The sequence below is a fragment of the Sciurus carolinensis genome, chromosome 17, assembly GCF_902686445.1.
Source record: "Sciurus carolinensis chromosome 17, mSciCar1.2, whole genome shotgun sequence".
In the NCBI taxonomy this organism is placed as follows: domain Eukaryota; kingdom Metazoa; phylum Chordata; class Mammalia; order Rodentia; family Sciuridae; genus Sciurus; species Sciurus carolinensis.
Window position 1 is genome coordinate 31,497,260 of NC_062229.1, and position 406,361 is coordinate 31,903,620.

The 406,361-nt window shown below is 45.2% G+C and overlaps 1 protein-coding gene, 1 long non-coding RNA gene, 3 other non-coding genes and 2 pseudogenes across 6 annotated transcripts; 4 read left to right on the top strand and 3 right to left on the bottom strand.

Moving 5' to 3' along the window:
• Positions 1-32,707: 32,707 nt before the first annotated feature.
• LOC124969534 (40S ribosomal protein S15-like) lies at positions 32,708-33,141 on the top strand (annotated as a pseudogene).
• A 7,787-nt stretch (positions 33,142-40,928) lies between these two features.
• On the bottom strand, positions 40,929-47,743 carry LOC124968257 (CCR4-NOT transcription complex subunit 7-like; annotated as a pseudogene).
• On the bottom strand, positions 46,924-369,559 carry Itga9 (integrin subunit alpha 9). Its single transcript, XM_047531489.1, has 28 exons — positions 369,068-369,559; positions 352,803-352,930; positions 351,290-351,396; positions 342,114-342,237; positions 329,016-329,083; positions 317,579-317,708; positions 315,081-315,166; positions 312,752-312,820; positions 308,393-308,530; positions 304,755-304,860; positions 303,458-303,552; positions 299,724-299,814; positions 297,283-297,328; positions 290,889-291,043; positions 284,238-284,398; positions 214,447-214,596; positions 195,763-195,839; positions 170,657-170,807; positions 127,299-127,385; positions 123,804-123,883; positions 118,891-118,980; positions 116,497-116,605; positions 107,229-107,336; positions 86,075-86,200; positions 83,713-83,832; positions 79,386-79,487; positions 66,830-66,949; positions 46,924-51,682 (listed from the first exon to the last, which is right to left on the bottom strand). Exons 1-28 carry the CDS (start codon positions 369,250-369,252, stop codon positions 51,584-51,586), a joined length of 3,108 nt encoding a protein of 1,035 aa, XP_047387445.1. The 5' UTR covers positions 369,253-369,559; the 3' UTR covers positions 46,924-51,583.
• On the top strand, positions 92,351-93,785 carry LOC124968748 (uncharacterized). Of its 2 annotated transcripts, XR_007105833.1 has the most exons (3): positions 92,354-92,951; positions 93,031-93,191; positions 93,363-93,785. It is a non-coding gene; the product is annotated as an uncharacterized LOC124968748 (long non-coding RNA). The 2 variants fall into 2 exon arrangements; XR_007105832.1 differs by having other exon boundaries at positions 92,351-93,191.
• Positions 282,179-282,251, top strand: Trnat-ugu (transfer RNA threonine (anticodon UGU)). Its single transcript has one exon. It is a non-coding gene; the product is annotated as a tRNA-Thr (tRNA).
• Trnag-ccc (transfer RNA glycine (anticodon CCC)) lies at positions 351,591-351,667 on the bottom strand. The gene has a single exon. It is a non-coding gene; the product is annotated as a tRNA-Gly (tRNA).
• Positions 369,560-378,500: 8,941 nt separating the features above from the next.
• Positions 378,501-378,604, top strand: LOC124969637 (U6 spliceosomal RNA). Its single transcript, XR_007106010.1, has one exon. It is a non-coding gene; the product is annotated as a U6 spliceosomal RNA (small nuclear RNA).
• Positions 378,605-406,361: the final 27,757 nt, after the last annotated feature.

A 406,361-nucleotide genomic window follows, 5' to 3' on the forward strand; every position in this document is an offset into this window, starting at 1 on the left:
CCTTTCAAGAGCTGGGCCTGAGGGCAGCAGGTCTCTTGCTGGGAAAGGAAGGAAGTAGGATCTGGACAGAGACTCCAGGTGGCTAGTCAAGTGGATATATGACCAAGCCTGCCCACAGGTCTCGATCTTGGGGTCACCTTGGGACCTGAATGAGGTTTCTCCAGGCAGCAGCCCTACTCTCCTATTGGGCACTAGGTCCAGAGTCTGCAGCCAGTCCCAGAGAGGCATGCTCTAGCCTACACAGGCCAAGCCACACCCACACCAGGTATGCATGTGGTGCCTTCAAAGTGTCGGGCTTGGGCCAAATACAGTGGACAAAGCACTGTAAGGGGCCCACAGCATAGTGGAGGAGGCGGAGGAATAATCAGTGGACAGTAGCGTAGAGCTCATTTATTCTCCTGGTAGTCCAGGGAGTCACCATCTAGGAGATGATGCCAATAGTCTTTTTCAGAGGTTTCAGTTTTCGCAGTGAGAGGACTTTTCCATCCAGGGTCCACAGAGAAGGCTGCATCAAGGAGCAGTAGGACATGATAGAGGAAGGTATTGGGGTCCCAAAGGCCTAGCTGACTTTGGATTTCACCTGCATAACAGGGAGCCACTGGTGATTTCCTGAACAAGGAATAGGTAGGTACCACTTAAGAAACTAGAGCAGATTTGTGGGTTAAAGTGAAAACTCAAACCAGGTAAGCAACAGTGGGGATGCTATAAGCTCATGTGACCAAAGAATGGTTACATGCCAGGCTGGAGTGGTCTGGAAGCAGTATACCTGAAACAGGGAAGTGGAAGTCCTTGGGCGGGTGGGTGAGAGGTAAGCAATGAGCCCCAGCTGGACCAGGAATATTGAAGTGTTGCTAGGAAACCAGAGGGCATCTTATGCCCCAAGATACCTAGTCTTCCCACTCAGGATACCCTAGGACATCCTCCGTAAGGTGTCTCCAACAGCTGATCCTCTTGCCCTGACACCCTTGTTTCTTCAGTATCCCAATCCTTCCTTAATCCCAGCCCTCACCATCACATATGGATTCTTTCAATCGAATGCCTATGTCCACTGATACCTGGGGCTTCCTCTTTATCTTCTCCTTCTATCCTTGTCCCCAGGGATGTCATCCACTTGTTCCTGGGTCTTACTTGTGTATAGCATTCTTCCTTCCAAAAACAGGCCCTCAAATGGGTCAGTGGTCCAGCAGGTTCAGCCTGCCCCCTGGTGGCTACCATGTTATAAGGTCTTTTTTTTGTGTCTAGCTGGATATGGAAAAAGACTTGTCTACCTGCCAGCTCATTGGGGTATATCATAGCCAGAGTGGGTCCAGTCATATCTCCCGCTCTACCCAGCTGTCATGATCTGCCCATCTTGTCAGTTTTCCCCGAGATTTTAACAGGAAAGCCCTCAGGAATGTGAGGGCCTGTGTGCTTGTCTGGAAGATTAGAGAGCAGGGGACCTGGAGCGATGTGCCCCACTTGGCAGCCAGTCTTGGAAGAGGGAGTTGAAAAGGAAGAGTGGATGCTGGCTGCTGGCAAAGGAGAAAAGGGCAGCCAGCCAGGACTCCTGAGCACTGAGGAAAAAGGACATTTGGTCTAAAGTTGGTAGTTACAAAGTAGGGTATTTGAGAGCAAGACACAGTCTGGTCTGAGATAGACTGAGACCTTGGGGCTGAGATGGAATATTTTCAGAGTACCCAGAAACCCAAGAAGACTTGCCAGAAAATACGCCTTTCTCTTCCCACTACCTCCAAAATTCCAGACTTTCCCTACCCAGAGAACTTGTATACAAAAAGGAGCACAGCCCAGAACTCAGCCCCAGTGGCCCTGGGTTTGGGGAAGACATGCCTCAACCTGAAGCCTTATTACAAGAGAATAACCCCCTGGGGCAGTGTAGGAAGGCCCTGTGTGTCCTCAGCCCAGGAGTGGCTTTGTCTCTTAAAAGAGCAGAGTCTTCAGTTGACTAGACCTACTGAGCCCCTTGAAGTGGGACCTCATACTTTTAAGTCCCACATGGATTGCCCCTTTAATTTCTCTTACATGTCTCAGGTACAGGCTATCACCTGGCCAGGCTGATGGGGGCTACTCTTGCTTGGCTAACATCTATGGCCTCTCTTACGCAGACTTCCCAGGTCCTGGGCTCTGGCTTAATCATAGGTACCCCACTTTGTTCCTGGTCTATGCCTAAACAGGCTCTACTGGAGTGGAGGTAGAGAAGATATGGGCAAAGTTTGCAGCATGAGTTCTATGCTGCCCATCATCCCCAGGCTGCTGATAAAGAGTAAACATAGTACTGTGTGTGTGTGTGTTCACTCTCGTGTACAGCCCCACCTGGAAAGGCTGCTGCCTTCTCAAGTCATTTAAGTACCAGCTTTGACAGGAGGCTGCCCATGGCAGCACTTCCGGCTGGCACCATTACCATGGGTGGAGCCCTGGCCCAGCAGATCTGGCCTGAGATGCAGATCTTGGCACATGCAGCTACATGCTCATTTGTACACAGACTCATTATACATGTCAGGACAAAAGGCACACGTGACAAGATCGAGTCTGCCCAGGCTGGTTTCTCTATGTTGGTTCTGCCTATTTCCCTCCCCATCTTCCCATGCGGCACACCTGACACGCACTACCCTACCCCTTGAGCTGTCCTCAAACTCAGCCTCCTGCCCTCTTGGTTTTGGACAGGCTCTCAGAGCCTCCCTCATGTGCATGATCACAAGTGAGCAAGGGCACCGCTAGAGGCAATGTCTGCTTTTCACCAGGACTTCCCGAGAGGCCTGGGAGAAAGAGGGCTAGGCCTCTGGGGATGTCCCCTTCCTGCCTGCCCACTTTCTCTCACATGCAACAATCCTGTGGTTTCCCCAACACACACACACTCAGGTACCCCTGTGTACACTGTCCGTCTGCCCCACACACTCTGCTATACTTGATTTTTAGATGGGGCTCTTAATCCCAGTGAATACCAGTGTGGCTCGGATCTTACCGTGGCCACGGGAGGTGTTCCCTGTGATCCACATCTGAGTATTGGCTGAAAGGGGTAAAGAAGGAGGTATATAGGGATGCAGAATTGAGGAGGCTCTATCTTTGTTGAAACAGGCAACAGGCAAGCAGTTTCCTCTCCTGGACCTTGCTTCTCTAGGCAGGATCATGCAGATGATGGTCTATTGCCCAGAGGCCTATGGGAATAGTGTAAAACAGAAGAGGGAACCTGTCCTGCTTTGAACCTGGAGATGGGACCAAGGAAGTAAAATTTATGGACATTCTAGAACCATTCGAAATTATTTTTAGGCTGGATATGGTGGCACATGCCTTAATCCCAGCAACTCAGGAGTTTGAGGCAGGAGGATTGCTAGTTCAAAACCAGCTTCAGCAATATAGTGAGGCCCTAAGCAACTTAGTGAGACCCTGTCCCAGAAAATAAAAAGGGCTGTAGATGTAGCTCAATGATTAAACACCCCTGGGTTCAATTCCTGGTACCAAAAATATAGATGTGTATATATTTTTGAAAAATTTAAAAACAATATTTTTGAGAAATGAAGATACTAGCCACCTGGATTTGGCTAAACCTTGAGAGTTCCCAAAGCTCTTCAATGTTCATTGTAAGTCCCTGGTGGCTTTTGGTAAGAGAAATGAAGTGGGGTGTGGCATCCATCTGCCAGCTTATTGTACACCAAGCTCTGGCTGGATACCATGGTGTTCCAAAAGGTGAGAGGCTTCCTTGGCTGCAAGGAATAGAGACTCTCAGGGAAGGACCCATATGAGGGTCCTGCAACTGAGGTCTCTGCCCATCCAAGCCCCCACCCCCAGCAACCCAGCTCAGACCATGTAGAAACTCACTACCTGTCAAGCTTCAGGATGACCACATAGCCGAGCTCTAGAAACTGGGTCATTCAGGGCCAGGGCCAATCCAGACCAGAACTCCTGGTACTCCAGACAAGTCATTTGTCATGAATGTTACACAGCTGCATCTCCCATCACTGCTTCTCTTTTGGTCTGACCATTTATCTTCCTGTTAGCAGCTCAGTAATTTTCCTACTTTAAATTCTGGAGAGAAAGAGAAAAAAAGTAGTTTGGCTAAGTTCATTACCATTTTTCAAGTTATCATAGATGTGCAAAAAAATTATCCCAAAACTTAGTGCCTTAAAAAAAGCAAGACTATTTATATGCCTATGAGCTTGCAATTTGGGCTGGGCTTGGTGGGGATAGCTCATCCTGTTCACCTGTGGTCCTGGGGGGCTGAGTGCTGGAATCATCTGAAGCCTTATTTTCTCACAAGCTACAGTTGATGCTGGCTCTTGGCTGAGACCTTTGGATTTTGGCTGGGGCACCAACAAATGATTCTTTTTAGCCAAGTCTTATTTTCCATATGCTGGTGTTTTAACATCTTGCAAGTCTTGCTGACCTTGGACATACTATCCCTTCCAGAGATGATTCCTGGCAAACATCTCACCTGTGAGGGAGTCTTTCACATGAAAAACAACCAATCCAGCGTTCACACTGAAACCACCTCCTTTATCAAGCACTTCTGTTCCAGGGACCCCTATTTTCTTGTCCTAGACACCCAGGACTGGATACCAGACAATTTGGGACAACCCCTATACCCCAGAGCTGCTGAAATGATTGAAACTTGCAGATCCTGAATCTGTGTACCCTCTCTCACCTGTTCCCTTCAGTAGAAACGGCAACAAAGTCTCTTTCCCTGGTTTCCTTCTCTCCTCTGGCTTCTGGACCAATCCTGACACTTCCTTCCGAGGAGGTCCCCATGGTACGGTGTACCCTCTTCTTTCAGGATCCATGTGTGTAACATTCTGCCTCTTCAGTGTCTCCTGCTCCCCTGTCGTCTTCACCAGATCTGAAGAATAACACACACTGTATTTTTAAATAGTGGTTTCTCCAGTGACCTGAGCCTCCTCATGACATGATGGTGGGTGTCCTCTGAGCAAGAGTCCCGAGTGGAAGCTATATCACATTGTATAATCAAGGCTCAGAAATTACTCAGTGTCATTTCTGTTGCATTCTGTTCATCAAAGCAATCACAAAGTCCTACCTAGGTTCAGGGGGAGGAGAAAGAGCCTGCACCTCCTGAAGGGGCGTGGTGCATGTTGGAAGAGCATGTTCATTGAAATACTGTGGTCAGTTCTGGAAAACACAGTTCAGTTGTCCACTGTCATCCTCTCTGAGCAGAGCTCTTCAGGCCAGCCCATCTCAGAGATCACTGGCCAGTTGATGATTGGGCTGTTTACAAATTAGGTGTCTAATCTGATCCCCAGTGTTGCTCTAAGACATGACCAAGAGGGGCTCATTCAAGCCCTTGTCCTGCTGTCCTCTTCTTCATGAGATGAGGAATTTACAGGATACAATGTGAAGTTTGTGCAACCACCAGTTCTGTTACAGAACGTACTTTGGGTACCCAGTCCTAGAAGCTCCTATCCAAACAGCTCTGAACCCACTTTTAAGAATGAGAGGAATCTCTTCACCAGATCTGTTTCTTGAGGGGAAACCATACTATGGTAAGGAGAGGTGAAAGGGTAGTTAGTCTCAGGGTGGAGTGGGGTGAGGATGCAGCTTCAACATACCTACTATGGAAGAGCCTGCCTGTGTGAGCATAGACCACATGTCAGGGAGAGAGGAGGCAGGTGGCAAACCAGGAGCTGGACCTGCTGTCTCTATGCTGTCTCCGTGCAGCACTCCAAGAAATCTCATCATTTTCAATTTGAACCTGGTCTCTCAGCCACATTAGACTAGATGTGGGGGGAGCGGGGAAACAAAACACTTTGTTCTCTTGTGCCACAAATGACAGAGGTGGTCCAATCAGCATGGTCCAGTCAGCTGTGGGGAAATAGGTGTAGAGAGGATACCCGCCACCCTGTTTTGGATAGATCCTAAGGCAGCTGGAGATGTGTAAAACCCTGTCATGGGACTCAGTCTTCAGGACCCCTCCGTGAGACAGAGATGAATAATGACATTTTACAGATGAAGACATAGGCTTAGCGAGGTTAAGTGGCTTGCTCAGTCTAGCAACGAGCGTGGAGATGAGACGGCAATGACTGCCCTCCTATCTGGGCCTCCTTTCTGTCCAGGAAGCACCTGCTCAAGATTACAGGCAGGTCTCTGGCTGGGAGACCTTCCAGATCTTGCCTCCCAGCTCCTGCCACTATTGTACATTGTGTTTAAAGTAGGATGGCTTGGAAAAGAATCCTATTAGATTTATTTGAAGAAGGGATGAAATTGACAAAAGTCTAGAAAATTACTCTGGGATAAACATAAAACATAACTGAGTGGAGATATATTTATTTGGGGTGAATTGCACATGGTTGGGCTAAGATGGGTACTTTTTCTGCATTCTGAAAAAAGTAGGCCTGAGACTCAGAATCTAGTATATATGTGCTCACTGGGCCTCCATTTCCTCAGGAAGCAAAACTCACAACTCTTACCACCTATCTGTTGAACTTTTTCCAGATAAATATGAAGAGAGATCTGACAAGAGATTAAGACAGACTCAAAATTATATCCATTGTGCTTTTCAGTTCTTTGCATCTGCCTTTCTCTCTATCAGAAATGCCCTTTCCTGCCTCCCAAGGCCTGGATCATCAGCCTCCTACACTGAGTTTAATAATCCTGGTCTGTCCTCCCCTTGGACTTTAAGCTTGTTAATAAGCAGGAAAGAGTGATTGAAGGCTGGGAAGCGGGAGTAGCATGAATGTCCCCTAGATCAGTCTGCAAACTGATTTAACACCTCCTGGCTCTGGCAAATTGGACTGCATGGGCAGAAGTAACCATCTCAAGCAGCACAAGGGCCCTGAAGGAGGCCCTGCTATTCACCTGGGTTTTCCTTCCTATTCTGAAAGGCTTAATATGCCAAGAACAACATTTCCCTTTTCAATAATAAAAACCACTTTCCTTCATAACTTCATTCATTCACTTTATAAGTTAAAGTTTCTTTTTCCCCTTTATTTACATAAACATTTTTTTTCTTCAACAACGGGGCTCTGAAAGATTAGGAGATACCCCTCTAGCACTGTGTGTGTCTGAGACCAGAAACCAGGAGGACAGATTGCTTGCACCTTTCCAAGACAGCTAATGAAATGCAGGCCTTCCGCGGGGGAAGACTGTCTGGACCGCAGCCGCTTGTTTTCATCCCTGAGGACTGGAGCGGCCTTCAGATTTCAACTGCTTTATTGTCAAATTGATTATTTATATAAGAGCTGTCTCTGCTTCCTCATTGATGCTAGTCTAGTTTAAAAGTTCCAGATGCAGCAAAGCATGCCCTAGCAACAGTTGTTATCAGCAAGACTGCTTCAGATCAAATCAAGAAAACAGCTTGAAACCAGAGACTGCAACTGAAGCGAAATCCAGCCCAGCAGCTGTGCTAGTGGCAGACACAATTTGTTGTTGTTCTTGTCGTTTTTGCCTGTAAGGTGCAGACTCTCACAATGTTTTGTTGTCATGGTTCTTTGTTGTCTGTTTGCAGTGCTGGGATAGAACCCAGAGCCTCAGACACACTAGGCATGCACACTACCCCTGAGCCACGCCCCTTGCCCCTTTTAAAAAAAAAATAATAATTACAGACCTATGGAAACATTATGAAAATAAAGAATTCCTATAAACTTCAACTGGATTCCCCAAATATCAATTTTTATTCCCTCAGATTATTAGACTTGAGGATAAGCTGTGGACTTATCCTAAATACTTCACATTTTCCTAAAAAACAAAAATAGCCTTTTCTATAACCACAATACAATGATCAAATCAGGAAGATGCAGTTTGATTATCTAATCTATAGATCATATTCCCATTTCACCAATTGACCTACTCTGTCCCTTAAAGCAATAGAGAAAATTTATTTTTTCTGGTTTAGGATCCAATGAGAGATTATGCCACCAATTTTCTTTGGTGTCTTTCAGTCTGTATTTATTATTATTATTTTGTCTTCATGATTTTGACAGTCTTGAAAACTAGAAGCTAGTTATTTTGTAGAATATCCTTTGGTATGGGTTTGTCCATTGTTTCCTCACAATGAGACTGAGGTTGTGCATTTGGGCACAGACACTCGATAAGTGGTATGTCATCCTCACCAGTATGTGATCTGAGAGGCACATGTGTAGCTGTGTGGCACTATTGGTAATAATAAACTTTGATCACTTGGTTAAGGCAATGTCTAACGTTTCTACACTGCAAATTCTGTCCCTTTGTATTCTTTCCTTTGTAGCTAAAAGGCATTTTATAGGCATGGGGGAGGTACTTGAGATCACATAAACATTTATTTATTTATTTTTTTTGCGGTACTGGGGGGATCGAACCCAGGGCCTTGAGCTTACAAGGCAAACACTCTACCAACTGAGCTATCTCCCCAGCCCCCACATAAATATCTTTATTCTCATCATTTTTGCTTGAATCAGGTATTGTTACCAGATTGACCCAGTTTGGTCAGGGAAGTTGGATCAACTTGGCTTTTGAAGGCTTTTGGAGTATCTCCTTTCTTCTTTGAGTTCTTCCTTACTCTCTGCTATGAGATGCTCCAAGCTCATATTGTCCTTTCCTTGTACTAACCCTGAAATCAGTCATCTCTCCAAGGAACCCTGGTTCTGTTTGGTGGAGAATGGTATTTAGAAACTAAGATCTGGGTACTGGATGTGCTCATTGCTACTGCAGTATCATTGATTTTAGGCTCACTTGATAGACACAGCTATGTAAATTTATATATCGTCATCTGTATCAGTGCATCTATCTGTCTACATCTCTATTAACCAATCATCTATCTATACTCAGCCTACTAAAACCATGAATTTATAAAGACACCTCAAATTCCTATCCAAAAAACCATGTGATTCCTTACAGCTACTCCTTTTACCATATTTGTAACTCCCTTCTGACAGCGATCCCATTATCTATGGTATATTATGTATACATGTACATATACTCAGTCATACAAAGTCCAGAAAGTAGCTTCAGAATTGCTAACCCATTCCACTACATAACAAAAACAAATTCCAAGAAACTCAACTTGCCTTTTGTCAGAACAATTTATTCAATGTTATTTGGTTTCAATCTTCCACCCCTAAATTTGGGTAAGTTTTTTCTGTTTATATTCTACTTTAGTCCTCCCCCTATCCTGTTGATGATTAATTTTTAGGTAATACCAACATGGCTCTGTGAAGAGAGCTACACAGAAAGGTATTCCCAGAGAAGCGTTGCCTCAGCCTCCACCCGACATGCTTCTGCCCGACCACTTCAGGGAACCAGTCTCAGTTTCTGATTTATCTTTCCTATTTTCTGTTTTGTTGTTGCTGTTCTTTATTTGTTGTTTCTCACAGTAAAGGTAGCATACAATAGAGATGCACTTGTGCATCTTTCACTTAACAATATAGCCTGCAAATCACTCCATTTTAGTTCAGAGGGCTTTTCTCTCTCTCTCTCTCTCTCTCTCTCTCTCTCTCTCTCTCTCTCCCATTGCATAGCACATACTCCACTGTGTGGATTTACCATAGTTTATTCAGCCACCCTTCCATGTATGACATTTAGTTTGTTTATCAAATTTTGCATAAAAAAACAACACTGCAGTGACTACTTTCTGTGTTGTTGGAAGAAGATCTTAAGGGTAAACTTCTGGATAAATGGGTCAAAAGGCCAACACCTGTGTCTTTGCTAGGAACTGCATTTCCTCCAGACAGGTTCTATGGAGTGGCATTTCCACCAGTCTCATAGCAGAGTGCCACTTTCCCCCAGCCTGGTTACCAATAGAATTGTTGTTATATTAAAATTTTGGCCAATTTCCTAGGAAAAAGTGACATCTCAGCATAGTTTAAATTTGCATTTCTCTTGTAGTGTGAGTTGAACCTTTTTAAAAAATAGGTTTAAGCCCACTTTAATCTTTTTTAGTGAACTACTTATTCATGTTCTTTGCCCATTATTCTATTCTTTTTAAAAATCTCACCTCTCCCATTTTTGAAAGTTTTTTTTCTATAGTAAAGATTCTGGCCCTTTATCTCTGACACAGACAGAAAATATTTCCTCCAATTTGTCATTTCACTTTTGATTTTGTGTATGGTGTATTTTGCCAAGAAAAATGTGATTTACTTTTTGTAGTTAATCTAATCTGGTCCTTTATTGCTACTAGATTTTGATTCATAGTTAGAAAGCCTTTCTCTATACCCAGATTTTGCAGAAATCCATCCATGTTTTCTTCTAGTACTTGTATGTTTTTTTCTTTTACAGTTACGTCTCTGTTCCATTTGGAGTTTATTCTCTTATAAGGTATGGGGGTATGAATCTGGTTTTGTCTGTTCCACGGCTACACTGTCCCAGCACCACTTATTAGAATCAGTCTTAGACATTGCTACCTTTATTGTATGGTAATGTTCCATATGTACTTGGGTTGATCTCCAGACTTCTTATTTTGTTCTGCTGTTCTGTATATTGATGAACCAATATCATACCATTTTAATTATAAAGGGGTTATAATATGTGGTATGAAACTTCACATCATGTACAACCACAAGAATGGGTTAGAGTAAGTTATACTCCATGTTTACATAATATGTCAAAATACACTTTACTGTCATGTATATCTAAAAAGAACAAATAAAAATAACTGTAGTCTCCACTTGTCTATGTTATTTTAAAAAGTAACTTGTCTTTGAAGGATTTTTAAATTAATTTCCAACATTTAAAATGGGAGAGACATTACATGAAAATCTGGTTTTATTTGAAAATTGAGAAGATCAATCAACACAGGCCTTTTCTCTCCACAGGACCTAATAGTGTAGAGCCAGTAACTGCTACAGCCCTCACATGGGTCTTGTGTCTCCTGTCCCTCTGACCTCTCACCCTGACTCTCACATACTTAAGGTCCCTCATGGCATCTGAGTTGGTGACTCTGCCTTCAGATGATCAGGAGAGAATATCCCATGCCCTTCTTCAGTCCTCCATCTTTTTGTCTCACAATATGAAAGCTAGAAGGGGATTTGTATATGTTTTGTTCACAGTTCCATCTCCAGGGCCTAAGAAGAGGGCATCCCCATGACCATAGTTGGCACTAGGTCAGTATGTGTTCAATGAATCAAAGTTTATAGATAGGAAACAAGGAATGGTCAAAATGTACTCTACACCTATAAAGTCATTGAAAATGTATCAATAGAACCAGAACACTATAGGTGGGAGTGAGTTGGTATAGCCCTTAGAGAGGGCAACTTGGCATCATCTGTCAAAATTACAAATGTATCAACCAATTGTCTTCCCAGTTCCATTTCTAGCAATTTGTCCTGAACTATGTTTGCACTCAGGCAAAATGACAATGTACAGGATTAGTTATTGAAGTGGTAAGAAAAGATTGGAAAGAACATAAATTTCCCTCAAAAGGAGGCTGATTGCATAAATTATGGTTTATCTACATATTAGGAAAATAGAATATTATAGTTGTGAAAAAGAATAAGTATGCTTCCTATGAACTAAGAGGGGAAAAACACAAAGTACAGAAGAGTAGGCACCATAGGCTATTTTTGTGTATAAAGTGAAAACAAACAAAAAGATCCATGTCATATTTGTTTGTAAGTACATAAAGAAAATCTGGATGCACTCATAGGAAACAATAGAGAGAGCTGTGGGTATGGTTCAGTAGTTGAGTGCCTACTTAGCACACATGAGACCCTGGGCTCAAGAACCAGCACCCCCATGAAAAGGAAACAATAGGGAGAAAGGATGATGATGGATATGGGCAGGGGGCGGAATTCTAGCTCTCACTCTTTCTGTGGTTCTGAGGAGTAGGCTTTAAACCAAAAAAAAAAAAAAATATATATATATATATATATATATATTTGCTTTCTATCATTATATATATATATATATATATTTATTTATATATATTTGCTTTCTATCATTCCAGAACTATATAGTTCCTTGATAAATTATTTCCTTGCTGAATTCCCAGTGCAGTTTTCACTAGCTGGGATATTTCATTTTACTATCATGAAGCATCTAGAGGGCCATCCACAAATTGCTAGAAATGGAACTGGGAAGACAATTGGTTGATACATTTGTAATTTTGACAGATGATGCCAAGTTGCCCTCTCTAAGGGCTATACCAACTCACTCCCACCTATAGTGTTCTGGTTCTATTGATACATTTTCAATATATATATATTGAAAATACGTATATATATATATACATACACACACACACACACATATATATATATGTATAAATACAAATACACACAACTATAATAACAACCGTTAAACTAAAGTGACACCTGAAGAAGCCATCAAACCCTGGGGAGCACAACTATCCAATCCATCCGGGACACTACAGACAACTGGATGATGGAGACTCCAGATTCCTCACTGGAATGCTCATCCACTCGTGCTAGAAGATGATATACTGTGCTTGCTAATTCTTTCTGGACAGAAAAGATAATGAAATATGTTTCCACTCCAATTATCTTGCATCGGATGATCCCAGAGAGCACTTTACAAATTGACAGTTAATAAACCACTTCACCCAGTGGAGAGAGAGAGCAGATTCCAAGATGGAATGGTGATACCCAGGCCACAGGGGATGGCCCTCTAGATGCTTCATGATAATAAAATGAAATATCCCAGCTAGTGAAAACTGCACTGGGAATTCAGCAAGGAAGTAATTTATCAAGGAACTATATAGTTCTGGAATGATAGAAAGCAAGATTTCCTAAACTATTGAGATAAAAATTCAAGAAACCTAAGGAGCATATGTTGTATGCAGTCTAGCACGTGGCGTACGATGAATGTAAAACAAATAAAAAAAGAAAATTCATTGAACAGAGTGCTGTTGCTCAAATAAATTAAATAGATGAATCTGTCTTAGTTGTAGCATATATAAAAATATTTTAAATTGAAAGGCCCAGAGAATAATTCGAATAAATACTGTGACAGATAATGTGGATCGGTCTGTGTCACAATAACTTCTGTCCTTTAGAAATTGATAATTTAATATTTTTCTGGGATTGCAATAGTTTGGTGTTACTAGCTTTTGAAAAAAAATTCTTAAATGTCATGCCAAACCTTTGAAGATGTCTGGTAAAAACAAATGTTAATATTTTTGGTAGGCAAAATCTTGGCATTTTAATTCATTATGTCACATCTTAAGGTCATATTGTCAAAGTAAAATATTTACATACAATCAGAAGTATTTTAAATGGATAGGCTCAGAGCACATGGTTAAGCATCCATACACACACGAACATAGATGTGTGAAGGAATCTGCATTAGTTACAAGAAGAACATAAATAGCTTAGAATCAAAGTACTTCTCTGCTGCTTCATAAGGTGTGTTTAAAATTAACATTTTTAAAGTAGTTGCAACAAAATTGTAGAGAAAAATGCTACTAAAAGGTACCCATTAATTTAAGGCATTTTGCCCATTGTTACAAGCTGATTAAGAGTGAATCTCCTTGACAGTGATAAAATGTGGGGGGGGGGAGTGGGGAAAATAGGTTTCACAATGGTATGTAGAGAATGGTCCCTTTTCAGAATGGATCGTGCCCTATGCTTCATCATAATCCTGCATTTCTCAAGAGATTTGCAACTTGAAATGAATGCCCCATTTTAAAGTTGCTTTTGTAAGTTCACGGTTGAAGTGTTTTGTTCTTTTAAAAGCTACTTCCTGATAGTAGAGTGAAACAGACTTATTACCTCATGTACGTGTATGACTGCATGACCGATGTGATCCTGCAACATCTACAATCAGAAAAATGAGAGATCACACTCCATTTATGTATGATCTATCAAAATGTATAAATGCATCCTACCATCATGTACAACTAATTAGAATAAAAATTTTAAAATTATATAAAAAGATACTTGCTTTCTTTTCTTTTCCCATTGCTACCACTAATTTCGTAAATTTCATTTTCTTGATTATTGTCCCTTAGCATTACTTCACTGAAGTTTTAGAAAGTTAACCCATTATGTTCCCCATCCTATATGTAGCACACCTATAAAAACATATAAAAATTTATAGGAGACCTATAAAATTGTTCAATTTGAGTTTTTACTGGTGGCCTATATATAGGATGATAATGGAACATAAGGGAAAAGTTCTGTTCCCGAACACACCCAACATATCCTCACACTCAGCAAGCAGGTGGAAAAACTGCACTGATACGTCCTGGCCACCAGGGGACAGCTGGTAGCCAGATTATTTTATTGATGAGGCGTTGCATTTGAACTGCTTTTGAACAGGTAGGGAGGTACTATTCTTGCAGCCACCTGCTAGCAATTTGATGAAGTGAAGGACTGGGACATTACCCTGGGAAGTCCTGAGCCCTCCCTGATGGACACATTCCCATAGCCAAGCTTAGAATAAACATATGAACTGGCAGGGGATGTTTTCCAGGGAGAGCCATGACCATCAGTAGCTACTTTGGTGCCCATGAAATTTGGATGCAGAGGCTTAAGGCCAGATGCATCTGTTGCCAATGTAGAGGGCCACACCTCTGGGGCTCCGGTGCTATAGTTAATGTGCCAGGCTCTGTATCAGACACCTCTGTGTGGTCCTCCAAGACACTTCTTTGTGTCCTTTGCTCATCAGTGTACCAGCACCTGTCATTGGGTTCTGATGAATAATACTGCAGTGTCTTTGTGAGGACTCTATCTTGCTGCTGCTGCTGCCTCTCAATACTTTAGGACCTAGGCAAGCCTGGTGACATAGGACATGAGATCTGACTCTCCAGCAGCTGGTGAAGGAGCTTATGCCATCATTTACTCCAGGAGTGTGGGACAGTTAACTTCCAGTGAAGCAGACTGTGACCACTGGGGTCCAGGAGATGGAGGAGTGCGGGGAGCATCTATGTTAGCAAAATCAGGCTTGGTTGAGCTGTCAGACATGGAAATCTGGCTCACAGGAACTGGCAATCATTAAGAGATTGTTCCAGATCGTGTAGAGTATGTGGTATCTGCCAGAATTTTCAGTTCCTGCTGGGATAATCCGCTAGAGCAAATGGCTTCCTTATCTCCACCCAATCCTGTTTCTCACAGAAGAAGCTCTTTCTGGTCCCCCCCTTTTACCTGTCTGACTATAAATAAAGGACAGGTGGACTCTTCCATTTTTGTTGGAGCATGGCTCAATCCATCACACCCCCCACTTCAAAAGATAATTGTCTCCTGTGGTTTTTCTATTAAGTATGTTTCTTAGCAATTAATTTACAGCTGGCCCATCCCTCCAACAGAAACCCTTTCCCTCACCCATGCTGGATGTGGACAAAACATGAGAGAGGAGAATCAGCAGATAAACGACCCTCTGGCCATTGAGTTCCACTGTTAATGAGTTGAGCAGAGGCCACTTCTGTGTATTGCTCTCCCTTCTTTGTGCCACACTCCTTCCCCCTCACTTTTGCTTCCCTGGGATCACTCTCCCAGTAAAATGTTCACATATAAATCTTTGCCTCAAGTTCTCTTTCCTGGGGAATCTGGGCTAGGGCAGCCCCGCCTCCACACACGCAGGGCAAATGCCCCTCACACAGGTCCCCTATGACTTGCCCAGGCTCCCAGCGCTGCGTCACATCCCCACCTGCCAGGCACACTTTCTTTAGACAGTACAATTGATTAGACTGACCCTTTCTTTTTTTTTTTCATATTTTTTTTTATTGTGAACAAATGGGATACATGTTCTTTCTCTGTTTGTACATAGAGTCAAGGCATACCATTTGTGTAATCATACGTTTACATAGGGTGATGTTGGTTGATTCATTCTGTTATTTTTTCCCCTTCCCCCCACCCCTCCCATCCCTCTTTTCCCTCTATACAGTCCTTCCTTCCTCCATTCTTGCCCCCCTCCCTAACCCTCACTCTAACCCTAAAACTAACCCCTCCCACGCCCCATTATGTATCATCATCCACTTATCAGCGAGATCATTCGTCCTTTGGTTTTTTGAGATTGGCTTATCTCACTTAGCATGATATTCTCCAATTTCGTCCATTTGCTTGCAAATGCCATAAATTTATCATTCTTTATGGCTGAGTAATATTCCATTGTATATATATGCCACAGTTTCTTTATCCATTCATCAACTGAAGGGCATCTAGGTTGGTTCCACAATCTAGCTATGGTGAATTGAGCAGCAATGAACATTGATGTGGCTGTATCTCTGTAGTATGCTGATTTTAAGTCCTTTGGGTATAGGCCAAGGAGTGGGATAGCTGGGTCAAATGGTAGTTCCATTCCAAGTTTTCTAAGGAATCTCCATACTGCCTTCCAGAGTGGTTGCACTAATTTGCAACCCCACCAGCAATGTATGAGTGTACCTTTTTCCCCACATCCTCGCCAACACCTGTTGTTGCTTGTGTTCTTGATAATCGCCATTCTGATTGGGGTGAGATGGAATCTTAGGGTGGTTTTGATTTGCATTTCTTTTATTACTAGAGATGTTGAACATTTTTCCATATGTTTGTTGATTGTTTGTAGGTCTTCTGTGAAGTGTCTGTTCATTTCCTTAGACCATTTGTCGATTGGGTTATTTGTAGTCTTGGTGTTGAGTTTTTTGAGTTCTTTATAGATTCTGGAGATTAGTGCTCTATCTGAAGTGACCCTTTCTTCATTATAACCACAAATCTGTCCTGATTCTATGGGGCCTGCATTATCCTGCTCTAGATAATTGCATAAGTTTTATCATTTCTTTAGGTAGCTAATATTGTCCTTCACAAATGATTTTAAAATTTAGTTTTTACTCTTATCAAAATTACAAACCACATATTTTAAAGAATCAAGGAATTCTATAAAGTCTGGCACAGATGACTACCTGCCGTCACTTACTTCCATCCCCCCATTCCACAGGGGCAGTCATTTAAAAATGCACATCTGGATGTTAAGCTTAATGCCAAAATACTCATTTCTTTAAAAATATCATTATCTATATTTTACCATTTTATCATTATTTAGGTATTCGTGTCCATCTTTCTAAATAACAATAGGCCTTACCTATTGATTCCCCCCAAAGGAAGATTTAGTTCCAATTTACCAACCACATGTCTGCCTTAGTGCACGCATGCAGACTTCCTGTCCCCTTTCCTCCTAATGTTACAGTGTAATTTAGATCAATATTCAGTGCTTTATTATGACTATATACAGCTGTTGGGAGATGATATAAGTGGTACACTGTCATTATTTTTCCTATTCTGTTCAACTTTGGTTATCCTTCAAATTAATAATTGTCTACTTGGGGCTCCAGTCTGAGTATCTGTGTCCTGCCAGAGTTCATATGTTGAAATCCTCACCCACAAGGTGATGGTATTTGGGAGTGGGGTCTTTGGCAGTTGATTAGGCCATGAAGGGAGAGCTCTCATGATTTGGATCATAAAAGAAAATCTAGAGAGATGCTTGTCTCTTCCACCATGTGAGGACAGAGTAAGAAGCCACCATCTACAAACCAGAAAGTGGGCCCTTACCAGACACCAAATCTATATTTTTAAATTTATTTTTATTTTAAACAAATGGGATACATCTTGTTTCTCTGTTTGTACATGAAGTAGAGGCATACCATTTGTGTAATCATACATTTACCTAGGGTAATAGTGTTTGATTCATTCTGTTATTTTTTCCTTCCCCCCACCCCTCCCACCCCTCTTTTCTCTCTATACAGTCCCTCCTTGCCCCCTCCCCATTATGTGTCATCATCCGCTTATCAGCAAGATCATTCTTCCTTTGGTTTTTTTGAGATTGGCTTATCTCACTTAGCATGATATTCTCCAATTTCATCCATTTGCCTGCAAATGCCATAATTTTATCATTCTTTATGGATTAGTAATATTCCATTGTATATATATACCACAGTTTCTTTATCCATTCCTCAACTGAAGGGCATCTAGGTTGGTTCCACAATCTGGCTATTGAGCAGCTATGAACATTGATGTGACTGCACCTTTGTAATATGCTGACTTTAAGTCCTTTGGGTATAGGCCAAGGAGTGGGATAGTTGGGTCAAATGGTGGGTCCATTCCAAGTTTTCTGAGGAATTGCCACACTGCTTTCCAGAGTGGCTGCACTAATTTGCAACCCACCAGCATTGTATGAGTGTACCTTTTTCCCCACATCCTCGCCAACACCTATTGTTGCTTGTATTCTTAATAATCGCCATTCTAATTGGGGTGAGATGGAATCTTAGGATGGTTTTGATTTGCATTTCTCTTATTACTAGAGATGTTGAACATTTTTTCATGTATCTGTTGATTGTTTATAGATCTTCTTCTGTGAAGTGTCTATTCATTTCCTTAGCCCATTTGTTGATTGAATTATTTGTATTCTTGGTGTAGAGTTTTTTGAGTTCTTTATATATTCTGGAAATTAGTGCTCTATCTGAAGTATGAGTGGCAAAGATTTTCTCCCACCCTGTAAGGTTCTCTCTTCACATTGCTGATAGTTTCCTTTGCTGAGAGAAAGCTTTTTAGTTTGAATCTATCCCAATTATTGATTCTTGCTTTTATTTCTTGTGCTATGGGAGTCTTGTTAAGGAAGTCTGATCCTAAGCCAACAAGTTGAAGATTTGGACCTACTTTTTCTTCTATAAGATGAAGCATCTCTGGTCTGATTCCAAGGTCCTTAATCCAGTTTGAGTTGATTTTTGTGCAGGGTGAGAGATAGGGGTTTAGTTTCATTCTGTTGCATATGGATTTCCAGTTTTCCCAGCACCATTTGAAGAGGCTATCTTTTCCCCATTGCATAGTTTTGGCACCTTTGTCTAGTATGAGAAAATTGTATTTATTGGGATTTGTGTCTGTGTCCTCTATTCTGTACCATTGATCTACCTTTCTATTTTGGTACTAATACCATGCTGTTTTTGTTACTATTGCTTTGTAGTATAGTTTAAGTTCTGGTATTGCGATACCCCTGCTTCACTCTTTCTACTGAGGATTGCTTTAGCTATTCTGGGTTTCTTATTCTTCTAGATGAATTACATGATTGCTTGCTATATTTCTGTAAGGTACATCATTGGGATTTTAATTGGGATTGCACTGAATCTGTATAGAACTTTTGGTAGTATGGCCATTTTGACAATATTAATTCTGCCTATCCAAGAACATGGGAGATCTTTCCATCTTCTAAGGTTTTCTTTAATTTCTTTCTTTAGTGTTCTGTAGTTCTCATTATAGAGGTCTTTCACCTCTCTTGTTAGATTGATTCCCAAGTATTTTTTTTTCAAGGCTATTGTGAATGGGGTAGTTTCCTAACTTCTCTTTCTGAAGATTCATCACTTATGTATAAAAATGCATTAGATTTATGAGCATTGATCTTATATCCTGCTACTTTACTGAATTCACTTATGAGTTCTAAAAGTTTTCTGGTGGAATTTCCCGGTTCCTATAAATATATAATCATGTCATCAGCAAATAGGGATAGTTTGAGTACTTCTTTTTCTATTCATATCCCTCTAATTTCTTTGATCTGTCTAATTGCTCTGGCTAGAGTTTCAAGGACAATGTTGAATAGAAGTGGTGAAAGAAGGCATCCCTGCCTTGTTCCAGTTTTTAGGAGAAATGCTTTCAGTTTTTCACCATTTAGAATGATATTGGCCATGGGCTTAGCATAGATGGCCTTTACAATGTTAAGGAATGTTCCCACTATCCCTATTTTTTCTAGTGTTTTGAGCATGAAGGGGTGCTGTATTTTATCAAATGCTTTTTCTGCATCTATCGAAATAATCATGTGATTCTTGACTTTAAGTCTATTGATATGGTGAATTACATTTATTGATTTCCTGATGTTGAACCAACCTTGCATCCCTGGGATGAAACCCACTTGATCATGGTGCACTATCTTTTTAATATGTTTTTGTATGCGATTTGCTAAAATTTTGTTGAGAATTTTTGCGACGATGTTCATTAAGGATATTGGTCTGAAATTTTCTTTCGTCGATGTGTCTCTGTCTGGTTTAGGTATCAGGGTGATAATGACTTCATAGAATGAGTTTGGGAGGGTTCCCTCCTCTTCTATTTTATGGAATACTTTGAGAAGTATTGGAATGAGCTCATCTTTAAAGGTTTTGTAGAACTCGGCTGAGAACCCATCTGGTCCTGGACTTTTCTTTGTTGGTAGACTTTTGATGACTTCATCTATTTCATTACTTGAAATTGGTCTATTTAAATTGTGTATGTCCTCCTGGTTCAGTTTAGGCAATTCATATGTCTCTAGAAACCTGTTGATGTCTTTGAAATTTTCTATTTTGTTGGAGTATAGATTTTCAAAATAGCTTCTAATTATGTTTTGTATTTCAGTCGTGTCTGTTGTGATATTTCCTTGTTCATTCCGAATTTTAGTGATTTGGGTTTTCTCTCATCTTCTCTTTGTTAGTGTGGCTAATGGTTTATCAATTTTGTTTATTTTTTCGAAGAACCAACTATTTATTTTGTCAATTTTTTGTATTGTTTCTTTTGTTTCAATTTCGTTGATTTCAGCTCTGAGTTTAACTATTTCCTGTCTTCTACTACTTTTGGTGTTGGTCTGTTCTTTTTCTAGGACTTTGAGCTGTAGTGTTAGGTCATTTATTTGTTGAGTTTTACTTCTTCTATTAAATGCGCTCCATGAAATAAATCTTCCTCTAAGTACTGCTTTCATAGTGTCCCAGAGATTTTGATATGATGTTTCTTTGTTCTCATTTACCTCTAAGAATTTTTAAATTTTCTTCCTAATATCTTCTGTTATCCATCATCATATAATAGCATATTGTTTAATCTCCAGGTGTTGGAGTAGTTTCTGTTTTTTACTCTTTCATTTATTTCTAACTTCAATCCATTACGATCTGATAGAATACAAGGTAGTGTCTCTATCTTCTTGTATTTGCTAACATTAGCTTTGTGGCATAATATATGGTCTATTTTAGAGAAGGATCCATGTGCTGCTGAGAAGAAAGTGTATTTGCTCTTGGTTGGATGGTATATTCTATAAATGTCTGTTAAGTCTAAATTATTGATTGTGTTATTGAGATCTATGGTTTCTTTGTTCAATTTTTGTTTGGAAGATCTGTCCAGTGGTGAGAGAGGCGTGTTAAAATCACCTAGTATTATTGTGTTATGGTCTATTTGGTTTCTAAAATTGAGAAGGATTTGTTTGACATACATGGATGAGCCACTGTTTGGGGCATAGATGTTTATGATTGTTATATCTTGCTGATTATGCTTCCCTTAAGCAGTATGAAATGTCCTTCCTTATCCCTTCTGACTAACTTTGGCTTGAAGTCCACATTATCTGAAATGAGGATGGATACTCCAGCTTTTTTGCTGAGTCCATGTGCATGGTATGTTTTTCCCCATCCTTTCACCTTTAGTCTATGGGTATCTCTTTCTATGAGATGAGTCTCTTGCAGGCAACATATTGTTGGATCTTTCTTTTTATTCCAATCTGCCAGTCTATGTCTTTTGATTGATGAATTCAGGTCATTAACATTCAGGGTTATTACTGAGATATGATTTGTATTCCCAGTCATTTGGTTCATTTTTAAATTTTATTTTTTTATTTATTTTTTTGACAGAACTTGGTTCCTCCTTTATTTGACAGTTCCTTTAGGATAATTCCTCCCTTTGCTGATTTGCTTCTTTGTGTTTTATCTCTTCCTCATGGAATATTTTGCTGAGAATGTTCTGTAATGCTGGCTTTCTTTTTGTAAATTCTTTTAGCTTTTGTTTATCATGGAAAGATTTTATTTCATCATCAAATTTGAAGGTAAGTTTTGCTGGGTATAAGATTCTTGGTTGGCATCCATTTTCTTTCAGAGCTTGAAAAATGTTGTTCCAGGCCCTTCTAGCTTTTAGGGTCTGGATTGAAAAATCTGCTGATATCTGTATTGGTTTCCCCCTGAATGTAATTTGGTGCTTTTCTCTCACAGCCTTTAAAATTCTGTCTTTATTTTGTATGTTAGGTATTTTCATTATAATGTGCCTTGGTGTGGGTCTGTTGTAATTTTGTGTATTTGGAGTCCTATAAGCCTCTTGTACTTGATTTTCCATTTCATTCTTCAGATTTGGGAAATTTTCTGATATTATTTCATTGAATAGATTGTTCATTCCTTTGGTTTGTTTCTCTAAGCCTTCCTCAATCCCAATAATTCTCAAATTTGGCCTTTTCATGAGATCCCGTAGTTCTTGGATATTCTGTTCATGATTTCTTACCATCTTCTCTGTTTGTTCAACTTTGTTTTCAAGGTTAAATATTTTGTCTTCAATATCTGAGGTTCTGTCTTCCAGGTGTTCTATCCTATTGGTTGTGCTTTCTATGGAGTTCTTAATTTGGTTTATTGTTTCCTTCATTTCAAGGATTTCTGTTTGGTTTTTTTTCAATATCTCTAACTCTTTATTGAAATGATCTTTGCTTCCTGTATTTGCTCTTTTAACTGTTGATTGGTGCTATCATTCAATGCCTGCATTTGCTCTTTCATCTCATCATTCAATGCCTGCATTTGCTCTTTCATCTCATCGTTTGCTTCCCTGATTATTTTAATTATGTACATTCTGAACTCCCTTTCTGTCATTTCTTCTGCCATGCTGTCGTTGGATTTTATTGATGTAACATCTAGATTTGTTTGGGGCATTTTCTTCCCTTGTTTTCTCATATTGTTCAGGAATCAGTGGGTCATTAAGATATTGCAGATTTCCTCTATTGACTTATAATGTCCCTGAAGATTGCTAGTATATCCCCTCTTATCCTTCAGTAGCCTGCAGTCTTGGAGGAAGTTGATAATGCGGTGCTCCACAAGGAAGCTGCCTCTCTAGGGATGGTGACCCTCAGGTGGGGTATATTCCCTGATACTGGGCAGAGGTGCCCCCACTTGTTGACCAATGGTCATCCAAAGGGGAACTAGGCTGAGGGCTGAGGCATGGCCTGTTTGTTCCTGTGTCTCTGGTTTTACTGACCTTGTGGAAAACCTCACCTGGCGGGGAAGACTCACCCGGTGGGGAGGTCTCGCTGGTCAGTTCCCCTCCTAGAGATTCCCCTCAATCTACAATTACTGCCTGGGCTGGGCTGTCTTCCTCTGCAACATTCCCAGGGGCCCGGACCTACCTCCTGGGCCTGGGAGCCTCACCCTTCGCAGACCAGTCTCCTTAGGCTGCCTCTCCTCAGAGAATCTGCCCGCAGTCCTGGAAACTTCGCTCCGCCCCTAGGCGTGTCTCTGTGCGGCTCTTCCAGCAAGAAGCCGCCTAGGTCCTGTGACCCTGCTCTGCACCTAATCGCCTGGCGATGCGGCCCCTCCTCTGAGCCGCCACCTGGAGCCCCATACAATAGCTCCGAGACCCAGAGACCCGCCACACACCTCCTCCTCCAGACAGCCGCTCGGTTTCCAACACAGTCACTAGGAGTCCAAGCAACTCACTTCACGTCTCCTCCTCCCGCCAACCGCCCGTAGCCCTAGGCAGTCACTCCGAGTCCAAGTGATCCACCCTGTTCCTCCTCCTCCTCAGGGTAGCCCCCCGGGTGTTCAGGAGTGGTCGCTTGGAGACCAAGGGACCCACTGCGCTCCTCCTCCAGGCAGGCCACTGGTATTCAGGAGCGGTCGCTTTGAGTTCAAACAACTCACCACTTGCCTCCTCCTCTGGCAACCGCCTGTGGCTCTGATGCAGTCACTCCTAGACCAAGCGACCCGCCGCGCTTCTCCTCTTCCTCCGGGCAACCCCCCGGTGTTCAGAAGTGGTTGTTCTAAGTCCAAACAGCTCGCCATGCTGCTCCTCCTCAGGCAGGCGCCCGGAGCCCCAGTGGTTGCTCGAGTCCAAGCGCTGTGCTGAGCCGCCTCCTCTACGATGATCCCAGTTGTCCATGTTTACCGCTCCAGTGGGGGGAGGGGCGTCTCGCCGGGCAACTCTTCTTCACAAATTCCCTGCGTTCTGGGGCTACCGCCCCATCCGGGACGCCTCCCCAACGGGAGAGACTCACCCGGCGGCTTTGAGTTGGTCCCAAGTCTCTCACTATCTCCTCTTTTGAATCCTGCGTCCTGGAGCAACGTGAAATGCAGCCGCCCTCTAGTCCACCATCTTGAAACTCTGTTGGTAGGCTTTTGATGACTTCTTCTATTTCATTACTTGAAATTGATCTATTTAAATTGTGTATGTCCTCCTCGTTCAGTTTAGGCAATTCATATGTCTCTAGAAACCTGTTGATGTCTTCGAGGTTTTCTATTTGTTGGAGTATAGATTTTCAAAATAGCTTCTAATTATGTTTTGTATTCCAATCGTGTCTGTTGTGATATTTCCTTGTTCATTCCGAATTTTATTAATTTGAGTCTTCTCTCTCCTTCTCTTTGTTAGTGTGGCTAAGGGTTTATTAATTTTGTTTATTTTTTCAAAGAACCAATTATTTACTTTGTCAATTTTTTCGATTGTTTCTTTTGTTTCAATTTCACTGATTTCAGCTCTGATTTTAACTATTTCCTGTCTTCCACTACTTTTGGTGTTGCTCTGTCCTTCTTTATCTAGGGCTTTGAGCTGTAGTGTTAGGTCATTTATTTGTCGATTTCTTCTTTTATTGAATGCAATCCATGAAATAAATTTTCCTCTAATTACTGCTTTCATAGTCTCCCAGAGATTTTGATATGATGTATCTTTGTTCTCGTTTACCTCTAAGAATTTTTTTATTTCCCTTCTGATGTCTTCTGTTATTCATTCATCATGCAATAGCGTATTATTTAATCTCCAAGGTGTTGGAGTCATTTCTGTTTTTTATTCTGTCATTTATTTCTAACTTCAATCCATTATGATATGATAGAATACAAAGTAGTATCTCTGTCTTCTTGTATTTGCTAACATTGGCTTTGTGGCATAGAATATGGTCTATTTTAGACAAGGATCCATGTGCTGCTGAGAAGAAGGTGTATTCACTCTTCGTTGGATGGTATATTCTATTTATGTCTGTTAAGTCTAAGTTATTGATTGTGTTATTGAGATCTATGGTTTCTTTGTTCAATTTTTCTTTGGAAGATCTGTCCAGTGGTGAGAGAGGTGTGTTAAAATCACCTAGTATTATTGTGTTGTGGTCTATTTGATTTTGGAATCGAGAAGGATTTGTTTGACATACACAGATGAGCCACTGTTTGGGGCATAGATGTTTATGATTGTTATATCTTGCTGATTTATGCTTCCCTTAAGCAGTATGCAATGTTCTTCTTTATTCCTTCTGACTAACTTTGGCTTGAAGTCCACATTATCTGATATGAGGATGGATACTCCGGCTTTTTTGCTGAGTCCATGTGCATGGGGTATGTTTTTTCCCATCCTTTCACCTTTAGTCTGAGTATCTCTTTCTATGAGATGAGTCTCTTGCAGGCAGCATATTGTTGGATCTTTCTTTTTAATTCAATCTGTCAGTCTATGTCTTTTGATTGATAAGTTCAGGTCATTAACATTCAGGGTTATTATTGAGATATGATTTGTATTCCCGGTCATTTGACTCATTTTTGTTTTTTGACATGACCTGTTTTCTCCTTTATTTGACTGTTCCTTTAGGGTAGTTCCTCCCTTTGCTGATTTACTTTGTTGTATTTCATTTCTTCCTCAAGGAATATTTCGCTGAGAATGCTCTGTAGTGCCAGCTCTCTTTTTGTAAATTCTTTTAGCTTTTGTTTATCATGGAAGGATTTTATTTCATCATCAAATCTGAAGGTAAGTTTTGCTGGGTGTAAGATTCTTCTTTGGCATCCGTTTTCTTTCAGAGCTTGAATAATGTTGTTCCAGGCCCTTCTAGCTTTTAGGTTCTGGGTTGAAAAATCTGCTGATATCTGTATTGGTTTCCCCCTAAATGTAATTTGATTCTTTTCTCTCGCAGTCTTTAAAATTCTGTCTTTATTTTGTATGTTAGGTACTTGCATTATAATGTGCCTTGGTGTGGGTCTGTTGTAATTTTGTATATTTGGAGTCCTATAAGCCTCTTGTACTTGATTTTCCATTTCATTCTTCAGATGTGGGAAATTTTCTGATATTATTTCATTGAATAGATTGTTCATTCCTTTGGTTTTTTGTTTCTCTGTGCCTTCCTCAATCCTAATAATTCTTAAATTTGACCTTTTCATGATATCCCATAATTCTTATAGATTCTGTTCTTGATTTCTTACCATCTTCTCTGATCAACTTTGTTTTCAAGATTAAATATTTTGTCTTTGATGTCTGAGGTTCTGTCTTCCAGGTGTTCTATCCTATTGGTTATGCTTTCTATGGAGTTTTTAATTTGGTTTATTGTTTCCTTCATTTCAAGGATTTATGTCTGGTTTTTTTCAGTATCTCTAACTCTTTATTGAAGTGATCTTTTGCTTCCCGTATTTGCTCTTTTCACTGTTGAGTGGTGTGATCATTCAAAGCCTGCATTTGCTCTTTCATCTCGTTTGTTTCTCTGATCATTTTAATTATGTACATTCTGAACCCCCTTTCTGACATTTCTTCTGCCATGCTGTCATTGGATTTTATTGCCGTAGCATCTATGTTCGTTTGGGACATTTTCTTCCCTTGTTTTCTCATATTGGTCAGGTATCTAGCCCTCTAGTAGTGAAACTCTATTGACCTATAGTGTCCCTGTAGATTTCCAACAACTCGCCTCCTAGCCTTCAGAAGCCTGAAGTCTTGGAGGAACTTGATAATGCAGTGATACACAAGGAAGCTGCCCCTCTAGGGGTGGTGGCATTTAGGTGGGGTGTATTTCCTGCTGGTGGGAAGAGGCACCTCAACTTGTTGACTGATGGTCATACAAAAAGGGGACTAGACTACAGGCTGGGGCATGGCTGGTCTGGGCCTGTGTCTCTGGTTCTACCACCCTGGTGGGAAAGCCTCGTCCGGTGAGGAAGACTCACCCAGTGGTGACATCTCACTGGGCAGCTCTCCTCCAAGAAGTTCCTTTCAGTCTAGAACTACCACCTGGGCTGGGCAGCCCTCCTCTGTGATGTTCCCAGGGATCTGGACCTACTTCCTGGGCCAGGGAGCCTCGCCCTGCAATTGAGACTCGCTGGGCAGCCCTCCTCTGTGACGTTCCCTGGGGACTGGAACTACCACCTGGTTTTGGGGGCCAGGCCCTGCGAGGGACTCTCTCTCTGAGCCGCCCTCCTCTATGACGTTCCCTGGGGACTGGACCTACTGCCCAGGTCTGGGACCCTCACTCTGCACCGAAGCCTCTTGCTGGGCGATCCTCCTCTACAACGCTCCCGGTTATCTGTGTTCACAGCTGCAGCTGGGGAGTCTCACTGGGCAACTCTACACCACCAAGTTCCCTGCATTCCCAGACTATGGACCTGTCCCGAGAGCCTCACCCAGTGGGAGAGACTCACCCGCTGCTCTGAGTTGGTCCTGAGTCTCTGAATACCTCCTCTTCTTGAATCCTGAGTCCTGTCAAAGGGCCTCCAGTCTCCCGTAGGTGCCTCAGGAAGGGAGCCGCCCTTCTGATGATGATGGCCACGACCTCAGGAGTAATTCAAAATGCTTGCACCAGCCTCCAAAAAAACTGGGGAGCCCTAAGGAGGGTGCGCTGAGTCAGCACAGAGGCAAGTGCAGTGTCCCTCAGCAGTAGGCGGGCAGGCAGGCAGGCTCCGCGATGGCAATCGACCTCGGCGTGGGGGTCAGTGGACCCGACACCAAATCTATTGATACCTTGAACTTTGATGTCCTATGCTTCAGAACAGTGAGAAATAAATTTCTGTTGTTTATAAACTGCCTGATTTATGGTGATTTACAGTATCACAAATGGACTAAGATACTTTTCTGTTTTTTCAGTAATTCATCCTTTAATTTAGCTTGGGCAGTATGGATCTCTCTCCTGCCCTTCTATCCAAACATGTTAGACATTCTTCATCTTTGATTTCTTTTTTTTTTTTTTTAATTATTTATAGGACACTCAGGTCATTTTTATTTCTTCAGCAAGATGTCATTTGATTATCAATCTACCTCAGCACAAAAAAATTATTGGATGCCAATTTGAAGGACTAAAAATTCCAAAGTACTAGATTTAACAGCTGAATAAGGTCATTACAAACAAGTTTACATTCTGCTGAAAACGCCTGTATGGTTTCAGCACCTAACAAAATCTACCAGGCTCCCAAGACCATTTCAGGTTAAATGATGGCACAACTTTTTAAAAGGAGCCAATTACTTTAGCTAAGTCATTCAGAGCCCAAAATCTGAAGAATGACCAAAATCAAATCTTTATTTTTATAACTGTATAAATGTGATCCAAATGTGTCCACCACTAGTTTTTCCAAAAGAAACATGCTATAAATAAGCAAACTACATCTGCTCACTGATGTGTGTATGGACTTCCTAGATGTCTCATTTGGCTTAATTACAGACCACTCACAGTAATAGATTTTTAGTATAAAGTGTAGCATGATGTTAAGCCATTTTAGCTTTTACACATACATGTTGCACTTCTGGCTGATAATGGAGAAAAATTTGCAGCATTACACTGTTAAGCTAGGTTGCATCCACTCTTAAATGGCGTCAATATCAATGTCATCATCCTTGTTGTCAGCATCTTTGATTTCTTGATGAAGCAGCACCTCCAGAGCCTTCCCACCTGCTCAGTATGATTGCTCAACTCTGCATAGCTGAGTTGGGTACCTGTACCCCCTCAGCACACTAACTTTCCGAAACAATTTCTGAGACTAATGATGTGATTGGCCCCCAGGTGGGTCTGACTTCTCCCAGAGATCTGAATGCATTGAAGGAGTGAGATCAGGGGGGCACACTGAGAATAGGTGACTGCGTTGTTATTTCAGGGTCTTCAGGTAAAATGGGAGTGGCCTTATCATACAAGGGCAGAGGAGGTTCATGGAATCCTCCCACAAGTCCCCATTCCAATTCCTTGGTCCCACTTTTTTTTTTTTTTTTTTAAATCAGTGGCCTACATTTTACATGAAAAATCGGAGGACCTGTGGATTTAAAGGATTTTACAATTTGACCACCCACAGGATTCAGAGTCTAACTTTTGTCAACCTCAATCCTGTGGCTGCCTGAGAAATTCTTTTAGCCCCTTCATACAAGCATCTTGTTCCCTGAACTCACCCTGAACCAAGAATTTTGAATTTGAGCTGCTTGTTCTTTTTCATTAAGTTGTCCAGGGCAATTAGAAATAACCAGGCTGCCCTATGGTCTTTCAGTTCCTGGCACCCTCCCTGGAGTTCAGAACAGTGGCCTCTCCAAGCTTTGAGCCCTCTCCAAGCCTGGCCTTCATTCCAGCGGGCCCTCATTTTGACAACCTGCTTTAGCCTGCTGGAATGTCACCCTTTAACATCTAATCGATCCTTATTCCTTTCAGGCTTAAGATGAATAACAAGCCCCTCCTTGAGGGGCTGTCATTTGCAATCACTCCTGGTCCTAGCATCCAGATCAGACAGGATTCTTAGCTGCAAACAACAGAACACACTTTGGTTAGGTTAAGCACAAAATGAATGTTGACCTAGAGAAAGAGTCTTGATGGCTTCACAGACAGTTCCAAAATGCTGGTTATGCTGCTGAGGAACCTAAGGTATTTTTCCTGCCACTGCCAACTCTGAAGGTTTAGTGCTTCTCCACCTTGACCCCTCCTTCTCTATCACTCACTTCCATATCAAAGTCTTGTCCAGCTGCATTTCACTGACAGTGCTTGGGTCCTTCTGCTGCAAGGGAGGTTGGGAAAAGTGTTTCTGGCTTATAATTTGTAGAGGCAACATGTAAGATGGAAAATCCCCAAGACGTTTCACAAATAGTTGAAAATCTTAACACATTTTCTACTATGGTTTAGATCTAGAACATCCCCCAAAGGCTCATGTGTGAAAGACTTGGTCCCCAGCCCATGGCTCTGTTAGAGGTGATAGAACCTTTAGGAGGTGGTGCCTAGGTCACTGGCAATACGCCCTGGGAGATAGTGGGACCCTGGCCCCTCGGCTCTCTCCTTTTTGCTTCCTGACCACAATGAAGTGAACAGGCTTGCTCCTCCATATGCTCCCCACATGATGTGCTGTGATATCACAGACTCAAAGCAACAGGGTCATGGATCCTGGACTGAAACCTCTGAAACTCTGAGCTAAAATAAACCTTTCCTCCCTTTAAGCTGACAATCTCAAGTACTTTGTCACAGTAACAGAAAGCTGATTAACACATACTTCAAGGACTACATCCTTCAGTGAACTCATACTTGGATAGAGTGATAGTGATCTAAATTATTTGCTAAAATCACTTAAGAGTGGATAAAAATCTTTGTGGCCATCGCTGGGAGACTACTGAGCTAAATTAGGGTTCATTCACTCAGTGGAATACTATGTAGTTGTAAAAACCATGAGCATGATCTCTAAGATACAGTGTTAAAGAGAGTCTAGAGCAGGTAACTCTGTGAAGGAAAAACAGAAATGAAGAAAAGAAAAACCATGGGCAGTCACTTATTTAGGCCTAGAATATCTCTGGAAAGACCTCAGAAAACTGGTCAGGTGTGACCTCTGGGGGCTAAGGAAAGGTAGCATCTCACTGATGAAGGAAGCCACTGTTTATATCATGATAAAGAAGCCAAGGCAGTGGTCCTCACACTCTCCTGGGGTCCCATCCATGAGGTTCTGGGACACAGTAGGGGTTGGAGGTAGTGAGGATTGTGTTTCCACTGATCAGGGCTCCTTCTTTCTCCCTCAGGGCCCCGGTGAGTGTGGCCCTCTGCTGTCCCTGGGTGCTTCTCTCCTGCTGGTCATTCATGTCTCAGAGGAGCTTGGTAAACAGCCCATACATAATTCTGCTATAGAAGGGCTTATTGTGCCTTTCAGTAAGGAGTAAGTGTCTTAGAGCTAATGCCTGTCCTGGGCATATGTGATCCCTTTAGGAAGCTACATCACTCCTTACATTTGGGTTACGTAATATACTTTGTGATTCCCACAACTCAGAGGAGCTAACCTAGCAGGCACCAAAAGAGGGCAGAGACAAAGTCTAAGAATGCAAACATAACCTGCGAATCACCTCCACTGGACCTTTAACTCCTCTCAGAGACCTGACCACCGTTCACTAGTTGAAGAACAACTCGACACAGAAGCAAAAATCACATCATCAGACGACTGGATTCCAAGATACATACTCATTTTCAGAGGCCTAGAGCAACCCAATCCTTGTGGTTCTGTATAAATATTGTTATATTGCCTCAAGAACCTTCAAGGAGCACTCAAGAAATTTTTTGGATTCTACAAAGGTATCCTTTCTTAGCCTGGTATAGAGAAAGGCCATACATTTGTCTGAAGTTATGTATCTTTTCTCAGATCCCACCCTTCTTAGACATTTCCAGTAAGTCTGGGTTTACAATATTTGCTATGACTACATGAGCACCATAAAAATCTATCCTAATAATTATTGCTGCTGATATTATACATTGACAAGTGGGATTCTAATTTATACCCTATTTCCATCGGTTCATATGTTCATACAAGTTTCAGCACACAATTAATCACAAGTGTAGCATAAAATAAGTTTTACTACGTAGAGCTACTGCCAATAGCTACATCAACAGCAGTGTCATTAATAAAACCTTCAACTAAAAGGCAGATCTATTAAATGAAAAACCCAGAGGAAGCAAATAATTTTTAGAAATGTTATACAGTATTTCTCATCTTCTTGCTTTCGGATCTGATAAAAATCAGATTTTAACATATGTAAGTCAGAGTTTAACTGAGTAAATTCTTAATAGGGTACATGAGAATTACTTGATATGAGAAGGCATAGGTTTTGTTTTCATTTTGATTAGTTAAAAATTATGACATTCCAATATATAGAAAAATACAGACTTCCAGCTCTGACTTTCTTGCTGAAATCATCTAAACGTGAAGGATGAAATCTTATATTTCTCTTCCTTAAATAACTGGTGAAATGGCAAGGAAATAAGGCATACCAAGCTAAGCACTCAGTTAAAGAAGGTCCCAGCTGGGGGTTGGAGGGGGTGGTAAGCAGAATGCGGAGGCCAACTTCTGCTCTGGAGATGTTGCAGAACTGGGCAAACTTGAACATCAGTTTTCACATCATGGGGCTCAGGGACCTGAGATGCTGTCCTGGAATCATTCAAGGAGGGCAATCTGAAAGAAGTCTCTTCTTTCCATGAATTGGAGACACCAGAGGGCTGCATCTTCAGTGTGAGGGGGAATCAGAAATAAGCTTCCTGCCATTCCACTCCCAAGTATACCAAGGACACTGCCAAACTGGAACCCTGGTGTTGAACAGAGAGGGAATATCTCCCGAGAAAAATCGCAACCTCAAGCCTGCTCCGACCTCAGTCTGCAGGCTGACTAAACATGTCCTGGGTGGTCTGAAAACCTCAAGACCAGAATTTAGTTGAAAATGGTTTCAGCTTATTAATTCTCCCTGGCACTTTGTAAAAGTAAATGAAAATCTATGGAGAAAACTCTCTCAAATTCCCACAGATATGTTCTAAGGAAAAAGAGCAGTTTACAGTAAAAAATTATAAAGCATGAAAGGGACAAGGCACACACTGAGAGCCACAGAATTCAGCAGACAATGACCCAAAAGACATCAGTTCTTGGAAATAACATTCATGACATAAAATAATTAAGCTTAATATGCTTAAAGCAATTAAAGAAGGTCTTGGGGTCTATAGTTCAGTGGCAGAGTCCCTGCACAGCACTACAAAAATAAAAAGAAAAAATAAATAAAAGTCGAACATATGTGCAGGGATAAAAACAAAACAAAACAAAATAAAAGCCCAAGAAGGGTAAAAAAGAATCGTAAGTTATAAAAATGAAAGATAAGATCGCATTAAGAACTCATATAGAGCTTTTTGCAGAGCCGGCAAGATGCCCGAAGTGGAGCAGAAGAAGTGGACCTTCCGCAGGTTCTTCTACTGAGGTGTGGATCTCCACCAGCAGCTGGACATGTCCTACCAGCAGCTGCGGCAGCTGTACAGCGTGAGCTGGGGCGGCTGAACTGGGCCTGCGTGGGAAATAGCACTCCCTGCTAAAGCGCCTGCGCAAAGCCAAAAAAGAGGCACTCCCCATGGAAATAAATACCAGAGATGGTGAAGATACCCTGCGGGACGTGATTATTTTGCCTGAGATGGTGGGCAGCGTGGTTGGCGTGTACAATGGCAAGACCTTGAACCAGGTGGACATCAAGCCTGAGATGATCAGACACTATCTGGGCGAGTTCTCTATCACCTTCAAGCCTGTGAAGCATGGCTGACTTTGACATTGGAGCCACTCTCTCGTCCGTCTTTAACCCCCTCAAGTAGCCTGCCTGGACAATAAAGGCCCACACAACTCCAAAAACAACAACAACAACAACAACAAACAAACAACAACAACAACAACAAAAACAACAACTCAAATAAATATAAAAACACTGACATTCCGAGGAAAATGCATTCTACCTGAAACTTCATTCAAAATGCATAAAGACAAGACATGTGAATGGGTGGGGAGAGGGATGGCAAATCAAATATAGTAAAATGTTGGTAGACTCCAGATGGTAAGTACAGGTGTTCACTGTAAAACTCGTACAGCTTTTCTGTGTACTTGAAAATTTTTTATAATGAAAATGATACACACTAAGGAGGAAACTAGCTATTTGGAAAGTAGATATTAAGACTTCTGAGTCAGGAATACAGGTAGACCAATCCTCCCAATAACATCAATCACACACTAAAAATAGAGAATAAGATATTTTAAACCACACATTCTATTTATTTATTTACTTGCTTACTTATTTGGTACTGGGGTTTGAACCCAGAAGCACTCTACCACTTAGCCACATCCCCAGCCCTTTTTATTTTTTATTTTGAGACAGGGTCTTGCTAAGTTGCCAAGGCTGACCTTGAACTTGCAATCCTCCTGCCTCAGCCTCCCCAGTTACTGGGAGCAACAAATTCTTAAAAGCATTGAAGACATAACGAAACTGAACTTCTCAAGCCAAAACCTGATGGATGTGGTCATGTTGAGACCACAGTGAAGAGCGTCAGTCTCTTTAGTCCTGAGCATACATTAAACCTACCCAAATTGAGGTTTGATTTGCACAGCCTTGCAGGACTGAGGGGCCATAAAGTGCCAGTGTAAGAGTCAACCCCAAATAGACATGCCATTCCCCAGCCAGTACTCCTGGAGGACCAAGGGACTTTGAGGAATGTTGCCTTTGTGCTGAGTGGAGGACAGGGGTAGGTAGGTGGCCGTGGTAAAGGGAAATTCAATATCTGGGAAGCACCCACCATGGCGGGTCTTGACATGGATTTGTGGCTCACATTATATGGGGTCTCTACAAGCTCAAGGTGTGATGCCAGATGGGGACCTGGCAGGGGTGGAGGCAAATGATCTCTAAAGAAACATATTTCATTCTGGGCCTCAAAGAATTGCCATGAATAATTTTCCAAGGAAAACAAACACTGACAGTAAACAAACAAACAACAACCTACTAGGTACAAAAGGTAAGAAAGCCCCATGAGAGAGAATCATCAGGGAAAAAAGCTCAGAAAGCAGAAAATAGACTCGCACAACCTTAATTGTGTTTATCAGACACACAATAGAAACTATGATTCTCATGTTTAAATAAAATTAACTGGAAATTACAAAAAGTGAGGAATAAAATGGAGAGCATTGATGTTGCTGTATCTCTGTAGTATGCTGATTTTAAGTCCTTTGGGTATAGGCCGAGGAATGGGATAGCCACATCAATGTTCATAGCTGCTCAATTCACAATAGCCAGATTGTGGAACCAACCTAGATGTCCTTCAACTGATGAATGGATTAAGAAACTGTGGTATATATATACAAAAGAATATTACTCAGCCATAAGAATGGTAAAATTATGGCATTTGCAGGCAAATGGATGAAATTGGAGAATATCATGCTAAGTGAGATAAGCCAATCTCAAAAAACCAAAGGACGAATGATCTCACTGATAAGCAGATGATGACACATAATGGGGGGTGGGAGGGGGGCAAGAATGGAGGAAGGAGGGACTGTATAGAGGGAAAAGAGGGGTGGGAGGGGTGGGGGGAAAAAAATAACAGAATGAATCAAACAACATTACCCTATGTAAATTTAAGATTACACAAATGGTATGCCTTTACTCCATGTACAAACAGAGAAACAACCTGTATCCTGTTTGTTTACAATAAAAAAAAAATGCAGAGCATTCCTACTTGTATTTGAAGGAGAACTAATTAGATCATGTAGATGTAAGAATATAATAATTGACATTCGAATATCAATAAACAGATTTGACATAGCTGAAAAGACAGTGGATGCAAAAATAGGTTAGATATTCCAGAACACTGCAAAGGTTAGATATTCAGAGACAACATGAAGAAATAGGAATTGCAGGTAAAGAAGCAAGGAGAGCGATAACAGAACATTTCATCGGAGTGAGGAAAGGAGAGAGAAAGGAGCAGAGTCAGTATTTAAAGATATGAAGCAAACTGATGAAAGACATCAAACTACAGTGGCCCAGTGAATCTCAAGAAGAATAAGTAAAAATAAATTTCACCTGTTTATCCCTCCTCCTTGTCCCCCCCCCCCTTATTTTGGTCTAGCTTCCACATATGAGAGAAAATATTTGATCCTTGACTTTCTGAGTCTGGTTTATTTCACTCATCACGATGTTCTCCATTTCCAGCTATTTACCAGCAAATGCCATTATTTCATTCTTCTTTACAGCTAGGTAAAACTCCATTGTGTATGTAAACCACATTTTCTTATCCATTAATTTGCTGATGGGTACTTGGGCTGGTTCCATAACTTGGCTAGCATAAATCATACTGCTAGAAACATTGATGTGACTGTATCACTATAGTTTGCTGATTTGAGTTCTTTTGGATAAATATTGAGGAGTGGGATATCTGGGTCATATGGTAGTTCTATTCCTAGTCTTTTGAGAAATCTCCATGAAAATAGAAGAGAGATCAACGTGGTAGAGAAAGGGGGTTAAGGGAAGGGAAGAGGATGGAAAAGGGGAGGAAGGATGGAATAGAATCAACCAAACTGTCCTATGTACACATATGGATATGCTAGAGTAAATTTCACCTTTATAGATCAAAAATTAATTTTAAAAACTATAAATAAATGGGAGGAAGACCAGTAGAGTTGAGGAAAGGAGATAGGGGGAGGGAAAAATGGGAGGGGAAGGAGAAGTACTGGTGACCAAATCAGATAAAAATATATTCCATGCTTGTATAATTATATCAAAGTGAACCTCAATATTATGTATAACTCACTAATAAAAAATAAAAGAAGTGACAAACAGGCTGTTTACTGACTTCTTAACAGTAAAACTAGGTGCCACAAGAAAATTAAACAATATATCTCATCCATTGAGAGAAAACTGGTGGCCTGGGATTCCATACCAGTAAAGACTCAAGAATACAGGCAAATTAAAGACAGTTTCATATAAAAGTGAAACATTGCCCTCAGTAGATTCTCACTGAAGGGAACTCTAAAGGATGTAATAGGCATGAATAAAATGATCCCGGGAAGAATGATCTGAGATGGAAGAAGCCATATACATGGGCAAATTTAGACAAACTACAGAAAACTATTAAAACAACAACCTTTGTGGTTAAATATAAAATTTAAATAAATCAAAGATAGCAATTGACTTTAGATTGTGGTCTGTTAAACAAGAGAAGTGAACCTTTGAATTCTATAGTGTCTGGTGTCTGCTTAAATAAAAGGAGAGGGAATAATGAAGGTGAGAAATAGAATGTGAAAAAAAAGAGAGGAAAAGAAACATAAAAAGATGGGTGAAAGAAAACACAAAATAGAATGATAGAAATAAATCCAATATTTCATTAATAACAATAAATATAAATAAGCTAAATAATTTGGCAAAGAGACAAAGATTGCTAGAGTGCGTTTTTTAAAAAAATTCCAACTATATGCCGTTTACAAGTGACATATTCAAAACTTGAAGTTGTAGAAATGTTATAATTAAAAGTATAGAAAAAGATATGTTGGGTAAATACTACTCAAAATAGATTTTAAGACAAGAAAGTGTTACCAGATATAAGGAAGAAAAACTGCAGAGGTATAGAATGTTCAGTTTCATCTGTTAAAAATAATTATAAACTTTTAGTTACACAATAAAATACCCTCCACCCTAAGTAAAAGGTAAAAATGGGCAGGATTAAGAGAAGATAAAGAAAAATCCACAGCAATAATGGATATGAAGAAAGAAACAGGATTGTTTCTGAATGACTCCAAAATCTCCTCAGGCCCTGCTCATGAGATGAAAGGCTCAGATGCTCTGTTTCCCCAGGAGGAGGGTATCATGGCCTGACCTCCCCAAGACTCCAGTAATGGATGTTCTATTGTGCAATTCTTTTGAACATTTGTCACTCAAGTTTGCTTTTACCTCCACTCCCTACTAATACATAGACTCTTGATGGTGCTGTAAAAGGCAGATGGGTTTGTTCTCCAGGAGCATGATTCATGATTCTTCCAGCCACACCCAATACAACATGCCTCTTCCTGGTAAGTGGAGAGCCTGGGAGTCTGTATATCCTCTGTCCTCACTGTCCTATGTCCCAGGCCCTCCTCTCTTGGAGGTGGGAGATTTCCACATGTCTCTCTAAGTAACTGATAGATCAAGCAGACAAGTAGGATTTAGAAGATTTGTCATAATAAGCATCTACAAAGCAATGCATTCCATAGTGGCAGGGTATGTTTTTTCCTAAGTACTCATGGAACAAAGATGAAAATTGACTATATCTTGGCCCATAAAATCTTATCAAATTCAAATGATTGCTATAATACAAATCACCATCTTCAACCACTCTGCAATTAAATAAAAATTAGTGGCAAACTAGATAAAACCACGTTTTATCTTAGAATTTTCTTAGAAATTAAGAAGCTTATTTCTAAATAACTCAGGGAACAAAGAGAAGTCCAAAGGAAAAATAGAAAACATTTGGAATGGTAATGACTAGAAGCATATCCAAATTTGTGGGACACAGCAACAGAGAAAAATGTAGCATTAAATACCCACTGTAGACAAAAAGATGGAAAGGGGATGAGTTAAGCATTCATTTTAAGTTAGAAAAAGAACAAATCCGCTAATTCAACTGATATGCACTGGGTACTTGGAGGTGCCGTATGCTTCACTGCGTCCTGTGAACAAAGCAAGGTAGTGGGGTGCACCGAGATGGGAGCCATCGGCCAGCTTGAGCGAAGGACAACATGGTCTGACTTGCATCACCAGGTCCTGGACCTGCTGGCTGCTGTTGAGAACCCATGAAACCGGAGCACAGAGACCACTGAGGAGACGTGCAATCATCTAGCCCAGCGATGATGGTGGCATGGACCCCAGCAGTCACAGCGGATGTGCTTGGGTTCTGTCTCTACGATTACAGTAAACTTGGCGAGAGTTTTCAATAGATTGGATGTAGGGTAGAGAGGGATGAGTCAAGGGTGACTCTAAGGTTTTTGTTGAGAGCCACCAGGAGAAAACAGCTGCTGAGTCCTGAGATGGGGACAGAAGTGGCTCAGTTTGAAAGTTCTGTGTTCTGAGTAGACATCAAGTGGGCAGTTGGTGAGTGAGTTTAGAGTTTATTGGGACGGACCAGGCTGGAGACACATATTTGGGGGCATGAAGGTGACAGTTCAGGCCAGGAACATGGGTGGAATCTGTAAGGAGCCTCCATAGAGAAGTCTTTAGGCCTGAGCTGGGGGCTCACCCAACTTAAGAGACTGGGAAGAAGAGCAGGAACCAGCTGAGAAGTGGCCAGGAAATGGGGAGGGTGTGTTATTCTGGAAATCAAATGGAGGGAGTGTTCAAGGAGGAGAGAGCGCTTCCAGAAGACGGAACCCAGAAGATGAAGAGATGTCTGTGTGTGGCAACCAAATACGCTCCGACCGAACTTCACACACTTTGTACACGGGATTGGCACAAAAGTCAGATAATTCGTGTTGGGCAAGGATGTGGGAACAGGCACTGCTGCTGAGAGTGTCTACTGTGTGGTCATTTGAGAGGGAACATAGCAGCTAAAGGACACCTGAAGATGTGATACATGTCACACGTTCCAAGAGAGATTCTGGCTGCATGCGTCTGAGATTCTCGTCCCCTATCTGAACCCCAAATAAAGGTTTTCCTCTTGCTTAAATCCTGCCAGACTTAAAGATTTAAAGGTACATGTTCAGAGCTTAAGGCAGCTATCGATTTTGAATATCTTACACCCGGCGGGTGTGGTAACTGTTAGTTGTCTCCAATGTGTACTCTCCTTTTAGTACTTAATAATACTTTGCCCATCATGTACAACCAAATGAAAAGTTATATTTCACTTGTATATAATGAATCAAAATGCATTCTGCTGTTATGTATAACTAAATAGAACAAACAACAAAAATAAATAAAAAGTGAGAATGTAAAAAAAAAAAATACTTTGCCCAGCCTCCTTTGTGGATGGTACATCCATATGATTAATTTATGACCTATTTATGTGAGACTCCTGAGGAGGCTAGTTAAAAGGAGGGGAGCATGTGCTATTTTATCCTCCTTGATTGTTGGCTTGAAATGTGGATATGATGGCTGGTGCCCTAGTACCCATAGGGTACCAAGAGGCAACCCTAAGAATGGAATCCACATGCTGATGTCCTGATTATCCCAGAGATTGCTATACCAGAACCTGATGACTTACATCTGGTCTTTTATGTGAATGAGAGCTACATCTATGTTTAAACCATTATTTTGAAGTTTTCTATTATCTGGAGCCAAATATTCTCCTAACTGATCAGATAGTTCTGAATAGATGTGGAATTGGAGAAAAGTTCATTTTTTCCTCATCTGCCATTTTTTAAAAAAATTTTTTGGATGTTGATAGACCTTTGTTTTATTCATTTCTTTATACGTGGTGCTGATGATCGAACCCAGTGCCTCACACACAGGGGGCAAGCACTCTACCACTGAGCCACAACCCCAGCCCTCATCTGCCATTTCTTAGAAGAAAGGTTTCCTAGAGTTCCTTTGTGAAATGCCTCTAACTTCTTCACCAGATTGGTGTCTTCCAGAGGCAGTAGTTAAACCTCTACTGAGATTTATTTTAATGCTGGATTTTTTTCAATTACTGAAGAAGCAAAGTATGAAATAATTTGGACTAGACTCAGGTGAAGCAGAGGCTGGCAGGAGGCCCAGATTCCAGAGCAGAGCTGGCAATATCACATTTTATGCACTTTCTAGTTGGATGTGTCCACAGACTGACCCAACGTGATCTCAGGGACAGGTGGCCTTGCTGATGGAGGGTCACCAAGTGGTTTGCTAGTGTAGACTCTGCTCTAAGGAAGCAGTTGTGTGAATTCTATTAGCAAACACAGCTACCTGATGAACAGATGGACTTTAAGGGTGAGCAGTAACCCAGTGGGCTGTAAAGTTCTGAACCAACAGGAAGCAGACTCAGAGTGCATGATTTCTCTTCCTCTTAATTTTGTATCTTGTGAATCCTTTGAGTTTGTCAGGGCCTTTTCTTGGCTTAGGAAAAATGAACTGGGCCAATGTAGAGGAGCATGTTTAATTAGCACTAGAGAGAGAGGCAGGTTTATTAAGCCTGGAAGGACCCAGAATTAAAATGTCTGAAACTATTCACTGGGTCACTGTCCTGTAGCATTGGGATCACTGTGCTCTTTGCTAAAGGATGTTTCTTTTCTTCCCAGACCTGCAATTTAGGATCTCTTTTAGCTTAGCAATTCATAGTCTCCTGGATATAATTTTCTTTTCTTCTTTTGTTTTCCACTGATGTGAATTGAACCCAGGGCCTCATGCCTATGAGACAAGCTCTCTACCACTGAGCCACATCCCCTGCCCTCCTGGATGTAATTTTATTTTATTTTATTTTTAGCCTGAATATACTTCTGTTTAATAAGATCTGAGAGAGGAATGTCATACTTGGTACTCAAAGGCAAAAAAAAAAAAAAAAAAAAAAAAGTCTACAAAGAGAGGGAAAGTTATTGTCTATGGTTCAGAGGATTCAACCAGAGATAAAACCTAAACACAAGCAAGTGTGTCAATCAAATAATATAAAAATGAAAGGACTATTCCACGTCATGACTGCTTGTTGGCTTCCTTTTCGTATGCATTCCCTGTGCCGTTCTGCACATAGGATGAACCAGAAGCAAGGCCATACAAATGACCACAAGATTTGGCATCATCAATATGCTTTTCAAAGAACATTTCTCTCATTTTGAAAAAGGCCATTCCTGTAAGCAATGAATCAGATCCTGCCTGATGTTGCAGTCCTATCCAGCTCTAACTGTTGAGCACTTCCTGTAATCTACCTTTGAGATGTTTGAAAGCCAGGTGCAGTGGCACATACCCATAATCCCAGCAGTGCAGGAGGCTGAGGCAGGAGGATTGCAAGTTCAAAGGCAGCCTCAACAACATATCGAAGCCCTAAGCAACTCAGCAAAACTCTGCCTCAAAATAAAAAGGGCTGGGGGAGTGGCTCAGTGGTTAATTGCCCCTGGGTTCAATCCCTGGTACCCCCCCAAAAAAAATTAAAAGATTTTTGCAGCTCTTCATGAGGTATTTCACATCACAAGTGACATGGAAAAAACAAAGAACCTCAAAGAAGTCAAGTTCTTCTTTGGGCAAATTAAAATTGGTCAGAATTTCTATTAAATAGCCCAAGTCATTAAAGGTGAAAGAAGGGGAAAACACTTACCACGCACATGGACTCAGTAAAAAAGAGGGGGTTTCCATCCTTATATCAGATAGAGTGGACTTCACACCAAAGTTAGTCAGAAGGGATAAAGAAGGACATTTCATACTGCTGAAGGGAACCAGAAATCAGGAAGACATAACGATCGTAAATATTTATGCCCCAAACGACGATGCATCCATGTACATCAAACAAATCCTTCTCAATTCCAGGAATCAAATAGACCACAACACAATAATTCTGGGTGACTTTAACACACTGCTGTCACCACTAGATAGATCTTCCAAACAAAACTAAACAAAGAAACCGCAGAACTCAATAACACAATCAATAACTTAGACTTAACAAACATATATAGAAGATTCCATCCATCAACAAGTGAATACACTTTCTTCTCAGCAGCACATGGAACCTTCTCTAAAATAGACCATATGTTATGCCACAAAGCAGCCCTTAGTAAATGCAAAACAATAGAGATACTACCTTGTGTTCTATCAGATCATAATGGAATGAAATTAGAAATCAATGACCAAAAAAACCCCAGAAACTACTCCAACTCCTGGAGACTAAATAATAGGCTATTGAATGAAGCATGGATAATAGAAAACATCAGAGAGGAGATAAAAATATTCTCAGAGGTAAATGAGAATGATGATATAACATATCAAAATCTCTGGGACATTATGAAAGCAGTACTAAGAGGAAAATTCATTGCATGGAGCACATTCAAGAAAAGAATAAAAAGTCAACAACTAAGTGACCTAACATTACATCTCAAAGCCCTAGAAAAAGAAGAACAGAACAACACCAGAAGTAGTAGAAGACAGGAAATAATTAAAATCAGAGCTGAAATCAATGAAATTGAAAAAAATCAATTCAAAAAATTGACAAAACAAATAGTTGGTTCTTTGAAAAAGTAAACAAAATAGATAAACCCTTAGCTACACTAATAAAAAGAAGGAGAGAGAAAACTCAAATTACTAAAATTTGTGATGAAAAAGAAAATATCATTACAGATACCACTGAAATACATAACATAATGAGAAGCTACTTTGAAAATCTATGTTCCAACAAAATAGAAAATCTTGAAGACATGGACCAATTTCTAGAGACATATGATCCTCCCAAACGGAACCAGGAGAACATACACAATTTAAACAGATCAATTTCAAGCAATGAAATAGAAGAAGCTATCAAAATCCTACCAACAAAGAAAATCCCAGGACCAGACAGATTCTCAGCTGAGTTCTACAAGACCTTCAAAGAAGAACTCATTCCAATACTCCTCAAAGTATTCCATGAAATAGAAAAGGAGGGAACCCTTCCAAACTCATTCTATGACGCTAGTATCACTCTGATACCAAAACAAGACAAAGCCACATCAAGAAAAGAAAAATTTAAACCAATATCTCTAATGAATATAGACACAAAAATCCTTAACAAAATCTTGGCAAATCACATAAAAACATATTTTAAGAAGATAGTGCAACACGATCAAGTGGGGTTCATCTAGGGGATGCAAGTTGGTTCAACATCCGGAAATCAATAAATGTAATTCATCACATCAATAGACTTGGTTAAGAATCATATGATTATTTCAATAGATGCAGAGAAAGTGTTTGACAAAATACAACACCCCTTCATGCTCAAAACACTAGAAAAAATAGGAAGAGTAGGAACATACCTCAACATTGAAAAGGCTATTTATGCTAAGCCCATGGCTAACATTATTCTTAATGGAGAAAAACTGAAAGCATTCCCTTTAAAAATGGGAACAAGACAGGTATGCCCTCTTTCACCACTTCTATTCAACATCATCCTTGAAATACAAGCCAGAGCAATTAGACAGACCAAGGAAATTAAAGGGATATGAATAGGAAAAGAAGAACTCAAGTTGTCACTATTTGCTGATGACATGATTCTATATTTAGAGGAGCCAAAAAACTCCACCAGAAAACTTCTAGACCTAATAAATGAATTCAGCAAAATAGAATATAAAATCAATACACATAAATCTAATGCATTTCTATTCATAAGTGATGAAACATCTGAAAGGGAAATGAGGAAAACAACTCCGTTCACAAGAGCCTCCAAAAAAAAAAAAAATACTTGGGAATTAATTTACCCAAAGAGGTGAAAGATCTCTACAATGAAAACTACAGAATATTAAGGAAAGAAATTGAAGAAGATGGAAAGATCTCCTGTGTTCTTGGATAGGCAGAATTAATATTATCAAAATGGCCATACTTCCCAAGGCGCTATACATATTTCATGCAATTCTAACTAAAATCCCAATGATATTTCTCATAGAAATAGAGAACGTAATCATGAAATTCATCTGGAAGAACAAAAGACCCAGAATAGCCAAAGCAATCCTGGGCAGGAAGAGTGATACAGGAGGTATCACTATACCAGACCTGAAACTCTTCTATAGAGCAATAGTAACAAAAATGACATGGTATTGGCACCAAAATAGACAGGTAGATCAATGGTACAGGATAGAAGACACGGAGACATACTCACATAAGTACAGTTTTCTCATACTAGACAAAGGTGCCAAAAACATACAATGGAGAAAAGATAGCCTCTTCAACAAATGGTGTTGGCAAAACTGGAAATCCATATGCAGTAAAATGAGATTAAATCCCTCTCTCTCACCCTGTACAAAGCTCAACTCAAAATGGATCAAGAATCTAGGAATTAGACCTGAGACCCTTCACCAAATAGAAGAAAAAGTAGGCCTGAACCTCCATCATGTTGGCTTAGGACCAGACTTCCTTAACAAGATCCCCATAGCATAAGAAATAAAAGCAAGAATCAATGAATGGGATGGAGTCAAACTAAAAAGTTTTTTCTCAGCAAAGGAAACAATAAATAATGTGAAAAGAGAACCTGTAGAATAGGAGAAAATCTTTTCCACACACACTTCAGACAGAGCACTCATCTCCAAAGTTTACAAAGAACTTAGAAAACTTTAAACCAAAAATACAAAGAACCCAATCAATGAATGGGCTAAGGAGCTGGGCAGACACTTCACAGAAGAAGATAAACAGGTGATCAACAAATATATGAAAAAGTGCTCATCATCTCTATTAAGTAGAGAAATACAAATTAAAACCACCCTAAGATTTCATCTAATTCCAATTAGAATGGCTGTTATCAAGAACGCAAGCAATAATAAGTATTGGTGTGGGTGTGGGGAAAAAGGCCACTCATACATTGCTGATGGAGTTACAAATTGGTGCAGCCACTCTGTAAAGCAGTGTGGAGATTCCTCAGAAAACTTGGAAAGGACCCACCATTTGACCCAGCTAGCCCACTCCTCAGTTTATACCCACAGGATTTAAAATCAACATACTACAGTGATGCAGCCACGTCAATGTCATAGGAGCTCAATTCACAATAGTTAGATTGTGGGACCAACTGAGATGCCCCTTCAATTGATGAATGGATAAGGAAACTGTGGTATATATACACAATGGAATATTACTCAGCCATAAAGAAGAATAAAATTATGGCCTTTGCTGGTAAATGAATGAAGTTGGAAAATATCATACTAAGTGAAATAGGCCAAGCCCATAAAACCAAAGGCCAAATGTTTTCTCTGATAAGTGGGTGATGATATATAATGAGTGGGGGTGGCAGGGGAAGAATAAAGGAACTTTGGATGGTGTAGAGGAAAATGGGGTGGGTGGGGGAAGGAAAGAGAATGAGACAGACATCATTACCCTATGGACATGTATGATTACACGAATGGTATGAAGCTACATCGTGCACAACCACAGAAATGAAATGATGTACCCCATTTGTGTACAATGAATCAAAATGCAGTCTGTAAAAATAAAAAAATAATAAAAAATTAAAATAACTCCCCCCACAAAAAATGAATAAATAAATAAATAGCCCAAGTCATAACTTGTGAAATGATAACCACTGGACCCCCTCACAGAGGACCAATCCTGAAATCATAACGAGTTCTGCAAAGTACTGGGTCTCAATTCCTTCCTCCTCATGTTACTTAAACTGGATACCAGATGCCGTTAGAGTTCAGGGCATATACAGCCTCCATCAAATTAAATTTAAAATTAAACTGCCAGGTTGAAGTTCCTGGAGGGTCTTCTCCTTGTTCGTTCATATATATCATAGCTGAAATATCATTAATTATCCTTAACAAGTCTACATTACATTGCAATAGTTGGTACTGATAGCGTTACTCCTGAATTCTCCAATGGGCCTTGCAACCACACCTGGAAACTCGGTGTCCATAGCAACATAATCATAGTTTTGGGTAACTTGACAAATTTTCTTCATTTCTTCATCTAGGTTACAAGCCCACACTTCACAGATTCCTTGGCTATGATCTACAGTTGCTGCAGATATACTGAGGGCACCAGGAGTCTAGATGCAAGCCACAAAATGTTATATTTGATTGCAGATTTGTTTGATAAAATACTTTGTTCTTTGTGTACCTGTGTCTCTGAGCTTCAACTCCTGGAGGAGTTGCCTCCTCCTCACCAAAGAGGCAGCACCTGGTGGGGTAGCAGGGGAGGTATCGTTGGTAGTAGGTGCTCCATAGACCCCGCTCACCCAGCAACTGGGAAAGGGAAGCCCACACACCATGGCTTCTCACATGTCCTCCTGGATGTCATTTTATTTAAAAAAAATTTGCATGTTTCCCTGTTACAGAAGGAAAAAAATGCTTACCGTAGAAAACTAAAACTCAGTTAAGTAAAAACAAACAATAAAGCAAAGACTGACAATCCCATCTACCTAAAGACAAACATGATTAAACTTTTCGTACCTCTTTGTGGTGTATGTGTGAATTTTAACAATAAAGGCAGTAAAAGAGATTTTAATCTATGCAAAAGTCATTAAGTGATGAAATAGAAGGCAAAAATCAACAGACTTGATTGGTACAGACAAAAGTCTATTCTTGAAAAAGACCAGTGTGATAGGTGGATCTTTGTTGGTTGTATCTAGGGAAAAAAGAAAAACATATGAATGAACAACATCTGAGTTAAGAACAAGGATATAACTAGGCAGGTGGAGATTAAAAAAAAAATCTAAGAAAATACAATAGCTGTAAATGTGAAATATTACTATCAAAGAGCTCCTGGAGAATTGCTTAGGACTGGGGGTCATACACGAGAGAAGTCTATGAACAACGAGGATGGCTGCCTGTTTAATTTGGGCACATTTATCTCCAGATTGAGATCTGAGGTGTAGCCCCAGGAGGTCAAGGACTGGGAACAGTTCAGCCACATCAAAAGAACTGCTCATGTGGAATTAGATGGACACTGATGTGCTCTTTAATGTTCAGGTTTGATTATACCCGAGAAAGTTCTTCTTAGCAGAGAAATTACAGACTGAACTCCTGAATCATTTGCAGTCATTTTTGTTTATTCCAAACATGTATTTTTGTAAACCTGACATTTCCCAAACAGTGCAAGTGAATTAGAAGTGACTGCATAGACTTTAATAAATGAGACATCATACAGAGGAACACCCATCCCACCAAGATTCCTCAGCGGAAATGTACATGGATGCCTCAAGAAAGTTCTGTAAGTGGAGAGCGCGTGAGTGCCTGCCATGCAATTAACCACTCTTAAAGCTTTTAAACTTACGCTGCCAGTCACACCGTGCACATTAGAATTAAAAGCAAAACACCTTAACAAAGTCTGAAATCTAGATCACTGTGCTATAAGGCATTGCACCATGTTGGGAAATTTGTTCCTTATCCTCCCATGTGCTGAAAAGTCAGAAGACATTCTAGGAGGTTCAGTGTGGCCCTATTGGCTTTGTCTCCTCCCTTTAGCCATTCTTTCTTTTAAATATTCTTGACTGTATATATTACTACCCTATAGATCAAAACAAGACCAACTGAAACATCAGCTAAAACTGCACACATGGAGTACTTCTGAAATAATGCTCACTTCTGCCTTCTGTCTGCTAAAGGCACCGTTTCTCCCAAATGGGCAAAGAAACAAAAAAAATTTTTTTGTTATGCTGGGGATTGAATCTAGGGCCTCGCGCATGTTAGACAAGTGCCTTGCCACTAAGTTACATCCTTAGCCCATTCGCCCAATAAGAATTCTTTGTAGCACCTATAAACTCTGGGAAACTGGAACCAGGGAATTGGGCCTGGTTCACCAGGTGTACATTTCACAGGTAGTCAGGCATAACTGCATTACCTGGCCATAATGCCTTACCCAAAAAATAAAAGTCATGAATAACCTTTAAAAACCCACCATGCTGGGGTTCAACGGGCACCTGGGTCATGGGAAATCTACCATGATTGTGCATGGAAGACAGGCCCCAGGTGTTTAGTTGTGAACACTCAACTAAAAGGTGTTTCTGTTTCTTGTCAACCTCCTTACTTTTGCATCTAGAACTGCAGGTTACACATGATTTGATGGAAGAGAACTTTCTAAAAGTTTGCTGAACCTCTGAACACTGGCAGTGCTGAGAGAGGTTTCCTGAGGTGCTCGCTGCCCAAGGACACCTCAGTGGCAGTGATTCTGGATGTGCCTGTCCATCACCACAAAGCCAGTGGACATGGCTCCCTCCTACAAGCATCCCTTGCATCTGAACTTCATGGCTTCTTCTTGATGACAGTCCAGGGCTCACTTTGAGTAATAAATAAATTGAACATAAGGGAATCATTTTTGGAAAAGGGGCATTATTTTGCTCAATATCTACAAAGGTTCTTTTCCATATTTAAAAAGCATGTCAGTCCTTCAATAGATGATTAAAACCATAATGAACACACAACTAAAAGGTGAAGCAGACTGGAATAATGGTACCCAAGAGGATATGTGTGGATTCCACAATGAACTCATCGTAGCGCAAGAAGGGTGGAATGGGATACACGATGGGATTTTGAGAGAATCCTTGGAGAGGTAACACTGACACACTAGCCAGTCCTGCCTGCCTCCCCCTAACCCCAAGACTAAGGAGAGCTTTGGGCTGGACTGGAGCTGGTGAACTGCCCAGAGCACTCCAACATGTCTGACTTCTTTCTCCATCACTGTGCTAAAGGACTACCTCTCAGTCCCTGTAGCCCCACCTGCCACTCAGCAGGATCTGACAAGAGGCACCATCTTTTCCCAGATGGGTCCTTGGGTGTTGGCTTCAGGTATTTGTTCCTGGTAGTATCAAGTATAGTTCTCTTACAAACTGCCTTATGGAGTCTTAGTGACCTCCAGAGTCACTAACACTGACAGGCTGGATGGCTGTCCAGAAGGTCTACTATTCAGAACCAAGCCTGGATCTCAGCTCCAGGACGGCCCACCCTTCCCCAAACCGGAATTTGCCTTCTAGCTGGCAGGACTGAGGGCTTTGCGAGTCACCTTTCTACACTGTGACTGATGTGTCTGAACCCTTTGCAGGAAGCAGGTTAGTGATGATAAATGAGTTTGGCCAAAGCTGCTGATGGAGTTGTCCTGGGTTTACCACCTAAGAATCCTAAATGATTTGCCAAAGGAAAGCATGACAAAATCAATGAGAGTCCACCAAAGGAAATTTGCAAATGGAGTCTCATAACTGAGTCCACACTCTGCGTCCATGGCAGGAGGGCTTGCCATGCTGAGGCCCAACATACCTGAGGTGTTCTCTGGGAACCCTCTGGCACCTATCACAGTGCCCAACACACAGCAGGACCCCCATATGTGGCCACTGAAGGAGCAAGCAAAACCTACTCCAACACTTCCTTTTAAATACATTTTTTTAGTTGTTGATGAACTTCTACTTATTTATACATGTTGCTGAGAATCAAACCCAGTGCCTCACACATGCTAGGCAAGCACTCTACCACTGAGCTGCAACCCAAGCCCTTCATATTGCTTTTGATAAAATTCACAAACTGTGTGAGAACTAGCTTCTTTGCCTGATCCTGCCCTGACCCTATACCTCCGCCCCACAGTTAGAAGAAATATCCCTGACTTCTAGGTTCAGCTTAGCTCATGGCTTTTGCTGTCCATTCTCATGTTCACCAGGAAGGGAAGCATGACATTATCTTCCTGTACCACAGTCACTGCAAAATAACAAGAAACCAAAAGACACACACTCCACACCAGGGTTGTACCTGCCTAGGACGCTCATGATTTGACCAAAATTTCAGATATATTTGCAAGTACTAGCCAAGAAAGTGTATAGAAATGTGTACAGAAAACCTGTGTCCCCTGAAGTTGTCTTTTCAACAGTATTCAGAGACACCTAGCATACTAGTGTCCAGTAAACAAGGTCCTAAAAGAAAGATTCTTGATCTTGTATATAATTTCATGTCCAGACGACACCATCTGTATGTAGCTGGGGCTTTAGCAGGCTCTAATAAGTCATTGAGACCCATTCTCAGACCCTCTGCTTAGCCCCAGTTTCTGTCTTGTTAGATGGTTATCCAGCAATGGGGACAGCAGCCATAGCTGCTCATGGCTACTGAGTGTCCACCAGGGGCCAGGTGCAATGCTGAGCACACTCCATCCAGCCTGTCAGTGCCCTTTTAGAGAATCACACTGCACTTAGAACTGGGCAGCATGACACCAAATACTGTCAAAATAGCTTGCATTCTGATGGCCATAACTCAGCATTCACTCAGGTGGGAGACCAGGGGCACATCAGTACTCTGCTCAGATCTCTGCATCATTTATTTTGCACCACGTCTGTCTTTCTAGGTTGAGGCTGCACCTGCAGCTCCCCTATGGAGGAGAGAGCTATCTATCCCCAGTCCCTGGGCTATGGAAATACCAAAGGTCCACTGGCTTGTCTCCAGCTGGGACAACTCTGAGGCATAACTTGCCCTGAAATGGCCCCTTTGCCTGGCTTCCTCCCTGCCTGGTCTTACTTCCCCTCCTCCCTCACTGGTATCCACCCCCCTGCCCCTTTAACACTTCCTTAATAAGTTACTTGCAAATGAATCCTGTTTCAGCATCTGCTTCTTGGAAATTCCACCTAAAACGCTTGAAATAATCATAGCAATATTAAAGGACAGTTGAATGTCATCTCTAAGAAGGAATCTACAATTAGCATGAGTTGGCACTGCAAGAGTGCCAGGAAATGGAGACCTCTGAACTAAAGGGACCATGGACCATGGAAGGCAATGCCTTATAGCTTTCAGAATCAGGTCTTTGTGTGGGGGGGCACTGATTGAGTCCTGGTGGTGTGCGAATGCTGATGCATGGCGTCCAGGATATGCCACCTTGAGGTTTACCAGATGACCAAATGGCATCGCTCCAAGCTTTCATCTGTCAATTCAAGCAGAAGGAAGGGGAGATGTCTGCGGCATAGAGGTGACACAGAACAGACTTGCTGCTAGGAACCAGGTTTTCCATCCAAATTCCTGTCGAGGATCTTCTATCGAAAGGTACAGATGAAAAAGCACTTATAGTTCTTTAGCACATGACTCCAAAACTTGACTCCAGGCAATAAAGATGAGAAGTGTCTTGGGGGTCTTGCCACATTCACAGTTTCTGTGTGGCACTGTTTGCTCAGTGGATTTGTTTCATGAGGTTTCTTCAGCTTATTTTATCTGCAAGTTTTGTTTTTTTTTTTTTTAACAGCAAGTTCCAAAGTACAATAAGATTTTTGTCCTTTAGATTTTGTATACATGTACTTCCAAGATTTCAGGCCAGATATCAGTGCTTGAGTGAATTATATAACTATTTAATAGAAATAATAAAACATTGATACAAATATAAAGACATAATCAGTATAAAAGGCTTATATTTATAAAAATACTTTTAGGTAACAGTTTTCCCCTGAGGGTTGACCACGCATGTTGCATCCATAAATATTGCTCGGCTCTGTAGCTCGTTTCCAAAGTTCAGAGTTCGTCTTCAGAAGGAAGTGGTGGTGGCTCCGGTCATGTGACCTGGCTGAAGTGGCTGCCTGGGCCTGGCACCTGGGTTTGACACAATGAGGAAGAGAACAGCATCAGTGGGGCCTCCGAAAAATCTGGAGAAGATTTTTTTTTCTTCCAAATATGGAAGATACAAAGATCAAGGACGACAGGCCAGTGATTGGGTCATGTGACTGGTGTGGCAGGTCACTGGTTTTTCTGGACCCAGTCCCAACTGTCTTCGTTCTCTTTCCGGTTCTTCTCAGCTTCAATAATTTCTTTGTACTTCCTGCGGAAGAAGCCCATCTGAAAGGCAGAAAGAGGAAGAGCCGGATTAGTAATGATGGAGGATTGGCTATTTTGATTCCAAGGCATCCTGGCCTATGAGTAGGCGTGACTGACCCTCATAGGTCGGGGAAGGCTCTGGAACATCTCAGATGAGAAAACACACTGGCAAGAGAAGCATTATGTGGAGCCACTTTCAAAATGCATGGACATTCTGCAGGCTATCTTGTGGCAAGTTGTATGTTCTTTGAAATATGCTTCTGGTATACTGTTTCTCAAACTGGGTGCTGTGGAGCCCTAGTTACTGAGAGTTATTCACAGATGTTTGGGAGTAAGAAAAATTTGGGAAATACTGCATTCTTTCTTCTAGAGATTTGTAATCTACAGTAGAAGAGCAAAGCATCTGATAACTCTGGTGGGAAACAAACCCAGGGGTCTAACATTTTCCCAGCTTATTCAATTTTTGATAAACTTATTAATATCCTGAGAGGTATTAGTCATGTGTGGAACAATTTGACAAATAATGCTCTGATGTGGTAGGCTTTTTAAAGTATCTACAGGTCTGCATTCTACCTTGCTATCATCTAGATCTTTCTCTCATGCCTGTGGAACTTGTGAGGTCTTTGCAGCAAAGTCATCAGCGTAGACTCCAGAGCTGATTCTAGTGGCAGCTTAGTTGTAAAAAAAAAAAAAAAAACTGCCTCCTCTTCTGATGTTGATTTGTTTTTTCTTTGTGGTGCTGGGGATTGAACACAGGGCCTTGTGCTTCTGAGACAAGCACTCTATCAACTGAGCTATACATATTCCCCAGCCCTTGAATTTGGTCTTATGACATTTCACATAGGCTAAGACAAGTTTCCAGTTTTTCTCATGCAAACATCATAGGAACTACTGCCAAGCATTAAGCAACTTTCTGTAGACCAGAGCTCACCTTTTCTCCCATGCCTGGAGAGACCTGGCATCTCTTGTCCTTTGCTAACCAGCATTAGAGGCCTCTGTTCCTGAGGTCAGACATCCCTCCTGTGTCTGCCCTTATCCACGACTCACTGTAGTGGGTGCACAAATATCCCGGGGCTCCCTCTCTCCTGGGCTGGGAGAACCCTCATAGGCATGTATTACACATTTTCCCAGTGGGGCTTGCCCACGGTAGTGACCAGCTCCATACTACACCTGTACTGCTTCCTTCCTGTCCCTGTCTCACTTCTCTTTCCCTCAAGTGTTTTGGAGCTCACCTCCCAAATAAATGAGTTGCATTCAAGTCCTTGTTTCAGTTCCCTTGAATAGGGGAATTCAAACAGTGGCACACACTTGACCTGCTTCTGGCAGGCCTGCTACACCACAGGTTTTGGCACCATAAGATCATTAGCTTGTAATTCCCACTGTCATATTTGAAAACCCTTGAGACGAACCATCTCTGCAGTTTGCTGCCAACAGTGAGTGTAAACAAAAAGCCTGCCCTAAACAAATCGTGCAGCAAACCCAGTTCTCACAGGCACACTTAGTGTCTTCGTTGTGTATGTGTCCTCTAGCTTCTTCCCTACAAGTCATGCATTCAAGGAAGCATCCATAGTCACTGTATTAGTTCATTTTTCCATGCTATAATGAAATACCTGAGCCTGGAAACTGGATAAAGAAAAGAGGTTTCTTTAGCTAACAGTTTGGGAGGCTGAAAGTCCCAAAGAGGGCCGAACCACTGGTTTAGTCTCTAGTGAGGGCCTTATGGTAGATGGTATCATGCTGGTAGCCTACATAAGAGGGAGAGATTCCAAGTTCCCCCAAAGTAGAGGAAGCAGGTGGAGAACAGGAATTGCTAGGCAGCACCATCTCCCTGTTGTCCAGAAGAGGGGGTCACTGGCCAATGTGAACATGAGAACTGTCAAGAGAGCTGCCAGATTATTTCCCACATTGCCAAAGGAACCCTGAGCATTTGCTTCAAGTGGAGTTGCCAAGGAAGCATAGTTTGAATGACTGGAGGGTGGAGGGGTCAGAACCTTCCTTAAAACACCTGGCCAGAGTCCTATGTCTTGAGCTTCAATCATGAGACCACTTCTGTAAAGAGACACTGAATTCCCGGTGTCTCCAGCCCTAGAGGTTTCTTCCCAGCAAAAAAGCACGTTCATCAGAACCCAACCTTCTGACATCCCCACTCATGCACTTTTCTCTCTTTAAATCTCAACCACCTTCTTCCTTCTACAGGGGATGAGGAAAGGGGACTTGACCTGAATATTCTGGATAATTAGAAAAAGTTACTGGGTGAGGAACCAGAAAAGCAGAGCAAGACTCAGTGGGAAGATGAAAAGTCTCCCTGAGAAGCTACTGCTTGAACTATTCTTTAGAGATGAAGATGTGGGTGGCTAGAAGTCTCCTTTGTTGAGAAGAATACACTTACAAAACTGGAGGTGGATGTAACACAGAAATGAGAGTCTTCAGTTCATACCTCTGACTGCTGATAGAGTAGAGTCTCAATAATCCCAGCTGACTCAGTTTTAATTGCAGAGAAATAACATATCCCGACTGCAGCGTGAATCAAGTCAAATGGCCACAGGTTGCTCCCATGTAAGCTTCTGATTTGTCTTAGGACTCCTTGAGGGCAGGACTTGTACCTTTTATCCCAGGTCTTAGCATCATGCTGTCCTTGGTACCAGTGCTAAGTCGTAAAAATGAGCACAATCCTTCATGCCCCAGTGTCCCTGCCCTTAACCAAATGTCTGCAGCTATTTCATGGGGCTCTGGACTCGGGACCAGCCTTGACTCTTTGCCAAGGCTTGCTTCGACAGTTGGGTGCGAGGGAGGTGACACTGTATCTGAAGCACCAAGGGGCCTTGCACACTGCCAGTTACTTTCTCAGAATCTTTCCCTGCCTCCATGCAAACAGAGGGGTCCAGCCTATTGAACGATGAGACACCCCAGTGGAGGCCCTCCCAGACCAGTCAGTCTAACTGCCTGCAAGTGCACGTGAGAGTCCAGCAGAGACGGAAGAGCCACCCAGGTTGCCAGCTACTGAGATGGCTGCTACTTTCAGGCCACTGGACTTTAGGGTGGCTGGCTGTGCAGCCTAAGTTAGCTGGTATGGAACTCGGTTATTTGTTGGTTGACTTGGTGAATGAATTGGAGGATTCTAGATGTAAAGGGCATCAATGCGCCTTGTCCTGCAGAACCAGAATCTCTAGGGAGGAAAAAGTTGACTCACTTCTAGCCACGCTAGTGTAAGGATCTGCTATAGTGTGTGTAAACCACCAAATGAGGATGTAGAGCACTTAACTAGTCTAACTGGTGCTCACATGTGGCTCTCCCGTGCTCATGCTTTTCTTTCCTTCCTTTCTCCTTCTTTTTCTTTTTTTGTTTTTGCTCAGTGCTGGGGATTGGACCACGGCCTCATGCGTGCTAGGCTTGCGCTCATGTTTTCATGGACGCCATCCTTGTTTCCAACACAGTGGAGGCTCTGTTATCTCTCCCAAGCATCCAGAAGCAAGCTCTCTTCTTTTAGTAGGAGAGTGGTGTTGGCATTAGGCCTGAACATCCCAGTTGGCAGCGCCTACTGAGTTGCTCTCAGAAATCGCCTTGTATGAGGATGTGGGGGAAAACGTACACTCAGACACTGTTGGTGGGACTGCAAATTAGTACAACCACTCTGGAAAAACAGTTTGGAGACTCATCAAAAGACTGGGAATGGAACCACTATATGACCCAGCTATCCCACTCCTTGGTGTATATCCAAAAGAACTAAAATAGCATACTATGGGGATACAGTCACTTCAGTGCAAGTCATGATAGCCAAGTTATGGAAACAGCCTAGGTGCCTGTCAACAGACAGATGGATAAAGGAAATGTGGCATATACACAATGGAATTTTACTCAATCATAAAGAAGAATGAAATTAAGTCATTTGCTAGTAAATGAATGGAATTGGAGAATATCACGCTAAGTGAAATAAGCCAGATGCAGAACACTATAAGGGTTGAATTTTTTCTCTCCTATGCAGAAGCTAGAAAGACATAAGGAATTAACAAAAAAGAGAGGGATCTCATCTTATGAAAACAGAAGGCCAATGGAGTAGACGGGAAAGAGAAGGAACACTGGAATGAAATTAACCAAACTATGTCATGTGTATGAAGACCTCATAGTATAAATTTCACTTTTATGTATTTTATGCACCAATTAAAAACAACAACAACACACACCAGAAACATCCTTGCAAGCTCCATACCCCACTCGAGCACTGAAGGGTGTCAAGAATCCTGTTCCCAACACAACCTGCATGTAACCTCTTGGATGGAAGGTTGTTGCTGCCACTGATGTACAACAGTCTTCTCTGGAGCCCGAAGATCGTTTCTCAAAACAGGATGCACTCTCATGAGTAGGTGCTCAATTCAGCAATATAGTCTGAGCACTGTGTAGGCAGGGTGGGGTGCCAGGCGCATCAGGGAGGTATACATTTGTTATAACTATTTCCCAACAGATGGCAGCAGAGAGTCTTATTCTGACAAAATCAGTAGATGTCCTGATTTTTCTGACAGATGGAAATAAAGGGTCTTGAAGAAGAGGTTGCTATTGACTAGTTGGCCCCAAAGTGCCATATGGTCTGTCAAACTATATTGTTTCTCACGTGATAAAACCACTTCTAGTTCAGGACAGGAGCATGTTACTCTCATGCTTTGGTTTAGAGACTGGTTCTGGCTTTGATATGAAGCCCACTGACAGACAGCATTGGTTCCCCAAACAATGGTCATCCCAGGCCTACCTGGTGCTGTAAGGACCTACTCGGAAGAGATGTAGGACAGAGATGTGGCAAAGGAGCTCAGAGTCCCGATTATTATACAAGTTCCAACTAAACTCCCCTGCGCCATAAGGAAGGTCATTTTCTGACTCCAAGTCCCAGTGTCTTTGTTTCTGCCCCAAAGATCAAGGACATTCTTGGACCTCTTCCAGCCCTGAAACAGGATGACAACTCTTTCTGCTGGTCTTCAAAGAAAATTCAGAGTTTCTGACTGTAGGCCACATGACTATACACTTTAGATTCATACCAAGGTTGGACAAGGTACAGAATTCTTGACCAGTATGGATTTTTCTCAAAGATTTTTAGAAAATTGAAATCTCAGTTTTTGGGAAAAAAATAAGTAATATAGTTTAATAATATTTAAAATAATTATGAGGCATTTGAATTCACAAAACATGCTGTTATAGTCATTGACTTTTATAGGCTTTTGAATTATGGTGTTTTAATCTCAACTTTACTGATGAGGAAAGCAGACAAGTTTTGAAGGAGCTGAAGCTGTTGATCAGATATAAGTGTCAGAGTGAGGCTTATTGTGTAAGTCCAGAACTTTTAGATAACATAGTGACCTAGAATTTCATCAGGAATGGGGAAAATATCAATCCTATTGTAAAAAAAGTCAGAATGAACAACCCATGAGAACAAGTCACCTAGAGTAATTTCCAAGAACCAGGGAGAACTCTAAGTACCCTGTAGGTGTAATATTGTGCTCAACTGGTCTCAATAAACACAAATCAACAAATCAAGAACAGATCTTCCTAGCTAACATTTTCTAACAAAATGTCAATTAAGAATGGGGCAGTGGAAAACAACTTAGCAAGGTTTTTTGCCATCCCTTGAGATAAATGATAATGACTCTGGTCAGGTGTGGTGGCACATGCCTGTAATCCCTGAGACTTGGGAGGGAGGCTGATAAGAAAAATCACAAGTTCAAGGTCAGCCTCAGCAACTTAGAGAGACCCTGTCTCAAAATACAAAATAAAAAGGATTGGGGATAGAGCTCAGTGGTAAAATCCCCTGGGTTCAATTCCCAGTACTTAAAAAAAAAAAAAAAAAAAAAAGACTGACTTTAACCATCTAATAAGTACTTCTACCTAAGGGACACTTGTTCTATATTATAACTCTGAATCTCTGCTAGAGGAGGCCCATAAGACCCTTCAATCTGCTGTGGAGTCTCATAGCTACTGTATGTACAGCCATTCCCACCAATTCCAGTGGTCAATACACCCCAAAGTTAAGCATTTGAGAGAGAAAATCAGTTCACCCGTCAGGCATGTCTGACTAGAAATGTTGCCTCCTTCCTTTCTTTTATGCATCTTCGCATCATAAAAATTTGCAAACTGGCTTAGGGACTTATAGAGTTCCTAAGGATCATAATCAAGAGAATTCTCCGATAAGCTGTGAGAGCCAGAAAACTGAAAGAAGACACAGAAGTTAGACCCTATAAGCAGCGGGGGGCGGGGAACTATTGCTAGTAAGTAGAGAATCAGGAACATGATATGTTTTCCTTTATGGGGGGGGGGATACAGAGGGGGGAGTACCAGGGATTGAACTCAGGGGCACTTGACCACTGAGCTACCTTCCCAGCTCCCCAGACCTATTTTGTATTTTATTTAGAGACAGGATCTCACTGAGTTGCTTAGTGCCTCACTTTTGCTGAGGCTGGTTTTGAACTCCCAATCCTCCTGCCTCAGCCTCCCCAACTGCGGGGATTACAGGTGTGAGCCACGGTGCCCGGCTGTGTTTTCTTTCTAAAAATCATCCATCTGCTTTATTGAGGCATGACTGACAATATTTAAAGTGTAAAATGTGATATTTTGCTACATGCATACATTATGAAATAATTACTTCAATCAAGATAATTAATATACCTGTCACCTCACATCATAACCATTTTTTGTATGTTTGGTGAGAACACTTTATAAAGATCTGTTCATAGCCAATTTTAAGTATTCGTTTATAAATTATCATCTTTCATGTTAAAGTATGTGTATATTATAAAGCAGAAAGCATACTTAACAAGTATGTTACATCAAGACACGAAGTGCATTTCCCTCCCTCTGCACACATGCCGGCTTCAGTTAGTATTCATGGGTATTTGGGAGAAAAACTTGAGAAGTGCCAGGCAAATCTGCTCTCGCTGCCAACTGAGCCCACACCAAGGCTGCCCGGAAACGATTAATGATGAGGTTAAGTTGTACCCACAGCAGTCCATACTCGCCTCCCATCCGATGGAGCCAATGTTTTCCTGAACTTTTTCTGGAACCTTCTGGGGCTTGTTCTGCTGCTTGAGTGGCAAGAAGCTCTGTTTATAACTATTCTGTTTGTAGCAGAAGAAACAGAAATCCTAGAAGAGGAGACTTCAGCCAAGCTTTGCTCGGCTGGAGGCCCAAGGAGCAGTGTGCTTTCTGGTTTTGTGCCTGCGCTGATCCTAATGGGGGCCTTCCTGAAATGCAGCTTCCTGAAATGTCCTGACAGACTTATACAATCTTCTGATATAACCTTGTATTGAAAGTCTTACCAGGGGCTGGGGTTGTGGCCCAGTGGTAGAGTGCTTGCCTAGCATGTGTGAGACCCTGGGTTCGATCCTCAGCACCCTATATATAAAATTTAAAGGTATTATGTCCACCTACAACCAAAAACATTTTTTTTAAATAAAAAAAAAAAGCCTTCCAGAAAACTTCTGGGGAAACAGCAGATTTTCCCTGAAAAGCTCCATGGGTGGCTGCTATATGAGGCAGGGGACCTAGGAGATGTGGCCTGATGGGATTCTGGGGGTGCTAGCCTTGGAGTATGAGCCTCTTCCTTCCCAGGCCCCTCTGGGTGAGGGGGATGGGTGAACAACTACAGGACATCTGGTGTCTTGGGGGACATCCCTCCCCCACTGGCCTTCCAGTTGCTTCCTGGGCAGCCATTTCAGGGACCTTGGCTTAGTCCTTCTTTGGAATAACTCAAGGCCTCATGTTTACTAGTCTCTTCAGTTACTTGACTATTTACATGGCATGTCTCTGTCTGGAGATGTCTACAATGCGACATCAGACCAATATTTACTTCCAAACATAAACAAGCCCCCGCTGAAGGCCTTTGGCACATGGTTTGAATCGAGGCAGTGTGAGGGTATGTGTGTGCATGTGAGTGCGAGTGTGTGTGTGTGTGTGTGATTTTATGTGGGGATCACCAAGCCTTGCATTCTCTGGGCCATTCCACAGAGGCAGTTGTCTAAGGGTTTCTGACGTCAGAAGTAATGCTGTCAAATACAGACCATGAGCCCAAAGAAAGCCCTAACACAGTAGGTGCTCTGAGGGCGGATAGTGAGCTGGAGGCGGCCTCCTGTGAGCATTGACCAACACGGCCTGCAGGCTGCCTGTTCTCCACTTAAGAAGCAGGCCCGGGCCTTTGGGGAAGACAGCCACAGAACTGGCAGAGCGATGGAACTTGGCTCTGCTGCAAGCCATCTTGGTTAGCAAAAGGATCAAGCAGGGGGGAGGAAAAGAGATGGAGGGTCCTTGGCTAAAAGCAATGGAGGAGGATTTCTCCTTCACTGAGTTGGGGGCAAACTGCACACAAATAGGGACAGGAGGGAAGAGTAGATGGAGGGACAGAGAGGAGAGGAAAGGGAAAATGGGGATCTTTGTTCTAAAGGATCCCTGGAACCCCAGCATCTCTTTGCTGTCTTTCCACAGAGCTCAGGCTGGCTGGTGTAATGAGTTGAAAGTATTTCTTAATGGTGCAAGTTACAAAGTTCTGCCTGCTACCTTTGAGCAATTAAACTTTCTCCTCATAAACAGGCCTTTATAAAGGAGGCACGAGGCCCAGGCATCTTCAAACCCAGTCGGGAGCTGAAGGAAAGGAGAGGGGACTCATCTGGGTTTTTTTTTTCCCGTAGAAGAGTTTCATATTTCAAAGTTTTCTTCTTGCACGGTGGTTTGGCAAGCTAGTGTAATCTTTGCACATAAAATTTAAATTATGGCTCCCAGTGTCTGCTAACATCTCGGTTTTGGGCAGGCTGATTAGGATCCATTTCAGTATTTGAAGAAGGGTCTGGTTAGCTTGGGGCCCCAGTGTGGCTTTTGTGTGGAAGCCAGGGATAGTGGACGCCAAGCATGAGAGAGTGACTGAGGTGCAAGCAGGGGCCTTGTGGAAGGTCCTGGGGGAGCTGAGGAGGCAGAGGCAGGGAGGAGGCCGAGCTCACCTGGAGTTCAGCTCTGAAGAAGGCATTGGCTGCCCTACCAGGCATTTCTGTTGTAGAAAAAACATGTGTACACGTAGGACCAGCCAGGAGCTGGTGTCCCAGGTCAAGTCCTGCTTGGTCCTCAGGGTTCCACTCAGCCACCATCTCTAGTCACTAAACTGCCTCTCTCAGAGAATTTCAAGATTGCATGAAGGACCAGGCATGCCTGTAATCCCAGCAACTTGGGAGGTGAGACAGGAGGATCAGGAGTTCAAAGACAGCCTCAGCAATAGTGAGGCACTAAGGAACTTAGTGAGACCCTGTCTCTAAATAAAATACAAAATAGGGCTGGGGATGTGACTTTGTGGTCGAGTGCCCCTGTGTTCAATCCCTGGTATCCCACGCAAAAAAAAAAAAAAAAAAAAAAAAAAAGACTGCATGAAGGCTCTGTTGCTCATCTCTGTCCCCTTGCCCAGGGCTTGCCACCTGGCAGGGGCCCAGTATTGTCTGTTAAATGAAGGCACCGGCCATCTTGTGAGTATGGGGTATGTAGCCCCGCAGGCCCGTGGGTAGTCTGAGTGCAGACGCTCCACCGGCTGCTTTACTTAGCATTAGTACCACGTCAGGATTCATTTCTTATGAACCACTTTGGGCTGACCACGAGGTCAAGGCAGGGCAAGCAACCACAGGTAGCAATGTTAAGAGCTACTGTAAAAGGAAATCAAGAGGCGTGCCCTATGAAGGGAAGAGGACTTGAACGCTGGCCACCTGTCTTCACATTCCCTCAGTGCAGGCTTTCCAGGTGGGCGTGGCAATTGGCTTCCCTTTGAAAGGAATGGAGGGAATTTGATACACAATATGGTAATGAGCCAGAACCATTGAGACCACCCATGTAAGTCAAATACGGGGCTGGACTGGAGCCCCAAGAGTGGACAGGTTTCAGTGCACTGCTCTGGATCTCTACTTGCTGCAAACGACACTTCATTCTTAGACACAGAAATACGTGTTGATAAGAGATCTATGGCTAAAGTTTTAGGAATATGCAGGTCTCTAAAATAATACTGCATTTCATTTGCCCTTTTCAACCTCTTGTAAAGTCATTATATAGTTTAGGTCTTTTTTTTTAAAGAGTCTTTCTTTATTTTTATTTATTTATTTATTTTTTTTGTGGCACTGGGATTGAACCCAGGGCTTTGTGCATGCGAGGCAAGCACTCTACCAACTGAGCTATATCCCCAGTCTTAGAGTTAGGCCTTTAGGAAAATGTTTTCTAAACAACCTCCTCTGCCCAGTCCCTTACTACCTTATACCTGTCCCTGGACAGCTGGCCCACTCTGACGGGAATGAGGCACCAGGATTTGCTCTTCTGCCATCTTGTCCCCAAAGGAGTTCAATGTGATTTTATCTCTGACACTATGGAAGACAAGTGACATTTCATCTACTTAAAAACAGAGTAAAACTGGTAGTTAGGTGAATTTCCCTTTATAATAATATCTTCAAAGGAAAGAGGAAGAGTTTTGTCCCTACTGCTGGACGTGATGTATGTGGCAGATCAGAGATGGCCACAAAGCCTTTGTCACTCCTCCCATTGAGAAGCAGAGCTACTCTCCCCTCCCTTGACTGGGCTGGCACGTGACTAGTTTGGCCAAGAATGATGCTGAGCCTGCTCTAGGCTGGCCCACAGAGAATGGGCAGCTTTGACTGGGCTCTCTTGGAAGCTCAGCCACCATTATAAAGTCAGAGCACTCTGCTGGGAGGACCACCGGGAAGGGCCCTGAGTTGACGTGGACAGGGAGAAAGACCCTGACAGCCCTCAGCCTTCCACCAAGTTAGGCACATGAGGGAAGCTGTATTGGACTTTGAGACCATCTTGGCCACAGGGAAATGCATTAAGAGACCCCACTCAGTGCCACGTGGAGTAGAAGACTCACCGGCTAAACCCTTCCTGAGTCCCTGGCCCATGCATTTGTAAGATATGAGACATCATGGTTGTTTTAAGTCACTTGATTGTGGGGCAGCTTGTTATGCGGCACTGCTAACTGGATGGAATAAATGCAGCAGCCCCACTCTTGGCCATGGTATTCTGCTGCGGTGAGCACCTTTGGAGGATCTGCCTCAGTTTCTATCTTTCCTGAGAGCCTCCCCCCCACCACCCATTGCTATCCTGCACCTTTCTCCCCCTCCAGCCTGAGATGTCTGGGTTCATGGGAGATAGGCAACCCAAGCTGGGTGGCCCAGGCAGATTCTCTCTGTCAACTCTTGCCTCCAACCACAGTTGACAGAAGTGGACAGAGACTTGACCTGGGTCAGAGAGATCCTCTCTCCTGGACACTTGGACCCAGGAATCAGAAATGGCTGACCCTTTTGTGTGTGTGGTTAGGAGCTGCTGAGATGTAAATCGGGAGGGCTAGAGGCAACCACTTTCTAGTGTGTGTAGGGAAGTGCAGAGAGAGCCAATGCGCTCTGGGAGAAGCATGGTGCGGTCGTTGTGCAGAGGAGAGGCGAGGGGCTGGCAGAGAGGAGCAAGCGAGGGAGGGAGGGAGGCGGCTGGCTGTGGGGAGTCTGGACTTCTCCAGGTTTGGATGTACAAGTTTCCTTGGGATCTGTAGTACTGCCCCTGCCTCCTGAGAATCCTCTTTCTCTTCCTTAAACAACTGAAAGGTTCTCAGTATATTTTTGGCAACTAGAAAAAATGGCCTCTGTGACATAGGAGATAAGTAAGAAAGCTCAGCCCTGGAAACTGCGGAGAAAGCTGCCCAGGCCAGTGAGGTGACAGCACTGTCCTTCTCTTGGTTTTCCCTCTGTTGGGCAGGGATGGTGGCAACTGTGACCAAGTCAAGCCCTGGTCTCCTGCAGCCATCACACAATAGGAAAGCACAAAACTTACCCTCTTTCCAAAGGCTTTCCAGACCTACCCTGTCCTCAAGGGCAGCCGTCCACTGTCTGAGCTAGAATCAGGGAAAACTGCTACCTCTCAAGTTCAACAGGTTACCAGACCCTGCTTGGTCTCCATCATGGAGACTGCTGTCACAGATCTCTGTTGAGACAGACCTGGTCACATCACTGCTCTGCTTACAGACATCCCGTGCCTCTGCTTTGCCCTGCTCAGCGGAGCCTGCACAAGCTATTTCAGGCAAACCCTGCTTATTTTCTCACCTTCTCTCCCTTCTGCGTGGAAAATCTTTCTGACCTTGCCTGCCTGAAAAGCTCAAGCCAAACCAAGTTCAGACTCCACACCTCATCTGTGAAAAGTCCTCTGACCTCCGTTGGGGGCTTCTATGTGCTAAGTGCGGAGTGAAGCATTTTCCCTGCAAAACCTCCACACACCAAGCTAATGTGATGGTCTCCTGTTTACAGAGGGGGTCCTGCAGGTGACGGAGCCTGGCACGTGGGAGACCTAACCGCGGCACAAAGCAGCCAGCCCGTGAGGTGCCAGCTCTCATCCACTGCACGGTTCCACGCGGCCCTGGTGAGGCGGGGACCCTCAGCACCTCCTCTATTTCCAGAGCAGTCGCTACGCCGAACTTGACCCTCTCCAGTGTGTTCACTAGTCCACCTGGGGAAGGTTCAAGGGCAGGGCAGGGGCACGGTCACCGGTGCACCCCAATGCCTTGTCCAGCGTTTGAGTCACAGCCAGTGTCCAAAGAGCTTGGACTGAAAGGAAACGCTGCTCTCTGACGACTTGCAAAGCTGTCTGACCCTGTGGACTCCTGTGACAGCTTCCTTAAAGCCTTCCTTCCACCCCTTGAGCTATGGCAAGTCCCTGGCAGGGTTAACGCATGTAGGGTGACCTCTGATTTCAGTGACGATGCTCTTTCTCCAAGTCTGTCTCAGAGGGTGATGACTGACTCCTCAGAGTCTCACTTTTTGGATTTCACTCAGCTGAGTGACCCCTCAGGGTTCTGGTCACACTATGACAGAGATCTCCTGCAAATGCCCTTTCTTAAGCAAATGTGACAAGAGCAAAGCAAAGCAGATGGCCGATGGGAGCAGAAAGGACAGCACTCACAGGAGATGGGACACCCCTGAGTGACAGGGCATGCACTCCATTGAAGGGATTGGAACATGGCCATGATGTTCCCTGCTCTGTGTCCCTGTCTGGTCCCACACACTCAGCCATGGAGGAGAAAAGCACTTCCTTTCATTTCAGGAACCCCTGGAAAGACAAGGAAGTCACATACACACACACACACACACACACACTCTCTCTCTCTCTCTCTCTCTCTCTCTCTCTCTCTCTCTCACTCTCTCCAGTGGGAAGTCTGTCTCTGCAGATTCCAAATACTGAGCAGGCTTTGTTCTCCACCGCAGACCAGCGGCCCTCCCAGCAGGAAGGAGTTGGAGTTGAGAGAAGGGAGAATTAAGAAGCCATGTGGCAATGCAGATTACATAAACAACCAATTAGTGGATTAAAACAAAAAGGTAATAATATTCACTGTTGGCAAGTATGCAGGAAAATGGACACTTCAGATACATGGCTCATGGGAGGAGTGGTGGTATAACCTTTCTAGAGGGCAATTGGTAACATAAGAGAAGAGACACAGTTATTCCATTGCTAGGGTTTCATTCTAAGGATATAACAAAGTGTTTGTGCAAATATTTGGCTCCAGAGTTATTCACTCTTAAAGGAAGTGTGCAACCAGAGCAATCGAAATTCCAGCCCCAAGGGACCAGATGAATAAACAGCAGGCTCTCTGTATCCTTAAGATGTGGCTGGAAATGGGCTCCTCACAATATGGAAAAACAGTCACAGTATTGTCTTTAGAGGATAATAGGTTGCAAAATAGCACACAGGATGCCTGAAAAGCATGGGAAATGTATTTTCAAGTAAATACACTTAAAATTTCTTCCCCCTCCAGGCACTTTTTCAGGTGAAGTAACTCAAAATTTAAAGCAATGGTCTGATTGCTAATCTGAGAAAAGTACAGTACACACATTATTTTTTCCCTTATTTCTAGACTTCTTGGCTACTCTTCTAAAATATATTTATTCCACTTTTTTTTTCCAGGTTTATAATTGATCTCATTGCTTTAAATTCAGGGATATTTCACCTGAAAATATATCGAGCATGCTACTGAAAAATTTAACTAACACACTATTCAAAACTAAGTTGTTCCTATGAGAACACCTGGTCTATGTTCGTACAGGCAGAGGAAAAGATCAAAAAAGACAATGTTGTACTCATGTGGTTAATTCTCAGATGTTGATATGTAGGTATTTTACATTTTTTCCCTTAATGATATGCTATTATGTTTGATCAATACATATCATTTTGTAATCCCAAAGAAATTAATAATTTGAATTTAATGTATTCAGCTGTAATAATCTAGGAAGCTGTTTCCACCTGCAGCTGAGACCTGAACACTAGAGAAGCATGGACTTTGGTGTCAGGAAGTCCCAGCAACGGTTCCTAGTGCTGTTTTGGAGTTGGGGACATAGTGGGAATACGGACAGACAGGTCCCACTCACCTGGTCCATCCCTACCCAGTAGGGGAGACAGACCTTCATCTGATGACAACGCTGATATCATTGCTGATGAAGATGGAGACTCTGACATAAAAGGACTCCAGATCTCCGAGAGTGAAGCAAAGAAATCACCCTGGGCTTGGGGGGTGAGGACACCATTGTCAACTTGAGAGAATGATGCTTGACATGAAAGATGAGTAGGTGTGCCCTGGTGACAGGGAGGGCAATTCTACACCCTGGCTCAGCTCCAAATGAACCAACCTGGGGTTGGGAGAACTGAGTTCTAGACCGGTGGCCATCTCAGTTACTGAATCTTCTGGGCAGAAATCTTCCTCATATTCCATAGGGGAAAAGGAAAGAGAAAAACCAAACCTGCTCTGTCGTTTCCTTTTTTGTTCTTTCTTTAAGCAAATGGTAACCCACCCTTCTCCCAGCTGTTACCTCCCAAGCTTGTTCTGGAGTTAGGTACCCAATATCCCACATCAGGACTGGCCTAAATCTCTTAGGAAAGAGAAGAGGAGATGAAACTGAGATTTTTGCTGTCTCTCTAAAGTGGTTCAAATGCTCAGTTGTGCATGGACTCAAGAGCAGCAAGATTCCATTCCCTGCCTGAAGGGGACACTGACATCCCCTCTACCTGTACCACAAAGGGAGTTCCCATAGGAAACCTCTTCCAAGGTGCACCCACTCCGGAGAGGCAGGAGAGCTGGTGTCCATGGGTGGGGACTCCTTGGAGACCTGTGATCGCCAGACTCACCTTCCAGAGCAGCACAGCCAGCAGCAGGAAGATGAGGATTCCCACCAGCAAACTTATGGCAATGATCCACCCCACGACGTAGCCACGGGGCTCCAGATTGTGCAAGGCTTCAAAGACCACCTAGGAGGCAAAGCAAAAATGAACACATAAAAACCAAGTCACTCCCAGGTCTTGAAGGCATTATAATGACAACGACCTTGATTTAAATATCAGGGAGTGAACAAAAGTTAAAAAAAGTGAAAAAGTTAAAAGCACACATACGCTAAGTTCTTGATTCAGAACAGATGACAGCAGTCTACCTCACATTTTGGTTTTGAAACAAAGAATGTAGGGAGTTCTCCAGGCGAGTTAATATTTCTTTTTGGGTGTTTGGTTCAATGTGTAAACTCATGCCAGTTTACCCAACAGACTTTGCACCCCTTCAGGGCCAGGATGTAGTCTGTCTTGCATCTCATGACTGGGCCTAACACACTGAAGGAACTCAACCCAGGAAGCCGTGCTGTCTGTGGTTTCTAGAGTGAGCCATACGCCATCGGACCCCATATCTCAATGAGGCAAGAGTGGCCAACTTTTATGGAAATTCAGTGTTGCACTGGAACTGGCTTGTGTCAGCTCATGAGAGCCAAGTATGTGTCTGTTCCCTATTTCGTGTCTAGCGACATTGTGATGGTAGTTTGAAATGGGTCATGTTGGGAATATTTACACCATGGAAACTGGCAAACAAATCAGGGTTCCCCTACCCTCCTGCCAGAAAACCAATTGCTAAGCATGCATCACCCTGATGGTACACTTCAACTCTGCTTTCGCCCCGCTGGTCACAGGGGAGAGTGGTTTTGCAGAATTCAAAGCATCTATTGTGTCCTCTGCTGCTAAATAATCCTTCCCAGCTCTCCCTAACCGAGGGTCCCCTTTAAGCTCCTCCCTGCCAAGGAGACAAAAATCCTAGCCCTGGGTAGTCAACCGCAGGTCTTTGCACAAGCTGTGGCTCTCTTTGGAATTCCCATCCCCTCCTTGGGGAAGGTCAATTTCAGACTCCCTCAATCCTCAAGGTCAACTGACCTTCTGCTTCTGCTAGGAGGTTCCACTGTTTTCTGGAGCCAGGGGGTCCAGTCCCAGGCTCAAGTCCAAGCAGAGACTGGGCATGATACTGCCCTGCTGCTGCCCAGAACAGCTCATTTTACCTTCTTAGGGTCTGGCTTCCACCTCTCTCTAGCATTTGCTAAATGTTCCTCTGTGCCAGGCTCTGTGCTTCTCTTGTGATCTCTTGTCTAATTCACACAATCATCCCGTGAAGTCTTCAACACCTATTTTATAGACATGGACGTCCAGGGAGGACATGACTATAGGTTATGTAGCTTAAGTACAGAGTCAGAATTTGAACCCAGGTCTTGCCAACCTAAAACCTTCAAATCTGAAATTGTAACCAACACCACAGAGCACGTGGATGATGGTGACCTTCTTTCTGGGCTGTCAGTTAATGGGTTATTTGCTCTTTCTTCCCTGGTGGTAAGGCAAGGAAATGTGGACATTTCCCTTCCTAGAGCTGGAGTAGCAGGGAGTTTGTATGTGCTGGGGGTCGGATGGGACAGACATCCATGAGACAGAGAGGCTGCCAGTTGCACCTGTGGATCCTGAATCCAGAATATTATCTCAAGAAAAATAAGGTAGAGCATAAACCACACCTTCCTTCCTGGACATAAATGAGAGAAAGCTGCCTATAAAACGTAGCAGGCCCTTCTGAGAACAGACATGGGGCCTCTTTGCAGAACTTACTAGCTGGGTGACCTTGGGCAAGGTAATTAACCTCTCTGAGCCTCAGTTCTCTCAACTGAGAAACAGGAGCACAACAGACCTCCCCAGAGGATTAAAAGGAATGATGTGTATAGGGCCCCACACAGCACCTGGCAGAGAGCCCACCCTGACAAGTGGGGTGGCATGTTCCTGTAGCATCATTATTAATGCTTTTGAGGTCATGCATGGTTTGCTGTATTTTAGTTCTTAAAAACTACTGAAGTCTACTATACCTAGACAAAAGTGTCCCTAAGCATACAGCCCACTGAATTTTCCCGAACAATGCTAAAGGCATCTGCATAACCAGAACCTAAAGAGCTGGGATGTGACTAACTCTATAGAAGTCCCCTCATCCTCTCTTTTGGTCACCACCCCCACCAGGGGTAACCATACCTTGACTTCTAAGAGCCGGGGTGAGTGTCAACTGCTTTTGCCTTGGAATGGTCCGTGGGAACTACTATAGCAGGTTTCTTTTTCTCAACATTGTGTTTGGGAGACTCAGTAGCACGTAGACTCTTGTATAGCAGTCTACTCCATGGCTACACCTCTGTTTATTTATCCATGCTACTACTGATGAGCTCTAAGGTCATTTCCAGTTTGGGGCTATTATAGGAAGTGATTTTCAAACTATGGGCACTTCTAGGGGAAGAACACCTTAGGGTAGATGTAGGAGGTGGTGGGACAGCAATGGATTCTACTGTCCTCCTAAGCCTACAATTTACTGTGGGGTTCAGATGGGCAATTCCCTGTCTTTAAAGACAGATAGGTTTGTGGCTTTGGGTTCTTGCTGTGGATCAAATCGCCTCTTCCTGTCTTGTTCAGATGAACCTGGAGGTACTACAACCAAGAGAATAGATGTGGGAGGGGGCTGGCCTGGGCCCTGTCCTGGAGTGACCGTGGGCAACTGGGACATGACTCTACCTTCTCCCTTGTGAATGGGGGTCTGGAGGGGAAGATACCAGAGGTCCACAGGAGTGCCTGCAGCCTGGTCGTGTGATAAAAGTCTGATAAGCCTTCTCATTGGCAGAGGAGTGATGGCCCAGGCTGTGGCTTGGGTCGGGGAGGGGGTGAGTTGTATGGTCCAGCCACCGTGTTAACCCAGATGGCTCGGGGACACTGGCAAAGCCATGCTGGAGGTCTGGTTTTGTGGCTACAGAGACAGAGTCGCTGCTACAGTTTAGTCTGGCAAATTCCAGCAGCCTGCCCTGTCACCTCCCTGGAATGCGCCTCATCTTTGATTATTTTCCAGTGATGTCCTTCATCCTCTTGGACATGTGCTGTATGCTTTGGCAGGGCCCAGACTCTCACATGGTGACTCTAATGAACTCGTCTATGGGTGATGATCTGAGTGTCTTGCAGTTCTAAGAAGTCACGTCTTATGTTAAAACCAAAACAGACAAGCAAAAGACAGAAGGGTCAGCAGCACGGACCACACAGTGGGTCAGGAGACGCTGACCACCACGTCTTGACTCTACCACTTGGGAACCTGGTGATCCTGGTTCAGCCTCTGGGCCTCTCTCTGCTCTCCATCTCCTGGTTTCCACCCTCAGTTACTGCCCCAGTTCCCGACTGGTCTTTGCTCACCAGCACTGTCTCAGGAGGTTTGCAGAGACTACCTGCCATTAGAGTTGTCCTTCTAAAGCAGAGTCTCACCAGGTCACTTCTCTCAGTTCACACTATCAATGGCTTCCCTTTTTACAGAGCATCCAATTCAGGATACAGGGTCCTTATGAGTTGGTCTTCTTCCTTCCTTTATGGCTCTTCTCAGGTGTATTCATACTCTAGTCATCTACCCTGTGAGTCCAGGGGTCCCCTGCCTCTCTTCAGGCTGCTTTTGCCACCTAGAATGTCCTTCCATCCTGGTCCCTTTGACAGGCTTCATTATATCTTAAAAATGTTCCTTCCTTCCTCTTTTTTTTTTTTTTTTTTTGTACCTGGGATTGAACCCAAACATGCTTAACCACTAAGCCACATACCCAGCCCTCTTTATTTTTATTTTGAGACAGGGTCTTCCTAAGTTGCAGAGGCTGGCTTTGAACTCACGATCCTCCTGCCTCAGTCTCCCAAGCTACTGGGATTACAGGTGTGCACCACCAACCCTGGCAATGTTCATCCTTTTGATTCACAAATTCTGTACTTGAAAATGTGCTCCAAGGCAAGAAATATGAACTACAGAAGAAAAAAAAAAAACACCGAAAAATTTGATGCTCCCTGCAAAATTATCCATATTGGTGTAGAATCAGAAATATTCTCAATGTCTAATAATTGGGCAATAGATCAATCACAAAATAGAATACCATAGAGTTATTAGAAATGATGACAAAAAAACCTGACAAAGCATATTATTTAGCAAGTTAAAAACATGACAAATATACAATGAATACATGCTAATGATTTATATAATTCAGTACGGAAGAAGTAAGATGGTTAAAGTAGGTCAAAGAAGGATCTGAAAAAAATTTAGTCACAGAAGAAGAGAGTGCTGAAATCAGATTGTTAAATCAGATTAATAATCAGGTTAAATTTATACCTTACAGGATGATAAATTATAATCTTTGGGCTTATGTTTTTGGTCAAACAGAAATTACTTTTATTTTTACTGGCAAGAGTCATTTATAACTTACCAGTATTCTACAAATACATACTTAACTTCACAAAATCTGAGCCCTAGACTGCTGCGTAGACCTGTTAGACCAGTGCTTCTCAAAGTTTACTGTCTATGAGTAAAATGTAGATTCTGGGTTGGGCACCGTGGCACATGCCTGTAATCCCAGTGGCTCGGGAGGCTGAGCTAGGAGGATCTCAAGTTCAAAGCCAGCCTCAGCAACTTAGTGAGGCCCTAAGCAAATCAGCGAGACCCTGTCTCAGAATAAAATATTAAAAAGAGCTGGGAATAAGGCTCAGTGGTTAAGTGCCTTGGTACCAAATAAAGAAAAGAAAAAGTAGTTCTGAATTGGGTGAGGGAGGCCTGAGAGTCCTCATTTCAAACAAGACTCCCATGCTGTGGATACTGCTGATCCATGGTCTATACTTTGAGCAGAAAGGAGCCAGGGAATGCTCCAGTATGTCCACTATGGACATGTAATCAATGTTTTGTCTGATTTCCAAATTTTAGGTACTTCTGAAACCATGGTAATCATGTTGGGAAAATGATAAGTGCTATAACAATAAGAATCAGAATGATCAATTTAATATACAGAAGAGTTTTAAGAAAATGGAAGGAAATTTATAAACAGGAGACTTTTGAGATTGTAGGTAATTTTTTCTCTCATACTTTGTTACTATTTAACTTTTTTTGAACTAAGCATTTTAAAGTCAAGCCAAAAAGTTTTTGTTTTGAGACTCTTCTCCAATTTCTTCTCTTCCCAGAAGCTTACCCCTACTCTCCTTTCCAGCAGAAATAATCATTCTCTGAACTCTTAGAAATAGCAGTTTGCAGCTTCTTCTAGCAGAGGAAATCTCATCATGGCATTCCAATGCACAAAACAGAAAAGGTGACAATCCTCTGGTTATAAAGAAGGTAGGAAACCAAACCTGGCCTGCTCAGCCCTCCTGGACTCCACTCTTCCCGACACCCACCCCAGAAGCCCCCTCCCAACTCAGGGGCACCCAGGACTTCACATATTTAGTTTTACAACCACAGCTGAACATGCCATGGTCCAATTCTGAAGGCCTTCTCACTCTCTAAGGCAATGATGACACTCCTGTCTGTGGATTCTAGGCAACTGTGCATTCTTACAGAAAGAGGGCTTGACTGCATATGGTCTTGTCTTCTAAACCAACATGGTGATTCACAAAGGTACAAGTTAATACATGCAACGTCCTTTCTACCATAACATTACATGAAGTGTGAATGTGATCCAGTCTACAATCAAAGAGATGCCAAGATCTGAAGATAGAGTATCTGAATGTGTTTTTTTTTTTTTTCCTACTTCTAAAATATATTTGTGTTTTTTCTTTTGGGAGTGGGGTTGGCCATCCCCCATCCATCCCTCTATTAGTCCATCCAATAGTTCATCCACCCTATCTGTCCTTCTGTTTGACCATCTGTCTATCCATCTGTCCCTATCCATCCATCCATCCATCCATCCATCCAACAAATGTATGTGTGGCACCTATGTGCCAGATACTGTGGAAATTCACCAATGAATAAAACTGGCAGTCTTCAGCCTCATAGAACTTCCAGAGAATACTGACCAATCAGACAAATTAATGCAAAATTACAACTGTGGAAAGTACAAACAGGGAGAGGATGGTGGTTATGAAAGACGTGGAGATGGGCATGTAGGTCAGAAGAGTCCCTGGAGGGACTGCTTGAGAGATGGCTGAAGGAGAGCAGAAGTTAACCAGTCAAAGAGGGAAGGGAAGCTTGAGTGAGCAACATGTGCAGAACCCCTTTGGTAGGAGCCAACTTGGCAAGGGTGGGATGCTGCTCTCAGCCAGTGGGTTGCAGCAAACAGAATAGACAAGAAGGCACCAGAAGAGGTTTGGAAGAACTGGAGGCTGCATTCAGAATCCTATGCTTGAATGGGAGCTATGGTTCAGTGGCAGAATGCTTTTTAAGCATTCATGAGACTCTGGGTTCAATCCTCAGCACCCACCCCGCCAAAAAAGAATGAAATGTCTAGTTGGGCATAGTGGCACATGTCTATAGTTTGAGTTACTTAGGAAGCTGAGGTAAGAGGATCCCTTGAGCCCAGGAGCCCCAGGTCAGCCTGGAAACACTAAGACCCTGACAATAACAACAACAGAATTATATGCTTTATCTTAAGCAGAGTGGCAAGACGAATGGAGCATCTCCATTGGCCAGGCAGGGGCATGGCATGATTTCCATTTTGCAAAGAGCACTGTAGCTGCAGAAAGAATCCAGGCTAGAAGGGAGAGGTGGGTATGGGAGTACAAGCAACAAGCAGCCCAGGGAGAGGGTTGCAGGGAGCAGATTTCTGCTTCCAATAAGAAAGGAGGTAGTATGAAAGGAGATGCAGGACTAAGCATTGGGGGCAGGGACTCTGCCACCACTGGAGGAGCAGCTGTGAGGGTGGTAGGGGGCTGAGAGATGGAAAGGGCAGACTTTTGAGCAGCGAAGAGATGGGTAATGACATGGTCAAGGACTGCAGTTGAGGGCTTATGGACTGGACACTAATCAAACAAGAAAATGAGCAGCCTGAGGCTTTGTCTCAATGGAACGTTAGAGGAGCCAGGCACTGGGCTCCCTGCCAGCTTCTGTAAAGTTTAATGCACCTGAGATTGGCAAGCTGGTGTCAGGAAATGACCACAAGCCAACTTTCAGCCTGAGGCAACTGGTGAACCTCAACCACAGTATTTGATTCACTCCTGTGTTTCTGGCAACTTTTATGTTCTGACCACTGTGAATACATTTCATGCAATAGCTAGAAATACCCAGGTCTCCAGAAGGCCTGGGACCATGAGCAACATGGGGGTATGGCTGAATGGAGGGTTTCCAGTGATGGAGGAGACACCTTGGGAGCACATCAGAGGGGAGGTTCAAGCCCGGTCCCAGGTCAGTGAAAGGTCAATCACAATGGCAAGATGCTCTTAGTGGTAAACATCACATGCTTGTTTCAACAGAAGGCAGGGAATCATATAATTTTTTTTTTAAGTGGAAAGAGAAGACCATCTAGGACAAAAAAAAAGAGATTTTACATCCAATAGCTAGTGAAGGTGTCAGGGAGGGAGGAGGGAGAAAGGGCCGTGGGGGTTGGAAGAAATGTCAGCAGAACCATACGTTCAAGTGCTCTCAGAACACAGCTCAGAAAGCATGCCAGCTGAGAGGCACAGAGAGATGCATGGAGATGATATAAGTGAACTGTGCATCTGGCAAGGGGGACACTGTAAATCTCTGCCACGATAAGACATGCCCTGTGCCTGCCAGATACTGGGTTTTAGAAATCTCTTGCTTGGTTAGAATTTGCTGAGCAGTGAGCTGGGAAGGTGATAATAATTCCTTTGTTATGAACCATGGGTCACATTTGTGGAATCCTCACTATGTGCCATGCTCTTTGCTGATGTGTTTTATATCTATGACCCCTGATGATGCTCATGACGACTCTCTAAAGGAAAAGGAAAGATACAGCTCACTGACTTCAGGTGATGGAGGGTCTCCCAGGAGGGGTGATTCTTCTCTAAACTGTGGATCTGGAACAGGCCACAACAGGAAGAGTTCCACAGTCAACTGACCACAGTGTCTGAATGTGACATGCTTCTGAAGCCTCCAGAGCCAAGGGACACAGTTATGTATCTCCCTATGATTCCAGCTGCTTGCTCAGGAGGGGGCTCCCACTGCAAAGGACTGAACAACAGGAGCAGGGATTAAAGAAGACTCAGGGTTCACAAGTGGGCAGGTTGGGTGACCAGTCCTGGCTCATCCACTGACAAGCTGTGAGATTACAGGCAGGGTCCTTCATGTCCCAGAGTCTGTTTCCTCAACAGAAAAGTGAAGTATTAGGAATTGACAGGAAATAATCACATCAGAGAAACTGAGCTGAGACCAGCATATAAAAAGCAAAAATACGGACACAAAGCAGAGCACCCAAGGCCGGAGCATAGAATAGTTCCATACGTAGCATGCGTCCTGTCCAGAGCCCCTCAGGTCCTCTCTGTGGGGTCAGAATGTCCAACCCCAGGTTTTGCAGGCTTTCCTTCCAGTGGCTTCGTTGATGCTAAAGTGAGTTTCAACCTCAGGGACAGCCCCTCGTCAATGACCAGCAAGCACAGAGAGATGAAAGCCCAGGTCCAACACCTCAAGGCAGGATGGACTATCAGGGCTTCAGAATCCCCCACAGGATCCAGTAGAGGCGGGGATGTGCCCTCAAATCTTGCCCTCCTTCTCTCTTTCCTTTCCTATCCTGCCCTCCACTTCCTTTTGGATCTCGCCAGGAGTACCTTCCTGCTAAGTCACACAGCGGGTGCTTCTTACTAATCTAACACACCACCACCTGACTTCAGCTTGAGAGTCTGGCCTTCCCTTGTCCACTTAGAACATTCCTTCCACACTTGTTCAGAGGTCACCAAGAAGTTGACGTGACCTCTTCAGCACAGGTGCTGTGGGTACACTGACATATTGTGCAGCAAGGAGTGTGTGTGTGTGTGTGTGTATGCATGTGTGTGCATGTGTCTGTCGTGAGGTGTGCATGTCTATGTGTTGGATATGTATGTGGGTCTGTGCATCTGTGTGTGTGTGCATGCATCCACGTCCACACATGTGCCTGAGAGCCCCTATGTGTGCATGTCTGGATGTCTGTGGATGGTGCGTGTCTGTGCATGTGCTTGTGAACCCAATGGTTTCAGAGGACAAGCAGGACATGCTGTTGTGAACCCTGAGTGCAGGTTTCTTTAGAAGGAAAGCAGGGACGTGGAGCCGAGGCTAATGCTGGGATCTACTGCAGACTGAGAAGGGAAGGCCTGAGCTAGGACGAGGAGAGCCAGGTGCAGCCTGGAGGAGCTGGTTGGGCTCCGCACACACCTGAGCAGTTTGAACAGAGAGGCTTTAAAACAAATCTGTCTCCTTTCCACATTGCCTCTGTCTAGCTCCTTCATCCAGAATGGCTCAGTGCCTTCTCATGTGACTGAGTGGATGCCAGGAAGAGGGGAAAGGACCAACATAGAGTCCTATGCTATCCTTGTCTCAGCCACAGTGAGACCTTGGGCAAGTCATTTCTTCTCCCCACGTGTCAGAGACACTCTGAGTCACCAGAGGGAGGGGCTTAGCGGTTCTCACCAGGGAAGGCACCGTGGACCCTCCTGTCCCATCAATCGGGACAGGAAGCGTTGCTCATTCAAGCACACTGCTTCTTAAAAGAGAACAAAGCAAAGAGTTCACACCCTCCCCAACTATCTTTGGACAAAAGATTTTTGTGTTCTCTCATTAAGACTGCAACTTGCCCAGGAAGCTACCACCACAAAAATGGTCTAAATGATTGAACAAAGACTTTCACTCAGGTGGGGACTCCAAGAGGAGAACCAGCTTGACTGGCCTGCTCCTGACCTTTACAAGAACCAACAGAAGGAAAACCAAAGAAGCCCCCAGAACATCTGAGGGGACAGTTGTCACTTTTCAGTCTGAATTCAAACCCCTTCTGGTGCTGGAGGCTCCTCCCCTGTGTAAGACACAGGGAAAGGTAGGGTTCCTCCTCTCCACTACAAAGTTCAATAATGCCAGTGAGCTGGTCCCCCAGGGATAGAGACCTAATCTCAGTCAAGCAAGTGGCTCCAGCCTGACTCTGGAGCAAGAGGTCAAGAGAGGCTGGGGCAGCTGAGTCCAATGTCTAGGGTTCTGGATTCTTCCTGGGGCTGGACCTGCCAGGTTTCTTGACCCCTCTTTGTGTTTCCAGTCTGGTTCTCTGGAAGTTCTGAGGTTGGGCCTGGATACGTGATACCATGCTATCTGGGAAGTACCCTGGATGCATATATTAATAAATAAGGCAAAGGCCTGAAAAAATGACATATTTCTAGTTACTCATCCAAATGTAAAGCACTACTTGTACCATGCTACTTTTTATTTTTAAAAAAATAAAGAACACAAGAATTGCAGGAAAATTATTTGATTTTTCCCATCAGTTAAATTTACCACCATGTACACTTTCAGTGGCTAAAAATCTGATTGTTTTCCTTTTCTCACCCACACCCTGCTTGATACCGTACACAAATACATTTCCTGTTCATTCCAAGGCCATAACAATTTGGTGCCTGAAATCTTGTGAGGCTTTGCCTGATTTGAATCTGGTGGCTAGCCTCTGTGGAAATTCCCCTTCAGATGGATGGCTGACAGAGAGCCAGGCATTCAGAAGAGTCACGCAGGGAAGAACGTGCTTGTTCTAAAAATGAAAACCTTACAACTTAGAAATGATTTTTTTATTTCCTGCCAGGAAAGTTGAGAACAGATTGCAGAACTTCACCTTAGCTCATGGATTGAAAAGGCAGTCATGCAAAGGAGGGAGAAGGGGACATCACGGATTCCCACGTGTATTAAGTTTTTTTCCTCGGGAGCACAGAGGGGGAAAAAAAATCAGCTTCTTCCCCAGAACTCTTGATCATAAAAATATCACCATGGTGCTCAAAATGGAACAGAAACTGATGGAAGCAGTATTTTGGAGGAAGATAGATGACTCAGAATCCCACAGCGGGATGTTAAGCAACGCCTTCCTGGATCCCACAGCTAGTCCTCTACGAGAAGGCAACGTGCCCAGTGACTTTCATCCAGCTAGCAAGCAATTTCACCTGAAGGAAGCCTGTTAGTTATTGTTAACACGATTAAGGACATTTTAAATCTCTGATGTTGGGCACATATTTCATTCTATAAGACTGTTTTAACCAGAGCTATCACGACAAGCAGGGAACCACTGATCTCCAGGTCACAAGTGAAGGTCCCAATCATAGTTAAATGGCCAGAAGGCAGAGGGAAAAGACAAAAGCCAACTCCATGTGTCTGACCTGCCAGAAGAACTGGCTGGCATGAGTGGGGTGAAGGTTTCGAAGGCCATTCTGTTCCTTTTCTATTAGTAAAACTGGTGCCTGGACAATGTGCCCACGTGACTTGAGGAGCTCAAGTCCACAGAGGACCCTGTGTCCCTGCACGGAGCGTGGAGTGCCCGGCCCTACAAGCAGCACTAATGCACCCCACCCGATCAGGCACCCCTGCTCATTCCAGGCTCCCTGATGTTCTTGACTCTTGCTCACCAACAACAGGAACAGAATAAAGATTTTACTGAAATCCTGAAGGATTGATTTTCTGTAGGAATCCTTCCCAGCCAGGGTCTTAAAAGAACGGGCTTTCGTTTGCTCTGTATCCTGATATTTTAACATGTGGAGTCTCCAGTGTTATCAGAAAACAAGTCAATAATTTTGTGCGTGTGTAAGTACCTCATCTTTATGAATTTACCACTTCTGTAAATTTGCCATAGCAACACTGATCCTTCCAAGAGAAGGCATGCCTCTCTCTCAAGAAGGTAACTCTGGGTTGGTGCTGTGGCTCGGTGGTAGAGTGCTCACCTAGCACACGTGAGGCCCTAGGTTCGATCCTTAGCACCATATAAAAATAAAATAAAGCCCTTCATGGGCTGCTGCCTCCCCTTTCTACTCCCCCAGGGTCTGGGTGGAGGGGGTCAAGGACAGATGAGTCCACTGTCCAAGAACAAGAATGAAAGCAGAATTCCAAGGCCATAGTCTCCTTCCAGCCTCTCCCTCACCCTGACATCGAAGCCTTGAGGTCTGCTGCGCCCTCCCGCGTCCCTGAGGCCTGCACACCAGCTGCACCTTATGGAAGACCAGGGACAGGAAGAGAGTGAAAGGGAAGGTTCCAGGTCTTGGCAATGTGGATGTGACCTCTTCAAGTTAACCAAACAACTTGTTTTTAAGGCACTCAGAGTTTATCTATGGAACAATGTGATTGGGAAGGCAGATGAGGTTTTGGGGAAAGGTCTAAGGGAGACAAAAATAGTTCTGGCTTCTGGGTGGAAATCCAAGCCCGATCAAGGGCACTTCCAGACTATTTTTCCTTTGGCCAATCACAGCGGGAAACTTTCACGTAACGATGGCGTCCTAAAGAACAAGGCTAGCACAACAAGAACAAGCCGCAGCTCTCCATGGGAGCCCCGAGGCCAAGGCAGGCATGGTCCTGGGTCGACCACAAACCCCACATCTTGGCTCAGAGACTTTCTTCTCCCTCACGTTCCAGCTCTGGGTCTCCAATCACTCAGCCTCGCTGGCCCTCGGAGGAGGGCTGTCCCAGGGGAGGGGGCACACTCACCGTCATCTCTTCTGGGTTCCCATCGGCCACTTCTACCACCCTCAGGGCAGGATCCACCCTCACCGTGGCTCGAGCCATGAACTGGATGACAGATGAACTGTCCTGTGGAGGAAACAACAGCTCACCGTAAGCTTTTCCAGTGACAATGACAAATGATTTTTTTCCTTGAGAGGGACTGGGCAGAACTGAAATTCCAAGATTCCTTGTAGACCAGACAAGATGTTTCACTGAACTGAAAACTTCCCCATCCCAGGAACCCACATAAATGCATACTTCCAAAGTCTCTCTTGAGAATTTTTTCAGATGGTGGTAGACGCAGAAACACCACAGTGTTTGCCAGTCATCAACACAGGCAAACTTGTGTGCTGTGGTTTCCAAGCGGTAAGAGCCAGATATCTGGATGTTGATATTGACGGATTCACAAAGAGCTGAGGACAAATGAAGCTGTCTAATTGTGTACAACAATCCCATGTCTGGCATTCCACTGAAGCCATATGATTTCTATTTTATAGAATCTTCCTGTCCTGACCATAGCCCTCGAGCCTTTCACAAGAGCTTCTTTTAACTCTTTGTTTGTCCTTAAATGAAGCTGTTTTGGAGTCAAAGCCACTGGACATGAAAGAGGGTACCGACTGGAGAGACTAAGAAGGGGGAAACCTCTAGCCTATAAATCAGGCCTAACAGAAAGCCAACTAGGGGCAGGGGCTACATCGAAGACTCAGGAATTGCTGCCAGCAGAAGTAGTCAGAAGCCTTGCTGTGGACTCAGATTCAAAGTCGCTGGTCCAGATAATCAGAAAATGGCTCCAAAGCAGGGATGGAGAAGGAATATGGAAAGCATCAAGGATAGGCAAAATCCTGACCCAGGGAAGGTCTAGGACCTTGCGGCTAGTGGTACAAATGGTGCTGCATCGACTGTGGAGCAGAGAGGTGCCTGGTTGCCATTGTGGGAACAGAGGGCATAGAACTAGGGTGTCAGTACCCACCACTGGGGCGGCCTGAGCTCTGCCAGCAAGGTGTCTAATAATATGCCCACCCATATTTACTCAGCTTGCCTGTCACTCTGGAGGCTGCAATGGTTTGGGGATGTCCCCTCAGAATTCATGTGTTGGAAATTTAATTCCCAATGTTATATTAGTGGTAGGTGGAGGCAAGCCTTTGGAAGATAATTAGAATTAGATAAGGTCGTGGGGTGGGGGTGGGGTCTCCACGATGGCCTTAGTGGCTTGACAAAAGGAGGAGACCTGAGCTTGCACACTCGCCCTGTCTTGCATGTGATGCCCTTTGTGCCAGGTTATGATGCAGCCAGAAGGCCCTCACCAGAGGACCAGCAGATGCCAACACCTTGCTCTTGGACTTCCCAGTCTCCAGAACTATATATATAAAAAAAATTCTCTTCATCAATTATCTAATCTTAGTCAGAGGCTCTCAGATGCCAGCTTTGACTCACTTCTGGCTAAACCTACAAAGATACAGGAAAGCAGAGCACTCTCCCCTACACTCTTCCCCGGGGGGTCCTTTTCTCATCTCCACCAAAGAAACCACAAAGGATCCTAGTTTATGCACTTTACCTGTTATGTACAAATACTTGTTCTTTTAAAATGACCATGAAATATATTTCTAATTTTTTATAAACATATTAATTGTACATGTTAATGAGGTCCTGTGTTATCAACAGATCAAATCCAATCATTTTATAACCTCTCCCTGCAATTAAAAATATATATAAAATTAAAAAAAAAAATATATATATAGTACTGGAGATTGGGATCATTTGACCTCTGAGCTACATCTCCAGTTTTTTTACTTTTTCTTGAGGCAAAGTCTTGCTAAGTTTCCCAGGTGGGCCTCAAGCTTGTGATCCTTCTCCGGAGCGACCGGGATTACAGGTGTGCACCAAAATATATTTTAATGCTTCCGGGAAGCTAGTTGTTCAAAGGAATTGCTCTAGTTAACTACTTTTAGTGGCAAATAATTTTACATGCAAATAGTCTTTTAGCAACCTGGCAGTTTTATAAATATGTGGTTTTATGTATCAGGGTATACTGTATTTACAATCATGACTCATCCTCATCACTTATTAATTGTGATAATGATGATGATGACGATTGCCCAAGTCAAAGGCCAAGCGGATGAGGAGCCTGGCATAGAACAGGCCTCTGGTGGTTATAGAGTCAGTGAAGAAAGCCTCAAGGAGTGGAAAAAGATTTTCAAAGAAATCTGAATCCTCTGAAGCTTTAAAAAATCAGATCCTATATTTCAAATAAAAACTTAAGGTCAAAACAATAAAACCTCAAATTCCCTTGTCTAGGGCCAGACCATAAGGTCAAAAGGAAAATAAACACAGCTCTAGGCCCAGGCAAACCACAAGGCTGGAGCTGCTCCCTGTCCTTAGGGAGGCTGTGACAGCCCCTGAGCCATCTGGCTCAGCTCCCCGTAGGAGCTGGCGTCCGGGGGACCCACAGTTCTGTATTTCAAGCTCCAGGAGTAGCTGGGGCCCCATCTGCCTTCCAGGTCAGCTGTGTACTGGGCTTCCCTCTGCACCTGGAATTTCTGCGGAAAGGTCACTTGAATAATGAGTCTCCGTGGTCACACTGCTTTCAGCTCTCTTATCTGGGGTTCCACTGGCCTGGATGACATGGGGACAGCAGTCAGTGAGACATGTTTCTCGGCACAGGGTCCTCGGAGGTCATGGGAGAGAGATGCAGAAGACCCAGCCTGCAGAGCCACACACGTGACTGAAGGGCAAGAGGCATGATGGTGGTCCCCCCATCGGAGCCATCAACACGGCTCGGTGGAGAGTGGCAAGAGTGACACAGGAAATACAACTGTCGGCGATGTCATCCTCCAGAAGATGGGCAGGACAGGTGAGTATACAGAATCACAGGCCCTCCAACCTGAGCTGGGACTCATGCCAGGAAGGGACGCCTGTGACGTGGGGCTTCCAGATGACGTTGTGGAAGCAGAGGAGGCTAGCAGGGCTCTAGTTCACGCCTGCTCCTTTTCTAATGCTGTCCTTTATAAAGGGGGGTTTCACCATGGAAGCACTGTGTGAGCCCAACTTCCCCCAGAGCAACTTTCTTCCTGAGCAAACCAGAACTGTACCCAGCTCTCCCGGGGCTTGTGGAGCCTGCGACAGCTAAAAGTGGGGAGAACACATCTCCCCTTGCCTGGGTCTTCTCAGGTCAGCAGGTTACTGCTGTGTCTAATTTCAAAATGACCACAGAAGGACTATTCTAAGGGTATTCATTTACCCCCTGATGGGCTTATCACATATAAACACATTTGGTCTTTCCAAAGGAAAATAAATAGAATCTCTGTGGCTAACAGGCATATTTTGTTTTATCTTCATATGCAATTATTTTTAGAGCTTCTTGTTGGAAGGGATCTCTCTTACTTGGCAGTTCTCACCTTAAAATAAGTCAGAATAAATTTATATGATTCTTCAAGGACCAGTAGTAATTCACTGATATATATATATATATATATCTCCCCCCAACCCCAATTGGATTTCTCTAAAACAAGTAATCAGTAAACTGCATCTCATCGGTCAAATCTGGTCCTCTGATTTTGTAAATATAGTTTCATTAGAATACAGCCATGTCCATTCATTTGAGTATGTCTATGGCTGCTTTTGCAACACAATGACAGGGTCCAGCAGTTGCAAGAGACTATATGGCCTGTAAAGCCCAAAATAGCTCCCACCGGCCCTTTACAGAAAGGGCTTGCCAGCCCTTGATCAAAAACACGTTCCCCAGACCAGCAGTACTGGTATCACCTGGGACCCTGTAAGAATCGCAGAACCTCAGACTCTACCCACAAGGACTCTGACATTTATTTCCAGGTAATTCTGATGCAAACTAAAGAACAGGGAACGTAATACCTGGGAGGTTTGTTAAAGTCAGGATGCCGATTCAGTAAGTCTTGGGGGAGGTACTGGGGATGGAACCCAGGGTGCTCGACCACTGAGCCATATCCCCGGCCCTTTTGATTTTTTCTCTTGAGACAGGGTCTCGCCAAGTTGCCCAGGCTAGCCTTGAAATTGCAATCCTCCTGCCTCAGCCTCCCACGTTGCTAGGATTACAGGCGTGTATCAGTTATGAATCTAACAAACTCTCCCATGATTCTCTTGTCCTGTTGTGCTGTAAGCACACTTTTGAGTGGTGAACGTCTGATATTTTCCCTGGTACCACCTGGCAGAATTACTGATGGCACATGCCAAAAAAAAAAAAAAAAAAAAATTTAAAAGGAGCAGCCAGAGTGTCATGAGGAAATGAATTCTAATGCTTTTAAATGAAGCCCATGAGTGCAGGTTCCCTAGGACTCACCTTTTTTAGTATTTCTGTGTTCAGCAGCATATAAACGTCTAGAGTACGACTTTCCTCTTTGGCAAGAGCGCTAAGGTTACAGTGCATTGTTAGGCAAGAAATTCCTGGCTTTTCACAGTCCTGAGAAGAAAAAAAAAAAAAAATCAGAGAACAGTTAAATGGTAGGAAGGTAAAGTCAAAGCCACAACCATTTATAGAGCGGCAAGCTCCAGGGCTTCTGTTGCGGAGACTAAGTCAACTCCAGGCAGAGGAAATCAAACAGAAGATGCAGGCCGGGGGGTGTAGCTCAGTGGTAGAGCACTTGCCTAGCATGTGCCGGGGCCCTGGGTTCCATGCCCAGCACTGCCAACAAACAAAAAATAATAAAGATAATGATGGAGATGATTTAAAGATGACAAAAGGCAATCACTCTTTGTAACCACCAGAGGGCAGTCAAGGGATTTCTAGTCTGGCAGGCACCGGAACATGCTTCAGAGTCAAGCAACTGGGAGAAAGCATGTCTGAGGTTAATCCTACCAAAAAGTTGGATTTCATAAAGAAACCAATTGTTTTCTTAAAAGAGAAAGGACTTTTTCCTTCTACATATTCTGATAGTATTGATAGTTTTGAACATAAGTATATTTCCTACATTAATGTAATTTCTGCCTGGTAATTTTTTAGTTAGGGTAAATTAGAGGGATTAAAAATGTTACATGAGTCTTGCTCAAGAAAACACAGAAATTACATACAAAGAAATAAAAAGAAATAAAAATGCAAAGAAATGTAAACTCCAAATTGTAAAAGAGAAATTTTTCTTTTGTATTGTAGGATCCAAAGTATATACGCCTTCATGATGATACAGTGGCAGGTGAAATTTATAGTCAGATACAGAGTTGTGTCTGTCAAGCATATTTGATGCTTTATCACTCCATCTAAGGATTCTAAGGGCTTTTAAAAACAGAAGTACCATCCTCACTATGGAAGTGAAACAATCCAAATCTTTCAAGGGGCCAACAGTTGCCCTTCTCCACTGTGGAAGAGACTGAGGAAGGAAAGGATAAATGTGAGATGTGCCCAGGATGAAGAAACTTAACCAGGGCTGGGGCTGTAGCTCAGCTCAGTGCACAGCACCTGCCTAACACACGTGAGGCCCTGGATTCCATCCCCAGCACCAAAAAGACTAAAGGTCTAGGGAGAGGAGGACTTGAAAAAGCATTCTGATTCCATCTCCACCACCTTCACTTTTTTTTTCCCCCAAAATATTTTTTTAGTTGTTGATAGACCTTTATTTTATTCATCTATTTAAATGTGGCCCTGAGGATTGCATCCAGTGCCTCACACAAGCTAGGCAAGCGCTCTACCACTGAGCCACAACCCCAGCCCCACCTTCACTCTTTAAAAACCCAGTAAATAGAACAAATCTCAAGTGTACACCTTGATACATGTTTATATTTTCATACCTAGAGAATCACCACCCTGAACACGATGTAGAACATTTCTGTCAACGAAGGGGTGCCTTCGTACCCTATCCCACTGGTACGCCTCCGAAAGAGCCCGCTACCCGGACCCCATTGCCACTGATAAGCCTGCCTGCCTGCTTTCCCTCCTTCCTTTCTGGGACTGGGGATTTAAAGTGGGTGCTTTACCACTGAGCTGCATCCCCAGCCCTTTTAATTTTTTTATTTTGAGACAGGGTTCCACCAAAGTTGCCCAGGTTGGCCTGTGATCCTCCCTGCCTCAGCTTCATTTTTTTGCTATTTCTGAACTTCACGTATGTGAAATGGTCCTGTACGTGTCCTTTTGTCTTTGGCTTTTTTCATTCAATAGCATGTCTGTAAGATTTACTTATATTGTTGTGTGTTGCAGTAATTACATATTTTTCATTGCTGTGTGATATTCCAGGGCATGGATATACCATAACTGTTTACTCATTCTCCTATTGATAGTTACCTGAATTGTTCTCTGCTTTTGGCTACTATAAGATTGCAATGAACAGTCTTGCCCTAATCTTTCAGCAGATGCATGTACTTATTTCCCTTGGGGGTAGCCCAGGAATGGTATATATATATAGCTGGGTCATTGTGTGTGTGTGTGTGTGTATGGTTTTCCAAAGTGGCTGCACAAGAACAATTACTCTTGTTTAGATTCAGACTAGTTGGAGAAATATTTCAGTTTGTGCTTGGAGAAACTTTGCCAGGCAATGGAATTTGGAATTTAAATTCAATGCTAGGATTGAAACCTCAGACTTGTGATTTTATAAGTCAATTAATGAAAAGCAGACTTGGGAAATAACAAATATCAAACAGAAAACTGGCCTCTAATCTCAGACTTCTGTTTGGGTGAGGACCACCCATGTTACCCCAGCCACTGGGCAAATCCTTACCAAGACTTTTCTTCCAGACTTTGTGAAGAAAGCAAATATCGTGTGGAAGATATTTTCTTGTTCTTGAGGGATGATGCAGGGGGTTGGGTTTTTCTGGAAAGAGCAGTTTCCCTTCTCTTGGCCAACCTGGAAATGGAAAGAAGACTTGTCAGTGTGGCTAGTCCCAAGAATACTATCCTGGAGTCCCTTGTCATGGAGAGAGTACCAGTTGAGTGTTTTTCTCCTTGTTCATTCTCAGGAGTGACTAGAAGGCTTTTATTTTAAAGATGGGGGTCTTTTGCTGTGTTGCCCAGATGAGGCCTGGAACTCCTGGGGTCAAGTCATCCTCCACCTCAGCCTCCCGCGTAGCTGGGACCGTTAGTGCACGCTACTCTGCCCAGCTCTGGCTGAAAAGGCTTTAAGATAGAAGCTGTAGCATGCACAGGGCCAAATAACAGAAAATGTGGCTCTTAAGTCCCTAAATAATGGAGATGAGCTGGCACGCAACATGTAAATGAGATGTGCCTAGGAAACAGTAAGACCTGGAACACAATAAACCTTACACTTCATGATTTCCAAAGCACATTTACAAACATCCTTACAGCCATTCTGTTAGGCACTGATGTTAGGGTAGATCAGGAAAAAAGAGGCTCAAGCCAAGCCACTGGCCAACGCACGCAGAGTCAAGAGCCCAGGTCTAGAACTCGGGTCTTCGGAGATATTAAGATCCGTCGGTGGACCTTTGCCAGAAGGTAGTCCTCTGCTAGAAGTTTTCACGGAGCCCGTGGGGTGCTAGAAGGAGCCCTTCTTGAGAGGGAGAAAGTGCATTAGCCCGGCTCTGTGCTCCACCTCTGCTCCAACTAGAGTCCCGAACACATATATGCCACTTAACATCAGATTAAAAAAATATATAAAAATATGCTGGACAGACACTGCCCTGAGCCAGACAGGGACTTCGACATTCAGTGAGCTCTCAGTGAGTCATCTGATTTTGTTCCTGACAGCAATGGTGCTGAGCAACAGCGCCACGAAAATCAAAACACACCAAAACAACAGCGAGCAGATTTTCAGGTGGAGTCCTTGAAGAACAGCACTTTTGACGCCCACCTGGAGGAACTGCGGACCAAAGTCCTCTTCACCCATCACCGTATTCCACTGGTTAGAGCTGAAGACGGAACAGGATGTAAGGCCAGACCAGAATGTTAGTAATTAGTAATCCATAATTTAGGACTGTGTTTACAATCCCCTTGCTAACTAGAATCATCTGTTTAAACTTTCCTATCTTTGATGCCTGTGAATAAAATATAGTGTGTTTGAACTTACTCAAGAATGTTTCAACTTCCCATTTGTGCTAGGGTGCAAGGTTTAAAGTTTTTACATAAAGAAACTTCCAGCTTAAGAAGGATAATCTTTTAATAATGCACGATAAAACGAGATCACCAAATTTGCTTAATGAATCTCTGCTTTATCTCTGGTATGAACACATTCCAAAATTTACTATATGTGTCTGAAAATAAACAAGATGAAGTTTTTATTTCCTCAGATTAACTAGGAGAAAAGAGAATGTTGCCTTTAAAAATGTCTCACAGTTTGGAAGGCTTTTGTCCCTCAAAAGTTCTCACGACTTGGGATTCTTTCACTTACTTTATTGGAACTGCAAAATTTGGGGAATCCATATCTGCCAGGAATTTCAGGTCTCAATTTTAACACTAGTTTTGGATGATTTTAGAAGTAACTAGAGGGACTAAAGAAAAGGAGGCACTGAAATTTAATGCATCTTTGGTGATTTGGACCCATCCATGGGTCCAACTGTTGGAAGTTATGATAAATATTTTAAAGTTCCTTTTAGAAAGCAATACATATGTTGTTAATGTGGTGAAGATCATGAATATCTGCTTGTAAGACAAATGAGAAAAACCACCGCTGCTGGGTAAATTAGTATTTGTGTGTTGCAATGAAATGCCAAACATGTACTCAAAAAATTCTGCATTTCAAATAAATGAGAGAGATTGAAGATGATATATTCTGGAAAACTTGACTTAAAAAAGTGACCTGGTAACAGTATTCTCAAAAGATGCATGTTTGAATAAAACAATTTGTGAGATGTGAGAAAATGGAAAGCGTATTATAAATTAATGCTACTCTTCAGCTTTTAAGTATACAACTACATAATTAGATTTCATAAGTAGTTGACGATCTGTTTTTCTAACACTTTCAATTGGAATAAAATTTACGCTCCCTCTAATGCACAGATTGTAAGTGCAGTTTGACGAACTTTGACAAATGAGATCACCCAGTAACCACCACCCCAACGAAAGTACAGAACATGTCCATGACTCCAGAAAGTTCCCACTGGCCCCTTTCCAGTGTCTTATCCAAAAGGCAACCACAGTTCTGATTCCTATTAAGCTGAGGGGTGGGGGAGGTAGGTCTCCCTTTTCGGGGCAGCAAGGTGGTGGTGATAGCTGAGGGTTGTGCTCTGTTTAGGCACATGCCGTACCTGCTGGGTGGACAGCATTGGTCACGGGGCACTGGAAAGTTGGGATGCGAGTGCTCAGGGCTCTTCCTTCCCATCCTCTTTCACTCTGAAGCATATGGGGCCCCACTTTCCCTGTCTGACTGCCGGAAGATGGTCTTCTGCAACCCTTTGGCATGCACATCCCTGGGAAGATCACCAGGCCTGGCCGCCCAATCCGTTGGATCTGGGGCTAGACCAACAGGATGCATGTGTCCCTAATTGAAATCAGAGGTGGGGCAGAGTTCCTCCTTGCTCTGCAAACTGCTGCTGTGGGTTTCTAGGCAGACAGAGGAAGCAGAGCCCCAAGCCAGCCAGCTGCACGCATGTGCCTGGGGTGTGCAGAGCTGGCCCTGCCATCTGTCCCAGATACCAGCAGAGAAGGGCAGGGAGCTGGGAGCGACCAGGGGTGGAGGGGCAAGAAACAACTAAGCCCAGCATCGACCTGAAGAGACACAGACAGGCTCAAAGTTTACTGCTCCTCTTCCATGGGGAGTTTCAATGGGGCAGGAGTGGCTGTCAAGAGGGAAGTGATCATGAGGTGACGTGATACCACATGACAATCTGCCCCTGGTGGCATGGAGTCTGTGGTGAGGGAAAATCTTGGCTGTCTGTGCTCCTGACTGTGGTTCCGCAGGAATCATTCTAATTGGGGAAAACTTTTTTTTCTGGAAGGTTCAGGGTGGTCCTGTTTCACAGGAAGACTGAACAGGCTGTTGGGTATTGCACGGGTGCTATTCAGACTGGCTCAAATTCAGCAACTCGGTCCCTGGCCGGGGTCATGGATGGGAGGCACTCTTCTGTGTGTCGGACAGATCATGTGACGGCCAAGATGACAACATGGAACACCTATCCAGCTCTTCCTGTGTCCCGGCTCTGAATCTTTTCCCCACATCCACATTCAGTCCTCACAACCACCCCGAGGCGGGGACCCTCATCATCCTGGCTTCATGGATGCGGAAGCTGTGGGGAAGGGGAGGCCAGGAGGGCAGCAGAGGTCTTGCCACCAGCAGGCTGCAGAGCCAGGCGGGGACACACACCATCCAGCTCTGGCCCTGGCTCTACCTTCCTGCACTGCCTCTGAGGTTCAGCAGCTGAGGACAGGGCTGCGGTGGGGTCAGGAGGAGCGACGGGGGAAGGAAACCATCTCTTCCTGTTCTTACCCAGGTCAAAGAGAAGGAACCACCAGCTGAGGAAGCTGGAAACCGTAGAGTCCTCCATCCTGACCCACTTCTGCCTGTCTGCTCTATGGCCGAAAAAAAAAAGGTAAAAAGGAAAAGAAAAGAAAAAAGACTCCTACCCAGACCATGGGAGGTAAAAGCGCGGGCCGGCTGGGGGGCAGGCTGGGGGGCCGGCTGCTCTATCGCTGGAAGGCGAACAGAGCACCCTGGAATGTTGTTTCTGGAAGGCAGCTCCGAGATCATGCAGTCCCGTGGCCTCAGCTGACAGATAAGGAACCAGAGGCCCCGAGTCCAGTGACTTGTCCAAGGTCACGTGGTTGGCCGTGAGCCGTATCCGGCAACCCGGGTGGAATTGTGTCACAGACCCTCTTTGTGAACACTCAACGGTCCCAGGCTGCAGCCTAGCTATGCTGACTTGGGTCTCCACAGCGTCAGTTGCCTGGTCCATAAAATTAGGACAGTGACCCACATGGTTATGCTGAGATGCCACTGCACACTTTGAGGACGATCTGTGTGTGTCGTTTTCCTTAGACCATGGGGTCACTTAATCTCACATCACATACGTAAGCAAATGCTCACCCCACAACCTGGTTTTAACCAAATTCTTTGCTCAAAATCAAATGAAGTAATGCTTCCTTCCCATACTGCAGACAATCCAAGCACCACCCGACTACTGTCCAATAGCTTCATTTCCTTGGTGGGCCAAGGATGCGGTGGCATTGTCCCCATGGTCATCTCTGCCCACGGACTTCTCAAGTATTTTGCAGATTGAGTCCAAATGCTTCCCATGGCATGGCTGCTTATCTTGCAGGGCCCCTGGGAGCTGGAAGAGGCCCACAGCTATTGGAATTTGAATAAAAGAATCTAACTGAGCATACAAAGGAGGACAAGAGGACACAGGACACAGGGACAAGGCTGAATTCTGCCAGGGCAGTTATTAAGGGTTTTCTGTTGGTATCTGTCCTCCCCCTACCCCAACCCCAAAGAAAACATTGTGCAAGCTGAAACCAAGAGATGGTGGTAATTTGGGAAACTGTCAGGAGCCCTAGTTGTGGGAGCCCATGGAGAATATGGACATCGCATGGTGGTAGAATCTGGGTCCACCTCGCTCAGGGGAGACTGTGGCCAGAACGCGGCCAAAGTCTCAGGCCTGTCAGAGGTTGAAGTACCCCTTTCGCTCCAGGGACCTGGATTCAGGAAAGACCAGCATGAACTGGGGCTCATGCTACAGGGATGATGCTGACAATGTTACCTGCCCCCAGGTGGGAAAGGGAAGCCTGGAGCTTTTATGAGGCCTCTTCCAGCTCTGGTGGTCAGAGAAAGAGGTTGGGAAAACCGGGCATCTCCAGGTGGAAGGCTCAGGACAGCGCCCTCCCTTAGGAACCTCAATGAGTTGTTTGCTGACCTGGAGCAAGACAGGGAACACAGGTCTCACCTCGGTCCTCAGAACGGAGTGGCTCTCACCACCACTGTCCCTGGGCCTGAAGATGGGAAGGACAGAGAAGTCCTCTGGGAGAGGGCTAGCTAGCACGAGGTACTGTTCCAACAGACAGAGCATACCCTGAATATCCACAACGGGCACTGTCATCAGTACAGGGACCTCATGACCAACCAACCATCTGAACTGGGACTTAAAGAACAAGCTTTTCAACTGATACATAAAAATCATACAAACTTATGGTGGATGGAATGAGTTTTCAATATAAATGTACAATATCCAAGGATCAAAGTAATTGACATGTCCATCACCTCCGACATTTGTCATTTTTTTTTTTTTTTTGTATTGGGAGCATTTCAAATCCTCTCTACCAGCTATTTTGGGATATTCAATTAATTGTTGTCAACCAGTTATCCTGCTGCCCTACAAAACATTAGAGGTAATTCGTCCTGTGCAACTGTACCCTCATACCTGTTAACCACCTTCTCTCCACTCCCTTCCCAGGTCCTTCTAACCCCCATCTCTAATTCTGAGTTCAACATTTTTTAGCTTCCATGTAAAATAAGATCATGCAGTTTTTGTCTTTCTGTGCCTGGCTTATTTCACTTAACATAACGTTAAGGCTCATCTATCTTGCTGCAAATGACAGGATTTCTTCTTTATCATGGCTGAATAATATTCCACTGCCAAGTTGCAACAGTGTGGTGAGTGAAATTGGAGACTCAGTCCCAGAACCAGCAAGACAGAGACATTAACCAGAGATATATGCCACCAAAGAAAATGGTGAAGTCTAGTCTTTTTAACTTTCACCTCCATTTTACAGATGAGAAAACCGAGGCCCAGAGAAGTCAAGTGCCACATACCCACGAGCTCTGTGTGGGAAGCACGTCTCCAAAGACCAGGATGCTCCCTCTCCCACTGTCTTCCTCGTACCCCGGCTGCATACCTGGACCACCACTGCACTCCCAGGCTGGGTGCAGGCTCCTATTGTGATCATGAACGTTTTCTACAACTCTCTCCAGCCAGGAGATCAGCCCTGCCAGTGATCTGCCTTCCCCAGAGGAAGTGGCATTTCAGCTGGATCAAAGGATAAAGAGGACGTCGAGGGCTGAGGAGGAGGGGAATCCCAGGCAGAAGGGAAGAGCATCAGCCAAGGCGTGGTGCACCCTGCAGACCTGATCTGCAGAGCCCAGCCCACGGGGGAGGCACAGTGGACGAGTGCTGGGTAGCAGCGGCCAGAAAGGAGGCCGGAGGGCGGGCCTGACCAGCGGAGGGCGGCCAGGCTTGAAAGTGTTCCCCAAATTAGAACCCGATCCTTAGAATTTAAGGATTAGAAACACGATCCTTAAATTCACTTGCTAATGGTACGAGGAGGTGGGGCGTTTGGGAAGAGCTTGGGGCTCTGCCTTCCGTAAATGGATTAATCCACCATCATGGAAGTGGCTTTGTTATACAAGTGAGCTCTCTGGCGAGCCGCCTCTGTCTAGGTCATCTTAGGACGTAGCGAAGAGCCCTCACCAGCTGTGGGCACCACACTCTTGGGCTTCCCAGCCTCCAGAACCACGAACTAAATAGATCTCATTCTTCATGAATGAATACCAGTCTAACAACAGAAAATGTGCTTTGCAAGCAAATCTTGGAAGGTTACCCAGAAGGTGGTGGGAGCCAGGCTTGGAATCAGAGCAGGAGCACGTACGGTGTAAGCCACACAGATCAACCCGACTCAGAGTTAAGGACCCAGCGTTACCTCAGGCCTGGGAAATGGTGAGTGTATTTTTAACAGGCTGAGACCTAGATGCCCCCTTCCTATCAACATCAGCCTGGTCTCTTCACCATAATCCAGCTGGCTGGGGCTTCAGGGAGAGGAAGGATCCTCCAAATGTCCCTGGCTTGATGTCCCTTGACTGCTGTGCACAGCCAACAACAGGGGAGTGGGAGACCGAATCAGCAGAGGAACAGACTCAAATGAGCCATGTCTAGAGTCATCGCCGATGCAGTTCTCGGGTAAAGTCTGATCTAAAAACTGTTTGTCGAATTGACTTGGATTGGAGGGGGCACGGGTTCACTCCTGACTAACATGTGTTTCGTGTTAACTCACATTTCTCTGTTAACCGTTGACTCTCTGTTCTGTTACATCTCTGGGCCACTTTTCCATATCACGTTACATAATCACAGCTCATGGCAACCGGGTAAGCAGGATGGGCCCCCGGCCAACAGCCTGCTTGTCTGAGTTCACACGCCCTTTGAGGTTGGGACCCCGAGAATGTTCTGAAGGCCTACTTTGCTAATTCAATTACCTACTGCCTACTCTGGGAACCAAGGCTTCCCACAACTGCAAGTCCCCGTCCTGTTACCAGAGGCTCCACGTTTTCCTCGGTGGCTGTGGTGATATTAGTTTTAGGACTCCAAAGTTGGAAGAGAAGATCATATTGATAAAATGGCTGAGAAATGATACCAATTGCTTCGTTAGGCTGATCTAAGATGTTTACTACCAGGAAGACCCAATGAGATAGGAGCCTACATTTCCATTCAGCAAAATGTGAACGACATTCACAGTTGTTCAAAGTCTTTCATATTAAAATTCTGTTAAATCACGTTGCTTTGACTGTTGCGTGTTTCTTGGTTTTGACTGAAGAACAATAGAGGATCTTATTTTAATAATAAATCTTAAGACAAATATTTTCATGCTTGCCATTCGCTTCACGCCTTTGTGATAATGTCGATCCATAATAACCTACAGGGGTGGACACTCAGAGGCTCCATTTGTTTACTCTGATTTTTTCATTGAAATGATGCTATTTAACATAAGACCAGAGACAGCAATAGCAAGCTGGGATAGTTCCTCACATGGATAGACCTCGCATTACGCTACCAAAGTGTTCAAAGGTGGAGAACATAATTTTGGTGTGCCCTCAGGCCACTGAAAGGTAACAGAGTTCCAAGGGGTGTCTTTTGGCATATCCTTCTGAAGAGTAATGGATTCTTTTACTTTGTGAAAAGGGAACCCTTGCTTATCAGTTTGGCAAGTTCCGATTTTTCTGATATTTATCTCTATGTGTAGCTAGACGCTCCAATGTGTTCATTCAGACAGACAGAAATCCAAAGAAGAAAGCTAGTCCAATGATCACACAACGCGAGGTAAGTTAATACGCGGCTCTAGTTTTGTTTGGTCCCTTCTAGCTTCGATGCTCATATCAAGAGTCAAATCAATGAAGAGCTCATATAAAAATTCTGGTTTTGAACTGAAAAGGGAAAATGAAGCCATGGAACCGCCGTTCACAGGAACAGCCCACTCCAAGTCTGCAGATTTGGGGAAAGATCAAGGGCAGCATGAAATTAAGAAGGACCTAGTGGCATTTAATATCAGAAAGGAAGAGTCATGTTAGGAAGCCTGAAAAGTTCATAACTTTAACTCTTTTTAGATGTCTTCTCTCCTTCTAATTAAAAACTTTCTTCTAAATGAAATACTCGCTTCCCCTGATTCCTTCCCCACCCCTCAAGGCCACCGCCGTCACCACTGTGACAAGCTGCCCTACTGGGTCTGGAAAGTTCAGGCTCTTACTGTGGCCAAAACTGAAACCAAAAATAAAGGGGCAAATCTTCAAAATCAATGTTCCAGAGGAAAGGGAAAGCGTAATCCATTGTATAATTTTGACCTCTGTGTGAGTCTGCCATTCTTTCATGAACAACTTCGCCTCTGATGATGAAAGTTGGTGAATTTTGTTTCCAAGAGCTTTAGGGTTTGGCTAAATCAGTGTTCTCACCCCCTGGCCCTGGGTGACAGGCCAGCATGCCGGAGGGTCTAGAGTGCGGGCCACACCAGACTCCCTGCAAGACAGAATTCATTTATATTCAATCAGAGAGAGACAGGCCCCTGGAGGAGGCCCGATCACAGGCATGGCGATGGTCGCTGCTGCAGTTAAAGTGATACAGATGGGAAGTCGTTTCAGAGCAGCAGTGACACCAAAGAATTTCCAGATGTGGTCAGATTCTCTTTAGTGAAAAAGCGAGACAGAAATATGTTATCTGAGCACTTGACATGCATGCCAGAAATGTTTTCCTTCCACAGATAATGAAACATTTTGGAAGTCGAATGGTCTGTTGATTTGGATAATAAATGAGTCAGTAACCCCCATAAGGGACACAACACAGACCGAGGAATTACATCAGTTTCAATTCCACTTCTAGCTCTTGGACCCCTCTATGGTAAAGAACAAAGCTCAGATCCTACTTGTGTTAAAGGAGTCACTGGGTTGTCTCTGTTCTTAGTAGATATAGTGGTTGATTATTACCCCTTTATCAAAAGGTAAATGATAATTGCTTTCTGGATGCCGAGTTCAGGCACCAACATCTGCCTGACTTTTCTTGCTACTTTCCTAACGGTGTCCACGCCACAGGGATGAAAAGTGAGACCTAGGTGTCGTTCGTTAAATCTAAGATTTCAAGGACTTCACGGGAGGCCTGAAACGTGCCGCAGGTCTTAAGTTTAGGTAATTGAAGAGAGGTAGGTGAAGTTGGCTCCTGACAGCTGGGGAGATAACTAGGTCTCAGTGTCTAATGATGTCGAGGCAGTGCCTTCGGCTCGAAAGAAATGTGGTGTGCACGTCAGAAAGCCATTCTCCCACTTGGTGCTTCTGAAGTGTACACAATTAGGCCTCAGCAGGTTAAATGGAACCACGTGTGTGTCGGCAACGTCCGATGAGCTCTGTTTATCCTCAGCAACATTTCCTGTTATCGACTTCAGTAACAACCCATCACCCCTCCAAAGGCGGGGCTGTGTCATGCTGCTTTTAAGGAATGAAGGGAAGTCAACTGCATAATCACCGACTCTTAAGGCCTATTCATGTTAGAGACCAGAAAATGCCGAGGCATCGGCATTCCAACTGGCCTGCATGCTGGAAGCAAAGCATTACCACTTCCAGATGTTGCAGCAGCTGTGAGTGCAAGACACTCGGGCCCCTTGATAAGGCCAGGCGCCCGGGTCAGCAGGGAGACTGCGTTGCTGGCGAGATTTATGCTCTGTCCACCCGGTGAAAGGGCAACCTCTGACCCACACTGTGCATGGACAGCCTGGGCTGGAGCTTGTGCTCACAACCAGAGGGGGTGTGTTGAAAATGGTCTGTGCACAGAAGCAAACACTTCCTGCCTCCCCAGCTCAGGTTGACCAGAGCTCTTACTCCAGAATTCAATCAGCCACTGCCCCCTCTGTAAAAAGTGTTTGGCTTCTGTTAAAAAATAAAAAATAAATAAATAGATAGATAGATAAAACCTTATCCTGACCCATTTCAGGAAACTGACTATTCAGCTCATGTTCATACATGTGCAAAATCAAGAAGAAGAAAAGCTTTGGGGGCCATCACTAAGATCAGCGGATGTGCTTGTGGGGCAGTGGCAACGGAGGGAATGTTTTCATAATCTCTCTGACCAAAGTTTGTGGTGTGTACTTCTGCTCTTAGAAGTCTTCATTTATGATAACTTTTTGAAGTTTCACCTTCTTCCCTCTCTCACATTGAGATTAAGTCACCTTCTGCTACGGATTCATGGGATGGGTCCAAATGCCTCCACTTGAGGATTTTAATTCAAGGCAAATTTTTCAAGTTCTTGGGACATACGAGGTGCTCTGGTGGCCTGCTACATTGCAGGGTATCTAAGGACTCACCCCCTATGCTAAGGCAGGAAGAAATATGTGTGACAGTGAGTCTAACAGTGAGCGCAGCAAGTTCTTTCATTTACCCGAGCACAAAAAACAGTCCGGGCACCAAATGCTAGGAATGCACGGAAGACAAAGGTCATGCCCTTTACTCTCATGGTGTCTTTAATTTCAGGGAAGAAGTCAGAGAATCAAAATTAGTAATCTGAGATAATGGTGAGTGCTGTAAGAAGAAAATAACACACAAGGAAGTGGAACAGAGAGGGAACAGACAGCAATGGGGTTTGCAACTTTGGGGAAAGTGGCCGAGAAGACTTGCTGAGAAGGGAAACTCTGGGTGCAGACCTGCATTATGGGGAGCCCGCTCTGCAAAGACCTGAGCGAGGTGTGTTCTTAGAAGAGGCTGAGCCATCTGGGATGGCACAATGGAAGAGACAACATGTGAACTGGGTCTGGGGGCACCAGTGGGCTTTCCACAGCAAGAGGGAAGAGAGAAGCCACTAGCAAAGTCAAGGTGCCCAGGGAAGTGCATGGTGGGTGCCCAGCAAGCCTTCATTGCCCAGAGTGGCTGGAAGACAAGGTTGGGGAGGTTAGGGGCAGGGGGTTGTGTAGAAAATGGCCTGGAAAAGCAGAGTTTTGGTCTTACGGTTTTGGCCATTAAGATCTCCTTGATGGTCTTTCCACAGAGACTCTCAGTGGTGTCTCTCTGAGTGTGACATAGCGATAGATCATGACTGGAGATTGGCACAGATAAATGGTAGTAACAGCTAAAGGTGTTGAGTGGTGTTTCAGTCTTTGCATTGCTGTGACCAAAACACCTGATGAGAACAACTTAAGGGAAGGGAATGTTGATCTGGGGCTCAGTTTCAGAGGTCTTAGTCCACAGACGGCCAATTCCAATGCTCTGGGCCGAAGGTGAGGCAGACCATCACGTGGGAAGGGCCCAGCAGAGGAAAGCTGCTCAGGACATGGCAGGGTCAGGAAGCAGAGAGAGGGGTCAGGAAGTAGAGAGAGGGAAAGGTGGGAAAGGAGCCATAGGGAAGATGCATCCTTCCAGGGCATGTCCCCAGTGACCACCTCCTTCAGCCATGCCCTCTCCGCCTATGGTTACTATCCAGTCAGTCCATTCAAACTAGGATGAACAGATGAGGTTACAGCTCTCACAATCCAATCATTTTACCTCTGAACATTCCTATCTTAACACCGGAGCTTTGGGGAGACCTCATATCCAAACCATAACGAGTGATAAACCAGGCCCTTCATGCCTAAGTGGTAACAGTTTGTGATGAGGAGCGGGCAAAGAGGCATCATAGTTGATGCTCCATTTTGAAATTTTATTTGGAAAATATGGAGAAAGCAAAGAGGATGCATTTGGATGGGGAAAAGAGAATTAAAGGAATTATAATATTTTTTTGGAAGACAAGGGGGAAGAATGATTATGTAATATAGTTCAACATCTCTACAAAAGGGAACCAGACAACTGTTTTCCATTTTACTAAGAAAAGGTTTGTGGGGGGTGGGAAATTAGAGCATGAAGAATTGGACATAGTCATAACAATGGGATTTGAGGGATGCTGGAACAGCTTAAGGAAAAGAACTTTCTGGAAACATGGTTCTGTTGTACTGGGGAGATATCTTGATTGTACTCTGTACAAAGGTGGAGGATTGGATCATATAATTCCCCAGAGCTACTCTGGGGTCATACATGCATCTGCTCCTGCTAGAGAGGGGTTCCTGAGCTTTGAATCCTCATTAGAAGGAGCCTCTTATCCAGCAAGCTGGTCTGATACAAAGCAAGTCCTTGAATGTCTACAGAAAAAAAATGAGGGTGAACAGGGGGTGGGAAGGAAGAAGCATGTGTTCATGACAGAGGACAGTAGTAGAGACTAAAAAAGAAATGCAAGTTGTATGATTTTGTTTTGGGTTATTTGCTGGGTTGCTTTCAAGTCCCAGGTCTGGCTCCTGTACAAGCTGAGTCTCAGCCACAGCAAGCCCTGCTGCAGGGGAGGCTTCTAGTTGCAATTATCCTTCAAGCATGGCTAAGTCGTAAAATCCAGGACTTTTCTCACATGAAATGTGCTGGCTTAGAAAGCCAGTGTCACTGTCGACTGCTATTGCCAGAGAAATAAATGACTCATCTTGAGGCAGAAAACTCCCCTGGAGTGAATGCTAGTTAATAAGCACACTCACAGAGACTTCTGGATGTCCAGTCTGGACACCAGGTGGGCGTCGCCTGGAGGCTGGCATTTCCAAAGAGACAAATCAAATGGGGCTGAAATCAAGGGCAGAGACTTGTCAGAAAACACAAACTTGGCAAGGCCTTCAAGCACAAAGATGATCTCATTACGAGCTCCTGTAAGAGAGCCCTGACCCCCCCTACCCCAGGTGAAGCTCGGCACAAGACTTCAATCACTCTTTAAAATTACATCCTTCCCCACTTCCCGTCTCCTGCCTGACTCTATTTTTCTTCCTGGCGTTTACTAATAAATACTACATTTATTACTTATTTAGTATTTGTCTTTCCCCACCAGAAGATAAGCTACGCAAGGGCTGGTAATTATTGTTTTCTGTCCGTTTTGTTCTCTGTAGTAACCCAATGCTTGACATATGCTGGGTGTAAAGTATTTGTTGAATGAATGGACATGTGGATTAAAAAAATCCCACCACACTCTCATGTGGCAAGAACTGTCATCACCATTTTGCAGACGTGGAAGTGGAAGTGCAGAGAGATTTAAGGGTCAGGTTTTCCACCAGGGCTTCTCAAATATCAATGTGCAAATGAACCACCTGGGATCTTGTTTAAATGCCCACTGGGATTCAGCAGGTCTGGGTGAAGCCTCAGATTCTACATTTCCACACTTCTGACACCTAGGTAATGCCAGAGCCGCAGGGCAGCTGCAGGTTCAGAACATGATGGGCCCAGGCCTTGGAGGTGACTGTCCAGCCCAGTGCTAAAGAGTAGAGACTGTTAGCCACCTACTCACTGTGACCTTGGCCATGCCTTCAACTCCTCTCTGCCTCCATCTCCTCACTGAACTACTATGAAAATTAAATGAATTTGGACTGGTAAAGTACTTGCCTGTGATTTTGTTTTTTAATATTTGGGAAATTTATTTTTTATTGATTATTTTTAGTTATATGTGATATTAGGATATCAAAAATTTAAAAAATATTTTTGCCAGTTTAAGAAAGAAAAACCTCATTTTGAGTTTGCAATGCTCTGATTACTGGTGAGCCAGTATCTATCTATCTACTTATTTGTTTTTATGGTATTGAACCCAGGGCCTCATGCATGGTAGGCAAGCACACTACCATTGAGCTACATTCCAGCCCCCTAGATATCTATCTGTATGTTTATGTGTCATTAAAAGTTGTTCTTTCATGAATTTTGTGTTCATTTACCTTCACACATTTTTACAAAATTTTGGCCTTTTCCACATCAGTAAAACCAAAAGCTGAAGTTTTGTCTAATAAAATAGCAAGCTTGATCAAAAAATAAAACCCCCACTAGAAATGATAAAAGAACCACATTCATATGAAGATGTTTCAGATCTTTTTACAAGTTTATTTCCACAAATGCAAAAACCTATTAAGACATGAATGAGGTAAAAAAAAAAAAAAAAAAATCCAACCAGATCAATTACCTTAGGAAAAAAATGTAAGAGTAGACAAAGACCTATACCTTTGAAAAGCACCAGACCCAGGTAGCTATACAAGCAAGTTCTACCAAGTTTTCAAGGAAGAGATAAATCCTGTAATTTAAGCTGTTTCAGAGTATAAAAAGATCAGTAACTCATTCTAGGAGGCTAACATAATGGTACAGTAGAGGTCAGAAAAGGAAAGTGGGAACATTCACATACAAGAAGAAAACTATAAGCCAAACAATTTTGAAAACAGATAACCAAAGTTCTAAATAATGTTTGCACACTGATTCCTATTAAAAGAATGACATCTTCTGGGCAAAGCAGGATATAATCTAAGAATGATGATTTGGCTCTTCATAAGGAAATTGATTACTGTAATTTATGGTAGTAAAAAGATTAAAAGCAAAATCATCAGATGATAAGTTGTGGCTTTTAAAAAGCAAACACTTAAATCTAGTATCCATTTATGATTTTTTTTTTTACAAATCTCTAGTTTATTCTAATTCACAGAAACCCTGTCTTTTCCCATCATTGTGAAGACAATACTCTTGCTCATCTCTCACTAATATCTTCTGTTTACCTAGTTACTGCAGCTTCTGGAAGTGGTTCTTCTTTGACCACAGTTGGTGCCTCTCTGGCTTTATGCTGATGCTCTGTGTTTGGTGTCTGGTTCCTGCTGGTTTGCTTATCACTTGTCTGTTGACTGAGCATGTCTCTGGTGGACTGGGGGTGGGGTGGGGGGTATATGTGCTGTACCTCCAGGAGGGTATGGAATGCAGTAGAGTGGGAAGCACTTGAGCTTCAGAGTCAGAGGGAGCTGGTTACAAACTCAGTTCTATTACTTTACCAGCTGTGTGGGGTTGGGTAAGTCTTTTGATATTCATCTATATAGATAGCCATATCCTAATGGTATCCCATAACAAAGTCATTGACTTGGAAAATTATTCTTCATCACCACCCTATTTCAGTACCTGGAAATCAGGACATTTCTTTAGACTCACTGCTCAATATGGAACAAATGAGGGAGGGGGGTGGCCCATTTTTTCAGATGGATTTGTAGGAAGAAGAAAGAACGGACCAGGTGTGGTGGCATACACCTGTAATTCCAATGGCTTGGGAGGCTGAGACAGGAGGGTTGAGAGTTCAAAGCCAGCCTCAGCAAAAGTGAGGCACTAAGCAACTCAGTGAGACCCTGTCTCTAAATAAAATTCAAAATAGGGCTGGGGATGTGGCTCAGTGGTTGAGTGCCCCTGAGTTCAATCCCCGGTACTCCCCAGCCCCCCCAAAAGAAAGAATGGTATGGCATTTATTTCATGGTTCTTTTTAGTTTCATAATAGAGTTCTTTGAAATACCAGTACTTTCACCTGAAAGAAAGGCCTAGGCCTTCACTCTCCATTAATATCATTTATGGCTTTTTTCCTTCTTGCACTTGAACAGGAGCCAAGCCCCAAAGACATACCTTCTGGTGTTAAAAGTTGCTCACGTAGACAGATTTTTAGCTTCATCCAGTAGAGCCTGAGGTTGAGAAAAATCTCCATCTCCTCCTTGAATTTTTGTACAACATGAATGAAACTGAACTTTGGAGCAGACCACCCCCCAAATTCAAATGGTCTCCCCTTCACCAGCCGTAAAGCTGGTGACAGTTATGTTATCTTGACCCTCTCTCAGACCTGTGCTTGGGGGCTCTGCTACATGTTTCATCTCTGCAGAACGGAAGCCAAGTGAACTGGTTAAGCTTTTTAGGGCAGTTCTGATCAAACTGTGAGAGAAGATATACCCTCAGTTCCAACAGGTATCTCCTCTAAGGAGCAGGTGGCTACAGCTTGCCTCACACAGGCCATCTTGCCACAGAGCCACTGCCCTCCACAGCGGCCTGAGGATCATTTGCTAACAATGTCCATGATGTGTGTACAGTTAGACAGCTTCAGGGGACAGGGCAGTTGGTTGTCCCCATTCCTAAGTCAGCAGAAATGAAGGCACAGGGCCAGGAGGACACTCACACAGTGTACCCAGAGCAGGCCTTAATTTACCACCAGCACAGGAAATGACCAGGGGTTAGTACTTCCTGTCATCCTGCCAAGATAGCTATCTGCCGTACGCCCCATGGAAAGCACAGGGAACCTGTCTGTATAAAAGCTAGGTAGAAAGACCAGAGAACTCGATGTAGCTCCAAGTATGAAAGATACACATTCAGTTGTAGTCACTATTATATCTATCTGGAATGTTCTCCTCTGCTGCTGCTCTCCTACACATCAACTAGGCCTTGACCTCAAAGAGCCTGCTTCATGAAGCATTTCCTACCTGCTCTCCGAGGTGGGTATTCTACTCCTGATGTCCCTTGGGCCCAGACATGCCTCTATTACTGCATTGGTATGTGGCAATGCAACTGCACGCTATATATCTGTCCACTCAAGGCAGTGAATTTCTAGAGCAGTTTTGTAACTTATTCCTTTTCTTAGGGTCTTGCACATAATAAGTGCTTGCTCACTCAGTGTTTCAAGAATTATTTATCATTGGTAATGATGTGGTTTTAGACAGACTAAAAAAATCTGTCATTCTTCTCTCTCTCTCTCAATCTATTTTCCTGGTCATTCCAACTTGGCTTCCTGATGGACACTAAGTCCACAATGGCCTGTCCACCTTTTTTCTCTGTTGTGGGAAATCATTGTATCTCCATAGGGTTCCACACAACCCTGGTTGGTAGGAAGCAGTGGAAATTAATGGTCTTTCCTAGGGTCACCATCATGGCTCTGTTGCTAAATAAAACAAGCAGAGTGGTGGGGCTCAGGATCATTCTATAAAGAAAGACAATCCTGAACACAGGTTTAGAGTACGGAGTGGTCTCACTTCATTAGGATACTCAAAAATATTTCTCCTATGCAAGCAATTTTCACTCACAAACATCTGGACTTGAAGACATCCTTCAGACAAGCACAGAAGATGCTCTGGTGATAGAAAACTGCCAGTCTCAGGGCCAAAGGTTGGGGCTAGCCCAGGCCCCTGAGTCAGCAAGACCACCATTCTACATGGATGATGACCAGGCAGTGCGGATGCCAAGGGCACTGCTGCAGGGAGAGCAACACTCTGAGGGTCCCCTGGGGTATGGGGAGGGATGCCAGACAGGTGCTCCCTCCATGCTATAATCTGCTTCTGGGTTTCAGCTGGCTTAACGTGTCCAGCTGGTGCCTGGTGCTAAGTAGCCTGCCAAAGGCTGAGAATGGCGGTGGTTAGGAGTGGGGGTGGGAGGGAATGCCACCAGGCTTCAGGGTGCACCTGGAGAAGCAGCCCCGGTTTCTCCAAGAGGACTGAGTTTGACTCGCACTAAGCCACCCAAAATCCACAGAATGAATGCCCTGCTCCATTTGTAGTCCCAGGAGGCCAAAGTGGGCAGCATAAGGAGCTCTAAGTATCCCTGGACCCTGTGAACATTCTCAGGCTCTGCTAGGCAAGGGTGGGCCAGGGCTGGGGACTCTGCTGAGCGGCAGGATGCCCTTGCTCTTAGAAACGGAAGGCGAAGGGTAAGCTAGCTTTGGGCCTATGAAACAAGCATCTGGGACTCTTGCTCCATCACTGCAGCATGTCTCCTTGTCTTTCGTGTCAGGTCTCATCATTCTGGCCTCCAGTGACAATTATATAGAAGAAAGAGCTTTGTTACTTGCTTAGTGACATTTGCCAGTGGATTTGCTTTTTTGTAACACGCAAATGCCATGAGCTGGTCTGCTCATCTGGTTTGGCACCCTAGAGAATTCTATCACAGGCTGTATGTAGTTTTAAAAATCCAAGGAGCAAACACAAAGAGCAGACCACAGCCAGCTCACACCACGCAGAGCCTGAGGGTGGACTCTGCTAGACTGACTGACAGGCAGTGCTGCAAATCTTCAGGAAAACCATGTCTAAAACCTTCCATGAAAGCCAGCCATTTAGAAATGTGCTCCAGAGTCCTTTCCAGTGGCTCTTCCTTGGCCTGATGATTGGTAAAGAGGAAAAAGAGTGTGCTTGGTTCCGAGGTACCTTCAGAATCCAAGTGACTGAGATTTCCTGTTTTGGTCAACAAGTATTTTTGGCCTTTGGAAAAACTCTCTGTCTACAACATTATAGAAGTTTTATTGAAAACTCTTAGCATGCCTTAGGAGACCATTCCTAGATGTTGGAATGTTAGAATGATTAATAACATTTAAGAAGGCGAGGGAGGGTTGGGGCATAGCACAGTGGTAGAAAACTTCCTTGCCCAGCACGTGCGAGGCAGGGGTTCCCAGCACATAAAAACAAAATTCAGAGGGTAGACTAGAGTACATGGTTTGTTTGAGGGTTATAACCAATTCAACAGGCAACTCAGGCTGGCGGGGAACTTGTTCTACATTCAACATTCACATGGTTCTGGTTTCTGGCCCGTGTGACCCAAGAGAAGAGCCATGCCAGAAACCATGACAGCATCACACAATGCTTTCTGAGCCTCCGCCCTGTGGGCAGCGTCGTCTTCGACTCTGCTCAGATGTGTCACATGCTGTGGGCTTGCTGCCCCAATTTTCAAGCAATCTAAGGAAAGACTGTCCCTCTATCTGGCTGGCTGTCCCTTCCGTACTCATATAAAGAGCAATGCTTTCCTGAGTCTCTCAAAAGGAGAGACTGTCGGAGACTCTCCCAAGCTCTGTGCCCCATTCTTTCCAGGGGCTCAGCAGGAGGCACCACCCTTACATGGAGTCACTCTGGAGACTGGGACACAAGGGCTCCCAGAACACTCTGATACCAGAACGCGAATTGGACATATTAAAGCATTCTCAGCCATCAAAAATCAAATTACTTAGCAAAGGAATTCATTCCTGTTTGAGATTTTCTTAGGGTTTGGATCTGGACTGTCTCCCCAAAGATCATGTATTAAAGACTTGGTCCCCAATTCATCAATGTTCAGAGGTGGGGCTCTGAGGAAGTAATTGGACCATGAAGGCTTTGAACTCATCAATGATTTATCCCTTGATGGAGCCAAAGCTGAACGGTTTATTGGGTGGTGGTGGAAACTTTAAGAGGTGGGTATTAGTTGGAGGGAGGGAGTCCTTGTGGTTGTGCCCTTAGGCATATAGCTCACTCCCAATCCCTTCTTCTTTATTTCCTAGGCACCAGAATGCAAGAAGTTTTGCACTACCACATCTTTCTGCCAGATAAGGCCAGAGAGTGACTGGTGAGAGACTATGGGGTCAGTGGAGCTGCTGCCATGGGAAGGTTTTGAGCAGAGGTGTGCCATTACCTGACGCACATTCTGGAAGAATTGCCCTGCTAGGTCCAGGGCAGAGGCAGGTAGACCAAGAAGGAGGCTACTGCAATAACCTAGGTAACAGATGCTGCTGTCTTGGACCAGGTGTAAACAGTGGTAACCTTCTGGATTTGTTGTGAAGTGGAGACATTAGGCTTGCTGATGGATCAGATGTGAAGTATAAGAAAAAGAGAGGCATTAAGGATGATTCAAGCTTTCTGATCTAAGCAACTGAGGACGGAGTCGCCATGTGCTGAGGTAGGGAAGTTGTGGGAGGGCAGGTTTGGAAAGTGCTATGGTTTGGATATGGCTTGCCCCTTGAGAAACCCACCTTGGGGTCTAATTTCCGCTGTAAGGCATCCAGAGGGTGGAAACTTAATTTGATTATGGTGTGTAGAGCTGGGGTCCTTGGGAAGTGATTAGGGCTAAAGTCATCAGGGGTGATTACTTCCATGACTGAATACTGGTGACTTTATAATAAGAGGAAGAGAGAAAGGAGGCAGCAGGGAGAGAGAGACATTTACATGCATGCTGTTTCTACCATGTGATGACCTGTGTCACCTTAGGACTTTCCTAGCAAGAAGGTCATCAACAGATGAGGCCCCTCAACTTTGGACTTCTAGAATCATGAGCCAAAATAAAACTTTCCTTTATAGCCTGCCAAGTCTGGGTATTATGTTATCAGCAACGATTAAAAAAAAAAAAAAAAAAAAGCATGATGACAGAAGAGTACTATAAGGAGCTCCCTTTTGGATAAAATTGAGATACCTGTCAGGCATCCAGGTAGAAATGGGCTGAAGTTAGTTGGCTATCCACATCTGGAGTTCATGGGAGGGGTCTGGGCTGGAAAGAGTTGGTGCTGTCAGCACACACTGGATGTTAAGCCATGACTCTGGATGAGAGCTCAGAGACAGTGTGCAGAATCGAGGAGACCCTAGGCCCCCCAGAAGGTGGGGAGATGAGGAGCAAGGCCAGCGAGAAAGGGGAAGCTGAGAGAAAGTGATGTCCTAGACGGGGGTGGGCAGCAACGACCACGTTCCAGTTATCAAACCCTTGAGACAAAGTCACCTACTGTGGACTCAGGGTCAGACAGAAGGGCATACGCCACAGGTGAACCTGAGTTGCAACCTACACTTACATCTGATGAATTAACCTTTATCCCTGGGCGTCAGTAGCCCTTTGAGAATCTTTATGAAGGCTGTGGATCTTCTCCTCGAGAAAGGCAGACACCTGCAAGCCTCCAGGGGTTCCCAGAGCCAGTGAAGCCCATTCCAGGAGGCAGGTTGACAACCAGCCATTTCCCCACCCCACAGCATTAACCCAACTGCCTCAATAGCAAAACTCAGGCGTCCCAGGTCCCCTGGCTTCCTCCGGTATGTTCCACAGGGTAGAATGAGTTAGGTTCTCTGTCCTCAGGGTGGATGTTGGGGTGGGTGGGGTACAAAATCTGAAGAGGCTGATGCAAGGCTGAAAGCAACTGAGAAAATAGAGAACTCACCATCATCTCCTGGACCTGAAACATCTCTGCACCACCAGACGACAGTCGGTTGGGGAAGGAGATGCTGACAGATGACCCAGGAAGGGTGCTCGGGCCAGTGTTATAGACCTGTGGGTGCGAAACACACGGAGCACATTTTAGTGGAAATAAGACACCTTCATTTCACGTCCTGCAATATGTACTCCACACACAGAAGCTCTAGAGTTTGGATCTAGGCCATAACTTAGGTGAAACAAGATGCTAAATGGTGGGGAATTTTAACAGAATGGAAATCCTTCAAACAGGCACTTTAAAAAATCCCAAACTTTCAAATCGCCATTCCCTTTTAACATTTTCTCATCCTCTTCTAACTAAAAATTTATTTATTTTGACATGCCAATAAATTAGACTATTATATTTGGTGGGCATGCAGACATAATAATTTAGTTCAGTGGTTCTCAAGTTTCAGGATAACATCTGAATCACCTAAGAGACTTTTTAAAACACAGATTGGTGGTGAGCGGTGAAAGGGGGGTCATGCCCAGAGCTTCTGAGGCAATAGGTGGGGTGAAGCACCAGCATTTCTAGTAAGTTCCCAGGAAGCTGGGAGCCATGGTGCACACCCATAATCCCAGCTACTCGGGAGGGTAAGGCAGGAGGATCACAAGTTCAAGGCCAGCCTCAGTAACTTAGCAAGGCCTATCTCAAAATAAAAAACAAAAAGGGTTGGGATGTAGTGTGGAGAGCGGTGACAGAGAACAGGAGAGCAGTGACTGGGATTGGGGGTCTCTGATGACCTCATGACTGTGGCATGCCTGGTGCCTGGGAATGTTTCTGTGCAAGGGCACAGGATGCTTAGCTGCTGTGGCAATGCCCTGCATGAGGAGGCTCTGTGCAAGAGTCCTATCAGCTCTGACCTCCATCTCAGGCACACAGCTCCCGGAAAGGAAGGAATTCTTATGCTAGACAACCACAGTGTTTCACCAGCTCTGCTTCTCCTGTTCCTGCCCCTTTACAGTAACTTTTAACAATGGACTTTCTTGAGAGCTACACAAAGCTCCTAACATTGCACTTTGAGACTGTGGATTGCAACTGTGGAAAAGCTACATAAATGTCCTAGTTTCTGTAACTTTCCTGCATACAAAGAATAATGGTTGCATAGTCTTTAACCTGATAATGAGATATATATAAATAAAGATTGCTGGGGTAACTCTTTGTATCTACATCTTCATTACAGGGCAGAGCTCCACCTGATCCCAGCTTAATCTTTAGGATCTGTGTCTGTGAATCTTTATTTTCCAATCCCCCTTGGCCCCTCGCTGGACCAGAAAGCTTGATCGCACTGGCAATGTAACTCAGCAGTAGAGTGTACCTGAGTGCAGTCCCCAGTAACAGGAAACAAACAAACAAACAGAAATACACATACACACAGGAGATGCTGCTGCTGCTGCTGACCCAGAAACCACCCGAGAACCACTGATGTCTAACCTCCTCCTTTTACAGTCAGAGGTAACTGAGACCTTCAAAGACCAAGTAAGTCATCCTAAAACCAAGTGATCTAATTTACAGAAAGGACTGCTTTTACTGCACTAGGTGGCTCACTTGGCTTCTGCGCAATTTATAGTTAGTCATGTATTAATACAGTTTGATGACATCTGCATCTCTTTTCTATCCCAGCATTTGGTCCTATAAAACTTTCCCCTTCTTCTCTTGTCTATCATTCTTTTTGTTTTCTACCCCTAGAAGCCAGTCATCTCCCAAGAAATAGGGGAAAGGGAGGGAGCCAGAAAGAAACCAAAAAGAGCAAGAAGACAGAGAAAAGGCTGATCACAAGTAAAATATGGAAGAAAAAAGGAAGAAAGAAATGGTGGGTCAGAAAGAAGCCCAGGGTTGAGGATAGGGAGACTGGGGAGTGTGATTGGCAGGCAGAGTAACAAGACCTCAAAGATGACTGTGTCCTACTCTGCAGAACCTGTGAACATTATGTTACATGAAAAGATGGAATTATGGTTGCCAATCAGATGACCTTAAATAGATTATTTAGGATTATCCCTGGGGGCACATTTAATCACAAAGGCCCTTATAGAGAGAAAAGGGAGGCAGAAAAGTCAGAATCAGAGAGAGAGCCCATTGAGAAAGATTTAACCGGTCAATGCTGCCTTTGAAGATGGAAGGGGCCTTGCGCCAACTAATTCGCACAACCTCCAGAAGCTGGAAAAGGCAAGAAATGGATCCTCCCCAGACCCTCCAGTGAGAAACACAGTCTGGCCAAGACTTTGATTTTAGCCCTGTGAGACCCATTTTGGACTTCTGTCTCCCAGAGCTATATGATAATAAATGTGCGTTGTTTAAAGTCACTCATTTTGTGGTAATTTGTTACGGCAGAAATAGGAAATTAATCCAGGCTTACCTCAATTTATTATACTTTGTTTTATTGTGCTTTGAAGACACTGTGTTTTCTTACGAGAGTTTGGGGCAACCCTGCTTCAGGAGAATCTATCGGTGCCATTTTCCCAGGAGCATATGCCTGTATTTTGTTAATGTGTCACATTTTGTTAATTATCACCCTATTTTAAGTTATTTCATGATTATTTTATCTCTTGTGGTAACGGTGATCTGTGGTCAGAGATTGTTTTTACTTTTGCAGTGCTGGAGACCTGCCCAGGGCCTTGCAGATACTAGACAAGTGCTCTCTCCCTGCTACATCCCCAGCCCCAAGGTCAGTGATTTTTTTTTTTTTTTTTTCTTTTTTGCGGTGCTGGGGATTGAACCTAGGGCCCTGTGCTTGCAAGGCAAGCACGCTACCAACTGAGCTATCTCCCCAGCCCGGTCAGTGATTTTTGATGTCACTATCATAACTGTTTTTGGCTGCCATGAACAGTGCCCACATAAGACAGCAAACGTATTTGAAAAATGTGTGTGCTCTGATTTCTCCACCAACAGCTGTTCCATCTCCCTCCTCCTTCTCAGTCCTTCCTATCTCCTGAGACACAACAATATTGAAATTAGGCCTTAATAATTCTACAGTGGCCTCTAAATTCTCAAGTGAAAGGAAGAGTTGCACATCACTTAAATCACAAGTGAAATGTGATTAAGTTCGATGAGGAAGGCATGTAAGAGCCGAGACAGGCCAGAAGCTGGGCCTCTTCACCAGTTAGCCAAGTTATAAATGCAAAGGAAACTTTCTCGAGGGAAATTCAAAGTGCTCCTCCAGTGAACACGTGCATGATTCCTGACATGGAGAAAATTTCATTGGTCTGGATAGAGTGATCGCCCCCAAAATTCCCTTAGGCCAAAGCCTAATCCAGAGCAAGGCCATCACTTTCTCCAATTCTAGGAAGGCTGAGAGAGAGAAGGATGCTGCAGAAGAGAAGTCTGAACCGAGCAGAGATTGGTTCATGAAGGTTAGGGTAAGATGGCATTTCTATAACAGGAAAGTGCAAGGTGAAGTAGCAAGTGCTAATGGAGAAGCTGCCCCAAGTTATTCAGATCTATCTGCGGTAACTGATGCAGGTGGCTACACACAACAGCAGATTTTAACGTAGATGAATGAGTCTTACTTTGGAAGAACATGCTATCTAGAATTTTCATAGCTAGAGAGAAGAAGCCAATAACTGGCTTCAAAACTTTGAAGACCAGGCTGACTCTTATTAGGCACCAACGCAGCTGGAGACTGGTGACTTTAAGTTGAAGTCAAGTCTCATTTGCCATTCTGGAAATCTTAGGGCCCTTAAAAATTACACTGAATCTGCCAGGCATGGTAGTGCAAACCTGTAATTCCAGTGATTCGGGAGGCTGAGGCAGGAGGATTGCAAGTTTGATTGTAAGCTTCGGTAATTTAGCAAGACCATATCTCAAAAATTAAAAAGGGTTGGGGATGTGGCTTAATGGTTAAGTACCCTGGGTTTGATCCCCAGTACAAAACAAAATTACACTAAACCTGCTGTCTCCGTGCTGTTTAAGTAGACCAAAAAGCCTGGATGACAGCACATCTATTCCCGACAGGGTTAGCAGAATATATTAAGCTCACTGTTGAGACCTACTGCTCAGAAAAAGAGTTCTTTCAAAATATTACTGCTCATTGACAATGCACCTGGTCTCTGGAGAGCTCTGATGGAAATGTACTATAAGATCAGATATGTTGCATCCATGACTAGCAACACAACACCCACTCTGTTGTCCAGGGATCAAGGAGCAATCTCAACTTTCAATTCTTATTAGTTAAGAAATCCCTTTCTAAGGCTACAGTTGTCATGGATTGTGATTTCTGATGAATCTGAGCAAAGCAAATTGAAAAGCAGGCCTAATCATTAAGAATATTCATGGTTCACGGTGGGAGGTTAAAATTCCAACAGTAACAGGAGTTGGGAAGAAGGTGATGCCGGCTTTCATGGATGACTTTGAGGGGTCCCAGATTGCTGTCGGGGAAGTAACTGCAGGCATGGTGGAAACAGCAAGAGAACTCTCATTAGACTACAGCCTTAAAATGTGTTCAAATTGCTGCAAACTCACGTGAAAACTTTAATGGATGAGGGACCACTTCTTATGCCTAAGCAACAGAAATGGTTTTCTGAGACAGAATCTGCCTCTGGGGAAGATGCTGTGAATATCATTGAAATGACAACCAAGGATTTAGAATGTTACGTAGATTTAGTTGATTAAAGCAGTGGCAGGTTAAAGGAAACTGACCCTAATTTTGAAGGAAGTTCCACTGTGGGTAAAATGCTACCAAACAGCATTGCTCACTATAGCAAAATCTTTCATGGACAAAGAGTTCATCAACATGCACTGTGCCTCAGCCACGTCCAGCGTTAGAAACAAACACCCTGATCAGTCAGCAGCCATCAACATCGAGGTGAGACCCTCCACCAGCAAAAAGATTACAACCCACTGAAGGCTCAGCCAACCATTATCAATTTATAGTAATCAAGTAATTTTTTTTTATTGTAAACAAATGGGATACATGTTGTTTCTCTGTTTGTGCATAGAGTAAAGGCGTACCATTTGTGTAATCATAAATTTACATAGGGTGATGTTGGTTGATTCATTCTGTTATTTTTCCCCTTCCCCCACCCCTCCCATCCCTCTTTTCCCTCTATACAGTCCTTCCTTCCCCCATTCTTGCCCCCCTCCCTAACCCTCACTCTAACCCTAAAACTAACCCCTCCCACGCCCCATTATGTGTAATCAAGTATTTTTAAGTTAAGGTATATACATTGTTTTCTTGACATAAAGCTATTGTGCACTTAATGGGCTACACTATAGTGTAAGCATAACTTGTATGTGAACTGGGAAACCCCAAAATTGCTGTGACTCACTTTATTGGGATATTTGCTTTATTGCAAGGGTCTTGGACAAAACCCATAACATTTTCAAGGTATGCCTGTATACTGCTAGTGGGTATAGAGGTGATGAAAATGTTCAAATATTCAAATGTGATGATGGAAACATCATTCTGTAAACATACTAAAAGTCACTGAACCAGATGCTTCGAGCAGGTAAACTTTAAGGTGTGTAATAATCGCTCAGTAATGATGTTATTCTTTAAAAAGAAGAGTACAAATTATACAATTTTTAATATGTCAACAAAAAAAAATGTCAGATGAGTGGGAGAGAGGAAGAAAGGAAATGCTGGCTGGCAGCCTGGGGGCTAGACAGAATTCAGGGTTCAAGGTGACTGGGAGGCTGAAGTCAGAAGGGCAGAGTCAGAATAAGGGCGGAAATCTAACCAGGTCTTTGCATGTGACAGGATGTAAGAGCAGCTAGCTCCAGCCAGCGCTTCCCTAGAAGAACAGTAGCTGGTTCTGTTTCGAAGAATAGATAAACATTGATAGAGCAGATGAGTGGTAGTTGCCAACTCTTGATTCAAAAAGAACAAGATTCACCAAAAACAACAACCCTAAGACATAAGACAGGGAAGGAGTCTCCAACCACAAGTGAAATAACTAATTTGAAGTGAAACAGGAGAACACAGAACTGAAAAGAACCCTCTTGACATGTCTGGGAATCCCAATTAGTGAGCCTGAATGCGGGGTAGGCAAAAAAGAAAAGCATTTGCTCATCCCCTGTGTCGCTCATCAGAGTCAGGGGAGGCGAGAGCTGAATTATCATATTTATTTTAACAATATCTTAACATTGGATTTTCTAGAAATAGAAATGTTCATGGGTAACAACTGCCTTATCCACCCGCCCCAACTTACGGATGGGGAAATGCTTTGACATCTAATGCAGAAACAAAATCCAAAAACAAAGTCTGTCAATGGTCAACTAATTATTATGTCTCTGTTAAACAACAACAACAACAACAACAACACCCTGGTGAAATGTAGGAAGCAGACCCAAGACTAGTATCTCTTTCTCCCATCTGCATTTATGGCGGAGTCCTTAAACAACCATGTTGCTTGTTGAAGATGGACTTTAAAAGACAAGGAAACTCTGTACTTAAGAGAATTCCTGTGTTGTTCTTCAGAAAGGAGGAAATGGAATATGGAAAAAGCAAATTGAAAATTCTCCATATTTCTGACCCTTTTCTCCCCTATCTACATCTCTTGGTTGTTATTACCACCAACACTCGTCAGTGACCTACCTGCAGGACAACATAACAGCAATTATACCAAAAAAACACGTCATCAGAGACCTCTCAAGGAGATGGTGGGCTTTGCTAACACAGAGGGACCAACCCTCTGATCAATGGTACTTCTGTCAATCTCCCAGACTCCGCCGCCTCACTCAAACTTGGACTGAATGCTTTGTACCTCCTCAGACAATGGCCCAGGGGGAATTTACCCCAGGGTCATGCCAATCGCTCAGTCCTGGTACCGGAGACTCCAGCCTGGGTCCCGTTTCAGGTCAGATGAGAAGAAAGCTATGGGCCTGAACATCAAAGGTTAAACTCCCTGTAAAAGTACCTTTAGGGAAACAACTGGAAGAATAAACTGTGTGCCCTCAGATTTCTTTTTGTTCCCTCCCCCAGCAGGACATAACAGTATCTTCCCTGTAACTACTATTCCCTTCATTTTCTTCTGCAGACTCCCAACCCTTCTTCATTAAGGGTCTGCATCTTTTGAACTATTCTAAACAATTTTCTGGACGGGATCTTCTATTGCAAGACATCTCAAAAATTATGAGAAGAGAATATAAACAATTAAAGTGAAACAAATTCACTTGGTCTTTTTAGCTGCTTTCTAGCCAATTGCAAAAAGCAAAGGAAATGATACATAAACTCTGAGAAGCAATTCAGAGACACAGAGGTGTGATTCACAGCTGTCAGTCTCCAAAGAAAGCCCAAACCTCATCTTTCCCTTTCTCCCCTGTAAATCAAGGGCAGAGTGTGACAGCTGGAGCTTAGCTGGTCAGGTACATCCTCTCTGAGCCGGGGACATGTGTTATCCATCATGGTTTCAGTTCTGCCTGTGTGAGAACTCTGGAGAGAGGGAGACCATTGTTTGCAAGAGCCCACAAATGTTTTATTGCCTCATTCTCTTGTACCCTTACCCCATCATTATTTGTCAGTCCCTAAATCCACTTAGGAGAGGCCACAGGAAAAGAAAATAATAATTATTGGGCCACAAGGGTAGGAAACCATTCTCTCCATGGGGAAGGATGGAAGAGGCAGTGAAGAGTTCTGGGGGCTGGAACTGGGGGATGTAAGATGTGGGCTTCAGTGTACTCTGGGTGATGAGACAAGTCATTTCTCCTTTATTTCATCCACAGCTCTGGCCACGTGGGGCCTGGTCAATGCCTGACCAGTCCTGGCCCAGTCCTGCCTCACCCAATTCTGGAACCTCGAGCACATCCTTTCTTGCTTAGGCCTACATTTTCTCATTTGTCCTTTAAGAAGAATGGACTGGACAATGCTGACCTCCCTCAAACTTTATATTTACAGTCAAATGTTGAACGGCTGGGCTGAGAGTGCACACTTTAAAAGCAGGGATCAGCAAACTGTGACCTACAGGACAAGTCTGGTCCAATGCCTGTAGTATAGCCTGCACATCAATCAATGGTTGGAGCAAGAAAAAAAAAAAAAAAAGTCAAAAGCACAATGGCATTCATGACATGTAAAAAAGTACATGAAATGTTAATTTCAGTGTTCATAAACTGAAGTTTTGTTTATGTATTGTCCAGAGCTGCTGTTATGGTTTGGATATGAGGTGGCCCTCAAAATCTCCTATGTTAATGTGAGAATATCTAGAGGTGAAATGATGACATCGTGAAACTGTAATCTACTCAGTTCATCCTGGTTTGAAGGGGCTGACTAGGTGGTAACTGCCGGCAGGTGGGGCATGGCTGGAGGAGGTGGGTCACTAGGGGTGTACCCTGGAAGAGTGCATCTTATTGGTGGCCCCTTCCACTCTATCTCTGCTTCCTGGCTGCAATGAATACAGCAGGACTCCTCTACCCTCTTCCATGATGTTCTGCCTCAGCTTGGGCCCAGAGTAATAGACTCAGCTGACCATGGACTAAATCTCTGGAATCATGACCCAAAATAAACTTTTCCTCCTTTAAGTGGTTCTTGTCAGATATTTTGACCACAGCAAAGAAAAGATGACTGACACGGCGTCTTTTGTGCCTCAGTAGCATGGCTGAACGGTGGCCATAGAAATTGTGCAGCCCACAAAGTCTAAAACACTTCTTTCTGGCTTTCTTCAGAAAGTTTGCCAACCCCAAATTCAGAGAAGGGACAATGTACCTCATAATGTCCACACTCAGTGGACCTGCTGGAGATAAGGGACTGAGATAAGCCGGCCCTGGCTCAATGAGGAAGCAGCAGGCTTCTTCCCAGGTGGTGGTGGGTAGGGGGTTCACACGGGCTCACCCTGCTTTTGCCCTCATAAAAACCGCACTTCTGAAAGGCTGTTCCCCTGGGGAGGAGTGGGCTTCTGGCTGAGTCAGCATGAAAATCCCAGGAAGAGGAGGATGGAGCAAAACTTCTGGGACTCCCCTGAGCCCAAGCTGAATGATGGAGAAGAGAAAGGGGTCCTATGGGACCCCTTTGAGCCTAGGCCTCAGCCATCCAGAGGCCTTCTTGGGGGAAGTTGCTCTTCATCATGTGGCTCTCCTTTCAAGTCTTGAAAAGTAGAGGAGACGCCTGTGTGTGTTTACAGAGAGCACACGCACACCCATGCACACATGAATACGCGCGCACGCGCGCGCACACACACACACCAGCAAACCAAGCTGGGATTTCCCCTGAAAACAGCCTGGCCTTTTGGTTGCCTTTCAGTAGGAGACATGTCCCATGGGCCTTCTGTTGGCTCCCAGTGACAGAGGGGTTTTTTGGGGAGGGTACCTGAAGGGTGACGTTGAGGGGCTGGAAATGGCACTCCAGGTCATCCAGCTGAATGAAGTTGGAGGCGTCCACAGACTCACCGTACACAAAGGAGGTTGGAGATATGATTCTGAAAGAAGAAAGCATGAAGGCCGTCATCCCTACCCACAGTCCACGGCAAGGTCACTGCAGCCCTGGAAACCATCATCTGTCTGCTTCATTCCATGACTCCCACCAGATGCTTCCCCTCTGACTGTGATTTCTCTCTCCTGTGAATGGACACAGTCAGTCTGTGCTTCCTAACCAGACTTTGCAAGTATGTCTTTTCATTTTAGGTCACATCCATAAGATACATCTACAGTATACACTGGGATGACATTTCTAAAATGAGGAGGTATTAAAAATCAAAGTCGGCCTGGGTTGTAGCTCAGTGGTAGAGCGCTCACCTAGCATGTCTGAGGCAGTGGGTTCAATCCTCAGCATCACATAAAAATAAATAAATAAAATGAAGGTATTGTGTCCATGTATAACTAAAAATATTTTAAGAAAAAAATCAAAGCCATGGCAATATTTTCCAAAACTGGACTACAAATTTATGCATATTCTGTTTTGTCACTTGAAAAACATTTCAGGGGTCAAGGAGGCCTATAATACTTTTTAAAGAAATAAATGTAAACAAATTCTGTATTTGGCACCCTAAGTCCCACTCTGTGACAAATTTATTCAAAAAACTTAAATTTGTCAGACTACCATGATTACTAGAAATTAGGCACCTGAAAGCTAAGCCAATTCACAATGGCATTTTTCTAAGGTTTCAGACAGTGGTTACCTCAGTGGTGATTAAGAATTGCAGTTCGGTCTGTAGCAATACTTTCATCATTGCTTATGTGAACAAACCCGAGAAGCAATGAAGCTCAGACTTATACCCCCAAATAATAAATCCCAGCAGCCTGAAGCAGCTCACCTAAATACAATGTAAGGTTTGGGGGACCACATCCAAATAGACAACAACCCATCTATTTTCAAGTCAAGTCTATTATTTTAGAAACAGTGAGTTTTCAGCGTTGCCAAATGGCAAGAACTGGTTCATTTGAACTCATCCTGTTTTATGTTTCTGGAAAGATCAGAGGTTGACTCATTTGTTTAACTGATGGCTTCAGCAGGGGCTGTTAACACCTCCCAACAAGGTCTCCCCGAAGACCTGACAACACGATCAAGTGTGCGTGGGAGGCGTTTTCTCTTTATCCCCAAGGAAGGGCCTGGATTCTGGGTATATTCTCACTGTGCCTTGGACAGAACAAATAAATAAACCATAGGGTTAAAAATAGAACTGTGAACAGAGGCAAGTATATGCTAATTTGAAAACATATTCCAGCAACGCCTCGTGTCTAAAAAATGCGATGAAATGCCAAGAGCACAGGAGCAGAAAGGCAGGGCCCCTGGCTCTGCTGGATCCCCACAGAGCGGGAGCCAGGGCAGGATGGCTCCTCCCACGACAGGTCAAAGTTTCCACTTCCAGTCAAGACTGGGACCCAGAAGCACTTGAAGACTGAAAAACGAGAAACTGTGAACCTCCAGAAAGTTCAGCATGCATTTGGGTCAAGGGTTCAACAGGTCCTCATTTGATCTAAACCAACTGTGCAAATCTTTTTTCCACTATCAAAGAAGTATGGGTGTATTCTGTTTGCTGAAGCCGGAAACAGGAACTGAGTTCTCATTTTTCCAGGCCTGGGCTTTGGCTGAAAATGGACCCGGGTTGTTGTGGGTCCCTACAGACCAGAGCCTACAGTCCTGCTTTCCAACAGTGCCAGCAGCCCTGAGCCATGGACCTCATCCAGACAGGTGGTGTGGCCACTGTGCTGGTTCCCCTGTCTGTTCCAGACCAGACAGCCATCAAGCAGAACCATCTCAGCTTTGCAGAGAGAGTTCGCAGAAGCACGCAAAGCCAGCACCAACTGGGAAGTAATTAAGATAGGCAGCCCTCCAGTGAGCCAGAGCTGAGGGACACATCTGGCTGCAACCTCTGGCCCAACAAGTTTTGGCTGAGATTTGAATCCCAGGAACCGTGCTACCTGTCACCTTATGGCATTCCGTGGCAGTGGGGGTAGGGGTGGAGGTGCTGATGCTGAGGACAGAAGTACATAAAAATGTACGGAATGTTCAAAGAAGTTATGGAGTTTAAACTTGTCATCAGACTTCTGCTACCAACCAGGTGGGTGAGTAGCTGGGTCACAGGAGAAATAAGGACAGAGAGAGAGTAAGTCACTGTTTCTGTTCATTCTGTTTTTCAAGGCTCCACGAAGGTGGCAGCTGCAGGCTCCTAGCTGGCTCCATGTGCAGACACAGGAGATGCAGAGCATTCTACTGGAGGACACCCCTGTTTGTGTGCTGGCAACCCAGGGCTGGGATACTCACCCAGTGATGGATGTGTCCACTTCGTGCATCAGTGGCACTGTCAGCGTTAGGGTGTTGTCGTGCAGGGCTTCGGAGCGCTCCACGTTGCCACTGTGTGGGGAGAGAATGAATGAACGCTGGCCAGAGCCAGACAGCCAGCCAGTAGCGGGCTTGCTTGCCCCACACCAGAGCCAAGGACAGACCCCACGAACTTGTCTCCAGTTCCATTTTTGGTAGAGTCCCCTGTACACAGACACTCTGCTGTCTTACTGGTGTTCCACTCACAAAAACATGAGGGCAAGTGGCTTATTCGGAAGTTGACCCCAGGAAGTACCCCAGGTGAGCTAGGGCTTGCCTCCCAGGGGACCCTGGGAGCAGTGCGGAGCACACACACCTCAGCCATCCCCATGGGGGGGTGCGGGAGCTGGGCCTTCATTCACTAACTCCTAGGAGCTGCTGAGGAGAGGGCAGGAAGGAACCTGAATTCCCTGGCACCTCCCTGCCTCACAGGTAAGCAGAATCCAGCCAGAGAAACCTTGGCAGGGTGGCAGGAGCCGAGTCAGATGTTGTCCTGTGGGTGTGCAGGTAGATCACCTGCTGTGTGAGCTGCATCTGCATGCTTGTCCCACGAAGAGTGGACCAGGGAGCTTAGGGCTCTGCAGCCAGGCAAGGGGTTGCTGTTTGCCACCTGGAGGGCTCAGTCCTCATCCACGGACAGTCAAGCCCTGGAGAGAGGCAACCTGGCAACCCTGCCTCGATAAACATCCCAGACACTCTTGCAACAGACTCCACTGTAGCATTTGTCACCCAGGCATCCCCAGCACTCAGGGAGAAGACACAGAATGTGGATTCCTGTGAGGATTTTCTGGAATGGGGAGCACAGGAAGATGCTGCTGCCGAGTGGCCTCGGTGTGCCAGATACTGTGCTGGGCACTTCTCAGCACGATCTCACCGCAACTTCACAGTGACCACAGGTGGGGAGGGAGGACCACCTTTGACAGGCAAGGAGCAGCTCAGACAGGTTACAGTCACAATGCAAGCCAGAAAGAGCTGAGACTCCAACCAGTTCATGCTCTTTCCACCATGATTTCTTCTCCTGACACCAGGCTAGGGGAACAGAGGGGAGGAGGAAGAGAGAGAAAAGACCTAGTTTCCCTGCCCTTTAACCTGAATTGCGGTGATTCTCCCAGGGAAGCAGATGTCCTGGGAAAAGGCAGGGCTGTTGTTGCCTGTTGCTGAACCAGCACTCAGAGCTGGTTCCACCACAGGAATGAATGGGAGATCCCAGTCAAAAGCCAGGTTCACGCTCCAGGAGTATGACCTAAGAGGCCCGGACCAGCTGAGGTTCAGACATGGCAGGTCTTGATCACTCCCCACCACGCAGTCCCCTGAGCATCTGCTGAGTCCTGCCTGCCCCGCGCCCTCTCCCCACCCCTCGGCCTTCCTCTCCCATTCAGCAAGTGCTGAATGGCAACAGTACCTAAATAGCTCTCACATCCTCCCTCCTTCTCTCTATTGTTCTGAAACAATGGTGCGCTGTGACTCTGACCCTGCAGGGCCACAGTCACTGCTCCTGGATCCTCATCTGTCTTCTGTGTAGGGATGACATCAGTCCCTCCCCTCTGCAGCCACACCCTGTATCAGCAGCAGGGTCAGGTGCCCACCCAGCCTAACTTCCTTGCCTTTCCTTTCCCAGGGGGACCATAAAAACCTTGAAGTCATCGCCATGGGTGGAGCAGGGGCGACTCCCCTGTTGATGGGATGGCACCACGCTGGCCTGATCCCCTCTCCACCCCTCAGCATCCTGCCAGGTCTGAGCAATTGGCTCCTGATAGAAGAGCCACCCTTGCCCTGTCCTTTGTCCAGCCACCTGTGGTTGCTGGCAGATCTGGCCCGACAGTCTCATCTGTCATCAGGTAACAGCTCCAGCATGAGCTAAGTTGAAAAGTTGAGATAAAAAAGCCAAACATCAAAAGGCTCCCTGCCATCCACAGCCCATTTGCTGGGACACGTTCCAGTGGTCTGCAAAGCCAGGCTGCTGGCTGCAGAGCTGAGACGTCTGAGACACTGTTTAGTCTCTGCTTTATGCCCTCCTAAGCCTACAAGTAGGCAAGAGACCTTCCAAGAGTGGTGACGGAAGAGAGGAACGAGTGATATTTTAATTGTGGCTTTCAAGATAAGGAGCTTTAAGGACCTATCATTGTAGCAAGGAGTCAATGGTGAGTGTTCTCCCAGGCAGCGAGATCAGATTTTCACCAAAGCCTGTAAAGAAACAAGTGCCTGAAGTGTTCTGCTGTGTGTTTAAAAGATAGTGTGGTCTCCTTAACCTTTGTGATTCAAGGAATTAGAAATTCTCACACTTAATTATTTAAGTTATGAATACTAGGTCTCCCTGATGCTGTGTCACAATATTAATGTACATTAGGGAATGTTCTTGAATTTAGTAGGTTATAGCCATTTTCTTACATGACACACACTCAGCAGTGCAACTGGTAAATAGTAGGTGCATGAGAGAGATTTACTGAGTGATAATGTGTCCAGCACAGAATAAAGGACGACAATGGCCCTCAGCCTTGGTTGCTCATTAGAATCACATGCTGAGCCTTTTCAAAAATCCCAATGCCGATGGGGTATGATGGCACATGCCTGTATTCCCAGTGGCTCGGGAGGCTAAGGCAGGAGGATTGTGAGTTCAAAGCCAGCCTTAGCAATGTAGTGAGACCCTAAGCAACACAGTGAGACTCTGTCTCAAAATAAAATATAAAAAATGGCTGGGGATGTGGCTTAGTGGTTAAGCACCCCTGGGTTCCATCCCTGGTAAATGAATAAATAAATCCCAATACCACAGACCAGTTAGATTAGAATCTCAGGGACCAGAGGGGAACCAGGCTCCAGAAGTTCTTCAAGCTCCCCAGGTGACTCCAATGTGCATCCAAGACCAGAGTAACACTGCTCTGCGGGCATGTTATTTTAAAATATGAATTTTTCTCCATTTTACTCTGGGTTCTACATCCTCTCTGACCCCTCTGATGAGCCATGAATGAGGCTGAGCAGGAGGTAGTTCCCCCTTTTGGACAAGGGAAATCCTTTCCACATCATGTTCCTTCCCAGGAAAACTGGCCGCCCCAGGTTTTGAAGGACTGAGAGAGCACAGTGATGGGGTGAGTTTTCTGTGGATCTAAGAAATGGCAGGAGAACGAGAGTCTTCAGATTTGAATGGACACCTGCCTTCTATATTACATTCAACAACCTCATGCTCTGGGTCAAGCCATTATAACCTGTCGCTCTCCTCTGAAAAAGTTTTCAGTAGGTCTACCCTCTGTCAGAATGCAGCCCAGATTCTCTGAGAGGACCTTTGTCCCCATGGTGCCCAGCCCAGCTCCTCTTCCAGCCTCGTCTTCCCCTGAGCATGAATGGTCCCACCCATCCCCTCTCACTCCCATGTCCGGTGTGACACAGCAGGATGCACCATGAACTCTCTGACTGCATGCCTGTCCGCCACCTCCCCAGAAGCCCGTCTGGACTCCAGCCATGGAAATGGAGTCTGCTTTCCCTGTGCATTGCACGTGTTCCTATTAGGTCACAGTTGTGTTTCATGTGGACATGAATTATGCAATCTTGGAAATAAGGTGAACAGAAAATAATCAAGTCTTGTGGACTAGTGGGAAAGTGGCTAAAAAGATATTATTGGGACAACTGGCATGACTGGAATATGAACTGTAGTTTAGATAATTGTATGGCATCAAGGTTCAATTTCCTGAACTGGATACCTCTATGGTGGCTACTGAAGAGCCTCATCCTTGGAGAATGCATACTGGGTAGCAAGGGATGGAGGGACATGGTTTCTGAAACGTGCTTTCAGGTGGTTAAGACAATTTTTATATAGAAAGAGAATGATAAATGAGGCAGCATGCTGACGTTGGGTGGATATGGGTAAAAGGCATGTAGGAGTTTCTTGCATTATTCTTGGAACATTTCTGTTTAAAATCATATACATATATATATATACACATACATTTTTTTTTTTTTGTACTGGGGATTGAACTCAGGGACCCTTAACCACTGAGTCACATCCCCAACCCTATTTTGTATTTTATTTAGAGACGGGTCTCACTGAGTTGCTTAGCACCTCGCTTTTGCTGGGGCTGGCTTTGAACTCGTGATCCTCGTGCCTCAGCCTCTGAAGTCACTGAGACTACAGGCATGAGCCACTGCGACCGGCTCCAAACAAAATTTTAAATAAATAGGTTGCCTGGGGTATTCTACCACATCCCTGCCAAAGCTCATACCCTCCTATTCACCCAACTACATGGCTCCCCTTGCATCAGGGTTTCCAGTCTATCACGACCTAGCTGTTGCCCGTAGAGGGCTACCAACGGGGGCTAGTCACTGACCCGCCATCCCTTCCCCATCTGTCCACTAAACTTCCAGGACATTCCCTCTCGCAAGGAGCATCGCTTGGGGACCTCTTCAGCCCAAGGCGTGGCCAGAACCTCAGGTTGCAGGTGCCCTTCCCACTATTAAGAGGAGCAGAGGCATGTCCCCGAGAAGCAGCTGAGCCAACCAGACAACACACAGAGGACATCTGTCTGGTTTGGAAAACATACAGCCAAGCAGGAACTGACCAACCATGTGACCTTGGACTAGGACTTCGCCTCTGCAGGCCTGTCTCTCCTCAGCTGGAGAATCATTACTTCTCACCAGTTGACATGCAGCCCCTCCCAGCTCAGTGGGAGGTGGCAACAGTGCAAGCAGAACTAGCCAACCACCACCCTCCAGCTCTAATCCCACCTGGCTGAGTGGTTGGCTTTATCGTTGAGTAACTGGTACTCTCCCCTCTGCATCCTGGGGAATCATTAAAGCATGACCAGGGCATGTCCTCTCCTGGTCCTGTAAGTATTTTATTCTTAAAAAAAAGTTTAAGTCCCCCTTACCTCTGAGCAGTGACGATAAAGCTGAGAACTTCCTCTTCCCCAGACAGGTGGCTCGTATCAAAGATCACGCTGAATTCATACTAGTGGAAAAGAAAGTGACATTTGGCACCAGCGAGCATTCCATACTTACACTGTTTGCTAAAACAGTCTGCAGCCTGTGATCCCCGGAGGCTCATCTGCATGACCAGTTTTATTTTCTAGGTGTGACTTTCTGATAGTCAGGCCAGAGGTATGGCTTTCAAAGCAAAATCCAGCCTGATGCCCATTCGGTGAGAGGTACATGGTCCCTTTCAGTCACTGAGGTCCCTTTTAGGAGGTAACATTTGAACCGCCAAACCAGGACTTTCTAGATTTCTCTTGCATTATCTTTCCCATTTTTGTGACATCTGCACATCAGCAGACATTCACTTTGTATTTTCTTTGCCTTTAAAGATTATTTAAAGATTATTTTTAAAGAACAATTTACATCAAAGGTGGACCAAGTAATAAAAAAACGAATACAACGGAAACAAAATGTTGAATTCTAGAGGCTACTGAGGCCTTGGAGTCTAAGGTCCATTCTATCTTTCTTAAAATATGATGGGGAGGTGTTAAAGACAGGGTAGCAGTGTTGGGGACCTTCTCCCTCTGGGGGTTAGGAATGAGAGAGTGTTGAAACTGTTATTAGCTGAATGTTTCTGTCCCCTCACAAATTCAAATACTGAAGCCTTAATTCCCAATGTATGGTATTTGGAAATGAGGCCTTTGGGAGGTAACCAGGTCTAGATGAGGTTGTGAGGGGGCCCTCAAGATGCCTTCAGAGAAGAGAAGACAGGGAGCGCTGTCTCTCTCCACATGCACACCAAGGAAAATCTTCCCTTGCATAGACAAGGTAGCTGTCCACAAACCAGGGAGAAAGCCCTCACCAGGAACCAAGTCTGCCAGCACCCAGACTCATACTTCCCAGCCTTCAGAACTGTGAGGACAAAGTCTGTTGTCTATGCCACCCATTCTATGGTAATTTGTCATAGAAGTCTGAGTGACTAGCTTCCATAATAAAGGTAATGGCTATCTCAACATTAGAGTCAATGTTGTTTAATGCTGATCACGTATCTCTCCAAATAATCTAAAGAACTCCCTAAAATCATCTTAGTGCCCCAACTCAGTGAGCACCCAGTGATTAAGGAGAGCCCTAAACAAATGGTATTCACCATGTGCACATTAGGTATATGTGGGACTATGGGAGGAACTCATGCATGGGGCATATAGAATCAGGCTCTACCACAAACTACGTGACCTTGGCTAAGAAACTTAATGTCTCTAATAAAAAGAAGAGATTGGACAAAATGGTTAAGTTCAACTGAGCTCCGAAAGTCTAGGACTTATTTAATCTGCTTAAATTACTTTGGTTCCTATGTGATGAATTCCAGGCAATGGTCTGATTTTTGTGACACTGGATCCTACTGAACTGAAAGCTGCTTGAGAGTAATGGGCAGTGGACCATCACATGGGGTCATCATCTACAGAGGTCTTTAGACAGAAATTTCTCTTGAAGTGGGATGTGTCAGTTCACAGGAAGAGTGGGGTATGGAGACAGGCTTGGAGGACACAAAGGAAGGGAGAGTCCAGGGTCTTGTCCCAGTAGAGTCAGAACTGGCAGGCGATCTGAATTAGATTACATACACCAGAGATCAGGGGACATGAGAGGCAAACGATTTTGTGAGAAGTCAAAAATCAAAGATGGAGGTCTGAAACTGTGCAGGGTGTCACGAGTTACAGAAGCACACAGACAACCAAGAGAGACAGCAGTGTAGTCATGAGGCTTGGCAGGTGGTCTGGGACCCAAGGCCCCTCAGGGTCTGCAGGACAGGGGAGGTCAAGTGGGGCCACAGAAAGGACCATCATCTTTAGTGTACAACCTCAGTGGCGAGCACCCAGTGATTTGGGGAAGGTGCCTTAAACAAATGGTTTTCACCGTACGCATGTCAGGCACGTGTGGGAGCCCTGTCCCTGCTGTCTCATGCTGGGCTTTCTTACCCTCGAGTCCCATGCCCCGCCTCTGGGTTTAGACTCACTGCTGGTCTTAACCATCGGTATGCAGGAGGAAAGTAGTAGCTTTGCCAGTTGAAAAAAAAATATAACCTAAATTGACTATATTCTATTGGTTCCCTGACTATTTTGAGAATACATTTTAATAAAATCTCACACTCCACCGGAAACAGTCAGACACATCTTAGGGCTGATTTGTGCCACAGGTGAGATTTTACAATGAAATGGCAGGTGTCAAAGTTTCTCAAGTGAGTCTGTTCTCTGTTGCTCAAAAAGATTTCAATTAACTGAGTGTGTGGGTTGTGTGAGGGGCATGTGCTTTACTCTGGTCAAAGTTATTCAAGGATCAGGGTCTTTCTCCTTCATCCGCATCAACAACCCATCTGGAATCTAACGGGACATGGCCAGACTTGGCCAGATACGTGTCAATTCACTTTCTAAGGGCTGCCACTTCTTGAGGTTCCCCTTCTCCCAGGGTGAAAGTGGGAAGAATGAAGAATGGAGCTGGAGGAGGACTGAGGGACCATGGACACAACAGCCACTGTTGTTTAGAGCACGTACATTTGATGGGGTTGATGGGCTTGAGTGACTTGCAAAAAACGAGTGAATCTCCCTTCTTGCTAGAACATTCTTACCCCTGGTTGACAAGACAGCTACTAGGTACTGAGACCAAAACGTTTGAGAAATTAAAAGAGCTGCTTCTATAACCTAGGCAGGAAAGAAGGATAAAGCTTTCTTTCCTTTTTTTTTTTTTTAAAGGTAGAAAAACAATAGACAAATGAATAGAATTTTTTTTTCCCCCAAATCAGAGCAGGGAAAACAGCTTAACAAGCTTTCATTTCAAAAGGCAGAGCTGGTCTTTTAGGTTCCAGTTTTGACTCCCCAAATCAATCTTCTATTAATCTTTGTCTCTCTTCTGACCATGGCACATACTGGAATGATCCATGAAGATCTGGGTCTGCTCTATAGCATTACTGCTTGAGTTTAGACAATCTGTCTCCTCATTAAGAACAAAGTGACTGTAATATCTGTTACTTTTCAAAAAAAAAAAAAAATGAAGCGTAATAGATTGTTTGAGAATTTTGGGAGGTCTCCAGAAATTTTTGAGTGTCTAGGGGAGTGCCAGAGGCAGGCCTGTGGGTCACTAGCTCACCACATCTTCTCCCGGGTGGTGTTAGAATGGTATGGAATGTCCCAGAAGAAAACATTTCAGGAAGTCCAATCAAATGCAGCTTGCCAATGCAAAGTGGTGTTTTCTCTGTATTTCTTTGGAGAGAACATCATGTGGATCAAAGAGAAAGACAACGTGACCACAGCCCCTCTGGAGTACACAGCCAGTGATGGGACATGGCCAGCCTTCAGTGCCACCTTGGTCACTATGGGAGGCAAAGGTGTGGGGGATGCCACGGGGGAGACAGTTGCAGAGTCAGAGGCTGCAGCCAAGAAGTGCCCCATCTCTGCCCTCACCTTCGACTTTGACCTCATGAAAGGAAACCCCACGCTGCATTTGAGGAAGTCCGATTCCAGGAGCTCACAGGAAATGCCCATCTCCTCCTGAAAGAGGAAAATCACAGACAAATGAGCAGGCTGCACGGAAAACAGAAGTGTAGGAGTATTTCAAGAGAAATTTCCAGACAGCAGTCCCAGGGGCTGTGGTGTGCTGAGCCCTGTGACCAGGCCAAGTCCCCAGTCCTCCTCTGACTGCCCCCCTTCCCATGGGTCCCCTGAGAAGACAAATACAGAGGACAAAACCACTGTCCATTCTAATGTTCCAGGTCCAAACCACGGGGCTGGCCTGGTAAATTGGGCTGAGCTGGAAGCCTCCTAAAGTTTGGACTAAAAAGCAACCAGATCATCTTTCTGGCTCTTTCTCCTAAGTCTACTCCCAGATCCTGTCTTTCAAGATCTTGCTAGTTTAAGGAAGACAAATTCTAAGAAAATCACAGCAAAGAAAAGAAGGCTGCTTTATACAGTCGGAAGCAGAGAGGCTGAGCTGCCCACCTGCAGGTCTTCCCCAGGGTCGGGGGGGCGGCCAGGGTGAGGAGAGGTTTTTGGCTAGCTGGCCTAGGCTGGACTTTGCACACTGTGGCCTGAGAGAACCCAGGGAGACTGCAGGGAGCTGCCACATCCCCACCCAGGCACGTGGTTCCACAACCACGGAAAAGCCAGGGGCCTCTCTGAGCCACAAAGCCAAATCAAGACTTCCAAGAGGAGATAGTTATGTTTGCAGATTTTGGAGAAGGAACAGGTACAGAATTAACTCTTATGTCTACTTTATATCCAAAGCCAGGACACAAAGTCCAGTGAGGAGTTCATGTAACTTTCTCAAAGTCATTCAGCTGATGGGGGCAAACTCAGAAAAATTTGGATCAAGTCTGGTTAACTCTAAAACCTATCTCTTTGTCCCCTCCATGGCCACGATCTCTAGAGAGTGAGCAGAGCCAATGACAATAGCAGCCCCAAGGAACCAACTCATGGATTCTGGTACTGAAATGCTGCCCATGCTCCTTCCTCCAATTTCCAAGCCTACATCTCAGCTCAGACAACAATTCCAATACTTCAGATTGGCAGAGTGAGTTTTTTTTTTTAATTGTGTACCAAATTGGCAAGAAAGCAAACATATACCAGAAATATCTATTTAAATTACATACCTATTCCATTATACTAATATACTGTGAACATTATGAAATGCACAAAAAATAGAAATGACAAAAGATGAATATCTAACTTATGGGGTTAGACATCAAGACAGTATTAGGGAGGCAATAAGCAGGAGGAGGCTCTTAAGGTGCTAGGAATGTTCTTGTTCTTGATTTGAGTGCCAGCACATACCTATGTGTGATTGTTTTGTGAAAATCCACCAAGATGGGCATTTAATGATTTATGTACTTTGTCTATTAAACACCAAGACATTTTACTTAGAAAATAGCAATGAAAGAAAAAAAGTTCAAAATACAATTGAACAAATGATAGGAGACAAATAAACATAGAAGGAAACTGTAGTATCTTTTTTGGACATCTGATCTTGGAAATAACGAATCTCAATGATTTTTATTTCCCAGTGGATCTCCATGCTCTTAGCCAACATTCCCACATGAAGACCCAAGATCAACTGTTTAGTTTCACCTTGGGAATACCCCATTAATTAATTGTAAGGCATTTTCAATAAATGTTAAGTGACAAAAGAGGCACTTCTGCTTTGCAGTGGCTGAATTTGCTTGCCTTCAGTCCACATTACAGACTTCCAGAAGAACCTTCCTAAAACGTGCCTCTCCTTACTGCAAAGGGAATAAAGTTCAAAACCCTGATCCTGGCTTCCACTGTGGCCCATGCTTTTCTTTGCTGTCCCCATCCCTGTCCCCCTGCACACACGCATTTCTATTCTACGGGCCCTCTGCCTGGCCCCCTTTCTGCAGTGTTTAACTCCTCACTGTCAAGACTCCAAGGATTTCTTCCTCCACCTTGACCCCAGACACTCACAGTGGCAAGTTCACACATGGAAATGGAAATGGCCTAGGATTCAAGATGGACCCGAGCACACAAGTCATTGTGTCACCTTCCACGCTCGGCTCTGAGGATGCAGGACTTCACGGCATTAGTCCCTGTCCTTGCTGAGCCCAGAGCTGAGAAGGTCAGATCTCTGAGCACACTGACGTTCATGATGGCAGTGTGACAGCCAATGGGAGAGCAGCTCTTGGAACTAGAGGACCAGCCTTGGCAATTTCAATAAGAACCAGAGAAAAATTTCTCAAGGGCTACCCCAAGGCCTGTATGACTCAAAGATGGTCACTAAGGATTCACTGAGGTGGCCTCTTGCCACCATCTTCTTCAATTACTCCTACAAGAAGCAATGTCCACGAATGATCCTAGTTGACGATATTGCAATTCCTAAGTAATTGGCCCATGGATGTCAGCGGTAGCAAGCCCAGGTCTAGGGTGACCTTAGCTTTCTTGACATGATTGACATCTTGACATGGGGACATGATTGGTTCATGTCTGCCATCCTGGTGTAATTATTCTCAAGAATGTCCCACATTTACATGCACACACATGTATACCCAACCCAGTTCCTGTCTCCTCTTATAATGCTCAGAACTTCACTGGGAATCCCTTTCAAACCAGGAGAGATTCCCTTTTTTTCTTTTTCTTTTTAAAAAGTTGTTCTAATTAGTTATACATGGCAGCAGAATACATTTTGATACATTGTATACAAGATCTTGACGACTACCCATCACGTAGTCGTACATGTATTTAGGGTAATAATGTCCATATCATTTCACTGTCCTTCCCATATCAACTTCCCTTCTCTCCCTGTCCCTTCTACACAATCCAAAGTTCCTCCATTCTTCCCTACCCCGCCCCCCATTATGAATTGGCATCTGCTTATCAAAGAAAATATTCAGCCTTTGGTTTTTTGGGTTTGGCTTACTTCGCTTACCATGCTATTCTCCAGCTCCATCCATTTATCTGCAAATGCCATACTTTCATTTCTCTTTACGGCTGAGTAGTATTCCATTGTGTATGTATATCATATTTTCTTTATCCACTCATCTGTTAGTCACAGGTCTATCTGTTCTTGAAGTAAAGATTTAGTACCCCAAAGACCTCAGTTTTGGAATGGGTATAAAGGAATGACTACAGCTTCAAAATCTACTCTGGAACTCAAGAGAACCTCAGTTTACATAGCTTGAACTCAAAGCTAATTACCATTATTAAAGAGTTGAATTACTTTCTTATTGTTAATTCCAAAATGCTAAAAACTAATATTTATTGTGATTTTTTTTCAGCACTGGGCTTTACACGTTAGCAGGCACTCTACCACGGACCTACATCCAACGCTGAAAATAACCTTTAAACCAGCATTCATTTCACCAGTCTAGGTCCTCTTCCACTAGACTCAAAAATTTCAAAATTCTGATTGGATCTTGATGAGGACAAGCACAAAGAGTGAAAACCAAAGATGTTGCCAGGAACCAGAGAGCAGAGCAGCTGGCTCCTGCCTCCCGTGCTTCCAGGATGTGCTACAGGACCTCACATAGCCCTTCTGCACTGCCAGCACCAACCCAGCCCCCTGTGGCCACTGAAGCTGCCTTGACCTGAAGTCTTGAACTCCATAACCCTCTCTCCTACAGCAGCTATGATGTCCTAGGAGGAAGTGGCACAGCAGAACATAGACTTCAGCAAATACCAGGACTTCTGTGTAGATGGCCTTGGTTCTGTCCCAGAACCACCCCAACTGCCTGGGAGCCACTTTGCCTGGGAGGTTATAAAGCCTTCGCCAGCAAGCATTCTGCAACCTGGTTGGCTTGGGTACCAAAGGACCCCCTTTTGTCTCAAGACGGGACCAACTCTGTGGTGTGGCTCCCATTCCAGAGCTCTCCAAGGACCTGGGCTGGAGCAGTCTCCAGCTGAGACCTCATTCCTGTATGTCTCTCTCCTTTGTCTCATTCTCTTCCTTCCTCCTCTTCTGCTAGGTCTACTTCTTCAATAACCAGTCGCACAAGAATCCCCATCTCACGTGCTGTTTCCGGGGAACCTGACCTTGCAGGTGAGGCTCTCGGCATCTGCACTGAGGGCCACTGGGAAGGGCTGGGCATTGACTCCTAGATGGGAGGGGAAATGAATGAGGAACAAAGGGAATACTCTTGGGTTTAATGCTAATTAGTTCATTCCATCCTAAAAAAAAAAAACAGAGAGAGATAAAAACTGTCTTAACTGCAGTTTATAAAATTCACGTGGCTCCTGCCTATGACGCAGACACTTTGTGCCCTTGTTCTCCAGGGTTCAGGTCATATTCAAGCACAGCGTTAAAATAACAGGGTCATTACGGAGCCATGCATTTCCTTGGCAAACAGGTGGGCACCCTATCGTCACAGAAAGACCCTGAATTAAAACAATAACTAAATAAAAACATCAAATCCACTTTTTAAAAATCAATTTAAAAACTCCATTCAGTTAAAAAATTAACTCTGGGAAGATGAATAAACTTCGTTGTCCTCTGGCTTTAGGAAGCATGTCCGTGGATGGTATTTGGGTGGCGTCGCCCATTGCTTCTATCAGTCATTTGGTACAGGCAGAAGGTATACAGAAGAGATTCTGGGGACCAGGCTACTCCTTTGTTCTGGTTTCTTCCATGTTCCCATCATTGCTTACACGGACTTTAGAGAACTTAACTTTAGCATTTATGCAAGGTTTCTGACTCTAAATTCTCAGTGGACTGGGAATCCAGTGAAGCCAATATCCCAACTGCCAGGCAGTGTAGACATCTGATTATCTGGGTCGAGTAAAATGCAAATCAACTGCAGAGTGAAACTGAAACCTCTTGCCAAAAAAAAATGCAGGGTTGCACAAATCCAATGAAAGTCACGTTGGAAAACTGGTTCAACCTCTGCAAAGCCACCAACACACCTAGAGCTGGCTTGGTACATCAGTTAATTGTTAGGAAGTCAAGATTAACCCAGATGCTCTAAGATACTTTGGAAGACAGATTTAAATGAAAGAGATCAAGAGGAGTCCTTGAGAAATACGTTATTGTAAGAAATGACCCTTTTGTGACTGTACTAAAAAAAAAAAAAAAAAGAAGGGGATGAGCAAAAAATAATACAGTGGCAAAATTCACATCCATCAGCTGTCTGCCCAGCATTGAGTTCCTTCTTTTGTTTCAGAAATCAGGCACAGTGATTTTAAAGATGCTAACAAAGCAAATAAGCTTTTTTCCTTTGTTCTAAGATATCACTGACAATTCTACTTATGATGTCACAAGTGCTATTAAATGTAGAATACAATAAACCTACTTGTCCAATATTTTAGTTTCACTTTTCAAGCGAAGTCCCAATCAAAACTTTGAAGAACATTTTGACTACGAAATCTTGGATCCTATTCTAAAAGGATTCACTAGCTGGCCTTTCTCCCAGCCCCACTTTTCCTTGAGTAGCAAAGGCAGCCAATACCATAAAACTCTATCAGGAGCCCTCCTTGGAGATTATAGGTAATTCGATTTACATTTTCTACCAATACGTATTAACTCTCAGGATCAGGAAACCATCAATTTATGTTTTCCAAAACACAACGATGAAAAGCGTGTTCAGTCTGTGTACCTTTGCTTCCAGATTCTCAGTGCCCGGCATTTCGAAGCCCCTGAGTTTACACTTACTAAATGAACGGACCTTGGCTCATAGAGGATTTGGATCAAGGGTCTGCAAGAAGCAGCTCATTTGCTGGTCTGCCTGGCATGAGGGATGCTTGCCTTGGCAAAGTTCTTCTCTTTTCCAGACATACCTTGGCTGCCTGGCCTGGGAAGCTTGGTCAGTAGAGCCAGGATCCAGCCCTCTTTGGAACGTGAGATGGTTGGAAGAATCAGATAATGAAGTTAGTGAGCCTCGTTGGCCTTCGGCCCCCTTCCTCTCATTCATATGAGCATTCAATTTCAGTCTGGAGAAGGACCTTACTTGACCACCAGGGCAGCAGTTCTTTGGGAACAAAAAAAACTGAGGCTGATAACAGGTTTCCTCTTAGCATCAGGTAGAGTTTGAGTTTGGACTTCCTGTTTTCCAGTTCCCATGTTTTTGTCACACTGAAGGTGACCCTCAGGATTCTGTGTCTGGCAATCAGTTCCTCTAAGACCCTCTCCTTTCAGACACCAGGTGCAATCCCCGTGAGCTTGTGAGCAACTCGCTTGGTTGATAGAGAATTTAGCACTCTAGAAATGCTTTATCTTGAATCCTTAACCAACTAAAGAGAGTGGAGCACGGGTCCTAAGACCCTGACCCAAGGAGTTAACAGAAAGAGGATTATTTCCAGAAAAACACTTCACTAGCCCCACTGGGCAGTGAGGCAGCCTAAGTCTCACCAGATCAGTCCTAGTTCCAGAAGGGCATCCTTTGGAATAAAGTCCACAAAATTCCTATCAGGGATAAAGGCACAGGGGCTTGCTGCTTAGAAAGTACACAAACTTTGGCATTAGTGTCCAAACTTTGATTATCAGTTCAGATAATCTGTCATCAAACAATTTTTTTTCTGGTCCTGGGATTGAGCCCAGTGCCTCCAGCATGCTAGCCCAGCACTCTGCCACCGAGTCACACCTACAACCTCCATCAGGCAAGCATCCTCTCTACACACCTCCCCTTCCTCACCTATAAGACAGTCATACCACCTTCTGATAGGACCTGGAGCACCGGCGTTGATGGGTGCAAGATGAAGTACCTAGATGACTCCAACTCTAATGGCTACGTCAGGCAAGGAGACCTGCACTGGCTTCTTTTTTATGCCCGTTTTACAAGGAAACTGAAACTCAAAGAAGTTACATCACTTGCCTAGAGTTTCCCAGCTGGCAAAGGATAGAGCCAGGATTTGAGTAAGCACATCCCTTCCCACAGCCCTGCTTGTAACTGCCTCTCTACTCTCTGCATGTTTTTTTTTTTTTTTTTGGTGGTGGTGGTGAGGATTGAACCTAGGACCTCTCACATGGTTGGCAAGAGTTCTACCATCGAGCTGCATCCCCGGTTCTGCACGTTCTTTGAAGATATTAACTTCTTTCTTCTGACCACCCTCCACCCATGTCTCCCTATGGAACGGACATAGCTTTGAATCCACATGGTGTGGGGAAGAGACTTCTCATTGGATCACTACACAGACTTCAGCCCTCAAGATTCACTCTTCCGTGTGCCACACTCCCAGAATGCTTTGTGTCCTGCTGTTTGCTCAGGGCTGAACTATGCATTCTTAGCTGAGGGTCTGGCAAGACCTAGAGTCAGAATAAACACAGGTCACGGCACTCCCGAGTCAAGAGTGAGTATGTGGTCGAGATCTACGACAATGAGGACCTCGCAGGAACCAGCGCTCCTGCAGATGCCTGCTCAAGGGGCAGCCAGGTGCTCTTTGAACAAAGTGGTCCAAAGCATCCTTGAGCAGAGGTGCAGAGGATAAACCACTGTGCTGATTGCCTGGTTGAACCTCTGAAAGAGACCCTCAGGGCCCATGTCATCACTCTTCATGTCATGTGGAGCAGGAGAGGCAGACGGGACCTGAGGAGTCAGGATGGGGGAGCTTTTCTTTGAATCCCAAATGTTGGCAACCTGAGCGACAGGTCCTTCACAGAAAGCTTCCCTTGGAGGGGACCGCATATCATCCAACCATGAACTTGCTCACTCACTTGTCATTCACCTGGTGAACACCTACAGAATGCCAGACATGGAGGAGAAGAGACAAGGGACAGGTAAGAAGGGATCTCTGCTTTTGAGGAGACGGCACTGGGTGAGCCAAGGACTCTAAATCCATGCCTTTTAATACAGAGGGAAACAATCCAGTGTCCCCAGATGATGAAGAACGGGGTCTATCCAGACAACAGGATATTATTCAGTCACAGGAAGGAACCAAGGGTGGCTACATGATACCTGTGGGTGAACCTGGAAAGCATGATGCTGGATGAAAGAAGCCAGTCTCAAAGGACTGACTGCATTTCACATAAACCAGACTACTTATATGAAATGTCCAGAATGGGCAAACCTAGAGACAGAAAGGAGCTTCAGTGGTTGCCTAAGACTAGGAGGAGATAGGGGATGGCAGGTGGCAACCAAAGGGAGCGGGGATTCTTCTTCAGGTGAAGAAATGTTCTAAGATTGATTATGGCAGCTATTTCCCAATCTGTTCTATAAATGACCCCAGATGAATCTTAACGTATCAGTTTGTTTCTGCTCAAAAGTTTCCAAAGGTACTAAAAATCAATGCTCTCCACTGATTCCTAACAGGGAGTGTGCATTGGCACCACCCTGGAGCTAGAGATGCCATGTACAGCTGTGCAGGCTGTGCACACACATAAGACCTGGCTGAGGACTAGGGCTGAAGCCCATTGCATGCTACTCTCACCAAGCCTGATACCCTGGCACAGGCTGTGAGCCACCAGAAGGGGCACCTCTCCAACTTCTGTAATGTTGCCTGCAAGATGATGATGACCCAGGGTAAAGTTTTATCAAAAGGCCCAGGTGGAAGCCCCACTCTGGACCTACCAAACCAAAGCATGCAGCCCAAGTGTGCTTTCGCTGAAAGTTCCTTAGGTGGCTCTGCTGTGAACCCAAGTTCAGAACCTTCAAAAGTTAGACTGCGTTAAAATTCTCTGGTGGGCTTATTAGACGGCAGATTGCAGCTGCACCTTCCAGAGTGGGAGTCTTTTTTTTTTTTGGTGCTGGGGATCGAACCCAGGGCTTTGTGCTTGCAAGGCAAGCACTCTACCAACTGAGCTATCTCCCCAACCCCTAGAGTGGGAGTCTTTAGGGCAGAATCCTGTGAATCATTGGCCTTGAAGCTGGTGCAGGCACAGCCAGTATGGAGGTTAAGCATTGAGACCCAGAGTACGTAAGGGAAAATACAGTGCCTCCTCCGTGGCTCTAACCCCTGTGAGGACTGAGGACCGTGCCATTATGGTCTTGCCTGTTAGTCCTCAGGCTGGAGCCTCACACAACACAGCTCAGGTCGGATCGTGGCTGGCTCCAACACCCACACCCACCAGCTACTGCCCCCAGAAGGAGCCCATTCATCCATCCATCCATCCATCCATCCATCCATCATCTATCTATCCATCCATCCATCCTTCATTCATACATCATCTATCTACCCATCCATCTATCCATCCATCCATTCATCCATCCCTCCATCCATCCATCCATCATCTATCTATCCATCCATCATTCATCCAACAAATGTTTCTTATGCCTCAACAGGAAAAAGTTTTTGTAGAATAATTCTCATGTTCGAGACATGTGTATTTGCTATTATGTTACATTCCTTTGTTCATTCTCTCATTTAATAATTATCTATTGAGTAGCCACAGTGCCCTTGATTAGGCCCTAGGCCTTTGTAACATAGTCCTTGCTGTCTCCAAGGAGGAGACCGAGTCTGGCAGGAAGGAGGAGAACCAAATGGTTCAAAGAATGATGGGCAGGTCCTCTGCTAAGGTTGGAGCAAGATACAAACAGGGCTGAAATGAGGATCTTTGTGTTTCAGAGAAACATGGGCTCTCCCCAGCCCCATCCATAAGTCCCTTCTTATAATTCAATATTATCATCATTCTCTTGCCTTCCCTTTTAACTAAATAAAAACGTCTACAAGTTCTTCAAATCATGGAATCCAAGACTGGACTCAGTGATCTACCAGAGTTATACTATTGCTTGCTTTCATAGAAGAATTAGTTCATCATTTGAATGCACAGGTCAAAAGCTTTTATAAATGATAGCAACAAAAATACCATTCATAAACTGCATGAGAGTCCACTTACTCAGAACATCTAGCAGACTCAAAGACTGTAAACAGACCCCAAGGCTAGTGTAGAACTTGTGCTTTGCCATCAATTTATTCAACAAATATTAAGCTCCTCTCACATGCCAGGCATGGAGGTACATAGATACACCTGTCATCAGCAAGCTTTTCTGTTAAATATCAATGAGCTAGTCGGCTTTCCATCACTGTAACAAAATACCTGAGAAAATCAACTTAAAAGGGAAAGGTTTATTTTGGCTCATGGTTTCAGAGGTTTCAGTCCACAGTAATTGGTCCATTGCTTTGGAGTCTGTGGTGGGGTAGCACATCATGGCAGAGCATGCATGATGGAGAAAAGCTGCTTACCTCATGTGGCCAGGAAGCAAAGGAGAGAGGAAGGGGCCAATGTCCCAATATCCCACAACCCAATGACCTCACTTCCTTCTATTAGGCCTGTTTTTAAAAAGGTTCCACCACCTCCCAATAGTACCATGGGCTGAGGCCCAAGTCTTTAACACACAGGCCTTCTGGGGATATTCCAGATGAACACTGTAACAACCAGACATAAAGAAACTGTCTTGGCAGCTGATGTAACAAAGGATCAGGTACCAGCTGAGGGCTCAAGCTTTAAAAAATGCCCAAGAGGGCAGAGAAGGGAGCAGAGACCATACCCTAGGGGGTTCATGTGTGCACTCATTCAAGAAAAAGCCCACAGCCACGGACTTTGGTGATCAATACACAATTAGAACATCTCGCAAGACAGTTTTACAGGAGCACGGAAATAACAAAGACCCACAAATACAATTAAATGTTGAAGTTCCGGATCCCTGACAAACGTTTTAAGATTCAGGGACGAGGCTTTGTTTTCCAGGATTATACTTGGTTCTCTTCTATATTTGGTTTCAAGCATTTTTGGTCAATGATCCAGTTGTTTAAGATAACTTGCACATACAAAGTAAGGGTTGCTTTTGGTTGTTTTACTGGCTAGGTTTTAAATTCACTCTCGTTAGAGTTGTTTGCAGAAAATTAATGACTTTTCCTGGTCCTTTGAAGACAAGGCCAAGCCACAGGGTCATGAGATTGCCTGAGACACAGTATGCTTCCTCAGAACCTTATGCATTTGGATGTGAATACATTAAACATCTGATTATATTAGGAGCTGCCTTCTATGTCAGGGAGAGATGATTGTGCTGGTTTATTTGATGTCCCTGGCTCTGACCCTGCAGTTATAACTGACGGATCAACATTTTCTGTCTCCATACGTTGTCTCCTATGTGTGTCTCCCACGCGGGATGGTTTTGCTTGTTCCCTTTTCTCCTTTCAACCATGTTTCATGGACTATGCTTCCCACACTGGTTTTCAGTCCTGCCACAGAAGGCTCCGCTGACCATACCCCCTCTCTCTCAGGGTCAGTGTGGGAAGGCGAGGTATCCCCACAGCTCTCTCCGCCATATGCCATGCACACCGACGTCCCAAATGCTGGCACCTGTGTGTGCTTTGTTGGAGGATGACCCTTGGGCTGCTGGAACCCACCTTACCTGAGAATAGGCAATTAGCATTCCTTTGGGAGAACCTGAACCAAGATCCCCTGTCCCTGATTGGGGCACTGGAGTGTGACCTGTTGGTTGGATCGAACCAAAGTTACCCACCTTGGTTCTTCCTCCTCAAGATTTTTTTTTGGGTAGCACATTCTAGCTTGGCCTCCTTCCCTTCTAAGCCCTACTTCCCCACTCCCCTGGGAATACTTGAGTCATTCAATCCTACAGGACATTTCAGGATGTTGCTTTAGGGAACTCGGTCAATCACAGCGGGAAAGAGACCCACACAGACACATCCAGAGTCCCTTTTCTCTCTGTGCTTCAGCTTTGGGGACGCCATCCTGGCGTCAGACTTTGGAAAGATGGTCTCCCCAGCCTTGTAAATGTCTCGTCCTCTCTAATGCATGTGACAGGGCAGAGCTGCTTCATTGGGACTGCCAGTTACAAGCAAATTGGGATCTTGTAAAACAAAGAATCCACCCGTGAATGAAGGATGCCAGCTCACAGGGCTTCACAGCCTCACTTGACTACATATTGATTTTAATCTGCTGAAGTGCCTCTTAAACATGGACTCATTTAATTATCATTCCTGTGTATTTTTTCTTTGTCCAGTTTGGGAAGGAGGCCTCCACACCAGCCTCCAGGGAGTGAGGGCAGAGGCCCTGAACAGTTGGCTGAAACCATTCTCCTTTTTATAAAGTTTCCCAGGGGAAGGAATTAGGACCCTGGTAATTCCTCAATTTATGACTGTTCAATGATTTTTTCCTTTCAAGCTGACATGCGCTCAAGTCTTAGCTTCACCATTTACTAAGTAGTATTTTAAGTTCCTCCCTGTAAAACACAATGGTAGCGGGTGCGGTGGCACATCGGCTCAGGAGGCTGAGGCAGGAGGATTACAAGTTCAAAGCCAGCCTCAGCAACTTAGTGAGGCCCTAAGAAACTCAGTGAGACCCTGTCTCTAAATAAAATACAAAAATGGGCTGGGGATGTGGCTCAGTGATTGAGTGTCCTGGGCTCAATCCCCAGTGCAAAAACAACAAAAACCTCAGTGGTAATTCCTACCCTACACTATTGCTGTAAGGATTTAAGGAGTTGCTATGGAGGATGCCACCAACTATTATTGTTGCTATTTCGTCTCTATAGAGGATTTTTCTCTGCTCTTCCACCCATGGCTGCTGGTGGATGTTTAGGTTGTTCAAGGCCCCCTTCAACCTGGCCGGGCTGCCTGAAAACCAAGATGACAGAGCCAGCATGCATGAACTGCCACATGGCAGGTGCTGCCCTAAGTTTTTTGCTAGGTTGAAAGAACTCATGCATTTCAACAACCCTACATAACCAAGTGATAGGGTCGTTCCTTTTATTTGTTCTTTTTAGTATACATGATGGTAGAGTGTATTTTGATATACATACGTGGAGTATAACTTCTCGTTCTTGTGGTTGTACATGATGTGGGGTTTCACTGTATGAACACAGGAAAGTTATGTCTGATTCATTCTACTGTCCTTCTTATTCCCCTCCCACCCCTTCAATCCCCTGGGTCTAACGCAATGAACTTCTATTCTCTCCCTACCCCCCCCTCAGGGTGTGTTAGCCTCCTCATATCAGAGAGAACATTTGACCTTTGTTTTTGGAGGGTATTGGCTTATTTCACTTAGCATGATAGTCTCCAGTTCCATTCATTTACTGGAAAATGCCATAATGTCTTCTTTATGGCGGAGTAATATTCCATTGTGTATATGTACCACATTTTCTTTATCCATTCATCTGCTGAAGAGCACCTAGGTTGGTTTCATACTTTAGCTATTGTGAATTGAGCTGCTATAAACACTGATGTGACCACACTATAGTACGCTGATTTTAAGTCCTTTGGGTATGTACTGAGGAGTGGGATAGCTGGGTCACACGGTGGTCCCATTCCAAGTTTTCTGAGGAATCTTCATACTGCTTTCCAGAGTTGTTGCCCCAATCTGCAGTCCCACCAGCCATTCCCTTTTTCGAGTGAGGACTCACAGGCTCACTGAGTGGAAGGAACTGCTCAAGGAAACACCCAATGGAAGAGCGAGAGCTGGGGTCTGGTGGTTTGTCTTCAGAGCGCTCTCTGCCTTGCTGGTACCACTGTGTGGGGTCCTTCCGAGGGCCCAGGGCAGAGGTGTCCTTTCCTTGCTCTGCGATCAGCTACCTGTAGCACAGTGGTTCTCCAACTTCAGTGTGCCTCAGTTATCCGGAGGGAGGCTCATCCAAACAGCCAGCTGACACTCACCACCGAGTTTCTGATTCTAGAAGGATCCATGTGTCTGCTTTTCCAATTGGGTCTTGGCCCACGCAGATGCTGGTGGTCAGGAGACCATGCTCTGTGCAGCACTGATCTAGATTCTGAGAAACGCTGGTGGCTTCCTTCCACTGGGAGGGGAGCCGCCCACAGGAAACGGCGGGCACCAGCCTGCTGAGCCAGTGGACACCCGAGTGCCCCTTGTGGCCTGGAGCAGGGTATGCTGGGAAGTCTGCAGGGCCACGGCCTTGACAGACAGGAATCCTCCCCAGTTTGCCAGCAGTCGCTAGGCTACCAGGCGAGCCCTTTCTCGAAGCTACAGAACTGCTTTACGACTGTGCTATGGTGAGGAAGTGCTGAAGAGGGAGGAAGGAAGGAAGAGGGGACAGATGACTCTCTGTGGACTTTGGGGGAGCATTCTGGGAATCTGAAAATCTGAAATCTGAAAATATCCAAAATTCAGGGTTTTCTAAATACTGCCTGTATGCTCAAAAAGTTTCGGATGTTGGAGCCTTTGGGATTGTGGGTTTTTGTATTAGGGAAGTTTTACTAGGTAAAATCTGCAAATATTCCAAAATCTGGACAAACCCCTGAAATCTGAAACACTTCTGGTCCCAAGCATTTCAGACGAGGGATGCTCAGCTTGCCCCTTCCTCGTGTCGGATTTAATCCTGACACTGAGGTAGCTCTCACAATCCCCACTGCACCGCCGAGGAAAATGAAGCTCTGAAAAATCAGGCGACTTGCAAAAACGGCTATGAATATTTGAAACCAGAATTCTCATCCAGGTCCGAGCAGATCTGCAGTCTCTACATGTGATCCACCCCTGGCTGTTCCTCTGACGCTCCACCTGGGACATAACTGCATGGCTTTCTTCTGCCAGGGCCCTCTGGGGCCTGTAGAGGAAGACCTGTGGCTCAAAGCAATGCTTCTGCCCGAAAAGGAACCATTTTATGTGCAGCATTTCAACCACGAAGCAGACCGTGTGTGGGACTTCCGCAATCAAAAGTTCACCCACCCGGAGCGCCCATCAGCTCACCCTCAGCCCAGATGGAAGCAGCAGTGTGACCCTGGGTGGTGTGCTCTGGGTCATCACAGCCGGCCAGGGGATCCTTTGCTGGTGGCCAGCGTACCCGCCCGTGGGTCCCAACCAGCAGCAAACTCATGAAGAAGGCTCAACAGGCTTTTTGTAAAAAGCCAAGAGTTTTCTTTGGCACAAGAGTCAGATTTCCTGCCCTGCTCCATGAGCTCACACGGGAGGGCCAAAAGCGCTGCCCATCACCCCACCCAGCTCTGGGGCCGGCTTCACCGCTCAGTCTTTCTGCTGCTGAGTGAGGAGAGAGTCTGCTTCTTTTCTGGTTAACTTGAGACCTTTCCCCTCCTCCCTCAGTGGCTCCCCCCTCGGCCCTCCACTGTGCGTGGATACAAAAGGCAGCTGGAACCTTCTAGCTGAGGGCCTGTGGAGGAGGGAGGGCCAACTCTGCGTCTCCTCAGGTGTCAAAAAATGACACCTGGGTAAGAATTCTGTGTTTAAATCTTAGACTCAGGCAGCCCTAAAAGGCAAAAGGAAGAGGGAGCTTTTGCTGCCTAGGGACCCCTGTTCTAAGGGTTTCCGGGAAGACAGAAATTCTGTCTCCGGTTGGAGGGCCATGACCCCCCACCGCTGTCTCCAGCCAGTGGGGAGTAGCTTGGTTACCTCCAGAGGTGCTGGCCCTGCCCTAGAGTTTCACGTGGACACTTAAGATGACTACAGGGCACTCGGGAGTGAGGGCTGGGGTGGACAGGACATCTTCATCAATGTGAGCAGGGCAGGAGGATCAGGACCCCTTGCTTATAACTCAGCTGTGAGACTCGGGGCACCTTACTTGCCTGCTCTGCATCCCATAATCCTCCTTGGTGAATGGGATTAATAACACTCTTCCCTCAGGGGAGCCACCCATTCCCCCCACCCTCAGCCCGCCAATGGGGGGGCACTCCACTTCACTCCCACCCCCATACGAGGGGCACATGACCTGGGCTTAAATCAACTGGTAATGACGCTCAGTGAAATTTTTGCCAGAATTTCTGTGAAGTGAGAGGGCTTGTTCACGGTGGCCCCACCGTCATCTTGCTACCCTGAGGGTACAGCCTTTTCTAAAATGGAACCAAAACAAGAAAGAGAAGCCGACAGGGAGAGAGACACGGTGACAACTTTTGGGGGGGTCCAACAGGAAGCTGTGGCCCGAGCCAACCCTTGGTTTTTAATTCGTGAAACAATAAATTCTCTGTTTTCCCTGTGTCGGTGTGGGTTGGGTTTTCTATTGCCTGTCACCAAAAAGGTTGAAGTAGGAACAAATACCTCACAGTGTTCTGAGGTCCCTGAAAGGGCCTAGCCGAGTGGGCTGGAGGACGCCCCCTGGGGCAGCCCTTGCACTCGAGGGTCAGGCCCCGTTGTCCCCAGTGGGGAGGAGAAGCAGGTAGGATCCTTTAAGCACCAGAGGGGCAGGGTGCTCACCAGAGGGTCTCAGAATGACTCCTGAACCCAGGCAGGATGCTCTGTGGCCACCTGGACCTCACTGAGCAGACTAGTGACCTAATCTGCAAAAGCCTGAGATCTGGCCTTTGTCCTTGGGCCTTCAGCTGGGAAGGTGACCTGGGCTCCCCTATACCCAGCCAGAGTGCTTGGCTTACTGTCCATCAGCATTCAGGAAGACCTGCTGGGCCTCAGTTCTGCTTTCAACGGGTGCCAAGTGGGGTTGCAGGCCCTTTACACACAGTACTCGACTCCTACGTTCAGAACATCAACCCGAACTCGTAAGATAGGCCCGCAGATTATGTGACAATTCTCCTTCTGATAGGTGGAACCTAGGTCTCTTCCCTTGGCCCATAGGTTAGACCCAGTGACTTGCTTCTGAACAGAATGTGGCAGAAGCAAGGCCACGTGGCTTCTGAGAGTGGGTCCTAACAGGCCAGCTGCTGCCTGGTTCTCACTCTCTCAAACGGATCACAGTGGGGAAGATAGTTGCTGTACCATGTGTCACTCAAGCTACCTGGTGGAAGGGTCCACGTGGAGAAGAAAGGGGTCCCTGCCAAGTGGCCGGCCATGTGAGGAGCCTGGGCCAGGCGCGTGACTGTGCCTAACACGGTGCCTCCCTCCCCTTCCCAGCACAGAACTGGGCTGAATATTTGTGAAAATAAATCCAGAACAGGAAGTACAAGGCCAGGCTTTGTCTTCTCTATCATAAGAAAGAGTCAGAGTCCTTTCTTCTTCCTCGTGTTGGAAAGGGAGTTTGATCCAGTATTGAGAAAGGCTGAATTCCTGCTCACAAGGAGACTTTCCAAAACCTATCTTCTCACAACATCCTTCTGCATAAGGTTCCCAAAATAAGGATGGAGAGTGAAGGTGAAGGACCGGGGTGGTGGCTCAGAGGTGGAGCACCTGCCTGGCATGTGTGAGGCACTGGGTTCGATCCTCAGCACTGCATATAAATAAACAAATGAAATAAGGGTATTGTAGCCATCTACAATTAAAAAAAAATTAATGAAGATGATGAAGCCCCCTGCTATGATCTGTCACCTAAAACGCGTGTAGAGGCTTACTTCCTCAATGTGGCAGAGTGGGCAGATAGGGTTCAGTGGGAGGGGTCTGGGGCAAGGGGGAGGAGCCCTAGTGAATGGCTAATGCTTTTCTCTGAGAATGGGTTAGCTATCCTGAGTTCAGCCCCCTTTCCTTCCTCCACACATACCTGCTTGCCGTTCAGCTTTCTGCTACAAGTTGAAACAGAAAAGTCCTCACCAGCACCATGTTTTCAGACTTTTCAACCTCCAGACTGTAATCCAAAAGAAAGTTCTTTTCCTTTACAAGCCATCTGGTCTCAGATATTCTGTTATAGCAACAGAAAACAGACCTAGACACCCCTCATGTTGTTCATGTTCTGACGTCATCATTTCCAAAGCACCAACTTGCTCACGTGGTCCCCATTTTGTCCCTGAGTTTTATGGCCTGGTGGAGGTTTTAAAAGAACAGGTGAGGATCAAAGATGATTTGCATGACTCAGGGTCTGCCCTGGGAAGCACGGATGTGTATTATTTGCAGATCTCAGAGGCTGAGGGTTGTAAAAAAAACAAATGGCCTCCGTTCTCCCTCCCACCCTGTGTCTCCACATTTCTTTGCAGGTGACTTTATTTTTCCACCTTGAATTTGAGAAGGATTCATGATTTGCTCTCACCAATCAAATGCAGAAGTGATGCCCCGCCTGTTCGGTGCCCAGGTCTCGAGAGACCTTAGAACTTCTTATTCACTCTCTGTTCCTTCTTTTAGTCACCATCTTGGAACCCTGCTGAGGTCACATGAGCTAGGTCTAGTTTGCTGAGGGCTGACAGCCACACAGCTCGGTTGCTCCCCTCTTCCAGACAACAGCTGGACTCCAGCTGATCTGCCAGCTAACCACAGACACATGAGCAAGGTCAGCCAAACATCCAAGCCCGGCTCAGAGCCAAAACACTGCCTAGCTACCTCCCAGAGCCATGTGCAAGAATGACTGTTGTATTAAGCCAATAAATTTTAGGGTGGTTTGCTACTTCAATGGATCCAGAATTGCTGTAAAGAGTAAATGAGAGGGCTGGGGAAATAGATCAGTTGGTAGAGTGCTTGCCTCGCAAGCACAAGACCCTGGGTTCAATCCCCAGCACCAGAAAAAAAAAAAAAAGAAAGAAAGAAAAGAAAAGAAAAAGAAAAAAAGAATAAATGAGAGCACCTTTGAGTTCCCTAGTCCATAGGAAGCACTCGGGAAGGGGTAGCCATGGTAATAAAGTCACCCGCCCACAGCCCTGGTGAAGCCTGTGCATGTTCCACTTTCTAAGAGGCTAAGGTTAACCCTTCTCTTGGTTAAAGCACCCAGAAGTAGAACTGACAACCACAGGTGCAAACATGAGTAGAGAGAAAGCAGCAGCAAACTACCCAACAGTGGTGCGGATCTTACCAGGCAACGAGTGCTGAGATCACAGGACTGAGTCCATCTACCAAAGGAAAGAGAAGACAGGGCCTGGGGCGATGTGGAAAGCACACAAAAACCCCTGACATCACTTATTTCCCTTTGTCATTATGTCCCTTGGGGCTAAGGAACGAACTTCTGAACACAGAGAAACAAGCCAACTCAGAAGATGAATGCCAAAAAAATGGCCACCAATTTTATTTACTGTCCCTCCATCTTCAATGTACTTGAGGGTCCTGCAAATAAAATGAACTCTAAGAAGAACGCAAACGTGATAAAATCAAGGGAGGTGTTTCATAAACTCCTTCAAAGAAGTTTTTCTCTCTCCCCTGCGGAAGGTACAGCCACTCCCCAAGAGTCTACTTGAACAGAAAAGAACTTGTTGGCAAAATTGCTCCTTAACTAAATATTTATACATTACTGAAGCATGTTTGTTTTTTATTTGATTTGCACTAAAGTATGTTAGGAAGTTTTGTTTTTTTTTTTAATTTCATATGATTCATTTTGTAAGCAGAAGGAATTTGTGATTAAAATCAATTCCTCATTCACCTTTTTTGAAGTCAGGATTGTACTTGTTTAGCTCAATGTTTCTTAAACAGTATAGTTTAAATGTCCTAACTTTTCAGACAATTGAAACATTTAAAAGTTTTCTTGATTTATATCTAGTGTCAAGAACAATGATCAGAAGAGCCCCATCCAGATCCCTCCAGAGCACAAACTCTATCTGCTCATCTCTACTTCACATGTATAGGGGTCCCTCTTATTCACAGGATATATGTTCCCACACACCCAGCAGATCCACCAAATGCACATAAGAACACAAAAATTGCACATTTTGACAAGCCCTATAAAGATGATATTTTTTCCTATCTGTCCTACAGCATTATCACATAGTACCAGAGTTAATCTGTCCTTCCAGGTTTTCTGCCCTGGTGCCTCCTATGCATTGCTGCTCCTACACATGGGGACACTCTTAAGTAAAATAAGGATTCCTTGAACGTAAGCACTGTGATAATGCAGCAATTGATTGGCAGAAGTAACCCAGGGGGCCTCCGAGTAGCTAACGGGTGGGTAGTAGATAGAGTGTGGATACTCTGGACAAAGGGACAATTTACATCCTGGAAGGGATCACACTCAGAATGGCATGTTAAATTAAAAACCGAACAACTCTTATTTCTGGAATTTTCCATTTAATACGATCAGACTGCAGTTCATCATGGATAACTGAAATCAAAGAAAGTGAAACACAGATAAGCAGGTGAGTATTGCAGACTGCTTTCCCTTGGGGCTTGTAAAAAAATCTCAGTTAAACCGGTTGTGGCTGGGAAAAGAGCTGACTGATGCTTTTGCACAATTACAGAAATCAATTACTATTTGAACTCATGTTTCTGAGAGGCTGGGCTGCGGTGGAGTCAGAAATGGGTCTAGAATATGCATCAGATATCCCATCACTTCCTCCTGACCCAACCTTGATTTCAGCTCTGTACTGTCTTTCAGTAGTTCCAGGCACACTCATGCCTGTGAGGCAGGACTGACCTTTCCTTTGGAGGCAGCCCTCAACTAGCCAGGAACTGAGCTGGTTAGTGAACGCTCTAGTCTCTGTCCTTCAGGTGAACATTTCCAGGTGACTTTCTGTATGCTTCCCCAAAGTTCCAGCACCACCAGCAGTGACCTCAAAAACAAGCCCACATGTTGGTTTGGTTTTTCTTCCCTCCTCCCTGCTTCCTGGGACCACTGCTCAGAAAAACACCTCCTGACCTATGCCTTCACTTCAGGCTTTGCAAATGGAAGGCACCAGATGCCCCTTGGGTCAGTAAATCTTAGGAAAAGTTCTGAAAAACTTCCTTGGGGAGGAAGTTGAATCAAAGATTCCAGACTGTCCAACTGAGATGGGGAGGGAGATTACCAGGGAGTGGATGGGTATGGGGCACCCTGAGAGCTTGAAGGGCCAGCAGAGAAGATTCTCACAGACCAAGAGACCTCCTGGGGCAGCCCAGGATGTGGGCAGGGGGAAGGAGAGAGCCAGAGTGCAAGAAATAAATTAGCCTGGGTCCTCGTTCTGCAAAGTCAAACTTCCTCTAGTTTCACTTCCCCCTACATCTCCATCTTACCCCCAAAGGCATGTCCATCCCGTGGAAACTGCTGCACCATCAATTGACCTTTCTATCTTCTGCTGCCCCATCCTGAAGTCCCCCTAAGGAAGAGGATGAACGGATGACTTCATAAAAGGAAGACACCACACGGGAACTGGTCCTCCTAGAACATTCCTTCCTTCCAGATAGACAAGTGGGAGGACCGAGAGGCTCGTGAGAGCTTACTCTGGCCGGGCCAGAGGAAGTCTAGGAAACCTGAGTGAATCCTGCTTTAAAAAATCTCCAAAGCTCCATACACACACTCTTTCCTCTCACTGCCCAGTTAATTCATAAGGCAACATGATATAAAATGGCTGCTATGTACTTCTAGCCAAGTAAAAGAAACTTCATTTCCCAAAGCCAAAGCTAACATAGCACACTGGAACTGGTTAGAAAACTGATCCCGAGAGCAGGTAGAGCAATTCAGGGACCACGCGTCATAACCCTGGGCTGGGAGGGAGTCCCATGTTCTCCTGTACCAACAGTACACTCAGGGAGGTCAAAGAAAGAAGGTATTATTCTGAACCTAGATTTAGTTTTCTTTAAAAAAAAAAAAAAGAAGAAGAAGAAGAAGAAGAAGAAGAAGAAGAAGAAGAAGAAGAAGAAAAAAAAAAGACCATATTTTTTGATATACCGTTTGGCTTTGTGATTTCAATAGACCATTTCCATTGCCAGGAGCGATTCTGTCTATGAAATACATGCTTTTAGGTCCTTTATAGCTTGAGCTTCTATCTTCCTATGACAAGGTTCAGATTTAAAGCCTGGATCCAAACACTGGGTTGTGACCATCAGCAGTGACCAAATGTGTGTGTGTGTGTGTATGTGTGTGTGTGTGTGTGAGAGAGAGAGAGAGAGAGAGAGAGAGAGAGAGAGAGAGAGAGTGTGTGTGTGTGTGTGTGGGTGTGTGTTAATGACTATTCTGGTTTCAACTAAAAAGCCTCTATTTTCATTAAAAACAGTTTATGTGCTTTTGTGTGTGTGGTAGGGGAGGAGGGTTATAGTCTAAAGTAAGGAAAAATGACAAATGTCTACTCTTTCTCCCCCAGAGTTCACTGTTGGACTAGAGTTTCTTAATACACACACACACACACACATACACACACACACATATTTTGGTGGGGGTAACCTTGGATTGAACTGAGGGGCACTCAACCACTGAGTCACATTCCAGCCCTATTTTGTATTTTATTTAGAGACAGGGTCTCACTAAGTTGCTTAGGGCCTCGCTAAGTTGCTGAAGCTGGCTTTGAACTCGTGATCCCCTTGCCTCAGCCTCCTGAGCCAATGGGATTACAGGCCTACACCACCACACTAGCTTCATAAGAACTTTTATGGCATTTAATAAAGATACTGGAGGCTTAAATATACAGGCAAAATAGAAGCTGTCACACACACATGACATTCCCATTCACAAGGATACCTCATCATGGACCTTGCAAGGCCTGTGCCATCTGGCCCCTGCCTGGTCCTTCAGCCTGGTCTCAGGCCTCTCCTCTCACTTACTCCATTTCAGTCACTCTGTCCTTTCCTGCAGTGGACCTGTGTGCCTCCCAGTCTCAGCATTTTCTCATCTCACTTTCTGAAAAGCTTCCCCAGTGCACATGAATATCTTCCCTGGCGTTGAATGAGGGCTTTTATTGCATGAAAACTGCAGCAGTGTCTACCACCCAGCATCGCCCCACCACACACTATACACCAGCAAATTAGAACACATCACCGGATTCTAGTTGCTACGTGATAAAAATTAATAATTTTATGACCTGTCAATTTCCTTGATGTCTACGGGAGCTTCAGACCCCAGAGTACAAAACCATCAGCATCTAACAAGTTACTCATACATTCATGAAATCTAGGAGATTCGGAGTTTTTGCAACAATAGTTGGACCTGAGTTGGGACAATGGTGGTTGAGTCCCGGACAGAGCAAGACAATTCAAGCCAGATCGTGTGACTCCATCCCTTCCTACCCTCCCACCCATCCCAAGTACAACAGGTAGATGGGAAACCAGGATGGACTGTGCTATTTCACCTTCCCAGCCCCATTCAAGGGCAAAGCTCTCTGGTGTGAGTTTGCCTTTATTTGAGTTCACCTGGGGACAAATTAATTCCAGAGAGGAAAACCCAAAGGAGGGGCTGCTGCCAGCTTCCCAGGACCCACCCACCCAGGAGACCTGTGGGCACCACAGGAAAGCTCACTGCAGGGCAACCAGGTGGGGGTCTGGGTCTGTACACCAGTATCCTTGGGGTACTGAAGAGAGCCTTGTTCAGACAAATCACAGCTGCCCTAGAAAATTCATCAATGCTTCCTTGCCTGCCACCTCCTGCACAAAAAAATGGGCCATGACATCAGAAAGATCTGCCACTCCAGAGGGTAACATCCACGGAGTCCCGTGGGCAGCCGTCTCACCTGCGGGACATCCGCATGCGCCTCTTTATGCATAGAAGAGGCATCAGAGCCGCTGCAGTCCTGCCTGTGCCTGAACGCCAGCTCACGACTTACCCAACGTGCCTTCCCCTGCTTTACGAAGCCTTGGTTTTCTCATCAGGAAAACCGAGATCTTAATGGGACCTCCCCACTGGGTTGCTGTGAGGCTTAAACCTGCTGTTAAGTGTTAAGCGCTGAGCAGAGCCTGGCACAGAAGCAAGCACTCCCTCGGAGCTGGCACCTGCTGCTGGCTGCTGTGTGGAGGCCAGTTACGTGTTTACAGAGAAGGAAGGGGAAAGTTTTCTGCGTATTTTCACAAACACCAGCAAAAGTCTAACACCAAAACCTGACGAACACCACACAAGAAAGCAAACTATAAACAAATCTCCTTTATGACTACCCATACAAATATACAAAATATCAGTAGACTGAACTCAGGAATGTCTTTAAAGATGGTAAAGAATGATAGACAATGACCAAGAAGGGGAAACTTTTCTGTTGTTCTTTTTAGTTATCCATGACAGTAGAGTGTATTTTGACATATCATACATACATGGAGTATAACTTCCCATTCTTGTGGTTGTATATATTACAACCACATGTACTCATATATGAACATAGGAAAGTTATGTCCAGTTCATTCTACTGTCTTTCCTATTCCCATCCCTTCTCCCTTCCCTTCATTCCCCTTTGTCTGATCCGGTGAACTTCCATTCTTCCCACACCCTTTTTGTGTGTTAGCATCCACATATCAGAGAGAACATTCGGCCTTTGGTTTTTTGGAATGGCTTATTTCACTTAGCATGGTAGTCCTCCAGTTCCATCCATTTACTGGCAAATGCCATAATTTCATTAAGCAGGGGGGACTTCAAAAATATAATTCATCTTCTTAAAAGGTCAAAGAAGAAGCTATGTTAACAGTTTAACTTAGCAATATTTTAAGCATTAATAGTTCATGGAAAAGAAAGCTGTAGTGGATCAAAAATTTCAGATTTAACTGAAACAGATTTGACCTCATTGGAATAAATAATCTTGCAGAACACACATTTAGAAAGTAGATTTATGTTAGGCTGAATTACAAAGATAAGATTCTCCAAATAGAGACATTTGAGGGAAAAGAATGTGGTCACACACACACACACACACACACAAATCAAAACATACTGATGGTTCAGATCGGTTGTTTGGGCAGTTTTCACCATAATGAATCAACTCGACATGTAAAAAGGTCCCCACTTTAGCTCGGCTCCCAGAAGCAGACTGAGAGATGAGGGTTCATGAACAAAAGATGTACAAAAATGTGTTGTTCCCAAGAAGGACATCAAGGGAGTAGAGGTTGCAAGACATGGATTGGGGGAGTCTGGGCAAAGTCCCAGAGGGTCACCCCTCAGAGCCTGCCTGACCCGGGGTGCTGGCCTCTGGCACCTCTGCACCAGACCTCCAGGGTGCCCGGGTCCAGGCACTTGCAGCTGCTCATGGCCACAGGTAAATCAGCTCCAGGGGCCTCAGTCAGCCTTCCAAAGAAAAGTCACAGTACTGGGTGTTAAAAGAAAAGCCACCCAAGCTGGAGGGGTAAAAATGACAAGAAAGGACTGGAGGAAATCAGACACCAACATTCACGGTGACACTGGCCAACTGGATAATGGGCCCCAGGACCTCACCTCTAACCAGCAGTCCTGGTCCACACACCTCAGACTAGGAAGGTAACCCTAACTCTTCTGGGAAAGTCAGCAGAAGCGGAGCCCCAGGAGGCAAAGATGAGAATCAGGAAAGAGATAATAATAAAGAAATTAAAATTCCTGATATTAGCACTTACGTATTTGGCATCTAGTTTAGCTTATTGATCAGTGAATCAGGAGGTTGCCTTTAAAGGTACTTAAGCATTAAGAGAGTCTGAGACCTAGGAAAAAATTCAATTACTGGCTTGCATTCAAAGATAAAATGGGAAAATCGACTAGTATAAAGCCTATGAAATTACCCATATTTGGCTATCTTTGACATGCAGTAGTATCAATTTCATATGATTCCCCCTAAATCTCTAAAATGCACGTTTTAGTTTATAAGTGATACGAACACCATGGGAATACGTGTAAAATGGTAGTTGTTCTAAAATAAGTGACTGGGATATTAGAATACTGCTCACAGAAGGGACCATTCCTTCTCAAGCACAGACGCTCCTCTGAGAAGAAAGGATCTTACCAGCTTATGTGACCAGACATTAGCTCGGTCCATGACAGCCCCGTCTCTTGGGCACGTGACTACCCCAGGAGCAGCCCTCGACCAGCGACACCTGGGAGCTGATGGATGAAGAGCTCGGGCAGAGCTCTGGGGTGCTGGTTCTATGGAGGCAGAGCTCCGTGGGAGCCTCCAGTTGCCCGTGGGCTGGGTACCCTGACCTTTTCCAGCACCTTGCTTTCTGTCCTCTCATTTCCTAGCCTCCCACCTTCAGCTCCCAAGCAAACCCTTGCACTGGAATTCTTGACTTGGAGCTTACTTCTGAGGAAACGTAACCAAGACGTAGGTTACATTTGACATTCTTTTAAGAACAAGTGATTTTCAAGTTCAAGGGACCCGCTTCCCAGGCTTACCACAGACTGCGAAGCTGGGGCCACTGAAGCTGAGGCCATGTGGCCACTGGGTTCCTCTGGTGGGACGGGGATGCTGGCTTGACCTGAGGAGGGGTGCGGGGAATCTGCAGGCATGGTCTTGACCTACAGCCTGTCTCTCCTGACAGGCATGGACACAAGACTGTCCCCCAGGAATGAGTTTTCACACCAAAGGATTTAACGCCCTCTTTCGACCTGACTCAACACAACAAGGCACTCTTACCAGGTGAGGGAAGCATTTCTCCATTTCTCGGGTTCCTGGTGGTTTCCCTCTCTAGGGAGATAAAAACTTAGCATACTTCTCCAAACCACTCCTCTGTTTTGTTCTTAAAAACTAAAATTTCAATATAAAACTTAATGATAATTAAGATAGTAATCATGAAAGTCCAGAGAAAAAATAGAAACATCCACCATCTATCCACAGACCTACCACCACCCATTTATTTATTCATTCAATAAATATTGAGGTCCCATCACATCCCAGGCACTGCTGTGACTAGTAGGTATGAATCGGCACATAAAGAGTCCTTTCATATTGCGTGGAGCTTATATTCAATAGGAGAACTAGGACATTCAGCAACAAACCAACAGTAAGCCAGGTGACAATAAATTCAATGGAAAAAACAGAATTAAGGGGTTGAGGTAGGGATATTTGGAGTGGTAGGGTGTTTCTAATCAGGTGACATATGACCAGAGACAAGAAAAAAGGAAGAAACCGCACCATGGGACAATGTGGGGAAAGAACCAGTGTGGGCAAAGGCCCTGAGGCAGAGATAAGCTTGGTGCGCTGTAAGAAACAGCAAGGAGGCCAGCATACTACAGAAGAGAAGGCCAAGGGGAGAGCACTAGGTGACATGCTCAGAGAGGCAGCAATGGTACAAGATCTTATGGGGCCTTACACAAATTGTAAAGGAGTAAGATTTTATAGTTTTGATTCCTTGCACACATATGGGGTACAATGTCATTTCTCTGGTTGTACACAAAGCAGAATCACACCATTTCTGTGATCATACATGTACGTAGGGTAATGATGTTTGTCTCATGCTATCTTCTTTCCTTCCCCCCACCCCTCATTTCCCTCTACACAATCCATCCTTCCTCTCTTCTTCCCTTCCTCCCTTGCTCTCCCCATTATGGATCATCATCTACTTATCAGAGAAATCATTCAGCCTTTGGTTTTTTTGGAATTTGTTTATTTCACTTAGTATATTCTCTAACTCCATCCATTTACCTGCAAAAGCCATAATTTTATTCTTCTTTGTGGCTGAATAATATTCCACTGTGTATATAGACCACAGTTTCTTTATCCAATCATCTATTAAATGGCATCTAGGTTGGTTCCACAATCTGGCTATTGTGAATTGAGCAGCTATGAACATTGATGTGGCTGCATCACTGTAGTATGCTGATTTTAAGTCCTTTGGGTATAGGCCAAGGAGTGGGATAGTTGGGTCAAATGGTGCACCAATTTGCAACCCCACCAGCAAAGTACGAGTGTACCTTTTTCCTCACATCCTCGCCAACACCTATTGTTGTTTGTATTCTTGATAACAGACATTCTAATTGGGGTGAGATGCAATCTTAGTGTAGTTTTGATTTGCATTTCTCTTATTACTAGAGATGTTGAACATTTTTTCATGTATCTTGATTGCTTGTAGATCTTCTGTGAAGTGTGTGTGCTCATTTCTTTAACCCATTTGTTGATTGGGTTATTTGTATTCTTGGAGTAAAGTTTTTTGAGTTCTTTATAGATTCTGGAGATTAGTGCTCTATCTGACATGCATGTGGCAAAGATTATCTTTCACTCTGTAGGCTCTCTCTTCACATTGCTGATTGTTTCCTTTGTTGAGAAAAAGCTTTGTAGTTTGAATCTGTCCCATTTATTGATTCCTGCTTTTATTTTTTGTGCTTTGGGAGTCATGTTAAGGAAGTCTGGTCCTAAGCCAACATGATGAAGATTTGGACCTACTTTTTCTTCTATTAGATGCAGGGTCTCTGGTCTAATTCATAGTCCTTGATTCATTTTGAGCTGAGTTTTGTGCAAGGTGAGAGATAGGGGTTTAGTTTCATTTCGCTGCATAAGGATTTCCAGTTTTTCCAGCACCATTTGTTGAAGAGGCTATCTTTTCTCCATTGTATGTTTTTGGTACCTTCGTCTAGTAGAACAGTGAGTTTGTCTGTGTCTTCTATTCTGTACCATTGGTCTACCTGTCTATTTTGGTGCCAATGCCATGACATGATTCTATATTTAGAGGAGCCAAAAAATTCTACCAGAAAACTTCTAGAACTCATAAATGAATTCAGCAAAGTAGCAGGATATAAAATCAACACACATAAATCTAATGCATTTTTATTCATAAGTGATGAATCCTCTGAAAGAGAAATTAGGGAAACTATCCCCATTCAAAATATCCTCAAAAAAAAAAAAAACTTGGGAACAATCTAACAAAAGAGGTGAAAGACCTCTACAATGAGAACTACAGAACACTAAAGAAAGAAATTAAAGAAAACCTTAGAAGATGGAAAGATCTCCCATGATCTTGGACAGGCAGAATTAATATTGTCAAAATGACCATTCTACCAAATGCGTTATATAGATTCAATGCAATTCCAATTAAAATCCCAATGACATACCTCATAGAAATAGAGCAAGCAATCATGAAATTCATTTGGAAGAATAAGAGACTCAGAATAGTCAAAGCAATCCTGGGCAGGAAGAGCTAAGCAGGGGGTATCACAATACCAGACCTTCAACTATGCTACAGAGCAATAGTAACAAAAAGAATTAAGATTTACAATGAGCTGAGAAGCACTGGGAGGATTCCGAGCAAAGGATGTAAGGCAGCGAGGGTGGAAGTAGGAAGATCAACTGTGAAGGGGGCTACCACAAATCAGTAACCAAGTGGAAGATGGTGACTTGGGCCAGGCTGGAAGCAAAGGTAGGGCAGGAAAGGGCTGGGTGTGGACACAGCCTGCAGGTTCAACCAAGAGGTTGCTCGTGGAATAGATGTGGAGTTTAGGAGGAAGTGGGAAGGCCAAGGAGGATGGTGATGTTTCCCTACACATGGAGCATGTTTGGGGGTGTTAGGATCTCCTTTTGGACATCCTATTTGCAAGAAATATGTTAGACATCAAGTGGAAGATGCTGAGCAGGCATTTTGGTACCTAGGACTGAAGTTCAGGGATGAGCTCCTATTGGAGACAGAAATTTAGAACTTGCCTAGTTTATCTCAGGAATGAGTTCAGATAGAGGAGAAGAATTTCAAAGACTGAATCCTGGGGCTCTCTAATGTTAAAAGGTTGGAAAGGAGGAGGAAGGAAGCAGAGAAGGAGTGCCCAGTGAGGTAAGAACAGAGGATGGAATGGGAGCATCCAGAGTCCAGAAGAAGAAAATGTCTATAGAACAAGGGAGTACAAAAGACTTGAATAGGTATTTTACAAAAGAAGTGAAGGGTATTTATTAACCACCTAGGAAGTGAAATACAAACCACAAAGAAATGTGACTACTCATTCAACAGAATGGCTAAAATAAAAGTTGACTATAACAAGAGTAGACGAGGAGGCAGAGCAACCAGAACTCTCACACAGTGCTGGTAAGGGTGTAAGATGGTAAAATCTCTATGGAAAAATCTCTCTGCTTATTTCCTCAGGAAGCCAATTAGATTCTTACCAAAGCATTTGAGAGATTTCCCCACAGATAAGACCATGAAAGCCAGCTCAGAAGGTATGCTCAGCACCAGCTCAGTCACCTATTGTGTAAACTCAGTCCTGTTAACCTTTGTGAGTCTTGAGCCTTAACCCTTCCAAGTCTTTGTTTCCTCATCTATGCACTGGGAATCAAAGAGTCGATGTCACAGGGCTGTGGTGAGATAAAACATCTAGCACAGTGTTTGAGAAACACTCAATCCAAGCCCTCTCCTTCCCTCCCAGACCAGTCAGTGAGGACACTTCTGTCCAGAGAGAGTCATACCTGACCCCAACCTTGCTGCAAGGGCATGCAGGGTCCTTGTCACTGTCACAGTAAGGTTACTAAGTTAGATGACCCAAAGGCAGGGTCTATGGCTGCTATGACATGACAGTGCTCCTTGAATTTTACTATGTATACAGATACCCAAGGGTCTTGTTAAAATGCATGTCCTGATTCAGCAGGTCTGGAGTGGGGCCTGAGACTTTATGTTTCTAACAAGCTCCCAGGAGATGCCAGTGCTGGTTTGTGGTCCATGAGTAGCAAGGCTAAAAGTGGCATGATTAAACTTACAAATAACACAAAAGACCAATAAACTCAAACAGAAGAAATGCAACAAAAGTAAATGTAGTTGTGCTGTGGCTACCATGCAAACAAAAAAATATTGTGTTTAGATTCAAGGCAATAAAAACTATCTGCAGAACTCACTGGATCATAGTTCAGACCTGGGCTCTGCATTCTAAAAAGGAAAACTGGAGATAAATAAACAGATCCGTGAAGAAGGGACTAGAAATGGCAAAGACCAGATAGTCAGAAGGACAGTGGGACTAGACTTGGCCTTTCTTCCATGGATCAGCCTGAGTAAGGAACTACAGCAATCCCCTTGAGATCCAAAATCTAAATACAGTAATGTCATTGAAATGACTTCTTCTTGTGAAAATTAGAAATGGACATTAGTGAAGACAAGATGGACAGATGAGTATCGTGTCTAATTTATCAGGGTCTGACATCAATTGAAGAGAGTGAACTTGTGGACCAGGGCAGACCTAGGTCACATCCCCTGCTAGGTCACACCACGTGCTCTGCTATACCTGACTGTGGCCAGTTCAGATTTCCTCAACAGGTATTTAGGAGGACAACTTCAAAAGATCCTAAATGCAGTAATGCAGAGCCTGAAAGCACTTTAGTAAAGCATAATAATATAGCAACTGTGCTTGTCATTTGCCTTTGGCCTTTGACCATTCTATGTCTCACCCCCATTCTGTGCATCTCAGAGGGACTGTCTCTCCCAGGTCTCTGCTGTGACTGACTCTGCTGGTGCTTCCTAGTGGCCACTCTTCCCTTCCTACCAATAAGCAAAAAGCTGACCCTGTGTGGCAACATGCCCAGCTAAGAAAATTCATCTGTCAGCCTCCCTTGCAGCTAGGGCTTGCCATGTTCTCATTGGGGTTCTGCCCAACAAGATGCTCAAGGAAAATGCCAAGCAGAACTTCAGGATGGTTCTTTAAAAGGGGACAGACTTCCTCAGGAAACTTGGAATGGAACCACCATTTGACCCAGTTTTCCCACTCTTTGGCTTATACCCAAGGGACTTAATATCAAAATACTACAGTGACACAGTCACATCAATGTTCATAGCTGCTCAATTCACAATAGCTAAACTATGGAACCAACCTATATGCCCTTCAACAGATGAATGGATAAAGAGAATGTGGCATATATATACAATAGACTATTACTCAGCTTTAAAGAAGAATGCAATTCTGGCATTTGCTGCTAAATGGATGGAGTTAGAGAATATCATGCTAAGTGAAATAAGCCAATCCCAAAAAACCAAAGGTCAAAGTTTTCTCCAATATGTGAAAACTAATACACAATAAGGCAGGGGATTGAGTGGGGTGGGATTACGGAAGAATAGAGTTAGTTTATACTAGGTAGATGGGAGTGACGGGAGGGGAAGGGGCGTGGGGGAAGGAATGAGTGCAGTGAAACAGACATTATTACCTCACGTACATATATGACTGCATGACCCATGTGATCCTGCAATATGTATAGTCAGAAAAATGAGAGAATACACTTCATTTATGTATGATCTATCAAAATATATAAATGCATTCTACTGTCATGTACAACTAATTAGAACAAATAAAAGTTAAAAATTTTTTTTTTTTAAAAAGGGGGACAGCTCTTTTGCCCTTTGTCCTCCCTCTTTATCCTGCCTGGAATGCAGCTGCATGTCGGAAGTGGAAACTAAGACATGACACTCATAAACGTGAAAGCCCACATGAAGATAGGCTGAGGAGAGAGAGAGAAGAAACTGGGTTCCTGATGCAGTTACTTACCAGTCCTGAAATGCCCAGTTCTCCATTTATTATCAAAAAAGAAAAATCAAAATCTCATTAGAATCAGCTGCTATTGGTTTTTGTTACATGCAGCCAAACATGTTGCCAACTGATTTTCAAAACCCACTTGCTTCAAAGAGCAGAATGGTTATATTCACTAGTTATCCTCAGATGCCCGAGTGAGAACCACAGCAGCAGACATCACAGCGCACACGGTCCAGGAAACCCTAAGCTATCTGTAAGTCTGGTCTTAACAGGATGGATTGACAGCTCCGGATTACAATGGTCTGCAATTATGCATTCAGGTTCTTTGTTAAATTCCATGGGTGACTATAAATGTCAAATCCCTAAATCAGATGCTGGCATAAATACCCTGTGTCCAACTGACACTCATTCTCACACGTGCCTGTAACAGACCCTTCAGAACAGGGAGGAAATCATTCGACAGTAAACCTACTACAGCAAACATTTCCAGTGTTTTACTTATATCCTCTCGGGTCCCCTTTGGGTGACCACCCTCTGGCTTCGGGTTGCCTCTGCTTCCAAGAGCCAGCACTATGGGTCACCTTTGGAGACCTTCCCTTGGCTCCTGCAGCTACCCTGTGGGGGTTGGAAATTATCAGGTACTTTTATTCTCCCTAGGTGACTCTTAACCAATGCCTGCTACTTGTGAAAGAATAAAAGCCAAGCTCCCTGGTCCCGAGATGGGACAATGCCAGTATGGAGCTCAGTGCAGGATGAAGCTCTGAGGGACTCTGCCCGAGATTGTACCTGCCCTGTCCTGCTTCACCCCGCCCACTGCTCGTCTCCCTTGGGAACATGCCCTTCACAAACCACCAGCACTTGGATCTTCATCCCAGCATCTGCTCCAGGGAAACAGCCAAGTCCTTGATATTTGGAGTTGTCTTTTATTTGCTGGCTACTTTCATGGCTCTCTTTTTAAGAGATACTCTGTTGCTTCATGAAAAAGGTTTAAAACCCAGGACTCCCCTTCTCCCTTAAAAGAAGAAATTATTAAATTGTTGTTTTGCAGTTCACTGCAGGGGAAAACCCAGAGGTTTAACATACACTTTCTAAATACCTCTCGAAAATTTGCCCAAGTTGCGTGGCTCTGGGAAATGTTCTTAATTGAGCCTTGTCACAGCGACGGCTCTGTTGATGTTTCTCAAGCAAAATGTAACCTTCCTTTTGAACGCCGTGAATACACAAATGAAGCTTTTCATACACACAGAAACTGAGCCCTGCCATGGAACACTGAGGCCACTCTGTGACTTGAAATGGACATCTGGGCTTCTCTTCCACTTCCTCACTGCCAACTACCACCGGAAGAGCCCACGCTCTCTCTCCGGGCTAGGATCTCTCTGACTGTTGGGACAGGGAAACAACAACAACAACAAAAATCCAAACACACGCACATGCGCAAACACAAGGGCCACAGGTAAAAATCCAGCTGAGCAATTACAAACCTGGCCTTGGTACTTGCTCCCCACCACCTTCTCTAGTCCTCTTAAGGGACAAAGGCCAGGGCCTGCAGAGCAACTTGAACACTAAAGGGTCTAGAGAGAAAACGGGATTTGCTTTTGATGAGGGATGGAAAGGCCAATATTGCAAGAAAGGAGCCGGGTCTGTGCTGGAGCTCAACTGGGCTGAGAGCCAGGTGAGGGGTTTTTGCCTGGCATTATGCAGGAAGTTCAAGGTAAAGTCACTGGGGGTTTGGGGCACCAGATTAAAGATGGGAGAGGGGCGGAAAAGACTTATTATTTACTGAGTATAGATATCCACCCTCAGGGCTCTCTTACAAGGGCAAGCAGCAAATTCATTCATCATCTTAAAAGTTCATTCATCATCTTAATGGCCGGGCCAAGATGACTATTAAGATCTAAGGGTTGTGTTTTCCTGCAGGCTACTATTAACTTGACAAGAGACACCGGAGAAAGCCCAACACAATGGAAATCAGTTCCTGCCACGAAAGAGAACAGCGAGGCTATTTGTGACCCGCTGCACACTGAAGGATCCTGGTGCACCTCTGCCTTCAAACCACCCCGACTTGCTCTACTCCATTTCCTGGCGGTGCTGTTACATATGGGTTTATTCACAGGCTCAGATGCATAGGTCTCTGGGTGTCATCTTCTGTCTGGGGACAGGCCAGGTCCCTTGAATACAAAGGTATACAGGCATACAAGTCTGTACACCCTTTTTCCTCTCTCCAGATTAGAAAACAGATCCATCTTATCTCCTGGCGCCATCTTGAGTGGTGAGTCTTGAAAGCGAGAAGAGACACCCTTGAAAGGGAACACCCCTTTCTGTGGTGAAGGTAGATATAAACTAGAAGAATCCCTTTACAAGAAAAACAAACTTAACAGTCCTCCATGTCGCCTGTCACCAAAAATTAATATGATAACCTCCAAAACCCAGCTGGGAGGCCCAGTTCAGCTTGGATTTCAAACCACTCACTCCTCCTGAAAAGAGCAAAAATGAGCTTACCTTCTAACATCTGTACACCTCCCACCAGAGACCTGGTCAAGAAGGAAATAAAAGGACACAGCCTCTGTCCCCACCTCAATCTCTCAAGGAGATTAGAAGACGACACTGTTACTCCTCAGCCATATTCAGTAACTACCAGCCAACCAACACCGAGCACGAACTCCATTTCTATGAAGCTTGGAAATGATCTGAGAGTTACAAAATCCACAATAAATGGAGCTGCTGGTTCTCCCTGCGGAAACCACGATCCTCCTCCCTCCCTCGCCCCTTTCTCCCACTGGTCCCAGTGCTGATTCTCACCTTCCGATCTCTCTGGTTCTGCGTATGTCACCGCCACTGCCCGGCATCATGAGGGAGTCTCATGCTGCACATGGCTCAGTTCAAACCTGGAAGTACAATGTCTCCTGAAGGTGCCTCACCTTTGCACCAGGATAAGGTTGAAAGTTGAACCATCGTAAGTCGGAGACCACCTGTGTCCCTTCTGAATAAGTGAACAAGCTCTCCAGTGCGGACTTTGATGTGAAGGGAGTCAGGGCCTACCACGTAAGTATGCTTCATGTGCCTAGCTTGCTGTCACCTCCTTTAACTCCTCAGAAAAATCTTTCTAGAAAAAGACAGACAGATCCTTGTCCCAAGGTCACGCTGATGACAGACACAGGGCTGGAACTTCCTTTGCATCTGCTGGTGGCCAGAGTCACACATTCCCTCCACTACATTCTGGAAGTCTATTCCTTACTTCTAACTACTTCTAAAATCCAAATGTCAGCTTAGCTGCTTCTTACCATCGCTGCAAAGTACAAATATTCCAGCCTCCTGTGGTTTTCAAAACATCATTAGCTTTAAAAATTCCACGGACGTTACATTTGGGTTGAACCCCTCCAGGTTCCTCCCCCTCCCAGACACACACTCACACCTGAAGCCCCCAAATTCCAATCCTTTCGGCGAGCTTATCTACTGCCAAGGGAAGGACACAAGACACAACAAGGCTGCGGACAGACTTAAGTTCTACCAGAAATGCAGATCCACGGGACAGCCAGGCGGGAGAGAGAATGGACCAGAACATATGGGAAACAGCTAAGCTGGAGGTCACAGGCTGGTGGCCCACAGGCTGGATGTGGTCAGCGGACATGTTTTGTTTGGCTCAAACAATGTTCAGAAGATATTTTAATTAGCTGCCAGAGTCATGAGGCTTCACATAAAAATGTGGATTTCTAGTTTTTCTTTTTTTGGAAAACAGGGCCTGGCAGCGTCCTCACTCCTACCTGTGATGCTCGGGTACTGCCAGGAGTCTGAGCCCTCGTTTCCCCACAGCCTCCACCTCTTCCCTCTGTCCCACACCTGGTCCTCCTCCCCTGTTTACATACCTGTCTGGCCCCACCCCTGCAGACGGTGAGGTGTGCACCACTAGCTCCAGCACTGGAACCCCAGCGGGGTTCTACCAGGACAGCTTGCAACTTCTAGGAGCCTAGAAAGTGCGATGCTCACTAGCAGATGCTGATGAGCACTGGCCGCAGGGCTTGTGCCTTTCAGAGTGTCCCAGCCGACTCTTGATGGCGTTGTATGTAAATCCCATGGCTCCCTCACCCCCAAGGTATGCATGGTACACTCTTTCCAGAGCTTCACTACAGGATTAACCCAACTGCCCACTTGGGTAGCTGGTTTAACAGCTATTTTTGTGGGGAGCAGATACCAGGGATTGAACTCAGGGGCACTTGACCACTGAGCCACATCCCTAGTCCTATTTTGTATTTTATTTAGAGACAGGGTCTCACTGAGTTGCTTAGTGCCTCGCTTTTGCAGAGGCTGGCTTTGAACTCACGATCCTCCTGCCTCAGCCTCCTGAGCCCCTGGGATTATAGGTGTGCACCACCGTGCCTGGCGACAGCTCACTTGTGATTCACTGCCTCCACGTGTCTACATCACCTCTCCTCCCACCCCACCTTGTTTCCTGCATCTCCCAAATAAACCACCAGCCTTCAGTTCCTTGTCTGCAGGTCAGCATCTCACACTGTGTGGAAGAGCCAGGTCCCAGAGCCTGATCCTGTCATTCTCCCTTCTCTCTGGGTACAGCCTTCTCTGGAACTCTTCAGCAAATGGCTGCATCCCCTCAAGGTTCCCCAAATTGAGCTGGGAGCCCTCTTGCACCTGGATTAAAACTTGTACTTTCAGGCCTATGTGTGGCTCCATGTGGGTCATGGAACGGGTCCTAGCATGTGTGTGTGTGCATGAAACCAGTCCCTTGTTATGTGATTATGGTTTGGATCTTCAATGTCCCCCCAAAAGCTCAAGTGTTGAAGGCTTGGTCCCCAATGCAGCCATGTTCAAACATGGGGCCTTTAGGAGGTACTGGATCATGAGGGTTCTGACCTCACTAGATTAATGCATTTATGGATTCCTAGCTCAATGGGCAATAGGGAGGTGGTAGAAATTTTAGGAGACGAGGCCTCATTGGAGGAAGTAGGAGTTATGGTTTAGATATGAGGTGTCTCCCAAAAGCTTATGTGCGAGACAATGCAAGAGTTTTTCAAGGTGAGATGATTAGATTATGAGAGTTGTAATCTTATCAGTGGATTAGGCAGGTAGTAGGCAGACAGGGGCTGGAGGAAGTAGATCATGGGGATGTGCCTTTGGGGATTATATTTTATCCCTGGTGAATGGCACTCTCGTCTGCTTCCTGGTGGCCATGTCCTGAGCTGCTTTTCTCCACACAGCCTTCCGCCATGATGTTCTGCCTCACCTAGGGCCCAGAGCTATGGAGTCCACAGGCTATGGGCAGAACCTCTGAAACCACGAGCCAAAATAAACTTTTCCTCCTAATTGTTCTTAGGTCCTTTGGTCAGAGTGATGAAAATTTGACTAAAAGAGTACGTCACAGAGTTGTGTCCTAGAAAGGTCTATTTTCAAAGGTCACCTCATCTCTCTCTGCTTTCTGGCCACCATGAGGTAGGCAGGTTGGCACTGGAGCCAGTGGCTCCAGTGCACACTCCCCACCATGATGCTGACTCACCACAGGCCCAGAAACAAGGGAGCCAAGTGCTCATGGACTGAAAGCTTTGAAATTTGTAAAACTATATCCTTTTCCTTAAGTTATCTCAGGTATTTTGTCACAGTGCTGGAAAGCTGACTGACACATCCTCAGTCCCTCTCCCACCCTCAGCCCCTTACAGTCACAGGAGGGGAGGAGTCCTAACTGCCAACCCTAGAACTGCAGCCATCATTATTCCTAAAATGTTCAGATGTCACCCTGCTGTCAGGAATGTTACCGGCCCTTTGTCCACAGGGCAGCTTCTTTCTACCAGCTACATCCTGCTGGGCCATTGCGCCTCCTCTGCTCTCACTCCTTCCTGATGCGGCCCACTCCCTCATTCACCAGCTAAATGAGCAGGTGGGCCCAGTTCATGCCCGTTCCTCACCATCAGCTCCACTCATCTCAGCTCCCTCTGAGGCGCATTCATCTCCCTTAAGCATTTATCCGGGGATTTTTCCCAAGATGGGGCTATTTACAGAAATGGCTTATTTCACCTTGCCACACATCTGGGCTCCAAAGCAACCTTTCAGCACCTCTGTAGGACAGTTGGCATCTCATACCTTAATTACTTGCTGACATGCCTTTGGCCCCATGAGTCTGTGAGCTCCCTGGGAACAGGGACTAGATCTGACACATCCTTTTGACTCCTAGTGCTGGTCTAGTTCCTGGTGATTAGCAGGTACTCAGTAACTGTGGTCCAAAGATATTCCTGTTCCAGAGAGGTTAGAAGAGCCAAGGCCCTGGGTGTCAAGCAGCACCACAGCAAGGACAAAATCTAGACTTTACCTTGACTAAAGTGTTGCAAGGCACCATGCACATCCCATTTGGTAGAGTTGGGCCCTGGCTGTTGCTCACAAAGAACCCATGAGAACAGCGACCCTGTTCAATGGGATGTGCAATGTGGTGGTCATCTATTCTTCCTTGGTCTCCCTTTTAACTGTACACTCTTCATCAACCCTGGGAGCTCCCTCTCACTGTTCCCAGAGGTGACCCCAGGAATAATGCCACTCTGTGGTGAGGCCTTCCCAAGGACCTCCCTGTTTCTTGTCTGGCAGGGAACATGGTGTACTGGGGCTGCTCCTTCCTTGGCTGCTGTGAATTCCCCCCCGAGCTATGTTGGCATAGCACATATCCATTAATCAGCAGGGCAGCCACCAATAAATTAACTAAATGAGCAGTGTGTTTTCAAGTTAGCTTTATTTAGGTGAGAGAAAGTCAGCAGATGGTCATTCATGTATACCCCCACATATTTATAAACAACATCCCCGTCAACAACAACAAAAAAATAATCCAGCATAAATCTATGAAAGCAGCCCTGCATTGGGAGAGGAGAGAAAAACCCATTTCAGGGGTTGTTATAGTTTGGATCTGGAGTGACCCGCCAAGGATTACATGCTTTGTCCCCAGCCTGTGGTGCTGCTGAAAATTGGTGGAACTTTTGGGAAGTAGTGCCTACTGAAAGGAAGTTAGGCGATTGGGGGTGTGCCCTTGAGGGGGATCTTGGGAGGCTGGTCTCTTCATCTCTCTCTGCTGCTTGGCCTCTATGAGGTAAGCAGCTCTGTCCCACACACTCCCTGCCACCATGTGCTGCCTCGCCACAGGCCCCCAAACAATGGAGCCAACCAACTCCGGGCCGAAATCAAAATAAACCTTTCTTCTTCTAAGTTGATTTTTCTTAGATATTTTCTGAGATATTTGTCATAGCAATGGAAATCTGACTAATACAAGTTGGTTTTGGTGGTGTTGTTTAGTCAGTCTCAGAAGCTAATATGTCATCTATTGACTGCAGTGACAGAGAAGACTGGAGATCTTGAAGACCTGTGTTCGGAGTTCCTCTATGACTTTGGACAAGAGTAATAACCCTCTAACCACCCACCTGCCCAGTTACCTAGGCACCCACATGTTAGAAGACAGGTCTTATGCAGCCAGGTAAGGTGACATCTGAGCTGAGATTTCAGGGAAGAATAGGTCGCTAAACAAAATGGGGGTATTGGAAGTGCCTGGGTAAAAGCATCTTCAGTAATAAATGAGGACTGATTCTGCGTGTACATCCAAGGGGGCATGGTGAGCAACAAGTTTGGGCAGGAAGCAAGCTGGGAAGGTGTAGGTAATACAGGCCTCACAGAAACAGCCAAAGAGTCCAATCCCCACCCTGAAGAATGTGAAGCAGAAGAGGGGATGAAAAGTCATCCTTATCAAATCTGTATTAGATAAATGAGATCAGGGACCCATATTTTTAATTAATTTTTAAATTATATGTTTATTGTAGCAAAATTTTTTTGCATTTGTTTATTACTTTAAATATTTGTAAAAATGTTTTTGTTTCAGTCTGTCTTTACCACACTTTTTATTCAACAACTTTTAAAATTCCCGAGTGGTATACCTGTCTGTAACTATTTTTCAGGAAGTTTTTATGGTGACTGTAGATGCTACCAGTACCTAAAATCAACCAGGGCACTGGCCACCTGAAGTCAGTCCCCTCCAGGTATAAAGTTCCCCACATCTTTCTGCCTCAGTTGCTTCCTGGCCCGGGAAATGTAGGTCATAGTTGGGGAAGGATGGACATTCCCAAGAGTTAATGTCCTTGGAACCATCCTCCATGATGAGTGACAGGAGTAGGTAGATAAAACTCCAGCAGCTTGTCACCCCTGAGGGGAATGATTCTGAGGTGTATTACATGCAGATTCTCAGAGGATCTGCAGAAGACTAAGCTCAAGTTGCTCACAGGGGTCACCTGCTTACCAACACACACTTTTCTGTCTTTTCTCCCTTTGTCGTCTAAGTTCTTCACTCCTGCGCAGCAGCTCCAGAGATCACTCCCTAAATAAACCACCTGCACCTACATCACCGGATCAGCATTCGCTTTGTGGGGAATCCAACCTAGGAGAGCCAAGAGAATATGAATCCTCACGTATCTAACAATCTCTTCATTTTGATGTCACAAAGGAGGGTAAGTCGGCTGGGTTGTAGAATTGTGGATTGCTCTCAGGATTTGGAGGATCGTCATGCCTGTCTGCTTTTCTGGTTGGTCTTGACTCCCAGAGCCATTGCATGTCTCTGCACTGGACTATACTGTTCTAATGTTTGACATTAATGTGATAGAAAAGTTTCTAGAAAACCTTTTTTTCTATTGTTTATAGTGTCATTTTCATGTCGTTAAAATTTAAAATTTCACAAAGCTATGTGTAGACATGAAAGTATTTTTAATATTTGTGTCTGGTATTTGCAGCACCCATTTAAGAAATCGGAGATTCTTCTTTGCTAAGGAATGATGTCTACTCCTGTCTTCTCCTCCAGTTTTCCTGGAATTGTTTGTGCTGATCTTCCAGTTTCTGTCTTCCACATTACAATCGCCACCGTCATCTTTCTTCCTCGGTTTGTTCCTTTTCTCTATATTCTCACAGATCCTCTACAACAAATCAGTTTCCAATGCTTCTGCTCTTTCCTGATGACACACACTTGAATTCTGCCATTGCTTCCTTGGCTTCACTTGAGCAGCTGAGTCACACTTTTCTTAGTTTGTGCATTAGCATCTTTTTGTGGGGCTGTGCTGGTTCTATTAAGTCCGCATATTGTTAAACAGGTTGGGTGAGCCCTCTTGGCTCCCTTCGTTACCCACCTACGTATTATTAGAATCTTACCCTGAGGCCACTTATATACCCGGTTGATCAACCTTTCAGAACAGTCGTCATCATGGGAAGGACATCTCTGTGCCCTGCCATCACTCTCACACTAACCACATCCTAAAGGACCCTTGACGCTTTGTCAACTTTCTGCCAAACTGAAACCTAAGGTTTTCTGTGCTGAAGATTTTACAGGATGCTGGACTTCAACGGCAAAGAGATCAAAATGATATGCTCCCATATTCCCAGGACCAGCTACCAAGGCTAAGGACTTACACCTATCTGAGGTCTCAGAGACATTGTCCTTGACTGACCAGTGTCTCTTTGTCCAGAATGCTTGGGAGGCTACTCCCCACCCCCATCCCATGTCCCTGATGATACAGGGGTAGAAAATGGTGCTGTCCCCTGCAACTTCAAGGGAAGACAAATCTGCTGAGTGACTTACTCTCTTTGGTACTCCCCCGCTTCTTACCAACCCATAGGATGGATCAAGGCTACAGCCTTCCCCTTCCTATCTTGCTTCCTTTACCGCTCTTCTCCTGAGAGCGAGCCTTCAATAAATCACATCCCTGCATCTCTTGCAGGGAGGAAGGACCATGGAAATGTACGTGAAGTCCCTGGTGTGCTGCAGGTGTGCATTAATGCTCCTGCCCACCCCTGAACTAAGGAGATGATCATTTGCTGATGCTAATATCTATAAAAGATGTTCATGGCAATATTATTTTTTAAAGAATAAAAGAACTGGAAATCATTTAAATACCTAATAAGAGGAATTTGTAGATATATCCATTTAGTAAAATATTATTCAGTCTGCAAGCTAATAAAAAACTGGAAATAATCTAAATATGTAATAAGAGAAAAGTGTAGATTATGGTTAGTATATCTATGTGGTAGAATATTATGCAGTCTCCAAGCCAAAAGGGAAAACATAGTGAAGGGAAGCAAAGCAAGATTCAGGAGACTACTTCATTCACAAAATAATATTCTAAGTCCTACATATTGGCAGAAGCCATCTCTGAATTTTCCAGCAACTGGTAAGAGAGAAAAGAGCCTGGTAAGTCACAAAACGGTTTCCAGTGGTAAAGACAAGCCACAGTGCCCAGGAAAGGCACAGCTATTTCTAAGCCTGAGACTGAAGAGAAATGAGAGGAATCCATGCACTGTAATGACCCAGTCACCAACCACCTGCACCCAGTTACCATAGAGACAAGCTTCCCAAGTCTGGCCCCTGAATAACCCCTCCCCCTCAGTTGCCTCCCATCCCACACAGGGAGAAGGCATCAGGACCTGTGCAATCAGGAGTGGTCAGAGGTGCTGGAACCCACAGCTTGCTTGGTTCTCTCTTGACTGGGTTTAACTCAGGATAATGTTTAGGGTGTAGATGGTGGTGGATGGAATCGATGCCCTTCCTACAGTCCTTGATTGCTTTTTTGGCCTCCTCCAACCCAGAAGCTGCTGAGAGCTATTAAGCAGCAGGGGTTTGAGATGACTTCTTGGAAAGTTCTTGGAGTACCGCCATTCTGGGTGGCTCCCTGTGCTTCAGTTGCCCTCTAGGCTGAGGAAGTTTGGCACAGTCTTGTCAAAACAGTTGAGTCTGGCAGGATACGTCCTGAACAGAAGGCTGCTCGCCTGCTCCAGCATACACCTAGGGGCACAAATGGGCTCACTCGGGGTGGGAGGGTTTCCTCAGAAAGTGATTTGGGTCTCATTTTAACACAGAGCCCAGGGCAGCACAGTTCAACTCTGCAAACTCTTTGAAAAGTTGCAAAAATTCCCCTCTGAACAGCCGTCAACAAAGCAAGTGGGTAGAGCAGTCAGCCTGGGTCACTCCCTGCTCCTGCTGTGGTGCCCGTCCCTCTTCCTCTACAAAGCCAGTGCCTGGCAGGGTTCCCTGGGAGACAGAAAATAGCCACTCCTTTTTTTTTTTTTTTCCTTAAGTCACACTTCATACATTTCAATTCATTCAAATAAATTAATCTGCTCTCTAAATCCTCACTCAACTCATGGACACAATTTCATTCCCTCAATGCACTCAAATATGGCAGGAAAAATAAATGTATCAGAGATGACTAATAGAAAACCTCAAGAACATCAGTGGTGATAACAACGATGATAAGCAGTGATCTGTCCTTATTTCTTGTATTTCACAACAATATTGCCTGAAACTGGAATTTTCTACAACATGCATATGCTGGTAATGGTGACTGTACCATCTCAGATAAGGGGCCACATGGGGAGGGTCCACAAGAAAAAGGGATGGGAGACAACGTAAAATACAGACACTTCTCCACGGTATTTATGACTGCCTCTTTGGCTGTACCAACATATTCTCTAAGTTTAGGATGAAGAAAATTCTAATCATTCCAAATGACGTTCTTTATGAGAGAATGCTATTTGTAGAATCATTGCATAGTCCAAGCTGTAAAGAAAGTCGACAAGTGCACTAGGCTCTCTTGGAGGTGTCTCCCTTACCTTCTGCCACATGTTGATGAAGAAGAGCTCCCGGGACACATTGAAGGACACATTGGCGTCATAGGCATCGTCTCCAAGGTTGGAGATGGAGATGTTTAAGGAGATATTCTTCACAGCTCCCAAAGCTAGATATGGGGTTTTCTCATCAACACTACAATGGAAAACAAACCGAAATTAATACTCTGAAGTTTACACTAATATAACCTGAGGCATCAGGGGATAGTTGAGAGCAGGGGGCAGAAACTGTGATAAGAACTACAGGTGCCAGTAACCCCTTTAACCAGTCATGTGTCCTTGGGTAATCAGTTAGCAACCATAGGCCTCTTAGCTTCTTCACCTAAACACTGCCTAACTCAGTAGACTCTTAGGTGGTTCACAGGAAATCCTAGACATCAAACTTGGAAAGCTATGAGTCATTTAATAACCTATATGTGAAATTAATTCATGTAGTTATTTTGGAGCATTTATTATATTCTGGTCACTATGCTGCATCCTAGGGAGACAGGAATGAACCAAACAGAGTTCTTGTAGAGTTCAGGAAACACATACAGAAAGAAGCAAATAAGTACCAGATTGGAGAAGCTTAGCATGAGGAGGATAGAAAGTGCTAGGTTTGGCCAGGCGCGGTGGCACATGCCTGTAATCCCAGTGGCTCAGAAGGCTGAGGCAGGAGCATCACGAGTTCAAAGCCAGCCTCAAAAAAATGAGGTATTAAGCAACTCAGTGAGACCCTGTCTCTAAATAAAAAATGCAAAATAGGGCTGGGAATGTGGTTAAGGGATCGAGTGACCGAGTTCAATCCCCAGTAAGCTTCCCCCCAGCTGCCAAAAAAAAAAAAAAAAAAGTAAGTGCCAGGTTTGGAGGGGGAGTGGGTTGCAATTTTAAAAAATTATGGTCAGAGAAGCCTCAGTCCCGAGGTCACTTCTTAGCAGAAACCTGGAGGAAGAAAGGGAGCAAGATGGGCAGAAATTTGGGGCGTACCAAAGGAAAAGTCCTTAAGGAATATTCTGTGCCTGGAGAGGAGTGAGTAAGGAGCAGAGGGGGAAGAAATGGGCTTAGGGAGGTCAAAGCAGAGGGGCCACTGGGTCCTGCAGGGCCTTGCAGGCCACCATCAGGAGCTCATTCAACTGTGTGCAAGACGGGCAGCCCTGCAGAGTTCCAAGTCCAGGAGTGGCCTGCCTCAGCATCTGTGAGGAGAAGACATGTGCACATGTTGGGCACAGCGTGTGGAGCGGTCAGGGGAGAAGCAGGGAGCCCAGGGAGGAGGCTCCTGCCATGATCCAGGCACGAGCAGATGAGGGCTCAAACCAGGGCGAGGTCGCAGGAAGAGGTCACGTTCTGGAGATGCTTCAAAGGTCACGCCAGCAGATGTTTCTCATGGATTGGACGAGGGGTGTTAGGAAGAGAGAAACCGAAGGTGGCTCCAGGCTCGACAACCAGAAAAGAAGGGCTGTCGTTCAGGGAGAAGGGAGAGACTGGTAGAAAAGACCTGGCAGAGAAAACCCAAACACCGGTTGGATTTTAAAGGCGTCACCAAGGCAGGTGGATGCAGGAGCCAGGAGTTGAAGGAGGCGTCTGCGTTGAAGATCTACCTCAGGGGTGGACCAGATGGGACACCAGGGAACCAGTGTAGGTGAGTAAGAGGTCTCACGGTTAGGGGCTGGAAATAAGCAGCCAGCAAAGGAGACGGAGAAGCTGGGGAGGAAAACCGTGGGAAATGGTTTCTGGGGACCGCGGGAGACAGGTTCCAAGGAAGGAGCAGTCAATTTTGTCACACATGGCAACAGGCGAGAATTACCTGAAGAATCAGAACTGGCCATTGGAATTCACTATCTGGAGGTCACGGGTATAAAGTGCCCAAGTGGAGTCATGGGGCGGGGAGTGTGACCGGAGGTGGACTTCAGATGCGTAGGAGGAGGATAAATGGGAACAGTGAGTATAGACAGATGACCAGATGACTATTTAAAGGAGGGTTTTTTGTTTTTTGTTTCTTTTTCTGTAAAGCGGAACAGAGAAACAGGAGGGTAGCTGGTGGGGGAAGTCAGCTCCTGGGAAATGGTTCTTTTTCTAAAGAGGGGAATTATCATCATATATCTGCAAGCTAATGGGAAGGATCCACCAGAGAGGGAACAATTAATAAAGACAGAACAGGGGTGCTGGTGGGTGCTAGGCTGTGGACACCTAAGTACAGTCTCGTGACCTAAGGGTGGTCACTGGCCCTAAGATGCTGACAGAGGCTCCCGCATGGGAGGGCTGAGCAAAGACACAGGAACCTTGTGAGATCATTGAAGTAGCTGCTTGAAGGGTGAGTGGTTCCCTGCTTCCTGCCCGAGTTGGTTCCCCAGCCTTCCGGCCTCTAATCTGAACTAGCCCAGGTCTTTCCAATAAATTCCTTTTCTGCTTAAATTAACCAGCATGTTTTGGTTGTTTGTAACTATTCATACAGCTAATACAGCATGAAAGAGAACTAGTCGGAGGTTCAGTAGGCTATGATACTTTGAAATACAAATTTTGGGGGAAAGGAATCATCATTTCCCATCCACAGAAAGAGGACCTCACTCTCCTGCCTGGCACGTCAACAAGAATAATATGTACAATGAGAAATCTGATGGCCTGGCTGTGGAAGCAAGAGCTCGGAGGATCCAAACAAGATGTGAAAAATTAACTCAAAGAAGAGTTTCAAATTCTTGAACAGCCTCCAATAAATGAAGACCCTGACCTCAAGCTATTGTGGCAATTATTTATTATTGTTGGCCATTTTAGTTTTAAACAATTGACGAGTTATTTCTGTCCTCCTGTTTGCTTTTTTAAGATTAAAGGAGTAATGGCCAGACCTTGAGTTAGGAGAGTGCGCCAACCTGGGTTTATCTGGAGAGAGAATTGCATGAACACTCACGAGTAGCCAGTCACCTCAGAGTGACCACAGTTCATATGGCATACTAAGCGGAGAGACCATACAGATGAGCAGAGGACCATGGGGTAGGGGTCCCTGCCTTCCAGAGCTGTTGTTCATGTAACCAGTCGGTTTCTATCACGTGCAAATGTCAAGGGGTCAGACCGGGGATGGGTCAACCTCTGCCAATCCCCCACGCTTGGACCTCAGTCACACAGCAAGGTCCTTCCCGGGTTTTTACAGTCAAATGATGCAAACATGGCTCTGCAATGAAGAGAAGCCAGGGCCAAATGTGAACTCAGACATTTCAAAAGAAGCCTCCACATTGTTTTCATTCTTTCTCCAAAAGCTAAAACTCCATGACCCAAACAATATGTTTCTGCTTCCAACGTTATTCTTAGAAATGTAATGGAAACATAACCTGCCAGCCCAGTGCTGGGTGCTATCAAACATGCCACTCTTCTGAAACCTCACAGTAACTGGGACCTGATCTGGGCCCCATTTTCAGAGATGAGGAAATCACCAAGCAGAGAGATGAGGCGACTGGAAAAGGGTTAGTTGTGGCCGAGAACCCTGTGCCTCCCAGGCCTTTGAAGCCCGTTCCTCTACAGTTCCCCTCTGTGGTCACCACATTCACACCTGGCCCATCATGCCCCCAGGAGGCCCTTCCTGTGTCCCTGTCGGGAGAAATAAACCTGTCGTGAGCTCCCCGCCCGTGTGCTTCCATCAGCCCTCCGTGCACTGACTGAGGCTGTGGGCACACATTAACTCCCGTGGCTCTTTGATTAAGGGCTGCCTCTCCCCACCCTGGAACCTCAGCAGGGACCTTCGTCGGATCTTGCTCATCACTGAACTCCCCGAGACAGAAATGGAACACAAAAATTCTCAGGGAATTAAACTGAGAAATCAGAAAGATTTTTCTTCCCTAAATAAATGGGCCCCCATGAAATGTGTGGCAGGCAACCTCTGAGCCTAGACTTTTCATCTTTTGGCAGGACTTCCACAGAGGATGGTCTCTCCTGGGGGTGTCTAACGAAACCCTAGTTGCATGAATCAATGAAGGTCCGTGATAACCCCACAACAGATTATTAGCTCCAGATTCACATTTCCGGAGAAGCAGCTGAGCCCCAGAGAGGGAAGCCCACTTGATGCAGGTCACACAGCCACTCTGGGCATGAGCTGAAGCCAGCGCCAAACTTCCTCAGACACGAAGGCCCATCCAACTAGGGCTCTTAGATAGATGCCGTCTGAGTCAGGAAGGGCTTTGTTAAGAATGTTCTCTTAATGACATCTGAAAAGAACAGGATTCCACGAGGACCAGTCTGACAGCCCTGCCAAAAGATTAAGATGAACAGGCACAGGGGTTTCCTGCCAAACATTCCACGGGTGCTTATTTATTTATTCAAGAACAATCTTTCTGATTCTCAAGGAATTGTATTCTCTGATAAATTTTCCCATTTAATTCTGATTTGTGCAGTCTTTTATGTGGGTCATATTACTTTGTAGATGGATATCATTCGTATATTTTTATATGAAAAGCATCATTAAGAGTCAGTGTAAGATACGATCTGTACTCTTTCTATAGAGTTTATCTTCTGGCACGTGTATACCCTGCTGGAAACACAGGGCTTGCCTTCTATTAAAAATTCTACCCTAATACACCTTTATAGCAACTATTTTTTTTAGCATGTTATTGGATTTAGCATCAATTCATCCATTACTCCAAATGTCAGATGTCACTGGTCATGACTGGTAGCGGTGCAGAGCCCAAGGACCTCTTTAGAACTTGTTCTCTGACCTCATTTTCACCACACATTATGATGACCCAAGTTCCTTAATACATAAATGCAAAACATTTATATATCAGTCATGTTCATGAATCTAGCACAGATTCTGAATCACTAAGGTTTGCTAAAGCAATCCCCCCACCCCCATCTTCTATCCAGATAATTTGTGAAGACTCAGTGGAAGAAACTAAGGTAACTGAATGATGTTTAATCCTTGTTTTTCAATCATTGTTTCTTTTCCCCCATTGGATCATTTAAAAATTTCCTCAAGTATCAAAAATATAAACTGTAACCTTATTTAAATAATGTGTGGTTATAATCTACCTGCCAAAAACATTATACTTTTGCAGCTAGCACAAACCTAGCCTGAATACAAGATGCCAAAGCAAGTGCTGATCAAGTGCATCTGAGTCTACTGTCAATGCCTGACATTGTTACGGATAGTGCAGCTGCCAACGACTGTATTTGATAATGATAATTATAATGACAGACTAGGACAGCAAGCTCATCTGTTGTCCTCCTTTCTTTCCTTCTTCCTCACCTGCTTCCTTCTTAGTCATTAATCCATTCATTCGTTAATTTTAAAAATTAATGCATTATAGTTATTCTGCATTTTGACATATTCATCAATGCATAGGAGTTTGCCCCATTTCAATCCCCAGTACTACCCCCTTCCCTCACCTCAACCATTACATTTTAAAAACTACTTTTTAATGCTTTATGCCCACTTTAAAAAAAACCAAAACCAAAACCAAACCAAAACAAAACAAAAAAACAGAAAAAAAGAGTTGCAAAGGATGTGGAGAAGCTGGAATTCTTGTGTACGGTTAGAGGGAATATAAAAGAGATCAGTCACTTGGAAAACAGTATGAAAGTTCCTCAAAAAATTAAACATAGAATTATCATATGATTCAGCAATTCCAAAAGGAAAAACAGGGACCCAGAGATTTGTATGCATGTGTTCCTAGTAGTGCTGCTCATAACAGCCAAGGGTGGAAGCAAGTCAAGTACCTATGGACAGACACAAAATGTGCTATACACACACACACACACTTTTCTGTATATGGAAAACAAATTTAAAAAGACACTGAAGTAGATTTCGGTCTTTTGTGGGAGCAATGTCACAACTGGGAGCAGCATTTCTCAGGAAGGATTCCAAACAAATCACAGATAGTCCTCAACAATGTGTCATAAAAGTAATGATATAAATCACATATGTAAATTAAACCTGTCATTCAAAATCATAAGCATAGAAGGGAGACCAGTAGAGAAGGGAACCCGGGGGTAAGAGGAGGGGAGGCAAAGGGAATGAAATGGACCAAATTATGTTATGTACATGTATGAATATGGAACCAGAGTCCCACTATGCTGTATAGTTATAATGTATCAATTTTTTTAAAGTTAGAAAAAAAGGGTTTATAAAAAAAAGTAAAAATCATAATACTTTGCATTTTAAAAGAGAGCAGACATCAAAGAATCAGATTCAGAATTTGAGAACTTGAAGGGGGCTCTCCTGGGTCTTCATTCTGCAGGTAAATACAGAGTTAAATTACTTCTTCATGACACTCCACATAGAGGCAGACTCAGGCAGCCCTAACTCTGTTCCAGCATGCCTCCCTCCGTCCCTACTGCTTCAAATGCACGGAAAAATGCAACTCAAATAGTGTAATGCCTGGTGCAGTGGCACACGACTGTAATCCCAGTAGCTCGGGAGGCTGACACAGACGGATCACGAGTTCAAAGCCAGCCTCAGCAACTTAGCTAGCCCTAGGCAACTCAGTGAGATCCTGTCTCTAAATTTTTTTTTTTAAAGGGCTGGGGTGTGGCTCAGTGGGTAAGTGCCCCCGAGTTCAATCCCTGGTACCAAAAAAAAAAAAAAAAAAAAAAAAAATTAATTAATTAAAAAAATAATAATAGCAGCATACACCTTATGTAAAATTTACTTGGCTATCATAAGATTAGAAATGAAACTGCATTTGCTTTCTTAGCATTCAGAATATTTAAAATATGGGAGGTATCATCTACAAAAGCCAACTAAAGTGTTTACTTTTCTTACTGACAACTTTTCTTGAAATTGGAAGGGACACCCAGGATGAGTCGGATGGCTTTAGCAGACCTCATGGGCAATCTCCTCTCTGGGTACTTTATTGACAACTGTCAAGCCTTTTCAATTACTAGAGGTTACCATTACAAACATGAGTAAACCACACAGCTACAATTACTCATCTAATGTCTTCCTAAGAAGAATATGATCACAAAGTACCAAACATACATCGATTGTTACATGAATTATTAAGAAATGGGTGTTAATAAAGCCCCAGGGAAATGGTATGCCTTTACTCCATGGACAAACAGAAACAACATGTATCCCATTTGTTTACAATAAAAAAATAAAAAATAAAAAAAAAATAAAGCCCCAGGGAATGGGCAGGGACTGTCAGGCATCTCCTGAGCGCCTGCTGGTGAGTGAGTTACCTGGGAAATACATCACAAAATTGACAGGAGTTGCCAGAGGAACAGGTACAAAATTAGACCCAAAAGAAAACTCAAGAACTCAAGGGAAGAGTTCACGTAGACTGAAGACAGCATCAGAAGCTCTCCGAGAGAGGTAGGAATTGAGCCACATCTTAAAGAACAAGGAATCTAAGGGCAGGCAGGGAAACAGGAAGTGCATTCCAACAGAGAAAAATAAACAAGAGGATAGAGGCAAGTCAGAAATAATATGGAAAGTAGCAGGAAAAGGAGGCTGTCAGCTTCGAGGTTGGTGAGAGGTAAGCAGAACAGACAGGGTGCACACAGATTCCCTTCAGTCTTGAACGTCAGAGTTTGGGGTTGATTCTTTAGGTCAGTGAACTTACTTGGGATACCTTCAGTCACCAATGCCAGGTACACTGCGAGCAACTTGCTGGTGATAAGGTGTCAAAGTGAGACCATCACAAAAGGTAGTAGGCCACAGTGGGTCACCTCTGTCCCTGGGCCTTCTCTTGCATGCACAGGCTACTTCCATCTACCAGCATTCCCATTTCTTTGCTGGAGGGCTTCTCCCTGCAGTCTAGCAGAGTTTTTAAGATTGGAACCCCTGAAGGCTCTGTGGCAGCCATTTCCCTCGCGTATTGGGTGGGACAATTCTGAAGTCCATGTTCTAGACCTGTACCATTTAATGTGGTAGCCATTAGTCAGATGTGGCATTAAGCACTTAAAATGTGCCTGGTGTACTTGGGTGCCATGACACCCACCTATAATCCCAGTCACTTGGGAATAATCCCAGAGGCAGGTCTATAGGCAGCTGTCCCAAGGACACATTCCTGGTGCCATAGTTTCCGTTTCTACCAATGCTTGCAGTCTACACAGACCCCACAGTCTGGCCAAATATAGGTATGGGTGACCAACCACACCCCAACCCAGGACTGACCATCAGTGGGTAGCATTGGTGAAGTTGTACTAGTTACCTATGGCTGTGGTACAACTGTTCTCACAGGCCCATACTGTCTAGGTTGGTCATTATTTTGAACACTGCCCCTGCCCTAAACTAGTGTGCACTCAGGGTAAGATACAAGATACCCCTTGCCGATTCTGTAGTGTATATGCTTCTGTGCTTCCTCGGGGTGACTCACTCTGTGGAGACTGACTGGGGATCAATTTGAGAAGACAGGGATGGTGTTATGGTTTGGATGTGAAGTATCCCCCAAAAGCTCACATGTGAGACAATGCAGCAAGATTCAGAGGAGAAATGATTGGGTTGTAAGAGTCTTAACCCAATCAGTGAATTAATCCCTGATGGGATTAATTGAAGTGGTAGGGTGTGGCTGGAGGAGGTGGGAATTGGGGTGTGGCTATGGGATATATATTTTGTATCTGGAGAGTGGAGTCTCTGCTTCCTGATGATGCCAGCTGCTTCCCTCTATCATGCTCTTCTGCCATGATGTTTAGCCTCACTCAAGTCCCAAGGAATGGAGCCAGCCTCCTAAGGACCTCTGAAACTGTGAGCCCTCAAATAAACCTTTCCTCCTCTACAATTATGCTGGTCAGATCATTTAGTCACAGCAGCAAAAAAGCTGACTAAAACAGATGGCATCCTGTACAAATTTCTGAGCCCATCTCCATAGGGCATGCACTGCAGAGAGCCTGCTCTCAGTCTCACAACCTGGGAAGGTCTCTGCAGATAACCTCCAAAGCACAATAGTATTCATACATTTTGCTCCCAGAATGTGGTTGTGTGCTTACTCCTCAGCCTCAATTTACCTCCAAGGGCTGAGAGTTCCCACAGTCAAATCTACCATTGCATCCGCGAGTTATTACACAGACCCCTGGGTTCCCCACAGAGGCCTTCCAAAGACCCAGGTTGTGGGGTGAGGGGGGGGTCTCTCCTCTGCAACAGTAACAACTCCTCTAAAATTAGTGATCTATGCCAAACAATATAAAAACCCATTTTTAAAACTACATTTCTATATTTACATCAAATAATAAAGTTGCCAACCTCAGCCTTTAGCTATAAGAGGCAAAGGTAAATCCCTCATCAAATACTGCACACATAGTACACAATTAAGGTTAAGACCACATCCTGGGAAGCAAACAATAAAAACTGTCTACATAATGAAGGTTAAAAAAAATATATCCACTTAAATGACTACCTATTAGGAGATTAAAGTTTAGAAACTCACTGACTTTCATGGCTCAGAAGGACCTTGGAATCAACCTCCTCCCTATTTTGCAGATGAAAATATTGAGGGCTAAATCAGGCAAGTGGCTTGTTAACTTCTTTGGCTACCAGTGGTAGGACCATTTATCTAGAAGGAGTCAGTACCAAGATTCAAGTATACTGTGTTTGCAGTTGGGGTCCAGACAGGAAAACCACCCACACCAGGGATTAAAATGGGGAACTAGGTAAAAAGGTGTAAGAGGAGCCAGGAAAGTAAACGAGGGGAGCTGAGGAAAACCAGAGATTGGAAGAAACACCCAGAGGACTGGAGCAACAGAGGGAGGAGGTGGACGGTTAGAGGTGGCACTTCAGAGAGGGAGCGGGGACCACCGAGGAGAAAGCTCTCTTGCTGGGGATGCTGCTTGAAGCAGGTAGGGCTGGGGAGGAAACCTTCTCTTCCTCCCTCCAATCTCATGCTGGCTACTGAACAGGAAGCCTGTGGACAAGGGAGCCTGGGAAATGTAGTTTTCCACAATTAGTCTCTGTGAACTGAGGGGAAAGGTGGGGAACAGATCCACCCACCAGTTTCACATTCTGAGTCCATGACTCTCAGTTTGTAAGTTGAAGAAGCTTCTCGTTTCCCAATGTATCACAATCGGGGCAAGGAATGCTTAAAGTATGGCCAAGAACTACAGCAGAGTCAGTTCTTATGGATTATTCCCATATCAGCTCCAAAATTTCTCTTTTCCATAGGCATGGGAATTTTTTTGTCCTGCTATCCCATTTTAGCTGCTAGTGACAGCTTATTACTTTGGATTGCTGCAGATCTCGTTAAAACAACAAATTATAGAGAATCAAAACATCAATTTTCATTGCTATACAAAGCATTAAAGCTTCCTGATTTAAAAGTTTCTAGCTACTGTAGTAAATATTTAGGGATTTATTTAACCAGCCGAGAACTACAAAGGTTATCACTTCTTTTATTGTAAAGAAAAAAGATCATCAAGAAATATTTTAAACAGGGGCTAGAGGCTTAGCTTAGTGGTAGAACATGTGTTTAGCAATGTCAAAGGCCGTGGGCTAAACCTCCAGCGGGAAGGGAAGGGGTTAATCAAAAAGAACATTGTACCACAGGGTATGATTCTAAATATAGTTAAGAAATCAAGCCTAATTTTACTTTGTATTTTAATAGAGTCTAGATTGAGGGGAATTGTTATTTCTGCCCAACTATTGGTCTTTTCCTATGGTTATCCTATAGCTTGCTCCACATAAACATAGGCAGCTTCCTGAGGTTACAATCTCAGTCCTGGACCTCCTGATCTAATCCTTCTGAGGTCCCTACTCCTGACAAGCTCAGAATCCTTCCATTTCACATCCCACAACATGCTTCCCTTTGTTCAAAACTTAGTTCTACATCGGGGACCTGCCTGCTTCTCTGGTATGCCTGTCCCACCCTACCTTGGTGAAATCAGTAGATATTAAATAGAAATATTCAATTGTTTATGGAATATTTGAATATTCAAATATTCCATAAACAATTCACAAGTTTTAAGTAAAGCAATATTCTGAGTAGCATGATGAAATTTCAAGTCATACCATTCCATTCTGCTTGGGACGTAAATCATCCCTTTCACCAGTGTATCCACACTGTATATGCTACCCACCAGTTAATCACTTAGCTCTTCTGGTTTTGACAGTCCCAGTAAACTCTCCTTTTCTTTAATGCTGACCTCAAAGTGCAAACACAGCGATGCTGGCAATTTTGTTACCCTATATTGTTACAATTATTTTATTATTGTTGTTAACCTCTTATTGTGCTAACTTATAAATTAAACTTCATCATAGGTATATATGTGTAGGAAAAAAAAACACAGTACATAAAGTTTGGTACTATTCTACTATTAGTCTTGGAACATGTCTCCTGAGAATAAAGTGGGGGGTACAGTAGCTTTAATATTCATATTATTTATATCCTCAAATACCACATAAACCAATAATACTATCATTTTACAGAATATGCTATACATTTATAGATGTATACTCCAACTGTGGGTTATTATTCCATAGTTTGAGATTTGTTTTACATCTAACCATGTTCTATAAATCTCTTCCAATCTTATAAAACAGACTCACATGGTTACTGGTTCCAGCTAGAGAATGGAAGGTACCTCTGTAAGGCACCTCAATTAAAAGTGACTTTGGGTCAGGGAAGTGAGTCCTGGGAATGAGTTCCTGGGGTGAAAAACCCACATGTGTTAAGGCAGAAACACTTCACCTCCCTATTTAAAGTATGGGCCAGTGCTGTGCTCAGAGAATGAGAGAGAGAAGCATTTACTAAGGTGATTTGAGTCAAAATAGTGGTTTTCCTAGCAATATTCAGATCATTGAGGTAAATAAGCGTTACTTTAAAAATAAATAACATCCCTATGTCCCCGCTGACTCTTGGCCCCAGATTTGATTTACTTAACAACTCACATAATGGCAGAATCAGTATTTGCTTCAAAGGTCATCTCCTTTCTAACAAGGCAGACAAACCAGCAAGGAGTGAGAGGGACCCTGTTCCTCTAAGCTGCTAGGGGTCCCTCCCACTCCATCTGTGTAACCATGCAAACACATACTGGTTCCTGGCCAAGAGAGGAATTCAAATCCTCATCGTCCTTCAGGAGCAGCCTCCTGAATCTCTGCCTCTCAGGACATCTGGAACAGATCAGGTTCATTCACTGTAACCACTGCATTAAAGACAAAGAATATGGTGGGGGCAGAGGAATTCCCAAGATCTGCGGGCTGCTCCGAGGCTTGCTGTCGTAAGCCGGGGATGGAGGGGGGCGTCGCTCGGGTTGACCCAGCACTGGCACATGGCCACGCTGTGCCCCACGCACGCCACCCTGGAACCTGGCTACGCTCAACATGCGAGAGACCCACCTGCATGTCACTGAAGGCAGTGAGCCAGACGACTGCAGAGAACCCAGGTCAGGAGGGCCATCATGGTCCCTCAACGGGTAACTCTGCAGTAGCCACAGCGTTTCCCCGCTTCTAGTTCAAGAGCCAAGTGGGAGCTGTAAATGGTTCCAGGCAAGAAAATATACTGAAATTACTAGTCTCCCTGGATTGTGGATCCTTTTTCCTTTAAAGCCAGTCAGTCGCAGGGCTGGAGAAAGCAGCTCTTCCCACGTGGGTCTCTGCATCTCTGGAGGTCCCTGATGGCAGAAGCAGGTACGTACTACACGGAGGCAGCCCCTCCCACAGCGACACATTTTGTCCACACATACTAGATGCCAGCTTTCTCTGCTTTGGCACTTGAACTCCTTGAACTCATCAAAGGTCTAGAGTTCCTGGTGTCTTTAATAAGCAAGGAACAAGGAATGAATGCTCACTTCATATCAGTGTCACTACGAAGGTTGTTGAGAGCCACGCAGTGAAGGAAACACTTTCTCCAGAGGCTTCTACGTTTTGTTCTACAATGTACACCTGTAATCCCAGTGACTGCAGAGGCTGAGGCAGGAGGATTGCAAGTTCGCGGTCAGCCTCAGCAACTTAGTGAGACCCTATCTCAAAATAAAAATTAAAAATGGGAGATTGGAGCTATGGCTCAGTGGTAGAGCACTCCTGGGTTCAATCCCCAGTACCACAAAAAAAAAAAAAAAAAAAAAAAAAAGGAACCACAGATTTATAATGAAATTCCAGTTCTGGATATTACAATAAAAGTATTTCATTTACTCTTACTTGTTCCTTTTCCACAGTCAGGGGAAACTTCTAGAACTCAGGTTTTTAACCTGTTTTTGTGCCACTGCTTCCATTCGCAATGTAGTGAAGCAAACCCCTTCTCAAAATAATGCTTTTAAATAATGAATAAAAAGAAAAAAGAATTACAAAGGAATCAATCATGCAAAAAGAGTACAAATTATATTCACCAAAAGTGTGGTCTAATAATATATGTCCATTTTAAAAATAACATACTAAATAAGATTTGGTGATGAATAACTACCATAACCTTGAAGTGGGGATGAATGTTTATGATATTTTGAAATATGTGCAATACTCTAACTTGATCTAAAAATATATGACTTCAACATATAAGTGACAGTCGTAGGCCCCACTAATATTACTGTGCTTATTGTCTTTCATTCATAAATAAAATGTTAATTTTCAGTTGGAAACTAAAGATGCAACTGTTTTCCTATCCAAGTTCACAGATTCCATGGAGTCCATTCACAGGTCACTAAGGGGACACGGACCCCAGGTTAGAGCCCTGTCCTAGGATTGATTTCAGGATGGGAAGAGAAGGTTGTGGTGGCAGGAGGGGAGGGAGGGAGGAAGAGGGCCTTGGACACCAGGAGGGCAGCTCAGAATGGCTTTGAGGCTGATTGCCCTCAATTCTGCCATCTCAGGACACAAGCCATCTTCTAACCTGCATGAAGGAGGACGGCCAGGAAGGTGCACAGATAAGTGTCTTCCTTCTGGAAGGAAGTGGGCGGTGCAGCAAATGATTTATGTTCTTCTACACTAAGACAAACACGAAACTTTAACATTTTTTTTTTTTCTACTTTAATGACATTTACCCCTTGTTCACATCTCGTTATCACAGAAAACTTTTTTTTGGTACTGGGAACTGAACCCATGGGCACTCAACCGAGCCACATCCCCAGCTCTTGGAGACAAAGTCTAGCTGACTTGCTCAGGGCCTCACTCATTTGCTGAGGCTGGCTTTGAACTTGTGATCCTCCTGCCTCAGGTTCCCTGGTGAGGAAGTCTGGCCATTCCAATTGAGTGTTCTTTGTTCCCTCAGGCTGTGGGAACTGTTTCTGGTCCCCCGACTGTGAGGACATTTTGCAAGGGATGCCCTTCTCCCTTTATCTCTTAGATCCTTTTTTTTAAAAAATATTTTTTTAGTTGTTGATGAACCTTTATTATATGCAATGCTAAGAATTGAACCCAGTGCCTCACACGTGCTAGGCAAGTGCTACACTACTGAGCTACAACCCCAGGACTCTCTTGGGTCCTTTTTTTTTTATTTTTTACAGATTGCATTTTGATTCATTGTACACAAATGGGACACGCCATTTCATTCCTATGGTTGCGTATGATGTAGATTCATACCATTCATGTAATAACATATGTACATAGGGTAATGATATGTCTCATTCCACCATTTTTCGTACCCCTACTCCCTCTCACTTCCCGCTACATAAAGTTCCTCCATTCTTTCGGCCCCCACCCCCCCAACCCCCATTATATATCATCATCCACTTATCAGGGACAACATTCAGCCTTTGATTTTGTGGGAGTTGGCTTATTTCACTTAGCATGATAGTCTCAAATTCCATTCATTTATCTGCAAATGCCGTAATATTATTCTTCTTTATGGTTGAATAATATTCCATTGTGTATATAAAGCAAAGTCCCAGGGAAGAAGCATTCAGAAGCAATCCCTAGGACCCAAGTCCCAGGATGGCCTGAAGGGGCTCCCTCCATCACTCCATGGCCTGGTTTTTAAACAAACACAATCACCTTCCAATACCAAGAGGGAAAACAAAAAAGTTCACCAGCAACTATCTCGTCATTAGAGTCTAATAAATACATTGAATTTGATTTGCTTTTGAAACTCAATAGTTCTTTAAAAAAAAAATCAGTCTGCCTGGCCAGAGGAGGTAAGAAGAGACACACAAAACTTGAGTGTAAGTCCTATAGTGTCTCAGTGTCTCAGGATGGGCTCCTCAGATGCAGCATCTGTGACAGGGGGTGGGGTTTGCTGGGGAACCAGGGAAGCCGGCTGGGCAAGGCTGGGAGTTGGGTCCTAGGGATTGCTTCTGAATGCTTCTTCCCTGGGACTTTAAGTCCAGCCTTGGCCTGGTCCACGAGAGGTTCTGAAGCACAAACTGCTGTAAGTCCATCTGCACTTGAGATAGAGGCAGGCCTCCCTCACCCGGCTGAGGGCTGCCCCCAGGGGGTGTGGCCTCCCAGGAAAGGCAGTCTCAGGACACGAGTGACTCCCCCAGCCAGCTGTGAGTCTTCAGCTGCCAACACGGCAGCAGGGAACAGGCACCTGCCCCGTGAGGGACCTGGGCGTAGTACCAATTGCATCCACCCAGTTCGTCATGTTTGGATCAAGAGCACCTGGGGTGGAGTCAGGAAAGAAGGCTGGTAAAATCTAGATGCTTCTATGTGGTGCCTCCCCTCACACTGCAGCTGCGAAGACTATGACTTAAAGGCAGTTCATGGTAAACCCGAGCCTCACCTTTGGCTGGGGGTAGCGGGCAGTGACCACTGAGGACAGCCCGCAGAGACTCATGAGCCTCCCAGGGTTGTATCAGAGAGCTCAGAACATGCTTTGGAGAGACGCTAACGAGGTGGTGTGTGCAGGACAAGAAGAAAAGCGTGCAGAAAGCAAAGCAACCACACAGCCTCAGATTTTGGCTTCTGTCACAGCAACGAGTCCCCTCCACGATGGATGAGTCTAGTATTCAGTGGTAAGAGACCCACGAACACAGTCACACAAAATCAACTGCAAAACTCTCAGCAAAGCAACAGCACATGGCTTCCCATCTTAGAGAAGGGAGGGATCTAGGGGCTGCATTTTCTTGATAGGTTCTTTCCTGGGGTCTGATCAGAAGGAAAACTGTCATGACATCACCACCCTGCTGGAAAGACTCTTACACACAAAAATCTCCAATGGTTGGCTATATTTGGAAGACAAGGAAAATACTACTGAATAGAATTTTATTAGGCACACAGTGATTTAGACCCAGACTTCCTGGGAGTCTCAGGAGGCAGGCTGGCTGTGAGCACACCCTTTCTGTGGTTGCCATGGTTACTCGCTGGGTCCTGCCTCTCACACCCCTCTATGGATATCCAGAAAGCTGAAGCTGGAAAATCTCGGTCAGTGTCTGCTCAGCAGGGGGAAGGCTGTCCCTGAGACACGCTCTTTGTTGAGAGAGATCCGCTGCTCATGTGTTCTGGTGGGGCCTTAAAAAGCTCCCCTAGCGCTTTGAATCTGCCCAACAAAGGAAAAGGGTCAGTTCCTTGGGTGGTGTCCCCTCCATTCCCAGTCTCACACTCAGGAAACCACAAATCAGATCCTCCCTGCAATAGAAGAGAAATTCCAAAAGTCATTTCCACCTAGAGATAGGCCAGGCTCCCCAAGCTGCGGTGGCTATTTCAAGACAAAGGCCGCCAGTGGATTTGCTGGACCGCTGGACTCGGGAGCCGCCCTCCAGGTGTTTTTCTTGCCTCTGCTGTTCAACTTTCTTTCTGACCTCAGATAAGTGACTCGAATCCCTATCAGCTTCCTGATCTGCTCCCGAAAGGCCATGACTCCAGGTACATGGTAAAACACACCAACCTTGGGCGGGGGGGACCCCGGTACTGGGCTCTCTTCCAGGCAGCTGGATTAGACAACTGAAGTGGTGTCGCAAAGCCACAGGCTGTGCTTACTCCGGGGCTGGGCTGTAGCCAGGGCTCCCAAGAAACAGCATTCTGGCTGTAAGAGTGAGCCTGGCCCGCATGGCTCCCCGGATGCTGGGCGACTCTGGGGTCTCATCCTCTCCACCTGGGGTCAGCTGTGGACAAAACCTGCACACCAGCCCTTGCTGCCGTCCCTAGGGAAGCAAGAACACAGCTTCTGGCCCTACACTTGGCTAGTGGGTTGTTCTAAAGTAAAAAGCCCTTCTGCGTGTCAGTTTTGGGTGTGATGCTGGGTAGGGACCAGGAAAGAAAGAAGACACAGAAAAGTGCAATGGGAAATAAAGTCTCCACGGTTGGGGAGCATGTTGGGTGTTTGGCAAGAACAGTCCCAGGAGGTTCGTGGGAAGAGGCCGCCACATCCAAAAGTGATTAAACACTCCTGTGGAAAACTTCACGGTAAGTTCATCAACTGAAAATCTTTAAGAAAGCAGGTAGAGGAGACAGCGTCCATGACCCTGGCCACTGCCCCTCAGACTCTTCCCAATGCTCCGGCCGACTTCCAGCTGCCAGCATCTGCGTCTTTGTGTCTGAGGGTCTTTTCCCAGGACTAGACAAGGCTGCTGTCTGTCACTAGGTGGAACGCCAAGTATTAACCACCACGACCCCAGTCCCAGAGTAGCCCTCAACCCGATTTTCCAGCTCTTGGATGCAGTCATTCTGAGGGGCTCCCTGTGGCTCCGCTCCCTGGCGCTGTCCTGTGTAATGAATCTCAGTCGGCTGCTGTGCCAGCTGGGTCTGGAGGCCTGTTCGACAGTCTCTGTGTGGTCACACCCTGTGTTCTGTGGCTTCACAGCTCCTCCCAACAGGAAGGAGAGTCTTGTTCTCCACCCCTTGAATCAGATTGATCCTGTGACTTGATTTTGGCCAACGGAATGTAGGAAAAGTGAGAGTACACCAGTTTTGCAACTAGGCCTCATGAGGCCTTGCGTGCCATTGTTCTTTTTTGGACCCCTGCCACACTATAAGAATAATTGTGGCTGGGCATGGTGGTACATGCCTGCAAACTCCAGCGACTCAGGAGGCCGAGGCAGGAGGAGCGTGAGTTCAAAGCCAGCCTCAGCAACTTAGCGAGGCCCTAAACAACTCAGTGAGACCCTGTCTCTAAATAAAACGTAAAAAGGACTGGGGATGTGGCTCAATGGTTAAGCACCCCTGGTACCAAAAAAAAAAGGGGGGGGCGGGAATAATTTTTGGCTGACATCTTCGAGGAGGAGACCATGTGGAGGGGAGCAGAAGCACCCCAGTGAACAAGTCAAGCGCCAGAGACAGGCTACGAGACAACCTGAATCTGGCGGCAGACACACAAGGGAACCTAGACTGAATGGCTGAGCCCCAGAGTCAGGAGTAAACACATGGTGGTTATTTTAAGGCATGAAGCTCTGGGGTGACTTGCTGCACGGCAATAAATAACTGACACGCTGGGGTTACGGCACACCCTTATTGGCAAGCATCCCTGTCCATACTTCCTTACTCCTTACCTTTGCTTCCTGCACATTTCACATAAATTATTTGCGCTCAAATCCTCGTCTCCGGGTCAGCATCTAGAGGAACTCAAACTCAGACCATATGGAGCACTTCCTCCCTTGAGCCTCCAGGGAACTCCCTCACATTGCCGTCATTATGATGATCGTGGTAATGACAACGAGTTGCTGGCATGCACGTCTGCATCTGGACTATGAGCATCGTGACGCAGCAGCATGTCCCTGTTTACTCCCACCAGGCCAGGCACATCCATAGCAAGTGCTCCATCCACATGTGTCAAATAAACAAATATGCTAGCACCATGTCCTCTCTTAACAGGTGAGTAGGATCCAGGCTCTCTGGAGGATCTCACCTTGAGTATCTCTTCCAGAGCACGAATGACTGACTGTTCCTTGCTTGCCTTACACCACTGATTGCCTACCCTAGAGTCTAGATCCTACCTGTGGCGAGGTGACTCTTCCAAAGGAGGCCCACCTACTTTTTATCCACCTTTGAAATGCTCCCACAGGGTGAGGAGAGGCATCTGTTGCCTCCTCTTAGGGACCTACATCAGAGTAAGGGCCAACAGGTGCTGACAGGGAAGGATGGCTTCGGTCCTCATTCAGAAAGTTCCGGCCACTAGAGCATTCTTCCCTACTTTCAAGAATTTACCATTGAGAAAACCAGAAAGCAGCACTACAAAAGCCAGCTGCTCCCAATCAACAAACTTTGTTTTTTTTTTCAGTGACTGCATACAATGAAGGGGGTAAAAAATCACATGGCTAATGTTCTGACAACTGCAAAAGTTTTCCAGGCTTCTCATCAGCTCCTACTTATCTTCCCTCACAAAATGGTAGTAACTGTTTTAGTTAGCTTTGCACCACTGTGGCCAAAATACCCAGCCAAAGGAACATAGCAGAGGAAAAGTTAATTTGGGGCTCATGATTTCCAAAGTTCTCAGTCCATAAACTGCCAACTCTATTGCTCTGAGCCCAGGGTGAGGCAAAACATCATGGTGGAAGGGCCCATGAGGAAGACTTCTCAGCTCGTGCAGTCAGGAAGCAGAGAGAGAGAGGGAAGGGGCCACAGGGAAGAGGCACCCTCCCAGGGCACGGCCCCAGTGACCTACTTACCCCAGCATGCCCAGGCTGCCTACAGTTCCACCCAGTCCATTCAAACTGGAACACACTGATTAGGTTACAGCTCTCACAATCAGTCATTTCGCCTCTGAACATTTCTGCATTAATAAAGGAGCTCTGAAGGACACCTCATATCCAAGCCATAGCAATTATTATAATAATGGTGACGTTGTTGTCAACATTTGAGGAAGCTGCTGTCATGAAGTGACAAGTTCACCACCCAATCTGAGGTTCTCCAAGGAGAGAAAGTTGAGCCTACACAGAAAAAGAATGCAGGGTCTGCCACTGACCCAGCATGACAGGATGACAGGTGGCTCACGTCTCCAGTGGGAAAAGTCACCACACATCCCTCAGGTCACACAGCACACAGGGAGGGAGAGTGGGAATGGAGGAAGTCATCTTTGATCACGGACTTTTTCTCCAACCACCTCCCCTGCTGGACTGGGGTTTTTACACAGATGAAGACCCTCAGGGTCCCAACCTTGGTAATTCTGGTCCAGTTCCAGTTGATACACAAAAACTCAGCAGCAATTGAGGCCAACATAAAGAGAGCATAATGCAGAACAAGGCTTTCCCAACTTTGATTTCCCCCATAACATGAGCCCTTGAGCAAGTAACCTGGCCTCCCTTGCCTCTGTATCCTAAGCACTAAAAAGCATGTAACCATATTTACTTCCCAGTGTTACTGAGAGGATTAAATGGGGAAAAAACGTAGCTCTCATCTGAGTGTTTACTATGTGCCCAGCACTTTCAGAAGTACTTATATATGTATAAATTCATTAAATATCCAAAATAACCCTATAAGAAACTGAAATTGTTTTTCTATCTTACAGAGAAGGAAACAGAGGCACAGAAATGTTAAGCAACTTGCCCAAGGTTACACATCTGGTGACAAGCTATTGGGCTTTTCTGTATACCGAGTATACTACAGGGAATCCAGAAGGTGCTCCATAAACCAGACCTTCTTCCCCTTCAAAATGCAATATACTATTCCTTTCCACCCTTCATGATGCAGTCGATGATTCTGACTTTTTTGCGGGGGAGAGAGGGTTGGGTACTGGAGGTTGAACTCAGGGGCACTCCACCACTGAGCCACATCCCCAGCCCTATTTTGTATTTTATTTAGAGATGGGGTCTCACTGAGTTGCTTAGCACCTTGCTTTTGCTGAGGCTGGCTTTGAACTCACTATCCTCCTGCCTCCCGAGCCACTGGGATTGCAGGCATGCGCCACGGCACCCGACAATTCTGACCACTTTTGAGAAGGAAAATAATTTGTTTCGAGCTAAATGGCTCTCCAGGTGCAGTGGTCCTCCTTTAGAAGGCTGTTTGTTCATAGACGGTGCTAGCCATCTTTTAGCCAGTCAAAGGTTTGGGGGAACCTACCGTACCCCACATCCAATTCCTGTGATAGCAGCCATAGGACAGTTACCACTACAAGATGATTCTAACTTCACAAATATTCCACTCTTTACATTTTTTAAATTATTTTTTATTGAAGTTGACTAGCCAGGAGACACTGAAACATGCCACCAATCTGCAATGAGATACATCAGGGAAAGAAAATTAGCTCAACTGCCATACTCTATGTTTTTCCTTTATCTTGATCACATGTGATACTTTCTTAGGTACTAAGAGCATTCAGACAGACAAAACATAGGCACATCCTTTTACAAATGGAAATTTCTAGTAAACAGGACTGAAAATATCTGAACAGCTTTATTCCTATTCCTGCATATTTTGGTAGTGGCACATTCTAGAATGAGGCTCCATTCATTAGCAATCATGGACTTTTTTATTATTGTTTTTAAGTTGTTGATGGACTCAATACCTTTATTTTATTTATTGATTTATATGTGGTGCTGAGGATTGAACCCAGTGACTCACACATGCTAGGCAAGTGCTCTACCACTGAGCCACAACCCCGGGCCCAAGACCATGGACTTTTAACTGAAGAGCTGAATGATGTAAGTAACAATAGATTTCTCCAAAATTCACACTCTCTGGAGAGAAACATAAAAACATCCATGAGTGGTCACAAGGAGCATTTCCTGGCTTAATCCCTGGCCACTCTGGGTGACCCCCTCCCTCCAAGACCCAAGCTCCTCCATCCCGTGGGTGTTCAGCTGCCTCCAGCCACCGCACTTCACACCACACGTCTACCCAGTCACCGAAGGCCTCTCTCCCTCACCCCTCTTTTCACACAGTGAGGGTACAGCTGACACGAGAGCTAGGTTCCAAAGACAGCACGAAAGGCAGAAACTGTGTCCAAATTGCCATGGTGAAGCCCTGGAGGAGCATGATGTGGGAGAGCCACCCAGCATCTCCCAAAAGCCCATCCCTGCCAAGGGCACTTCTGCACTGAGACAAGTCTCAAGGGCCCCACAGACCCGCGTCAGGGAAGGAGGAACTGAGGTGGGTGGAAAGAGGGACACACTCAGAACTCAAGCTGGAACGTGCCCTTCATTGGTGGAGGAGACCCACCGACCCACACTTTCTCAGCTTCCCTCCCCGAGGAGCTGTACCTAGTTGCATCCCTGTTAAGTGAATGCACCTGGCTGGGACTTGGCTCTATTTTACTGGCTTGGAGATGCAGTCCCAAATCACAGATGTGTTGTAATCTGGCTTCTTTCTTTCTCTCACGCTCTGTTCTCTTCAACTTCTGCTCACCTGTTCCCTCTGCCTAGAGTGCCTAAGTCCTCCTCACTACCCTTAACATGGCCTCCTGGGAGTCTCTCCATGCCCTTCAAGGACTCACTCACCTCTCTTCTCATACCAGGTCATGCCACACTGTCCAGTCTCATGGCCAGGTTGCATGCACCAGGGGAGCAGGCCACATATGGTTCACATCCACAGTGGTGCCCAGTACCTGCCTGAACCTCAAGGGAGTGTACATCCCAACCCAGGCAAAAATGACTCAGGAGAGTTAAACGATAACCAAAGCTGCTCCTGCATGGTTCAGGCTACTAAAACATCGTCCACCAAATCCAGACCCTGTTTCTGCCACAGTTTGCTGCACACTGTGCCTGGCTCTGCAGAGGGAGCGCTCCAAGTCTAGGGCCATCCAGTGTACTGAAACCACAGGTTCAGCTTTCTATCTGCACTTATCCAATTACCAATCAATATTTCCCTGATGGCTCCTGTGGGAACGGAGGTGGGTCCCAGAGGGTAAAGAAAGTTTCTTAATGGAGGATCCAGCCAAAAGTCTATTTTGAGCAACTCAGAGACCTCCTGGGAAATAACTCATCCTACAGAAAGGCTCAGAGGTCCAAGAATAGATTCTGAGGTTCAGAAAAAACTCTAGTTTCCAGGGCTCATGACTGAGTTCTAGGAAGATGGAATTGCAAGAAAGGCTGAAATGGCCCTGGAAGCTACAAGCACCAGGAAGGGAGATAGGGCTCCCCACGGTTCACATGCTGTAGTAGATGGCATTGTTGGTCCCAGTTCTTTACCCCTTCCTATATGCATGCCCTTTGTGGTGCAATTTTGTGGTTCTTCTCACTAAAGGGGCAGAAAATATTTTCTGTCCCTTGACTTTGGGTATGACCATGTGCCTTGCTATGGTCAATAGAAAAGTCTGATGTAATAGTGGGGCAATTCTGCCCCTAGGCCTTAAGGGCCATTGCATGTTTCTGCTTGTCCTTGAGCAATTTCATCATGCAGCAAGAAGAATATGCCCATGCTAGCCCTGATTCCCAGGGGCAATTAAAAACACATGCAACAGAGTTAAACTGGTCCACCCAAGACCAGAGTTTACCTTCCACTGAACCCAGATACATGAACGAGTCAGTGAAGATCCAGTTGAATCCACCCAATCTCACCTGACCTGTAGGTTCACAAGAATAAATGATTGCTAGTTTATGCCATGAGTTTGGGGGTGATTTGTTATGCAGCATCTTTGGTAGCAATAGCTAGCTGATACATGTGGGGTTCTGAGCCCTAGCCACTGCACTAGTTATTCCAGTATTATTGACTAGATCCACAGAGTAGATCTGATTCTGACTTGGCTCCTGGAAAGGCCAAGTTGGAGCAGAGGAGGCAGCTTTAGTCATAAGATGCCTTACTGACCATCAATCTTGATTTTTATAGCTTAATACATAGAAAGCACAACTAAAAAGAGCTGGATTTGTCTACCCACTAATGGGTATCAAGAGCAATAGAACTTCTCTTACTTAAAATTTAACCTGAGATCAAGTAAATTTTTATCCCACATGAAGTATTCTGTGATCTACAATAAATTTCCAGCATTTATACTCTGCTCGAAGTTAAAAAAAAAAAAAAATCCATCTATTTTTGTTTCTTGTTACTTTTTCCCTAAAACACTTTTTGGAAGACCTTCTAAAACTGAAAATTAATGAGCTGGTAATTTGTGAAATTTCTTTAGAATTGATTTTTATAGTAACCCTGGAAGGCCAGTCTTACTGAAGTTAAGCAATCACAATATCCACTTCATGGGTTTAAAGTAATATTTTCAGCTTGGCAAAGCATGTGCTACTTTAAGCTGCCATTTTTTCCCCAGAGTAAAAGTGAAGTTAATTAATATTTCAGTGGTTTGGAAGAGTATTTGTGTACAGTGGGGAGAAAAGGGGAACACGCCTTTCCGTAGAAAAGTCAAAACAGAAGAAAAGGCATCTTAGCATTATTTTTCTTTGATGAATAAAAGATTATTTATTTGTTTATTTTTGGTACTGGGAATTGAACCCAGAGGCACTGAGCCACATCCCTAGCCCTTTCAAATATTTTGAGACAGGGTCTCACTAAGTTGCTCAGGGCCTCACTAAGTTGCTGAGGCTGGCTTTGAAATTGTGATTCTCCTGCCTGAGCCTCCTAAAAGATTATTTATCATAAAAAAGCAAAAATGTCTTAGGGTAGTTACTAATTCATGATGGGATAGTCCTTTAATTCCATCCAAATTTAACTTTCAGCCTTGCAAGTAAGTGACAGTATGGCATTTTAGAGACTAGCTATCAAAACTGAGGATTGTTTTGAGAAATGGTAATAAATCTTACAGAGGGGTTTCTGGCCCCAATCTTTCAGAAGGTATTGTTACAAAAGGAAACCATTCTTGAAATGTGGCTAAATGATTCGGGACCAGTACCTTCATCCTAAAAGAAGCCTAAAATAAAAGGTTGGCAAAGAGGAAACAGAAAGCCTCTGTAACCGGTTCACCTTTAGCCTTGGGGGACTTATGTACTGCGGGAGGAAACCCTGAAATAATAAAGAGACAGTCTGCTTGGATCAGAACGGCCTGCCCCTTGCCTCCACCCCTGTCCTGCTACAGAAACACAGGGGTGTTTCTTGCTAAAGCAAGAAAGACACCACTGTTCAGTGCAAGAGGAAAAAAAAAAAAACCTGTATGTAGTAAGAGGTTAAATCACGACATGGTCCCAACAGGTTCAAACTTGGCAATATCACACGGTTCCATTTAATATAACAAGTAAACATACAATATCCTCCCAACGCACAAATCCTCTTAGAAATTTGAAATCTAAGCTAACTTGTGAGATATGTGACATTGCAAACAAAATCCAAACAATCTTCCCCAAATCACAGCTTTTGCTAAAATTATAAACACACATTTAAAGAAAAAAGTCACAATACATGACCATAACCTGCCAAAACCGTTTACCCTGTGCAGTGGGAAAAATCTGAACCTTCAGGTTTGGGGCCTGGAGTTAAAGAAAACTGAAGTTCTCAGAACAATGTCACAAAAGGAACATTGACATACCCGGAGAGCAACAGTTTCCCCCGGAGCTGCAGGTCGGCTGCACAGTCCTCAGATCGGCAATTCCGCTCAAAGACCGTCTGTGAAAGAAGTAATAGAAAGGTTGGTAGAAGGTTTGAGGGCAAATGAATAAATCATGGCCTATTCCCTTCTTGCCAATCTGGGAATTCTTCCTTTGGACCCTCCAAGCCTCTCCTCCCACCTCCAAGAAGCCAGTTCCCTGGCAGAGTTGAGGGAAGCTTCTGGAGGCTCCGCGGAAGCCTAAATCAACAGTGGTCTTGATTTATGAGTGCATTCCTTACTGGATTCACTTCTCAGTCTACTGAAGTACTTTTTCAAGAAGTATGCACAACCAGCGTCCTTTTATCTGTGCTTATCTGGAAACAAAAACCTTTCAGATGCTCTTGGATAGGAATGAATAATCATTCCACGGAATAAATAATTCTTAGATTACAGTCAGGTCATTTCCCCCATGTGTTCTCTCAAGGAAGAGAAAAATCTATTTGAGATAGGCTCTGCCTGAGCAAGGGGACCAAATGGAATTGTTAGTGCCAAAGGGAAATGTCAAAGGCAAGCAGGCCATTAGGTGGAGGGCATCGCGATGTGACAGAAGGGATGCCTTCCAGCTTCTGGGTGAAGCAGCTAGTGGTGAGCAAGAACAGGGCCTTTTCTCAAACTGAGACTCGGCCTCCACAGTGGAAGCCCCACCCAGTGCTGGGCCAAGGCTCTGTGGCTAAAACCAACAGAGCATGCAGGGTGGCCAGGGAATTGGGAACAGCACTTTGTGAAGGGTTAGCGTTTCCTAAGGGTTAGCGTTCTGCTGCGCAAGGATGGCTTATTAGTATGTCCCTCCATCTGGTCTCAACCTCTCTGATGTTTCTGATTTCAAGACAGCAGTCTCCCTATGCTCCGGACGATGGAGATGCTTCAGGATGACTGGGATTTTGGCTTTGATCATTCAGTGGGATTTGGAGAGAAGAACCCATTGTCCTTTTGTGGTGTTGTGATTTATTCACATTCAACCACTCATGGCTGTGAGCTTTTCCTCCTCCCCTACAGCACAGTTTGGGGTGCTTTCCGTGGAAGAAGTGTAAGTGGCTTCTCGGAGTGCCAGCGTGGGCTCCAACAAACTTGCTGGCCGATGGAGAGTCTAGACTCAACCAGACAGGGTAATTTTGCCTATGGAAATTCATATTCCTGTGCCACGTTTCCAAAAGACTAAGATGTCCCAGCCAACATTCCCTTCCTTGATTACAGGGGGAAATCATGGAAGTCTTGAGCAAAGAGAGGAAATTCCTATGTTCTTTTGGACACTATGGGGGCAAGGAGAGAGCCAGATCTGCAGGAGACTTCAGGGTAAGACTTTTGTACTTGGTTTGCAATCTCAACCAGGGTCAGAGAGGAGGAACAGGGAGTGAGAGCTACGACATTCCAGGCAAGAAGTGCTTTGGGAGCCTGCAACTAGCAAAGCAGCACCAAGAGTAGCCTCACCACCCACCTGATCAAGCCTACACTGGAAGGGCCCCTGACATGGCCCCTGTGTGGCATTGAACCCAACTTTGTATTCATAATTTTACATTTTTTTTCCTTCAAGCCCTTCCCTCCCCCTCAACTGTACAGGCTTCGGGTCCCACAAAACCCAGATGTGCCCTTGGGTTGGTCTCCTCCTGGCTTGATCAGGTTGGTGGTGAGACTACCCTACCTCCATCAAGAGACCCGTGCCGTGTACTGGAGGCGCCATGGCTGAGACTCAGAATCCTGTGCCTGGGTCTGGATTCGTCTCCAGGTGAAAGGCGAGAGAGACAGTCCGATTCCTGGGTTTTGGAGGCAGGATGGAGGGGTGTGCGTGCAGGTAGAAAGCAGGTGAGAACTGAAGAGGAGAATGTCGCCTAAGCCCACCCTATGACATGTAGGCTGCGAGTTCCAGGCCTGCCCTCCTGATTTGTCATCCTGGCTCCCATGCCAGCTGTCCCCTGGACTGGCCTCGCAATTTGCTCACTGCACAGAAGTGAATGCCATGGGGCCTCTGAGGTGATGGTGAAGAGAGGGGACAAGGGAGACAAAGGACAGATGTGATTCTACTTCTCTGCGGGTGACCTTGCTTTCCAAGAATCCATGCAAGGACACCCTCCCATTACACTCCTTACAGTGTGACTTTGACAATCCCATCATTGAGAGGTAGAGTCTAATGCTTCCTCCCTCGGCATCGGGAGGATTTGTGGTTACAGTGGAAATAATGCTATGTGACTTCCGAGGTTCGGCCATAAAAAGCAATGGAGCTTCCCTCTTTTGCTTGGGGTTTTTTTCTTGGAGCTTGGCCACTCTGTGCAGAGGAAAGCCCAGCTTGCCCTGGAGAGGCTCATTTGGAGAAAACAGACAGCCTGCTCAGCTCACAGGCCATGCAAGTCAGTCATCAAGAAAGTGGGACCCACCAGCGTGGTGGCACATGCCTAGAATCCCAGCGGCTCGGGAGGCTGAGGCAGGAGGATTGAGAGTTCAAAGCCAGCCTCAGTCAAAGTGAGGTGCTAAGCAACTCAGTGAGACCCTGCCTCTAAATAAAATACGAAATAGGGCTGGAGATGGGGCTCAGTGGTCGAGGGACCCCAAGTTCAATCCCTGGTTACCCCCCCTCCAAAAAAAAAGAAAGTGGGACCCTCAGGGCTCTTCATAGGCACCAGATGGAGATGCCTTGACCAAGTCCTACCACATTCCAAATTTGCAATTTTCCCATTTTCTTGTTGTTAATTGACTTCTAGCTTATTCCCTGTGCTCAGGACGTTGGTTACGATTTGTTTTGTGACCTAACATGTGTTCCACCCTGAAAATGTTCTTTGTGCACTTGGAAAATGTATATTCTGTCAAGTGCAAAGTTCTTTATGTGTCTATTTGGTTATCTGGTCTATAAAACTGTTCAAATCTGCTGCTTCTTTATTGATTTTCTGTCTAGATGTTCTATTTATCTAGACACTGAAATCTATTACTGTAACTGCTGTCAAGTCTCCTTTCAGATCTGTCAATATTGGCTTTAAATATGTAAGTATTCTGATGTTGGGTGCAAAAAAAATGGTAGCTGTTATATCTCCTTGTTGAACTAACACTTTAACATTATGTAATATCTCCTTTGTCTTTAGAGAAGTTTTTGACTGCAAGTCTATTTTGATCTAAGTATAAGGCGCTCCTGCTTTCTTTGGTTTATCATTGCCTGGACTATTCTCCCATCCCTCCGTACATCCCTGAATCTAAAGTGAGTGAGCCTCTTGAGTAGACAGCATACAGTTGGACCATGTGTGTTTCTATGTGTGTTCTTATAATCCTTCCAGTCACTCTGTGTTCTTGTAATCCTTTCAGTCTCCATGTAGCTTTTTATTGAGGAGTTTAGTCTATTTACATTTAAAGTATTAATACAGAAGGATTTTCTAAGCCAGGCACGGTGGTGCATACCTGTCATCCCAGCGACTCACGAGCCTGAGGCAGGAGGATTGCAAATTTGAGGCCAGCCTCAGCAACTCAGTGAGATTATGTCTCAAAATAAAAAGAACTCAGTGGTAAAGCATGCTTAGGTTCAATCCCCAGCACCAAAAAAAAAAAAAAAAAAAAAAAAAAAAGACTTTATGTTATTTTGATAGCTGTTTTCTGTATGCCTTATAGTTTTTGTGACCCCTTTTTTCTCCATTGCTATTTTCTTCTGTGTTACTTGTTTTTTTCTTTTTTCTTGGTATTGAAATTTTCTTGGTTGGAATTTTTTTCTTTTGTGTAACTTCTACTTGTATTTTCTTTGTGGTTACCAAGGGGCTCACATTAAACATCTATGTAATAATGTTTCTTCTTGATAGTCTATTATAAACTGATAGCTTCACCTGCATAAGGGAACTCTCTGGTCCCCCTTTCCTTCCCCTAACATCATATGCTGCTGGCGTCCTAATTTACAACAACTTCCAGACTCACTAACACAATGTAGTTATAAGTTGCTTTAATTTTTTTGGAGGCGGTACCGGGGATTGAACTCGGGGGCACTCGACCACTGAGCCCCATCCCCAGCCCTATTTTGTATTTTATTAGACAGGGTCTCACTGAGTTGCTTAGCGCCTCGCTTTTGCCGAGGCTGGCTTTGAACTCTCATTGCCGCGTCAGCGAGCCTCTGGAGGCACCAGGATTACAAGCATGCCCCGTCTCGCCTGCATGCTTTATCTTTTAATGGCTATCATAGAATTCAAGATGACTGGCCAGCCTTTTACAGCCATACAATATTGTGTTTTTGTCTAGCTCTGCCTTGGCCACGGAGCTTCCTACCTCATCATTTCTCTTGATGCTGCTTAGAGTCCTTTCATTTCAACTTGAACCCCTTTCAGCCTTTCTGGTAAATCAGGTCTAGAGGCAAAAGAAGTCTGCACAGACCCCCTCCACTTTTGAAGGGCAGATTTTCTAGATAAAGTATTCTGGGTTGGCATTTTCTTTCTTTCAGCACTTTGTATCATTCTGTTCCTTTCTGTTCCGCAAGTTTTCTGCTGGAAAGCCACACGGGGGAAATGCAAATCAAAACCACCCTATGATCACCTCGCACTCCTTAGCATGGCTATGGTCAGAGAAGGGGTCACCGGGGTAGCTGAGGGTGTGGAGAAAAGGAGGCACTTGGATGTTGTTGACAGAAGGTAAATTGCTACCGCTGGGATAGAAAATATTTTGAAAGTTCCTCGAAACATTGAAAATAGAACTGTAGTACGATCCAGCAAACCCAAAGGAAATAAAATCAGCACCTCGTGGGGATTTCTGTACTCTCGGGTTGACTACAGCACCGTTCACACTTGCCAACATAGGAAGCAACCCCATCTGTCGACAGGTAAATGGATAAAGAGATTTTTGTAAATACAAAAGCTTCTCCACTCACAAGGGGGCCTCATCCTGAAATCCACTGTAAGTTGAAAATAGCTTAAGTAAAAAATGCATCTCATACACCTGACCCGCCGAACATTGTAGCTCAGCTTAGGCTACCTTAAACACACCCAGAACACTTACATGAGCCTCCAGCTGGACCAAATCATCTAACATAAAGCCTATTATATAATGAAGTGTTGACCATCTCAAGTGACTTACTGAATACTATACTGTAAGTGAAAAAAAAAAAAAAAAAAAAACAGAATGGTTATGTGGGCATGCTTTCACACCATCAAAAAGCAGGAAAAGCCTAAGTCTAACCACCTTATGGAAGAATACGTATCTGCCATGGAATATTATTCAGCCTTAAAAAGGAGATCCTGCCATTTTTGACAACAGGAAAGAACCTTCAGGATATTATGCAAAGTGAGATAAGCCAAACACAGAAAGAAAAATACCGCATGTTCTCACTTATATGTGGACTCTAAAATAGCTAAATAACCAGAAACAGAATGGAACCTTGCTGGCTACCAAGGCCAAGACCAAGGGACCAGGGGAGGGAATGGGGAGATGTTGGACAAAGGTACACAGTTATATAGGATATAGATTAATGTACAGCATGACTAGTCTAGTTAATACCATTGTATTATATACTGGAAATTTGCCAACAGAGTAGATTCCAAGTGTTCTTCCCACCAGGGGAGGAAGAAAAATAATTAGTGAGGAAACGGATATGTTAATCCACTTCACCGTAGTAATCACTTCACTATGGATACGTATATCAAAACATTACTCTGGGGTTGGGGGTGTAGCTCCGTTGGTAGAGGGCCTGCCTCCAAAGTACAAGGCCCTGGGTTCAATCCCCAGCACCGCAAAAAAAAAAAAAAAAAAAAAAAAAAAATTACTCTGTGCATCTGTGCACCTTAAATATGTTCCAAAAAAATGAAATTCCCGAGAGGTGTGCTAGGCAGTGATACATTTAACAAGCCATTCATGGAGTGTTCTGGAATGAACACTCTACCAGCCTACAGGCTTGCCTTAACTAGGGCAACACTACAGACAAAAGCAGGCTGTACGATTTAAACCCTGGCTCAGGCAAGGCTGGGAATGCAGTTGTTCTGAGAGTAAAAAAGCAAGACGCCAGGGAATCAGGAGACCCGTGCCGTGCACTGGAGGCGCCATGGCTGAGACTCAGAATCCAGTGCCCGGGTCTGGATTCGTCTCTAGGCGAAAGGCCAAGCTGTTTCCTTAAGGAGCTGAGAAACCTGTCTCTGGGGCAGGAGCACAGGCACAAGCAGCCTCAAAAGGCTAGACGACAGCACAGCTTCCGGGAACAAGTAGAAACGAATTCTTTGTACAAAGTACAAAGAGTCCAGCTTCTCCACGAAGCCAACAGGCCACCCTCCTGATTTTCCTCTGAGGAACAATCCCGACAGCTGCAAGCTGGACCTCCAAAGACCTCCTCTGTCTGCTTTTACCCATATCCCCCTGGTCTTCTAGGCAAACACAGCTTGGCCGCCTTTATCAGACAAATTCCAGTCCTGCTTGGAAGCGTCTCCTGGCTGCTGCCCCCTCCAGCCTCCACCTGCAGGTTGGCAAAAGCCATCTATCTGTTGATGGCCCTGGAAGCAGCTTTTCCAGGACATGCCAACAGGTCTCAGACTCCATCATGTCTCAACCCTCCCTGGGGACAGGAGGCTGAACTGTCTCTCAGGGGAAGGCTGCTTCCTGCCAGGCTCCTCCGCCTCACAGGCTGGATATACATGCGGTTTCCTTCCTTACCTGCTCTTCACCTTGGGTTTCCCTGAAGAATACAATTTTCTTTTGTAAATCCTCTAGTTTCTCACCAAATCCTTGTTCTACTTGTGTTAGAGCAGGGTTGCCAAACTTTGACCAAAAAGAATCAGACAGTAAAGCTGGGTAGGTATGGTGGTGCATGCCTATAGTCCCAGCCACTTGGGAGGCTGAGGCAGGAGGATCACAAGTTTGAGACCAGGCTGGCCAACTTAGCAAGGCTGTTTTAAAATAAAAATTTTTAAAAGGGCTGGGGATGTAGCTCAGGGTAGAGCATCCCTGGGTTCAATCCCCAGCAACACAAACACACACACATGCACGCACACAGTATAACCCAGGGCTACGTGGTCTCCGTCCACAACAATTCAACTCTCCTGTCATAGGAAAGGCAATACGTAAAGGAGTAGACACCAACATATTCCAACAAAACCTTGTTCATAAAAATAGGCATCCCTGGACGTGCCCTGGGGGCGCAGCTCACTGAATCCTGGTTCCCTCGTTCCCTTTGGGCCAGGGGAAGTGAAACAAAACAATCAGGCCCAGATACACTTCCTCGGCGCCAGCACGAGGTCACCATGGGCCTTTCTCACAATGCCAGGACCACCAAGGCCAAAGGCAGCCTTGGGGACATGTGATTCAGGGGCTGGCAGCTCAAAGATACTCCTGGTTGAGGGTGATTTCAGACAGGAAGTCATCCAAGTGCTCAGGACTTGGGGGACGCCTTTCTCCTACCCAAATCTGCACTAGAAAGTCCTCCCTTCTAACAGGAAGGAGGCTTCTCACTCTTAGCTGTTACCTTCAGAGGACAACTGGGTTTTTGGATTTGGTTATATTCATTTAAAAAACAAAACACAGAATTATTGTATTGGATGCCTGTTTATAGGGTTGCCGTGGCAACAAAGCCCCAGGCTAAGCCTTGAGAAAAGGACAATCAGACCAGGTGGGGAGAAGAGCTTTTCAAATCCCACCCCAGGGGACTCCCTGGGAAGACTGTTTTAAGCTGAAAGAGCAAGACCTATATCCTGCTGTGCAATGTGACTTCACCTAGGGTCTCTGCCCTGGAGTGTGGCATTCTGCCTGGAGGACAGGCGTGACTCCTCTGGGCTGGTGCTCCTCCTATAGTCCTGCATAAGTTCCCAGAGGCCCAGCCAAGGGTAATCCACTCCTGCAACCCTCATCACCCAGCAGGAAACTCAGGCTCCTCCCTCTGGATTCTGTTTCTTTTTCCAGAACCCACCACCTCCCTTGGAGTGGCCCAGTGTAAGAATGCAGGGTGGTCTCAGGAATTTCAGTTCCGCTTCTGCCTGTGCCCAACAGAAGGAAGAAAAAGGTTCATGACCTGGTGTTTAAAATCAAGTCCTGCAGAATATCATGTCCTCAAGAGCAAACAAAAGGCAAACACTTCGTAAAATCAAAGCTGTGACATTCCTTCTGTCCTCAGGTCTGTACGAATTGTCCTCTTAGGTTTTGCAATCATGGGCGTGGAGAGCGCTCCGCTGCTCTCCCTCTAAACACAAGCATGGCACCGATACTCGGCATGCCCCTGTGGGACACTGGAAGCGAATTCTGTCTTGGCATCTGCGGCTTACGCCACGGCTCTGCGCTCTGTGCAACGGCATCTTTAAATGATCCAGGTCAACCTCTGTGGTAACTGCACGGGAGCTGACTGCTCCGGGACACTAGATGCTATCAACGACTACAGTTTGGATAAGTGTCCCTCAAAGGCCCAGTCATTAAAGGCTTGGTCCCCAGCCCACACACTATTGGGAAGCTGGGAGGTGGGGGCTTGCAGGGGGACGTTAGGTCACGGGGGCATGCCCTTGAAGGAGATATTGGGACCTCCCTCCCTTCTTTCCTCTCTTCTTGCTCCCAGCCAGGAGCTGAAGGGCCTTCCCCTCCTGCACTCTCACCATGATGTCCTGTGCCACCCCAAATTCAAAGTAACAGGGTTAATTGGTTATGGACTGAAATTCCAAAATTGTGAGTCAAAATAAACCTTTTCTCTATTTAAGTTGACTTATCTCAAGGATTTGTTTTAGTAACAGAAAGCTAACACTGAAACTTAATCCCCCAAATCATGTTAATGGTATTTGCAGTCCGTGTCTTTGGGAGGTAATTAGGATTAGATGAAGTCATGAGAATGGGGTCCTGATGGCATTAGTGGCTTTTTAAAAGACCCATGCTTTGCTTTATTTTACCATGTGATGCCTCCACCATGCTGATATGCAAGAAGGCCCTTGCCAGATGCAGAGCAGATGCCAGTGCAATGCTCCTGGATTCCCCACCTCCAGAGTTGCAAGTCAAATAAACCCATTTTTTTTTTTATAAATTACCCGGCCTCAAGTATTTTGTTACAGGAACAGAAAATGGACCAAGAAAGAAGTCCTGGTCCACTTTGAACTCCCCGCACAGTGCCGTTCTGAGATCTGCCTGGGATTGGATCACCTTTTATGGACCACATTTCATGTCCCTCTACAACCCCCAACTTTTAATATCAACCATAAACTCTCTTCTAGGGACCTTCCACCTCCAGAGCTGAAAGTGCTTCCTCCATGATTTTCATTCTTTCGTGTTCTATTTCTTTTTTTTTTTTTAAAGTTGCTATTAATAATAAGTCACAAGAGGCCAAAGAACAGAATGAATTCAAATAATGGGGCCAGTGCCTTCAGAGAGAAGGAAAAAGTAAGTCTGCTAGTTGTGTTTCTAGAAGGTGCTAAGCCAGATGCGAGCAGGCAACTGGGAGTGAGAAAGATAGCCCCCCACAAAACAGAGAGGACCCAGCCAGGCTCCTCCCGCCCACCTGGAAGGACACTTCCTGGTATGGCCCCAGGTAAACTGTCAAGAGCAAGGGCCTCACAGTTGACTCCTAAGTCATCCCAGAAGACAAGAAAAGAGGTGCTGATGTTTCTTCCCCAGCCAGAGACTGTCCACCGGATGTGTTCCCTGGATCATTTATACATCCACAAGCTGCGAGCTCTCAGGCAAAGTTTTCAGTAAGAGAATACAGAACAAAACCACTTAACATCAGCATATTACAGTGACGCAGCCACATCAGTGTTTACAGCAGCTCAATTCACAACAGTTAAACTACGGAACCAACCGAGGAGCCCTTCAACAGATGAAAAGATTAAAAAAAAAAATGTGGTGTATACACACACACACACACACACACACACACACGCACACACGATAGACTATTACTCAACCTTAATGAAGAATGAAATTCTGGCATTTGCTGGTAACTGGGTGGAGCTGGAGAATATCATGCTAAATGAAATAAGCCAATACCTCAAAACCAAAAGTCGAATGTTTTCTCTGATATGCAGATGCTAATTCACAATGGGGAGGGGTGGCTAGGGAAGAAGATAGTTACTTTAGATCAGGCTGAGGGGAGCGAAGGGAGGGTAGGGCGTATGGGGGTAGGAAGGAAAGAATGAAACAGACATTATTACCCCATTATAATCCCGGTGGGATTCTACATCGTGTATAACCAGAAGAATGAGAAATTATACTCCATTACGTATGATGTATTAAAGTGCATTCTACTGTCACGTATAACTAATTAAAACAAAAAAAGAAAACCAGCAGGCTTGAAGAGTTTGGGAAAACCCACTATTTTCTTCTGAAAAGACTTTCAGAAGAGTAGAGAACATTTTCTCCATAAATAGCAAACATAAAATATAAAGAAAATTTTTGCAAATATTTTAAAAACTTTTTTAAGTTGTCAATGGAACTTCATTTCTTTATATGTGGTCCTGAGGATCGAACCCAGTGCCTCACGCATGCCAGGCAAGTGTTCTACCACTGAGCCACAACCCCCAAATTTTGCAAATTTAACAGGTCACTTCAGGATACAGCCTGGTTTTTGACAGTAGAAACCCCTTCTCCTTTGCCCTCAGGATTAACCTTGAAGAGGCCTGTGGCATACAGACACAGCCAGATTTCTCCAGACCCCAAAGAAGTTGGTCTACTTGTGTTTGTTTTTCGCACTCATACTTAAAACTAGATGGTTTTCACACCTGTTGCCCCACAGTGCCCTTCTGGAAAGAAGTATATGCCCAGCAGCAGATGCCTATAAAAGTAGGGTGATCTAGTGAAACAGGGGTGGAGAGTAGGAACCCTCTCCTCTAACACCCCTTCTCTCCTTCCTTCCTCAGCAGGTCCAGACTGCTCCCTGGCTCTCAGGAGTGCCACCTGGAATTCTCCAGGTTGAATGATCTTGAAACCCTCTCTGGTTCTGATGTCTGGGGTTACTTGTCTTCCCTCTCAACTCCTCAGCCTTCCATTCCTTCTGCAGAGACATTTATATCTGCTAATGAACATAAGCCCTGGAGCTATAAATAATGGCACTTGAAGCCATCTGGGCACCTCAGCTGGGAAAGTATTACCAAATGTCCGGGCTGTGCACAAAGTGGGTTTTCGCAGGCATGGGGTTATATTCCTGCACACTCAGGCCTTGAGGGGCCTGGGGTGTGAGTAACAAATGCTAATGATTTCCAGCACGACGGAGACCCAAAGCTTATGCCTTCAACATGGTTAAAAATTAGTATTAGGGTAAAGCACCTTCCTTTTAGCTAAGAGATAAAGTGGGGATTCTCAACAAAACCACCAGTCATACGGGTTCCATCTTGTTTTTGAAAAGCAGACTAATGTGCACAAATATACTGTGGTGTAAGTCACTGGAATACCCCATCTCCATCTCTGGTCCATGGGAAATTCCCAGAGGGATCATAGAGCACTTTTTTTTTTTTTTTTTTTTTTTTTAATAGAGCTTTGCTGAATCTGTCAGTGAAGAAATTCTGATGTCCAACCTTTGTAGAATGGCCTAACCTTATGTTCTTTTAGAAGGGCTTTTTCAGCTGAGATATATATATATATATTTTTTTTTAATTTTTATAGACTGCATTTTGATTCATTATACAGAAATGGGGCACTATTTTTCATTTCTCTGGTTGTGCATGATGTTGATTCACACCATTCATGTAATCATACATGTACATAGGGTAATGATGTCTGTCTCATTCCACCACCTTGCATACCCCGCCCCCTCCCCCCTCTCATTTCCCTCTACATAATCCAAAGTTCCTCCATTCTTCTCTTACACCCCACCCCCTAACTCCCATTATGTATCATCATCCACTTATCAGGGAAAACATTTTTGGTTTTGGTTTCTGAGATATATTTATTGAGCACTATTATAAGCCAGACAAGGTATTGGGGATCAGTAGCCAATAAGGTAAAGTAGACCTCTGCCCTCACTGACCTTCTGTTCTAGAGAAGGACACATAAAAGCAATATGACAGTTTGACATATTTGACTCCATGGAAATGTTTTAGGCCAGGCTATATGAGCAATGACTACACAGACTCCATTTTACCTTGAGACTCCATGTTATGTAGGAAATGCTTTTCCCATGGGGACACCCCACCTCTGTACCCGTCAACAGTTGCTTAGCATGACTTGTTTGGCAATACAAAATGACAAAATGGCAATTCTTGTAAAATGAGAAATTGTTCTCTTTTTGATTCCTAGTTTCCTAAACAATGTACCATGTTATCGGTGATGTCAACAGTTATTGTTTAGATGTTAGTAACCATTCTTTAGTTTGTACCTTAAGTAAGGTCATTTTGACCCACTTCCCCCTCTGCTAATGATTTCAGATCTCATGATGTTAGTTCATAATTTTGAATCATAGTAACAGACACTTATGATTGATGTACTGATGTTTAGTATAAAAACCCCCTGCAATCTTACAGTCGGGGGTGTTCTCCCAATAGCCATTTTTGGGGCATTGTGTGAGATAGTCAGCTGACTGGCTTAATAAAGACTCTCAAATTTGAACTTCTTAGTGGTGATTGGTCTGTTCTTAAGTTGTGCCCCATAACAGCAAGTGGATGAGATAATAAACTGTGATAGATCTCATGAAGTAATGTAATAGGCAGCTGGGTCAAGGAATACAGGACAGTTGAGAGATGGTTCTCTGAAGAGGTCAGATTTAGGTGGAAACCTAAAACATGAAAAAATGGTTATGAGAAAAGCAGGATGAGGAGCTTTACAGAAATAGTATCAGCATGTACAAAGGTCCTGAGGCAAGAAAGAGCATGGAGATGGTTGGAGTACAGTAACTGGATGGCACTAGACAATTCTGGAGAGGTAGGGGCCCCACTGTGCAGAGTCTTGGGGATCTTACAAAGAGGAAAAGCTGTTGGGGGGGTTAAGCAGGGAAGTGACCTGACCTAGGTGACCAATAATTGTGGCCTGGCCTGGGGGAGGGGAGGGGAATAGAGACAGAGAGAACAAAGAGGAGGAATTCGAGAACTATTTGGGGTGCAGCTGGCTCTTGAGTTCTCATTAAAAATCAGCTCTGCTTCCTGGAGTGGGCCTAGCTCCCAATCATTCTGCCCCTCAAACTGAGCCAACATCTGGAAGACACATGGAGGAATCATAGAAGAATATCATTAAACTATCCCCTCCCCCTGCCTTTTTTCTTAATTAGGAAAAGCAGAATACGCAAGAATTGCTCTCTCAGATCATTTCTCAGGCTCCTGGACAGTATTCCCAACCTCAACAATATTTCTTTTAATTTCAAAAAGAATCACATGGTTTAAAAAAAAAAAATAGCCCCCCACCACACACCTCCCATACTGTGCCTTTCTCTTAAGGTGAAACTACCATCACCCATGTGTTTCTCTTGGTGATTGTTTCCATATCTCTAGAACACACGCCAACAGGACTACTCCTTGATTTACCAGATAAAGATGCTATCTCGCTGAATTCCCACCTCGACAGGCAAGAACTGATCCCAGGGACACAAGGTCTTGCTCCCTTCCTCCTGCCTAACTTGACTGGCAAATCACTCCCTTCAGCTTCTCGGACTGCCCGATTCTCACAAGGGAGCTGAATCAGAGCCCCAGGTCAGCACGTTCACACGCGGATTGTGGGGCCCGCCCCAGGAGTTTCTGTTTTGGTGGGGCTGGGTTGGCTCCAAATTTTCCTTTTTCAATTCACAAGATCCCAAGAGAGGCTGCAGCTGCTGGTTCAGGGACCGCACTTTAAGAAGCAATGCTGTCCTCGTGACCTCTGCAGTTTTAAGTAATAGCTATTTCTCATTTCATCAAGTTTTACCATATCTCTTGACTCACCCATTTAAAAGATTAAGGCATTTAAAGAACGTCCATCATTCTTTATCTCTATACACTCACGTCTGATGACATTTGCATTTTATGCTTTCACCATAGCTCTGGTTTTAACTTGACTGTAAAGACTAATTACCAATAGTGCTAATGTTGTTATGGCTACCTGATTATTCTTCATAGTAGAGACAAGACAGCTGTCATGGTTATACGCCCTCCTCCATGGAGACAAAGGTAAAGTCTAGGAGTATCCGACTTCTATTTATGGGAGAATGTTCTACTATGAAAGCCCTTTTCTCCCTTATATTCTTCTACTCATTCAAAATCTCATTTTTTAATATAATGTTTTTAATTATCTATCAGTTTCCAGTACAAATAACCTTTAGCTTGGCAAATTTTAATTTGAGAAGTATAATAATTTAATTTTATATACAAATAGGTTAAAATACTTTTTGGAAATTCCAACCTTTTAAATCATTTTTCATAACTTCTGTATTCAGATGATTTTTCTTGGGTTTTAAGTACAAGAACTGTCTTACTATGAATGGGAAACTTAGTTTTTTTATTCTTTTCCATATAATAACCAATTTTCCTCCAAATTCCCAATATTTACCCCATTTGTGTACAATGAATCAAAATGCAGTCTGTAAAAAAAAAATGCAGTCTGTAAAATTTAAAAAATAATAAAAAAAGCTAAAAAATTGCCTGAGGTTTATTCATTCTGAAAAAAATAAAGGGAAAATCTCACATTTTGATGAAATTGGAGAATATCATGCTAAGCAAAATAAGTCAATCCCAAAGAACCAAAGACTGAGTGTTTTCTCTGATAGGCTATGCTAATTCACAATAACTAGGTGGGTGCAGGGAAGAAAAGAGGTACTGTGGACTAGACAGAGGGAAATGAAGAGGGGAGAGGGCATGGGGATAGGACTGATAGAATGAATCAGACATTATTACCCTATGTGCATTATAATTACATGACCAGTGTAACTCTACGTCATGCACAACCAGATGAATGAGAAGTTATATTCCATTTATATATGATATGTCAAAATGCATTGTCATGTAAACTTAGAATAAAATTTTTAAATTTTTTAAAAAACCAAAATCCCACATGTCAATTTGAACCATGACATTGATCCTATTTCTATCTTTCTAGGAGTTTTTATTTCTTCTTATACATGTATATAATTTGGTTTACCTTGCTTGTAAATCAATTTGCCCTTATATTGTCTTTTTTTTTTTTTTTTTTAGTGTTTCTCTTTAAGCCTAGGAACTTGTAATTCCATTCTACCTCTTATAATTTCTTTTTCTTCTGTTTATCTTGCACTTTTTTCTGGTTTTCTCATTACTTGGATAGAGTTTCACAGATTTATCCTTTTAGATGTTCTTACTGAGATTTCTTACCATTGTCTTCTAATCCTTTCACTGATTATTTGGCTCTGGAATCATTTTCTTGTTCTCTGATACTTCCTTTAAAAATGAAATAGAGGCTGGGCTGGCTGGCTCACCCCTGTAATCCCAAACAGCTCCAGAGGAGGCTAAAGCAAGAGGATCGCAAGTTCAAAGCCAGCCACAGTGAGGCCCTTAGCAAGGACCCGTCTCAGAGTAAAAAACAAAAAGGGTTGGGGATGTGGCTAAGTGGTTAAGCACCCCTGGTTTAAACCCTGGTATCAAAACAAAGAAAGAGGAAGGAAGGAAGGAAGGAAGGAAGGAAGGAAGGGAGGGAGGGAGGGAGGGAGGGAGGGAGGGAGGAAGGAAGGAAGGGAGGGAGGGAGGGAGGGAGGGAGGGAGGGAGGGAAGGAGGGAGGGAGGGAGGGAGGGTAGGCAGGTGGGTGGGCTGGGCTGTGGCTCAGAGGTAGAGCCCTTGCCTAACATGAACAGGCCCTGGGTTCATGTTTGCATGAACTGTAAAAACAGAAATAGAATCCTATCCATTTGCCAATGAATAAAACATGTTCTCAAATCTCTTTGTGTTTACTGCATAGAAGCACCCTGTGCTTGGGTGGGTGGGGGAGGGAAAGCTAACTCACTGGAGACTTCAAATGCCCCAGGTGAGGCTTTCCTCCTGGAACCAGCTCATGCTCACTGTCTCCAGCAGTGGGTTCAATTCTTTGGGCAGCAAGTCAATCAACTGCCCTGCTGTTGGGAGAAGTGGGTACAGAAGTGGCCCACTCCTCCCCTGACCCCATTTTCAGTCCCCTTCTCTCTTGCCCCTCTGCAGTGCTGGCCTGGCAGAGGCTGCAGCTTTTCTAATTCCACATGGGAGAACCCAGCCCCTCCATGCACAGTTCAAATTCACCCACCAAGACTCTTCCATCTTCCACTTACTCCAGAAAATTATCATGAACTGATTCCTCTTCCCCCAAGTTCTCCCTGTTCCAATCTACTTCTTTATAGTCCTTGCAGTGGGGTCTCAGGAGGTGCCAACAGAGATATTTGTGCTTGGTCAGCCATCTTGAACCCAAGTGACCAAGAACAGTATTTCAATACTGATCTGTCCCTGGATTTCGGGCTTTGATTAGGCTGCTTGTTCTAAGACGCTTTTCACAGAAGAAGGTCTACTTTTGTGCCCTGATGAACTTGTAGGAATGAGAGTTGGGTTCATTGTAGAAACTTTGCCCAGGGCTTGTAAGACACTGAACTGAGCCAGTAACTACCTCGCTGGGTCAGTTCAGAGGTTCCAAAGCTCTGGAGTGAGTCCTGTACCCCAAGCGTGGACCATTTCCATAATACAAGTAAAGGGATGTTTATCAGGCCAGCAAGATTTTACTTTAGAAAGTAGAGTTAACTCAGCACTAGGAAACGTTTTCTAGGAGTTATAATATGCTGATTTACAAGGTCTCCAGCCTGATGGCTTCTCCCCACTTCACTGTCAGAGGAGAACACGAAGCTGAAATTCTCAGAGTAGAAGCCACCTTTTCTACCTCTCTTCTTCTCCCCGCTACACCCTGAGGCCAGCCCCTCCACTCTGCCCTGTCACTCAGGGTCCTGACCTGTCCTTTCATTTCTTCCCTCATTTTCCTGGAGCCAGTTCCAAGCATCAGTGACCAGCAGGACCTGCAGGCCACCCTCGCCTGGCACTTGTGCTTTGAAAGAAACTCATATTTTAAGTCAAAAGCAGCATCATGAAATTGAAATCCATCTTGAAAATCAGGATCATGTCCTATTCCCCGCAAAGGACAGGAAGCTGATTATCAAAGAAAAGGCAATGGGTCGGTAGCACAGGCCATCACCTGGTTGCTAACAGCCTCTGGGGGAGGGCAAGATCACGTTTTCCAACACAAGCCACCGCCTCCTGGATGGCTCTCTTCCTGCCCTTTTGGTTACCAGGTAGGCAGGATGGGAGGAGGGGGCATGAGGAGAAAGGAAACCTGAATTCTATAAAAGGGGGAGACACCCCCACTCCTTTGGGCACCAGCTCTAGAACCCCTCCTCTCCAGAGGAATCTCTCTGTTCTATCCTTTAAAACTTTCTGCTCTTGCTTTGGCGTTTCTTGGGTGTTCAATCTTCAACACCAGGGGAACAGGGACCCCATCCTGATGTTCAAGACCAGCTTAAAAGGTAGTAGTGCCCCCAAGGGGTGGGTGTGGGTGTGGGTGTGTGGGGGTGTGTGTGTGTACGTGTGCGCGTGCAATGATCACTGGCAATCAACTGCAGGCCCTTCCCCAGCTGAGGTGAGTGGAGGCACGAATGGCTCACGGGTACACCCTTCCCCAGAGAACAGCTCTCAGCTGCACTCTCCTTCCACACCCATGGCCAGTCAGCACCAGGGGTGTAAAAGGTACCAGTCTCGCTGCCTCAAAGAACAATTCTCAGGTGTCATTTGTGCACCTGGTTCTCCCAGCTAGACTTGTTCAGCCCCTTGATCTTCTTTACAGTTCTCCCTCAAGGGCACAGCCTCATCCAGGCTCCCAAATCCTCATCTCAGGCTCTGAATCTAGGACACCTGGCCCAATAAGATGTGGAAGAGACTCTGGGAGAAAGCAAGGATGAGTTGGTAAAAATCACATCTCTCACTCCAATACCTGGATGGACATTTCAATACCCACAGTCCCCTGCACTTCTGCTTGCTACTCTAATCTGCAAGGTGGGGGGTCCCTGTTCTGCTAGTCTCCCCCTCTGTTCAGGGCAATCTGAAGAATTGCAAAGGCAGGTGGTTCTAAAAGGCTCTGCCCCTGCCCTGCCCAGGGGATTGGATTAGCCCCCAACACCCCAGGGATTTCCCTGATCCCTCCCCAGGGTCTCGGACCATGGAAATTTGGGATTTTAAGGAAAGATTTAAAGCACATTTAGGATCACAGATTCTGTGCATATTTCCTGCAGGGGTCCCAGGGCTGCATATCTCATTGATGGCTTGGGGCAGACTGAATCAGTTCCCAGGTTCACCTCTAGCTCAGATGCCCCACCTCCAAAGTCACTCCAAAGCTCCATCACACAGCAGCCCATCCCAGAATCTGATGAACATGGAATGGGTCAGGTCCCCGTCTGCAGCGGTAGGGTGCTCTAACTTCAGGGGCGCATGGCTCAGGCATTGTTAACTCTGCGGCCATTTCAGTAAGATGTAGCTCTTTCTTCTTCACTGCACTCCCTCCCCCACCAATAAAACATTCATTGAGCACCTACTGCTTACCGATCTAAGCTCTGCAGTCTGAAAACAGCTGGCAAGTTTGAGGGCCAAGTGACCTGTTGGTAACCTCAAAGGGATTACAATTTGCTAACAGTTTGAGCAGGGTCTCAAAGTGTTCAGATCCCAGAGGATGATTTATCATTTTGCAGATAAGAAAGGGAAGCCCAGCAAGGGGTGTGCCCTGGTCCTTATTGTGGGTCACTTCTGCCACATGCCTCTGCCACCTTGGGGCCCAGCTGCGAGCTTTCGGGTTCTGACCTGATTCTTTTGGGCAATCTTTTGTCCCTTCTTCCAGCGCAGCACTGGAGTCAGAGCCGGCAGCTCCCTCTCCTCCTCGCCAGTCACATGTGCTCCAAGGCTGTAGGTGGCTTCAAACACGATGGGGCTGATCACGTCCTGCACCCTCCGCTGCAACAACAAACCAACCGGCACGTTAACCAGGGGTACCTGCTGGAGATTCCTGTTCACAAAAGGCTTCCACAAGAATCCACTCACAGGGTCCTCAGGGTCACCCTTGTGAGGAGGGGTCTGACCACTATCGTGTTTTAGCTGAGGTAAGCCCGGCCCTGGCAGTGAGCATCTCATCCCAGGTCACTCTGCAAATGGCTGGGGCTTTTTGCTCCACCTTCCATGGTGCTAAATCATCTCCTCTTGGGCATATGGAGGACTTGACTCATCTTCCAGAAACTCCTAGAAGCCAGTTGGCAGGTGGGAAAGCATGGGCCCTGCACAGCTAACCCTCTGCATTCATGGCATTTGGATAATCGGGGCTCTTTTGCATGAGATTATGCATTTTGGGTTAGGACAGGGAACTCAGAGACACCAAGGAGCCCAGCGTACCCCCACCCCAGGCTAGGAATGAAAGTCTGACTTCTGGTCTTGTGTTTTTTCCTCTCTCCACCAAGTTAAATGAAGTTAAAGAGGATTCCACTCTGCCTCGCTCATTGTTTTTACTGCACTTGCCTCTGAGAAGGCTCAGGGGGTATGGCCTGAGTCTACTGGACCATGGAACCCTGTGTTTCCTCTGACTTCCTTGGACTCAGTGTTAAGAACATGCTCAGATGCTGGAGGATAGCTTAGAAATCTCCCATAGCAACCCAGGAGAGGAGACGAAAGGGCAGAGCCAGGGAAGCCTGGGTTGGGGAGGCAGATGTGGCTGTGCCCACAGCTCCTAGCTGTGGGAGACAGAGCACAGGGGCACAGATGACTTCAGGAGAGGGTTGCTGAGTGACTAATGGATGGTTTATATCTGTGCTCAGCAAAGCATCCCCCTAGGAATAGATTCGATTATTTAGCACAAAGAGCATATGGGACCTCTCCAGGAAAGCAATGGACAAACTGTTTTCAGAATATTCTAGGGAACTCCAGATTCTAGGAGATCTTTTAGGTTCTCATCCTTCCCAGGAGTAAGACCCACACTTGGGATCCAGCCCCTTCCTGCCTGCTGGCTCTGCTCACCAGAACTTAAAGATGTTGGGTGGTATGGAAAAGAATGAAAAATGCAATCCTAACATGTTTATAAATAGATTATCTTTAAGGCTATCTCATGTTTTAGCATTTAAATTCTTCAGGTCAAAGTACATCAGCTCTGGGCGAGGGACATCGCACAGCGGTCCTACACTGCTGTTCTGGGGGAGGAGGTAAAGATGGCGGTGGGGGACAGTGATCACTTCACATTTCCCGTTCCCAGCTGTATTTCAGGGACTGAGCTAAATTTTTCATAGACATACGACTGAAACCTCAGAACCCTTGAGCTGCTAGATTACTGTCCCCATTTACAGAGAAGATAACTGACATACAAGAGTTCAATGAAGTTCTCTCCATCCCAAAGTTAGTAAGTGGTAGACCCAGACCTAACTCTTAGAACCACAAGCAAAACTACCTTCCTTGTCCATAACATACACTATTTAAAAAGGTATTCCAACCACTTCCAGAGTCACCCCCAAAAATGACTTGTTTGCTTAAGAGCATATTGAGCAAAGAGGGAAGGGAATGTGTCACACATGCTAGGCTGAAGGTCAATGAATGATGAATGGGAAAGGGGCAGTTTTCAAGCATGCAGCCATGCACGGCTGCTGGGGAGGGAAAGTTTACCCATGGCCTATCTTATTTGGGAGATTCTGACATCTAGGGGGTGTGGATGCTGCTCTCTGGAAATGACTACATGAACCTGTCTGGATTAAGGAATCTGAAAAACAGCTTCCTATCACAAGTCCCAGCAGCATGGGGCAGACAGGAACTCAAGCCCCACTGAGCTGCGGGTGGAGGCGGAGGAGAGTGCAGCAGTCAGAAATGGGCCGACACCCCCCAGAAGCATGGCCTCTCCCTCCTGAACGGGGCTTGTTTTCTCAGAGCTGTGGAGGAAAAGCAGCGGCCCCATTTAGTGGTTTCCTGGCCCTTTTTGGAAGCACAGCTTCCCTCTCTCGGCACAGCAATTAAGTGGAAGAACTTCTCAGGCTGGGGAGAGGCCTAGGGCTCTGGCACAGACCACCGTTACTGAAATTTTACTACTTTAATAAAAAAAAGGAAGTCTCCACTATGAACTGAAACTTCTGAAGCTGAGTATGTTCTGATGGACAGAAAGGCCAGAATCTCCCTCTTCCTGCTAAAAACCTACAGGAGTCTCCCATTTTGAACACTGAAGGAGCTCCCATGGAGGAGAACACCCAGACTGGTAGCAGAATTGGCAGTGGCTAAGGTTTTATAGGGAACTTAACGTACGATCCATTTGGAATTTATTGGGTGCTTACTTTATGCCAGGCAATATGCTGGGCCACAGGGAGCCAGACATGAAAGACCTTCTGGGAATTATCGGTCACAGGGGACACAGGCAAGCAGTGACAGTGCAGAGTACATGCAGCAGGGCAGAGGCGGCTTGGGGACACAAAGCAAGGACACCTGGTTCATACAGATCTGGTAGGCTTCCCAGAGGAGGTTCCCCCTGGGCTAAACTGGACAACAGGAGGGCAGCCAGAGAGTGGGCAGGAGGCCCAGCTGGTACAGCAGTGGGCAGAGAGCCTAAGGTGTCTGGGGACATCTGTGACTCCCAGAGGTGGGAAGGTCAGGCTCAGGCCCAAATGAGATCCCAGGCAGCCTCACAAGCTCTGTGAACGTCATCATAAAGCTACGGAGGATGGGGGAGGGGGTTAACGTGATGCTGGAGGCTGTGTTCTAGAAAGATCCCTCTAGCTGCAGCATGGAAGTGAACCGATGGTAGTAGAGTCCAGCAGAAGAAGCAAGGGAGGAGTCCACCCAAGGGAAAAGATAATGAGAGTCTGAGCCAATGGGATGGAGAAAAGGGGACCTGGCTACCTGGCCAAAGGAAGATAGGCACAGTTGGGAGAAAAGCCCAGGTGACTGGGTTGCATCCCTCGCTCTGTGACTCAAGGCAAGCTGGACCTGTAGCCTGTGGAACCGCTGCCTGGCCATGGGACTTAGCAACCTACCCCACAACTGCTTTTCTCCACTAAGAAGTGAAGGGTTTTGCTCTTCCTCAGCTCACCAGTAGTGACAGTGAAACGAAAACAGGAAGAGCTGGCCTCACTTTGAATTTGCAAATAACATAGAAGGTCAGCAAATGAGCAGTTAGCATTAAGCCAGATAACTGCGTTGGGAAAGTCCTCTAAGTGTCTTTTAAAGAGGCCACTTTTTTTTTTTTTTTCTTTTTCAAAACATGTGATCTTTTTGTCCCCTCCATCCTGAGTCCTATTTCTCTGTTCCCATCCCCACTTCTGTCTAGGATGATCTTGCAGACTCCTAGAAATCGAAATTTTCACCTGCTAAATGTTATTTCCTTCATCAGTATGATCATGTCCCTCAACAGATCACATGTTCCATGATGATCCCATAAGACTGTACCCCCAGTGACGTTCCAACCATCTTTGTGTAACCACACACTACTATGCTACACTATGGCAAATCTCCTACCCAGGCCTTTCTCAGAACATCCTGCTAGTTAAGTGACACATGGCTGTAATTAGAATGGCACTTGTGTGTTAGGGGCTATTTTAAAATCCTCATACACTCCAAGATTCTTTTAAAAGCAAACTGAAAATTTTGCATTTCCAGAAATATGGTGACTTACTAAAGATCGATCCTCCCAGTGGCCACTGGAAAATGCTGAACGTGCAAATGTGTACCCCTATTTAAAAGTACCAAGGAACCACCAAGACGACCAGGAATTCAGAGTCCAGGGTCCCAAAGAGAAGGACAGAACATGGAGGTGGCCCCGACGTCTGTTGGTGCTTTTGCCTTGGTGTGTCTCTGGATTTGGGAACAGTGTGGGGTGAAACTGAACAGGAAGGAATGGCTGAGAGGCCCAGGGTCTGAGTTTCTGAGCTCAGTTTCAGGTCATCTTGGGAATCTGTGGCTCGGGGCTACCAAGGCAGCAGGGCTCAAGACGATAAGTCATGGAGAAAAAGAAGCATACTGAGGCGAGGCCAAGGTTGATGCCACATTTCCCCACAAGGCACTGGGTAATTCCACAGCAGCCGGGGGCCACGAGACCAAGACATCAAGCAGAAGGCAGAGGCCCAAGTTCTGAGAAGTCAAGAGAGTTTAACTGGAGACTGGAAAGCAGAAGAGAGGACCCGTGACCTAAAAGGTAAGCCAACAGGAAGTATTCAGGTCAAAGTGGACAGGAGAAAGGATAGAAAGTTCAGAAATGAACCTGAGAAACTTACAGGCCACAGTGAAAGACAACACAATTACATAATGTACCTAGCACAGTGACTATCATAGCATAGGTGAGAAGTAGTGGCTATTGTTATCTTTGCTGTAATTTTTTAAAATAACTTCACAAGAAAATCTGTAAAAAAAAAAAAAAAAAAAAAAAAAAAAAAAAAAAAAACTGCCCTATTACTAAAGGAATCCTTAGTATGAGCTGTTCGCGTAGCAGGACCTATTTTCCCTTTCCCAAGAAAATAAGCTGAGGCCAACTGTGGTTTAACTATGAATTACAACCTGAACTGACAAAAAATGAAAACCCAGGGAGAAAATTCTAGAAATAATTTTAAACAAAACCTTATGAAAGGTACCGCCGTCTACAATAGTTTTCCAACCCAGGATTTATGCAGGGGAAAGAGACAAAGCTTTATCTTCGGATGAGTTCAGTTATAAACATTGGCTAGACAGTCTGAGCTACAGAAGACAGATGAATTCAAAGAACTCTAGAAATCCCATCAGGACGGCAGGAAAGAAGCGGTAAGCAAATCAGTATTTCTGGTTTCTGAAAAGTTTCTCAATGAGTTTAAAGATTTTAATTGTGGATGCATTAATCTATATGCAACATCATATTACATTAACGGCTATTATCAGTTTGACATATATAACCCTTTGGCAAGCATTAGTACTCAGGAAGGGTAAGAAAGTTCTCTGATTAACATATTTAAATAAATTATTGTATTGGACTGTGAAACTCACAAACCCTACTGATGCTTTTTACTCTTCATAGATAAGGCAACATCTAACTGGATATTTGGAAAATGATTTGCTTTTTTTTTTTTTTTTTCTTCTGGCAGGATCTCAGCTCTGCCTTGAACTCCCAACTCCTGGACAATATGGAGCATGCACCTGTCCAAAAGTGTCCAAAAGCAGCAGCTGGGACAAGGCACTCGAGGCAGGGCCAGGGATGCCAGGTGTGTGGGGTGGCTGAGCAGCATGAGAGGCAGATACTGCAGTGACCTTCCAGAGGACCGTTAGTGGGTGGCCTTCTGCCAACACTTGGCTGCTGTGTGTCTTGTGCCTGGCACCACACAAGGCACAAGGAAGCAGAGAGAAGGCAAGCAGGGAGAGATGTGAGAGAAAATCAGTGGTGCAGACAAGAAGGAGCCCATGCAAAAACTGTGGGGACCTGATGAGGGAGGAATGGTGTCTGATCCAAAAGGGGACAGACGTGGGAGTGTCCAGCTCTTGGAGAGAAGGTGGCCCTGCAAGGAGAACTCAAAGTTCAGCAGGCTAACAGGCAAATGGGAATGAGGGCCATGGCAATAGTTGCTGAAGACAATTTGGAGGCCCAAGGGACAGCCCCAGGGAATGGGAGACCCATAACAGGGAAAGCAAGGACTTCAAAATCAGATGGTGGGTTGGTCTGAGGGAGGCCCAAACTGTGAGCTCTTGGTCACTTCGCTTACTCTCAACCTGTTTTCTCAGATGTAAAGTGGGTTGACAGAAGCAACCTTGCACAACTGCTGGGAAGATCAGACACACCAAGCTACATGTCAAGCACCTTGGAGAGCTCCAGGCGCTCTGGAAAAGCTACGGTTGCATCATCCTCATCACCACCACCTCTACCTGAGAAGGGCCAGTGGGGCGTGGCCACAAGGTGAAGGGGGGTGTTGGCAGACACAGAGGGAAAGCAGGGTAGAGCAAGTCTCCAGGTCTCAGAGGAAGGAGCTGGCCTTGCATTCTATGGCAATGAAGACTACCATGAATTTTTTGACCTTTAAGAACCCCAGAGGCAATCCAATGGAATGACTGAGGTGGAAAAGAGTAAGGACAGGTTCTTTACAGGGTGCACACACCCCAGCTATTCCACCCCCCGCTACACGCTCTCAGTCAGCAGCAGGCCACAGCTCCTCTGCAGGGGACAGTCCTTGGTCAAGAGGGAGCCACCTCACCTAGAGTTTATATTCCTCACTCCTTCCTGCAAGGCCAGCCCCTTTCCATGATTGGCTTTATGGGGGTACAGAAAGGACCTCATGCCTTAAGGTGGGATGACTCTGTGGTACAATCTGTGCTCCAGAGCTTTCTGGGGTTAGCCTGAGGCTCAACTACGGTTGAGAGCTAGTTCTTGCTCAGTTCCTTCTCCTGCACCCCTCAGGCTTCCCTAGTTCTCCTTCTGAGAATGTACACACACACACACACAACCTGTGTGAACTTCAATCCCTCTCTCAGGTTCTGTTTCTAGGGAACCTGACTTCAGACAGCAACCTAATGTTACCAAAAACCTTGGCAACAAAATGCACTCACAATATATCGCTAAAATATGTACCACTGGAGGTAGGGAGACAGTCCATCCCTCTTCATTCTGTGCTCCTAGACTCTGAAGGACACCAACAATGCAGCAGGGATCAGAGGAGGAAGCTACAGCCAGGGAGGTCTTTGAATAAAGAAGAGGGATGCTCACTCTGCTCTGTGAACCCCAGTCTCTTATTATCAGGGAGGAAATGTGGCTAAAAGATGGCTGCAAATGGTCTCAAAAATAAACCAGTCAGGCCTGGACAGCTCCCAGGAGATGCTGTCCTGCAGGAGACAAATTCCTCCTGTTCAGACTCTGGCCTGCACACCCACCATGGAGCGTGTGATACATTATGAAATGACTTGTCTTTGCCCATCTCTACCACCACACTCTAAGTTCAAAGTGGCTTGATCAGACTCTGAAGGCAGCTCATTTCACATCTGCTCAGATCTCTATTTTGTGTGTGGGGTGGGCAGTAGGCCTGAGATAACAGTTTATTGCATGCCTACTTTATACCAGCTCAGTGTTATGTGATTTACACAGGTAATTCACTCTTTAAGTCCATTTCCCTCATTTTAGCCATATTTTATTGGTGCATTATAGTTGTACATAATGCGGGGAATTTGTTACATATTTGTACATGCACACAATATCATTTGGCCAATATCATTTCCCAGTATTTTTCCCTTTCCCTCCTCGTAGTCTCTTTCCTCTACAGTGATCTCTCTCTGATTTCATGAGAGCCCCCCCACACCTTTCTTTTCCTTTTTCCTCTCTAGTTTTCACATAGGAAATACATGACCCTTGACCTTCTGGGTTTGGCTAATTTTACTTAACATAATGCTCTCAAGTTCTATCCATTTTCCTGCAAATGACGTAATTTCATTTTCCTTTTTGGCTGAATAAAGTTCCATTGTGTATATATACCACATTTTATTTATCCATTCATCCATTGATGGACATCTAGGTGGGTTCCATAGTTTGGCTGTTGTGAATTGTGCTGCTACAAACATGGGTATGCATGTATCACTGCAGTATGATGACTTTAATTCTTTAGAATAAATACGAAGGAGGTTAGACTTCTATTTTGAAAGTCACAGATGTCAGGAGATTCCCATATACAGCAGCACTGTCATTGCCCTGGGTATCAACATCTCACACCTATAACCTTCTCAGAACCACCCTTGAACAGTAGGTGCCACCTCTAGAGTAAGCCTTCAAGGAGATGCTCCATGATAGGGAGAATTCAAAGATGACCCCAATGACCTGTGCCCCTGTACAATCCCCTCCCCTTGGGTTTAGGAAGGACTACACATTGGTGGATGGCACTGATGTGATTATGCTACATCATTTGGCAAAGGTGAAGAGAGTTTGTAGATATAATTAAAGTCCTGAATCCGTTGCACTGAGTTAATCATATGGGAGGTAATCTGGGTGGGCCTGTGCAGGTGGCCCCTTGGTGACCGGAAGCAGCAGACACACTCCTGCTGACCGTGAAGAAGTCAGTCACCATGGGCTCCACAGCTGTAAGGAACTGAATTCCACCAACCACCACAGGAGCCTGGGAAAAGACTCCTGACCTCAGCCAAGGTCTAACACACACCTGGGTTCAGCCTCATGAGACACTGAGCAGGGGACTAGCTAGGCCAATGTCCAGATTCCTGACTCACAGAAGCTCTGAAATAACAGGTGTATATTGTTTCAAGTTGCTAAGTTTGTCATTTTTTTTTTTGATTCATTGTGCACAAATGGGATACAACTGTTATTTCCCTAGTTGAACACCAAGAGTCGCACCATTTGCGTAATCATACATGTACATAGGGTAATGAAGTTTGTCTCATTGTTATTTTTCCTTCCCCCCACCACCCTCCCCACACCTCTTTTTTTCCTCTATACAATCCATCCTCCTCCATTCTTGCCTCCCTGCCACCATTATGCATCATCATCCACTTATCAGAGAGATCATTGGGCCTTTGGTTTTTGGGATTGGCTTATCTCACTTAGCATGATATTCTCCAACTTCATCCATTTACCTGCAAATGCCATAATTTTATTCTTCTTTATAGCTGAGTAATATTCCGTTGTGTATATATTCACAATAGCTAGATTGTGGCACCAACCTAGATGCCCTTCAATTGATGAATCGGTAAGTTTGTCATTTCTTGAAGAAACACACACCTGACTTCTAGTTGATGGATGCAGTGGGGTAATAACCCATCGCCCATGTCACTGGGTAGGATGAACTCTATTCCAGGGCTCCTCCATGGGAGTAGACCGAGGCTAGACTCCTCCTGAGACCACGTGCCTACTCAACTTCCCTCCACTTTATTCCGTTTCCCTCTCTCTGACCGCATCCCCCTGCAATAAATCTCAGGCAAAACTCCCCAGCACAGATTCTGTTTCTAGGAAGCAGGAAGCAAGATACCATGGAATAAATTCCCTAGTGAACATGTTGGTTTAAATACCCTCAAAGAGGTGAGAAAGGCTGAATGAAGTGCTAGGGTGGCCCAGAGCTCTGTCAGACCAGAAAACAAGGAGATCCTCATCAACTTTGGGGAATGAGGGGCTGCTTCTGATTGTCACCCTTGTTCTTCATTGCTTTCAACCTGGAGTTTCAATTTGTCCCTCTTTTATTTATTCTCAAAAACAACAGAACTAGGTCTCCAAGAATAAATCTTAGGGCTCAAGGGGTAGAACCACCCTAGGACAAACCTCTGTGTTTGTGTGTGTGTGTGTGTGTGTGTGGTGTGTGTCTGTCTTCCCCTCTCTCTCTAGCTGTTCGTGAAACATCTTCATCTGGTGTGTGAATGAGGTGCTGAGGTTTACAAAATACAACACTTGGATGGAAAAAGACCAGGGCTTGGCGCAGTGGTGCATGCCTGTATTCCCAGCAGCTCGGGAGGCTGAGGCCGGAGGATGTAAGGCTCAAAGCCAGCCTTAAAACTTAGTGATGCTTTAAGTAACCTAGTGAGACCCTGTCTCAAAATAAAAATGGCTGGGAATGTGGCTCAGGGGTTGAGCGCCCTTGAGTTCAATCCTTTAATTTCTGGTACCAAAAAAAAAAGGTGGGGGGAGACTGGGGGGCGGGTAGGGAAAGGACCAGGACTTAGACCATCCACAAAGTTTATAATGGGTTCCTCAACCCTGAAGACTTGGTCTATTACTACAGGTTACATAAATGATACACTCTGCTATTAACAGTGAACCAAAATTATATCCTAAAGCAGAGGTTAATAACCTAGAAGAGAATTCAGGGAGTCTGTGAATTTAAATGGAGAAAGAAATTACACCTTTTTCTTATTATCTAATTGAAATTTAATATTTTCTTCTATCACAAATTTAAGCAGCAAACCACAGAAGTATTAGAAAGTCCCAAGACTCAGTCATCAATAGAAATCTGCAATATTTTCACATCACATTACTGTTGCAGATACTTTGAAAGACTGTCTATGTGCATGAGTCCTCCAAAATTTCAGATATTATTGTGATGCATCACTAAAAAGCAGGTATATTAGTATATCACAAATGTGGCTTTTAAAAACATTCCCATAACTGCATTTCAATATAATTGAATTTCTTTGAAGTAGTTCTATCATATGCATTTTAAAATATTCTTCTGAGAAAGGATCCCTATGCATCTCTCAACTGCCAAAGGAGTCCATGCACAGAGATGGTTAAGAACTTTTAATAGTAAAGGATGATGAAAGGGACCATTCTGTGACCTCTGAAAGGCTTCATAATACACTTAGTAAGTACAGAAAGAAACATGATGTTGCTTCAGTCTTCATAGGTTAGATGAACGCCCCAGTCTCAGCAGTTAAAAATATACCATCCATTACATTTTATGACAGGTTCAGGGCCTGAGCTCAAAATCACCCAGGATCCCTAGGGTTTTAAGAATTTGGTCCTGAATAGCTATGCAGGCTGGGTGAAGTGAAGTCACTTGGACGCCAGAGGAAAGCATCTGCTCCGCTGTGTGAGCCCACGGGAGGGGAAGGGTGGAGAGAAGGGGCTCGCTGGGCTCCACGCAGAGTTGGCTCCTTTTACAAAAAGGATCCTGACCTTCCCAGGGCAGGCCTGCTGCTTCATGAGCCCACAGAGGGTATCCAGAAAGCCGAGAAGCTTCCCCTAGACCTTGGTGGTGTGTGAAAATCCTGAACCATGACTGGAGTGAAGAGGAGAGTCAAAATAGCGACCCCACAAGATTTCCAAGTTACTTGAACCACAGTGAGTCTATTTGCTCAGCTTGGATGCTAACTGAACCGGCACAATTGCTCTGAATGATTTGTAGCTTAGCAAGGCAAGAAAGCAGCCATCCCCCAAACCTGTAATAAAACAAAGCCATTAAAATTCCCACATTCTCACCGAAACCTGTTCACTCTTAGTGTATTCTGTTCTCCTTTTTGTCATTCCATTTCCGGGATGGTTTTAACAGAGTCACTAATGGCCACCATGCTGCCAGACCCAATGGACATTCTTTTTCTGTCCTCACCTCTCTTAAGGCCATCTCTGACCCTCACCCCCGCAACAGACATTCCTCATAGTTGAATTTCTTTCTCTTGAAGCTCATCTTTCCCTGACACTCCCCCCAGGAGACACCCCACTCCTCCTGTCTCCACTGCCTTATCCTTCTGGGGTGACATCTAATGCATCGAATGGTACTCATTGGCTAACAGTTCCCCCACAACTAGACTGAACTCTTTGGGAACAAGCCCACCCCAGAGTCATCTCAGCATGTCCGGTCTTTAGCACAAGGGTGGAACAGAAGTGGAGACTCAAAAGACATTTGCTCAGAGGCACATGAACCGAAAGGGACATTCATCCAATAGGAAGGCATTAGGAAACTGAGACCTTCCTTCCCAAGAAAGGCAGCTCTATTCAACAGACAGATCCTGCATGTGTTCAATGTACGATATATGTGCAAACATGTGACTAATTTACCTGAAGCTTTATTTATTTATATTTTTTGTCCTACCATTACTTCCTTTTGGTGTTTATGTCTTATAACTTTATAGCTCTTCTTCTCAAACCTTCCTTCCTTTTTAACCCTGATATTTTAAACGTCTTTTAAGTTGAAAAGCAGTCATATCATAGCTACCCATGAAACTTTATCAGACCATTTAATAGCTAGCACCTATTACATCTCTTACCTAGAGCTTTTGGGTTTATCAGGTAACATGAGTTTCTAACTTAAAAAAAAAAAAAAAGGCTAGGTGCTGGGCATCTTATTTATAGGAAAGGGTTGTAACGTTGGCAAATGGACACTCTTAAAGAGAACTCCTTTCACTTTGTTCCCTGAAGCATTTGCATCTGGTCATAGCTGGATTCAACCAACAGCGACTGATCACTAATGCTCAGGACTGGGGTTAATACATTTATAGGCTCTCTGGTACAATCTCACCATAGTGTTCCTCCTCCTTGTGAGGCTCAGACAAATTATGTCTGTGCATGTGACATTTTATGGTTGACTGATATGATCCCAGGAAACTGATAACAGAATCACAGCAGAATATTCTGAACTATGATTACACTTCTGGAATCCCTGTAAATAGGTAATAAAAGAATAGACATCATTTATCATATCTCCTTATTTCTCCCTTCTCTATTTGGGTATCCTTTGATTTTTCCTATTTGGTCATTCAATGGAAACTTTGTACAAAGTTAAGATGAACTGAGTTTGTCTTTTTTTTTTTTTAATATTTTGTTTTAGTTGTAGGTGGACACAATACCTGTATTTATTTTTATATGGTGCTGAGATTCAAACCCAGGAACTCAGGCATGCTAGGTGAGCGTGCTACCACTGAGCCACATCCCCAGCCTGAACTGAGTTTTAGTTAAACAACTATGAGACTAAAAAAGTTCATCTTTCTCATGGGCAGATAAAGTAGTAAATAGCCCTGACTTCGAAAATTTGAAATGTTATTTAGGACACACACGAACCTTTCAACCAGTCAGTCATTCTAGGCCTGGCCCTGCTTGTCCCCAAAATCAGACTGTTCGTTCCTAATTATGAACCTTGACTATCTCTTATTGAAGTACAAGGTGAATCCCAGTATCCCTTCTTCCAAGACATTTCCCCAAGTGCCTCTCTGTTACCTGGTAACCATCGGTGATGGGGTCACACATTCGGGCATTTACCTATTGTTACAGACTATTTTCCAAAGATGGTTGCAAAATACCTCCCACTCCATGTACTCTCCTGCAATGTGATCATGTCACTTCTCTCATCTAGAGGTGGGGTCTAATCTCTTCTCCTGCAAGACACTTCCAAGCTGGAAATGTCAGGCCCAGCTAAGCCTGGTCTTCTAAGTCATCTCTGTCAAAATTGGAGATGGGTGAATGAAGACGTTTTCACGCACACACATACACAATGCTTAGACCCAGATTCTCTAGCACCAGATTCTCAAGTCACCTCAGCTGAGATTCCAGCATTGTGGAACAATGACCAGCCATCCCTATTGTGCCCTGTCCAAATGCTTGCCCACAGATTCTGTGAGATTGATAAATGGCTGTTGCTTATACCATTGAGTTTGGGCTGGGTTGTTACTCAGTAGTGCAAAATGGAAATGCATGTTGTAATGCAGTTACTTAAGAGTGTCACGAGTGGCGGGGACCATGTCATTCTCTGACAAATCTTCCGCTGTGCCTAGCACAAGAATGTGCACACAGGTGTCAACCAACTCTCATTCAACACACCTTTAGCATATACTCTGAGCAGGCCAAGGGCAGTAGGGTTTACACAGGTGAACGAGACATCATCCTGCCCCTGTGGAGCTTAGGATTGTTCTTTAAATGAGACAAGACTGGCTTGCAAGTAGTTCTAACCCAAACCTAGGAAAACGCATAGGAAGAAGAAATCCCTCTATGTTAAACTAAGGGGCAGGTGAGAACTGGTAGGAGGACATGAGTGGGGTTGGGGGATGAGACCCGAGTGCACCAAGGAGGTGATCCCTGCTGGAAGAGAGCCAGACGAGCCCAGAACACAGTCCACAGGAGGGTCAGGGAAAGGACTAGTCATGTTTTTCTAGAAAAGAATTTGTTGCTCATTGGATGAAAAGTAAGGGTGTCACATCACTACCTTGGTGGAGTCACATCTCAGAGGACCGTGGCCTGTATCTTAAGTGCAGCATGACACAGGGCAGAGGTCCTTCTGAACACACGCTGCAGTCCCTGGTTCCAGGACCCTGGAGCTGGAGTCCATCACCTGCCACATCCCCACCCCCACCCTTAAAATAGGTAACATCAGAATCAGAAAATTGAGCTATTTTCACTAACAGAAAATGCACATGCAAAGAAATGGATTTAGTAGAGGTAACGCAGCCGATGAAGACTTAAACAAAACCCTTGTGGTCTTCAAAAATGCTGGTTCATGACTCCAGATAGTTCATCACAACCATCAGAGCCAATCATCTTACCCACTGTTGTCATTGGGACCTCAGATGGTTCACAGTATCTGTGAATCATCTTAGACGAGTGTGTCCCTGATACAATTAGAACTGCACTGATGTTTTCGGAGATACGTCTCTTTTCCAACAAAACCTTTGACTGCCCTCCTCAGTGATGTGAAGTTGAATGTATAAATACGAGACATTGAATTCCAAAAGCAAGTTAGATGCCATTCACAACACCCCTGCTTGTAAGCTTGGGCACATCGTCACTCTCTCTCTTCTCAGACGGAAAAGCAAAACGTTGGGTCCCGTGTTTGGGTCTGCACACTGTTTCCCCTCTGCACATATGGTCATCTTCCAATTTTCTCTCCATGGACAACAACAGAGCTACCCAATGTCTGGCCACGAATCTGCACTGTCTCCTGATTCTAGAGAACACCATTCGCTCATCCATCCACCCACCTGCGATCCATGAGGCCTCCTGAAAACGCTCCTGCTCCAAAGGAAATGGACAAACAGAGTTCTTGGCTGAAGGTAAAGGGAGACGAAGGTAAAGGGAGACACATGCTCGGCAGCTTTCGCCCCAGTACATGGTCTTGATCCCCCAGAAGTTTCTCACAGGCCAAGAAGTGGGCATGTGCCAAGAAACAGATGACTTTCAAGTGTGTTTGCCAGAGGGACAACATAAATGCCAAGAGAAGGACCAAAACCCTCCCTGGGGCCTTGGTGCCCTTCACAGTCACAGCTGAGTACCCAGAGATCAAACAGGATGTAGCTCCCTGGTACAGAACTTGCCTGGCAAGTGTGAGGCCCTGGGTTCCATTCCTAGAACGTACACAAAGAAAGGGCAACACAGAGAACAAACAGGAGCAAATCAGAGCTGGCGCAGCTTTCGGGGGGGATTCATCCCACCCTGAGGACAGCCTTCTCCATGATCCCTTTTTACACCACTCTAATCTCACATCAAGGACAATGATGGCCAAGACCAACCGCCATGACTATCCACCAAAAAAAGATAGATGTATGGTCTTTCCTGAACCATGGGAGATACAGAAACATGAGGGATGGTCTTTATGGGAATTAGGGGATCTGTGAGCTTCTGGATTCACATGACTCAGGGCTCAGTGGAGGGCTCTTCTGCAAGAAAAAAGAAATTCCTCCAGATCTGTGCTGCCCCATACGACCATGTGTGGCTACTTAAAATTAAAACTTTAATGCAGTTTAAAATTCTGTTCTCCAGTCATACCAGACTCATTTCAAGTGCACAGTGGCCACATGCGGCTAGTGGCTGTCGTACTGAATGGGGCACATCTAGTACACGTCCACCACTGCAACTCCATTCCAGGAACATTTTCAGTTGGTCTCTCTGGGACCAGCTGAGACCCTCTTGAGTGACGGGGCAGCAAATCTCAGCATATGCTTGGTGCCACAGCAGATGACTGCATTTGAAACTGGGTATTTACTTGAAATAAAAGGATTCTGATGGTCTCCACACCTGACAAATGTGTCTATCTTTGCTTTGGCCAAAGCACAATAAATATTATGGGAGCCCCTGGGGTAGGAATATGGCAGCCTGCTGGACTTGGGGGCAAGATGGTCGGTCCATCAGCACTGACTGAGTGCTAAAAGGACTGGGCCTCCTGTCAGGGGAAGAGGGACTGTGGGTGGCTTCTGACCTTGCTTGGGGCTACCCTCATGTTCACAGCAGGTCACACATACACACTGCATTGCACGCATGTGTCACCCACAGATGGTGAACAGAGACGTGAAGTTTAAAGAAAAAAAAAAAAAAGGCTCGACCCTTCCAAGTTATTACCCAGTAAATGACTACATATAAATGACCACACCATGTGATTTTTAAACCAGCCGCTCAGTCTCAGAGAGACACCCCTGGCAGCCAAGAAACAAAAGCATCTTTTTTAGCCCGGGGCCATCATAAAAGGTTGCTCAGACAGGGGCAGCGGAGGGATTTTTTCCGACTTTGTAGGAGCCAGCCTCCTCCCTCCATGCATCGTGCTAGAGCTCAGATAAGCATATGGTCCGAGTTTATGGAGGCCTTTATGAATACGTATGCCTCCTAGGAACCACATGAGAAAATACTTGTCCCTGTTTTATGAGGGGTGAACAGTTGAAAGCCAGAGAGATTAGGAGCCCTGCCCCAAGTGTTCGGTAATGAAGTGGCAGAGGCAGAATTAGAATTCACTCCGGTCCCTTGGGAGGGGAGGTGGTTTCTTGGCCAGCACTCTCTGCTTGCTCTCCTTCCTGTTCCTTTCCTGTCCGTACTCCAGGTCAGAGCCGGGGTAATCTTCTTAACACACCAGTGAGACCACGTCTCCCAAGGCTGAAAACCCTTCAAAGCTTCCCACTGCTCCTCTGATTAAATCCACCCACTGGGCGGCAGAAATGGGCTCCATGGACTTCACCACCACCACCACCTCCCACCACGTTCACCAAACTCTAGTCACATGAGTTCAGAACACTTGCTCCTGCCTCCAACCTGTCGTGTCTGCCATTCCCTCTGCCTACAATGCTGTTCCCCCCTACTCTTAGCATGGCTGACCTCCTGTCAGTGGGTCAGCGTGGTCATTTCTCTGGTGGCACCTACAATATAGATCTCTACTTACAGATCACATGTCTGGTTTCTATTGGATGGTAAGCCCTGTGCAGAGTAATCATGCTCATTTCCTAGACCTCTGAGTAGCCAGCCCACCCAAGGACTCAGTAAATGAGCTGAATCAATTCACAAATGGATGGAGGACTGAGTGCCTTTCCTAGGCTTCCCGGATGGGTGTTGGCCTGTTCATATGGGAGGCGGCGAGGGGGTGGCCTCCCTGTACCCGTGAGAACTTCTGCACAATTTTCCTCCACTCTGGGAAACTAACTCTCCTTTCAGAGGCTTAAAAGGATAGAGTGAGAACCAGGAACCCTACCAAAGACATCTGCCAAAAACTACATCTTTCAGGTTTCTGTTCGACGGTGAGTAAAGAGGGGACATTCAGTAAAGGCGAGTCATAAAGACTGAGCAGAACGAGAGCCACACGTGATTTCTACACCATTCCCCAAAGTGACACAAAGCTCCAGTGTGGAAGCCCTCCGGCTACACTGGCTCCAGGAGCAAGGTTTTCCTCAACTCTGGGCTCCTGTGTCCCATCCCACAAGGAGCCCGTTTTTAGGCCACGCGGCAGTTACACATGAGAAGGAATTAATTCCCATCAACTGCTTTTAAAACATGCCAAAAGGGGCAGCTTCAGCTCTCATAAATCTGAGAGTTCACCTGGTGACTAGAATGATCTGTTACAGCATTTAACACAGCACTCGGAAGTAGGGGAAGCTGGGAAAAACCCAATGATGAAATGGGAGGTTCCGCGCCTCACTGCTTAGTCCTCCCTGAACCCGTTACCTGAGCTCAGCTGTGGGTCTCGCCCTGCTCCTTTCTCCAGGCAGAGCAAAGGTACTAGAGGACTTGAGGGGTCTCAAACAATGTTTTATAACTGAACTGGCATCCAAAAGAAATCCTCAGCCTTTTTCCATTTTCTGACTGAAAATTTTCTGGCAGCCTGCTTTTCAGCTCCAGTATAGGACCTAAGGAAACGGGGACAGTGAAGACTGGGCTCAGATGCACCTCTGACTGTAGCCGGTTCTTTCATTCACCAGTGGATGCCCTCCTTGACTTTCTCCATCTCAAGGAGACAAAACCATGGCAGCATTGTATGCTGGAAAGAGCCGGGCTCTGGCAGAATCCCTGGGCTTTGGACCCTTTTGACTTGTGCAACCTAGGTGAGGAAACGAACCTCTCTGAGCCTCAGTTCCTAGGGAAGAGATGTGAATGAATGTGCATCTCAGAGTCTGACACATGGGTGAAGGAGGGATCCATTACAATATGTTTGGGCTCCCTGTCACATGGACCCTTGTCTATTATTTGTCAGTAAAGAAACTGAGATGCTCCATCTAAAGCCTAACAGCACCCCTTTAATTCTCAGGAAAGATCACATCACTTCCGTTTTATGATAATGGGACTAGAGAACCATTCACGTTCAGTGGGCAAACTACTAGCACATAACCGCCACTTAATGACGATACCCAGACCCTAAGGGGCTGGAATATAGGATTCTCTACAAAATAATGAGGGAATTGAAAGTCTGGGTCAAGCTGGAGGGTGCTTAGCTACTCTGGCTGCATTCAGATCACACCACAGGTCTAAAGGGAGACACAGTTGTGGGAGGGGAGCAAGGCACAGAGAAATCTCAGATGGATGCTTCGTACTCACAGGAGAACACCAGAGAGAAATGGCTGAAATCCAAGCTTCAGAGTAACGTGGCCAATCAAGAAACCCGACTATGAGTTGGGTATGTGGCACACACCTGTAATCCAAGCAACTTGGGAGGCTGAGGCAGGAGGATTGGGGGTTGAGATCAGACTCAGCAACTAAATGAGGTCTTAAGGTCTTAAGCAACTTAGAACTTAGTGAGAACTTGTCTCAAAAAAAAAAAAAAAAAAAGAAGAGGAGGAAGAAGAAACCAGACTGTAAGGACTATGGGGAGCAGCTGAATGCAGTGGGGTACACATCAAACTTGCAGGGAAAGTGTGATCTATCACTGCCAGAACTATACTGTGACCTCACTGAGAGTCATTTAACCTTCATCAAAGAATTGGGTGAGCATGTAACCAACTTGCACAAGATAGGGCCCAAATCTGATGAGGCAGTCTCTCTTTGATGAGTGCACCCTGGAGATAGTGATCAAAAGAACTAAGCCTTGTGCTGACTTCCCTGGTCACCAACTCAGTGCATGCACACTGGGGTCCTTCACCTTCTCTCTAAGTTGGAACTAAATGTTTGCTTACATTCTTTAACTAGTTCCATTCCCTCAAATGAAATTTAGTGTCTTCCCATCAAAAAAAAAAAAAAAATAATAGATTTTGTTATACAAGATCAGTTCTCCTCCTTGTCTCTCCCTATTGCCTCTCCATATGTGGCCACTATTATCAGCCTTCCAGAACTTTAAAAATATGTTATACGTGTAGGTACATAGAGCATTGTGGGGGCTTTCAAGTGTAAGTGGTATTGGCATCTATGGTTCTGCAACTCAACTGTCACAAGCTGGGTTTCAGGGAAGGAGGCGGAATTAGTGGGCAAGGCAGTGACTGTATTAGGCAGTGCATTTGGGGTTAACCTCTAGGGAGGGGACAGAAACCGGACTGGGAGGAGAGACTGGGCTGCACAGTCTCAGTGGAATCCTCTGCCAAATGAACATGTAGTCCACAGACAGAATGACCTTTCAGAATCAGCCCAAGCTGGACCAGGAGGCCCACCATTGAATGCAGGTCACTCCAGGAAGCAGGTGTGACCTTGAACAAAGCTGGTTGAGGGTGATGCACAAACAGAGATGACAGACGAAGGCCCTAGCTGGAGTCCTTCATTTCTGGAGAAAGATCTGGGCTGCAACTGGTCAGAGCATCTGCCATGTTGCTTTTTTCAGATTCTCAAAATAGGATCTCTAGAGTTTGCTATGTTGGTACCCAGACATTATCTATCGCATATTATATTCCATGTATCATTCCATTAGTATTCATGTAACAATCACCCCATTTTTGGACATTTAGTTTCAAATTTTTCTGCCACTGTTTTTTAATTTTTCTGTACAAATATTTCTAAAGATTTTAAAAAGTGAAATTGCTGAGTTAAAAGATATGGACAATTCAAATACTTGAAGTCAAAATATACTCTCATCACTGGTAAATGCAAATAACTGTTTCCCTCTTTTCACCTAAAATTGCTATTGTTAATCTTTTTTTTTTTTTTTCTATTTTTTTTTTTTTTTTGGGTGCTGGGGATCGAACCCAGGGCCTTGTGCTTGCAAGGCAAGCACTCTACCGACTGAGCTATCTCCCCAGTCTGCTATTGTTAATCTTATAAAGATTTTGCCAATATGATGACTGAAAAATTCTGCTTCATTGTTTTGTTCTTCCCTGATAAGGGAGGAAAAGTATTTTCATTTGTATTGGGCTATTGTATTTTCTAGACTCTGAACTAGCCTCTTTATACCTTTGTTTCTTCCAGATGATATAAGGTTTTCTTTGTTGTTTCTGAAAGTTCTTTATATATATTGGCTAGGAACCTTCTACCCATTATATATAGTATCTACTAGTCTCTTTTCTCTAAGTCAATTTTACTTTGTTAATGTCATCTTGTTTTTGTTTTTAGTTATACATGACAGTAGAATTTATTTTGACATACTATACATACAGAGAGTATAACTTCCCTTTCTTTTGGTTGTACATGAAGTTTTTCTTTTATTATTTTTACAGACTGCATTTTGAGTCATTGTACACAAATAGGGTACAACTTTTCATTTATATGGTTCACTGGTTGTGTATTCATATATGAACATAGGAAAGTTATATTCCATTCATTCTACTCTTTCCTATTCCCATTCCCCGACCCTTCCCTTCATTCCCCTAATCCACTGAACTTCTATTCTTCCCTTTTCCCCCATTATTGTGTGTTAGCATCCACATATCAGAATATTCAGTCTTTGGTTTGAGGGAATGGCTTATTTCACTTAGCCCAATAGTGTCCAGATACACCCATTTACTGGCAAAAGTCAAAGTCATTCATTTTTATGACTGAATAATATTCTATTATATATGTATACTACATTTTCTTTATCCATTCTTCTGTTAATGGGCACTTGGGTTGGTTCCATAGCTTAGCTATTGTGAATTAAGCTTCCATAAATATCAATGTGGCTGCATCACTGTAGTATGCCAATTTTAAGTCCTTTGGGCATAAAGTAGGAGTGGGATAACTGAGTCAAATAGTGGTCCATTCCACATTTTCTGGGGGAATCTCCATACTACTTTCCAGAGTGGTTGTACCAACTTGCAGTACTGCAGCAATGTATGAGTGTACCTTTTCCCCACATTCTCACCAACATTTATTGTTACTTGTTCTTGATAATTGCCATTCTGTGTAAATATCATCTTTTGCCATATAAAATGGTATATTATTAAATGTCAACCTATTCTTTATAGTATTGGCACATTTAATTATACACCATTTTATATAGGTATATAATTACATGGGTATATAAAGTTGTATCATTAAACTAACCTCCCCTATTCCAGGATTATGAATATAGCCTTTAAAAAATTCTATACTGCTTTTTATTCTTAGTTCTTCAATTCATGTGGAATTTTTGTGTCTAGCATAATGAAGGGATTTTTTCCACAAATGAATAGGAATTTATGCTAATATTAATGAATGATTCAACCTTTTTTTCCAAGATCTGAAAAATCTTTTATTCAATTCTATATGGTTTTCAAACTATTTCATAATATATTAATATCTTTCTAAGTCCCATCTTCTGTTTTTAATTTTTTAAATGTTTGATTCTTTTTATATATTTTCTTATATATATGAACAGAACAGAATCAGTCTATCAAGTTCTATTTAAAAAAATCTTTCTGTAATAGTGGCTGCAGACAACTGATACATGACATCTCTTTATTGAGTCAACTCTTTCAAGTCTTTTATACCATTTTATGATATTCCTTATATGGATCTTATACATTAGGCTTATTCTTAGATATTTTACATTTGTTACTACTGAGAATTGTGATTTTTCTAAATTAAATTTCCTCACTAAGTGCTGGTATACAGAAGGGCTATTCATTTTTATAAAAAGTTGCTAAAATCTACATATCTAACAGCCCATCAATGTTTTCTAGGTAGGTAGTATCATTTGTAAGTGACAACAGTGTTCTTTCCACTTATTACGTTGGCAAGAACCTTCAATAGACAGTAGCAGTAACATCAAGCATTCTTGCCTATAGTTCCTAATATAATGCAAATAATTTCTGTATTTTAGCACTAAGTATAATGATCGTTGTGGATTCCTAGTTGTTATACTTTAATAAACTAAAGATACTCCAGTCGTCGGAGTTTGCTACCTGTGTTTCAGCTGTGTTCTCTGGGCCATTATTACTGCCAGGCAATGAGCAGAGACCTCATGGTTTTACGTGTTTTTTTCCTAAAACGGTTACTACCTCACAAGAGATCACAATTAGTGTTAGTTCAACAGATTGAAGGCATATAATAATGAATGTGCTTTTTAAACAATGTTTTTTGCTATTTTTCTATTTTTAGAAAATAAAGTCATCAATTTTGGCTTTAGTACTGTGCTTAAAGGAAGAAATGCAAGTTCTGAGATGTGAGAATTTTGTTAAAGCATGGGTTGCCAGAATTCAAGTTTGGTTAATATCAGAAATAAAGTCCAACATTGTTCACATTGATGGTTTACAGAAGCCATAGAGTCTGGAAATTATCAATATTCTATCTGGAATCCTTTGAGAAAAAATTCCTACATTTCAGAAGCTTCTGGAAATCATACAAAAGTACCTCAGGAATATGCTGTCTCTGGAGAATTACCAACAGGGACTCATGTTCCTGGAACGTTAAAAAGTGAATTCCGAGGTTGATGTCTCATCTGCATTTTCCATCTCTACCTCCTGGGACCACCACCTGACTGGTGACAAAGAAACCTTTGCTCTCACAGGATCTTCATTTCCTCCTGGCCTCTGTGCTGTCTGCAGGCTGTGACAGTTTCTTTGACAGACAGCTGCTCTGGCCCTATTCACAACACACCTTACTCTCCCCCAACCTCACCCCAAGACCTCCACAGAGCAGACAGAGTCTGGTTTAAGAGCTTGTTTTGCTTAGCAAAGATGTCATGGAAGGAGAAATGGGAATCTCCAAGTGAAGATGGAGGCATGTCAGAAAGAAAAACTGCTGTTCCCCTCTTCCCTCCCATAAGGCTAGGAGGTATGCAGGAAAGGAGTCTAGAATCTCATGAAGTTGCTGGTGGGTCTTAGAACAACTGGCGGTGGGGAAGCAAGAGATCCCAGAGTCCCATCTTGGGTCCATGCAGAAGCTACACTCAAAGCCTCCTTCCAGTCACATGGCTGGTGACCGTGGGCAACTTTGACTTCTTCATGCCATTTACTGAACCACATTCACATCATCCTATATGCTACTTTTCTCACCTAACAACTGTACATTAAGAGAAAAGTGTGGGGCAGGCTATGTAGCCCTCACTACCCACAAACGTGGAAGTGCGTCTTTGGTTAGGAGGTCACTGCCTGTGAGACTGCTAGGCTGGAGTAGACGTCAGTGGGAGAGGATGTAGGCAGAAGACAGAGCTGATGCCCTTGCAACCCAGAAAGAGATCAGAGTGGATGCAGACCACTTTGAGGCAGGTGGGTCACTGCGAGGTATGCAGGGCAGGTGGCATTCATGAAGGCCTCTTGAGATGGAGGTGACAGTGTTCTGTCTCTGGACTCCCAGCTCCCAGCCACATGCTGACTCAGGATCCCCACAGCCAGCACTGATGCGGTCAGCTTGGTTGCTCTTTATCACCGACCCTGCAGCAGGGATCCCATTCCTGTTCTGGGCCTGCTAAGAAGTGTAAGAAGCATGGGGCACAAAGAAGAGTCCACTGTGGCTTGTGCATCGCACAGGAACAGGACAGAGAGGGAGACCCAGCGGGCAGGGTAAACCGAGACCACACTGTGAAGGGTCACAAACATCCTGCTGGAGAACTTAAGACTTCAAAGGCAATGGGAAGTCAGTCCTCAGTTTTCTGGAAAGGCAATAAGGGAAAGGCCTTAATGACCTCTTATTCATTCTCTGGCTGCTACCACAGAGTCTAATATATAATTAGTGTTTACTTTTAATGATAAAATTAATTTGATGGATTACTATTCTCAAGTTAGGAAGTTAGAGAAGTCTCAAAGATGACCATGCAATGAGAAAGTAAGAGACATTCATCTTATGTTTACCTGAAAGGCTCGCTTCATAGGGTCCTCTACAAAGATGGGAATCCCTTCCCCGCACTGATTCCTCCTTCCCCCAATTCCAGCATGGTAAGTATTCACACACCTTACTGCCCTCCAGTTACAACTCTGAGTTCATATTACCCCAAGATGGGGTGATGATCACCCAGTGGTCTCAGGGAAGGGTCGTGCTACAGAAGCCACGTTTTCCAAGGCCATGTGTAGAAAATGCAATATACACAGAACATTTTTTTCTGAGCATTTGCTATCAAGCATATGTCATTGTATAATCCTCAAAATGATCTTTTGAGATACACCCTATTAGCATTTCCATCTTAGAGGTAAGGAACGTAGTTAAGTGAAGAATCTGGCTTGACAGTCTTGTGTGGTTCTAAAGCCAGGCCCTATCCACAGCATATGGCCACAATTTTCCATGATAGTTCCTCCTATCAAGAGGTGGAGTCTATTTCTCCCTTTGAACTTGCTTTTGGCCAACATAATGCACAAGAAACCATCAACATGCCATTTCCAAATGCCAGGCCTTAGAAAGGCCTTGCCAGCTTCCTTCTCAGTCTTACAACCTTGTCCAACCCTGTCGACAAGCCCAGGCACAATACTGACCCATGGCAGTACTCCATAAATGCTTGTTGACTAGACCAGCAAATCAATGAATGCAAGGAAGAAAGAACACATCTACAACCAAGAAGAAGCATTTCAACTTTCCTGCCATGGTGGGAGAAGTGAATGGGGTGAATCATCACCTCCCAGGTGGGGACACAGAGACAGACAAACGCACACACCAGCAGTCTGGTCCTGCCGAGGGCCAAGTTGCTATCCGCTGCCATGAACAGCATGCTCTTAAAAACTGGGTGGTAGACTTCCCAGAGCTTCCTTCACATGTGCATGGCCACTGTGCTGGCAAACCCCAAACCAGGCCAGGAAAGGAATGGAATGGAGAAGCAGAGCTCAAGTGTTTGAACACAGGAAAAGCCAAGTGAGGTCAAGGCAATCCGAGTTGAGCTCCACTCCTACCACATTCCCTGTGCCACTTCTGATTACTAAAATAAAGAGATTAAGTAGCTCAATTTGTTTTGTAGTGTTTATGCTTCTTGGGCATTTTCTGAATTGTGCACTTTGGATTGGGAGAGCAAGTTTCTCAACTCAGTCTGTTTGCTTTCAATTTGGGTTGTTATTTTCTATGCAGTTTTCAGACTCCAATCTGGTCACCCCCCCATCAGAATTCCCTGCCATCTGCACTTCTTGCTAGTACGGCCTTTTCTGTTTTCTTCTCCCTGCTGGCCTGATCTTGCATTGCCAAGGGTACCGCCTGGACTGGTGGGGTTAAATGCTAATTTGTAGAATTACTGACATGCCATTAATAGTTTCAGTCTGGAGCAGTGTTCTATCACTGTATAGAACATTAACCAGCTTCAAATCTAACTTGGAATCTTGTTCCAACACCCTTCCCCACAACCCTACTCTACAGATCTTAGGCCTGTTCCTTAGCCCTGGCTCCTGTGCTCCAAGAACTCCCTCCTCCCCCAATACCTTGCTCTGCACCACATATTCTATTAGAGAAACTCAACTCAGTCTTGGTGGCACCCCAACTCCCTCGGACTCCCAGGCACTGTCAGGAAGTAACCTGGAGCTTCGTGCTGAAATCCACCGTGCTCTAGGGAAGTAGGTCCCCAGTTGCTTTGCACCTCTTATATCTCAACCATTCCCTGATCCTTAGCTATCTCTGGGTCCCCAAAGTACCCAAAGGCAACACGGCTCAGTGAACACTGGCCTGCCTCTGGACCAAGAGGAAAGGAGAAGCCTGGTACTATATGAGACAAATGAGGGATTGAGTCCTGGACCCTGGACTCTGAGGCTATTTCCTTGTCTGTAAAATGAATATCACATAACCAGCCTTCAGGAATTGAGGCTTTGGTTCATTTTGTTTGCTTTTAGGATTAAAGGCAATTTAATCCTAAAGTAAGCCTAGTGCCGGCAAGCTGTCCTTTATTCCTGCTTCCTACCCCTAGCAGCAACATCCCCTCCGCACAGAATGGCAAAACAGCACTGGAGACGATTATCGTCACTGTGCACAGCTGACCAGGCTGCAAACACAAGGAAGCACATCTCCTTGGGAAGTGACTGGGACATTCTTGAGGGAGAAGACTGGGGAGAACTAGAAATGACCACTGCTCTGTTTATACCCACTCCTCAACTAAATGCTAAAAAAATTCAACGCCTGCTTTATCATGTGCCAGGTGCTATTCTAAGCATGTTATAAATATTATCTCATTTGGTTCTCAAAATACCCTTAGGAGGTGACACTGTCACCACCTTTTTACAGGCAGGGAGATTGAGGCAATGAGCAGGAAAGTACTCATGCGGGGCCGTAGTGGCAGGTCTAGTCTCAGCCCCAGTTGCCTGGTCCCTGCATCTTCATTCTGTAGCCCCTCATTGCCCAGTCACCTCCTTTGCCTCCTTTAGGGCCAGCTGTGGCCATGGGACTAGTTCTTACCTATGAAAAGTGAGAGGAAGGGATGTGGGTCATTTCTAGGAGGGTTTAAGAAGCAAGTGAGCCATGCCAATGGCTCTTTCTCCCGTCACCAGAGACCCAAAGACTTTAAGGCCCTAAAGGACAGCAGAGCCAGCAATGGAAGGAACACGGAGTCCCAGAATCTCTGAGTGGAGGTGATTAACTCCATGAGGAAAGGCCTTATTGTTTTCAGTCAGCTTTTTTTTGCTGCTGTGACTAAATGACCCGACCTGACCGGCACTACCGTAAAGGAGGAAAGGTTTATTTGAGGGCTCAGAGTTTCAGAGGTCTCAGTCCATAGAAGGCCAGCTCCACTCCCTAGGGCTCCAGGTGAGGCAGAACATCAAGGCGGAAGAGTGTGGCAGAGGAAAACAGTTTGCATCATCAGGAAGCAGAGACTCCACTCTCCAGATACCAAATATATACCCCATAGCCACGCCCCAATTCCCACCTCCTCCAGCCACACCCTACCACTTCAATTAATCCCATCAGGGATTAGTTCACTGATTGTGTTAAGACTCTTATCACCCAATCACTTCTCTGAGCTTTCCTGCATTGTCTCACATGTGCGCTTTTAGGGGACCCCTCACATCCAAACCATAACACACACATGCAATGAACAAACTTTTAGAGGATGAAGTCACTAAAGAGAGTTTGTTATAGCAGTTAGCATTGTGTTAATTCAGATACGCACAGGGTTACCTTGCTCTTAATGAAGGTTAATAAGCATGTTTAAGCAGAGAAATTATGTGAAAGGGAGACATCTCAGGGCACAGGAGGAGGAGGAGGACAGAATGGATTCTCCACCATCTCCCAATATGGGGGTACAGAGAAGAAAGGCAGGGATACCCTCCTGAAGACTATTGGAACCAATTTCTGGGTTCCAAACCCACTGTCTTTGCCTCCTTTTTAAAATCCAGGGCAGGTTAAACTTCCAGCCCATCTCCACCTAAGAAAATGCTCCTTCCTTTTTTCCCTGTCAAAGCAAATCCACATAGCCCCAGAGGCTTCAGAATAGAAATTGAGGAACCTTAGGTTGGTAGCCAGATGGAAGAATGGCCCCCAAGGCCCATACTGTTGGGGATAGCAGGAGTGTACAGACAGACTCCAGAGGCCAGCCAGGAAGGAAAGTGCCAGAAACATTTTCCAAATCCTGCAGAGTCAAGCAATGATACTCGTTTTTTTTTTTTTTTTTTTTTAAGACCCAGAGACAGGCTGCTAGGAAGGGCTCAGGCTTTGGACATGAGGAAGATCTAACTTCCAAGCTAAGGAGAAGGATCCTCAAAGCAGACCTAAGAAGTCAGAACCCCCGCCCCAAAGAAATCTTCCAGCGTGATTCTAACTGCGGCCAACTTTCCTCCATCGGCTCCCTCAACTCCCCACCTCCAGCAACACAGGGGCAACCTGAATATGGAGAAGGGGCTCACCCCCTTACAGGAATTGCTAGGGGTCAGGTGCACTGGGACCCCCACATGCCAACAGGATTCATTCCATCCCAGGTTACATAACCTCCCCAGCCGCAGCCAAGGTCTGAACTGAATATGAAAATGGAAAAAGCTCCAGCAAATAAATTCCAGGGGCATTAGGCAAATGGTCCTTTTAAATAAACAATAGCTTTCAGTTTTCACACAGACATGATGAAAAGGAGGTGGGAAAAAGGGTGAAGAGAGAAAGAAATGGATCCTTCCCAGATCACAAAGCTTGTACTTAGCAGAGCCCGGGTCTCTGTTTCCCCCCAAAACCCAGAGCCCTGGGGCCTCAGCAGAAGCAGCAGCATAAAATTTTCCCCCAGGTCGACACTGCCCAGGGGAAGGCAGACTGTCCCCTGGGCAGGGCAGCAGGACTGAGGACTTCCTCCCCTGAGCCGCCCTGATAACCACAGGGCTATACAAAGGGAGACGGGGTTTCCATTGGCACAGTTCTTCCTGAAGCAAAGTTAGGAGGTGCTCTGCATTTGCTTGGAGTAGGGGTGGGGTGCAGGCATGGAAGCTCTGACTCAATAGGAAACCCTCTGACCTAGAGGTCGCCCCTCATCTTCACCTCTGGGAGCAGGGGGTGCAATAGCCTTGACTACCCTCCCCGCCCCCCAGGGCCCACCCACAGAGCTGCAAACGGGGACAGCTGCACTTTGGCAAAGGACCCAGAGGAGGCTCCCAGCCCAGGCAAGTCCTTCCAGGCTAATGCCAAGGGGTAGGGCAGATATCTCTTGGAAGGTGTCCGGACTGATGTCTACATCACAGTTAAAAGCAGAATGGAGGGTTGGTGTGGCTGTAGTTGAACATCTAGGCTCTACTACAAGTGTGCAGAGGAACAACAGGTCTTCAGACTGAGCCCTGAAACCCCATGGGAGAGCCACGGTGGGGAACGGGTTAGAGAATGAGGCCCAGCCCTCCTTCCTACTGGCTTCCTAGCACGCACACCAGCTGTACTCCACCCCAACCCTCCACCCAGCTCTGGAATATCTTCCTCCCGTGTTCTTGTCCTCTATCATTGCTCAGAGGATAAAGCTAGCCAGGAGAACAGGGACGTGGGGTAGCCTGAGGACAGGCCCTGGCTCCACAGGAGAGCCCAGTCGGAGCAAGATTCCTGTAAAAGCAGCCTCCTGAAATCAGAGAAGCAGCCACAACCTCCAGAGGTTGGGGGGGGGGGTGAGGGGGACCTACGATGCGTGACCCCATGGGAGACCAATGCAATGTGGGATGGAGCCAGACAGAAAGGGAAAGAGGGTGGTCATCTATGGGAAGACCCCAGCCTTCCAGGATCCTATCAAGGTCTGTCAAGGTAGAAGGACAAAAGAGTTTACTTAATATTATTTTTTTTTTCAGTGCTGGGGATTGAATCCAGAGCCTTGTGCCAAGCACTCTACCAACTGAGCTGTATCCTCAGCCCTTAATATTATTTTGATTAGTAACTTTAAAGCATTTAGATGCTCACTAAGAGAACTTCCATTTGTACCAAAGGACAAATTAGATTCAAATCTCTTGTTTGGTTTTTGCAGCACTAGCAATTAAACCCAGGGGTACTTTACCACTGAGTTGTATCCCTAGTTCTTTAATTTTTTTTCTTCTGAGACAGGGTCTCCCTCAATTGCCCAGATTGGCCTTAAGCTTACAAACTTAGGATCCTCCTGACTCAGCTCTCTAGTTGCTGGAATTATGGGTATGAGCCCTTGCACCTGGTTCAAATTTCTAAGTGGTTGTAAATGGCAAAGCAGAGAAAGGAGAGGGGAGAGGTCTTCAGTTTCACTAACAGCAGGAAGATACCCCAGGAACAGAAGACATGACAAGTGAGGCCTGTTCCAGCTCTGGCCTGGCAAAGTGGGCACATACCATACCCCAAAGCAAGAAAAGGAGATGCTGTTCCTCTGTCCTGGTATCCCAGAGATGTCTTGGGCCTGCTCCACTTGATCTGCCCAGGTGAGCTGCTGTTCTCTCACAAAATGGAAGATATAATTCTTACCTCACAAAGTTGCTTCAGAGACTGGGAGCTGCCAGGCACACAGGTGTGTCAATAGTAACTCTAAGTGATCATTATTACTAGACTTTATTACAATGACCCTAGCATGTAAACAGTGCTGGGTACCGCATAGGAATTGCAGAATGGGGGTGAATGGATGCATGAGTGGGGGTGGGGTGAATGGATGGGTGGGTTTTGGTTTGGCTCTTTAAAGGACATTACAAAATATGCAGCACTCAGAAATACCCCCAGCCATGTATCGGGGGGACACATGCCTGTAATCCCAGTGACTCTGGAGCTTAAGGCAGGAGGATGGCCAGACTGGGCAACTTAGTGAGACCCTGTATCAAAATTTTAAAAATAAATAAGGCTAGGGATGTAGCTCATCAGTAAAATGCTTCTAATTCAGACCCCAGTACCAAAAAAAAAAAAAAAAAAAAAAAAAAACACTCCCCATCCAACACTGCCCTTGAACTGAACCTCAAATATTATAGCACAAAACTCCATCTGTCTTTCAGGAAGAAAAACAATAACCAAAAGCTTGGAATTCATCACTGGATTAGGAATTGGGCTTCAATGCATCCTCCTCAAGGGGTGACATAAGTTCATAGGCAAATGTGTGCATTCAGTTCTAGAGATGCACATTCCAGGGTTCAGGGTCCTATGGGTCTTGAATACCCACCAGGGCCTGATCTCAGTCTTGGGAATAAAGACTTTTTAAATATGTAACAGTTACTGGCTCCATTAATGGAGGCTTGAATCTCAGTCAATGCTATTTTAATACAGAATCAGAAAATATCATGCCTATCTTTACAGGTATATGATGCAATATATGCTAAGATAAGGAATGCCAAGAAATCCATTTCAGCCCAGGGTACCACAACAGATGAGGGAAATGTGCCAACAGTTTTAGCACTGGGCACTGCAGCTCCTGTCCTACCAGCCCTTGGGCTTGTATCTATTCAACACTGTCACAGACCTTGCAAAAGTCAGAAAAAGTTCTGCAGACTGGGAATGAAAAGAAAATGAGAGAACTAAATGTCCCAAACAGCAGGTGTGGGGCAACAGAAAAATGGAACAGTCCACTTCCTGAAAGAACTCGGATTGGCCAGCACATTTCCTCAGTGGGTCACAGAAGCAAGAACCAGGTGATCTGTAGGTTAACAGGCTACCCAGAAACTGAATAAAATTCAATAAGATGATGCTTTCCCAAATATAATAAAGTTAAAAAAAAAATCCACCAAAAATCTCAGAACACAATCACAATGCATTTGCTATCAAAGTTTGTGAAGTCATTGGGCATCTGAGTAATTATATGTTTTCTAGGCATGGTATTCTGCACAACTACAGAAATGAAATGAGTTTTTTTGTTTGTTTGTTTTTTGTTGTTGTTGTAGTTTTTTGCGGGGGTCGGAGAAGGGGAGGAGTATCGGGGATTGAACTCAGGGGCACTCGCTGCATCCCCAGTCCTCTTTTGTATTTTATTTAGAGACAGGGTCTTTCTGAGTTTCTCAGTGCCTTGCTTTGGCTGAGGCTGGCTTTGAACTCTCAATCCTCCTGCCTCAGCCTCCCAAGTCACTGGGATTACAGGCACGTGCCACTGCACCTGGCAGAAATGGCATTCTTAAAGAGTCTTCACACCTGTGAGAGAGTCAGCATGTCCTTTTAAGGAAGGAGCATGGTGCTCCCTTCCAGAACACAGTGGACTGGGATTCCCCTTGCCTACAGATGTCTGCCTAGAGTATTCTGTCAGAGCTTTCTAGAAACCCCTCTTACATGATCCAGGCATGGAGTGAGTTGAAAGAATCTTATCAAGAAGTCACGCAGTGCTCCCAAAGGGTGGGCTGTTTGCCTGGCGCTTTCATGTTTATAGCATGACCATTTCTGTATCTTTGCATCTGGTATTAATTTGGATATTTCACAAAAATCTGCTGGAACCATTCTTCCCATTCGATTCTGGTAAAATAATGTTCCCAATGTTAGAGGAGAACAATCCCTGAAAGGGTAAATGTGGTAACAGAAGAAAATTTGTGTCAAGTCCCAGCGAATTGCACAGTGCTAAGTGTCACACACTCTCATTCACTGACATCATCGTGGGTGGATTTCCCCTTAGCCAACAGACCAAAATGTGCGAGAATCACTAGCCAGGCCCAGGGCCTCCTACACACAGTTAATATGAAATACTTAAGGTGCATGCTGGAAACAGGTTCTGAGGCCCAACCCAGGCCCAGGGAACCTGAATCACCAGAAATCTGAATTTTTATCAAAATACAATCTTCATGCCCCAAGGATTCTCAAACTCATTCACGAAATTAAAATTTTGGGGCCCTTTTTCTCCTGCTTTTAAACAAAAACAACAAAAACCACATTGCTCTGTTGAGTCATGAACCACGACATTTTAGCACCTTCCCAAATTCAGTGAGGCAATTATTATTGGTGGGTTTTACATTCATTTCCTCATGTTGGGACTTCTTTAGTCCAAACATTCTCCATGCCCGCTTCTTGGAACATGATAGGGCAGAAATCACTTCTGGAACAGAAAGTTCCCATGGTTGATGGGGGTAAATGTTGCAACTCAGAGACTCCCTCCCCAGTTGTCTCAAAGAGTGTGCCAAAAGTTCCAGAGAAAGAAAAGTAAAACTGATCGACTGAATTCACTCAGATGAATTTACTCCACCAGGTTCTTGGGGGAGAGATGCTGGCTGAACAAGGGAAGAGGGAGAGATTCCTGATCCACATCCCATAAGGTTTTCAGACTGCGAGTGACTCGTGAGTAGTGTAGAGACCAGTGGAAAAGAGAAATGAGGAGGCCTGATAATCCACTGGGCATTTTTGAGCATCTACTCCATCCATGAGGGTCCTAGCCAGAAACAGAAGGGTTCACTAAGGGGACTATTTACAAGAGAAAGGGCAAGTGTAAAAGGGAGACCCCTGTGGTAAAGCAGCAGGGGGCTACTACCTGTGAGAGTTAAAGGCCAATAGTGTCCAGGAAGGAGAGAGCATGTGAGCCCCAGGCTTGGACTTGGACCTGCTGATACTGATGTCCACTCAAGATGATGACATGCACCTCTCAGGGGTACAGATGCTTTGCTTGTTTTCTAATTCACACCCAACCTTGTACAAACACGATTCAAGGCTGCTCATCAAAATGCCCGCGATAACATGAGCAAGTGGGAAAGGCAGAGTAGCAAGAAAATGACGCCGTGTGAAACCAAGGGATGGATAAAGCACGTGCGGGCATTTCCTCCACTACAGAACTGCCTCGGAGCCTCCCGGCAGGTGGTAAAGGTAGACAGAAAAACCATGGCGTAAGGTAGTCACTCAGAAAAAGGACACTGCTTCCTGGCACTGAGATCCAAGAGATGCGTCTTTCATGGTATGGGCTTCAGATCCGCTATTTTGCTGCTGACATTATTCTCCCTCCCTCACACCATTTTACAACCTAGATTGCTAGCCCGGGAACTTCCTAGTCAATCACGAACCTCCTCGCCAGCTATTGGTCCAATTGCTATTAGACAGTGAAATTCCACTACTCTTAAGTGGAATTCTATTCTTAAATAGCTCCCCCGCCATTCTCTCTCTCTCTCTTTCTCTCTCTCTCTCTCTCTCTCACCCTGTGGGCAGACACTCTGCCTGTTCATTTAATAAAATCTCTTGCGCGAGTTCCCGCATCCGGAGTCGTTTTCTGGGTGCTTTCACATGGGGTTTCAGAAAAACACCCTCAACAGAACTTTACAGAAGCCACACGAAATGCCACAATAAGGACGATGAGGGGAAAGCGAACACTTACGCAGTGCTCACTGTGCCCAGGCAGGTGTTTTCTGGGTGCTCAACATGCAACGAGTTGTTTGACCCTTTCCTTACTGTCCTCAAGGGCAGGGCAGTGGCTGTTTCTCAACAGGACCCAGAGTTTCCTTTGGGAAAACAGGGACATAGCAATCTGGGTCCCCTTGGAGGAAGAAATCTAAACCAAAGATGGATCTTAGAGAACCCCATAGAATATAGGTGTGTCCAAAAAAAAAAAAAAAAAAAAAAAATCCCAGGTTTTAAAATATTGGCAAATTGTTTAGGCCCACACCACGCAGGGCACACAAAACAGGATTGGCATGCAAGATTCAGCCTGCAGGATACCAGTTCGCAACCTCTAGCCTAGAAACAATTGGAGAGAACAACCTTCAGGCACAACACCATCCACAGAAATCATGTCAACCAAGGTTCCAACAACTACTGAAGGGCCGGGGATTTGAAGTTCTGCTGGTTGAAAAGTTTCAGGATGCTGACATGGCAATATTTTTAAGTACAGATAGACTTTGACTTAAGGTGGGTTTACATTCCAGTAAACCCAATGTTAAGTTGAAAAGATCTAAGTTGAAAACGCACTTGATACACCTAACGGAGCAGACACCAGAGCTTGGCAACAGTGCACTGGAGAGTACTGGTGGATCTCTCTGGTAATCAGGTGACTGCCCAGCATCGTGAGACAGTATGGTTCCACACGTTGCTAGTTCAGCAACAGATCAAAATTCAAAGTATAAGCTGGGCATGGTTGTGCACACCTGTAATCCCAGGAGTTCAGGAGACTGAGGAGGAAGGTCCTGAGTTCAAAGTCAGCCTCAGCAAAAGCAAGGGGCTAAGCAACTCAGTGAGCCCCCGTTTCTTTAAAAAAAAAAAAATACAAAAGAGGGCTGGGGATGTGGCTGAGTGGTCAAGAGCCCCTGAGTTCAATCCCCAGTACCAAAAAATAAAAATAAAAAAAAATTCAAATTAGAGTTTCTACTGCATGCACATAGCTTTGACACCTTAGAAAGGTGCAAAATCCTAAGTCAACCCATCCTAGGTTGGGAACCATCTATGTGGAGGACTGAGGGAGGCTGAGGCCAGGAGCAGGTTGAACACCTTTAGTGGGTTTTAGAACAGGAAGAAAACATCATCCCTGACTAGCAACGGAATCCAGAAGGTCTGGACGTCAGCTATTCAGTCTTGGACAAGTCATACTACTATTTCTTCAATGATGAGTTTACTTCTTCAATTTAAAGGGTTTGTGCAAAACCCAGTAAGAACAGCCACTGGACTACCAACACCAGTCCTCAGACTAGTGGTCATCAAGGCGGCCAGCAATAAGCACCACCACCAGCACCTCTGAAATCCTACCACTGGGCAGCCCCACTCACTCTGAGAGAACCAAACTCTCCTTTCATGCCAAAAGAGCAGGCTGAGAGAGAGAAGAAAACAAGAAATACCGTATGCATTCCGCCATCTTCCTCCCCTCAGAAACCAATCCCTATTTGGAAATGTTTGCTGCCCCTTCTTAAACAAGACAAATGACCTCAGGCCCAGAGAAATAAAATCCCCTGCCTGTCCCGACTCAACAGGTTCCCTGACAAGCTAAACACAGCTGCACTTGAACTGCTATTTTTAGACCCTATAAATTCTGGCCTCCCTTTTTCCCCCTCTCCAAAATATTTTTTTACAGATTTGCCAAAGACTTTTATCTAGGCTCGAACACCATGACAATTACTTCATGGCGGCGAAATTGTCACTGTGGTGTTCGTTTGCCGCTCTCGCCATTATTTTGGGAACGTGCTCACAAAACACATGAAGCATTTCTTCCTCCGGAGGCTGCCCGCCTCTAATTGCTTCCAGAGTCTGAAGTATGAGCAGGAAGGAGATTCTGCCACCACCAAGCTGACTTAAAAAAAAAAAAAAAAGGGAAAAGAACTAGAGCAGGGGCCACCCAGAAAACCCTCCAGGACCTCCAGAACAATGTTTCTCAAAATGGTTCCAAACCCAGAGATGCATCCAATTGCAATTCCCAGGGCACGAGGTCCTGGACCTGTGAACACTGATGTCACTCTAGCCATCTTGAGGAGATTGCTCAGATTCTAAAGCCCATCCAAATCCTCCCCAGGCCTTGCTTTCACTTCATTCTGGCTTTCTCTTAATGCACCAGAGCCATCTAAGGTGCTAATGAGGTGGACAGCTGAAGTCCTATCGACGTCAGGAGACTGTCACTCACCAGACCTTGCTCAATACTGTCCGACTCACTTCTGGGAGGTGCCAACTAAATGGGGTAGAGGAAAACGGTTTCAAAGGAAGAGCAGAAGTGGAACGTGGCCCATACCCCTGCATTCAACATCCAGCATGGCCCAAGGACACGTGCCCCTCTTGCCTCCCGATGCTGTGGTACAGCCAATGTTCTGTGGGTGTCACTCACAGGCACAGCCCTCCACAACACTGTCCAACAGCCACCGCCACCTCCTTGCACTCAAGCCCCACACCTGGGATCCATGCTTGCTTGTCCTCTTTCATCTTCTCCACCTCTAAGATTTCAGCTATTCCTACCGTCGTCACCTCCAAAAGATTTCCAGACCCTTCTGTCCACACTGTGGCCACACTAGTCCAGCCCCCTTGCCCCACTGGGCAAGAATACTTCTCACGTCCTAGTTGGGCTACCTGCTTCCACTCCTGCCCATGCCACCACCCACCAAACCCACGTCCTGCATAAAGCCAGAGTGATCTTTTAAAAACACTCATCAGATCACATCAATGACTTGCTTCTCAAAGCTGGTACATAAAGTCCAACTTCTTAGCATGTCCTATATAGTCCAAAGAAATATGGTCTTCATCTCTCTCTCTGGATTTTTTCTTATATTTTTTAGTTGGAGGAGGACACAATGCCTTTATTTTTATGTGGTGCTGAGGATCGAACCCAGTGCCTCACAAGTGCTAGGTGAGTGCTCTACCACTGAGCCCCAACCCCAGCCCCTCTCTGGATTTTTATTCATACATCATTCCATTCAATCTTCCTAACAACCCTTGAAGTAAGAATTAACGTCAGTTTATAAATGAGGTTCAGGAAAATCAGAGAGGTAAAGGGACTCGCCTAAAGTCACACAGCAAGCAATGGTAGAGCTAGAATGTGTGTCCATGTCTTTTCCACACCCAAGTCCAAGCTCTTTCTACTTGACTTCTTCATTCTTGCTAGTTGGATTCAGAAATAGGGCAGACCCTGGGTTGCTCAATAACATTTTTCCAAAGATCAGACCTGAGCTGCTTTAGCGTGAGCAGAATACAAACATATCTGAATACAATGGAGAAAAGATAGGAAAGAAAAAAAGAGAGGATGGAAGAGAGGAGACAATAAGGAAGATGAAACAACAGATGTTAGACCAGTGCTTCAAACAGAATTACAAATCGTAGCTGCAAACCTCCATCTGCTTTTGGCCAGAGCTGTCACACTTCCAATGCCAGAAACCCAGCCAGCAATGATTTTCCCCTCTCCCAAAGTCGCAGTCCCTGCGTACATCACTTTCCAAAGACTCAGCAGACACAGCAAGTCAGCCAGTTACGTGAGGGCTCATCAAAGGCTCGTTCCATGATCAGACGGACCCACGGGGACTTCCTCAAGCTTCCTCCTCCTTCTGAGAGCAAAAGCGAAAGCCCTGCCTTCCAGCCACCCCGGGCTGTTCCCACCACTGAGTTTTCTTACAGTGGAAGGTAGATTTACATAACTAGACTTCCAGGGAGGATTCCTTGCTCTTCCACAAGTACCGAGTACTGACATGCATGTTCTCAGACACAGCCTCTCCTTCCACATTGTTAGTTCAGACTCAAACAAAACAGCAAAAAAGCAGCATTTTTTTTTTTAAAAGATCTCTCCCTAATAGTGACGAGTGGCAAAACCGTCTTGTTTTGCCAACATCTGGAATCAGTAGTGAAACTTCCTATGTACCATTGCTGCCCATTTCTAAGGACTAGAATGATGCTTCCAATTTAACCAATAACTCTCACAACCATTAATAGTCTATTAAACTCCCCTCTGAGAAGAAGTCAGTTTTTAAAAATGCGTAACAAGAAATCACTTATAATGGCAGATGCACTACAGGGGAGCAGGGGCGAGGGGCAGGGGCTGAATCTGACTCATTCAACAGGGACGGCCTGTGAACCAGCCATGACACAGGCCCTGGGCTGGTCTGTCTCTGGAATTCCTGGGAGGACCTGTCTAGGTTTGCACGTGAGGTCCTCAAATACGCCAGACCATGGCAGAGACTGCTATTTGCCTGACCAATATCCTTGCTCCATTTTTCCCTTTTGATTGAACTCAATTTTATTCCAATCTGCAATGTACCTGGCTGAAGGGCTATTTTTCCCTGTCTCCCCTGGAAGAAAAGGCCATCAGTAAGATACAAGTGGAGACCATCACATAAGGCTGCAAGGAAAGTTCCATAAAGGCAGACAAATTAGCTGTGAGATATGCTCTTTTGTACGTCTCTGTTCTTTTTCCTACCTGGAATTTGGGTATGATGGCTGGAACATCCAACCACTGTACTGAGCCATGAGGTGACTTTGGGACTAGGGGCCATGTTCTAAGGATGGTGGAACAGAAAGAGAAGGATCCTGGATCCTCGGTGATCATAGAGACACTATCAGTCCCAACTGCTCCTGTGTGAGCGTAATACACATCTACATTTTAAAATTCTTATTTGGGTTTTCTTGGCAATTTTTCTTGGCCTGAGAGAGAAGAGTGGCAGCAGCCTGTAGAGCGTTGAAGAGGAGCCCAGAGAATGAGAGCCCTTCCATGGGGCAGCAGGGAGACCCCTCCAGACAACAGGGGTCAGGCTCTCAAACTTCTCTTGGGAAGAACAGGAACCGTAATGCTGATGGAGGGGACAATGCCACACACTTACGCCTCCTGCCCTTGCGTGACCCAGCTCCTGCCCACTGGTTACACCTCAAGGTAGATCTGCTCTCCCCCCCCCCCACTGTCCTCCCTTTCCCAGCCCTGAGGGACAGCGTGTGACTGCACATGACTAAGCCTGAAGTACACAGAGGAGACTTTTAGGGCTCTACTTTTCCTTCTTCCTTCCCTCCCACCATGAGGAGGTTTATTCCCCGCAGGTTCTGGGGACCTGGACACAGATACATGAGGACTTGCCAGGAAGAACTGACCTGAGTGCGTTGAGATTTTTGGATGACGCGAGGCATCTTCCTTTCATCTCTTTTTAGGGACTCGAGGATGCCAAGAAAAAATCCTGATCCTACCCAAACCAGAACAGGGACCAGGAAACTAGGAGAACCGTCTCTCCTGTCAAAGCCAGCAGGTGTAACAAAGACAGCCAAGGTCGAGGATCCCCTGGTCCCCATGGTCAGTCAGACCATGGAGACCCAGGATGAGCCCAAGGAGGAAATCCCTAAGGGAGGCCAAGACAAGACTGAAGGACAGGTGCCACCTTCCTTAAAGTTCATCCCAGGCAGACCAACTTTGACGTCTCTCACCAAAAAGTAGCAGAGCATTCCACGTTGCTCAAAGGACACGGTCCCTTTTAAAGGAGGCAGTTTCCCCTCCCTTGCCCCATGCTGGCTCATAAGATATGTAATTCCTTCTGAAATGAGCTCATCCAAAATTTCCCAGCAATGAACTAAAATTTAACACTAAGCAGTACACTTCAAAATTCCAAAGTCCAATTCTCCCCCCGCCCCAACACCCCATGAGGAACACGAATTTTTAAAGCAAAAGGAATAGGAGTTAGAGAATCTTTCCCTACAGAACATTTCTTCCACCTCCAAGTTGCAGCCACACCTCCCCCTGGGGGGAAAAAAAATCTTTCTAGAACTAAAAATACCAAAAGTTATTGAATATCTTTTCCTGACCAGAAACCATGTTCGTGCTAGAGACTAAATAGCCAGGATTCTTCAAAACTACATTATTTTACAAAAGTAAATAATGACCAAGGGGAAAAGAATCCCAGATTTTTCCAATACAATATAAAGATGACAGTGCAAGATAATACTGAAGCTTTTGGGGAAGAAAAGACCAACCTGCAAATCACTTAGGGCCTATTTATACTCTGGGTGATGCCCTCAACTAAATAAAACTGCATTTCCACAGAATTTTTGTTTTTTTTTTTTTTTTTTTTTTTTTTTTGCACATTCTGTGCACTTAGTCATCTTTTACAGGAAGAACTTACAAAGCTTCACCATATTTATGAAAACGGAAGGTTTTGTTAATTGCTCCTCTTCTACCACCACTTAATCAAAAACAAAACAAAAAAGAATTCAGGAAAAGTCACTCATGGGATGGGGAGTCTTATTATTCCAAAATCAGAGAAGCCACTTATCTTTCCAGCCATCATCCTGCCACTTCTTTATGCCTTTTAAGGACATTTTAGAAATACAATGGGAAAAGGGTACAAAAATCCACTTGGGTAATAGACCCAAAGCAGAAATAGCTGACTCTACTGTTGATCCTGGAGTTTTTTGCAGTTATATCTGCTGGGTCTCCAGGGAGCCCATGTCCACCATTGGCCTCTGAAGGACGTAAAAAGGCCGGTTGCTCTCGACATGGTCAGCTGCAAGGGTAGGCACCATACTTGGCTCAGACGAGGCCAAAAGCAACACTTGGGTTTTATGATTATAGTCACTCCACGTCCAGTCAGAATCCTCTTATAACCAAGAAAACAAAACAACAAGGCCCAAGGCACTCCCACCCCAGGAGGAAACGGGAAGCAGAGTGGTGTGGCTGAGATTCACTAAGGGCACGAGAAGGTTCCCCTCAGCCACAGCAGGTGTCACGGGCAGCACCATGGGAAGCATATGGCCCCCCGGGTGTGGCCCTCACTCCTCTGCTCTTCCCAACCCATGGACCACCTCATCACATCAGAGGAACAGAGCCCAGGGACTGGACAGCAGGGATGTGGTCATAAAGGGCAGGGGTCAGCCTGTATCAGACTAGACAACATACCGTCCCAGAAGCTGTGACGTGTGCCGACTTGATTCTGTAACTTGTGTTTTTGTCACAGGACTTGGGGCCAGGGTCCTCGTGCTTGTCTGTTACTTTCCTGGCATTCCCGCACACCTCAGGGAGTCCTCCCCTTACTCTCCTCATCTTGACCTCTGACCACAGGTGGGACCTCTCCTGACCTCCCTCGCAGTGCAAATGAAATCCCTCAAAATAAAACCAAGATCTCAACATTCAGGGGTAACATCCTCATCAAAAGCTTGGCTTCCTCTTATTAAGGGGAAAAAAATCAGGACTCCACACTTGGCACATCTGCAGAAAGGTGATGAGTGTCTCCATTAAAAGATGGTAAGAGGCTGAGGATGTAGCTTGGTGGTAGAGCGCTTCATGCTTAAGGCCCTGGATTTCATTCCCAGCACCACTGACAACAGAGAAAGACGTTAAGAGGCTGCTCCAGGCCAAGGCCAAATGCATTTTCACCCCCGTGTTCCCCCAGTCCTGTGTGCCCAGCTGCCAGGAGGGCTCTGGCACATGCTGGCATGGTCAGCTGTGTCCTCCCTGAGAATGAGGACAGAGGATCGTTCACCTCTGCACACCCAGTGACCAGCAGTACCCAGGGCAGGCACTCCACAAATAACAGCCATAGTGAAGCCACCTCAGGTTCCACTGCCTTTGGCAGGACAGTGAGCTTTTCTGGGGCACTAAGAACGCTTTCAGCACTTCTGAGAAACAATGGTCCCAAAGAGGCCTTTGACTTGACTCTCATATATTTTCTTGAGACAGATTTTCAGCTGATCTGAAATTAGCTCCCTTGAAATCAATTCTGAAACCTCGACCTATTGTCAACATAATACATCCTTGGGGTTTTAATGACTTGTTTCCACAGTGTTCAAAGCACTTTATAAATAGCCCAATTTGGGGTGAGCAGATACGCAAGGGGTGGGATTATCGACAGCCAAGCTTCTGCAGCCTTCTCTCTCTCTCTCTCTCTCTCTCTCTCTCTCTCTCATATACACACACCCGCCAGGAGGACACTCAGTGAAGCAGCCAGAAGGCAGAAGACAATTGCCCAAGTATTGGGATGGGTCCTGCCTCACTGCTGTCTGCTTATGAGACGTTGGGTGGTCTCTTTCTGCTCTGAACCTTGGTTTCCAGGTGGATATGTGATGGTACAAACTCCACAGGGCTATGGTGAGGACAGGAAGAGATGACCTGGGTACAGAGCCCAGGTGTAGTCAGAATTCAATAAATACTAGCCACCACCATCAGTGTTAATTTTGCAACTCTTACTACCTTTATTTACCACCACATAAAAGAAGAGAAAGCCAAACTAAGGAGCAGCCTGCGCCAATTCTAGCAGCTGTGGATCTTGCAGAATATGCTGTTAGTCACCTGCTGGTGGCCAGTCAGTGATCCAGGGCTGCTCCCCTCACAGAGCTCCATATCACCTCTGCACCAGCAAGCAGGACGATATTAGGATCTATGCCAAGCAGGAGAACATGAAGCAGTGCCACACTAGTGGCAGGGAGCATGGGCACCTCAGGATGACCCGCAGCCTGTGGTTGCATAAACTTCCTCCCCACCAAGATTCTCACCAAGGATGTCTTTTTTTTGTTGCCAAACCCTGAAATGCAACTGTGTACAGCTGTTCTCCACTCTCTCTATCAGCCTTGACTTAAAGGGTCCCCCTCAGGGAACTGCCTTGAAGGAAATATACTCTATCAAAAAGACCCATGAAGGCAATTCCAGGGCAGGGTCTTCTGGAAGGTTCTGAGAATGTGCCCCAGTTCTGGAAGTCTGAGCCAAGTCGCTCACATCCTGCTGAGGTTCCACTACCCACATGAACCCACTGTCCGAACGTCATCTCAGACCTGCACTACTGGGAAGGGCCGAGTGTGCCCCACCAGGACAGCCATCCCTCTGCAGCAAAGGAACACAGCTGCACAGCCTGTGACCTTATGAGGCTCAAAGTTTCTATTCCTCACTCTGATGGGAAACGGCAGAAAAATGTCAGGGAACTTTCCAAAGGCTAAGAAATCAACTATGGGGCTAAGAGGAGACAACTCAGGAAGTTTAGGAAAAGGTAACCACATCCCAGTGAGAGTTCAACAGCTTTATAGCTTACTGGTTAAAACCGTAAGTTTTAATTTCAGATTGGATCTTAATGTAACAATCCTTGGCTGCAAAACTTGCATGAATGTGGAATAACAGGAAAGAATAATAGGAAAAAAAATCAGCAAAGGTGACTCTTGGGACTGATACTTTGTTACACCACACTTGATCCTAACCCAGAGGTCAAAAAGCAATCAGATTTTACTCTCTACTTAAATTGGAGTTTCTCCAGTCATTATTTAAAGTTAGACATGCTGAGAACATGAACATGATTCAAAAATAAGGGAGAGCTTATTCTGGGAGGGAGTGGCAAATGAGAAGGAAATACACGATTAACGGGCTTAAAAGAAATACCCACCCTATGAAGAACACCAGGACCAAAAATAAACTTCACATCAATGTAAAATAAACTTTTACAACCCATCTTCTCCGGGTGCTGATTTTTCCCTTCCCATCTAACTGAAATATAAGCCAGCCAGGACACTGGGATGAACTTTTCACTTCTTAGATAGTAAATGAAATCTTGTAGGGCCTGCACTAAACATAAATAAATCTTAAAAATTATCTTCAGTGAGGTCAAATTTTCAGTGGGATGAGAATTTACTTGAGTCCTAGGGCTGCATGTGAAGGGATTGTCCAGAGCACCATGACTGAGTGCCCTGCTCACTCTGCCTCAGAGACAGACCGAGCAAACACCTGTGGGTGAAGGAATGACCCAGCACCGGGTCCTCCAAGCTGACCTGACTCTCCACCCAGGACACTCACTGTGGTTCCCTGGGCCTAGAAACACTCAGGACATTTTTCTCTTCCACCAATGTAAAAATGTATTTCCCTCCTCGTAGTCATCTGCTTTCCTAGAACTTAACGTTGACATTCCTACCCAAGTGGTGAGGTCCACATGCCTTCGCCTTGAACTTGGGCAATTTGTGAATTCCTTGAATGTGACTTTGGGGCTGGATTACAAAGGCACTGTGAACTTCCACCTTTCTCTTAGAGACTCCCACTAGGAATCCCACACTCCAAGGAAGTCCAAGTCAGCCACGCAGAGGGACCACACTGAGAGGTGATAGGTGGGTAGTCTGGTCAACAGAACATTTGAGGACTGTTGTGAGTGGAGAATCTCAGGTGATTCCAGGCTGGTGGCTGAATCTCCCCAGCTGGTGTCATGAAACACTGGCAAGCCATCCTTTGTGTCCAGTCTAAATGACCCACAGAATCCACAAGCAAAACAAAATGCTCCTTTCACACCCTCAAATTTTGGGGTGGTTTTCTATAGAGTAAAAAGAGTGGGGACATCATCCCTCAATGAACAGTATCACGTGTTTTAATGAGGCCCCAAAGTGACAAAGCAGCTGAGCATTATACACAGGCTAGGAAGAAAAAAGTCCCCAAAGCAGATGAGGTTAAAATCCCAGCTCTGTCACTTACCAGCTGAGGTGGCTCTGAAGTTCACTGTAAGACTCTAAAACGAGACTCACAGAACCTAAAGAGACCACTGTAAGGTTTAAATGAAATGGAGCACACAAAGACCCTTTGAAAGGAGTCAAGCGTGAGGCTAGAGACGTAAGGCATGTCATCAGTGTCACACGTGAGGTCTTCAAATCACATACGTCTTCAATTTTAAGGGATTTATAACTCAACAATGCTTTGCAAAGCTTATTGGAAAACTGGAATGGGAAGCAATGTTGAAAGCAGAAAACAGGTATAAAAACTAGACATGGCTTGGAAAATTTCAGGGCTGTGCCGTTTCTCCTCCCCCGCAGCTGACTTCCTCTAGTATGCAAGTAGGAAGACTAAAAACTCTACTCCTAAAAGAGTACATGCAGAAATACCATACTGCTCAGGTCTTTTAATGCCTCTAGGCTTGCGGTAATGCTCAAGGGTCTGGACTTCCTTCCCTAAGTGCTGGATGCAGTTCTAATTGCAAGAGATGTATTACCTTATTTAGTCCTGACAGCAATTCTACTAAATAGATTCTAGCATTATCTCAACTGTCCAGGTGAGGAAACAGAAGTGCAGGGGGGTGGGGGGTCACATCATTGGCTCAAGATTGCAGTGATGGAGAAAAACCAGGATCCCACCTGGTCCTGCTAATGTCCAGGCAGCACTTCTGACTATTAGGCTCACTTCCCACCCAGAGCCCCTCTGAGTGTGCTAAGCAGGCTCAGCCTTCTTGTCCCATTGTCTAGATTTCACCCAATCATCCCTTCATTCACTGGCCCTGAACCATGTGTTACAAGATGTGGTTTCAAAACCTGAGTCAACCCTATAACTTTAATTCTGCACCCTTTATCTCTTGGACAACTCCTGTGTGACAGACACACTATCTTCACCAGATCTCCCTGCCCTGGGTAGAACCTGACCAGAGAGCAGCAGCAGCTCCAGGCACTCAATACTGTCACGGGTTCCCTTCTGCACTGAACAAGTGCCTCTGCTGAGACACCTCCCATCAACCACCAAGGCCACGAGTAGCCACTTGGGCTTATTCTTCTGTTTTCAATTACCAACCTGAAATCTAACAGCTTGTTCTCAGTGAGGCGTCTGTTTCTGGCCTGGTGAGCCTCAGTTTCTTAAGCAATTGGAGTGTGATGGGCCTAACCTAAGAAAGTCCACTGCTCTCAGACACATTCCTAGAATGCAATACGAACAGCCCCATTAGAGCCCATATTTGGATCAGTAAATTAGGGCTTTTTATTTCCATCTCATCAATGGGTTCTCGTAACTCGGCTTCTCTTAGCATCACTTCTGAATTTTTTCTTCTAATATTTTCTCATCTCTACTCCCTGCAGTTATTCCACTGCATTATTATTTCCCTTTGCAATTTAAAAGGGGTTGAAAAAAAAGGATTAAAATAAGAGCCTTCACATCTTTGGAAACAAAGAAACTCTCAAATGTCAAAGTTTGCCTTGGCGAAAGGTGCAAATGCTCCCAGCAAGCCTCACCCAGGTCAGCTACAGAGGGAGATTCATGAAAGGAGAGACTTTCGTGTTTCTTGATTGGACATGTAATGCAACACCCCTGGGGATCTGAGAGATGCTACCAAGGGACAATAGAAAGAGGAAGGGAGCCACCTGTTAAATGGAAGCCACCAAATCCAACCAGAAATACCAGGCCTCTCCACAGTCCAAAGACACCTGTGAAACACCCTGGTCCCCAAACTTCTCTTCACATCTCAAAATTGCATAATTCCCTACTACTAACCGCTCCCCACCCCCATTCTACCCTCTGAGATGTGATTTGTGAATTCTTTGGACACTCAATGTCTAAGAATAGAAACAACCAGAATAGCCCCCAGGACCCTAAAGCTGTCCAGCAAAAGCTGCCAAGTACTTGAGAGAGGCATCCAATTAGGTCTTGACAGCACTCTTGAAAAGGAGTGGTCAAACCCAGGGTAGAAATGCTGGGGCCCTGAAGGATTAAGGCAGCTACTTTTGGATACAGTAAAATCACTGCCTGTTTTAGTCAGCTTTTTCGCTGCTATGACTAAATGATCCAACCAGCAAAACTGTAGAGGAGGAAAGGTTTATTTGAGGGCTCCTGGTTTCAGAGGTCTTAGTCCATAGAAGGTCAGCTCCAATCCTTGGGGCTCGAGGTGAGGCAGAACATCATGGCAGGAGAGTGTGGCAGAGGAAAACAGTTTGCATCATCAGGAAGCAGAGACTCCACTCTCCAGATACCAAATATATACCCCATAGCCACGCCCCAATGCTCACCTCCTCCAGCCACACCCTACCACTTCAATTAATCCCATCAGGGATTAATTCATTGATTGGATTAAGACCCTTACCACCCAATCATTTCTTCTCTGAAACTTTCTGCATGGTCTCACACGTGAGCTTTTCGGGGGCACTTCACATCCAAACCGTAACACTGACCAACCCTATGTTTTCCCCGTTGTATGATCCTCGGTTTAAAACCTCTCACAAGCGTGACTCAATAGTGTGTATTCTCAAAGTTACTTCAGTAGCATCAATATTTTGTACCAGCAGAAGTTTGAAAGTCTGAGGCCAATCTAATCCAGTTTCATGCTCAGCCACTGCCCTTTCCCAGAGACCACAATCTATGACGCAAAGGATTTTCAAAGTCTCCATTACAGTACCTATAAAGGCCACGTCGCAGGACATTTGCACATGCTATCTCCTGCCCCTGAAACGTCTCCCCTTCCCTCAACTCCACCCCCAACTCTACCAATCTGATAAGTTCAGATCCCTCTCTGTGGTCCAGCTCCTCAAACTACTTAGAGTAAAAGCCCAGGAAAGTGATCATTTGGGCAACTACATTAGCACGAAACAACACATGATTCACAGCCTAATCACTGTTAGCTATAAACTCTGATGAAGAAATTGAGAGACTCGTAGGATTCTCAAGATGTAAAAGCACTCAAGGATCATCTGGTCCAAGCCCCTTCTCAGGACTGGGGACGGAATTCCTATGACTCATGCTTGAACATCTCAGGTGATGAGAAACTCGCTGCCTCATAAGACAGTCAATTCTAAAGGACAAACTGAATTAGCCACAAGCCACATGTGATGAACATGTGAAACTAGTCCAGTCTAGAGTCTCCTCTGTAACCAAGCTTTGTGTAACACTTAAATCTCAGGCACCCAACACTTATCCCATCTGGCATTGCCAAAGTGGTGCTAAAGGTAATTGAAAATTGATTCCTCATCTCAAACTCTTTAAAAAAAAAAAAAAGAAAAAAAGAAAAGGACACATGCCTAGTATGTGCAAGGCCCTGTTCGATCCCCAGCATCCAAAAATCAAAAAATAAAGATGAAAAAGTATTAAATTATTAATTTCCCAGTTTTAATCAAGTACTATGAATAGGAAAAAATTTAACATTGGGAGAAGTTTGGATAAATGGTATATGAAAATGCTACTCTTATTTGTACCTTATTAGTCTCAAGTTATTTGAAAATAGTCATTAGAATTAGATACAGATTAGTGGAGTCACTCTGGAAAGCAGTGTGGAGATTCCTTAGAAAACTTGGTATGGAACCACCATTTGACCCAGCTATCCCACTCCTTGGCCTGTACCCACAGGACTTAAAATCAGCATACTACAGAGATACAGCCACAACAATGTTCATAGCCTCAATTCACAAAAGGCAGACTGTGGAACCAACCTAGATGCCCTTCAATTGATGAATGGATAAAGAAACTGTGGTATATATATACAATGGAATATTACTCAGCCATAAAGAATAATAAGATTATGGCATTTGCAGGCAAATGGATAAAATTGGAGAATATCATGCTAAGTGAGATAAGCCAATCTCAAAAAACCAAAGGACAAATGATCTCACTGGTAAGTGGATGATGACACATAATGGGGGTGGGAGGGGGGCAAGAATGGAGGAAGGGGGGACTGTATAGAGGGAAAAGAGGGGTGGGAGGGGTGAGGGGGAGAAAAAAATAACAATGAATCAAAAACTATTACTCTAGGTAAATGTATGATTACACAAATGGTATGCCTCTACTTCATGTACAAACAGAGAAACAAGATGTATCCCATTTATTTACAATAAAAATGAATTAAAAAAAAGAATTAGATTCAGACAAACAGGTGGAAAAACAGATAATGGGAACCATGGTCACTGTCCCCAGGTTATGTGCCCACAATGGAATACTGTAGCATGGACATAGTAAGGTTTCTCTGAGGACTTATAAGAACTACTAAAAAATACAGCAAATCCCACTGACACTCAGGAGTCCCCAGTATTTCTAGCTAAATTGTTCCCAAGGTCACTCAAGGTCATCAGGGGTGGGGGTGATCCTCATTGTCATTCCCAGACTAACATCAGCATCACCTGACAGTGTGTTACAAATGCAGATTCCCAGATCCCACCCAGAACTACAGATCAAAATGTCCATGGACTGGGCCTAGCAGGGTGCCTGGGGAGGGGCGTGAGGGGGCTAAATGAAGATAACGTAAAATTTGCCGTTTTAACCACTTTTAAGTATACAGGTCTGTGACATTAAGCTGGTTCACATTATTATACAACCATCTCCACCACCCATCTCCAGAACATTTTCCTTCTCCCCATCTGAAACTCTGTACCCACTGCTAGTGACCTATTTTAATAAGTCCCAAGTGATCCTATGCCTGCTCCAGTGTATGGACACACGATGTAGGTTCACAGGTCACATAATGTCTGTGGCAACTGTCTTTTACCTTCTTGGTCTCCAGGACTATAGGAGTCGTGGCCCTGCCCACATGAATCAACCTGGCCCAGGTAACACTCAGACTCCCTAGAAAACTAGCAAAGTAAATGGACCCATAAAGAGCAGCAGGCAGAGCTAAGCACCCTCTGGAGCATTCTGGATAAATCGTCCCCAATAATCCTCAACACAACCCCATGGCGGCTTTTAGTTTTCCTTCTTTTGGTGGTGAGGGATCAAACCCAGGGCCCTGTGCTGCACCCTAGGCAGGTGCCCTATTGCTGAGCGATCCTCCTGGACCTACGGTCTTTGTTTTATTCAAGAGGAAACTGGGTGTCCCAGGAGGTTAGAAACGTGCCTCGGGTCACAGCCTGGTGGGTGCAGAGGTGGAAGTTATATTTCAGTTCACTTCTCACTTTCTGCAGGAAAGTCTCAGACCCTTAGGTCAGTAGTTATCCTAGACAGGCCTCGAAAAGCCCAAGATCAGGCCCATTTTGCTCAAATCAGTTAGCTTCCCTTAGGTCTTGAATTCCAATTCCCATTTCTACTGCCCTCATTAGGGTTGGTCTTTCAGAATTTGTCAATCCCACTAGGCTTCTTTGAGCCCCTTTCTTCCCATTAAGTGTGGATGAGGCTGGTACAGCTACACTGCTGGGTGAGCTGGGCTCAAGGCCCATCAGGGAAATCCCAGGACTGAGCCCCACATGGTGTTTGCACACAAGCATTTGACAGGTGCCCGTTGAATTAAGGAGCAAGTTAAATATATTTGTCTCGATAATATGTCACGATTTTTAAAAAGACACCCACTTATCCAGTGGCTGCTTCTTCCTCAGGTCATAAATCAGCAATAATTTAACAACAAGGGAGGAGGAGAAAGGATCATGTTTTCTTCCATTAAGACCAGCAATCAATCAAACTTGCTAAAAGTCCAGCTAAATTTACCACAAGATATGGAACTTTCAGAAAGGCTTCTATAGCGTAGGAGGCCACTAAAAATATAACAAAACAATGAAGTCACCACCAGGATGGATAGAAGTCTATAAATAGTGGAGACCCTAGAGATTGGTATGAGGCCCTGTAATATCTTTAAATAGGTTTTATTGATGAGAAAGACCTAGAGAAAAATCTCTAGATATGAAATATCACTAAGTTCTTCCATTACTAAAATTTGAAGCTAGAGTTTTAGTATAAATAGGGAGAAAAAAAAGATTATGAAGACATTACACCAAGTTATTCAGGGAAAACTAATCTAACCTGTAGCAGTATTTCCTAAACCTCAAGAGAGGAAAGTGTTCCATGGTGAAGTACATTAGGAAAATGCAAAAACATGTATCTCCCTTGGGTACACTGGCTTCTTAAGCTCTACAGGGTACTGCAATCAAAAATAAAAAATTTTTAAAAACCTGTCCAAGTTAAATGTAGTATGTTGAATACAATTTGTTTTGAAATTTGAGCATGCAAACCTGTCCAATGTTAAATGTAGTATGTTGAATAGATTTGTTTCCAAATTTGAGCATGCAACTTTAGTTTTTTTAACAAAGCCAAGACATCATTTTTTAAATGTTGATAGACATTTTTTTAATTCATTTATTTTTATGTGGTGCTGAGGATCAAACCCAGTACCTCACACATGCTAGGCAAGCACTCTACTACTGAGCTACAACCCCAGTCATAGGTTTTTGATATAAAACTCAACACCATCCTTTGAAAAAATGCTAGTATACAGAGTAATATTCTTTATGTTGTCAAGAGATTAAAATAGAGACCTGGGTCTCATCAAGGACTATTCATAAAAGGGATCAGAGGGCTGGGGAGATGGCTCAGTCGGTAGAGTGCTTGCCTTGTAAGCACAAGGCCCTGGGTTCGATCCCCAGCACCAAAAAAAAAAAAAAAGGGGGGGGGGATCAGCAGGTGCATCGCTGCCAAGCAGGATGACCGAGCACCAGGTGCCCATAAAGAAGGTGTGAGGCAAGACCCAGCCCAGCCCAGCGCCTGCCACCTATGAGGCAGGACTTTGAGTGGGTGTTAGCAGCCTACACCAATGATGAAGGTCAACATCCAAGGGAATGTCAATGGCCATAACAGTGACTGAGTGCAAAGCTACAGCTGGGAATTTCCTTTCCAGAACCAACAGTCAGGGGTACAGAGTTGCTCCCTGCAGCACTATGGCCACAGGGGAAATGAGAAAATTTAAACAGCCAACAACACAAGGGACGAGTGGCAAAGTGCAGACACGTCCAAAATGGGGACGCCTGAAGCCAGGTATGGACCGAGTGTCACCTGTGCCACAACCCCCGAGAAGGGCTGGTAAAGAAGAAAGCACTGCTACTGCCCAGCAACGATGATCCCAAATTCAGGGTGCAGAGGGAGTTGCCAGCTGTCCCTTCCAATGCCATTCTTAAAGTGTAGGTGCTCTCAGGGGACTGTTTCCAGTTGACCATCAGGTTACATGATCTGACAGGTATTAATCGACTCATGATGATGAACAATATATTTTTACAACTGTTGAAGAATATCTTGGATGATGCACAAAAAAATTTAACTCAAAATATATCGCTGACCTAATGCAATAACTAACACTGTAAAACTTTTAGTAGAATATCTTGAGCATATGTTCATCTTGGACATAACCCAGCATCTTCGAACATTCAGTGAACATTTATTGGGCAATTAGTCAATGTCAATTACTCTGCTTGGTGCTGGGGATATGGAGACAAATGAGATAGTCCCTGATGCCAAGCATCTTAAAATCTGTTTGGAGCTCTTTACAGCTTTATTATTAATAAAATTATCCCAAACCTCTTTGAATCCATGTATGCTTCTTGCCAGTATTACCTTGGTTGTAACCCAAGTTTGTGGAATTTGGGGCTTATTAATCAATCAAGTAAGGATGCAATCTGCCACATGTTAACTTTTCTCCAACAAGGCTAATAGAAAGAGGGGTATCAAGCCAGAGGAAGAGGAGGAGAGAGGAAGGACAAATGTCACCCAAGAACAGCCATGAATAAAGATCACTGTTAAATCCAGACCAATATGTAACTGCCAACGTGGCAGAAAAATCACCAGCTGTGATTCCAAGTGACAGGATTATGTCAACCAACTCCAGGGAACTGGCTAGCAGGAAGGAATGAAGAAATCCATGTACCCTCCTTTTTACAGGCACTATTCCCTACCACTGTTGCTGAGGAGGAACAAAAAGAGTTGAGTTTCTTCTTCTATTTTCCCTGACCTTTCTCAGGGGGAGGTGAGGGAAATGTCTAGAAGGTCAACTACAGAGGAAAAAGGGAATAAAAACAATTACAAATGCATTCACTAACAGAATAACAGAGTTCTCAGGAACTCAGGATGCTAAGCTGGGGGAAGCAGGAAGTGGGGACGGGATGAGAGGAGACAGATGCCCGTGGCTGCGGAGGGTAGAACCCGGAGGGGAGGGTGTGCTTACACAGAGCTGGACCCTGGTTCCGCTTGAGGAAGGGCTTTTGGATCACTGACACCATCCACTGCCAGGTGGACTGCCAGACAGAGCAGAGTCCTCCCACAGCCAGATGACCAGAGCTAAGGAATGCCTCTCCTGGCCCCCAGTGCCCCATTCAGGGCACAACCTCTGAGAACAGGAAGAACCCCAGCAACAGAAGGCAGAGGGGTTGAGAGAGGCTGGTGCTGCATTTCCCAGGCATGCAGACAGGTGAGGAGCATTATTTGTGGCACACAGGAAATGCTTATGGTCTGACTTCACCACAGGAAGTATTTAGCCAGCAATCAGTTCATTTCCTTCATCATCCTGTGCACCCATCAAAGCCTTGATTGTGTTATCAGGGCCTCCCAGGAGTCCCTGGAAGGCTTAAACTTGAGCCCGTTGGTGAGTGGTGGGTCTCTCCAGCCTCAAGGACTTTAGTACTCAGCCCCATCCCTCTAAGGTAGGACCCCAGAAATTCCTACAATGTCATCAAAAGTCAAGAAAAATCTTGATCCACATGGCATTACCCCAAACCATAATGATACACAGGCCAAAAGTCACAGTGCTCACCTTCTCAGCACCTAGACAGTGACCTCTTGTCAGGTTTTCTGAAATGTTGAAAAGATTTTTTCAGACCCTCATCACCAGGCTCATGAACTTGGGCTCCAGAAACCTCAGTTTCAGAAGCATGCTTCCTAACCTCTCTTGGTGTGAATACTAGTTTTACGATACCAAAATGTTCCTCTGAACCTCATGGTAGGTCCACTTTTACTAGTTGACTCAGAAAATGTAGGTGTATGAATCCACTCAGTCCTCTCTGCAACCATCCCCAGGCACCTCTGCCCCCATGTGGGGACACAGAAGGTGGCCACAGCAAGTCAAGGAGAGAGGCCTCAGGAGGTTTGGTTCTGGACCTGTACTGTCCAATAAGGTAGCCCCCCCACCCACCCACACAGATGTAATGAGCATGTGAAATGTGGTTAAAACACACATCAGACTTCAAAGCCCTAATACAAAATAAAGTGTAAATGCCTCTTAATTTTATATTGACTGTAGGCTAAAATATTTTGGATATATTGAACTAAGTAATATGTGTTACAGACTGTGTTCTCCCCAAATCCATATGCTAAAGTCCTAACTCCTACAACCTAAGAATGTTGGCTGTATTTGGAGATGGGACTTTTTAAAGGATGATTAAGTGAAAATGAGGCCATTAGAGTGGCCCTTATCCAAACTGACTGGTGTCCTTACAAGAGGAAATTGAGAGAGAGGGGCATGAGGTATGGGTAGGAGCAGAGGAAAGACCACGTGTGGCCACACAGCAAGCCCAGGAGAGAGGCCTCAGAAGAAACCAAACCCACAGACACCCGACACTACACTTCAGCCTCCAGAACCTTGAGCACCGATGTTTCCGATGCTTTAGCTACCTGGTCTGTGGCCTTTATTACGGCAAACCAATTCATGTGTCATTAATTTCTTCCAGCTAACTTTTTCAGTGTGGCTACTAGAAAATTCATAAGGCCTCTGTGGTTTGACTGACACTTGACAGCGCTGCTCTGGAGTTCCTGCCACAGGGACAACTCGCCCTGGCTACAGGGAGCAATGCTGCACTGGGGGCATTGAGGCCCAGGTACAGCTCCCTCCACCTGAATCGAGGGTCTCACCGCTTGCCACTGGGCACCCCCCAGCCAGCTGTCCTTCCACACAGGCATTGTCTGATTTTCTTAAAAGTGGAGATACAGCCTTGAACCATTTCCTGAAATTGAGTCACTCCTTCATTCCATAGGCAGAGTAAGGAAGCTGGGGAGGCTCTGGACAGAGCAACCACCACCTGGCGGGTCTTTGTTACTAAACAAAACCAAAACACAAAGGGTAACCAGAGGCCACAAGGACACCTGCCTGGAAACTCAGGCATATGCATGTGTGCCAGTGTGCTAAACTCAGCTCTCCATAAGCGATGCCCCACTTCCTCCTGGCACCAACCCGGGGCCATCATGTCTGGCCCATCTTTTCCCTGTATTAATCTCTCTCCGAGGACAAGATTACCTAGAAAGTGATTTCTTATTAAATGACTCCCAATGATTATGTCAAGTGTGCTCAGAGAGTCTTACATACCTAATTCTAGGTTCAAAAAAGTTTGATTACAAATGTGGGGGGAGGGGAATCTCTCTCAAGTTCAATCCATTAACTATTAATTCTTAGAAATGAACAGTAAGGAAGACAACAGTTACATCTATTCATTTAACAAGCATTTTCAGGGTCCATGCCCAGACGTGGCCCAGGATGACGGTGCTCAATGTCCTAAGCATCCTGTCCTACAGGAAACAAATGCACAAATCCAGTCAAGAAGAAGCTACCAAGACAGCAAAGGTCTGAGGGCCCAGATCAGTCTCCTGAAGAACAGGATGGTAGAGAAGAATTGGGGATCAGAACAGATGCCCTAGCAGATGGACAGCTCCTGGGAGGTCTTAGTGGTCTCCATCTTCCAGGGCTCACAGAGTGGGTGGTATACAATGAGTGCTCAAAAAATGGGACGTCATCCAAACTAGAACACTCAGGAGTGAAGAGGGAACCATCAGCTGGGTCAGCTGCCAGCAGGACAGTCTACGTCGCCAACTCTGCACCTGTAACTCTGGGTTCCCTGTTGCTCCCAGTTCCTTGCTTCATGGACCTGCAGCACAGGAGTCACCAGAGAGCTTGTAGAAATTCACCTCAGATGTGCTGTAACAGGGTCTGCATTTCACAAGGCCCCAGGCGCTTCGCAAGCATGGTGCCACTTGAGGAACCGTGGGAACTGGCTCAGGAAGACAACCGAGAGGCTCTGGGGTGCTGTTCCAGGGGGAGAAGACAGACGCCAACCGGAAGGGCTGGATCACCATTTGCCCTCTTTTCCCACAGAGATTTATTATTTGCTCCATACCTTTTATTTTCACCATCTGCTTCTAATCATTCAAAAAAGAAAATTCCCCCAAACGCCTATGAATCGAGTCTTGACCCCTCCCAAATGCAGCAGCAGATAGAGAAAAAGATGCACCGGGCAGAGGAGAGGGGAAAGGGAGCCAGCGTGTGCCAGATGCCTTCTAAGAAATCGGTATTACAATTATCCTGAGTCTGCCCTTTCTCGGGTGAGGAATTTGAAGCTTGGCAATAAAGGCGAGGCGACTTGCTCGAGACCATGTGGTTGGCCAGAGAGCACGCGGGCCCTGCCACGCCCATCCCAGCTCATGCCATCCTAAGCAGGAAAAGCGAGGCAGTTCACGCTCTTGGTAAATCCTGAGTTGAAGAGGGATGTCTCCGCCCAGCAGGAGCATCAGGAAGGAGCACCTTTCCAGACCAACGGGCAGCTCCACAATAGGTCTCCATCCTCCTTATTTTTTATTTTTATGGACTGCATTTTGACTCATTGTACACCAATGGGGTACATCTTTTCATTTCTATGGTTGTGCACCATGTTTCATATGGATGTAGATTCATACCATTCGAGTAACCATATCTGTACATAGGGTAATAATGTCTGTCTCATTCCACCATCTTTCCTATGCCCGCCTCCTCCTCCCTCTCATTTCCCTCCAGCCTCTTATGTTGCTACTTTATACCATTGAGGACAGAGAAGCTCAGACACAAGACTCCAAGCTCTCCAATATGGTTTCCTCCATTGCATGTGAGGCCCCTGTGTGTGGATATGGGCACTTGTGTGAGAATGTTCCAAAAGAATCATGTGCCACGGTGTGCTTGGAACTTGGATTTTAATCATGTCTCTAAGCACAAGGTGAAATGGTTAATTTAACCTCAATCTAATTTAGCTGTAAGCTTGGTTTGTGTGAAGTCTCCATGTACTGCTGGGACAAAAGCTGTAAGATGCCCATCCAGCATGGAGCCCTCCCTCTTCTTTAAGAATCAGACTTCATTATCTGAACTGTCCAACATGGTAGCCACAACCCATATGTGGTTAAGTTTGCATTTAAATTAATTTAAATAAAAGAAGAAAGTCAATTCTTCAGTGACCCTAGCCAACTTCAAGTGCTCAGTGCTCCTATGAGGTTAGTGGTCACCATATAGGACAGAACTGACGTGGAACACTCCCATCATTGCAGAAGGTTCTGGTGGCCTGCAAAACTCTATCCTGAGAGGGTTCGTAAGGTAGCCAGCTACAACTCTGACATCTCCCACCCTTTGAAATATGGTCAATGAGTTATAAGTAGAAGTTACTGGTGGCTCTTTAAAGAGGTCTTCGTTAAATGTCTAGAGCCCTTTTACCTTTCTCCCTTCTTCCTTCATGGAAAGCTGACACAATGGCTGGAACCCTGCAGCATCTCTGGGAATACAAGGACAAAGAACTGCTAGCATTAGGTTTCCCATAGCTCAGTCCTTAGTTCCTGCCTCTATCTCCCTCACTCCTTTGGTGATCTCATCAAATCTCATGGTTTCAAAAACATGCTGATAACTGCAAATTTTGAACCAACCCAGATCACTATTCAAACTGAATACACTCATACACACACACCTCCACTCAATGTCTAACAGGCCTCTCAGACTCAGTGCAGCTATAAGAAAATTCCCCTTAAAACCTGTTCTGCCTACAGCCATAGTTGAAGACAGTGCCAGTGACAACTCCATCCTTCTAGTCACTCAGGTGGCCTTTGAATCACCTTTGACATCTCTTTCCCTCATAACTGACATTCCAATTCTCAGAAATCTGCCTTCAAAACATATGCAGAATTAACCAGGTGTGGTGGCACATACTCATAATCCCAGCAGCTCGGGAGGCCGAGGCAGGAGGATTGAGAGTTCAAAGTCAGCCTCAACAACTTAGCAAGGCCCTAAAGCAACTTAGCAAGACCCTGTCTCTAAATTATATATATATATATATATATATATATATATATATATATATATATATATATATATAAAAGGGCTGCATCACTGTAGTGTGCTGATTTTAAGTCCATTGGGTATATGCCAAGGAGTGGGATAGCTGGGTCAAATGGTGGTTCCATTCCCAGTTTTCTAAGGAATCTCCACACTGCTTTCCAGAGTGGCCGCATTAATTTGCAACCCCACCAGCAATGTATGAGTGTACCTTTCTCCCCACATCCTCACCACAACCAGAGAAGCAAGTACCCCATTTGTTTACAATAAAAAAAAATTTTAAATTTTAAAAAATAAAGAACATAAAACTTACCAAAAGAGTGGAAAAATAGTACAAAGAATACCTGTATACCACTCATCCAGATTTTCCATGCTGGTTTATCATTTTCCCCTAAGTAAAAAATATCATCTCTACATATTAAAAAAAGGGGGGGCTGGGGATGTGGGTCAGGGTTAGTCACCCATGGGTTCAATCCCCAGTACCAATAATCATTATTATATATAATACATATATACATGTATACACACACGCACGCACACACGTGCATACAGAATGAGACCACTTCTCGCCTTCTCTGTGATCAGCCCAGGCAGAGCCACCAACCTCTCCTCCCTTGCAGAGTTCATTGCTAACCAGTGTCCCCGCCTCTGTCCCACTTCTACAGTCCATTCCAACACAGCATCCAGGTGCTCCTTTAAACACTGAAGCCAGGCCATGTCATCCCTCTGCCCAGATCCCTCACACATCCAGCTCCCGTCTCACTCAGAACAAAGGCGAAGACCTCTGCAGGCCTGTGAAGTTCAGCATGGCCTGCTCCCTCCCAACACCACTGCTCTCCACCTTCCTCTTTCACACTGACCTTCCTGCTCCCCTCTCAAGGTTGTCACTCAGGGCCCTGTCTGAACACTTCCTCCAGAAGCCTCCGTGCTGCTCCCCTATTCCTTCCAATTTTTGCTCAGGTCTCACCTTCTCAACGAGGTTGCCCTGATCACCCAGCCCCAAGCCTGCACCTTCTGGCTGTAGTTTCTTTTTTCCCATTGTTATCAGCACCTTCTAACACACTTTAATTTACTTCTTTGATCCATCTATTGTCTGTGTGCCTCCCAGCAGGCAGGGATCTTTGTGGGTGCATGATTGGAACAGGCCCACCAGCCCAGGACATTCTAGCACCCAAGGTACTGTTCTTGAAAAAGTAGGTCAAGAGAGTTGCATCCTGGAGCCACTGAACCACATCACCTTGCTATGCTCGCACCCTGCACTGGGTTCGCAGTTCCTGACAGCTAAACAGAATTCCTCGCTCATGCCTCTGTGGAAAACAGAGGTACCCTGTTTTCTTCTCAGACTGGGATCCCGGAAGACACCCTGGTGCTCAGAGCCCCACTAATGACCCTTATCCCTTTCTCAGGGGCTGGAATGTGCCTCTGCCCCAGGGTGCAGAGGAGAGAGGTAGTAAACTCTTCTCCTGTGATGATCACCTCCCTTAATACTGAAAGTCCCCTGGTGGGGAATGGCAACTGCCTTTGGAAACCCATGTTAAAAATAGTAGCTAAGATACACCTGATGTTGAATGTGTGCTTTTAAATACCTAGGACACAATTATTCTGGTGTTCCTGCAGATAAATGTACATTTTGAATCTACTCATGACAAAAAACACACAAGCAGACTTCTACAGTGCAACTGACCTGTCCTATTAAAAAATGTCAAGGGCATGCAAGGCCAACTCCTAGTAATGGCTCCCAACTAAAAGTCACTACAACCTGTGCTCTGGGATTTCCTTTCACTAGAAGGACCTGAGGACAACTGGTGAAATGTGAGAAGTTCCACTGATGAGCTAACAGTAATATATATTTAAATTTCCCAACTTCAATAAGCATGCTCTGATCGACAATGTCCTTGTTTGGGGGAAGTACGCCTGATATATTTAGGTGAAAGGGAGCATTGTGCCTTCAACTTTCCTTCAAGGGCTAAAAAGTATGAATAGATGACAGAGCAAATATGATAACAATGGTGAACATTTAGGTAAGCTGGGGGAGGCATTTACGGCAGTTCTTTGTGCTAGCCTGGTCATTCTTTTCTAAGTCTCATTATTTCAAAATAAAAAAAAATTTATACATGTGAATGTACAGACACACGCATGGAAAGAGACAGACAGACAGGGAAAGCACACACATGGGCTATTTGTCAAGTCTACCCAATTCCAAACGAACTGCAGTCCAGTGTTTTCATAACTTTTTACCCTACTCACTTTACTGAGAAAATGGCTTTCTTGTTCAAGGGCCTAAAAGCACCTTTCCAAAATGAGAAGTCGCCATCTTAACACACTGACCCAAACTAACAACTTCTCTGTAATCATACAGGCAGAAATAAAATCTATGCTTTTATAAAAACAAGACAATCCAGTGGTATAACCATTGAAGACAGGAGTCCTCTCATCCCACGTACTGAGGTTCTGGCTGGGCTCGCTTTCCGTAGAGCAGGTGGTCCACCAGCAACATGAGGGAAGGACAAGGGTCAAAGTCTGAGATGTGCCAGCCCTAGGAAACCCCAGCTGGCTCCACGTCCTTCCTCAGAAGAGCTGTGGGCAATCTCCCGCACTGCCATCAGACTCAGTCTCAGCCCATAACCAGTGTTTTTATCCCTGTCCATCGTGACATGGTGCATAGCATGACAGGAGTGGCCGGCCCCCACTTCCCCTTTTGTGATTCCCAAACGCATGATGTTATCAGTTCTGCCTTGAAAGTCATTCCCCTCATCCTCTGCAGCTGGCCCTGGGGACAGCCCTGGATGCATGGCAAGTGGGTCCGTGGTACACTCCCTGTGCAGGAATATTGCCATCCTCATTCAGGGGCCTCTTAGCCCTTCCACGTGGAGTTGAAGTTGTCACACACAAAAGCTCTACTTGGGAAACAAACAGCAAGGGTTCCTTCCAAACCTCAAGTCTGATGGGAGGTGGGAAGGGCTGGGCGGGGCAGCCTGTGGGCCCAGCTAGTAACACTAAGGTGACTCCCAGGCCTGCTGCTCCTGCAGCCACATGGGGGCTCACTTACCAGGCCAGAGAATTCCCTGAAAGACCTGGGAATGGATGGAGAAGGTAAGGGAAGGAACAAGGGCACAATTAGGGCCATCTGGATATGCTGGTGAAAGTGATCGGTAAGAAAAGGGCAGGATCAGTTCTTCGGTTTTACTTGATCAAGTCACCAAGCCAAGACAACCAAAGGGCTGAAAAGAATGACTCAAAGAATACCCACCCTGCACTATGAAGGACTGGGACAAATTCCATTCAGGAAAAGAGCAAATCCCCGGAGTTCAAACACACCCACGGGAGGTAATATCTGCCTGTCACCAGCCCCTGCCCTCCTCCCAGCAAACACAATGATCAGCACCGTATTACTCTTCGATGTGCAGAGGCTCCAGAGCAGAATCTCCACATGCTTACATGGGGCCAGGGGTGAGGACTCAGGCCTCAATACATTTAAATAAAATCTTTTCCATTATGTGAAATGTAAACTATTACACGAGCTAATAAATTTAGTCAAAACACAGAGTGCCTCTGAACCAAATGTACAAACATAAAAGCTGTGGTCCAGTGATTAAACTGTCCTCACAAATTTACTTTCGTTTTATTCATCAATTTAAAAAGCCACAGGAAACAAAGATAAAAGACTGATAATGACATGGCCGTGGGTTAGACATAGCTGCAGGGATGTGATCAACTAATTATCACAGCAGAACCAGTACTGTGCAGGAGCTTGTCGGCGCTGGTTTACAAGGGTCCATTGTTCAATTTCCAGAAAGTCTTTAAGCCAGCTTTAAACAGCATTCATAAAAGTTAAATTGGGTAATTATAATAAGTTATACTCAAAATTCATCACTTCCTATTTTACTGTTTTTCACTAGTATCTACACTCTGGAGGTTATTTAGATCTATTGGGAATACAAGAACCAGCTACCATACCTCTCTTCCTAACTACACACTCAGTGAACTCATGGTAGCTTGAAATCCACCATGATGAGAATATTGACACCAGGGAAATGGGCAGAATGCTTCAAGTCAGGTGTCCCCTCCCAAGAGCCAGTTGTTAAGCACCAGCAGCACACCACTGCTCTAGAACACAAATCACCAAAGCTGCCACCTCTGGGGTCACATGCTCTAAGACGCTGCTCACAAGGACTCAGGTGGCAAAGATGTGAAGTCTCTCACTAGCCTTACTACCTTGGGCAAGGTACTTCACTTCTATTCAGGTTACACACTTAAGAGTAGTATGTGACATACAAGTACTAGTTAGTTATAGATTATCTCTATGAGCAGTGGTATAGCGCCACGGTTAAAAGCTTGCTAGGTTCAAATCCTATCTCTGCTACTTATTAGCCATAAAAAGCTGTAGGAAATTACTCAGCTCCTTTGCATCTTGACTCCCAAACAAAAAAATGAGGATAAGAAGAGCAATTCTTTCACATGTGGTAAATGACCATGACTGGCATGTACAAACACTCAACTAGTGTTAGTTGTTCCCATTACTATCACTCTAAATATTGTGTAAGTTCTCCCCACCCCCCGCCCCTGGGAAATTGAACCCAGGGACCATTAAACATTGAGTCACATCCCCAACCCTTTGTATATTTTGCAACAGGGTCTCACAAAGTTGCACAGGACCTCACAAAGTTGCTGAGACTGGCCTTGAACTTGAGACCCTCCTGTCTCAGCCTTCCAAGTTCCTGGGATTATAGGCATGAGCCACCACACTCAGCTTGAATATTGCAGAAATTCCTTATGAATAATTTCAAAGGGCGGTTAACTACCAAATTCCTAGTGCTAATTTCTATATTATCCTGCCTCACTTTCTCCCAAGCACACTCTATTATCTACTAACTAGGACCACTGAGAAATTTGGTGGTTTCCAAAATTCACATTTCCTCCTAAAGAATAAATATTTACCCAAACTACAAGTGAATAAATATATAAACCATGAAGGAAATTTTGAAATAGGAATAATGCTGGGTATGGTGGTGCACACCTGTGATCCCAGTGACTCAGGAGGCTAAGGCAGGAAGATTGCAAATTCTAGGTCAATCTTTGCAACTTAGCAAGACCCTGTCTCAAAATAAAATAAAAAGGGCTGGGAATGCAGCTTGGTTCAATACCTAGTACCATACACACCAAAGAAGAAATGACTACAAAGTGATTACTTTGAAGAAAGTCCCCCTTATAGATATGTAAGTTCAAGGTTTGAGGTGTTGGGAACTTTGCAATCCTTGACAACCACATCTTAAATATAAAGACAAAGCCAGTAAGACAGAACACATTTTCATGCGCGACTTCGAAGCACATTGATGTTCTAGGGACATCACCAGCAGACAAACCCAGGGTAAGTAACAGTAAACAGAAAAGTTGCCCGAGACAATTTCACAAAAAAATTTCACCTACAACAATGCCTATAAACTTCACCTTACATAAAGTGTAAGTAAACTTCTGATAAAACCATTAGAATGTCAATGCCAAGACTGTATCAGCCCTATGTCAAAACAGAATAGGAGGTGGGCAAGGCCACTGAATTCAGTTACTGAGCTTTCCTTTGCCCGTCACAATGTCTCCTGTGGCACTGTCCAAATGCAGAATACTGAGAACTCTTTATTCCACCCAAAAAAGACATCAATGGCCCAACAGCACTCACAGGGCAATATCAGATCCCAGGTCAAACATTCCCCACACCCCTCCATTCTTGATTGGTCCCATTTGCTCTCCAGATATGCATGATGTGGTCTCCCAGAGGTGGTGGTCAAGGGAACCACCCTCAGTGGGCTGTTTCCAGTGTGGTCTCCAGAGCTCAGCTTCCCATTTCCCCCGTGACATCCCTACGACCAGACCCCCTCATGAGCAGCTTCATCTCTGGGCTGGATGATGCCATGGCTCCTCACACACCAAGTCTATTCCTCCCAGCTTTCCCACTCCTGTCCCTTGTTTCCTGCATCCCTAAATGCACTTTCAAGCCATCTCCACTACCAACAGACCAGAAGAGCCTGCCCAAGGTGCAAAGCTAAAGCAGCAGTCAGGAACATTCCCCCCAATTTTCCACAATCAGGATCTAGCCTTCCATTGTATAGATTTGCCAAAATCTGTAAACCCATTCCATCACTGGGCATCTTAAAAGAAAAATTAAGCTTTACAACCGTACGTACACAGCATGCTCCCATTCAGGAAGAACCAAAGGAGGTGCACACACTGCTTTCTAGATTTACTGACAAGTTCTTTGAAGAACTAGAACATGGCTGCCTTTGTGAGGTGGCCCAGAGACACCCTCTCCGTGCATAATCCTTAGTTTACCATCAATGTATAAATGCATTCTACTGTCACATACAACCAGTTAGAACAAATTTTTTAAAAATTTTTAAAAATCATTTTTAACTACTTGCATATACTACCAATTTAAAAAAACATTTCAAGACTTCCTCTAAGTCTGCATTTTTTGCCAGACCCTGAAACTTTTTAACTATTTCATGAATTATCAAGGTGACCAAGAGATTTAGCATATTTTCCAAATGAGGAAGAAAACTGCCATTTTCCTTTCTCAGAGTTCTTACTCCAACTTAATCTCTCATAACTATCTGCTTATTTTTTTCTTTTTTTTTGTATGGGGGATTGAACCCAGGATCAGTTTACCATCGAGCTACATCCCAGCCCTATTTTTTTTTTTTAACTGAAACTCATTAAGTTGCTGAGGGTCTTGTTAAGTTGCTGAAACTGGCCTCAAACTTGTGATCCTCCTGCCTCAGTCTACCTGAGTCACTAGAATTACAGATGTGCACCACAAGGCCTGGCTATTTGCTTAAAATAAAAAGCCTCAGGCATCCCTGAAACCCAGAGCTCAATGGATCCCAGCTCTCTGCAGACACAGCATGCCATGTTGCTGAGGCAAGGGTCCTGAGGCACTTTGTGGGATGTGAAAATGCAAACAGAACCCAACACTGGACAAAGCTCAAGGAAACCAAGGCCAGCATGACATCCTACCTTTCACCAGGTCAGGCAGGGCATCTGCCCCACCCCCCAACAAGAAACAAAGATACTACAGCAACTTAGGAGTCAAACTCCCTTGAAAACATCTTCAGGAAAGCTAGGCATGGTGGCTCACGCCTGTATCCCAGCAGCTCCAGAGGCTGAGACAGGAGGATCCGAGTTCACGGCCAGTCACGGCAAAAGCAAGGGGCTAAGGAACTCAGTAAGACTCTCTCTAAATACAAAATAGGGCTGGGGATTGGCTCAGTACAAACCCCAGTACAAAAAGAAAAAATATATATATATATAATTTATTTATATACATATATATGTATATACACATATATATATTTTTTATATATTATATATAAAATATATATATAAATATATATAAATATATCTATATATAAATATATCTATATATATATAAAAAAATATATATATATATATATATAAAATCTCTTCAGGAACATAAAAGAATCACCTCATGAACATCTGCAATTTTCCAGAGAGCCAAAGTGCTTGCATATTCCCTTGTCTGGTGTGAAGTTTTTTTGTTTAACATTAGTCACTGTTGTTGGCCGTTTTGACGACGTCTGACACGTGGTTCTGCTCAACAAAGGTTTCCTGAAGGCCTCAGGAGAGTGTCCCTGATTCTCACAGGAGGCAATGCATGACCTACCTAATGGACCCGTACTTGGTTCTGCCTGGACTTCCCCACCATTAGATTCGGCTGCCACCATGGTTTCACCTCACCCAAGGCTTGCTCTCTTGAGGGGTGTGCAGGACCAGAGGAGAGAGCACTGCTATAATCTGGGTAAAGACACACAAGTTAGAAGACAATAGAGCCACAATGCAGCACTGGTTCCCATTCTTCAGCACATGCTGTGCATCCACATCTCTCTCCTCTGCCTTCTCACACCATCACGTCCAGCACAGAGAGGTGAGCAAGCCCCACTCCACGACAGAGGCTCCCCACGCTCCCCAACTCCAACTGGCCTAGTTGGTCCCTCCAACAAAGTTCCGTTTATTAGTATTTATTCTGCGCCTATCATTCCCAAACCAGGAAACAGGCGGCATGGAACCAACTCCACAACAGGAAGACAAAGGTAGCTTCCCAGGAGCTCAGCCAATGACTGGCACTGACCCATGGACTGACCAAGCCTCTCCAAACAGACAAACTTCAGCAGGAAGGATGAGGCAAGGCATTTCTAATCAAGGCAGAACTTCGTTAGGAATTCCTGGGGGGCAAGAGGGGGGCACGTATGAAATGTTTTTTTTTGTTTGTTTGTTTGTTTGTTTTTGCGGTACTGGGGATCGAACTCAGGGCCTTATGCTTGCGAGGCAAGCACTCTACCAGCTGAGCTATCTCCCCAGCCCTGAAATGCTTTTTGATGACCTATAGGCATGGCTCTATAACAGGGCCCTCCTATATGAAAAGCCATCCCCAGTCAATTCCCCATCAGTTCTTGTGATCATATCAGGGAGAAAGTTCCACTGTGGTGCCAGAGTGTCTTTAACATTCCCTAGGCCTGGTAATCTCCCTTTCTAACACAAAGGGAGCACAGGTGTTTCTGCAGAAACAGGCAAAGGATGAAATCCAACCAGAATTCAATGACACTGTTGTCTACAATGTGCTTATTTTTACAGTTACTTTTTGTTTGGGATATGCAATAATTAATTTTCTGGTCAGAGAAGGGTGAAAGTTTTTGTTTTATGAGACTAAAAGGCTCAAAGTCAGCAGGTTTAAAGAGAAAATATGAAATAAAAAGCATGACAGGAGGTAGATGCTTAAAAAAAAAAAAAGCAAAAATCATGTAGGTGATGCAGGTGGGATGTGTTGTTTCTACATGGACACACCAAGAACCAGGTCTCTGAAAACTATAGAGCAGAGCCTCTAGGGTGAACCAAGAACCAAGGCAGGGAAGCCTGAAAGGCAGCTTTCTGGAGAAAGGGGAAGAGCTCATGGCAAGAGCCCAGGCACGGGTGACATGGTGGCAGAAGATGCAGTTAGAAAGGTAAACTAAGGCCAAGACATGGACAGCCCTGAGGCTGGAGGTAGATGCCGAGCTTGCACCCGTGACCACAGGGTACAGCCGAGCTCTCCAGCCTACTTGACCAATAGAAGGGGGCCCGTCCCAAAGCTGGACTGGTTTGGAGGAGGAGGGGAGATAAGCTGGGGTGGATGGTATCTGGGGAAAGGCCAAGGAAGCAGCTAGAACTGTGTCAGCACTGACCACAGTCAGGCCTTGAAAAGGAGGATGTGGCTTATCACAAACTCAGGAGGCCCCTCCAGGGTGGTGAAGGGAACCGAACACTGGAGGACACAGCCGCCCTGGGAGGCAGGTGTTAGCCCATCCCGGCTCCTGCCACGGACAACTCATCACCATATATGGAACGAAAATTTCTGGAGAATTAAAAGAAGGAAAAAAAAATCTGGAATACGCTTAAAGAGGGAAAAAAAAAAAGACCTCAAGATAGCCTAAACAATACACTCTCGGCCCCAGGGCCTGCCTCGCTGTCTGCTGGCCATATGGCGTGTGATAAGCCAGAATGCGAACGCTGTTTATCTTCCATGGCTGGTCTATAAAGCCCAGCACTGACCCCCTGCAGTAGAGATGTGTCCTGCTCTTCGGCCCTGACTCACAGTTCCCAGTCCTCAGTCCCTGCTGTGGAGGTGGTGGCTGTCACCCCTTCCTCCGTCCTTGCTGCTTGCCTCAGCCCCCACAGGAGCCACCACCTCCACAGCTGTTTTCCCACAACCCAATAAACCGCAGGCCTTGCCCATTTCCTCCCTGGCCAGCTGGGTCCCGCTGTGGGCAGCTAACTCCTTAGCATTCCCCCGAGACTGTGCGCTCCGCCATCCCCCAGGTCCTCTACTGTGGTCAGACGATGACTGGCAGAAAAAACACTTTTTCTGTGGCTGTAGAGTATTAGCACCTTGAACGCTCCTGACAGCCATGTTGGCTTATGGGCCACAGAGGCCTCGGGGTTGTATCTTCCTGGTATATCCCAGCCCTCCTCCTCCCTGCTTGGGAAAATGGCCAAGCAATGATGACATCCCAGTCCACTAAAGCAGGACTGTTCCCTGGCTCTCCCTAACATGACCAAGTGACCACATAAAGGTCTATTTTGTTCTGCACTCAGGAGTTCTGTTCTCAGCCTCTCCTCACCACTACCTCCATCTCTTCTTTGGTCAGCCAGGGTCTGACTGAGCAGACAAGTACTGCTTATGGGATGAAGGAAGATCACTAGGCTGGAATCTGTCAACCGGATGCCACATTACGAGTGAATTTCAGATAAATGACATTGGTTTTTAGTATGTCCCACGCAGTATTTGGGACGTATAACAGTCCTTTCTTTTCAATGTTCCATGGATACGTGAAACTGCAGATAGGACCAAACCTTATATATACTGTTTTATGTATATTATATATGAACTATGATAAAGCTTAATTCGCAAATTAGGCACAGTAAGAAATTAACAATTGGGGCTGGGGAGATAGCTCAGTTGGTAGAGTGCTTGCCTTGTAAGCACAAGGCCCTGGGTTCGATCCCCAGCATCCCCAAAAAAAAAAAAAAAGAAAAAAAGAAATTAACAATTAATGGTAAAATAAAACAATTATAATCATCTATTATAATGAGTTATTTAAAATTTATGAACTGTTTATGTTCAGAATTTTCCATTTACTACTTTCAGATCTTGGTTGACTTCAGGTAACCAAATCCCCAGAAAGCAAAACCATGGCTAAGGGGGAACTAGTATACATAGACTCAAAGGAATTACTCTCTGCTCATGAGAAATTCCAACATAACTGGGTGTCCTATATTTTTACTTGCCAAACCTGGCAACCCTAGATATCAGGAAGTGGAGGGACCAACCCTGGGGCAGCCCTGCTGTGACCTGCACCTCCCTATCGACATCCCTGAGTGCACGTCACACAGGCATGCAGGCTCTCTGTGGTCCTGAATTGCACAGGTGGTCCCTGGTAGCTATGGACAAAAGATGACTTCCCAGTCAAAGCAGGAAGTTGCAAAGAACCCTAAGGAAAGCAGTTACAGCACAGACCTGGCACGAGGAGGTGCAAAAGAAGATGCCCCGCCTCCAGCAAGTGTGAAAACACCGAGCACAGGCACTCAGAGCCTTTGCCTGAACTGAGCAGTCTCACGCCCCACCCACCCCCAGGCACCCACAAGCCAGTGGAATCTAAGAGCAAGAGTGGCAGGGGCTGGGGAGCTTAACAGGAATGTGGACAGCTTTATAAATGGCCAGCATCTCAAGTGCTAGGGCAGCTGGTCTGGGCAGGTCCCAGCACAAGTACTGGCAGAGGACAGAGGCCATCCCCAGTGAAAAGCATTTCAGGGGCACAGACTCGTGGGCTCTGGGCCAGACCAAGTGCCCGAGATGTGGGGGCATTTCTCTATGCGCATCCCAGAAGCATCTAGAAGCAGCTGTTATTCTCCTGATCTGGCACCATCAACATAATAATAGAAAGACACTTTATCTCTGATCTATACACTATTTTTACTATCAGTCAGAAGTCCACTGGCTTATAATATTAAGCTGTATCAAATTGCCATCTTTCTAAGTCAAAAATGATAGAATATTGGTAGTTCTGTGTAGCCCAATCAAATAACACTGAGCACCTACTATGTGTCAGACTCTGTGCAAGTATATATTGCACAGAATATACATTGATCATCAAGTATATATTGATCATGCAGTGTTAGATTCATGTAATCACTTTCAAGGTAAGTATTACTGTGTCCATCTAACAGATTCAGAGACTGAGTCACACAGAGGTCACAATGCTCATCCAGCTGGACACACACTAGGTCTGTGTGACTCTGAAATTCACATGCATTCCAGTTACCATGAGCCCTGTCAGGGTCAGCAGCTGACCATTCCTGCAGTATCAAGCACTTCCAAGAGTCCCACCTGGCAAAGAGTCACTATACTTAATCAAAACTGTCCTCCTGTGTTAGCAGCTAAGTATATTAAACAAATAATTTCAAGAGAAGCAAAACATTTGAAAGTCTAGGGAAAGGGTTAAAGGTCAAAACTGCACTCCTAAAAGAAACGAAAGTAATCAAGCAAGAAAAATCTAGTCCAACCAGTTTTAAAATGCCTTAATTCTGACTATGAGCAAATACATAGTAGACTACTGACAAAGGCATCAGGTACAGCGAGATCCAGCACAACTGCAGATCCAGAGGCATGAGCATCTGAGGCCGTCCTCTGAGAAGACCACTGAACTTCACAGAGGGAAGAGGATGAAAACGCTCCCAAAAGAACATGTTGAAGTTGGGACCATCACTGGTCTCCTGCACGCCCCCCATCATCCCTCTCAGAGGTTGAAACCAGTACTATCAAATACATTCCGAGCTGTCAGAATTGAACTTTAAACAGTAAGAAGAAATAAATATTCTTCTCCTGTGAAATAAAATTTTGGATGTTGTAGAATACACAAACGCCCTAGAAGTAGCTTCTTCTAGTTCCAAATGCATATCTGACAACACCAGAATTTGAGGATGAGGAGGAAGAGGCGACTGACCTTCACGTGGGCCACGTAGTGCTGACACTTCTCCTCCATGTGGGCCAGCTGCAGCTTCTCCGAGACCTGGCCTGCAGTCTCTCCCAGCAACACAAAGTAGACCCTGGGTAGCTGGCCCTTCTCCTTTTTGGCCACATCAGCCGTCAGAACGTAATTCAGGCCTGCCAAGATATAAGAGGTCAAGATGTCAGAAAAGAGTGGCTAGGTCACCTTCCCTCCCCCTCACAGGATCCATGTGCATTTCACAGGAAACTGAGCCCTCCAGAGCATGGAGGAGTGTGGCCCATATCAGGATCTGCACACAACCAGGTGCTCACGGAATCTAGAGAGAACCAGGATGCATGCTGCCTATCTGGTGACACCCTTGTATATACCTCATGGCTCCCCCGGTTTAGATTCATGCCACCCCGAGGTCCCAAGGGAGCCGCTGACATGTGCATCAACAATTAGCTGTACCCGGCACAGGGCAGTGTTCGGAGAAACAAGCATGATGGCACACCTGTGAACCATCACTAGAAGCCACTGAAATGATGGAGGCACCTGCAGTGACTCTGTGTGATACGGACCCGCCACAAGGGAACAATCACTTCACCTCATCTCACAAGTGCCGAGTCCTGCTCTCCAGTCACTACGTCCACTGGACTGTAGCACCCACCATTTACTGAGCGCTGGCTACACGCCAGACACTGTTGTACGTAGAGAGGGGACAGTATAGGCAAGGACCCGCCTTCATGGAGCCCAGATGCTTGGAAACCCAGAGGAAGGCTGCAGCAAATCTCGTTCCCAGGGATCCCAGTGATCCCAGCATGGTGACTGCGCACCTTGAGGGGCCCACCCCTCCAGCAGAACCAGGGCCACAGTGGGCCCGAACAGAGGTCCACTCCCGTAAAGAAAAATCTCACCCCCTGTACCTGAAGGTCTAACGCCAGAGGACAGAACGGCCGGGACATGAAGACAAGGAGGGTTACAAGGACAAATGCACACTGGAGAAACCCCAAAAGTTTCACATCCATCACTTCAGAGTCTCAATTATAAGAGTGTGCTTTTCAGGTTAATATGGCTCCAGTTTCAACAGATCCCTCTCCCCACTTTTTTGGCACAGAAAAGTGATAATTCTTTTTAACCATTTTGTGGATTCAGAAGACATGAGGGTTTTAAAGTAAGAGAATGGGAGCCTCTGTCCCTAAAGTGACTGGAAGAGATGGTTGAGGAGTGGGAAGGCAGATGACCCAGTCCGGACCCATCCCTACACACCTGCCTCAGAGCCCAGGGCTTGGCACCAGGGAAACGCAGCCCTCTGCCTGCCCGCAATCAGGTACGTGAAGCCAGACAGAGGGTGGTTCTGGCTTTTAATAACATCAAAGGGGCCAGCCACCAGGGGAGGTCTGAACAGGGTGAGAGGAAGGTGACCTGGGCAGGCCTTCTGCTGCATCTAATGGCTTCCCTGGGTCACTGCCATGTCAGGGATTTTGCCATGCCAAGCTGGTGGAATCCTGGTTAGCTAGAGTGAGCCTGCCCCAACTTGTTCGTTCCAGCAAACAGCTGATTTCCAAAGCAAGGCTGGGTCATCAGGAGGGACTTAGGACATGGATCATCCCAGGACAATATTACCATTAAGAAGAATAGTATGACTTGGGTGCAGTGGTACAAGCCTGTTAACCCTAGCTACTTGGGAGGCTGAGGTAGGAGGATCACAAGTTAGAGACCAGCCTGAGCAGCTTTGAGAGACTTTGTCTCAAAATTAAAAAAAAAAGGGGGGGGGGCTAGGCATGTGGCTCAATGGTGTAGTACTTACAAAGCATGTATGAAGCTCTGAGGAGGAGGAAGAGGGAGGAAGGAGAAACAAGAAGTATAGGGGAAAACATTTCAACACAAAGCATGGGCATTAATACAAGAGTTACACACCAAAGGGCTGTGGATTCACAGGCTGTTGAAGCTTTGCAAAAATCTGGAGACCACCTAGTTTAAATCCTTCATCTTTAAGATGAAGGGACTGAGGTCCCCAAAAGGGGTGAAGAGCCAAGCGTGTCAGCGCACATCTGTAATCCCAGCAGCTCGGGAGGCTGAGATGGGAGGATTGTAAGTTCAAAGCCAAACTCAGCAAAAGCGAGGTGCTAAGCAACTCAGTGAGACCCTGTCTCTAAATAAAGTACAGAACAGAACTAGGGATGTGGCTCAGTGGTCAAGTGCCCACGAGTTTAATCCCCAGTAACAAAAAAGGTGCCAGGGGTGGGGTGAGGATGATTGTTCTAGGCCAGAGCCATCTGCCACAGAGCAATCTAGAACTCTAATCCCTAGTACCTGACTAGTCCTAACATGCTGGTTCTTGTTGCATTTTTTTTTTTTTTTAAACATTATCTGACCTTGCCCTAAAACTTATCTTTCGATGCAGAAACAGAATCAAACACAGAAAGAGATCCAGGACTGAACTCCAACCAATTTACTTTCTAGTGATCACAACTTCGCTGAGCAAAAGCCCAACCATAAAAAGGGGTAAGTTGACATGAAGTGAGTTTCCAAGTCCCAGTTAGCAAGACAGTGACTGGAGAGCACACGGCTGGAAGACAAGCTGGAGGGCCTGGGCTGGGTGACCCCACTGAAGGTGGCAGCTGCCAAGCAGCCTGTCCTCAGTGGTCCCTAGCCTAGCTTTCCTCCCAGGTGGAAGGACTACAGCCTCAAGAAAGGGAGTAACAGAGAACGGGAGACCAGTGCTATTGTGCCAGAGACGAGTCAGCTGAGCTAGAGAAAACTCGGTGGAAATGAACACAGGAAGACAGCGAGCGGTATCGATCCCCCACCCATATCCTCTTGGCCTGAACCCTTTCTCTGCTGTTCAGCCCAATTTGCAGCTGCCAGCACCTGCGTTCCTCTATCCAGGGCTTTCTCTAGTGGCTCTGCCAACACGCACGACAGTCCTCTTCCAGGCAGGATCCCCGTTCCCGCAGCTCTTGGATGGGAGAGCTCTGAGGCGACTCCCCCACTGATGTTCAGGGTTCCCCTCAAGTTCCAGCTGCCCACAGGGGTGACCTGCTGAGTAGTAAGTACACCTACATGGCCACTAGGTAATTTTATGTGTCAACTTGGCCAAGCTATACAGAGTCCCCAGATATTTTGCTGAGCATCAATTTAGTGTTACTACGAAGGTATTTTTAAAAATGAGATCAACATTCAAATCAGACTTTAAATAACGAACTTTAGCCTCCATACCATGGATGAGCTTCATCCAGTCATTCAGCGGTCCTTAAAGAAAAAACAAAACTAAGGTTCCCCCACAGAAAGAAGGAATTCTGCTTCTAGACTGCCTTTGGATTTGAGATGCAACTTCAACTCTGCCCTGGGTCTCCAGCCTAATGGCCTGACCTGCAGAATTCAGATTTATCAGCCCCCAGAATCTTATTTACTAATTCCTTAAAATCAATCAATTAGGGTCGGGGGTGTAGATCAGTGGTACAGCTCTTCTCTAGTACGTGAGAGGCCCTAAGTTCAAACCCCAGGACCAAAAAAAAAAAAATCATTCAACCAACTTCATATTTATATATATTTTCTTTCTGTCTCCCTCCCTCCCTGTCCAGTTTCTCTGGAGAATCCAAACTACTTCTGCCTACCCTTGCTGTCTCCCTACCCCATTGCCTTATTGCTGCCAGGGATCACCCTTGGTTTCACTGGTGTGTGTTTTCGCGACTTAGAGGAACAAGCCCAGGAGTATCCTACCACTGAGCTACGTCCCTAGTCCTCTTTATTTTCATTTGTAAATTTTGACACAAGGTCTTTCTAAGTTGCCCAGGCTGGTCTTGAACTTGTGCTTCTCCTGCCTCAGCCTTCTGAATTGCTGAGAGAACAGGCACGGGCCACCAAATCAATAATGTGCACTTGGATCCTCAACTCTAGATCAACACAGGGAAGTCAGGAAAAGGGAGTGGATTCAACCTTCAACATGTGCCCAGCACTGGGATGGGTACTTTAAAAGCACCAGCTTTCATCCTCAAAGCCCTATTTTTGCTGCAGAACTGTAGACACAAGGCATCTCCCTCCTGCAACTCAAGGAAGGAGAGGAAGGGCCACAGCTCGGAGTCTAAGCTGAAGATGGGGCATGCTGCTCTGCCCCAGGCAGGAGTGGGCATGCCCACACACTCACCTATCGGATTTTTCTAAAATGTTAACATACACAATGAGGCGCCAAATTATCCCATTCACCAAGTGCAATCATCCTGGAAGCATTTCATCTCGAAAACTGCCTACTTATCGCTTCTCCTTGATTCAAAATTTGACATTTTAAATTACCCCAAAAGTAGTCAATTCTGTCAGGCTCTTCTGGAAGAAAGCAAGGCGCCCCATGAGCAACGCTGCCCAAGTGAGGTGGTAAGAAGAAACAGATCATCCTGCAGCTGCGTTCCACTGGTAGTTTTACACAGCACTCGCCCAAGTCCCCAGAGGGGCCGGGAAGGGGCTCCTGGGAAGTGGAGGATGTGTCAGAGCAGCAGCCAATCAGCTTGGTTGATTTGGGGGGTGCCACAGCCGCCCCTCATGCAAGGCAGCTGACCAGCCCGAGAGGGCGCCGGTTCCGATTAGGGCCTGCTCCAACAGCACGTCTCATGTCTACAGGTTTTCCATTCTGGCAGCTTGTGTTCCTGCCATGTCAGATGATGTCATGTTGATGGAAAAGCCAATGGGCCCCGAGGGATGCTTTCACCCCTCCTTCCCCTGCCCCCAGCTGGTTCCTCAGGGCCCCCCACACTGGCCTGGGCCAGGAGGGAGCCAGCTGTCTCAAATCAACTCTGGCTCTGGTCTCTCCTGGCTAGTTTTGAATCATTCCCATTCTCCATCAGAATAAGATTTCAACTGGGAGGATCTCCTAATAAATTCTCCTTCGAGTTACTCTGAGCTTCCCTTGGAGTTTCCCAGGAGAGGAAGAGAAAGAGCCATTTCCACTTTAACAGCTTTCCTATGTATTCTCCCTCTTTTCCTCAAGGAAGGACGCAGTCATTACCAGACTGGGCTCCCCCATTCCTCACACACCTCGACTTTTCCCTGTTCTCCTACCCTCCACGCTTCTCAAAAGACCAGGAGCTCAGAGGCCGGTCTCTCCATGCAAACACACTCCAGGGCAGAAATGCATCCCTAAAGCAGATAAAGGGCCCGAGGACAAATTTCCACTCTATTTCTGCTGTTGATGTGAATGGCCTTGGGGTCAGCTCTCGGGTCCTGGGCTCGACAGCTTGTCCAGAGGCAGGGCAGGCACCTTGCTCACTCAGCCTCATCGGGCTGTCTGAGAGCCATGGAAACGCAGGGGCACTGGGTTAGAGTGCAAAGAGAAACCATGGAGGCTCATCCTCCCTAGTTTTCATTCAGCACTCTGGTGAGTCCAGAGTTGCCAGCCTGCTTTCCAGCCTTCAGGGAGAGAGATGAACAGGTCAGACCTCAGCCTGGCCAGTGAGGAGCAAGGCACTGCCTACCCTTCGATTTTGCCAGCCAGGAGGCTCTGCGAGGCCCTGGGCAGCTCCCCAGGGAAGGGATAAAGGGATGCATGACACTCTTGGGGTTGGGCAGAGCTCTTGTCTTAAACCGCTTCAACACTTTATAAACTTGCCCTGGGGAGTCCACTGTAGGAGTGAGAAGCCTGTGTCCACGTACCAGTGCCGAGCACATGGCGCCTGCCCACCCAGGAACCTGCATGTGTCCAGAAGAGCAAGCGAGGGAGTCTCCTCCCACCAAAATGCAAGCTTCATGAAGGCTAGGATTTTGCCCATCCTGTCCATTGCCCTGTGCCCAGAGCTCAACAGTGGCTGGCGCTTTGTAAGAGCCTCACAACTATTGATTGAACATGGATTTGCCTCATTATCCCATCTCCATGCTTGGAGCTCCCAAGAATTAGGCCTGGCCTGCACATGCTCTCTGGAAGAGAAACACAGGCTTTTATCATGTTTTTGTTTGTTCGCCTGGAATTTTTCTTTCTGTTCAATCAGCCTTGCCAAGCACAAACAAAGCACCTATTAATCTACATAATATCCTGGAATCATTTCCTTCAAATGATCCTGTGCTCGCCGTTCTAATCAACACTGACCCTATCTTGTCCTGGGGCTTCATCCAGTCTCTGGAGGCAGGAGAGCAATGTTAGCCTTCTCCAGTCTAAGAAACAGCAGGGACAGCTACCACCTGCCTTCTTTGCACTGCCAAAGCAGGGCCCCCTCTTTTGAAAACCTAAGCCTTTGAAAACTCCATGTCCTGATCCCACAGTAAATGGAATAATCCCCCTGACATCTGGCCGATGCTGCAAACTCCATGGGGAGCCTCCAAAGTCCCATCACCTCTTTTTTTCTAAGTGCATGGAATGTTCCATAAGAACCAGGCTCCAGGCAGTACATTCCCACAGCCTGTCCCACCCATGGTCCAGTGAGGTTGAGTCTGGTCCACATACATTGGGCAAAGGATGCTTAGGGTCCACCAGTATTTGTCCTAGAGCTGTGGGTGAACAGAAAAGGGAAAGGAGGGAGCTCTGAGGGAAAGGGCGTCCAGCCCGTGGGTCTGCTGCCTACAAAGCCAGCCGGATGCAGGACAGAAGGAAACTCTGAAGCATCCCACAGCTGCCCGCCATCCCGCAATTCTACTCCAGCTAAGATGTGTAACCTGAGCCCTGACTCGGTGACTCATTACCAATTTCTCCCGGAACGTGTTTGCCGTGGAATCTAAAGCAGGCCGTGACGTTCAGGCAGTTCACAGGCTGCTGTCCATCATGACACTGAGGCGCCGTGATGTTGATGGATCCTGGGAGGAAGATGGAGATGTCCACCGTAATGACCGGCCTGGCCCTGCAGGGCAAGCGGGGAAGACGACTCAGTTATGGTCGAGAGCAGCTCTCAGAATCGAACGAGAACTACATAGACAGGATAAATCCTGGGCCTTCAGCCAGCATTTAATTAAAGTAAGAAAAAACCCAAGAGAGAAGGACCAGTGTGCTCTGTAAGTACTTTTTCTGGTTTTAAAAGTAGCACATTTCCTAATATATTAATGGTTAGCTTTCCAATAATAAAGGCAAGTTAGTTGTTAATCGAACACATCTGGTTGAAGCCATAAGTGAACCACCAGATGCTGGGCAGTTACTTAAAATTTCACCAGATAAGTTCCAATTTCCACTTACTAGGGAGCTATAGATGCATTTAAGAGGAGTTCCTATAGCAGAAGGCAGGGCTCAAGAACTCAGTGCAAGCTCACATGTCCCTCAAAGCATTCACTACCATAGTAAACATGGACTGCAGCCCCTTCAACTGGCCGAACCTCCTCCTTCATTTACCTCTACCCATTCGGTGACCATTTTTCTAAAAAAGCTTGATTAATGGAGTCCCTGCTGGTGACAGCAAAGCACTTCCAGAGCAAAAGAAATCAACCCACCTGGCCTCAGAACCAAGTGAAACCCAATCAACGTTCACAGTCCTCTTCCCGAAGCAGCCCATCCCCCAGCTCGGAGAGTCAGTGTCCATTCGGGCCACCAGATGGACAAAATTCTGCTAGCCTGGCAAACATCTGCTCAGGGAGATTTCACCTAAGCTACTCCTTAACCTTCTCCCCCACAGGTCTCACAAAAGACCCTTTAACCTCTACGGGGTCCCAGCATCAGTTGCAGAGGTGACATAACAAGATTAAGGGACATTAGCGGCACGAGAACAAGGACCTCACTTATGTCCAATGCTCCCTCAAAGGGCACCCAGGGTGATTGGCAGATAGAAATGACAGCCTACCCACTCCAAGAGAAGGAAGCAACAAAGAAAACCTGGGCGGCAAAAGGAAGTGAGAGGCCTGTGGCAGACGGGGTGAGGGTGATCCAGCAGCTGCCACCACCACTGGGACAGGAGGGTCAACAGAGGGGCAGCTGTGACCAGGGCAGTGGAACTGTGCGACTCCCTGAGTAAAACCAGCTGTAGGGAAAAAGGAAGAGGGACAACAATGGTGCCTGAAAGAGATCAGCATGCTGGCCTCTCAATTTTCTTCTGGGTTCATCCTGAGAAAATGCTAGAAATACCTTAGAAAATGGATAGGCTATCCCGGGTCAGCATGATTGCACAGATGCCAATGAACATGGCAGAAAGCCCACTGACCCTTTAACAGTCAGCTGGAAGTTCCTTTCTGCCAGGAAGCTTCCCAAGGACCCCTGGCTTCCTCCGCGGCCCCAGCTCCACCAGTCTCGCTAAGGAGAACAGGTGCTGGGTTTTTCCAAAGCAGTCCCCCACCAACAGCGAGGATCCCAGTGAACTCATCCTTATGTTGGACACTACTGCAGGACAGGAGATGTGTAAAAACCCTTGTTAAGTAGGTGCAAACTTGACTGCAGTCCAGGAAACTGAAAACCACAGCAGTGCCAAAAGCTTCGAGAGGGACAGAGACACCAAGAGGCATCAGGTCCTGGGGAAAGCTGGTTTCTGCCTGGGACAGACAGCTCCACCCTACAGCCCCTGACCTGCCTGATCCTGGAACCCAAGAAAAGTCCAGCCCCTCCTGCTCCCCACGGGTCACCTGGCCAGGAAAGGGGCCAAGTCCTCCTGCCACTAGAAAGCTCTGCTGCACAGCATGAGGTGAGGAGGCAGAAGTGAGCAGTCCCCACAGAATGACCTTGAAGGTTACAAAACAGAATCCTTTGAAACAGTGGGCAGGGACCCTCATGGGTCCATCTTCTTCCAACATCTGTCAGCTCGGTTCCCTCAAACCTTTTTGTTTCAACTCCAAGTATTGTTTTTGGATGAAGAAAAGCCCAGAAATCTTTCACAGCCTCTCTGATCACTTCCTTTGCTCCTTGATGGCAAAGCACCAGGTGCCTATCACCCTAACACAGGACCTGCCCTCCTGAGCACACTTCCTGAGGGCAGAGCAGGGCCCACTAGCCCGCCCTCATGGGGCAGGAGACTGCTTTTCAAAGTCCGGCCTGCAAACACACCAGCCTCTGAGATAAAAGCAAAGGGGCACCCAAGGACAGCACTGCTGTACTTTCCAGATTTCCCGGAGGCTGGTAGCTGGAATGCTTTTCTCTTATAACTGACAGTTCAAATCCCAACATTCCATTTCTAGGTAAGTAATAGAAGCAGTGGGGGCACCCTGTGGCCTGATGCTGCTCAAATTTGTCTTTTGCAGGGTAGGAACAGGTGGACAGAAAAAGAGCACACGCCCTTGGTGACACTTAGCTACCAGCAAGCCGCGGGGCTCTCAACTTCTGCAATGCTTATGTGTGTTTACACAGTGGAAGCCACCCTCAGACAGGTCTTCTCTGAGCTGCAGCACAAGCATTCCCAACCCACGACCCTCTGCAGTCTCCTCCTTGAGGACATCAAGTACAGTGTGTGACATGGTCCTCAGCCTCCCCTTTTCTGGTCCCACTCAAAACCTGAGGTCACTCAAAGTCTATGAACTTGCCCATCAGCCAAGTCATGTCTGAGCACCCTACTTAGATCAGCTGAAGCCCCAGGCCATCTCATTCCCTGTCATTCGGTCACATCCCAGAACCTGACCAACTGGTGCCACTGTAGATGTTCGGCCTACCTGGCCCCTCAGACACACTTGACGATTCCTTTGCCTGTCCCTTCTTGCTACCTCCACAAGTTCATCTCTGAAACCTCCACTGTTCCCCGGGTCCCTTGACCTTCTGGAATAGACCGGGGGTCAGCATCCTCAGCTTCACCCTCATCCCAAGCTGAACCTCTCCCTGACTCTATTCCTATCCTGGGACACCCGGAAGATGAGGCCCCTGCACCCTCCAGCCTGTGTACCAGATTCTGTCTCTCCAGCAGCCCTGCCCTTCCTTACCCCCCCACCACCACCCATGGCAACCCTCCTCCTCCCTCATGTCCCTTCAACCTCTCCAGGCCCCAAGGGAGGAATGGGGTCAGGGCAGCAGGGCTCCGATGAAGAAGGGTGAAGCTGAGCTTGACCACCTCTGATCCCTTCCAGGAGGGTCAGGGACTTGGGAGAAGAGGGAAGGTCTTGAAGATATTCTTGGCCTAACCCCTGCCAACCTTAAAACACCCTCTCCAAAACACCCGCCAATCCCATTTGCTCCTTAGCTGCCCGGCTTCTGGAAAGGCTGTGAAGAGTCACTGTCTGCTCTCATGCTTCTCCATCCCACCCACAGCCACCTGGCTCAGGCCCCATCGCTCCTCTACAACTGCCATAGCCTCAGGACCACTGGCTTCTCGCTGTCACCTCCAACAGGACTCAGCCCTTCCTGAAACCAAAACTAGTGCCCTTGACCACGTGGCCCTGCTTTGTTGTCCTATGGCACCACCATCTCCAATTACCTTTTTTTTTTTTTTTAAGTGAATAAAACCTGCATGTTCTTGATCTCCTTACCCATAAAATGGAGATGATAACCATACCTATATCTTGGAACCATAAAGCAGGGAGTCAATATACATTCTGTCAAGAGAAAAGTGAACAAAACCCCAGCACTCTCAATACAGCCCAACATGGAACAATCTCAAGAACATCACATTGCATCAAAGAAGCCAGAATCCAGACGATACTGTCTAACACCATTTATGTGAAATCCCACAGCAGGCAAAAGTGAGACAGAAGTCACAGGGGCGTTGGCTATCTATTGAGAAAAGGGTATAACCAGAAAGAGCACAAGGAAACTAAGTTCTGACAGAAATGTTCTTTATCTTGAAGGTGGATGACAGTTACACAGGTATGTTCACTGGTCAAAACTCATCTAGCCCTATACTCACATTGGTGCATTTTATTGTCTACAAATTATACCTCAACACAGGAAGAGAACCACCACAAAGAAAGAATTACTAGTCACATGCCACATGCGCTATTTCAGTGGAGGGCAGACCACACCTAAGGTGGAGCTCCCTGGAGATACCACCTAGAGGCGTAGCTGTTGTAGGTTCTATAAGCATGTGCCCTGACAGTTGCACAATGACAAAATCACCTAGCAAAGTATTCATGTCTCTGAACGTACCTCTGTGGTTAAGTGCTGCGGGACCATATGTAAAATGCTTAGACAGTGCCTGGAGTATGGTAGATGTTCAAACATTAATTGCAATTACCTATCTGTGCAGGAGCTCCCTGGCTAGAATATAAGGTCAAGGACCAGGCCTGTCAAGTTCTCTGTCAAACCCCCAGGATCTGACCCATATACAGTTGTATCTCAACAGGTCAATGTGACTAGCCAAGTCAAGAATAGAAAGGAGTCCTGGGATTCCAATATCCCCACATGCTCCTCCACAGCGAGCCTGGTCTCTTGGCTCTTTCTGGGCCTTCTCCTGGCCTCCTCATCCAGGCTGGGGCTTCCAAGTTCCTTTCCTAGACACCTCTCCTTGGTCCATGCTCTCTGGCATTCTCCTCCACGGATTTCACATTTGTCCCTGTTGAATTCCACCTCATCAGACTCAACCCTCCACCCTGAGCCGGATTCAGGGATCTCGAGTCCACAGAGGAACCACTTCAACATTCACCTCCATGGAGGAGACACCAACACCCATGAAGGAAAGGAAAGCTCTTTGGAGCTCAACATGGGAAAGATGATTCAAGAATGTAAGACAATCTACACAAGGGAACTTGAAGCCAGATGCTCCTGGGGTTCAGAGGGCCTATTTCAACTGAGAAGCCAGGGAACGTGTTGTGCTGACTTTAAGAGTAATCTCGACAAATAGGATCAGGTTGTTCAAGAGGTGAAGAGAGTATGAACAGTATCAGGAGGGCCAGGAAGTCAGGTGAGAACTACAAGTCATCAGTTGAACCTCCTCCATCATCAGCCTCAAAAGTTGTCTTTTACAAGAGGAAAATCACCACCCCAGAGAAAGGGGTGATAAGAAAGTAAAAACTCAGTCGAGTGGGGAATTAAGAACCAGGCAGGTCTGATCTCAGTGAATCACTGCCTGGGGGACAGAACTGCCACCTTCCAACACTGAAGGGCTGTTGTGTAGGAAACAGAAGACCAGGAAGCAGAACCTCAGTGAGGCAAATTTAACCCACTTCACATCATAAGACCTGCTAACTTGTCAAGCAAGGAGGCCAAACACTGCTAGGAGCACTTTACACTAACTCACTGAGTTCTGGCCAGAACATCCTGTTCTGCAGATGAGAATCCTGGGGCAGAAGGTCAGAAATTTGCCTTTCTAAGAAGGACACAGGCAGAGTTTGAATCCAGGCCACCTGGCCCCCAAGGTCACACTCAACCTCCAGGCTATTCTGCCTATTGAACAATGCAAGGTTTACAGTCACCTGGGGATCAACTGGTTCCTTAGAAGTTAGGAAGCCCCCACCCCTGGGGCACCTTATTCAAGAGGCAGCATGTGCCTCTGGGGAGACTCCACTTCAAGAAGGCAGGACTGAATGAGAAGAATCTGGGGTGTGGAACTACGTGGCCTCTGGGATCCCTTCCAGTTCTAAGATCCTATCAGCCTATTTTAGAACGTTCTGCCATAAGGTTACTAACAAAACCGAAGAGTTGGCTCCCACTCCAAAGTATAATTCTGCCTCCTCTGACTCACACAGACAGAAATACTTGGAGATGGTTCATGGGTGATGATGGTGACCACCCCACCACCAGCAGCCTTGGAAGGAGAAAGCCCGATTGCATGGGCTTTAGTGAGCACTGGACTTGAGCTCATGGCCCTCACCTCTGCTGCCACCAGGGAGTGACGTGCCCCCAGGTCCTAGAGTTAAGAACTGACTGGTGTGAAGAAGCTGTGTATAGAGATGAAAAGGTAGGAAGGACAGTACTTCCCAGCCCTTTAAGTATCACAGCACCCAGCAAAACGAATATCTATATTGCACATTAAAGGAAGGAGCCATTCATGATCACAGGGAAACAGCCCCTGGGTTTAGGTCACCAAAAATCCTGTTGTCGTCCCCCATCTATAAGCCATTCCAGGCCCAACAGCTGGTAACTCCAGGACAGTGGATGATAACAATGAGACATTCCCAGCCACTAAGCACCTCCAGCCCAAGAGAAATGTGACAGAGGGAAAAGCTACCCACAGTGAATACGCCCTGTGCCTCCCTGAACCCATCATCCATGAAGAACACAGCCAAGGATCGGAGTAAGGCCCCTTACCTTAGAAGAACCACACTGTCGGACATGAAGGCTCCAATAGTGACATCTGAAAATGAGAAGTCACAGCAGTCAGAAACGTGTGGAAGGCCACCCACTAGCCCTGGCAAGGCACGCTATAGTAGCAGACATCTCTGACCATGACTGTCTGCACCGTGTTAATGACTGTGAAGAATCAGAGCTACATTGTTCCAAAGGCAGGCGACCACATATGGCTATTAAGACCTTGAAATGTGTCTGCATTGAGATGAGCTCCAAGTGTAAAACACACACCAGATTTTGAAATCCTAATTAAAAAAAAAACTTAATAGCTTTTATGTTGATTATGCATTAAAATAATAGGTCAACTCTTTTGAATTAAGCATTACAAAAATTAACTTCACCTATTTTGTCTATGATTCTAATGTTACTAACATATTTCAATTTACACAGATAGCTCAGATTTTTTACTTTTTAATCGGTGAATTAAAGAGAGGGATACCCAGCATTAAATAACTCTTGGAAAATGTTCTTAGGGTCTCAACCATGGGAATCATCACCTTCCACCCTCACTCTATGTGACCTCAGGGTCTCTCTGTTCTTTTCTGTGAAACGTGGATCATTATTCCCAGGACCATCTTCAAAAGCTGTCAATACTTTATAGTGCTTAAATGAGAAAATATTTACTAATTATCAAACACGATAAATATTTAATGTTACACATTAAATCAAGATATTCATAAATACACTTGGTAAACTATAAACCAAAACACTGGTTTAACTAGGAATGTTTTGCGGTACAGGGAGAGTTCTCCTTTTCCTTTGCTGGACTGGGAATCAAATGCAGGTAGTCACATGTGCTGGGCAAGCGGTCTACCACTGAGTAACACCCCTGCCATTAGTAATTTTTATTTCTAAATAACATTAATTTAGGAAGTATTCACTCATCTAATAGCTGTCTGCCTTTCTTCCCCCCTTAGCCCTAAGGTTCCATCAGAGTTCACAGAAACAAGCCCCTGAGACCAAGAGTCTAAATTGGAGTCTAAATCTGCCCATCATAAACAGAGAACATCTGCACACACCCTCATTAAGGAAAAACACAGCAAGTTCATGAATCAGAGTGCTCCTAATGTTTCTGTACTTGGGCATATTTATTAATTTTGTTGTTCAACAGTTTTGTTTAGCAGACTGATATTTGAAAATTAAAGAACACAACAAATTTGTCATCTCAAGAAAAACTCAAGAAGTTCAGATCCATTGTGAAATGTGAACACATCTGCTTACTATCATGCATTTACAGAGAAGCAGCCGAGTCACCCGGGACCGAGTCCCGCCCATAGCCGGGTCTCCAGTCAGTCCCCAATCCCCTGAGGCAGATGCTAACTATCCTCCTCTATGAAGTGTGGAGACACCCCTTCCTTCCCCTCCTATGACATCACTGAGATGGCCATTGGATGTGGCAGCATCCTGCCTATCTTGAAGTGTTCAATCTTTATAAGGTAATTGGGGATGACCTCAGATCACCCCATAACAAGGAGAACCACTTTCCTAAACTTAAACACAAAAGAAAAAGATCCAGGAAGGTCAATCTTGGGGCCAAATCTTCAGCACTAACTCCTCTCTATTCCCACTCCTCCTGGCTCCGTAAAGCTCAAGGACCTTCAAAACTCTTGTTTGTATAAAAATATAAAATATGGTGTCCTCATTCAGGATGGCATTAGTTCTCACAGATTTTAAGTAGTAAGAAATATTTTTCTCAAAATCAAGTTAAGTATATATCCAGTGAAGTGCTTTCAGAATTTCATGGCGGTTTTGGATGTTTTCAGATTCTTATCTGCACTTCCCTCGTCTCATCTTCAAACATGCAAGAACCACTTAACCTAAACCAGGTATCACTTGGGGTTGGGTTTTTGAAACTAATTTTTATCCAATTAGCCTCAACCACTACAACACATTAATTAGTCCATAATACTAGTCAGCCAACCTCAAACAGCAAAGGTCTGCTGTCCATCAGCAAGACACAGTTTTCTTCTTACCTAAATATTTCTCTCAGTAATTCTCTTTTGTATGCATGGGGAGGTGTGTGCTCCTTTTCCCTCTCAAGAATGAGAGATCTCTGAATATGGTCAAATATTCTTAAAAAATGAGGTTTCACTATATACCATTATAAATGTGGACCATGCTATTTTTTTCTTCATTAGAATTGCTACCACAGTAATCACTAAAAACCCACCTGCCTGGTACTTAAATCTGTCAGAGTCAATCATTTTAAAACTTAAAAAAAAAAAAAAAGCCTCAACACTATTTTTACCTTAAAATTGAATACCAGGCTAAAGACCCCCTTCTACTGTGTGAATGGTCCTGATCCTAAATGGATGTAGCAACTGATGTCCAAAATGGAAATTATTCCACTTCATGTATCTATCTTCATTCATCTCACGTGTTTTTAAAGAAAAACAGCTCACCAGGATAGCCATTTCCATCCATATCAATGCCTCCCGATATGGACTGACCAAACATCCGCAGAACGGGGTTTATCTTCCTCCCGGACAATTTCTGAAAAAGATAACAGGGAAATGGAGTCACCGGAAAGAACCAGAGTCACAAATAAGAACCTGGGACTCCTTGAATCCCACTTCCCCAGGGAACCTGGTCTTAAGCTGTTAAGAGGAAAAAAAAAAAAAATCACAGTCCTAATTTGATCAAGCAGGGGGTCTCTGGTAGGCTGTTGAAGACCACACACCGATTTATTATTTGCCTTGGCCAAAAGTCATCATTTTAAAATTATGTTAACAAAAAAATCCACCTACACTAGTGTAATGGTTTGACATGCTCAAGTTCAAGATGGATGAAACTTCTAACAGATTGTTTCATTTTGACTCGGGTAGAGCTGGCTGAAATAGGAGAAGCATATTTACCTCCTCTCTACCCTAACAGGTATTAGATACCTAACACTTCCCATAAGACACACACAGTAACAGTCTTTCCCTAAATGGCCAGATAATTAACCTGTCCATTCAGAAAGATAGCCATGTGGAATTCACCCCAAGAGGTCTACAGTCTCCCAAGCTTCAGACGGGATTAAACAGTTTCGCCTAATAAACCTAGAACTCCATGGTCCTGAATCTTCCACAAACAGTAGGAAATCACAAAAAGTCAGCTGTAGCTGACCTGCTTCCTAACAGGCAGGCCTCAACCAGCCAGTCAAGGCTCACGACTCTACCACCATGGGACACATTAGCATCTGAGTTTATCATCGCGTAAAGCAAGAATATTTGCGGTACAACCAGCCCTCCTCCAATGAAAGCTGTGTAGCAAAGATCATGTGGCATCGTTCCTCACAGGATATCAAACTTCCTCATTCAACAAAGCCCCATCTTCTGGGATCTGACTGGCTTCTCCTTCCCTGTATCCAATCTCCATGGGGAGACTCATCTCCTGATCCCCTCATTGTGGATGACAAGAGAGACAATTTTCACGCCTCGTAGCAAAATCCACTATAGAATCAGGTTTGCAGATGCTGGGGGCTCCTGTCACCTTTCTTTCCTTACACTTTTCCTTACTGAGTCACCCTGCAGAGAAATCACTAGTGTGTGCAGGGGGAGTTTCCCCAGCAACTGGTAACTACAAATAACCCTCCCAGAAATGACACAGGAGGGACGCTTGCCACCTTCAGTTAAGCCATCCAACAGGAAACGTGGGAGCATCATGATACCGCAGCATTGTAGGCAATACGCTTCTTGCAGACAGCCCACATGGCTCTGTCTGAACAAACATGCATGTGTGTCTGCATACCTCTTAAAAGCCATGCTTTGAAGCAGACCATCTCAGTTCCAAAGGCCAAGAACATTAGTAGCAGCTCACCCGGGGTTTGCAATTCTAAGGTATGCTGTGGCGGGGACCAGTGGGAGAGTAAAGGGTGGTCCATTTGGGGGTGGCGATGCAGGCTTAAGTTATCCGCAGACATCTGCAGGCCATTATGCTATAAAGCCAGGAAGATAAGTCTGCTCAGTGCTAATAACCCTAAATGGAAACCAGGAACCTTGGAAAACCTCCACTTGACCAGGTTTATATGCAGTGTCCATTATGGCGAGAGAAAGATCACAGGGGCCGCCATGACATGCCCAGAGGGTTCTCAAATTGAGAAAGGCACACAAGGATCTTAAAATCAACACTTTTCAGGGTAAACTCGGGAAAGAGGAATGAGTTAAAGAGTAATGTGGAAGAAATTTAGGCTCTGATCTCACAATTTAGCCAGCAGAAATAATACCAATCTGGGCCAAAGAAAAGTGATCCCGTTGCCCGGATTCGTTTCTGATTTCTCCTTCTAGTTCCTGCACACAATGCCGGCTCTGTCCAGGACGTGGGCTCGGAAGAATCTGTCATTAAAGAATTTTTCTCCCTTTTAAATCACTGACCTTATCATATACATATTAGCAGCTTGGGAAAGCATAATCGTAGTTGTGTGCATGCCTTTTTTTTTTTTTTTTTTTTTTTTTTTTTTAAAAGAACTTCAAACCACTTCTCTGTCAAGGCTAAGGAGCCAGCATGTGCTAACAAAGGCCGGGCGGTCCAGCTGCTGAGCCCTGCTTCCTACTATAGACACTCCATGCTAACCACAAAATGTATGCCGCAGTTTTCGGCAGGGATTCCACCCAGCAACCAAACAAAACACTGCAGGGCGCTGGGCGGAGGGGAAGCAGGGATCTCCACAGGTCGCCTCCCTGTGTATTAGCCACCGAGGTCCAGGAGGATGCGTGGGGAATGACCCTGACCCCCAATGAGGACAGGGTTCCTTAGATGACTTTCACCTTGTCACACTGGGAACAGCATCCCTGACCCTAACCAGCACAGCTCTTGGGGCACAGACAAGACCTCCACAGGGCTCCCAAAGCCTCTCCCTCTTACACGTCAGCCAGCTCACCTGAGGATTTCTTGCTCCCACTGTTACTTGTTTCTAATGAAAAGAGCATGAGCTGTGTGGCCAGGTGCTCCTTGGAGAATGTGTGCCTTGTGGCAAAATCCATTTCCATACTCCTAAGCTGTCCTACTGAGCTTCTTTGAAGTGGGTCTTTTCCCAATGTGGAGTCGAGGATGGTGGTCATGATCAACGTCCAGGAGTCAGAATGGCCATACTGTCATCTACAACCCTCCCCAAGTCACATTTGCCTCATAGAAAACAAGGGATCATCAAGGTACTCATCTCACATTGCTGCTGTGAGGAGCCACAGTAAGGAAAGGGCAGAGAAGTCCCTTAGGAAACAGTCCCTCCTCTCCCAGCACCTCCCTAAGCACCTGTCAGCCACAGGTGGGTCACCTAGCTGAGGCGGCCAGCAGAGAGAGAACAGGGCTCAGCTGGCCACAAACTCACCGCCCCAAACTTACGCCTGCTTTAGAACAATTACGAATGTATAAATTGTACTTACATTTACATACTGCCTCTTAAAACTTAAATATACACATGAAAACATGAGAAGGAAGTACTAAGCATGTAAATGTTCAATAATAAATATTCACTGACAGGAAGTTTCTCAATGTGTGCTCTGTTTTTTTTTTTTTTTTGTCATTGTCCCACTGGGAGAAAGACGCCAACCAGTGCCACTCCACACACATCCACAAATATCCTGACTGTGCTCGGCAGAGAGCGTGACTTCCTTTTTTCCCATGGGCTGGGCTTGATACCATCAGCAAGATTGAACACCAAGCTGATACGGCAAAAAACAGAACTCGCCATTTCCACGTTCCCGAGTCTGGGGTGTGAGGACAGAGCTTTGACTAGCTCCTGGTTCTCATGCCAATTGTGACAATAGCCCATAAAACTTCCAGGACCTCCTCTGAACCGCTCAATTGTATTTTAAAACATATTCCTAGGGTTTATCACAGAAAGTTGACAAAGGAGTCACCAAAAAACTAAGTTTCTCTCTCTCTCAAAGAAGTAGGTCTAACTCCAGATAAGAATTTGGATATGACTTTTTGTAGGTAGAATGTATCCTTGAAGGTGAGCAAACTCAAGATTCTATGCACTTTTTTGTGTTTAATAAGCAATATTAAATGTTTTTCCACTAGAGGGTGGGAAAATCTAAAAGCAAGACAGATATGCTTTTGTTTGTACCCCCAGACATGGGGCATAATGAGGGTTCCATAAATGCTTCTTGAATGAATGTATGAACAGTTACCATATCACTCTCACACCAATTACCATTGAGTACTGGGGGACTATCCCACCAGCATCCCCATGATAGATGTAGACGGCACCAGCGAAGTCATCTTCTTTGGGTGCACCAACAGCCACGTCTGTGGGGGGATAAAAACAGACCCATTAGAAAAACCATATGGAATAACATTCAGTGTGGCTTCCCTAATTCTGGTTATCACATCTGAGCCACCTCAACCAGGAATTTTTGGTTGTTAATTATTCAAACACTAAATTAGGCACCTATCTGTCAGCAGGAGGAAGAAAAAAAATCAACAGCGTCCAATGTTACAAAAGCAGAGTCTAGTCCCAGACAAGTTTCTACCTCATCCTCACAAGAAAAAGCGCTGAAGTACTCAATAAAAACAAACTTCCTATCCTAATCTGAGGGGAATTCCACTGCCAATGGTTATTGCATAACTGAGGAAAGGCAACTATTCCCAGATAAATACATGGAATGACATTCCCTACACACACACACACACACACACACACACACACACACAACATTACCCTCACAAACGGATGACTTCTGGAACAAATCCCAAATCTTCCTTACCTTTTTTCCCCCATGGCTTCTTACATAAGTCAGGTGACTATAGAAATGAGGTCAAAGGTGAGGGGCATGCATCCCCATGACCCTGAGATACATTTGCTCTCTCCCTCTGAATGAAACCCTGTGTGGCCAGTGGCATGAGGTGTCAAAGGTCATCTAGCCTACGCAAGAGCTGTACCCCAGCCCTGGGACATGCTCTGCCCATAGTGAGGGAAAGAGGCAATAAATAAACCAGAGGCTGTGGAGGACAGTGCTGTCCAAACAGGATTGGACATCTGGTCTGTGCATCTCTACCCCTCCAACATATACACCCTCACCCACTCACCACCATTATCAGGGGAAATGTCCTTATTTCCCTAACACATGGCTGAGCAGCATGAAGCATCTGAGACTCAGAAGAGTTTGCAGCAGGGGAAGCGAAGTCACACTTATTTACCTGAGGGAACCCCCCCCCCGCCCCCCGCGTGGACCAGCCCCAAGGTTCGCTTCCCCTACAAACACAGAGCAGAGTCCTCTGCTGGAGAAAGGATTATCCAGAAGCAAAACTGCAGTGGGCTCAGCACTTGGCCACGAGTGTCTACATGAAGGACACCTCCAGGAGTTGTCCTCTTCCCTCAGAACCTCCATGGGCCTTCAGGGTTGGCCAGGAGATCCAGGAGAAAGTCACTAAAGATGGACAGTTAGAGGACAGGCTGCCACTCTGACTATACCTGGAGGTGCTCGGCAGCCCAGAGTGACCTCACTCACCTGGGAACCCATCATCATCCAGATCACCCAGGCTGGCGATGCTCTCCCCGAAGTGTGCGTTGTAGGCACCATCCCCATTCAGAGTCAGCTGCTCCTCCAGGGCACCCTGGGAAACAGGATGGAGGAAAGAGTGGGGTGAAAGAAAGAACAAACAAAAGAAAACAATAAAAACCCAGAGCCCAAAAGGTCACCCTCCTATAGAACCACCATCAGCAGGAAACACCTGGGCAGAATCACAGGAACCCAAGCTTCTCTCCTGGGGGCAAAATGTGTCCCTCACCTGTGCAGCAGGAAGGTCTCCCAGAGCCTGAGATGCATTCTGGAGGCCAGAGGATTATCATGTTGACAATGACTACACCTTCCCATCCTATTGCTCACAGACCAGCAAGCCACCTACCTGCCTGGCCCCACAGTAACCCCTCAGCCTTTCCTATGACATAACACTTCCCCCAAAGTTGTTTTCAAGGGGCACATATTCTTCTATTTGTTTTCTCCTGTGCTTTCAGGACCAGTTCATAAAGCTGTTTTGCAAGATGCAAGTTATTAGCCATCTTGATAGAGGGCGTCATGGTTCAGAAAATCCAGACACCCAGTAGTTCCTGGCCAGGGATTGGAGGGTGGTAAGATACCTAACTATGCTTATTGTTATGCATGGCTCAGGTATGAAATTCCTGAGCCACCATTAACAGAAAGGGGTCAAGGGTGTATGGTGGCAATAAAAGCTATCCAAGAATACCCACTCTCTCCAAATCATTGACATGTGGATATCAGAGGATTAAAATGCAATCTAATGTTTTAAGGCAGAAGAATATTTAAACCTTCCCCATTATAGAGGCATCCCATCAGTGTCTGGCTTTTGTCATGACAAAATCTGTTTCTATAAATACAACTGCAACGTGGAAACAATAAAGATGTGATGATTTCTTGAGCCAGTGAAACCCCCACCCCAAAACACAAGAGTTGTCATTCATTATTTGTGGTGTATGGGTACCAGGACCCCTCAGGTTCCAAAATCTGCAGCTATTCAAGTTCTTTATATAAAGTGTGTGGTATTTGCATATGACCTATGCGCACCCTCCTGTATACTTTGTTTAGAGATTACTAATAAAATCTAATGCAATGTTAATGCTATGCAAATAGTTGCTGTACTGTATTATTCAGGGAATAATGACAAGAAAATAGTCTGTACGTGGTCAATACAGATGCAATTTTTTGTGGACATATTTTCAATCTGTGGTTGGTTTAATTCAAGGATGCAAAACCCAGATATAGAGGACCGACTGCATGTGACTTCCTCCTAGCCATATGATGGGGAAGAGGAAGGAAACACCAGCAGCTGATTCCTTCTGTGTAGCAAGCACTGTCTGTCTATCTCCTTGTTCAGATCTGAAGTCCCTTCCCCTTTCACAGATGAGGAAAACGGAGGCACCAATTACAAGCCACCTGTTCATGCCATAAACTAGGAACTGGAGAAACCAAGATTCAAACCCAGGCCCATCATTTTTTCCACTTGTCCATACTGCCTTACAATCATTAATCGAATGCAATAAGGGTGAAAAGAAATAATAGGGTAACCATACGGCATTCGGGCACATTGGGTAAGGGAAGTTTGGTGTGTGTGGGGAGGGGGTGGCAGGGATACATGTGGTTGCAACATGCCCAGAGGAAATCTGGGGGAATTATGATGCTCCAAGATCCCACCTCCTTGCCAGGCATGGCAGCACACACCTATAATCCCAGTGGTTCAGGAGGCTGATGCAGGAGGACCAAGTTCAAAGTCAACCTCAGCAACTTAGTGAGGGCCTAAGCAACTCAGTGAGACCCTGTCCACTAAATACAATATTAAAAAGACTAGGGATGTGACTCAGTGGTTAAATGTCCCTGGGTTCAACCCCTGGTACTGGGGGGAAAAAAAAAATCCCACCTCCTGATCTGGGTCACAAACAGTTGGGCTCAAAATTCATGCAAATGCTTGCCTCCTGCCAACAGGGCAGCAGCCATGGAGTGCTGATTGCTCTCATCTACAGAATCTCGTCAGTCCTCCCTGTTCCCCCTCCCGGAGTATCAGTGGAACTGCAGGTGCCAAGAGTTACTGCCACAGATACCGAGGAGCATCTTCCCAGACTTTAGATCCATCTTCCTAAAGAGTCTGCAATCATCACAGGCAGCACAAGGCTTAACACCCCCTGGCTCTCCCTCTGCTGGCGCTTCCTTCCTGTCATCTCACCACCTAATCAGAGTTAAACACCACCCTCTCCCATCACAAGCATCTCATTCACTGTTCAACAGTATACTGATTTTTTTTTATTATGAAATATTGCAGTAAGCCAGGCATGGTGGCACACGCTGTTAATCTCAGTGGCTCAGGAGGCCCAGATGGAAGTTCAAAGCCAGGCTCAACAGAAGTGAGGCACTAAGCAACTCAGTGAGACCCTGTCTCTAAATAAAATACAAAATAGGGCTGTGGATGTGGTTCAATGGTCAAGTGCTCCCGAGTTCAATCCCCAGTACCAAAAGTAACAAAAAAAAAAAAAAATTGCAATGTCACTATTTGGATAAAAATCAAACAAGATCTACCCAAGTATCATCTCCCAGAGATGTTACGAACATTCTCTATGTGTATCACCTATGTTAAGGTTATTTGTACGTGTAATTTTCATCCTTTTTATTTTTAATTTTTTTGTTGTTGTTGTAGATGGCCAAATGCCTTTATTTTTTATTCTTTATGCAGTGCTAAGGATCAAAGCCAGTGCCTCATACATGCTAGGCAAGCACTGCCACTGAGCCCCAGCCCTGGTCCTCATCCTGCTTCTTAAAACACACAGTACCTCATAAGCATTTTCTCACGTTACCCAAGGCGTGGACCAGAACACATTCATTGAACTCTTTCCCTCTTGTTGAGCATCCTAATTCTAGATCCTGAAAGATGTTTTCTCATGTGCCCTCCACCTACCCACCCACCTTCCCTTGGCTGCAAAGTGACAGGGGCATCTCTCTGAACCTGTCCCATTCCTTTCGTGGTTTTACACAATAAGGGACATCATGATTGCAGCCCACGGTCACTTCACCAGCCTCCACCCAGAATTAGGGGCCCTTCCACCTCACACCTCAACCCACTTGCCCCAGCCTCCCTGCCTGCCTCTTCTCTTCAAGATTCCTCCCAGTAATCATGGCCTCGGCTTCCCCAGAGCAGTGTCTATATGCACTCCCAGAAAGGCAGCATAACCTAGAGACAAAACAGGCCAGCTCTGAAGCCAGTTTACCAAGGTTTGAATCCCAGCCTCACCACTTCTTAGCTGTGCGATTTGAGGCATGGAACTTAACCTCTCTGGGCCTCAATTTTTTCATCTGAAAAATGGGAACCCTGAATATCGTATATATATATTCACTGAACTAAGGAAAGATAGTCGCTGGTACAGTTAGCAAGCAATAGTTACAGAGAGTCTTCCTGGTCCCTGCAATGTTTGCAGTGGTAACACTGTACATAACTCTCTATTAATAGACCAGTGGCTTCTTCAAGGCAGGAATTATGTCCTTACACCTCCTGGGTAATGGCCCAGTGCTGGCCCAGGGGGTGCAAATGGGACAAGTGTCCCTTCCCCCACCCCCAGCCCCGGGTTGCCCAGCATCGTACTCACATTTCCTCTGTTGATGTAGACGGTGACCTGCCCCTCATCTCTGATCTCAGAAAACATGGGGGCCCCCACCAGCAGATCAGAGAGGCCGTCCCTGTTCAGGTCAACTGCACACAAGGAGGAGCCGAAGTAAGAGCCCATCTGCAACCAAGTCCATCGCAACAGCGTTCAGTGTCTGCCCGCACACGAGGCCCTCGCTCTCCACCTCTCCACCGGCTTCTGAAACATCTGTCCCCAGCCCTTCAGAGGCAGTGCCAGCTGTGCTCCCCACAAGGCAGGATTCCTAGGCCAACAGGGAAACACCAGCTCCCTGGGGCCTTCTGATAGACAGGACACCAAAGCTCACAGGCTCAGCAGGCCCCTGTCCTGGAGTCCCATCAAGGGAAGGCTCAGAGGCCAGTCCCTGAGGAGGCAGCACTATTTTTTTCCAGTGCAAGCTGAGGTTGCAAATACAGGTTACCACCAGGAAAAAAAGTGCCCACGTATCAGACATCTGGCAAGGCCACGCTAGCAGGAGTATGGAATTTCACAGCACGAGGCAGGCATGAAAACGATTGTCACCGGGAGATGGCCATCCTCCCGCCACCAACCCGGCTGCTATGCATACTAGAGACTGGTCAGGAAGCAATGAGCTAAAGAGACAGAAAAAGGTACGACTCAGAAGCCTGCTGGATAAGGGTACAGAGCCAGCTTGTACCGGTTCTTTAGGCACAAATTCATCCAGTACCTGTGAGTTTTAAATCCAGAATCTCAAACCCAAACACCACTGGGATTTGGGCAGGTGATAGAACAGGTATAAGAAAATGTAACAGTATCAGTGTGCTTACAGGTGTCAAGGGGCATTTGTCTTCAGTATCTAAGAACAACAGGGAGGGGAGGAGACTGCAGCAGGCTTGAGCCCCCAGGGCTGCTTCCCATTTTCAAAAGAGAAGCCCCCAAATCCAAAATTTTATTTGAAGTGCCTGTTTCATAAATGCTGACAATTTATTTGTATTAAAACTAATAAATGAATATTGTACAGGTCAAACAAAAATGTGCACAGGCTACAACCTTTCTAGAGACTGGTAGTTGACAATCTGTATTAAAAAAAAAAAAAAAATGATGTATGTCCTTTTAAAATAAAGGACGGGGCTCTAGCTCTAATGACCTGTGGAGCACTTTCTCTTGCTACTGGAGTTTGTTGGCAGTCAATTCAGGGGAGATAGAGAGGTGGGAGCACTCCAATCTACTTCCTGCAGCTAACGCTGGCCCTGGAGGGCTTTGTAGCAGCCACTCAAACCTTTCCCATTCATGAACCAAAGTCAATTGCCCCGTTCTCCAGAAGGAGGACATCGGAATAGTTTGGGGAGGGTGGGGAGGACAGAAACCAAGTTGCCAGCCACTAATCCAACAGCCTTGCCAATCTCCCCATCTGAGCTTTAGTAGAAGAATCTGGTCAGATACAGGCAAGGCCCAGAAGAGCAAAGCCAAGGGCTGCTCTCTCTGGAAGAGCCCCAGGGGAATTGTTTGTTTCATTCCAGAGGCTATTTAACTTGGCATCTTCAGGAATGTTAAATCAGAAATCCCGGTAGGTGCAGTATTCTATCTCAGTTTTGAAATACAAATACATCTTCAATACAACCTCAATACAACAGCTGTGATGGGCTTTGGGGTGAGCACCCCTTGACCCAATCTCTCCATCAGTCTGGAAGTACAAGGGTGTGTGTCTACGTTAACATCTGAATTGCACACATATTTGTGATTTCTTATGTGCACTATTTGTGGGATGTCAACCTAAAAGACCAGAATCAGTTGGTTTTTTTCTTTCTAATAGAAAGGATACAGGACAACCTGACCAAATTCTAGGCAAATAAAAGCTGGAGTGAATGGGATGGGGACAGCTGAGTGGGAACCCTACTGTGTGTGTGGTACAGGGGTAAAGCCAAAGCATCCTTTGAAAGCCTGAGGATTGTGTCCTCTTCCTAGGAGATAATGGAGAAGTCAGAGAAACAAGAATATCTCATTCCTTCAGGCAAAAAACAGAGTAAGATGCATAAAAAGAGGCAAGAGCTTACTTCAAAATCAGAAGGCTGATGAGACACATAAAGCCAGCTGGAGAAATTGGCAGAAGAAAGGGAAAGCCAGAGAGCCAGGAGGGTGAGGCCAGATGAGGGAGAACTACAGAGCAGGGCAAAGGTTCTGGAAAGAGGAGGCAGAGGGCTGAAGAAAAGGCAGATGGCTTTGCAGCTGGGGGGCTGGGAGATGAACATCTGGACTCTTGTATCTCTGAATCAGGGAACCTAACATTTATTGTCACAGTAAGGACGTTCAAGCAGACATGCAGGCCTGTTCCTGTTGGAACCAGATGGCATTAAGTCCTAAGTTTGGACAAGGGAGCGCTTGGTAGATTCCCTGAGCCCTCTCACATCTGCCTCCCATAACCTGACCACCTGGGAACAGATGGGTGGCCATGGAAGTTATCATCCAAACTGGATGGCTTTCAAGGAGAGGGGGTGCCATCAATTACTAATTAGATCATGAAATACACCAGGACCCCAGGCATGAATGGGGCTTGTGCTGGGCAGGGAGTGGAAGAGGAAAGCACCAGGAGGCACAACCACAACCGAACAGGAAGATGCTCAGAAATAATTTTATGCTTTCAAACCCCCGTTCATTTGAAAGGAGGGTGGGGGACAGTTTGTTTCTACAATAGACACACTCACCCATTCACTGGGGGGTTTTTTGGAGAAAGATCTAAAATATTAGGCTTAGTAGTATTCATACCCACCATGCTTGTTGGGGCTCTTTCCACCATAAGTGGTACAGAGCTATTTCTTTTCTAAATTTAGGGGTGTTGGAAAGTCTTTTCTGAAGAATAGCTCACAGACCTTTTCAATGCTGTTGCCTCTGGGGTTTTGTGAATGTTAAAACAACACAAGTCAGCATGGTTCTCAGGGGAATGTAGAACTGTTCTGAGGAAAAAATGCAAAACCAAGTGGGATATTGCATTTTTTTTTTATTCTAAAGGTTATGACCACTTATACTAAGTGTACTTCTTAAGGTTATTAAAATTGCCGTGTGTGCAATTTTAGTCTCAACTACTCAGAAGGCTGAGGCAGGAGGAACGCCTGAGCCCAGGAGTTGGAGGTCAGCCTGGGAAATGTAGTAAGACCCATCTCAAAAATAATTTTAAAAATTACAAAAAGGCCTCCTTGTGAGATTTTCAGATCTCAGAATATGGTCTATACCAGAATAGTATGGAATGATCCCAGGTTGTCATTCAGCAAGTTTAATTCAACAGCAGGAACAGAACTGGGTTCAGAGGCATGTGGCCCAAAAAGGAAATGATCATTTTTCCCCTCACTTCAGGATAAAGTTAAATAAAATCACCTCTGGCATTCTCCTATCTTCTAGAGTATCCCTCCCACACCCCAGGTATCCTATGCATCTTCCAAAAGCCCACTAGGGCCTCCAACAAGAGAAGCCTCCAAATGATGCCACACCCCTTCCAGCCTAAACTGGGTTCCCTAGAACAGCCAATCTCAAACCATCCTGTTCGCCTAAAGTCATGAACAGCTGTGCAGAACTGAGAAGTCCATGAACAGCAGCACTTATCAATCAAAATACTCTGTACCCAGCTTCATTCTAGACTATGGTGCAATTCAGTGGAGTCCTTTAGGAAACACAGGACCAGGGACTGGGTGGGAACAACATATGCAGATGAACCTTCTCCTGGACTCTGGTCAGGCAGCTTCCTGAGCTACTTCTATATCAAGGTTCCAAGAGGAACTGGATGATGTCTGGATATTCTTTGTGTGACAACGGTTCTCCCAGCCATGACAGAAGAGGGCACAGAGTGCAGGAAGAGGAGGCAGCCTCCGGCCGGAGAGAAAGACAATGAGCCTTTGTCCATCCTTTAAACAGAACCCCTGGTGTCTAATGAGCTTGCTGCCTAAAACTAAGGAGTGAAGAAAACAATCTAGTTAGGATACAAGCAATGACTGGGCTGTGCCTGATCTCTCAGGAGGCACAGATGAGAGGCAGATGGGAGGAACAAAGGTGAAAGGTGGAAAAGGCAAGGGTGGAGCAGGGAGCATCTGGAAGAAGTGTCTGGACTGTGGCAACCTTTTAAAACGCTGTGCTGTAACTTGGCCACGTCTAAACTCATCTTGCTGCATGACAGCTCCTAAAATGAGCGCGAATTCAATGAAGCCTGCCGGTCACACACACACAGCTGAGAAGGTAAAGGCACCAACACGCAGGCAGAGCTGTCGTGTAAGCATAGGGCACAGGCAGTGCTGTTACCCAGCTTTCTAAAAGGAACCTGCTTCCGCCTGATGTCATCTCTCCAAAAAAAGTAGTCACTGATACCAAGAACCTCACCTTTTTACCTGATGCCTGAAAAATCTTAATCAGGGTGCCTGATCTTCGGTCCACTCTAAAAATATAAACCTAAGGAATGAAAAAAAATGGTGTTAGAATGGAAGCAATGACCAATGATATTGACCAGCATCTTCTTGGGGGAGCAGTCACACATCCCTGCCAAAAAGCATCCTGCAGAACTGAGGCAGAAGCGTCACCAGCACTACTCCTAAGCCATACAGTTTATGCAAGCCATGGAGGATAAGACCCAAGGAGCACCAAATTATTAAACTCAAAAAAGTCTTTTCTTTCTTAAAATGATCCTTCAATTCCATTAGTTAGAGCTTTAACAGGTATCACAACAGGAGACAAAGGGACAGAAGAGAGTATTTCAGCCAAAGTTATTCTCCCAAGTGATTCCACATAATATTAGAGTCACAGAATCTGCATGGGTAAATATGAGTTTGGTCTAGGAAATGCAAAGTTAAGCATTAAATAAATTCCTGTACTCTGGAATTTCTCAGAGCCTTTGGCATGGACATTTAAGTAATGATGAATCTCATTGACATTTAACTTTCTAAATGTAACCCACCTATGAACTTCTAAGTTACAGCTTATGGAAAGACTATCTCATGAGACACAGGGTAAGGGCCTCTTCCCTGGGGTAAGGAACTGCCATATTAGTGTGCAGGCTTTTGCACCCTGACATGGGAAATGAATACCAAAATCCTGAAGGCCAGAGGTCCATTCTGGGGTCCTTAGAGAGCAAGTCTGCATGAGCCCTGGTCCCTGGGAACGTGGGATAATGAGCAACTTTGTCCACTACAGCCAATTTCCCCAGTGCCTCTTAGGTCATGAAATCGAAAAACATTTTTCTATTTTTTTTTTTTTTTTTTTTGATAAGTGGATCCAGGACTCCCATCTAGCTCTCTCAGTTAAATAACCAACCTTGCCTTGAGACCTGACTGGGACCATGCAACATCACAATCATACGAAGGAGAAACAATACAACTGAATCAAGTTTTTTGCAATTACTGAAAAAAGAAAGTCACTACCATCAGCACAGAGGCATCTGTGAACCAGGAAGTAAGCAATTTTGCCAGACAACAGAGAAACCTAGTGGTACATAGTTCCTCCCCAGAAGATGCCATTGATGCAGGGACAGCTTTCAATGCCCTTCCTTCCACCATGAAGAGGAATTCATGTGACTCAAAGATGTGAAATTATCAAAGTTCACATGCATGATTCCCTATCCTCTGACTCAGGGCCCTGGTTTATCTGATTCGACCTCTCTCCACAGCATCAGCCTAGGGGGAGGGAGGCACACTCTACAGAAATATCAGAAGTGGCTCCCAAGCCCTGCCCAGGAGGGTCCACAGAAGTGGCTCTCATGAACACACCTCAGTCTTGCCAATCAACTGGACAGCTCTCTAGAACCCTGATTTGCCTGACAGACTGGCTGCAGGGTCCCAGTAAAAGTGGTCTCAGGTTATTTGGGTCTCTCTAGAATTCAAAGCCCATTTCTCCAAGCCACAGAAGAGACAGCCAGACCCTACCATAGGTCCAGCCCTAGGGCTGTGAGCCCAAAGTTCACACCACTACTTAGTTTTCCCCATCAGACAAAAATGCAGATTCCTTACCCATATGGACCTCCCCATTCTGTGATTCCGATACCATGAAGCTAAAGAACAAGCATAATTCCCTTAGGGACCCTGATTCCCAAAGTGGGTCAGACAGCCGAAGACCCAGATGTCTGTTCTACACTCTGGACAGACTTTAGGGAAAGTCAGAACCACATATTGCCAGAACAGCCTTGGGTTCCACCAGTCTTGGTAATCCAATGTTCATTCTAAAACAACTGGGGAAATAAATGGGAATCTAAACATTTAAAAAAAAAAAAAAAGAAAGAAAGAAAGAAAGAAAAGCCCTAAAAGGTAGGTGGGACTCTGCCTGATTCCATTCCTGGAAGAGTCAGGAAGGTGGAGGACTTAAGTTGGATGGCACTGAAGGCTATTCTTCAAAGGGCACCATGATGGCAAGAGGAGTCTTAGGAACCATTACACACACGGTCAAGTTGAAAAAACAAAAAGAAAAAAAAGAAAAAAAAAAAAAAAACCTCATGAGAGGAGAATGGACAGTGTGAATGATATTCACACACTAATGATGCTTTCAAGGTCAACTCTGCGAAGTTGTAGGAATGAGACTGTGGAAGGATTCCTCCTGACTTTACGCCTTACCTGCCAGTCACCCAAGAGAATATTCAGGTCAAAGTCAGTTGGTGACCCCCTATGACACAGCAGCACACTCCCCGCCTCTGTCTGATCCCAGGTACGTCACAGACGTTTCTCACCTTTCCAATGCCTTCATCCTGTGGGGCGCCTCCTACCACATCGGTGGTAGACGGGTGAGAGAAGCGGCCAGCCGTCACTGCATAGCCTAAATGGGATGGATGGAAACCAAGGACAGGGTTGAATATGGTGGCAAGAGAAGAAAAATATGCACTGGAAAAAAAAATTCTCAAGCAAGTTTCATTATCTGAGCGGCTAGGGTCCAGTTATTCTTAGAACACAAAGGGAACCAGGGAACAATCAGCAGCTGTCAGTCTCCTCATGCTTAAATGGTGCATATCACCAAAAGCCATATTTGCAAGGACACAGATAGGAAAGAGCACCTAGTGTCCTCCCTGGGATGGGTATTGTGCTAAACCATCTTTTCTTTTTGAGATACGATTTTCATAAAGTGCACACATCTGAAATGTAGACCCTAAGGAGGATGCACATATATGCATAACCATGCAGCACCACCCTGATCAAGAAAGTGAACAAGAACCACATCCCTGGAAGGTTCCTTCATGCCCTGTGCCAGTCAATCTCCAGTCCCACAGGTCACCATTATTCTGACTTTTATTACTATAGATTAGATTTGCCTTTTCTAGAACTTCATTTAATGTAATACCTGTGACACTCCTCTATGCTATTGTCTGTAGTAGTGGGTTGTCCTTTTCAATGTCAAGTGATGTCCCACTGTATGAACATACCATATCTTTCTCTTGTTGCTGAGCATCATGGATTGTTTCCAACTTGCAAGTAAAGCTGCTCTGAGCATTTTTATAAGTCTTTGGGTGACATTTATTTCAATATAAAGACTATGAAGAATGCGTGATCATTTATTCCATTTTACAGATTTGCAGATAGACAAAACATGTCCCAAATCACAGCCTAAGTGTCTCCTGACTTTTGAAGGCCTTGCTGATGGCTGACAGCACTCTTCTGACCGGCAGAAATGCTAGACAGGTTGCTGGCCATGTCCCCCAGGTCTGGTCATCATCCTCGAACCCTAATGTGGATAAGTCATTTCAGTTTTGTGATGATTCATATCATCCAGGATCTCCATATCACGATTTTTATTCTCTGTGTGGCTGATTTCTCTCAAACGGATGGTTCTCATTGCCTGAGAGTATCATGAGTGACATCAACCCTCAACTGTTCCCTGCTAACCCTCGAAGCAGATAAGGGGCTCTGTTTCATACATGGGAACAAACCACAGACCCCAAGGTTCATAGCACCTTTCCGAGGCCCTAAAGCCACCATCCAAACTGGACTCTCTTCTGCCCTATCTTCATGCTCCAAGTCAGTGAGCAAGCATTCAGCTCCTGCCATACACCAGGCATTGTATATACCATCTCCCGGGAACATGAGACAAAAGTCCCACGTTTGAGGTGTGAGCAGCCTCGTGAGGGGTTTGGTACCAGTGGCAGGTGCTGTTCTAGCAGCACACACTGGGGAGGCAACTCAGCCTTTAAACTCTGCCTCAGAAACAACAGGGTTATTCCCAACTCTACTGCTTATGAGCCATGTGACCTTGGAAAATTACAATACTTCTTCGTACCTCCATCACTTCACCTAGGAAGTACAGATAATAATAGTGACCTCATAATTTCAGGAATTAGAAGAAATTATATACAAAGCCCAGCAGAGATGAAATGCTTAATAAATGATGGAGCTGAGGAGCTATGTGAGCACCATAGCAAATGCCCCAAGACTTATTAAAATACCCTTGGGTCTGTGCTGCTGTGTGGCACAGTAACAGAAGGGAAAAGGTGAGTCATCAATTCCCTGACCCCACCTAACAAAGATTCCAGTGACTCTGCCCAAAAGGTGGTGGGGCCTCCCCCATTAGTTATGTATACTGAGTGTGAAAGAACATCCTTTTGTCATTATGAGACCTTCCTAAATACAGCTCCAATTCCAGTACAGAACGGCAGCACACAAGGCCTAGGTCTGAGACCTGTGACTGTCCTCTCCATAAGCAAAGGCAGTCTATCTGCTTTTAAATGGGCAAGGTTTTGTCCCAGCATCTTCCTTGCCTAATGGCTGCTAAATTAAAGTTTGTCTATCTTCTTTCTAGAAGAGGAGGATTGAGAAAAATAAGAACATTTCTAAGCCTTCAATTAAACTTCAACCTGTAGTTGCATGAGAATTTCTGGTTATTATTTCTATTTGTGACCAGAAAGCAGAGACCTCATCCCAAGGGATATCCAAAGACTACTAGGATTCTATTGAACTCACTTTGCATATGACCATCTGAACTTGAGTGATTGCTAAAATAAGACAGTTGAGCCGCCAGAGAAGGCTCTTTAATTAAACCAGTTTTAATTCACTTCCCTCCACTGTCTTCTGCGTGAGCAACAAGATGTTCAGGTGTTCCAGCTAAAATTAATTAGAACAAGAGATGGAAAAGTAAAAGCCAACCAACTTTCCCTTTCACCAATAAAGCACCGGTGAGCTCAGTGGTAACTGCTCCAATTTCCCCTTCCTTACCTGGCCTCTCTCCCCCCCCCCTACTCACCCAGGTAGGTGTACCGCCTGTTCATGATGGCTTCATCATTCAGCTTCAAATAGGTGTTGTCCGTGAGGTTCAGCACTTTGACAGTCCCAGCCCAGTAAAATGACCCGGGGGCACCCATCACCACCAGTTCCTACCAGGAAAATCCAAATGTAAATGGAAAAGCTAAGGAAGGGATTAAGAGATGTAGTGAGACCACAGTCACACAAAGGAGAACTCAATTAAATTAAAAATACCGCACCAAGGATTTATTTCAGCATATCAAACAAAAAAAACAAACCCCACCAGATTTCCTGGCATTATGGAATCTATCAAGCAGGGATGATCAGGACTAAAGAGGTGAAGGTAACTGAGCAAGGGGACAGAATGAGTGACACACTGACAACTAACAGGGCTGCACATATTTCTTCAACTTCATACCAAGATTAAACACGGAAATGGTAAACGACAGGCGTGGTAATAAACTGAAGAGTTCCAGGGCAAGCACTCATGCAAAGACAGCAATCCTCACCCAGCCTGAACCCAGGCTCACCATTCAATGGTTCTGGCCTCCCAATGTATAGCAGAAGAAAATAGTGACCAAAGTCAACTCTGCAAAAACTGAATTAATATCCTGGGAAATTCCCTCCAGGACTTGCCCCAGCCGCTCTTCTCAAAAACAGTTATAAAGATGGGTTTTCTGGACACAATGGCCTATTGCAAATTCAGAAGAACAAAAACAAGAAACTAGAGAGGCCAACTAAGGGAAGTTCATAAACTAGAAAGAAAACAGACCACAGGCAGCAAGAGACAGTAGTCCTATTAAAAATAGGCTTCAGAACCAAAAGGTACAGCTTTCAGCATTTAAATTATGGAAAAATGGTCCCGCATCCACAAGCCTGTGCTACAAAACCATCCAATGACCAAAACTGATGATAATCCGAAATGCTCCAAAATAGCTCAGTTACCATGGGAAGTCAACAGGGATATCAGCATGATTTTACCCACAAGATGATGCATTATTAACTGTACTAAGTTAGAAACAACCTGAATGTCTAACAATAGGGCTTCTAAAGTATAGCACACACATTCAACAGAATTAAATGCAGTATAAACAATGCTATAGAAGACCTAATGGCATCGAGGGATGTTTACAAAGTGCTGTTAAAAAGAATATGCCAGGGCTGGGGTTGTGGCTCAGTGGTAGAGAGCTTGCCTAGCATGTGTGAGGCCCCGAGTTCCACCCTCAGCACCACATTAAAACAAATAAATAAAAATAAAGATAAAAATAAAAAAAAAATCAATAAAGGTATTGTATCTACCTACAACTAAATATACATATAAAAATATATATATGAAAATATATATGTGAATATATATATACATGTATATGAAAATATTTTTTCCATTTTAATTTTTTAAAAAGACTATACCAAACAATATATATACTGTTGATCATGTTTTATAAAGGAAAAAAATGAATGTGTGCACAAATTCACAAAGACCAGGTGGATAGGTCACAACACATTTTATTCCCCCCAGAGTGATGGAACTATGGATATCCCTTCTTTTGCTCTTTCAACCTCAAAGTTTCTTTCTTTTTTTTTTTTTTTTAATTCTAGAACAGACTTTTCCAAGAGCACAGGGCTCAGGTAAAATTCAACCTGTCAACTGTCCCAAACATACCGGCTCCTCTCCTGCTACTCCCTCAGACCGTGCGCTTGGGGTACTCTGCTCTTTGAATCTCCATCCCTGCAATGCCCTCATCTTTCCTCTGCCTGGGAGGCCCTGCTTCAGTCTGCAAAGCCCAGCTGAAGTGTGGGAGAGTCTTAGACAAAATGATGATGGGTAACAAGAGTGCAGGTGAAGGAGTCTACTCATAGAAGGTTCTAGAATCAGCAAAATAAGCCTGTGGTGAAAAGAGTCAGAACAATGCTAAAGAGGGGCAGTACCATCTGCAAAGACTCATGAGAACTTTCTACAGTGGTAGAAATGTTCCCATCTTGAGAAAGGGATGACGTGGGTGTACACATTTATCAGAATTCATCCAACTATTTAGATGGGTGTGAGTAATTGTATGTATTGAACATAAAAGACTTGAGAGTCAAAAATTCTAGAACAGTGTTTAAACACTGACCAGGAAATCATCTCACAAAAATGCAAAAATCACCAGTGAGATGACATTTTACATGTGTTCAAATAAAGCCCCCGAGGATTGAGGCTGTGCTGGGACAAGGGGAAGAAGGCAGCTCCTGTGTGCACTGGAGGTCTGCCATTCCTTCCACAACAGGGAATCCCTTTTTTAGTTATTTATATTTTCTATGAAGTATCTACACTGCCATAAGAAATAAAATTTGTCCAACAAAATCATTAATTTTTTTACTATATTAGGGATTGAAATCAGGGGTGCTTAACCACTGAGCCACATCCCCATTTTATTTAATTAACTTATTTACAGACAGGATCTCACTAAATTGCAAAGCCTGACTTTGAACTTTCCATCCTCCTGCCTCAGCCTCCCAAGTTGGATTACAGGTATGTGCCTTCACACAAAATCATTAATTTTTTAGTTTGACAATATTTACTGAGCATCTACTATTATGTATGTAAAGCTTGAGATACACACATCAAGTTCCTTTGCATGATGTTCTTAGGATCAGGCAACATGGAAAACAAGATAACTGCACAGGCTGACGAAGGCTGCCAGTTTCCGACAAGTCCCTGGAGGCGAGTACCTGCCACAGAAATACTGAGTTTCTGATAACTTATAAAGTCATCAGGGTGCAAACATACAATGGAGAAAAGATAGCCTGTTCAACAAATGGCGCTGGGAAAACTGGAAATCCATATGTAGTGAAATGAAATTAAACCTGTCTCTCACCCTTGCACAAAACTCAACTCAAAATGGATCAAGGACCTAGGAATTAGACCAGAGACCCTGCACCAAAGAGAAGAAAAAGTAGGCCTGAATCTTCATCATGTTGGCTTAGGACTAGACTTCCTTAACAAGACTCCCAGAGTGCAAGAAATCAAAGCAAGAATCAATAAATGGAATGGATTCAAACTAAAAAGTTTTTTCTCAGTAAAGGAAACAATCAATAATGTGAAGAGAGACCTATAAAGTGGGAGAAAATCCTTCAGATAGAGCACTAATCTCCAAAATTTATGAAGAACTAAAAAACTTTACACCAAAAATACAAAGAACCCAATCAATAAATGGGCCAAGGAACTGGACACTTTACAGAAGAAGATATATAGGTGATTAATAAATATATGAAAAAATGTTTAACATCTCTAGTAATTAGAGAAATGCAAATTAAAACAACTATGATTTCATCTTACTCTAATTAGAATGGCTATTATCAAGAACACAAACAATAATAGATGTTAGCGTGGATGTGGGGAAAAAGGCACACTCATACATTGCTAGTGGAGTTGCAAATTGGTGCAGTCATTCTGGAAAGCAGTATGGAGAATCCTCAGAAAACTTGGAATGGACCCACCTTTTGACCCAGTTATCCCACTCCTCAGTTTGTACCCAAAGGACTTAAAATCTGCATACTACAGTAACACAGTCACATTGATGTTTATAGCAGCTCAATTCCAACAGCTAGGTTGTGGAACCAACCTAGATGCCCTTCAACAGATGAATGGATAAAGAAACTGTGGTGTATATATACACAATGGAATATTATTCTGCCACAAAGAATAAAATTATGGCATTTGCAGGTAAATGGGTTGAATTGGAGAATATCATGCTAAGGGAAATAAGCCAAACCCAAAAAATACCAAAGGCCCAATGATTTCCCTGATAAGTGGATGAGGATACATAATGGGGGTGGGGGGGTAAGAGAAGAATGGAGGAACTTTAGATTACGTAGAGGGAAATGAGGTGGGGGAGGGGGCGGGGTATGAAAGATGGTGGAATGAGACAGACATCATTACCCTATGTACGTTTGATTACAAAATGGTGTGAATCTACTTTGTGTACAACCACAGAAATGAAAAGTTGGACCCCATTTGTGTACAATGAATCAAAATGCAGCCTGTAAAAATTTATAAATAAAAAACCTACAAAAGCCAGAAAATTGGGGAGAGCCCATGGGCAAGAGGGTGAGGCTTTGAACTAGGCGTTCTGTCAGATCTGGGAAGAACCGTGACAATGACTAGGGTGAGGGCCCAGGTGGAAGGAAAGTCCCTCACTGGACTCTGGTCTGAATGGCTCGCTTTTCAGCACTCAGGAAGGTGCGGACCTGGCTGTCAACGGACACTTCATTTAAGGTTCGGGGATCCACACCCCCTCAAAAGGGGGCTGCCGCACTGAGATAACCGGGAGGTATCTCTCTGCTTTCTGCACTCAGGACCTGAGCCTGGGGACACAGGGTGGGACTCGTGTTAGCTCACTCCTTCTCCTTGCACGTGCCTGTTTGGGGTAAGGGACTCTGCTGCTTCTAGAAGGCTAGGAGAGAGAAACCATCGGTTCATCAGAGGACACAGGCTTTTTTCCTGGCCTCCAGTTTGGAAAGGAATTTGTCATCAGTGCCCCCAAACAAAAGGCGCCGAAGAATGTCATGAGTGATGTCCTGCACACCAGCTGTATACACAGCGAGGAGCGTTCTCCTCCCGCAGCTTTCACAAGCCAGAGCTCCGAGCATCGGCAGGGGCCTGTAAAGGCTCTTCGGGACACTGGGCAGTGGACATGCTGCTTTCTGACTTTTACACAGGATAAAAGAGATGAATGTCTGTGTGCCCTCTCAAATGTTACAGAGAAGATTAGAAAAGTAATCCCATTCCTTAAAAACCTTTGGAACGAATCCTTGTTATTTTGTTTTCTTACCCTGTCTTCTTAAGGCTCACACCGTCTTTCCCTTCAATTCACACTGGATCAACTGGGACCAAGCCCGTGACCCTCGGGGCTGGACGGGGCTGGACTGGGCTGGAGGGCAGAGCGTCTTCTGAAAAATCCCTTGTATTTGGCTACTTCTGTTCACTTTCGATGTTTCAGTGGCGTTCACAAGTGTCAGGAAACTGATCAAAGCTTCCCTCCCCAGCCCCCAAGGAACAGCCAATACAAATATCACACCCCAGAAATCAAGCTTCCCCTCAAGCAAAGGCACCACTGCCTAATCACATGGGTAGAATCACAAACAGCCTGGGCCTGGGAGTGTTTTAGTAGCAGAATCTCCAGAGGCACTGGGGCCCCTGGGTGTGTCTGAAAGAAGCCACAGGCTTTTCTCTACCCACTGCCCAGGGGTGACCCCAGGAAGGCAGAAGAACGCCCAGATCTACCACTGAAGCCTGTGCTCAGGGAACTTCCACCAGGGGTCTACACTGGTGGGATGGGCCCGAGTCTTCCACTGCTGCTTAGGAGTAACTGTCACCTCTGTTACTATGGTCTAAGAAAGCAAAGACCCTGGGAAACTCTCATCCTCAGAGACGGGCTACAACTCATGTGGTATCCATAACTCAGAGCTTTGATAACCTCAGGGTCACTGACCCGCAGGTCAAGCAGGCACCTTGGGCCGGATCATTTGGGGCCAAAGCGGCTACATTCAGGATGGTAGGGAACCCATCTGCCTTGAGAAGCAGCCATGTGCCCCAAGAGGGGACAGATCAGCTCACAGCAAAGGCAAGTGACGAGGTCAACCGAAGGGCAGAGGAGGGAACAGTGCCTGCTTGACCCCTTCAACCACATTTCCTGCTCAGCCACAAACAGCTGAGGTTTCAGACATGAGGGAGGCAGCGAGTTCAAAGACCTCCTGTTTAAGAAGGCCAAAAGTCTGGGAACCAGAGTGAAGGTCAGAGCCCCACTGAGCCAGAGACAGCAGGCCGGGGTCAAAGGACTGAGCAGCAGCAGTGGGGGCCGCCCACTCCTCTCCTGCCGCTCTGTACACTGTGTCCCCACTTCTAAGCCCAGCCAGCACGTACCAAGTCGCTGTGGCTCCCTTGGGCTCTCAATCCCAGAGCCTGGGGTTTCAATCAGTCCCCTCATTCCTCTGGTCATCCCAGGCTTGCTCAGCCACCTGGGCTTCCCTTCCACACCCAATGGCCTTCCCGCTCCTCCTACCAAGCCCTTCTTCTGCCCAGTCCCATGCCCTGCCTTTCCTGACTTGCCAGCTGCTGGGGCCACTGTGATGTGACACCTCCCTCCTTCCCTCCCACATCTTGGTGGGTTCTGCTCTCTGCGATGGATCAGTCCTCCCCACACCACCCAAGGTGAAGCACCTCCCCGCAGTCCCATTCTCTCAGCACACGCATCCCCTCAGAGACCAGTAAGGGCCAAACCTAACTTTCCAGCACCGACTGGAATCCAGTCCCCATGTCCAAGGCATCTTATAGGAGCAGTGAGGAGTGTGTGCCAGCAACTCACACTTGTGCCTGAACCAGGGGTCTTCCTCGGGGGTTCTTTCCACAAGAGGCATGGCCCCTCTCCAGAAACCCAGCTCAATACCTCCTTCCTCTGCCCCACAGGGCTCTGGCCACCTAGCCCACAGACTCGTCCTTAGTATTCTCTGACGACCCCATCATTTTTATTCCAAAAGCATCACCCTACCCTGCCCTGTTGCCTCATGCCTAGAACACATCATGGCCGCCTCCTCTTTGGCCTCCCTCAGGACCATCATGGTCAAAGTCCTGGGCATACCTGGCCCAAATAGCCATTCTTCCAGCACTGCCATCCGCCATATTGTCACCCACCTCTGAAGGTACAGTGGTGCCCACTGCCTGTCGGATGGAGCCATCCTGGACTAGACCTGCTGGAAGAATAATGGCCATGGTACTGACCCGGCCGACATGCCGAGAAGGAAAAGAGTAAAGTCAGCACACGGCATTTCCAATCAACGGAGAAAGGAAAAATGGTTCCACAGACCAGCGTCAAAACAAGCGTACGTATTAAGGAACATACAGTTTCTATGATGTAAGAAATACAGTAATTTCAGAAGGATTAGAGATACACATCTCTTAAAACCCTGTGAAAGTACTAGAAGAAAATCAAGGTGAATAATCTCATAGGATTACAGGAGATATCCTTCCTAAACAGGGCTCCAAAATGAAGAAAAGCATATTTGACCAAATATGAATACATAATACTAGTACCACAGAGACACTCAGAGCACATTTAAAAGACTGATAATTTTTTTGCAATATTTAAGCAAGAGATTAGCATTGAAAATATGTACCAAGTCTCTACATGATTTGTAGAAAAAAACAAAACCAGGATACTGAAATATAAACAAGCAATTTCCAGAAAAATACAAGTGGCCAATATTTGAGAAAGATAAGGAATTACATTAAAATGAGATTTTTTTTCTCCCCCCACCCCACAGTGCTGGGGATTGAACCCAGGGCCTTGTGCTTGACAGGCAAGCACTCTACGCACCAAGCTATATCCCTAAACCCAGATTTCTTTTTCCATTGACAAAAATTTCAAAGTTGCTGAGAGAATGATGGCATAGATGTAACAGAAGTGGGAAAAGTGTCAATTAGTAAACATTTTTGGAATGCAATTTTCCCAAATGTATCAAAATGTATCAAAATTTGAGTACCGCTAGACCCTCCTACACTTCTATACATGTGACCCTGCACAAAAAGCCAGGCACCCATCTCCAACACACTGCCAGTGACAGGGTGGCATGTTCGTATAGCAGTTCAGTCACTGCAGCTGGAGGCATAGGCTAGGGAGGCCAGGGAACAGTTGAGGCTGGACAGGCAGGAGGACCTGGGAGGCCGGACAAGGGGAGGCATCTGGATTTTATTGTAAGTGGATGGGAAGATACTGTACGGTTCTGAGCAAGAGGCCATGATGCTTTTCTTGAACTCATCTGTCAGGAGGAAAGGGTGGAAGCAGGACAACAGGAAGGCTCGGCAGTGGGTGAGGGGCAAGACAATTGTAGCCGAGATTTGTGGGGTGCCAGAGGATGTGGAGAGAAACGTGTGGCTGCATGATAAGTTTTGAGGGCAAGGGAAGCGGGATGTGCTGGTTGCTGATAGCACAGTGAGATGCAAAGTTTTAAGTTTTCGGCTTCATCAGCAAGGACAATTAGTGACGCCATTCACAAGGCCCAGCGCGAAATTCCCTGGAGCAGTCGCAGAAACAAGGCCTGCAGGAATGGACGCAGTGGGAATTGCTGGGGGTCGGGAAGGAAGGGCCTTACATTTATCGGTTTGAGTAAAGGATGATAAAATTTGGAGGGCTACCTTTCATTTTTGCCATTTATACACTAACATTGCCAACTGTCTATTTCCTCTGGATTTAAATAGCCATTTCTGAGATCAAGGTGGCCAGTTTCACTCCCATCAGAGAAGGGAAGCTCTTCAGAAAGCTTTGGAAACCTGATGACACTGTCAGTCATTCCTCCTCCCCACCCCAGATGTCACGTGCCCCCTTTCAGCTCTCTGCTTTCCTGGAGGAATGGAGGGAGAGGGTGGTGGCTTCAGGGTCAAGCCGGTAGGCCAAGATGTGAAGTATGGGTTTTAATCTTCCATGTCAAGAGAAGCCACAGAATCCCAATTAGAGATTTGACTTTGAAGGATCCTTAGGTTGGAGCACAGAAGACACAGGGTAAGGGTCAAGAATGGGACAGCCCAGGGCAGAGAAAATGCTCTCGAATTAGATGACAGTGACAGCTGTGTGACACAGCAAATGCACTAAATGTCACTGATTCCCACCCTTTAACGTGGTTAAAGTCAGGTGTGTTTTGCATAGATTTGACAACTCTAATAAAACAGACTGGGGAAATCAACTCAGGGTTGTAATACAAAGCTGCTCCCCCGCCCTTTCCATGGCAGCCATTTCCCCGTCTCCCAACTACTTGTCAGTCTCTGAACATGCTAGCTAGCTATTAGTTGGTTCATCAGTCAACTTGCAAGTGTCCTTCTCCATTATTGGTCCCCTGTTAGCCCGGCCGAATTCAACTGTTTACTATAGCTTCCCCGCCATCTTTCCTCATGCTTTCTCTCTCCTCCTCGCTTTTCCACTCTCTCTAGTGCGCGCCCTTTCTCTTTCCCTTTCTTTTCCTCTCATTTTCTCTCTTACCCTGCAGGGAGATACTTTGTTTGCTCAATAAACTCCCTTATGTGATTTCCCATGTCCAGCGTGGTTTTCAGTGGGTTTCTTACAAGGGCCAGTGTATCTCCAGGTGGGGGTGGTGGCTTTTCCAGACATGTGTGTAGATCACAGTGGCGATACAGAAAAGCTGTCATTTGGGATACATTTTGGAGGTTCAAAGAGTAAGCTCTCAGAAGACAGAAGTACTTTTTATCTCTGGCGTGAAGGAACTCATGGACAACTTTCAGAGCTCAGCATGGAACCTGGTTCATGGCAGGCAGACCTCAAAACATCCGAGAAACGAGGAGCAGAAGCAAAGAGTACACTTTTAGGAGATGAAAACGAAATAAGAAAACAGTGCCTACAAAACTCAGAGCATCCAAGACCTAGCATCAGACCAGAAACCCTGCACCTACGAGAAGAAAAAGTAGGCCCAACACTCCAAGATGGCGGCCTGGGAACAAAATTCCTCAATGAGACTCCTAAAGCTCAAGTAGTAAAATCAGGAATCAATAAATGCAGGCTGGGGTTGTGGCTCAGTGGTAGCGCACTTACCTAGCATGTGTGAGGTACTGGGTTTGATTCTCAGCACTGCCTATAAATCAATGAACAAAATAAAGGCCCCTCAATATCTAAAAAATATTTTTTAAAATGAACCAATAAATGGGATGGTATCAAACTGAAAAGCTTCTCAACAGCAAAGGAAACAATCGAGAATGTGTATTGGGAGAAACTCTTCACCACCAGTACTTCAGATAAGGTATTTATTTCCAGGATACGCAAAGAGCTCAAAAAAAAAAAAAAAAAAAAAAAAAAAATAGCCCAATCAATAAATGGGCAAAAGAACTGAACAGGTACTTATGGAAAAAATATGGTCAAAAAAATATATGAAAAATGTTCAACATCTTTAGTAATTAGAGAAATGTAAATTAAAACTACACTGAGATTCCAATTCACTCCAGTCAGAATGGCAGTTATAAAGAATACAAGTAACAGTAAACGTTGGCAAGGATGTGGGGAGAAAGATACACTCATACATTGTTGGTGGGACTGTAAATGGTGCAATCACTATGGAAAGCAGTATGGAGATTCCTTAGAAAACTTGGAATGAAACCACCATTTGACCCAGTTATCCCACTCCTCTGTCTACAGCCAAAAGACTTAGAAACAGCATATTACAGTGACACAGCTCTATTCATGTTCAGAGCAGCTCAACTCATAATAGCCAGGCTATGGAAACAACCTAGGTGTCCTTCAACAGATGAATAAAGAAAATGTGATATATATACACAATGGAATATTACTCATTCATAAAGAAGAATGAAATTATGGCATTTGCCAGTGAATGGATGGAACTGGAGAATATCATACTAAGTGAAATAAGCCAATCCCAAAAAACCAAAGGCCTAATAGTATGATTTGTGGATGCTAACCCAAAACAAGGAAGGTTGGGGAGGAGAATGATAGAAATAGACTGGACTTGGGGCTGGGGAGATAGCTCAGACGGTAGAGTGCTTGCCTTGTAAGCACAAGGCCCTGGGTTCGATCCCCAGCACCCAAAAAAAAAAGAAACAGACTGGACTAGACAAAGGGTAATGAAGGCAAGGGAATAGGAAAGACAAATAATTGGTGATAAATTTCCTAGCCTTGTATTTATATACATGAATAGGGTAACTCCATATGTTGTACAACCACGAGAGTGGAACCCAATAGAATAAGTTACAGTTTATGCATGTATATTCTGCCAAAATACATTCCACTGTCGAGCGTAACTAAAAATATTTTTTAAAAAAGGAAACAGTGTCTAAAAATGTGGGCTAGACATCATGCTGCTACTGACGAGGCACAGTCAAGGATCCCTGAGAGTTTGAGAAAAGGTCTAGCAATACGTGTGAAGTCGAGTCCACCAAAAGGGACGCTGTGAAGTGACATGTGGATACTTGATACAACTTCACAATTGCCAGCACCGAGGCACCAACTGTCCGAACGCTGTCTCACTCAGGGACACTTAACCACAGAGTCACATCCCCAGTCCCATTTCGTATTTTATTTAGAGACAAGGTCTGAGTTGCTTAGCTCCTTGCTTTTGCTGAGGCTGGCTTTGAACTCACGATCCTCCTGCCTCAGCCTCCCAAGCCACTGGGGTTACAGGCACACGCCACCTGCCTGGCCTTCTCATTCCCTTTAATCATGTCCTTCCACAGGTCTCAGCATGAAGCCGACATGTTTGGAAATCTGAGTGAGCCTCTGCCCAACAAGTGCCCTGGACCAGGTTTAAATAATCCTCCCCGATGTGAGAACCAGAATCGTCTCACTCCCAGCTCGAGTGTCTGGGACATCAACTACCGCCCCCCCAGAGGCCACCAAAATCACCAAAAGCCAGGAAAAGAGGTGTGCCCAGGCAGAAACACCCACCTCAGTGAAGAAGCCTGCTATCCCGGCCTGGCAGGAGCCGTGTTCCTCTCCATACTTCTTCTTATACTCTGAGGGGAGAAGGAAAGAGAAGCAGAGCACAGACGTGTCAGTAAGTGCCAGCTGTGCCTGGGGCCGGCAGGGTGAGCCGGCCACCGCCCCCAGCGCTGCCGTGACCTGGGCCAGGGATGCCGACCAGGCCGGGGCATGGAGGCCAGCCTCAGGAATGCACCAGACCTCAAAAATCCAGGCTCTGGTGCCATCAGGTAGCAAGGCTGCCAAGTGCCCCAGAGGACTTCTCCGCTCATGTGGGGAAAGAGCAGCAGCGGCAGCCACGGTCATTAAGTGGGAGGCTGGTGACGATTATTTCAATTACTTCAGAAAGGATCAAGATCCCTCATGGGCCCAAACATGACCCAGAGATGGAATCATGTGGCCATCCCAGTGTGGCGTCCCCTGGAAGGAGACCAATCCTTCCCCAAAGACGCTCCGTACAGCTGGAGGCAGGATGCTTCCCACCCACCAACCAGAAACAAGTCATCGGCCCATGGGATGGGGAAGAGGGATCTCCTGGGACCGGTCCCAGCACATGGCCCCACTGTCACCCATGGGGTGACAGGTATGTGTATTCCTTTGTGGAAGCAAGAGGGGCAAGCTAATGGAGGATTTCTTCTGTCCCAACACTCCTACCCAACAAAAGGGGACACTCCATTGTTCTTTTTTTTTTTTTTTTTTTTTTTTGGGTGCTGGGGATCGAACCCAGGGCCTTGTGCTTACAAGGCAAGCACTCTACCGACTGAACTATCTCCCTAGCCCCCAACAAAGAAACTTTTGACAAGCGTTGAGTAATGCCAGACTTTGTGGTATGGTATTGCCCCCACTAGCATTATTTCCTTGATCCCCCATCCCTGGGAATCCATCTCCCTATTTGTTAATAGGTAACACTGAGGCTCAGAGAGGTTAAATGAATTGTCCAGGGTCACACAGCTCGTGAACTCAACTCTTTCATTTCCATGACCTAGCAAAGATGTTGCCGAGTAATTTCACAAAAATCAAAAGAAGTGACTGGCTGTTTGAAGTCATATCAGGGGTATAGACAGGAGGGAGGTTCAGAGTGACTCAAATTAATCACATGTGACACTAACATTGCTGGATTCCCTCAGGCTGGGGCTACCCAGCAAATAACCCAGTGACCTTCCTGGGGTCTTGGCAAACCTCTAGTACCATTAAAAGCAAAGTAATTATTTTTGAAACACAAAATAAATAATCCAACAGAACAATGAAGCTGTGATTGCAACACAGTGCCACTTCCTGCAGCTCAAAGTGTCTCCTCCAGGCGAAGCGGGGAAAGAGCCCTGGGGAAATAGGCCGAGTAATTCAGTTTCTAACAACACTCACCGCAGAGCCTAGTAACATTTTCCAGTAAGTGGCCATTAACCGACTGCTGAGTTACACCAGAAGGTCAATGAGGGATTCTTCTTCTATGACAGGGTGCGATCAGCTCCTCCAACCTTGTCCTGCAGCTCTAAGGAAAATTCTCAGTCCTGCCAGAAAGCAGCCCACCAAGCAATGGAATCTGCTTGTCCCAGCAAAATCTTGCACCAAGATGCAGGGGGAGAGGGGCTTGCCAAGAGTTAAACCCTGCATCGAGTGGCATGAGGACTAGAGAGATCGGTATGTCCCATGCTAGGCAAATGACACACATTAAACCTGGAAGGCAGGGCCAAAGCTTATCAGTGCTACTGACTCCAGGGGTAAACCTCCAATTGTAACTCCTACAAAATGAAACAAAAAAAAAAAATCAAGACCCCAAGAGCCGAATGAAGCTACCTTGCCTGACACACCAGTTGAGCCTCATAGATGTGGCATGAATAGAAATTACGGGGTGTTGTGGTTTGGATGTAAGGTGTCCCTCCAAAGCTCATGCATCCATATTCAGAGGTGTAAGGATCAAATCGGGATGCTGTAGTAACCCAAGTCGTCCATCCTCCTCTGAATGGACTAACTGGGTGGTGACTGGAGGACGTGGCTGGAGGAGGGGTCATCCTCTCTCCAGCCCCTTCCAGCCACACCCCCTGCTTCCCCGCCACCGGGAGCAGAGCAACTTCCTTGTCCTCTGGAGTGATGGTCCTCCTCCGAGCAATGGACTTGGGTGACTATGGACTAGACTTCTGAAACCATGAGCCTAAATAAACTTTTCCAAATTGTTCTTGGATATTTTTGTCGCAGCAACGAAAAGCTGACTAACGCATGGAAATCTCACATCTTTTACAGCAAACAGTCTTGAGGTCTCTGTGACAGGAACTGCAAAAACATTCCAACACCTTTCCTCAACCTTCATCCTGGAACAGGACCTGGGGTTTCTGAGGCAGTCACAGTCTTATTGGAAGCTGAGTGTCCACTCCTGACCCAGGATAGACGCCTGCAAAGGGAATCCTTACCAGCACGCCTCCAATTTAGATGTGGACTTGAGTATCCCAGGGGGTCCTGAAACCTGTCTTCCCCAGACACCGTGGGACAACATCACATAAGGTTATGACATTTTCATATCCTAAAAATCTTGATTAGAACAAAAATGACTCGATTCCTCTTGTCTAGACCTGAGATAGCAAGACAGACTATAACTATAGAGCTAGGGAATGGGCATTGATACAGAAACAGGGGACTGCCCCACACAGCAACCCCAAGAAGCACGTCACACACCCTGACTCTACCGAGAAGTTCAGAAATACAGGGTGGAGGGACCCAGGAGTGGGTGGGTGACCTCCCATCTCCTGTCCCCAGGAAGAACTTTGCCTACACCAACACAAAGGCCATGGAACTAGCAGAGGGCTGCTCCTGGGCATGTCCACTCAGCCTCCACATGTCCCCAAAGCGATGGCCCAGCAGAGAGGGCTGCAAAACGCCAGCTCCCCTCCCCATCAACAACATACTAATCCACCTCAAAGAAACAGAGGAGAACCAGGCTACCAGGCTGGGCATGGTGGCAGCATCTCCTGATGCTGTGACGAACCTGTTCAACTGGGGGAACCTGAACTTGGTAAGCAAAAAAAAATGAGCCTGAGAAATATCTTGGAGGAACGGGGCATAGATGGGAGAATTCTCTACCAGGGGTGGGTTTGAATTACTTGGCCTGCGTCACACGCTTCAATTCATTAGGTCGTATAGCTCCTCCATTCCAAAAATGGTAGTGTTTTCCTTGGGTTAGATGCTGGTTTTATTAAACCCTGCTTAAACAGAAGGCAATTCAGAAAGGAAAAAAAAAAAATTACTGATTCCCAAATGTTCAGAATCCACAACTCAATGCATGGAGTCAACGCTCATGAATTTTAATTCACTCAAGAAGGCCAGTGACTGGGTGCGGTCACTTCTGCACCCTTCCTAAAACTCTGGGATATGTCAATCCCCCGGAAAGATCGACATATGCACAGCATAACATTTTTGAAAAATCTCTTCCTATTACGTATTTGAGAAAGTCTCATCTTTCAAAGTCAGTCTTTTTAATACGGTGATTTTAAAATAATTTCTCTGTAGTTCCTTAGCTGAGCTATGAAATAAAATACCAGGGGAAAAAATAGCTCTCCAGTCTTAAATTATTTCTGAATTTCACCAAGGAGAGGTAAACCTAAATAACTGATAATTAAACAGCATTCAAACAGACACATCTCTAACAATGAAAAGGGCATTTAAACATGCGTGCACACACAAAATGAAGATAAAAGTACCCATTATGAAGGACTGCTGTAAAAATGGGGGGGGGTGAATTATCTCAATAACTAGGTTAGAGAGGAAGGGAGAAGAATTTATCAAAATAGTTCATGATTAAACAATGTGAGCACTAAAAAGTAAATTGCACAAAACCAGAAACTGACAATTAAGAGAAAAAAGTTTTAAAGGGGAAAGGATCTTTGGAGAACATCTAATAATTCTAACCTTACCCACTTGTTTTACGTCAGTATGCAATTGCTCAGACTGAGCAAGTGGTTTATTTAAAGCTACGCAGTTAATTGACCTCAGCACGGAGCAGCAGGGGCTGCCTAGCCACGTTGCTCCTTTTTAAAAAAAAAAAAAAAAGTCATCCATCAACAGATGAAATAACAAAGTATGGTGTACACCTATGTTATTCTATCTTTGAAAGGAAGGAAATTCTGATACGTGCTACAACAGACAGCATGAGAAGTAAAATAAGCCAGTCACAGAAGGGTATGCACTGTGCGTGTGATAGTTTGGATGTGAGGTATCCCCCAAATGCTCATGTGTGAGACAGTGCAAGAAGGTTCAGAGAAATGATTGGGTTATGACAGCCTTAACCCAATCAGTGAAATTAATCTCCTGATGGGAATTAACTCAGTGGTAACTGAAGGCAGGTGGGGTGTGGCTGGAGAAGGTGGGTCACTGGGGGTGTACCTTTGGGGTGTAGATTTTGTACCTATCAAATGGAGATCGATCTCTCTCTGCTTCCTGATCATGTGAGCCCTCTGCCACACTCTTCCACCATGATGTCCTGACTCACCTGGAGCCGGCCTTCTGCAGACTGAGACCTCTGAAACTATGAGCCCTTGAATAAACTTTTCCTCTTCTACAGTTGTTCTGGTTGGATCTTGCAGTCACAGCAGCAAAAAAACTGACTGAAACAGTGGGACTCCACTTACATGAGGTTCCCAGAGCAGACAGGCAGAAAGGAGAATGGCGGTTGCTAGGGGCTGGAGGGTGGGGGATGAGGGGGTGTGTGGCATGGTTATAGACCATCATTCAGGAGGGGGAAAGTTCTGGAAATGAATGGCAGGGAAAGTTCAATATGGCTGTACTTAATGTCACAGAAGTATATGCTTTAAGATGGTTACAATGGCAAGTTTTATACATCTTTTTTAACAATAAAAAAATTACAAAAAAATTTTTTTTGTAATTATTAAATAGTTTCTTGCATTCAGAATCTAGCAACCCATTTTGTTAATTCCCTACTTCAGAACAAGCAACAAGCTACCTTACAGGCACATGATGGGGTATTTTCAACTTACTATAGGCTATGTCACATTTCTTCCTTCATAGAAAGGGGCCTGAACATGATTCAGTCACATTTCAATGAGAACCCCAGCTTGGAACCAAGTAGAATTCAGTTGTGTAACAGAAGCTAAAGACTCGTGAAATAACTGGTACTAAAACATGGACAGTCAAACTGCTGTTCAGACATTAAAAACAAACGTTTGGGGTAAGGAGAGGCCCAGAACATAGAGCAAGCTGATCAGCTCTAGCCACATTTCACCAGGCTAAGGGCAACACCTGCCCTACCCTCCACCCTATACCCAGAGGACTTGTCTATGGATTGTTTAAAATAGAAAAACTAAAACATGGCTTAAGCCCGCCATGGTGGCACACAACTGTAATCCCAGGTGCTTGGGAGGCTGAGGCAAGAGGATCGCAAGTTCAAAGCCAGTCTCAGCAAAAGTGAGGCACTAAGCAACTCAACGAGACCCTGTCTCCAGATAAAATACAAAATAGGACTGGGGATGTGACTCAGTGGTCAAGTGCCCCCAAGTTCAATCCCCAGTACCCCATCCCCTCCCCCCCCAAAAAAAACATGGTTTAAGTAGTGTAACCTCCTAAATACTTAAGACTGTGACAAAAATGAATTTTTCTCTATAATGGGTCATAGCACCTAGTTAGTAAACACAAAGAAAACCAACATCCTGCCAAGTGTGATGGCACATGACTGTAATCCCAGGAACTCAGAAAGCTGAGGCAGGAGAATCCCAAGTTCAAGGTCAACCTGGGCAACTTATTAAGACTGTCTCAAAATTAAAAAATAATAAAATAAAAAGGGCTGGAGATGTAGCTCAGTGGTAGAATGTCCCTGGGTTCAAATCCATCCCCAGGGCTGAAAAATGAAAGAAAAAACAATCTCTCAACAGAACACGTAACAGATTCCTACTCTGGACTTACAAGGTTCCCCAACACCTCCTCTATGTAATAAGCCTGTGACTGTCACTCATCTCCCTGACCCTCTCATCTGTACAATAAGAATACCCCAAAATGATGTGATTTCACAGTAAGATGCCAAGTAACCAGCCCAACACCTGGCTGTTGCCTGATACCCGTCAGGTGAATCTGAATCGCTAGTTTCTCAAAGAACACACTCCAAGACACCCATCACTACACAGACCGGTTTAGGAGACTCTTAAAATGTGGACATCTGCAGGGGCAAATACTAGAAGATGCAGTTTAAGCAATTAATTTCACACAATGCATGGAAACACATTTGAAATACAGAACGCATTTTTGCCTATTTTTATCAGAAGTCCTTGGCGCCAAAGGGAAAGCTTGATGGGGCTCCTACGCCACTACCAAAGACCCCTGGGCCCTCTTTCCAGCCCTGACCATCTTTGGGCCACTTTGGCTTTCCCCCTCAGGTCTTTCTCCTTAACTGGTCATAATGCAAAACAGGATTCTTTTTTTTTTAATTTGCTATATTTATTTGAGATAATGTTTATGAAAGCTCTTGGGAAATCATAAAATCCTATGTAAATGTAGAGGTCTTTATTTAATAAAAATTTATGGGGCTCGTTTCTGGATTTTTAAATGGATCAACTCAGCCTTTGATGGTTCTCTCCAAAACAAAATAAAAACACAGCAAAACCTCAAATGCTTTTCATTTGTAAATGGATCATGATTGATTTTTACCCCCTGTGGAGTCACAGCCGTTCACATAACAGGGAAGAAAAAAAGCTGCACATTTGAATGAACAATCTATTTCCTTCGTGAGAAAAGCAAAGATGTCTCAGGAATAAAAAGCCAGCCATTCTCTGACAATAAAGATCACGGCAAAAAGATCTCTGGATTCAATGGGGCAATTTTTAAGGTATGAAACTTGATAAATTCCACCCCAGCAATTTCAGATTTGAGAACTTTTAAACATGGCATGAGTTAAACCTTAGATCATGCATAAAAAGAGGGGAAGAGAGCTTACCAAAGAAATAAATTGAGCAAATATTATCAGTCATTTAAGAAATTATAATCTTTTCAAGGGCTCTCTTAAAATGATTTTAACGATACCCATTAAATGGGGTATCATGCACTATCCATTCACTAAAGTAGGCCTGTTGGACATCTCTGAGAACATTTAAGAATGTTCTATTACTTAGACATTTAAAAATTTATGGAGCACGCACTTGGAGCCTGAAACTGTGTTAAACACTTTACATACCTCAAATACCTGTGTGTGTGGGCGCGCACATGCACACACCTGCATGCCATACCAGAGATTGAACCCAGGGGTACTCTACCACTGAGCTACCATCCCCAGCCCTTTTTTAAAATTTTGAGATAGCAAGACCCTAAGTTGCCGAGGCTGGACTTGGATTTGCACCCTCCTGCCTCAGCCTCCCTGAGTCACGGATTATAGCACCAGTGAGTATCTCTTCAGTAGGTATTAATCTCCCCAACTTACATGGGGACACTTAAGGAGCTTTCCCAAGTTCACCAAGTCTAAAAATAGGGGCATACAGATTCCAACATCAGAATGAATGGTGAAGTCAGATCCTGCAAGTTAGGTCTGATATATAATAGTACCATAATTGCCTCCAATTGCTTTTCTTTATTAGTGTTTTCTCTTGAACACTTTGTTAATTTAGCCAAGCCGCTTCCAAAATTATTCCATACTCATGAGATTTTTCTGCCACAATAAAAAGATGAGCTGTTTACAGTCTCTCTCCTGCCAAGCTCTGGCATCTTGCCCCAGTGGGCTCAAAGGACAAAAGATGAAAGAAATATCTGTACTTGATTTTATCACATGCACTAACTTTGGGGAGTCTTAAAATATCATGGCCTGGAGAACAGTACCTAGACATTTATAGTGCTCACTCCAATTCACAGATAGTTTTCCCCATGTCACCCACTGAAGTTCTCATCTTCTCACACGAGACCAAACACATGGGAGTAAAGATGCTATTCTTGTGTCACACAAATAAATGCAGACTAAGCTTCTACTGAAGGGCATGCACCATGAGTTTATTTTATGTCCTAAATTCATTTTTATTTCCCATTCCCTCTGTTTCCTGGTCCTGACAGGATATTCTGGTAGCCTCTCCCATCCAACCAGAAACAGGAAGCACCTGAGAAGCCATGAGAGAAAGATCCTTGTACCAAACCAAAGACCAATGCTAAAGCTCAGGGCTGGGGATGCGGCTCAGTGGCAGAGTGCTTGCCGGGTCCGTGTGAGGCCTGGCTTCCATCTCCAGCACTGCACAAAAGGAGTTCCAAAGTCTGAAACATTTTTGGATTTTTGGAAAGGCACCCCCACACTTGGAGGGTTTGCCTGATCAAACCAACCCTCCAGTTTTCTAAAGAGCAGAGTTGGTCCGTATTTCCAGAACCATCAGTGGATTTCCTGAGCACTTTGGCCAGCATTTTCTCATGAGCTCCTCACAATAACCAAAAGAGATAAAAGCAATGGAGGTCTGATAGTGTCCACTCCACTGCAGACCCAGCCACCAGTCCAAGCCACAGAGGCAGCAGTACGGAAGAGTCAACCTCAACCAAGTCCCCCAAGTCCCTCCCATGTCTGCCCACTACTGCATAGGAAGTGCATCTGGAGGCAGGGGTCCCCTCTGCCCCATGCCCACGGACATGACCACCAGTGGATTTCTTCCAACCTCTCTTCCATGGCTGCAAGACGCCACAGGTTGAAGGGGTTTCACTTTTTTTCTATTGTAAAATGACAATCCTTTCTGCCACCTTGTCCTTGGGTGTAGCTTGAGCCTTTGGAGAGAGGTACCCTGCAGTACACACATGGGCAGGGAACTATCCCCCTTTCAAACACTGGGTTCCCTTTGCTTTACCTTGCAGATGGGGGACTTCTAGAGAGCCAGGACTACGCCACTTGGGTTTAACTATCTGGTGCCTTCCAGGAATTTAATAAAATTAAGTGAACTCCGTTCCTGGGACACAAGTCAGTCACCCTTTAGTGATCTCTTGCTCAGCGTATCTCACACAGACAGGCATCGAGCAGTACATTAGTGCACACACACTTAGCATTTAATAGATTAGATTAGCCAGACGCTATTCTAAGAACTCACAAGTATTAACTCAGGCCTCTTCATGCCCCTTGAGGCAGCACAGAGCAGCTTAACTCATTTGAGGGCACACTATTAATAAGAGGAAGTGGCAGAGCTGGACTTGAACTCTGGGGTTCTGGGTCTCGAGTCTGTGTTCCAAACGCCACGCCACTTGCCTGTCCACTCAGTGGCACATGAATAACACAACAGGAAGGAAAACTCAGGCTTGGGCAAGTCTCTGAACCTCAGTGCAGACAGGAGGCTGGTCTAGGTGACATCTGAGAGGGAATGTCAAACTCTAATGCTTCCGTTGTACTTAACCATAATGTGATCCCCACTTGGAACAGAGAGCTTGTGTCATTGAGATTTTCCACATTAAGAGAAAATAATGGTTGCTTTAAGAGCCAAAGTAGGTTTGGTTTAGACCACAAAACAGGGAAGTGGAGATCTCCAAGGTGAACAGAGGATAGGCACCCACCCCACCCCTGCCAGCACAGTTCTCTAGAGAAATCTGAGCATCTGCCATCCCTCTCCTTTTATAGGACCAAGAACACAGATACTTTCTGTTCAGTCCCTTTTTTTGCTGTTTGCTTTATTTTTTGTTTTGGTACCAGGGATTGAACTCACGGGAACTCAAGCACTGAACCACATCCCCAGCCCTATTTTGTATCTTATTTAGAGACAAGGTCTCACCGAGTTGCTTAGTGCTTCCCTGTTGCTGAGGCTGGTTTTGAACTCAAGAACCTCCCACCTCAGCCTCCCAAGTCACTGGGATTACAGGCAGGCACCACCGTGCCCAGCAGTCCCCCATGTTTCTAAGGGGTTGCTCTTATACCCCAATAAGTGGCCCCACCCCTCACTCTTGCCTAGGCCACTGATGAATTAGGTTATGGAAGCCTGTGTGTGTCTATGAAGAAAGAGGAATGGGTGGGGGCAAAATCATCTTGCTCATTTTTGTTAACTGGCTCCATCTGGCTGCCATGAAATCAAGGAACTATCAAAGCAAAGAGGCCTGGGCCTGTCCCTCAGCTGCATGGCATGAGGTATCTAGGTCCTGAGAGGAGCCCTGTATCAGTCAGCTGTCACTGCATAACAAGCACAAAGCCTTCATGACAAACCATAACAAACACGATTTCTCACTCATACCACTACACGTGGGCTGGGCTTTGCTGATGGGGGTGGGCTCTGACTGCAGGTTCAGTTCAGGCCTGATCCACATGATTCTCCTCTGAGCCTAGCAAGCTACACAGGACAAGGCACAAGGTCAGAAGCACTGAGAGGGTTGGTGGAAACACACTGCCTGGAGCCCACACACTGATGTGCATGAGGGGCACGAGCAGCAAACCCTAACAACCTGCCCCTAGACGTGCGGCTCCCTGCCTCAGCTCACACGGGCATCCACCCTATTCCTACCAAGCATCATGTCAGAGCCCCCAGCAGAGGGAGGGGCAGACTGGCAGAGCCCTCGCTGGGGAGCAGTGACATGCAAACTGGTCACATTCCTCTCACTTCCCAATTCTACTGTTAAGATAGTTCAGTACTCCCCCAACCCCCCCCCCTTTTTTTTTTTTTTTTTTTGTGAGGGTTGCCGATTCGCTTTTAATTCTCACTTTAAAAACTCCAAAACAGAAACTGTAACTACTGGGACACAAAACAGTTTGCAGAGTCAGATGATGCAAAATTCCAAAGTCAGTTGCACCATTTGCTTTTTGCCCAAGTGACTGTGGGCACATGGACTTGGACTTTGAGTCTCAGCTCCCTCACCTATAACAGGAAAATAGGGACACAGAAGCCAGTCTGAGTGGCCCACCCTATCCCCTTACCACTTCTGTGACACACACTGATGGCCAACTGCCACCACCCCCATCTCCATGCCTGGGTGCTTTCCTAATTCCTGGACATGGCAGGACAGGGTGCCAGGTGAATGAAGACCCCGGGGACAGTGACTTGAAATGCGTGTTCCATACTGACTCTAGCACCCACCCCCTTGAGACTGCACTCAGTTGCCCATGGTGGCGACTTGCTGGTTGGCACATCTTCATGAGCTGCCTTCCCTCCTCTCTCACTACCCGATCCCCTGCACGACGTCTTCTAGAATAACTTCTAAAATAATTTCTAAAATAAACACTTGTAATCAAATCCACATGGAAAAAAAATTTTTATTTTCCTGGGGGATAGGGTGACAAATGAAAGAAGTGAACAGTCCCCAGACTAAATCTGCCTCTGGCAGGTCCCATGGCTGCTAAATCAAAGGCCGAAGTGTGAGCCACGGTGGATGCAGGTATACATGGACATCCGACCCCAGCTCCCTCTGCGAGAGGCTGCTATCCTTTTGCTTTCTGGTGCTTATGTGGCATGTAGAGGAACTACCGGGAACAACAACGGGTCCCCTTTCACGACATCACTTTCAGTCCTACTGCATGACTAGCTTGGCTCAGTCATCACTGCCTCCCTTGATTCTTTTTTCCAGCCCCATGAGCTACCCAACTAGCTATTCCCAGGGGCCATTCCCTTTTCCTGGAAAAAGGGGCAGCAGCAGCTGGGCAGTCACAACAGTCCTGACTGTCCTGACGTTATCTCAAACTGTCCGCCCCCTTGATGGATTATATTATTAATTTCATCTGCTTTTCAAGATGAACGTTTTCTTCTCACTACGATGTCAGAGATAAAGAGCACTAGCGTTCAACACGGCCCAGCCACAGTCAAACAAATGCTCACACAGACAAAGAAAAGTCCATAGAAACGGCTCACCTGCACAGAGGAGGGGTTTGCCTCCTACAGACACTGCTGGTTGTTCTTCAGGGGCCACAGCCTGGAGCACCCACCCTGCTCAGGCCACCTGAATCCCCAGAGGGTCCTCCATGAGACAGGAAAATGCGGTGTCCCCACACTGCTGCTCAGAGCCCTCTTTGTACCCACAAATGTGAAACCTGGGAAATCCCAGGGATGCCCAAGGCAGCGTGGATGCAGGCCAGTGAGGCTTGTGTCCAAAGAAGAGTTAGAAGGGAATTAAAAAAACGAATAGCCCAGCACTCAGAGAGGGAGAGGTTCCAGCTCACTGAACGAGGAGAAGAACCTTAGAGGACAGGCAATCACGCTGAAGAAAAGGACAGCATTCTCTGAATCCCCCAAATTCAAATTCCACTAAATAGTGATTGACTCGGTTGTGCCCAGTGCCCAGGCACATAACGTTCTTCTAAGCAGGCACCTAAAAGGACACACTTGTTTTTTTTTTTTTCAATTAGTAGAAATTGAACCCAGGGGTACTCTATCTACCACTGAGGCACACCCCCCCAGACCTTTTTATTTTGAGACAGAGTTGCTCACAAAGTTGCTGAGGCTGGTCTCAACCTTTTATTCCCCCTGCCTCTGCTTCCCAAGTTGCTGGATTAGAGTGTGTCCCCACAGGACAATTTCTTTACAAGACCCCAAGTGGCCCTTGATGAGGAACTCTTAAGAACTTGTGGAAAATGTATCCAATTCTCGGGGGTCTGCCCCACATAAGGGAAGTCAGACCCCAGATGTCAGGAGATGACCTCTTAGTGGAGGTGTTATATTCTTGCCACAATGTAGCTTTATGAGTCCTGGGTCTTCTTCGCACCCTGCCTCAGGACTTTTGTCCCCTGGGGAGCCAGGCGCTTCCCCAGCTACCTGGGGCAGTAGAGATCATCTGGGTCAACCCCTCACCTTTCAGATGAGGAAAAGGAAGCCCAGAGAGAGAGGAAGTTTCCCAAGGTGCCAGGGCACCAAGGGAACTATTTGATTGCTTGTCTGAGACTTGGTGAATTTTGGTAGCTGAGGTTCCGTCAAGCGTGGTAAGCACTATGGGCTCTGGCAGAGATGGGCAAGGCTGGGTAGGGCCTAGGACTGTTGCTGCTCTGCACTCACCTCTCCCCTGGACAAAGCCTCAGCACGAGAGGCCATCTGGGGACAGAGTGTGTCCTCTCATTAGTCTGTGGGAAGCTGGGGGAGGTGTTTGGGGAGTGACGTGAAGGGAGAAGTTTAAGGAAAGACATGGGCAGGAGTATGAGGGAGAATCACCACCACTCACCTTCATAGCAAGGGATCAGCGTCCTGCCTTTGGCCTGGAGGTTGGACGGGATGATGTAGCAGAAGCCATGGGGCAGGATATGGTCCGTTTCATAGTAGATGTTCTTCCACCGGTGGGCACAGGCCTAAAGAGACAGATGGGGTGAGAAAGGAAGGCATCCCCGAAAGCCACAGTGCCAGGGGATTCTGTGGAAGGCGAGAGGAGCTGAGGGGGCAGTAGGCCTCCTCCTCCCCTGCCCAGACACACCAGGCCCTACCTACTTGAACAGGAACAAACCCCTGGGGGCTCCTGGAGGAGAGAGATGATCATAGATTGACTAATCACAGCAAGTACGAGCACAAGAAAGGAAAGAAAGGGTTATGGAATAGAGAATCTGAGGAGAAGGGACAGTTTCCACCCAGAGATCAGGGAAGGCCTGAAGGACGAAAAGGAACCACACCAAGCACTTGGGAAAGAGGGTTCTAGAAGGAGGGAGCAACAGGTGCAAGGGACCTCTCTCTCCGGGAGGTCCCAGAGAGAGAACGGAAATGGGCAGGGCTGGTCTGGAGAGGCTGTGGCAGGAGATGAAGACAGAGGGAGTCTGGCTATGGAGGTGTGTTTCAAAGACCACAAGGACATCTGTGATTTCAGCAGGCAGACAACAGGAAGCCAGGGCAACTGTAAAGTGGATGAACCACTTGGAAGATCGTTTCACTGCTGTGTGGAGACTGAAGGTGGGCGGGAGAGGAAGTCCTCAACCAGGTGAGAGATGCTGCTGGCTGCACCAGGAGGGGCAGGGGGTGTCTTCAGGACACACGCTTGAGGTAGAACTCATGAGCCTGAGGATCAACCAGGCATGGAGAGAGAAGGAAAGGGAGGACCTGCCCACATTCACCTGGGCTTTTACCTGCAGAGACACTTCAGGGGGCAGCTCTTAACTAGAAGTAAATGCTTGCTGATGGCTCTTTCACTGAAGTAAATTTACATACAGCAAAATAAAAACGTACCACTTACCAAGCTTTGACAAAGGCACACACTCCTGTCACCAAAGCCCCAGCAAGACATCTATTTCCATTTAACCAGAAAGCTCTCTGGTGCCAGGAGTGGCTGGTTTTCACAGGCTGCCCAGGCAAAGCCCTCTGAGGAGGGATCCAAGACATGAACCAGTGGGGAAGATTCAGGCAAAGGGGCAGGAGAGAGCTTGTCATTTGTCAGGAGAGGGAGAGACCGTCAGGGACAGACAGGCACCTTGGCCAGCTTCAGAGAGCAGCCTCAGGGTGCATGGCTCACCAGCCTCAGTGCTGGGGACAAACCTGCAATGAGATACTGCAAGGCAGGGCGGTTCCTACCAACAGACAGGGACCAAGTGCCAGCAGCCAGACTCACCCCTGGCTATATTTGTGCCCCTCAGAACATTCCCCTGCCTCCTGTTCCAATGTGACAGTGGCCTCAATTCTGTGTCTCTCTCTGCATGTCCACATACCCAAAAGATGACAAGAACCCCCCCAGAGTGCACATCTGCCCCACCCAGGCCGCCTCTTCTAGCACACACTGCTCATTTGTTATCAGTTCACCTCATTCTGGCCAACAGATGCATGGTCTTAAAATACTGAATTTTAAAACAATCAATGACTTTAATGTCTGTTTCCTTTAAACCACTGATTCCATGGGTTATAATATTTGCCGTGCTCATGATCAACCTTTGACTTCTTCTGGGACTCCAGAAGGTGGGCAAAAGAGGTGTCCCTGGAATCTCATTTTCTGTATGGGGACAATGAGAATCAGAGTTGGGGGCCTAAGTCACCAAGTTAGCAAGTGCTGCAAACCAGGCTGGAATTCACAGTTTCTAAGTCTTGTCTCATCACAAAGCATTTTGCATCCAATTTCTACCTGACAAGTTATCAAAAAGCACCCTTGAAGCAGGTCTGGTACCTGCCGATTATCCTCTCAGTCCTCCCCATGATCCTAGGACCCTGAAATAACCACCCTCGGGCAGAATGGGTGCTCCCCAGTAAGTGAGGGAGCTGGCGGGGACCTGGATCTCCGAGGCCATTCTAAGACAAGAACGCTGCCTAAGCAATCTGCTTTTGATCCCTTCACGCCAACCGCCATTGGGACCTTTGACAAGCCACTCTTTGCCCAAAGACAAAAGAGCCCACACTCAGAATGATTCTCAAGCCTGGGCAACCACACTCAGTCTCTTCGGAAGACATTCACTACGGAAACCAATCTATTGTTGCTCCTACTGCAAACCACCTACCTGCCTCACCGCTTGGTACTGCTGTGTGCTAAAATCGCACATCTCAACAGATGGAAATAACATGCAGTGAGGAGCTAAAACATCACTAAGCAAAGAACCACTCCATACTGCCCCACAGAGCAGTCCCTTGATACCCAAGGTGGAGGGGCTCCAGGATGTCATTCAGACACCAAAATTCACAGGTGCTCAAGTCCCTTCTAAAATGGCATAGTATCGGGGCTGGGTTGTGGCTCAGGGGTGGAATACTCGCCTAGCACCTGTGAAGCACTGGGTTCGAATCTCAGCACCACCTAAAAATAAAAGTATTATGTCCATCTAAAAAAGAAACGTTTTTAAAATGGCATAGTATTTGCACATAACCTACGCACACCCTCCAGTATACTTTAAGTCATCTCTGCCTTATATACCCAATATAGTATAAATGCTATGTAATAGTTGTTCTATGTTTAGTGAAAAAGGAAAAAAGTCTACACATGTTCAATACAGGTGCAGCTTTTTAAAGATATTTTTGATCCAGTTATTTGAATCAACAGATGCAAAATCCATGGATATCTAGGATATTGGCTGTGGGTTTTTTTGGTTTTTTTTTTTTTTTCTTTTTTTTAATTTTCAATTCTGACTCCATTCTGATGGCTTGCACACTGGAGTCACCCATCACCTAATTCATGGGTCAATTAGTCATACTGTAGTTTATGGGCTCAGCGAAGGCCAGGGCTTGGAAGGTTGACCACGTTCGACTGCATTTCGGGGTTGGAGAGGCGGATGTTTATCACTGCTGACAGCCAGCTGCACGCTGACACACATCAGGAAAGACTTGTTGTATTTAACGTCTCGTATATTGTCTACTCTTTTAAGTGCCGTGAACTATTTAGGGAAGAACCTTGGAGAATTCCTAGAAGTTCCCAATACTGCATTTCACACTAAATGAATCTAAAGTTAAGGCATTCTAGAAAGTCAAAGATCCAGAAGTTGAAGGCAGGCTCCACGCAGGCAAAGAGCACAAAGGGTCTCTGAATGTCAGTTACAGAAAGAAAACACTGCCTGGAGCCAGATCATCATTATGTACACACGTCATTTTGACCCCTACACACACACACACACACCAAAAAAAAAAAAAAAAAAATTTCTAAGGTGTATCTGCAAAGTATTAATAACTCAATCTCTCCCGTGGGTCATCCTAAGGGAGCACAGCAGGAAAGAACGGGAAAAGGAGAACATTCTCTGGAAATGGCAAGACCTACTCAGGGATGAGGGTGTAGTTCAGTGGTAGCGTGTGTGTTGAGCATGGACACGGTCATCCTGGGTTCCATTCCCAGCCCAGGGTGGGCGGGGGGAGTCGGCAATGAAGGACTCACTCACAAATCACCCTACAAAGGGGAGGAGGACCTGCTACCATTCCAAACCTTAGAACCAGACGTATTTCAAGCTAGAAGGGTTACTTTTCCTCCCAAGGAATAAAAAGAGGAAGAAAGTCAACAATTTATTTCAAAGGCCTTTTTTCTTGTATGGAAACAGCATGTACTTCCTAGGGGGTGGGTACTGAGCCTCTCCAGGTGGCTCAGCCACAAAGATCCACCCTAACCTCCTACATGCTCATTCACAAAGTACAGATGGCCAAAGCCTCTCTCATGCTTCCGGGTCCACGGCTCATACCCAGCCAGGCCCCGGCCACTGAGAACATTGTGTGGTGGGCAAAGGATCAAAGTGAGGCTGGGATGCCACCAGGGTCCCCTGAAGCAGATTCTCCACTGAGGAGGATGCAATGACTGGGGAGTCACCAGGAAGGGGCTTGTGGGGTGCTGGGAATTTTGTTGAGATGTCCCCCTAATGAAAACTCATCAAGGTGCACTCTGATGGCTCACGCCCTTTTATGCACGTGTGTCCCAGCTCAATGAAGAATTCGCACATGCGCGCCCACCCACACCAGGAAACGGAGCAACAGAAGTAAATACAAAAATGTACCCTGTGGCTTTGAAAGAAGTGAACAGATCGGGACAGCCCTGATGGCTAGAAAGGAAACAGCAGAGAGAGAGCCGGAGAACACTACTTCACCCAGAAATAATCTACAAGTTCAAACTATTTGTTGTTGTCATCTGCGCCTTGACAACTCTGATCAACAGGAGAGATACCAGGCTTGAACTTCCCGAGCTGCCTTCCACTGCCTGTGAGGTGCTCACACCGGAGCCTGTGCTGGGTTCGGCAATGGTTACTGCAAGAAGGGTTTTTTTTTTTTTTTTTTTTCTTGCCTGTTTCTTAAAATATCAACTGCACACTGGGAGGCCGAGGGGAAAGTGTAAGAAGGGAAGGGGCTCGCCCCCCAGTCCTGAGGCTGTGTTTGCACTGGGGATCATTTGTTTTCTGAGGCAAAACTGGAAGGTACCACATTGCTCAGAGCCCAGATGGCCAGGTCTGAGGCTCCGACGGGCTGGGGTTTTGCCCACGTGCATCCAAATAATGCCCTTTGTCAATAAGGGCCTTCACTCTCCGCCACAGATTTCCCTTGCTCCATCCACTCCTTACTTTGAAATCAGGACCAGGTGTCCCTTTCAAAGCAGCCCTACCCACCTCTCCCTCTTCAAACCCCACGTTGGAATCGAATGCTGGGTTCCCTACGAACACTGTTCTTATCCCTGCAGCACCTCCTTCCTCAGTTTTCAAGACGCATCCAAATGACACACATCCTTTCTGGTTTTAATTTTAAAATAAATATTTGCCTCCCAGAAAGCTTCAATGGGGAGAATGGAGACATTAAAGAAAGAGCAAATGGATCAGAGGCCTCTGAAACATGAATATGGACAAGATGGCCACACATTGTACCTTGTTGTCACCTGTCATTTCTAAGGGTCACTTTATAGTCATTTCTATCAATGACATAGGATCAGCCACCAAGAAAAAGATGATAAACTGTTTCTAAATGTTCTAACAAGGACGCTCAGGCCTCGTGTTATGTAAACACACTTTAAGATACCATTCCTAAGAGATGTCCTCCAGGCATGGAGAGTAAATGTGGACTCTTTTCCCAAGTGGTTTCCATTAAAAGGACACAAAATTAATCATACGTGCAATATGAGGTAACAACGTCATACTGAGTTCTTAATGACACAAAAGATGTTGAACTTGTTCCATACAGGCTTCATGGAGGAGGCAGATCCTAAACTGAGGAAGGCAGGGTGTCAAGGACACAGGGGACTTAAGGAAAGCCTTTCCTAGAAAAATAAACGTGCAAAGACCCTGAGAACTCAACAAAAGATACAATTCCATTTTTAAATGGGTAAAGGCTTAGACACTTCTACAAAGAAGTACAAATAGCCAAAAAAAAAAAGCAGAGGAAAAGATGCTCAACATCACCAATCACCAGGAAAAGCAAACCAATCTATGATGAAATACTACTTCGACGTCCACTGGGACAGCCAACATTTTTTAATAAAAAGGGGAGGGCTGATGACGTGGAGATGCAGCTCAGTGGCAGAATGCATGCTCAGGATATGTGAGGACCCCGGGTTCAATCTCCAATACCACCAAATGGCAAAATAAAAGCCTGCGAGGTGTCGAAAAACCAGGACCCTTGTGCGCTGCTGGTGAGAATACGAAATGCTGAAACCACTTTGAAAAATAATATAGAGGTTTCTCAAAAAATTAAAAATTACCGTGTGATCCAATAATCCCACTTCTGGACAAATACCCAAAAGGATTGAAAACAGGATCTTGGAGGAGTGTTTGTAGATGCATGTTTACAGCAGCATGATTCACAACAGCCAAGATGTATAAACAGCCACCAGTGGATGAATAAAGACAAGTTGACTTATATACCATGAAATCTAGTCAACCTTTAAAAAAAAAAAATCCTGCCATATGCTCTAAAAAGACTGAACTACAAGGACATCAGACTAAGTGAAAGAAGCTTTTCATGAGAGGATAAGTATTGGATGATTCCACTTATAGGAGATCTAACAGTCAGACTCTCAGAATAGAAATTAGAAGGGCAGTTGCCAGGTCCCAAGGGGAGGGAGGAAAGGGAGGTGTTGTTAAATGGATGGAGTTTTGGGTCTGCAAGATGGAAAAATTCTGGAGATCTACTATACAAAGTGCATTTAGTTAATATTACCATATACAATATAAAAAAGGTTAAGATGCTATATATGTTTTTGTCCACAATTGGAAACAAAAGAGATGAGACAACAGATACCCCTGGGTACCCCTCTCCTTCTCCAGCACCCATACAGAGTGGTTTACTGAAGAGATGATGTAATCAATGTGCAAGACATTAGAAGAGCTCTGCATGCAATTAGATGGGATTATCCACAGCACCACTGTCTACAAATATTCTGCTCTGCCTTGACTTCCTTTGCCAAATCTTCCCCATGATCTCCCCTGCTGCTTGTGTCCCCAGAGACGGCCCTTTCTTGCAGAACCTTTGTCTTGTCCCTCTGGAAACAAGTCTCAGATCATCCTTCCACCAGGCACAGTGGTAACTCTGGAGGCTGAGGTAGGAGGATCACAAGTTCAAGGACAGTCTCAACTTAGCAAGAGTCCACCTCAAAAAACAAAAAGGGCCAGGGATGTAGCTCAGCGGTAGAGCACCCTGGGTTCAATCCAGTAGCCTCCCCCCCCAAAAAAAATTATCCTTTCTTGAGGAGAGGAAGTATCTTCACAGGAGAAGACTAGGCTCTACGCTCGATGTCCTTAAAAGCATTTCGTGATATGCTGTTGCTAGGCCACTGCCTCCTCTCTTTGGTTCTGAATCACAACTTCAGATGGTGCTTTGATTTATAGATGCTGGCTTCTTCCCTTTATTTCTACAGAAAGGCAGACATGAGTTCTGGCCCTTCTGGGGCCACGTCCTCCCACTGAGGTCAGGCTGTTAGGCCTGGAGGAATGTGACAGCTTGGCAAGGGTCCAGGGCCAGTGGTGACAGTGATTAAGGACTGGAATCCAAGGCACCCATCAGGCCCGAGGAGCCTCAGTAGGACCACGATGTGATGCCAGTGACAGCGTCCAGCTGCTGCCTCCCTCGCCCCGGGACCCGAGGAGGGTGAGGTGCTTCGTTGTACCGGGAAGGGTGGAATCTGAATGAAGAGTTCCTTTCATGGAGTTTAGCACGAAGTGGGGTTCCTCAGAGGGGACACGAACATTTTGCCTAGATTCTCAAGGAAAACCTGCTTCCCCTGGGTTAAAATATACTTCAATCGTCCACTTCATAGCTGGTGGCCCAAAGGAAGCCTTGGTGAAGGGCTGTCGGTCTCATTTTCCCTTCTGGACCTTATGCTGTTATGACAAAAATTTCCTACAGCATTCAAGAAAAGGCGATGGCAGAAGACACCCGTGAAGCCAAACAGAGGTGATCTCGGAGGGCAGGGGACTGGGAAAGGGCACGAGTGCATGTTAAGAAAACTTCACCGAGCCGTGCGACAGTTGTGCACGCTAAGTGTCTTAGTGTTACATCTCCATAGAAAAGTTTACAAGGAAAAGAGGGAAACGGCCCAAAATCAAATCTCTGTGGCGGTTAAATTCCTTTTTTGTTGAGTCCAATAAAACTTTCTGGGATGAAGGAAGCGTTCCCTGTGCTGTCCAACACAGTAAGCAGTAACCATATGTGGTTACTGAGTACTTGGAAATGTGGCTAAGGTGGCCCAAAGAACTGAATTCTTAATTTAATTTTGATACATTTAAATGAATTTAAATGTATTTAAGTGACTTTAAATGTGGCTGCCTTACTGGGCAATGCAATGCTAAGCCCTTAGGAGCCTTGATGGCAAAGACTTTGTCTCTCCTTCAAAGAATGTAAGGGATCAGAAGATATCAAATGCACTTTGGAAGTCAAATAAGTGACTAATTAAAATAACATGCATTTTAAGGCATGCACAGTGATGGGTACCTGTAGTCCCAGCTATAAGAGAGGCCAAGGCAGGAGGATCACTTGAACCCAGGAGCTCAAGAGCAGCCTGAGCAACATAACAAGAACCTGTCAATTTTTGTAAAGCATGTGTTTCATAACATAATACCATATAGGAACAAATAGGAATCAACTACTGAAGCCAAATGCAGTGAAGCATGCTGTAATCCCAGACACTCATGAGGCTGAGGCAGGAGGATCACAAGTTCAAGGCCAGACTCAACAACTCTGCAAGTCCTGTCTCAAAATAAAAAGAAAAAAGGCTAGGGATATGGCTCAGTGGTAAAGCATCCAAGTACAAAAAAGGAATGAACTACCGATACACATAACTTGGATGAATCTCAAATCTTCAGAATACTTAAACAAGAGCACATGCTGTAGGACTACACTTATATGAAGTTCTAGAAAAAGTTAAAGTAATATGTGGTACTACCAGTCACACAGTGGTTGCCTCCAAGTGGAAGGAGTTGACTGGATAGGAATACAGAATTTGGAGGGACAATGGAAATACTCTATAGCATGGTGTGGGAGTGACACAGGTGTGTAATTACCTCATGTGCACGTATGACTGCATGACCAGTGTGATCCTGCAATATGTATAATCAAATGAGAGATTACACTCCATTTATGTGAGCTATCAAAATGTATAAATGCATTCTACTGTCATGTACAACTAATTAGAACAAAAAATTTAAAAATTTTTTTAAAACCCAAAATGCAATCTTATGATTTTTGTATTTCAAGTCAATTATACCTCAACTTAAAGACGTATACACACACAAATTATGTAAAGAATGAGATTTACAAAGTTCTTTGCAAATATTTGTCAGTGTTCAACATCCGCATCTCAGCATCTTGGGATAGCTGTTAACATTTGGTAGAATAAAAAAAAAAAAAAAAAAAAAAAAAGGCAAGTCATCTATCTAAGCAGCAGTGCAGAATCCAACTCAAAATCATTCCCTCGCCTCTATGCCATCCAGCTTTCCTACGAGGTCAAAGTCACCCACAGTCAACCCCTGCCCTCAGCACCCCAGAAGTCCTTACCAACACGCGGCCATCAGCCTTGGGCTGCCGGGCCAGGCTCACCCCCATCCACTCATCATCCCGGTCTTCCCGGCAGGTCTTTCCACAAGGTGTGCCCCGATTCTTCCCTGGAGGAGAAAAGGGAACGTCAGACTAGGGTCGAGGAATGATCTCCGTTGGTCGCTGTTTGAAAGGGCGGTCTACAGCACAGATGTATCGTATCAGTAAGAAACAGGTGGGAAACCAGTCATTTTGAGGAGCACCGGAGGACAGCTCTCTTCCCTTGCTAATTGCAAGAACTTTTTTTTTTTTTTTTTTTTTTTGGCAGAGCTGGGGATTGAACCCAGGGCCTTGTGCTTGGGAAGCAAGCACTCTACCAACTGAGCTATATCCCCAGCCCCGCAAGAACTTTTCATCTAAAAATAATTTTAAAATAAAGATGCTGGACATGGTGACACACACCTATAATCCCTGCATCTCGGGAGGCCAAAGCAGGAGGATTGCAAGTTCTAGGCCAGACTCAGCAACTTAGTGAGGCCCTAAGGACTTAGCAAGACCCTGTCCCAAACAAAAACAAAAACCAAAAAACAAAAAGGGGATGGTGTGTGCTGGGGATGTAGCTCAATGGTTAAGCATCCCTGGGTTCAATTCCAGGTACCATAATATAATAACAACAACTGAACATCTTGATGAAAAAGGACTCTGGAGAAATAGGGACTTGAAGTGATAATAAAATGACTCATTCATTGAGCACAGTTCTGCATATGTGCTCCCTTATCTGGCTAATCTCCTCAAGGCAATCCTTGTGAGGTATGTATTTTCATCTTGGTTTGATAGGGTGAGAACTGAGGCCCAAGAAGCCATAGGGCATTCCCAGGAAATACCAGTGGGCTTTGAACACAGTCAGATCCTTCTTACTCCAAAGATGTATTTTCCACTGTACCAGAGCAAGCTTTTAAAAACATCCACCCAATCATATTGTTCCCCTCTTAAAATACAAAGCCTAAAATTGATTTTAACCTCCTCACCCTCATTCATAGAATAAATTCCCAACACCTCACCCTGGCCTGCTAGGCCCCATGTGACCTAGCCCCAGGCCTCCTCACCAACCCCTCTGCTCTGTCCTCCCCTGCCCACCACCCTTTTCTACACTGTCCTCACACTACTAACCCTTCTGCTTGAAGGTTCTCCCTCCCAGAACTGTCCAGCTAACTACTATGAATCTTCGAGTCACATGGAAAGGTCCTCAGGGAGCCCTTCCCTTTCTCTCCAATCCAGCTCAGATGGAGTACCCACCTTCCCTCTGGTTTTCTCTCATTTGTTTTAATGTCTCTTCTGATCATTAATATTCAAAGCCAAGGATGACAGGATCCTTGCTTTGTCCACCAGTATATCCCAATATTTAATAACGAATAAGTACTTAATACACGTTTGTGGGAAGAGAGATGACAGACAGGTGGGTACCCTGGGGAGAAAAAGAGTGAAGCGTGAAGTGGCAGAGCCCATGGAAACCCTGGCAGTGACATCCACCCACCTCGAGCCATGTCCAGTTCGGTGCATCTGCGGTCAGGGTTGGTGTGGACTCGACACTTAAACACAGCCCCAGGGGACTTCACTGAAGTGCTGTATTTGGAATCTGCCTTCGGTGCACCCACCAGGACCCTGCACAGCAAGAGGAAAAGGCATTCTGTCACAACCCAGTACCAGAAAGAGCAGGCAGGTGGTTAAATCCTCACCCCACCACGGGCAAGTCATCTGAATGCTCACTGGGAAATCATTACCGTGTGCGTGCAGTGTGTATGCACGCATGCACATGTGCACAGGGGTCGAGAGAGTCCTACAGTTAACCTGTTAGATCTTCTCCAGGTGCATTAAAAGTTTCACTTAGGATATTATCATCTAACTATCCATTTACCAGCCAAATCCAAAAAAACCAAAGGCCAAATGTTTTCTCTGATATGCAGAAGCTAATTCACAATAAGGGAGTGGGGATAGGGAAGAATAGAGTTACTTTATATGAGGTAGAGGGGAGTGAAGGGAGGGGAAGGGGTATGGGGGTAGGAAGGATAGATAGAGTGAAACAGACATGATTACCTCATGTACATGTATGACTGTGTGACCCATGTGATCCTGCAATATGTATAATCTGGAAGGTGGGAGGTTACGCTTCATTTATGTATGATCTATCAAAATGCATAAATGCATTCTACTGTCATGTACAACTAATTAGAACAAATAAAGTAATTTTTTTTTAAAGTTTAAGGGAGGGCCAGGAATTGGCTCTAGAGCACCTGCCTAGCATGTATGAGGCCCTAGATTCCATCCATCCTCAATAGTGGGGAGGGGACAAGAAAGCCTAAAGGATGGGACTGAGGTGCGTGGTAGAGCCCCTGCCTCACACGCACAAGGCCCTTAGTTCATACGCAGCACTGGGCAGGGGCGGGGGGAAGGAATTAAACGACAGTTGAATGGAAACACGTAAAAGCAACAAAAGGTTCCTATTCAGAACACAAACTCCTACAAACCAATAAGAAAAACAGACAAACCAGTAGACTAGTGGGTCAAAGACCTGAACAGACACCTCGAGAAATAAGGTAAACATAAGAGCAGGTGCTCCCCTGTATTAGTTACCAGATAAATCCAATGAGATGGCACTCCATACTCACTAGAAGGCCAAAACCAAGAAGACTGAAATGCCAAGGGTTGGCAAGGACGCAGAGCAACTAGCCCACGCACTGCTGGTGGGGAGTGTGAACGGCTAAAAGCACTCCAGAAAACTCATCGGTTTCTCATAAAACTGAGCCCATGCCTCCTCTAGAACCCGGTCATTCCGTTTCTAAGAATACGCCCAACCCAAGTGCACATGTGGGCTCTCCAGGGGACACGCACGAAACGTTCCCGACTGAAAGACCCATCAGTGCTAGAGTGGAGAAGCAAATCTTGGTGCAGAATGCCTTGCAGTTCTAGGCAGCAATGAAAAACCTGTGGCCATCTTCCCACTGCAGCCACATAGCTGCCTCACACAACAGAATGCCGAGCACCAGACACTAGGCACAACAGCTTCTTGCTCCGACTCAATGTATCTGAAGTTCAAAAGCCAGTGAAAAAGGACGAATGATATCGCTAATAAGTGGATGATGACACATAATGGGGGTGGGAGGGGTTAGTGTTAGGGTTAGAGTTAGGGTTAGGGAGGGGGGCAAGAATGGAGGAAGGAAGGACTGTATAGAGGGAAAAGAGGAGTGGGAGGGGTGGGGGGAAGGGAAAAAATAACAGAATGAATCAAACAGCATTACCCTATGTAAATTTATTATTACACAAATGGTATGCCTTTACACCATGTACAAACAGAGAAACAACGTGTATCCCATTTGTTTACAATAAAAAAAAAAAAGCCAGTGCAATTCAATTATGGCATTAAGATCAAGAGAACAATTCTGTCTCTTGGGAGGAGCAAGGGAGGTTATAATTGACTTCTGGAGGTGGTGATAATGTTCGCTTGAGTGCCATTTATACAAATTCATGATAATTCATTTTGTTGTATGTGACATGGGCACTTTCAATAAAAAAAACAGGAGATTTATAGATGCCATTTCTCTTCTCTGCCCTCCTCCTCTTTGCCCCCACCATACATGGACAGCAGCAGAGGGAAATTATGAACCACGACCCCTAACCCAGCACAAACCAGAGAGGATGGTTTGCCCTCCAATAAGGTCAACAAAGAAGCTCCCCATCCTTCATTTTGAACCTCAAAGCTGCAGGGCTGGGCCATCCCCAGCAGGGCCTTCCCTGGCTATGGGAAAGAGTGAGGCACAGCATGAGGAGAGAAGCGTCAGGTCTGAGCCTGGGTGGGTGGAGAACATGGGGGAAGTGGCAGCAGGTCCCCTCCCAATGGTACAATCATCATCTTACCCTATTAGTTTGGTGCCTTGTTTTTGGAAAATAGTCAACTGAAGATCTACAACAGAGATTACTAAAAGAACACTAATGGGACAGTTGCACTGAGCCGTGAGTCATTTGGAAAAGTCTTGCACAATGAGACTTTAATCAAAATCCACACTGATGTTCAAAGAATAGAAAATGCCAAGCCACTGTTCAATGAGAATGGGTGGCTCGGTATCTCCAGCAGGCCGGAGTGGAGAGGAGATCCACCTGGCCAGGATATTGCACTCATGAAATTCATCGTCTCCCACATGCCTCGGAGGGGGACACATCTGCTAAGTATCTGTGGGGAGGTGTCCAGCAGAGACTGGAAGGATCCTGGTCAGCCTCCCTGAGGATAAAGAAAGCATGCCTGGGCTCCGTCACTCTATCCAAGAGTCACCTTCTGGGAGCCTCATTCCCCAGTCGACCCCACCAACACTCCGGCTGGGCATGCAAGGCCTCCCATCCCACAAGAGGGACTTCAGCAAAGACTGGCAGACATCACAAGAACACTGGTGTCAGGACTTGTGGGAAGGCGTAGGGATCCCGTCTTAATTTCCACTGCCCCTGAGCTGACCCTCCACACTCTGAACCTGAAGGATCCTGAGGACACAGAAAGGGAGATTTCCCCCTTTCCCCGCCAAAGGAATCTCTCTCTCCAGGTCAGTCTTGGAGGGTGTGTGTCTGCTTCCATGAGGATGCCCAGCTGTAGTGTGACGTAAGCCAGGCCCTCCACAGTCAGGGCACCCACTCCAGCAGCCCTACCCACTTCAGTAATGCCCTGGAAGGTTCTTGCGGGGCAGTTCACATTCCTCTGGTCTCACCCCTGCGGGCCACAGCTGAATTCCCAAACAGAAGCAGGGCTGGAACCCATGGCCCTTTGGAAATCTAACCAAGCACTTTCTCAACCAGACCACCGCTGCCTCACTCACCCGCACACGGCAGTTTGGCGGCCCTTGGCTGCTCTAACACAAATGCATAATGACACCCAGAATGAAACTCCAGTGAGAAGAAACCACATGAAGAGATTAATTTCCCCTTTTGCTTCTGGGGCTGAGCCTAGAGCCACTGGGGTAAATTAAGGATTGTGTGCTCCAACACCAGTTGTTTTCACAGGTGAGAAGAATTAGCAGCTGGACATATCAAAACTGAAGCATCGCCAGCAGGCCCACATGTCAAGTCCTAGGAGCTGGAGACCCAGCTCCACTTGAAAACCCCAGGGCCACTGCTGGGGCCAAAAATTCCCAACTCCTAATTCACATCAGCAGGGCGAATAACTGCCATTTGTAATTCACTTTGGAAAAGTCACAAAGAAACAGGGTTTGGGAATGGAGCTCACTGGTAGAGTGCTTGGAGGCACTGGGTTCAACACCCAGCATCACTCCCCCTCCCAAAAAGAGAGTCAAAAACACAAGAGAAAATTCATCACCTATGATAGTTGGGAAATGGCTGCAAGAATCCATCTATGATGTGCCTGCAACTGTCATTATGACTCTGAAAACTTCAGACAGCACACTGCCCTACATGCAGATTCCTAGGTCATGTCCCAGCAGGGAGCCTGAGAGCTGAACCCTCAGCCACTGCTTCTGGACCCTGGAGCCACAACCCAGGGGGGCCAAATTTACATCAAAATCTAAAGTAGATGTTCGTTTGTCAGTTCCATCCACTTACCAGCAAACGGATGCAATTTCAATTCTTCATGACTGAGTAGGACCCCATTTGTATTTGTATTTGTATTTGTGTGTGTGTGTGTGTGTGTGTGTGTGTGTGTGTACGTACACTGAAAAGAATACACTGAAATTCAAGTCAAAGGTCAAACGTTCTCTCTCATGTGTGGAAGCTAGAGAAAAAATAAAGGGATGATCTTCCAAAACTAGAAGGGAAAACAGGAGAGTAGAAGCCAAAGACCCAGGCGGAGGGAAAAGGGGAGGCAAAGGGGAAGAACTGGGGAATAAAACTGACCAAATTATGCTACGTGCATGTGTGAATATATCACAATGCATTTCAATTTTATATATAAGTGTAATGCATCAATTAAAAATAAATAGAAGGGGCTGGGGCTGTAGCTCAGTGGCAGAGTACTTTCCTAGCATGTGTGAGGCACTGGGTTCCATCCTTAGCACCACCTAAAAAAAAAATAAAGGCATTCTGTCCATCTACAACTACAAATTTTTTTTTTTTTTTAAATTGAAGACTAATAGAGGTAGGAGATGAGAGGAAGGAGGGAAGGAAGGGAAGGCGATTTTCACCAGGGAATGAAACAAAACTGTTGTATACATTTATTTCAAAATGACCCTCATGTATAACTATAATGCATTAAAAATAATTTTTAAAATTTTTAATCTAACAGAAGGGATTTGATGAATAATTTCTTTCTAAGCCCAAGGTACTTGATGGTCCTAACAATGGCTGACAAATGCTGATGTCGTCCCTCTAGTTAAAATTTCTAATCAGCTGCCCAGATGAGGTTTTTCCCAAATTCTGGGCAATGGAAAATAAAGCTGGACATAGAGATGTGTGCGCACACGTGCAGGACACTCACAGGTGCACACCGGAGGCGGCGCTTATACCAGCATTTACAGAACCCTGTGGCTGGCTCTACCTGAGCCACTTGAATTTTTTTGGTCCAGAGATTGGACCCAGGGGCACTCAACCCCTGAGGCCACATCCCCAGCCCTCTTTGAGACAGGGTCTTGCTAAGTTACTTAGAGCCTCACTTAGTTGCTTAGGCTGGCCTTGAACTTGTGATCCTCCTGCCTCAGACTCCAGAGCCCCTGGGGTTACAGGCATGTGCCACTGCTTCCAGCCGAGCATGGTTTTTCTCAAGTTCATTCCACTGGCTATTTGCCAGCCTGCTCCCAGGAGATAGCTTACAATGGCTCAGAGTTGAGGACAAGCCACTGAAGATAACCATCTGCTTTTTCTCATCATCCTCAGTTACAGTTATCGCTCCAACCACTTCCAACATGCCCCCGAAATCTTCCCTGATTCACCTAAGACAACACGTCTCTCCCCTGTACGGTTACCATATCAAAGCACCTGCGCATCTCCAACAACAGGCTCCTGTCAATAAACCATCAAGCTGGTCCTCACTTCTATTGGATCCTTCAAGTGCCACCCTCAGACCAGCAGTGTGGAGAACACGGGACCCTTGATGGAAGTGCAGAATCCCAGGCCAGCCCAAATGGCTAAACCAGAACGTACACTTAAAGCCATCTGTAGTCTAACAAGTGCTGTATCACAACTTACACTGATTACAAATGACCAGGTTCAGTTGGAGCCAGTAGACTGCCCTTGAGAAGCGAGGTTCTCCTATCTCACCCACAGTTAAAGACACCACAAACTTCAAAGACATTTTGGAGTCCTCTCATTAGCCTAGGGCTCTGGGTTTCTAATTAGGGCGATTGGTAGGTAGCAGGCATTTAGGGCATGCATGTGGGTTCTGGGCAAGGCTGTGTTGAATTTAGTCTCTACAGCAACCCAATGGGACATACTAATATTATCCCCCTTTCACAGACAGGGAAGCAGGTGACCAGAGGTGGTCCCTGGATCTGTCCCAGCCCACAGCTGCCAAGCTGCAGCATGTCTCCCAGCAGCAGAGCGTATGGCCCACTCCTGATCCTACCCAGCAAGAAGGGAGAAAAAGGGAACCATCAGAGACACGATGCTCCCTCTGGTGCCAGCCACTCAAACGTGACCATGCCCGGAAAAGTCCAAGAGAGGCCCTGAGGGCAGCTCTAAGGTCAGAACTTGAATTTGAAAGCACCATCAAATTAGAGGACAGACCAGGGTTTGAGCCAGAAAAGAAACCTTTCTCTCTCACCAACCCCAGCTCAAATGACCCAAGAAATGGATTCCAGTCACCTTGCCTTTCCAAACCACTGGCATTGCCGACATGGTGTTAACTGGAGGTTTAGCCCCTCTTCAGAACTAATTCACAAACATCTTGGAAATGGGGGCCCCTCTGTACATCTGCCAGCACCAGTTTCACTCCCGAGAGTCCGATTTCCCACTCAAGTCAATCCTAAGCGGTGGCTTCTTGTGAGCATTCCACTCAGACACACCGGGCCACACCTCTGCTGCACAACAGACCTGGGACCTGAGCTCAGGGCGACTGTGTCCACGGATGCTCCTTTCAGTCCCCCAAACTCCCTCCCAGTTTGGCAGAGCAAATGCCCTATTTTTCCAGCAAAAATGCTTCCTCAGTTTCCCCAGGTGTGGTTGAGTGGCTGCGAAGGTCCCATTCCAGCACCCAAATTGCTCTGAACGCCTCACTCACTCCTGTGAGTCATCTGGAGGTACGCTTCCTGGAGAGCAGGTGGCAGAGAAGGACTGAGCCACAGCTGCCTCCCTGGGGAAGCCAGGAAGTGACAGTGTCTAAAGGTTCCCTCCCTCCCCACAAATGCCACAGCGGCCACTCCACAGGGCAAAATTACAGCTAGATCGAGGACAGCAACTGGGGATTACAAACTTAAAACCCATTAGGTTTGCTTTCATGCATTTGATCCCAAAGCCAAAGTTCCCCTGGGGACCCGCATTTCAGTTACATGAGTAGAATTCAATCTCCGTGTGTCCACCACAGGGAAACCCCAGGAATCCCTCTACATCCCTCACTGGGCACAAACAGCCAAGGCTTGGGCAGAGGGAGGCTGGTGCCAGAGAGCCACCTCTGACCACCCGAGCCCTTCATTCCCAGAGAGATGACGCAACAGTGTTCACCAATTGGAACTGTGACCAGAAAGTCTCAGAAGCTTCTCCATTTGAAGAAACTGAGTTTCCAGATATTTAAGCAGAGGGCTTTCTAGGAGTTCTAAGGACTTTAAACTAATAGTTCAACCTGAATTCTAAGCTTTGTGGGCCAGTTCCTGAGGGTGGCGTGTAAGATGCACAGGGATCAACATGAGGGCCAAATTCTGCCCCTACCGTTAGCAAGCTGTGTGACCTCCAGCAAGTTTCTTAACCACTCAGACTTAGTTTTTCTCTATTGTAAAACAAGAGAAACAAACATGTACCCAAGGATTCTCGTGATGTTTAGGGCAAGAGGATATTTATAAAAACAGGCAAAGCAGTATCAGAAAGCTGGGCACCCTGACGTCCCCACTGTCCCGGCTTTAACTCTTGGCAGTTACCCAGGAGCTCACAGATCTTGAGAACTGTGGTCGCTAATGTGCTAGGCAGGAATTGAGTCAGACTCTCAATTTACACCACAAAAATCTGGGGGTGTCAAGGATGATTTCACCACCAGTAACGTTAGAAAAAATGGCCACCGTTCTCCACCTGTCCTGGGTCCCTGCCGTTCTCAATGTAACTCTGCAGCTTCTTCCATCAAGAAGTGCAGTCTGGGGTTGAAGTTGTAGCTCAGTAGTAGAGCACTTGCCTAGTTCGATCCTCAGCACCACATAAAAATAAAGGTATTATGTCCATCTATTTTTATTTAAAAATAAAAAATAAGAGGTGCAGTCCGTTTCTCCTGATGTGGGCTAGCCCTGCAACTTGCAATGGTCAACAGGACATAGCAGCAGAGGCACGGTCCGGTTTTTGGACTTAGGCCTCAAGAGACCATCTGTGCTTCTGATTGTCCTTTTAGCACCCTGCCCAGACACCTTGTGTACCAGCCCAGGTGAACCTAGAGAAGGGAAGGCATAGGGAGCAGAGATGACACACCCTAGCTGAAGCCTTCCTACCCCAGCCAACCAGTCAACCCAGAACCAGATGTGAGAGGGAGCCCAGCTCAGAGCAGAAGAAATACCCGGCTGAGCCCAGCCCGAGCTGCCAGCCACAGAATCATCAGCTGACAGATGGTGGCTAGTGTTAGGGTCGTTTATTACACAGCAAAACTGTGACAACAAAAAGCAGATACAGGGCTGGGGATATAGCTCAGTTGGTAGAGTGCTTGCCTCACAAGCACAGGGCCCTGGGTTCAATCCTCAGTACGGGGGGGGGGGGGGGGGGCCGGCACTGGGCCATGGGAACTCCATCACCCACCAGCGACTCCCAAGTCCAAACCAACTATGGATGCCTGAGGCTGAAAACTACTGCCATGGCTCCTCTCCTCACCTGATCTTTCCCTCCCACAAGGGAATCTCATCACCAGCCAGGAGCACAGGCTTTGCTAGTGACCCTGATATGCAACAGCAGGGTGGGGTGGTAGAAAGAGCCCTGAAGAGAGTGCCTGGAGTCACACCCAGGAGAGGACCAGCTTCTCTCCACCAACTAGCCCTCAGAAGTTCCCCCAGCCCCCCACTCTATCTCTGGACAAAGACAATGAATGCATGGTCCCCTCCCAGGGCAGCGGTGAGGCCCAAAAAGAAATGGTAGACAGCCAAGCATTTGGGGGACTATGCACCCCAGGGTGAGTGGATTAGGGTCTTTCATCTGCAAGGCCAAGGGGAAACAAAAATGCTCTTTCTGATTTCTTGGACAAGGGCTTGATACACCTCTGACCCTGAAAACAGTCAGATAAACATTAAATTAGATTGAGCTGGGTTCCTATCACAGCCCCCAAAATGTCCTTTCTGGGTAATCTTGGACAAGTGACTTGGCCTCTCTGTGCCTCAACAGTAGCCCCTACTCCACCAGGGTGACGGAGCACAATGCCTCTGGCACAGTGGACACATTCCTAAAAGGCGGGCAGAACCTATTTTTACCGTGGGAACTGTAGGTTGGAGTCAATAAGAGGAGGAAGAGGAGTGTGATTACACAGGAAAACGCGGTTATAGTTATAGTGGAGTTCCATGTCCAGCAGGGCAAGAGCAGAGAGGCACAGGAAGAGTCCCCTCAGTGACATTGGCAAGGCTTTTACATTTCCTTTATGGTATATATGTATTTCTTTTTTCCTCATCACCACCTTTACTTCACCTTGGAACCATAAACCTATTTCCCAGACTTATGTGGAGCTGGGAGTGGAGCCAGAGCACCCCTGACTGGGGTGGCCTCCCACCTGCTCCCGGGCTCTGCAAGACCAGAGAAGAAAGAGGCATGTCCAATTCTAGGACTTACAATCCCACAAGTCTGATTGAATGTCTGTCTGGCATTAAAACAAGTATTCTCAGAAAGATGAGGCATTCCAAAACATTCCATGGATTCACCTAACCTCCCTGGGCTGCTTTGTCCCCACCCCACACCCACACTGATTCTCCTGGTTCCTACCACCTACTTAGGAAACTCAGTCTGGAAGGCAAATGGGCTACTCCAATGGCTGACAGTATGTGAGGGAGGAGGATTTATAATCCCAAATATCTGAACACCAGAAAACCCAGGAAACCAACTTCCATCTCAGTTCACCCCTTCTCATGTTCAAGGCCAGCCAGGAGGCCGCCTCTCCTACCTGTTACTGTTGTCAATTTGATCGCACAAACGAAGTCCCTTTTGCTCACCTAAAAGGGCAGACATTGGGGACTAAGTCTGTGGTTCCAAAGACTCTAGATTTTTCCCAGTCTTGGACTCACTTTAGCTTCCTAAGACTGCCTCTGGCAAAAAGGAAGGTAGGGATAAAACAGTTTATTCTGCATTGGTTGGTTGCCAAATCCACTTGGCTAAAAGGATTTGCAGTTCAGAGAATTTGATGGCTCACCATGAGGTAGAGTCCTGGCCTCAGAAATCCTCACCTGAGGCTTCTGATGTCAGAAAGCTACACCCTCAGAGTCACCTGGAGCATAGATGCTCCGGATTCCGTATCTGGATCAGTTCCAAGGCCCTGCCATCAAGCCTAACACTTCCCACACCAACCAGAGTGGTATGAGCGCAGACGGATGACCCCAGCTACAAGGACAGACCCGGGAGCAGGTGTCCCAGCTTCCTAAGGTGACTCCTGCATGAGAGGGCTCCAGGGCAGCCTGGAGGCATGCATCACCTCCTGCCTATCAGCAGCCAGGGGCGATAGGGGACAGTCGGCCAAACCTTTCCTATTCTTTGCAGAGGTCAAGCTGAGGACCCGCTCCTCCCAGACAGCCCTGGCCTATGACTGGTCATGGCAGATCACCACTATTTCTGCCCAGTGGTCCCCCCGGGGTTAACTGACTTATCAGATCCACATCAGAACCTGAGGCGCTCTGCTTCACCCCGTTTATCTCTTTCCCAGTCATATCACCCCTCAATTCTCCTGTACCCCCATCATCATCTGCTTCTTGATGCAAACTGACACCAAGTCCCCAACAACTACCGTGATCTCTCAGGATGGGGTACAACTCTAAGCCTCAGCTCCCTAACTGGCAAACTGGAAACCACACGCCAGCTCGTCAAGCATTCAGCTAAAGAACACGATGCCTGCGGGAGCATCTGACCCCGTCGAGCTGCCCAGAAAATGCCATCTGATGGAAATCATTTTTGATTTTTAAAGTTACAAGTGATTCCCTCCTAAGTAAATTAATTCAGAGAACACTGTGGCTGCTTTTAATAAATGCAAAAACATTTTCCCCAGACAAGTCATAACAGAAGTTATCAGAAGGAGACCATTTCCTGAACAGCAGCATGTCCACAGGGAATCAGGACTGGCGGGGACCCGGCCCTTCACACCCTCACACCGGGCCGTTAGAGACTGGTTGGAGGCAGCTGTCTGCTCACCCTGCAAGGCTCTGCCTGCCGCCTTCAGCACCAGCTCAGGAAACAGCACCCTCGCCACTTTGCAGCATCGCCAGGGGAACACCCCAGAAGCCGGAGAAGCAGCCTTCTAGGTTCCCTTAGACCACAGCCCACACATGTGCGGTCCCTTCCCAAGAGCTTGAGAAAGCAGGCTATGAGGGGTGAGTGAGGACTAGGGACAAGGTCAGAGAATGCCATTTTCCAGAAATCCAGCTAAAGAAGTGTAACTACACCTTCCCCCAGGAGCCAGCCTGGGACAGGGGAAGTCAGAGAACACACCCCCAGGGAAGTTACAAGAAGGCAGGGTCGCCACCAGCACTTCCAGGTGTTTCTTCACAACAATTACAAGGCAGGGGCTGTGGAGCCCACAGCTCCAGGACCCCCCACTTCTACCTCTTTCTCCTTCACATAAGTCTCTCCTACACCCTCAGAGCCACCTGGGTTGTCCAAGAACCAACCTCCCCACAACTGAAGCCTATTACATACCTTAAATTTTGCCTGACACACAAGACAAGAACCCCACAATTTTCTCATCTACCCAATTTCAGGTGGACTTTTTTCATTCCTCAATCCCCACCCCTCAGCCCAGAACAGGCACTCCAGTGTCTGATGAATGAAAAGAATCTATTCATCTGCCCATGATTTTCAGATTTAAGCACCTCTGTTTAGGGTTTAATACTCAAATATGCCAATGGTTAATTTTTCATTTAAAATCTTTCCATCCTCGTCTAGCCCTTTCTGACTGAAGTCATTGCTCTAAAACCCACACTGTCCAGCAGAACCTTCTGCAATGAAAATACCCTCTGTGGCTGTCCAAGACAGTAGCCAGTAGCCACATGTGGCTACTAATGTGGCTAACACAACTGAGGAACTGAATTGAGCTTTAATTCATTTCAATTGAAATAGCAAGACATCTGGCTAGAGGCGACCACACTGGGCAGCTCCCCAGAACTATCCAGTTTGCTCTTTTTTAGCCTCAACCTGAATGCAAATCAAGGATACATTCTCCTCGACTCTGAATGGCTGCCTATTCTTCACTGAACAATACTCTGACAATCTTCTCAAAGCAAAAAGTCAAGTGCGCCTTCCATTTCCGAGCACTTGCTCGGTGCCTGAGAGCAGCCGACTTGACGTGTCCCAGGAGAGTGGGCAGGAAGCACGTCTCCAGAAAGGAAGCCAGTACACCCAACTACTCTAGGGCGTCTGGGGCAGGGGATGCACGCCAACCGGGCCACATTTATTTATATCACGGAGTGTTACAGCTGTCGGCTCTGCAGCTGAGGAACCACCAGGGAATGGGACAGAAATCAGCTTTGTCCATGTTCCCTGGCACCTACTGTTGTTGTTCAAAGGATGCCAGAAGATGGCAGGGGGAAGGAGGGGGAGAGAGACCACCTCTGGGTGAGCAGATGTGCTCTAGGTATCATTAGAAAAAAGGAAATTGAGTCAATTGCATGTTTGCCTCCAAAGGAGATGAGTGTCATCAGGTTATTCTGGTCCGATTCTCGGGGCTTAGGGCATGGGGACAGAAGGACCATCAAATGAGCACTTTGAAGAGATGATGGGTGTGGGGCTCTGTTCTCAGTGGGATATGGCCACAGGAGGCAGATTCAGTACCAAGGCTCAGAAAATCAAGATTATCTCCATGCTTTACCTAGGCACCTAGGACCCGCTGGTGACAATTTGTTTGCAAAAAATTGGTAAAAATGCTATTACAGGATTAATACACACATCCTACTGACCATACATCCACATGCTCTGTGATAGTACACTGGGGATGTGGGGTATCTAAAAATGTGCTAAAGATTCAATCTAGAACGTCCCACACTGACCTATTTGTTAAAGACTTAGTCTGCACCTTGGCACTATTGGGAGGTGGTGGAAACTTGAAGAGGTGGAGGCTTGTATGAGATTGCAAAGGGTGTGCCCTGGAAAGAATGTACCCAGCCCCATCCCCTCTTTTTTGCTCCATGGCTATGAGCTTTGCTCCTCCACGTGCTCCCATTATGATGAATGGACCCACCGCAGGCCAAAGAGCAATAGGGTCAACTGGCTGTGAACAGAAACCTCCCAAACTGAGTTGAAATACACCTTTTCTCTTTGTAACTATCTCAGGTGTTTGTTACAGGAACAGAAAGCCAACACACACAACAGGGGAACCCTCAATGGTGCTAACCAGTGTCTGGGTTTTCCAAGTCCCTTCTAGCACATTCCCTACCCTAAATCCAATACATCCTTTCACCTGTAAAATGAGTAATTAGCATGAAGTAAGCATGGTAAAGCACTAGAGATCCAGTTAAGAAGTCAAGGAGTAATTTCTTCCAGCCAGATGTGATGGCACATACCTGCAATCCCAGTGACTCAGGAGGCTGAGGCACGAGGATTGCAAATTTGAAGTTAGCCTCAAGATACAGGGGTTAATTAACATTTGTCATGGTTTCCTTTCAAAGTTTCAACACACTATTTTCTTTTTCATGTCTAAATTGCTTACCTTCCTCACAGACTTGTGATCATATTTCCCAGCTCTTCCATGGCACGACAGCAGCCTTTTGCTGAACTACTCCAAAACCCCAGTGCTTGAATACATTAACACATGTTCCTAAAGTACACACTTGCGCTTCACTGGCACTTCGGTAATTCAATAGAGAATGCCTTAAAACCTCCATCCTCTCTGACACAGCAATTCTAAGCCCAGGGATTGATTTGAAGGAAATAATTAAGGATGTCCGCAAGGATTTAGTCATAAGGATGTTTACCCCTGCTCTTAATTGTGAATAATTAGAAACAACCTACATGCCCCTGAAGTGGAATTGGAAGAGCCAGGGTTCAAGAATTTCCCTGTAGTAAAAGACCATCAATCAATCACCTAGTCAACCAAGATTAAAGATTAGAGACTTAGGGTAGATGCAGACTTCACAGGACCTGAATCTTATACATTTAGGGTGACTACCTTTAAGAAAAGTCCTGCAAAATTATAATAAAATGAGGCATGTGACCTTGGTAGGGGCCTGTGCAGGTGAAAGGTCCAAGTTTCATTAGCCTCTAGGGAAAAGAAAAAGAGCAAAGATGTTGGAAGACTCTTGCTTCAAAGGCCACAGCACCCAGACCAGGTAGCATGATCAGCACAAAATATGTCCAAAGTCTAAGATGAAGACAAGAGTAAGGACAAAGAATGGAAAAGGACCGGGAGGATAATATTTGACAAAAGCAGCAAAAGAATGGAAATGAAAGAGAAAGACAAAAACTAAAAATAATTAAGGCAATGTTGGGGGGATGACGTGCTTCAAAAAGATTTCATTATAGTGCAGCGGGTATCCGAGAAGCTACAGGGACCAGCGCTCCAACACAAAGAGCAGCTGGCTTAGCATCAGACCAGGTAAGGCCACTAGAGACTAGCAATGGTTCCCATAGACCCCAGAAAAAGCAGTCCCTCTGCTGGCTACGAGGCCAGGCCCCAACTTTACCTCCATTTCCTCCCTACCATCTACCCTGGGTGCCAAGTTTAAAGCTAGACTATCTTTTCCCGCACTTGCCAAATGTATTCGCAACACACAGTTTTCCTCTTTTTTTTTTTTTTTTTTTAAATCAATCTGAGCACATTTTCTCTGTCAGGTCTGTTCCCACCTGGTCAAGGGAGGCCTTGACCAATGGGCTCACGCAAATCCAGATGATAGGAGCCTGGCACCTCTCCCTCTGGCCACGAAAGAGTTGCAGGGCACACCAGGCAGCCACACCTGCAGACTGCACCCAGTGCTCTGGTTCACTCAGATGCCTGTCCTTCCTCAGCAGCCCCTACCCAAAGCAGTCCTGCTATTTTTGACAGCTCTTCCACATGCCCAGTGCCAAGGTCACAGAGTCTGGGAGCCCAGTGTGGGTTTCTGGGATGTGTTCTTCAACTGCTTCTACCAAGATTGTGACTGTACCACATCCAAAGCCCACAGTAGACCTGGAGTCTGGAGAACATAGGAAAGGCATTCAGTCTGCTTTGTTTGAAAAGCGGGATTTGGCAAGTGCAGGAAGAAACAGTTTGGTCTTAAACTCAGCCACTAGAATAAACGTCGGAAGCGATGGGGTAGAATCAGACAAGCACTACACATGAACTTTGAAAACTGGTGTTCTTAGAGGCAGCTCTCCTAAACAGCATGATTGTTAAAGAGCTGGTGGGTCAGAGTTCCCTCTTGCAGGAAGGAATAAGGACCACCATCCACACACCACCCTTTTCCATCAGCCTCTGTTCAAGTCAGAGCAGTGACTCTCCAGTATATGTGAGTCCACAAGCAGCACTGATCTCTATCTGCCACCCCTGAGGATGCTCACACTGATGACCCAATGTACAATCATCCACCTCTGCTTCAAAAGCTGTCACCTGGACCCACATGGAAGCATTATCCTGAAAAGAGGAAGAGGGAGGAGCTACTCATGGCCTCTCTCTGACGGAAAAGTAACCATGGAGTAGCTGTTTTATTCCCTCTGGTTCAGAGGAAGTAGCCAAAGAGGGCACCAGTCTCTGTAGTGCTAGTCCAATGGGGCTGGGCACTGAAACTCTGCTAACACAGCTGATGGTGCCTAATGAGAGCTCCCACACCTCTTGGGGGGGGGGGGGGGCGGGGTGCGTGCAACTGGACTCTCTGGCCTCTACAAAACCTAAGTTCCTCTCCCAAGACGCATGCTGGCGTTTGTCTCAGGTGGTACATGAGATGATTCCCCAAGCCACACAAGTTTTGTCACTTAGGGTTCCTCCCTTATCCTTCCCTGCATCCCCGAGCCTCTCAGATCCGCTTCCGCAGAGGGGGCCTCTGAGTCCACTGTGCCTTTCCTGGAAGGCCCCTCTGCCCCCCGCCCCACCACACACACTCATAGCCCATTCCTCTCACATCTCTGGGTACTGCCTTTCCTGCGTGCAGCGGCGCTGGATAGACTTAACCCTCCCCAAGAGTTGCCCTGAGGTCTCCTGGGGTTCGGGGTGCTCGGTCCCTCAGAGGCAGACAGGCTGTTACAATGTGATTGAGAGGGCGAAGCCGAGCCTGGAAACTGGAAAAGTTCCCCCCAGCACTCGGCACGCTGGGACCCCTAGGGAAACGCCGGGCCGGCCCCCTCCGCCTTGGGCGCCGGCCCGGACGTCAACGGGGCTGGGACCCGGCGTCCTGCCTCCTCCCGCCTTCTCCCGGTCGCTGAGCCGCGCGCAGCGGAGACATTTAAATCGCCCCCTGGGGACCGCGGCGTGGAAGAGGCCGGAAAGGCGGCCACGGTGGCTGGTCCCAGGGCTGGCCGGGCCGGGGTCGGGGAGGCACTCACCAGCGCGTGTTGTCGTGGAAATGCTCCAGCACCGCGTAGCCAAAGAAGGAGCCGGCGGGGCCCTGGAAGCGCACCGGGCGCTGCGGGTCGAGGTTGTAAGCGCCCGCGGGGACCCCGGCGGCAACCAGCGTCAGGAGCAGCGCGCGGAGCCCCCCGGCGCCCCTCCGCGCCGCCGAGCTGCCCATCCCCAGCCGGCCGCCGCCCTCCCCTCTGCCCGAGAGCAGGGCGTCCAGCGCGCGAGCCGCCGACGGCCAGGAGGCTCCTGGGGGCCCGAGTTCTGCGCTCGGACACCGGCGGGATGCGGGCGCCGGGCCGGCACCGGGACGGTGGCTTGAGCGGGCGATGAAAGCAAGCACCCGGGAGGCCGCGAGCGGGCGGCGTCCGCAGTCCGGCTGAGAAGCCTGCGCGCTGGGAGAGAGCGGGTCCCGGGCCGGGCGGCGCTGGTCTGCAGAGAGGCGCGCCCGCGGGGTGGGCGGCCCGGACAGCCCGCGGCAGGATGGCGCGCCAGTGCCCCCTGCGGGTCGCGAGTCCCCTGCGCACTGCCCTGTCAGGGAGTTAGTCGCGGGACGCCCCGGGGCGTCCAGTGTGCTTGGGATCTCCTAGGCGACCCATCACTCTCCGCGCCCCTGCTGGGTCTGTTTTTTTCTTTCCTCCTTTCTCAGTCTCACACTCACACCAAGGACCAAAGCAACCCGCATCAAGAACGGGGGTATGTTTTAGCCCTACCCATCAGCTGCTCCTTCATTCAGCTGTGAGAAAACGTGTACAAAACAAGCGCTCAAAGAACGCGCGGTGTTGTTAATCACAATAATTAGCCACGTGGACACCAGCAAAGCACTGCTGCCGGTTCCACGAACTTGGTCTCCTAAGTCCCGAAACGTGGTCTCTGGACGGGCAGCACCGACCTCACCTGGGAGGGAATTTGTCAGAAATGCAAATCCACAGGTCCCAATCCAGATGGGCGGAATCAGAAGCCAGGGGGGTCTTGCAACCTGTGTGCACTCGCATGTGCGTGTGTGATTAGGGTAGAACAAACATTAAGTTTATCATCTTAACCAGTTGTTGTGCAACCAGAGCACCAGAACGCTTTTTCATTTTGCAAAACAAACCACCCATTAAACAATAACTCCTTGGGCGGGGGACGGGGGTTCACAGATAGTATGCTTTCCTTAGCGTGCAAGAGCCCCTGAGCTTGATCCCCAGCACTAACAGAAACCGCAACAAACAAAAACCCCTTCTCACTCCTCCTTCCTCCCAGTCCCTGGCAAACATCATTCTACCTTCTGTCCCTATGAATTTACTCAAATCTGAACTGACTTTCCTCCTTGGGAGGTTTTGCCACACTGCTATGCTTTCCCTACCTATGCTCTGCTTTTTTAGGGGGTGGGGGGGACAAGGCATCTGGTAACTGAACCTAGGGCCTCACTCGTGCTAATCACACACTCTGATCTTTTTCTTTATCAGTATCTATAGCGAGCATTTCCCCATAGTGACTAAAAGTAGATTAGTACAAGGACCTTGAGATGGGGAGATGTCCCTGGATTTTCTGGGTGGGACTAATGTAATCTTAAAAGCTGGGAATCATTCCTAGCTGGAGTCTGAGATGTGAGGATGGGAAAGGGGCAAGGAGATGATACTGTTGCTGTCTTTGAAGAGGAAGGAAGGAATCCACAGGCCAAAGAATGCAGGCAACTCTAGAAGCCTGAAAAGGCAAGGTAATGGCCTTCTGAAGCTGCCCTAGAGCTTCAGAAAGAAACAGCCCTGAGACCCCTTGAGTTCAGTCCAATGAGAACCAGGTTCTGTTCTGACCTCCAGAAATATAAGATGCATTTTGTTGTTTTAAGCCAGTGTGTTTGTGATTTTTGTTGTTATTATACTGGGGATTGAACTCAGGGGTGCTCTATCACTGAGCTACCTCCCATCATTTTTATTTTTTTTTTTTTTATTTTAAGACAGGGTCTTGCTAAGTTGCTGTGGCTGGCCTCAAACTTGCAATCTTACTGCCTCTACCTCTGGAGTAGCTGGAATTACAGGTGTACATCACCACCCTGTTTTGTGATAATTTGTTATAGCAGCAATGGAAAACTAGTGCACCCCCCTTCTATGTAAAAGTGTATGTGTGTGTTTCTTAAGGAAAAGGATGCATAGATTTCAATAGCTTATTAAATGATAAGGTAGTTTTTAAAAGGTTAGGAACCACTGACCTCGAACACACTGATTTCCATCTTAATAAACTAAACTCTAAAAGAGGATATCAAGTATAAAGTGTAGCACTAGTCTTTGACTTCACAAAACTACAGTTCCCAAACCTGACTGTGTATTGGACTCCCAAGAAACCAGTTAAAAAATACAGATTCATAAGTACCACGGAGTCAATTTTTAGGGACAAGACCAGGGAATCTATATTTCACACTCCTCTCTGGAGATTTACTAAGTAATCAGGTTTAGGAAACACTGTTCTACAGGAAAGAGATTCTGAATCCTGCATTGTGGTCCTAAACATATGGCATGGTGATGCTGTAGGAAAGTCACAGGATTTGGCATCCAATGAAGAGGACTTAAATCCCACATCTGACCAGTTGTGTGAGTCAATGAAACAGGGAGGCTAATAAACATAAACCTATTGAAGGGCTGCTTGGGGCAGCAATTTTTAACTGTAAAACTCTGAACATTTATTAGTTATTCATATAATCTGACATCAGGAGTAAGCTCAATATCCTAGTTGCCAGAATAAGCTTTTCTGTCTACAGGATGACTGGCAAGAGGGCAGAGAGCCATTCTATTTCAAACCTGCCCATATAAAATGAAGATTTGCTTCCTGGGACTGTGCCTTCTGAAAACTATCACCTCTCATTCGGTTCTTATCCAATTTTCTCATTGAACTGACTACTCAAGTCTCTCCTTTCCTTTATGAGAATAAAGAACTAACCTGAAACTGACATGGTGGTGCATGCTTGTAATCCCAGCAGCAAAGGAGTTTAAGGCAGGAGGATTGCCAAGTTCAAAGCCAGCCGCGGCAACTGAGCAAGACCCTGTCTCAACATTTTAAAAAATTAAGTAAAAATGACTGGGTATGTGGCTCAGTGGTTAAGCACCCCTAGGTTCAATTCATAGTCCCCCCCTCCAAAAAAAAAAGAAAAGAAAAAACTGATTTGAAGTTTTTCTGTTAACCTCAGTGGACACACACTAAGCAGCATGCACTCTTGACTCACCTATCACTAGCCTTCGGTTTCCCTAAACACACTTGACTTCCGTGGTGATGAAGGCTGTTGAGAGCATCATTACCACAACAAGGCAAAAATAATGGTTTTGAATCGGGAGTTCCCTCCCCACCCCAGAACAGAAAGGAATATCGAAATGACGGGGGATGGAAACAATTGGTTTCTCATAAGCCTTGAAATAAATCTTAAGATTAATTGGCCTGTTTTTTATCCTTTCTTTCTTTCTCTTTCTTTTTTTTTTCTCTTTTTTCCCCCCTCACTTATAAATTTATAGATTTTTCTCTGCTTTATTTCCTAAACACTAAACTACTAGGTCAAAAGTTAGGAAATCTAAGGCTCTTAATATAAGCTGATTGACTCAGTAACCTTCAGGTTTAGAAAATAATTTTTCATTACAAAAGCCTTAAATTACAACAGAAAATAACAGTTGTCTCCATTGAGAAGGCCATAGAGTATTACCAGACACTGTCGCTTGGGTCCTGTTCTCTGGGAGTGTCCTTCCCCTGCCCTCCAAGGAGAAACTCATTCCTGCTTGATAGAGCTCCAAACATGACTCTCCAACATCAGCCTTGGCTCCCCATCAGTGTTCCCCAGCAGAGCCCTAAGTGGAGGTCTAGACACTTATCAGTGGTGAGGGGAAGCTGGTTTGTAGAGACCACACGTGCAACCACAGAAACAGGGCGGATGCTGTGGAAAGCTGACCAGGCTGCCAGCTGCAAGGCCAGCACCTATGCTGTGTGTCTGACAGTGCACAGGACACTTTATAGATTGTCTGATCTCAGCTAAACCTCACAGTGGTCCAGTTAGGAGGGCACAGGCTGATTTGATCTCAGTTACCATGGAACCTGCAATGTGGAAGCATAAACACAGAATCCAAGTTCCAAACTCTTGGGGCCAGATATGTTTCTGAACTCATATTTTTTTTTCAGAGTTTAGAAAAATAATACAGAACCAGATGCAGTGGCGCATGCCTATAATCCCAGCGGTTCGGGAGGCTGAGGCAGGAGGATTGTGAGTTCAAAGCCAACCTCAGCAAATGCAAGGTGCTAAGCAACTCAGTGAGACCCTGTCTCTAAATAAAATACAAAATAGGGCTGGGGATGTGGCTCAGTGGTCAAGTGCCCCGGAGTTTAATTCCCAGTATCCACCCCCCAAAAAGAAAATAGTACAGTATACCCACCGTGTATTACATACTTGGCCCAAAAAACAAAAATATGTGAGCATTCACACTTGCAATGGGCAGAATGCCCCTTGCCTGCAAAGATGTTTATATCGTGTCTCCAAAACCAGGTATCCTTGAACTTACATGGCAAGAGACTGCAGATCTAACTATGTTCAGCATCTTGAGATGGAGAAATTGTCCTGGATAATCCAGGTGGGCCCAATGTAATCACAAGAGTCCTTGTAAGATCAAGGAGTGTCAGGGTCCAAGAAGATAAAATGGCAGGAGCAGTGGTCAGAATGATGTCAATGGCCAAAAAACAGTGTCTCTTGAGGCCAGGAGAGGCAAGGAAATGGATTCCAGAAGGAGTGCAGCTTCCAGAAGACCCCTGATTTTCCAAATTGTAAGATAAAATATTTGTGTTGTGTTAAGCTCCAGGTTTCTGGAAACTTGTTATAGAACCAATTGGAAATGGATACCACATAAACCTGAGTAAGGTTTGGCTATCAAATTATTTTGGAAAAATTTTCAATTCCCAGAGTTTTTTGTCTTTCATAATTGTAAATTTTCTCATCCAACCACTGTTCCCACTTTATACGTGGTAAAAATAGAGACAGAAAAACCCAAGGTGATAGACAGATATGAACAGTAATAACCTGGTAAGTTTTCTATGATGACTGGATCAAAGAATGCATAGGGACCACAGCACAATGAGTAGTACACAAGAAAATCTTTGTGAATGTTAGCTATTCTTCATTAATTTTTTTTTTCCAAATGCTTCCTGGGTGCCTACTATGTGTTAGATACTGCTCCAAGCTCTGGGAATTAAGGAATGAGCAGAACACTAAAAAATACATTTTCTCTCATCAAGCTTACTTTCTATTGGAGGGTGATAAACAATAAATAAGTGATTATGGAAAGGATGTCAGATGGTACTAAATGTCATGGGAAAAAAGAAAACTGAGAAGAGGGAGTAGAGGTAGGAGTGTCCATTTAAAATAGAAGAAGTCACTGAGAAGGTGATGGTTATGGGAATATTTTAGTTACATTATGAGATATCCAGAAATTCATGCCAAGGAAGGATATTGTACATTTCTCACCAATTCTTTTACTCTACTTAGAATTCCGTGACTTCAAGGATTGGCACCTTTCCTCAATTCCAGGACACTGTCAGCTCTTACTTGTTCGAATACTGCCTCTCCAAGTTCTCTCTATTCTCTCTTTCTGGAACACTAATTTGGTAAATTCGTAGGCCTTCTTGCTCTATCACCCACATACTTAAACCTTCGATCTTCTCTCCAGGTTTTGCCTATTTTGTTTCCATTCTGAGTAATTTCTTTGGTTTTATTTTCAATTTCACTAATTCTCTCTTCAGCTATGTGTAATCTGTTTAACCAGTTCTTGGAATTTATATAAAAATATATTTATATAAAAATTTATTTTGGGGGGCTGGGGAGATAGCTCAGTCGGTAGAGAGCTTGCCCTTGTAAGCACAAGGCCCTGGGTTCGATCCCCAGCACTCCAAAAAAAAAAAAATATTTTTAATATATTCTCTCTCTATATATATATAATATATTTTAAAATTATTTATATATATATATATATACATATATATATATATATATACCTATATATATGTATACACTTTCAGGGGTGCTGGGGATTGAGCCCAGGAACTTGCACCTGCTAGGCAAGAAATCTACCACTGAGCTATATACCCAGCCCTCATGATTACATTTTTTAATCGAAAAATTCTATGTGGTTCTTCTATCTATCTATCTCAATCTCTATCTCTCTCTTCCTTTTTGTGGTGCAGTGCTGGGGATTGAACCCAGTGCCTTTTGTGTGCTATGCATTTGTTCTATTACTGAGCTACATCCCCTGCCCTGCTGTCCTTCCTTCGAAAACTGCCCTGTCAACTTTGATAGTCTCCTGCTCCTTAATCATACTTTCAACATGTTCCTGCATGTCTTTAAATAAACTCACTGTTTCTGATCCTTCAAATGTCTGCACATGTCCTTCTCCAGCTTGTAGTTTCTGCTTATTCTCTCTCATGGTGGCTTGTTTCCTTGTATATTTTGTAATCTTGGCTGTGAGTTCGTGTTCATTGGAATTTTATCTTTGTTTAGAATATGTTCAGCCACAAATGATTTGTGTTTTCTCTGCCAATTGCCCCGGGCATTGCTGATTTGCCACCACTGTAACATAACGGTCTGGTTTTGATTTTTTTTTTTTTTTTTTTTCTCTAAACACATGTCATGACACAGGCCATGGTTTAACATTCTCAAGAGCTACATTTTCCTTTTTTTTTTTTTTTTTTTTTTTTTCATTCCACCAAGAGTGAAGGCCAAAACAGGAAAGACTTCTGACCATCTTTCTTGGCGGGGGATGTTATACTAGTTTACCTACTAATAGGGGTCAGTTTGACTTGGGTTCTCCAAACTGACTACCCCCAGGCTTGGGTCCCTTGCTTTGTCTGCTATCCCCTGCATGTATGAGATCCACTTAAATCTAGATATACCTGAGGCTAATGCTGACTTCGGCATTTACTATTTCTTCTAAATTAGAATTTTTTTCATTACATATGGACTCTGAATATTTGCTTCCTACACAAATTTTTTATTTTCATATTTAACTCAGCAACTTTAGGCGTTTTGTACCAAGAAAGAGTTCCAGATATTTGGGCATTTATTCTGCCATAATGCCAAAAGAAAACCTCACTAACTCTTAGGTCACTGGATGACCTAATCGTGTTTTTTAGCCTGCTTTCTGTTACTTCAAATGCATAGAGGAGCCAGAGTAAATGTGGGGCTCTGGAATTTGAAGATCAGGTCAGGCATCTTCATGAACACTTCACACCTCACAAAACTAACCTCTTTGTAGTTCCTGTCTCTCTAAAGAGTAAAGTCCCATAAAGTCAGTTCATCCTCTTGCTCTTGGGGCACATGGGATCTCATGCCAAGTCAGGTGTTCTCTGGTGCTAACCTTAAAGAACCTTTCAACTGAATTCTTAAGAATGCAAAAGTCAGGTTATATTGTATTCATTATTTAGTTCAATCAACACCTCACGTGAACCTGTTGCAAAAGGATAACAATCATCTTCATATGCCTATAAGGAATGAAACCTACAGCATATGCAAAGTAGACTCAGGTTCCTTAACATGCCCAGTATGATCTGATGCATGTAAATTTTCATGCATCTATATGCATATGTGCACTTAAAAGAACATCTAGAAGTTTATCTCAAATGTTAATAAGGGTTAGAGTTGAGATTATGGGCTCTTTTTGCTTGTCTATCTGTCTATTCTCAATCTATCACCTATCCTTCCATATCTCTTGATTGTCAACAGTTAGCTTGCAGTGGATGTAGAAGATGCTACCTCCATAAAGTCCAAGTCTGTAATCAAAATGAAAGCCTGTAAGAAAAAGGGAAGCGGATCAGAAACAGTACACACAAAACCATCTACTCTGCAAATGAAAAGGAAACTTGACCCTCACAGGACAAGGAAAAGAAGCAAAGCCAAGGCAGCCACCATTATCCATCTACTGACAGCCGAGCCCTGCAACCCTGGCCTCTGTGGAGGGGCTGACACTCACTTCCTGTGAAGGGACTTTGCCAACAGAACTGAGGAGGAGACCAGCCAACATGTGGAAGAAAAGTGGTCAATAGCCAAATAGCTCCTTGCAGTATTTTCAAGGGAGGGAGAGAAAAATAAAAAGGGTTCAGGTTATTGGCATACCAGATACTCATTCTCTCAGTGATGGACACTGAGCTAAGTGAAATACTTGATTGTCGATTCTTCAAAAGTTGCTTGATCTTACTTTTTATACATAAGGCTGACGATACCACACATGGTTTTGAAATCCAAAAAGTTCAGGGGAAGGGCAAATACTATCGCCAAACCTTCAACTATAATAGCAGGCAGAGATTTAAGCAAATACTTTTCCACTGAAGTCTTCCATGAGCCAAAAGTCCAACTGTGATTATTGGGTGCAATATTTCCAACCTGTTTGCATGCTTGAAACTTTTTTTTCCAGAAATCTAAATTTAGCAAACCTGCTTTAAGTAACAACCATTGATGTTAGAATAGACCCCGTACACCATAATGCCAAGTTTTGAAAACATTTCTCACCTCAATTTAAATATTAACACTAGCCTTGTCGAGATATGAAATCATAAAATGATGATTCAGTCAGTGCCCACTTAGGATTTTTCGACTCCATGATGGTACGCAAGCAAACACAGACCAACATTCCACTCAGTGTTCAATAAATTACATGAGATATTCAACACTTTATTAGAAAATAGGCTTTCTGCTAGATGATTTTGCCCAAGCGCAGACTCCTGTAAGTGTTCCAAGCGTGTTGAAGGTAGGTTAAGTTACAATGCTTGGTAGGTTGGGTACATTAAATGCATTCTCCACTTAAGACGTTTTCACCTTACAGTGGGTTTTGGAGGGATGTAACCCCAATGTTGATGAGGAGCATCTATATTTCTAGGAGGCCATTGAGCATGATGAGTGAGGACTCTGGTGCTTATTATCCCAGTGTGGTGACTTGTCAGGAGTATCGGCTGGCTCAGGCTGCCATAGCACACTACTACAGACTGGGCGGCATGAACAACAGAAATAATTTTCCTCCTAGTTCTGGAGGCTGGCAGTATGAGGTCCCAGTGCCAGCAGGACTGTCTGGTGAGGGCTCTCCTTTGTGTTGCAGATGACCACCTGCTGTGTGTCAGGTGACCTCTTCTTTGGGCTTGCATGGGGCACGGGGAGAAAGCACTCCAGTGAGCTCACATGAGGACACTCATCCTACCAGATCAGGACCCCACCCTTATGAACTTAGTCCCTCTTTCTTACTCCAAATACAGCCACCCTGGAGGTTACGGCTTCAACAGATGAATTTTGAGGGAATAAAATTTTCAGTTCATAGCAATGGGTATGTGACCTTGAGAAGTTATTTAGCCTCACAGGTCTCAGTTGCCCTATTTGTAAACCAGCAGTCACACAAAGAGGTCAGCTGTGAAGATAAACACGAGATAAACCATTCAGTGCTCACTTTGGCAGCACCAGTACTAAAATTGGAACGATTCAGAGATTAGCATGGCCCCTGTGCAAGGATGACAGGCACATTTGTGAGATGTGCCATATTTTTTGAAATAAGCCAATCCCAAAAACCCAAAGGCCGAATGTTCTCTCTGATATGTGGATGATAATTCACCAAAGGGACAGTGGGGCGGGGTTAGGGGAGAAGAGAAGTACTTTGGATAAGACAAAAAGGAATGAAGGGAGGGGAGGGGGAATGGGAATAGGAAAGACAGTAGAATAAAAGGGACATTACTCTCCTATGTGCACATGTAATTACATGACCAATGTAACTCTACATCATGTACAATCAGAAGAATGAGAGGTAATACTCCATACACGTATCATATGTCAAAATACATTCTACTGTCATGTGTAACTAATTAGAACAAATTTAAAAAAGATAAAATTTAAAAACCATATAAAGCACATTGCAGAGTATGTGGCACATGGGAAACAGTGATGAATATTAGCAATTTAGTACTACATTGTGCTATTTATTTCACTTTAAAAAATAGTTATTTTTATTTGGCATAAAAGAAAAAAGTCCAAGTCACTGTTCTAAGGTAACTTTTTTTTATTGTCTTTTTGTTTGTTTCATGGTACTGGGGATTGAACCCAGGGGTGCTCTTCCACTAAGCTACATCCCCAGCCCTTTTTAAATTTCACCTTGAGATGGAATCCCACTAAGTTTCCCAGGCAGGCCTCAAACTTGCAATCCTCCTGCCTCAGCCTCCAGAGTAGCTGGAATCACAGGTGTGCACACTCACACATTGACCACACGCAGGTAAGAGATTCACTTCCATATCATTTAGATGAAATGCCACAGTCACAAAAATAAGGTCAGGGAATTGAACATATTGGAAGTTGGCTACCATAATGAAATGGGTCTAAAAAGTAGGAATGGAGAGTTAGGGCTAGAGAGGGGACCAGGAGATGAAACTTCAAGAGAAATGGAAGGACAGTTCTAGCTTCTTCTGTGTCTTCCTTTAGCCAGACTGTAAGTAGATGCAGACATCTTTAGGGAAGGACAAGTCGCTGAACAAGAATTCTAGTCGTTTTCAGATTCAGGTTCTAGGCCCTTCCTTTTGTTGAATACCCACTAGGGAAGAGTCCTTGAATGGCAGGAGGTGTTGGAGTTTAAGATATAGGTAGAGCTGCTACACCCTCTGGGCACATCCAGTTTACTCCAAGATGCAAAAGAGAAAGAAAGAACATGTAGTGAGACTGGGATGGCCCAGAGTCCAGTTCAGTGACAAGAAAGGCCCCAAAGTCCCTGCCATGGAAACCAGAGACCCAGCCTCCACACAGAATTGGGGTGGAGGCAGAAAGAGGGAGAGTGAGTCTGGGGGAGGAGAGAGCCAGCCCCAGCTGCAGTCATCCTTCCTGGCTGCAGGCTCATACGTGGGCTAGAGCTCGTAAATGTCTGAGTTGATGGCACCCAGAGCCAGGCCACACTTGCTGAGGTGCAGTGGGGAGAGAAGACACACCCTTATGCCCCAGGATCCATGCTGGTAGTCATGTACATGACAGGAGTAAGACACCAGGCCCTGGTCAGGTGGCCTGGGATGCCAGTAGGCTAAGCCGCACATGGGCCTGTGGCATCCTCTGGCCTCCAGTGGAGGTTCAAAAGCCCGGTGGAAGGAACAGAGTCTGGCATTTTGGATACAGATAAGCTTTGGGGTCTTCTTTCATCAGGGGAAAACCCAAGGCATTTCTCCGAAAACAAGATGAGGATTTAAGCTGTTTCACTGAGATGTTAAAAGGAGATGAAATTCTGGCATTTGCTGATAATTGAATGGAGTTGGAGAATATCATGCTAAGTGAGATAAGACAGACCCAAAAAACCAAAAGCCAAATGTCTCTCTGAAATGTGGAAGCTAATTCACAATAAGTGGGGGGGTCGGGGCTAGGGAGGAATAGAATTACTTTATATTAGGTAGAGGGGAGTGAAGGGAGGGGAAGGGGCATGGGGGAAGGAATGATAGCAGAGTAAAAAGAGACATTACTACCTCATGTACATGTATGCCTGCATGACCCATGTGATCCTGTAATACGTATAGTCAAAAAATGAGAGGGTACACTCTGTTTATGTATGATCTATCAAAATGTATAAGTGCATTCTACTGTCATGTACAACTAATTAGAACAAAAAAAATAATAAAAATTTTAAAAGGAGATGGGATCTTCTTTTATGCTATAAGATAGAGATGCAGTGCACACTGGTCACTTAGGTGTATGACAAATAGCCTGCCTCCCCACCCCTTCCCCCTCAGAGTCATAAGCACTTCAGATAAGCCACTTCTGAATTCCTAACAAAAACTGTGGCATAATTATACTTATTGTGTTAAGCCACTGTGTTTCAAGATACTTTGTTACACAGCAATGAAAGACTAATTCTAGTTTAGGGGTAACTTGTTACCCAGCAATAAACAACTAAAACACACCTCTTTGACTTGCTGATGAGAGGGGGTTAGTGGGTAGAGCCATATGATAGACTTGTACTGCCACTGCTGCCTTTCTGGGGCCATTAGGAAATCAAGGGGATTGTTCCCATATTCCTGATTGTGGGACAGCTTTGTGGTAGAGGGATTGACCCAGCTATGGCCTGAGATTTGAGATCTGACTCCAACTCTGGATCTTCCACTTACCAGAGGCCAGACACAATGCTAGTTGTTACACTTAATAAGGGATCCATTTCCTCATTTGCAGAAATGGAAACAATGGGATCCACCTCACAGTTATGAGAAGTTAACTGGAAATGAACATGTGAAAGTAACAACTAGACAGGCAGTTGAATTGAACCCAAATGCATGAAGAGATAAATAAATAGATTTTTTATTTTTGGTAGTGGGTGCTCTGCTAGGGGTTGCTCTACCCCTGAATACATCCCCAGCCCTTTTTATATTGAGACAGGGTCTTGCTAAGTTGCCAAGTTTGGCCTCAAATTTGTGATCCTCCTGCCTCAACCTCCCAAATCACTGAAAGTACAGGGTGTGCCACCACGCCCAACCTTAAAGTTATATTTTTAAAGACATTTAAAGCATGAAAAACTGACACTACAGCTATTCGTTCAGTCAGTCAGCTGCCCTGTTTGGCCTCATGTTACCAGGAGTCTTAGGAACACAGACCCACACAGGTCTGAGAGAGAAGGCCCCGGCTCTCCTCCCTTTGGCTCTTAGCTTATCTAAATTACATTCTAGATTGTGACATTCTGAGATTATTTTCATATTTCAAACATGCTTAAGAGATAAGCTTGGAGTTAATTAAGAATTGAAAACATTTTGTGGGAAGTACCTAGATGGCCCGGTGGATTTTGTTTTTCCGTCTGCGCCTGTGAGCATCAGCCCCTCCCTACAATCCTGACAATTCCTCAGGCGCCAGCATTTCAAAGTAGTCTTCTCCTTAAACCAATGAAGAGAGGAGGGTGAGCGGAGGCACAACCCTCAACATTTGTGAAGCTGAGGAAGGTCCTCGTTGGTGCTGGCTGCCCGAGGTAACCTCCACAGAGCCTGGCCTCCTGGGCCCCAACCCTACTCTAACAGTCCCCTACCTTCCTTCCTCTCTTTCTAGCCTCCCACCAAACTTCTCCTTCTCAAAAAGGCCTGTGCTCTCCAAGAATATGAACAAGAACAAACATGGTGGAAGGAGAGAAGAAAATGGAAACTGAAGGCCCTATAAAACCAGTTGAGGCTCCATCTGAGGAATGATGGGGAGAAAAACATTCAGATTTCCATTTCTAAAAATGGTTGTGCTTTTTCCTCAGCAAGTGAGCCCCAGTAGACTTTTCCAAAGGAAACACAAAATCACAAACAAAGCTTTCATGACAGCGCATAACATATGTGGACTGCACAGGCCAACCTTCAAATACCAAGAGTTTCTTCTACAGAAGCTAATTTTGCCTATAGGTTCGGTTCAGGCCGGAGGACTGAGCATCACTTACAACCTCCCTTCACAACACAAGTCTCTAGAAGTGAGACAAAATATGGTTTTGATCCACAAGTCTGTTAGAAAACAAGAAGGGGGTTTCTTACAGATGTGAGATCTTGAAAATCCCCTGAGATATGGAAGGCAGTGGAATCAGGTGCCTGGGCTGAAGCCCGGAGCAGGAGTGACTCTAAGTATCTGAGGGAAAATTAGTTGGGGAGCCACATTGACAGTCCCTGTCCCTGTTGCCCCTTGGACTAGGTGGTAGCAATTCAGGTGTCTGCCTCCCTGTAAGAGCAAGGAAGACGAGCCTTTAGAATAGAAAGCCAGGATAGTGTCCAGGGGCTGGTGACACCTGGGAGGAACAAGGAGCTCTCGCCCCAAGAAACCCTCCTCTGGGGTCTGTGTCTGACTCTCACCCTCCATCCTGGAGGTGGACTTCAGTAAACAGCCATAGAAGAGCTATCAAGGAGCCTCAGGACCAAAGATGGTCCCCCAGCAAAAAATCACCAAACAACTGTGGAATGCAGCTCTGTACCTGAGCCAACATCCTCTTACCCAGCACAGAGCTTACACCTGAGGAAACAGAGCTGATAGAGTGAGCTGAGCTGAAATACTGCTATCTTCAAGGAGATGTGAGATTCCCATGTTGCAGCAGTATAAGTGACTTTTATTTTTTTTAATTAAACAAATAAAAATCGATCATTGAGAAAAAACTCAAAATAGAGGCAGAGTAGGAAACTGTACTGCCAAAGAGCAAATTCACAAGTATTCATATCAAGTCAAGGAAAACTTCCAGTATATAACTAAGAATTTTAAAATGTGCACTAGAACTTAAGAAATTAGAATATAAATCAGACTTCACCAAAATTGAAAACTTCTGTTCTTGAGAAGGCACTGTTGGGAGAATGAAAATGCAAACCCAGACTTGGAGACAAATCTTCACAGTACCTATATCTATTAAAAGAGTTGTACTCAGAATATGTAAAGAACTCCTAAAACTCAATGATAAGGAAATAAAACAAAACAAAACAAAACTCACTGGGTGTGAAGGCACATATCTGTAGTCCCAGATACTTGGGAGGCTGAGGTAGGAGGATTCCATGAGCCCAGGAGTTTGGGGTCAGCCTGAACAAAACAGTGAGACCCTGTCCCTTGAAAAGAGAAGAGTTAAAAATATGTCGAAGATAGGAACACTTAACTAAAGAAGATCTATAGATAGAAACAAGCACATGAAAACATACTCAATATTATTATCTACAATGGAAATATAAATTAAAATAATAAGAGATTTAATATCACCATACACCTTATGGCAAACATGAAGAAGGTTAGCCAGAGGCAACAGGTGTGGGGAACTGGAACTCTCCTGCACTGCAGGTGGGATGTAAAAAGCTGCCACCCCTTTGAAAAGCAGCTTTCCGGTTTCTCTGAAAGTTAAACACACACTTACCGAAGGACCTAGTCATTCCAATCTTACTTAACCCAAAAATAAATATACGTCATACAAAGACTTGGCCATGAACGTTGATGGGAACTTCATTTGTAATAGTTCAAAACTGAGAACAACCCAAATGTTAAATGAACAGAGCAACAACGCGTCGCTTGTTCTCACAGTGGAATGCCACGGGGCGACGTGAAGGAGTCGGCAGGCAATCACATGAACGAACCTCAGATGATAATACTGAGTCACGCGACAAAGACAAGAATGGCACATACCACATGACTCCATGTATACAAAACTCTAAAAAATGTTACGGATCTGCAGAGACAGAAAGCAGATCAGTGGTCGTCTGACATCAGGAGCGGGGTGACAGGAGGAACAAGAGGAAGGGATTACAGAAGGGCAGGAGGAAATTTGGGGAAGTATTGGATATGCTCAGGATCTTGATGGTAGTGAGGGTTTCCCAGGAAAAGATCCACGTTAAAACTGACTAAGTTCCATTCTTTAGATATGTAGAGTTTACTGAATATAAATTTACTTCAATAAGGCTACTGTGGTGTAAATGTTTGCACATGTGTGTGTGTGTCAATCTATTTATCTATTCTGGTATTTCTCAAATTTCTTTGGCCATTTCCCCTGCTTACCCCGCTAGCCCGTTTCTCAGAGCTGTGTCCTGGCGGTGAGGCAGACCTGGGCCCACCCTGGCTCCACTCTTAACTGACCGGGTCCCCTTCAGTAGGTCACTTAGCTCTCAGAGCCCCAGTTATCTTGTCCTTACAATGGAGTGAGGTCAGGAAGAAATCAGCAGAGGGCAAATACCTGCTCCACAATGTTTCAAGAAGTTTCTGGAAAACTTTTTATTTTTATTTTCATTTTTGACACTGGAGCTTGAACCCCAGGCCTCTGGCATGCTAGGCAAGTGCTCTGCCTCTGAGCTACATACCCAGCCTCCTGAAAACTTGAGTCCAACGACTACCCTAGCAATCGAACCAGCCATATTTATGGTTTCCCCCCACGGCATTCCCTTTATTTTTAGCTAAGGAAACCAGCACTCAGTCATCTTGAGTCCAAAGGTCCAGAGGGAAAGACACTGAGAGGCCCAGCGCTGCCCCGCAGGCCCATCTGCTCTGCATTAAGCAGCCTTCCTCTGTTTATTATTCCTCCTGTTAAATCGCCTCCAATTCTTGTGTGAAAAGTTCGGGCACACAATAACCTCTTTATCACATTTTCAAAATCTGAGCCTGTTCTGGAAAGTTGACACCTTTTTCTTGCCGCCATTGTTTTCATGGGGATTTGGGTTTCTGAAAAAGGCATTGGGAGCGTTTTGTTCAAAGTGCGTCTGCGTAAGTTTGATGCAGATGAGTATCGCCAGAAACCGAAAATGAGACGTCAGAGGAACTGGACCAGCACGGAGTGGGCCTGTGGCAGGCTCAGCTGCCCCTATATAAGGGGAACCTGAAGTCCAGGCTGGTGGATGGGAGCCTGGGCTTGGGCTGTACTCTCAGCCTGTCTCCTCTGGGGGTAGAAATTGAGTATCAAAGAGAAAAACAGAAACATGCCAGGATAGACGTGTCCAATAAAAAGGGCTCATGACTCTAAAAATCAATACCTCATGATGATGCTGTTGGTTACCATTCATTGAATAGTATTTGTGTGTCACACTTCACTAAGTACTGTTTTATTTAAACTTCACAGCAAGCCTAAAATGTAGGTATAGAATAAGTGAGGATTCTTTCAACCACAAGTGACAGGAAATCCACCTCCAAGTGACTCATTCCATGAAAGTATTTTACTGTTATGTCAGTTAAAAATCCAGATTTGGTTCAAGTAAGTCTTGATCAAGTGGCTCCAAAAGATGTTTCCAAATACCCAGATTCTCTCCCTCTCCTCTCTGCTTTCTTACTGGCTTTTTATCTGGGTGTCAGGCCATCAACCCGGGGCTCTGGCTGTGGCTGTTTTGTACCTTACACCACATCACTCAGGAAAGAAGGAACAAACCTTAGAATTCACTTCTCTCAGGGATCCAAAATGGATCCTATGTCCATCTCTGAACAGATCATGGTGGTGGGTGGGGAGGAACTAAAAGTAGAACTAATTCCAATCAAAACACCAGTCTATGAAACAGGGAGAGGGGGAAACCAAACCAAGGTTGATCAGAAAAGAGAAAATGGACTAGAGACACATCCAGAAAATGCACACTACAGTATTCATTCATTCATTACCAAAGTGTGTCCAACTGTGTAGGAGCTGGGAGACACCAGGGCATAAAAAAATAAAAAAAAAAAAACCCTAATGGCAGATTCTTGATGCCCCCACTGTATGTCTCCTTCCCATGCACAGGAATTGTGTATATCTCTGTTTCTCTACCTTCTCCAACCCTAGGAAGCTTGCTCAGCCCATGTGCAAGGAAGACTGGATTGTGACAGAGGTTTACACCTTCAGGGACACCTATGGCCAGTAAATTTTGGGAGTTGGGGACAATATTCCAGATTTCCTCTCCCCAGATAGGAAACTTCTGAGACCTGTTCAATAAGGATTCTCAGAGGATCACCAAAGGATTTCCCAAAGCACCAGTGAGCTTATTAATGTGTCTGTCATTGATTGAACTCCCTCCCCTGCTCCTTCTTCTCCAGCCCCTCTCTTCTATTTCCCAGGATCACCTCCCAAATGAACAATGTGTACCAAATCCTGTCTCAGGTAGAACCGAAACTCAGACCATCACTGTCTTCATGAGCTTACATTCTGGTGGCAGGAGGAGAAAGATAAATAAAATAAGTAAGCAAACTATATAATGTTACATGGAGATAGGTGCTATGGAGGAATATAAAGGGAACAAGATAAAATGATGGTGTAAATTTAAATAGGGAGTACAAGGCCTTGCACAAAAGGTGACATGAAGAAGGAATATTAGTCAGATTAAGCTGTGTTATGCTGAGCTAACGAGCAGCTCCAGATTACAGTGACTTGTATAACAGAGATTATTTTCTGCTGAAACTATGGACTGGGAACATTGTTCCAGTGTCCTCATTTAGTAATCAATGAAGGAAACAGCTGGAAGACATGGAAGACAGAAAAGAGAATTCTGAAGGACCTCATATTCTCGAATAAAAGTTCAGCCCTGTACTCAAACACATCATCAGTTCTACTCATTGTCTATTGCCTAGAACTGGTCAGGTGGCCCCACCAATCACAGGGATGGAGAAGCACAATTACCAAGTATCTCAGTGGTAGAGAATTGAAGATAATCTAAAGTTAGATCTAATAATACCACAGACCACCATCCTGCTCATCAACTCTTCCAACAAAATCTATACACTCACTCCCTAAGGGGAAAAATAAAACCATGACATCTATGCTGATGACATTCTTTCAAAGTACAAAATAACATATATACAAGGACATTCATTACTGCCTGATTTGCAAAAGACTAGGAACAACTCAACGAATGTTCACCAAATGTTATTCTGATTGGTTAAGTAAATTATGGCCCATTATGCAATGAAACACTGATGCATCAGTAAAAAGAATGAAGATCTCTGTGCACTGGACTAATCTCCAGGCTCTATGGTTTTACTTAAGATGCAGAACAATGTATATAATATGCAAACTTTTGTGCAAGGAAAAAAAAAACTATGTATAGTTGTTTTGTTTGTTTGTCAAAGAAACATTGAAAAATAAGGTAGCATAGGGCAATGTACAGGAAAGAAAGTGAAACTTTTCTGACAATACCATTTAATATTGCTGTTGAAACCATGTAGCTGTTTTGCATATTCAAAAATAAGATTAAATCAGAAAGAAAAAAATGCAAACCCTAAAACTGAAAGTAGCACTGTAGGGATTTGGTGGTCATGGGATGTAGCGTAGGAGACACAGAGGGGTGCAGGTGAGGAACTGGAGGATGAACTTGGCTTCAGCTGACACGGGGCAATGGGGGAGGAGCAGGCCTGACAGGATAATCAGACCTCGGCACTGGGCATGAAGTTCAAGATGCCAGTTAGACATCCGTCCAAGTGGAGATGATAAACAGGCTGCTGGATCTGCGAATCTGGGAGCCAGAGAAGCCGTTGGGGCTGAAGACATAAATGTGAGAGCCAGCACACAGCAGATGCTGACAGTCACGCCACAGGAGAACGTTATGTAAGAGGAAAGGCCCAGAGCCTGAAACTTAGGGTCTCCCAACCCCCAGTGGTTGGGAACATGAGGAGGGCCTGTTTGGCAAGGAGGGAGGAAAAGGCAGGAATAGGTATCCGAGATGCCAAATGTGGTGAGGGTCTCCTGAGGAGAAGGTGCCCACCCACAGAGAATCAGCATGGAGAATGACCACTGGCTTAGCCCTGACCTTGCCAAGAAGGGTTCCAGAGGAAGGAAAGAGGGGTCCTGAGCAGAGAGGTTTTAAGGGGCAATGGAAACCCACAGGCCTGGGGATTGTGAGCATCGCCTCTTTTTTAAAGCATTCATCTCTACTAAAAAGTAGGAGAACAATGGAGTAATACAGAAAGGGGATGTGAAATTAAGAGATGATCAGTGTTTTTAAGAGAGGAATGATGCTGGGGACAGTGGCAGCACACCTGTGATCCCAGCAGCGTGGGAGGCTGAGGCAGGAGGATCGAGAGTTCAAAGCCAGCCTCAGCAATGGTGAGGCACTAAGCAACTCAGTGAGACCCTGTCTCTAAATAAAATACAAAATAGGGCTGGGAATGTGGCTCAGTGGTTGAGTGTCCCTGAGTTCAATCCCCGGAATCTTCCCAAAAGAGAGAGAGAGAGAGAGAGAGAGAGAGAGAGAGAGAGAGAGAGAGAATGATGATAGGTGTTTGTAAACAGGGTAATGATCCAGTACACAGGGAAAACCCAGTGATGGCAGGGAGAAAGCCTTATCATGTCATTTGTAAAGACAAGGGGGAGAGAGCAAAGAGAGGTTAGAACGGTGTGGGCCAAGGTCGCAGAGCAGGACGTGACCCACACCTCCAGCCCTGCTCCAACCCGGAATGGTCATGACAGGGCTCTGACTCTGCCCATACATGGCCACAGACCTGTAAGTGGCTTCTGCCCCAGGCCTCCGAGGAGACAGGCTGCCACAGAGGGACAATAAAAGTGAAACCGCCTCCATTAATCAGCACATAGGATTAGATAGGAATGGCTGAAGCCTTGCCAACAAGCCGTCGCCCCGAGAGCTGGCCTGGGGATCAAGAGGCCCTCCAGCAGAACATGCTGCTGAGAGCCTCAGGGAAGCGCGGCTGGGAGAACCGTCTCTGAGCTCAGACATCACCTTCTGGCCCCAGGGCAGTGGGCTGAGGACCCCACAGAACCTGCCACTGCTGCAAACAGAGCAGCAGACCAAGGAGCTATGAGAACCAGAAAACAGCCAGGCGCGGTGGCGCACGCCCGTAGGCCCAGCAGCTCGGGAGGCTGAGGCCAAGAGGACTACAAGTTCAAAGCCAGCCTCAGCAACTTAGTGAGGCCCTAGAGATCCTGTATCAAAATAAAAATCATAAAAAAGGGCTGGGCTCAGTGGTTAAGTGCCCTTGAGTTCAATTCCTGATACCAAAAAAGAGAGAGAGAGAACCAGAAAAGGTGAAGACTCAGGGCTGCAGAATATCTCCCCGCTTCCTGGCTCACAGTTGGTGGTCTGTACGCTGACCCAGTGTGGTCAGCAGTTGTAAAAGACAATCGTAGGCTCCCCCTTCCCATACCCAGGTGGGATAGCAAAGTGGCTTTACAGCTCTTCTCACTAAGAAGTGGGAGTCTGTTCCCCAGCCCTTGAATCTGGGCCCATCTGTAGCCCGCTTCCACCAACAGAGTATCTAGTATGAACGATGGAGCCCGGGATCTGAGCCTAGGCCTCAAGGGCACTCTGAGAGCCCTGCCCTGCCCGGGGGGCCATGGGAACAAGCCCGTGCTGACCTGCGGACAGTGGGGGACCTGCAACGGGGCTAAACCACGATGGCCCCTCACGTGGACTTTCCAGCTTCCAGAACCATGAGAAATAAATTGCTATTTATTACAAATTAACCAAGCAGGCTGGGGAGGTAGCTTGGTAGTAGAGAACTTGCCCAGCATGTGAGAGGCCTTGGGTTCAATCCCCAGCACCACAATAAATTAAAAAAAAAAAAAAAGAACTCAAAAATAAAGTGCCTGGGTATTCTATTACAGCAGCACAAAACGGACTGAGACGCACAGGCAGCTCTTCAGGCCGCACACCAGACACAGGCCTGTGGCTCGTACCTCTGCCTATCAGCTCCAGCACACACAGACCTGGCTTTCTGGGGCCCCAGCTACCCCATCCTTTGAGGCAGGGCCTCCCTGGCGCACAGCCGGCGCCCACCTCCTTTCATGCTTACTTCTCCTTAGCCTGTCCACCAGGGTCTAGCCCAGGGCGCACGGGAGCACAGGCACTCCCTGCGCCCCTCAGAGTGCATTCTGGGGACGTGTCCCAAGGGTACAGAGCTCAACCTGACTCCCTTACATGGGGGAGAGGCCGAGTCACTTACCCAACCACCGTATCCCCTCCTCCCCTACAAACAGGACAGGTAGAAATGTGCCAGGTAAAGAGGGATGGCCCACCTCCTCTGCAGCACCGGTGGCCATGCCTACATTCCTCCAGGATTGATCGAACACCTACTGGGATGCAGGCACGTTCTGGGCTCTGGAGGTACCCAGTGAACAGCGCAAACAAAGTCCTTGCCCTCATGGAGCCACATGCTAGTGAGGAGAGAAGATGGCAATCAACAAGTGCCCAAGAAAAAAAAATCTAGAGAGAGCATATGACAAGCAGATGACTGCTTTGGAAATCCATAGAGTGGGGTAAGAAAGATGGAGCTTACCTAGTAGGGATGGAGGCACTAATTTTTGTAAGACAGTCAAAAATGGCCTCTCTGAAAATGTCATATTTGAGCAGATACCAGATCAAGATGGGGGAAACATGATAACATAGTATCCAGTGTAAGAGCCTTTCAGTGGGAGGGAACAGTATGTGCCAAGGCCCTGAGGCAGGAACATGTCTCAAGTTGCTTCGAGCAAGACAGCATAGGGCTGAGGAAGAAGGAGAAAGCAGCAGAAATCAAGAGGTCAGATTCCCTCATAAGTGGATGATGATATGTAATGGGGGAGTGAGAGAAGAATGGAGGAACTTTAGATTACGTACAAGGAAATGAGAGGGAGCAGGGTATGAAAAAAGGTGGAATGAGACAGACATCATTACCCTGTATACGGGTGTGATTACATGAATGGTATGAATCTACATCATACACAGCTAGCTATAGAAATGTAATGATGTACCCCATTTGTACACAATGAATCAAAATGCAGTCTGTAAAAAATAAAAAAAATAAATAAAAGGTTTTACTTTCTGACTGATTAAAAAAAGTATGTTTCTGGGTACTTACTAAGTGACAGATATGACCTTTGGGTCTCTTTCCTATATTCAAATCTAATGCACTTCTCTTTCACTCAACTCTATAGTTGTATTTATTTTCTCTTTCTCTATATATCTATTTAGTATACATATTTTTTTATGACTTTTAATATACATGGAGTTTAAAATAGTTCTTTGTTTTTTTAATTTTTTTTAATCTCAGGTTAAAGTAACAAATTCTTAGTTCTGACATATATCATCAAGTATTTCTTCAAAGTTTTAAATATTGTACTGTACAAACTTTTTCATGTTTGTTGCCAACCCACAAATAAATAATACCTTATTTTATCGAAAAAAAAAAAAAAAAAAAAAGAGGTCAGAGAGGTGATCATGTAGGGCCTTAGTGGCCATTAATAAAAATGGGATCTTCTGTGAGTCAGAGGGCTGAACAGAGAGAAACATGGTCTGACTTACTTTTCAGGGAGATGACTCTTACTGCCATATTGAAAAAATATTTTAGCTGGGCATGGTGGTGCACACTGGTAATCCCAATAACTCAGGAGGCTAAGGCAGAAGAATCACAAGTTCAAAGTCAAACTGGGCAACTTAGCAAAATACTGTCCCCAAACAAAAAAGGGCTGGGAATGTAGCTTGGTAGAGAATATGTCTAGTGTGCGTGAGGTCCTGAGTACCATCCCCAGCACACAAAAGAAAATTTTTAAAAAAAGAGGGAAGCAACTGGCTGGAGAATGGGAGACATGGGCATTACAGTATGGAGGGTGCAGATGGCAAGAGCAGCAGAGCTAGAAGATTCCAGGGAGAGAGAGGGAGCAGCAGCCAGGGAGCTGCAAGGTAGGCGTGACCCCACTTTCAAGTCCAGTAAATCCAAGGGGACCTGGGCGGGGGAAGCTCTGGTTCTCCCGCCCCCACAAACAACCTCCAGAGAGCTGCAGGAGAATCAAGAGTCCCAGAAGGGAGGAAGAGTTTCCCTTAAATAAAGAAGTTAAAAGTTCAGAGCCGAGAGGGAGGACATTGGAGGTTTTGCTAATAGGATCCAGTGGTTCTGGAATCCCTAAATTCAGGATCCGATTCTTGCCTTCCCAGTTGTTAGCCATGTAATTTTGGACTCACGGAGCTCTCAGATTCCTTACCTACGGCTGGTGTGGAAGTTGAAGAAAACAAGGCATGCGAAGTGCCTGGCATAAAGTGACACTCAGCCAGGGCCACACTTCTGAGGATCAAACACGTTCAATGACCACGTTATCAGCCGTTTTCAAAGCAAGAGCTCTTTCTGTCTCCTGACTGCTCTTGGATTTGTCCCCCAACCCCATCCCTCCTTCCTCCTGTCCCTGCCTGCCTGTGGTTGAGCAATCCTAATATATTCCATTACTCCCGAGGAAAGAATCCAACCATATGATATCACTAGACCTGCGTCACAGGCACCTGACTTTTTTTTTTTTTTTTTTTTTTTTTGAGACAGAGTCTCACTAAGTCACTGAGGTTGGTCTTGATTTTTTTTTAATTTTTAATTTTTATTTTTACAGACTGCATTTTGATTCACTGTACACAAATGGGGTACAATTTTTCATTTCTACAGTTGTACACGACGTAGATTCACACCATTCGTGTAATCATACATGTACATAGGGTAATGATGTCTCTCTCATTCCACCATCCTACCTTCCCCACCCCCTCCTGCCCCATTTCCCTCTACACCATCCAAAGTGCCTCCATTCTTCTCTTGCTCCCCCTCCCATCCTATTATGTATCATCATCCACTTATCAGAGAAAACATTCGGCCTTCAGTTTTTTGGAATTGGCTTATTTCACTTAGCATGATGTTCTCCAGTTCTCCATTTTCCAGCAAATCTGGCCTTGAATTGGCCATCCTCCTTCCTGCCTCTGCCTCCCAAGTGGGTGGGATTTCAGGTGTGTACCACTATGCCTGGTGGCACCTGACATTTTCTGATCCTTGAGCATTTTTCTTGTGGTGCCTTCTATCCTTGTTATGGCTCAATAAAACTCAGTTTCAACTTTTTAGAAGTTATTACCTATGGCCAAGGGTGAATCCTAAGAGTGAAATGGGAACGACACACCTGCCTCCCTGGGAGTCCCTGGCGCAGAGCCTGCAGGAGACGCTCCGTGGTGGCTCTTTTCCTTCTCTGCCCCTCTTAAAAGACAGCAGTGCCCTCTGTGGGTGCCCTGAAGCAAACCTAGCATTAGTGCCTAGAAATGAGAGAAAGATAAGTACTCTTGTTAGGGCAGAGAGAGAAGAGCAGGCAGGAAGAGGAGGGAAGGGGGAGGGAGGGAAGAAGCCTAGCCAGGTCAAAATTCCCTGACTTTTGCATGAACACAGAGGCCTCTTCTGCCCGCTCCTCAGCGTGAAGACTGGGCCATACCAGCTCTGAGCCATCAGACCTGGGTCGCTGGTCCCCAAGGAGGCTGTGCACTTGACCTCTCCAGGTGGCCCCACAGCATGAGCAGGAAGAGGCATTGCTGTTTCGTCCTCTGCATGCATCGCCCTCCTCTGTCCCTCTCTGCCCCCTGGCTCCCTCACGACTGGCTCCCCAGGGAGCCTCCCGGGCTCCTCCACCCTTGTTGGAGATCTTACCTTCTACACCTTGGCCTTGGCACCACCCCCAGGGTCCAACTTCCAGTTGGTACTTGGTAAAGCAAATCTTCCTTGTGCTTTTTCAAATTTATTTGCCTATCCTTGTTTTTTTGAGGGTCTGGAACATTCTCAACTCGTGTCTCATATCTCTGTCAACCATTCCCTTGGTTCTCTTCTGGAATTCCCATGACACGTTTGCATCCGGTGTCTCTGAACTCTACTTCCAGCATTTTTCTTTCTTTTTTTTTTTTTTTTTTTTTTGCTCTTCTATACAGGTTAATTCCTCAACCTTTCTCCCCTAATCCCATCTTCGCCTAAATTCCAATCAGGCCTTTACCCCATCACTATGCACTTTTGTTCCAGTAAGTAGAGGTCTAATAATTAAGATTGTGATAAAATTAAGACTATTAAGATAATAAATTAATAATCGGGACCAGAATCAGGAGCCACCCACATCTGGAAATTTGTTGTAAGGCAGTAGAGCTCCCCTGGGTTATTCTTAACCACTGTGCTGCAATTCTCAGGCAAACGAGGCTCGGCTGAGGGGTGAGTCCCAAGCAATTTCATTCATCTGACAAATGTTTCTTAAGCACCCACTACGTGTCAGAAAATATAGGACAAGACATCTGGAAAAGTTCTATGTCCACGAGGAGTGTTAAAGTGCTAGCCAGCACTACACAGAGAGCTAAACGAGATGACTTGGAGGGGGCTGGGTGGCAACTTGGACCTGGTGCTTTGGAAAGGTCTTTTCAAACTGAAATACGAGTTATATACCAGTCGAGGTATAGACAGAAGAGAGTTAAAAACCTGTGTCCACATAAACACTTATACACAAATGTCCATGGCTCAGTGTTCACCACAGCAAAAAATGGAAGCATGCCCAATGCCCATCCACTGATGAATGAATGGATAAAATGTGGTGTATCCATACAAGAGGATATTATTGGCAGGGAAGAAGAATAAAGTTCTTATACGTGCTACAGCATGGGTGAACCTTAAACACATTATGACTGATAAAGGAAGTCATTCACAAAAGACTACATATGATTTCGTTTAAATGAAATGCTTCCACAAGGCAGATCTATAGAGATAGAAAGTAGATTAATGGTCGTTCTGGGCTGAGGGGGTTGGGGGGAGAATAAGAATTGACTGCTAGAGCTTACAGCTTTTTTTTTTTTTTTTGGTGGCAAAAATGTTCTAAAATTAGATTGTGGTGATGGTCATAAAACTTTGAATATAAAACAATTGAATTGTACACTTTAAAACTTTAAATGGGTGAAATGTGGTACATGAATTATATCTCAATAAAGTAATTTTTAAAGAATACCTTATTTATAATAATCTCTCATGACTCTGCTGATTGGACTCAACCAGGTGATTTACTTGGGGTTCCTCATATACTTGTGGTCCGATGGTGGCCAGGACTGGAGTCTTCCCTCCCTACTTTGAGATGGCTGGAACACCTAGGGACTGATCAGGCCCCTCTCTCCATGTGACTGGCTTGGGCTTCCTTATGAGTATGGCCATTTAAGAGTAGTCAGACCACCTACCTGATGGCTAGTTTCCTTCAACTTGAGCATTCCAAGATGGAAGTGGAAGTTACCAATCTTTCCAAAGTCCCGAATTCAGAAACCAGTTTGCTGGCATTGTACCACAATCTATTGATCAAAGCAATCATACAACCCACCTTAACTAAAGCGATGGGGATACAGACCTATCTTTTTTTTTTTTTTTCTCGGCAGTGCTGGGGATTGAACCCAGGGCTTTGTGCTTGCAAGGCAAGCACTCTACCAACTAAGCTATATCCCCAGCCCAGATCCACTTCCTGATGGGAGGAGAACCTGTGGTCACTGTCACTATGCCTCAGGATAGGGTACAACAGTGACACTTCATGCTTAGGAACAGAAGGGAAGGCATCTGCCTGGGTCAAGGTAGCCTGGTAGACTTGGGGTGAAAAAATGAGTATTCCTATGAGAAACAGCAGTCACTTTGGAGAGCAGAAGAAAGTGTACCTGAGGAGCGCCCATCTGAGTTCCAGCAGAGGTGACCTTGACAATGTGCTGTCCAGAGCTCTCTTCAGGACAAAGCTCGTCACTCAGAGGCAAGGAGAACAGGAGCGACAGTCTCCAGCTGTGGCACCTTCATAACCCGCCTGAGCACTGGAGCCCCAGGCTGTGATCCTCCCGAGCAGCCTCAGCTACTGGCTGAGCAGAGCAGGGGAACTAGGGGAACGAGTCTCACTGAGTAGCCCAGGCTGGCCTCAAACTTGCCATCCTCCTGCCTCCTCCCAGGTAGCTGGGGTTACAGGTGTGGGGCACCATGCCTGGGAAGATGGACAGATGGTGGTGGCTGGAGGCAGACTGCAAAGGCTGAGTCCCTGCCCTCCCACCTGGCCTTTAGCCTCGACCTCTAGCTTATCATTACTGGGGGAAGGGCCCATGCGGGGAGGGAGAGGGCAAAGCAGAGCCCCAGGGGACCACCATGTCAGGACAGACTTGAAGGATTAAGGTGAAAGATGGAAAAATTAGTCACCAGCAGGCCCCCTTCCACTGACGTTATATGCAAAGCTGGCCTTTCGGCTCCAAAGACAGGATTCTGCAGCAAAGAGATCTAGACAAAGTGAGACTCATTCCAGCCACTGAGACCAATCTAGCTGTGCTTCACTGTCCACCAAGGACTGCCAGATGCCAGGCTCCAGGGAACACCAAGGAGTTGTTGATGTTGTTGTTTTTTAAGATGAACAAACAGAACAACTAGCCCAAAGAAAACAGCTGATTTAGAATAAAGGTTAAATTTTTTTTTTTTTAATTCTAACTGGTCTCCTAAGAGATAATTAGGAGAAAGTTTTGTTAGACTATTTTAGTATAAAAAATTAATTTAGTCAATTATTCAATTTACTAACATCACATATTTAGAATCTATTTAAGTTTATGTTCAACTAATATATCTTGTTTTTCTAGTTATAAATCTACTGAATGCAAGGAGTGTACTTAAAGGAGGCTTTTTTTTTTCTTTTTTTTTTCAGCACTGGGGATCAAACTTCATATAAATAACTTCAATATATTTCCTTAATATTTGTAAATGCTCATTTATAAATTAAGATACTTGATTTTTAATGAGAATTTCACTTATTTACCTGACTGAAAAATCTTCCCAAGTACTTGTATAATTTCTTAATTACCAAAGTTGATAAATCTGTTTATATTTTAAAATAACAAACACCTTAAGTATTCCAATACTATTAATAAACTTTAATAAAAGTTCAATGTAAAATCACAAAACTAAATCAATTCCTCAGTCATAAATTGTAAGATGAATCACAAAGCATATTTGTTAGGTAATTGTGCCACATTGTTCACAAATAATCCCAAAAGTTTAGGTCTACATGTTGGTTCTCTTTGGTGTTTTCATTTTATTTAATTCATATATTTATTTATTGGTACTGGGGATTGAACCCAGGGGCACTTTATCACTGAGCCTCATCCCCAGACCTATTTTTTATTTTGAGACAGGGTCTTGCTAAATTGTCAAGGTTGGCCTTGAACTTGGGATCTTCTTCCCTCAGCCTCCAGAGAGCTGGGATTACAGGTGTGTGCCACCATACCAGGCTCTTTGATGTTTCTCTTGGATTCTAAATTCAGAATCATTCTAGATAGAGGGTGATCATGTCCTTCTTAAGAGTTTTTGGCTAGGCCTGGATATTGAATTAACTTCAGGAAGGCTTTGTCTCCCCATCTCAGCGGGGGTGCCTGAAAGGGTGAAGGGTCTCAGAGCTGAGCCCACGTGAGGCCTCTCTCTGGGCTACTCTCTGGGGAGGATACCTGAATTCTCAAGCCCACAGACTTAGAAGGCCCTGGTACCTCTGACTCCTGTTTTTGCCACTTGCCAGGGTGGGCTTCCTAGACTGGTCAGAGCCCTTTCACTACTTTCTATGACACCCACAAGCAGCCCCTTCCTCACTGCTGATTTGGATCCAGGAAGAGCCAACTTCATTGAATGAAAGAACAATTAGAGCCAGTAACAATCGGGGAAACATATTAGAGAGGGTAAGTGCAGGAATAGGGAAAGAAAATAGAAATAAACCATCAGGGATGACCCAGTAGTTTGGACTGAATCAGAATCTCTGCTGTTGAAGCTTCAGAGTCTGTATATTAAAAGTTCCTTAGACCATCCTGGTTCTAAGAATTATTAAACTCATAATCTGAATTTGGCATTGAGTTTCCAGGTGGCCAAGGTGAGAAAAGAGAAACATAATGCATGTTGCATGAAATAGTTCTCATTGTCCATGAAGAGAAAACATCAGCATTTCCCTGGCACTTGGCTGTATAATGCATTTCTCACCTATGACTGACACTCACAAAACAGTCACAAAGAACATACAATGACTGGTTTCCTGAAGTGCTTTCCTCTCGTGACCTTTGAGGAGAGCCTGAAGCACAACTGAGCAGGAGGCCTTCTGCAGGGACCAAGGAAATCTACGCCAAGCAGGCCTCTGCCTGTTGATCTGAGTGCGCCCAAGGAGAGAGAGCATATTCAAGTTTTTTTGATGGCAGAATCTTTTTTTCAAACAAAATTGTATGTAGAATGCCAACATGTGAAACGAACACAAGTGGAGCAAGTCTGGGTGAGGAGAAGGGTCCCGGGCCCCTCCTATCTGTCCTCCTCTCCCTGCACCAACTCTGCCCCTGCAAGGAATCCCTGCAGAGCAACACAAAACCTAGCTCGCAAATAACAGATTTATAGTCGTAACAGAAAACAGGTCTGGGTCATGTTTGGATTTGGGAAACAAATGAGAAGTGTTTTGGTGAATGGATTGCTGTAAGTGCCTCCCGTCTTCTGTGCCACACTCCTCAGACTGTGACTTCTGGGCTCCTCCCCTCAGGAGATGATCTGCTTTTCCCCACCCCTTCATTCTGAGTTTGGTTGAGTTTATGACACAGAAAAAGTTTCAAAAAGTGCTCTCAGGTCACTTCTGCTTTCCCCATGAGAACATGACTGGCAACCTCTGGAAGAATGATAGAATTTTCCAGAAGAGTTTACCTCCCCCTGCAGAGTCAAGGTTCCCTGCAGAGAGTGTCCCCATCACCTGAGCCCCAGACAGGTGAGTTGCTCACTAGCTGACAGCTGGCCAACTCCCAGACCATGGGTGGGAGCCTCACCAAGACTAGAGTAGTTCAGCCTAGTCACCAACCCAAAGCTCAATCGATGCTTGTTTTAAGCCGCTGAATTCTGAGTGGTTTGTTTTGCAATGTTTATCTTGATGATAGAAAACCGAGACAAGTCCTGAGAGTTTGTCTGCCCCAGGAACCTGGGGGGCCAACTGCATCCGTGCCAGGCACCCTGGGAGAAGTGATGGACCACAGACTCCAAGTCATTCTCCATGTCCTGCCACTCCTGACCTGCCTGCCTACGACACACCACAGAGAAAAGCCCCCTGTCAGAGACTCACCCACAGTCAACCTCCTGACAGTGGAGCCTGAGCCAGGTCCACTCTTGAGACCCCTTGAGATGCTAGGGAATCAGCAAGTGGAAGTGAGCCCAGGTCTGGCACCTGCTTTTCAGCAATCATCCCATAACCCACAACTGGGCAGAGGGAGGAATGAGTTCTTAAGTTCTTGAAAGGCAGAGACTCTACCCTCCCTGCTTTAGTCATCCTCCCATCATTCAGCTGGATTGACTTCAGTCATTCACACCCACAGAAGGACGTGGCGCAGATGTCCCATCTCGTGAGTGTAGATTAGTTCAGTAAAAACTGAGCTGTAGGCCAACTAGCCTGGGGTTGGATCCAAATCCTTGCCTGTGAAGCTGTTTAGACTGTGGGCCTTGGTGGCAAAGGCCAGCTGGCTGTAACCTCGTTTTCCTGGGCCCAGACAGCAAGCAACGGGGTACAAACAGCTCCAACAAACAAACCTGACCTTAGACAGCTCCTTCCTTTCCCTCCCTCCAAGAGGCCCAGATTACTCTGCACATTGCCTGCAGCTCCAGCTGTGGAACTCACCATTTCATTTTTTAGAGTCCACATGGGCAAAAGCTGCTGTTGCAAGACTCTAGCTGCAAACTTACAAGGAAGGAAATAAATGGCATTGAGCGGAAAACATCCAAGACTAGTTGAAGTTGTCCCTTGCTGTGTTTAGGATGAAGATTAAGAAATTAGCAAGGAAGATGTGGCCTTAAGCATCGGGCCCCGCCCATCTGCCTTCCCTTCCCCACCCCAGCCTCTCACCTTCTGCATCAGCAGCTCTCACTTGCTGGGGTTCATGTTCACACACTAACCTGGCTGTTTCTTACCTCTGAGCTTTGCAGTCCCTTTCACCTTGGACGCCTTCCCTGACTTCCCTATTCCCTCCTGCTCCTCTTCCAGGGCTCAGATCAGCTGCTGTCCTCCCCAGCTCGACTGGGTGCTCTTCTTTTTTCCCAGAATGCCAGTGATTTCCTCTGTGTGCCTGTATTGCAGTCTCTCCCAGATGGGTTTTTCTTCCCCCTTGCTTGAGATGCAATTGCATTTGAGAGTCTGCTGCTTCTCCCTCTCATGGATTAGTTTCCTCCTGCTGCTCGGAATCTTTCCTGCCAGATCATCTTCAGCAAGGTGGTTCTCCAAGTGAGTTCCAGCCCTGGGGAGGTGTGGACATCCCATAGGGCAGCTTCTTGCTGGCTCATGCTGGGGTTCTGAGGGCTCCAGAGCAGTGTTTACATTGTTCCTCGAGTGGGGTTCTTGCATCACTTAGGCGGTGAGAATCTAAATGTCACACACTCACAAGGTGCAGGCTCAGCCGTGGATCTCTTGTGGGCAACTCTTCTCTCTACTGACATGGGCAAAGGCCAGCTTCTGCTTTCTCAGGCTGGAGAACAGTTTTTCTGCTTCTGGTTGAATGAACAGCCAGTGTTCAGTGGTCCCTGGGTTTATGCAGGAGGTTCACATCTACCTTCTCATCTTACAGAAGCTGGTCAGGAACTTAAAACAGACACATCTGGGCTCTGGTCACATCCTCTTAGCCTCGTCTCTGATTCAGCCATGGCTTGAGTGGACGGTTTCATATACAATTAAGTTCATTTCATACACACAGGCCAGTCACCCAGAACCGGTTCCATTCCTTCCCCCATGAGCCTCAAGGACCTATGATGGGCCAGGATGCAGGAACCAGGTCCAGACCACGCAGGATGATTTCCTGGGGCAGCTATGAATGATAGTCAAGGGAACCTGGAGGTTGGAATTAGACCAACCCTGAGAATACGACCAATGGAAGCGCAATCATGAGGCCGAGTGAAGTAGAGGTAAAAGGAAAGGGCCAAGAAGGCCGGTCCTGATAGTTACAGTTGACATAGGCAGGGACCAGGTGGGCATGTCCTTTCTCACAGAATACGGACAAGTAGGACTCCTGGGTGGCTGGTCACTTTGCAGACCTAGGGCAGAGATCTACAAGCCCTGGTTGTCCCAGGATAATGAAGCAAATACAGTGCAGACAAATAGAACCCCACGTGGCAACACTGGCTTGCAGGCCCAGGAATCCTGAGTCTTCTCACCAGATGCAGAACTGCCCTCCAGGCCTAGTGCCCAGAGATGTCCTGGCTGCTTGGAAGGACCATGGACTCTGGCCATGAACACAGCCTGACACAACTCCTCAAGGAACCCTTCAGCATGGGGCACCAGGATGGGAAACAGACTACTCAGGGGTGGGTGCTTAAGGGACAGAGAGGGAAAGGAAAGAAACTGCTCAAGGCGGGGCAGCTGGTGGGAAGGAGAGGGCTGGAGTGGACACCCACATTGGTGAAGTGCCTCCTCATGATGCTTTTTTGCCCTTTAGTTTGTCTCCCTTTTGCCTACTTCTGGACAGTGTTTGGCTACCTACCTTGGCTTAGGCTGTTCTCTGTGAGTTCTTCCTGATATTGGCCAGGGTTGGTTTCAGGTGGTGGCTACACAGTCATCAGTCTCTCGCCTATTATCATGGCCAACCACAACCAGGGTCTGGCTTTAGTTTTGTTTGTCTTATATTCCACCTGGAACTGTTACATGCTAATAGTTCTTAATAATCCAGTCTTGTATGCTGTTAACAAGAGGCTGAATAGCCAATTTTTATTGCGCCCTTACCATGTTTCAGACCTGAGTCTAGGCATTTTATAAGAATTCAATCTTTAACAACTCTTGGAGGCAACTGCCACTGTTATTTTATACATGAAGAAATGGAACCTTACAGGTAAAGTCCCTGCCTAGTGAGGAAATGGCCAAGCCACCCCTGGTAGAATAGCTGTCTTAGTTCTTTTTGTGTGGCTATAACAGAACACCAGAATTTTTAAAGAATAGAAATTTCTCAAAGTTCTGGAAACTGGAAAGTTCAAGATCAAGGTGTTGTAATTTGGTGGGGGCTTTCTTATTGCATCTTTACATGGCAGAAGGCAGAAGAGCAAGAAAGAGCAAACCCATTCCTGCAAGAACTTTTTAGAGCAATATTAACCCAGTCACGAGGACAGTGCCCTCATAACCTAAACACCTCCTGTTAGGTCCCACCTCCCAACACCTCTGCATTGAGGATTAAGTATCCAACACATAAATTAGAGGGGACACCTTCAGATCAAAGCACTGGCCCTAGGGCCTGTACTCTTAACCATCATACAAGACTGTCTCCTGAAAAGATTAGGAAGAAAACATTTTCTTTGGACAGAGTCTTTCTCTGGGCCTAAGAAAAACATATCTAGAAAAGTAGGGATGAAAACCAGAGAAGGACTTCTCTCCAGTTCTTCTCTTTTCACTGGTGTGTCCTCATCAGTTGTGAGATGAGCAATGAGTAATTGGTTCCTTAAAATACCAGTATTTGGGCTGGGGCTGTAGCTCAGTGGTAGAGCGCTTGCCTGGCACATGTGAGGCACTGGGTTCAATCCTTAGCACCACATAGAAATAAAGGAATCGTATCCATCTACAACTAAAAAAAATTTTTAAATACCAGAATTTGCCAAAAATCAATAGCTTTTCTATACACCAACAATGACTCCTCAGAGAAAGAAATCAGAAACCAAACAAATGAATTAGGTCATTAACATAAAAATTAATACAGGGAGAACTATTGCTTTATCTATTCACAATGGCTTAAAAAAAACTTGGGAATAAATCTAACCAAAGAGATGAAAGACCTCAAAAGTAAAATTGCAGGACTCTGAAAAAAGAAATTGAAGAAGACACCAGAAGATGAAAAGACATCCCATGTTCATGGATAGACAAAATTAATATTTTTTAAATGGCTTTATTACCAAAGGGGGTCTACATATTCAATTCAATCAATGATATTCTGAGAACTGGAAAAAACAATCCTACAATTCATATGAAGAGCAAAAGATCCAGAGTAGACAAACTAATTCTGAGCAAAAAGAGCATAACCAGAGGAATCACAATACCAAACTTTGAATTACACTACAGAGTCACAGTAACAAAAATAGCATGGCACTGGCACAGAAGCAGACACATAGACTAATGGAACAGAATAGAAGACACAGAGACAAACTCACACAGCTACAGTCATCTGATTCTTAAAAGCATAAACTGGAGAAAAGACAGCTTCTTTAACAAGTGGTGCTGGGAAAACTGGATACCCATATGTGGAAGCATAAAACCAGATTCCCAACTCTCATCCTGTACAAAAGTCAACTCAAAATGGATCAAAGACCTATGTATGCAACCAGAAACTTGGCAACTGTTAGAAGAAAATATAAAGGAAATACTTCAACACAGAGGCACAGGCAAAGACTTCCTGAATAGGACCCCTGTAACTCAGGAAATAAAAGAAAGACTTAATACATAGGATGGCATTAAACTAAAGCAAAGGAAACAATTAACAGAGTAGAAAACCTTCAGAATGGAAGAAAATCTTTGCCAGCTACTCTCCCAACTGAGAAACTAAAAAAACCCAACATTAAAAAAAAAAACACTTCAGGGGCTGGGGTTGTGGCTCAGTGGTAGAGCACTTGCCTAGCATGTGTGAGGCACTGAGTTTGATTCTCAGCACTACATATAAATAAAAGAGCAAAATAAAGATCTATCAACATCTAAAAAAATATTCTAAAAAACTAATCCTGTGTACATACATGATTACATGACTGGTGTGATTATATATCATGTACAACCAGAAAAATGAGAAGTTATACTCCATTTATGTATGATGTATTAAAGTGCATTCTACTGTCATGTATAACTAATTAGAACAAAATTTTTTAAATCTTAAAAAAAAAAGCAACCCAATCAAAATATGGGCAAATGAACTGAACTGACACTCCTCAAAAGAAGTATAAATGGCCAGGAATCATGTGCAAAAACAATCAACCCATTTGTCTGCTGTGTCTACCTGCAGTCTGCCAGCATATCAACGCCTTTTTTGAGTGCATATTGCTCACTGTCAGGCACCTATCATCTGCCATTTACCTGCCTCTCGCCTGTCTTACACCTATCCATTTCCCAACACACGAGGCTCACCTCCCGATCTTCCGACAACAGTCAGCAAACTGATCGCTGACCGCCAGTGGAGCACCAGCTGCCTGCTGCTGTCTGGAAGTTCACTGTTACAGTACCTGCAGGTTTGATTACACATGGCTGCTGCCATTTTGAGACAACAGCCAGGCCCCGTAGGACCCCTGGCCAGACTGACTGAGCTCCGTCTCCAGGATCCCACAGCCTGACCGATCACTCCCTGCCTCTGGGACCCTCACATCGACTGACTCCTCCCTGCCGCCAGGACCCCCAGACCAACTGCGCCCTATCACTGGGACCCCAGACTGACTGCACCCAGCCTCCAGGATCCCCTAACCACACCAAACACACCCGAACTCCAGGACCCCTGCCTGACCAATTGCACCCCGCCTCCAGTACCTCCAGCTGACCACATCCACACCCTGAGCTGCAGCTCCCCATTTGCCAATACATTTGGGAGCCAGAGAAGCCATCTTGGATTATCCTGGAAGCCGGAGCTCTGATCTTTAGGTGGGGCAAAACCCATCCTGAGACGCCTGCTGGAGGCTTGAAGCTCATTGTCAGGTACCTCTCATGCATCAGGCTACTAAAGACTGGGAGGTTTTATTACTATATGACTGTTATACTGTAGATTTTCTTTTTTCTTCTTATTAAAAAAATTTGTTTTTGTTTTTTTACTTTTCTTGCTCTCTTTTCCTTTTGTTTACCTGTTCCCTCAGAGTCTCTTTCTCCCTTTTTTGCATGCTAACATCCAATTTCTTTTGATTACACTCTCACCCTTTCTATTATCTACAACTTCTGTATATTCTTTTCTTATCCCATTAACAGCCACATTCTACATCCCTCTGCATCCTCTTTGTCCTCCATTAGAAACTGCAGACCTTATTGCAAATCTGTTTGTTTTACTGAAGATAATATTTGAACTCATTCTGTTTATTATGACAATTTTGTTATTGTCCTCCTAGGGGCTATTTGGTCTAGGATTGCATAGTGTCTGAATTGGGCACTGCTAATACTGATCTCCCCTTAAAGAAAAGGTTTTGGAAACCTATAGGGGCACTATAAGACTATAGGGGGAAATCTGCAATACCCCAGATCTGCACTGCTAGAGGGGAAGATACATGAACAACATGAAAAAACAAGGGAAGAAAATGATCCAAACAAATCTAGATTCTATATTAATAGAATCCAATGACAGAATGTTAGAAGAAATGTCAGAAAAGGATTTCAGATTATACATGATTAAGATGATTCGTGAAGCAAAGCATGAGATAAGAGAGCAAATGCAGGCAATGAATGATAATACCAATAAGCTGACAGAGCAACTGCAGGAAGCAAAAGATCATTTTGACAAAGAGGTAGAGATTCTCAAAAAAACAAAACAAAACAAAAAAAAAAAAACGGAAATCCTTGAAATGAAGGAAACAATAAACCAAATAAAAAACTCAATGGAAAGAATCACCAAAAGACTAGACCACTTGGAAGTCAGAACCTCAAACAATGAAGACAAAATATTTAATCTTGAAAATAAAGTTGCCCAAACAGAGAAGATGGTAAGAAATCATGAACAGAATCTCCAAGAACTATGGGACATCATGAAAAGACCAAATTTAAGAATTATTGGGATTGAGGAAGGCACAGAGATATAAACCAAAGGAATGAACAACTTATTCAATGAAATAATATCAGAAAATTTCCCAAACCTGAAGAATGAAATGGAAAATAAAATACAAGAGGCTTACAGAACACCAAATGCACAAAATCACAACAGATCCACACCAAGGCACATTATAATGAAAATGCCTAACATTCAAAATAAAGACAGGATTTTGAAGGCTGTGAGAGAAAAGCATCAGATTACATATAGGGGAAGACCAATACAGATAGCAGCCGACTTCTCAACCCAGACTCTAAAAACTAGAGGGGCCTGGAACAACATATTTCAAGCTCTGTAAGAACATGGTTGCCAACCAAGAATCCTTTACCCAGCAAAACTAACCTTCAGATTTGAAGATGAAATAAAATCCTTCCATGATAAACAAAA

Excerpts from the sequence above, each read along its gene's own strand:
- Itga9 (XM_047531489.1), bottom strand. The coding sequence starts at position 369,252 with ATGGGCAGCTCGGCGGCGCGGAGGGGCGCCGGGGGGCTCCGCGCGCTG. Across the intron at positions 329,084-342,113 it reads GCTGATCCCTTGCTATGAAG|AGTATAAGAAGAAGTATGGA; the intron begins GTGAGTGGTGGT and ends TTCTCCCCTCAG. Across the intron at positions 123,884-127,298 it reads TCATGAGGTCAAAGTCGAAG|TATGAATTCAGCGTGATCTT; the intron begins GTGAGGGCAGAG and ends CTTTTCCACTAG.